This window comes from Schistocerca nitens, chromosome 1 (assembly GCF_023898315.1).
Source record: "Schistocerca nitens isolate TAMUIC-IGC-003100 chromosome 1, iqSchNite1.1, whole genome shotgun sequence".
Classification (NCBI taxonomy): domain Eukaryota; kingdom Metazoa; phylum Arthropoda; class Insecta; order Orthoptera; family Acrididae; genus Schistocerca; species Schistocerca nitens.
In genome coordinates this window covers 269,829,268-270,374,267 of record NC_064614.1, presented here as the reverse complement: position 1 = coordinate 270,374,267, position 545,000 = coordinate 269,829,268, and the positions used below count along the sequence as shown (strand labels likewise).

General features: G+C 43.9%; 1 long non-coding RNA gene and 1 other non-coding gene across 2 annotated transcripts; both read left to right on the top strand.

The window, feature by feature from the left end:
- Positions 1-93,607: 93,607 nt before the first annotated feature.
- Positions 93,608-323,868, top strand: LOC126235461 (uncharacterized). Its single transcript, XR_007544794.1, has 3 exons — positions 93,608-93,687; positions 235,064-235,104; positions 323,824-323,868. It is a non-coding gene; the product is annotated as an uncharacterized LOC126235461 (long non-coding RNA).
- Positions 323,869-442,751: 118,883 nt separating this feature from the next.
- Trnaa-cgc (transfer RNA alanine (anticodon CGC)) lies at positions 442,752-442,824 on the top strand. The gene has a single exon. It is a non-coding gene; the product is annotated as a tRNA-Ala (tRNA).
- Positions 442,825-545,000: the final 102,176 nt, after the last annotated feature.

Sequence of the window (545,000 nt, the reverse complement as noted above, 5' to 3'; positions counted from 1 at the left end):
ATATGTTGTAATTACAAGGAAGAGTCCAAAAATGTACTTCAATAACTCCTAAGTCAGAGGGTCCTACATCATCATCATCATCATCATTATTACTGCCTTTGCAGAGTTTACAATAATAGCAAAAAACTAGCTGTATTTAGGTGAATTTTATTTGGTTTCCTAATAACATAGTGAATTTGTGTAGTTTGTAATCTGTGATGTTCATTTTATTGTACTGCAAATTCCTCAAGAGTAGAATTCGTCATCTGGTTGTTCGTTGGGCAACCATTCTAGGATACCATTTAATTTCCTCCATTATACTTCGATAAATTCATGTGTCAAACTGTGATATAAATCTGAAACTGCTCAAACTGTTGCCTTTCTTGAGCCCTTCATTCTTCTATGGAAGAATACAATGTTTTACTCGTTGCTGTTCGTGCAGTAATGATCAACCTGTGATAAGACATTTGCGTGCAGTATCTTTTGCAGAAGCTTTTCAATGGTTTTCACAGTATTTTCTCGTATACAGTCCTGCTCATATTCCCTTAATTTCACTCACACACACACACACACACACACACACACACACACACACACACTTAAATTGTAACTGAAATTTCTCTGTTATTTTAATCTAATGCCAATTTGAGAAATTGATACCACATGTGAAATTTGGTGCAAATACTATAAAATAGTTCTGTTGCTAACAGAATGCTGGAGGGCTGTGTGGGTTAGCAGTTCCAGAGTAGCAACATTTAATTCCATTTATAAACAGGTTAAGAAATTTTACGTAGAGATGTTCCCGATATGATACAGCATGATGTAATAGGTCTAAATCGTATCTTTGACATTTTGCATCAAGCCTTGAGAGAGAGAGGTGGGGGGGGGGGGGGGCGCCGTTTGTGTTTTAGATACTCCTTTACATCCATGCGAAGGTCACTCACAGTCCACACGGTTCAGTCTCACTTGCTTTCAAGCAGGCAAGTTCTCTGAAATTGCAACCTAAAATGTGGCGCCTTCCAATGCTGCTGAGGAAACTTGGCAATAAGCTACACCACAGTATAGTGTGAGGCCAGTGGAATAGTGCAAACTGAAACTTAGCACCTATGTGCCTTGTGTAAGGATGTGCAAGCTGTGTCATTAGCCGAGGTAGTGTTGATCTAGTGCACACTGAAACGTAGTACCTATGTGCCTTGTGTAAGGATATGCAAGCTGTGTCATTAGGCGAGGTAGTGTTGGTCATTTTCGGCAACTTGCCCACCATAGGTGAGTGAACACAGGGATCGGGCATGTGCTTGCAGTCATCTAGTAACAGATTATTTAAATCAGTAATCTGCAACTGTTACGTAGGACGTAAAATTGTCAACAATTTACAGGTACACCAAAGCTCCGAAAATGTGCCACCACATCTACACGTGTAGCATCTGGGATGAGATGCAGACATTCATCGTTGTTGTTGTCTTCAGGTAGAAACCTGTTTTCATTGAGATATCTGTGTTAGTCTATTTCTGCAAGCCAGCATAACTACTGCAATTGACATTGTTTTAAAATGCTTACTGTATTCAAGCCTTTGTCTCCCTCAACAGTTTTTGTCCCCTCCCACACACCTTCATTGCCAAATTGCCAGTTTTTTCATACCTCACGATATGTCCTATCAACCAGTGCACTTTTTAAGACAAGTTACACCATAAGTTTCATTTTGTCTGATTATATTCAGGATCTCCTGACTAGTTATTCGATGTACCCACCTAATTTTCAACATTCTTATATAGTGCCACATTTCAAAAGTGTCACTTCTTATCTGAACTGCTTATTGTCCACAATTTTCCACGCACTCCATACACATACTCCTACACTCCATACAAATATCTTCAGAATATAATAATAGTTTCGAGTAGCTCAACAGCCTGGTATTTCAATTGGATGCTGCTTTGGTGTCTTGCATGTTCCAAACCTACCAGTTAACCAACTGAGGAAACGGAACATTAAGTTCCATGTGGGATCTAAACCATGTGTTTGCAACTCCTCACATTGTTGGGCTGTGGATGCTAGGTTGAAACACAGACTGAAAAGCCCTGGGTCCAGCTGGGATTCAATCTTGCAGCCTCTGTTTCCAGGTAAGCACTTTACTAGACCACCAGGCTCTACTTACCTTTAGACAAAAAATTCCCTAACATACAAATTTATGACAAACTGCCAATTGGCTTCTGTCTCGGGTTCTTCGGCCGACGTTCATCTAATGATTTTTCTGACGTTTCGCCAGCACGAGTGGCTGGCATTGTCAAAGCTTCACCCTCCATTGCCGGTGGCGAACTGGAGCCGAGCTCGCGGCCGCAGACTATATGTACCTGGCACGCCAATGTCCGAGGGCTTCTCCGCGGTCATTTCCGGTGTGGTTCTCCTCTTGCTACGTGCGGCGGTCATTCGCTGCAGTACAGGAAGCCAGGATCCGTTGACCTTAAGGCGTTCCTCTTTCTTGTTCAAACTGTTCGTGTGTTTTTGTATTTCTACAGCTTCTCTGAACAAGCACGTGTGATAATGCTTCTCTACAGCCAGAACTTCCGTGTCGGCGAATTTTATTACGTGGTCGGTCTCATTCATTGCGTGCTCTGCCACGGCCGATTTCTCCACCTGCCCCAACCTGCAATGTCGCTTATGCTCTTTGATCCTGGTGTTGATGGATCGTCCAGTCATTCAGACATAAACTTACCCGCATGTGCATGGTACACGGTATATTCCCGACATTGCAAGTGGGTCTCTTTTCTCCTTCGCCGATTTAAGACACTCTTTGATCTTCCTTGTCGGTTTGAAAATTGTCTTTACGCCATGTTTGCGCAATATACGGCCGATTCTGTCCGTCACTCTGGGAATGTATGGCAGAAAGGCCGTACCCGACATTTCTTTTTCTGGTTCCTTACTTCGCCGAGTGTTTGGCTCTGTTATACTTCTAATATAATTTGTGGAGTACCCATTGCTCCTCAGGACAGTTTCCAGGTGTTGCATTTCTCGTTTGAAGTGTTGCAGCTCACATATTCGTCCTGCTCTCGTTACGAGCATACTAATCATGCCTCTTTTCTGGCTCGGGTGGTGGTTTGACAGAAGAACCCGAGACAGAAGCCAAGTGGCCACGAAAGCCTTCACAATTTTGTATTACGCCTCTACGGGGAGGAGATTTGCAGATTGTACCGACGCCTTGACCAACGACGGAAGAAGAAAGCGCGACTGATGTCCTCTCTCGCCTTTCTGTCACGGTGCCGAGATGAATGTGCTACACCGAAGTTCTTGAGATGTAAGCGCCTATTCACCACCGCCCAAGCACATCGTATCTACGACAGAATGGAACGAGCTTTTCTTCGTGAGCGAATACATACTACACGGAGAGACTTGGCAAGAACGGATCCGGAGCTTCTGGACATTTTCTATCAACTAAGTAGCAGAATGGATCGAGACGACTGGGACAAGATCGACAGCATCACTCACAGGAGCATGCAGAACGAACTCGAGCGCTGCACCGAGCGACAAAAGAAAAAGTTTGAAAGATGCCGGAAGCAGACCAACAAGGCGATTCCCGACATGTCACACACAGTGGTCAACCTCACTGAACGACAATTGACCGCAGAGGAAGTGTCTGTTCTTCAAAAAGGAGGGAATTTCGCTATCACCCCGAGAACTATACCTATGGAGGATATCATTGCCAACACCGAAGCAGCCATTCGGACCCTTCCTTGTGAAAGGGCAGAGGAAATACGCACGGAAACAGCCAGGATACTGTGCCGAGCAAAACCACCAGCTTGCAACCTAAAGAAAGGAGAGGTACAAGCCATTAAGAATCTCAACGCCGACAAGAGTATATTGGTACTGCCTGCCGATAAGGGGAATGCGACCGTCGTAATGAATACCGGAGAGTATGAGCAAAAGATCAGAGACCTATTAGTTCCGACGACGTACCGAAAACTAAGCGCAGATCCGACGCAGCGTATCACACGGAATACGAATCGATTAATCAAGGCGTCTTCTCTGCCGGCGGACATACAGAGAAACCTGCGCAACACAGAAGCCCTACCATCTCGGCTGTATGGATTACCCAAGATCCATAAGAACAACGTTCCACTGAGACCGATCGTTAGCGCTCCTGGATCACCGACATATAAACTGGCAAAACACTTGGCCTCTCTGCTCCAGCCACACGTGGGGAAGACCGACACATACATTAAGGACTCAGGACATTTCATTGAGAAGCTGAGGAAACTGAAACTTGCCCCAAACGACATCCTGGTCAGTTTTGATGTTATTTCGTTATTTACGAAAGTGCCACTCAGCGACGCTCTGGAGCACATCGGTTCCATTTTCCCACAGGACATCAGAAAGCTCTTCCATGCATGTCTCACCACGAGCTATTTCACGTGGAATGGCGATTTCTACGAACTGCTGGAAGGCGTCGCCATGGGTAGTCCTCTCAGTCCAGTGGTGGCCAACTTCTTCATGGAACAATTCGAAGCACAGGCACTGGACTCGGCGACTTGCAAACCTAAGGTGTGGTACAGGTACGTCGATGATACTTTCGTGGTGTGGAGCCATGGTGAAGAACAGCTCGGTGACTTCCTAAGACACTTGAACAGCCTCCATGCCAACATAACATTTACCATGGAAGTAGAAAAGGACAAGAAACTGCCATTTCTAGATGTGCTGGTCACAAGGGACGGCGAAACCCTGGGACACAGCGTGTATCGAAAACAGACACACACGGACCGATACCTGCACTAATTGTCAAACCACCACCCGAGCCAGAAAAGAGGCATGATTAATACGCTCGTAACGAGAGCAGGACAAATATGTGAGCCGCAACACCTCAAACGAGAAATGCAACACCTGGAAACTGTTCTGAGGAGCAATGGGTACTCCACAAATTATATTAGAAGTGTAACAGAGCCAAACACTCGGCAAAGTAAGGAACCAGAAAAAGACATGTCGGGTACGGCTTTTCTGCCATACAGTCCCAGAGTGACGGACAGAATCAGCCGTATATTGCGCAAACATGGCGTAAAGACGATTTTCAAACCGACGAGGAAGATCAAAGTGTGTCTTAGATCGGCGAAGGAGAAAAGAGACCCACTTGCAATGTCAGGAATATACCGTATACCATGCACATGCGGAAAAGTTTGTCGGAATGACTGGACGATCCATCAACACCAGGATCAAAGAGCATAAGCGACATTGCAGGTTGGGGCAGGTGGAGAAATCGGCCGTGGCAGAGCACGCACTGAATGAGACCGACCACGTAATAAAATTCGCCGACACGGAAGTTCTGGCTGTAGAGAAGCATTATCACACGTGCTTGTTCAGAGAAGCTGTAGAAATACAAAAACACGCGAACAGTTTGAACAAGAAAGAGGAAAGCCTTAAGGTCAACGGATCCTGGCTTCCTGTACTGCAGCGAACGACCGTCGCAGGTAGCAAGAGGAGAACTGCACCGGAAATGATCGCGGAGAAGCCCTCGGACGTTGGCGCGCCAGGTACATATAGTCTGCGCCCGCGAGCTTGGCTCCAGTTCACCACCGGCAGTGGAGGGTGAAGCTTTGACAATGCCAGCCACTCGTGCTGGCGAAACGTCAGAAAAATCATTAGATGAACGTCGGCCGAAGAACCCGAGACAGAAGCCAATTGGCAGTTTGTCAACAAGTGGCCACGAAAGCCTTAACAATTTTGTATACAAATTTATGTTAAATTGTCTCAAATTCCCCCAACCCTCCATCCTGAAACACTTTCCTTGATATTGGCCATCTACAGGTTTTCTACTTCAACAGTTTTTTGCTTAAACTAATTCCCCTTGCATCACTTGATTTAGGCTATCTTCCATTATTGTGGTTTTACTTTCTTTGGTATTAATCTTTTAGTCTCCTTTTCAAGATGCTATCCATTCCATTCAGTGGGTCTTCCAAGTCCTTGGCTGTCTCAAAGGGAATTGAAATGTCATTGGCTAACAGCAAAGTTTCTTTAACTCAGCTTCATAATTTGGTGTGAGGTTCCATCACTGCATGCCCAATGTGTAGATTGAATAGCATTGTGGGTAGGGTACAACATTGTCTAAGTCCCTTCTTGACTACAGCTTCCCTTTCATTACTTTAGACTGCAGTCTGGTTTCTGTACAAGTTGTAAATAACTTGTTGCTCCCTGTATTTTATCCCTGCTACTTTCATAATTCAAAGAGTCTATTCCAGTTGTGTATAAATGCTGTAAATGTAGGGTCAGTATTGCCTGGTAGGATCCTACACTTTTCTGGAATGCAAATTTATACCACACAGTCAGATTTCACCAGGCTTTCCACTTCTCTGTAAGTAATCCTTGTTGTACATTACATCTATGACAAACTGATAGTTTGGTTATATTCATGTCTGTGGGTCCTTTTATGCTTTGGTATTATTATATTCTTTCGAAATCTTGGGTGTGCCTGATCAGTCTCATATTTTGCATACCAGGTGGATCTCAATAATTCAGAGAGTTAATGTTACTTCTCCAGGCACCATGTTGATTTCGGTGAAAATTGCTCTGTAAAATTCTGGACACAGTTTCATACTTCACAACTCATTTTCAGCTACTTTGTCTTCAGTTTTAACAATGTTATCTTAAAGTGTGACACCTTTATTTATAGCTCTTGTATGGACAGTATTCCTTCCATTTCTATGTTCCCTTCTTTTCTTAATAGCGGCTTGCCATCTGAGCTTTTGATATTCATACAGCTGCTTCTCTTTTCTCCAGAAGTGTCAGTTTTCCTACAATTAGCATCTGTCTGTCACATCGTTGTGCAACATACTACACATATGTATTTATCATCTAGCCGTTCTCACTTTGCCATTTTGCATTTCTCGTCACTCATTTTATTAACATTAAACAGTGGAAAATCCAGTATGGAATGTAATAACATTATGAAAGGGATAGCTGCTACTTATCATATACAGGAGATGCTGAGTTGCAGTTAGGCATAAGACAAGACTTTCACAAAATAGGCTTTCGGCCAATAAGGCCTTTGTCAAAAATAGACAACTGATGCGCACGCTCCCTTGCTCGTTCAAAAGCTCAGCTCACACATACATGACTACAGTCTGTGGCAGTAGCCACACTACAAGCAGCAGCAGTGCATGTTAGGAGAGGCAAGTGGGTGGGGGTAAGGAGGAGGCTGGGGCAGGGAGAGGGACGGATAGCAGGATAGGGGTGAGGAATGGTTAAGTGCTACCGGGGAGCATACCGGGACAAGGAGGAGAGAGGGTAGGCCAGCTAGGTGCAGTTGGAAGGTAGACAGAGCAGAGGGAAAAATGGGGGTTAGCAGAAAAAGAGAGAAGTAAAAAGACTGTGTTGGTGGAATAGAGGGCTGTGTAGTGCGGGAATTGGAACAGGGAAGGGGCTAAATCAGTGAGCACGATGACTGACGAAGGTTGAGGCCAGGGAGGTTACAGGAACATAGGATATATTGAAGGGAGAGTTCTGTCCTGCGCAATTCGGAAACACTGGTGTTGATGGGAAGGATCCATATGGTACAGGTTGTGAAGCTGTCTTTGAAATGAAGGATGGCGTGTTGGGCAGCATGCTCGGGAACAGGGTGGTCCACTTGTTTCTTAGCCACAGATGCGGACGGACAGCTTGTTGGTTGTCATACCCACATAAAATGCAGCACCTTGGTTGCAGCTTGGCTTGTAGATCACATGACGGGTCTCGCAGGTAGCCCTGCCTTTGATGGGATAGGTGATGTTTGTGGCTGGACTGCAGTAGGAGGAAGAGGTGGTGGTGGTGGTGGTGGTGGTGGTGGTGGTGGTGGTGGTGGTGGTGGTGGTGGTGGTGGTAGGATGTATAGGACAGGTTTTGCACCTAGGTCTATTACAGGGATATAAGCCCTTGAGGTAAGGGGTTGTGTAGGGATGGATGTATATTGTTTAGCTTTGGTGGATGACGGATTACCACTGTTAGAGGGGTGCAAAGGATAGTGGGCAGGACATTCCTCATCTCACGGGACACAACGAGAGGTAGTCGAAACCCTGTCGGAGAATGTAATTTAGTTGCTCCAGTCCTGGGTACTGAGTTAAGAGGGAATGCGCGCACCTCTGTGGCCATACCATGAGACTCTACGAGAGGGTGTGTGATTGTAAAGATAAGGCATGGGAGATTTGTTTTTGTACAAGGTTGGGAAGATTATTACGGTTTTGGAAGGCTCCAGTGAGACCATCGGTATGTTTCAAGAGGGACCACTCATCACTGCAGATATGACAACCACGGGTGGCTAGGCTGTATGGAAGGGACTTCTTGATTTAGAACTGGTGGCAGCTGTCAAAGTGAAGGTATTGCTGATGGTTAGTAGATGTGATATGGACAGAGGTACTGACGTAACAGTCTTTGAGGTGGTCAACAACAGGAAGGTGGCTTCTTGGGCTGAGTAGGACCAGGTGAATTAGAGATCCTGCTGGATTTCTAGGATGGGGTCCCTGTGGCAAGGTTTGTAGGTAGATGTATCTGACAGCTGGTGGAGTCCAACTGCCAGTAAATCCTTGCCGTTTAAAACAACAGTGGTGGAGCCTTTGTCCGCAGGTAGGATTATTAGGTTGGGATCAGTTTTTAGGTGGTGGACTGCAGTTCTTTCTGCGTATGTAAGATTAGTTTGCATTTTCAGGGATTTGGGGAATGATGGTGAGGCAAGGTTAGAGATTAAGAAGTTCTGGGAAGTTAATGGTGTGATTTGGGGTCAGTGGGGAGTGGATCATGGTTGGGTGGAAGAGTGAACTGAGTCAGACAGGGTTTAACTTTAGTCTTTGAGTCTGATTGGTAGGGTTGGTGGCAAAAAAGTATTTCCACTGTAGGGACCGGGGGGAGGAGAGGAGGTCAAGCATGATTGAATTTGAGAGTGGGCCAAAAGGTGAGGTTTTGGAAAGGACTGATATTTCTGCGGGGATAAGGCTTCTGGAGGAATGATTCTTGATTGTGTTTCGGGTCTCTTTATGTTCTGGATTCTGTGTGGTGGTAGTGATGGGGAGGGGGGTTGGACATTGTTCTAGAGGTGGTGAACGGTGGTACTCCAAAGTGGGAGTGGGAAGTGAGCAGGGTGGAGAGTTGTTGAGGTGGCGTTGTGAACGTTGCTCTAGTTCCTGGCGGGCAGTAGTTTCAATGTGTGTTTTGGGTTCCAGGACGTCGGGATTGTGTAACAGGAGAATTTTACAGATGGAGAGAAGGTATTGCAAGGAGGTTTGAGCTTGGTTGATATGGTTTTGCAGGACTATGTTGGTGAGAGGGCTTAGGATTGGCAGAATGTGAGCAGATGGAGGTCATTGTTGGCAGATGTGTGGCAGCCGGAGATGGGTTATTTCATTGAGAGGCCATTTGGGGGGGGGGGGGGATTCTATGAGCCAAGCAACAACACAGGAACAGTATGTGAAACTGGATTCTCCTTTTAAGGGAAGGTAGACAAACAAATTTGCAGCACAACAGTGGGCACACATGGGGTATCCTCCTATGCCAACCTGTTTGAGCCATCTGGAGGAAATCTTCCTAGCCTCCCAAAACCCCAAACCCTTGATTTGTTTCAGGTTTATTGATGATATCTTCATGACCTGGACTCAGGTCCAGAACACACTATCCTCATTCCTTCACAACCTCAATACCTACTCTCCCATCCATTTCACTGGCACTTCACAATGTAGCATGCAAGTTACGTGGATATTGAGCACCTCCTCTCTGAGGGCTCCATCCACACTTCTGTCCACATTAAACTCACCAACTGCCAACATAGGTGCGTTTCGACAGTTGCCATCTCTTCTACACCAAAAAAATCCCTCCCATACAGCCTAGCCTAACTGGTGTATCTACAATGACAGCGGTGCCATTGCACATTATGTTGAAGATCTCACAAATACCTTCACAGGCAGGCACTACCCCCAGAACTAGTCCACAAAAAATTTACAATGGCCTTAGTCCCACATGCCCCAGATCCTCCCACCACCCACAAAAACTGGCTGCGTAGGAATGCATCCATTTTCACCAAGTACATTACCGCCCCAGACTGGAACAACTGAATCACATGCTTCTTCAGGGCTTTGATTATCTGTAGTCATGCTCTGAGATGAGGGACACCCTACTCAAGATGTTTCCCACCCCTCCTAATGTGATCTTCTGTCACCCAACCAACCTCCACAACATACTAGTTCATCCCTATGTGCCACTACCAATCCCAACCACTTGCCACAGGGATCACATGCTTTTGAAAGATACACAGGTGCAAATCCTGGCCACTCAGCACTTTGTATTCCACTTCTGTCACAGCTTATCCTACCCCAGGCTTATCCTACTACCAGTGAAAGCAGACACATCATGTACCAGGTCCAGTGCAATTATTGCTCAGCTTTTTAAAATGGTAACACTTCCAACCAGCTACCCACCAGGTTGAATGGCCACTGCCAAACTGTGGCCAAGAGCAACCCTGTTGCACAACCTGCACCTGATCATAACACACTTGATTTCAATGGCTGCTTCACAATGCAGGCCATCTGGATACTCCTTTCCATTGCTACACCTGCTGATCTTATGCCCCTCTCCACTCCTCTCCTTTCTGCTCCCCTCTTTTCTTCCTTTCATACCCTTGCCCACAGCCTCCCGATGGTGCACCAGTTAGCCTTGTCTGCCACCTCTAGTCCCTGCATGCTCTGCCAGGCAGCACTGTTTGCTTTCTTCTCACCCGTACTCTGCTATCCCCACCCCTTCCCCACTCCATTAAAAATGGGTGCTCATGTTTCAGTTTCAGTTTGGTCTGAGCAGCTAGAGATAGCAGTCATGTGTGAGGTGTGCTTGCTCATGTGAATGTATTTTACTTTTCTGATGAAAGCTTTGGCCAAAAGCTTAATGTGTAACAGTGTTTTTCATTGTGCCTGTCTGCAACTCAGTGTCATCTGTATGGAGAATATCAGTCTATCTTTTCCATAACAGTTGATATTCCAACCTGGACTTTCCAATTTTTAGATTTGAAAATTTTGTTTCTATGGTCATTAAATGTAGGCATACCATATTTTACACAAGCTGTTTTCACTTTTCTTTCTTTACCTCTAGAAAATGAATAATGACTTCTTGATTGTTACTGTAGCTTTCTGGATCTGCAGTTTTTGTTGGCAAAGTTAGCAGTGTTAGGAGTTTTCAAAATGTTTTGAAATTGGGTTTTACTTTTCATAGGTGCTACTTTTGTGTATAAAAATCCATTTTAATCTTTGATTGTGTTTGTTGATGATTCATCACCATCACCGGCCGAAGTGGCTGTGCGGTTAAAGGCGCTGCAGTCTGGAACCGCAAGACCGCTACGGTCGCAGGTTCGAATCCTGCCTCGGGCATGGATGTTTGTGATATCCTTAGGTTAGTTAGGTTTAACTAGTTCTAAGTTCTAGGGGACTAATGACCTCAGCAGTTGAGTCCCATAGTGCTCAGAGCCATTTGAACCATTTATCACCACCACCAATGTTTCAAGCAAAGTTTCCTGGTAGGAGACTTCCCACGATCAGTACTGTACTTCATGCCAGATGAGGTCTAGTTTTTCAGGTTGCGTGAACTCCCAGGATCCTTTTAGGATGTGCAGAGGAATAGGCAACCAATAGTCAGGACCCCTGAAACTGTAGACATAATTTGGATGGATATTATGGGAAGTCCCCACAAGTTGCAGCAGGTTGATGATATTATACATTGTGTCATTATGTACTAAAAGATACAAAATTAAAAGCTTGCCATGTGAGTGTGGTGCAAGAGTTGAAATTTGAGAATGAGACAAAAATGAGTTCATTATTGTAACTGGCTGTTAACATAAATTGCTAATGGTTATTTGGGCCACTTGCTTTACTTCATGCCAGATGAGGTCTAGTTTTTCAGGTTACGTGAACTCCCAGAGTTGCAGGTACTGGTCACAGGACAAACCACATATTCTGCCTGAAGCAGCTCTCCATTCAGAGAAGATAGGCACTTGGTGTGCAATGTTCTGCTTGCACATCATTAGCCCCATATTTTTAAATTACACTTTAAACAGTGCCACATATCTAGAGACCTTTGATTCTTTCTACGCACAATTAACAGACGCAAAGAAACTGTGTGCAGTATTCCAGCAAGACGGAGCAACTGCTCACACATCCAATCTAAGTATTGCCTGCATCACCAACATGTCTCCTGAAGACAGACCCGACAGTAAAAACCAGACTTAACACTATGTGATATTTATTTATGAGGCATGCTAGAAAGCACAGTGTATGCTGAGAATCCTCACACAATAGGCAACCTTAAATGGAACATTACTTGGGAAGTTAACGTCATCACACCTGCAGAATTACAGCATGTTGCTGGTAACGTCATTGCACGAGGTCAGCAGTACCTGGATGCCCATGGCCACCACTTCCAGCATCTCTCATCAACGGGTAACTGCATGCCTTTTGCTGTTATCTATTTTTTTAGTTAGTTCTTTGTTACTTGAATCTCAGGTGTGAGGTGTACCAGTTTTATGTGGGACACCCTGTATTTCTAAATTATCTTCCTCACTTGAAAATAAGTCATGTTCACTGCTCTTGTCATCATCTTCCTCAAAAACACTTCCCACAAAGTCCTCAAATCTTAGATCATTCACATTTAAATCTCCATACTTGAAAAGCTTATGAAAGTTACCAAGGCAAGCAAAGAAATTTCAGCTTCATAAATGGTAACATTGGAGGGTTGAGGTAATGACAAGTGCTTCAGTCCTTCAGTATCCTATCAGTGCCTTGTATGTATTATTCATGAAAATGTATCTTTTTTTATACATAAAAAAAAGACATCTACCATCAGATATGTCATTCCAGTTATGTTTCTATAGTTAGTGAGGAGCTATGTAAAGGGCACAGCAATGTGAGGCACATGGGAGTTGTTCTTTGCAATAAGCAACTTCAAATCAAACTGAGTAGTCTAAGGGAAAACATAATTTCAGAGGAACTACTTCTGTACAGAAGAATAATTTTTGAATGCTAGTCAGAATTAACTGAGTTAAATATTTTATTATGTTCTATAAGTTAATAGCTGATTTATTTCAGTTTATGGACATAACTGTTATTTTTATTGTTACAAATTAAAGAGTTGGTCCATATTGTGTGTAACAACACAAAGCAGGATTCATGGGGTCAAATAAAATCAAAATCCTAATTTAAATCTCAATGCTGACCTTTCTAAATCATTCCTGTTTTTGGTATTGAATCTCCCTTTATATTAACCTTGTCATTTGTTATTTATATTAACATTTTTTAGAGGCCAGTGGGAAGTATACTTTCCACTGAAGTATTTTTTTGTATGAGATATGGGAAGTATACTTATACAAAATTAATACTGTATATATTTATTTATTTTCGGACTGCAGGAACCAGTTAGCATATTTCCGCCAACTTAATGTTTTACTTTGTTTATGGGAATAAGTCTTGTAACCTCTGTATGTGCCTGATATCTTGTGCTAGTACACAATACCAGGTGTGTGGAAACTGCACGCCTGACATTTTGTGGTGTATAAAAACTGCTACAGCAATCTGTTTGTTGTGCAATCACCACTGTTGTCACTTATGAAGTCAGAGCACATTGCTCCATTTCTACAGCACCAATAAACACCCAGTTCTTTAAAGAATCACACTCCTATGTATAAAAGAGTTTCAAATATCTGATTACTTTACAAATGAGGGACTGTGTTAAAAATTTGTAGTCAAGCATTAAACTTTTAACACAAGATTATACTTCATAATGGGTAAATAATAATAGCATTTTAAGCTCGATCCATCATTATGCGAAACATTGACAATAAAATTTTTTGTTGCCCCCTAGAAGCCTTTAGGTAGGTAACTGCAATGGGTTCCAAAATAGTCATTTAGTAATACAGACTCCAAATTAGTGAGGACAAACAGAAACTGCCAAATTTTCAAATCCGGAGAATAGCAAGTCCACTGTAGATTTTAGTCTTAAACCACAAAAATACAATTATCAAAAATTACCAACAATACACCAAAAAAGTTAATTTCGTTGAGTCTCTACAAAAAAATGCACCCACAAAAGGTTTCTTTATAGAGATTGTTGCAAAAATTTTATTATTTATTCATTCTTCACAATTACAGCCTACGTTACATAACATTACATTAATACATGTTCCATAGATCATGAATACAATATTTCTCAATCTTAAATTACTACTTCATACAGTACAATGAGTTGTCATTCAGAAACTCTTTTAATTTGTTGGCTGGCTATCTGTCAGACTTTAAAAGCTATTTGGTAAATGACCAAAGAATTTTGTGGCAGCATAATGCACACCTTTCTGTGCCAAAGTCAGATTTAACCCAGAATAGTGAAGATCACCCTTTCTTCTAGTGTTGCAGCTATGCACTTTGACATTATTTTTGATTTGGGATTGGTAATTAATAACAAATTTCATAAGTGAATATCCGTCTTTTGAAGGTACTCTGAATATCCCTAGTTCCTTAAATAAATGTCTACAAGGTGATGGTGGGTGGGTGCCAGCTATTACTCTGATTACACACTTCTGTGCAATGAATACTTTTTCTCTGAATGATGAATTACCCCAAAATAGGATGCGATATGAAAGCAGCCATAGTAGGCTAATTTACTGATACTTTAAAGTGAGGTGACTTTCAACGGCGAGGCAACTTTGAACAGCAGTGTAGCGTCTTTTTAAAGTAAATGCTGCACTCCAGTGTGCAAAAATGGAACTGAGGTCAGAGTCGTTAAATATCGCCAGTAATCGATACTTTCAGATGATATGACAGTCGTTATGAAATAACGTATACCAATACTAGAAAATAAAATAATTTTCTGGAAATGTAAGTTCCTTCACAACCGCAAAAACGTTTGCCCTTTATTAGAAACATTTTTTAGTTTAGAATTTAAAACTAGTTTTTTGGGCAAGTTAACACTTGAATGAACATTTATAGAAAGTATAAAATGTTAAATTTACCGTATTTACTCGAATCTAAGCCGCACTTTTTTTCCGGTTTTTGTAATCCAAAAAACCGCCTGCGGCTTAGAATCGAGTGCAAAGCGGAAGTTATGAAAAAAGTTGGTAGGTGCCGCCACAACTAACTTCTGTCGTCGAATATATGTAGCGCTTCGCAGGCACAAAGATAAATACTGGCACCAAAACCTTTGCGTCAGTAAATTTTTTAAAAAAAGGTGGAAGACGAGCTTTTTTCTCCGCCCTGGGTTTCGACCACTGCATTTTCATACATTAACCAACGAAGTAAATACAAATTCCGTATTGTTCATCTTCGAATGTAGCAGCATTTCAATGCACTACGAAAATCCGACTGGCAAGACTGTTTGGGATGTTTGTCAAAATGGCCAACTCTGCGTTCTGAATTTTTTCCTACCTGTGAGAAGAGATGGTTACTAATAGGTACTTTTATAAATTGTGAATCACATGCAATATTCTCTTCAGCATAATAATAATAAAGAATATAAAGATTTTGCCATGTATTCTTTCGTGTTTGCTGCTATCTCATTTAAATCCTATCTGCCTAATAAACTACGACACTACGAGACAACAGCAAACGCGGAAGAATATACATATCATGGCATGTTTATATTCGTATTATTCTTATGCCGAATAGTGATACAGTCAGAAATGAAGCACGGCAATTGATTAGATTTTTAAATCTAAGATGACTCTAATTTCTGTGCAGAATGTAATGAACCAAAAGACGCGTCTGCAAAGATTTTCAAAAGGAGAAAAATTTTCGCTAAACTATCGTTCAGAACATCTTCTATCGTACGCAGTCTATTATTTGGGTCTTGTTGATCATTAGTAAAGAAAGCGGCAGTGTAAGTAACAACAAATAGCAGTCTCTTGCCATTGTTTCGCTAATGAGACGATTCCTCTCTTTTTTTAAAAAAAAAAAAAAAATTGTAAGCAGCGGTAGCGCGCACAAAAGCAAGCCATGCCGCGAGCGGCGACAGGTCGTAAACACTCATTATCGGAATGCGACAAACAATGCATGACAGTACAGTAATGCATTTTCAGCTTTGAGTGATGTAAACACCTATAAAAAAGAGAACGGCACTTATCAGATGAAAGAAAAATAAGCAATCAATTCAAACCAGACGAAGCACGTGAAAAAGGGTACCCGTATAAATACGGACGGAGCGCCTGACGCATAGCAACGGCTACCTGGTAAAGCTTAACTGCTAAGCTTACGACTCGAACCAAACTACGATAGCTGTATCGTCATTCATTTGACCTAAATTGTGTCTCATATTACAATGGACCAACTTTGTTTCGATTTGGAGGTGCGGCCTAAAACTTTTCTCTCCCCTTGAATTTCGAGTCTCAGATTTCTGGTGCGGCTTAGATTCGGGAAAAAATTTTTTCCCTCTATTTCGAATCTCATTTTTCAGGTGCGGCTTAGATTCGAGTGCGGCTTAAATTCGAGTAAATACGGTACTCTTTGGTGACGTAAAAAAATAAAATGTGAAGGCTTGTATTTCAAGGGGCGACTTTGAACAGCATGTTCCCTATTCTTTGACACATCAGCTCCGTGGAAAACATGTTGTTGTGAAGTTTTCTTCAAAGAAAAGTGTAAAATATTGCGTTGGACATGATATCATTGATGATCAAATTACACTTCTGAGGAAATGGCGCCCGCATCTCGTGGTCGTGCGGTAGCGTTCTTGCTTCCCACGCCCGGGTTCCCGGGTTCGATTCCCGGCGGGGTCAGGGATTTTCTCTGCCTCGTGATGGCTGGGTGTTGTGTGCTGTCCTTAGGTTAGTTAGGTTTAAGTAGTTCTAAGTTCTAGGGGACTGATGACCATAGATGTTAAGTCCCATAGTGCTCAGAGCAATTTTGAGGAAATGGCATTCCAAGGTGAAATCAGATGAAGTTTTTTTGTGGCCTAATGTTACCAATATGTCAGGTTTTGAGAAAGATGACATTTCTAGTATTCTACTTGATTCTATGGTAGATAGAAGTGGAAGGCCTCATTTTGAGTTTAAGTTTGATGTCTCTGACATCTGCTAGAGTGGACACACTTCCCTGGCAACTTCCTTTACTGTAGAGTGTTTACAGATTCATTTCTTTAAAATGCGATAACTTTTTTTCACTATTTTTATTATAGTCATACAGACTGTTCTGAAAAGATCCGTTTTAAAATAATTTTCTTATTTCATAACTAGCTCAGCATCCATTTCCATTATTAGCAAAATTAACCCGTAATCATAAGAACAGTTTCAGGTGATTAAATAAAACCCATACAAATACTCAAATTTTTCTAAGTAAGTTAGTTCCAAAACTATATTTATATACAAAATATCATGCTGTTTCATATGATAGGGGTGTCATGACTGCCACAGAATAGGCGAATGTTTCCATGTTCAATGTGACCCCAACCCATGGGGTAAAATTTGAACAGTGAAAATTTTTTTAAAAAATAAACTAAACATGGTGGATATTCAGCAACACCTATTGCAACTTCCCAAAAAGTTTCATATTAATATCTTGAGAAGTTTTTGTTTAATTTACAAAAATGAATTTAAACTGTTCAGAGTCACCCCACTTAATGGTATGTTTATCAGCAAAATTTGCAGTGATCCTAATAGCATAAGTAGCTGAACTCAAATATTTCAACAGATTATCAGTGTGTTTCTTCCAGGTCAATTTCTCATAAATGCATACATCCATAAATTTTGACTATTCTGCATTAGCAACAAACTTCTGTTCAAAGTCCATATTCATCAATGGTGTTACGCCAAATAATGCACAGTACTCTATACAGGGTGAAAAGTATTTAAACCAACAAACTCTGGGAGGTTGTAGGGAACATCAAAACAATATTTTTCCCTAATGTCATTTTTGCCGATGAGGATTATTTAAACCGGTGGAGGCCGTATTACGATCTTCAGTTGTTACAGGGTGTATTACCCTCTTCAGTTGTAGTCAACTGCTGTCCACCAGTGTAGTAGTGCATTGTCTCTGTTTACTAATGGAACAATACACCTGGAGTGAGTACACTGATATGGTTGGTGCGTACTACGTAGCGCACCACATCGGACGAGCAGCACAGCGGGTTTATCAACAACAATATCCTAATCGCCGTATCCCGAATCATATGACCTTTGCTGCTGTGTACCAACGTTTGCATGAGACCGGGTCATTTAGCAGATTACCTGGACAGCGACACCGTCACACGGTAAGAACGCTGCAATTTGAGGAAGCTGTCTTACAGCATGTGGAGTGGGATCCTTCAATCAGCACTCGTGCAATTGCACGTAACATGAGGACGAATCAGACAAATGTAAGAACAGTCCTCCAAGAGCAATTGCTACGTCCATTTCACTTACAGTGTGTCCACAACTTGGAACCAGTTGATTATCCACTCAGAGCAAAGTTTTCGCAGTGGTACCTGGAACAGTGTGAAATGCATCCTACATTTCCATCCTCTGTGTTGTTTACTGATGAAGCAACAACATTCGGGCGTGATGAAGTCTTCAACATGCAGAATACACATGTTTGTAGTGAGGATAACCCACATGCCACAGTTAGTAGCATTCATCAAGTGTGATTCTTCGTTAATGTGTGGGTCGGTGTTGTTGGGGGACTGTTTAATTGGGCCATATCTGTTACCTAGGCCATTAAATGGCAGGCACTATTACAATTTTATTGCCAGAATTGCTGGAAGATGTCCCGCTCCCTACAAGACAACGCATGTGGTTCCAACATGACGGGGCGCCGGCACATTTCAGTCGTCGTGTGCATCGATTCCTCGACCGACGGTTCCCAGAAACGTGGATTGGCAGAGGTGGTCCTGTACCATGGCCTGCTTGATCCCCAGATATGTCCCCTCTGGAATTTTTTGTGTGGGGAGAGATACGCAACCTTGTTTACGCAACCCCTATTGCAGCAGAAGAGGATCTGGTTGCCCAGATAGTAGCAGCAGGAACAATTCAGGATACTCCTGGGGTTTTTGCCTGTGTCAGACAGAACATGATCCGATTGTGTAACCTTTGTTTACATGTCAATGGAGGCATTTTTCAAAATCTACTATAATTTAAATTGGATTGTGTTAATATGTTGTCTCTTTGTCATAAAAAAATGCATAAGTGTTTCTTGGTTTAATTAATTTGCCGCCAAGAAATATTCCTCTACCGGTTTAAATACTCTTCACAGGAAAAAAAATGACATTAGGGAAAAATATTTGTTTTGATGTCCCCTACAACCTCCCAGAGTTTGTCGATTTAAATACTTTCACCCTGTATACTGTGTTTTCTAAAAATGTAGTGAGAGTCCATTTGCAGAGAAGCACTTAATAATTTTCTGAAAGACATTGTTTACAATCTCCCTAGTTAATTTTTGTTTGTTGGATGTGATTACTATACTTGTATTGTCAACAAAAAGAACTAGCTTTGCATCTTCATGAATATAAAGTAGCAAATCATTAATATATATTATGAACAATGTGAGATCAAAGACTGAACCCTGTGGGACACCGTTCTTGATACCTCCCCAGTTAGAGGACTCTGCTGATTTTTGCAGACTATCTCTCCTGTTAATTTCAACCTTTTGCATTCTTCCAGTTAAATATGAAGTAAACCATTTCTGCACTGTCCTACTCACACCACAATATCTAGAAGAATTTCATGATTCACACAGTCAAAAACCTTTGAGAGATCACAGAAAATCCCAATAGGTGATGTTCAATTGTTTGGAGCATTTAGTATTTGATCAGTGAAAGCATGTATAGCAATTTTCTAGTGAAAAGTCATTCTGAAAACCAAACTGACATTTTTACAAATATGTGAAGCCATTCTCGAATACATACTTTTTCACGAATTTTGGAGAAAGATGTCAAAAGTAAGATTGGACAGTAGTTCTAAGCATTAGACCTATTCCCCTTTTTATGCAATGGTTTGTTGTTGTTGTTGTCGTCTTGAGTCCAGAGACTGGTTTGATGCAGCTCTCTATGCTACTCTATCCTGTGCAAGCTTCTTCATCTCCCAGTTCCTACTGCAACCTACATCCTTCCGAATCTGCGTAGTGTATTCATCTCTTGGTCTCCCTCTACAATTTTTAACAATGGCATATTTTAGTCTATCTGGAAAAATGCTCTGTTACAGTGAGCTACATATGGACCTGAGAATCCTAATTACCTGTTGGGAATAAGCTTTTAGTACTCTGTTGGAGATGCCATCAATTCCATGTGAGCTTTTACTTTTAAGTGAATTTATTATTTTCCTAATTTCAACAGGAGAGGTGGGTTGCATTTCAATTTTATCAAATTGCATAGGTACTGTATTTCCATATACAGCCTTGCATTTTCTAACGAAACGCTGGATCCTATTTTCTCTGCAACACTTAATAAGGATTATTAAAAAATATTTTCTACCTCTGTTTTTGTTGACAAACTTTCCATTGAGTTTCATAGAAATACAGTCTTCCTGTGCTCTCTGTTTCCCTTGTGGCAGTATTCCAAATTATTTTAATTTTATTACAAGAGTTGCTAATCGAGACATAATGCATATGCTTCTGGACTTCTTAGTAATTTTTCTTAATACAGTGCAGTAATTTTTATAATGTCTGACTGTATCTGGATCATTATTCAGTCTAGCTGTAAGATACATTTCCCTTTTCTGTTTAGAAGCTTTTTTTATCCCTTTAGTAATCTACAGCTTTGTAGATGGTTTCTTATAATTATGTTTCACTGTTTTCTTAGGAAAACTGTATTCAAATATACTCACACAGGTATTATGCAATAGACTAAATTTTAAATTAGGGTAAGGCTTCCAGTACACTTCATCCCAGTGCAACTGTTGCAAGCTCTCCCTAAAATTTGCAGTTGTTAAATCATTAATTGAGCACACTATTTTGGAGGACTGTTTTGCATTACTGTATGGAGCAATGTCATATACTGTGACTAGCTGTTCATCATAGTCAGAAAGACCATTCTTAACAGAAAAAGTTTTTATTTGATTAAATTTATCTTGTTCTATAAAAACATTATGTATCAGTGCACTGTTTTCCCGTACAAGTAGTAAAATCAAGTAACTGATGACAAACTGAAAGACACAAGTAATACTGTAAGGCATTCTTTCTATCAGTCTCTTTCAGAAAATCTGCTTTGAAATCCCCACGAACAATAATTTGCTTCCCTGTGTCTGACAGATGGCACAACAAAGAATCAAAATTTTTCAGAAACAGCTGAAAATTTCCCAGTGAGGATCTATACACAGCTGCATTTAGTTTAATTTCACTGACATATGCTTCTACATGTTGCTCTACACAAAATTTTTTTAGTTTCTAAATTTTTCACACTACGCTATATTCAACATACAAGTACATGACCACTTCTCCTCTCTTCATAGCATCACTATTTACATATGCTGAAAGTTATATCCATCTACATTTACCTTTCCCATGTCTGTGACTATATGATGTTCAGACAGGCAGAGTACATCTGTTCCACTCTCAGTTTCTAAATCTTCTAAACCAACAAGAAACTCATCTACTTTGTTTTTTAATCCTCTGATATTCTGACACTTATACTAATGTTATTTTTCACTATACTTTTATGAGAATCTTGTGATATTTTCTCATCTCTAGTATCCGCTTGTCTGATCTTCTCATTAAGCTTAATTTCATTCAATGTTGAATCACTGAAGACTGATCTTAGACTAAAAAGAGGTACTTTCATGAGTTTCAGTGCACCCCCTGCCCCCTTAAAGGTTTTGCTAACATCTCAGCCAATTTACCCTTCCCTTTCCTACTGAGATGCAGACTATGCCTCGTGAAGTCCCACCTACCAACAACATCAGCAGGAACCAAACCCATGCCTGACAAAGTAGCTGCCCGAAACAGCTGATCTACACCATATTGACCCTCGTGATAGAGCTATAGAGCTATTCAATTGAGGCTGATCATACCGCATGTAATAAGGAACAAACCCAACATATTTATGGTTCATTGCAGATGCTATTTTTAACAGGTCACATTCAATATTGTAGCCCTGATCCCTGTCAATACTGTTTCCTGCTCCACCCACTATCACAACATGATCCTGCTTTGAAAAACCCTTGCACAATGATCCTACATCCTCTATTCCTTGGCTAAAACATGCACTGGGCTTGTGACCTGGTACCCATCACCTAATTTTTCCAGCAAAATCTGGCCCACACCTGTTCTTTGGCTACTACCTAGCAACAGAACTTTCCTCCTATGTTCTACTTTTTTCAAAAACAGTTGGTTTCCTGGTGAAAGTCTGCTGAGTATTAATTACACTTACGTGTACTTGAGCCTCTTCCTTATTTCACTGAGGTAGCCAGGTAAATCTGTTGTTTGTGCAAATGATGAAACTGTCAGATACTGTATTCTTTCTATGCCCCCTGTTCCTTGCTACCATTTCCCACCTGTCTTCACCCTTCTCCCCCTTTAACCTCATCATTTCCTCCACAGCGCTACCCAGTTCAGCCTTGAGGGCTGTAATCTTCTGTTTCTGTTCAGCTGTTTTCCTATCCCTTGAACATACTACGCAATACCATGGAAGAGACCCATATTTCTCTAATTCCCACACACTACATTCCCTCAACGTAACTGTCACAACAGCTGCAGAGAACCCCAGAACTAACTTACCTACGGCAGCCCAAACACTTCTCGTTCATGGTTGTTTACAAATTTTTTAAAAAATGTGTCTAGACAATAACAGTATTACTTAATTGGATGGATAAAAAACTACTCACCAAGCGAAGCGACGGCAGAACGCACACATAAAAGGCTGTTGTGGTTGGCAAGCTTTTGGAGCCAGTGGTTCCTTCAGGCAGAAGGGTTGAAGGAGAAGGAAAAGACTGGAGAGGCCTAGGAAAAAGGGTAGATTTTGGGAAAGTCACCCAAAACCGCGGGTCAAGGGAGACTTACCGTACAGGACGAGAAGTCGTTTCCCTATTTTATTATCACATTTATGTACTAATAATTAAAAACAATTTAAATTTTAAACTTGAAAAAAATACTGCAAGTAAATTAATTGCATTTCTCGTAAACCAAATGGATAGAACTGTTGAATAATGTGTTGTGAATGTACCTAAAAACTCTATAGCATGAAAATTGGAGTTCTACAACAGAAAGTTGGTTTCCAGAAATACCATTAAAATCATATTAAAAATTCAAAACTAAAAAAAAAAAAAAGCAATGGGTGTCTGCACTTCAAAGCATGAGTATTGCTATGTATTTTTGGAGGCAATCTCCCCTGAAGTCTTCTACTTCTGTTTCTTGAATTTGGATACTACACAGAAAACTAAACATTGCACTAATTTTCGCCAGTGCCTTGAACCTGTCACTCGGCTCCATTATCGCTCTCTCAGCTATTTCTAACAGGGGCATCCTGAACAAATCTTGCTGTGAATGCTTGGAGACTTCATCATCACAGAGCTCATCGGCCTTCTTTTTTTTCCTCTAATCCTTTTTTTCTGAGCATTCCATTGATATGTCATTATTCTGTGCTTATACTTTGGCCTCAGAGATGGCTTCAAAGGTACAAGCAACTCTATGACCTTAAAGAAAACTCAAAAGGTTCAAATGGCTCTGAGCACTATGGGACTTAACATCTATGGTCATCAGTCCCCTAGAACTTAGAACTACTTAAACCTAACTAACCTAAGGACAGCACACAACACCCAGCCATCACGAGGTAGAGAAAATCCCTGACCCCGCCGGGAATCGAACCCGGGCGTGGGACGCTAGAACGCTACCGCACGACCACGAGATGCGGGCAAACTCAAAAGGCCTTGAATATTTCCAGTTATTTTGTCAACCGTAAGGTCTTTTCTCTGAAGAAACTAATTGACATTATTTTTCTAAATATTTCATACCAGAAAGAAAGCAATGTATTTGAGTTTTCTCGTATTCATTAAAATAGCTTTTGCCTCAGTTTTTGTTTCTGGTGTTGACGGTTTCTAAATTTCAGCTTCCTCCGAAGCCTTTTATATCTTTTCAAAATGCTTGTAAATGGCTTTGACTGCCACTGCTTTTGCAGACCACCTACTCATACTCTGGGATTTTATTGTTACGAGTACATGTTTTTGTAAGATTTCCCATTTTGAAGTTGATGCCACAAAGAATAGATATAAACAATGGATAGTTCCAAAAACAGTTTGAGGTTTGGGAGATGTGTCAGCTGCATGTGCTCCTCATAAATTTAATGAGCAACATATGGTACAAAACAAGGCAGATCATTCTTTTGAAGTTTTCTTTACTGGACCACTTAGTACTTCCCAGTCAAGTTTGCCCCACTGTCGAAAGACTGTCCTCTGCAATATTTAATGTACAGTCCATCTTTTTCTGTTTTATGCAGTCTCTCTTAATTAACACCTTCTCCTCTGTTGTCTCTAACTATTAAAAAAGTCAATACAACCTTCCACAACTTCAAAATCATTTAACTTGACGTAGCAAATTACTGGAGTCATCATCTCATTGTGGCTGATATCTGGAGTGCAGTAAAACATCAACGAAAAGTAGTTTGCATCTAAAATATCTTTAATTATTTCTTGTTTTATTTTGTTGCCAATTACGTCAATGTTCTCGCCTTTTATATTTGTGGAAAAATAGCAAATCTGCCCTTTCTTGTGGTGTTTAATATGCTGATGTGAGATCAATTGTATTTAGAAATTTGCCATTCTCTGGATCACAATATTCACCAACTTATATTTCATCTAAACTGACTCCCTTGCTTTGTTATAAAAAGAACAGCATCAACAATATAGTGCCACATTGCTTTCCATTGAGGTTTTTTGTCTGGTCTTGCAGCTCTGTGTCAATGCCCTGTGGTTAATCGCCTTAAAAAATGACGCATAAAAAGATACAAAATAAAGCTATTGTCTCGTGATTTACGGGCTGGGCTTTAAAACTGCAAGGTTAGCCCTGCAGGTCTCGCAATAGTATTTAGTGCCCTGCAAAACAATGCTTTGTACTAAATGAAACACAAATCACAATTACTTTATTCCAAAATATTATTGAAAAAGCAAGTAACAAACAGTGGCAACATTAATATAATAAATCCTTGGCATATGTAACTTATGGGCCAGGAGGAAGATGCAGATAGTGGGTTAAGTGAAATAACTGTAATCGAAAGGTGCCCAGTGATTGCCCTGTAGTTAATTGAAAACGGACAGGACTACAGAAAGGAATACGTCACACCTGTGGTCAGAGGTGAATGCACACTGTCCAGTGACATTAAAATACGATCTTCAGAGTGAAGTTTGATATAGCCAAATTATATGAAATGACTTTAATGTCCCTACGCAGTTGCCGCTCGATCTCATCATAGTATTGTAGGTGGAAGCTGAAGTGGATGCAGAATCAATGACCAGTGGCTAAGTGCGGTGAGCTCGGAATGTTTCTAAGTCCCCGGCACATCAGTTCAGGCGGCGCGACAGGCCGGCGGTGTCGGCTCTGCTCTCAGTGTGGAAGTCTGGCGCTGAAGGTTCTTAAAGTACGAGTGATTTCTGATAGATTGTTAATTAGAAGGAATCATTGCATCTTGCGTCTCTTACTAGACTCAGATTGGCTGGGCTCCAGACCTTCCGAGTGCCTATCGATAAAATGCTCCTTAGAAAGCACTTTTCCCTTTCCTCTAGCTGGTTAATCAGTAACATACGATCTACCATTTTCCACAGAAAAAAGCCACTTCCATCCCTCCCTCCGCCCCGTTCCTACGCTCTCTCTCTCTCTCTCTCTCTCTCTCTCTCTCTCTCTCTCATTTGTGTGTATGTGTGTGTGTCCAATGGGGTTGTCTTCGTCTTTACTGTCCCATTTTAAGGTAGCATTAATCAGTTACCGGCGATCACTAGTACTGCTGGTTATCATATTCCTCAGTATCAATTAAATGTTCTGATCAAATGGATCATTTATTATGAATTTGCATAAGTTGCATGACTGTTTCCGGAAAAAACGGTCAGGTAACAGTTCATCAGTTTCGTAAAATCTACACAGTCGCATGACACAGTGCAACCAAAATCAGTCGCTGTTTCCTTCAAGCTTAAGTACATATTTTCATTCGTAATTTTCTATTTATATTTATACTCTTCATCTTGTATTTCGTATCTATGCATCAAATTTTTAGAACATTCAACAGTCAAGTACGTTGTCATAACTTCTATATTTAGATATGAATAAATACATTTATCTATGTATGTATATCTGAAAACAGAAGCTATTTGCTACTTTGCATCGGTCTAAGGTGCTGCAGTCATGGACTGAGGGGTTGATCCCGGCGGAGGTTCGAGTCCTCCCTCAGGCATCGGTGTGTGTGTTTGTCCTTAGGATAATTTAGGTTAAGTAGTGTGTAAGCTTAGGGACTGATGATCTTAGCAGTCAAGTCCCATAAGATTTCACACACATTTGAACATTTCTCTACTTTGCATCGTTCAGGTCTTTCACATACACAAACATAATGCAGACTCGCGACTTGAACAACCAATAATAGAAAAAAAATAAAAACATGTGGCTTAATGTTTTGTTTACAGTGCGTCTTTCTATTTCCCGCGCGTAGGATCCATTTTGATCACTTGAACTCATGAACTTAATATCAAATGATAAAATCAGAACAGAAACAGTTACAAACATGATTTTTAAACATGTAAAATACAAATGTATTTATATAGTTTCAAGTGTCCATTACTAATTGTATTTATATAATCTTACATGATATTTTGTTTTCATTACTAGCAGCAGGCTTTGTGAAAAACGAATCCAGTATTTGTATTAGGGCAACATCTCACTTAATTTCTTCCTCTTTTCTTACTACACTAAATTGTTTTCGACCATCCATTATTATAAAAGTTATTAAACAGGTTTAAATACGCAAATAGATTACAATGGAATCTCACGTTACGGGAAGGGATAGACTGTTCATGCATCGTGTTTGATACCATTGCCCCGTCAACTTTGAGGGACTTTAGTTTTATTAATTGTACCACTTTTTTATTGCACTTGTTTTACACGTTAGCAGAAATAAGAATATACAAGTTAGCAGAAATAAATATATTTTATAATTAACCTAAAAATACAATTTATATTTAACCTAAAATACAATCTCGCCCAAAATTTGCTACCCACTAAGTTCTGCCACTTAGGACAAGCACCCCCATTGCCCCCCTCCCCCGCCCTCTCATTCTAAATCCGGCCCAGACTCTTGTGTTTCTTAAGACAGGAGTTAATGCCCCTTTTTGTAGTTTCTATGTACATTTGACTGCAAATTCATGGAATTTTACGTACACCTGTTATGGCAAGCAGCTGGCGTAGGTCCTTTGCATTGTTTAAATATTGGCACATCTTTTTTATTTATTTAAACGCTGTATCAATATCATGTTTTTTGAATACTCTGCTGATGAGATCTGTAACAGGTTTTACAAATGGAAGGAAAATTTTCCCTTTAGTTGATGCTTTTTCATTACAGATTTCATTTTAAGATGTAATGTCCTAGTTATCTCTTTGTCGGAGTAGCTTTTTCTTCTAAGCAGAAGTACATGAAGTCCTCTGCACTTATGGCCAAATGTATACAGGAATTACAAAAAGGAGCATTAACACCTGCCTTAAGGAACACCAGCAATTGTCGCCTAGGCAAGATGGATAAATCAGCACCAAATTCGTTTCTCTGACACTGTGGTTGTAGCAAGGTCTAGTAATTACTACGCTAGGATGTAGAGTGTGGCCATCGAAAGTCAAAATCACAAAAACAGTTTCAACAGGAAAAAGGAGGATAACAGGCTTGATGTTGTTAAATCGGTCATATACCGCTTTGATTACTGCAGGGGCGTTTTCCGTACATGGGTTATCGCCTGTATTTGTCACACTTACTGCACGAATGGTTTGAAAATGGGCACAGGTGTCCGGAACTAGTCACCATCAAGAAAAAAATAGATACTTCTCTGTGCAACTTATGTCGAAGCTACACTCATTTATTTCAGTTGTAAGACAAGCTGGGGACCTATTTTTCACCTGCAAATTCGCAAATTATAATAATAATGAATGTTTAGATATTTTAATTAGGTAAGCTGAAAATACTCCGGCAGCACATTTTGCACATCTAATTTTCCAAAAATTGTACTTCAGAAACTAGTTTTATTACATAGGAGTGTACATGGCTTGCAAAATTTCAAATTATTACAAAAGTTGATTATGTAGTTTTCAAGAACATTAATTACATATGAACTTTTATATGAAAAACATTTCTTTTATACATCATCGTTTCGAAGATATTCTCTCTAAACCTAAAATACGAAATTACCTTTTGGAGTGCGTTTTACCCCTTAAAAATGAAATTGGGCACAAACAAAAAAATACGTATTGCACTATTTCGCTCCCTCTACACACTCGCCAAATTTCATCAAGATTGTTTATCGACACTATGTTCCCTTGTGAGAAAGAATTGGCAAGCTGTTGGCTAGTTCATTTGTAGTCTTTTGTCACAGAAATGTATGCATGTTTAAGAGAAAATGTCGCAGTAAAGGTGTAATGGTGTGTTGTATTTACTGAACTTGATAGACTGTACAAAATGCATTACGCCGATTGAAATGGAGACAAAATCGGTAGCTACGTTTACAGCTTTAAGTGAGAGCTTTAAAGACGTAAATAAAAATGAAAAGATAGAACTAAAAGAACTCTGTCACGATTACAGGAAGCGTTGGAGGCTACAAGTAAAAAAACCGTCGGAGGCTTCCAAGAAACGTTTCGAAACAGAACGTCATATCGTTGCACCCACTTTGAGCCGTAAATAAAAGAGGCTGCCACGATTAAGTGAATGTTGTAGGCATACACCAGACAAAATCACGAGTTAAACTAATAAGTGGAAGAAACACTGACTGGAGACATAACGAAATGAGTATCGTAAAACAAATTTTGTCAGATGGAATGGTGATCATAGTATAGATTACAAACCACTTATCTCTTGTACGAACTAAAACAAAAAGCATGTACATCGAAAAATGCACGAAGCTAATTTCGGAAACGAGAGATCTGCAGAGAACCCATGATTATTAGTTTCGCGGTGAACGACGAAACACTTTCGAGATTTCGCGAGAAATACATCTATTTGTACTTGCTGCCAATCAATATCCGTAACAAGTTCTGGCTTCCTTCTGGCGAAGATTTTTCTTCTGTGCGGGGAGGGGGGGGGGGGGGGGAACTCCGGGTGGCGGGGGAGCTGCCTTCCCCTGACCGTTGCTGAATATTCTCTTGGTCCCAAAATAAACTTCAGCTTATTATAGCGCAAATGGATAGTACGATACATAGTTCTGCGTGTACGTATAAATCAAGAGTAAATCGAAATGGTTATGGCAAAATAACTTTAATCATTTACCAGAAAGAAAAGAAATCGATCATCATAAAATAAACTTTGTTGTTAGAATTGACTCAGTGACACATTGCACTAATTAAAAACAAAATGCCGTCGTAAGAGACGGTCGCGAGTTTAGGTCAAATAATAAGAAATTTCTCGGTAGTTATCCGATACGCTGCGCCGATTCCGAGTTAAATATTATTGAAGTTAGCCAATCAGGCCGTAGCTCGCGCAAATTCAAGCGACCCGCCAAAAACGGTGTAGCCAAAAGTGTTCTACGTTTGGTTTCCTAAAACTGAACAAGAGTGATACAAGATTGTACAGGGGCGGTACTGAGGCTCGAACCCGAGCATTCTCGTGAGCTATCATCTACGCTAAGAGAACAATTGACACTAGTTGCCGCGCGGGATTAGCCGAGCGGTTTCAGGCGCGGCAGTCGTGGACTTTGCGGCTGGTCCCGGCGGAGGTTCGAGTCCTCCCTCGGGCGTGGGTGTGTGTGTTTGTCCTTAGGATAGTTTAGGTTAAGTAGTGTGTAAGCTTAGGGCTAACCTTAGCAGTCAAGTCCCATAAGATTTCACACACATTTGAATTTGACACTAATTGTATGTGGCGGTCCGCTTGAATTTGAAAATGCTAATTACCTCGGAAATGGCGCAACGCATCGGATTTTTTCCCTCAACAGTTATTTCTCAGCACAACAGACTCTACAACACCCTCAGAAGCTTTTCACACTGTTTCTGACCACCGTGTGTGAGTACTTACATGAAAAAATGACTGTAAAAATACACAGTAGATACTGTCACTAGCTGATTACCCATAAATGCATGAAAAGTTGGTTGGAAAAAGTTGATTTAGGACTGATAATGCGTTGTAATACTTTGAGCAGCTATATTAGATGTGGAACAGAAAAAGAGTGGTTTACACGAATGTACCAAACTGAAGAGACATCGCGAGTATGGAACACAGGAAAATAGATCTTAACACTGTATCGTAGCAGACTAAATTATGATATAACTAACTTGGTGTAAAGAGCTAATTAGAACTTTGACGTTTGTTAATCTACACTCCTGGAAATTGAAATAAGAACACCGTGAATTCATTGTCCCAGGAAGGGGAAACTTTATTGACACATTCCTGGGGTCAGATACATCACATGATCACACTGACAGAACCACAGGCACATAGACACAGGCAACAGAGCATGCACAATGTCGGCACTAGTACAGTGTATATCCACCTTTCGCAGCAATGCAGGCTGCTATTCTCCCATGGAGACGATCGTAGAGATGCTGGATGTAGTCCTGTGGAACGGCTTGCCATGCCATTTCCACCTGGCGCCTCAGTTGGACCAGCGTTCGTGCTGGACGTGCAGACCGCGTGAGACGACGCTTCATCCAGTCCCAAACATGCTCAATGGGGGACAGATCCGGAGATCTTGCTGGCCAGGGTAGTTGACTTACACCTTCTAGAGCACGTTGGGTGGCACGGGATACATGCGGACGTGCATTGTCCTGTTGGAACAGCAAGTTCCCTTGCCGGTCTAGGAATGGTAGAACGATGGGTTCGATGACGGTTTGGATGTACCGTGCACTATTCAGTGTCCCGTCGACGATCACCAGTGGTGTACGGACAGTGTAGGAGATCGCTCCCCACACCATGATGCCGGGTGTTGGCCGTGTGTGCCTCGGTCGTATGCAGTCCTGATTGTGGCGCTCACCTGCACGGCGCCAAACACGCATACGACCATCATTGGCACCAAGGCAGAAGCGACTCTCATCGCTGAAGACGACACGTCTCCATTCGTCCCTCCATTCACGCCTGTCGCGACACCACTGGAGGCGGGCTGCACGATGTTGGGGCGTGAGCGGAAGACGGCCTAACGGTGTGCGGGACCGTAGCCCAGCTTCATGGAGACGGTTGCGAATGGTCCTCGCCGATACCCCAGGAGCAACAGTGTCCCTCATTTGCTGGGAAGTGGCGGTGCGGTCCCCTACGGCACTGCGTAGGATCCTACGGTCTTGGCGTGCATCCGTGCGTCGCTGCGGTCCGGTCCCAGGTCGACGGGCACGTGCACCTTCCGCCGACCACTGGCGACAACATCGATGTACTGTGGAGACCTCACGCCCCACGTGTTGAGCAATTCGGCGGTACGTCCACCCGGCCTCCCACATGCCCACTATACGCCCTCGCTCAAAGTCCGTCAACTGCACATACGGTTCACGTCCACGCTGTCGCGGCATGCTACCAGTGTTAAAGACTGCGATGGAGCTCCGTATGCCACGGCAAACTGGCTGACACTGACGGCGGCGGTGCACAAATGCTGCGCAGCTAGCGCCATTCGACGGCCAACACCGCGGTTCCTGGTGTGTCCGCTGTGCCGTGCGTGTGATCATTGCTTGTACAGCCCTCTCGCAGTGTCCGGAGCAAGTATGGTGGGTCTGACACACCGGTGTCAATGTGTTCTTTTTTCCATTTCCAGGAGTGTATGTGTAAGAATTTGTGGCAACTTAGTCCGTATCTACATTCATTCCAACATTGCTTTTTTTTTTCAGCAAGTAAAAGCCCAGACTTACTATGATTTCCAACAATCTGCACAGATAATCTTGAAGTTGCAGAAAAACATGTCAGTGTCTCAATGACCTTTACAAACAGTCAAGAGCAATATTTTTGGTAATAAATGAACGTCCTCAAAATACACCGGTGTCCAATATTTAAAATTAACAAACGGAAATTTTGAAAGGTTACCTTTATTTTGCCGCAAAACAGTATAAAGAATACAGTACGTAAACAACTGCAACCTACATAACGGTAGACAAAAATGTTCTTCATTTTTTGCAGCTTTACAGATTTCCACACACATTCTGACAACTGGTTAATGTGCTCAGCAGGGGGTGTGACCACCTCTGGCAGCAATACAGACCTGATAACGACGGGGCACGCTGTGAATTATGTCATCAGTCTCATGTCGAGACAATAACGCCCTTTCTTACTGCAGAGCTGCTTGTAGTCTGGAGAGTTGTTGGCGGATGCTGAAGTGATGTAAGCTGTCTCCAGACATACTCTATGGCAGGGGTTCCCAACAAACTACACTGACAGGGAACAACTTAAATTGGAAGGAACACATAGAAGATGTTGTGGGGAAGGCTAACCAAAGACTGCGTTTTATTGGCAGGACATTTAGGAAATGTAACAGACCTACTAAGGAGACTGCCTACACTACGCTTGTCCGTCCTCTTTTAGAATACTGCTGCGCGGTGTGGGATCCTTACCAGATAGGACTGACGGAGTTCATCGAAAAAGTTCAAAGAAAGGCAGCACGTTTTGTATTATCGCGAAATATGGGAGAGAGTGTTACAGAAATGATACAGGATTTGGGCTGGAAATCATTCAAAGAAAGGCGTTTTTCGTTGCGACGGAATCTTTTCACGAAATTCCAATCACCAACTCTCTCCTCCGAATGCGAAAATATTTTGTTGACACCGACCTACATAGGAAGAAACGACCACCACGATAAAATAAGGGAAATCAGAGCTCGCACGGAAAGATATAGGTGTTCATTCTTTCCACACGCTATACGAGATTGGAATAATAGATAATTGTGAAAGTGGTGCGATGAACCCTCTGCCAGGCACTTAAATGTGATTTGCAGAGTATCCATGTAGATGTAGATGATCACTCTCTCATGTTCCATTTCTTGTACAAAATATTGAGAGGCATCCAACTCCTCATTCTCCTCTAGTGGCTCTATCCTACACACCATGTTAAGATGTAGTTCCATTCCTATATCCTCCGAAAGCAATTTCCCAGTGCCTTCTCACACTACATCATGTGAATAAGTGTTAGTGATTTCACCTGCAGTTTAACTGGTTTATCCTTGATGAGAAATGAATCTTGCGGCTGTTTATCATTGGTGACAGTTTCCCCTAGCTGGAACAATGGTCCCCTAATTCCATCAAATATCGCCAAAGGTCAATTTTAGCCAGATGATTAATCAGAAAATCCAACCCCAGAAGTGCACAGTACCCTTCACCTATGTAAGGCACAACTTCGACACTCACCTGGAAGCATTCTACCCCACCCTGAAAACACAACTATTCTGACCCCAGCGGCTCTACATTACTATTGCCCACCATCATGTAATGGAAGGTTCAACTGCCTCTCACTCAAGAGGTCCAGACTTCCACTGACACATGTGCCTTGCATCCAATAAAAATCTTTTCTTCTTAAGATTCACAACACCCACAGAGCAACACTCCACCTCTGCACACATTTTTGCTGCGCTGAAATTTACTGGGAATGCCATGCAGCAGACTTGGAATTTCCAGTAGTGTTTAACAGTTGATTATCCCATCTCTGCCCTTTCCGCCTGTAACCCCAAAGTGTGATTGGCGGCACTGCCTCTGGGTGAGCCAAATGTTTACATCCATAACTTCTTACATCCATGAGAAGACACTTCCTTTTTCTTATGCTCTTATTGCGATATCTATCTCCTCAAATTTTGCAGCAACCTCAATGGCGGCCTCCCTATCCTCTGAGGTTCCTACCTGTACATAGCTTTACATGTCGGATGGCAGCCTCCTTAGGAAAGTATCCAAATCCCTATGCTCAACTCTTGGAGAATAACTTTGTTCAATTCATCCCTATGCTCACCTCTTGGAGGATAATTTTGTTCAATTCATCGCTTTCCATGAGCCCATATGCATTTGCACTGATTTTCCAGATTCTGCTGACAAAACTTTCCACCATCTCTTTCCGCCTCTGTGACACTCCACTCAACTGCTCCTGAAAGAACTTTGTGGTTCTGTGTCTTACAGCACATGCACAAGACCATCACTTAGCTCCTCGAATTTAAGAGGGTTTCTCAACCCTTCGTGATACCCAACAAATGCGTATGCTTCACCTGTCAAGTTCAACTGATTCGTTCATTATAGCTGTCTGTCTGTCTAGAACCACCCTCTTCCCCCTTCCGTACAACTGCCACTAAGCCATCTATTAATGACAATAGAACCTCCATTTACTTACCTGAAGAGGGGGGTAATCAAACTCGCGGCATCTAAATCTAATTTCGAGTGATCATGCTATGTGAAGCTCTATCATAGCAAATAAGTGCATATGCATTCATGCATTTCCGAGTCATCTGTTTTTAACTGTGGTACTTGGTATATCAAAGATTTAATCGCCTGTCATTCAGAAACATACTGTATCTGACATTGCGAACTCCTATCTGTCATATCACACCAAATAGATGCAAAACATAGTAATACGACACAACCAAAATGGTACAACATACAGAGACAACAATAACAATATAAGCAACTAAAATAGATATTATAAACTCTACTTCAAATCACAAGCCACTTTTTTTCAGTACATTCCTTAACAAAATAACCATAGCGACCACACTTAACCATTGTTGATTTGATACAGTGTGCACTGCTGCCTAACAGGTGCACCTCAGTAGCTGCAAACAGTGTTCTCTAATGTTTCCACAGAACTACGACAAGCCGGGCAGTTCCTCTGGCTTTACAAATTTCTCCTTTAAGATCATATGGCAGTTGCACTTCATATCCATCCCTCGTATACGACACAGGAGAAGAAAACAGTTCATCCACCCCATTGTGCTTCTCACTGTGACTGGAGACAAGGGTGTCGACCCAGCTGTAGACATTCGTATTGGGTTTCGTTGATGCAGTTGTAAGGCGTCAGGCAAATCCAACACCTTCCATGAAAACCCTGACATGATAAGCAAATCCAGTAGTATGTCACATAGCTCCGAATAAATCGTGACATTAAATTAACCAAAGTAATACGAGTAACGAGTGAGCAAATGGAATACCACAGACTAACACAAGAATGCCTAAATGCATGTCATACCTTCCCACCGTGAGACAGATGCAGTTCCGAGGGGAGAAACGAGAACAGAATCCGAGAGCAGAACCGTGTTAAGCTGGAAGGCCCTACGATAAGGGACGGACGGACACCCACGTCGCCAGCTAACCGCTAGGACCACACCACCCGCAACTTTTAGCGTGAGACTTTTTCACGTCTCTGTTACGTCAAGACCACCCCCCAGCCAATGTTAAAAGCTAGAGCCCTCCAGAAGAACAGTATAGATCTTACGATAACACAAAAATGGCTACACCACCCGCTAGTTTTAGCGTGAGTCTTTTTCGCGTCTCTGTTACGTTAGGACCACCCCCCAGCCCATGTTAAAAGATAGAGCCCTCCAGAAGAACAATATAGATCTTACGATAACGCTAAAAGGGCCACACCAGCTGCAAGTTTTAGCGTGAGACTTTTTCGCGTCTCTGTTACGTTGCAAACTTTAAAAACATTGCCCCACCACGAAAAGTATAACGTTTTTCATTGGATGGACAGAATTTTTGTAGGCGGAGCTTAAGGTTAACATTGAGACCCTGATTGGTCAGATGAAAACACAGCCAGATAGTTTTTTTTTAAACCAACTTCGGTAAATTGTAGTAAGGAGGAAGTTAGAGGAGAGTTCCTTCCGAGACGGCGAGGTGAGCGGAGCGGAGCTGTGCTGCCCGCCGCCTCCTGACGAACACCGACAAGGTCATGAACGCACGCGATGCCGCATAACAGCGCATAAAGCTTCACTCAGAACTGCAGAAGTCTCATCTGTTACATCCCTTTTTGCGTAAAACTAGTGTCGATCGTCAATTAAACCTCATGGTATTCACATTTGCCACTTGAAGTAAAACTCTGAAACGCGATGATTTTTCTGTTATATAGTTATTGAGAAGCCACATCAGCCACTGTAATTTACGACAAGTTAGATAAGTAATTAAAGATAATTGAGGGTCACTGTAGACCATTTTGATAGTTTTCTCGTTTGTGAAACTTAATTTAAACCTAGATTATAGATGTGATATGGCATAGGTCATCCTTCGATCCATTGTAGAACTTGGAAACCCACTCAGGGAATATTCGTTCACATTTTTGTTGAACGCAGTTGGTTTTTATCATCCTGTATTAAAATATTTCCTTTTATCAATAGTGCAATTTATAAACGATGTTTTGTGAGTAGAATAAAATTTCCAATGGTAAACTTAACTGCTTTTTCGACGTTATTTTACCAGCTAACTAAAAATAGGAAAGCCTTGAACCCCTTCCACTAAATTTAGTTAGTATTAAGATTCTTTTACAGGGAGTGCAGTGGAGCTGACGCTGAAACCAGTAAGTATTTGGTTATACCATCGCTAGTCTCACTGAACTCTTTTGAATTCTACATGACATGTGTGGTCTGGCGTCTCCTTATCAGCAACAGGTCCCAGGTTCAAACTAGTCAATTCCGTAAAAAACACGCTCAGAGCGTCGTTACGCGAAAGTGGTAGGGAGACACGATATAGAACAAACAGACACCACGCAGAATGTTAGACAGTGTCCATTTCTGTCACCACTTGTAATAGCTGTGGCTTGGTGGCCACTATGATGGCTGGTGGAACTGAATTGATTACGTCAGGAGAAAGTAGTTCATTATCCTGGGCGGCGTAACAATGGGATAGCAAGCCACTGTCTGGTTGCAGGCAGTGTCAAGAAGACATAATTGGTTAAACATACATTTTGTTAGTGATCACATTACAACAATCACAATGATGCTATTTGGTGACAATGCACTCTAGGGCGTTTGATAAAAATGGTAGGTGCAGAGTCGCTGAGGTAAGCAGCAGTCTCCAGCAGCCTGAAGTGATACCTATGAATCGGCAGGAATGCTGATGGCTGTATTTGTGCGACTGGATGCAGCACAGGGCAGGTCTTGCGGAAGACATGGAATCCCGCTGTGGACCACGTAGGGGAAGAAGGCTCTCAGCACTCGTGCCTGCCCTTGCAGACAGACACAGACAGCGACAATATGCCTGTATAGGCAAGCGTGGCTAGGTGGCTTTGGGGTAGATGGCTATCAGCGACTGGAAGTAGGTCCAGAGGTGGCCCACCATCTGGAAGGCATTAAGTTCACAACATCGGACCCCGAGCCAGCAATACATCTGCAGTTAGTGGAGGCCAAGTCTTGTGGTGGCAGACTGTAGAGTTACAGTGACTCATAGACAGGCGTGGACCTCTCCTTGAAGCTACCAAACTGCCTGCATCTATCTAAAAATGAGGGCTATTTGTATGGTCTTGCTTTGCCAAGGCATCAATTCCTACCCTGTAGCCCCAACAGTGCTTCTGTCCCAGGTGTGAATCAATCGGGCCACCATGCCATAGTAACACTGTCCTCTTGCTGTCATTGTTATTATAACGTTGGTCTCTTGTGTCCCCCACCGATGTGGTAATCGCCCAACGTTGTGATGGCAGTTTCTGTAACATCAGTGGGTAGTCCCTGGTGTAACTGAGCTTGGTCGACTCTAGTATGACCTCCTTCTGTGGCCTCTTACATTAGCCTTGGCAGCGTCGTCATTTCACTCAGTTATGCCAAAAAATAGTGGTGCTGAATCCCAGTCAGGCACCAGGATTTATATGTCTGCTTTTACACTAGCCTTCTCCTCTCAATTACGTGAACACAAGCCAAGATCGACACTCAGTTCAAAGTCTGTGTTAATTTGTAGGTCCCCTTTGCCCAGTAGGATTAGTGCGGTAGATTAAGGGCTCTCAAGTCACCAAAGTGGCATACAGTTGAAAGAACTTCATACAGGCGCTAAACATCACTCTTGAGGGACTCGCAGCAAGTCATGCCATATGAATGTACTGTACTAATTTAATATTTAAAATCCTTTGGTTGAATTTTATTAGCTTTATTTACTTCCACTCCTATTACGAACATATGCTTCTGATTATTTTATCAATAATAAATAATATCAGTTTAAAATGCGTATGGTATTATAGCCAGGATTTCTTGAATCAAGAGAGAAATGATCCTGTGCTGTACATTATTTTCACCGAAGACCTGGTTCATTGCTGGGCAGTTGGAGTTATACTGTGGTGTGGGTAGAAGAAAAAATGTACTGTCATATTTCTTTCTTCTAGCTATTATTATCTGTAAGTAACACACTTACCTCAAATAAAACTGCACTGAACACTTTGTTAGTGAACAGTGTGTATCGGCAGAAGTAAGTGAAGCTAACTGTCAAGGTGGAGTAGCTGTAATCTTGTCCACTGGAGATGAATTGTGTGGTGTATCGACAGCAGTATTTGAAGATATTTATGAGGCTGGCATAGCAATTTTCTTGTCAGCTAGTGATAAATTTTGGAACTTATCAGCAGAAGTAGGTGATTTATTGTTAAAGGGAAGTAAAGGTGATGTTTTAAGTGCTAATATTGCAAAGGTTGAAGTTACTGATTTAGATACATCGGAGGAAGAAATTTTGTGCTTTTATTTCTAGTGATGGAGGTGAACTGAAGGCTTTTGATGAAAGCATGGATTGTGAGTGGAGTTGAAAATATTGTATTGGATGGTAGATCAGAATGCAAAGTATTGGAGCAATCTGACAGGGGAGAAAATGTAAAGGAGAAAGTGTTAGATCTGAGTTTGGTGGAGTTCTTGAATACTGTGAATTATAATGTGGAGTGATACTATAACAGCAATTTATACGGTATATTGGCAGAGGTTGATGGAGTTATTGGTGGTGATTCCTATAACGTTTGAACGGTTGTTAAGTATGTTTTAAGTAATAAATCTTATGAATTAACGGCGGATGGTAACTAGTTCCTTGTAATAGAGTTTGTAGTGATTCAGCGGAAATAAGTGAGGTTTTGTTTAAGGGAAATGTAAAAATTAGTTTGATTAATTGTGAGGAGTTGCAGCTACTGACATCGTTACTTCAGAGGAAGGGAACAGAATACTTGGTGCTTACAAGGACGGTGAAATGACAGGTTTTGAGCGAGATTAAAATCCCGGAGATGGTTTAAAGATAGATCTGGAGAACACAGAAGTGAATAATTGGGCAAGTATTTGTTTAGTAGGTGATGTAAGTTTTAGTAGGAGACAAGGGGGAATCAACCCCCTGCCCTTGCTGCCAAAATTTATTCAAGATGATGGATCCAAGATGGCGGCCATAGATGTATCAATGTCGCAGTGACATCATGGCGAGAAGTTCAAATTTTGGCAAGAAAATAGGTCGTTGGGCTATCACCACTAACTTAACCCCACACCACTCCCCTCCCCTCTCCCCTCCCCTTGACCATCTGGAAATTGGTGGGAAAAGGACTGTTCAGGGCTGTTGGATAGGACAGATTTAAGTATTTCGTATGCATTATTAATTTAAAGAGTTTCAGTTGTCATAGGCAGTAGCTCCATTCAATGTTCACCATGAGGTCCGGAGTCCAACTGACCTAGTTCACAACATTGCCACCAGAGGGTACTGTTTGACCCCCCCCCCCCTCCCATGATGTAATGCAACATTTCACTCTGGGGAAAAATGGCAGGTAAAGATTCTGTCTGTAATTGGTTATTGTGTTCAAAGGATGAGATGTCTGTGTTGGAGAAAGAGGAGTTTGACGGGTATATCAGCTGCAATCATGCAGCTAAGGACTGTGTCGATAGCAATGATATTTGGTGAAGACGAATACACTTCATCAAATGATGAAGATGCAGCAGGATGGGGCTAAGTTACACTTCGCAACTCTTGCTGATAAATGCATGTGCTGTAACTGTAGATCATTTGATAAAAGTCCAGTCAGTCTTCCAAAGCACAAGAGGTTAGAGACTCTGCGCCTGCTAGAAGAGGACACACGGTAGCTGCAGTGAAGCCATGTGCAGTGAGCAGGAAATACCCACAGCCTTCCTTCTTCCCACCCGAAGTGCACAGATACCCTTTGTCATTGAACACAAACTGCTTCAGGTGTTAGTACAACTATTTTCACATACATAACTTCAAGATGTTACAGGAACTAAATGTACCACTGCACAAAGGGAGGTAGGGAGGGAGGACGGGAGAGGGAGAGAGAGAGAGAGGGGGGAGGGAGAGGTAGGGTGGAAGATGTTGCTGCAGATCTTTTAATCATTTTTTTCCATTGTTCTGTTGAGGTGCATCAGTTATGTAGCATGACTGGTGCTCGACTCATATACAACTGCATGTTCTGTGTGTCACTTAGAGCACTATCTATTTGTGATCATTAACAGGAAACCTCGTAGCTATCACAGGACTCCCATCTCATGTGTGATGATAATGAAATATGTCCATCCTGTTTCGGCACTTTATTCTAGATGAACGAAGATTTATATGATGTACTCCATTCCCCTGCCACATCTTGGGCATAAAATCGAGTCTTCAGTTTCATAACTAAGGTGTTTTTTGAGTACTGCAATCCCCATGTATACATCTGTTTGACAGATGTATTGGCAGCACGATGTGTAATTTTTCATGTTAAACACCGCTGCTATGCATTTGTCTGTTTCCCTGTAAGAGACATTCTCCATTACTAACGATAATTTTATAGGACTGATGCAAGCATAGCATAATTTCTGAACTGTGATCATGAACAGTGGGCAGTATACACCTCTGGAAAACTATATTGTGCATGTGTCACAAAGAATCGATGTTTTCTTTGTTGTGTAAGGTAGAAGGTTTTTCATTTGACAGTTTGTCACCATAGTTTGTCATAGAGAAACTTGCAGGGTGGATTTATATCAAATGTTGGACATTTATGGCCTACATTAGAGTGTATGTGTTTATGTTCTCTCTTCCCAATACCTTCTTTGTACCGACCCCAGACACTAGAATAATACTTTAGAATTGATAGCGCAATTGATTTATGTGAAATGCTTCAAACTCCATCTGTCTGCAGCTCCATCATGCATAAACACCACACTTTCTTCTTCTTCGTAATTGTCTATTATATCATCAGAACACTTTCATATCTACAATACACTGATACCAGGTCCTAACTGCCTCGACATCCTCGCATATGGAGAGATTTTATGTCCTTGAATAAGTGCTGGGAATAAGATTGGTGTGGAATAGCAGTTATGGACTCAGCCTGCTCTGTTCCTTCGCGAGATGTGGAATATAATGGTCTACTTTGGGTCATATGCAGATTAAATCAGTGGCAGTGTTGCAGATAAGATTTGTCAAAGACAATGCAAGGAGATCTTTCGATGTCTAACTTTATCCTAAGAATGTAAGAACGCTCTGTGACTCCCATCTGGATAGAGAAAGATGGGTAATCATAGCTTAAATTATGCACTATGATCGAAGTGTTAGAAATGTTAGATCCCTGTGTTGTATATTTTGGTGTATATGATTGAGAATGAATAAACAACGGACGTGCTGCACAGTCATCTATCTACATTTGCAATTTAGTATATGGTACACACAAAGTAGAGGAGGGGTAGTTTTAGCGATGATACAGAAATTAGGAAGGATGCTGCCCTGTCATTGGTCAGTGTGGAAATTATGAGGAAAAAAAAAACAGTAAAATAGCTAAAATCGATCGCACTACCAATTTTGATGCTTGTTTAGTACATAGATGGTGTTTTTTCCATCCCGCCTGGCATCACTTGTTTGAGACAAAGAAAGAGTCTTGGTAGATGGGCAGCACCTTCCAGGGATGGCTAACACTGAAACAGTGCGTACATGACTGCAGTGTGAGGAATCAGTCGAAACGGGACACTGAGCCATCTGTTACCCTGTCACTGTGAAAGGTGAGTTTAAATGTAGAGAGCATCAATCGTCTTTGGATATCTGTTTGGAAACGCTGCACAACGCTGTTAAACTCTTCCAATTTGCTTATGTTGTGACTGTGTTTTATTTCAGTTATCCAGTGTGTGTGTTGTGGAAGCAGCAGCAACATGATTTACACCATGTGATGTTCAGTATTCTGTGAGAGCCATGGATCAAAACATGTTTTAATGTCAGTTTAGAACCTGACACAGACCTCAATGTCATTGTGGAAAAAACAAAATGTATGGTGGTGTACAAAGCTGTAGTCATACACTGCTTAGACATGTTACAACAGGAAAAAAACAATGTATCAAACAACAGCACAAGGACCCTCTCTTTTGCTTATAGTTTGTGGGATATGGTCCTCCTACAGTATGGGTGATGGAACTTTACACCAGCCCGTGCAGGCGATTTTGATCACTGAGTGGATTGGTACCTGCATATTTAATAGGATTGCCACATATGTTTGATGCCAGCACATAGGTGGCATTTGTTTTCCACATATATGAGAAGACAAGGATGTGGTAAAATGCTTATCGCGTTCTCTGTCTGATGATGTTAGCGGAGTTTTTATAGTTCGTAGTTTTTTTTCTCTGTTGGCTAGTACAAAATAATGATGACGGAGAGAATTTTTGGGCGACAGACATGAATGCACCCCGATGGATGCAGATGTCCTTCGGACGGCAGTACTTGTATGTAGTTTGGAGGTGTCCCACAATGCAATACCAAAATTCTCATACTTCTTCCAGCTCCTGTAACTGCATGTACTGTCTTTTATACACATTGTACACGGTTGGCAGAGCTATGACAACATGTTCCCATTTTCCACTGAGTAGTCAAAGAAGACGGTCCTGTTGTATTAACTCAGCTCACCCTGTTTCTCCACGGGTTGCAGAAGGTCTTAGATATAGCACTCTCCAACTTCTGCTCATTTCCGACTTAAATTGGAACGGTCACATGCACAAAGCCGCAGGGATGGCGGGGCAGAGAATGAGAGACAGTTACAAGATGCAGAGGGACTGTGTAAAACCATGTTGGAGTATTACTTTAAGAGATAGGTTCGAGATATGAGTGTGCCACGAATATGATTAACCAGTGGCTGTAATCATTAAAAGACATCTCTGTAGGATCCAATGCAGGTATGTGGTTGATGGAAAGACTTGATTCTAAATCCCAGACAGCATTTCTACCGTAAAGCATAACACTATAGATCTGAAAAGCCATCGTATTGGTCATATGATTTTGAACATTTCTTACAACCTCAATCTATCATTGCGTTATTTTTAAAGTCCATCTAGTACACTGACCATTCTCAATCAATCATCATCCTCCCTCTCCTATAACCCAATGGATATATCACATAACCTCTGATATGGCATCGGGATCGAATGTGTTATAGATACTGGAGAAATATCTACTGGCGGCATGAGGGAGTTGCAAATATCGGCTTCATACGATGATCCTTAGCCGAATCTCTTTCTAAATTCGGTGATTTTATTACGAGCTTATACCATCGGCAACTTGTACCTAGCTTTCGGTCTGTTAACACACACTCCGGCGATCACCTGTCTATATTCAATGTCGCAGTATTTTTGTGGAAAACCACTTCATTCGGAAGCAATACCATATCTCAATTACTAAAGCTTGTATACTTTTTAACATGAATATTGCTAGCGATATTTGTGTGCGCCGGTAGAAATAAGACCGCTTTTTATGCAGGGCGATAGTAACATCAGTCATTGCGATCTTTTTTTTTAATAGCTGGTCATTTAATAAACAATTACGTATTTCTTCTTAAGATACACTGTTACGCTCGCAAGAAAAACAAATGAGACATGTCCATCTATCGCAGATTTTCCCTCAGTATTGTTTGGTGTCATCAGCATTCAGTTACTGGCGAAGTATTATACTTGGTAGGGAATGTATGATAGATTCGCCATGATCTGCAGGCTTATAAAGCATGTGTACTGTGGTCAGTGTTCCGACATGTGCAAAGAAAAATGCTTTGTCCTGCCAAAAGGAGGGTATGGACTTGATGTAGAAAATTGCGATAGCCGTAAAGGGAATGAAAGATTCTTAAGTGGAAAATTATGTCCATTCATAAGAATTCTATAGATTTTGATACTTCTAGAGCCACAGTCGTCAGGAGGGGGTGTTTCCGATACTTCGCTCATTGTCAGTTGTCAGATTGAGACTGCAGTCGCAATATTTAACTGTAAGCACACTGATAAAACATACATGGCCGGTTTCCTAGGACGATTCTACCTGGTGTGCCGGCTGTACGTGGCGGTGGTGACCAGTGGCCAGAACCATTGACATTTCGTACTTACGGCGGCAGCTGTCCGAGCTGAACGGGCTGGAGTACAAGAATGCAGCTGACCTAACTGCATCAGCGCACACTCCCGTGCAGAGTGAAAATCTCATTCTGGAAACATCCCCCAGGCGGTGGCTAAGCCATGGCTCCCCATATCCTTTCTTTCAAGAGTGCTAGTTCTGCAAGGTTCGCAGGAGAGCTCCTGTAATGTTTGGAAGGTAGGAGACGAAGTACTGGCAGAAGTAAAGATGTGAGGAAAGGGCGTGAGTCGTTCTTGGGTAGCTCAGATGGTAGAGCACTTGCCCGCGAAAGGCATAGGTCCGGAGTTCGAGTCTCGCTCCAGCACACAGTTTTAATCGGCCAGCAAGTTTCATATCAGCGCACACTCCGCTGCAGAGTGAAAAACTCATTTTGGAAATGTCCCCCAGGCTGTGGCTAAGCCATGTCTCCGCAGTATCCTTTCTTTCAGGATTGCTAGTTCTGCAAGGTTCGCAGGAGAGCTCCTGTAAAGTTTGGAAAGTAGGAGACGAGGTATTGTCAGAAGTAAAGCTGTGAGGACGGGGCGTAAGTCGTCCTTGGGTAGCTCATATGGTAGAGCACTTGCCCACGAAAGTCAAAGGTCCCGAGTTCGAGTCTCGGTCGGGCACACAGTTTTAATCTGCCAGGAAGTTTCTACACATACTATTTCACATGAACTATCTACTTCGTTTTCGCTACAAGGCGAACTACCTCTGACAGCAATAAATACTCCACCACCAACTGTATTTAATCTATCCTTTTGAAACACTGTTAGATCGTTTGAAAAAATTTCGGTTGAACTTATTTCCGGCTTTAGCCAGCGCTCTGTACCTACAACTATTTGAGCTTCTGTGCTTTCTGCTAGGGCTTGGATCTCTGGTTCTTTCCCAACATAGCTATAACAATTTACAACTACAATACCAATCGTTTCTACAACTACCTTAATGTGTTTTACCTGCCCACTTTTAGACGGACGCCCCTTCTGTGGTTCCCTGAGGCCCTCTAACCTAAAAAATCGCCCAGTCCCTTCCACACAGCTCCCGCTACTCGTATAGCCGCCTCCTGTGTGTAGTGGACTCCTGACCTATTAAGCGGAACCCAGAAGCCCACCACCCGATGGCGCAAGTCAAGGAATCTGCAGCCTACACAGTCACAGAACCGCCTGAGCCTCTGATTCAGACCCTCCACTCGGCTCTGCAACAAAGGACCACAGTCAGTTCTTTTGATGATGCTGCAGATGGTGAGCTCCGCCTTAATCTCGGAAGCAAGACTGGCAGTCTTTACCATTTCCGGTAGCCGCCCGAAACCAGACAGAATCTGCTCCGATCCAAAGCGACACACGTCATTGGTACCGACATGAGCCACCACCTACAGTTGGTAGCACCCTGTACTCTATATCGCATGCGGAAACACCCTTTCCACACCCCGAATGACTCCCCCCGGAATGCACGCGGAGTGAACACTGGCTTCCTGCTCCTCCTTGGCAGCCATGTTCCTAAGAGGACCTACGATCGGCCCCTCGGAAAGTTTTTCGCTGCCTGCCAGACTTTGGAATGATCCCCCACTCAACCACGGGCGAGGGGTCATCTTCAGTGCAGGCAGTACCCGGGGCGGTCACAGCAGTGGACCGGTCGGAGGACACGCGGGACGTGCTCGACGTCCCTCGCATCCCCGCGTTCGATTCCCCACAGTGATGCCCCTTGACGGAAGCCAATGCAGCCTGGAGCTGTGAGCGAAGGGTCACCAGCTCAGCTCGCATCTGTACACAACAATCACAGTTTCTATCCATTACTGCAGTCGCTCCTGTTTGAAGCTCGTCAAAATATGCAACAAACGAATGGTGTACTCGCCTTATTAGTAGCAGGAAGTAGCGGTGCTGCTCTCGCTGACAGTCTAACCGACACTGAGCTGTTCTAACCAAACAAACAAAAGCCTGTACGATACGAGGGTCGATAAAAAGATCGATAGCAACGGCGGTACTGTACACTACACTGTTATTGAAATAAAAGGTTGTGCCTAGTAATCACTCGAACACGCAAGAAATTACAAAAATAAGCTAGTATCTACACAGATAACTCAAAATAAGTCGCTCTTGTTTGAAGCTCGTAAAATATGTAACAAGCGAACGGTATACCATCCTTATTAGTAGCAGGAACTAGCAGTGCTGCTCTCGCTGACGGTCTAACCGAGTGCTGCGAGGACTATGTACGGTGCATGTCCTTCTCTTGTTTTTTTTTTTTTGGGGGGGGGGGGGTATCTGTCTGTCTTCGTGGTATATGTACAAGCATCTGGTGACCGATAGCTATATCCAGGATGTAGAAGTGATGATTTTGAATGGTGCAGGATATGATTTGTGTTTGCTAAATCGATATGGTATGTGGTGATATAGCCTGGTTGGAGATCGGTTTCACACTGAAAAATTCAAGCTTTCCTTGGCAGTAGCAGAGCAGTGCAATTGAGGAAGTGTCTTTGGCGATAGTTTTCGTTTTTTATGATCATTAGACCACTTTTTCAGGGTTTAACTGTCAGTGCAATATGACCACTGTATAATTTTTTTTATCTGTACAAAATAGTTTTGCCACTGAAAGTCTCGTAATTTGTCTGATTGCAGAAAATGGTGGACAGTTCTCCCACACCGCCAGCAGAGCACTTTGGCGGGTAAATGCAGTAAAAACCAATCAGAATGCTCCAATCACAAGAAGTTCCATCACGTCAGAGAGTCACAAGACGTCTTTTGTGCGGGACATAGGAGCCTCTACAGACTGATTTGAACAAGACGGGTGTAAGGTATCTATGGAAAGTTCTGTGACGTCTGAGAGTCACATGACGTCCTCTTTGTTCGAATGTTCAGAGACACGTTCAAGCAGACCTCTGGTTCGGTCAGGCGGGATGGTGTCCCTTCCAGTGATTGTGGCTTTAGAGCATCTCCAGACCAGCAGCTGTAGGACATCGAAAAGTCACCGAAAAAATTCCAGCAATTTGTCTCGTCTGTAGGACAGTGCTTCGAATTATGTTAATGTAATTGTTTTGATTTTCCTGTCTGTGCTTAGACACCAGTGCGTGCTTCTAAAAGTGAAGAAAATAATGTCCATGACTCCAACAGAAAATGTGAACTAAGCCCACTCACCAATTCAGAAAAGTGATGAACACCGCAGCAGCTGTAGAACACTGAAAATTTTCTCTCTCTCTCTCTCTCTCTGGCAGTGCCTTCAAACAAACAGCTTAAACTCGGAAAGTGGTGAGCGTCCTGTTTAGCGTGACAGACATATTTGTTTAGACTTCCAGATATCGTCATTTTGTTGTGTAAAATCAGATATTGCAGCTGATACCGGTTTCGGGATCTGTTTCCCACAATCGTGTGAAGTATCACAGGGAGGTTTCACAAGTGTGCACTGATCTTTTTAGAGTCCGTGTTCGAGTGTGGCGGTATACATCGCGAAATTGAAGGAACCTACTTTACAGAGATCTTTTTTGGAAGTGTATTTAGAGACATTTTCCGTTGGATTTAGTAACTACTAAAGCAACTTGTGCTCAAAGACAAGTGTATTTCCCACAAAAACGAGCGAAGTGTCTCTGGGAGATTTCACAAGTGTGCCGCGATCTTTTTAGCCAGTGTTTAAGTGTGGCTTTATACAACGCGAAATTGAAGGAAACTATTGTACAACGATCTTTTTTGAAAGTGCATTTAAAGACATATCAACTATATTTAGTAACTCACGAAGCAGCTCGTCCTCAGAGACAAGGGAAGCATGTGGTATTTCCCACAAAAGCGTGGTAAGTATTTCTGGGAGGTTTCACAAGTGTGCCGCGATCTGTTTAGAGTCAGTGTTCAACAGTGATGGTATACAATGCAAAATTGAGGCAAACTAATGTGCAGCGATCTTTTTGAAAGTGTGTTTAGAGATATAATCACTTGGATTTCATAAGTCCTGAAGCAGCTCGTGCTCAAATACGAGGATATTTCCCACAAAAGTGCGCGAAGTGTCTCAGGGATAGTTTCGCAAGTGTGCCACGATCTTTTTTTTAGGGTCCGTTTTCAGGTGCGGTTGTGGTATTCCTCGCAATAAAATATATAATTACATCGCAAATTGTTTAAATATCCCTGTGTCATCTGTAAAGCTCTCTCTCTCTCTCTCTCTCTCTCTCTCTCTCCCTCTCTCTCTCTCTCTTTGTGCAACGTTTAAACTCAGAAGAGTGTTCCCGGAGCCACTCTGTACCAATTCCGGACGTATGAAGTGTCGCATTGTCCTGCTGGAATGTGCGCCGGAATGCACAATGGACATGAATAGATGCTGGTGATCAGACAGGATGCTTACGTATGTGTCATCTGTCAGAGTTGCATCTAGACGTTTCAAGAGTCCCACATTACCCCAACTGCACATGCCCCACACCATTACAGAGCCTCTACCAGCTTCAACCTTCACCTGCTGACATGCAGGCTCCATGGATTCATGAGGTTGCTTCGATACCGCTACATGTCCATCGGCTCGATACAATTTGAAACGATAATTGACCAGACGACGTGTTTCCAGTCATCAATAATCCATTGTCGGTGTTGACGGTCCCAGGCGAGGCATGAAGCTTTGTGTCATGCAGTCATCAAGGATACACGAGTGGGTTCCTGATATTCACGTAACACTCGTGAAATGGTCGTACGGGAAAATTTCCACTTTATCGCTACGTCGAAGATGCTGTGTCCATCACTCGTGCGCCGACTATAACACCACGTTCAAACTCGCTCTCATCTTGATAACTTGCCGTTGTAGCAGCAATAACTGATCTAACAACTGAACTGCCCCAGACGCTTGCCTTATGTAGGCGTACCGACCGCACCGCCGTATTCTGCCTATTTACGTTTTTCTGTATTTGAATTCGCATGCATATACCAGTGTCTTTGGCGGTTCAGTGTAGTTATGGACATATGTCACTGAGTTGAAGCATTATGTGTTGCTAACCTACCCTATGTTCTAAGATTTAGATTTAGGATATAAATTTGGAGACAATACGGTCACATATTTACTGACATACCTCACCTAAGAGCGTCACGTAAGGCATTGTAATTATACTATTGACTCTTGTTATGCTTAAACATTTAGGTTTAGGATTACTAGATTAGGAAATCATGCGGTTATACATGGTGTTTTACCAGTCCAAGAGGATTTGTCGTATCATGGGATATGACGGGAACGATCATCGGAGCAAAAAAACTTCTTATGAATATGTGTCGTATTCAGAATAGTTTCCGAGATAGAACACAATTAATGTACATTGTTCTTTATTTTCTGTATTATTAAATACACTGTCAGGTTTAAATATGTACATATGTACAAAAGTTGGTAAACATTACAACATCCGTTTTACAAAGTTTTCCACGTGTAATGTTCGCTATACCCGAGTTCGTGGAACATTGATACATGGAGAAAGTCGCCGAGTACAATAACAGCAGTACGACATTTCGACAGTGTGCTGCTGTTTCTGCACAGGATGTTAAACTAAACGTTCGGAAGAAAAATGGGAACCCGAAATAATACCTATTTCACGCAGAGTGCTGAAAACTCGAGTAAACCCCCTACGATCAGGAATTCGATGTGACGGAAAGCGCCGATGGTATTCTTCGACAGTAGCAGGAACACTACCATCACAGAAGTCATAAACATACGCCTCATCTGCACATTCTTCGTTACTGTAGACGTGTAGCATTTTAGCCAGTGAGTGTACAAATACAGTTAACCGATGCTTCTGCCTGATGCACCTTCACTCCCTCGCACTACCTCACTCACGCAACACCATGGGCAACTGCGCTTTCAGCGGGCAAAGAGGCTGAAAGCAAAGAAGTAGGTTGGGCTAGAATAAAACGTCAAAGACGTTGGATGGATAAAATAGATATGTGCGCACCACTAGGCCAAAAACAAATATACAACAAATGTGCTTCTATCTCGGAAACCATTCGGAATAGTATCTGTCCATATGGAGTATTTTACTTCAAATGAGCATTCCTGTCATATCGCTTAGTATGGGCCATTCCTCCTGAGAAGACACCCCGTATATTTGTTCAAATATCTCACCTAATAGCGTCATGTGAGGTTGTTGTCTTAAACTTAAATCTTTATGCTTAGCGTACATCAGTAACATAATAGTCCCTCAACTCAGTGACTTGTGTATTTAAGTCTATACCGTATGTAGGCGAAATTAATGTGTTTGACACCTAATAATCTCTGCTTTGTACATGTAAATACCTCTGAACCAAACCTGTCATCTAATAATAATTCTTCAGAAAGAAGATTAACAAAATATCAGTGAAAAAAGTACATAAAGTGCTAAAACATATTTGGGTAATAACGAAACTGTGTAACGGTATCTTGCATAAGGAGGAAAATAAGAACTACAATATACAAAATATGCTTAAAATGCAGTATGCACACCAGGGAGATTTCGTATAAAACGCGCATGTTCCCTGTTCTAGAATATTGTGTGCGACACATACGAAATAGGACTAATATGGGATATTTACTGTATTGCTAGCGCCACAGAAATGTTGAAAACCTTGCACTGGAAGAGGGTTGAAGGTAGATAGATGCCACTTTCGTCTGTCAAAGTTTCTAGAAGCAATCTTAAGAATCCATGAATGTACTACAGACCCTTAAGAGGCCCCTAGGCGGTCAATAATATGGCACAGTAATATTGTGTAATATTATTGTCATACTCCACAGATTGTTTCAAAATATTATATTATCAATCTTACTGCGCAATATTGCTGCAGTTCGAAATAGCGGACGACAAAGACGCTGTTACTGTGATAACTGTTCTGCTCTGTCGCAAGCAGAAAAAAGAAGATGAATGAAAAATTGGTTTAAGAAGCGGTAAAGATCAGTCACGAAAACCTGTTGAAGGAATTTAGTTCTCCGAATTTTTAGTGTGCCGATAGTTCAAGTTCAAGATCTGATACATTACAAGAAATGGTTCTCCCCATACGTAGGCACTTGAACCCCCATCCCCGCATAAATTTCTGTAGACGCCCATATCGCCGTCATCAAAATACAAAATAATGAGAGACATAGTTCAAGCAAGTAAGCGCTTATTACGCTGCGAAACATTGCTACTGGGTATAGGAAGGCCTACACAGGTTGCATTTTCAACTTTTCGCGGCGTAAGAAGCAATCCATTAAGTTTCGGGCATGCAGCCGCGTATACAAAATTTCTTCTATAGACATTCCTGCCACGCAACATTTAGCCATCATGTGCGAAACTTTGCTACTGGGTATAGGAAGGCCTACACAGGTTGCATTTTCAACTTTTCGCGGCGTAAGAAGCAATCCATTAAGTTTCGGGCATGCAGCCGCGTATACAAAATTTCTTCTATAGACATTCCTGCCACGCAACATTTAGCCATCATGTGAGTGGCTTGCATAACTGATAACACAGTTCCATGTGCGGCTTTATATGCTCCGTGCGACGGTACGTGCCTGCGGGTCACAGACATTGGTCGGCAGCAAAGAGATTGCGCTTACACACGCACCTCCCGTGGCGAAGGCGTACAGACATTGGATTCGCTTATCGATGTGCGAGGGCCGAGGGGTGTTTGAAAAGTCCGTGCAAGTCCGAGAGATGGCACCAGCGACGCGTATCGAGGCCATGTTTAGTTAGTAGCATCTTTGGGAAGAACGCACACCAAGTTGCAGCCATATTGGTCTATCTCTTTGTGTTTGGCGTTCGTGTGAATCACGGAAGTCGAGTGATTGTCAAAAAATGGACGAAAAAGAATTTCGGGTGGTGATTAAACATTACTTTATGAAAGGCAAAACGCCACAGGAGACTAAAGAGAAGCTTGATAAACTTTATGGTGAGTCTGCACTTTCGATTAGAACAGTTTATAAGTGGTTTCAAAATTTTCGAAGTGGCCATATGGGCACCAGTGATGCTGAATGTTCTGGACGCCCTGTGGAGGTTACAACTCCGTAAATGATTAATAAAATCCATGATATGGTGATAGATGACAGAAGAGTTAAGGTGCGTGAGATTACTAGTGCTGTGGGCATCTCGAATAAAAGGGTACATAATATTTTGCATAAACATTTGGACATGAGACAGCTATCCGCAAGATGGGTTCCGCAATTGATCTCGCTTGACCAAAAACGGAATCGTGTGAAGTCTTGTAAGGATGGTTTGCAGCTGTTCATGAAGAATCTGTAGGACTTTAAGCGTCGTTTCGTCACTGTGGATGAAATATGGATACATTACTATACTCCTGAGACCAAACAACAATCTAAACAATGGGTTGCCAAGGGAGAATCTGTACCAAAAAGGGCGAAGACCACTCCTTCGCCCAGAAAGGTTACGGCGACTGTCTTTTGGGATTTGCAAGGGATAATCCTCACCGACTATCTGGAAAAGGGTAAAACTATTACAGGTGAATATTATTCACCGTTATTGGACCGTTTGAAAACCGAGTTGCAAGAAAAACGCCGGCAATTGGACCGCAAAAATGACCTTTTCCATCATGACAATCCACCACCACACACCTCAGTAGTTGTGGTCGCAAAATTAATGGAGATAGGATTCCAACTCGTATCATATCCCCCTGTTCTCCAGACTTGGCTCCCTCGGACTGTTATTTGTTCCGCAATTTGAAGAAATGGCTGGTGGGACGAAAATTTTCTTCAAACAAGGAGGTGATTGCAGCAACTAATAGCTATTTTGCAGACATGGACAATTCCTATTATTCGGAAGGGATCAACAAATTAGAACAGCATTGGACGAAGTGTATAAGTCTAAGAGGTGACTATCTCGAAAAATAAAAAAGGTTTACCCCAAACATGTAAGTAGTTTTTATTTTTGCACGGAATTTTCAAACGCACCTCGTATGTTCGCCGGCGATGACACCATGACGACTTTTATGCTGTTTAATTATCCCAACAGATGGATTCCATGCTTTGTCCAAATTAAAACCATTATCTCTATTTATTAAATTATTAGATAATCTAATCTCTATAGCTTCCTTGAAGACAGAATCCTTAAAGCCAGAGAAATTCCGCCCAGTGGGCATGGCTTTACATTGGTGAATCTCTATATTATGGTCTCGTAATTATTTAACGCTACAGTGCACTTTCTGGATAGGATGGTGGAGCTTTTATTATTTCTCACACTTCGACTGACTATCAGTAATTTACAGAACTCTGACTGTACACTACGCACTGGCAATACCACATTTTCTTTCTTTTTTTATTTAACGGCTTTTGTCAACACGTGGCCACCGCACTGAATATGAATGGCGCACACATTATAAATTCGGGACATTATGACAACATACAATTCAAAGGAAAAGTCCACCAATTTTTTTCTTTTCACTATCTTATTTATTCTGATAAATTCTCTAACCTCAACACACAAATTCTATAACCTACACACTAACACATGAGAAATTCCGCCCAGTGGGCATGGCTTTACATTGGTGAATCTCTATATTATGGTCTCGTAATTATTTAACGCTACAGTGCACTTTCTGGATAGGATAGTGGATCTTTTATTATTTCTCACACTTCGACTCTCACAATCATCATTACGAAACTATCCACCAGACCGAGCAGTAAAGAAGGAACAAGCATAACCCACTAATCTTTTGAAACTACCTTGCTACTCTCCCATGCAAACCACACATACCCACATTACATGACATACACCACACTACGACATGAAATACAGAACACTAAACAGTCACAACATTATCACTTTCAGCTTTCCCACTTCAATTAGTATTTATCCCAGTTTCACACGACACTGCCCCACCTTGTAATTCTACTTTCCTACTATGAACTCTGGAGATATTTGCACGTCTTCCTGTGCAATGCAAGGCAAGTGGCGTTGCTGGATAGACGGCCGACTCACCTTGCTTCTCTCTCAGAGTTTGAATCTAGCGTCACACGGAATCATATCACGCAAAGTAATATTAAGAACGTATTCATCACACACGCGAGTCCTCAACTGATACCATGGACGAGTACTTCTCTTTATCTTTTGTCTCATACACAGTTTGAGACTCACACAGTACTCACGACGTGGAGGTACTCGTCTCTAATTTCAAGTCCTGCACACGCCATTTCTTAAATATTTCAACTTATGGTACACACGCTATTTCTTAAATATTTCAACTTATTGTACACATGCTAGTAATTCAGCTTAACTTAAGCACACGCAAGTATTTCAACTTATTGCTACACGTGGTTTCGTTGTGACCGTTGGTCACTTCCGAAGATTACTACAATCCCATTAATATTACCTGCCTAACATTTAATTCTCCCCACAAAATTCCCTGAAATAGAGAAATTATTATTTCAAACTACTCTTAAATATCCCACATGCATACCATGTCTCCACTCTTTCGTCATTACGGAGCACAACTAAAACAGGTCTTAACAGCACAAGATCCAGCGGCAGAGTGCTGAAACATGACCATTGTTCAGGTCCTCTCACACCTCTGTCGAGGTGGGGGCAGACCATGCTACCGTATTGGTCAGCCACATTTCAGGCGCTCAACGCTCTGGTAAATTTCATCTCTTTGGTCCCACCAAAAGGTGGCCAAAGGATCGTCTCAAAGATGATCATATATTCACATTCATTATCTGCGGTTAGCAGACGATCATACATTCATTCATTTCGCAGATCTCACCAAACTGGATGTAGGGATTTACTTTGTGGGAGTGCACATGTGATCAATTAAATAAATAAATTGTCATTCTTTCCCACACTGGTATCCGGCTTCACTGTATTAATTGAAATTGAGTTATTTTACAAAAAAAATGTGCTTTCTGACAAAAATAGTGAAGTATGTTGTACCTATTTTCAATGTCGGGCGGTACTGTACCCTTTCAATAGAAAACAATAAAACACAAATTATATATGACTTCAGGCAAACGAGGTGTACTCACCACAAGAAAGTTCCTGCATCGATGATAAAAATCCTTGATAAGATGTGGGTGATCCTTTATCTCTGGTGTGCCAACGTTCTTCAGAATTTTCACACCCAAATACAGTTGTGAATCTTCCAGATGATGAGCTACATTTTTTGGGTCAACATCACTGAGATTTTTTCCCATGACATAAGTTCGTTTCATGAAACACAGAAGTATTTCTGTATAGAGAGCTCTAATCTTGTCGTGAAGGTCAACAATTACTACTGCTCTAGACTGGAAATACTCGTTGAAAGTAGTAAATTTTTGTAGAATCCACTCTAAGAACATATAATACATTTTTGCAAAGGAGTCATGTAAACAGTCAAAAAACTTGTTCAGCACTCAGAACTCGCTCAGAAAGCCATTTTTGGTTAAAAAACAGCATTAGAGCATCCCAGTTTTCGAGCACTGTCCTAACAACCACGATCATTGACAGTCAACGTGTCTGTGAAGCATGTAGTAATTTGTGTGGTTCCAAGTTTAAAAATACCTGGAATAAAACATAATGTTTAGCCTGTTTCCACACGATCGGACGTAAAATAAAGTCTATGAGATATAAAATGCTACAATATCTGAAATTCCTTGAACTCTGCCTACCTCTTCGCACTGAGTTTGAAAAAACCATAAATATTCCTCGCGAGGTCCTCACAAGCTCTTGGAAGGTTCTTGCACGCCTCGCTTGCGCATATATGCACCGAATGACAAAGACAAACACACTTCATTACAAAAATTCCCGGGCAGCTATCTCGGAATCTGCTTGCTACAGAATTACGAACTCCCATCATAGTATTGCAACCAGCTGCTCAAAAGACAATAATATTGGCAAATGGAATGTTATGCTGTTGAAACGTTTTTACTACACCATTGTAGAGATTTTCTGCAGTAGAAGCTTTCTCAACATTTAAGTCTCCATCTTCATAAACTTTATATAGCTCCCAAAACTTATTTTCAATACAACCTGTAGAAGGAGAAGTGATACAAAATGGTAACTTAACAGGAAAATTTATTTTAGAATTACTTTGGTTATTATTTCAAAACTAGCTCTTATTATTACTCACCTGAATCTTTGTCATAAAGGCGGATCGCCACGCAGGAATCTTTCATTGTTCCGATATCGGTGGACTCGTCCGTCATTATGCTAAATTTGGCGAGTTGTAGTTTTTTCGCCAACACTTCTTTGTGTGACGTCCCAATAACATTAGAAACAATGGCACGTGTTTTGTGCCGTTTAAGAGTCATTGCCCTTGCAATATCCGAGTCTGGAAAAGTATCTTTTAACAAACCGAATAAATGGTCAGTAGCTAAAAATGCCACATTATGTTCTGCTAAGAATGCCGATAATTTGATTTCAGTTTTACCAACGTTCCTCTTAACTGGTTGCCGGCCGCGGTGGTCTCGCGGTTAAGGCGCTCAGTCCGGAACCGCGAGACCGCTACGGTCGCAGGTTCGAATCCTGCCTCGGGCATGGATGTGTGTGATGTCCTTAGGTTAGGTAGGTTTAATTAGTTCTAAGTTCTAGGCGACTGATGACCTCAGAAGTTAAGTCGCATAGTGCTCAGAGCCATTTGAACCAATCTTAACTGGTTGTGCGTTTGTGACAAATTGAGCAACTGAAGGCTGTCGCACGGTAGCAGAGTGCACCATGTTTAGGTGCTTCTTACTTCTGGAATGGTTTTTAATATTCTGGATTTCGGAAACGATGCTGGTATTGCAATACCGCCGTGAGCGGATCACTATCGCGTACCAGCCAATTACGTAAACCTGGCATATGTAGCCACTCATCACGAAATTTTTGTTGATGGACAGGCCGTTCTGTCTTCGAGATTTCACCCCCTTTTAGACGTTTTTTCTCCGGCGTGCACGAAAGTTTCGCTTGTGTTTTCATATTCACTGTCACTTCCCATTTCTCCACTCACAGTAACACACAGTAACCCGAAACACTTACAAAAAGAAACTTCACAGTAAATGAATTCAGCTAAACGTACTCGTAATGACTATACGCGAAATACGCATTGTTAAGAGTATCGTTTGTTGAAGACGAAACAACACCGTCTGATAAAATGTCTTTTGTTTGCACTTAACAATTCCACAGTATTGTAGGGTAATTAGGTCTACTGTTAATTGCTTTCCAATAATATTCGATTAAAGTTCCATTTAGTGCTTTGAGATTCGTTGGCCGCTCTATTTCTGAAAGTTAACAATTCGAACTGAGTGAAATATGTCATGCAAAGCAAAGTGATTCGTTATTGTTAGCTTATTTAATTTATTTTCCAGGGCCAGGCTTTGAACTAAGCCTCATTCTCGACTTTAATCGTTTTGTCATGTCGGTAGTTTGGCGCTCTCTCTCCTGCCTGAAATTTGTTGATTGACAGAGACTGCATGGATTCGTAACAGTTTCTAATCATTTTTAAAATATAAAAGATGAATTGATTATTTTCCAAACAAAAGTGTATAGCGTATATTTGGTAAAAAATTTGGACCCGCCTCCATAGCCACACGACTTGGTGTGGTGTCACGAGCCACGAGCCCGCAACTACTAAGGTTCGAGTTCCCCTGTGGGCATGTAAGTTTCTGTGATGTCTGTAGACTAAGTTAGGATAGGATAGGGTAGAGTAAGTCGTCTGTAACGACTCCAGTTATCGATCGGATTAAACGCTATAAAAAAAAAAAGTTTTAGGCAAAATTTTCGTATGTTCGTGTACGATATTCACTTACGCCTCGTACATCGTACAAATGGCGAAATTCTCGTATGCGTACGAGAATTCTCGTACATATCACAACCCTGCTTAGAACGGTGCGTGCTGTTTGACCTATGTATGACTTCTCACAATTTCCGCAAGGAATCTGATGCACACACGCCTTATGAAGCAATAAATCGTCCTTTACAGAGTCGAGTAAGGCCGCAATCTTCGTGGAAGGCCGAGAATACGGCCGATCTTAGAGGAAAGAGCACCACTTCGGGACTCTGTCTTCAAGGAAGCTATAGACATTAGATTAGTTAATTATTTAATAAATAGAGATAATGGTTTTAATTTGGACAGAGCATGGAATCTGGCTCTTGGGATAATTAAACTGCAGAGAAGTCGCAGAGCATACATCGGTAAGCGAATCGATTGTCTGTGCGACTTTGCCACAGGCGACGCGTGTGTAAGCGTTCTCTTTGCTGCCGGCCAGCGCCCGTGACTCGCAGTGGAACATAAGGCCGCGCTTGGCTCTTTGTTGTTATTCATGCGACTCACGTGGAGGGTGGCCGGATGATACGTGGTCCAAATATTAGTGCAAGAAATTTTATTTGAGCGGATGCATGCCCGAAATTTGATGGACTAAGCTATGCAGGTATTTTAGTACTAAATAGCCGGTAATGTTCATTAGTTGTTTGATTTCGGTTATGACAGGACGCTTTACGTGGATGCATGCCCGAAATTTGATGGGCTAAGCTACGCAGGTATTTTAGTCCTGAATAACCAGTACTGTTCAGTAGTTGTTTGATTTCGGTGATGAAAGGACTTTTTTTCATTTTTTATTGATAACCAGGTAAAAAACCACGTATCAACTTGCCATGGTAGCAGTGTTAAGCTTTTTTTGTTTTTAAGTAAACTTTAAAAATTGAGTAATCTTTATACGTAAATTACCCATTGCTTTGAAATATTACATTATTATAGAAATGGTGGGAAAAAGCGATCAGCACTATTTTTATAACAACGCCTACAGTTAGAAACTAGCAACAAAAATGTGATGTAAGAATTTATACAGAACTGCAAAGACCGTAACGCACCTATTTCCATGTGGCGTTGAAAGGTCTCTGTTGGATTCCTTTCATGTTAATTTCTCAAATATGTTGTCATTTACGGCATAAATTCCTCTTCTAAATTTACTATGGTGTTTCTGACTATCTGGGAGGAGACTGAGTAGTGGAACTTGTTACTTTTACACATAAACAAGAACGATCTGACACACTACTACACTTTAAAACACAGTTTATATGTAATTCATGTCACACAGTCTATACAGAACCTACATCCGCTTTCTTTTATATACTGTATATGATAAGATACTGTCATCCCCCTTCCCTTCTGTGTGAGAGGATGAATGAGCAAATGTATTTCTAGTTGCATGCTTGAGGGTAGCAGACAAGCCTGTCTGCTAGAGAACAGTAGGACCAACGTCGGAACAGGTAGCTACGCTTCCTAAAAGCAAATAGGTTTCTATCCTTAGTATGGTCCTGTCCGTCCCTTGTCATGTTGGTATAGGAAGCTGCCTCTCTCGTCACTTCCGTTTTGTATACGGAAGCACCCTTGGTAGGAGCCCAGAGCAGTCTGTCCGCGGCGAGCGTCTGAAGTCTAAGCGCGTGTCTGCTAAGTCTGTAGGACAATGGATTTCTTAAGTTCAGCCTAACTAAAAATTTAATCACCTTTATTTCAGGTTTAGCTCTAAAATATCTAATGTTATCTTAAATTGCAACGCAGTGTCATTCGAGTGTGAAGTTCAGAATATATTCCGGTAGTTGCTTTGTCACTACTTTGTGAGTAAAGTGGAACCACGTGTTGATCAGTAACTCTAACTAAGTTCATCAATCTTAAATGCAAATGTGCGTGAGATTATAACGTCTCGTCTTGACAATATTTTTCAATATAGCAACTTTTCTTTATGTTCAACCCAAGTGGGGTGTACTTTGTGAGACCAGTACCACGTGCTTATACAATTGTTTGACCCATCAGGTTAATAGTAAGACGATAGTAACCAGTTCGAGGTTTTTCTTTTGTAAATTGCTTTCCGATCTAATTTATTTTAATTATCAAAATTATGGTGGAGTTACACTCTTTGTGTAAATCAAGTTGACCACGTGAAGCATGTGGTGTAATCATCAAAGTAGCCCTCAGCTATTCTTTTCGGGAAGATTTCACAGAGAGATTGTATGAATTTAGTATACCAGTGTGTGGTAATTACATGACAGACAGGATTGCGCTACGAACGTAACTTCTTTGGGTGAAAATTGAATCAGTTGGTTGTGGTTAATTTCCTCTTGGATATGTTACAACGTTCTTCGTGTGTTATTTTATGAATGCAGTGTTGTATGTAGTCTCCCAATCTTGGATCCCTATTTGATTTGTTCCGTAAGATTACAAACTCACATTTTCACAGTCCTAAATAAGGCACCAGCTTAGTTATGACTCAAGTTTAATATGCTGAAATTTCAATGATCAATGTTAAAATAAATTTCCAAATATAAACTGATTTATGTCTTTTTATTTAAATTCTCTTTTACATATATATATCACCGGTTGTCGTATGACGATTAAAAGATTATAATTAATGTTAGTCTGGTTGGGAATTTGGTAAGCTAGACTGGATACCTGGTGAAACAGTTGCTCAGTAATGCAAGGTTAACTTCCCCAGACAGCTCACAGCTTAAAACCGCTTTTATTGAATATCAGGACCGCTATCAGAACAAATTAAAGCAATAACATTAAACATGGCGACCCTGTTCTGTGATTCCGCTAGACTCTGGAATCTCTGAAACGTTAGATTGCGGGCGTTGTATAATCTTAATTTTTTTCCCTGCAGCGCTCAAACAACTTCTGCGTTGTTTCTGTGCAGACTTTCAAATGATTCACGGCGTTGTTGAGCGGCATTGTGTTGTTTGTCTTGTTCTTTTGTTTTCTATATTTGTGTGTTTTATATGTATGTGTTTTTCTTCTCGCTTGTAAATTGCACTGACTTCAATCAAAGATATAAATTTGTTTTGCGTGTGAAAAGGTGCGTGCTAGGTTGGGTACCTTTCGTGTGACTATCGTAATTTTTGGGGGATACATTTATTCTGATTAGTGTGTTGCGTACTGGGTATAAATTGAACTAATGCAGACACGTAACCAAGCTAAAAGTAGGCGGTCCAACAACATAAGCAACATGGACCAAGGGGATAATTTGATTTCGAATATTAACACGTCGGACGGTTCCGAAAATGCAATGGGGAATACTTCAGAGGAAATGCAAAACCGGACCAACGGGCTCACAGCAGAGCCAGAAATTAATTTCACTCCAACTAACCAAATTGATTTGGCAGAACTCATGAAAGCCTTATTGCAACAAAATAAAGAAAACACGGGGAAATCAGAAAAATCGTTACGAGAACAAAAAGAATCATATGAAAAATCGATTCGAGAGCTAGGTGAACAAATGACGCAGAAATCTGAAAAATCGATCCGAGAGCTAGGTGAACAAATGACAGAGAAATCTGAAAAATCGACCCGTGAGCTAGGCGAACAAATGACACTTCCTGGCAGATTAAAACTGTGTGCCCGACCGAGACTCGAACTCGGGACCTTTGCCTTTCGCGGGCAAGTGCTCTACCAACTGAGCTACCGAAGCACGACTCACGCCCGGTACTCACAGCTTTACTTCTGCCAGTACCTCGTCTCCTACCTTCCAAACTTTACAGAAGCTCTCCTGCAAACCCTGCAGAACTAGCACTCCTGAAAGAAAGGATATTGCGGAGACATGGCTTAGCCACAGCCTGGGGGATGTTTCCAGAATGAGATTTTCACTCTGCAGCGGAGTGTGCGCTGATATGAAACTTCCTGGCAGATTAAAACTGTGTGCCCGACCGAGACTCGAACTCGGGACCTTTGCCTTTCGCGGGCAAGTGCTCTACCAACTGAGCTACCGAAGCACGACTCACGCCCGGTACTCACAGCTTTACTTCTGCCAGTACCTCGTCTCCTACCTTCCAAACTTTACAGAAGCTCTCCTGCGAACCCTGCAGAACTAGCACTCCTGAAAGAAAGGATATTGCGGAGACATGGCTTAGCCACAGCCTGGGGGATGTTTCCAGAATGAGATTTTCACTCTGCAGCGGAGTGTGCGCTGATATGAAACTTCCTGGCAGATTAAAACTGTGTGCCCGACCGAGACTCGAACTCGGGACCTTTGCCTTTCGCGGGCAAGTGCTCTACCAACTGAGCTACCGAAGCACGACTCACGCCCGGTACTCACAGCTTTACTTCTGCCAGTACCTCGTCTCCTACCTTCCAAACTTTACAGAAGCTCTCCTGCAAACCTTGCAGAACTAGCACTCCTGAAAGAAAGGATATTGCGGAGACATGGCTTAGCCACAGCCTGGGGGATGTTTCCAGAATGAGATTTTCACTCTGCAGCGGAGTGTGCGCTGATATGAAACTTCCTGGCAGATTAAAACTGTGTGCCCGACCGAGACTCGAACTCGGGACCTTTGCCTTTCGCGGGCAAGTGCTCTACCAACTGAGCTACCGAAGCACGACTCACGCCCGGTACTCACAGCTTTACTTCTGCCAGTACCTCGTCTCCTACCTTCCAAACTTTACAGAAGCTCTCCTGCAAACCCTGCAGAACTAGCACTCCTGAAAGAAAGGATATTGCGGAGACATGGCTTAGCCACAGCCTGGGGGATGTTTCCAGAATGAGATTTTCACTCTGCAGCGGAGTGTGCGCTGATATGAAACTTCCTGGCAGATTAAAACTGTGTGCCCGACCGAGACTCGAACTCGGGACCTTTGCCTTTCGCGGGCAAGTGCTCTACCAACTGAGCTACCGAAGCACGACTCACGCCCGGTACTCACAGCTTTACTTCTGCCAGTACCTCGTCTCCTACCTTCCAAACTTTACAGAAGCTCTCCTGCGAACCCTGCAGAACTAGCACTCCTGAAAGAAAGGATATTGCGGAGACATGGCTTAGCCACAGCCTGGGGGATGTTTCCAGAATGAGATTTTCACTCTGCAGCGGAGTGTGCGCTGATATGAAACTTCCTGGCAGATTAAAACTGTGTGCCCGACCGAGACTCGAACTCGGGACCTTTGCCTTTCGCGGGCAAGTGCTCTACCAACTGAGCTACCGAAGCACGACTCACGCCCGGTACTCACAGCTTTACTTCTGCCAGTACCTCATCTCCTACCTTCCAAACTTTACAGAAGCTCTCCTGCGAACAAATGACGCAGAAATCTGAAAAATCGATCCGTGAGCAAGGCGAACAAATAGACGAAAAACTAATCCAACAGACAAATAAAGTCGACAAGTCGATGCAGAGAGTGTCCGATGATATCTCACAAAGAATAAACAATGTGGCAAGTGAAATAAAAATTGATATTATGAAAGAATTAGGCCGTACATTTGAACAAATCGATGACCGTCTGCAAGCCTTAGCACAGGGCAAGTGGAGTCACAATGCGGAATCGAAAGAGGGCGAAGAACAGCTACTTAGGAATTTCCAAACGCTGAGAAAAGAATGCCAAAGGGAACGCCGGCAGGTACTGTCGAGGGTCCAGGAGGCGGAAGCGCATTGTCCCGCGTCCGTTAGCAGCACAGTAGCGGACAACAGTCAAGCGATTCACGCACTCGAACAGCAAGTAGAACAATTGAAGCAGAATGGGGCGGAGGACAACAGACAAATACATGATAAGATTGCGGCATTAGCGGACATCGTAGGCACGATGAAGGTGACGGAGAGCAATAACAATACTACACAGGTAGCGGTCGCAGAGACCGAACAAGTGCGTTCGCTTCTTAGATTTCAGAAGGGACAGTTCGAAGTGAACAGGCGGTACAAAGCTTAACCGGCGAATTTCAAGAACGCGTAGCACATCGGGAAAGCCGCATTGGGTGTGATTCTGAACTCGCCAATAGCACTAAAAATAGCTGTACGAACAGTGCAGAGAGGGACTCGGGCCACGAGGGAGATTTTGACGACAGGGAAGAATGTATTTTGAGGGGCGGACATGAGAAAAATAGAAACATTCAAGGGCCTCGCCGGGAGGAAATGCGGGGATTTGATTTAAAACATTTCCTTACGGTGAGAAAGTTTGAGATATTTCGAAATTCGCAAAAAGGAATACATCCACGAGCATGGCTCAAGCAATTTGAGTTCTGTCTTCCCCCCGACTGGGCAAGTTCACATAAGATAGAATATATGTGTGGCTATTTGGAAGGCGAACCGGCGATTCGCATGAGGTCGGCAGCGCGTCACTGCAACTCCACTCGGGAGTTTCGACAAGCCTTTCTGTCCGCCTATTGGTCGGAAGCGGCACAAGAGAGCATAATTATTCCGCCAAATTTGAACCAGTCTGGTTTCGGCAGCCCAGCACGCCTATTCGACCACATGCTGCAGGCGAATCAATTTCTATACGATCCATACGGACCTGCGGAACTAATTAGGATATGCATCACCAAATTTCCGGTGCACTTGCGCCACGTCATTCTTGCGGGACGATGCAAAGAGGATGTGGAAACGTTTAAGACACTTCTCCAAGAGTTGGAATACAATACAGCAGAATGCCCGCCTAATCAGGCACAAAGTTATTACGGGGCACAGCAGTGCGACCGCAGTCGTGGCCGTAGTACTACTCAACGGCGTGACTGGTCGTCGCGACGCGAACGGAACAATAATTGGGACCGGCCGTATAGAAACTGGGGTAACAGTCGCGAACACAGGTGGAACAACAGAAATGATCGAGGACGTGGACAGAATCGTGAACGCTACAGGTAAGACAAACAAAATCGATACTATGATGAACACGGTGGGAATAGGATTGTAGGCGGAGCACCTCATGATGTTGAAATTCGGCCGGTCAACCCTAGACATAATCCAGCAAATGGAAATGCACAAAACCTGCAATGACAAATGATCAGCGCAGAAGGCGCCCAATCGGAACAAATGAGCGACATGGTAAATGAGTACATAGGGTACATAGAGAGGACAGTGAGGAGTAGAGAGGACGGTGAGGAGAAAGAATTGATTAGTTTAAATTTGTGACATATGCATTTTGAATAACATGTTGGTAAAAATAATGATAAAGATGTTTCTATGTGATTGATTGAAGTGATTGCGGTTTTTTTTTCCTTGTGCAATTAGGATTTAGGTTGGTTCAAATGTGAAGATAAAAGGTTTTTTTGTGAACGAGTGAAATGCTGTTTATGGTTTTTTGGTGTAAATTGAAAAGAGTCGCTCCTGAGAGAAGCAAGATCTGTGTTGAATTAATGCAAAACTCAGGGGAATATCCGATCTGTGGGTATTATGGGACTGGCAAACCCAGGTCCCCAGCTGTTAGTAGCCATGTTTCCGATTTTCTGCTTTCAGTGCTACTATCTGTCTATTACTATTCTATATCTGTCAGTATAAATGAGGATCTCTTACTATAGTATGCGTGCTGTATGAATGTTTTAAGATAGGAGAACTCAGAGAAAGGAATGAGTAAGTTTGGAATCTTGGAAACAGGATGCAATAATACGATTGTTTAACCATTGGCTTCCCAATATGCGATGATATGTTAATATTGATGATATATGTCTATTTTGTTCTTTATAGCTGAGTATGTAAAGTGCTGTCTGTGGATTTCGTAAGTAGATTGATTCCCTTCAAGGTGAAAGAAGAGTTGTGGTTTGTGTAACTTACGTGGCCACTGAAATATTATTGTGGTAGTCAAATACGAGCAGTTTTTCAGCAAATGGAGAATGGAACAGAAATATGGATCCTTTCTGTAGTCTTGACTTATGTTGAGCCAGAGCCTGAAAAATTATTCTGCGTTAATACTTGTCCTAGAAAAGTGACGTTTATGTGTTTTGCTGATGCTGTGAGCATTACAGCTTACTGTTTTCGCTGGTGCGGGATGCACTGCAGCCTATATGAGTTGAATTGAAGAAATGTCCCTCTTGAAGGTAGAGGAAGATTAAATAATTTTGATTATGGGACCGAAGGAAAGGTTGGTTTAATGTAATAAGGATGAAGCAAAACATTTGTCATTTAAACTACAGGAGCATTCGGATCTTTTGTGTCAGTTGTAAGTTCAATAGGATGTTAAGATGAAACTGTTTTACAGAATAGAGGAGACCACAACTTTGCCATTCATGAGAAATGAATCCAGAATAACCACCACAGGCGAAATAACTGATTTGGAAGCGAAAGGTAACTTAAAGAAGGAACGAAATTGCAGCAAAATGGGTAATAAAATGTAGTATAACCTGTATGATGAAAATATTTTTACCCTTCCCAGAGTCATCTATGTTATTCATTCTTGTGATAACGTAATTTTAGATGAAATTGTATTACTGTTTTATGCATAAACATATGAGTATGATAAATGTATAATTGCGAGTCTCTTATCAGGTGTGTCAACTGCTATAAATATTTCGGCGTGCAAATAACCATTGTTCTTTTTACTATGTATGTTTAGGGAAAGTTTATCCGTATTTATCACGTGACAAGACATATGCCGCGAGCGTCAAGAAGAGGACGAATTAGAATAATGCTGTAGTGGTATAAACACTGTGTTGAAGTAGCATTGAAGTAGCTTGTTGGATTAACTAGTAGTGGATGTAACGTTGTTGCTTTAATTTGCTATGAAAGCGGTGCTGATGTTCAAGACCATAAAAGTGGGTTAAAAGCTGTGAGCTGTCTGGGGAAGTTAACCTTGCATTACTGAGCAACTGTTTCACCAGGTATCCAGTTTAGCTTACCAAATTCCCAACCAGACTAACATTAATTATATATATATATAATATAACCGGTGACATATATATATATATATATATATATATATATATATATATATATATATATATATATAAAAAGAGAATTTAAATAAAAAGAAATAAATCAGTTTATATTTGGAAATTTATTTTAACATTGATCATTGAAATTTCAGCATATTAAACTTGAGTCATAACTAAGCCGGTGCCTTATTTAGGACTGTGAAAATGTGAGTTTGTAATCTTATGGAACACATCAAATATGGAGCCAAGATTGGGAGACTGCATACAACACTGCATTCATAAAACAACACACGAAGAACGTTGTAACATATCCAAGAGGAAATTAACCACAACCAACCGATTCAATTTTCACCCAAAGAAGTTACGTTCGTAGCGCAATCCTGTCAGTCATGAAATTACCACACACTGGTATACTAAATTCATACAAACTCTCTGTGAAATCTTCCCGAAAAGAATAGCTGAGGGCTACTTTGATGATTACACCACATGCTTCACGTGGTCAACTTGGTTTACACAAAGAGTGTAACTCCACCATAATTTTGATAATTAAAATAAATTACATCGAAACGCAATTTACTAAAGAAAAACCTCGAACTGGTTACTGTCGTCTTATTATTAACCTGATGGGTCAAACAATTGAATAAGCACATGGTACTGGTCTCACAAAGTACACCCCACGTGGGTTGAACATAAAGAAAAGTTGCTATATTGAAAAATATTGTCAAGATGAGACGTTATAATCACACGAGCGTTTGCATTTAAGATTGATGATCTTAGTTAGAGTTACTGATCAACACATGGTTCCACTTTACTCACAAAGAAGTGACAAAGCAACTACCGGAAGATATTCTGAACTTCACACTCGAATGACACTGCGTTGCAATTTAAGATAACATTAGATATTTTAGAGCTAAACCTGAAATAAAGGTGTTTAAATTTTCAATTAGGCTGAACTTAAGAAATCCATTGTCCTACGGACTTAGCTGACACGCGCTTAGCCGGAGATCTTACCACTTCAGACGCTCGCCGCTGACCGACTGCCGTGGTCCCTTCCTAAGGGGTGCCTCACAAATACAAACGGAAGTGGCCAGAGAGGCAGCTTCCTATACCAACATGACAAGGGACAGACAGGACCATACTAAGAATAGAAACCTCTCTGCTTTTAGGAAGCAGAGTGGTTGTTGTCTAGCAGACAGGCTTGTCTGCCACCCTCAAGCATTCACCCTCTCACACAGAAGGGAGGGGGGATGACAGTATCTTATCATATACAGTATATAATAGAAAGCGGATGTAGGTTCCGTATGAGACTGTGTGACATGAATTACATATAAACTGTGTTTTAAAGTGTAGTAGTGTCACAGATCGTTCTTGTTTATGTGTAATAGTAACACGATCCACTACTCATCTCTCCTCCCAGATAGTCAGAAACGCCACAGTAAATTTAGAAGAGGAATTTATGCTGTAAATGACAACAGATTTAAGAAATTAACATGAAAGGAATCCAACAGAGACCTTTCATGGATTGAAGTAAAATTTTGAGTAATGCATGTTTATGGGTAGTTAGTTTGTAGAATAGACAACAGGTGTGCATGTGTGTGTGTAAATAAAATGTGAACCCTATGCTGTCCTGACCTATACTTGCACAAGGCATAATCCTATTCATTTTAGTGAATTAATAAGTAGCATTTGATTTATTAACACGCAATTGAACCACGTTAGTGATTTGGATTTAGATATTATATTGTCAGTTCATTTAATTTTTATTTTTATACTGTCACGTCATTTCACCTTTATTTTTATACTGTCAAGTCATTTCACTTTTATTTTTTATATTGTCAAGTCATTTAACTTTTATTTTTATATTGTCAATTCATCTAACATTTTATTCTAAAAAAATTTAAGTCTCACTTTTGTTCTTAAAAATTGTGAAAGACAATACTAAGTGGTATTATGTATGACATTTTGTAATCACATAACTATGATGAACAATTTCTGTGAATGCAGTTGACAAAGTGAAAACGAACTGGCTAAACTCTTACGAGGTAGCGGGAGCAGCGAGGAGGAGGTGTTTATTAGACTGACTCTTGTATTTTGCAGGTGTTCTATTTATTGTTTTTTTTTTTTTGGACTTTGACTCTTGTATTTTGCAGGTGTTTTATTTATTGGTGTTTTCTTTTAGATGTTGACTATTGTACTTTCAGAGGTGTATTATTGATCAATGTTTGTTGTTGTGTGATGTATTAGATTTGTGATATTTTGTTTTGTAAATTCATTCCTGTGGCATTGCTTCGTTTATCAGTCAGATACCTATTCATTCTCATTGGACTGTGATCGATTAGCCTTTGCATGGGGCATATTTATAGTGAAAACCCCATAAGGGTAAAAATCACATAATTATTGTAGTTTAAGTATAATGACACAGTGGTCATTGTTTGCTAACTAACTGAAATATAGTAGAGTGATTAAATTAGTGCCACATAGTTATTTTAATTCTACAAATTATTAGTTTTATAAGATATAGAATTTATTTTGTGATAACCACTTTGTAAAACATGGTTTTTTTCTCCTATCACTTTTTTTGGTTTTGCGGATTGTGCATTCTAATGTTCTGCTTTATGATACTGATGTTATTTTCATGTTTTTTTTAAATTGCTGCGGCGCCTTTGCTATTTTCATAAATTTTATTGTTAATAAACAGTCATAAATTTTCCTGTGATCAGTTGGCTCTTGCAATGAGCAAATACTGGTGAACTCGATAAGGGTAACAACCAGAAATTGTTTTCATATTAATGACACAGGAACCATTGTTTTTACTTGCTGACCGAATTAGGTCTACACTATCTTGTAAATAGGTGTCACAGATTGTTTTTTTTTTCTCTTTGAAATTGGTAGATTCTAAAGATGTGTTGAAATTATTGTGTTTTAGCAAGTAGCTGGTGACTTTTTGCCTTTTCTTTACATTTTTGGTGTAAGTTGGGTGTAAGAAGCCTGCTTGGGAATGTCCTAGCATGGCCAGAAAATTCCCTGCACAGTCTATTCCCAGAGCGTTGGGGTTATGAAAGGTCGCTGTTGGATTCCTTTATGTTAATTTCTTAAATATGTTGTCATTTACTGTATATATTCCTCTTCTAAATTTACTATGGTGTTTCTGACTATCTGGGAGGAGACTGAGTAGTGGAACGTGTTACTTTTACACATAAACAAGAACGATCTGTCACACTACTACACTTTAAAACACAGTTTATATGTAATTCATGTCACACAGTCTCATACGGAACCTACATCCGCTTTCTTTTATATACTGTATATGATAAGATACTGTCATCCCCCTTCCCTTCTGTGTGAGAGGATGAATGAGCAAATATATTTCTAGTTGCATGCTTGAGGGTAGCAGACAAGCCTGTCTGCTAGAGAACAGTAGGACCAACGTCGGAACAGGTAGCTACGCTTCCTAAAAGCAAATAGGTTTCTATCCTTAGTATGGTCCTGTCCGTCCCTTGTCATGTTGGTATAGGAAGCTGCCTCTCTCGTCACTTCCGTTTTGTATACGGAAGCACCCTTGGTAGGAGCCCAGAGCAGTCTGTCCGCGGCGAGCGTCTGAAGTCTAAGCGCGTGTCTGCTAAGTCTGTAGGACAATGGATTTCTTAAGTTCAGCCTAACTAAAAATTTAATCACCTTTATTTCAGGTTTAGCTCTAAAATATCTAATGTTATCTTAAATTGCAACGCAGTGTAATTCGAGTGTGAAGTTCAGAATATATTCCGGTAGTTGCTTTGTCACTACTTTGTGAGTAAAGTGGAACCACGTGTTGATCAGTAACTCTAACTAAGTTCATCAATCTTAAATGCAAATGTGCGTGAGATTATAACGTCTCGTCTTGACAATATTTTTCAATATAGCAACTTTTCTTTATGTTCAACCCATGTGGGGTGTACTTTGTGAGACCAGTACCACGTGCTTATACAATTGTTTGACCCATCAGGTTAATAGTAAGACGATAGTAACCAGTTCGAGGTTTTTCTTTTGTAAATTGCTTTTCGATCTAATTTATTTTAATTATCAAAATTATGGTGGAGTTACACTCTTTGTGTAAACCAAGTTGACCACGTGAAGCATGTGATGTAATCATCAAAGTAGCCCTCAGCTATTCTTTTCGGGAAGATTTCACAGAGAGTTTGTATGAATTTAGTATACCAGTGTGTGGTAATTACATGACGGACAGGATTGCGCTACGAATGTAACTTCTTTGGGTGAAAATTGAATCGATTGGTTGTGGTTAATTTCCTCTTGGATATGTTACAACGTTCTTCGTGTGTTGCTTTATGAATGCAGTGTTGTATATAGTCTCCCAATCTTGGCTCCCTATTTGATGTGTTCCGTAAGATTACAAACTCACATTTTCACAGTCCTAAATAAGGCACCAGCTTAGTTATGACTCAAGTTTAATATGCTGAAATTTCAATGATCAATGTTAAAATAAATTTCCAAATATAAACTGATTTATTTCTTTTTATTTAAATTCTCTTTTATATATATATATATATATATATATATATATATATATATATATATATATATGTCACCGGTTATATTATATATATATATATATCATTAATGTTAGTCTGGTTGGGAATTTGGTAAGCTAAACTGGATACCTGGTGAAACAGTTGCTCAGTAATGCAAGGTTAACTTCCCCAGACAACTCACAGCTTTAACCCGCTTTTATTGTCTAGCAGCACCGTAATCATAGCAAATTAATGTAACAACGTTACAGCGTGGCCTCTCAGAAGGTACACGTGAACATGAAGTGTGCAACACTTGCCCCACCTGGACTGTACGGTAGTTACTCGCTGTCGTCCTCGGATATCTGTTGTGTTGCAGATAGTTACCATCCCTAGTTTGGAAGTATTTACGAAGTGCGGTAGCAGTGAAGTACAGTGCTCCACTTGCTTGAAAACATTAAAAAAAGGAGGAGGCACAACAAACTTGTGACACCATATAAAAAGAAAACATCCACAATGTTCGTTGGAAGAGAAGGTAAATTTAATTGACATCTATGATTTTATTGACATGTTACAAATTTAGGATAATAACTGAACTCTTAATTTTGTGGTTGCTTGATACCATCCAAAAGTGACAATGCAGGGAAGTCGTGGACATATGTCCTTACAGTCTCGCTGTCACCGCTCCCATCTCCTTCACCTTCGCAGTCTTTGCTGGTGACGATGAGACCAATTTCTGCCGAAGACTCAACCCCATATCTACCGCGATCTCCCGCTCCTTCCCTGTCACTTGAATTTTTAAATAATTGTTCACAGTCTATGTTTATTACTCGAAGTAATTGCAATAAAAAACCGAAAACCAGTTATTTCGGAAACCGGTTAGTTCTGAGCAGTTTTAACTGTCACTTTAAAATGTAGACGAAAAGGACCGTTATAACCGAAAACCGGTTGTCCCAGCGGTAGCCGCCATCCATATTTGCTATTGGCAATTCTTTCGAAGACTTGAAATTTACGAGTGCAGTTACACCTCGCAGTTTTTGAGACATAGTTATGGAAAGGAGTCATGCAACAATACGTCCTCTATAGGATTACGTTCGGGTAAGAAATGTATACACAGAGATAAATATCTGTATATACTTTTATTTATAACTTCGAATTAATTAATCTCCCTTCGTCGCTGTTCCTACACTTTTTGAGCAACAAATTATATGATTCATCATTCTTAACGGTTCTATCTTTGTACACATTTCCCCTATCATCCCACAATGCCGGAAACGACTTATTCATTTCGATGCACTCTAACAGTAATTCTCTTTGTCTTCTTTCGAGCTCCTTTTCCACTCAACAACAAAAAACCTAACCTAATCTAACTTCCTTTTCTGTGCAGCCATGAGATTGTTAAGGAATCTGTCAATAACGCCCGCGCCGGCTGGTGTGGCCGAGCGGTTCTAGGCGCTTCAGTCCGGAACCGCGCGACCGCTACGGTCCCAGGTTCGAATCCTGCCTTGGGAATGGACGTATGTGATGATCTTAGGTTATTTAGGTTTAAGTAGTTCTAAGTCTAGGGGAGTGATGACCTCAGATGTTAAGTCCCATAGTGCTCAGAGCCATTTGAACCATTTCTGAATAAAGCCCGCAGAGGGCACAGTATTTCCAGCCAGAGCAGTACACACTACTCCAAACGAAAAACAAGACGACGACACACCACCAATGAATTATCCGAAACAGACGAAAATCGGTAGATCTGATGTACACGGACAACAGACAAACAAATGACTACAATTTCAAAAAAACTATGCGGGTGAGTCAAATGGAAACCTTAAATTTGTAATAACAATCGAAATTTCGCGCCGTTATCCTGTAAGTTGGCAAGTGTGCTACAAACAGCGTACAGAATGGTCTGTAGGTGGCAGCATAGTGCAGATGAACACATACCGTCGCAGTATCAGTATAAAGATGGCCGCCCCATTTGCAACTTGCACCAGCGAAGAACAGCGTTCTGTTTTTCGGTTTTTGCGTAGTGAAGATGTGAAACCTATTGAAATTCATCGAAGAATGAAGGTTCAGTACGGTGATGCATCTTTGTCACAGCAGCAAGTCTATTAATGGAATAGGAAGTTCGCAAATGGTGTGACTTCAGTGGAAGATGCTCCCCATGCAGGTCAGGCACAACGAGTTGTGACTCCACAGAACATTGCAGCAGTTGAAGCCATAATGAAGGAAAAACGCCGTGTGACACTGAACGTCATTGCAGCATGTTTACAGATTGGTCATGGGTCAGCACACCACATTGTGCATGATGTGCTCCAGTTTCACAAAGTGTCTGCAAGACGGGTGCCACGGCAGCTGACTCCTGAAATGAGAGAACGACATGCTGATGCTTGTGAGGAATTTCTCCGGCGCTTTGAACGAGAAGGTGGTGGCTTCCTTGCAAGAATCGTTACTGGGGACGAAACGTGGGTTCACTTCCACCAACCGGAAACGAAGAGAGCGAGCAAGGAATGGCGCCCTCATCACCAAAACCAAAGAAGTTTCGAACAGAACGATCAGCAGGGAAGGTTGTGCTGACACTCTTTTGGGAAGAAAAAGGCATCATTTTAGAGCATTACACGCCTAGAGCGACCACTGTCACCAGTGCATCATACATAGATCTCCTAAAAACTCATCTGCGGCCCGCAATCAAATCAAAGCGACGTGGATTGCTGTCAGCAGGTGTCCTATTACAACATGACAATGCAAGGCCCCACACTGCCCGTACAACAGTTGCAACAATCACAGACCTGCATTTTGAGTGTCTTCCTCATCCACCATACTCACCAGACCTTGCCCCAAGTGATTTCCTTATGTTTGGACCACTCAAAGACGCAATGGGAGGAAAGAAGTTCCATGCTGATGCAGAGGTACGCCACGCGGTGCATGAGTGGTTGCGTGCACTACCAAAAGAATTTTTTTCTAAAGAAATTTATGCACTTTGTAAGCGCTGGAGGACTTGCACTGAGCGTGGGGGAGATAATGTTGAAAAGTTATACAGCTTTGTACCACTTCTGCACAATAAATAATATTTAAAAAAATATTTAAGGTTTCATTTGACTCACCCTCTTAGACGTTTTATTCTAGAGAAAGGGCTTCACAAATTGAGCAAGTTAGTAACTTGGCCCACCTCTGGCCCTTATAGAAGCAATTATTCGGCTTGGCATTGTTTGATAGAGCTGTTGATGTCTTCTTGGAGGATATCGTGTAAAATTCCGTCCAATTGGCGCGTTAGATCGTCAAAATCCCAAGCTGGTCGGAGGGCCCCGCCCATAATGCTCCAAAAGTTCTCAACTGGGGAGGAATCCGATGGCAATGTGTGCCAAGATGAGGTAGGGTTTGGCAGACACGAAGACAAGCAATAGAAACTCTCGCTGGGTGCAGCATTATCGTGCTGAAATGTAAGCCCAGGATAGCTTGCCATAAAGGGCAACAAAACGGGGCGTAAAATTCGTCGACGTACCGTTGAGCTGTAAGGGTCCCACGAATGACAACTGAAGGCGTCCTGCTATAAAATGAAATGTCACCCCAGACCATCACTTCTGGTTGTCGAGCCGTATGACGAGCGAGAGTCAGGTTAGTATCCCACTGCTGACCTGGGCGTCTCCAGACACATCTCTGCTGGTCATCAGGGCTCAGATCGAATAGGGACTCATCAGTGAAGACAATTCTACTGCAGTCAATGAGATTACAGCCCGAATGTGCCCGACACCATCGCAAACGGTCTTGTTGGTGCTCGGAAGTCAATTGAAGATGGCGCAAGGGGCACTGTGAGCACAGTCCTCTTTCTGTGAGCCGTCTATGAATGGTCCTTTTGGTCACTGAAGCACCAGTTGCGCGTGGTGTCGATGATAATGATGAATCCAGAGCTGTGGGTGCTTCTCTGACTACTTCTCAGTCTTCAGGTTCTGTCGTCTCTCTAGGTCGACGGCTTCCTTCTTGACGCTATGTTCGGCCATGGTTCACCCACTCCTTCCAAAGCAGTCCAATAGTGGCATCGTTCTCGTTCGAATGTCGAGCGATTCGCCGATTACTCCAACCAGCTTCTCTGAGCCTAACTACACGCCTCTCTCACTTCCAACCAGAAACGAAGATAGCGAGCAAGGAATAGTGCCATTCCTCATCACCAAAACCAAAGAAGTTTCGAACAGAACCATCGGCAGGGAAGGTTATGCTAACTCTCTTTTGCGACGAAAAAGGCGTCATTTTGGAGCGTTACATGCCTAGACGGACCACTGTCACCACTGCGCATATTGTTCACGTCCATGTCTGTGACACATAGTTACTGTCCAACTGAATACACGGAATGAAATTCGCAAAGACTTTAAGCCTGGAATCGACATGTCCCCTGTTTGCTATCTTCGTCAGCTGCGAGGTAAAATTGCGCTGCTGCGTCACACGTTCATTCATCGGCCGCCAAAGCTTCCAGTTAAGCATTTTGCATCGATACCTGTATGACTATCAATTTCGGACCAATTCGTATAACTTCTTGGGTGTTTTTTGTGTATTTCCAAAATTACTGCGCAACCTCTCAACCCCTATCTGACTGTCAATATTACTGCACATACGAAAAATATTGTCAATATTATTGACCGTCTAGCCACCGCTTTACGCATCGCTCCCGCAGGGAGCGTGATAGCAATGTTCGACTAATTCAGCGCCCACAATCTTCTAAACAGTCGTTCTTCCTGTGATTCATATGCAGAGGGAAACCCTAATGTGTGTGGGGAGAGCCCTATTAGTCATAATGGGGCTCTGCCCTCTGGACATCAAAATTCGAGAACAGGCTGCGTGGATCTGGGCTAAGAAAGGGAATACCGCGAAGATAGAAGCTATATTAGGCATTGGAGTTGAGGATAAGGGTGAGATAAGGCGAAGGGGCGAGCAGTTATGGCAGGAATTATGGGAGACAGAAGGAACAGGTTGCAGAACATTTGAACTTCTTCCTAACGTCAGGGAACGAGTGGGCATGAAATACTTTCAACCTACCCGAGGACTGCCGGCCGAAGTGGTCGAGGGTTCTAGGCGCTACAGTCTGGAACAGCGCGACCGCTACGGTCGCAGGTTCGAATCCTGCCTCGGGCATGGATGTGCATGATGTCCTTAGGTTAGTTATGTTTAAGTAGTTCTAAGTTCTAGAGGACTGATGACCTCAGAAGTTACGTCCCATAGTGCTCAGAGCCATTTGAACCATTTTTTACCCGAGGATTGATCCATTTTCTCACTGGTCATGGGCCATACCCGACATATTTATGTCTGTTTGGGAAGAGGGCCACACCCGCGTGTGAATGTGGTGTATCAGAGGATACTCCCGATCATGTGGTCTACGAGTGCCCCCTTTTCAATGATGTAGCGTCCACATTACGTGACCAATTACCGCCCATGACACATACCACTTACTCAGACAAGAAGACACTTCTCAAACTCTCAACAAATTGGCTGGTGAGGTATCACGAAAAGTGTTAGAAGAATACCTGAGGGACATAGATTAACAACTTGAGACATACCAAACACTAGCTGAATCTAGCGCGCTGTTCCTATACCACCTGTGCATGGACAGGCCGACTTTCCTCACACTCTGGAATCCGCCGCGTACAGGACTAGGGGAAGTGGGGTACAATACCACCGATGCAGGACAAGCACCAGACTTGACTTAGATTAGAACTAGTAAGTAGGACTTAAATTTAGGAAATTAGTTACTTAGGAAACTGCAGTGAATAACATCCTTGGCCTCCCCAGTGTCAGGGGCACGCACATCGGGATTAGCTCGATGAGCAAGGCTCTAAAAAGTAGGTTTATAAACTACTGACACACCTGTGACGCTGCAGGCAGTAGAGATTAGTTAAGCGTAGGTCTTATAATGTAAACATTAATAATAATAATAAATTAGTTGCCCATTGTTATCCAGTTATTGCTGTAGCTCACTAACTAAATTTGTTTTTAGCTGCAATTAATGTTGGATAAAATTAAGACCCACTTGTCATTTAAGGAAGTGGGTTAAGATTGTACAATTGTTATAAAGATGTAATTATTATAAAGATGTAATTCTCTTCATGGAGAATTTTGAGGATATTGCCATAGATACTGCGCACTGAAGCCGAATTGTGTCTTTCGATACGTTGACGACACGTTCATTTGGCCACACGGACGCGAGAAATTAGACGAGCGCTCCAACAGCCCACTGGCAGTTATAACACTTGACAATGGCCAAGGAGTGCTTGGCCGAAAACTCGTGTAGTTTTAACCAATTGAAGCGGTTGGAAACCCGAGAACATTTTATTCAAAGATTTTAAAAAAAAAAAAAAAGACTAATATGTGGTACAAAGGGAACCACCCTGTTACACGTACTTCGCAATGGTTCGTGGAGTACAGATGTAGGTAAGAGATAAACAATCCACTTACTCGTTGCAAACACTTCTGTGGCAGTTGTGAATAGCAACACGCTGAAAATTGAAAGTACACTGAAGGAAAAAACCAGTATACCCTTTTAGATGTCTCCAATTCACTCGAGGTTTATTGTTGTAAGAGTGCACACTTACAGATCAAGAGCACAAGCGGTTCTGAGGTACCTGGTATCGAGCCATGCTGAAACACCCATGTTAGTACGTGGTGTAGCATACATGGGCGGCAATGCATGCGATGACTCTGGCATCCACTCGATCGTACAAATGGCATATGTTATTCCCCAACTGCTCGGCTTGTTCACGTGTTGTGTAAGAGTTATTGGTTGATGTGTCACATAAGTCAGTTCTCGTCCCATCATATCCCACACGTGCTCCATTGCAGACAAGTCCTGAGACCGTGCTGTTCAGGGGAGTTGCTATATGTCTGCAGAGCACGTTGAGTTTCACAGGCAGTGTGTGGATGAGCACTATCCTGTTGGAATAAGCATCGCCTTCCTGTAGCGAGAATGGCAAAATAACGGGTCTAATACCAGTCTGCACGCACCGTGCGCTGGTTAGCGTCCCCTCCCGAAACACGAAAGGTGAACGAGAGTTGTAGCTTATCGCATCCCAGACCATAAGGCCCGGGTTGGGGCCAGTGTGTTTTACACGAATGCAGTCTACGAGACAGCACTCGCCAGGTGTACGTCGTATGCGCCAATGATCTTCACTTGTATGCAGGCAGAATCCGCTTCCGCCACTGTAAACCACAGCACACCATTCTATCTTCCAGGTGATCCCCTGCCGGCAACAGTCGAGCTGTGCACGTCGATACTGTGGCGTGAGTGGCAGACTGGCTGGAGGTGAGCGTGCCCGTAGTCCCACTGCTAATAACTGGCTCGCAACTGTTCCTGCTCACACTTCTGGCTCACAAGCCCTCTTATCTGTGCTTTGGTAGCTGTGTGATCTACCACTGTTGCCTTTACAGTACAAAGAGACTGGCGGGCGCCTATGCTACATGAAGTCTAAAATCTCGTCTACGGGTGTTCACGTGGCCACCGATACCAGTATCGTTGCGCAGCTGACGCAACACGTCCAACGCGTGTGAAAATTCTCCGAAAGGACAATCAAAATGGTTCAAATGGCTCTGAGCACTATGGGACTCAACTGCTGTGGTCATAAGTCCCCTAGAACTTAGAACTACTTAAACCTAACTAACCTAAGGACAGCACACAACACCCAGCCATCACGAGGCAGAGAAAATCCCTGACCCCGCCGGGAATCGAACCCGGGACCCCGGGCGTGGGAAGCGAGAACGCTACCGCACGACCGAAAGGACAATCCCACCGCTCGGAAGTACACCATTTGACTCATTCTAAATTCGCTCAGTTAGCTGTAGGAATTATCTCGAGCAATTAAACAGAGAACCGACTCGTGGCGATAACATCTTGGACCTACTGATAACAAACAGACCCGAACTTTCCGATTCTGTAAGCGCAGAACAGGGTATCAGTGATCATAAGGCCGTTGCAGCATCCCTGAATATGGAAGTAAATAGGAATATAAAAAAAAGGGAGGAAGGTTTATCTGCTTAGCAAGAGTAATAGAAGGCAGCTTTCAGACAACCTAACAGATCAAAACGAAAATTTCTGTTCCGACACTGACAATGTTGAGTGTTTATGGAAAAAGTTCAAGGCAATCGTAAAATGCGTTTTAGACAGGTACGTGCCGAGTAAAACTGTGAGGGATGGGAAAAACCCACCGTGGTTCAACAACAAAGTTAGGAAACCACTGCGAAAGCAAAGAGAGCTTCCCTGCAAGTTTAAACGCAGCCAAAACCTCTCAGACAAACAGAAGCTAAACGATGTCAAAGTTAGCGTAAGGAGGGCTATGCGTGAAGCGTTCAGTAAATTCGAAAGTAAAATTCTATCTACCGACTTGACAGAAAATCCTAGGAAGTTCTGGTCTTACGTTAAATCAGTAAGTGGCTCGAAACAGCATATCCAGACACTCCGGGATGATGATGGCATTGAAACAGAGGATGACTCGCGTACAGCTGAAATACTAAACACCTTTTTCCAAAGCTGTTTCACAGCGGAAGACCGCAATGCAGTTCCTTCGCTAAATCCTCACACAAACGAGAAAATGGCTGACGTCGAAATAAGTGTCCAAGGAATAGAAAAGCAACTTAAATCACTCAACAGATGAAAGTCCACTGGACCTGACGGGATACCAACTCGATTCTACACAGAGTATGCGAAAGAACTTGCCCCCTTCTAACAGCCGTGTACCGCAAGTCTCTAGAGGAACGGAAGGTTCCAAATGATTGGAAAAGAGCACAGGTAGTCCCAGTCTTCAAGAAGGGTCGTCGAGCAGATGCGCAAAACTATAGACCTATATCTCTTGACGTCGATCTGTTGTAGAATTTTAGAACATGTTTTTTGCTCGAGTATCATGTCGTTTTTGGAAACCCAGAATCTACTCTGTAGGAATCTACATGGATTCCGGAAACAGCGATCGTGTGAGATCCAACTCGCTTTATTTGTTCATGAGACCCAGAAAATATTAGATACAGGCTCCCAGGTAGATGCTATTTTCCTTGACTTCCGGAAGGCGTTCGATACAGTTCCGCACTGTCGCCTGATAAACAAAGTAAGAGCCTACGGAATATCAGACTAGCTGTGTGGCTGGATTGAAGAGTTATTAGCAAACAGAACACAGCATGTTGTTATCAATGGAGAGACGTCTACAGACGTTAAAGTAACCTCTGGCGTGCCACAGGGGAGTGTTATGGGACTATTGCTTTTCACAATATACACTCCTGGAAATGGAAAAAAGAACACATTGACACCGGTGTGTCAGACCCACCATACTTGCTCCGGACACTGCGAGAGGGCTGTACAAGCAATGATCACACGCACGGCACAGCGGACACACCAGGAACCGCGGTGTTGGCCGTCGAATGGCGCTAGCTGCGCAGCATTTGTGCACCGCCGCCGTCAGTGTCAGCCAGTTTGCCGTGGCATACGGAGCTCCATCGCAGTCTTTAACACTGGTAGCATGCCGCGACAGCGTGGACGTGAACCGTATGTGCAGTTGACGGACTTTGAGCGAGGGCGTATAGTGGGCATGCGGGAGGCCGGGTGGACGTACCGCCGAATTGCTCAACACGTGGGGCGTGAGGCCTCCACAGTACATCGATGTTGTCGCCAGTGGTCGGCGGAAGGTGCACGTGCCCGTCGACCTGGGACCGGACTGCAGCGACGCACGGATGCACGCCAAGACCGTAGGATCCTACGCAGTGCCGTAGGGGACCGCACCGCCACTTCCCAGCAAATTAGGGACACTGTTGCTCCTGGGGTATCGGCGAGGACCATTCGCAACCGTCTCCATGAAGCTGGGCTACGGTCCCGCACACCGTTAGGCCGTCTTCCGCTCACGCCCCAACATCGTGCAGCCCGCCTCCAGTGGTGTCGCGACAGGCGTGAATGGAGGGACGAATGGAGACGTGTCGTCTTCAGCGATGAGAGTCGCTTCTGCCTTGGTGCCAATGATGGTCGTATGCGTGTTTGGCGCCGTGCAGGTGAGCGCCACAATCAGGACTGCATACGACCGAGGCACACAGGGCCAACACCCGGCATCATGGTGTGGGGAGCGATCTCCTACACTGGCCGTACACCACTGGTGATCGTCGAGGGGACACTGAATAGTGCACGGTACATCCAAACCGTCATCGAACCCATCGTTCTACCATTCCTAAACCGGCAAGGGAACTTGCTGTTCCAACAGGACAGTGCACGTCCGCATGTATCCCGTGCCACCCAACGTGCTCTAGAAGGTGTAAGTCAACTACCCTGGCCAGCAAGATCTCCGGATCTGTCCCCCATTGAGCATGTTTGGGACTGGATGAAGCGTCGTCTCACGCGGTCTGCACGTCCAGCACGAACGCTGGTCCAACTGAGGCGCCAGGTGGAAATGGCATGGCAAGCCGTTCCACAGGACTACATCCAGCATCTCTACGATCGTCTCCATGGGAGAATAGCAGCCTGCATTGCTGCGAAAGGTGGATATACACTGTACTAGTGCCGACATTGTGCATGCTCTGTTGCCTGTGTCTATGTGCCTGTGGTTCTGTCAGTGTGATCATGTGATGTATCTGACCCCAGGAATGTGTCAATAAAGTTTCCCTTTCCTGGGACAATGAATTCACGGTGTTCTTATTTCAATTTCCACGAGTGTATATAAATGACGTACTAGATGTGTCGGAAGTTCCATGCGGCTTTTCGCGGATGATGCTGTAGTACACAGAGAACTTGCAGCGTTAGAAAATTGTAGCGAAATGCAGGAAGATCTGCAGCGGATAGGCACTTGGTGCAGGGAGTGGCAACTGACCCTTAACATAGACAAATGTAATGTATTGCGAATACATAGAAAGAATGATCCTTTATTGTATGATTATATGATAGCGGAACAATCACTGGTAGCAGTTACTTCTGTAAAATATCTGGGAGTATGCGTGCGGAACGATTTGAACTGGAATGATCATATAAAATTAATTGTTGGTAAGTCGGGTACCAGGTTGAGATTCATTGGGAGAGTGCTTAGAAAATGTAGTCCACCAACAAAGGAGGTGGCTTACAAAACACCCGTTCGACCTATACTTGAGTAATGCTCAATAGTGTGGGATCCATACCAGATCGGGTTGACGGAGGAGGTAGAGAAGATCCAAAGAAGAGCGGCGCGTTTCGTCACAGGGTTATTTGGTAACCGTGATAGCGTTACGGAGATGTTTAGCAAACTCAAGTGGCAGACTCTGCAAGAGAGGCGCTCAGCATCGCGGTGTAGCTTGCTCGCCAGGTTTCGAGAACGTGCGTTTCTGGATGAGGTATCGAATATATTGCTTCCCCCTACTTTTACCTCTCGAGGAGATCACGAATGTAAAATTAGAGAGATTAGAGCGCGCACGGAGGCTTTCAGACAGTCGTTCTTCCCGCGAACCATACGCGACTGGAACAGAAAAGGGAGGTAATGACAGTGGCACATAAAGTGCCATCCGCCACACACCGTTGGGTGGCTTGCGGAGTATAAATGTAGATGTAGATGTAGGTGCTCTGATATCCCCAGATTTAAACACAATCTAGAACTTGTAGGACCATCTCGATCGGGCTGTTCGCGCCATGGGTCCTCAACCGAGAAACCTAGCGGAGCTGGTCACGGCACCGGAGACAGCATGGATCCACATCCCAGTCGGAATCTTCCAGTACCTCACTCACTTTTCCTGCACGTTCGCGTTGCAGAAGATGATTATTCAGGCATTTGAAATATGGTTACATTAATGTGACTGGACAGTGTAAATGAACGTGTAACGAAACGTGCTGCTCTCCTTTGAATCTTCTCTTTTTCCTCTGGCGGTCCTGTCTGATATGGATCCCATACTGACAAGCAGTATTCAAGGATTTGTCAAGCGAGTGCTTCATAAGGTACTTCTTTTGTACCGGGTGATCAAAAAGGCAGTATAAATTTGAAAACTGAATAAATCACGGAATAATGTAGATAGAGAGGTACAAATTGACACAGATATTTGGAATGACATGGGGTTTTATTAGAACCAAAAAAATTGAAAAGTTCAAAAAATGTCCGACAGATGTCGCTTCATCTGATCAGAATAGTAATAATCAGCATAACAAAGTAAGATAAAGCAAAGATGATGTTCTTTACAGGAAATGCTCAATATGTCCACCATCATTCCTCAACAATAGCTGTAGTCGAGGAATAATGTTGTGAACAGCACTGTGAAGCATGTCCGAAGTTATGGTGAGGCATTGGCGTCGGATGTTGTCTTTCAGCATCCCTAGAGATGTCGGTCGATCACGATACACTTGCGACTTCATGTAACCCCAAAGCTAATAATCGCACGGATTGAGGTCTGGGGACCTGTGAGGCGAAAGTGGCGGCTGAGCACACGGTCATCACCAAACGACGCGCGCAATAGATCTTTCATGCGTCTAGCAATATGAGGTGGAGCGCCATCCTGCATAAACATCGTACGTTCCAGCAGGTGTTTATCAGCCAGGCTGGGGATGATGCGATTCTGTAACATATCGGCGTACCTCTCACCCGTCACGGTAGCAGTTACAAAACCAGAATCACGCATTTCCTCAAAGAAAAAAGGCCCGATGCAATGGAGTTTCCACGACAGTTCTAGGATTTTCGGTAGCCCAAATTCTGCAGTTGTGGGCGTTGACAGACCCTCGGAGCGCGAAATGAGCTTCGTCGGTCCACAACACGTTACTCAACCAATCGTCATCTTCCGCCATCTTTTGAAACGCCCACACCTCAAATGCCCTCCGCTTCACTAAATCGCCAGGTAACAGTTCATGATGCCTATGGATTTTATACGGATAGCGTCGGAGGGTACACCTCAGTGGCAACCAAACAGTTGTTTATGGATTGCCGATGCGACGTGCGACTGCGTGAGCCCTGACTTTCCAGTGCATAGACGAACCCGCTACAGTCTCCATTTCTTCCTGAACTGTCTCAGCAGCATTACGCCTCGTGCTCGGTCGGCCACTACGGGGTCTATCGTCTAAACAAACCGTGTCTTCGAACTTCGAAATCATTCTCGCCGCAGCTGCATTTGTCAACGGACCTTTACCCGTTCGAATCCCCTTCCTGTGGCGATAGGATCGTAACGCTGAACTAGCACATTCCCCATTCTGATAATACAGCTTCACTAAAAGCGCCTTTTCAGGTAACGTCAACATGCTGCGACTGCTGGCACATCTGATTCTCTCTCTCATTACAGCTCCTTTTATACACGGTTGTCATGCGCAGTCACTGAAGTTTTGCTGACCAGCGCCATCTGTCGGACATTTTGTGAACTTTGTTTTTTTCGGTTCTAATAAAACCCCATGTCATCCCAAGCATGTGTGTCAATTTTTACCTCTCTATCTATATTATTCCGTTGTTTATTAAGTTTTCAAATTTTGAACACCCGGTAGATGGCTACATTTCCTGAGGACTCTTCCTATGAGTCTCAATCTGGCATCCGCCTTACTCGCAGTTAATTATATGGTCGTTCTATTTCAAACCGCACCTTGGACATACTCCCAGATATTTTATGTAAGTAACTGCTTCTAGAGATTGGTCTGCAATTTTGAACCAAAAAGGAAAGGATGTATGTATTCACATTGCGGTACATTTGTTTATGTTGAGGGTCAGTTGATTCTCCTCCTTATGTTCCTTGGATACTCCTGCACCAAGCGTCGATCCTCTGCAGATCTTCCTGCACTTCTATACGACCTCTCTGTATACAACAGCATCATCCGCGAAAAGTCTCATGTAACTTCCGTTGTTATCTAAGAGGACTTTTATATATACACTCCTGGAAATTGAAATAAGAACACCGTGAATTCATTGTCCCAGGAAGGGGAAACTTTATTGACACATTCCTGCGGTCAGATACATCACATGATCACACTGACAGAACCACAGGCACATAGACACAGGCAACAGAGCATGCACAATGTCGGCACTAGTACAGTGTATATCCACCTTTCGCAGCAATGCAGGCTGCTATTCTCCCATGGAGACGATCGTAGAGATGCTGGATGTAGTCCTGTGGAACGGCTTGCCATGCCATTTCCACCTGGCGCCTCAGTTGGACCAGCGTTCGTGCTGGACGTGCAGACCGCGTGAGACGACGCTTCATCCAGTCCCAAACATGCTCAATGGGGGACAGATCCGGAGATCTTGCTGGCCAGGGTAGTTGACTTACACCTTCTTGAGCACGTTGGGTGGCACGGGATACATGCGGACGTGCATTGTCCTGTTGGAACAGCAAGTTCCCTTGCCGGTCTAGGAATGGTAGAACGATGGGTTCGATGACGGTTTGGATGTACCGTGCACTATTCAGTGTCCCCTCGACGATCACCAGTGGTGTACGGCCAGTGTAGGAGATCGCTGCCCACACCATGATGCCGGGTGTTGGCCCTGTGTGCCTCGGTCGTATGCAGTCCTGATTGTGGCGCTCACCTGCACGGCGCCAAACACGCATACGACCATCATTGGCACCAAGGCAGAAGCGACTCTCATCGCTGAAGACGACACGTCTCCATTCGTCCCTCCATTCACGCCTGTCGCGACACCACTGGAGGCGGGCTGCACGATGTTGGGGCGTGAGCGGAAGACGGCCTAACGGTGTGCGGGACCGTAGCCCAGCTTCATGGAGACGGTTGCGAATGGTCCTCGCCGATACCCCAGGAGCAACAGTGTCCCTAATTTGCTGGGAAGTGGCGGTGCGGTCCCCTACGGCACTGCGTAGGATCCTACGGTCTTGGCGTGCATCCGTGCGTCGCTGCAGTCCGGTCCCAGGTCGACGGGCACGTGCGCCTTCCGCCGACCACTGGTGACAACATCGATGTACTGTGGAGACCTCACGCCCCACGTGTTGAGCAATTCGGCGGTACGTCCACCCGGCCTCCCGCATGCCCACTATACGCCCTCGCTCAAAGTCCGTCAACTGCACATACGGTTCACGTCCACGCTGTCGCGGCATGCTACCAGTGTTAAAGACTGCGATGGAGCTCCGTATGCCACGGCAAACTGGCTGACACTGACGGCGGCGGTGCACAAATGCTGCGCAGCTAGCGCCATTCGACGGCCAACACCGCGGTTCCTGGTGTGTCCGCTGTGCCGTGCGTGTGATCATTGCTTGTACAGCCCTCTCGCAGTGTCCGGAGCAAGTATGGTGGGTCTGACACACCGGTGTCAATGTGTTCTTTTTTCCATTTCCAGGAGTGTATTTCGAAAAGTAATGGTCTTAGGACACTGCCGGCCGGGGTGGCCGAGCGGTTGTAGGCGCTACAGTCTGGAACCGCGCGACCGCTACAGTTGCAGGTTCGAATCCTGCCTCGAGCATGGATGTGTCCTTAGGTTAGTTAGGTTTAAGTAGTTGTAAGTTCTAGGGGCTGATGACCTCAGAAGTTAAGTCCCATAGTGCTCAGAGCCATTTGAACCATTTTTCTTAGGACACTCCTCCAGGGCATGCCCGAAGTTGCTTTTACGTCTGAAAACTTCTCTCTATTCGGAATGACACATTGTGTTCTGCTTGACAGAAACTCTTCAGTTCAATCACACAGTTGGTCTGATATTCCAATACGCTCGTATTTTGTTCATGAGGTTGCAATGCAGAACTGTATCGAATACCTTCCGGAAGTCAAGGAACACGGTATCTACCTGGTCACGTGTATATACTGCTTTCTGTGTCTCAAGTACGAAAAGAGAGAGCTGGAGTTTACACGATCTTTGTTTTCAGAATGCATGTTGGTTCCTACAAAGGAGATTCTCGGTGTCCAGAAATCTCACAATACGCGAGTATGAAACATGTTGCAAAATTCTATAACAGACCGACGTCAGAGACACAGGCCTATAGTTTCGGACGTCTGTCCGAGGATCCCATCCAGAAAATGGGAGTAAACTTTTTTTCCGATCATTAGTAACGCTTCGCTCCTCAAGAGATCTACGGTACACTGCTGTTAGAAATGGACAAATTCTTTCGCGTACTCAGTGTAGAATCGATGTGGCATCCCTTCAAGTCTGGTGGCTAATGTGGTTTGCGTATTTCTTGTCCGCCATAACTAGGCGAAAACTGCGCTTTTATATTCATACCCGCGGAAAAATTCTCCTATCAGAGCACAAAAAGGTGATATGCTCCTCTTTATTAAAAAAATAAACTCTGACTGGAACGTGAGTTATCTCAGTCTATCTTCCTCAGCACCTTTAAAAATTTTCGCTAAAGTATTGGCATGTGAACACATCCGCGCTCTTCTAAACATGCAACTCACTTCTCACTTCCACGAGCTGTCCTGAACTGTCGCTCACACCCACTAGTCCGTCGCTGTAAGTCTCTCTTGCTTATCCGCTCCCAACTGCCCAACTGCAACACTCACTCATTCGGCCCCACTCATTGTCATCATTACCTCTTTGTCGCTCTCCAACTGTCAGTCTCTCACAGCCACAGTCGACTTCTTTCTGTCCTACTAGTACTGTCTCCTCACCTGTTGCTCTCTCCCTCCTGCTCTCTCTTACAGCTAATAGATCATTCCTTCCCACTGTTGCTGTCTCTCCTCACTGTCACTGTTCTTCTCCTCGTTGTCACTGTCTTAGATTCAGTCTCTCTTTATCACTGGCTCTCATGCACTTCCACTTTCTCCTTCTCTTTCTTCCTCTCCCACTGGCACTGCCTTCTTCACTCTTTACCTAGCACGGTTCTCTCACTGTGTAATACAATGAAGAGCCAAAGAAACTGATACACCTGCCTAATATCGTGTAGCGGTCCCGCGGCGCGCAGAAGTGCCGCAACACAATGTGCCGTGGACTCGACTAATGTCTGAAGTAGTGTGCTAGGGGGAACTGACACCATGAATCCTGCAGGACTGTCAATAAATCTGTAAAAGTACGAAGGGGTGGAGATCTCTTCTGAACGGCACATTGCAAGGCATCCCAGATGTGCTCGATAATGTTAATGTCTTGGGAGTTTGGTGGCCAGCAGAAGTGTTTTAACTCAGAAGAGTGTTCCTGGAGCCATTCTGGACGTGTGGAGTGTCGCGTTGTCCTGCTGGAATTGCCCAAATCCGTCGGGATGCACAATGGAATGAACGGATGCAGGTGATCAGACAAAATACTTTTGGTATGTGTCACCTGTCAGACTCGTATCTAGACGTATCAGGGCTCCCATATCACTGCACGTGCCCCATACCATTACAGAGCCTCCACCAGCTTGAAAAGTCCCTTCCTAACATGCAGGGTCCATGGATTCATGAGGTTGTCTTGTACCTGTACACATCCATCCGCTCGATACAATTTGAAACGAAACTCGTTCGACCAGCCAACATGTTTCCAGTCATCAACAGTTTATTGTCGTTGTCGATGCGGCCAGGCGAGGCGTAAAGCTTTGATTCGTGCAGTCACGAAAGCCCATATCGACGATGTTTCGTTGAATGGTTCTCACGCTGACACTTGTTGACGGCCCAGCATTGAAATCTGCAGCAATTTGTGGAAGGGTTGCACTTCTATCACAATGAACGATTCTCTTCCGATGTCGTTGGGCCTGTTCTTGCAGGATCTTTTTCTGGCCGCAGCGATGGCGGAGATTTGATGTTTTCCAGATTCCTCATATTCACGGTACAGTCGTGAAATTGTCATACGGGAAAATCCCCACTTCATCGCCACTTCAGAGATACTGTGTCCCATCGCTCGTGTGCCGACTATGACACCACCTTCAAACTCACTTAAATCTGACATTGTAGCAGCCGTAACCGATCTAACAACTGCGCCAGACACTTGCTGTATTATACAGCGCTGTGTCCTGCCCGTTTACGTATTTCTGTATTTGAATGCCCATGCCTGTAGCAGTTTCTTTGGTCCTGGGGGGAGGGGGGGGGTTATGTTCCAGTGGCATTGTGTCCTTCCTTTTCTCTCAAACTGCCATTATCTCCTTCGCTCTTTGTACACCTCAACCAGTGTCAACCAACTTCCAGTATTTATTATTTTTCCGTCTCTTATATATAAAACATTCTCGGTATTCTTGCCGCGTTAGTTCTGGATAAAATCTCGAGCTTTCGACGATTACCCCATCGTCATCGCCAGGAGCTGACTGTCTTCACTGCTGCTGTGGTAGCCTCTTTATAGCCCGTGGACGGCTTCTGATTGGTCGGCTTATGATTGGTCGGCGATTACGTACTGCTGTCGCAGACGGTGTCACTACGTGCGCCGGTGGCGCCACCGCTTCCGTTGGAACGTAAACCTTGGAAGGAACGTCTCTGCTGCTTCTCTGCATCAAGCCCTCGCTTCCATGCACAGCTCAGATGGTATGCGCTATCGCGGTTAAAGTTCTTTTGGCTCATTCTTATTTCAACAGCCTCCTTAATAACAGAATCCCAGTACGTGGAGGCATGGGACAGAATTTTAATTTCATCGAACAATATTTTATGTTTGTTCGTGAGGCTGTGTTCCGCAATTGCCGATTTCTCCAGTTCTCTATTTTTAATATGGCGTTGGTGTTCTGCACAGCGATCAGTAACGGTACGAATCGTCTGACCTATATAATTGCTTCCACACTCACAGGGTATATTATAAACTCCAGGGATCCGGAGGCCGAGATTGTCCTTAACAGAGCGCATCATCTCCTTAATTTTCTTAGGAGGACGAAAAATCGTTCTTATACCTCGTCTACGCAGGACTCTTCCTATTTTGCTGGAAATCGCGCCACAAAAAGGAAGAACCGCAATCTGTGTTTCATCCTGCGAGTGTGCAGTATTTTCACGTTTCCTTCTTTTGGAGAACGCTACCTGTATATCGCGTGTACCATAGCCATTCTTTCGGAACACGTACTTCAGATGGTTAATCTCGGACCTCAAGTGGTCCTCGTCAGAAACTGTTTTGGCTCTATATACCAACGTGTTCAAAACGGCTCTCTTCTGAGCAGGATGATGGAAACTTTGTGCACTCAGGTATAAATCGGTATGCGTAGGCTTACGGTATACAGAGTGGCCAAGACGCCCGTCCGCCTGTCGTTGTACTAAAACGTCTAAGAAAGGCAGTCTCCCTTCCTTCATCTCGACAGTGAACTGAATGTTCGAATGTATGCTGTTCATGTGTTCCATGAAGTGTTCGAGAGCTTCTGCGCCGTGTGGCCAGATCATAAATGTATCGTCAACGTAACGATAAAATAAGGATGGACGGAGGGGAGCCGAATAAGCACGTTCCTCAAAATTCTCCATAAAAAAGTTAGCCAAGGATGGAGACAATGGAGAGCCCATCGCCATACCATATGCCATTTCGCAAAATTTGTTACCATACAAGAAGTAGGTGGTCGTCATCACGTGCCGGAACAACTTTATAGTTTCAGGAGGAAAAAGACGCCATTTGAACCTTACACATTTCGAATCTCGATATTATTAGGTATCAAACCAAATATTTTAAGTGAAAACGTAAGAAATATATAGGATCTAAACGCGTTTTTCTGAAGGCTTACATAGTGACCAATTTTCCGCACCGAAACGTCTACTGTGCCTAGCCATCACAACAGGATCCCATCTTTGTTTTTCTAACTTCCGGGCACATTTTCTACGCGTCTTGACGCCCTAGTATCTGAAAGAATACTAAGAGGCTGCATCAGACCGTTTACGATCGGACTTTTGTATTAGTCCACTTATAACAGAGCAAAAAAAAAAAAAAAAAAGGTTGAAATGGCTCTGAGCACTATGGGACTTAACTTCTGAGGTCATCAGTCCCCTAGAACTTAGAACTACTTCAACCTAACTAACCTAACGACATCACACACATGCCCGAGGCAGGATTCGAACCTGCGACCGTAGCGGTCGCGCGGTTCCAGACTGTAGCGCCTAGAACCGCTCGGCAACTTGGGCCATCGCCACGACACACGGCAGGACGTTATTGTCTCAACAATGCTGTACCAGTGCCGACGCCATCTATTTACTGCTCTTTCTCGTCGGCATTGTTATTAAAATAGCATTGATAGTGTAGTGGACTGTTAAGGCAGCCAGTCCACAGTGAAGTAGCCAAAAGGGCACGCGTCAACTCACGCCGTCTGGCGTTAAGTCTGGAACAGGATACGTGATGAATGTGATAAAGAAAAGAACGTAGCTACCAAAACACTTAACTTTTATGACATCCTTTGGTATACAGCAATCTTGATGATACAAGTGAGACTCATTAAGATACATGCAATGGTACAAATGGCGCCTTGCTAGGTCGTAGCCATTAACTTAGCTGAAGGCTATTCTAACTGTCTCTCGGCAAATGAGAGAAAAGGCTTCGTCCGTATAGTCGCTAGCAACGTCGTCGTACAACTGGGGCGAGTGCTAGTACGTCTCTCGAGACCTGCCTTGTGGTGGCGCTCGGTCTGCGATCCTGACAGTGGCGACACGCGGGTCCGTCATGTACTAATGGACCGCGGCCGATTTAAGCTACCACCTAGCAAGTGTGGTGTCTGGCGGTGACACCACAGATAGCTTTTCCTATTTTCTATAATAACACAATATTTCAAACCAATGCAAATTTTACGAATAAAAATTACCCTCTTTCTAAAAAAAGTTTATTTAAAAGCGAAAAAAATTAGCACTGCTACAATGGCTAACTGGCATTCCGGTGTTCTCACTCTGTTATTAGCAAAGCCGTTGCTAGGCGTTTTGCCACCCCAGGCGAGAATTGAAAAATGACGCTCCCGCTTTTTCACTGACATCTGTTTCCCCAATATCTGCCCCTCCACCACTACCACCACCAACATCCAATGGCACAAAAATGCAAATCTCCTGTTACACTTTTAATCATTAAACTAAGGTGACCAGACGTCCTCATTTTTTGGATGCTTTGTCCTGAGTTCTTCTAAAACTGATTGAGGACAACAAATATCCTCGGTTGATTATTTTTTGTCCTCAATTTTCGAAATTTCTCAAAATAATTGGAAAAGGAAGAATATGATGAACATTTTAAACTAGAATTCAACTAAATATATCAGTGTAACTAAATTTGGCATCAATTTTTTTACTTTATTTTATTGCAAGAAAATGGACAATTAAACGTGATGTGAATGAATTTTTTCCTTGAACTTAGAAATTGTGCTGTACTGGTGACAGACATACCGAAGCATCAGACTAGATCATCTGGATATCCGTGGTGTTATTCAGTTTCTGTTTTAATTGAAATATTTCTGGACTGAGGATTAAGTCTTATGGTTTTCAGCATCCACACTCTTGCGATTTAATAAATAAAGCACGCCTTGTTTGCATTTACCAATGAGAGGTCTACAACTTTTTTCGTGTACAGGATCACAATGAAATTTCTGTACGAAATCAAAATGTAGCTTTGTTCTTATGTGCTGTCCCCTAGGAGTAACATTTAAAATTTGTCAGAAGCAATACTCTCAATGGTAGAACTTTATTCTTATTTTATACTTAATTCACATCAAGAGTATCACTTAGCTTGATCGTACGTTTACAAAACAATCATGATACAACTCATAAATTCTTTGCTAATCGTCGCCAACCCGGCGCCCGTGCTCCGCCCCAGCGCTTGACAGGGATGAATCGAGGTCATATTTGTTTCCGTTTCGTACTCAGTAGCGGCTGCTTTAGTTCTGAGATGGGTAGATGATGATGATGATGATGACGATGATGATGTTTAAAGGTTTGTGGGACGCTCAACTGCGCGGTTATCAGCCCCCGTACAAATTGCCAACCTTTGCTCACTCCAATCTCACCACTTTCATGAATGATGATGAAATGATGAGGACAACACAAACGCCCAGTCATCTCGAGGCAGGTGAAAATCCCTGACCTCGCCGGGAATCGAACCCAGAGAGATGGTGTTTACTTTTGTCAAAGTAAGTAAGAATTTATTAAGTAACTGTTCCATATGCTTTTGAAAAAAATTCGGTGTTTTGATTTTTCTACCTTTTTCATTTTTTCTCTTGATTTGCTCAATTTTTTCGCTGTTTGATTTGGACTTAATCTTTTTCCGTCCTTTGTAGCCCCTAAAATATTGTCGCCCTTGGCGGCCCCTAGACTTGCATAACGGTAGAAACGGACTTGATTATTAGTGAAAAATAAAAAAAAAACTGCTATAAGCGAGACCAAACGAATACCGAAAAATACCGATTATTCAGAACTAAAATACCGACATCGGTTTTAACCGGTCAGGTTTTCCCACCTCTATTCCCCACACAGCGAGCAACAATGCTAAACGATATGCTTTGCTCATAGCACGAATTGTAGCACTGCATTCGGCGTACAGCGAGCAACAATGTCGGAGGCGCTTCCCGCGGCTATTGGCGCAGATGCCGTTGGCGTGGACAGGCGGCGTCCCTGAGGCGACCAATAGGAGGCGGCGGGCACGGTTGGCAGCTGTGCCCGGTCGCCCACGGCGCAGTCGCAGTTCAGCGTCCGCGGTGGCCGGTCAGCGGGCCGGCGCGGCGCGCCAGTGGCGGCGGCAACAGGCACGGGCGGCCGCACCTGACGCACGTGAGTCGAGTCTAATTGGCTTTATTTGGCAATGACAGCTCGCTCTCCGCTTTGTCGCTTGGCGCCTCGAAACTGCCTGTTACACAGCTGTTAAAGCTCTCTTTTACATAAGGCGGATGTGTCTGTCACTGCTTCTGGACAAAAGGAACGTTACAGTATTTGCAGCATTGAAATAATTCCGCGCAAAGGAAGATAAAGCTGTTATCACCCCCGATATTTGTTTCAACACAATAGTGCCTTCTCAGGTATAGTTGTTTGGGGGAGAAAATGTCTCATATTATGCCACTGTCTTATTCCAACATATGAATGGGCTTACAAATCCAGTGACGAGATGTAAATGTAACCTAGTGTTGAACGTGGAATCAGAAGCAAGCTGCAGCTAGTATTTTCGTGTAACCAAAGCACTGCCAATGGGAAAGCCTTGTCAAGAAGATTAACATGTCACCATAAGGGAAATCCCAAGTTCGACCAGAAGTGCAACACGGTAATTTTAGTTGTTAAGATCAACACGAAGTCACTTATATACACAGCCACACATTTTAATATTAGATCTGTATTCAGCGATGGACTTGTATTTTTCCTAGTCAGTATAATCGAGTACATCGGAGTGTATAAGCTGTAAACTTCAAATGTCGTAGCTTTCAAATGACTGCGCTTACAGCATAACAGTTAGCATTGTTTGCTTTTAATTATATCAGCTCTGGTTTTGCTAGTATTCGTTCAAGAAATACAAATGCAGTGTAACATTATACCGCTAGAAGATACTGTTTACCTTTATATGTATGGGTACATAATTCCATGACGTTATTTAAATATATTTCCTCATCGTTAATCATTCAAAACGCTAGAGCATTGCGACTATTTTTATTAGCAGATAAGACTGCGAAAGGTCCAAAAGATCTTCAGCATTGAGCAGTACAGTTTTTTCCCATGTAAACCAAATATGCAAATGAATATTTTTACACCTATATTCCAGTGCATTTCGCCGTCTATATCGTACAGCAGTTCAAATATTGATTGTTCAGGGGTCACGAATAATGCCGTAAAAAAAAATTAAAAAAGTGATGGTATTATGTAATGGTGCTGCCATATGTCAGAAACCTTTACGAACTATTTCGTAATGTATATACACGTACTTATATTGTAGCTGCGTGATATTCTCTCGTCAGGCTGCCTTGAAGTCAAGAGTTCAATCGTGCTAGTGACGTTATGTTTATAGCAGGGGTGTCAAACCCGCGGGCCGCGCATGGCCCAAAACAAGTTTCAGTGCGGCCCAAGAAGTGAGGATGTATCACATGATCAGTGAAAAACAAATCCATTAAATTCCATTTATGTGAAGTTACGAGAAGTTGAATATTTTCAATTTGAAACTCCCGCCACACGATGCTCTTATCTAATTTTTTTCTCTCATCGGTTATTGTTACTGTTAAGTATATTACGTGCGGCCCAAAACTCTCGTCTTCTTGCAGTGTGGCCCAGGTAAGTTAAAAGGTTGGTCACCCCTAGTTTACAGTCTACGAGTTTTTGTGTTTTGTTTTGCGATGATCGAAATCTGCTCTGAAAAACTATTTGTGTCATAAATGATCTATCCAGTTCCGTTACAACAATGAAATCTGTGGAGCTACTTCAACAACTATGCTGTCCTTTCTCATTTTCTATTTTGAGACAAAAAATTTTGTGATTGCAAACCACTATGTTCAGATAGATCCCAAGCAAGCGTTCTAAGCCAGCTTCACCTATGTGCCTTGACCCCACGAACAAATGTGGCATACCAAGACCAAATACCAGCTGTATCATACGATGTATTGGGTTGGTGCGTTTAAGTTCGTAGCGTTTTTCCATAAGTTTAATAAACACAACAGATACACATAACACAGACTTGAGTCATCAATAATATATCCTCCTTCACTATTTACAACAGTCTGCCAACGCTGGGGTAACTTTCCGATGACTGTAGAAATCACGCGGTTTTGAGGCGAAGAGCTCTTCGGGCAATGTTCGGAACGCGTTTTCATCCGGAAAGGAAGTTCCTTGAAGTTTGTTCGATAGAGAGGTGTAAATCTGACAGTGCACGATTAGGTGAATAAGGTGGGTCCGGAATGACTTACCAACCCAACTTCTGTATATTGGTTTTTGTCAGTTATCAGAATGCGGACGGAGTTATCGTGGAGTAGCAGCACCTCATGCAGTCTTCCTGAACGTTCTTGGACTTGTAACACGCCCTTTTATTTTTCCACTCGTTCGGGATCTGAATAGCAGCCCAAATTTAGATAACTGATTAATGTGACTGTGTACCTAATGGGCTGGCAATCGGATTGGACTGCTCAGGGGATGTTACATTCCTTATTGTCCTTCACAAATACTGTAATACGTACTGTTTGGTGGTAAGAAGGACACAACACAGTTTCACAAACAAGATCTATATTCTTAGCAAAAGCACAAAATAAGGAGACAGCCACTGCCTTCGTCAATACACTGTTAATGATGGCTAATCTCAGCACAGGTTTCTTTAGTTATTCTTAATCGTCACACGCAACATCCAATCACTGTAATCCAAATAATGCCGGCGCGGTAGACGCGGAAGTTCAATAACGGCACTTAATATCACTGAAAACACTCTGTAATAAAACTTTCTCACTTTCCCGTATAATACTAACACAAAGGGTTTAAACCACGGCGCTGGCCACTCCCTTTGCCGGTAATTTGCATTAATTCAACTGCTGGCTTCTGCACAGCTCTGCCCGCCTCGCGGGAACCTACCACACCCTGACTTCAGCACATCTCAACACTAACTGCTCTCCGCCCAGTTCTTCCCGCCTCGCGGGAATCTACCCAAGCAGCACTCGGCACTCCGGTGAATCCCCTCTAGCTCTCGCGCCCTGCACACACTACTCGATAGTTGCCCTGTCGACCTGTGTGAGCGCAAACTTAGCAGTAAGGGCCTGCGGACCCCTTACAGACTGCATCCGCAAGATGTCTCAGTTGTTCACAGTAAAAGTCAGAAGGGATGGTTACATCACGGGGTAACAATTCGTAGTACACCACACTGTCGCCGTTCCATCAGAATGTGTAACATTTATCTGTTGTGGACGCACGCAGGTCCTTTGTTCGGGGAGTTGCTGCTTTGTTTGGGCTCAGCCATTCCCGTCTCTTATTTTAGCATAAATACACCATTTCTCGTCACCAGTACAGGATAGGAGTGGTCGGCGTTGTTCACGAGCCAATTGATGACGAGCAAGAGCAGAGATGCACACATGGCCACCAGCTCATTTTTATAATTTTGGCTTAGAGCATGCAGTACCCACTCACTTTTGATCCAACCCCATTGCATGGAAATGTCACACGGTGTTGGAGTGATGACAGTTCAACCCCATTTGCCAGTTCTCGAGTACACGACGTGGATCATTTTGGATTAAAGCGTTTAAACGATTTTCATCAAACCCTGAAGGTCTTCTGAACGTGGAGAGTCACTAATGTAAAACGATCCTCCCTAAATCAAGAAAAACATTTTCTTGCAATGCTCTGTTCAGTGGCAATATCCCCATACACGGTGCAAATGTTTCTGGCTGCCTCCACAGCTGTCTCTTCTATAGAACTCACACAGAAGAATATGCCGGAAATGTTCCGATTTCTTCACTTGGTACTCTATTTTCTAGCGTCCACAGCTCAACCTACTATCTCCACCTGACAAAATTACAATATGTAAACTCAAATAGCAACAGTGAACTACAAATAAGATATGACAGTCGATAAATAAACCCACAGCAGCGGAGTACTAACATGCAAAACAAAAACGCCACGAACTTATGCACCACCCAATAATATTGCCCATGTATGAAAGCGCAACAAAAACTGAGGTAAGTTGTATCAGTGCCAAAGAAGCCAGCTTTACTTTACTTTAAACGCAAAAGACTATGCGGAAGTGTTTGCCAGCAGACACAAAAATTTAATTTTAAATGGCGTTACCATGTAGCTAAATTAGATGATAACCTACAGGTACCGAAGCGAAACTTAAGCTGTTGTAACAATTTGAAAAGAAGTTCTGTAACTGTGTTACTGCTGCAATTCATACAATACTGCATATCTGTTATGGACTCAAAAAGAGCTTAAAGTAGGGTGAAAATATCAAATATCAAAAATCTGTATAAAGTAAAAATAAATACACTCCTGGAAATTGAAATAAGAACACCGTGAATTCATTGTCCCAGGAAGGGGAAACTTTATTGACACATTCCTGAGGTCAGATACATCACATGGTCACACTGACAGAACCACAGGCACATAGACACAGGCAACAGAGCATGCACAATGTCGGCACTAGTACAGTGTATATCCACCTTTCGCAGCAATGCAGGCTGCTATTCTCCCATGGAGACGATCGTAGAGATGCTGGATGTAGTCCTGTGGAACGGCTTGCCATGCCATTTCCACCTGGCGCCTCAGTTGGACCAGCGTTCGTGCCGGACGTGCAGACCGCGTGAGACGACGCTTCATCCAGTCCCAAACATGCTCAATGGGGGACAGATCCGGAGATCTTGCTGGCCAGGGTAGTTGACTTACACCTTCTAGAGCACGTTGGGTGGCACGGGATACATGCGGACGTGCATTGTCCTGTTGGAACAGCAAGTTCCCTTGCCGGTCTAGGAATGGTAGAACGATGGGTTCGATGACGGTTTGGATGTACCGTGCACTATTCAGTGTCCCCTCGACGATCACCAGTGGTGTACGGCCAGTGTAGGAGATCGCTCCCCACACCATGATGCCGGGTGTTGGCCCTGTGTGCCTCGGTCGTATGCAGTCCTGATTGTGGCGCTCACCTGCACGGCGCCAAACACGCATACGACCATCATTGGCACCAAGGCAGAAGCGACTCTCATCGCTGAAGACGACACGTCTCCATTCGTCCCTCTATTCACGCCTGTGGCGACACCACTGGAGGCGGGCTGCACGATGTTGGGGCGTGAGCGGAAGACGGCCTAACGGTGTGCGGGATCGTAGCCCAGCTTCATGGAGACGGTTGCGAATGGTCCTCGCCGATACGCCAGGAGCAACAGTGTCCCTAATTTGCTGGGAAGTGGCGGTGCGGTCCCCTACGGCACTGCGTAGGATCCTACGGTCTTGGCGTGCATCCGTGCGTCGCTGCGGTCCGGTCCCAGGTCGACGGGCACGTGCACCTTCCGCCGACCACTGGCGACAACATCGATGTACTGTGGAGACCTCACGCCCCACGTGTTGAGCAATTCGGCGGTACGTCCACCCGGCCTCCCGCATGCCCACTATACGCCCTCGCTCAAAGTCCGTCAACTGCACATACGGTTCACGTCCACGCTGTCGCGGCATGCTACCAGTGTTAAAGACTGCGATGGAGCTCCGTATGCCACGGCAAACTGGCTGACACTGACGGCGGCGGTGCACAAATGCTGCGCAGCTAGCGCCATTCGACGGCCAACACCGCGGTTCCTGGTGTGTCCGCTGTGCCGTGCGTGTGATCATTGCTTGTACAGCCCTCTCGCAGTGTCCGGAGCAAGTATGGTGGGTCTGACACACCGGTGTCAATGTGTTCTTTTTTCCATTTCCAGGAGTGTATATGCTGATGAACCGAAATATTATTACTACCTGCTAACATGTTGGCTCGCCTTCGGAACGGCTGCTCGAAACATGCACTGCATAAAGACACAATCCGGTGGGAGCAATATCATGTTTTGGGGAACGTTCACCTGGGCTTCCATGGGGCCAGTAGTGGTAATCGAAAACATCATGGGAGCTGTGGACTACGTGAGCATCACTGCGGACCACTTGCGTCTCTGCGTGCGTGATATCTTGCCCGAAGGCGATGTCTTCTGCCAACAGGAAAAGTGTCAGTAGCCAGAATCGTGCTACAGTGGTTTGAGGAACACGATAGCGAACTCACGTTGGTGTCTCGTCCACAAAATTCATCTGATACTGGATTCTATGGAAGACGTAGGACGCTATGAGCACCAGCTCGGCGCACACAAACCAGTGGCCATAATTTACGGGAAATGCGTGATCTGTGCATAGACTCCTGGTCACACATACCTACCCGAAACTTAGCAAGGACTTGTCGAATCCGTGCAATGCAGAATACCTTCCGTATTACGCTCCAAAGGTGGACCAGCACGCTATTAAGGTACGTGCGATGGAAACGGATTTGTTCCCTTTCGCTCTTGCAGTTACTTTCAGTTACACTTTCTTGGGCCCATGTCCGCGATATAGAATTAACAATTTCCTTTACCGTCAGCTACTCTCAGCCCTGTTATCATTTTTGTCACAGAAAATCCCAGACCCTTGTGCACAACTAGATCTAGACATTTTCTAGCAATAATAGCAAACTCTTCTTTACTCACGATCAAGCTGAACGAATGAATTTGGAATTCAAAAGGCACTTGGATAAGGTTCCAAGGTACAGAATTCATGTAACTGTTTTTGCGTTTCATTCTGCGTTTACCTCACTTCAGTAAGTTTCTGAGGTTGGCTAATCGGCCTGATGTGAAAGTGTGCCATTTGGACCCTTCGCGACATACCTGGGAATCTGTTCTTCAACAATTTGGTCGGGGAAGACAGCAAGCTGACTCTCTGCAATGCCGATAAAAAGAACCCCTCAAGAACTTTGTTAAGTGGCACCGGGATATACGAGGGCGATTTCACAAGTGTGGTAAAAAAGCAAGACAAAAATTAGTTCTGTCAACAACTCACCTTAGTTCTCAACATGTCTCCTTTGAAGGATGTGCACTTGGTCCAGCGATCCTCCAGAGTTTTCATCCAATCGGAAATATAGGTTCTGTCAAGCTCTGCAAAATACTCTTGGACTGCAACTATCACTTCCCCATCTGATGAAAATTTCTTCCCAGTAGGCCAAAGTCTCAAGTTAGGGAACGGGAAGCAGTCACTTGGGGCTAAGTTTGGTGAGTAGGGCGGATCAAAGCCCAATTAATGCACTTTCGTCATTGTTATCGCTAATGTGGGGTATGGTGTATTATTCTGGTGAAAGAGCACTTTTTTGTGTTCCAAGCTTGATTTTTTGTTTCAGGCGACACAGGTTTCCAAAGATTCTACAACGAGGCGTAATAGTGTGCAGTTATGGATCTTCCTTTTCGAAGTAATCTATGAGGATTATGCATTGTGAATCCCAAAAAGACTATGACGATCACCTTACCAGCTGACTAAATAGTGTCGCATTTTGGGTGCACTTTCACCAGCCTTTGTCCATTGTTTTGATTGCCTTTTGACTCGAGTGTGTAATAATGGAGTCAGGTTTCATCAACAGTAACAAATCGGCGCAAAACGTCTTGCGGATTGCGACTGAACATCGCCAGAAATTGCGTTGAAGTGTTGTGCCGAACGCGCTTTTGGTCGACTGTGAGCAATCGCAGACTCACACACAGCCTCTTCATAGCCAGTTCTCCGTGCAGGATATAATGCGCCCGCTCAGTTGAGATGCCTACGGTCTCAGAAATTTTGCGAATTTTTATGCGGTCTCCTTGCAGTACCACATCATGGATTTTTGTCAATGGTTTCCTTTGTGGTGCCCTCAATCGGACGGCTGGAAAGCGCTTCGTCTTCCTGTTTGTTCGACTACGTTTAAATTTATTAATCCAAAAGTAAATCGTCTTCGGCGATGGTGCTGAGTCCCCGTGAACGCCATCCAGCTCTGTTTTGGTTTGTGCAGCAATCCAACCCTTGAAATAAAATGTTTAATAACAGCACGAAATTCAGTTTTCTCCATTTTCAGTTGGACTCGACACACTGACCAAATCAGACGGCCGTCAACAATGAACTATACGTTGTTCGTTATTGAAATTCCTCATACAATCCTTGGAGCAATCAAGCCTACCAACCGTGAAGGCTCGACAAAAATGTTCCATTCTTTCGTGGAAATGTAACAGAATTATCAAACCACCCTCGTTATGTGTGCATCCTGTGAGGTTGTAGTGTAAGTGATTCATTTCCCACTGTCATCGGCGATCAGATGTCACTCAGGAGGCCTGTATGTGCACCCTCTGTTTTGATTCAAAAAAATATTCTAGTATGTGTGAAATCTATGGGACTTAACTGCTAAGGTCATCAGTACCTAAGCTTACACACTACTTAACCTAAATTATCCTAAGGACAAGCACACACACCCATGCCCGATGGAGGACTCGAACCTCCACTGGGACTGTTTTGATTCTGCGGGCAGTAAATGTGTTGAATTTTTGTTTTGTTTTGTTTTCAGTTTTCGTTTTAGGATATAAGCACACGTCCCTCCGACACGTATATGCTCCTGCTGAACAAGTGGTTCAAATGGCTCTGAGCACTATGGGACTTAACTTCTGAGGTCATCAGTCCCCTAGAACTTAGAACTACTTCAACCTAACTAACCTAAGGACATCACACACATGCATGCCCGAGGCAGGATTCGAACCTGCGACCGTAGCGGTCGCACTGTTCCAGACTGTAGCGCCTAGAACCGCTCGGCCACTCCGGCCGGCCCTGCTGAAGAGCTTCAGCCATTTGAAGGGGGTCGCAATGTGGAAAGCTCGATGGATGTATTGCTGCATATGTTAGGCACAGTGTATCGGAGGTGTGCCGATGCTTTCAACAGTGGTCTGTGGAACTCCCACACCTGCATATCAGGTTCTGGATGTCCGCGCAGTACAGACGCACTTCAAGATCGATGCATTGTGTGAGCAGCGGTGGCCGACGAGACATCATGCAGGGGCGAAGTCTGCCCACGTGTTGCAACTACTGTATCATCAGGGACCATTGGGAACCGTCTGCTAGCGGCTAGACTAAGAGCACATGTCGATGAGACTAGACTACTGCTGACACCACGACACTGCCAATCATGGCTGTTTCGGTGTCGACTAGAGTGTGGAATGGCGCTGTGTTGTCTTCAGAGATGAGAGCAGATTCTTTCTATGTGCGATTGATGGACATACACATGTATGGCGTAGAGTTTGTGAGCTGCCTAGTCCAAAGTGCATTCGCAACGACACATAGGTCCCGTCCCAGCCATTATGTTGTGTGTGTGTGTGTGTGTGTGTGTGTGTGTGTGTGTGTGTGTGTGTGTGTGAGGGAGGAGCATCAGTTACAGCTTGCTGTCAGATTTGATGTTTCTGCAGACTAAAGTAACCAGTGCCACTACAATGCACAGGCTGTTATACCCGCGCTACTGCCATTTTTTCGACAGGTAGGTGATGCGCTTGATCAGCAGGCCAGTACACGTCCACGTACGGCTGCTGTTACGCAACGCACTCTCCATAGTGTATAACAACGTTACTGGCCATCAAGATCATCAGACGTATCACCAACTGAACACGTATGGGACAAACTGAGGGTGGACCCTATTCGTTCTCTACATCCTGCAAGAGCGATTGTCGAATTGCAGCAAAAGACGCAAGATGCTTAGGACAGTCTCTCGCATGAGGCCATTCAGCACGTTTATGATCGTTTGCATGCGAGCGTACACGCCTGCGTTGCCGCCAGAGAGGTGGAGTGAGGAGGGAATTGGTATACTGTGTACTGATGCTGCTGTTTGGACACTCTTTACTGTGGCTTGCGTGTTTCATTTGGTCTGAATTTGTTATCATATACTACAGTAAAGACTACCAGTCACCTCACTTTTCAATAAAATGACCTTGTCCTTGCAGGTGTTGAATTTTTTGTTTTCGGCAGTGTATTTTATGTGCTGCCTTCTAGCCTGCACCTTTGGAAGTTTATGAGCCATGTCCTTACTTGTAAAAGCTCCCACTAATTCATGGTAAACCCTAAAGTCTTACCGGGGCGCTCAGTTATAGGATGGAATAAGCTCAGCCGTCTGATAAGAACAGTGGATAAAAATTATTCATCCCCAGAAGACACCAGGCTAATACCGTATAACACCGCGTTTAGCCTTGTTACTGGTCTCAGTTCGGCGAGTGAGATAGGCGATAAGTTTCTTCAGATGTGCCACATCCAGCTGAAGCCGATAATTGATTATTAGATCTCGTAGACCTGGATTCTAACGCACATCTGTGCGGTGGCGCTCGTCCCTGAGATAAGCCAGTTCGAATGCTGGTCGTGGATGAAATTTGTCGCTGCCAAATTTGGTCGGCAAAGTGAGAAGGGCTGTGGCCTAATGTTTATGATCATCCAACTTTGCTGCACCGTCCTGGATTAAATTCCAAACATCTCCACAGTGTCTCATGAACTGACGACATTTGACTCTGTTGATGGTGATGAGTCGGATGGGAAAGTTAAGACCTGCCGGGCCCCCTTGGTGCTAATCGAGAGGAGTAGGTTATGTGCCGGCAACGCGTTTCACTCACTCTCTCTCTCCTTCATCCAGCCCTGTATTGTACAAGCACGCAACACAGTCCACCCCACGACACAGATACACACGTGACACTATGTTACAGGTCGGAGGAAGGCAACAGCAAGCCACCTCCACTACGATATTGTCATGAGCAGCAGTGCAAGATTCCTGCGTCTGCTCCCACAAGAGATCTCGTAGAGGTACCAAATTGCGGGAATGTTGTAATTACGTTTTATCTGCTGTTCCAAATAGTGCCAGACATTTGTTGTAGGACTAAGACAGGGTGACTTACTGGGTCAGTGGAAGTACGATAGGTTGCCTGAATGTTCGTCAAACCCGGAACGTATGCTTTTCGCCCTGCGAACATGGCCATTGTCGTCTTGAAAAACGGAAGTGACCACAGCGTACTTATCACGAAGTTATGGTAGAAAGGCCAACATTTGGTCGTAGGGAATATTGAAATAAACGTCCCGGTTCATTTTAACGGTAACCTGAATGAGTGGACCCAAATAATGGTATGAAAAACACAGAACCACCTCCAGCCTGAAGTACACTTTTCACACATTTCGGGCTAAACGCCTCATTGGGCCACTGATGCATTCAGCGTCTTGCGACATTGGATAGGAGGCAAAACAGCGACTCGTCGGACCACACTATACGCCTCAAGTTATCTACAGTGAAAATTCCATATTGTTTGGCCCTTGAAGACATACTGCTGTGAGCAATGGCCTTTTGCGAGGTACCCGGCCAAAAATGTTCATTTCACTGTTCCTATCGCAGTGTTCGCTCGAAAACTGTCTGAGACAAACCCTGCATTCACTGACAGCAGCTATTCCTGTCGTGGTTGAAGCTCATTCTCACTGACAAGGTGTGATCACTTCTCCGTTCCCTGTGGCTGTGATACGATATTTGCGGCCACAGTTCTTCCAACGCTGCACTTGGCTGTGAGTGGCGCACCATTCCTTGTGCACACCTTGCACAGCCCATGTTGAGATACGAAACAAAAAGGGACAAATTCATTCACGAAGTAGTCATTGATACGTCGAAACATGTTAGCTCCTTTCTGAAACGTCGAGCTGACATACTTTCTGATTCCATACGACTGACTGACAGATAATCTTCACTTCGCTGCCATGGCTTAGGTCATCAGGGGAGAGGTACTTGTCTGCCTCGTATCGTACCGATGGTTGTAATTAAAGTGCAGCTACTCTCAGAGGTCTAGTGCGGGCTGTAACTATCGTATGGATGTGAAACTTGTTAGATATTCTAATGCACTAACGTGTAACCGATTTACGCTGGTAAAAAATTAGTTCCAGTTTTGGCCACCAGGTGCTGTCTGGCACTATCAGTGCAAGAAAGACATACAATAATGTTTCCATATGTAATGGTTTAGAAATAGGACATCAGCAGAAAAGGTGAAACACGTGAGAAGGGCATAATGTTTTTTTTATTATTAAGTGCTGCTTTCACAAGTTGTTCGATATGAGCATTGGAGACGTCTACGAGATGTTTTACAGCGCCATATTTGCACCTGGTGGCCAAAATTGGAACTAATTTTTTTCAATGTAATTCGGTTTCGCATTGACACATTAGCAGTCTACCAATTCATCAAAGGACGCGTGTCCTCCTCGGTGAATTCTACACACTTGGCGCTGCCCTGCTACCCATCAGAGAATTCCATGTCCTCGCAGCTAGAAACTCGAACTGAACCCTCAAAACGTGAAATCAAGTGCTGCTGACAAGAATGCTTTCTCTGGTGGTCATGAGCGAAACCTCTTTAAAGTCATCAGCGTCTCTACAGATTTGTTGCCATTATCTAATCATTTCATCTCTACATATCTCTACTACATTCAACATCCTTGATAATGTGTTTTGGATATTCTACTAGTAATGCATCAGCTGATTTTTCCCTCTACTTCTCAAATGTCCCTTTTTTGCTAATGTATTTCATTTAACTCCCCTTTTCTTTCTGACACTTTCACTGCGCTTGAGTCTTTCCACTTGATTTTTAAATAGCAGCATCATATTGCAAGTTCTTTAAATTTCTTCTTTACTTTTTTTTCTTTACATCTACATTTCACGTTCACAAGATGTGAATACAGATGTTATCGGAACTTCTTAATCCCATGTCTATTTGATTCAAGTAGCACTCTTTTTAAGTATCTTGAGATTTTCTAGTTTGTTTTTAGCCTAGATTTTGTAATATGGAATGTGTCAATTCTGTTTGGCCATACACTGGAGATGAGTTACAACCCAGTCGTACATCCTTCTTAATACAGACTTATAACGAATTAGAAAACAAGAATGCAAATAAGCTATTATAACAGCATAGTGAACCAATTATTGTAAACAAGCTAGACACGAAAACTGCATCCACCACAATAGTACAAGTTTATATGCCTCGTAGTTGATGATGAGTTTACAACAATAAAGATAAAAGGAATTCTTCGGATCGTTAAGAGAAACTAAAATTTATTTGTGATAGGGGACTGAAATTCAATAGTAGGGAGAGGAAGCTAAGAAAAAGTAATAGAAGAAGATGGACTGGGGGAAAGTAATGAAAAGGAAGCTGTCTGGTGGAATGTGACATAGAGCACAATCATTGCTACCACTTAGTTTAACGATGATGAAAGTAGGTTGTATATGGGGAAGACACGTGGAAACACCAGAAACTTTCAGATAGATTACCTAATGGTAACACAAAAGTTTAGAAACCAAATTATAATCTGCAAAACATTTCCAGAGGCAGAAGTGGACTCTGAGAATAATTGATTGGTTGTGAACTACAGATTAAAACTGAAAATTTGATTTGCAGAAATGTAGAAAATCAAGGAAATGGGATCTGGGAATCTGAAAGAACCAGGGGTTGTTGAGAGTTCTGTAGGGATCATTTGGCAACAATTAACTGAAACAAAATAAAGGAATACAATAGAAGATGAATGGGTAGCTTTGAGAGAAGAAATAGTGAGGCAGAAGAGGAGCAAATAGGCAAACAATCCTTGGATAACACAGGAGATACTAAATTTAACAGATAAAGGAGACAATATAAAAATGCAGCAGAAAGACTTTAGAAACCAAAAAAATAATATTGATGAGAAAGTGCAAAATGGCAAAGCAAGAAAGAATCGTATGGCTTGGAGACCCCGAGTGGTAGATTCAGCCGCCCGATCGGAAAGGACTTTCTTCCTCCGCGCTCAAGGGCCGCTTTGCTGGCTTTGCGTCAACACTGTCACATGTCCTCACGACTTGGACGAGGTTTGGAACTTAATCCACGAAATCGGCACAAAGTCTGGTGATCAGGCACGACCTCTCCGCCCCTTGCCGGCTAATTTTTTTGGAAATTTGTGGTAAGTTTCTATGGGACCAAACTGCTGAGATCATCGGTCTCTGGGCCTACACACTACTTAATCTATCTTAAACTAATTTATGCTAAGAACAACACACACAACCAAGCCCGAGGGAGGACTCTAACCTTGACGGGGGGAGGGGGGGAGGTGACGCGCGAACCGTGCAAGGTACCCAAGACCACGCGGGAGCAGCCAAATACTGGCGGAGAAAATTTCTACCGCCGCCAGGATTCTAACCGGCTTCCTCCGAGCTGAGCGCCACTCCGTGGGCTTATGTTAGTGACCTCAGTAAGGTGTCGGAGGAGGACAGTGAAGCGAAAACGGAATTGCTAATTAGCATGGTATTTGAGCGCACTATCTGCGTCTGACAAATACTCGTATCTTTGTCCCATTGGACCTTGGTATTATTTGTGTGAAACAATGGATGGATAATCAATATGAGAAACAGGTGCCTAATAACAGCAAATTAACACTCACAGAGGCGCTGTGATATTTTGACTAGTACAGAAACAAAATATTGCGTTGGCTTGGTTCGCTGGCCAAAGTTCCAGGACCAAATACGTTATATGGACATGAGATCAGAAACGCTTCATGCCCATCTCAGAACTAATTTTCCACAACTTTTCATAGCGCATTAGTTGTGGGAAACACGTAGTAACAGAAGGGGCTAACATAATGTACCACCATCCCTATGTCCATATGTTGTTGTTGTTGTTGTGGTCTTCAGTCCTGAGACTGGTTTGATGCAGCTCTCCATGCTACTCTATCCTGTGCAAGCTTCTTCATCTCCCAGTACCTACTGCAACCTACATCCTTCTGAATCAGCTTAGTGTATTGATCTCTTGGTCTCCCTCTACGATTTTTACCCTCCACGCTGCCCTCCAATGCTAAATTTGTGATCCCTTGATGCCTCAAAACATGTCCTACCAACCGATCCCCTCTTCTAGTCAAGTTGTGCCACAAACTTCTCTTCTCCCCAATCCTATTCAATACCTCCTCATTAGTTACGTGATCTACCCACCTTATCTTCAGCATTCTTCTGTAGCACCACATTTCGAAAGCTTCTATTCTCTTCTTGTCCAAACTGGTTATCGTCCATGTTTCACTTTCATACATGGCTACACTCCATACAAATACTTTCAGAAACGACTTCCTGACACTTAAATCTATACTCGATGTTAACAAATTTCTCTTCTTCAGAAACGATTTCCTTGCCATTGCCAGTCTACATTTTATATCCTCTCTACTTCGACCATCATCAGTTATTTTACTCCCTAAATAGCAAAACTCCTTTACTACTTTAAGTGTCTCATTTCCTAATCTAATCCCCTCAGCATCACCCGATTTAATTTGACTACATTCCATTATCCTCGTTTTGTTTTTGTTGATGTTCATCTTATATCCTCCTTTCAAGACACTGTCCATTCCGTTCAACTGCTCTTCCAAGTCCTTTGCTGTCTCTGACAGAATTACAATGTCATCGGCGAACCTCAAAGTTTTTACTTCTTCTCCATGAATTTTAATACCTACTCCGAATTTTTCTTTTGTTTCCTTTACTGCTTGCTCAATAAACAGACTGAATAACATCGGGGAGAGGCTACAACCCTGTCTCACTCCTTTCCCAACCACTGCTTCCCTTTCATGCCCCTCGACTCTTATAACTGCCATCTGGTTTCTGTACAAATTGTAAATAGCCTTTCGCTCTTTGTATTTTACCCCTGCCACCTTCAGAATTTGAAAGAGAGTACTCCAATTAACGTTGTCAAAAGCTTTCTCTAAGTCTACAAATGCTAGAAACGTAGGTTTGCCTTTCCTTAATCTTTCTTCTAAGATAAGTCGTAAGGTTAGTATTGCCTCACGTGTTCCAACATTTCTACGGAATCCAAACTGATCTTCCCCGACGTCCGCTTCTACCAGTTTTTCCATTCGTCTGTAAAGAATTCGCGTTAGTATTTTGCAGCTGTGACTTATTAAACTGATAGTTCGGTAATTTTCACATCTGTCAACACCTGCTTTCTTTGGGATTGGAATTATTATATTCTTCTTGCGGTCTGTGGGTATTTCGCCTGTCTCATACATCTTGCTCACCAGATGTTAGAGTTTTTTCATGACTGGCTCTCCCAAGGCCATCAGTAGATCTAATGGAATGTTGTCTACTCCCGGGGCCTTGCTTCGACTCAGGTCTTTCAGTGCTCTGTCAAACTCTTCACGCAGTATCTTATCTCCCATTTCATCTTCATCTACATCCTCTTCCATTTCCATAATACTGTCCTCAAGTACATCGCCCTTGTATAAACCCTCTATATACTCCTTCCACCTTTCTGCCTTCCCTTCTTTGCTTAGAACTGGGTTGCCATCTGAGCTCTTGATATTCATACAAGTGGTTCTCTTCTCTCCAAAGGTCTCTTTAATTTTCCTGTAGGCAGTATCTATCTTAGCCCTAGTGAGACAAGCCTCTACATCCTTACATTTGTCCTCTAGCCATCCCTGCTTAGCCATTTTGCACTTTCTGTTGATCTCATTTTTGAGACGTTTGTATTCCCTTTTGCCTGCTTCATTTACTGCATGTTTATATTTTCTCCTTTCATCAATTAAATTCAATATTTCTTCTGTTACCCAAGGATTTCTATTAGCCCTCGTCTTTTTACCTACTTGATCCTCTGCTGCCTTCACTACTTCATCCCTCAGAGCTACCCATTCTTCTTCTACTGTATTTCTTTCCCCCATTCCTGTCAATTGTTCCCTTATGCTCTCCCTGAAACTCTCTACAACCTCTGGTTCTTTCAGTTTATCCAGGTCCCATCTCCTTAAATTCCCACCTTTTTGCAGTTTCTTCAGTTTCAATCTGCAGTTCATAACCAATAGATTGTGGTCAGAATCCACATCTGCCCCTGGAAATGTCTTACAATTTAAAACCTGGTTCCTAAATCTCTGTCTTACCATTATATAATCTATCTGATACCTATTAGTATCTCCAGGATTTTTCCAAGTATACAACCTTCTTTTATGATTCTTGAACCAAGTGTTAGCTATGATTAAGTTATGCTCTGTGCAAAATTCTACAAGGCGGCTTCCTCTTTCATTTCTTCCCCCCAATCCATATTCACCTACTATGTTTCCTTCTCTCCCTTTTCCTACTGACAAATTCCAGTCACCCATGACTATTAAATTTTCGTCTCCCTTCACTACCTGAATAATTTCTTTTATCTCGTCATACATTTAATCAATTTCTTCATCATCTGCAGACCTAGTTGGCATATAAACTTGTACTAATGTAGTAGGCATGGGCTTTGTGTCTATCTTGGCCACAATAATGCGTTCACTATGCTGTTTGTAGTAGCTAACCCGCACTCCTATTTTTTTATTCATTATTAAACCTACTCCTGCATTACCCCTATTTGATTTTGTATTTATAACCCTGTAATCACCTGACCAAAAGTCTTGTTCCTCCTGCCACCGAACTTCACTAATTCCCACTATATCTAACTTTAACCTATCCATTTCCCTTTTTAAATTTTCTAACCTACCTGCCCGATTAAGGGATCTGACATTCCACGCTCCGATCCGTAGAATGCCAGTTTTCTTTCTCTTGATAATGACGTCCTCTTGAGTAGTCCCCGCCCGGAGATCCAAATGGGGGACTATTTTACCTCCGGAATATTTTACCCAAGAGGACGCCATCATCATTTAATCATACAGTAAAGCTGCATGTCCTCGGGAAAAATTACGGCTGTAGTTTCCCCTTGCTTTCAGCCGTTCGCAGTACCAGCACAGCAAGGCCGTTTTGGTTAATGTTACAAGGCCAGATCAGTCAATCATCCAGACTGTTGCCCCTGCAGCTACTGAAAAGGCTGCTGCCCCTCTTCAGGAACCACATGTTTGTCTGGCCTCTCAACAGATAGCCCTCCGTTGTGGTTGCACCTACGGTACGGCCATCTGTATCGCTGAGGCACGCAAGCTTCCCCACCAACGGCAAGGTCCATGGTTCATGGGGGAAGATGTCCATGTCCATATATATAAAAGAAAATGTCTTAACTGACTGACTCTTCATCACCCAGCCCAAAGTGCGAAGGTTAGAAATTTGGAATTTGAATAGATCCTTCATCTTATACTGTAAGAGTTGTTTGACATTACACTTCTAAGGGGTTGAAGTAGAGGATGAAAAGTTTCCCGAAAATATGTCGCTATTAAGGCAGTTGTGAAATGAGAACTACGAAAATTGGTATTTGGTTTCTCGGTCGGAAGTAAAAAAGTACGTTTCATCATTTTTGAAAATTCAACCACTAAGAGGGTAAAATAGTGGGTGAAATTATTTTTGAAAATAAACAATCATTGAAATACTACTGAAGCATTTTTAAAGTACATCTATGAAAATTGGTATTTGACTTTTCGACTAGAAATAAAAAAAATATCATGTTTTTAGAAGTTCAACCCCTAAGATGGCGAAATAGCGGATGAAATGTTTCTTGAAAATATTTCATTATGAAAGCATTTTTAACGCTAAATCTATGAAAATCTGAAATTGGATTCACGGTTAGAAATAAAAATCACGTTTTAGTGAGTTTAGAAATTCAAACCATGATGGGGTGAAATAGGGCCTGTGTGATTCACTGACACATTATCGCTCACCCCAAACCGCTATGGACAGAAATTTAAAATTTGGAGAGAATGTTGATCTTATAATGTAGGCATGGTTTATTAAGGGATTGTTCGAAATTACGCCCCTAAGGGAGGGAAGGCGGGGATTAAAAGTTTTTTCGAAAATATGTAGCTATTAAGGCAATTTTGAAGCTAGAACTAAGAAAAGTGTTATTTGGTTTCTCGTTCATAAATTTTTTAAAAATGCGTGGTTCACCATTTTTTGAAATTCAGCCAGTAAGGGGGTAAAATATTGGGTCAATTTTTTTTAAAAAAATAAATTATATTACAGTACAACTAAAGCATTTTTAAAGCTACATGTATGAAAACTGGTATTTGACTTCTCGGTTGGAAATAAAAACATACATGTTTAAGTGTTTTTGAAAATATTTAGATATATTAAAACATTGTTAAAGCTAAATCAACGAAAACTGGCATTTGCCTACTAAAGAAATATGTGTTCAGGGACGGAGGAAGTTTCTGTGTATATATCGCCACAAGCACTCAAAAGACAGGTTTAATAAAGACCTCCGATTCCAGCTACCCTAATCGCTTTTTATTCTGAATCACATTCAGAAAAGTCCATGCTTTACGACCTTAATTAGCGTGAAAGTATAGATGTTGCATTTGTGAGCAACATAAAAATTCGGTTAAAGAAAAACAAAAACAAACGAAAATCTGTGCAGACGGTACAGTCTACATGAGTGAAGCAGCGGGCGCTAAGGTAGTCTACCTATAATAAACAGTTCGATGTTTAAAACAACCAACCGAAAATTGTACTGCTAGTTGCAGTTTACTCGCTGTGTTTGCAATGTATTTCTTGAACCACATACACATTTCAGTGTTACAATGGCAACCGTTTCCCTATCCATTTGTACAACCCTTTCCTTTAAACATAACAAAATGAAACTGAGCGCTTACACAGCGACTCTCAACAATAGTCCTCGGGTTTGAATTTTAAAGAATCATACACTTTACAGATTATTGACGAAGTGTATTTCACAGGAAATTCATCCAGCATACTCGTAATACAGTCCAACGATTCGCAAAATACAGACAGAACTACAGAAGAAGCCGCCTGCGTTGCGTATCATTCTATCAACTTTTAACAATCAAATTAGTGCATTACTTTATTATGAAATTCATTACAATTAACTCTAACACGTTTTAGTAATTTTACAAAGTTCTTAGCATTAAAAATTGCTCAATATTTTTTGTATATTGATTAATATTGCAACTTTTTTTAAATATCGATTTATTGGTCATAAATCTGATATTCACATTGGTCAAGATGAGGCTTTCTTTCTTACATATTTGCTCTGACAAGAGTCGAGCGGCACGAAAAGGAATCAGTGGTTGAGAAGGGAGTGAGACAGGGTTGTAGTATATTCCCGATGATATTCAATCTGTATATTGAGCAAGCAGTAAAGGAAACAAAAGAAAAATTTGGAGTAGAAATTGAAGTCCAAGGAGAAGAAATATGAACTTTGAGGTTTGTTGATCACATTGTAACTCTGTCAGAGACAGCAAAGGACTTGGAAGAGCAATTGAACGGAATGGACAATGTCTTGAAAAAAGGGTATAAGATGAACATCAACAAAAGCAAAACGAGGATAGTGAAATGTAGTGAAATTAAATCAGGTGATGCTGATGGAGTTATATTAGGAATATATTAGGAAACGAGACACTTGAAGTAGTAGATGAGTTTTGCCATTTGGGAAGTAAAATGACTGATGATAGTCGAAGTATGGAGGATATAAAATGTAGATTGGCAATGCCAAGAAAAGCGTTCTGAAGAAGAGAAATTTGTTGACATCGAGTATAAATTTAAGTGTCAGAAAGTCCTTTCTGAAAGTATTTGTATGGAGTATAGCCATGCATAGAAGTGAAACATGGACAATAAACAGTTTAGACAAGAAGAGAATAGAAGCCTTTAAAACTTAGTGCTACTAAAGAATGTTCAAGAGTTGGTGGGTAGATCACGAAACTAATGAGGATGTATTGAACAGAATTGGGGTGAAGAGAAATTTGTGGCACAACCTGACTAGAAGAAGGGTTCGGTTAGTAGGACACATTATCAGGTGTCATTTAGTACTGGAGGGAAGCATGGGGGATAAAAACCGTAGAAGGAGGCCAAGAGATGAATACAGTAAGCAGATTCGGAAGGGTGTAGGCTGCAGTAGTTACTCGGAGACGAAGAGTCTTGCACAAGATTGAGTAACGTGGAAAGGTGCATGAAACCAGTCTTTGAACTGAAGACGACAACAGCAACATTGGGATTTAATACTTGCCCACATTTACAAAACATTAATTTGGTAGATTTTCTCACGCATAAATTTGTTTTACTAAAGAGTGTGTTCATACATAAAGCATACACAATTTCTCCACTTTAAACCACGGATGGGCGACCTGCGACCCTAATCCGACGGGCCATTGGTTTCAATCCGACTCGCAGAAGAAATTCGTGGGAGGAAGAGAAAGAGAGAGAGAGAGAGAGAGAGAGAGAGGCGCTCGCTTTGTATTCTGTGCGGGAAGCATTTTCGGATATTCACCATTTTGTTGTTCGCATTTTCCCAGTTTGGCTTCCGTATAAAACATCTACATCTACATGGATACTCTAGAAATCACACTTAGTGCCTGGCAGGGGGTTCATCGAACCACCTTTACAATAATTCTCTATTATTCCAGTCTCGAACAGCGTGCGGAAAAAACGAACACCTGTGTCTTTCCGTGCGAGCTCTGATTTCCCTTATCTTATTCTGCTGATTATTCCTCCCTATGTAGGTAGGAGTCAACAAAATATTTTCGCATTCGGAGGAGAAACGGTGATTGAAATTTCGTGAGAAGATTCCGCCGCTACTAAAAACGCCTTTGTTTTAATGATGTCCACCCCAAATCTCGTATCATGTCTGTGACACTCTCTCTCCTATTTCTCGATAATACAAAACGTGCTATTCGTCTTTGAACTCTCTCGATGTATTCCGTTAATTCTCTCTGGTAAGGATCCCAGACCGTGCAGCAATACTCCAAAAGAGGACGAACTAGCATAGTGTAGGCGGTCTCTTTAGTAGATCTGTTACATTTTCTAAGTGTGCTGCCAATAAAACGCAGTCTTCGGGTTGCCTTCAAAAATTTTCAAATGTGTGTGAAATCTTATGGGACTTAACTGCTAAGGTCATAAGTCCCTAAGCTTACACACTACTTAACCTAAATTATCCGAAGGACAAACACCCACGCCCGAGGGAGGACTCGAACCTCCGCCGGGATCAGCCTGAGACCGCTCGGCTAATCCCGCGCGGCTCGTGTTGCCTTCCCCAAAACATTTTCTATGCGTTCCTTCCAATTTAAGTTGTTCGTAAATGTAATTCGTAGATATTTAGTTGAAATTACGGCCTTTAGACGTGACTGATTTATCGTGTAACCAAAATTTAACGGATTCCTTTCAGCATTCATGTGGATGACCTCACACTTTTAGTTATTTACCAATTTTCGTACAATATAGATATCTTTTCTAATTCGTTTTGCAATTTGTTTTGATCTTCTGATGACTTCACTAGTCGATAAACGACAGTGTCATCTGCAAACCCGAGCGAGGTGGCGCAGTGGTTAGACACTGGACTCGCATTCGGGAGGACGACGGTTCAATCCCGCGTCCAGCCATCCTGATTTCGGTTTTCCGTGATTTCCCTAAATCACTCCAGGCAAATGCCGGGATGGTTCCTCTGAAAGGGCACGGCCGACTTCCTTCCGAATCCTTCCCTAATCCGATGAGACCGATGACCACGCTGTCTGGTCTCCTTCCCCAAACCAACCAACCAACCATCTGCAAACAACCTAAGACAGCTACTCTGATTGTCTCCCAAATCATTTATATAGGTAAGGAACAGCAAAGGGCCTGTAACACTACCTTGGGGAACACCATAAATCAGTTCTGTTTTACTCAATGACTTTCCGTCAGTTACTACGAACTATGACCTCTCTGACAGGAAATCACGAATCCAGTCACATAACTGAGACAATATTCCATATCCACGCAATTTCACTACAAAACGCTTGTGTGGTGCAGTGTCAAAGGCCTTCTGGAAATCTAGAAATACGGAATCAGTTTGAAATCCCTCGTCGGTAGCGCTCAACACTTCGTGTGAGTAAATTGTAATAGTGTGATGTTTGAAATTTTCCCGGCGTACTGATTGTTCCACAAAAACACGGGAGAACTGCCGTAAGTCAGTAACATCTTGCCACGATATTTCGGCACAAAGTCTTTTGGCCATCTTCACCTTCGCAGTTCTCGCGTGTTTTTGTGGAACAAATTGTAATAGTGTTTAACAAGAACGATATTTTCTAAATCCGTATTGACAGTATGCCAATATACCGCTCTCTTCGAGGTAATATATAATTTTCGAACACAATATATGTTCCAAAATCCTGATGCATATTGATAATGATACGGGCCTGTAATGTAGCGGATTATTCCTACTTCCCCCATGAACCATGGACCTTGCCGTTGGTGGGGAGGCTTGCGTGCCTCAGCGATACAGATGGCCGTACCGTAGGTGCAACCACAACGGAGGGGTATCTGTTGAGAGGCCAGACAAACATGTGGTTCCTGAAGAGGGGCAGCAGCCTTTTCAGTAGTTGCAGGGGCAACAGTCTGGATGATTGACTGATCTGGCCTTGTAACATTAACCAAAACGGCCTTGCTGTGCTGGTACTGCGAACGGCTGAAAGCAAGGGGAAACTACAGCCGCAATTTTTCCCGAGGACATGCAGCTTTACTGTATGATTAAATGATGATGGCGTCCTCTTGGGTAAAATATTCCGGAGGTAAAATAGTCCCCCATTCGGATCTCCGGGCGGGGACTACTCAGGAGGACGTCGTTATCAGGAGAAAGAAAACTGGCATTCTACGGATCGGAGCGTGGAATGTCAAATCCCTTAATCGGGCAGGTAGGTTAGAAAATTTAAAAAGGGAAATGGATAGGTTAAAGTTAGATATAGTGGGAATTAGTGAAGTTCGGTGGCAGGAGGAACAAGACTTTTGGTCAGGTGATTACAGGGTTATAAATACAAAATCAAATAGGGGTAATGCAGGAGTAGGTTTAATAATGAATAAAAAAATAGGAGTGCGGGTTAGCTACTACAAACAGCATAGTGAACGCATTATTGTGGCCAAGATAGACACAAAGCCCATGCCTACTACAGTAGTACAAGTTTATATGCCAACTAGCTCTGCAGATGATGAAGAAATTGATGAAATGTATGACGACATAAAAGAAATTATTCAGGTAGTGAAGGGAGACGAAAATTTAATAGTCATGGGTGACTGGAATTCGTCAGTAGGAAAAGGGAGAGATGGAAACATAGTAGGTGAATATGGATTGAGGGTAAGAAATGAAAGAGGAAGCCGCCTTGTAGAATTTTGCACAGAGCATAACTTAATCATAGCTAACACTTGGTTCAAGAATCATAAAAGAAGGTTGTATACCTGGAAGAATCCTGGAGATACTAACAGGTATCAGATAGATTATATAATGGTAAGACAGAGATTTAGGAACCAGGTTTTAAATTGTAAGACATTTCCAGGGGCAGATGTGGATTCTGACCACAATCTATTGGTTATGAACTGCAGATTGAAACTGAAGAAACTGCAAAAAGGTGGGAATTTAAGGAGATGGGACCTGGATAAACTGAAAGAACCAGAGGTTGTAGAGAGTTTCAGGGAGAGCATAAGGGCACAATTGACAGGAATGGGGGAAAGAAATACAGTAGAAGAAGAATGGGTAGCTCTGAGGGATGAAGTAGTGAAGGCAGCAAGGGGATCAAATAGGTAATAAGACGAGGGCTAATAGAAATCCTTGGGTAACAGAAGAAATATTGAATTTAATTGATGAAAGGAGAAAATATAAACATGCAGTAAATGAAGCAGGCAAAAGGGAATACAAACGTCTCAAAAATGAGATCGACAGAAAGTGCAAAATGGCTAAGCAGGGATGGCTAGAGGACAAATGTAAGGATGTAGAGGCTTGTCTCACTAGGGCTAAGATAGATACTGCCTACAGGAAAATTAAAGATACCTTTGGAGAGAAGAGAACCACTTGTATGAATATCAAGAGCTCAGATAGCAACCCAGTTCTAAGCAAAGAAGGGAAGGCAGAAAGGTGGAAGGAGTATATAGAGGGTTTATACAAGGGCGATGTACTTGAGGACAATATTATGGAAATGGAAGAGGATGTAGATGAAGATGAAATGGGAGATAAGATACTGCGTGAAGAGTTTGACAGAGCACTGAAAGACCTGAGTCGAAACAAGGCCCCGGGAGTAGACAACATTCCATTAGAACTACTGATGGCCTTGGGAGAGCCAGTCATGACAAAACACTACCATCTGGTGAGCAAGATGTATGAGAAAGGCGAAATACCCACAGACTTCAAGAAGAATATAATAATTCCAATACCAAAGAAAGCAGGTGTTGACAGATGTGAAATTACCGAACTATCAGTTTAATAAGTCACAGCTGCAAAATACTAACGCGAATTCTTTACAGACGAATGGAAAAACTGGTAGAAGCGGACCTCGGGGAAGGTCAGTTTGGATTCCGTAGAAATGTTGGAACACGTGAGGCAATACTAACCTTACGACTTATCTTAGAAGAAAGATTAAGAAAAGGCAAACCTACGTTTCTAGCATTTGTAGACTTAATGAAAGCTTTTGACAACGTTAACTGGAATACTTTCTTTCAAATTCTAAAGGTGGCAGGGGTAAAATACAGGGAGCGAAAGGCTATTTACAATTTGTACAGAAACCAGATGGCAGTTATAAGAGTCGAGGGGCATGAAAGGGAAGCAGTGGTTGGGAAAGGAGTGAGACAGGGTTGTAGCCTCTCCCCGATGTTATTCAATCTGTATATTGAGCAAGCAGTAAAGGAAACAAAAGAAAAATTCGGAGTAGGTATTAAAATTCATGGAGAAGAAGTAAAAACTTTGAGGTTCGCCGATGACATAGTAATTCTGTCAGAGACAGCAAAGGACTTGGAAGAGCAGTTGAACGGAATGGACAGTGTATTGAAAGGAGGATATAAGATGAACATCAACAAAAGCAAAACGAGGATAATGGAATGTAGTCAAATTAAATCGGGTGATGCTGAGGGGATTAGATTAGGAAATGAGACACTTAAAGTAGTAAATAAGTTTTGCTATTTGGGGATCAAAATAATTAATGATGGTCGAAGTAGAGAGGATATAAAATGTAGACTGGCAATGGCAAGGAAATCGTTTCTGAAGAAGAGAAATTTGTTAACATCGAGTATAGATTTAAGTGTCAGGAAGTCGTTTCTGAAAGTATTTGTATGGAGTGTAGCCATGTATGGAAGTGAAACATGGACGATAACCAGTTTGGACAAGAAGAGAATAGAAGCTTTCGAAATGTGGTGCTACAGAAGAATGCTGAAGATAAGGTGGGTAGATCACGTAACTAATGAGGAGGTATTGAATAGGATTGGGGAGAAGAGAAGTTTGTGGCACAACTTGACTAGAAGAAGGGATTGGTTGGTAGGACATGTTTTGAGGCATCAAGGGATCACAAATTTAGCATTGGAAGGCAGCGTGGAGGGTAAAAATCGTAGAGGGAGACCAAGAGATCAATACACTAAGCAGATTCAGAAGGATGTAGGTTGCAGTAGGTACTGGGAGATGAAGAAGCTTGCACAGGATAGAGTAGCATGGAGAGCTGCATCAAACCAGTCTCAGGACTGAAGACCACAACAGCAACAACCGTTCTTGATTAATTGTGTGACCTATGCAACCTTCCAGTCTATGGATACGTATCTTTCGTCTAACGAGCGGTTATATATGATTGTTAAATATGAAGCTATTGTATCAGCATATTCTTAATCGAACCTAATTGGTGTACAGTCTGGACGGGAAGACTTGCATCTATTAAATGATTTAAGTTGTTTCACTACTCTGAGGATATATACTTCTAGGTTACTCATGCTGGCAGCTGTTCTTGATTCGAATTCTGGGATATTTACTTCGTCTTCTTTAGTGAATGAATTTCGGTAGGCTGTGTCTACTAACTCTCCTCTAGCAACAGTGCCGTCGATGTATTTCCATTGCTATCGCGCGGAGAAAACATCGATTGTATCTTGCCAATAGCATACTTTACATACGGCAGTGATATGCTATGTTCGAGCGATTTAGACTTTTAAACTTTTTAATATGTGTGGTGTCACCGCCAGACACCACACTTGCTAGGTGGTAGCCTTTAAATCGGCCGCGGTCCATTAGTATACGTCGGACCCGCGTGTCGCCACTGTCAGTAATTGCAGACCGAGCGCCACCACACGGCAGGTCTAGAGAGACGTCCTGGCACTCGACCCAGTTGTACAGCCGACTTTGCCAGAGATGGATTACTGACAACTACGCTCTCATTTGCCGAGACGATAGTTAGCATAGCCTTCAGCTACGTCATTTGCTACGACCTAGCAAGGCGCCATAGCATTTGATATTGAGATTATAACATACCTCGCGCCAGCCTGCGTGTAATTAAACGCGTGCATTTCGGCCTCCTCTAGCAACACGGTGTTGGCTCTTCTGCCAACACATCAATATGAACACACAAATGATGGCTTAATGTATTTTGTGTTACAGAATCAACCCATTCCTATGCAAACAGTCACCAAAAGTACTTTTGGACTTTATTTTTTTTAAATGCTTGCTAATAGTGTTTGTGGATATTAACACAATAGATTTCAAACACACTACTTCCCTGCCTGAGGCCAAGGGTAGCAGTTATCCTTAACTGTATGTCGACTGGGATTGTCTGTCTCATTTCCGTATTTTATTTTTCTAAATAATTCCTATTGCCAGTAAATAATTCTTGTCCATTGTGGATGCATTAGAACTCTGCAACCGTTGAAACAGGAGACAACTTATCGGCGTTCCTCGCACCCGTCCATCTGACAGTTTGAAAAGCAGCGTCCCGCTGTCCAGCGCTATCTATCGGCGGGTTTTTGAACTCGTTTTCGGTTTCAATAAAACCCCATGTTATATCAGACGTGTGTGTAAAATTTTACCTCTCTACGTACGATATACCGTGAATTAGTGCATCACATATTAACGGACTTGCTGGTCACCCTATACTTCTGCACCTCGTCACGTGCTGCCCTTAAGGCCACCAGGCGGCACTATCTCGCAGTGGGCAGATGTAATATCTCGGTTCGTCAGTGTGTTTTCTACTTCAGTATGTCAAGAGTGTGCCGCGGAAGTCGGGCACTTCGTGTATTTGGTCGCAGTTTGACAGCTAATGCGATGACCAGGAAGTTCCAACAGCCTATGTCTTGACGAATATGTTGGACTTATCCTTCTTGGTATTGAAGTTGTTCTTGGATGATAAAGAGCAGTTTCCGTGATATTTAATGGGAAGAAAATAAGAAACCCGCTGACGAAACTGCGACTTCAGCGAAACGTGTCTGGGTAGAAAATAAGAAAAAATCGTGTTTTCTGAGAGGGGAACCATTCAAAAAAAAAAATTTGTCTGTTGGACTTAATCGACTTTCCGCATTTCCCCCTTGTAATTCATTACGCTAGGTATAAATTCTGACGTCGTTTTGTTCCTCCTCACTCTGACACAGCAATAATACTTCAGATTCGTTCTCATAGAATAAACTGAGAGTATCTGTCGCTCTGACCGATGGCTTATAAATGGGTGTTAAGAATGTGACAGCGTCTATAGCGTTGCGCAGGAGCACACCGTGACGAGATCATTTTTTCTGATGATTACTCGCCATGCAGGCACTGTGTCATCAAGAAGCTTTCCTCCCATTTATAAATGGTGTCCCATGAGGGTAGGTCGGTATTCAGGGATATGACAGGAACGACGATAAAACGCGAAAAAGCATATGGGCTCTAAAATGCGTACCTTAAAAGCTACGAGCACTTGTTCAGTGGAAGAGAAATGTTTCATAGTAGCGAAGAACAAGAAGTGCTCATAGCTCTTGAGGTATGCACGTTGGAGCCTATGTTTACCAGGTATTTTTTCCTTGTTTTAGTCCATACTACCTCCTCACAAAATATGGAAAGCAAAAAGAGCTTGCAATAGAAGAGATCTGTTTCACAGTATCGCAGATGAAGAAGTTGTCATAGCTCTTAAGGTAAGCATTTTAGAGCCCATGTTTACTAGACTTCTTGCTTCGATCATTCCTGTCATATCGTTGAATACTGATCATTCCTCCTGGGACGCCCTGTACAAATATAAACACGAATAAAATGTACAAAGATTCAATAAAACTGCTGCGTTCCACAGTGTTACAGTATATTCGTGAACATGTAAAAACTGGAAACAATTTAGTATGCATGTTAACGGAACATATCTGAACCGCCATCATTTTGCTTATAAACATTGTAATGATTGCCTCCTATGCAGACAAATTTCAACAACGACTGTAACAAGTTTAAAAGTAGATCTCAAAATTAACGGAACATATCTGAACCGCCATCATTTTGCTTATAAACATTGTAATGATTGCCTCCGATGCAGACAAATTTCAACAACGACTGTAACAAGTTTAAAAGTAGATCTCAAAATTAGTTGTGATAAGGCTGAAATTTTCCACTGCAATAAGACGAAAATAAACTACTACAAGTCAACAATGAAGACCCAGTTGATGAGTTTTTCTATTTACGGCAGCTGAAAACGACGTGATGGACGAAAAAAAAACACAAACAGAAGAATAAAAATGTGCTAGAGTGCTTTTGCTAAACTAATTTGGGTTTTCGAAAGTAATTTCAAATTTGTCTGAAAAGAAAAGTTTCCAGGCAGTATGTATTACCAATTTTGACTTACGGCAGTAAAACATAGAATTTAAGTGCGAAAACTAAGAGCTGTGGTCAGCTAACAATTCAAAGATGCAGAAATTACTGGGAAAGGCAGGAAAGCATATAAACGGATCATGGAAGTAATTGGAGTGGAAGACATAATGACTGTAATGAACAGGAAATAGAGGTGGGCAGGACATGTAGCCAGGTGAGAGGATATTGGATGGATCAAGGGAGTTATTTGCTGGATTCCAAGAGACAATGAGAGGTGTAGGCGACGATCTAATGCAAGGTACGAAGATGATAGACAGTGGCAATGTGAATGCGTATGTCTGAAAATCGTAATGTACAGAGGCGTCTGGAGGACACCATTACTCAGCAGTGAATTTCAAGTGGCTGATGATTATGATCGCCTGTAACTCATCCGAGACACGCCACAAACGGTCAATCGCTTAAAAACTAGAAGAAAAAGTGCTATAATGATGTGTCCGGAATACATGTTGAGAAATGGGCGGTTGAAGATCTGCAGTTTGCAGCCAGCATTTTGTTTACAGATGAGGCAGGATTCGCAAGAGGTGGCGTAGTAAATAATCAGAATACCCACATATGGGCAGATGTAAATCCTCGAGCTGCCTTGGAGGGGAGGCATCGGGATGACTTTAGTATCGATGTATGGGCAGGATTTGTCGGCGACGGTCTCTTCACCAAACAAATTAACAGATGCTGTGTATCACCGATTTCTGCGCGTTGATTTACCAGCTCTTTTGAAGAATGTTACTCTTACAGACGCTGCAGTCATGGGCTGTACGACTGGTCCCGGCGGAGGTTCGAGTCCTCCCTCGGGCATGGGTGTGTGTGTTTGTCCTTAGGATAATTTACGCTAAGTAGTGTATAAGCTTAGGGACTGATGACCTTAGCAGTTAAGTCCCATAAGATTTCACACACATTTGAACTCTTACGGAAAGACAACGACTGTGGTTTAAGCACGACCGGGCATCACAACATTTTCAAGAGATTGTGTGGTAGTACCTCACCGCAACATTTCATGCGTGTGGTAGTACCTCACCGCAACATTTCATGGGCGATGGATTGATCGAGGAGCAATGGCCTCCCCGTTTACCGGAGCGGAAGCGGTTGGATTTCTGACTGCGGGGAGATTTAAAGGCATGGGCGTATTGCCAACCCATCGACAATGAGCATACGTTACAGGAGCATGTGACCAATAGATGCGAGGCAGTGTGAATGGAGCCAGTGCTTGATTCACTGCGAAGAAGGGCTGAAGGATGTGGTAGATTGATTGAAATTCACACACGTACTGTTTCTGCTATTTTCTGTCTCTGATACACTGAAAATAGTTTTGGTACCGTGAAACAAGAATTTTTATACCTTCAGCATCCAATTCCATAACCGAGATGCCATACAATCCGCTAAGGAAGTTTACTACACTTCGGTGCATTCAAAACCTTGAGAAAGAAGCCATTTCTTGGAGAGTTGGAGGAAGAGTCGCTATGTGTGAGGCCAGGACGTGAATCGCGATTTTTTAAAAGTTTCCGCACCGTGTTTCGAGTCGTCTGCGTTGTACGAGCGACAGTGTGTGTGAGTGCATTACCGTGAATCAGGACAATTCCACGTCGCAGATTTCCACATTGTAGATTCTGGGTGGCACATCCCTGTCTCAAGAGTGCTTGAATACACATCCTAGGCCAATGGCCTTGCCGCAGTGGTAACACCGGTTCGCGTCAGATAACCGAAGTTAAGCGCTGTCGGTCTGGGCTAGCACTTGGATGGGTGACCATCCACTGTGCCGGCCGTGGTGGCCAAGCGGTTAAAGGCGCTACAGTCTGGAACCGCGCGACCGCTACGGTTCGAATCCTGCCTCGGGCATGGATGTGTGTGATGTCCTTAGGTTAGTTAGGTTCAAAATGGTTCAAATGGCTCTGAGCACTATGGGACTCAACTGCTGAGGTCATTAGTCCCCTAGAACTTAGAACTAGTTAAACCTAACTAACCTAAGGACATCACAAACATCCATGCCCGAGCCAGGATTCGAACCTGCGACCGTAGCGGTCTTGCGGTTCCAGACTGCAGCGCCTTTAACCGCACAGCCACTTCGACCGGCCGGTTAGTTAGGTTTAAGTAGTTCTAAGTTCTAGGGGACTGATGACCTTAGAAGTTAAGTCCCATAGTGCTCAGAGCCATTTGAACCATTTATTTGACCATCCACTGTGCCGAGCGCTGTTGGCATGTGGGGTGCACTCAGCCCGTGTGAGGCAAACTGAGGAGCTACTTGATTGAGAAATAGCGGCTCCGGTCTCGGAAACTGACATACGGCCGGGAGAGCCGTGTGTTGACCACATGCCCCTCCATATCCGCATCCAGTGACGCCTGTGGTCTGAGGATGACACGGCGGCCGGTCGGTGCCGTTGGGCCTTCATGGCCTGTTCGGGAGGAGTTTAGTTTTTAGTTTTGAATACATATCCTAAATTTTATTCCTGTTCTGGCATCATGAAATTCGTCAAGGGTTTTGGTTTGTAATCGGAGTCGACTTGATTGTTGCAATAGGGTTTATTTGAACTTAGCCGAGTACAGTTATTTGGAATGACACCAAACCATGTGTTACTCTTCGTATGCCACGCTGACATAAAGAAACAAGGGTATTTTTGCGGTAGGAGTTTTTGTTTAAGTCGTCACACAAAGAAAAGCAACAACAGTGTGAGGAATCCTGGCTCCTCGCACAAGTAGAGTACGCAATGATCTGTCGATATCAACTCTCCAGAGCCATCTGATTATTACAGTGAGTCATATTGTGTTGATAATTTACCCATAATTTTGACTAGCGTGTCGTATAATCGAGTGATTTTAATGACTCGCTAATTAGCTAGGTGTCAATCCAGAATACGTTAACAACAATTTCGTGCTAGCAGCTTTAATCGCTACTTGCTTGAGACCAGATAATGATGGTCAGCGATGTATTACAGTAATATTTGAGTCAACCAGTCTATCGTAATTATTAATACTGATTTAATCGCGGCGCATTAGGTTCAAGTCTTTGGCTGGCTACAAAGGATACATTGTGTAGTATATGATGAATCGGTCGTATGTTTCTCCACTCCTTTGTCGAGTCTTTCCAATGGTGGTCCGAATCCAGATCGCTGTGTTTCGAGGGCAGTGTCGAATAGAGCAGTGATAGATGACATGTTGATGGAGAGAGAACAAGTTCTCGATGCGTCAGCATAAGCTGTGCAACGTTCGTGATGGACACAGTTTGAATCACGCCCATCTGTCTGACAACGTTTCGGTATATTTCCCTTGTCCAGAAGCGCAGTGAATTGTATGAGTCGTGCGGCCTCGGCAGGCGCGAGGCCATTGATTTTAAAACAGGTGCGATATACCGCACTGTGTCCTTGCCTCACAAAATAACGCCGTGTGTCGCACGTAGTGGAACAGAGGCTGCCTTCAGCCGATTGTCCAAAACGTAAACGGTAAACACTACTGACAGGTACCTAATACCTCTCGCTTCTCTTATACAGTTTCTTATGGCATAGTCAGGCTAGTCAGTGATTTTATCGGAGCAGGGATTCATCCAGATTCGTAAACCAAACGGAAATTGCCGGAGGAAGAGAGCGACGGCACCAAAATGAGCGCGACTAGCCCTCCTAAACAGACTAAAACGTGCGCACATCGGTCTCCGTTTATCGCCATTTTGAAGACTTGTTTACTGCCTCACCTACATGAAGCGCGTCGCATGTAGCGCGAGAATTACTCACCAAGCCTCCTTTAATAAAACAGCTGCCCGCTAAGGAAGTTGTGAGATTGCTGAGCGCAACGACGTCGTAAGACGATTCTGAGAGAATTGCCAGTGGAAAATATTGTGTTTTATGCTTTCCATTCGTTCCTTCAATCTGTCCCACGCAGTTGTTGGGCCTATTTCTCCCACGTTTCTCAGTCACGAACTGTTGTTCTGCAGAGGGTATTTCAGCTAAAACAAAACACAAAGAAAGAAAAGATGTTGCATGCCATAGTCCAAGTCTTAACCAGCTGCAGTTAATATCTTTATTTCGTGCCACGTTAATAATGGTAAGAATGAATGTGGAAAGATGTAGTATACTGAAGAAATGATGTGCGTTTGAAATTATCTAAAGCTCGAGGTACTGTAATAGTCCAGTAGGCGGTTCAGCTGAAGAGGAATGGACATTTCAAAAAAGGACAGTCGCGAAAGTTGGACGCGGAAGTACAATGAAGATAACTACGAAGAAAATCTGCGCAACAGAGGAAAGACTTCAGTTTATCGAAGAATGAAAAAGACAGGCATACAGAAGTATAAATCACTCGGCAATGAAACCAGTAGGAAGTGCAGGGAAGCTAAAGCGAAATGGCTGCAGGAAAAATGTAAAAAAATTAGAAAAGAAATGAAGGTCAGAAAGAAAGATTTGTAATATGGAAAAGTCAAAACAACCTACAGTGCAGCTAAAAGTCAACATAATGGAAGAGGAATTCCACTGTTAAACATAGAGGAGAGGCGGACAGGTGGAAAGAGTAAACTGAAGACCTCTTACGATGTAAGGAGTTGTCTTATAACGTGGCAGAAGAAGAAGAATTCCGAGTCTATATGGAGGAGACAGGGGGTCCAGGTTTAGAGAGCTGTGGAAAAGCTGAGATCAAATAAGGCAGAACGGATAGATAACTTTTCTTCGGAATTTCTAAAGTCATTGGGGGTAGTGGCAGCCAAATGACTATTGAAGTTAGTGTATAGAATCTATAAGATCGGAGACATGCCATTAGGCTTTCAGGCTCATATAATACACACAGTCTCGAAGATAGTGAGTACAGGTAAGTGCGAGAATTATCCCACAGTTGGCTTAACAGCTCATCCATCGTAGTTACTGATTAGAATAGTACACGGAGAATGTAAAGGAAAATTTAGGATATGTTAGATGACGATGTGTGCGACATTCACTTGATAAGGGAGGCCAGACTTAAGAAAAATAAAGACACGTTCAAAGGTTTCATCAACATAGGACAAGTGTTCAACAATGTAAAATGTTGCAAGATACTAGAAATTCTAAGAAAAATTGGATTAAGGTATGGGGAAAGACAGGTAATATAAAATATGGACAAGAAGCAAGGGCGAACTACACTGCTCAAAAGAATTAGGAAAACATGAATTAGCGCGCCTGTCTTACTCCATTGAGCAATAAGGTGAGGACTGGGTATATTACCAAATTATACATTATCTTCCACAAATTAAGTACATCTTCGATAGCTTACATACGTGGAGGAGTTGGAAAATACGTTTGCCCTGTCGACTGTGGTCAGAGTTGTGAGTGAAAGAAAAAAAAAAGAGAATGAGACATTAAAGATGAGACATATCTTTACTTTTCTACATAATTTCCAAGTACAGGGTGTTTCAAAAATGACCGGTATATTTGAAACGGCAATAAAAACTAAACGAGCAGCGATAGAAATACACCGTTTGTTGCAATATGCTTGGGACAACAGTACATTTTCAGGCAGACAAACTTTCGAAATTACAGTAGTTACAATTTTCAACAACAGATGGCGCTGCGGTCTGGGAAACTCTATAGTACGATATTTTCCACATATCCACCATGCGTAGCAATAATATGGCGTAGTCTCTGAATGAAATTACCCGAAACCTTTGACAACGTGTCTGGCGGAATGGCTTCACATGCAGATGAGATGTACTGCTTCAGCTGTTCAATTGTTTCTGGATTCTGGCGGTACACCTGGTCTTTCACGTGTCCCCACAGAAAGAAGTCACAGGGGTTCATGTCTGGCGAATAGGGAGGCCAATCCACGCCGCCTCCTGTATGTTTCGGATAGCCCAAAGCAATCACACGATCATCGAAATATTCATTCAGGAAATTAAAGACGTCGGCCGTGCGATGTGGCCGGGCACCATCTTGCATAAACCACGAGGTGTTCGCAGTGTCGTCTAAGGCAGTTTGTACCGCCACAAATTCACGAAGAATGTCCAGATAGCGTGATGCAGTAATCGTTTCGGATCTGAAAAATGGGCCAATGATTCCTTTGGAAGACATGGCGGCCCAGACCAGTACTTTTTGAGGATGCAGGGACGATGGGACTGCAACATGGGGCTTTTCGGTTCCCCATATGCGCCAGTTCTGTTTATTGACGAAGCCGTCCAGATAAAAATAAGCTTCGTCAGTAAACCAAATGCTGCCCACATGCATATCGCCGTCATCAATCCTGTGCACTATATCGTTAGCGAATGTCTCTCGTGCAGCAATGGTAGCGGCGCTGAGGGGTTGCCGCGTTTGAATTTTGTATGGATAGAGGTGTAAACTCTGGCGCATGAGACGATACGTGGACGTTGGCGTCATTTGGACCGCAGCTGCAACACGGCGAACGGAAACCCGAGGCCGCTGTTGGATCACCTGCTGCACTAGCTGCGCGTTGCCCTCTGTGGTTGCCGAACGCGGTCGCCCTACCTTTCCAGCACGTTCATCCGTCACGTTCCCAGTCCGTTGAAATTTTTCAAACAGATCCTTTATTGTATCGCTTTTCGGTCCTTTGGTTACATTAAACTTCCGTTGAAAACTTCGTCTTGTTGCAACAACACTGTGTTCTAGGCGGTGGAATTCCAACACCAGAAAAATCCTCTGTTCTAAGGAATAAACCATGTTGTCTACAGCACACTTGCACGTTGTGAACAGCACACGCTTACAGAAGAAAGACGACGTACAGAATGGCGCATCCACAGACTGCGTTGTCTTCTATATCTTTCACATCACTTGCAGCGCCATCTGTTGTTGAAAATTGTAACTACTGTAATTTCAAAAGTTTGTCCGCCTGAAAACGTACTGTTGTCCCAAGCATATTGCAACAAACGGTGTATTTTTATCGCTGCTCGTTTAGTTTTTATTGCCGTTTCAAATATACCGGTCATTTTTGAAACACCCTGTACATAGAGACATTTGTCATACCGCTGCATAAACTTCAAAAAGCCTTCCAGCCTCATGTCCGATTCCAAGTTCTGCCGCTACTCCATCGATGGTGATACGCCGGTTCGCTTTAATCATGTCATCTACCTTCCTGGTATTTGCATCTGTAGTGGCCGTGCGCGTCCGTCCAGGTCTCGGTATGTCCTGCACTTGCTGACGTCCATCACTGGACTGCTGGCGCCATCTCCGCACCATTTGCCTCGACATCACACCTGACCCATACACCGGTTATGAATTTCTGTGCCTGATACTGCACGTGCCAATTCATGGTGCATAACAGCTCTCACTTGCGCCTTTGACCACGACTCCAAAACGCACCTTCTCTCCAGAGCTCCGGGAAAAGACTGAACGGCTGGCCTCCGCTCTGCGCAGGCACTGCGACAGCGCCATCTGCTGGATCGCGGTCGACCTCCACCCAATGGTGTATCGGTGTCTTGCACGTGCGTGTTCACCTGCCGTGTCGTCTTTCGCCCATATCACACAACTCTACCCACACTCGACAGAAAAAACTTATTTTCAAACTCCCCCTCGTAAAAGGAAGTGAAAGGTCCGACAAGTGCCGAAAACAGATTAGAAACAATCATTCATCCTGATATTCTGGGTGCTCTTCATTGGACTTCGAGAGATTCGGTTACCTGTATACCCTCCACGAGCATGTATCACTGCCTGACACGTACGTGGCCTGCTCCGTATAAGTCTACAGAGGTCGTCTTGTGGTATCCGTTCCCATTCTTCAGCGAGAGCACATGAGAGTTCTTGGAGAGTCTGTGGTGGAACAGGACGACCACGAACACGTCTATCAAGTATCCATGCACGATGGGGTTTAGGTCGGGACTCACCGCCGGCTGTTCCATTACTTGAATGTCCAGGTTTCGCAAGACATCCCCGCTGACGCCTGCCACATGGGCCCTGGCATTAGAAATAATTCAGCCCTGGCATTAGAAGGAATTCAGGGCCATCACTGTATGCAACAGCTACCACAGTGTCCAAGAGGATCCGTTAGACGTACTGCCTGGAGGTAAGGCGACCGTGGACAACGGCATATAGCTGTCAACACTGAAGCCTCCCCACAACACCATACAACTTCGGAAATTTGTCGATTTCCTGAACTATATTTTGCAGGTGTTGGTCACCACGTGTCTGCGCACACCAACGCAGCCATCACCTTGGGTCAGAGGATATCTGGACTAATCTGTGAATAACATGTTACGCTAGTGACGTAGTTTCCAGTAGACATGGAAACGGTAGAACTGAAGACGAGCTGCAGGATGTTGCCTTCTCAAGCGGGGTACTGGAACAGGACGCTTGGGTCATAAGGTCCTTTCTCGTAACCTGTTTATTACACTCTGATCGGACACAGCGGCTCCAGTGGCCGTACTGACGTCGTCTTGCAGTGCTGTGTTGGCTCCGCATGACACCACATCGGAGGTATGGCCAGATACCGGTCCTCACGTTGGGCTGTACTGCGTCGGCGACCTTGTCCAGCTCGCCTTGTGTACTGATCTGTCTGCCTGTAACGTATCCACAACCTATGAATGACGCAAGGAAAGGGACTGGCATCTGCAGCAACACGCCCGAAAGTCCATCCTTTACGGATCAAACAGATCGCCCTTGCAACTTGCACTACATTAAGATGTCGCATTGTATGTGCTTTGTTGCATGCAACGTCCACAAATGACGCCGGCCGGAGTGCCCGTGCGGTTCTGGGCGCTACAGTCTGGAGCCGAGCGACCGCTGCGGTCGCAGGTTCGGATCCTGCCTCGGGCATGGATGTGTGTGATGTCCTTAGGTTAGTTAGGTTTAATTAGTTCTAAGTTCTAGACGACTGATGACCTCAGAAGTTAAGTCGCATAGTGCTCAGAGCCATTTGAACCATTTGAACCACAAATGACATCTGCCCTAGAAAAGATTGGGACACCGGTACGCACTACCTTCTGAGGGTTCTCCTAACACTGTAATGTATAACGCAGCCAACAGATGGTGATTGAATTTAATTGTTGCCGACATTGAAAGCGAAGATCTCGAGCCATGCAATAATACCACATATACTGCCTGTTTCGAAATAGATTTGACATACCGGACGTTGATACATGTGGTCCAGTAATTTTTTTGAACGGTGTATGAGATTTGAAAAACTAGAATGAAGTGCTCGGATTAAAAAGGGTGTAAGACAATGATGCAGTCTTCCGCCCCTACTGTTCAGTCTATACTTCTAAGAAGAAATGACGGAAATAAAAGAAAGGTTCAAGCGAGGTATTAAAATTTAGAGTGAAAGGATATGAATGATAAGATTCGCTGAGGTCATTGTTATCCTCAGTACATGTAACGAAAAACTGTTGAACCTATTGAATGAAATAAACAGTCTGCTGAGCACAGAATATCGATTGGGGGAAGACCGAAGAATTGCGAAAGTATCTGGAAGCAACAGTAATTAATGAACAACATAACATCAAAATTGGGGACCACGACGTAGACGAACTGAAGAAATTCTTCTAACTAGTAAGCAAAACGTAACACATGACAGACGAAGCAACGAGGACATAACAAGCAGACAGGCAAAGAAGACATTCCTTGCTAAAATAGGTTTGCTAGTACACTACTGGCCATTAAAATTGCTACACCAAGAAGAAATGCAGATGATAAACGGGTATTCATTGGACAAATATATTATGCTAGAACTGACATGTGATTACATTTTCACGCAATTTCGGTGCATAGATCCTGAGAAATCAGTACCTAGAACAACCACCTCTGGCCGTAATAACGTCATTGATACGCATGGGCATTGAGTCAAACAGAGCTTGCATGGCGTGTACAGGTACAGCTCCCCATGCACCTTCAACACGATACCACGGTTCGTCAAGAGTAGTGACTGGTGTATTGTGACGAGCCAGTTGCTCGGTCACCATTGACCAGACGTTTTCAATTGGTGAGAGATCTGGAGAATGCGCTGGCCAGGGCAGCAGTCGAACATTTTCTGTATCCAGAACGGACCGTACAGGACCTGCAACATGCGGTCGTGCATTATCCTGCTGAAATGTATGGTTTCGCACGGATCGAATGAAGGGTAGAGCCACGGGTCGTAACACATCTGAAATGTGCGAAAAAAGAGGTGACCTAGACGTGTAACCAATGGCACCCCATTGCCAGTATGGCGATGACGAATACACGCTTCTAGTGTGCGTTCACCGCGATGTCGCGAAACACCGATGCGACCATCATGATGCTGTAAACAACCTGGATTCATCCGAAAAAATGACGTTTTGCCATTCGTGCACCCAGCTTCGTCTTTGAGTACACCATCGCAGGCGCTCCTGTCTGTGATGCAGCGTCAAGGGTAACCGCAGCCATGGTCTCCGAACTGATAGTCCATGCTGCTGCAAACGTAGTCGAACTGTTCGTGCAGATGGTTGTTGTCTTGCAAACGTCCCCATCTGTTGACTCAGGGATCGAGACGTGGCTGCACGATCCGTTACAGCCATGCGGATAAGATGCCTGTCATCTCGACTGCTAGTGATACGAGGCCGTTGGGATCCAGCACGCGTTCCGCATTACCCTCCTGAACCCACCGACTCCATATTCTGCTAACAGTCATTGGATCTCGACCAACGCGAGCTGGAATGTCGCGATACGATAAACCGCAATCGCGATAGGCTACAATCCGACTTTGATAAAAGTCGGAAACGTGATGGTACGCATTTCTCCTCCTTACACGAGGCGTCACAGCAACGTGTCACCAGGCAACGCCGGTCAACTGCTGTTTGTGTATGAGAAATCGGTTGGAAAAGTTCCTCATGTCAGCACTTTGTAGGTGTCGCCACCGGCGCCAACCTTGTGTGAATGCTCTAAAAAGCTAATCATTTGCATATCACAGCATTTCTTCCTGTCGGTTAAATTTCGCGTCTGTAGCACGTCATCTTCGTGGTGTTGCAATTTTAATGGCCAGTAGTGTATTTAACATTAGCGTTAATTTGAGGAAGAAATTTTTGAGAATTTGCGTTTGGAGCACAGTATTACACGGAAGTGAATCATGCACTGTCGGGGAAGGTAAGAACAAGAGAAAAAGCGCTTGAGGTAAGGTAAGGAATGAGGATGGTCTCCGCAGAATCGGCGCGTAAAGGAACATGTGGAAAACACTTAAAAGAAGAAATGTCAGGGTAACAGGACATGTGTTAAGAGATCAAGGAATAACTCCCATGATACTAGAGGGTGCTGTAGAGAGTAAAAACTGAAGAGTAAGCGAGAGATTGGAATAGATTCAAACAAAGAGATCAAGGAATAACTCCCATGGTACTAGAGGGAGCTGTAGAGGATAAAAACTGAAGAGTAAGCGAGAGATTGGAATAGATCAAACAAATAATCGAGAACGTTACAAGAGCTGTTCTGAGATGAAGACGTTGGTCCACATCAACTGGACGTCCACTGAGTGAGGACTGGTGGCCTTTCCAGACGAATCAAGTTTTACGTTCAAGAAGGAGCGTTATGTGGTCAGGGGAATATTTCGTGACATTCCCTGGGTGATCTCGTTATTGTAGAAGGCACAGTGGATCAACACAAGTATGCATCTATCCTTTGGAACCATGTCACTCCTACATGCAGTTTGCTTTTCCTTGGCACGGTGACATCTACCAGCAGGACAATGCAACGTGTCAGACAGCTCGCAGTATATTTGCGTGGATCAGAGAGCACGAGGATGAGTTTACCATACTCGCCTGGCCATGAAACTCTCCGGATTTAAACCTTATCGAGAATCCGTGGGACCATCTCGATCGGGCTGTTGGCGCCATGGATCCTCAGCCGAGAAACCCAGTGCAGCTGCGCATTTCTCTGGAACCAGTATGACTCCACATCCCTGTCGGTACCTTCCAGAACCTCACTGACTCTCTTCGTACACGTCGTGCAGCGATCCGCGCAGCAAAAGGTGGTTATTCAGGCTTTTGACAGGTAGTCACACTGATGTAACTGGATAATAGTCTCAGCAGCACTTTAAGTGGGTCGCTGGATCAGTTGTTAACTGCCAGACTATACGTATGGGTAAAAGGTCTCTTAGCACTTAGTTCGTCTCCGCTAATGTGAAATTTATCGTGTTGCACCGTGTTTCAGAGTCTTACTTTAAACTTTAGTTGTCTCTGTAACTAGGTGTATCAGTCACTTCAAAATAGAAGGAAGACAAAGGAACATCACCGCCACTAGAACCTTGCCTATGAAAGCACTGTGATGTTCAAACCAAGCTGCAAATTGAGAACAGCTTTACTTTTTAGTTATATCTTCGGGCCGATGTGCTATTACGAAGGTTTGTGCGAATTACTGCCCATACATTGTAAACGTGATGCTTGCGGCCCGTACAAGTTCGTTATCACCGTATACTGGATCTTACAGACATCAATAAGCTGCGCCAGAAGAAGAAGATAATGAAGGGAAAATAATAAGAGGAAATAACTAGCGTAATTCGAATATACACTAAAGCGCCAAAGAAACTGGTATAGGCATGCGTATTCCAATACACAGATAAGTAATCGGGACTGTGGACTGTGCGACTGCTCCCGGCGGAGGTTCGAGTCCTTCCTCGGGCATGGGTGTGTGTGTTTGTCCTTGGGATAATTTAGGTTAAGTACTGTGTAAGCTTACGGTCTGATGACCTTAGCAGTTAAGTCCCATAAGATTTCACACGCATTTGAACATCTGCAGTTGTTAGATCGGTTACTGCTGCTGCAATGACAGGTTATCAAGATTTAAGTGAGTTTCAGCGTGGTGTTATTGTCGGCGCACGAGGAAAGGAACACAGCATGTCCGAGGTAGCGATGAAGTGGGGATTCTCCCGTACGTGTACCGTGTACCGTGTACTGTGAATATGAGGAAACCGGTAAAATACCAAATCTCCGACATCGCCGCGGTCGAAAAAATATCCTGAAAGAACGGGATCAACGACGACTGAAGAGTATCGTTCAGCGTGACAGAAGTGCAATCATTCAGCAAATTGCTGCAGATTTCAATGTTGGGCGATTAAAAAGTGTCAGCGTGAGAACCATTCAACGAAACATCATCGATACGGGCTTTCGGAGCCAAAGGCCCACTCGTGTATCCTCGATGACTGCACGACACAAAGCTTTAGCCTTGCCTGGGCCCGTAAACACCGACATTGGACTGTTGATCACTGGAAATATGTTCCCGGTCGGGTGAAACTCTTTTCATGTTGCATCGGGCTGATGGACGTGTACGGGTATGAAGACAACCTCATGAATCCATGGACTCTGCATGTCAGCACGGCACTGTTCAAGCTAGTGGAGGCTCTGTAACGGTGTGGGACTTGTGCAGTCGGAGTGATATGTAACTTCTGGTACTTTTAGATACGACTCTCACAGGTGACTCGTACGTAAGCATCCTTTCTGATCGCCTGCATCCATTCATGTCGTTTGTGCATTCCGACGGACGTGGACAATTCCAGCAGGACAATGCGACACCCCACACGACCAGAATTGCTATAGTGTGGCTCCAGGAACACTCTTCTTAGTTTAAACACTTCCCTGGCCACCAAACTCCCGAGACATGAACATTATTGAGCATATCTGGGATGCATTGCAACCTGCTGTTCAGAATATATCTGCACCCTCTCATACTCTTACGGATTTATGGACAGCCCTGCAGGATTCGTGGTGTCATTTCCCTCCAGCACTACTTTAAACATTACTCGAGTCCATGCCACGTCATGTTGCGCCACTTCTGCGTGCTCGTGGGGGCCCTACACGATATTAGGCATGTGTATCAGTTTCCTTGGCACTTTAGTGTAGTTCATGGAGGCTCTTGCCATGTGTGAACGGACATTGTACTGTTGAAAAATAACACCAGGATACTGTCACATGAGAGGTAACACGTGAGGACTGGCTCCCTATATCATGACGCCAGAAGCAAAACATTGGAAGAATGGGTCTTTTTCCCAGGTCGCCACCATACTCGCCGATGATGGCCATTCAGGGTAGTACAGTTCCGCCATTCATCGCTGAAAAACAGTGTGAAGCGTATTCATCGACAGTCCATGCTTGCCCATTACGGCAGCCGTTTGTGTAACAGTTTTAACGGCAGCCTACGCCAGGTACGATAATTCCCTAGCCCCGCTGCTGCTAGTCTCCGAGCAATGGTGCGGGATGACGCAGAATGTTGAGGATGTCCATTACTTGTTCCTGGACGACAGGCGCTTCGTGCACAACACGGCGATCCTCCTTTGTCGTGGTTGATAACCCCTTACACAGGATAGGAAGCTAAGGAAGAGTGAGACCGCAACCCAGAGTAGTAATGTCATTCGTCGTGTGTTTACATTTATTCAAGTAACAACAAATAATACACATATCAAAAAAGTTTTGCACTACCTAGGTTCCGAGAGTTCCTTTACAGAAAACTGGAATAGAGATCAACGTAAACATCATTTCCGCCCTTCTTATTGCTCATGAAAACCACACATTGCATGTAGTACCACCATACAGCGAGACCTTCAGAGGTGGTGGCCCAGATTACTGTACACACCGGTACTTATAACACCCAGCAGCGCGTCCTTTTTGGATTGATGCGTGCATGTAGGCGTCGTGGCATACTATCCGCAAGTTCATCAAGGCACTGTTGGTCCAAATTGTCCCACTCCTCAACGGCGATTCGACGTAGATCCCTCAAAGTTGTTGGTGGCTCACATCGTCCATAAACAGCCTTTTTCAATCTATTCGAGGCATGTTCGATGGGGTTCATGTCTGGAGAACATGCTGGCCACTCTAGTCGAGTGATGTCGTTATCCTGAAGGAAGTCATTCACAAGGTGTGCACGATGGGGGCGCGAATTGTCGTCCGTGAAGACGAATGCCTCACCAATATGCTGCCGATATGGTTGCACTATCGGTCGGAGGATGGCATTCACGTATCGTACAGCCGTTACGGCGCCTTCCATGAGCACCAGCGGCGTACGTCGGCCCCTCATAATGCCACCCCAAAACAGCGGGGAACCTCCACCTTGCTACACTTGCTGGACAGTGTGTCTAAGACGTTCAGCCTGATCGGGTTGCCTCCAAACACGTCTCCGACGATTGTCTGGTTGAAGAAATATACGACACTCATCGCTGAAGAGAACGTGATGCCAATCCTGAGCGGTCCATTGGGCATGTTGTTGGACCCATCTGAACCGCGCTGCACGGTGTCGTGGTTGCAAAGATGGACCTCGCCATGGACGTCGGGAGTGAAGTTGCTCATCATGCAGCCTATGCGCACGACGTCCTGTGGCTGCACGAAAAGCATTATTGAACATGGTGGCGTTGCTGTCAGGGTTCCTCCGAACCATAATCAATAGTTAGCGGCCATTCACTGCAGTAGTAGCCCTTTGGCGGCCTGAGCGAGGCATGTGATCGACGGTTCCTGTCTCTCTGTATCTCTTCCGTGTCCAAACAACATCGCTTTGTTTCGTTCCGAGGCGCCTGGACACTTCCCTTGTTGAGAGCCCTTCCTGGCACAACGTAACAATGCTGACGTGATCGAACCGAGGTATTGACCATCTAGGCATGGTTGAACTACAGACAACATGAGCCGTGCATTCCTTCCTGGTGGAATGACTGGAAATGATCGGCTGTCAGACCCCCTCCGTCTAATAGGCGCTGCTCATGCACGGTTGTTTACATCTTTGGGCGGGTTTAGTGACATCTCTGAACAGTCAAAGGGACTGTGTCTGTGATACAATATCCACAGCCAACGTCTATCTTCCCGAGTTCTGGGAACCGGGGTGATGCAAAAAATTTTTTCATGTGTTTATTAAACACAGTAATATCAGTGTCTCTCTTAACAAACAACAACCGAAGGGCAAATATGTCAACAATGTATATCAGAGATATACACACAATAAAAAACAGTAGCTTTTCACATTAAGAAAATGTTAAAAATGAGGCCTCGGGGCCTATTGCCACATTCAGTCTGCATCCGAACAAGCTATGTTGCTAATTGCAGAAACAATCAGTAATTTCATAAAAGGCAACAAGTTATGGTTCAAATGGCTCTGAGCACTATGGGACTCAACATCTTAGGTCATAAGTCCCCTAGAACTTAGAACTACTTAAACCTAACTAACCTAAGGACATCACACACATCCATGCCCGAGGCAGGATTCGAACCTGCGACCGTAGCAGTCCCGCGGTTCCGGACTGCAGCGCCAGAACCGCTAGACCACCGCGGCCGGCGGCAACAAGTTATTTCGTAGTAGCATTAACAGTCCCTTATACCATGAAAAGAAGCGAATGTACTGTTAAAGCAGAATATCCCCCTCCCCTTTTTTATAATTTTTTAAAAATAGATAACACTAAGGTGCCTTCGGAGGATTCAGGGTGAAAGCAGTACATTGGTAGCTTAGGCTACAGCCGGTTGAAAGAAATGCCTTCAAATAAACTATGAATCCTTAATGGTTGAGAGAAAGCTGGTACAGTACAGTTACTTAAATCTAGAACTCCAATAAGATGTTATGAGGGAAAGGGTATAATTTTGATTAAGAATACAGGGCGTAAAATACACAAGATAACTTAAGTTGCTCTTTCCAATAGATTGCTTAAATTACTGTGCTTAAGTCAATCCCCCGCTACGACACAAGTTAACAGACAACAAGGAGGCGCATAACATCAACAGGTCCCCGAGCCCTTGATACGTAGAGAAGTCGGCGGCAAGCTGAGGCAAGTTAGTGCTGTTAACAAAAGACACTAGATAAGTGAGGGCCAAAGAAACGGTTTAACAGTTATAAGTGAAGCCCTTACAAGAACGTACGAAAGAGTAATAACTTATCTTTAACTCTCGCAACAAAGATCTCTGTCCAAGAAAAGAGAACTGAGAATTAAAGGCAGCCGCAAGTTTTAGTCAATTGTCTAGTCACAATTATAATCAAAGGCCCAGCGACAAATGCAGCCACCAAGCCGTTTGTTGACGTATATTACAATAAGGCAAGAAGAAACGAGCTTACCTCTACACAACTGGAATTAAACAGAATCTCACGCCCATTAGCTGCTTACGCAACACTTTAAGCAAGGAAATTTATAACACAATTTGCGTATATATAAGACATATAAGGTTTAAATCCACTCCCCCACAAAAAAATAAATAAAAAGGCAACCGATAAAATAACTGGCAGCAGAAAATACAACTAGTAAATTTCATTGACTGTTGACTCAGGTGTTCATAAGACCGACTAAAAATTTTAGTTCAGTCAGAATTTCACGTAGCTATCCATGAGAAAACTCTGACCCAGTTACATCACCAAACTTTTTAAAGAATACTAAAGGACTAAACTTCAGTTAACAACACTCTTATTAAAAAAAGAGTGGCCACCAACATTTAAATAAAACAGGGCAGCCCTCAAAGTGATTACCAATACAATAGAAAGGTAAATAACACTAGTTCAATAACTGCCTTCTGCCACTGTAACTGAGTTCAATAACTGCCTTCTGCCACTGTAACTGGTCTCACGCTACCAAATCACACATGCAATAAATAATGCAGAAAGTCATCCTTAGAGAGGCACTGAAAGTTACAAAAACACAATTAATAAAAAAAATTCGAATAAATAAAAAATGGAGTTCAGTCAGTAATCAATCACATTACATTCAACCCTGCAGGAATCAACCAAGATTAGGCAAAGTCAGAACTCTCGTAGTACGACCACTGTGCATGAAAGGTAGGAAAGGTGAAGGCAAGTTGAATATTCTCAAGGCAGCATTAAATATCCAGTCGCACATAGCACTGAATCGGAATCACAAACTAACGGACGTCAAGACGAATCGAATTCACACAACAGGATGCCGTCTCTCCAAAAATTGCAGCAGGCGAGAAACACTAAGGCCGTGACCAAAACAACCACCCGAGAAATATGGCGGCGCTGGTAGTCCGGGCAGCTGAGCCTCCTGGTCCCGCGTGCCCAGCTGTTCGGTTGCCCTCGTACCGGCTCCCTCTGCGTTCCGCTGCATCCTCGATGCACCACCAGAGATGTTGCTACACGAGCAGAATCGATACACGGAGGGAAGTGTGGCGCCACAGATGCGTACGACTACGGAAGTTAGGGAAGAATCGATAAGGAGCCCTCGCCACTGCTCAGTGGGCAGACTTGGTCAACCAGAATCTTGACGGTCAATATGCCTGCCTTCACGTTCCCATGCTGTCCAACATTGGACCGCAGTTACAAATCTGGGTACTGAAGGATTCGACCACCCAACCATATGGAGACTCACAATGAGGCCACTTTCAAACTCTCAGGTGGTCACAACGCTATCTCACACAAGTACGTGGCATCTACGTGTCCTTCAGAGTGTGACCCTAGTCATGCCTGGTAAAAACACTAAACACGAACAAAACCAATGCACTGTGGTGGCCGATCCACTCGACCCAGAGAATGGTAAATCTAATGATTTTACATACCCACCGACGGTATATACGTGTAGCAAAATTACAATGAATGACATCCGACCATGTCTTCTGGGCGCCTCACTTTTTTGGCCAGGCAGTGTAATTTATTGGTTTCGATTAAACCTCACCAAGTCCATCTGTTTTATCGAGCTCCACCACCACCAGGTAGCTAATAACTCCATGTTCCGCACCATGAGGTCTGTTACTACCGAATATGACCACACGCTCAAATGGTTCAAATGGCTCTGAGCACTATGCGACGTAACTCCTGGGGTCATCAGTCGCATAGAACTTACAAGGGAACCTCCCCATCGCACCCCCCTCAGATTTAGTTATAAGTTGGCACAGTGGATAGGCCTTGAAAAACTGAACACAGATCAATCGAAAAAACAGGAAGAAGTTTTATCGAACTATGAAAAAAAAAGCAAAATATACAAATTGAGTAGCCGATGTGTAACATAAGCCACATCAAGGACCATATTATCCGACGAGCACCGTGGTCTCGTGGTTAGCGTGAGCAACTGTGGTACGAGAGGACCTCGGTTCAAGTCTTCCCTCGAGTAAATATTTTAACTTTTTTTATTTTCTAGCAATTGACGTGTGTCAGTTATCAAAGTTCAGGCACTCATACAATCAACTTCGCTCTCGAAAATTCCAGGACATGTTCAGATTTGCTTGGACATATGCAGGATTTGACGGTCTACACACGGAAAAAATTGGAAAACGTTAAAAACATATGTTTTGACAAAGAACAGGGAAAACTGTGTGTCTGTGAAACTGTTGCATTCATTTGTTGCAGTTTATGTGACAAACTCTTATGTTTTCATCACTTTTTTGGGAGTTATTATCACATCCACAAGAAAACCTAAATCGGGCAAGGTAGAAGAACCTTTTTACCCATTCGCTAAGTGTACAAGTTAGGTGGGTCGACAACATATTCCTGTCATGTGACGCACATGCCGTCACCAGTGTCGTATAGAATATATGAGACGTGTTTTCCTGTGGAGGAATCGGTTGACCTATGACCTTGCGATCAAATGTTTTCGGTTCCCATTGGAGAGGAACGTACTTTCGTCTACTAATCGCACGGTTTTGCGGTGCGGTCGCAAAACACAGACACTAAACTTATTACAGTGAACAGAGACGTCAATGAACGAACTGACAGATCATAACTTTGCGAAAATAAATAAAGTAAAATTTTCACCCGAGGGAAGACTTGAACTAAGGACCTCTCGATCCGCAGTTGTTCACGCTAACCAAGGGACCACGGAGCTCCTGAACTCTTATTCTCCTTGATGTCGCATATCTTGCGCATGGACTACTCAGTTTGTATATTTTGCTTATTTTTTTCATAGTTCCACACAACTTCTTCCTGTTTTCTCGATTGATCTGTGTTCAGTTTTTCAGGGCCTGTCCACTGTGCCAACTTATAACTAAATCTGAGGGGGGTGCGATGGGGAGGTTCCATTGTTAGAACTAATTAAACCTAAGTAACCTAAGGACATCACACACATCCATGCCCGAGGCAGGATTCGAACCTGCGACCGTAGCGGTCGCTCGGTTCCAGACTGTAGCGCCTAGAACCGCACGGCCACTCCGGCCGGCACCACACGCTCACTAAACTACGACACTCGCTGAGGAAAACTGGGTAATGACTGAACAGAACTCCACGAACGCTCGGGGAACCCGCTTTCAGAATCTCTCTGCTTTCCGTACAAAAATAAAAATTAAAAATAAAAATTTCGGTTAATTACGAAGGATCACTTACTGCTGAATTCAGAAACACACCACTAAAACACCACTCTGCTCCACTCTGTTAAACGAGTTTTATACCTACACGGGATGCCAGCCGACTCATCGATTTTGGTTGCTCTAAACCACTGCAGGAAATTATTCAGCACCACCGAGTTCCCATTGACGCCTGGTATGTAATTTTTCTTGTTTTGTGGTAGTCCATCTCCTCATTTCCCCTCTCTGTCCATCTAATCTTTCATCCCTTCTCTCTCCATCTCCTCCTCCTCTCTGTCTATCGCCTCCTCTTCCCTTTCTCTGTCAATTTCCTCCTCTCCCTCTCTCAGTTCACTCCCTCCTCCCCCCTCTCTCTGCCTATCTCATCCTCACCCTGTCTCTGTCCATTTCTCCCTCTTTCCTTTCTCTGTCTATATCCTCTTTCCTTTCTCTGTCCATTTCCCCTCCCCCCTCTCTATGTCCATCTCCTCCTCCTCCTTATCTGTCCCCTTCTCCTCCTTCCCCCTCATGTCTGTGCACCTTCTCTCTCCACGTTATCACACACACACGCCAATAGGACGCTGGTGGCCTGTCCCCCACAGTATTTCTTTTCAGATCGTAACTAATACGTGTGCCAAATTTGGTTGAAATCTTTCCAGTCTTTTAGGATCAGCTATTTAAGCGTGGCTTCTCCCGCGTATGCACATGTCAAATATGTTTCATACGTTAAAATATTTCACGAGTATTTGTCCATCCATATATTTCACCCAGAGAATTTCGCCCTGCAGTTTCGTTTTCACGCAGCGTAATGTTTATGATATCGCATTTCCTGGACCATGTGCTGAACAATTACATAACTGTGCCGGTACATCCAGTGTTATATGTGGCTCCTGTCTGCGAAATGCTTTGTGAATAGATTAAAACAGAGGCAGTTATAAAGAAGTAACACCTTAAAACTTGATGCATTATGCGGCAGTTTTTCACGCATGTCATTGTTTACGACAGCATGTCTCCTGAACTGTGTGTCGTACAGTGATACATGTTCCTGGTACATTCAGCGGCATGTATGGATACTGTTTGCGAAACGTGTTGCAAATAGAATTACTAGCAACAAATTAATAAATTTAAACGTCTTGGTTGGTGCGGCAGTTTGTCACGCATCTCAGTGTTAATGACGTCACATCTCCCGATCTGCGTGTCGTACAGTGATAAGATTTTTGCCCTACATTCAGAAGTATATGTGAATGCCACATGAAAAAGTGTGTCGCGAATGTAGTTAGTAGTAAAGAAGTAATAAATTAAAACGTCATGCTTCATGCAGCAGTTTTACTACATGGATAACAAAATTGTGGTAAGCGACAAACATCTTTCCTTTCATAATTTTGCTGGGGTTGTCAGCGAGAAAAAGTTTCGTAAAGGTTTGAAATTATTTGTAAGGTTTGTTTCAAGTCACTAAGTGCTCTCGTTCTCAAATACTGGGCGACTAAGGTATGTTTATTCGCCCGTCGGAGGCTACGTGGCTTTTTTACCCCCACGCCCACCCCTTTGGTGTGTAAGTGGTTCTTACCGCCACAGCGATGATTTCCGAACAGTAAGTGATACGTGTACCGAGTTTGGTTGAAATCGGTACAGTGGTTTAGGAGGAGATGTGGAACATACATACATATATACGTACGTCCGTTTTTCTAATTGTACAAGGATTTAGTTAACCCACTTCGCCGGCCGCTGTGACCGAGCGGTTCTAGGCGCTACAGTCTGGAATCGCGTGACCGCTACGGTCGCAGGTTCGAATCCTGCCTCGGGCATGGATGTGTGTGATGTCCTTAGGTTAGTTAGGTTTAAGTAGTTCTAAGTTCTAGGGGACTGGTGACCTCAGAAGTTAAGTCCCCTAGTGCTCAGAGCCATTTGAACCATTTTTTAACCCACCTCTTGCTCCGGCCAGTAGCAGTCCTCAGGAGAATGGTGCTCACTACTGCCAGGCTTGAAGTTTCCAAAGGGCGTTGGAAAAAAAATCTGCCGTAAATGGAAAGTCACAGTCTTCTAACCCATGGTAGTATTTCTTGACCACAATCTATTTAGAAAGAGATTCATGTACTAGTTCACACAACTAAAGAAGTCTGAAATTTTGACGAGAAGAAACATTCTTGGCACTGAGTTCTTAGAGGACTAAACGTTACCCACGTAACGCAGCAGGTTCTGCCCCTTCTCTCGCCTTACCTAACACCAGACATGTTGATCACCGAACCGGTATGGGCTGAGGTCTGCCGGGAACTAGTTCATCGTGGCTGTGTTCAGTCTATGCTAACGGCCTGTGGAAGCTCCCAACGAAATCCAATACGTCTCTGGTTATAAGTGCCTTAATGCTTTTGAGTGTAGGTTTTGATGAATCTGTAAAAAGCATCACATAGACTCCTAACAGGGTCCATCCCGAAAAATGATAAAGTACCTGGGAGGCTGGAAGTTCTGTTTTTCATACCATGACAATAGTAGGAAGCGGCGTAATGATTTGGTAATAGTGCATGGCGTGTGATACGTCATGTACAAAATTATGATGAAGTTTGTTAAAGCTTGTCAGAGAGAACGGTTTTTGAAATGTTCGTTGTTTTGTTGAAGCAGTTGCGTAATCCCTCACACTTTGTACCCTGCAACGGGGAAGTTCTTTCATCAGATCTCGAAACCGAAAGGTCGGATTTAACATTTCCGTGAGAAACTGTTTTATAGATGTTAGTCGTATCACTCACGTTGTGCCACGCAACAGTGAAGACAATTGTGTGTTACTGTAGCTCTTGAAACGGAAGATTGTATGGCGGAGAAGGTACTTTGTGTCCTCTGTCACTTCCACATTGTCCTGTTCCAGTCGCGAGTGATTCGCGGGAAGTTTCCATCTGAGTTCGAATCTCTCTAATTTTATCTTCTTGGTCTTTTAATGCTTCGTGGACGTTTGTAATATTACAAGCACATTGCTAAGTTAGTTGATCGAAATTGGGTAAGATCGGAGATGGTTATGTCAAGGAAATCATTGGATGGCAGAGTGGAGGTCTGTTGTGTTTTCTGATGAAAGTTGGTTCTGCCTCGGTGGCAGTTATAACCGTGTGTTAAAAGGAGGCCAGTTGAGGGCCTGCGACCAACCTATCTTCGTGCCAGACACGCTGGACCTACACCTAGAGCTATGGTCTGGGGTACGATTTCGTATGAGCACTCTCGTGGTTATCCCACGCATCCTGACTTCAAAACTGTTCGGCCTTGCAAATCACTAGGTCTGTCTTCAGTAGAACATATGGAACATCATCGGACCCCCCCCCCCCTCCCCCTGCGGGTCCGCGGGTAAGAATAGGCCCGCGGTATTCCTGCCTGTCCTAAGAGGCGACTAAAAGGAGTCTCAAAAGTTTCGACCTTATGTGATGGTCCCCTCTCGGGTTTGACCTCCATCTTTCTAAATTCTTCCGAAGAGCGAGCCTATTGGGGAAGGGCGCCTTACATGGTGCACTGTATCCGTCGTGCGTTGAGACCTTTAGCCGGCTTTCTCGTCGTTGCAATGCTGTCCCGCTCGTTTTCCATCTCTTGGGCGAGGATACGTCCCTGGGTGCTATTACCACGCTGCACCGTGCAGTGTTGCTTTTTGCTGCGACGACGACCTTGGACATTTTTGCATATAAGATCCAGCACGGTAGCCATTCCGTTGTGGTGGGGCCGCCGTGTACCCTGTGGGTTGTAGCCCCCTGACAACACAGGGATCACTTTACTGATGCCTGCGCCGTTAACTCCCCATGTATGCCAAGGAGTAGATGCCCATCTCCCTGGGGCATCAGGACTCCTGGCAATGGCCATCCTGCCAGGTGGCATTTGCTGTAGCTGGGTGGCGCCCATGGGGAGGGCCCTTGGTCGGAGTAGATGGCATCAGGGTGGATGACACGCAATGAAGCGTGGCACATCTTCTCTTGCTGGTAGCCAGACACCAGCAGTCTCTAAGTATTCGAAAGTTCACTTCAAGGCTAACGTGTATGACCCCAAATCGTTCCCCTCCCTGGCCACACCATGGTATTCGCCCCAGTATCTCGTCTGTACCAGAGCTGACGGGGAATCGTTTGTGTCCGTGAAGCCTCAGTTCTTTTTAGAACATTTAGAGGACAAGTTCGGGGAGGTGGAGGGCTTGTCCAAAATGCAGTCAGGGTCAGTCTTAATAAAAACGGCATCCTCTGCCCAGTCACGAGCCTTGCTCGCTTGTACGAAGCTGGGGGATGTTTCTGTTACTATCACCACCCATAAAAGCTTAAATATGGTCCACGGCATTATTTTCCACAGAAATCTACTTTGGGTGATGGTCTACCATTGTGATGTCAAGCCATATATCCCTCCCCCGATGCGGTGCTTCAAGTGTTGGAAGTTCGGCCATATGTCTTCTCGCTGTGCTTCCAGCCTCAGTCGCGATTGTGGTCGACCATCCCATCCTGATACTCCATGTGCCCCGCCTCCCATCTGTGTCAACTGCGGAGAGCACCATCTCCCTTGCTTGCCGGACTGACTCAAAAAAGCCCTCCAAGCAAGGGCAACCAAAGGAACAGCGAGAGAAAGACTAAGGCATCTGCTGTGGCACCTACTCCACCGCTACCTACAAGCTCTGCGTCTGATGATGAGGTGGAGATTCTTGCGTCCGCTGAGGACCTCGATCTCGCTGGTCCCTCGGACACGATGGATGTCGCTCCTGTCGGTCCTCGATCGGTGGCGGCAGGTGACTCAGCGACGTAATTTGCCTCCTCAGTCCCTTCACGCCTGTCTCAGCCATGGACAATACCATCCTCCAGTGGAACTGCAGCGGTTTCTTCCACCATCTAGCTGAGCTCCGACAACTTCTCAGCCTTCACCCTTTCTTCTGCATCGCTCTTCAAGAAACTTGGTTTCCAGCGATGCGAAACCCCGCTCTTCGTGGCTATCGGGGTTATTATAAGAACCGGGCAACTTATGAAAGGGTATCTGGTGGCGTCTGTCCCTCTACAAACACCTTTAGAGGCTGTCGCTGTTCGGGTGTGGACGCCACAGGCTGTTACTGTCTGCATTCTGTATCTTCCACCAGATGGTGCTGTCCTGCAGCATGTCCTCGCTGCGCTGATAGCCCAATTGCCGCCACCTTTCTTGTTACTGGGCGACTTCAACGCCCATAACCCTCTGTGGGGTGGGTCAGTGGCAACAGGTCGAGGCGCCAACGTTGAGCATGTATTGGCACAGCTCGACCTTTCCATTTTAAATGATGGTGCCTTCACACATTTCAGTGTGGCGCATGGCACTTACTCAGCCATCGACCTTTCAATCTGCAGCCCTAACCTCTTACCGTCCGTCCAGTGGAATGTACATGACGACCTGTGCGGTAGTGACCACTTTCCGATCATTTTGTCACTGCCACAGCGTCACTCTTCTGGGCGCCCTTGCAGATGGACTATGAATAAGGCTGACTAGGACTTGTTCTCCTCCATGGCCGCTATTGCGCCACTTTGTAATGAAGTCATTGATGCGGTGGTTCACTCGGTCACCACCGGCATCGTTACTGCCGCAGAATCTGCCATTCCCCGTTCTTCTGGGTCCCCTCGGCGGAGCACTGTGCCTTGGTGGTCGCCTGAGATCGCTGAGGCGATTAAAGATCGGCAGCGGACGCTCCAGCGTCACAAGCGGCATCCATCTTTAGAAAACCTCGTCGCCTTTAAACGGCTCTCTGCGCGGGCCCGCCGCATCATTTGCCAGCACAAGCAGTAGTGCTGGGAACGGTATGTCTCCACCATTGGCATCCATGTCTCTCCATCGCAGGTCTGGGCCAAGATTCGACGCCTCTATGGCTATCGGACCCCTGTCAGCGTCCCTGCGCTGTCACTGAATGGAGCAGTTTGCACCGACTCCGACGTAATTGCAAACCGCTTCGCAGAGCATTTTGCTCTGAGTTCCGCTTCTGCGACTTATCCACTGGCCTTCCGCTCCATTAAAGAGCGGGTGGAACGTCGGAGCCTTTCATTTCGCACCCGCCATCCTGAATCCTATAATGTTCCATTCAGTGAGTGGGAATTTCACAGTGCCTTAGCCACTTGCCCTGATACAGCTCCTGGGCCAGATCGCATCCACTGGCAGGTGCTCAAACACCTTTCAGTGGACTGCCAGCGACGCCTCCTCGACCTTTACAACCGTATCTGGGTTGAGGGTGAGTTTCCGTCGCAATGGCGGGAAAGCCCCGTTTTGAAACCTGGCAAGAACCCTTTGGAGGTGGACAGATGCCGCCCCATCAGCCTCACCAACGTTCTTTGCAAGTTGCTCGGACGCATGGTGAGCCGGCGATTGAGTTGGGTACTCGAGTCTCGGGGCCTCCTGACTCCGTCTCAGGGTGGGTTCCGTAAAGGCCGCTCTGCCGCCGACTCTGCGTACGATACGACATGGCGCCATAACATCGTCTCTACATTTCATGGTTGGGGTCTTCGGGGTCCGCTGCCGATTTTCATACGAAATTTTCTGTCGCATCGTACCTTCCGCGTGCAAGTCGCGGCCTCCCATAGTTCCTCCCGAGTTCAGGAGAACGGGGTACCACAGGGGTCTGTTTTAAGTGTCTGCCTGTTTTTAATTGCAATTAACGGGCTCGCTGCGGCGGTGGGAATGTCTGTCGCAGCTTCCTTATATGCTGACGACTTCTGCCTTTACTATAGCTCCATTGGCATTGCAGCTGCTGAACGTCAGCTGCAGGGCGCTATACGCAAGGCGCAGTCTTGGGCTGTAGCGCATGGCTTCCAGTTTTCGGCTGCCAAGACCTGCGTTATGCATTTCTGCCGGCGACGAACAGTGCACCCTGAGCTGCAGCTTTATCTTGCCGGCGAACTTCTTGCTGTGGTGGAGACACATCGGTTTTTGGGTGTGGTTTTTGATGCCCAGTTGACTTGGCTCCCACATATTCGGCAGCTTAAACAGATGTGTTGGTGGCATCTTAATGCTCTGCGATGCTTGAGCCACACCAGCTGGGGCGCCGACCGCTCTACCCTCTTATGGCTCTACCAGGCTTTAATCCAGTCCCGTCTGGATTATGGGAGCCTGGCTTATGGTTCAACATCCCCATCTGCGTTGCGAGTGCTGGACCCAATCCTACACAGCGGGATCCGACTTGCCACTGGTGCTGTCCGGACCAGCCCTGTGGCCAGCATACTTGTGGAGACAGGTGTCCCTCCACTGCGGTTACGGCGCCAATGTTTACTGGCTGCTTATGCTACACATGTTTGTAGCTTGCCCGGCCATCCTAATTATCGTCTCCTGTTTCCGCAGTCGGTCGTCCGTCTCCCAGAACGTCGGCCCCGGTCGGGTTCTACGATCGCTGTCCGCGTCAGCGAGCTTCTCTCCGGGTTTGGGGTTTTCCCTCTTCCACCTCCTTTCCGGACCCCTCTGCGTACACCCCCGTGGTGTGTGCCCCGCCGTTGCCTTCAGCTCGAATTGGCACTGGGCCCGAAGGACTCAATCCCTCCGGAGGCTTTCCGCCGCCGCTTTCTTTCCATCCTCGCCACGTATCAAGGCTCTGGCATCGTTTACACTGACGGTTCGATGGTTGCTGGTCGTGGTGCTTATGCTCTGATTCTAGGGGACCAATACGAACAATATTCATTGCCAGCTGGCTTAGCGTTTTCACTGCTGTGTTGGTCGCCATCTTTCGTGCCCTAAAGTACATCCGCTCCTGCTCAGGTGAGTCCTTCGTTATCTATAGCGACTCCCTGAGCAGTTTACGAGCTATCGACCAGTGCTTCCGTCGCTCTCGTCTGGTGATGGCTGTCCAGGAGTCCCTCCATACTCTTGCCCGTTGCGGCCGCTCTGTGGTCTTTGTGTGGACCCCGGGCCATGTTGGGATAGCTGGCAATGAATATGTTGACAGCCTGGCCAAACAGGCCACCAGTAAACCATCTCTGGACATGGGCCTCCCGGAGACTGATTTGCGAGCGATCTTACGCCGAAAAGTTTTTGAACTTTGGGACGCTGAATGGCGCGATCTGCCCACACCCAATAAACTCCGTGCTATCAAGGAGACGACGATTGTGTGGCGGTCATCCATGCGAGCCACTCGCAGAGACTCAGTTGTCGTTTGTCGGCTCCGCATTGGCCACACCCGGCTGACGCATAGTTATTTACTGCGTCGTGAGGACCCGCCTCTTTGTCGCTGTGGGCGGCCTTGACAGTGGTCCACATTTTGTTGACCTGTCCACTTTTAGCTGTAGTCAGGCAGACATTTGCGCTGCCTGATACGATCCCTGCCCTTTTGACAGATGACACTGCCATGACAGGCGTAGTTTTGCGTTTTATTCAGGCAGGGGGCTTTTATCACTTAATCGTGTTTGTCCTTTTTTGTGTTGAGTCTGGCCTTTCGCCTACGTTTTAGATTGAGTTTTTAATGTGTCTCTCGGTGGTTGGCCTTTCCATTTTTGTCTCTATGGTCGGCCAACCACTGTCACACTCTGTGTGATTTTAATTTCTTTTGTCTGGTCTATGTCTAAGTCTTCCTTGTCCTGTGTCGTCTGTCGTCTTTTCCATTGTTCGTTTTTTTTTTTATTCTGTGTGTGTGTTTGAAAGTTTGGAACAAGGGACCGATGACCGTAGCAGTCTGTTCCCTTTAATCCCCCCAAACCAACAAACCAACCATCATCGGACAACAACTCCAGTGTCATCCACAAACAGCGTTAACCGTCCGTATACTGACTGACAGAGTGCAATGGGCCTGGGACTCCATCCCACAAACTGACATCCGGCACCTGTACAACACAATGAATGCACGTTTGCATGCTTGCATGTAACAGTCTGGCGGTTACACCGGTTATTAATGTACCAGCATTTCACACTTGCGATGGCTTATCTTGCGCTACCATTAACCTGAAAACGTGCTGTGTTAATCACTTAGTCATGTTACCTAGACAAATGTATTCTCAAAGTTTCATTACTCTACATTAATTATATTTTGGTGTTGCGATTTTTCCCGTCATTTTGTGAATGTGCTGTAACAGCGTATACAGGGTGGTCTATTGATCGTGACCGGGCCAAATATCTCACGAAATAAGCATCAAACAAAAACACGACAAAGAACGAAACTTGTGTAGCTTGAAGGGGGAAACCAGATGGCGCTATGGTTGGACCGCTAGATGGCGCTGCCATAGGTCAAACGGATATCAACTGCGTTTTTTTTTTTTAAATAGGAACCCCCATTTTTGTTACAAATTTGTGTAGTACGTAAAGAAATATGAATGTTTTAATTGGACCACTTTTTTCGTTTTGTGATATTTAGCGACTAAGCATCATTCACCAACAGCGGTAACGTAAACCGGCATAATATGCACTTTTGGGCAACAGAAAATCCACGATGGCTCCGACAAGTGGAACATCAGCGGGTTAATGTATGGTGCGAAATTATGGGAGGAAGGATAATTGGCCCCCATTTTATCGATGGCAATCTCAATGGTGCAATGGTTGCTGATTTCCTACGTAATGTTCTACCGATGTTACTACAAGATGTTTCAGTGCATGACAGAAGGCGATGTACTTCCAACATGATGGATGTCCGACACATAGCTCGCGGGCGGTTGAAGCGGTATTGAATAGCATATTTCATGACAGAGGGATGGTCGTTGAAGCACAATACCCTGGCCAGCACGTTCACCGGATCTGACGTCCCCGGATTTGTTTCTGTGGGAAAGTTGAAGGATATTTGCTATTGTGATCCACCGACAACGCCTGACAACATGCTTCAGCGCATTGTCAATGCATGTGCGAACATTACGGAAGGCGAACTACTCGCTAAATAGGCGGCAAATAATTGATTTTTATGGACACAGTTTTAATATGAATGTATGTACACGAAGATAACGATACGCGCTGGTAAGTTACACTGTTCAAGTCTTACTTCCTCCAAGCTTATCGACGACTCTCTCTCGCACTCCTCAGAGTTTACCTGTGCGCCAGAAAACAATCGTAGACGATGTCATATTGGCAGTGTATCAAAAGGAGACCATGCACTGTAAGTAAAAGGTAAACGTAGAAAAATTTCGTGGCAAAGTTCCGGAATTTTTTGAACAGACCTCGTATATACCAGGAATAAAGTCAGTCTCGGAACTTCTTCAAACGTACAGTTTATATTACAGGCTTCTCAGGATAAAATGATCGCGGTTGTGTCTCTTGTGAATATGATCGTTGACTGATCGGTGTGGGGAGTTTCATCATACGTTAAGATTTTAACATTTCAATGGCGCGCTGCTTGAGGTACAAAGAATTCGTCCCTGTATGGCCAAAGTCAAATCGGAGCGCGCAGCAAAGATGTTGGCAGTGTTGATGGAGGAGTACGTGGCTGTAAGGTGACACTGCATCTCAAACATGATAATCCGTGTGGTAAGTGATGCACTGCATGACAATCACACGAGTTTCCGCCTGGAGGCATGTTGTTTAAGCAGCAAGGCAACGTTCATCAAAGCTATTTGCAGATAACGTATTACTCCGACTCTGAAGGCAATGTTTCTTGTTTCGCTTCCTGGTTGGTCTCCAGTGATCAGTCTTTGTCTCGAGTCTCCGAAGAAGAACGATGTTCTGAGTTCCATTACATACTCCCTAGTGACAGCCCTCATTTTCTCATCGCTGCCACATATTAGCAGGGGTTTTCATTTAAATTTGATTAGAAATGGAAGTTTCGGCCATCAATACGTATTGATCTTACTGGACTTCAGTGAGCCACTGCAACCCGTCTAATATAGGCTACTCTTCTCATTACCCACAACATACGAGGGAGGGGCTGAGGTTATGTAATGTACGAGACACTATGTAAATTTTGAACAACGAATTGGTGATTGCAGCAGTCAAGGTGTCTTACGCTTTGAAACAGATTGTCGACCTTCTGCATGCTTTGATCTCACTGTTGCGGCAGTGGGCCTTGCGTCGTGGGACGGGAGCTGAAAGTGAGGGGCAAGTCATACTGGGTGAAACCATACACTAAGCCGTGACGTCACCCCTTCCAGTCACTGGCGTAGGACTAAGTGCTCTTAACATCTTTCACGGCATAATACTGCCCACTGACAGTTTCCTTTTCTGGCGAGCCAGCCAGAGTTGCCGAGCGGTTCTAGGCGCTACAGTCTGGAACCGCGCGACCGCTACGGTCGCAGGTTCGAATCCTGCCTCGGTCATGGATGTGTGTGATGTCCTTAGGTTAGTTAGGTTTACGTAGTTCTAAGTTCTAGGGGACTGATGACCTCAGAAGTTGTCCCATAGTGCTCAGAGCCATTTTTTTTCTGGCGAGGTGATCCACCATTATGCAGTGCTAGGGATGTACGACCGTCGCGTCACATGTTTTGAAGGGGATATCCAGTTTGCCAACGAGAGGGCAGTCCATAACTTGACTGCGGATTTGTTATAACAATCAAATATCAGACACCTAGGAAACCATTATTCGTCGTCCCAGTGTTTGTAAGGACTTACCTTTGTTATTGAACTGATTTGACAAACCAGTCCTCTCCATTTCGGATTTTTGTCTCTTCTACAATTTTTGTCCGCTTCCGTGTTGGTACTTACCTAAATTTATTTTTATTTTTTAATGAAATTTCATTAACTATGTCTGTGTTAGTTTAGCTTAGGCCCTAACGACCACCGTATTGCGCGCCTGTTTCGTAACAAAAATAACAAGGGTTTTTTCACTGCCTGACAGCTTGCGTTCACTGTACTGATAATCCTCATACGGCAGTTTGTACGCTGAATTTTCTCTCTCGAAACCGAAGACAAGTAATATCGAGATGAATGAAGGGAACAGTTTGACGATATATTCCCGAAGTATCACGGAACAGTATGAAGATATATTCTGCAAGTATCACAGTGACATCTGGAAAGACACATTGTATTAGAAAGAACGCAGAGGTAGGCGTTATAATTTTCATTGTTACTTCTGCTTTGTAGAAATGGAAGAAACATTACGAGGAATGTTGACGTTGCCTCAGTTCTAGGGCTTCAACAATGTTAAAATGACATACTTCAGCTAGATTCTAATTCGAAGAAAATATTGTATGCGTTCTGTTACATTTTCCTGTTGTCTAACACATTTTGATGGCATCGAAACTCAGTCTCACGGGGCATTCCGAAGAAGTCTTACTGTCTGTGCTATTGGAAAAATACTTTGTCTTTTTGTCGCAACAACCACAGCCGGCTAGAGAATATTTTTCCACACAAACGACTTGTCATTTGCGCCTCCTCCTTCCCCTCCTCCCCCTCCTCCCTCCCCACGCCAACCGTTCCCCTCGTACAGTTTCACGCGTGACGGTTGTCGCTGCTAATTTCGATAAGCACTGTATAGAAATCTTGCAGTTGGCCTTCCCACGCCCCTCTGTACTTAGCTCCCCAAGCGGCTGCTACTAATAATTTATTGTGACCCGTGATGTACAGAAACCATAACAGCTATCTCCACATTGCGGCGGCTTGCGTCGCTTGGTTATTAAAGCGGCCTTGCTAACAACTTTTTTAAACTGAGCATCGCGGCGATCTTTCAGTTGACTATAAGAGCTTCGTAGATCTTAGTGACACGATCTTAGCCCCTATAATCAGATTGCACAAAAACGTTGGCTTCAAGACTGTTATGGTATGAAATGCCTTGGGAGAGACATACAGAATCTGTGTCCTCGTCAGACAGGTTGTCGGCGGCGGGTCTTTCTAGTGTCTATGACCTTGTTGTTGACATATTTAATTGCATAACGCTGCTCGACGTCCTTTTCCAACTACATTCCTACTGAGAGTAAGAAACGAGTGCATGCTCCTGTAAAGTACTGGAGGATAGAAATATATGAATTAAAGAGGAGGTTTTGACACGTTTGTGAATTACAGGCAAGTAATCTTTTCCTATAAAGAATTTTCACCCTGTACCGGGGTGTGCTCTGATTTGACTCTTCCAGGCAGATTAAAATTTTGTGGCGGATGGGGACTCGAGCCCGGAACCTATATCTTTCAGGGGCAAGTGCTCTGTCGATCTAGCTCCACTTTCTCTAGTAACTCTCTCCTGCTTTGCAAATTTCGCAGAAACTCTCCAGCACACCTTGCGGGAAAGGAAGTTTCAATTAATCTGTTCTTGTTCTTCAAGTAGTACGTGCACAATCTCTTTAGAGAAAGGATATTAAAATATTTTCGTTACCTCACCAATACACCTTGTATGAAATTACGGGAAAACAGGTACAACATTAGAGTTTCGTCTGGCAGCCATTTATAAGATTACTCGGCGTTGCGCAGGTATCTATTTATTTCAGTCTCCTCTCTGTCCATCTCCTTCTCTCCCTCCACCTCTTCCATCCCTCATTCTCTGTCCATTTGCTACTCCCATTTCTGTCCATCTCCTCCTCCACGTCTCTCTCTCCACCTCCTCCTCTTTCCTTTTTATGTCTATGTCCTCTTACCCCCTCTCCCTGACCATCTCCTCTTCCCTTTCTCTGTCCATCTCGTCCTTCCCCTCTGCCTGTGCCGTGCAAAGATATAATTTGATAGGTATATTCACGGTATACGTGTATACTGCATTGTAAATATGTTTGGAATAGAGTTAGTATGAAGGAAGTAATAAATTCAAACTGCATGCACGATGCGGCAGTTTTTCAAGCTTCTCAGAGTTTATGACATCATATCTCCTGAAGTATGTGTCGAACAATTACATAATTTTACAGGTACAGTCAGTGGTATATATGAACACTGACTGCAAAATGCGTTGCGAATATAGGTAGTGGTAAATAAGTAATAAATTAAATCGTCACGACTGATGCGAAAATGAACAGCTAAAATGTAGTAAGCGGTAAACTTTTTTCCTTTCATCATTATAGGGGGAGGGGGCGGGTGTCATCGAGAAAAAGTTTCGTAAAGGTTTGAAAGTGTATGTAGAGTTGGTTGCAAGTTACCAAGAGCTCTCGTTCTCAAATACTGGACGAATAAAAATCCTAACGCCTTACGCCTTTGATAGGTAGGTAGTTCTTACCCGCGCAGCGGTTCTTTCCAGGCAGTAAGTGATATGTTTACCAAGTTTGGTTGAAATCGGTCCAGTGGTTTCAGAAGATGTGGACATACATACATATATTTTCACAATATGTATTATTATCTTTTTTATCGTGATCCGATTTTAATTAACTAAAGCGTATACGATGCTCCAAGCTACGCTCAAGTTACCTGCGAAAACTCCATGAAAATCCGTGTGGAAGTTTTGGAGATTATCGTGTTCAAAGACAGACAAGACAGACACAACGGCTTTACAGATCTATTATTTGTGAAATAATTATATCTCGAAATCGATTTTTTCTCTGCTGTAGAATAATGCGAGAGCAGCTAAACAAATCTCTTAAAAGAATAAACTACTGAACTTGACGACTGTGTAAGATTTGTTGTTGATATTTTGTGTTTCTCTTTACGCGGCAAGGAGATAGAGAACAACCAGTAACGATCTCAGAGAACTGCTACGGCGAGAATCCCAAAGCCGTCGATTTTAACCCCACTAATAAGAAACGTGTAGTATGCATTTAACATCACAAAATATTCAAACATTCTGGATGTGCATTTCACCTTTGAGGTAAGGGATATCATTACACCACAAATATAAATGCGTTTCACGCATAGGGTGCACAGCGATGAAGGTAAAATAAAATTACAGGTGTAGGTGGAAACGGCTGCTCCCGTCGGAGTTTCGAGTCCTCCCTCGGGCATGGATGTGTGTGTTGTCCATAGCGTAAGTTACCTTACGTTAGATTAAGTATTGTGGAGGCTTAGGGACCGATGACCTCAGCAGTTTGATCCCATAAGACCGTACCACAAATTTCCAAAATAAATAAATAAATAAATAAATAATGGTAGCTGGAAAGACTCTGAATGTGAGTGAGCGAGATCTTCTGTGAACAAGGATAGCTAAATGCAAAGGCGTTGGCAGAGAGAGGTACCAGTAACCACACCATGGAGAAGTTGCATAATGCGTTTTAAAAATTTTGTTACGTCACAAACACAGATGAAATATACGACATTCAGTTGTCACCTGAAATGCCCTAAGAAAACGTAAGCCGGTTCGTGACCAAATAAATATAATCTGCAATACATTAGGGAGTGTTTCCTATTTGATTTCATCACATTAATCCAAGAGCCGGCAAAAAGTTCAGTTAATCGTCTGTTATAATTTAGAGAAACCTACGAGTAACTGAATCAGGTAAGGGGATCAGCATTGGAACGACAGTTTCTCTGAATATTTCTTTTGTATTTTGTTGCTGAAAAGGAAAAGTGAAAATAATGTTATAGATAACTGTCGGTAGTATATTCATCTCCTGCTTCATCCTGGAGTGACTGTGCGAAGATAAACTATTTGTGGCGATATTGTTGTAGGCGACGTTCTTCCAATTCGGAAGGTACACAGCTATTTTCATTAAAATTCTTCTGCGTACAAGGTGATCTGAAAGTTCGTTAACATTTGAAAATGCACTGAATAATGTAAGTAGGGAGGTAATAGTTGACACACGTGTCTGAAATGTCGTGGAGCTTTATTGAAACCTAAAACGAGTGCAAAAATCGACCAACACATGGCACTGTACAGCAACACGTCAGTGGACACGGTTAGTATATCGTGTTAAAATGAGCTGTAGTGAGAGACGGAATCAGATGCGCCAGCAATTTCATGTCGAGAAAGTCAGGGTGTGACTTGGATTTCCCACATAAATCGTTAGTGGACCTTTTTTTCCGAGGAAATAGGGAATGTTGCTTTTAAAAGTCAGCATGACGGGTGCGAGTTACGCCGATATGTCACGGAATCGCATCATCCCTAGCCTGGCTGATAAATACCTGTTTTATCTCCAGCTGAGAGCTGAATTTAGATACCTAGCTCCGGGTGTATCACTCCGTTGTACTATCCTCACAAACATATGGTCCTCTAAGTACCGGATGCTGGCGCTCCAGCGCCTACAGAAAAAGTTCTCAGGTGGAGTCTTCACGCCCCTCCGCTCACCAGGATTGTCACTCTCCATGAGGAGACAAATACGGCCCTGCAGGATTTAGAATGTCTGTGATGTGTTTGGTATCCCCTTTCACTAACAGTAGTGTGTCATCTACATATCTCCTGTAAAATTCAATTTTCTTTAGGCAAGGTTCTTGGCTGTTAAATAATTTTTGTTCTAAGTGATTTATGTATATGTCAGCTATGGTACCAGATATACATGATCCCATTGCCATGTGGTTGTTTATATATGTTGCCATTAAAAGTAAAGTAGTTGTACCTTAGGATTAGCCGTAGGAGTTCAATAAATTCAACAGTTTCTTTGTATGAAAGCTTCTTGTGTTTCATCAGGCTCTTTTGTATTACTGTTACAGCTTCTTGTATGGGTATCTTTGAGTAAAGGTTGGTGATGTCAAGTGATATAAACTGAGCATCTTGGGGGAGCTTTCTGGTTTTTAGTTCCTTAGCTAGTATCATGCTGTTTTTTATGGAATATGTTGCTTCATATGTATAATTTTTCATCAGTATGTTATTCAGTTTTTGTGATAGTTTGTATGCTGGACTATTTATAGAGTTGACTACAGTGTCAAGGCAGGCAATGAAAGCTATATATAATTGTAATTGACCCATGTTTCATCAAGGTAATACACTGTTGATCTACCTCCTCCTCTTGTATCGTGAATCTTTACATGGGATATAGTTCGTGCTGCACTTATGTCACTTTTTTTAACTAAAAACTCTCGTCTTAATATGTCTGGAACCAACGTCTTTAAAATTCTTTACATTGACGAAGCGCTTAACATCGAAGCCACTTTTCTCCTGTGTAACTGTAAGACGTTTTTGTTATGTTGTGCATTCATCATTCACATGGAGCACTTTAAAACATCGTTGTTAAAACAATCCATTTGTGTTACAGGTTCCTGGCGATTTCTATGCTTTCCAGACGACACGAAACCAACTTTTTCTACGGTTCCTACTGTTCTGACACTTTCGTTTACAATTGTCTTTACGGTTCTCTTGCCGACACCTGATGGTTCTCGAGTCCGCTGTTGTGTCTTCAAATGTCAACAGTTTGAGACCTGCTTTCAAATTCACGTTTGAAAAAGTTATAAATGCGGTAAATAATCCCTCTCGCCTGCTTATGAAGCACTTCACATTTATTGCCGTTACCTGACACTGACTAAACCAGAGGTTGTACAGAGTTTCAGGGAGACCGTAAGGGAACAAATGGCAGGAATGGGGGAAAGAAATACAGTAGAAGAAGAATGGGTAGGTTTGAGGGATGAAGTAGTGAAGGCAGCAGAGGATCAAGTAGGTAAAAAGACGAGGGCTAGTAGAAATCCCTGGGTAACAGAAGAAATATTGAATTTAATTGATGAAAGGAGAAAATATAAAAATGCAGTAAATGAAGCAGTCAAAAAGGAATACCAACGTTTCAAAAATAAGATCGACAGGAAGTGCAAAATGGCTAAGCAGGGATGGCTAGAGGATAAATGTAAGGATGTAGAGGCTTATCTCACTAGGGGTAAGATAGATACTGCCTACAGGAAAATTAAAGAGACCTTTGGAGAAAGGAGAACCAGTTGTATGAATATCAAGAGCTCAGATGGAAACCCAGTTCTAAGCAAAGAAGGGAAAGCAGAAAGATGGAAGGAGTATATAGAGGGTCTATACAAGGGCGGTGTAATTGAGGACAATATTATGGAAATGGAACAGGATGTAGATGAAGATGAAATGGGAGATATGATACTGCGTGAAGAGTTTGACAGAGCACTGAAAGACCTGAGTCGAAACAAGGCCCCGGGAGGAGGCAACATTCCATTAGAACTACTGACGGCCTTGGGAGAGCCAGTCCTGACAAAACTCTACCATCTGGTGAGCAAGATGTATGAGACAGGCGAATACACTCAGACTTCAAGAAAAATATAATAATTCCAATCCCAAAGAAAGCGGGTGTTGACAGATGTGAAAATTACCGAACTATCAGTTTAATAAGTCACGGCTGCAAAATACTAACGCGAATTCTTTACAGACGAATGGAAAAGCTAGTAGAATACGACCTTGGGGAAGATCAGTTTGGATTCCGTAGAAATATTGGAACACGTGAGGCAATACTGACCCTACGACATATCTTTGAAGCTAGAGTAAGGAAAGGCAAACCTACGTTTCTAGCATTTGTAGACTTAGAGAAAGTTTTGACAATGTTGACTGGAATACTCTATTTCAAATTCTGAAGGTGGCAGGGGTAAAATATAGGGAGCGAAAGGCTATTTACAATTTGTATAGAAACCAAATGGCAGTTATAAGAGTGTAAAGGAGTTTTGCTATTTGGGGAACAAAATAACTGATGATGGTCGAAGTAGAGAGGGTATAAAATGTAGACTGGCAACGGGAAGGAAAGCGTTTCTGAAGAAGAGAAATTTGTTAACATCGAGTGTAGATTTAAGTCTCAGGAAGTCGTTTCTGAAAGTATTTGTATGGAGTGTAGCCATGTATGGAAGTGAAAGATGGGCAATAAATAGTTTAGACAAGAAGAGAATAGAAGCTTTCGAAATGTGGTGCTACAGAAGAATGCTGAAGATTAGATGGGTAGATCACATAACTAATGAGGAGGTATTGAATAGAATTGGAGAGAAGAGAAGTTTGTGGCACAACTTGTCTAGAAGAATGGATCGGTTGGTAGGACATGTTCTGAGGCATCAAAGGATCACCAATTTAGTATTGGAGGGCAGCGTGGATGGTAAAAATCGTAGATGGAGACCAAGAGATGAATACACCAAGCAGATTCAGAAGGATGTAGGTTGCAGTAGGTACTGGGAGATGAAGAAGCTTGCACAGGGTAGAGTAACATGGAGAGCTGCATCAAACCAGTCTCAGGACTGAAGACCACAACAACAACCTGACACTGTTTAATCGCACTTTAACATTTACTGACACACATTCACAGCTATTGCTACAAGAAAAAAATTGACAGATGTATGAATAATTCGGTTGTCGCGAAATACGGCAACGGTGCAGTACGTAGGAGCGATGTTTTCGCTGTCTAGCTGTAAACCGCTGCTAGCCGCTCCGAAAAGAATGAATATTGGCTGCCAATGGCTAGTGGAGAGGGATGCACAGAACGGCTGAAAATTGGGCCCCATAGCTACATGACGTGGACTTTAGCCAGGAAATACGATCCCCGCGAGCTTGTCCACAGTTGGGGGTGGACTGCCAATTACCAGTGACCGTTGTAATATACGAGTAATCTCCCATGTATGCAGTCCTCCCTCTGTTCTACGACCAACCAGTTGAGATACAAGGCCAACAAAAACGCAAGCACGCAGAAAAACTCAAAAAGCTTTATTTGATGTATTACAAGTGCTCCATAAGTGCCTGTCTACTGATTCTGCAGGTATCGAGTCGATAATCAAGTTCTTCGCACATTCAGTGCAGCATTTACAATCAATCTGTTCAAAAGCACTGTTGATGTCACTGGCGGATACATTGCTACCTGCGCCGACCCTGCCAGTGAGCGCGGACGCTATTCGTTCGTTTCTTTCTTTCGACTGAATCGAGTTAAAGAGTAGTTGTATTTCCTGTGTAGCACGCGCGTCCGCGTCATAGTAATCTATACGTTTCTGTCTGGCACATACATAGCTAACGCATACCTACGAGAAAAGTCGCGGCCATTCTAGTGATCTCGCTACGTTGTTCTGTCTGGCATTTGTTCGAGAAAAGTCGCTAGTATTCTAATGTTTTCTTGTACAGAGAATCTTCGATACGTATACGTAGCGTTATAAATACGGACTATTCGCCGAATAGGAATCAAGTTTACGTTCAGAAGCAGAAATGTTAAGTGTTACGATTTTCGACGTCCGTTGTTATGATGACAGGTGGCCAATGCTAAATAGAAACATATATTACAGGTTTGGCAGTGAAGTCAGTAAGGAGCTGGGTGCATAGTCTGTATCTGCAACGACTGAAATAATTAGTTGCCGCTGGTAAAAAATAATATATATTGTACTTAACTTGTGTTACAGGCTTCTTCATATGCTGCATACATATTATTACAAACATATATCTAGAGAGGCATTACTTATGCCATACTTGAATAAGCGCCTTGTTAGAGGTTGCTTCCTATCAGCTGAAGGCTATGCTACATTCCTCGTTGACGTCCCGAGCAAGAGTGGAGCTCGCTAGATACTTGTCACAAGCCGCGGGTCCAGCGATATCTATTACGGACCGCGGTCGATATATACAACCCCTAAACAAGTGTGGTATCGAACGTTGATACCACATTAAGACTCAAGAATGAATAAGTAAAAGGTCGTAGTTGTAGCAAGTGCAGGTGTGAAGATTAGTCAAAAGTGAGAGTGATCAGTTGATTGTGAAGTATTAATAATAATTTATCAGTTTAAATAAAACTTTCTTAAACTTTGCAAGTGACTTGATTATTTTTTATTACGGTAAAAGTAAAGGTAGCTCAATATATCTTTAGTGCCCCCTCCCTGAGGTTTTTCTGTATCTGCTACCGGTTGATGCGAGTTCTCATAGTTCTAAGTTCTAGGGGACTGATGACCATAGATGTTGAGCCCATAGTGCTCAGAGCCATTTTTGCGAGTTCTCAGTTCTGACAGGTTTGTTGGTGAGGAGGCGTAAGCAATAAATCTTTCGCGTAACCCCACACAAAAAATCTGGACATAAATTGCTGATCATCAACAGCTCCAAGACCGTTCCACGGTTTATCAGTATCCTGTTTAAGAACTCACGAACATGATGATAGAAACGGCGTGGAGCACCAACCTGTTGGTAGATGACGTCCACACTGTCGGTCTCCAGTTATGGCATGAGCCAATTTTCCAGCATGTCCAGATATACGTGTCCTGCAACGGTCTTTTTGCAGAAGAAAAAGAAGCCGTAAACTTTAAATCACGAGACTGCATAGAACACATTAATGTTTAGTGAATCTCGAATATGCTGCACGATAGCATGGGCATTCCCTGTCCCCCACATTCGCACATTGTGCCCCTTCACTGAAGCACGTCATACGCTTTATCGGCGCCTGTCGCCATCTAGCCTAACTGCTCACTGATATAAAATGTAGACTGGCAATGGCAAGTAAAGCATTTCTGAAGAAGAGAAATTTGTTAACATCGAGTATTGATGTAAGTGTCAGGAAGTCGTTTCTGAAAGTATTTGTATGGAGTGTAGCCATGTATGGAAGTGAAACATGGACGATAAATAGTTTGGACAAGAAGAGAATAGAAGCGTTCGAAATGTGGTGCTACAGAAGAATGCTAAAGATTAGATGGGTAGATCACATAACTAATGAGGAGGTATTGAATAGGATTGGGGAGAAGTTTGTGGCACTACTTGACAAGAAGAAGGGACCGGTTGGTAGGCATATTCTGAGGCATCAGCGGATCACAAATTTAGCATTGGATAGCAGCGTGGAGGATAAAAATGGTAGAGGGAGATCAAAAGATGAATACACTAAGCAGATTCAGAAGGATGTAGGTTGCAGTAAGTACTGGGAGATGAAGAAGCTTGCACAGGGTAGAGTAGCATGGAGAGCTGCATCAAACCAGTCTCAGGACTGAAGATCACAACAACAACAACAGCGGCGATTCTGCTTGGCACGGATTCTACGAGTCCTTGATATGTTTCCAGAACTATTTGTCACCAGGTGCCTACTCACAAGCCACTAAATCCCCCAAATTACGGGAAGGTGGTTTGTGGGCACACAGCTGGCGCCCGATATGTGTCCCAGAAGGAACACATCAGGAGCATTTACTGGCTAAGACATCAGTGTTAATTCACTATAGTGCCCCTCAAACCACTGCAGCATGATTCTGGTCTTGTGTCGCAGAGAGTTATCCTGCTGGAAGATGTCACCGCCATGAGAGAAAACTTCAACCAAGAAGAAATATACGTGCTCCGCAATAATGTTCACGTAGTTCGCTGCCATCATGGTTTCTTCAAGTAGTACCATAGATCTGATAGAAGCCCAAATCAGTGTACCCCATAGCATAATTCTGCTCTCACCGACCTGCATCTGAGGCGCAGTGCACGTTTCAGGCAGCCTTTCGCCTCGATGATGTCGTGTAAGGACACAACCATTAACCTGGTGTAACAAGAAATGCGATTCTTTCGAGAGGCGACACGGTTCTGTAGACCCGCGGTGAGAGCTCAGTGATGAGCCCACTGGAGTCGTAGCTGAAACGATGTCGTTGGGTCAACATAGGAACACATAGGGGGCGTGTGATGCGGAGCCCCACGTTCAACAACGACCTTTGCACGGTGTGCTCCGAAACACTTGTGTCTCCACTAGCATTGTACTCCGTCGTCAGGTCTGCCACAGATTGCTGCCTCTTGGTTTACACAGTGGGGGATTAGGGGATCCTCCGACCTCTGCGTTTTGTGATGAGACGCGGACGTCCAGTACCATACGGCCTATCCGTTATTCCAGCATTCTTCAACCAGTTTCCATGCGTGCTCACGACAGTAGTACGCAAACAGCCGATCAGCTTCGCCATTTCAGAAATTCTCGCTTTCAGCCGCAGCGCCACAACACTATACAGGGTGGTCCATTGATCGTGACCGGGCCAAATATCTCACGAAATAAGCGTCAAACGAAAAAACTACAAAGAACGAAACTCGTCTAGCTTCGAGGGGGAAACCAGATGGCGCTATGGTTGGCCCGCTAGATGGCGCTGCTATAGGTCAAACGGATATCAACTGCGTTTTTTTAAATAGGAACCCCCATTTTTTATTACATATTCGTATAGTACGTAATGAAATATGAATGTTTTAGTTGGACTACTTTTTTCGCGTTGTGATAGATGGCGCTGTAATAGTCAAAACGTGCAAGTACGTGGTACCACGTAACATTCCGCCAGTCGGACGGTATTTGCTTCGTGATACATTACCCGTGTTAAAATGGACCGTTTACCAATTGCGAAGAAGGTCGATTTGATGTATGGCTATTGGCGGGTTAATGTATGGTGCGGCATTATGGGAGGAAGGATAATTGGCCCCAATTTTATCGATGGCACTCTAAATGGGCAATGTATGCTGATTTCCTACGTAATGTTATACCGATGTTACTACAAGATGTTTCACTGCATGACAGAATGGCGATGTACTTCCAACATGATGGATGTCCGGCACGTAGCTCGCGTGCGGTTGAAGCGGTATTGAATAGCATATTTCATGACAGGTGGGTTGGTCGTCGAAGCACCTTGCCATGGCCCGCACGTTCACCGAATATGACTTCCCAGGATTTCTTTCTGTGGTGAAAGTTGAAGGAGATTTTCTATCGTGATCCACCAACAACGCCTGACAACATGCGCCAGCGCATTGTCAATGCATGTGCGAACATTACGAAAGGCGAACTACTCGCTGTTAAGAGGAATGTCGTTGCACGTATTGCCAAATGCATTGAGGTCTGCGGACATCAATTTGAGCATTTATTGCATTAATGTGCTATTTACATGTAATCACGCTGTAACAGCATGCGTTCTTAGAAATGATGAGTTCACAAAGGTACATGTATCACATTGGAACAACCGAAATAAAGTGTTCAAATGTACCTAGGTTCTGTATTTTAATTTTAAAAACCTACCTGTTACCAACTGTTCGTCTAAAATTGTGAGCCGTATGTTTGTGACTATTACAGCGCCGTCTATCACAAAGCGAAAAAAGTGGTCCAACTAAAACATTCATATTTCTTTACGTACTACACGAATATGTAATAAAAATGGGGGTTCCTATTAAAAAAAAAAACGCAGTTGATATCCGTCTGACCTATGGCAGCGCCATGTAGCGGGCCAACCATAGCGCCATCTGGTTTCCCCTTTCAAGCTTGACAAATTTCGTTCTTTGTAGTTTTTTCGTTTGACGCTTATTTCGTGAGATATTTGGCCCGGTCACGATCAATGGACCACCCTATATAAGTGGATTTCCGCATTTGCGGCTCGTATCTTAGCTATAATTACTACCGATACGTCTCTGTTCCGCTTACATTCTTTCCTCACTGCATGACGTGCCCGTAACACCATCAGGAGGGATTCAGCCCCGCGGTGGACGGTGGCCGTAATGTTTTGGCTCATCAGTATTTGTTTTGTTTTGTTATTATTATTACTCGCGTAATAACTTATATACGAAAAGAGCCGCGAAATACCTTTTAGTAATGCTGTGCCAAGAATTTCTTTATAATCATTAATTTTCAACAAAACAGAATATATTGTGTTCTTATTGTTCTGTCTCTGGCTTTCTATTCAAGGAACATTTTTCGTTACTGTAACTCACTATAAAATTCAACACATCTTCCCTACTTTATAGTTATTGAAAATGTTAATGAAAATTACTTTGTTATGAATACTGATGTTACAGTTCGCAATGATTGTTCAACGTCAAAATTTTGCAGTGGATTTTTTGTTAACAGTAAAACACCAATAATTACCACGACTAGCACAAGAACATGAGACTATCATAGGAGAGAAATACGCTTTTACTATAAGGTTTGCCAGACCAGAACTAAGCACAGCAAGGTTCCTATTATATTACGAAGGTAAATTATCTTTTTTGTTCTGTTAGTAATATATTATCAGCAGCCCGCGTCAACCTGCAAAACACATCATAAAATCTGCTGCTCTGCTCTGCAAGTCCGGAAGCTGAAAGAAATAATTTTATTTCACTATTACCTTCCCGCTTCTATGCGGTATGATAGATTTCATTTAATGCAGTTTGAATACGCCGCGGCAGCGGCTCGTTCGTTCGTTCGTAGCGCAGCTCTGCACCACGGATAATATTTAAATAACTGAAAATGTCTTAAAGGGATGGGATAATATGCCAAGCAAGCTACTACAAATAATAATGCAAGGTTTCATTAAATAACTCTATTCAAAACATTTAAATATGTTAACTATTACACACCTTTAAAATGAGTACGTAATGGCGTACATCTCTCAGTCTTGACAAAAGAAGGCTACGCTAGCGTACAACACAACGTCACAGGCTATCCTACTTGCTTAACTCCAAGAAGAAGACAGAGAAATTAATGTTCGTTCTGTATTATTTATACTAGTCACATATTCTCATCTTTGTTTGATATTTATCGTCTGTGGCGGTTTCAGTACTCGCCGACACAGATATTATCTCAAATAAATAATAAAAAAATACATAATTTTATACAATAACAAAATGTGATACACAATGTTTTTCTCTTTATCACATAATATGTCTTTTGCTAAGAGACGTTACAATGACGTGCCCGTAACACCATCAGGAGGGATTCAGCCCCGCGGTGGACGGTGGCCGTAATGTTTTGGCTCATCAGTGTATCTTTTTTTCTGAAAGCAGAATGGTTTTATTGAGAACTTCAATACACCATATTATTCCCCAGTCTTTTGGCTACAAAACCCTATTTTTCAACCTAATCCCCGTCCATTGCGACGGCCTTACGCCATATTACAGGGACGGCCTGTAAATCTGCATGGTATCACTGTGCTCTGCTGGTCGACGTCGCAGCCACCGTCTTGCTGCAACAGTAACCTTCCCATCATCCGCATATTGCTTCTCGCAAAGTGCATTCTTCGTTGGGCCAAACGGATGTAAGAGGGAAGGTGCCTGATGAGGAAGAACAGTCCAATGAAGTTTTGTGAGCTCCTCTCGAGTGCAAAGACTTGTGTGAGGCCTTGAGTTGTCATTGAAAAGAAGTAGTTGTCTGCATTTTTTTTTTACCGATGAACACGCTGAAATCGTTTCTTCAATTCCAACACCGCAGGAGTCACTGCTGTGTGCGGGCGGCAGGCACGCGAGGGATCGTTCAGATTTGCGCGACTTTATTACAATGATGACAGACTCCTTGCCTAACGACTCACCGTGATTTTGTTCACTGCTACGTCTCATTAGACATTCTGCAAGCGCCAGTGAATGTCCACGATGCTCTGTTTCTCCATCAAAAGAAACTCAATTACAGCGCTCTGTTCAGAACGCACCTCTGTTGTAGACGTCATTTTGAACTTCGTGAAACTGTAGGGCGTGTAGCGGGAACATTCCACCATATTCTACAACGGATTCCGCATTTTTTCAACAAAAACTGGACGAGAAGAAAAGTGTGGTGCATTACCTACTGAACATCCCTCGTATATGACCACGCGACAGTACACCCAGAACGATTTTAATGAAATTGACAGCGGTCGGGGTAGCTCATATTTGTATCAAACAACGATGAGGAAACAATGTCCTCCATTATCCTATTTCACAGCAGCACACTCAATGAAGACGATACACATGGGGAAATCGCTTATTTACAGAAAACATACTTGTGTAATAGTATATACTGTGAAATTAGCTGCGCTGATCGCCGTAAAGTGGAGGATACATCGTAGGAAATATATTCGGGATCAAAAGAAAACCCGAACGATGAGCAGGGGTCCGTGGGTGGGTCCCGAGCGGCTGTGATGGACGGCCCCTTTGTTCTCGGGCACGCGTCATACTTCCGACCCTGATTGTGGCCATGCATCAGCGCAACCGCGCGCGCTATCGCGCCAGCCGGCTTCGGAGCGAACCGAACAGGGGGCTTGCCGTACCCGTGCACTTGGGAATCCAATCTTCAAAGACGGTGCTATTTATTTTTAGAATTGAGTTGTACTACATTAGGAAACTCGTTTGCACAGTGATCTAGAAATCCTATAAGTATAAAGAAAATCGTAAAGGCCAATCCGTAATGTCCTCTTTTGAGACTTGCCGCGGTACCCAGCGAGAATACGTCTTCCTATAGTCTAATGTTGTGTGCACGCTACCTATGACAGTGCCATTGGAGATGGTGAACCAGTGGGCTTTCTGCGTTAATGAATGTGACGATTACTTTGAACCTAACCTTCGGCGTGGCACACGATGTCACCTGATCCTAGATGTGCTTGGACGCCCTGACCTTCGCTCATCATAGACATCTGTTCGCCTTTATCAAATTCCTGGCACTAAAAAGACACTTTTCATAACTTTACATTCTCCTCGTAAACATCGACTGTTGGCGATGAATTGCAGATGGAGAAGTTTTCTTTAAACGCAAAATCCGTATCACACTTCGCACTACTATTGCCGATTTGTCAACGACTCAGTCTTGAGACAGTATTTCGAAGCACGACACAGCTACTTTCATCTTCCGGCGGCGCTTGAAAGCTTCTATTGTCTCTTCTGTCTAGACATGGAATTTGATTCGCATGGAGCATTTACAGACCTGCGAGGGCTCCTTTTTCCTTACTTACTCAACCGCACCCGTTATTACAGGGTGACGATTATTGAACTACACTCCTGGAAATGGAAAAAAGAACACATTGACACCGGTGTGTCAGACCCACCATACTTGCTCGGGACACTGCGAGAGGGCTGTACAAGCAATGATCACACGCACGGCACAGCGGACACACCAGGAACCGCGGTGTTGGCCGTCGAATGGCGCTAGCTGCGCAGCATTTGTGCACCGCCGCCGTCAGTGTCAGCCAGTTTGCCGTGGCATACGGAGCTCCATCGCAGTCTTTAACACTGGTAGCATGCCGCGACAGCGTGGACGTGAACCGTATGTGCAGTTGACGGACTTTGAGCGAGGGCGTATAGTGGGCATGCAGGAGGCCGGGTGGACGTACCGCCGAATTGCTCAACACGTGGGGCGTGAGGTCTCCACAGTACATCGATGTTGTCGCCAGTGGTCGGCGGAAGGTGCACGTGCCCGTCGACCTGGGACCGGACCGCAGCGACGCACGGATGCACGCCAAGACCGTAGGATCCTACGCAGTGCCGTAGGGGACCGCACCGCCACTTCCCAGCAAATTAGGGACACTGTTGCTCCTGGGGTATCGGCGAGGACCATTCGCAACCGTCTCCATGAAGCTGGGCTACGGTCCCGCACACCGTTAGGCCGTCTTTCGCTCACGCCCCAACATCGTGCAGCCCGCCTCCAGTGGTGTCGCGACAGGCGTGAATGGAGGGACGAATGGAGACGTGTCGTCTTCAGCGATGAGAGTCGCTTCTGCCTTGGTGCCAATGATGGTCGTATGCGTGTTTGGCGCCGTGCAGGTGAGCGCCACAATCAGGACTGCATACGACCGAGGCACACAGGGCCAACACCCGGCATCATGGTGTGGGGAGCGATCTCCTACACAGGCCGTACACCACTGGTGATCGTCGAGGGGACACTGAATAGTGCACGGTACATCCAAACCGTCATCGAACCCATCGTTCTACCATTCCTAGACCGGCAAGGGAACTTGCTGTTCCAACAGGACAATGCACGTCCGCATGTATCCCGTGCCACCCAACGTGCTCTAGAAGGTGTAAGTCAACTACCCTGGCCAGCAAGATCTCCGGATCTGTCCCCCATTGAGCATGTTTGGGACTGGATGAAGCGTCGTCTCACGCGGTCTGCACGTCCAGCACGAACGCTGGTCCAACTGAGGCGCCAGGTGGAAATGGCATGGCAAGCCGTTCCACAGGACTACATCCAGCATCTCTACGATCGTCTCCATGGGAGAATAGCAGCCTGCATTGCTGCGAAAGGTGGATATACACTGTACTAGTGCCGACATTGTGCATGCTCTGTTGCCTGTGTCTATGTGCCTGTGGTTCTGTCAGTGTGATCATGTGATGTATCTGACCCCAGGAATGTGTCAATAAAGTTTCCCCTTCCTGGGACAATGAATTCACGGTGTTCTCATTTCAATTTCCAGGAGTGTATATGAAATAAAATCTTCATAACCTCTGAACGGTTTGCGCTAGGACGTTCAAACTGCACAGTTGGCCGCGCGGCGTGATGGGAATTACTATGCACATGCATTTGCATATGAAAATGTCGCGATAGAGCGTGCCCGACTGTATAGCGTTTGGGAAGACCTATTATGCGAGAGATAACAGCCCAACTGCGGCTCAGAGGAAGTTTGCGGCCGAGTTCAAGCTGAACAGAACTGGTCCAAATGTGCTAACAATCAAGAATTGGATTCGCAAGTTTGAGAGAACGGTTAGTGTTCGTGATGACAGTGTTGGCAATGTCGGTCGTTCAAAAAGGGTTAAAACTGTGCAGTTTGAACGTCCTAGCGCAAACCGTTCAGAGGTTATGAAGATTTTATTTCATATACACTCCTGGAAATTGAAACAAGAACACCGTGAATTCATTGTCCCAGGAAGGGGAAACTTTATTGACACATTCCTGGGGTCAGATACATCACATGATCACACTGACAGAACCACAGGCACATAGACACAGGCAACATCGAGAAGACACGCGCTGTGTTTCAAACCAGCTCGAGGAAATCGATCAGACGAACTGCACAATAGGTGGGAATCAACTGGGAGACTCTGTGACAAATTGTTGTTAAGGCCCTTAATGTCTTCCCATACAAAATTCAAACCCATCAGCTATTAAGCCCCAGGACCATGGAACAGCTGTTGTGTTTGGTCAACAGAATTTACGAACAGGGCTTTGATGCGAATATGGTTGGTTTAGCAACGAAGCCCACTTTCATTTCGGTAGGTTCGTCAATAAGCAAAATTGGGACATTTGGGGACTGAGAATCCGCATTTCGCCATCGAGAAGTCTCTTCACTCTCAACGGGTAACTGTGTGGTGTGCAACGTCCAGTCACGAAATAATCGGTGCGATATTCCTCGATGGCACGGTGTCTACCAAATAGTACGTGAATGTATTGGAAGATGATTTCATCCCCGTTATCCAAAGTGACCCTGATTTTGACAAGATGTGTTTCATGCAAGACGGAGTTCGACCCCGTCGAAGCAGGAGAGTGTTTGGTATCCTGGAGGAGCAATTTGGAGACGCCATTCTGTCTCTGGGGTACCCAGAGGCCACTGACATCGACCTCGATTGGCCGCCATATTCTCCGAATCTGAATACATGCGACTCCTTTTTGTGGGGCTATATTAAAGAGAAGGTGTACAGCAATAACGCAGAAATAACCCCAAAACCATTTCTGGGTTGAAAACAGCCATTCAGGAGGTCATCGACAGCATCAATTTCGCTATTCGTCTGCGCCACATCATCGTCAATGATGGCAGGCATGTCGAACTTGTCATAACCTAAATCCAAATATCTGCAGTGACGTTTACATGTTGAATAAAGTGTGTGCACGCCGTAGTTTGTATCGAATTTACGTTTTTTTGCATATAGTTCAATAGTTGTTACCCTGTAGAAACATATAACGTGTGGGTACAAACGTAAGAAGCTGCGAAGTTCCGTTGCCAGCTACTGCTCGCCGGCTCATAACAAATTCAGTCCCTGATACGTTATCGCACAATCCGCCAGCAGCTGCCGAATTGTTATCTTCCCGCTGCCACCGCATTCGTCAATAATTTCTCTTTCAGCTTTCCCTGAATTTTATTTCCGTTAGTGCGGTCGTAACCCCGTTACAAAAATGAATTAACGTACTTTGTGTAAAAAGGTAGAAACAGTTCGCTTGTACAATAATCAAGGATCATCAGGGTCTAACATATTCTTTTCTCGAAGAGGAAACAAATTAGGTATTCCATCTTCGGCTTAGTATTGATCATTATGTTTATGAAGTTCAGATGATTCGATTAGTCATGCACTTACATCATTCCTATGTCCCCTCGCTTGTTGTTGAGCAATAATCCCACATTGTTAATACTGATATTCCTTACTTGTGCCGGCCGGTGTGGCCGAGCGGTTCTACGCGCTTCAGTCTGGAACCGCGCGACCGCTACGGTCGCAGGTTCGAATCCTGTCTAGGGCATGGATGTGTGTGATGTCCTTCGGTTAGTTAGGTTTAAGTAGTGCTAAGTTCTAGAGGACTGATGACCTCAGATGTTGAGTCCCATAGAGCTCAGAGCCATTTGAACGATTTTGAACCTTACTTGTCTCCTAAAATTCAGCATTTAACAACTTCTGCAAAATCCTTCCCTGAACGATGAAGATCGACGTTTATTTCTGTTACACTAGAAAGATTTCTCAAATTATATCATTTTATTTGGTTTGTATTGTACCACCTAGACATTTCTCACAGCATGCAAGGCATAAATTTACATCAGCGTTGAGGGGGAAAAATCACTTAAAAGTGCAGATATTCCATCAAGATTCTATACAGGGTGAGCATTAATAAAACGGGCAAACTGCAGGGATGGATTCCTGACTGGAAATGAAGGAAGAAAGGTCCTACGAACGTATGTCCGGAAACGGACGGTGTGCGTGCAACGACAACAAATGGACCCGGAGCACAGTACAGAGCTGCATGGCATCCACGTCACAACACATGTTCAAAGTGGCCTCGCGTCGCATCATGGACTGCCGCACCCTTTCGAACGTTCCAGTGCAGAAACCATCGACAATCCTTCCAGTAGAGGGGAATTCGCTACTGATAATCCTTGCTCCCTTTGCAGGTGATAGGGATAGCAGCGGTTGTCACGTGGGATACACATAGTCGTACATTGGCTTACACCATGTTGGAGGGCCACTTGCCTGGAGCTTGTACTAGGGTTCGTCCCAGTTTTCTGTAGAACGTGGTCCTCCAAGCCTGGTGGACGCACAACCCGCCGCCTCTCTGCACAGCCATCTGTCTGAAAGGATCCATGCTCACACAAACGCCCACGCCCAAAAAGGGGTTGAAATATTGTGTGATGTCGTAGTGTCTGTGAGTCTACTTGTTTTGGTGTAGCCGTGCTGCCTCTCGACTGTTTCCATCTGCTTGGCCGTACACAAATAACATCTCTTGTTCCCGACATGAATACTGGACCATTCTGCTGATTACAGTCCACTGAGTCAATCACACAGTCTGCAAAGGAACTTTCATTCGTCAGCGTTATCTACCGTGGCAACGATGCATTTCCAGACTCATGTTCATAGGACCATTTTTCCTCCATTTCTAGTCAGGAATCTGTTCCTGAAGTTTGTCTGTTATATTAATGGTTCAAATGGCTCTGAGCACTATGGGACTCAACTGCTGAGGTCATTAGTCCCCTAGAACTTAGAACTAGTTAAACCTAACTAACCTAAGGACATCACAAACATCCATGCCCGAGGCAGGATTCGAACCTGCGACCGTAGCGGTCTTGCGGTTCCAGACTGCAGCGCCTTTAACCGCACGGCCACTTCGGCCGGCTGTTATATTAATGTTCGCCCTGTATCGCACTTCCGCCTGATCTGATTATTCGCATTGCTCTTCTGCTGACCGAGCGGATTTCAATTATTGTCTTCCTTATCCACAGTTTCGTGCCTTGCTTTGGAGGTATTAGGCAGCAGGCCCTGTTTCTTTGTGTGCCAACGAGACCTCTGTCGTCTTTCACTTCTCTCCTATGCTACCATTTTGGTTTACATTAATTAATTAAACCTTGAAACTGGGGCCCCACTTCCTGTGTACGTTCCTTACTTGAACGAAATAATTCTAGACAGAGGACACGAGAAGCTCCTCTTACATTTAAACATCCATTTAAACTTTCCTACTTGATATTTTTTTAATTCCTTGTAACTTCGTGTTTGTTATTACTAAAGCGTAAATTTCGCATTTCATTGTTGTGTGGGATCTCCCTAAGGGCTTCATCCGCCTTAATCGGAAAGGGTTTATACATTCGCACCTCTCATTTGAGAGTCATGACAGTGTGACGGTTATGAATGTGTGGAGGTGTGTATCGCGTTTATAAAAATGAGAAAGAGGAGAGAGGGTGATACCAGCTACCAGCACATAGTTTACTGGAAGAGCACCAAGGGCAGCGCCGAGCTTAATTTCTGAACCGACGGACAGGGCACCATCAAAAGTGTCATTCACTGATGAGCCAAAATACACTGAAGCGCCAAAGAAACTGGTACAGGCATGCGTATTCAAATACAGAGACATGTAAACAGGCAGAACATGGCGCTGCGGTCGGCAACGCCTATGCAATGCAAGTGTCTGGTGCAGTTTTTAGACCGGTTACTATTGCTACAATGACAGGTTATCAAGATTTAAGTGAGTGTGAACGTGATGTTATAGTAGGCGCATGAACGATGGGACACAGCATCTCCAAGGCAGCGATGAAGTGGGGAATTACCCGTGCGACCATTTCATGAGTGTACAGTGAATATCAGGAAACCGGTAAAACATCAAATCTCCGACATCGCTGCGGCTGGAAAAACATCCTGCAAGAACGGGATCAACGACAACTGAAGAGAATCGTTCAGAGTGACAGGAGTGCAGCCCTTCCGCAAATTGCTGCAGATTTCAATGCGTGGCAATCAACAAGTGTCAGCGTGCGAATCATTCAACGAAACGTCATCGATTGGGCTTTCGGAGCCGAAGGCCACTCGTGTACCCTTGATGACTGCACGACACAAAACTTTTCGCCTCGCCTGGGCCCGTCAGCACCGAAATTGGACTGTTGAGGATTGGAAACATGTTGCCTGATCGGACGATTCAAGTTGTATCGAGTGGATGGACGTTTACGGGTACGGAGGCAACCTCATGATTCCATGGACCTTGCATTCAGCAGGGGCTGTTCAGGTTGTTGGAGGCTCTGTAATGGTGTGGGGCGTGTGCAGCTGGAGTGAAATGGGACCCCTAATACGCCTAGATACGTCTGAGACAGGTGGTACGTACATAAGCATCCAGTCTGATCACCTGCATCCGTTCATGTCCATTGTGCATTCCGACAGACTTGTGCAATTCCAGTAGGAAAATGCGACACTCCACACGTCAAGAATTGCTTCAAAGTGGCTCCAGGAGGACTCTTCTGAGTATAAACACTTCCGCTGGCCACCAAACTCCCCAGACATCAACACGATTGAGGACATTTGGGATGCCTTGCCACGTGCTGTTCAGAAGAGATCTCCACCCCCTCGTACTCTTACGGATTTATGGACAGCCCTACAAGATTCGTGCTGTCATTTCCCTCCAGCACTATTTCATACATTAGTCTGTCCCTGCCACGTCGTGTTCCGCACTCCTGCGTGTTCGCGGGGGTCCTACTCGATATCAGATAGGTGTATCAGTTTTTTTGGCTCTTCAGTGTAATATGAGTGTATTGGTCCACATATGGAACGCAATATAGCAGAGATCCTGCGAGGCACGTGTTCCATAGCTGCTTGTTAGGTCCCCAGCGGTACGTGGCAACAGATGTCTACGCGCAGGTCACGCAAATCCCGCAAATAACATGTCGGTCCTCTGTGGGGTCGGAGCTCGCGCCTCATAGCGTCCCAGATGTGGTCCGCTGGGTGGAGATCAGGTGAATTTGGTGGTCCAGACATCAACGTGAGTTCACGACAATGCTCCTTAAGCAATTGTAGCATGATTCTGGCCTTGTGACACCGATAGGTATCCTGCTGGGCGATGCATTCGCCGTCAGGGACGACATCAAGCAGGAAAGGATGCAGGTCGTCCGCAAAATTGTGCACGTAGTCCACACCTGTCATGTGCCTGCGCTTGCCACCACAATCTGTAAAGATGTATGTGATGGGAGGCGTTCCCGGCGTATGTGTTGTTTCCAGGGCTCTCGGGTGTCCAGCCGGATGCGTTCGTTGAAGTCCCACGATATTTCGGCGAATAACCTTTCCGCCATCATCAGGTGGTTCTGATGGAATGGTCTGGCTGCTCATTATGAGTGTTATTTATGCCCGTGAGATGTAGCCTTAGGGAGCATATTTAAATAACATTTTCCTTTCATTTTTATTATTATTTCGATTGCGGATATCTATGGACCACGTGAAACAACTTCCTCACTATTTTTTCTTCTTTCCGATTTTCGTTCTTTCCACTATTTCTTCATTCTTTCGTTGTGTTCTTTTCTTTCATTTCTACATAGCATGATGCGATTTCTGCCCTTTTCCCGGAAACCCCCGAAATTCGTAATCATGTTTCGAAAAGCTGACCTGTCTAGAATTTCTGCATTTGTAACTTTAATTTCTCCTAGGTCTCCCTTAACTTCCCTGAACCAGCTGATTTGGGTACTGGGATTTTTGTATAAATGGCCAGATATTATTTTAGGCAGCCATTCCGGATTCATTCGAAACAAATGACCATAAAACGAAATTCCCCTTTTGCTGAAAGCATCAGATGCTTTTTCAGTTTGGCTGCAAATTTCTTCATTTTTTCTTCTCATCCACATATTCCCAGGTTTTCTCATTCACATATTCCCAGGTTTTCTTGAATCGAGTATTTTTCTAGTGCCTGCTTCAGTTTCTTTCTTTTTGTTGAGGCCTAAACATTCCGCTGCATAAATGCACTCCAGTTTAATGACAGTGTCGTAGTGTTGCATTTTTGTCTTTACAGAGAGTGATTTTGTATTGTAAATGTGTTTCGTGGGTTGTTAAACCATTTATATTTTCGGGGTACCATTTTTATTTGCTTCTTTATCTAGACCATTTGGCTGTATTATTTCCCCTAAAGACTTAAAATTTGTTCACTCTATTTATTTTAGCATACCGCATGCTTAGGAAATTTAGAGCATTTTTTATGTTCGTTATGAATTGTGTCTTCTCAAAAGAAATTTGTAATCCAGACTTTTCCGCCATCTCTTTCAAATGGCTCTAAGCACTATGGGGTCATCAGTCCCCTAGACTTAGAACTACTTAAACCGAACTAACCTAAGAAAATCACACACGTCCATCCCCGAGGCAGGATTCGAACCTGCGACCGTAGCAGCAGCGCGGTTCCGGACTGAAGCGCCTATAACCGCTTGGCCACAGCGTCCGGTCATCTCTTTCAACAGGTTGATTTGCTCAGTTGCTGTATCGATGTTTTCGGAAAATATTGCTAAATCATCTGCAGAGGCTAGACTGTTGAGTTTGACATTCGACTTTTTATATCCCAGTCTGATTTCTTGGATTCCTTTTTGTTGAAATGTAACATTTCATTTCGTTATTAACTTTTCCGAAACGCAAAGGGCTATGGCGAGAGGCCACCACCTTGCCTTACACTAGTTTTTATTTCAGATGGTTCTGAAATTTCTTCACGAAATTTTATTTTGGGCTTTGTTTCTACCAATGTTGCTCTAAGTATTGTGAAAGCTTTTTTCCCCTCTGTAACGAATTCTTCTAGTATATTGATCGAATTCTTCTAGTATATTGATTGAGTAGATTAAGGAAAGGCAAACCTACGTTTCTAGCATTTGTAAACTTAGAGAAAGCTTTTGTCAATGTTGACTGGAATACTCTCTTTCAAATTCTGAAGGTGGCGGGAGTAAAATACAGGGAGAGAAAGGCTATTTACAATTTGTACAGAAACCAGATGGCAGATATAAGAGTCGAGGGACATGAAAGGGAAGCAGTGGTTGAGAAGGGAGTGAGACAGGGCTGTAGCCTATCCCCAATGTTATTCAATCTGTATATTGAGCAAGCAGTGTAGGAAACAAAAGAAAAATTCGGAGTAGGTATTAAAATCCATGGAGAAGAAATAAAAACTTTGAGGTTCGCCGAGGACATTGTAATTGTATCAGAGACAGCAAAGGACTTGGAAGAGCAGTTGAACGGAATGGATAGTGTCTTGAAAGGAGGATATAAGATGAACATCAACAAAAGCAAAACTAGGATAATGGAATGTAGTCGAATTAAGTCGGGTGATGCTGAGGGAATTAGATTAGGAAATGAGACACTTAAAGTAGTAAAGGAGTTTTGCTATTATGGGAGCAAAATAACTGATGATCGTCGAAGTAGAGAGGATATAAAATGTAGACTTGCAATGGCAAGGAAATCGTTTCTGAAGAAGAGAAATTTGTTAACATCGAGTGTAGATTTAAGTGTGAGGAAGTCATTTCTGAAAGTATTTGTAGGGAGTGTAGCTATGTATGGAAGTGAAACATGGACGATAAATAGTTTGGACAAGAAGAGAATAGAAGCTTTTGAAATGTGGTGCTACAGAAGAATGCTGAAGATTAGATGGGTAGATCACATAACTAATGAGGAAGTATTGAATAGGATTGGGGAGAAGAGAAGTTTGTGGTACAACTTGACTAGAAGAAGGGATCGTTTGGTAGGACATGTTCTGAGGCATCAAGGGATCACCAATTTAGTAATGGTGGGCAGCGTGGAGGGTAAAAATCGTAGAGGGAGACCAAGAGATGAACACACTAAGCAGATTCAGAAGGATGTAGGTTGCGGTAGGTACTGGGAGATGAAGAGGCTTGTACAGGATAGAGTAGCATGGAGAGCTGCTTCAAACCAGTCTCAGGACCCCAACAACAACAACAACAACTGGGGTCCACCGGGGGCCGAACCGCGCAATAACCCTGAAAGAGTGGTTCGGTGTGGGGCGGCGGAGGGGTGAAGTGGACTGCGGTAGTCGTCGTGGGGTTGTGGACCACTGCGGCTGCGGCGGGGACGGAGCCTCTTCGTCGTTTCTAGGCCCCCGTTTAACATACAATACAATGGTCTGTTTCAACTTTTCCTCCTTTCTTCACTTTGACGTTCATTATTTCTTTAATATTTCTACTTGATATCGCAACTTGATCAAGCTGGAAGTCTCCTAAATTTGAATTTGGTGATCTCCAACGTTTTTGTTCTCTGGGAAGCTTTTTGAAATATGTGTGCATCAGTTTGAAAATTGAAAAGTTTGCACAGACTGATCAATCTTTCACCACTTCTGTAGATTCCTTATGTGTGCTTGGTAGTCTCTGAAGATTTCTCAAAACCCTCTCTTTTTTTCTATTTGAGCGTTGAAATCTACGAACAATAATTTTACATTTTCCTTTAGGATCTTGGATACTCGATTTTAACGTTTCCCAGAAATATATGACCTTAACTGCGTTCTTATATTTGTCTTTAGTTATAGGAGCAAGGCAGTTAATCAGCATGTAATTTTTGTTTCCACTCGGCAATGTTAGAAGTGGGTTCAGGGTATTGTTATTATTATTATTATTATTATTTATGAATATTTAGGACTACCCAAACCACTTAGAGGTGGCATTTGCCTTCCTTTGTATCCATATTCCTTTCATTCTCTTTCTGTGGTCTTCTTTTCTCTCTCCAGAACATGTTCCAGTTTTTCTTCTTTGATTTTTCCCGTTGGTCAACATGCCATTTGTGAATTTTGGGGCATAAGATTTCACGGTTTTAGTTATCTTCTGGAGAAATTCTTGCCAGTTTCAGATCAGTTTCGATCTCGTCAGTCTATTTCACGTTCTTGTTTTGTCTTTACTCCCGCTGTCAAATAAAAAAATCGCCTGTTTTATTTTTATAAGTCTGTCTGGGTTCGTTTTTTTAATGCCTCCATAGAATCTTAACGTGCGTGTCCTAATGTCACTGTGGATATTTGTGAATTGTTTGATTTCCTGATTGCTTCTGAGTCATCGTTATTCTTCTACAAGTTTTATGCCTAGAATTTGTCTTACGATCTTGCGTTCCTTTTCCTCATTGTTATAAGTCTTTCTGGCCCATAGATGCATTCTGGTTTAATTACTGTATTGTAATATCTCGGTTTTGTGTAATTGGAGGTCCATTTCTTGTTGTAGATTAATTGGAGGTCCAAATCTTGTTGTAGATATTTTGTGTAATTCAGTACGCAGTTATCGTCTTTTGGCATCTAATTTCTTTTATTTTTGTTTCGATTCCATTCTCGTGAATGGTTTCACCGAGATATTTAAACTGTGGAACTCATTTTGCGGTTTCTTTCAAAACTTCAGACTGATTTTGGCCCGATGAAATATAGAGTTAATACTGATAAATCTAGGCATTGAAGTGATAATTTGTCTCTAACTAAAGTGATTGGTTGGTACGTTTTGCGGATGATTTCTGTTTGCGCCGATCTTGTCCCACTTTCTCAAGGACAGAGCTGAAAAATAATGGAGACAGCCCACATCCTTGTTCTTCTTCTGTTTTGATTTCGAAAGGATCAAAGAGTTCCCACACTAATTTAACCTTGTACTTTGTATCTTTCAATGTCTGTCTAATGATTGCAAGTCTTTTCAGATCTTAACCTCGTTCTTTTAATATTTGGAAGAGTGATTCGCAATCAACTGAATCATAGGTAGGCTTTTTTGAAATTAACAAATATGGAGTCTAAATTTTTGTTGCAAATTCTCGGATGTCTAAGGATTAGCTTCAAGATTTGCTCTGGTCTGAATCCTGCCTAATATTTCCCAATTTTTGGTTCAAGTTGTTTCTGTGCTCTAGCAAGGAAACACACAGGGAGAATTTTGCACACAACTGATATTAGTGAGATTCCCCTGTAGTTATTTACATTTGTTCTGTCTCCAGTCTTGTGTAATGAGTAATTTAATGCATTTTGCCAGTCCTCTAGAATTTTTTCTGTTTGCCAAATCTGTTACATGATTTTGGTGACTTCTTGTACGGGGTAAGAACTTACTCATTTGAGGACTTCTGCTATGATTCCATCTTCCCCCGATGCTTTATTGTTTTTGAGTCTTTTGACCTGTCAGGCTGTTTCTTCTTCATCCGGCGATAATGGATTAGGATTGGTGTCTTCAGGCTCTTGTCATAGGAATCTTTGTGTTGGTTCTGGGCATTTAAATAGTACTTTGAAATATCTGGAAAGTCCCTTTCTTGATTGTTTAGAACCAAATGTCCATTTTCTTTTTTGAAGCAGAGACTTTGTAGATGATATCCTACGTGCTTGGTTTTGAAGTTATTATAGAAATTTCATTGTTGTTTCTTTCGAAGTCTTTTTTGATTTTAAGTAGTTGATTCTTCTCGAATTGCTTTTTAGTCTTTCTAATTAGTTTGGTTCCCTCTTTCCTCATTGTTTTAACGTTTTGGCACTAGCCTTATCTTTTATTGCAATTCCAGTTGTTATATGCAAAATGTTGAGACTGGAGTACATACATTCGTCATTCCACTAAGGGTGCTTCTTTCCCTTTTCTGCAGAGGAATTAGTGCTTGCGCTGTTCCGATCAATTTGCTTTTGAGTTGCTGCCCATTGTTTGGTTGTTTTTCCTCTAGTTCTTACGTAAGAGATGGTTGGATACTGCTAGTGTCAAATTTGAGGATTTGTGTCTTCCATTAATTATTTTGTTTATTCTTTTTGTCTAGTAATACAAGTAAACACATTTAGATATCATAAGAACATAAATGTTTCACTGTATTGTATGTAACTTTGCTGTGAAGGGTAGTGTTGCCAGCCATCTCATTTTCGACCCTGTCTATACGACATGTGAAAAGCCCCCACGTCCAACTTGAAGGCCCCTAAAAAAATAAAAAATAAAAAAACGGAGCTTATGATCACGTATTGGATAGCAGCATTTACCTTTCATTAATAGTTTTGTATTTACCTTTCATTAATGGTTTTGTACATTGAACGGTCACTGTTTTGAAATGAATTCACAGAATTATTTGGGGAGATTGCTGCTGTTAATGTTTTGGGCAATTTTAGAATCGACGGAAATGTCTTATGAGCTCACCTATGTGATCTGTTGTTGACGAGGACAGTGCGTTCTCGGAAAGTGTTGTCGCCAATCTCACTTCCGTAGCTTTTTTCTCCTCTCCGAGCTTAAGACTTGTAGTGCTTTTTGTAGCAGTTTGATGCACCCGGGATTAAAGCACTAACTGTTTTTTAAATTGTGACACTAGACTTCTATGCGAATCGCGATTTGCGCGTTTCAAAAGTTCGCTTCTCCAGCACACAAACTAATATCACACGCCATGCAACGAGCACGATAACTGTCCTTGCGATCTGCAATTAACCACCCTGAACTGTTTTTCCTTTTGCCACACATCCATGGATTTCTGTTTTCGCCTTTGACTGTCGCTGTTTTGTAAGTCTCTTTCGCGTTTCGGTGCCGAAGCCATAGTAAAAAATACTACTAGAGTTACACACGCAAAAAAAGGAACTTTAGAAGCTTATGTTAAGGGAAAAGAGAAAGAAGATACCGCCGCGCGGGATTAGCCGAGTGGTTTAAGGCGCTGCAGTCATGGACTGTGCGGCTGGTCCCGGCGGAGGTTCGAGTCCTTCCTCGGGCATGGGTGTGTGTGTTTGTCCTTAGGATAATTTAGGTTAAGTAGTGTGTAAGCTTAGGGACTGATGACTTTAGCAGTTAAGTCCCATAAAAAAAAAGGAAAAAAAAAAGATACAGGTTAACGCCCCGTCGACGTCGAGGTCATTAGAGACGTAGTACAAGCTCGGATTGTGTCAAAGATGGGGATGAAAATGGGCCTTGCCCTTTCAAAGGAACCATCCAGGCATTTGCCTGGAGGAGATTTAAGGAAATCACGGAAAACGTAAATCTGGATGACCGGGCGCGGATTTCAACCGTCGTCCTCCCGCATGTGAGTCTACTGTGCTAACCATTGCGCCACTTCGCTCAATCTTATGCTACGGCTAAAGGAGCTGACCTTGTCTGTACGAGCAGTTACTCCTTTATTTTCAATATGTGCACACCTAACAAAGACAAAATGGCTCTGAGCACTATGGGACTTAACACCTATGCTCATCAGTCCCCTAGAACGTAGAACTACTTAAACCTAACTAACCTAAGGACATCACACAACACCCAGTCACCACGAGGCAGAGAAAATCCCTGACCCCGCCGGGAATCGAACCCGGGATAACAAAGACAGAAACTGCGGAAGTTAAGAATGTAATTGTCTAAGTAACAATGATGCAGAGATTACAGCAGACGCGCTTAAAGTTGCCTGATGAGCCCCTGACTTCGCTCGTCGCATGTCGGCCCCATTTGGATCACTTCCCGTTGATTGTCTTCTGTTCTCAATTGTTGCTGACCATTTTTCTTCTAATCGGCACGAGGTGCGCTAAGCAGCAATCATGTCATTATTTTCCCAGTCACGTGCCCTATCCAGACTCTCCTTCTACACCTCATTCCACCCCTAAGGCAGGCCTTTATAGGCCAACTTTCTGTACGCGATGATGACAAACACATATATTGTCTGAAATTTGTAGAATTCGGCAAGCTTTTTTTTTTTAATTTTTCATTTTGTAATTTTTTTCTCGGACAAAAAGTCGCTACGTTTTACAGTGGCATCGGTTATCCATCCCTGTATTTTGGAAACAAGAGCCAAAAGTCCCAACGAGTAGGGACATGTCCCTAAGATTGGCAACTATGGTATAGGTCCCCACACTGATCGACGGATCGCAGAGATCCATCGCATGCGATATCGCTGCAATAGGTCGCTCGCCTCGACGCCGCCACACACGAGCGATTTGCCAAGCAACTTCAACCAGTATTACTAACGCTGCTGTTTCGAGAAGTTCTGCTAAGGAAAAAAAAAATGGTTCAAATGGCTCTGAGCACTATGGGACTCAACTGCTGTGGTCATCAGTCCCCTAGAACTTAGAACTACTTAAACCTAACTAACCTAAGGACATCACACACAGCCATGCCCGAGGCAGGATTCGAACCTGCGACCGTAGCAGTCGCACGGTTCCGGACTGCGCGCCTAGAACCGCGAGACCACCGCGGCCGGCGCTAAGGAAAAAACTCGTATGTTCAGCAGCAGCTGCAGTTGACTTCCATATCCCCACTAATACTCGCAAAACATGAATCGTAATTTATTAGACTTGTTTTGAAAGATTTTTATGGGGGAACTTTAAGGACTAATTTAAATTTTTCATTAAAGCCAAGTGGGCTGTGTAAGTCTTTGCAATGTGCTAATACATTTCGTTCTACATTTATTAGTCTTCAGTTCCTTCTTCATTCATTGGTCTTATAGTTTCATTTCAAGTATTGATACAATTTGTTTTGCAATCTCGATGTGTCTGTAGAAATGTTAGTAGCAGCAGTGCCCTACACCATAGCCCTTGTAAATGGTAGTAGAGTGATTTAGATTATATGAAATGACAAAGCACTTGAGTATAGCTGTATAATACGAGGCCTGTTCAGAAAGTAAGCTCCGATTGATTGCCAAATTGAAACCACAGTGAACATCAGAAATGTTTTACTTGTAACAATTAGCTACACCTTTCAGCTACTTCTCTACATAGTCGCCGTTCTGACTTAGACTTTTGTCATAGCGTTGTACCAACTTTTCAATAGCATCATAGAAGGCAGCCGCCAGCGCTTTCCGCCAATTCTCCACGCTGGCCTACACCTCGTTGTCTGTGTCAAAATGTTGTCTTCAAAGACAGCGGTTCATGTGACCAGAGCTGAAACTCAGGGGGAGACAATTGCGGACTGTATTGTGGGTAATCTCACATTTCCATTTGAAAACGATGCAGGAGCATCTTCATTGCCCCTGCAGAGTGCGGCTGAGAATTGTCTTGAAGAAGAAACAGCACGACAGTTATGTAATGTTAGCTGCATAGCTTCAGGCGAAATTTCTCACCAGGCCCTCGTACTTGGCGGCAGACACTATTTTCTAGACATCTTTACGCACTCACTGCGAGCTCAGAAATGAGAAGAGCGACGTGATGCTAACTGGGGTTATACTAGAGACACTACCCAACACATCTGTGCAAAGCTTTATCGGATTTTCATAGTCGTTTCCATTTCGCGACCGATCGGAGCTTACTTTCTGAACGCCCCTCGTAGATTCTCCGTAAGCATTTAATACATCCACGTAATATTACGGTACCTACGTCATTCTGTTTGGAAGTTAAAAACTTTAATAACGCGGTAATTGTTTCATAAACAATTTAAAGTCATCAGATGAAGCTCAGTATATCGTGACTATTACTATGAATTGCCCATCAATCCTACTTCTACAGCACAAGCTTCAAAATGCTAATCACTGCAAAATCAGAGGATATACTTCTAAATACAAATGGCAACTCCAGCTTCGCTGCGATTCGTCTCTCGTGTGGGGACCGTTGAGAAAGTCTCTTTTCGACTATCGAAAATGAAAAACAGTGTTGCCAAATCAGCTTATTTGGAGCTAACTGGCCTCTTTTTAATAGCTGGCAAATGAGTGATTTAGCTGGTCTCCGGAAGTTTTTTGCACAGTCATTTGTCTTTCTTTCTAGTTTTTTTCTTGAGTATAGGAAAGTATTACAATCCACGTTGATTAAAGGAAAATTATTTGCTTTGAACTAAAATTTCAAAACAATTTTCAGTGCCTGAAAGAACTGTCAAAATGATATTCACTAAAGATTACTTCATTTTGTGTGATTCAAGATCATTAACATCAGCATCGCTTTAGGGCATTGTATTAATGATAACTTCATCGATTGCTATTTCCAATATTCCATCTCGTGTCCAATACTCTTGAGCCAGCTGCTGCACATTCCTGCAGTAATCTTGCGAGTCCTATGCAGTAACTGAAAGGAGAACAGCATTAACGGTATTTTGAAATAATTTCCTCCCACATGTCGCCAGGGACATTGTTCTCCCTTAAACCGTGTTTTATTTTGGCGTATGCCAATTCTATCGGATTTAGATTGCTTAGAAGGGAGGTAAACGCACTACTTTGTGGCTCTTGCTGAGGTACCACGCCGCATTTTTGTTTCCTATTATCGAATACTAGATTATACAATAGACAGGAGGTGTTCGAAATTTGTATACGACACCTCAAAGTTTTGAATCTGAGTGAAGTCCTCTGATTTTACTTAATTGAATATTATTTCTTGGTAACATCGACATGTACTCCTCTAATACTTTTTTTCAATTTTTATTTATTTTTGTGTTTCGTCACGACTTTTATTCATTAATAATAATGCAACAACAGTGGCGACTGCTTCAGTTTTTAAGAGTAACTGCACTTCTGTAACAAGTGCTTACGGCGAGTTTCTGAAATAAACTTGCCCCAGTGACTTGAATAAGTAAAATGGTTCAAATGGCTCTGAGCACTATGGGACTTAACATCTGTGGTCATCAGTCCCCTAGAACTTAGAACTACTTAAACCCAACTAACCTAAGGACATCACACAACACCCAGTCATCACGAGGCAGAGAAAATCCCTGACCCCGCCGGGAATCGAACCCGGGAACCCGGGCGCGGGAAGCGAGAACGCTACCGCACGACCACGAGCTGCGGACGAATAAGTAAACTTGAGTAAGTTTTTCTCATGTAAAAACCTAAGCAAGTGCTTACGGAAGTTACTAGCTAGTGGACGCAAGCCTTTTCTAATACTTCGCAGCCGGCCGGAGTGGCCGTGCGGTTCTAGGCGCTACAGTCTGGAACCGAGCGACCGCTGCGGTCGCAGGTTCTAATCCTGCCTCGGGTATGGATGTGTGTGATGTCCTTAGGTTAGTTGGTTTAATTAGTTCTAAGTTCTAGGCGACTGATGACCTGAGAAGTTAAGTCGCATAGTGCTCAGAGCCATTTGAACCATTAATACTTCGCACCTAGGGACAGTTTGACATTGGCAGTGCTTGGAGACAAATGAATATTTTACAGGTACAGTAGAGCGTCGATTATCCGAACGTCGGTCAACCGAACGACCGCTTAATCGAATTGTGTACTCGCACCTGTTACTTTCCGTCCATCATCCCCCTCACTCCCAAACCAAGTTTCCCACAGTAGTCGCCGCACTGGGCCACCGCTGGCGGAACATTGGTCCTAATGGGGCCTTCACAAGGCGCTGCTGACCTGCCAAGCCGCCAGTCGCTGTGTTTCAACAATCAGCACACTTCTGTCGGCTTGGCACTGGCAGTAGAAGTAGCGGCAGTATCAAAGCTGTTCACAGCAACAGCTGCGCCAGCTTTAGAGTTGAGGCGTGCCCCTCCGCGCAGTTTGAAGGATTGCGCGCCCCCAAGAAGAGCTTGTCACGGTGCAAACAGTCACCTTCTGTTCTCTGTAACGACCACGTGTGTACTGCCGCGTGAAGAAGTAGGTAATACGTATATATTTTTGTTTAATAAACTGTGCCACATACTATATATTCCTACTGAAGATGCCTTTGTATGTTCCTTTGTAATACTAAAAGAGATGCCTGTAAATTTACTGTACAGTAGCTCTTTTTGACAAATAAACATGTACAGTTCGATTATCCGAACAAACCAGTTTTCCGAACACCCATGTCCCCTAATTACTTCGGATAATCGACGCTCTACTGTAGTACCAATTTTCTCCGTTTCTGACAGCACTAGTGAAATCGTGGCCATCTTCATTCGAAGTACAAGTGCATCCAGAAGTAATTTCTGTAATCAGGTGCGTAAGGCACACCTCTACATTTTTATTCTTTCGTGCTTTCCAGAAGCTTTACGTTTTTCAATATCTATACAAGTTCCCTCCGACTGTTGAAGCCCTTAAAATGAAACATCGTACACAAATTTAACATACGATGCAAAATCCTGGAACAGTTTTAACCTGAAGTTGTTTTAAACTGAATTAAAACCTGATATAAGTAAATTGTTCTTCAAGAATTTGATTCCAAAGTAAAAAAAAGGTCAAAATAATACCAGTGTTGATTATTTTTTGGCTTGTATATAAAATTTGATCAGATAACAGTTGGAGTTATCTAACAATATCTACCTTAACTGCATTTTCGTGTAGCTAACCTCGCCCCCCTTAAATACCTTACACAGTATAATTATTGCAAAATAAAACTGTACAATAATACATCTTGTTTTATTCCATCTTTTTTTCTGTCTTTTTGTTAGATACATTTAGCTTATTTCGTTTCGGAGAGTTGGCAACACTGCTGAACAATCGTGTGTTGGTGAAGGGAATGCTGATTGTTGCCGGGTGCCGTGGCTGATGTATTGTTTTTCGTGCGCGTATATGTATAAAACGTTTAAATGAATATGTGCAACGTATCGTATGAGTTGTAAAAAGACAGTGATTAATATTGGGTACTCTGCGAGCTGTGCAGTCTGCTTTATGCTTAGATGAATGATTGTTATCGTCTGTGCAACGGACGCAAATCGATGAGTCATTGGTGAAACATGCTTATGCACGATATCAGATTTACTCATTTCGAGGACCGTGCATTGATATGGAAAAGCCTTTAACTGTGTTGTATTAGTTATTAAAATGAAAATGATTCACGGGTGCCACCGAGTAGAACAGCGTATAGACGAATATTCTCCATAAATATGTCAGTGTCGCGTCTTGGAAGTACAGTTCCACATCAGGTTCAATACGACAGCTGTGACAATACTAGAGTCCTGTCATTACCTGCAACAGATGCATAATGGATCTGGAAATATCATTTTCGGCGCACAGTACCAACATCGCGCCTCATCGTCACCACACACTCTCGTGCAACGAGGTGAGACGCAACCACCGTGGAAACTTTCAGTAAAAACTGCGAAGTCACTTCAGATTCTCAAAAGTAATGCAGTACCTGTTTTCTCTTTACTGTATGTTGTTGTTCCAGTCATAATAAGTACGTAATTTGTGGACCTGTGACTTTATTGTCATGGTAACAGCACTAACGTATAAATGTATTGTTTGCTCCACAACCCTCGCTACAGTTTTTCTTTTATTCAGTAGAATAATAGTCACATCTGTTTCCGTTCATTCAGTGTATCTAGCAGTATTTACAAATTATTGTTCCTCGTGTAGTAAATAACTGCGTCCTGTGAAAAGATTTGCAACCCGATAGTATGCAGCTTGCACGCGAACGTATCGTAAACGTGCTTTGTTCTGATTGGCCGCAAAGCGCAGCCCACGCGGTACTCGAATCTGACAGCTAGTGAACTGGGCGCGTCGGTGTGCTTCAAGTAGCTGAGTGCATTTCTGGGTGCCAGTGCACTTTTTATTCAACAGCATTGGTGCTATGTATTTGCGGCAACTATATATTGAATGCCAGAGAGTGATTATTATTGTAGCGTTCTTGATCCCGTTTTTTGCATGTTTGAGTAATGGTACAGGGCGAGCATATGAGTACAGTTTTATTGCTTTGAAAGTGCACTGTAAATTAATTTCGTTCTGGTGGTACATATTGCCACACGGGGAAGTAATCGCCGTTCATTCAGTGTAAAATGAGATTAGGCACGACTTTAAAACATATTAAAATTTAGGTTGACCATTCCGGTTGTATTAGACGATCCCATGGAGACATAAATGTCGACCGTAATAGAGTACTGCTCCCAACGGCCAGCGTCCTGGGCGCGGTGCATGTTTGCAGCGGCCATTCGCCTTGATGACGGTTTATTCAGATACGTATGTGACCTGGAGTAACAAGAAACGTGACTCTCTAACCAGACCTAACGTTTCCGTTGATCCACGGTCCAGTCTCTATGATCCCGTGCCCGATGGAATTGTAACTGACAATCTCGTTGGGTCAGAATGAGAACACATGTAGAGGTCGTCTGTTGCAAAACCTCAGATTCAACAGCGTGTGGAGAACGATGCTCCGAAAGACACCAGCGTTACACTCCGTCGTCAGATCTGCCGCAGATACCCTCCTACCATGGTGTATAGCGTGGGCAAGTCTGCGATCTGCACCCTCTGTGATGAATCGTGGACGTCCAATATCTTTTGCGTACTCGCGGTGTCACCGTCCTTCAGCCACTTGCCAGTACCACGTGAACAGCTGATCAGCTTCGCCATATCCGAGATGCTCATTCCCAGGTGCCGGGCAATAACAATCTCTTTGTCAAAGTCACTAATGTCAGTGGACTGCTGCATTTGCGGCCCGTACCGTCGCGTGAGTGATTCCCCATTAGTCTTTGCTCCGCTTATTTACACAGTGTCGAGTGCCCGGGCCGCCACAAGGCGGCATGAGTCACTTTTGGGAGATTTGGAATTTAATACAGGTCATTGCCTGTCAAATACTGGTATAGAAAACTTCACCCAGCAGCAGTATTAGAACTCGCTTCGTCGAAGTCGACAGCCACCGCTTTAGCCGCCTCGGCTATGGAAGTGGTTTGTAGGGTCTCCATAAATGACTCTCTACGGGGAGTGGTAAGATCATTTTTGTCTATAACAGTTATATTTCCATCATTCATGGGTTTCCACCTATCCGTACTTCGTAGCTTCGCCATAAAGCTTTCATAGGATGTTGATTCTTTTGGAATACCTGGAATTCTCAGGATATTACAATATGCTTGCAAAAATCAGGAATATCACGGGGAATTTCATAAAACCTCGGGAAATTCTATGTTTTTAACCTAGCACAGGAATTTAATTGCGTTGAGTTTTACAAATCACAAATTTAAAATACTTAATATTTCACAGTGTGTTAATTATATGAATATTATTCAATATAAGTTTCAAAACTGCGGTCGAACTACTGCATATGGCCGGATATCTCAGCCGAGAGGAAACAGAAGTCGTTATTGTGAGATGATCCCGTTCCGCTCAGCGTTAATGTGTCCGTGACTTCTTATGATGTCATCTTGGTCTCAATATGTGGAATTCAAAGGGAATTTTTTAAAATGTTTGAACAGTTATCTTGTTTTAGAATTGCTTCGCAGGAAATATGTCGCGTTATAACGAAACAGTGTTCTTACTGTCTCATCTTCATAGTTTCTTTCCCAGGCTCCGATCCATGGTTCAGGTTTGGAGGAGGAGGTTACTGTTTTTCACTGCTGCCTCTCCCGCGCCACAAAATTAACTTGCCGTCATCACCATATTTGACGTACCACAGATGTCTAGTTTTTTAATAATAACAATTTACATCCGTGGATGGTGTAGTGGTTTTACTTTTTAGGCGGTATTACGACCCCCTCCCACTGGATCCGGGCATGTTCTTTCCCCCATTGACTTCCCGTGCTTGTTATCTTTTCTTTCCTTTTTTGCATCTCTCACAACGAGGACATTCAGTGGTTAAGATACTGAACTCTCATGCGGGAGAACGACAGTTCATATCCCCATTCGACCACCTCCTTTATTTTTCCCGTAGTTTCTATTAATCGCTTAAGAGAATGTCGGCTACATTCGTTTGGAAAGAACACGGTTGGATTCTTTTCCAAGTCATTGCTTGTGCGCCGTCACTCACGGTCATCTCATCGGTGAGACATTTAATTCTAACCTTCCTTCTTTGTCTACATTCTTTTCTATCTCAATACCTCCTTATACGTATCCACTTCTGCTGACTTTCTTTCGATCAATTTCTTCGACCAGATTATCAATTAATTCTTGTTCAAAAAATGGTTCAAATGGCTCTGAGCACTATGCGATTTAACTTCTGAGGTCATCAGTCGCCTAGAACTTAGAAGTAATTAAACCTAACTAACCTAAGTACATCACATAAATCCATACCCGAGGCAGGATTCGAACCTGCGACCGTAGCGGTCGCTCGGTTCCAGACTGTAGCGCCTAGAATCGAACGGCCACTCCGGCCGGCCAATTAATTCTTGTACTAGTGTTAATTCTTGGTGCCATGACTACTGTCAACGTAATTTTTATTAGTTGTTGCTGTGGTACGAGATACTTATCTTTGTATTTATTAACGGGACAATCAAAATTAAGATTGTTATAATTTTTTATATTATTGCTTTTATTACTACTTTAACCCAAAGCAATACCAACGCATTTTCCAAAATGCGCATGTCAAGGGGAGGGTGTGCTTTATGTCCAGCCTAAAAAAGCAAAATTCTTTTTAAAGAGGTACTGATGTGTTCGTAGGGTCAAGAACCTGAAAATAACTTCAGCACTCTCTTAGCAACGTCTGCGCACTTTCAATAACGTGTACTATCAAGGGAGGAGGGGTTATGACCACAGCAAACAAAATTTTTAAAAATGCGAATCATGTTAATTCTTGATGACTTTTACTCTAAACATATTTGTTAAAGATATGCTGGTATTTAAGTGACGTCCTCAACCCGAAAATACTGAATATGGCATGGCTTTGGGAAAATGATTCCTAGTTCTAAGAGTTAAATCTTTGGGTTAAATTCAACAGAAAATTTAAGACAATTATTGAATCTGGTGGAAGAATTCGTTACAAACAAAAAATATTTTTTCAGAATTTTAAAATATAAAGTAACTGACTAGATCACAATATTTTCAAAAGTTGGACATGAAGTACCACCAATTTCTCCCCCCCCCCCTTCAACACCGCGTTATTGCGAGGGTTAATGTTGTTGCAGTAGCACTTAAACACTTATGTTCAGAGTAGCGTTATTTATAATGAAGGATGCTTAGTTCGGCGTAAGAGAGGCCTTAGGGCAATAATATTACCAGTTAAAATAAATGCGTTGATAAGTAAATTAAGCGTTTCGGCTATCCATCATCGACGACAGTTTCATAAACAGTTGGAATCGTGTAACATCTTCTGATTAAACTAAAACAATGAAAATAGAGTATATGGATTCGAAGGCTATTAATGATGTGACTCAATTTTAGCATTAGATTGCATTGTGTTTAAAAGATGCAGATGTGGGGGACCAGTGAAACGATGTGTTAGTAGAAATCGTTCTTTAATAAACACCTGTCCTTTGTTACTACTTGTGCTCGATGGAGAAGCTAGTAGCTCCTCTGTGTATAAAGGACACTGACGGTTCGAATGCCAGGCTCAGCACGTCGATCGCGCTACGGGCCTTAGCTCGGCAGTTCGACGTGGGAAAACACTCTCACCCGATGCTCGTTTTTCGCTGATGATCACGAGATTGATGTGCATGCTCAACGGAAGAACGAGGTTCCTGGCATTCTAGGTATTCTTGGAATTATCGCAACCCGTCAATTGTTTTATCGTTTTTTGTTTACAGTGCGTGACTAGTGTCCAGTAGGATAGATTCTAATCTTTAGGTGCGTTGAACATGAGTTTATACACTTCTGCTCGTTTTTCGCTGATGATCACGAGATTGATGTGCATGAACAACGGAAGAACGAGGTTCCTGGCATTCTAGGTATTCTTGGAATTATCGCAACCCGTCAATTGTTTTATCATTTTTTGTTTACACTGCGTGACTAGTGTCCAGTAGGATAGATTCTAATCTTTAGGTGCGTTGAACATGAGTTTATACACTTCTGCTCGTTTTTCGCTGATGATCACGAGATTGATGTGCATGCTCAACGGAAGAACGAGGTTCCTGGCATTCTAGGTATTCTTGGAATTATCGCAACCCGTCAATTGTTTTATCGTTTTTTGTTTACAGTGCGTGACTAGTGTCCAGTAGGATAGATTCTAATCTTTAGGTGCGTTGAACATGAATTTATACACTTCTGCTCGTTTTTCGCTGATGATCACGAGATTGATGTGCATGCTCAACGGAAGAACGAGGTTCCTGGCATTCTAGGTATTCTTGGAATTATCGCAACCCGTCAATTGTTTTATCATTTTTTGTTTACAGTGCGTGACTAGTGTCCAGTAGGATAGATTCTAATCTTTAGGTGCGTTGAACATGAGTTTATACACTTCTGCTCGTTTTTCGCTGATGATCACGAGATTGATGTGCATGCTCAACGGAAGAACGAGGTTCCTGGCATTCTAGGTATTCTTGGAATTATCGCAACCCGTCAATTGTTTTATCATTTTTTGTTTACAGTGCATGACTAGTGTCCAGTAGAATAGATTCTAATCTTTAGGTGCGTTGAACATGAGTTTATACACTTCTGCCCAAAAAGCTTGTGCTAATATCCATCCTGTGAAAATAGGAAGTTGACAAAAGTCTTCATGAGTCTTATCGAAAAAGCTATGAAAGACGAATGTGTCTAGGAAAACCTGCTTATCGTTGCTTGGTGCACTTGTGCAGTAGAGGACGGAAATGCAATACTTAGAGAATTGAATCTTCACGAAACAGTTCACAGATAAATAATGATGCACATTTATCACTCTATAAATGTACTTTTCAAATTTTTTTTTTTCTGTAACTTCTACCGAAGATGAACAAAAATACGGAATCACCGAAAACACCACACATTACCATGCCGAATACGGTGCAAGAACGCTTTGGCATTCAAAATAGCTTCCAGTCATCTCGGAATGCATAATTACAGCTAATTACAGTTTTCAAGGGATTGTACGATACTTCCTGCAAAATAGAGATGGATAGCGATCACGCACCGTTCTCTCATGTGTCGGTTATAAAGCTCAATTCTCCACATCATGCTGTGATGTTGTGATGCATACGTAACTATAACTAGTATTATCCACAAATAACGTTGTAAAACACTTTATAGCTACGTATGCATCACAACATCACAGCATGATGTGGAGAATGGAAGCGCGTGCCACACGAAAACGTAAGTAAATACGAAAATAGGCGCGAAAACATCGCGAAAAAGTAAATTATATTCTAGAAGATAGGTTAACTCCCAGCAAAAGACTTTCTCATCAACATCGTTTTGTTGCAAATGACAAGCTACCTGTAGTAATTAACACAAAAGTGATCCAGAAAGTTAATGCACACCAAATGTAAAGGTATTTACAAAAAGAAATGATCTGTTGTTTGAAGTAAAAATGCACATAATTTTATAATCATTAGCAAAAATGTTCACATTGCAGAATAAATAAAAACGAAAACCCACTGATGATGGCACAGTGGTGCCGAAACATGTTTGGGTACTGAGACAAACGGTGTTTTGCATAACTGGCGGACCTCACATAAAAAAATAAATAAATAAAAAATAAAAAAAAAACAGAAGGTCGATTAGCTGAAAGTAGCTGGATCACTAAATGGTCGTTGTGACACTAGCGAGAAGCCGTGCAAGCTCGCCTACATGTTTTGTTCACATCTGTACCTGAGATTTTCTGTAAGTCCTGTGTCAGTAGTTAAAATCCGAGAACGCCGTGAGACCGAGAGCCGCTAAGACAGCTGCGGCAGGCGGGCACGTCCAGCTGGAATCCGCTCGTCAGGTTAATGACCCGCGGCCGGCGTCAGCATTGTCTCCCTAACCAGTTTCCAGCACATGTGCAGCTGTGTGTGATGCTCGTTCGTCATTTCTTCTTTAAATACACGCTACATTAACAAGTGAAACACGAAAGACAAGAAACCTCACACGCGAGGAAGGCCACACGATACACAGGCACCTGGCACGCAAGCTTCTTCCCATCTTTGCATCTGACGAGGGCGCTCTGTGCAGGGTAGTTGCAGATCGGCAGAGATATTATCAGCTCCAGCAGAATGTTATACACTGAAGTAATCTCAGTAGCCTTGTAATACAATAGACCAATACGGAAGCCACGGAAGGCCAAAGTACTGAATTCGTTCTCCGAAATAGGTCCACTGAAGAGTATCGTAACACAGTTCCTTGTTTCAATCGCCGCACTAACCCCAAAATGCTAGATACTGAGGTAATTGATTCCGAAATAGACGAAAATCGTTCAACAGCGGAAGGTTCTACCTGTACGATTCTGTATAGATTATGCGAAAAACCTAGCTTCCTTTACCAGCAGTTTATCATAATTCTCTGAAGCCACGAAGGGTCCGAAGCGACTGGAAAGAGGCACACAGATCATTCCTGTTTCCAGTAAGGATCTTCGTGTAAATGCAAATAACCGACACAACTTATGAAAAACAGCTCCTCTACTCGTAAAAAACATCAGGAAGCCATACATACCTGATGCCATGTTCGTTTATTATCGCACTGTAACCTAATGGACAAAATACGATCATGCAGAATATGAGATCAGTTTTGTAATTGGAATTAGGACTTTCTAACAGACAGGACGCAACACGCCGTTCTTAACAGGGTGAAATGGAAAGATAATAAAGTAATTTAAGCCGTATCCCAAGTGAGACTTACAGAGTGCGGAAAAAAGTTTGACCAAGAGTGCAGGACAGAAAGCGTCAAACAACGAAGAACTTCGAGTATAGCAGCTAGGGGTCGTAGTTAGATATTTTCGGCGCTACATGAACTTAATTGAAATATAACTATTCGAAATCTTTACTCAAAATGAAAAATAATTCATAGAAATGCATACATAAACATATTTTTGTAATAACTAATCATCACGATGAGAACAAGAAAAAGTTAACGCAGCATATGCACGAGTATCGCACTTAGCAGACGTAACATACAGCTCTTCTTTAGAAGTGAAACTATCACATGCTCGTGTTTCATGTTACAACATGCTCTCAACCGATCAATGTCAACGTGAATGAGTATGCTCTGGTACACAGACTTGCCAGCACGTAATTAACATGAGTACATCGTAAATATCCCATCAGTCACACAGGTGTAGTTGACGAGCGCCGTAAATATGCAGGTGCGACGCCTAGTTCCGACACTCAAGTTCCTTCGTTTGATGCTGCCGTTCTGCCCTACATTTTTGGTCATATTCTTTTTCCACGCTAATTTGTGTGTGTGTGTGTGTGTAAAAGAAACACCGAGAAACTTTAGGGACACAAAAAACAAAACAAAAAACGATCCACAAGGGCTCTAAAGCACATACCTTAAGAGATATGGGCACTTGTTTATATTCGATACTATGAGACATGTCTCTTCTACTGCAAGCTCTTTGCATTTCATATTTCTTGAGGAGGTAGTATGGACCAAAACACGAAAAAAAAAGTAGTAAACGTGGGCTATGAGCATTTGTTTCTCACTAACGAAGATGAACAAGTGTTCATAGCTCTAAAAGAATGCTTTTTAGACCCCACATTTACTGGACTTTTTTTCTTGTTTTGGTCAATACTTCCTTCTCCCAAGATATGAAAAGCAAAGATCTTACAGTAGAAGAGATCTGTTTCATAGTATCGAAGATGAGCAAGATGCATTTTTGCATTTTAGAACATATGTTTACGACATTTTTATTTGTTTTTGTATAAGGAACCTGTTCCTAAATTTGTCGGTGTTTTTTGGGGACACCTGCATATATACAGGGTGGACAATTTTAATCCATAATCAAGAATAACTTGGGATAGAATGAGATACAGCAAAATGTTTTAGATAAAAGTTGTGGGTGACACAGAGGGTCATGCATTGATATTATGGCCATGATCTTGAACGTGATTTTCAAGGTGATTTGGAGGTGTGGCTAAATAAATGTAAATGTGTGACTAGGGTCTCCCGTCGGGTAGACCGTTCGCCGGGTGCACGTCTTTGGATTTGACGCCACTTCGGCGACTTGCGCGTCGATGGGGATGAAATGATGATGATTAGGACAACACAACATCCAGTCCCTGAGCGGAGAATTCTCCGACCCAGCCGGGAATCGAACCCGGGCCCTTAGGATTGACATTCTGTCGCGCTGACCACTCAGTTACTTGGACATTGGAGGTTAAAGTGATTTATTTAAATGAGAACTCTAGTATTTGAGATTTGAAAAGAGCTGCAAATTTTATGCATAAAATGATACATTATTCAAAGTCATGGCATGGTTCAATGAAGGTCAAACAAGCAAATATGTTTTTAGTTCTAGTAGGGATTAACTAGGAATAGAGGATGGATAGAGCAAAATACAATATTACGTACAAATTTGAAAGGGCATCCCTAGGAATAAGTGGCTGGGGGACTCAACCGACGACTTGTAAATCAATAAACTACGTTTTATTTGAGTTTGTTACCCTTGAAAATGTCAAAATAACATTTATACTTCGTGATGTGTTTATTTGTGACAATAAACGCTTTAATTAAAAATTAAAGTTAAAATCTCTCTACACTCTTCCAAATCCGATGTCATAAATAGGGATTTCCATGAAACAAAATCCAATCTTCAAGTAAGCTCCACCTTTAAGATCTTGGTTATATGTAATGACAAGTTCAAATGGCTCTAAGCACGCCGGCCGCGGTGGTCTAGCGGTTCTGGCGCTGCAGTCCGGAACCGCGGGACTGCTACGGTCGCAGGTTCGAATCCTGCCTCGGGCATGGGTGTGTGTGATGTCCTTAGGTTAGTTAGGTTTAAGTAGTTCTAAGTTCTAGGGGACTTATGACCTAAGATGTTGAGTCCCATAGTGCTCAGAGCCATTTGAACCATTTTGGCTCTAAGCACTATGGGACTTAACATCAGTCCCCTAGACTCAGAACTACTTAAACCTAACTAACCTAAGGACATAACACACATCCACGCCCAAGGCAAGATTCGAACCTGAGACCGTAGCAGCAGCGCAGTTCCGGACGGAAGCGCCTAGAACCGCTCGGTCTCAACGGTCGGCTAATGATAAGTGACCCCTTATTCTCCTTCCAGTTTATAGGCAATCTACCATTGTATTTTGCAGTATCCCTCCTGTATTCCGAGTTAGTCCCTACTAGAACTAGAAACATACTTGCTTATTTGACCTTCATTGAACTTGCCATGACCTAGAACAGTGTATCAGTTTATACGTAAAATTTGCCGCACTTTTCAAATCGTATATCGGATATTATGTCTCTATTTTTAAAAAAAATCACCTTGAAAATCATGTTCATGACCACGGCCATTAGTAGCTATGCCTGACCTCCTTTGGCACATACAACTTTTATCTATAACATTTTGCTGTCCTTTATCTCGAGCTATTCGACAATATGTTCGACTATATGGATTGCCTCTGTTTCCTCGAGAAAACAGATGAGATGTCTGATATGATACCTACTCTTCCAGGATATTTGTGACCATATCCCTAAAAGCTAGTCGGATCACCTAGATAAGCAAACCCCTAGATTTTATCCTACTTTGTTTCCACAAATGATTTTTATTTACTCAGAATTAAATAGTGTACTTCTAGATTATCGCCCGAGGCGTTGTTTCCTTTTTATGCACAAGAAATGGTTCAAATGGCTCTGAGCACTATGGGACTTAACATCTGAGGTCATCAGTCCCCTAGAACTTAGAACTACTTAAACCTAACTAACCTAAGGACATCACACACATCCGTGTCCGAGGCAGGATTCGAGCCTGCGACCGTAGAGGTCGCACGGTTCCAGACTGAAGCGCCTAGAACCGCTCGGCCACACCGAGCGGCTTTTATGCACAATATTTCTGGACCGACCCAGTCGTCTTCTTCAGGTGCAGCGAGTTCTGTGATTACATGAACTCGTTGTCTGGATTCCTACCACGCTGTCAACTATTATTGGTATCGCACCGCTTTTATATCTGATTGTGAGTTCGACTCCCACTACCCATCACGCCCCTTGATACTCTTACTTTTCACAGAATCCGTTCTAATGTTCCGTGAAACGCACATTCTCGTACCGTTCCCCAGCTCTGGCGGATCTGATCACTGGCTATATCGTAGTAAGTTGAGTACCGGCTCCCAAGCTTTGTTTAAATTGAAACCCGTGCCTCTGTTTATTTAGTTTTCAGACATGTTTATTTCTATAGACTCCTTTTTTTACTGTCCCAGAAACTTGGTACCGAGCGAGGTGGCGCAGTGGTTAGCACACTGGACTCGCATTCGGGAGGACGACGGTTCAATCCCGTCTCCGGCCATCCTGATTTAGGTTTTCCGTGATTTCCCTAAATCGCTTCAGGCAAATGCCGGGATGGTTCCTTTGAAAGGGCACGGCCGATTTCCTTCCCCATCCTTCCCTCACCCGAGCTTGCGCTCCGTCTCTAATGACCTCGTTGTCGACGGGACGTTAAACACTAACCACCACCACCACCAGAAACTTGGTATCTGCACCACGATACTGGTCTCTGGTATTTAATTTCGTGATTATATTGTAGGCTGTGGTTGTCGGAAGCTGACTTGCTTGGTCGTGTTAGTCGGATGTATCGCTGTTGTTTCATGAATCGCTCCTCGACTGTTCTAATAGTCTACCTCACGTAGTGCATGCCACATTCCAAGCAAATGTGCGTGGAATGCGGTACACACACGGCTTTCTGTTCAAATGGTTCTAAGCACTATGGGACTTAAGGGGCTCCGGAAGGGCTCAAAATCATGAAAAGTTCAATTTTTACTTTTTTGCGTTTTCTGAATCTGCAGACTATTACCTTTTAATAGATGTATAATTTATTCAATTCCGAAGGCTACAACTATTTTTAAATTTTTTTTGAAATGTGTTCTACATGGGCGTGACCCACTGTGGCGCTGTTAAACTGCTGTCAAATGGTGTTATTATTAACGTCCGTGTTCATCAGGTACATTTTAGTGATGTGAGATAAAGTATGTGTTGTGGCTAACCTGTGACGGTTCAATATATATCGCTGGTGTGATTGTCGATTGTTTCATGTTTATTTACTCTGTCGTTATCTCGAAAATATTCGTAATTAATTCTGTTTCTTGAGTCTCTGTTTTGTTGAAGTATAATAATGAGTAAAAGTAAAGTTATTAGAAATCCTCTGAGCCCGCATCTCGTGGTCGTGCGGTAGCGTTCTCGCTTCCCACGCCCGGGTTCCCGGGTTCGATTCCCGGCGGGGTCAGGGATTTTCTCTGCCTCATGATGGCTGGGTGTTGTGTGCTGTCCTTAGGTTAGTTAGGTTTAAGTAGTTCTAAGTTCTAGGGGACTTATGACCACAGCCGTTGAGTCCCATAGTGCTCAGAGCCATTTGAACCATTTTGAAGAAATCCTCTGAAGGCTTTTAAGAAAAGGAGAAATGTTGGAAAGCCAAAGGTATGTGTTATTACTGTAAACAATAAAGACGATGAAAATCCCCAACATAGCTTGTGTCCCAAAGAAGAAGACAGTTGGTGTAAATATAACAAAGGATTGCTAACTGGTGAAGTGTACACTCATAAGCATAGTCTGCCTCATGCAATAATGGAGGTGATAAAACCTATTTTCAGAGACTTAGCAGCACCTGAACTGTTGAAAAAGTGTATTCACGGAAAAACTCAAAACCCCAATGAAAGTGTAAATAGTGTTATATGGTCGAGAATCCCCAAGACTGTATTTGTTGGAATAGAAACACTTCACTTTGGTGTGTATGATGCTGTTGCGACTTTCAATGATGGCAACATTGTAAGGTGCAAGGTATTTAGAAATATGGGAATGAAGATAGGTTCTAACATGGTACGAGCGATGCTTGCTTTAGACAAGGAACGCCTTCGGGCTGCAGACAGGGCTGTAAAGAGTCTAGAGATACAAGCAAGAGTAAACAGGAGGAGGAACAAGAGGAAGCTGGAGGAGGAGTTTGCAGAGGATGAAGATAATCCATCCTATGGACCTGGAATGCACTAAAAAGTTAATCCAATCTTTGTCGCTCGATTCCCAAAACTTTTATTTTCTCATACTAATTACATGTTTTCTAAGGATCTTCCAAACATATTTTTTTCAAACTTTCAGTAAATGTTACACAGTACCTTCTGCATAATTTAACACAGCCTTTTTCCAAAAAACTGTATATTTTTGAATATATAAATAAAAAATTGCATAAAATGTTGTGAATTTTCATTACAATTGAAAAAAAATCATCTTTAATAACTGAACTAAAATTTTGTAAAATCCCTGTGTTAAGTTGTAGCCCATATTCCAATAAATAATCTGTAAAAAGTTCAACTTCCTACCTCAAATACTTTGTGAGGAAAGATGTAGTTTATAAGCGTTATTTTAACATTGCAAGTATAGGGCGTTCCGGAGCCCCTTAACATCTGAGGTCATCAGTCCCCTAGACTTAGAACTACTTAAACCTAATTAACCTAAGGACATCACACATCCATGGCCGAAGCAGGATTCGAACCTGCTACCTTAGCAGCAGCACGGTTCCGGACTGAAGCGCCTAGAACCGCTCGGCCAAAAAGGCCGGCCGGTTTTCTGTGACCTAGATCGTCTTTGACATTAGAAAGGTTTCTTATCTTTGTTGACCGGAGCAAAATACACTGGATGCCAAGTTTCCGAAGGAATCTACCGAACCTCCCGGACATTGAGCCATTATAAGGTAGATAAGCGATTCTTGGCTTATATTTCTCTGTCTCGATCTCAGACATCCTTGATTTTGACCGCAACACCGGCTCAATTTGACGTTCTGAGTAGCCATTCCTTCGGAACGCTATCCGTAGTGGCAGCCACGGATCAACGAGAAAAGTCATCATCTTCCTCTGGATTTTATTTGTGGAAGCAACATGTCTGTATACAGTGCCATTCAAAACATGGAAAATCTTATTGTAGTCCATACATGACATTAGAACCACAGCTTTGCTCTTGTTGGCATCTACAGTGCTACTCGGTCTCTGCTGGAAACGTTGGCGCGTGATTAGCTGCTCTACAGGTTTCGCAGCAAACCTCTTCTGCCGCCTCCGGTGGCTGCGAAGTTGCAACTTGCTCCACGGAAATGATATAATCTGTTACTGGTAGCACATTTGGAGTAGACGTGAAATGCAAACCTTTAACAAGGATCTTCACTCTACCCACGTCTAGATGTGTGTCAGTCAGATTAATTGGCACTCGGCTTCGTGTATCTTATCTTGAATTTATGTGCAAGCATTTTGCTTTCTAATGTGCAGATATTTTCAACTGCATTGCAACTACAGAAATAAATAGCTTCAGATATCCTCCACATATCTCACAGTTCCTATACTGTGAGACATTGGTTCACAACGAGAGGTCCGCAAACCACCAGTGGTTCACAAGAGCTTCAATATGGTCCGCGAAACATTTTGAAATTTCAGGATCGTATTCGTTTAAAATTACATTGACGGAATACAATCGCAACACCAAGAAGGAGTTGTACGACATAAAGGAAAGTTGGTAGGCTTGTTTCTACATCTGAAAGACTGTGTTTATTCAAATTTCGCGCCAGTCACATAACAGTGGCGCAAGTAACGTCACTACGTGTTAGCAAATCAGGTTTGCCTCGCGCTGTAACGGTCGTGAACGTTGAGATTGGACGTGGTGAGCTGATGTTATTCAGGAATGCCTTTAAGGTAGTCAGGAATGCCTTTAAGGTGACAAAGTCGCCATTGGCAACACCACTGAATTTGAACGAGGTCGTGTAAGGTCTACGAGGAGTTCGATGTTCGTTCTGCGAAGCTGCAGAAAGACTTGGTTGGAATGTAATCGCTGTACATGATTGCTGGCTGCAGTGGTCGCAAGAAGACCGGGCTCTGAACGGCCACGTGGCACTGCCGAGAGGGAAGACCGTCGTGTCCGGCGTATGGGTATGGCACATCGTTCTGCATCTGCTACAGCAATCTGAGCAGCCGTTGGCACCACAGTGACTCAACGAAATGTTGTACACCGGTTACTTCAAGGACAGCTCCGAGCCAGACACCCTGCAGCATACATTGCACTTACCACAAACCATCGCCATTTGCGACTTCATTGCTATCAAATGAGAGCGCATTGGATGGCACGGTGGAGGTCTGTTGAGTTTTCTGATGAAAGCTGGTTCTGCCTCGGTGGCAGTCATGACCGTGTATTTGGACACCAACCTCTCTGCCTGCTATACACACTGGATATACACATGGAGTTATGGTCTGCGGAGCGGTTTCGAATGTCAGGGGGAGCATTGTAGTGGTTATCCCACGTACCCTGAATACAAAACTGTACGGTAATCTGATGATTCAACCTGTTGCGCTGCCATTCGTGAACACCATTCCAGGGGGTAATTTCCAGCAGGACAACGCTCGCCCACGTATTGCTGTTGTAAGCCAGCATGCTCTACAGAGTGCCTGCTCAGTCACCAGATCTGTCTCGAAGCGAGCACGTATGGGACACCATCGGACAACAACCCCAGTGACATCCATAACTAGCGTTAACCCGTCCCTGTGTAGATGGAGCAAGTGCAACAGATATGGAACTCCATCCCACAAACTGACATCCGACACCTGTACGACATAATGCGTGCACGTTTGAATGTTTGCATTCAACATTCTGGCTGTTACACCGGTTATTAATGTACCAGCATTTCACATTTGCAATGGCGTATCTCGTGCTTACATTAACATGTGATCTTGCAATGTTCATCACTTAAATATGTTACCTAGACAAATGTATTCCAGAAGTTTCATTACTCTACATTAATTAATTTTTGGTGTTGCGCTTTGTTTCGTCAGTGTATTAATCGCTTGTTACGCGGGAGGTGCAGCACCGCGCAACCTGTGGTTAGAAGTAAGCGCGGATGGCCATGAGGATGGCAAGTGTTAGACGTCAGAGCGTGATATGACCCGCTCAGTCAGTCGTGCTCTGTGCCCACGATAACTTGACGAATTGACTGGTGCTTTCAGAAGCGGAGAAAATCGCCAGTAGTTGGAAGATATTCGTTTGTCTCCGATGGTTGCCAAAGTAAGGCTGCCGCTAGACGGGAAGTATTACTGTACACTTAAGGATGCTACTGACGCTGTCTTTCCGTCACCGTTCTTCTCCCTTGGGAGTCCTTCTCTTTCACACAGGTTCAAAAATGGTTCAAATGGCTCTGAGCACTATGGGACTTAACTTCTGAGGTCATCATAATGTAGCGACTAGAACCGCTCGGCCACCTCGGCCGGCTAGAAAGACTTAGTCGAGCAGTTTCCTGATTTGATCTCAAATCTGTTGGACTTTTCTTGTGGTTGTTTTCACACACTTCAATAAGTTGAACTTGCAACTGCAGGGTTCCGGAAACAACCGTGTAAAAGGCGTTGCGAATATAGTATCATTGGAGATAAACGTCGTGTCTTTATCTGTAAACTTTAATCGCGGATAAGTAAATTTGGCGAAAACAATCATTTCACATTCGCGTCGTTGAAAGCGTTGATGATAAAAAGTATTACACAATTAGGGCAAACATATAAGAAAACGCCAAGAGTTATCTGCAGATGTTTGCTGTTGAATCAATCATTGCTTTCCAGAATATAACAAAAACAGAACCTAAAGTTGACCAAAAACTGATTCGTGATCCTTTTAGCACTAATGCCGGAGAAGTTGCAGAAGAAATCCAGGCAGATCTCATTAAACTTCAAAATGATTGAAACTGTAAGGATGCATTTCAGTCTGATTTTCTTGAGCAGGTTTGTTTTAAAAAAGCAACTTGATATACTAAAATTTGAGAAATCACCTTGCGCTGTCTTTTTCATTTCTCCACGACTTAATTATTTATGCGAACAAGGGTTTTATGCTTAGCTGGTAATTAACAACAAGTCCTGGAGTCGATTTTAAGTAAATAAATGATGATATGCATGTAGCTTTGAGCAGTAATATTAGCCCCACGATTACCGAACTTATACAGAAGGAGCAAGTGATGCAAACCGAATTTAATTTTCTCCAAAAAATGTTGTGTTTTGTATTATATCAGTACTGTTATACGTTACTTTTGTGTTTAACGAATATGTTAATTTTGCTGAAGTTTATTTTTAGATTCACTCAGTTTATTTTTGTTGAACCTTGTGGTCCCAGCTAGCAAGAAAGATACGAAAGTGGTCCTTCGTAAAAAAATTAAAACAAAAATAGAAGTTCAGTGGTGGCCCTCGATAAGACGCCGGATGCGTTCGTTACTGTCAATTCCTGACGAATTCGTGGGTCATTGTGGCACTCCATGCTTCTCAGACCACTGTAGCAGGACTCGGACGTGAAATGTGGAATGTTGCTTTCGTCCGAGCGTCAGAGTTTCCGTGGTGCCGTGCGACGTCACACTCGCAGCCGCGGCTTGGCGATGAGCGACGCACGAGATGAATTACACGTCATTCTGAGAACACGGATTGTATGTGAACGTTTATTGGCAGATCCGAAATAATGCTCTACTGTGCTACACTATCAAATCAGTCTAGTAGAGGTGACAAAAGTCATGGGATAGCGATACCCATATATACAGATGGCGGTAGTGTCGCGTTACACAAGCTATAAAAGGGCAGTGCCGTGGCGGAGCTATCGTTTGTACTCACAAGGACACTGTGAACTATGAAGTGCCGTGGTCACGAGTTCAGCGTGAGCAGCTGCGAAGCGAAAGGTCATAGGTTCAAGCCTCCATCGGGTGAAAAACTTTTTAGTTTTAGACAATTATCAAAGTTTAGGCACTCACACATAATCAACTTCGCTCTCCAAAATTCCAGGACATGTTCAGATTTGCTTGGACACATGCAGGATTTGACGGTCTACACACGGTAAAATTTGAAAACGTTAAAAACATGTTTTGACAGAGCACAGGGAAAACTGTGCTACTGTGAAACTGTTGCATTCATTTGTTGCAGTTCATGTGACAAACTCTTATGTTTTCATCACTTTTTTGGGAGTGATTATCACATCCACAAGAAAACCTAAATCGGGCAAGGTAGAAGAATCTTTTTACCCATTCGCCAAGTGTACAAGTTAGATGGGTCGACAACATATTCCTGTCAGGTGACGCATATGCCGTCACCAGTGTCGTATAGAATATATCAGACGTGTTGTCCTGTGGAAGAATCGGTTGACCTATGACCTTGCGAGCAAATGTTTTCGGTGCCCATTGGAGAGGCACGTCCTTTCGTCTACTTATCGCACGGTTTTGCGGCGCGGTGGGAAAACACAGGCACTAAACTTATTACAGTGAACAGAGACGTCAATGAACGAACGGACGGATCATAACTTTGCGAGAATAAAGAAAGTAAAATTTTCACTCGATGGAAGACTTGAACCAAGGACCTCTCATTCCGGAGCTGCTCACGCTAACCACGGGACCATGGCGCTCGTGAGCTCACAATATCCTTAATGTTTCTTATGTTGCGCATGGACTACTCAGTTCGTATATTTTGCTATTTTTTTCATAGTTTCACACAACTTCTTCCTGTTTTCTCGATTGATCTGTGTCCAGTTTCTCAAGGCCTATCCACTGTGCCAACTTATAACAAAATCTGAGGTGGGTGCGATGGGGAGGTTCCCTTGTCAGGTGATTCACGTGAAAAGGTTTCCGACATGATTCGGACCTCTCGACTTTGAATGCGGAAGGGTAGTTGGAGCTAGCAGCATGGAACATTCCATTCCGGAAATAGTTAGGGAATTCAGTATTTCGACATTACTTCTCAGACAAATTTCAGACATTACTTCTCACCACGGATAAGGCAGTGGCCGACGGCCTTCACTTACCGACTGTGAGCAGTGGCGTTTGGGTAGAGTTGTCTGTGCTAACAGACAAACAACAATGCGTGAAATAACTGCAGAAATCAACGAGGGACGTTCAACAAACATATCCCTTAGGACAGTGCAGCGAAATTTGGCGTTAATTCGTCATGGCAGCAGACGACCGACGCGGGTACCTTTGTTAACAGCACCACATCGCCTGCAGCGCCTCTCCTGGGCTCCTGACCTTACCTGTTTGACCCTAGACTGCTGGAAAACCGTGGACTGGTCAGATGCGTCTCGATTTCAGTCGGTAAGAGCTGATGGTAGGGTTCGCGTATGGCGTAGGCCACACAAAGCCATGGCCCCAAGTTGTCAAAAAGGCACTCTACAAGCTGGCGTGGGTTGTGTTTACATGGAATAGACTGTATCCTCTCGTCCAATTGAACCTATCATTGACTGGAAATGGTTATGTTTGGCTACTTGGAGACCACTTGCAGCCATTAATGGACTTCATAATCCAAAAAAAAAAAAAAAAAAAACGATGCAATTGTCTTGGATGACAATGCGTCATGTCACCAGGCCACAAATTGGTTTGAAGAACATTCTGAAAGCTCGCGCGAATGATTTGGCCGCCCAAATTGCCCAGCATGAATCCCATCGAACATACATGGGACATGATCGAGAGTACAGTTCGTGCACAAAATCCTGCACCGGCAACACTATCGCATTTATGGACGGCTATAGAGGTAGCATGGTTCAATATTTCTGCAATGGACGTGCAACGACTTGTTGAACCTATGCCACGTCGAGTTGCTGCCTACCTTCTTCATCCCTCAGAACGTGTCCTATCAACCGATCCCTTCTTCTAGTCAAGTTGTACCACAAATTCCTCTCCTCCCGAATTCTATTCAGTACCTCCCCATTAGTTACGTGATCTACCCATCTAATCTTCAATGGTCTTTTGTAGCATCACATTCCGAAAGATTCTGTTCACTTCTTGTCTAAACTATTTATCGTTCATGTTTCACTTCCATACATAGCTACACTCTATGTAAATACTTTCAGAAAAGACTTCATTCCTGACTCGTAAACCTATACCCATTGTTGCCAAATTTCTCTTCTTCAGAAACGCTTTCCTTGCCACAGCCAGTCTACATTTTATATCGTTTCTACTTTGACCATCGTCATTTATTTTGCTGCCCATATAGCAAAATTAATCTACTACTTTAAGTGTCTCAGTTCCTAATCGAATTCCCTCAGCATCACCTGATTTAATTCGACTACGTTCCGTTATCCTCGTTTTACTTTTGTTGGTTTTCATCTTATATCGTCCTTTCAAGACACTGTCCATTGCGTTCAACTGTTCTTCCAAGTCCCCTGCTGTGTTTAATAGAATTACAATGTCATCAGCAAACCTCAAAGTTTTTATTTCTTCTCCATGGATTTTATTTCCTATTCCACATTTTTCTTTTGATTCCTTTACTTCTTGCTCAATGTACAGATTGAATAACATCGGGGATAGGCTACAACCCTGTCTCACTACCTTCTCAACCACCGCTTCATGCCCCTCGGCTCTGAAAACTGCCATCTGGTTTCTGTACAAATTGTAAATAGCCTTTCGTTCCCTGTATTTTACCCCTGCCACCTTCATAATTTGAAAGAGAGTAATCCAGTCAACGTTGTCAAAAACTTTCTCCATGTCTACAAATGCTCGAAACGTAAATTTGCCTTTCCATTATCTGTCTTCTAAGATAAGTCGTAGGGTCAGTATTGCCTCGTGTATTCCAACACCAGTTTTTCCATTCGTTTGTAAAGTATTGGTTTTAGTATTTTGCAGCCGCGACTTATTATACTTAAAGTTCGATAATTTTGACACTTGTCAACACCTCCTTTCTTTGGGATTGGAATTATTATATTTTTCTTGAAGTCTGGGGGTATTTCACCTGTCGCATACATCTTGCTCACCATATAGAAGAGTTTAGTCATGGCTGGCTCTCCCAAGGCTATCAATAGTTCTAACGGAATGTACTCCATAAATATAAAAATATAATTTATGGAAAGCACCAGTAATTACTCTTCCATATAGCAACAATAGCCAACCTCAATAACAGTGGTCAACATGCAGCTGTGAAAATCAAATACAATTCAAACAATGATACTGCAACAGATTAAACCTAAATTCAGTTAGTGCTGGCTTGAATTTAAGGGTGGCTATCTATCGATTGTTCACTGCCTTGTTGCCACAAGGTATTTTTCAGAACAAAGTCACGCCGAAGGTTAAGAAAGAGAAATTGTGTGCAGTTTCTGAGGAATTCAAGACTTAGTTCATCGAAACTGATGGCATCATTGTGCGATGTGCTGTCTGCGAAGTAAATACTGAAATCGATGACAAGCATCTAAGAAACAGAACAAACCAGTACATCCAGAACAGCAAACTTGTAAAGAACATTGAGCTCCGCAAGACAAACCTAAGAAACTACTCTGTTACACGCCTAGGCCCCAGGATTTGAAAAGCAGCCGTCATTGAATGAGTTGAGCGCGGATCTTGCCATGGAATTAATCCATTCAGGAATTGCGATCCACAGGGTACACAATCCAGCATTCAAATAATTTCTTGAGAAGTATGTAGAGAAGTTAATATCGGATGAGAGCGTTCTGAGAAACAATTACATACGGCCTGTTTATGAGAACGTTTTAGAGAAAATAAGAGGCAGTTGGCAAACATGAGATTTTAAATGACACTACTCATGAGCTGCAAGGATATATTTTGAATGTTTTTTTTTTTTAAATGTACCAGCTCGAGAAACAAATGCCTGACGATAATGCAATCATTTAACGACTCATCTATGAGCCTGTGATCAGGGGCATACAACACGAAAAAGTCAGGCTTATGATGACTCATGAAGCACGCTATATGCTTTTGACTTTCCAACAATTCGAGGGCATGTATCCAAACATATCGAGCGGAGCTCAAATGGCTCTGAGCACTATGGGACTCAACTGCTGAGGTCATTAGTCCCCTAGAACTTAGAACTAGTTAAACCTAACTAACCTAAGGACATCACAAACATCCATGCCCGAGGCAGGATTCGAACCTGCGACCGTAGCGGTCTTGCGGTTCCAGACTGCAGCGCCTTTAACCGAGCGGAGCTATTGAGCTCAAAGCGCCAGCGAGTTGGTATGTAGTCACGTATAACAAAACCTTGTAAATGGGACAAAGAAACTTACGTAGCTTGTAAACTTAAATAAAGTAATTTCATCAGTACCTTTTTTGCACCTTTTGTATGTATTTTCAGACCATAATTCGCACCTTAAAATCCCTTCACTATTGATTACGAAGTTACATGTCCTTCTTGAGAGTTGCGCTTGCTCGTCACACAGGACTGGGGTGATTCTAATGTTGTTGCTGAAAGAGCGCATGTCTTTTTTGGGCAGCACTTTGTTACCGAGTCAGATGTGTACTACTGTTTGTGAAACTGTGAATCTTTCTCACTGACAAGCTCAGTCGCCTTTAGTTTGTTAGAGGAGAGAGAGAGAGAGAGAGAGAGAGAGAGAGAGTCGACGGAGTTAAAGCGGCAGACAGGAAGTCGTGTATTAACGGTGCAGCTGCCCCCAGGTGGCCAGTGGCCGCGACGGTTGACTGCGCGTGTTTTCACCTCCACCCCGCCACACGCAGGCACCCCTCCCCTTCCCCACCCTCGGCGATCACAATTCGCGAGGCCGGCTGTCCCCCGCTGCGGCAAATTGATGGCTGCATTCAGCGCGTTACCCTAGCCGCCGGCCCCGGAAGTGCCCTCGACGAGCCACGCCCACCCTCCTAGCGAGCCGCTGCGTTGCCCCGTGCTGTACTGCAGTTCGTTCCGCAGCAGAACATCAAAGTAATGCAAGGCCCCTGTTACGATACGGAAACGAAGACCAGCTGTAGCGCTCCGACCGGCTTGGCCGTGAATTGCGAATTCGGGAAAATCTGGTGCTTTAATCGCTATTCTTGCTTTGCGAAATACGTGTACTATACTCCGTCCATCATAAGAATAAATTTGATGTAAACAAGCCCAAACACGATGATGGTCAGAAGCCGTAGCACACGTACATTGGTGTTGTTACGCTCTTGGAATTAGGTCCTAATTATGTATTAGATATCTTATTACGCAGTTACGTTAAGGGGCTCCGGAAAGGCTCAAAATCATGAAAAGTTCAATTTTTACTTTTTTGCGTTTTCTGAATCTGCAGACTATTACCTTTTAATAGATATATAATTTATTCAATTCCGAAGACTACAACTATTTTTAAATTTTTTTTGAAATGTGTTCTACATGGGCGTGACCCACTGTGGCGCTGTTAAGCTGCTGTCAAATGGTGTTATTATTAACGTCCGTGTTCATCAGGTACATTTTAGTGATGTGAGATAAAGTATGTGTTGTGGCTAACCTGTGATGGTTCAATATATATCGCTGGTGTGATTGTCGATTGTTTCATGTTTATTTACTCTGTCGTTATCTCGAAAATATTCGTAATTAATTCTGTTTCTTGAGTCTCTGTTTTGTTGAAGTATAATAATGAGTAAAAGTAAAGTTATTAGAAATCCTTTGAAGGCTTTTAAGATAAGGAGAAATGTTGGAAAGCCAAAGGTATGTGTTATTACTGTAAACAATAAAGACGATGAAAATCCCCAACATAGCTTGTGTCGCAAAGAAGAAGACAGTTGGTGTAAATATAACAAAGGATTGCTAACTGGTGAAGTGTACACTCATAAGCATAGTCTGCCTCATGCAATAATGGAGGTGATAAAACCTATTTTCAGAGACTTAGCAGCACCTGAACTGTTGAAAAAGTGTATTCACGGAAAAACTCAAAACCCCAGTGAAAGTGTAAATAGTGTTATATGGTCGAGAATCCCCAAGACTGTATTTGTTGGAATAGAAACACTTCACTTTGGTGTGTATGATGCTGTTGCGACTTTCAATGATGGCAACATTGTAAGGTGCAAGGTATTTAGAAATATGGGAATGAAGATAGGTTCTAACATGGTACGAACGATGCTTGCTTTAGACAAGGAACGCCTTCGGGCTGCAGACAGGGCTGTAAAGAGTCTAGAAATACAAGCAAGAGTAAACAGGAGGAGGAACAAGAGGAAGCTGGAGGAGGAGTTTGCAGAGGATGAAGATAATCCATCCTATGGACCTGGAATGCACTAAAAAGTTAATCCAATCTTTGTCGTTCGATTCCCAAAACTTTTATTTTCTCATACTAATTACATGTTTTCTAAGGATCTTCTAAACATATTTGTTTCAAACTTTCAGTAAATGTTACACAGTACCTTCTGCATAATTTAACATAACCTTTTTCCAAAAAACTGTATATTTTTGAATATATAAATAAAAAATTGCAAAAAAATGTTGTGAATTTTCATTACAATTGAAAAAAATCATCTTTAATAACTGAACTAAAATGTTGTAAAATCCCTGTGTTAAGTTGTAGCCCATATTCCAATAAATAATCTGTAAAAAGTTCAACTTCCTACCTCAAATACTTTGTGAGGAAAGATGTAATTTATAAGCGTTATTTTAACATTGCAAGTATAGGGCGTTCCGGAGCCCCTTAAATGAAAATTGAAGAATGTGTTAACACTTTGCCGTCCGGCGACACCACAGTGGTGTCGTGGGCTTAGTATCGCGCAGTGGCCGGTGACAGCACTTCAGTGTCTTTTTCATTCTGTTTGTGTTTTGTTTATGTAACAATAAGTTACACACGTCAAGAAGTTTTTTGTTTTTATAAGTACTTGTGCACTTTCATCTTGGCAGACGAAAGAGACGATACGGCTATTTACGGTGGATGCGCGGACGCCTTGTCTGATGTTCCGGACGACTTGGCCGATTGGGAAGAAGACATTGAGTATAAAAAACGTTTGAAAGTGAAGCAGAACCGGAAGATAGTGAAATACGTCAAAGAAGAATTCGGCGAACGCTACGGTTGCCAACTGATTCGGATGAATCAGACGAAAGATAGACTATGATTAACTGAGGACCAATAATAAATTTGAAGGCTCTCCGGATCCACATATATTTCCCAAAGATACACAGAGCGCCGTGGATATCGTAGAATTATGTATTGGGAACGATCTATTTGAATATATTAGCATCGAAACCAACAAGTATTACAGTCAAGATTGCAATAGAAGGAAACTGGATTTAAAAAATGCCAAATTTGTCGACGTTATTGGATCCGAACTTAGAAAATGGTTTGGGCTTGTTATCCTTATGGGAATTGTAAAAATAGACTCGCCGATATTTCGCTAAACGATGTCCCGCAACCGATTCAAACAAATATTGTCATTTTTACATTTTTCCGACAAAAACAATAAACCGGATAATGTCGTCGACCTGCCTTTCAAAGTGCAATTCGTAACTGATTATTTTTCCAAAAAGTTTATAGAAACGTTTAATCTAATTCAGTACATCTCAAATGATGAAGGAATGATACCGTGGCGTGGACAGTTAAATTTTAAAGTTTACAATCCGTCGAAAATTACGAAATACGGCATACTCATTCGGATGCTGTGTGATTTGAGTATGGGATACATTTCTTCATTCGAGATATATTCCGGCGCTGGACAACCTTTAGAAAAAAACAGTGATGGAACTATTGACACCTTCTTATGGAAAGTGGCATCATCTCTACATGGATAATTATTATAACAGTGCCGAACTTGCAGATAAGTTACTTGAAAAGAAAATTCGAGTTTGTGGAACGATACGGCAAAATAGAGGATTTCCGGAAAAATTAAAGCGCGCAAAAGCCAATGTGTTTGAAGCTTGTCATCAACGGAAAGTTTACAAGCGGTCGGCGACAAGCCAAGTAATCCGAATTAGCGCTGCCGGCGCCAAGCCAATAAATTTATACGAGACGTGTGGACGGCAAAGTGTTAACAGCCATCAACGTTTTTCTTAATCACACTTCAGCTATGTAGTTTTTATTTCAGCATCGTGTACGGTCACAGTCATTCTACTGTTGAGCTCCAATTGTTAATAAGCAGTTTACGAAAACGGCAGAGGCTGCTTCCTGCTCCGTAGTGAAACACGTGTGTGGAACACTGTTAAAAAGTACCGAGAAATAGATTGTTCTTAATGTTTTTCATAAATTTACAGAAAAAAATCGGCTGTGAAGTTTTCCAAGTGACTGTATTTGATGGACTTGAGATACGGATTCACTTGCAGATACACTTGGGACATATAACAGATTCGGTAGCGTAATAAACATAATACGGTGCAGTTTATGGAATCGCTGGTTCAAGTCTCGCTTGGTTCATCCTTTTATTTCGTCCAATTTGAAACACCTACATCTCGTAATTGTAAAATTCATCATCATTTTTTGTGAATAATGCACGCCTTCTTTATTATAGTTGCAATTGCACGCGAAATTCCTGTTTTCTTTTCAAATTAAATAATTAATTATAAAAATTTTACGAAAGATTGTTAATAAAGGTTGCTTAAATTAAGAAACCGTAACAACTTAATTTTTAGAACAAAAATGAAAAATTAAATACTCTTTATTTGGATTATGTGCATTGTTTTATACCACAGATGTAGTCTCACACGAACCAGAGTTGGCCGAGCGGCTCTAGGTGCTTCAATCCGCAACCGCTAGCCTGCTACGGTCGCAGGCTTAGAACTTAGAACTACTTAAACCTAACTAACCTAAGGACAACACACACACCCATGCCCGAGGCAGGATTCGAAACGGTGACCGTAGCGGTCTCGCGGTTCCAGACTGTAGCGCCTAGAACCGCACGGCCACTCCGGCCGGCCGCTGCGCATGTATCAAGATGATTTATCCCAACTGGCAGGCAGTAGGAAACAGTTGTGGATATTTAGGGGGAAATCTGAAAGCTTTGCAGGGAAACGGGGTCCTAGAGTACTTAAATTTATGTCTGGGGTAATGTCCATTGTCCCAGAAAAGAATAAAATACTTGTGCGCGCACGCAACATTGGTATTTACGTTCAGCCGATAATTACTATAAATGGTAAACATACGCAGCCGAGAGAGACTGTTAAGTTGGCTGTTCAGTGTTCTACTATTTTGAACAGTCACATTCGTTTTTAAACCTGTTATTATCCAGCGCTTCCAGCATGACTAATTAGAAAAGTACTTGTTTTAAAATTTTCCACAACTAAAAGGTGTACTTGTTGATCAGTTCGAGAAATACTCACCGTCGCTGCTTACAAGGGAACTGTACGAACTTCCCCTCACCAGATTGATTTCTACTGACAGAGTGTGTTAGGCACGAATAGGACATCAACGTCGGTAAACAGGAAGACGTAACTTTCAACCGTTGTCTAGAAAATCGAGTGTGAAAATTATAGGCGGTTCTTATATACTTTGCGTGGTCGCCGTATTTAAAGAGTCCGCGAGTAAGCGCTTAATTTCGTAAGTGCGAGGTTTCTGGATCGAATCTAGCTGTTAGTAATTTTTTCATTCCCAATTAATTGTAAAATAAATGTATTGCGACTGTCCAAGTTATCAGTATTTAATGATTCGTTCATTATTTTCGTAATATTTGTCCTGAAAGAGAAGAGATTTTTTTTTTCGTAACGAGAATGCAAATAAAGAAAAGGGTACCCAAGAACTTTCAATCAAATCAGTGTAGCCATTTTATTTGTATTATTTTATATACATTTGTGATCAGTATAATACGTAATCTATGGAGCAATGCACGAATCAGGATGATACTCGTTGTAGAAACATGGAAAACAATTTTCGCGAAATACAGTACATGTAAAGAACGTGAATTTTTGCACGTGGACGGTTTTTTCAATCAGCCCTTTGTAAAACATTCTTGTTTTGCATCACTAAAAGGTTCTTGGTCATCACACAGTTGGGTTGGGTGGCTGATTTGGAGGAGGGGATCAAACAGCAAGGTCATCAGTCGCATAGGATCAGGGAAGGATGGGGAAAGAAATCGGCCGTGCCCTTTCAAAGGGATCACACAGATTCGTGACACGCCACGCATATCGAAGCATATCACCGAATAATGGTGCAAATAACTGATAGTGCCCCCCCCCCCCCCCCCCATGAACCATGGATCTTGCCGTTGTTGGGGAGGCTTGCGTGCCTCAGCGATACAGATGGCCGTACCGTAGGTGCAACCACAACGGAGGGGTATCTGTTGAGAGGCCAGACAAACGTGTGGTTCCTGAAGAGGGGCAGCAGCCTTTTCAGTAGTTGTAGGGGCAACAGTCTGGATGATTGACTGATCTGGCCTTGTAACAATAACCAAAACGGCCTTGCTGTGCTGGTACTGCGAACGGCTGAAAGCAAGGGGAAACTACGGGCGTAATTTTTCCTGAGGACATGCAGCTTTACTGTATGGTTAAATGATGATGGCGTCCTCTTGGGTAAAATATTCCGGAGGTAAAATAGTCCCCCATTCAGATCTCCGGGCGGGGACTACTCAAGAGGATGTCGTTATCAGGACAAAGAAAACTGGCGTTCTACGAATCGGAGCGTGGAATGTCAGATCCCTTAATCGGGCAGGTAGGTTAGAAAATTTAAAAAGGGAAATGGATAGGTTAAAGTTAGATACAGTGGGAATTAGTGAAGTTCGGTGGCAGGAGGAACAAGATTTCTGGTCAGGTGATTACAGAGTTATAAACACAAAATCAAATAGTGGTAATGCAGGAGTAGGTTTAATAATGAATAGGAAAATAGGAATGTGGGTAAGCTACTACAAACAGCATAGTGAACGCATTATTGTGGCCAAGATAGACACGAAGCCCACGCCTCCTACAGTAGTACAAGTTTATATGCCAACTAGCTCTGCAAATGACGAAGAAATTGAAGAAATGTATGATGAAATAAGAGCAATTATTCAGATAGTGAAGGGTGACGAAAATATAATAGTCATGGGTGACTGGAATTCGGTAGTAGGAAAAGGGAGAAAAGGAAACGTAGTAGGTGAATATGGATTGGGGCTAAGAAATGAAAGAGGAAGCCGCCTGGTAGAATTTTGCACAGAGCACAACTTAATCATAGCTAACACTTGATTCAAGAATCATAGAAGAAGGCTGTATACATGGAAGAAGCCTGGAGATACTGACAGGTTTCAGATAGATTATTTAATGGTAAGACAGAGATTTAGGAACCAGGTTTTAAAAATTAAGACACTTCCAGGGGCAGATGTGGACTCTGACCACAATCTATTGGTTATGACCTGTAGATTAAAACTGAAGAAACTGCAAAAAGGTGGGAATTTAAGGAGATGGGACCTGGATAAACTGAAAGAACCAGAGGTTGTACAGAGTTTCAGGGAGAGCATAAGGGAACAATTGACAGGAATGGGGGAAAGAAATACAGTAGAAGAAGAATGGGTAGCTTTGAAGGATGAAGTAGTGAAGGCAGCAGAGGATCAAGTAGGTAAAAAGACGAGGGCTAGTAGAAATTCTTGGGTAACAGAAGAAATATTGAATTTAATTGATGAAAGGAGAAAATATAAAAATGCAGTAAATGAAGCAGGCAAAAAGGAATAGAAACGTCTCAAAAATGAGATCGACAGGAAGTGCAAAATGGCTAAGCAGGGATGGCTAGAGGACAAATGTAAGGATGTAGAGGCTTATCTCACTAGGGGTAAGATAGATACTGCCTACAGGAAAATTAAAGAGACCTTTGGAGATAAGAGAACCACTTGCATGAACATCAAGAGCTCAGATGGAAACCCAGTTCTAAGCAAAGAAGGGAAGGCAGAAAGGTGGAAGGAGTATATAGAAGGTCTATACAAGGGCGATGAACTTGAGGACAATATTATGGAAATGGAACAGGATGTAGATGAAGATGAAATGGGAGATACGATACTGCGTGAAGAGTTTGACAGAGCACTGAAAGACCTGAGTCGAAACAAGGCCCCCGGAGTAGACAACATTCCAATGGAACTACTGACGGCCTTGGGAGAGCCAGTCCTGACAAAAGTCTACCATCTGGTGAGCAAGATGTATGAAACAGGCGAAATGCCCTCAGACTTCAAGAAGAATATAATAATTCCAATCCCAAAGAAATCAGGTGTTGACAGATGTGAAAATTACCGAACTATCAGTTTATTAAGTCACAGCTGCAAAATACTAACGCGAATCCGTTACAGAAGAATGGAAAAACTAGTAGAAGCCGACCTCGGGGAAGATCAGTTTGGATTCTGTAGAAATGTTGGAACACGTGAGGCAATACTGACCCTACAACTCATCTTAGAAGCTAGATTAAGGAAGGGCAAACCTACGTTTCTAGCATTTTTAGCCTTAGAGAAAGCTTTTGACAATGTTGACTGGAATACTCTATTTCAAATTCTGAAGGTGGCAGGGGTAAAATACAGGCAGTTATAAGAGCCGAGGGGCATGAAAGCGAAGCGGTGGTTGGGAAGGGAGTGAGACTGGGCTGTATAGCCTATCCCCGATGTTATTCAATCTGTATATTGAGCAAGTAGTGAAGGAAACAAAAGAAAAATATGGAGTAGGTATTAAAATCCATGGAGAAGAAATAAAAACTTTGAGGTTTGCCGATGACATTGTAATTGTATCAGAGACAGCAAAGGACTTGGAAGAGCAGTTGAACGGAATGGATAGTGTCTTGAAAGGAGGATATAAGATGAACATCAACAAAAGCAAAACTAGGATAATGGAATGTAGTCGAATTAAGTCGGGTGATGCTGAGGGAATTAGATTAGGAAATGAGACACTTAAAGTAGTAAAGGAGTTTTGCTATTTTGGGAGCAAAATAACTGATGATCGTCGAAGTAGAGAGGATATAAAATGTAGACTTGCAATGGCAAGGAAAGCGTTTCTGAAGAAGAGAAATTTGTTAACATCGAGTGTAGATTTAAGTGTGAGGAAGTCATTTCTGAAAGTATTTGTATGGAGTGTAGCTATGTATGGAAGTGAAACATGGACTATAAATAGTTTGGACAAGAAGAGAATAGAAGCTTTTGAAATGTGGTGCTACAGAAGAATGCTGAAGATTAGATGGGTAGATCACATAACTAATGAGGAAGTATTGAATAGGATTGGGGAGAAGAGAAGTTTGTGGCACAAGTTGACTAGAAGAAGGGATCGGTTGGTAGGACATGTTCTGAGGCATCAAGGGATCACCAATTTAGTATTGGAGGGCAGCGTGGAGGGTAAAAATCGTAGAGGGAGACCAAGAGATGAATACACTAAGCAGATTCAGAAGGATGTAGGTTGCGGTAGGTACTGGGAGATGAAGAGGCTTGTACAGGATAGAGTAGCATGGAGAACTGCTTCAAACCAGTCTCAGGACCACAACAACAATAACTGATAGTGTACGACTGATTGAATTTTTCTGCAGTGTTCTCTAGAATTTATGAGTCTATTCTGTTTCATGATGTAGGCCCATGTTGTAGTCGTTTTATGGGGTTCTTCATCTGGCTATAAATAGAAAAGTTGCAACGGTGCATCAGCGGGGTATACAGGGTGTCCACAAGGAGACTCCAATATTTGAACTCATAAAATCTTAGAGGAAACACAATTTATTGACGAACAAATACAGGGAAATCATACAGCAGCTCATCAAGGTTTCATACACAAGTGGACGGTTCAGTACACTTGAACATGGGCGCCACGGTTAGCGCGAAGAATATCAAGTCTATAATCGATTTCGTGCCATGTGTTGCGGAGCATCTGTTCTGTGACAGAGTTGATGACAATTCTTAGCGCTGTTTCAAGTCTTGCAGGTCCTTTACTGGTGTAGCGTATACCCGGTCTTTCACATAACTTCACAAGAAAAAATCGAGGGGGGTTATGTCGGGCGAACGTGGCGGCCAAGGAATTGGACCTCCACGGACAATCCATCGTTGCGGGAATGTGTCATTTAAAAATTTTCGGACATCAAGGCTCCAGTGGGGTCGTGCACCATCCAGTTGAAACATCACATTTGGCTGCAGGTCTGTTATCTGTGGCACGGCAAATTGTTCCAACATGTCCAGGTAGATGGCTCCATCCACAGTCGCCTCCTGAAAGAAATCGGCCCAACAATGCGATTTATCATCAAACCACACCATACATTAACTTTCGGACGTCGCGCATGTGTTCCCTAGGTGCATGTGGATTTTCGGACCCTCAGATACGCACATTGTGACGATTGACAGCCCCTGACACGTGAAAGGTTGCTCGTCAGTAAACATCACGCGTGATAAAAATGTCTCGTGCGCGGCAATGCGATCTAACATGACAGATGCAAATTCTTCTCGCTTTGGTCGATCGTCAGGCTTGATTTCTTGCACAGCCTGCACTTTATATGCGTACAAACGTAATCGCTGATGAAGGACTTTGTGCACTGTTGAACGTTTCATACGAAGTTCTCGTGCTGCATGTCGCGCTGACTTCTGTGGACCTTGTTCGAATGACCGCCGCACTTGTTCCACATGATGTTCGCTGATCCCAGGCTCACCACCACAATGCCCTTTCGCAACACTCCCAGTAGCCAAAAACTGCGGGGACGCTTTGTTGTAAACTCGAGGAAAGTTTCTTTGCACTTGAGTCGCCGATTTTGTCTCTGCATGCCACCAGACCACTTGTGCACGCTCCTGCATATCCTCCATTTTGCTAAAACAATTGATTGCAGCTGCACTACGGCCTCTTTGCGTATCAAATTTGCACATCAAAAACTTGTTGAGTTGCTCTGTCTGCCCCTTCAGGATTCACAAGTCCACCATCTGAAATGAGAAGGATATAGGATATTAAAATGTTGGAGTCTCATTGTGGACACCCTGTATTTTGGATGAATTACTCAGATACTGCTCGTTGGCATAATAATATTGTAATGAAAGAAAAAGGATTGACAGCAAAATTCGATCCAGAGAACTCGCACTTTCGAAACTAGGCGCTTCCCGCCTGTACATCCTGTATAAAATTGAGTTAAATTGGGGAAAGATGTCTTACGGATATAAGATGCCATGCAAATATGGGTTGCATTATGAAATGAAAACGAGTGATCATTTAACAGTGATTTATTCATGCAAAAACTGTGCTAATGTCAAAACAGAAATCTAATATACGTTAATTTGTTTCCTCGGATCGTAATTTCGAACTGTAGTTCTCTCGAGAGTGCTTCATTTGAATGTGTGTGAATCCAAAGAAACCTGCAGAGCTCATCATTCATATTGTTCAGCATGTTGAATGATAAATTATACAGTCCGAAGGCTCAGATATGTCCATTATTTAGTATTTACATGTAAATAATAAAGCAAATGTAATTGAATTGTTACAGTTATTGAATAATTGCAACTTTAATCGTCAGGGATGTGTTGTAATTCACAATAGTACACCGCTAAAATTCTCCTGATTTTTCACTTTTGAAAGATGGCATGTCTGGACATCTGGCGACCTTGCTGGCCAAGGTACGGTTTGACAAGCGTGACGACCAGCAGTAGAAACGCTTACTTTCTGCGGGCGGGCATTGTCTTGCTGAAATGTAAGCACAGGGTGGCTTGTAATGTAGGGGTACAAAACGGAGCGTAGAATATCGTCGACGAACCGCTGTGTTGTAAGGTGCGCGCGGATGACAACTGAATGGGTCCTGCTATAAAATGAATGGCACCTCAGACCAGCACTCATGGTTGTTTGGCCGTATAGCGAGCGACAGTCGGGTTGGTACCCTATCGCTGTCTGGGGCGTCTCCAGATACATCTTTGCTGGGTTTTCGAGGCTCAGTTCGAAGCGAGACTCATCACTGAAGACAATTCCACTCCAGTCAATGGATTCCAGGCTGCAGACACGTCCGGAGACGCCTTGGACACTGGTGGGATAACGAGCTGTCGCCCGCCGTGCGGCCAGACAACCAGAAGTGATGGTCTTGGGTGCCATTTCTTTTAATAGCAGGATCTATTTGGTTGTTATCTGCGGTACCCTTACAGCATAGCGGTACGTCGACGATATTCTAGGCCCCATTCTGTTGTCCTTTATGGCCATCCATCCTGGGCTTACACTTCAGCAACGTAATGCCTGTCTGAACCCTGCGTGCTTCTCCTCGTGCTTGCCAAGCTGTACTTTGGCCAGCAAGGTCGCTGGATCTCTCCCCATTTGAGAACGTGTAGAGCATTATGGCCCTCCAACCAGCTCGGGATATTAACGATATATCGCCCAAGCGGACAGAATTTGACAAGGAATCTCTCAGGAAGACATCCATTAACTGTGTCACTCAATGCCGAGACGAATAACTGCTTGCATAAGGACCAGAGATGGACCAATGCTTTACTGTAGTTCCCATTTGTGAAGCTCTTTCTCTTGAATACATCATCCAGTTTTTATGAAATTATAATAATTTGTTTGCTTATACATACATATCACATCTATCAATTTTCGTCTCATTCGGATAATTCCTTCGTGGTGCGTCTCTCTCTCTCTCTCTCTCTCTTTTATGTATACAGTGTATATAAGCACGCCTAAAATTTTCGAACTCGAGTTTCTCGAAAACGGTTGAGAGTTGTGCCTTATTGTTGCGTATGTTGAGGACGTAGCCGTGCCCCACACTCACTGCCAATATAAATCATATCGTTGAGAGGAAGTTCATACGGTTCCCTTGTTAGCAGAGCAGAAGACTGAAGTCCGTAGCAATTATGAGTATGTCTCCCCGGTGATCTCAGGGGATGCCAGTCAATTGCAGCGTATTTGCCGGGAGTGGCCTACGTGTTAATTTCTGCCCACTTTGAGGCAAAACGGTTTGCGCAGAGGAATCAGTCGACAGTGCCGGACTCCCATTTGTTTTAGGTGTCGGAAAAAGTCCACCGTGGCAGCTGTATAGTGCCAACTATACATGCGAACGTAAGGACAACGCAACATTTAGTTTACGAGCAGAGAAAATCTCTTACCCAGGCCGGGAATCGAACCAGATTCCTTTCGCGTGGCAATCGATCGTGCTGACCGCGCATCTACCGAGATGGACTTTACTCGTACTTTAAATCACGCTGTGGTTGTCACTCTGGATACTTGAAAGTGTCGATAATAGTGCGATTTCCATAAGCCCACACTGCTCGTTGTTTATAAGAGTCGGCTGATCGACATGGGCGGCGGAGCGTGGCGTGACGGCTGACTTCCGCGTGTGGCGTCCGCCCCCCTATTGTGGCGCTCATCTGCATAGCGCGCGTCGCCCGCCGCGGGGAAGCAGGTAGCATCTGAGAACAGCTCGCTGCCTGCGCTTGCGTGCATGCTGATCGCGTCGCCGGCGATCTGCGCCGCTCCGCTTAGGCAACCCGCGCAGCGCCCCTAATGGCCGCCCGACATGCGTATCCCGCCGGAAATGGAAGCTAGCTTTCTTGCGTCACCAGCTGCGCTTCCTGCGTTTGTAATCTCTTGCGCTACTCTGCTCCTCCAGCATATGTCGCCCACCGCTCCACGTGCGATGAGTCGGAGTGAGCTGCCTCTAGACCCACATTTAGGAGGCGTGGGGTTCAAATCCCTGTGCGCACATCTTCTTTTCCGCAGTCGTCGTACATCACTTGTATGCTGGGATTGTTCCTTTGACACGCCCACGTCCAACTCATTAGTTGCTGCTTCAGCTCTAATTACCTCTTTATGACGAGAAGTCAAATCAGACCTTTCTTACGTTCAACTACCACGCGACTTCGTGATGCTTGGCTTTATATATTAACATGCATTAACACGCATATGTGCGTTCTTATATTGTTAAGGCAGCACACAAGTCACGCTGTATTCTAAGGAAATGTAATTCTACATCTCTATCTACATCTACATTGATCAGCCAGAGCATTATGGCCATCTACCTCACAGCTGATTTGTCCATCTTTGGCACGGATACCAGCGGCGACGCGTCATGGCATGGAAGCAGTGAGGCCTTGGTAAGACGCTGGAGAGAGTTGGCACTACGTCTGCACGCACAGGTCACCTAATTCCCGTAAAAGGGGGGCGATGAACTCTCGCGCCACGTTAAATCACATCCCAGATATGTTCTATCGGGTTCAGATCTGGCGAATTGGGAGGCCAGCACATCAATTGGAACTCGCCACTCTCTTCTTCGAATCACTCCATCACACGCCTGAACTTGTGACTTTGGGCATTATCTTGTTGAAAAATGCCACTGTGGTCGGGAAACGTGATCATCATAAATGAGTGTACCTGGTATGCAGCCAGTGTACGATACTCCTTTGCCGTCGTGGTGCCTTGCACGAGCTCCACTGATCCATGAATGCCCACGTGAATGTTCTCCAGAGCATAATCGAGCCGCCGCCAGCTTGTCGCCGTCGCGCAGTACAGGTATCAAGGAGCTGTTCCTTGGAAGACAACCGGTTTGCGCCCGCCCATTGGCACGATGAAGAAGATATCGGAATTCATCAGACCTTGCAACGCTCTGCCACTGCAACTACGTCCAGTGCCGATGGTCACCTGCCCATTTCAGTTGTAACTGCCCATGTCATGGTGACATTGGAACATGCATGGGTCGTCGCCTGCGGAGACCCATCGTTAGGAGTGTTCGGTGCTATGTGTGTTCAGAGAAACGAGTACTGTGCCCAGAACTAAAGACTGATGTTAGTTCCGTCACAGTTCACCGCGTGATTCGTTTTACCAGTGTGTCCAGGCTACGACATCCGACATCTATAATGAGGTGGGGGGGGGGCACCAACCCCACGACATCTGGACGAGGTTTTGGTATTGTTTCGCCACGTGTTGAAGACACTCAACACAGCACTCCTCGAACACCCGACTAGCCGTGCAGTTTTCGAAATGCTCGTGCGGACGTGCGAGCCATCACAATCTGCCCTCGGTCAAATTCAGATTGCGCGCCTTCCCCATTCTACGCACGGACAGCACGCTCACTACGTGCGCTGTGCGTGTGTTTGACTAGAGTGTATACCCTGCGAATCACTGTGAAGTGCATGGTAAAGAGTACGTCCCATTGTACCACTTAACAGGGCTATTTACCTTTCCATTCTGATATGGAATGCAGGTTGAATGATTGTTTAAGTGCCTCTGTGAATGCTGTACTTAATTTGCTCTTGCCCTGCGATTCATATGGGTTGCAAAATATTCCTTGACTCATCATTTAAGCCCGTTCGTGAAACTTTGTTAGTAGACTTTCTCGAGGTAGTCTCCTTCTATCTTGAAGAGTCTACCGGTCAGTTCTTTCAGTGCAATTTGGTACGGGTCACACACAATTGAGCATTATTCTAGGACGTGTCTCACGAGTGATTTGTAAGCAATCTCCTTTGTAGACATTGCGTTTCCCAGGTATTGTATCAACAAAACAGAAGTCCGCTACCTGCATTACCCTCTACCAAGCCCATGTGATCGTTCCACTACATGCCCCTACTATGTGTTGCAAATATTTGTTTGATTTCACAGAATCCAGCTGCGACTCACTAATATTAGCTACATAAGATACTGTTTTTTTTCGTTTTGTGAAATGCACAGCTTTATATTTTTGAACTTTTAAAACAAGCCGACGATAGTCGCACCACTTCATTAATGTTATGAAGGTCTGACTGAATATTTGTGCAGTTTCGTTCAGACTGTATTTCATTGTAGATAACTTCATCATCTGCTAAAAGTCTGAGGTTACATCTGCAGGGTCATTGATATACTACAGGAACAGCAAGGGACCCAATACATAGGTTTGGTACTGAGTCAAAGCTTTTCGGAAATCAAGAAATACTCAATCTGCCTGATTATCTTGATCCATGGCTTTTAGGATGTCATGTGAGAAGTGCGAGTGGGGTTTCACGTGTTCTATGGTTTCGAAATCCGTGCTGGTTGGCATGGAGGAGGTCGTTCTACTCGAGGTACCTCATTATGTTTGTGCTCAGAACATGTTGCAAGATTCTACGACAAGTCGATGTCAAGGATATTGGACGGTAGTTTTGTCGATCACTCCTGCTACCCGTCTTTTAGACAGATGTGACCTGTGCTCTCTTCCAGCTACTGGGCACGGTTGTTTGTTCGAGGGAAATTATTGTTAAAGAGGGGCTACCTCAAACCGTAAATTGGGTACAGGATGTGATAGGAATTCCAGCGGACCCTGTGGCTTCGTTCAGTTAGAACGATTTCAGTTGTTTCTCTGTTTTACTCATTTTTACAGTGGTACAAGCACTAATACCTGTTTTACTCATCTCTACAGTGGTACAAGGATTGAAATGGGGCAAATTCTCCTGGAAGGAACAATGAATTCACCCACGAGAGGAAACTTACTCTTGACTATTGCTCACCGTTGTGGAATCACTTACCAGGTACAATTAACAGAGGGAATAGTGCATATGGCAAGAAGAGCGGCGCATATCAAACTCTAGTGACAGATGCTACGAGAGAATACGGTGATCCATCTGCTTAAACATATTATCCGAAAGTGAATATGATGTCAGTCCGTCTTCAGTGCAAATGCGCTTCGCGGATCCCTTTTCTGTGTCACCACTGATCGCTTGTAACAGTCTCCATATGTACTGGACTAGTAGTAGAATGTGTTTTTCTGCCGCCATCAGAGCTCAACTGTGAAATTCTGAATATGTCCTCCATCTTGGCGTCTTCAAATGATGTTCTACTCCCTGCACAGAAGTAGCAATTAAGACACGTATCAGGTTTTCTTGGTATGAGGCTGTAAGAGAGTCACTAACGACTTGGGTAAGGCTCGCTATGATTACCAAATGAAAATCCAAATTTTACGCGTTGCCAGTGGCTCTTTAACGGGACTTGTGTCAGAGAAATCCATCAGCTAATCACAAAAGTTGCAATGAACCCACACATACAAAGCCACGCGTGAAGTAAATGAAATATGTTACACTGACAATCCTGGAACATTGTAGCGTTGCAGAAATAGTGGTCACAAATCGAATTATAAATCCTAGTCTCTGCTCCTCTCATCATTGCTTGTGGAATCCCTATTTCTTAAGAATAACATGTACGGCGCGCATCTTGACTGTACTGTGCGGTCCCTCGCTTAGAATTCACCGTGCGGTATGGCCCCTCGTCTAAGGCTGCGTTCATAGTAGCACCGACAACGGTCGTCAGATGCCGTTGCCAGACGTCGCCCGGTAACATCTGCCGACAGGTTGGTCACAGTACGTCCAGTGTCCTTCACCAATTGTTGACGGGGCCGAGGAGGTAAGCTTACGTTAGAATCTACACTACTGGCCATTAAAATTGCTACACGAAGAAGAAATGCAGATGATAAACGGATATTCATTGGACAAATATATTATACTAGAACTCACATGTGATTACATTTTCACGCAATTTGGGTGCATAGATCCTGAGAAATCAGTACCCACAACAACCACCTCTGGCCGTAATAACGGCCTTGATACGGCTGGGCATTGAGTCAAACAGAGCTTGGATGGCGTGTACAGGTACAGCTGCCCATGCAGCTTCAACACGATACCAGTACTGGCGTATTGTGACGAGCCAGTTGCTCGGTCACCATTGACCAGACGTTTTCAATTGGTGAGAGATCTGGAGAATATGCTGGCCAGGGCATTAGTCGAACATTTTCTGTACCCAGAAAAGCCCGTACAGGACCAGCAACATGCGGTCGTGCATTATCCTTCTGAAATGTGGGGTTTCGCAGGGATCGAATGAAGGGTAGAGCCACAGGTCGTAACACATCTGAAATGTAACGTCCACTGTTCAAAGTGCTGTCAGTGCGAAACAAGAGGTTACCGAGACGTGTAACCAATGGCACCCCATACCATCACGCCGGGTGATACGCCAGTATGGCGATGACGAATACACGCTTCCAATGTGCGTTCACCGCGATGTCGCCAAACACGGATGCGACCATCATGATGCTGTAAACAGAACATGGATTTATCCGAGAAAATGACGTTTTGCCATTCGTGCACCCAGGTTCGTCGTTGAGTACACCATCGCAGGTGATCCTGTCTGTGATGCAACATCAAGGGTAACCGCAGCCATGGTCTCCGAGCTGATAGTCCATGCTGCTCCAAACGTCGTCGAACTGTTCGTGCAGATGGTTGTTGTCTTGCAAACGTCCCCATCTGTTGACTCAGGGATCGAGACGTGGCTGCACGTTCCGTTACAGCCATGCGGATAAGATGCCTGTCATTTCGACTGCTAGTGATACGAGGCCGTTGGGATCCAGCACGGCGTTCCGTATTACCCTCCTGAACCCACCGATTCCATATTCTGCTAACAGTCATAGAATCTCAACCAACGCGAGCAGTAGTGTCGCGATACGATAAACGCAATCACGATTGGCTACAATCCGACCTTTATCAAAGTTGGAAACGTGATGGTACGCATTTCTCCACCTTACACGAAGCATCACAACAACGTTTCACCAGGCAACGCCGGTCAACTGCTGTTTGTGTATGAGAAATCGGTTGGAAACATTCCGGATGTGAGCACGTTGTAGGTGTCGCCACCAGCGCCAAACTTGTGTGAATGTTCTGAAAAACTAATCATTTTCATATCACAGTATCTTCTTCCTGTCGGTTAAATTTCGCGTCTGTAGCACATCTTCGTGGTGTAGCAGTTTTAGTGGCCAGTAGTGTATTTTATGTATGATATTTGTTAGGTTTTAATCTCCGTGCGTGGGATGTATGCCTGGGATGGATACCACAACGCCTCTTTGCTTGGAGACGAGTGCTGCAATGCGGCGTTTGCTGTTGAAATAATGCAGAATGCATAAAAATGAGCTACATCTGTCTGGAAGAGAACGTGGCTAGTACTGTACTCTCTGTCTCTTTAGTTACTGGAATTGCTATACAGGTTTTTCGAATATATGAGATGATAGGAGAAACGTTCTGTTTCCTGAAAAGCGAAATAACAAATACTCCCTTCGCTGAATTTATTTGAAGCTGTGCAGACATACGTCAATTAACCTTCTGAATATATGAGACGAAAGGAGAAACGTTCTGTTTCATGAAAAGCAAGATAACAAACACTTCCTTCACTGGATTTATTTGGAGCTGTGCAGACATACGTCAAGTAACTTCCTGTGAATGTCATTCAGCATACTTACGAAAGACGAACGTAAAGAACAGGATACTCTGAACACCTAAAGCACTGAAAAGTCAAAACACATGGACCATATTTGCAAACCACTCCATGTAACCGAATCACCACTCCCTGTTGGCATAAAAACGACAGTAAGCAGTAATAGTAATAATAATTCTTATAATTATTATTTCGTGTGGCTCAGTGGCCTGGTACAAGTCTTTCTTGTGGACGTCGCTTTGCGTGTCCCAATCCTACACTAGTAATCCAATAGAGGAAAGGGGGCCTACAATTTAATGTGGAATCCGAACCACGTGTCGTTTCTGGCGACTCCTCACATCGATGAGAGATAAAGGCTGGGCTGAAGTGCAGAGTGAAAACTCTGTGATCCGACCGGGACTCGATCCCGCGACTTCGCGGTTTCCAGGCAAGCACGACCAAGCCCGACGTAAGCAGCAATGATAAACAGTAAAGAGCTAATGCCCACCTACCACAACCCCTCTCCTCCCCCCCCCCCCAAAAAAAAAAGAAAAAAAGTAATCCACTGCAGTAACTTTATACATAAGACACGCCACCCTTCTCACTTGAACGAAGTTTTTTTGAGATTGTAATTTATGCCTAAAATTTCCGGTAAAGATTTCGCCTGATTGTAGTTTCCAATAAACCTGCAGTTTCAGCTCGTAGAGTCCGAACTGTATTCCGACTATGAGATTTTTCATCCTCTGAATGCCATAACCTCCTTCTTTGACTAAACTAACCTGTTTCTCACAGTCAGTATTTCGTCTCGTGTCGGTCGATGTGACCGAAGAAAATAAACTGATACGAATTTTGCCGATTGCCATCTGAAGTGTGCGCATCGCCCAATTAGATCGGCTACTTTGTCACGGCGCACGTAGTGGAGTACTGACTTGAAAACCTCGGCCGATGTCGGTTGGCGGCGGAATCTACGGATATCAGTGCCAATATGACCACAGCCTAACACTGAAATGGGCACCTCATATCTCTTCGCTGGGTGTGCTTTTGACGGGAAGCCGAAGGCACACTAACTGAGTCGTCTGCATGTCGTTATTGACATGTCATCATCATCATCATCATCATTTAAGACTGATCCCGCATCTCGTGGTCGTGCGGTAGCGTTCTCGCTTCCCACGCCCGGGTTCCCGGGTTCGATTCCCGGCGGGGTCAGGGATTTTCTCTGCCTCGTGATGGCTGGGTGTTGTGTGCTGTCCTTAGGTTAGTTAGGTTTAAGTAGTTGTAAGTTCTAGGGGACTTATGACCACAGCAGTTGAGTCCCATAGTGTTCAGAGCCATTTGAACCATTTAAGACTGATTATGCCTTTCAGCGTTCAGTCTGGAGCATAGCCCACTTATAAAATTCCTCCATGATCCCCTATTCAGTGCTAACATTGGTGCCTCTTCTGATGTTAAACCTGTTACTTCAAAATCATTCTTAACCGAATCCAGGTACCTTCTCCTTGGTCTGCCCCGACTCATCCTACCCTCTACTGCTGAACCGAGCGAGGTGGCGCAGTGGTTAGCACACTGGACCCGCATTCGGGAGGACGACGGTTCAATCCCGTCTCCAGCCATCCCGATTTAGGTTTTCCGTAATTTCCCTAAATCGTTTCAGGTAAATGCCGGGATGGTTCCTTTGAAAGGGCACGGCCGATTTACTTCCCCATCCTTCCCTAACCCGAGCTTGCGCTCCGTCTCTAATGACCTCGTTGTCGACGGGACGTTCAAACAACACTAACCTAACTCTACTGCTGAACCCATGAGTCTCTTGGGTAACCTTGCTTCTCCCATGCGTGCAACATGACCCCACCATCTAAGCCTGTTAGCCCTGACTGCTACATCTATAGAGTTCATTCCCAGTTTTTCTTTGATTTCCTCATTGTGGACACCCTCCTGCCATTGTTCCCATCTACTAGTACCTGCAATCATCCTAGCTACTTTCATATCCGTAACCTCAACCTTGTTGATAAGGTAACCTGAATCCACCCAGCTTTTGCTCCCATACAACAAAGTTGGTCGAAAGATTGAACAGTGCACAGATAGCTTAGTCTTGGTACTGACTTCCTTCTTGCAGAAGAGAGTAGATCGTAGCTGAGCGCTCACTGCATTAGCTTTGCTACACCTCGCTTCCAGTTCTTTCACTATGTTGCCATCCTGTGAGAATATGCATCCTAAGTACTTGAAACCGTCCAAATGTTCTTTGTTCCTCCTATTTGGCACTCAAGCCGTTTATATTTCTTTCCCACTGACATTACTTTCGTTTTGGAGATGCTAATCTTCATACCACAGTCCTTACATTTCTGATCTAGCTCTGAAGTATTACTTTGCAAACTTTCAATCGAATCTGCCATCACAACTAAGTCATCCGCATATGCAAGACTGCTTCTTTTGTGTTCACATATCTCACCCAGCCAGTCTTATTTTTTTCAACACATGATCCATAAATAATATGAACAACAGTGGAGACAGGTTGCAGCCTTGTCTTACTCCTGAAACTACTCTGAACCATGAACTCAATTTACCGTCAACTCTAACTGCTGCCTGACTATCCATGTAAAGACCTTTAATTGCTTGCAAAAGTTTGCCTCCTGTTCCATAATCTCGTAGAACAGACAATAACTTCCTCCTAGGAACCCGGTCATATGCCTTTTCTAGATCTATAAAGCATAGATACAGTTCCCTGTTCCACTCATAACACTTCTCCATTATTTGCCGCAAGCTAAAGATCTGGTCCTGGCAACCTCTAAGAGGTCTAAACCTACACTGATTTTCATCCAATTGGTCCTCAACTAATAGTCGCACTTTCCTTTCAACAATACCTGAGAAGATTTTACCCACAACGCTGATTAAAGAGATACCTCTGTAGTTGTTAAAATCTTTTCTGTTTCCATGTTTAAAGATTGGTGTGATTACTGCTTTTGTCCAGTCTAATGGAATCTGTCCCGACTCCCAGGCCATTTCAATTATCCTGTGTAGCCATTTAAGACCTGACATTCCACTGTATTTGATGAGTTCCGACTTCATTTCATCCACCCTAGCTGCTTTATTGCACTGCAATCTATTGACCATTTTCTCCACTTCCTCAAATGTGATCCTATTTCCATCATCATTCCTATCCCATTCTACCTTGAAATCTGAAACATTACTGATCGTATTTTCACCTCCATTGAGCAACTCTTCAAAATATTCCCTCCATCTGCCCAAGGCATCCACAGGAATCACCAGCAGTTTTCCTGACCTGTCCAAAATACTTGTCACTTCCTTCTTACCTCCCTTTCGAAGACTGCTAATTACACTCCAGAATGGTGTTCCAGCAGCTTGACCCATAGTCTCCAACCTGTTTCCAAAGTCTTCCCAAGATTTCTTCTTGGATGCTGCAATTACCTGTTTGGCTTTGTTTCTTTCTTCAACATAACTTTCTCTGTCTACCTGAGTTCTAGTATGTAGCCATTTTTGATACGCCTTCTTTTTCCTTTTACAGGCTGCCTTGACTGTGTCATTCCACCAAGCTGTTTGCTTCATCCTACTTTTACACACTACTGTTCCAAGACATTCTTTAGCCACTTCTAGTACTGTGTCCCTGTACCTTGTCCATTCCTTTTCCAATGACTGTAATTGACTACATTCAACTAATTGGTACCTTTCTGAGATCGCTGCTATGTACTTGTGCCTGATTTCCTTATCCTGAAGTTTCTCCACTCTTATCCTCCTACATATGGACCTGACCTCCAGCACTTTCGGCCTCACAATCCCAATTTCACTGCAGATTAAATAATGATCAGTGTCATCAAAGAATCCCCTGAATACACGTGTGTCCCTCACAGCCTTCCTGAATTCCTGATCTGTTATTATATAGTCAATGACAGATCTGGTTCCCCTGTCTTCCCAAGTATACCGGTGAATGTTCTTATGTTTAAAAAAGGAGTTTGTGATTACTAAGCCCATACTGGCACAGAAATGAAAGAGTTGTTTCCCGTTCCTGTTGGCCTCCATATCCTCTCCAAATTTTCCTATAACCTTTTCATACCCTTCTGTTCGATTTCCAATCCTGGCGTTAAAATCACCTATGAGCAGAACAATGTCCTTGTCCTTTACTCTAACAACTACATCATTGAGTGCCTCATAAAAACTATCCATCTTATCTTGATCTGCCCCTTCACAATGCGAATATGCTGACACAATCCTAATTTTCTTGCTAGACACTGTCAAATCTATCCACATCAGTCGTTCGTTTACATACCTTATTGACATGTCATTACAATTAATAACAAGAACGAAATCTGAACTGATTAGAGGATAACCTTTTATTGAAAGGTTTTGTTGTGTGATTATCAACGATATTTGAACTATACTTTAGCAAAGACTAAGAAACGAAAATGTGAGATTTGACGCGCTGTCTCGAGGGTAATCGCTCCATCTTCTGTCACGACAGCCAGTCAGGTTATACAGATACGAAGTTGGCGCAAATTCTCGTATCATTGGTGCTACTTGTACCATCTGTTGCTGCATCGCACTCCACTTTCTTACGTCATTGCATCTCTCGTAACAAAGAAGCGAGTGCCACTCTGAACTGCGTACATACATTTGCAACCCCACTCATCAATAACGTAATTTTAATAGAAATAGTTGAAGACGTACAGTGAAATAACATCCCCGTATTTGATGAATATTGTAAATTTTGATACCAAATGAACCTACTTTTCTTCCTTGTTCTCTTACAGAAGTATATAGGTGTTGTTTAGGCAGTGTTAACAAGTGCTCATTGCTTGTGTTTCAGGGTGTGGAGTACTGTACCGATGGCTGTGAACATCGCTTCTGGTGAGTACAGTGCGTCACTAAAAGCCATTTTCCGAATTTATAGTTACTCTTGGCCATGTGGGATAAGTTCCTTTCGTAGGCACTATTTTCTCTGCTTACCAATCCCGGTACGCCTTAAAGTCCGCTTTAAAACTTGATTCTACCAGCAGAAGAAGCTGAAGCTTTAAGTACGTCGGCGATTCAGTTGGGCAACACTTTCGCAATTATGGACAGCTATAGAGGCAGCATGGCTCAGTATTTCTGCAGGGGACTTCCAACGACTTGTTGAGTCGATACCTGCACTATTTGGGCAAAAGGAGTCCCGACACGATATTAGAAGGTATCCCATGACTTTGGCCACCAGGCTTAGAAGTATCTGGAAGCCTATTGGTCGGTTTAAGAGCCAAGTGTACTTCCCAGCTGCGGTCTTAACCCTGCGGTTGAAGTGTACGCTGCAGTTAATATCGCGTCTTTGGTGTTTTCAATCAGTTATGAGACCGCAAATGCATACAATCCTACGGGTACTGCGCCCTGCGCGCATTTGCAGCCTCAGGACTGATTGAAAACGCCAAAGTAGCGCCTATTAACAGCTGTGCCCTGGAGTGGATATGTGCGCCACAGGCTTAACGATAGCTCACTTTCTTGTGTAACTTCGACTTAATGTAACGTTACTGCGTTAAGAGCACCTAAACATTCTCCTTTTACTCTTTAAGTGATCTACTTTAAAGAGGCTAGTCTCGATCATTTTTGAATCACCTCCATTTAAAATATATGATGTAATCTTAGAGGCAGCAGTTTGCGGCAGTCGTTGTGGCGTGTATATTTAACGTGACTTCGCATTTAGTACTGCGTTGGAGTGATATGTCACCCATATGATTTCGAGCTACCGAACAAGGTGTCTCATTGATTTACACTGGATACACATTCGGAAGGAGCGACAACCAAACCCTGTCCGACGATTGAGACTTACATGGTTGTTCAGCTACAACTCCTGCAGCGCTGAAGCGGTCGTGCGCGTCCATTGTAGGTCTGGAGAAGCATTTTATCTTGTGCTGCGTGAAAAACGTAGTCCTTGAACCATTCTTCCGTAGGACTGTGCCTATGCGATCGGTTGCGATAGACTTACACGATACACTTACAGAATGTGCAAGAGATTCGTCGTTCTTCTTGTTTGCATTGTTATTATTATTATTATCATCATTTCAATTCACGGCCCTATTTAGGGAAAGGTCTGCATAAACGTTGGTCATCAGTGTTTCCCTAAGTAAACCTAGCTGTGATCGCAAGCTCTTACTGTGCCACTAACTCCACATCTCCGAAGAAGCGCGAGAAAATAGCCTTTTAGTAAGTAAACACAACGCAGCGTTTCGACAGTGTTCAGCCATCCAGGGACATCATTGGAAGCCTAAAGAAGAGCCCGTCGTGGGGGTCGAAACGTCGAGCAGTAAAGAAGTTTGAAGGGGAGTATGTCGCGGCCTAACGACACGAAAGCCTGCGGACATACATAATTATTTTTTGCCCTTCGGTTTGTGATTTCTGCCTGGGACATGGATTTCGTTAGACTCTACTCAACAGATTTGCACTTAAGTACACTTTACGACCGACTCTAACCTTCAAAATAGCACTGAGTGAAGTGACACAGCGGTTAAAGACAATGGACCCGGATTCGGAAGGAGCAGGGATGACATCACCGGACTATTACCCAAATTTTTGTTTCCGTGATTCACGTAAAGGAGAATATCGGGATTGTCCCCTAGAATAAGTCACACGTGGTTTTATGATCCATCCGCACCCAAAACGAGCGTGTGCTTCGTCTCTGTCAACCTCGTCCTCCATTGGAAGTTACATCCTGATAAGTATCACCTTCGAGCGTCAGTCTATTTGCAACTGAACTAAACGAATTTTCATGTCGCCCGCGTTTCGTCTTTACTATTTGAAAGGCATCTTCAGTGGAAAATTTGGCGGCTTTGCTCTAAATCTGTTCTTGTTCCGGTTTTACAGCTGTTCTGCCTATTGCCTTACAAAATTTCAGTTGCACAGCACTAGGAAATGAACACTCCTTTTCTTCCTGTCATGTTTTGGATGTTGACAAATAGGAGGAAGGCAACTGCTTATCATATATAATAGGACCTTGCTAAGTAAAGCACTGTGGTGTTCAAATTAACCCCGGTGTTGGTGACAGCTGTACCCTTTTCTCTCGTAAAAGGCCACCGCTACACTGAAGAGCCACAGAAGCTGGTACACCCGCCTAATATCGTGTAGGGCCGCGCGATCACGCAGAAGTGCCGCAGCGCGACGTGGCATGGACTTGAGTAATGTCTGAAGTAGTTCAAATGTTTCAAATGCCTCTGAGCACTATAGGACTTAACATCTGAGGTCATCAGTCCCATAGAACTTAAAAATACTTAAACCTAACTAACCTAAGGACATCACACACATCCATGCCCGAGGCAGGATTCGAACCTGCGACCGTAGCGGTCGCGCGCTTCCAGACTAAAGCGCCCAGAACCGCTCGGTCATGTCTGAAGTAGCGCTGGATGGAATTACACCATGAATCCTGAAGAGTACGAGGGGGTGGAGTACGAGGGGGTGGAAATCTCTTCTGAACAGCACGTTGCAAGGCATCCCAGATATGCTCAATAATGTTCATGTCTGGGGAGTTTGGTGGCCAGCGGAAGTGTTTAAACTTAGAAGAGCGTTCCTGGAGCCACTCTGTAGCAATTCTTGACTTGTGGGGTGTTGCATTGTCCTGCTGGAATTGCCCGAGCCCGTCGGAATGCATATGAATGAATGCAGGCGATGCGTACGTACGTGTAACCTGTCAGAGTCGTATCTAGACGTATCAGGTGTCTCATATCACTCCAACTGCACACGCCCCACACCATTACAGAGCCTTCACCAGCTTGAACAGTTCCCTGCTGACATGTAGGGTCCATGGATTCATGAGGTTGTCTCCATACCCGTACACGTCCATCCGCTCGATACAATTTGAAACGAGACTCGTCCTACCAGGCAGCATGTTTCCAGTCATCAACTGTCCAAACTCTGTGTTGGCGGGCCCAGGCGAGGCGTAAAACTTTGTCGTGCGGTCATCAAGGGTGTACACGAGTGGGCCTTCGGCTCCTAAAGCCCATATCGGTGATATTTCGTTGAACGGTTCGCACGTTGACACATGTTGATGGCCTAGGATTGAAATCAGCAGCAATTTACGGAAGGGTTGCACTTCTGCCACGTTGAACGATTCTCTTCAGTCGTCGATAGCCCCGTTCTTGCAAGATCTTTTTCCGGCCGCAGCGATTTCGGGGATTTGATGTTTTACCGGATTACTAATATTCACGGTACACTCGCGAAATGGTCGTACGGGAAAATCACAAATCCATCGCCACCTCGGAGACACAGTGTCCCATCGCTCGTGCGCCGACTATAAGACCACGTTCAGACTGACTTAAATCTTGATAACCTGTCATTGTAGCAGCAGTAGCCGATGTACTTATTGTCTTGTATAGGTGTTGCCGATCACAGCGCCGTATTCTGCTTGTTTACATATCTCTGTATTTGAATACGCATGCCTATACCAGTATCTTCGGCGCTTGAGTGTAATAGCTGCATATAAAGCTGCACGTCTTCAGTAGCCGAAACCACACAGAAATTGTGTAGTAAATGATTGTATGCATGCATGCAGTGTCGTGTGCCGAGTTGCTGTTTCGCCTCATTTCAAATTGTGCCGGGAGTCGAGTGTACCGACAGTGCAATGATGTTTAACGAGAAGTGTGTAGAAAGTGAAGTTCAGATCAGAGATGGTTCTGTGATATTTTAGGGGTACTTTCCATACCATGACTTGGGACCACTCATTCAGATTCCCGTGAACGTAATCCAAAATGTTTATTTAACGGGAGATTCTGAGACCCATGAAAAAAATGGATGTTTAAGATAATTTGCATCCTTGTAGTGTATAGATTATGACTGCAATTGGATTTTTTGATTGCGAAAGTATTTTCGAAGCTACAGCATGTTGAAAGGAACCGTGCGCCAATCAAACATAGCCAGTTGTAGGCCGAATGTAGGCAGTTGTCGGCGCTCGACGAATTAGTTCAAGGAAAGATTCGACCAGTATTTTATAATAATATGCTTGTAGCAGCTAACAGCAGAATGCAAAAATTCAACTAACGTTAATAATTTCTTAAGAGTGCATTTTTTTTGCTCCGTAACAAATAAAAATACAGGGTTATTAAAAATGATTGAAGCGATTTCACAGCTCTACAATAACTTTATTGAGATATTTTCATAATGCTTTGCACACACATACAAAAACTCAAAAAGTTTTTTTAGGCATTCACAAATGTTCGATATGTGCCCCTTTAGTGATTCGGCAGACATCAAGCCGATAATCAAGTTCCTCCCACACTCGGCGCAGCATGTCCCCATCAATGAGTTCGAAAGCATTGTTGATGCGAGCTCGCAGTTCTGGCACGTTTCTTGTTAGAGGAGGTTTAAACACTGAATCTTTCACATCACTATGCGTGAAACTTGCCCACACGCGTTCAACCGTTTCTTCGCTCACTGCAGGCCGACCCGTTGATTTCCCCTTACAGAGGCATCCAGATGCTTTAAACTGCGCATACCATCGCCGAATGGAGTTAGCAGTTGGTGGATCTTTGTTGAACCTCGTCCTGAAGTGTTGTTGCACTGTTATGACTGACTGATGTGAGTGCATTTCAAGCACGACATACGCTTTCTCGGCTCCTGTCGCCATTTTGTCTCACTGCGCTCTCGAGCGCTCTGGCGGCAGAAACCTGAAGTGCGGCTTCAGCCGAACAAAACTTTTGAGTTTTTCTACGTATCTGTAGTGTGTCGTGACCATATGTCAATGAATGGAGCTACAGTGAATTTATGAAATCGCGTCAATCATTTGTAATAGCCCTGTACTTACAGAGACAGTAATATTTTAAGATGTGCTTAACTTTAATTGACGTTGGTGAATTCGACGGTGAGCTAAGTAAACATGGATTCGTGAATGCACATTACAGAGACGGTCATCTTCAAATGTGGTGCATGTTTGTAGCAAGTAAAATGAAATCAAATTAAGGTGGTTGTAGTGCAATGCAGTGGGTAAAAGAAAAAATTATATTCAAAACATTTAGTAAACATTCGTGATCGTGCCTCATACTGCAGTTACTGTTATGAATTAATATAAAATACTAATTTATGTAGGTTACCAGTTAATAATAAGATCGGTAGAGGAAGGTATGGTAAAGAGGCCAGGACGAAGAAAATTGGCCACTGCATATTTTTTTGCCCTGAACAGCCTTGCTACCTGCCAAGAAGTTGTCACACTGGTTCTAATATGCATCGGCATTGTAGTCAGTGAGATTGGCAATGGTAGCTTGTTCTGTTATTTTTTGGAGAAAACTTTTGTTTTTTGGTCATCTGATGTGAGATAAGTCAATTGTATAATTCTTGTTATCTAAGTTGTGTTAAGTCCCATAGTGCTCAGAGCCATTTTGTTATCTAAGTTGTGTGGACAGTGATAATTGTTTTACAATATTAGTGTTTAAATAATGTCTTTTGGGCTGCAAGTGTATTTCCTTGTTGTTTATTTCAGCTAGATAGTTTCTTCTGTGGGTCACTAATGCTGACATTGCGTCCGATCGGGAAAAGTGGCCACACTAATCGTTGGGAAAAGTGTTCACCGCTATAGTAGCTAGTTACATCCAAAAAACACGAGTAATACAACAGGTAAAACTGATTTCTAAATTCTTTTGCATACAAAGCTGTCATCCGCCCTTCCAACCCTTTTTGACAGTTTTGAATTAATTAATTTATATTATTTGAAACCCTCTCTGCTCTGTGATAGCCGGCCGAGGTGGCCGAGCGGTTGTAGGCGCTACAGTCTGGAACCGCGCGACCGCTACGTCGCAGGTTCGAATCCTGCCTCGGGCATGGATGTGTGTGATGTCCTTAGGTTAGTTAGGTTTAAGTAGTTCTAAGTTCTAGGGGACTGATGACCTCAGAAGTTAAGTCCCATAGTGCTCAGAGCCATTTCAACCATTTTTTTTTTATTTGCTCTGTTATAAGTGGACTAATACAAAAGTCCGATCGTAAACGGTCTGGTGCAGCCTCGTAGTATTCTTTCAGATACTAGGGCGTCAAGACGCGTAGAAAATGTGCCCGAAGTTAGAAAAACAAAGATGGGATTCTGTTGTGATGGCTAGGCACAGTAGACGTTTCGGTGCGGAAAATTGGTCACTATGTAAGCCTTCAGAAAAACGCGTTTAGATCCTATATATTTCTTACGTTTTCACTTAAAATATTTGGTTTGATACCTAATAGTATCGAGATTCGAAATGTGTAAGGTTCAAATGGCTCTGAGCACTATAGGACTCAACATCTGAGGTCATCAGTCCCCTAGAACTTAGAACTACTTAAACCTAACTAACCTAAGGACATCACACACATCCATGCCCGGGGCAGGATTCGAACCTGCGACCGTAGCGGTCACGCGGTTCCAGATTGAAGCGCCTAGAACCGCACGGCCACTCCGGCTGGCGAAATGTGTAAGTGGTAAGCTGTATGAATAACGATGGTTTGGTGAAAATTTAATATCTGTTTGAGTGGCCACTTTATCCGCTCTCTTTCCTATGCAGCCCATGATGTGGCCGTAAAATGGCAGTATTGGCTCTTGCGCAAGAAACTTTGACAACCATTGGCTTAAACATTCTAAATGACCAAGACCGTTCCTTCTACGACATGATAAATATGCTGTGGAAGCAAGATTTTAAAAGCCGTGTTCACAGGGCTGCACACGTATCTTTCTGGTTTGACGAACACTCAGACGGCCTGTAACACCTCGACTGCTTACTATATCACCCAGTTTTCGTCCTACTGAAAATGTCTGACACTATTTGACAGCGGGTGAAACTTACAGTCATCATCCCCTCAATTTCTTAGCTCTTCGAGATCTGATTATGAACGCGTGGCTTCGGCTTAATATAGCATAACTGAAGCAACTAGTGGACTCTTCCTCGCCGAGTTGAGGCAATTGTCAACACTAGAACCATTGATACACAGTACTAGATTGATGTCCCCTGGGGTGAGGAATTGTTTGTTCTGTCCACTGTACGTCGGACCAAGTCTCCTATGAGTAAAACTTTTCTACTGAGTGTGCTCTCTTCCGCGATCATAATTTACAGCAGCCTCTTCCAATGATTAGCGGAGAGATAAAAACTGCTCCCCCGCGTGCAGTCTGTAGTGGGCCAATAAGCGTGAGCGGAACTGCGGTAGCGACCGGTTCCTCTCGAGCAGAAGGCCCAATTTATGTGTGTGGCGGGCGGTGGTGGGGAGAGGCGGTCGCTGCCCCCGGCAGATGTGCCGGTGCACGTGTGCACGTGTGCTGGCCACTCGGCCGCCATCTGTGCGCCTGGGCTCACCCACACCCACCGCCGGGGCCCGCACAATGCTGCGTGCGAGGAGGACCGGCCCAGCTGGAGCCGAGGAAGTCTGCTGACGTCACGCGCCTCTCCTCACTCGCAGTTCCTAGGGGTTCGGTGCAGTCTCGGTGATATCGTGGTGCATGAGCACAAATGTACCGTCGGAGTGCGCGCAATTCTACTGAAGCTATATATATACACTACTGGCCATTAAAATTGCTACACCACGAAGATGGCGTGCTACAGACGCGAAATTTAACCGACAGGAAGAAGATTCTGTGATATGCAAATGATTAGCTTTTCAGAGCATTCACACAAGGCTGGCGCCGGTGGCGACACCTACAACGTGCTGATATAAGGAACGTTTCCAACCAATTTTCATACACAAACAACAGTTGACCGGCGTTGCCTGGTGAAACGTTGCTACCATCACGATTCCGACTTTGATAAAGGTCGGATTGTAGCCTATCGCGATTGCGGTTTATAGTATCGCGACATTGCTGCTCGCGTAGCAGAAAATGGAATCGGTGGGTTCAGGAGGGTAATACGGAACGCCGTGCTGGATCCCAACGGCCTCGTATCGCTAGCAGTCGAGATGACAGGCATCTTATCCGCAAGGCTGTGACGGATCGTACAGCCACGTCTCGATCCCTGAGTCAACAGATGGGGACGTTTTCAAGACAACAACCATCTGCACGAACAGTTCGACGACGTTTGCAGCAGCATGGACTATCAGCTTGGAGACCATGGCTGCCGTTACCCTTGACGCTGCATCACAGACAGGAGCGCTTGCGATGGTGTACTCAACGACGGACCCGGGTGCACGAATGGCAAAACGTCATTTTTTCGGATGAATCCAGGTTCTGTTTACAGCATCATGATGGTCGCATCCGTGTTTGGCGACATCGCGGTGAACGCACATTGGAAGCATGTATTCGTCATCGCCATACTGGCATATCATCCGGCGTGATGGTATGGGGTGCCATTGGTTACACGTCTCGGTAACCTCTTCTTCGCATCGACGGCACTTTGAACAGTGGACGTTACATTTCAGATGTGTTACGACCCGTGGCTCTACCGTTCATTCGATCAATGCGAAACCCTACATTTCAGCAGGGTAATGCACGATCGCATGTTGCAGGTCCTGTAAGGGTCTTTCTGGACACACAAAATGTTCGACTGCTGCAGTGGCCAGCACATTCTCCAGATCTCTCACCAATTGAAAACGTCTGGTCAATGGAGGCCGAGCAACTGGCTCGTCACAATACGCCATTCACTACTCTTGATGAACTGTGGTATCGTGTTGAAGCTGCATGGGCAGGTGTACCTGTACACGCCATCCAAGCTCTGTTTGACACAATGCCCAGGCGTATCAAGGCCGTTATTACGGCCAGAGGTGGTTGTTTTGGGTACTGATTTCTCATGATCTATGCACTCAAATTGCGTGAAGATGTAATGACATGTCTGTTCTAGTATAATATATTTGTCCAATGAATACCCGTTTATCATCTGCATTTCTTCTTGGTGTAGCAATTTTAATGGCCAGTAGTGTATAAACGAAAAAACGGCGCAAGTCGAAGGAATTATCGAAAGGGTCGGAAATCGTTTAATGTGAGATTCAGGTACAGATAATCAAACGTTTACAATTTCAGAAAAATTGCGTGATTTATTCAAGAGAAAGAGTTTCACAAACCGAGTATGTCAGTAACAAATTGGTCCATTTCTGACCCATATGCAAGCGGTTATTCAGCTTGGCACTGATTGACAGTTATTATATTTTCTCGTGAGGAATGTCGTGCCAAACTCTGTCCAATTGGCGCGTTAGATCTTCAAAATCCCGAGCTGGTTCGAGGGCCCTGCCCATAATGCTCCAAACATTCTGAACTGGGGAGAGATCTTGCGACCTCGCTGGCCAAGGTACGGTTTGGCAAGCACGAAGTCAAGGAGTAGAATCTCTATCTATGAGCAGCGGGCATTATCTCGCTGAAATGTAAGCTCAGGATGGCTTTCCATGAAGGGCTACAGAACGGAGTGTAGAATATCGTCGACGTGTCACTGTGCAGTAAGGGAGCCGCGGATGACAACCGAAGGGGTTCCTGCTGTGAAAAGAAAAGGGACCCCAGACCATCGATGCCGGTTTTTGGGCCGTATGGCGGGCGACAGTCGTGTTGTTATCCCATCACTGCCCGGGGCGTTTCCAGACAAGTCTTTGGCCAGGAATCTCATTAGAATTATATTAGTACCTTCAGCTGCTGAGGGGCGTTGATATATATCAACGGGGACAGGTGAAAATGTGTGCCCGACCGGGACTCCAACCCGGGATCTCCTGCTTCCATGGCAGACGCTCTATCCATCTGAGCCACCGAGGGCACAGAGGATAGTGCGACTGCAGGGACTATCTGTCGCACGCCTCCCGCGAGACTCACATTCTCACCTTGCATGTCCATACACTACATTCGTAGCGTCCCACGCCAACACACTCATTACTCGTGGAAGACACTCTTACCAAGTCCCGTAAGAGTTCGGGTAATATGTGTGCATTCGCACAGAAGAAAACGTTCACGGCCGGTATTGCCAGAACTATATACTTATATTGATATGGTGTCTGTTCTTTCGGACATGACCGAAAGAACAGACACTATATTCATGTAAGTATATAGGAATCTCATTGTTTGAAGTAGGAGTGGAGTTGTCTTAAGTGATGAGTCCTGATTCGAATTGAGTCCTGATGACCAGCGACATGACGAGAGTGTCTACTGCTTGTCTTCGTGCTTGACAAACACTATCTCGGCCAACAATGTCGCCGGATCTCTCCCCAATTGAGAACTTTTGGAGCATTGTGGCAAGGCCCTTTAACCAGCTCGGGATTTTAACAATCTAACTAGCCAGTTGTACAGAATTTGGCTTTATCCGTCAGGAGAACATCCAACAACTCGTATCATTCAATGACACGCCGAATAACTGCTCGCATAGGGGCCAGAGATGGACCAACGCGTTTACTGACTTGCTCTATTTGTGAAGCTCTTTCTATTGACTAAATCAGCCTATTTCTCTGAAATTGTATTCATTTGTTTGCCTGTACATGTACATCACATCAACCAATTTCCTTGTTTTCCCCTTATATTCTATATTTTTGATGTTACAACTGTAGTGGTCACAACTGCAGTGATATATGTGATACATCAACAGTGTTAGGCATTTTAGCTTGAAACATTTCTCACACATGTTGTTGTCGTTGTTCATCCAATTTTCTGCGTTTTGCTATACTGCAGAAGCCTCTTGATTTCTGTATATCTAGTGCAACCTATTATAGATGCATTTGAAGCCACTTACTGTAGTTAAGCCATGGTATTCCTCTGCAACTTTTACCCGCTCCCCTGACACGCAAACCCCTCCGTTAACCAAATTGAATATTCTTTGATGCCACAGCACGTGTCTTGCCAACTTGTAGTCTAGTTGCGTCACGAATTTTTTTCTCGTGAGTTCGATCCAGCACCTATTGACCAGCAATGCGATCCAACCCCCTAATCTTCAGCATTCTTCTGTAGCAACAAATTTCTAAAACTTCTGTTCTCTTTTTGTCTGAACTGTTAATCGTCCATGTTTCACTTCTGCACAAGGATATACTCCATACAAATACCCCAAGAAAAGACTTTGCTACACTTAAATTTATATTCCATGTTGACAAATACATCTTTTTCAGAAAAGCTTTAATGCTATTGCCAGTCTGCATATTAAATCGTCTCTAGTTCGGTTATCGCCAGTTATTTTCATTTGCAAATAACGAAACTCATTTGCTACTTTTGGGTTCCTCCTCCCCTAATCTGAAGCCTTCAGCATAACTACATTTAATTCGACTACGTTCCATTGGCTTAGTTTTACTTTTGTTGATATGTATCTTATGATGTCTTCCCTAAACAGTGTTCATTTCATCCAGCTGATCTTGCTGTCTCTTATGGAATGTCAGTGTTATCGGCAAATCTCAAAGTTTGTTTTTAGACGAAAAAATTTTTGCGTATGCACATGGGTCTGCAAATGCTTTCTTTCGATGTTAAAACTCGTGGATTTTTTTTCTCCGTCATGTGCATTTCCATTGTATCTGCTCAATCTTTCATAACAGCAGTCTACTTTAGAATGCTGCTCCGTAGCAATATAACTGGTACCGCTATTAATCGTTCCATGTTCCACTGACCACATAGCTCATCGCGGGAATCGATAAAGGGAGCACCCCATTTAGACGTTATGCGGCTACGTATCACGGAAATCTTGTAGATGCTCACTACTCTACAGAATAACTTTGCCAGATCTTTTATAAAACACGTTTGTAAAATTTGCTGTCTTTTGTCCCACCCTTATTATGCCCCCTCCTCCTCCCTCCACCCCCCACCCCCCGCCCACTAGGCTCACAAACGGTAGATTATATGCGAAATGTAAGCTTTTCACAGTGTCTTGACTGAAAAACTGACGAACACTCAGTCGGCTATAATCTGAGGATAAACGCACGAGAAGGAATCCCATTGTAGTCGCTTATTAGGTATTACGCTTCGCTTCACTCCTGTGAGTTTTATGTACAACGTTCAAATTATAAAAAAGCATTTTATACCTGTATGTTCATGTCAGAATTATACAGTGCGTCCCAAATGTTCACTCTCAAAATTATAAAGATGGTTTGGTACATTAACGTATGTAACTAATGGATGGGAATGAATATTTAGTTTCTTACTGTCATAAACGGCTAAGGCATTAAGCAGTAACTGTTCACATGACGACCATCGGTTTCTATGTAGGCGTTACACAGTGGACAGCAACGAGTATGTGACAGTGAAACTACATGAAAAGTAATGTTTTGTGATTCGGGTGGTGTTGTCTGTGGATGTCGTCCTTGGTAAATTTCTGCGGCCTGCCGATCTCGGCTGACCGTATTTCCGCAATCCACGAGGCTCTGTAGTTTCATTACTTACTTTAAACTAAGTCACTAAACTCAGCGCTCGTTGGCAGACAGTTTATGAAAAGTTTGCCATTTAGAGTGTAATGCTAAATACAGTGTTACTGCACATCTGTTATTGACTTTTTTGACTCGTCCATCACGGTTTCCTTTTGTGTTCGATTTATCAGGCGCTAGTGTAAGCCTGCTGTGGGGGAAAGTGGTGTCATGAGGCTATCATGATATACCGCCCCCTCCGAACATCGTTTTACTAAACATTTATATTTTTGTGTATGAAAATAAGAGAGTGGAAAAATCGATTCACGAAAATCCAATAAATTACAAGCTACGTTTAAGAAAGGAAGGTGTGGGGGTGTTTTTTGTGGTTAGGATGTGGTGTCTTCCTACGCCTAACGCGGCAGGACACTCTTAAGTTACTTACATGAGTGCTTGCCCACGTGGGTGCGCTCGTGGCCTAACCGCCTGCAGACAACACTGCAGAAAGGAAAGCCATACTGTCACAAGCTGTTCGTAGCTGCTGTCAACAAGTCCGACACGGTTCCCGAGACCACAGATAGAATGTGCAAATGACAGGGTATTGACTAAGGAAAGACAGGAAGAAAAGACCCTCCCTTTTAACAGAGTGGCTTAGCCATATGCTGCAGACCTGTTTTCGTAGTAGTAGTGACAAGTGAAATACTGAGTATGATCACTCCGCAGTAGGATTTTATATTGTGTACATTTTTACGTAGTCAAAGTTTTGAGACAGTTGCTGTCATAGTTCTTAAATCAACTGCATCGTACTTGTACTTCTAAAATTTTCGAGAAACTTTTCAAATTATGTATTTCTCTGGATTTCAGTTTGTTGGATGTTGTATTAAATCAGTATGTTAAGCACTGATATAAACATATTGTTATTAAAATCATACGTACGATAAAAGTGGGAGTGACAGCAAGTCTTATGTGGGGAAGGGGAGAGACAATGGCAGATCAACACCCACACCACTTGTAACGCCGGAAATGCATATCCTCCTATTTCCATCTATTGTACTATAGATTTTTCCTTATTTTGTTACCCGAAGATATGACATTTCTGTGTCTTTATATATTGTAATTGTTTTAGTATTTGTATATATTTATTTATGCATTTATGTCGATGTATAATTGGTTTGTTTTGTAAATATTATTTATATTTTTACGCTGGGTCTGGCCTAGGGAAAACTATGCTATCGAACGAATACATCGATAGGTCGTGTGGAAAACGAAAGTGTTTATGATCTTTGGTAGTGTTAACTCTGCCGCGTGGAGCGCGGGCTGAGCGGAGATTCTGGCTGGAGTGGTGCAGTGGAGCAGGTGTGTTGTGTGACGCTCCCGCGAGTTGCCGCGCGTTCAGGGTTTGGCAGCATGTAATTGCGCTCGACTTGCTATGTTAGTTTCTGACACGGTGTCGCGGACGGGAAGCATTAGCTGGCGCACATCAAGAGCCCGTTTCGCCTGGTGACCGTGTCGAGAAGAAGGCGCGCCAACATCCAGCTTCTGCAACAGCGACGGCCGACAATGAGTGACTGTCGCCACCTCCTCGATCGACGGCTTCAAACCTTCAATCAACCAACAAGGAAGACTGGAAGCACGTAATGTTTTAGAACTGTATGGCAGTTCAAATATCTAATTACCGCTAGTTAATTGTTGACGTAACGGCCGCACATTTACTTTCTTTCTAACTTTACCCCTTTTCAAAATTAATTTCCACCAGTTTCATTTGCATTTTTCCTTTCATTTAGATGTAACCCTTTCCTCCCTCTTTACCGACAGATTAACTTCGGTGACGATTGCTTTTCCCAAATTTCCATTAGGTACATGCGGTTTAATTTTTCACTGTCATTAAGGTCGATAAGTGAGGGGGAGGTTACATACTATGAGAACCCTACATCCACGCCTGTCGAATGTATAGCTAGTCATGTTTGCCTCTTTCTTCTTCTTCGCAGCTGACGTACTGCTCTCGATCAGGTGCGGTGCCCTCGAGGTGGTCCTGCTGGCCGCCGGTGGGGTGAATCACGGTGAAGTGGTATCGTCTGCCGGCCTCTGCTCATCGATTGGTGCGCTCCGCTCAAACAGGGCGCGTTTGTTTGACGGTTACTCTGGTTACACCAGTATGGCAACGCGTCGTTTCCAGCGTTGTTTGGCTCTGCAGCTGTCAAGACTCTCGCTGTCGGCCCCCAGTGTGATCAATTCCTCCGGCGTGTTACCTCAGCTGGCGACGACACACTCGCGGTCGAACTTGACACTCCTCTCTCGTACTTCAGTAGTTGGAAAGTAAAGGCTTTCTGTGATTTTACTGTTACCATCATACTGCTCCCCGCCTTACACTAAACACTATACGAAAGACGACGTCAAGCCTACTGTGGCAGAAGGAGACCGGACAACATCCACCCGAACGTCCAGCTTACAAGTAACTGGGTATGACAGCCTTTTCATCTTACTTTGTTTCTTTAATGTTGTATTGTGTTTTCTTCTGAACTGAAATTATAGAAATTTTTAAGTAATCTAACTTTGCAGCAGAAATACGAAGATAAATGTCACCGAACGTGTATACGCGCACCCGTAATATTTTGTATACTTTCCAGTGGGCATGGCGTCCATGCGTATCGCTGTAAACTGCTTCGCACTGTAATTCTTATTGTTAGTCTAATCAGTGATGCCACTCATTCGAAAAAAATTAGTATCATTGGAATAAACTAGTGAATACCGCTACTCAAATACGTAGAAACTGATACGTGGCGTGATTTCCACAAATCGTATCATATATAAGAATTTTAGATACTAATACCATTTTCATGCTTTAAATAACGTAGAAAAAAGTATGTCTCAGAAATTTCTGTTGTAAACGCTAATGCTAGCTCCATCGGATACTTACAAATGCATTTCTTACGCTTCCTGTTTACAGGAAAGAATAGTTTAAACTCATAACAACACCATTATTTCTGGAAATTGTGGTAGATTCTTATGTTCGAATGGTACTGTGCATCGGTCTGCTGTGATGAATAATGGGCTATTCCAGAAAGATAGTGAAGCATACTGTCCAAAATACTCTTCACAAAGCCATGATGGAGGGTCCGGTTTAAATGTGTGAACCGTTTAGTTCTGAAATGCGTATAGTTTGACGAACAAACCTAAATACAGATTTTTGTCCAACATGTTTCTTGAGAATTTCAAAGTCTGATACGATCTTTAATTCGCCTTGTTAACAAGTGCTGTTCTGCCCGTGTGAACACCGGAATTCTGTAAGTACTGCTGCTATGGCAGTTACTGCTACATCAGTGAGTGAGGATATGTTACACTCATCTGGGAAAAGTGGAAGAACATATCTTTAATGGACGGTATGATTTTGTAAAAAGGTGTTCTGTTTAGACGAGCCACCGTGTAAAGTGCAGTAGTGCACTAACACCAAGTCTAGCCCCATACTCAGCCTCCTGAGTGTTGGTTACAATGAGGGAAAACCAGATTAATGTCCTGGGTAAGATTATATTGTAGGTAGTGATCGGTTACGAAATATGAAGTAAGTATATGTTCATGTGGATCTTTATGATGAGTGCAAGTGTTTAATGCGAGTATCCGGAAGATACCTTTGAAGGAAGACGCTGTCGATTTCCATTCCCACCCTAGTCCCATCCCAGATAGAGATTATTTTCCAGTGATGGCCTTAGCGACGGGAAGATAAACAGTAAAGACTTTCTTTGCATTCTGAATTGCGTTTTTAGCAGGGTAATATTGTGCTTCGTGTAGATACCTGCGAAATCAAACGAAGAGAACGTGAAAACACGGGTTTCTGAGGATGCTTTCACTGAGAGATTTATCAGTGCGTTTCCAACACCTGCGCCTACTGTGGAAAATGATATGGACTCAGATCCCGTAACCATGTGGGCTGTATTGCAGTGTGAGTTTAACCTACGTGTGTAGCAGCTTCAGCAGATCCAGACACAAGGAACAGCCGATTATTTATTTCGTGTGGGCTATGTGGAGTCGTTATTTATTTATTTACTCGGGTCGGGAGCACACCCACGGGATTCTATAAATTTGCAAGTTCAGGTACGCACAACAAAATTAAAGGATCACTTTTTCGAAACCCTGTAATTTTCTCCTGAAATTTGGCCCAAAGGTGTCTACAATCTCCCTCTGTAATGGTGCAGAAGCATGGCGTCACCGCCGGCCGCTGTGGCCGAGCGGCTCTAGGCGCTTCAGTCCGGAACCGCGCGGCTGCTATGGTCGCAGGTTCGAATCCTGCCTCGGGCATGGATGTGTGTGATGTCCTTAGGTTAGTTAGGTTTAAGTAGTTCTAAGTCTAGGGGACTGATGACCTCAGATAGTGCACAGAGCCATTTGAACCATGGCGTCACCTCGGGCTCGGCAACCCCTCAACCAGCAAGGTGTGGACACATGCGAAAAGACGGCCACAGCTCAGAAATTCATGTGAGCTGTAATGGGAGTTAACGATGTGACATTGGCACCAAGTTTCACCACAGTTCTGCCCAACGCCACCGTGGACGTGTCACTCGATGAGAAGGTCGTCGTCACAGCCCCTCTTACCCACATTTCGCCAATTCTTTTGACGTCTCCACGATGGAGGTCAGAACCGCGGCACCCAGCGTTGAAATCACGCGGTTTTCTTATGGGTGGCCGACGGAAACATTTCGTATTCTCCGCCACTCAGAATCGACACGAAAAGGCTTCAGGGAGTGGCACTGGCTAAGGACATATCGAAACCATTCAAGGAAATTTGAACGTGGTCCGAAGCAGCGAAGGATACTTACGCTTCTTCAGCCCTCCTGTTTTCCGCCCTGCTTTGAAGTGATCATGCGGGAATGGAAGATTAGCATCAGCGTGAATAAAAAAGATCCCCTAGTTCGGCGACACCCTGGGTGCCACCCACGCAACTTTGTAGCGCAAGTTAAAAATGTAACTGTCAGTAAAAACTTTGATTGTGTTTGTGGGGATCTACCGGGTGATCAAAAAGTCAGTATAGATTTGAAAACTTAATAAACCACGGAATAATGTAGATAGAGAGGTAAAAATTGACACATATGCTTGGAATGACATGGGATTTTATTAAAACCTCCCCATATTGCTAGACGCGTGAAAGATCTCTTGCGCGCGTCGTTTGGTGATGATCGTGTGCTCAGCCGCCACTTTCGTCATGCTTGGCCTCCCAGGTCCCCAGACCTCAGTCTGTGCGATTATTGGCTTTGGGCTTACCTGAAGTCGCAAGTGTATCGTGATCGACCGACATCTGAAAGACAACAACCGACGCCAATGCCTCACCATAACTCCGGACATGCTTTACAGTGCTGTTCACAACATTATTCCTCGACTACAGCTATTGTTGAGGAATGATGATGGACATAATGAGCATTTCCTGTAAAGAATATCATCTTTGCTTTGTTTTACTTTGTTGTGCTAATTATTGCTATTCTGATCAGATGAAGCGCCATCTGTCGGACATTTTTTGAACGTTTGTATTTTTTTGGTTCTAATAAAACCCCATGTCATTCCAAGCATGTGTGTCAATTTGTACCTCTGTATTTACATTATTTCGTGATTTATTCAGTTTTCAAATTTATACTGACTTTTTGATCACCCTGTACAGCCTCCAGATTCTTCAAAAATGGTTCAACTGGCTCTGAGCACTATGGGACTCAACTTCTAAGGTCATCAGTCCCCTAGAACTTAGAATTACTTAAACCTAACTAACCTAAGGACATCACACACATCCATGCCCGAGGCAGGATTCGAACCTGCGACCGTGGCGGTCTCGTGGCTCCAGACTGTAGCGCCTAGAACCGCTCGGCCACCCCGGCCGGCTCCAGATTCTTAATAAACGTAAACGTGGTCCGTAGTAAGCTGTAATGCGACGTTTATTTAATCGTGCGATTAGCTGATTTCGACTAAGCGTCAATGTCAATCACATTTGTAATTTTACAAGCACGAAGACCAGCACTGGAAACTCTCGCCGTGTACGGTCGGGCATTACTTTGTTGAAGTGTAAGCCCAGGGTGGCTTGTCATGAAGGGAACAAAACGAGACGTAGAATATCGTTGAGGTCTCGCTGTGCTGTAAGGGTGCCGCAGAGGGGTCCTACTATCAAATGGAAAGGCACCGCAGGCTGTCACTCCCGGTTGTCGGGCCGTATGGCTGGCGGCTGTCAGGTAGGCATCCCTCCATAGCGTCTTCAGACGGCTCTTCACTGGACAACAGGACTCAATTCGAGCGGAATTCATCACCGAAGATGATTCTACTCCAGTCAGTGAGATCCCAGGCCGACTGTGCCCAACACCACTACAAACAGGCTTGTTGGTCTACAGATGTAGTGGTAGCCAGCGCAAAGGGCGCCGTAAGCTCACCCCCTTCCTATGAGCCGCCTATTAATGGTCCCTGTGGTCACTGAAGCACCAGTTACACGTCTGATAGATGATAATGATGATACCTGTGCCGTGACTTCCTCTCTGACGACTGCTCGGTCCGCACGTTCTGTCGTCTCTCTAGGTCGACCGCTTCTTTCTTGACGCTGCTTTCAGCCATGTTACACTTCTTATCTCAGTTGCTGACGTTTGCGTGTATTGTTCAAGTACCTGTTTGCGAGATATCGTTACTGCCTGACTGAGTACACGGAATGAAATTCGTCGAAGTCTTTATGCCCTTGTGTCGACATGTCACTGTTTATTGTCCTTGTCAGTTGTGCGGCGAAATAGCGCTACTGTGTCACACGTTCATCTGTGGGCCACCAAAGTTTACGATTTTGCATTTTCCGTCGATACCTGTATGAATATCAGTTTATGTCCGATTTGCATAACTACTCTTGGTGTCTCGTTTTTTTGTGTTAGAGGGTGCGTAAATAGAAGACACTGCGTATGGCACACTGACGAGCGACACCAGTCGTGGTGGTTCGTCTGTTCTTTAATAATCAAAAATGCTTGTAAAAATAGAAAATTTTTATGTTTGTTGCTTTTTTTCGTACATAACTACGTGGATAGGAAATTGCAAATGAAAGGGACAACAGGTGCTGAAAAAACTTCAATTATTCTACAGGTATACAGTTTCTAAAATCAAAAGCAGAAGCTTTGATGGAGGAGGGGGGGGGGAGGTTCAGGGAAGTATTGGAACAATATACTAGACTGTAGACAACCTACGCTAACGTGCCTCAACGTAATCAAATTTCGCGCATTTGGGGAGAAAACGTTTATTTTAAGATTAATAGAGTCAAACTCTGACTGATCTGAGAAACAATTGGGGAAAAACACGCGTTATCTAAGGAGTACAAAGACCACGTGGGTTGCAAATTTACTCCACAAAAGACAAGAATCGAAAATTTAATAATCGAAAGAAAAGCGTAAAACAGGTACATTACAAACAATCGAGGGGCAGCCTTTGTTAATTAGATAAACCAGTATATCTCATTCCACAGTCGGGGCTCTTCTAAGACATCTGGTCGGATCGGAAAACAGCGGCAGAGTGTTTCGGTATCCATGCTAGCGCCAGCCCTTGATAGTTAATGCAACATTTGGGGCGCAAGTAATTTGTTCGGACCACCGATCGCTAAATTGCAGTTCCGTTGCTTCTTAGCAAAAATATAGGCTGTCTCAAACCTTTTGGGTCAAATTGAAGCAGGTGATAAAGGGTCCATAACCTATTACACTGAGATAGTGGACCACTGGTTGGAAATGTATATTTATTGTGTAATGGACATACACGGCGAACAACATAGCTCATAGCAGTTGTTCAAAGCGACGGCCACCAGTCTCATAGTGTGTATTGCAACGACATACCTAGTTCTGCTGACTCTCGCAAAGAGCCCAGGTGTCTGTTGTACACCGGAACAGGCAGCTGGTGATGAACAGCGTACTACACCCCTGGCGACCAAACAGACATACTGCACACAACTTATCTTAATAGCACGTGTATCATGTGACGACCTCATACATCTCAATGGTGCATTAACCTGTGCCGCACGCATACCACTATCCCTGGTGTCAGTTGTCCATTGCATCAGACAGTTCGTAATGTGTCCATGGTGAGGTGTATTACTGTGTCCAGTGAACGACGCGTAGTCAAAAATGGAACGTTACTCCTCCCGAGAGTTCCAGACATGCACTTAATGTACGGTGCGGCAGGACCTAGTGCCCGTAAAGCAGCATGACTGTACAGAGAACGCTTTCCTCACAGGAGTCATCCTAATTGGAAGAAGTCTATCTTCGTGAATACCAACTTATGAGAGACGGGGTCATTCACGCCACAGAGAGCCGCCCAAGGTTTCCGCCAAAGACGTGCCCGAACACCAAACTTTGAGGTGGTGGTGTTAGATCGTGTGGCCGACCGCAGAGAAATAAGCACCCGTCAACTTGCCCTTTAAACGCACACTTCGAAGGATGCAGTGTGGAGAGTACTTCTGTAATAATAATTACATCCCTGTCATAAAGAAAGTGTGCAAGCACTGGAAGCGGATTTTGAACCCAGTTCACTTCTTTCGACGAACTATCGACTGGAGTGCTGCAGTGACGAACTCCATACAGTTTGTATTGTTCACTGATGAGGTCGCATTCACTCGTGATGGTGTTTTCCAACAGCCGGTACAGCCAAATCGGGAGTGAAGAAAATTCCACCGCCACACACATTAGTGGTCACTAGCAACGAGTCTCTCTCAACGTATGGGTTGGCACTGTCCGAGATCGTCTAACAGCGGCTTATTTGATGCCTCGACGTTTGACTGGCCCACGTTACCTGGTCTTCGTGCGAGATGTGCTGCCTCAGTTCTTGAAGACTGTACTCCTTTTCCGCGGCTTCAGCGTGACCGTTCATCAGCCCGCTTCGATGTTAATGTCCGCGATCATCTGAACAACACGGACCCTCATCGCTGGATTACAACAGGAGGTCCTGTCCCATGTCCAGCGCGAGCGCCGGATCTCATACCTGTGGACTTCATCCTCTGGGGCTATGCCAAGACGTTGGTCTATGAAACCCCCGTAGAAACGCATGAAAACCTGCTTGCTAGGATCTAAGGTACCTGTCTCCTGGTACACCAGACAGCAGGGATGTTTGGGAGTGTGCGGCAGAACTCCATGCGCCGTTGCCATGTATGCATTGAGACTGATGATAGACACTTTGAACAATTATTACGGCCTGCGTCGTTGCCGGCCGGAGTGGCCGAGCGGTTCTAGGCGCTACAGTCTGGAACCGCGCGAGCGCTACGGTCGCAGGTTCGAATCCTGCCTCGGGCATGGATGTATGTGACGTTCTTAGGTTAGTTAGGTTTAAGTAGTTCTAAGTTCTAGGGGACTGATAACCTCAGAAGTTAAGTCCCATAGTGCTGAGAGCCATTTGAACCTGCGTCGTTGTTATGCGGTGTACACTGTGTATATTCGTAACACAGTAAATATGCATTTCCGACCACTGCTTCCATATCTCAATATAATCTGTTGTGGACGCACTGTCACCTGTTTCCGATTGACGCAAAGGTTTGAAACACGCTGTGTATCGCAGGCTGGGTGTACCAGGTTATGAAATACTCTGCCTAGCATCCTGCACATGAGCAAATTCCGTGAATTGAACACTTCTGGGGTCCTAAATTAATTTAATTTAGTGGGTATTCCATGGCAAATTCCTAATGGACAAGTTTCAAGGCACGTGGAACTCGCAACTTCCTTAGTCCTTCCTTCATGTTGTGCGTCAGCTGCCGTGATGTTGTTGTGCTGTAAAGTCGTGTTTTTTACTGCAGTACATGTGGCGAGTCGTTCCCCTTTTGCCACAGTTAATCCGGCGGTAAGCTTTTTCCCAGTTGGAGTGACGCACAGAAACGGTACGGGTGCCGACTGTCAGGGAGGTAACGCTGGCGACTTCCCGCACCGTGGCCCTTCTGCCGCCAGCTGCGAGCGAATCCGCGCTGCGGCCACAGCTGCAGCCAACCTCTGGATTAGCGCTGGCCGTGATTGACAGATCGATTGTGTCGGCGTGACCGCCCTTTGTGCCGCCCAGGCCCAAGTGGCAATCACTGGACGTTTCCCTCAGCCCTTCCCCCAGCGGAAATGGATTGATTATTGCTTCTATCGGGCCAAGTGCGTACCCCTTTCTGACAGGCAAATCTGCCTCGTCTCTGGTTCACCGTAAACGCATCCTGCAGAATTCGCGAAATTTGTAATTATTGTAGAAAAGCAGCTTCAAGTGCACAAAGGGTTATCCCGGAGGGTGCCATTCGTAACAATAGAGGTTGTTAGTCCCACAGCAGAGCAGACCACCTGTAATCTGGAAGCAGAACTACAGGCTAAATCCGAATTTCCAACGTTATCCTTCCTACGATATTGCAGTACCTACGTTGTAAAGAAGAACGATGCATTGTTCCCTCGGACCTGACATGCACTGCGGCGACTACAGCCGTTATGAAATAAATGAAATGTATTCGCAGTTTGCCCGCATCTCGTGGTCGTGCGGTAGCGTTCTCGCTTCCCACGCCCGGGTTCCCGGGTTCGATTCCCGGCGGGGTCAGGGATTTTCTCTGCCTCGTGATGGCTGGGTGTTGTGTGATGTCCTTAGGTTAGTTAGGTTTAAGTAGTTCTAAGTTCTAGGGGACTGATGACCATAGATGTTAAGTCCCATAGTGCTCAGAGCCATTTGAACCATTTATTCGCAGTTGCGAATACGAACAACCATCCGCTGTGTAAGGGAATGACGACAATGAGACTCGAATCCGGATTTTTCCGCTTTACGCGAGTGATACCGCTCTGGGTATCCACGCACATGCGATATTTGTACCCAAACTTCCATATGCCGTCTGTCCTGCGTCACAACCTGCACTTGTACACATGTTGTAATTCCCGTACAGGGGGGAACATGTGTAATTGAAACTCACCGCCTGGTATCGAAGGATTAGTACAATATTGCAGTGCCTATGTTGATAAACTTCCCCCATGAACCATGGACCTTGCCGTTGGTGGGGAGGCTTGCGTGCCTCAGCGATACAGATGGCCGTACCGTAGGTGCAACCACAACGGAGGGGTATCTGTTGAGAGGCCAGACAAACATGTGGTTCCTGAAGAGGGGCAGCAGCCTTTTCAGTAGTTGCAGGGGCAACAGTCTGGATGATTGACTGATCTGGCCTTGTAACATTAACCAAAACGGCCTTGCTGTGCTGGTACTGCGAACGGCTGAAAGCAAGGGGAAACTACAGCCGTGATTTTTCCCGAGGACATGCAGCTTTACTGTATGATTAAATGATGATGGCGTCCTCTTGGGTAAAATATTCCGGAGGTAAAATAGTCCCCCATTCGGATCTCCGGGCGGGGACTACTCAAGAGGACGTCGTTCTCAGGAGAAAGAAAACTGGCATTCTATGGATCGGAGCGTGGAATGTCAGATCCCTTAATCGGGCAGGTAGGTTAGAAAATTTAAAAAGGGAAATGGATAGGTTAAAGTTAGATATAGTGGGAATTAGTGAAGTTCGGTGGCAGGAGGAACAAGGTTATAAATACAAAATCAAATAGGGGTAATGCAGGAGTAGGTTTAATAATGAATAAAAAAATGGGAGTGCGGGTTAGCTACTACAAACAGCATAGTGAACGCATTATTGTGGCCAAGATAGACACAAAGCCCATGCCTACTACAGTAGTACAGGTTTATATGCCAACTAGCTCTGCAGATGATGAAGAAATTGATGAAATGTATGACGAGATAAAAGAAATTATTCAGGTAGTGAAGGGAGACGAAAATTTAATAGTCATGGGTGACTGGAATTCGTCAGTAGGAAAAGGGAGAGAAGGAAACATAGTAGGTGAATATGGATTGGGGGGAAGAAATGAAAGAGGAAGCCGCCTTGTAGAATTTTGCACAGAGCATAACTTAATCATAGCTAACACTTGGTTCAAGAATCATAAAAGAAGGTTGTATACCTGTAAGAATCCTGGAGATACTAATAGGTATCAGATAGATTATATAATGGTAAGACAGAGATTTAGGAACCAGGTTTTAAATTGTAAGACATTTCCAGGGGCAGATGTGGATTCTGACCACAATGTATTGGTTACGAACTGCAGATTGAAACTGAAGAAACTGCAAAAAGGTGGGAATTTAAGGAGATGGGACCTTGATAAACTGAAAGAACCAGAGGTTGTAGAGAGTTTCAGGGAGAGCATAAGGGAACAATTGACAGGAATGGGAGAAAGAAATACGGTAGAAGAAGAATGGGTAGCTCTGAGGGATGAAGTAGTGAAGGCAGCAGAGGATCAAGTAGGTAAAAAGACGAGGGCTAATAGAAATCCTTGGGTAACAGAAGAAATATTGAATTTAATTGATGAAAGGAGAAAATATAAAAATGCAGTAAATGAAGCAGGCACAAGGGAATACAAACGTCTCAAAAATGAGATCGACAGAAAGTGCAAAATGGCTAAGCAGGGATGGCTAGAGGACAAATGTAAGGATGTAGAGGCTTGTCTCACTAGGGGTAAGATAGATACTGCCTACAGGAAAATTAAAGAGACCTTTGGAGAGAAGAGAACCAGTTGTTTGGATATCAATAGCTCAGATGGCAACCCAGTTCTAAGCAAAGAAGGGAAGGCAGAAAGGTGGAAGGAGTATATAGAGGGTTTATACAAGGGCGATGTACTTGAGGACAGTATTATGGAAATGGAAGAGGATGTAGATGAAGATGAAATGGGAGATAAGATACTGCGTGAAGAGTTTGACAGAGCACTGAAAGACCTGAGTCGAAACAAGGCCCCGGGAGTAGACAACATTCCATTAAAACTACTGATGGCCTTGGGAGAGCCAGTCATGACAAAACTCTACCATCTGGTGAGCAAGATATATGAGACAGGCGAAATACCCACAGACTTCAAGAAGAATATAATAATTCCAATATCAAAGAAATCAGGTGTTGACAGATGTGAAAATTACCGAACTATCAGTTTAATAAGTCACAGCTGCAAAATACTAACGCGAATTCTTTACAGACGAATGGAAAAACTGGTAGAAGCGGACCTCGGGGAAGATCAGTTTGGATTCCGTAGAAATGTTGGAACACGTGAGGCAATACTAACCTTACGACTTATCTTAGAAGAAAGATTAAGAAAAGGCAAACCTACGTTTCTAGCATTTGTAGACTTAGAGAAAGCTTTTGACAACGTTAACTGGAATACTCTCTTTCAAATTCTGAAGGTGGCAGGGGTAAAATACAGGGAGCGAAAGGCTATTTACAATTTGTACAGAAACCAGATGGCAATTATAAGAGTCGAGGGGCATGAAAGGGAAGCAGTGGTTGGGAAAGGAGTGAGACAGGGTTGTAGCCTCTCCCCGATGTTATTCAATCTGTATATTGAGCAAGCAGTAAAGGAAACAAAAGAAAAATTCGGAGTAGGTATTAAAATTCATGGAGAAGAAGTAAAAACTTTGAGGTTCGCCGATGACATTGTAATTCTGTCAGAGACAGCAAAGGACTTGGAAGAGCAGTTGAACGGAATGGACAGTGTCTTGAAAGGAGGATATAAGATGAACATCAACAAAAGCAAAACGAGGATAATGGAATTTAGTCAAATTAAATCGGGTGATGCTGAGGGGATTAGATTAGGAAATGAGACACTTAAAGTAGTAAAGCAGTTTTGCTATTTAGGGAGTAAAATAACTGATGATGGTCGAAGTAGAGAGGATATAAAATGTAGACTGGCAATGGCAAGGAAATCGTTTCTGAAGAAGAGAAATTTGTTAACATCGAGTATAGATTTAAGTGTAAGGAAGTCGTTTCTGAAAGTATTTGTATGGAGTGTAGGCATGTATGGAAGTGAAACATGGACGATAAACGGTTTGGACAAGAAGAGAATAGAAGCTTTCGAAATGTGGTGCTACAGAAGAATGCTGAAGATAAGGTGGGTAGATCACGTAACTAATGAGGAGGTATTGAATAGGATTGGGGAGAAGAGAAGTTTGTGGCACAACTTGACTAGAAGAAGGGATCGGTTGGTAGGACATGTTTTGAGGCATCAAGGGATCACAAATTTAGCATTGGAGGGCAGCGTGGAGGGTAAAAATCGTAGAGGGAGACCAAGAGATGAATACACTAAGCAGATTCAGAAGTATGTAGGTTGCAGTAGGTACTGGGAGATGAAGAGGCTTGCACAGGATAGAGTGGCATGGAGAGCTGCATCAAACCAGTCTCAGGACTGAAGACCACAGCATGTTGTTAAAAAGAACGATCCAATGCTGCTTCGAATATGTATGCATGCATTTCATTGTCGTCATTCCATTCGAAGATGTATGCATGTGTTTCATTGTTGTGAAGTCCGCGGCTCGTGGTCTTGCGGTAGCGTTCTCGCTTCCCGTGCACGGGGTCCCGGGTCCGATTCCCGGCGAGGTCGGGGATTTTCTTTGCCTCGAGATGACTGTGTGTTGTGTGTCTTTCATCATCATTTCATCCTCATTCACTCGCAAGCCGCCGTAGTGGCGTTAAAGAACTTGTGGAGCGGCGGCCGAACCGCCCCGCGAGGGGTCTCCCGGCCACCAATGCCATACGCTCATTATTATTGTGATTCCCTTCTACAGGTGATGGCTGTCCTTATTCGCAACTGGGAATACGTTTCATGTATTTCACAACGGATTTAGCCGGCGCAAGCGACTCTGAATCGTTCTTCTTAGCAACAAAGTCGCTGCAATATCGTATTTATCCGCCGATACCAGGAAGCTACTTTCAGTTAAAATGTCCTTCCCTGTACTACGGGAATCAGGCAATGTGCGTGTGAGTACAGGATGTGGCGCAGGAACGACGACATACGGAAGTTTGGGTCGGGCCATGGGATGTCCCTGGATAGCCAAAGCGCGTAAAGCGAAAAATCCTGGTTCGAGTACCGGTCTGGCACAAATTTTCGTTGTCTTCATTCCCTTGTACAACTGATGGTTACTCTTATTCGCAACTGGGAATAGATTTCATGTTATCCTTTCTGCTGACCGAGTCCGACCATGCAGCCCCTGCATGTCTTGCAGTGTACATCCAAAATTACTCAACATGTTACGTTGAAAATTTTCATCCGTTGCAATGTTTTCAGTATGCATAAACAAGTTTCTCAACAGAAATAAACGATTTATCAAATAGGATGAGTGCCACTACAGGATTTTTCAGTGATGATGCTGTTGTGTACAGGAAAGTACAGTGACTGTTGTTCGGTCGTCAGGAACTGCTGAAGAACTTGGACAAAATTTCGCTTGGCGTAATGAATGGCAGCTCTTTTTTACTGTGGATAAATGTAAGATAATAAACCGATAGTATCTTCTTACAAGCAAATTGTGATCACGTTACTTCGTATATAAATATTTAGGGGAAACGCTACCGAGAAATGAGACGATTACGTAAAGCACAGTACTAGTGAAGACGAGTAGAAGACTTAGATAGTGGCAACTGCAACGCTTCTGTAACGAAAATCGCACACTGTTGGTAGGATCGAAACTGCACCCCCATACGAAAGTGCTGTAGTAATGCTCGAGGAAATTAAACGAGAAGCCTTCCGAAAAAGACGACGCAGTTCTCGTGGAACTCTGTTGCATAAATTTAAAGAACGTGTATTCGAAGAAGGCCGAGCCACCATTATGCTACCACAATCCTAATACGTTGTGCTTTAATTTCGCAGCGTTTTTGTTTTGCATGTTGCTACTCCGTTTGCTATGGGTTTGTGTATCGATTGTCGTCTTTTATTTGTAGTTCACCGTTGCTATTTGAGTTCACATATTGTCATTTTGTCATTGGGAGATAGTGAGTGGAGCTGTGGACGCTAGTCAATAGCGTGCCAAGTGTAGGAATCGAACATTTCCGACACATTCTTGTGTTTGAGTTTAGTAGAGGGACGACAGCAGCGGAGACGGCCAGAAATATTTGTTCCGGGTATAGGGATAACGCCATTCCACAGTTCACAATAAAAAATGGGTTTCTCGTTTTAAGAAAGATCGTTTTGTGCTCAGCGACTCTCCACGTTCAGGAAGATCTTCAGGGTTTTATGAGGATCGTTTGAACACATTAATCCGCAATGATCCTCTTCATTGTACTCGAGAACTGGCAATTGTGATGAACTGTGTTGATTCCACTATCGTGCAACATTTGCCTGCAGTGGGGAATGTTCAAAAATCGGGTATATGGGTACCGCATGCTCTAACACTAAATCACAAAAATCTGCGGATGGGCATAAGTGCATCCCTGCGTGCTCGTCATCAATTGGCTCGCGAATAACGCCGACCATTCTTATCCTGTATCGTTACTTACGACGAGAAATCGCGACTTTATGCTATGGTAGGAAAAAACGAGTGCTTGAGTCGAAATAAAGCTGCAGCTCCCCGTAAAAAGACATGCGCGCATTCACAATAGGTAACGCTGCGCATCTGCTGGAACGGGGACAGTGAAGTTTACTACAGATTGCTTCACAGAGGTGTAACCATCACTGCCGAAATTTATTGTGCACAACTGAAACGTCTTGCAGGCGCAACCCAAGAGTAACGACCAGGTAGTCTACGTGAAATGGTGCTTCTCCATTCGCTCGCTCTCATTCTGATAGACTGACAGAAAACATTTAAGCAGGAGTTGGGTTAGGAAGTCATTAGGCACCCACCTTTTTCAACTGATATTTCACTCTCAGATTTTCACCTTTTCCGCTCTCTATCGAACATACTTCAAGGAACTTTCTGTCCGGATGAAAGTGCTCTCCAAACATGGCTCGACAAGTTCTTCGCCTCAAAACCACGCGATTTCTAGAGTCACGAAATCGAAAAGTTACCTCGGCGTCGGCAGGCAATTAATATCGGAAAGTTACCTCGGCGTCGGCAGGCAATTGTAAATTTTGAAGGAAAATTTATTACAGATAACTAAAGTCTCTGTCATGCGTATCTGTTGTGTTTATTACAGTTATGGAAAACAGTTACGAACTTAAGCAGCAACACGATATATCCAAAATTGCTATGTGATATGTTGAAAATTCTTATCCCTTACAATGCTTCCAGTATGCATAAACAATATAAATAAACGATTTATCAGATATCGTCAGCATCACTATGATGCTGTTGTGTGCAGGGAACTCTGCTGGCCGGCCGGAGTGACCGAGCGGTTCTAGGCGGTAAATCTGGAACCGCGCGACCGCTACGGTCGCAGGTTCGAATCCTGCCTCGGGCATGGGTATGTGATGTCCTTAGGTTAGTTAAGTTTAAGTAGTTCTAAGTTCTAGGGGACTGATGACCTCAGAAGTTAAGTCCCATAGTGCTCAGAGCCATTTGAACTGTGCTGGTTGTTGGCTGGTCGCCAGGAACTGCAGAAAGTCTTGGACAAAGCTTCATCTTCGCGTAATGATTGATAGCTCTCTTCAAATGTGGATAAATGTAAGATAACGGATATAAAAAAGAAAAATACCTGATAGTATCTGATTACAAGCAAATCTTGAGCACGTTACTTCGTGTAAGTATTTAGGGAAAACATTTCGAAGCAGAATGAAATGAGACGATTGCGTAGGACCAGTATTAGGGAAGGCGAATGGAAGACTTGCATTGGTTGGAAGGATTCTGGAAAATGCCTTGCATCTGCAAAGTAAAGCTCACACAAGACGCTAATGCGACCGATTCTAAGTATCGTCCCAGTGTTTGCGGGTCTTTATCAAGTAAACATGACATCAGACACTGAACGAATTCAGAGACGCGTTGCTATAGTTGAGTCGGCTGTTGTTGATTCGTGATACTTGCAGTTAGCTGGGCGGGGCAGCTTCGCGGGCCTCCCTCAACCAATAACGTAAAACGATGTTGTAAACGTCTCTATGGCAACGCCACAGTGTTGTCACAACTGTGAAGACGGCTTCTGTTTCCACCTGCAGCCATTAGCGCATCACAATGAGAGTTGGCAACGGTGCTGTAAGCTGTCGAGTACCTTCTTGCGCCGTCTGGACTGTAGGATTGTAGCTGTAGCCCATACGAAAGTGCAATAGTAATAATGGTCGAGAAACTAAAATGGGTATTCTTGCGAAAAATACGATGCAGTTCTCGCAGAACTCTTATAAATTTAGAGAACGTGTCTTCGAAGAAGACTAAGCCGCCATTATGCTGCCACAATCCTATATCTCGCGAAGAGATCACGGGAATAAGGTAAGGGAGATTAGGGAATATACAGTGGCATATATAGACAGTCAGTTTTTTCCTTGCCCATTACGCGAGTGGAATAGGAAATAAAAGCCATTATGTTGCTACTGTGTACCCGGTGGTGGGCAGTGACTTGTGAAATATACACTATATGATGAAAAGTATTTGGCTACCCTTGTGTAATGCTGAATTGTTCCGTAATGCTGAATTGTTCACTAGATGTCACGAGAAGCAGAACCGCCAGTATCAAAGGGGTGGGGAGTATTGTGTTGTTGGTTGTAAAACCCCATGGTATTTGTGACATATAGTGTGTGTGTGTGTGTCATTGCCTAATGTTGTCTCCGAAGTGGAATTCTCTAGGTGTAAGTTGTCAGTGGCAGGGTCGTTTTAATCATTTGTAGATGTGAGAATTGGTGCCGAATGGTCATTTGCGCGTACGACGTAGACCTGGTGAGCAGTGTCTCGAAGAGAGCATTCGTCCAAGACACACTGCCCCACCCAGGCCTTATGGTCTGGGATACGATAAGCTACAACTCTCGTTCACCTTTGCTGTTTTTGGAGCGAATGCTAATCAGCGCTCGGTACGTGCATAATGTTGTCAAACCCGTTCTTCTGCCGTTCCTGCATCAGGAAGGTGGCGTGTCGTTCCAGTAGGATAATGCTCGCCCACACACTGCACGTGGATAGCAACGTACTCTGCAAGGTGGGCAGCAACTTCCCTGACTAGCACGATCTCTGGATTTGTCTCCAATCGAGCGGACGAGGGGTGTAATGCGATGAACAGTGACTAGCACAACTCCTCAACGATCAGCTCGTACATAATTACGGAAACAGGTCAAGCAAGCATGGAATAACATATCCCAGGACAGTATTCGCCATCAGTACGATCGACGAGATGCCAGATTCAGTGCCTGCATTGTCGCCTGTGGAGGCTATACCATGTACTTATATGGGTATTTCAGCCTGAGACGGCCGGCCGGTGTGGCCGAGCGGTTCCAGGCGCTTCAGTCCGGAACCGCGCGACCGCTACGGTCGCAGGTTCGAATCCTCCCTCGGGCATGGATGTGTGTGATGTCCTTAGGTTAGTTGGTTTAATTAGTTCTAAGTTATAGGGGACTGATGACCTCAGATGTTAAGTTCCATAGTGCTCAGAGCCATTTGAACCAGCCTGAGTCGATATGTGGTAATGCAGAAGCGTGTGTGCGATTGATCTGTAAATGTGACCATTTCATGTACTCCATATGCGCTGCCAACCTTGAGTGAATTGGGACCTCTAAAAGCGTGTGCTAATTTCTTTCCGGCATTGTATGTATGGTACCATGATAAAATTTTTCAGGTGCCTTTAGCGGCATATGTCGATACTGTCTGCGAAATTTATTGCGAATATAGTTGGTAGCACAGAAGTAAACAATTAAAACGCCATGTATGATGCTGCAGTTTTTTTACGCATCTCATTGTTTATGACGTCATATCTCCCGAACTATGATAAGTAGGTGGTTCTTACCTCAAACAGCGATTGTTGCCTGACAGTAAGGGTTTGGTTGAAATCACTTCAGTGGTTTAGGAGGAGATGTGGAACACACACACACACACACACACACACACACACACACACACACACACACATTTTTATAATATTTGTGGATTTACATAAGAACGAATGACCTAGACTGGAAAGATGTGTAAATAATATCTCAAAAGTCCATCTTTCTTTCCAGACCAAGAGCCGGGTTCGAGCGAACAAATCCTAGCAGATCGTCGCGTTCCATTAGCATTTGGAAAATGCCCACGAATGAAAATGTGGCGGCGACTAGCTGTGTTGGCGTCATACCTTCACGAGGTTGCAGATTGGCAAGCTTTATTTGTTCATTTTCGTTCCTAGATAGAGTAGCATGGAGAGCTGCATCAAACCAGTCTCAGGACTGAAGACCACAACAACAACAACTTGTTCCTTTCTTGAAAGCTCCTTATTTATCAGTTGTTGTTTTGCTATCGCAACTTCATTCACCAAGCCCCTCATTACCGCCACTTGTCATGGTTCTTGTAGGGCCCTGAACAGCTACTGTAGCGATCATGATAAACAGGTCCCTACTGTACTTTGCCACTTGACCAGGAAAAAAGAATAGATTTGTAGTAAGCATGGCAGTAAGTGAGGAGCACCTGAAAATATGAGAAGTTTCATGTACATGGGGTGTATAATACAGCAAAATGGAGGAAATGGCAAGGAGATTAGTGAAAATACAAGGCAAGCTATGAGAAGTGTCAACAGTAATATGGAACGAAGAAGACACCCGAGGAAACTGAAAAATTGGAAAACGCAAGATGTTACATACCATTTCCGTAGCCCGCTGCAGAAAAATGGGTCATGAAAGCAAGGGGAAAACAGTAAGGCACGAGTAAGTGAAATAAAGTTTTTGAGAAATTGAGTAGGTGCAACAAAAACTGAGAAGACGGGAAATGAAAGTATTAGGTTGCAAATGCATGAGAAGCCCCTATACGATGATATTGAGGAAAAAAATATTGTAATGGTACGGCCTCGTGAAGAGATTGGATGAGATGAGGGTGCCTAGGAAGATACATGAGATAAAAATGGAGAGCAAGAGACCAAGGTGAAGACCACGGGATAGGTGGCTAAAGGAAGTAGAGAAGGCTGGGCGAGAATAGCGACAGAGAAGTGCTGTGGTAGCAAAGAAGATTGAGAGGTTTGAATGGCGGGAAACTGTACAAGATAATGATGATGATTTGTTCTTTTATAACCATAGGTGTTTAGACCCTTCATATGGTATTACAAAATGGATCAATTTTGTAAGGCGATTAACACTCATTATAAACGGTTAATTTCTTTCAGAACTACAAAAATTTACATAGCTAATGTACGCACAAGTTAGAGGTGCGCTGGATAGTTGTTAGCTGTGGCGCTGATGAGACTTGCACCTTTGGGGGTGACATGTCTCCTACAACATTGTGCATAAACTTGCTACATAAATTATGTGCAATTAATCAAAATTCTTTCAAAATATTGGAGTCACTTTATCATACACAACGTATCTGGTAACCTAAATTAGTCTGCATTTTTCGTAAGGAGAGCATTGTATATTGGCAGGTAACTCAGACTTCTCTCAATTTTGCATAACTGTCTGAGATGAGGAACGATCACGTTTAGAAAATGAACCAGCTGTTAACAGTTTCTTTAGCCAAACAGCCATTTCTTGGGGAAAATTTTCTGTCCCATTCCCATGCCAGATGTGCATCCTCTAATTGTATTATCCTTGGAAGCTTTTTTAAGTAGTCGACTTTTGGCTAGTACATTGCAGGATTATACTGAACCGAGATTTCCCTAAAGCCATCCTCACTCGGAACGTATTTATAATCGTGAAGCACGCCAAACGTGATTTCCGTCGTGATTCGTCCACGCTCATAAACGAGATGGTATATCACACGGGAGCCGGCCGAAGTGGCCGTGCGGTTAAAGGCGCTGCAGTCTGGAACCGCAAGACCGCTACGGTCGCAGGTTCGAATCCTGCCTCGGGCATGGATGTTTGTGATGTCCTTTGGTTAGTTAGTTTTAACTAGTTCTAAGTTCTAGGGGACTAATGACCTCAGCAGTTGAGTCCCATAGTGCTCAGAGCCATTTGAACCATTTGAACCATATCACACGGGACATGCTCTTCATCGTGTTTTGTGACCTTAGCGATCCTCAGCATTATCGACTATATGTGGCGCGCAAGTTTGTTTACGGAAATGGACGACCATAAGTTGTTACGTTAGCTCCATTCAAACGCACGTCTGCTACGAGGGCGGTTCAGAAAGTAACCTCCGATTGGTCACAGTGCGGGTTGTGGGGGGAGTAGCGACGCCATCTGTGCGTTCACGCACTCAACAGGTCAGTCGGCATCAAGCCGTGGTCGAGTGAACGTCGTACCTGCGCTAGTTTAGTTTTTGTGGCAGTTTGAAATGTGTGCTGCAATAGAAAACCCCGCCAAATGTGAAGTGCGTGCTGTCATAAGGTTTTTTACAGCCAAAGGATATTCTGCAGCAGCTATTCATCGTGAGCTTTGTGCCGTGTACGGACCAAGAGTTATGAGTGAAGGAGTTGTCCGTGAATGGGTACGTTTATTTAAAAGTGGACGAGAAAACGTTCATGATGAAGAGAGGAGTGGTAGACCATCATTGGTGACTGACGAACTCGTTCAGACAGTTGATGCAAAAGTTCGTGAAAATCGACGTTTCTCAATGTCGGAGTTGTCTACTGGTTTTCCACAGATTTCTAAGACTCTCTTGTACGAGATAGTGACAGCAAGATTGGGTTACCGTAAGTTCTGTGCACGATGGGTGCCCAAAATTCTTACCGACCACCACAAAACTCAAAGAATGGCCTCTGCATTAGACTTTCTGTCACGTTATGAGGACGAAGGAGAACCATTGTTAAACAGAATCGTGACCAGTGACGAAACCTGGATTAAGTACGTGAACCCTGAGACAAAAGAACAATCAAAGATGTGGGCACATTCAAATTCGCCTACCAAACCAAGAAAAGCCTCGCAAGATTTTTCTGCCAGAAAACTGATGGCAACGGTGTTTTGGGATGCCAAAGGGGTGTTGTTGGTTGAATTCATGGAACGTGGTACGACCATTAATCAAGACGTGTACTGTGAAACAATAAAAAAGTTACGACGGGCTATACAGAACAAACGCCGTGGTATGCTGACTTCCGGTATCGTTTTTTTGCACGATAACGCCCGTCCTCACTCTGCTCGCAGAACAACGGCCCTTCTTGAGTCCTTCAAGTGGGACGTTATCAACCATCCACCTTACAGCCCAGACCTGGCGCCAAGTGATTATCACCTCTTCATGCATTTGAAGAAATGGCTCGGGTCACAGCGGTTTGATGACGACGAAGAGCTCAAAGATGCGGTCACAGGCTGGCTCCAGGCACAAGCGGGTGATTTTTATGCAGAAGGAATTTCAAAGCTTGTGAAGAGATACGATAAGTGCCTCAATCGCTATGGAGACTATGTAGAAAAATAGTGCAAAGATGTAGTTGTAAGATGTATATATTAAAATATTTTTATTTAACTTGGTGTATTTTTTTAAATCAACCGGAGGTTACTTTCTGAACGGCCCTCGTATCTTGGCTATGTTGTTTGAGAAGATTTCGTATCCAGTCAGTAGAGACATAAACTTTTAGAACTTCCATTACATATAGTACAATAAATATTACTGTAGTCTTCCACTTAAGATATAACTTGTTTCATCATTATCGTTTCTTAAGGAAACCGTAAAGAGTATTCTTATTATATCACTGCTTCCATTCAGTAGCAAATTTTGTTAATGCATACATAAATGAACAATTTATATAAAGCAATGCTGTATGACAGATTCTGGAAATACTGTTGGGTGAATTGCGCAATAATCACTCAGTGACGTAGATAGCAATCGCGCTATTCATTTTCCATGTTACTTGGCACATTCACAAAATCGAGTATACTCAGTCTTGAGCAGACATCGGTCTTATACATAGAAAACATAAAGTTGAATAAAAATGTATAAGCAAAATGGGAACGAGAACCTTTCAGATCGTGATCCACTCCTCTATTCGCAACAAAAATAGCACTCGTATCGGGTCTTGACGCCGACCTGATGGTAGTAACCGCTGATGTTTAATTATAAGAAATCGTACTAAAAACGGTGCGTTTTTGATAAATCATCAATGAATTGGTGCCTTGGAACGGCATACTTTCATAGGACGGAAAATAGTACAGGAAGGGCACCATATACGGAAGCCTTTAACCATCAAATGTCATTTCCCGTCTATTTATGGTAACAAATAGTACGAAAAATGACGCATTTTCGAGGGATCTTCAATTTGTCGGTGATTTGAAACAGAAAACCTTCTTAGAACTTAATTTATAAAAACCCCTAAATGTTGCCTTCAGCTGCAAACGAAGTTATCTCATAGGCGTCTCCGAAGTTCCTTTTGTAACAGAGAAAGCAAACTTGCGTCTCATTGGCCACGTTTCTCTCCAAGAAGTTAAAACCTGAGCTCCATGTCCACGTTCGGCTTCACGGCCTGTGTGAGGACGGAGTACGCTATACGTCTTGTACAACCAGCAGTAACCATCGTATGGTTCCAAACTCTCATCTTCCAGGAATGGTATCGCAAAAAACTTAACAAGGCGAGATCCTAAAAAAGCATTTTATTGAATGACCGGTTCCAGCAGAGCTATGCTGTGCTATTGCTGTCATCATAGGTTCTTTATTCTTTTGAATTTTTGCAACGTATTATCCATCAGTGTTACACGTCGCTTCACGCTGCATGTGCACTTCCCACTACCATGATGTCACTGCACATCTTCATGTCAAATGTAAATGCGTTATGTACAAACATAAACAAAATTACTCGTATACTGCGCAGATTGCAAGTGTTACCAGGTGGTAGTGAATGTGGACATTTGCAAGTGGCGCAATATTGTGGGTGTAGTTACGTACAGAATTTGTTTGGATTGTAATCCAGTTTCCTATTATTTTGCTATCTCTCTTGTCTTTTTTTTAAAATAGGTTATGTAATGACGACTTGCCATGAAGTCGAAACCCTTAATGATTCTATTTGTGTGACTTGAGGTTGTAAAATACAGTAAAATAATGATTTTAAATATCTGGTCTATGCACTACATTTAACACTACATTGTCTTTAAAAAAAGGTCATCGAACTGTATCAAAATCATTTAAGACGTAGATACAGCCCTCGCAGATGTAAGCCATGGAAGCTACGCCTCTACTGTCGAGTGGAGAAGGGAACGTTTTAATTGCGAAAAAAAAGGACAGGGGAACAAATTAACAAACGGAGCGTATAGCATTCCTCCGGGAAGAAGCCGTTTTTCTGGCTTGCGCAGTCTGAAGTAATAAAAGCGGCGTGCCTTTGGGAGCCCTCGACACTGGAGCGTGAAGAAAGCGCGCCCGGGCCCTTCGGTTTGAGGTCGAGTGCCTATTGCGCGCAAGGCTGTGGCTCTTATCACTCGGCCGTGCAACTTCCACTCTTGCACGATACGACAGTGCGGCCCCTGTGCGTAACGCAGATTTGGCCGCTCTTCCTGTCCAATTACAAGTATGGTCGACTTTCCTTTTTCAACTGAAATCTGCGAGGCAATGATTGTTCTCACGTCCGCTGCTGCGCGACGTTGACCATCGCAAACGAGATGTTGTCGACTGCAGACTTTCAGAGATGAGCATGCCATCATTTAGACATACCCCTGACAAAGATATAGCACCAATACGGATATCGCATGCGTTCGGATTTGCCTGAAATTTCGCACAGTTCTTCGCCGTTTGAAAATAAATCGACACGTATTTTGGATCTTGGATCAATACTCCGTAGTGTTTTGTGCAAATCGACGCATAAATTTTCCTTGTTGATGAGAGTGACTGTAAGAAACTGGCGAGATGGTTGCAGGAGAGCAACGGTTTGCCGAGCGATGTGTGGGCGAGCGTTGTCGTGGAGAATGTGTACGCCCTTGCTCAACATTCCTCTTCTCCGGTTCTAAATTGCCCGTTTGAGTTTTTTCAGAGTCTCACACTACCTGTCAGCGTTAATTGTGGTCCCAGCGATTCAGCTCCGACGACGAAGTGAAAGAAGAGGTTCATAACTTTCTGAACAGAATGGCGGCGAGCTGGTATGACATGGGCATACAAAAACTGCCACAGCGTCTACAAAAATGCATCGACAGAAATGGTAATTATGTCGAAAAATAGCTAAATGTTCAAGCTGTAAACTTATGTAAACCATTGTAAAAATAAACAGGTCTATGTGCTTATAAAAAAATAGGAGACCTTACTTTTGGGATTACCCTCGTACGTAAAAAGGACCAAGACTATGTGATTTCTGAGCGCTAACCTAATGTTGAGTTATATGTTCTACGCTTGACAAGCTTCCGGATACAGCGGAAATTCATACCTTTGCTATACTACGTACTGCAAATGAAATACTTGCATTGGTAGCTCTTCCACATTAAATGAGGAGAAATATTTCTAATACAGAAACTCCGAAGTTTTGTCGAATTCGCTAACCACAAATTTATGCAGAACTAATAAATACATCGAGACGCTGTTCTCGTTAATTTTATGACGTAAGTAATTTTTAGCGTTAACAGCTGTCCCATTATGATACCGACCCTGGCTTTTTAAATGGAACTGTGTACTTTTCTTCTGTAGCATTCGAAAATGCCTTCAAAGGGGATTTCAAATGGTCAGATAGTAACAAGATAAATGACCGCGAACCATTTTCCTCCCACCCATAAAAGAAGAGGTCGTATAAGCCAGAGCTCTACTACACTAACGATGAAGTGTTTGCGAAACTCAGTGGTACAGTAAACCTTCACAGTTGCGTTTCGAGGGCCACCGCAAATCCGCAAGTTAATGCGGACAAAGGCGTGAATGTACCGGGAGTGAATGAGTTGTGTTATGTTATCGGAGTCTGATTGGGCCGCTCTTGTTTAACGGCTCAGTTACCGGTGAGGTGTACATCCATTTTACCGTCCATCTGCAAGTTTATGGGAACTTTCAACAGGATGGTGCCCCCCCCCCTTCCAAATAATCATGTCAGTGAGAAACTCAAAGAAAATTTTGCCACACCGTGGATAGTCCGAGGGGTGCTGTCGAGTAGCCACCACATTCTCCAGACGTAATGCTTCATGACTTTTACCTGTGGGGAACACTGAAGGGCGTCGTTTATCGACAAAAATCACGCACATGGAATGAACTTCGAGAATGCATCGAACGTTCATATGCAGATATCCAACTGGACATGTTATAATCGATAGCTCGTGCAGCAGTTCAGCGACATCGTCTGTGTAAGGATTTTAATGATGACGACTTCGAACATCTACACTGATTATCATAACTTGCACTTTAAGCTACACTTTCACCGAAAATGTGACGTTTCCTTCAGTTAATTTCGAAGTCATGGACAATTACACAGCGTATACATTTTTAGGGCCATTCCGTATTTACTTGTTCAGGATATATTTTGGGTGGCCTGTCTTACCCAGTATTCTAAATAACACAAAACGATTCCTCACTACCGAGAGGCGCTCTTCAACCCGAGTCTACCCATATGGAGCGTTGCTTGTTAACTAGTGGCCCATTGGCCAAGTGAGTAGTCATTAGGGCTTAGTAGCACAGAAAATTTATACAATTAGATTTTCTCAAAAACTGTGTGAGCAAACAGCTGAAACAGGCTTTTTTCCCAATGAACATCTGTGCGAAGTTTCATCAAAACTGGAGACTCACAAATGGCGGCCTCTACTTATTAAACGAGACGTCATCTTAACTTTCAGCTCTTCGTACTACAGTAATTCTCTCTCAGAGATTTTGTTGTGTATGAATGAAAACACACAAGGCACTAGTGTAATATTCTACTACATTTATTATTTATTTCACGAACCAGATTTCGCTGTTAAGTCATCATCAGGTAAAAAAAAAAAAAAAAAAAAAAAAAGTTTTTCCGTGAAATTTTGTAGGGTCAAAGATTTTAAACTATAGTTAATACTATATGTAGAGGCTTGGGCGGGAACTGTATCGTTGGCGATTCCAAGCGACAGTTTTGGTACGCGCATGCGTGTGCTTTCCGCTTGAAGAAAGAGTATATCCTACAATTTATGTCTCTCGTTGTTTATGCAGAATTTATCACTTACCACCACCAACAGCGATGACAACTTGCAATAAATGGAATGGAAATTCACCAAACATCTCGCTACGGTCATGTTAAATGCACGCATTAGCTACGGCAGTCACAGCAGGGTGCTCGGAACACTTCCGAACGCACGTTGGCTGTCGGAGAATACGTGACATACAGTAGATGCGCAGAACGAGCCTAAACTCGACCACCATCGTTCGTGGCTCCAACTATAGTGCATCTACGGAGTATCTCCATTTCCAGAGATGAAAAACATTAACGTAAGATTTACGAATAAAACGAGAGGAATTATTCAAGTGAAAATGTGATGTAAGTTATTTAACTAAGGTAAAGTATAAATTGAACTATATTCTTTGGTGACATGTTCCAAGGATGTGGTTGAACGAAATAATCTTGTATTTAATAGGTCCTAAATTACAAACATGACACCAAAGTTTATTGTTCAATTTGATATCTTTTATGAAAAAATGTTAGAATTGGTGTATAGTTCCTTAGTTGATGTGTCACATATTTTCTTAATTAAATAATCTTACAACGCATTTTCACTAAAAATAATTCCTCTCGTTTTATTCCTAAATCTAACATTAATATTTTTCGTCTCTGGACGTGGAGATACTCTGTAGATGCATTAGTTTAAAACTTTGTTTCTACATAATTTCACTGTAGCACATAATTATCTTAGTACCTGATGATGGCGTAAAAGCCGAAAACCTGTTTGAGAAATAAATAATAGATATTGTAGAATATTACACCAGTGTCGTGTGTGTTTTTATTCATAATGTATAAAATATTCTATCAAGAACCTACGGAACAGTCAATCAGTGCAAGTTTTTTATTTCATCATGCAACAGTGTTCTCATGCTCAGACATCTGCTCAGCATCAGTACCCACATGGTGAACAGCATTTGTATTCCCACACTATTGTGCCGGTTTAGCTATTTTTGTATTTCTGGAGATATGAAGGATTCGTAATGGTTACAAATGAGCGACTGCGTCTAGTCACGTTATAACAATTCGTCTGTGTGGCGATTTGGTAGCTTCAGACTACAGTTCGAAGGCTTTGTCGTCCCTTCACTGGTCATAACTAGGGTATTTCTTTAGCGTTTCAGTTTCACTTTTTTATATTCTTTATTTATATAAAAACGTCAAATTGTGACCGTGGTTCACATTTCATGTTATAGAAATGGTTCAAATGGCTCTGAGCACTATGGGTCTTAACATCTGTGGTCATCAGTCCCCTGTAACTTAGAACTACTTAAACCTAACTAACCTAAGGACATCACACACATCCATGCCCGAGGCAGGATTCGAACCTGCGACCGTAGCAGTCGCGCGGTTCCGGATTGAGCGCCTAGAACCGCGAGACCACTGCGGCCGGCTTTCATGTTATAGCAAGTGCCCCATTGTCGGTGGGTAAGTTAGTTCACAGGCTGGAGGAAGGGAAATGCATAAAATATTTAATAAGACCATGTCAGATAAGAGCAATGTCTTATTCGAAAGAGTCTTCACGTTGATGACTGCTGTGCTATTTGTTATAGTATGTAATTTTGAACTGATCTCCAATCAGATTCATTCTCACAGTTTCTCCTGAAATAGCATTTGTGATTTCCGTACACATCTGTAAAGTGCCCTCCGCCACACAGCGTTGGGTGGCTTGCGGAGTATAAATGTAGATGTAGATGTTTTATGTGGTGAAACCAACAGGCCCCTGAGGGGGCTATTTAAGTCAGCGACAGCTGTGTTGGTAACAGTCCTCACATGGAGCTTCTAAGCTTGCGGTTTTCGTGGTAACTGCCATGTCAGTTGCCACACGACCCTAAGAGTATATGGTAGAGTATTCAGTTACTAGGATTGATAGATAAAGGCGTATGGCATCTACTTCTTCATAAAGTATATAGTGCGCAAGCTATTGTGCAGTGCATGATGGAGGGCGTTTCGAACCAGTGCTAAGAGACTTCCTGGCCTATCCCATTCAGGTTTGGAGCAAGAAAAAATGATCGACTCTAAAACTCGATGCGCATCCTAATCTTGTATTATGTATTGAACCAGAGACCTAGAAACGACGGAGAGGCTTCGTCCCCACTGTAGCCCTCAATGGTTCACAACTCCACAACAGGCTACAGCAGTCCACTCACCCCACCGCCGCCCTACACCGAACCCAGGGTTATTGTGCGGTTGGGCCCCCAGTGGACTCCCCCCCCCCCCCCCCCTCCGGGAACGTCTCATACCAGACGATAGTAACCCTCAAATGTTGGCGTGGTAATTATGGTGTACGCGTGTGTGGAGACAGTGTTTGCGCAGCACTCGCCGACATAGTGTAACTGAGGCGGAATAAGGGGAGCCAGCCCGCATTCGCCGAGGCAGATGGAAAACCACAGTAAAAACCATCTACAGGCTGGCCGGCACACCGGACCTGGACACTAATCCGCCGGGCGGATTCGTGGCGGGGGACCGGCACGCCTTCCCGCTCGGGAAGCAGCGCGTTAAACCGCGCGGCTAGCCGGACGGACTTATCCTAATCTTACTTACTTTATTCTCATGATCCTCACGGTGGGGGAAGATTTGTTACACGGCCTGCCTCGAATATGAGTCTCGAACTTTATCCGACAGGATTTTGTAAGAACAAATCGTCTCTCTTCCCAAGACGCCCATTTAGATCCCTTAAACATTTCGCTTAGCCTTCCATGTGAGTTACATGGCTTATTACGGTCCTATAGCTGCGCGAGTCTGCTGCCATATGAACTTAAATTTTCTTCGAAAGAGGGAGGACGGAGGAATCACGGTTACGACGGGAGCCAATAAAGCTAGAAATTTCTAGCGAGCCCTCTGTCACTGAGGAATCCTTTACAACGCAGCACTTCCGTACATAGTCTTCACCAACAGTTGGCAAACGTACACTAAGAATAATGATACATTTGCTTTAAGCGAAGAATACGTTATAGGAAAACTATGAGATCAACACGGAGTGTCACGAACTTGGACACCCTAACAGCTCCTAACTAGTTCAGGGAGCAGAACACGACATAAATAAAGGGGAAATATTTTGTTCTATGATTAATTCCCTTTTACTCTTTTTATTTACTAATATATTGAAGCAACAGTTGTTAATAACTGAAAATGTATATTATTTTTAATGACATTCGAAAGCGCTTTAAAAAAGTGCAGTGCGACGTGGTGCGTCGTTAATTTCGGCTCTGTCCTTATGTAAAAGCCGTAACAGGGATCCAATTGATGCGTTGACACTCACTCACACAATTTATCGAATACTTTAACAGGAGTTAAACTGTAAAAATTAGCCAGCTTTGTATCCTTGGACACATAATATGTCAGGCCCGTCGAGTGCTGGTAAAGTACGCTGTCCTATGAAAAAAATAGTTGACTCATTGTCTCGGTTCTCATTATCACTAAACGGACATATGCAATAGTACAGATGGTTATCAGGTTTTATTTGATGACCGTCCACAGTTCAGATGACACTGCAACTCTACCGATGGGGTCAGTTTGTTGTAATACTAGTATACAGAAGTCGTAGTTTAGCCATGTCACTGGCAGATCAAACGCGAGTACATTCCGAGGCTTTCAAGAACGTGGACGTGCGTCTAATTAAATCTGTCCTCAACGCGAAGGTTGGTTTCAAGACCGCAGTGCTCTCCTAGTCAAGATACTGCAGCAGCTGGCATGCCGTTGCCTTTCTCCGACCTAGCAACTGACTTCCACAGCTAGTTATAGAAGTATCTACAGTTTGTCCAAGACACCGCCCTGCGGAACAACTTGGCATTTTACTCATATGCAGATCAATACTAGAGATCAGATAAACTTTAAAAGACAGTAAAATTCGGGGAACGACTGAGTATTGAAGCCCTGCGGAACAACTTGGCATTTTACTCATATGCAGATCAATACTAGAGATCAGAGAAACTTTAAAAGACAGTAAAATTCGGGGAACGACTGAGTATTGAAGCCAAATCATTTGCTAATATAATTGCCGAGCCGCTCTGTTTTAGACCAGGGCTCCCAAACTTTTTCGCCGGCCAGGGTGGTCTCGCGGTTCTAGGCGCGCAGTCCGGAACCGTGCGACTGCTGCGGTCGCAGGTTCCAATCCTGCCTCGGGCATGGATGTGTGTGATGTCCTGAGGTTAGTTAGGTTTAAGTAGTTCTAAGTTATAGGGGACTTATGACCACAGCAGTTGAGTCCCATAGTGCTCAGAGCCATTTGAACCAAACTTTTTCGACTCGCAAACCCCTTCTACAGCGTTCTGAGCTGGGTGAGCCACTGACTTTAAATATACATACAGTAGACATACATAAAATTAGTACCAAGCAAAATGTTTAATAACCTTAAATTAACTTAATCCTTTATAGTTAAAACCTAAAGTTGTTCTAGTTACGGCTTAAAAGTTACACAGCGTTTAGGCCTAGCTGTAATAATAAATAAAAGTTTTCATTGTAAGTACCTCTTCCTTGGAATTCGGTGAAAAGATTGCATCTGCTTTCCATGGGACAGATCTTTGAAGTCTGGAACCACAGAAGTGAAAATAAAGTCTCAAATCACTTTCAGCACAAAGTCTGTTTCTGTATCTCGTTTTTAAGTAGGCATATGAATAAAACTACTTTTCGCAGAAATATGGGGATGAAAAGGGCAACAAAGCCATTATGGGTTTATTCGCTAACACTGGAAACTCCTCTAAACTTAACAAAAAACCAATTAATGACGAACATTTACAATTTTTCTGTAACTGAAAATCGCTAATCACTGGAAATTCCAAGAAGCTGCCTTTTTTCATTTAGTTTGGTGTGGACTCTAAAATTATTCACTTTTCGAGGGGACTGCAAATTCAATTGCTATTATTGGACATAGCAGGTAAATATTCTCTGAAGATTTTTCCAAGTCCCTCCAAATGTTCTTTTACAGTGATCTTGATGTCTTCGTTCAAAGAAACGATTTTCTACCCGGAAGTCGTGAAGAGTATCGAGGCACTCGGTTTTGATTCCTGTTGAAACACGTTTTCCAAAAATTGAGTTTTAATGAAGAATTCGATACGGCCCTGCCCAATATAAGCATTTATATTTGACTCTGGGTGAGATAAATCGAAACTGTTAATTTTTTGAGAAAATCTCTGCCAAATAAGCTAAATCTGAAGCCACATTTCATCTTCCCTGCATTTTGCTTTGTGAAAGGCAGGTGTAGTGAGGAAAACGTGAACTTCATCTTCAAGCTCATTCAGTCTGGAAATAGGTCTACCTTGAGATAGCCACCTAACGTTAGTGTGGGAATATAAATACTTACAAACGCTTCCCATTTCCCCACAAAGCACTGCAAACATGCGGGAATTTGTAGGGCGAGCCTTAATTATATTAGTTATTTTCAGTGAATCATCCAGCACAGATTTCCATCCATCGTGCATGCGTTGGGAAACAAGAGCCTGTTTACGAATGCAACAATGTGTCCAAGAAGCTTTCGGCGCTACCGATTTCACTTTGGCAACAAATCCAGCATAAAACATTGTCACAGATTTCGCATCATCTGAAGAAATTCTACACAATGAGTCGACTCTCTATTGAAATTTCGCGAAAGTATTCGTCGGTTAACTTAAATATGGCTCCTCCCGTAGTTTGTCTTTTAACGGTCTGCAGTAGTTCCTCTTCTACAGACTCCCTATTAACATAACGGACGAAGAGTAGCAAAATGGCTAAATTGGCAATGTCTGTGTTTTTCGTGAACTAAATAAAGGTTTCAAAACTAAGTGTACGCTGTGTCTGAAAACAAAAGTTTGCGATTGGCATGTATCGACAGTTTTGTCTTATGGCAATGAGTCATAACTTCTACAGTGAAGGCCATTCAGAAATTGAACATTTTTTTAGCAAGAAATGCAGAAATACACATTAAGAATTATCAGGAGAGACAGAAAATACACTCATGGGTCAAGCAACATACTGGAGTGGAAGTTGTTATTATGACTTTAATGTAAATGGAGTAGAAATGGTGAGTTCATGGGTCCACACGAATAGATGGCAGATGGGTCAAATAAGTCCCTTGAAGGATTCCAAGAGGCAAGAAAATACGAAGACGACGACCAGTGGAATGTTTATTGTGTACTATGTATTTTAGTACATTGAATGCTGCAAAAACATATCTTGTGCTGTAGTATCAGTTGTAATCAGAATTTGTGCTTTACACAATTTTAGCAGTAGTAGTGAAGCAAAAACTGTGCAAAGAATTCAGAACATAAACAACTGCAACATGCATAACGGTACACAAAAATGTTCTTCGTTTTTTCCAACTTAACGGATTTACACACACATTCCGACACCGTGGTAAACATAATCCCTGCCCACATCATTAGGGATCTTCCTCGATATCGGTCTCTTTCCACATTCTTTGTGTCCCGAAATCGTGTTGTTTGTGTCCCGAAATCGTGCTCCACATTCCCTCCAGATAAGAATCCGTCGAGAATCACTCTCGAGACTAAATCGGGACTCACTTGTGAAAACAGCATTGGCCCACTGTTCGACCGCCCAGGTGGTATGTTGATGACTCCACTGTAGACGTTCCGTTCTGTAAAGACGCATCAGAGTTAGACATACAGCAAGTCTTCGACAATAAAGGCCAATCTGCCTAAGCCTTCTGCACACCGTTTGCCTCGATACATAAAGGCCAGTGGATGCTGCGAGGTCAGATACCAGTTGCCATGCACAAAAGCGGTGCTGTCCTGCCCTTACAGCCTCTTTCTGGTCTCTGGAATATAATTTCGGTCTCTATTAACTGTCGCCACATTCGAGAAACAACAGAACGATTCATACTAAGCCATCGGCCACTTAAGTTTGTGACAGTTCTGCTTCCGTTCTTTCTCTGGCCCTCCACCGCAGAGAGTCTGGTAGGCATCTTCTCTGTGCCACACTGCACCGTCTGTGAGTGTATACACAGCGATTGTGGATGCGGGACTACCCGGCAGACACTACCTCGTTTCATACGTACCCTGATGTCATCGTTGACAGGTTTGTCCGTTGACCAAACTGCCATCTTCCGTGCAGAACAAGATCGTACTGACGTCTGGTTGACAGTTTCTATGATTATATCGTGAATTAGACACAGGACGGGGTAATAACAGTTTGTTACTCTGATTTTGGACACCAGTGTAGCTGGTTCCCATGTAACGAGCAACGTCTTGTGAGAGTTTGCGACTATACACAGAGTTAATTGGAACCAATGTACACTTGGTTTAAGTAGAGAAGCAGTGTTTCACGTATAGAAATCTGCACGGGAGAAAGAAGTTCGATGCCGAGGAAGAACATGGCCCAGCATAACTGGACCCTGAGATAAATCACAAGAGTTGCAAGGCTGAATACCTACACCAATCTAGTAAGCGAATGCTAAGGCGGCGGTGTTAGGTGTAACTGCATGAAGTAATAGTCTAGAACAAACGTTGCTCAAGCAGTCAAAACATCGCCACACTATCTAATTACAGCAGTCGTCAGCTATTAAGAAACACTCCGCAGTCAATGTCAAGTGGCTAAATTTCTAGTTGGTGTGATGAACAGCGGCTTGTTCTAAATGTATATTCACTACTGGCCGTTAAAATTGCTACAGCACGAAGATGACGTGCTACAGAAGCGAAATTCAACCGACAGGAAGTAGATGCTGTAATATGCAAATGATTAGCTTTTCAGAGCATTCACACAAGGTTGGCGCCGGTGGTGACACCTACAACGTGCTGACATGAGGAAAGTTTCCAACCGATTTCTCATACACAAACAGCAGTTGACCGGCTTTGCTTGGTGAAACGTTGTGATGCCTCGTGTAAGGAGGGGAAATGCGTACCATCACGTTTCCGACTTTGATAAATGTCGGATTGTAGCCATCGCGATTGCGGTTTATCGTATCGCGACATTGCTGCTCGCGCTGGTCGAGATCCAATGACTGTTAGCAGTATAAGGAATCGGTGGGTTCAGGGGGGTAATACGGAACGCCGTGCTGGATCCCAACGGCCTCGTATCACTAGCAGTCGAGATGACAGGTATCTTATCCGCATGGCTGTAACGGATCGTGCAGCCACGTCTCGATTCCTGAGTCAGCAGATGGGGACGTTTGCAAGACAACAACCATCTGGACGAACAGTTCGACGACGTTTGCAGCAGCATGGACTATCAGCTCGGAGACCATGGCTGCGGTTACCCTTGATGTTGCATCACAGACAGGAGCGCCAGCGGTGGTGTAGTCAACGACGAACCTGGGTGCACGAGTGGCAAAACGTCATTTTTTCTGATGAATCCAGGTTCTGTTTGCAGCATCATGATGGTCGCATCCGTGTTTGGCGACATGGCGGTGAACGCACATTGGGAGCGTGTATTCCTCATCGCCATACTGGCGTACCACCCGCCGTGCTGGTATGGGGTGCCATTGGTTACACGTCTCGGTCACCTCTTGTTCGCACTGACGGCACTTTGAACAGTGGACGTTACATTTCAGATGTGTTACGACCCGTGGCTCTACTCTTCATTAGATCCCTGCGAAACTCTACATTTCAGCAGGATAATGCACGACCGCATGTTGCAGGTCCTGCACGGGCCTTTTTGGATACAGAAAATGTTCGACTGCTGCCCTGGCCAGCAGATTCTCCAGCTTTCTCACCAATTGAAAACGTCTGGTCAATGGTGGCCGAGCAACTGGCCTGTCACAATACGCCAGTCACTACTCTTGATGAACTGTGGTATCGTGTTGAAGCTGCATGGGCAGCTGTACCTGTACACGCCATCCAAGCTGTGTTTGACTCAATGCCCAGGCGTATGTAGGCCGTTATTACGGCCAGAGGTGGTTGTTCTGGGTACTGATTTCTCAGGATCTGTGCACCCAAATTGCGTGAAAATGTAATCACATGTCAGTTCTAGTATAATATATTTTTCCAATGAATACCCGTTTATCATCTGAATTTCTTCTTGGTGCAGCAAATTTAATGGCCAGTAACGTACAATGTAAGTTATTGACATGAATAGGAAATACAATCCCGTAATGTTCAAATACAGCATTAATATTGTGGTGCTTGACACAGTCACATCAATTCAATATCTAGCTCTAACGTTGCAAAGCGATATGAAATGGAACTTGCACGTAAGGATGGTCGACTTCGGTTTATTGGGTGAATTTTAGGAAAGTGTGGTTCGATTGTTTGGAAGCCCTATCTGGTTGGTTTACAGAAAGACATTGAAGCATTTGAGAAGCGTACTGCTAGATTTGTGACCGGTAGGTTAGATCATCATACGAGTGTTACAGAGATGCTTCGTGAACTCATATGGGAACCCCTGGAGGGAAGACGACGTACTTTTCGCGGAACGCTATTGAGAAAATTTGGAAAACCGCCATTTAAAGCTGACTGTAGGACGATTCTGCTACCGACAACGTCAATTTCGCTTAAGGACCACGTAGATAAGATACGAAAAATTAGGGCTCGTATGAAGGCATATAAATAGTAGTTTTATTCTCGCTGTGTTGCGAGTGGAACAGGAAAGTGGAGTCGTAAAAGGTATCATTCGCGAGGCACCGTATGGTGGTTTGCGGAGTATGTATGTAAGTATAGATAATGATGATGGTATTAAATAGAGTGTACTTGCTAATAATAAATAAGAGTGTATGAAGTTTTTCAACCCACTCTACGAGTAAAAGATATTTACAAAGCGAAAAAAAAAGGATAGGCAGAACTATTGAGAGTATTAACCGCAGAGTAAAATGCTGTCCTCTTTCGCGTGTTGTCAGTTGTCGAAGACCTTTTTACGGTATGTGAAACACTTTACTTAAAAATTTCGGTTTTACACGTAACGTAAGACATCCCGTAGAAATGTAGGAACAAGAAGATAGCCTAATTAATTTCTGTTATCAGAACACAGGAGAGGACTGCTCCGCACGTTAGAAGAGCGACTGTAATTAATGAAGCCTTGCTTGTTCACGAGAGCGTCGCGTGCGGAGCAGCAGTGATAACCGGCTCCCAGAGTTAGCCGCATTCCAGCGTTTGTTGGTCTGCGGCGCGTCCCGGCTATCTGCGGACGTAGATCTCCGTCAGGTAGCCCCAGAACACAGTCCGCAGTTCCCGGAACTCGGACGGCCCCCCACGTAACCAAGTTTCCCGACCAGACAATCCACCCGGGGACCAGAGGCTGCGAGGCAATTTCGTACTGTTCCGACATCACAGGCGCGGTTCCAAGGGGTACGTCAGAGGACATTTTACTAAAAGCGTTTCACCGAGCTAGAAGGCGCAGTCGTTAGCACACTGGACTCCCATTCAGATGAACGACTGTTCAAACCCGCGTTCGGCCATCCGGATTTAGGCTTTCCGTGATTTCCCTAAATCACTCTAGACAAATGCGAGCATTGTCCCAAAAAGGCACGGTCGATTTCCTTCTCACTCCTTCCCTAATCCGAGCTTGTGCTCCATCACTAATGACCTTAATGTCGACGGGACGTTAACCCAGTCGTACTTCCTGCCTTACTAAAGACGTTTCTGTTACTGCGTAATCAGTTTCCAAATTTCTCAGATAATTTTCGAAAAATCATGCACAATAGTGGAAATCGGTATAAAGGCAAGAATCCTACAACAACAATATACGATTTCTGAAGCATGCATGTTTCAAATTTATTATGAAAATGGTAGATAAGTAGATTCATGTAAGGACACAAACAGCCGGCCGGAGTGCCCGAGCGGTTGTAGGCGCTACGGTCTGGAACCGCGCGACCTCTACGGTCGCAGGTTCGAATCCTGCCTCGGGCATGGATGTGTGTGATGTCCTTAGGTTAGTTAGGTTGAAGTAGTTCTACGTTCGAGGGGACTGACGACCCCAGATGTGTTAAGTGCCGTAGTGCTCAGAGTCATTTGAACCATTTAAGGACACAAACAATCATGTCAGCCGGTCGTTGTGTCCGAGCGGTTCTAGGCGCTTCAGTCCGTAACGGCGATGCTGCTACGGTCGCGGGTTCGAATCCCGCCTCGGGCATGGATGTGTGTGATGTCCTTAGGTTAGTCAGGTTTAAGTAGTTCTGAGTCTAGGGGACTGATGACCTCAGATGTTAAGTCCCATAGTGCTCAGAGCGATTGAACCATTTTGTCAACAATCATGGCGGAATTAAATAGTGTCCTTCATTACACGAGTAACAAAATAAGAAGCATGCATTTCTGATGGAAATTGGTATAAAGACACTCACTGTCCTGTTAGTTGTTGCAGTGTTAGTACTTTGTCCAACCTCCATTCTTCCTAATTACTTCAAAAATTCACTTCGACATATATTTTGTTAGGGTTTGCAGTTCTTGCAGTGATTTGTCGGCCACTCTTCTTGTATCAACGAGCTAGGTGGCGCAGTGGTTAGCACACTGGATTCGCATTCGGGAGGACGACGGTTCAAACCCGCGTCCGGCCATCCTGATTTAGATTTTTCGTAATTTCCCTAAATCGCTTCAGGCAAATACCGCGATAGTTCCATTGAATGGGCACGGTAGACTTCCTTCCCTACTCCGATGGGACCGATGGCCTCGCTCTTTGGTTCCCTCCTCCCAAATCTAAGAACCAACTTTCTTGTATCGATCTTTTCAGCTCACATACGGCCTTAAATTGCCTTCCATTGCGATAAACACGCCTTGCAAGTATTCCCTAAAAGTTTTTCAGGCCTTTAAATCGAGATAACGTGCAGGCCAAGGCACGTCATCGGTATCTTTATCTTCAAACCATTTTTTATTGTGCAGATATATGCACATATGCATTTTCTTGCTGCAACATTAGACTTTCGTCCCCTAGGTCCTCATACATTCTAATCCATTCTGTCTCTAGCAACTCAGTGTACATATTAGTGTTCATTCTAGTATTCAGCCAAGCAATGCGCCATTTACCTTTAGCGTAGAAGGCTGCTCAAAGGTAACACTTTCATCACCAAAATTTTTGCTCATTCTTATATGCTGCTCTGTTCTCAAGTCCATGACGTATGTTTTTCAGCAGACTCCAATCTAGCCTGTTTATGTTTGGATGTTATAGCAGGCTTCTGCAGTCGTTTCTTGAACGCAATATGTTTGTCATTTGACAGAATTTGTTGAACACGTCTGGCAGTTAATGACAACTGTAAATTAGCAACAAGATGAAAAGAATAACGGTTTGTGGTCTTTGCTTTGCACAGAAGGAACTGTTTCGATGTATCATACAATTTTCTGTTGAGCCCATATTTTACGTTTTGTCCATATCGTGCGCCCAGGGTGTGTCTCAGTCGTAGTTTATGTACACAGTATGCACTATCACTAATGGTGAATCGTTGGCGTCTTGCTGTATGCTGTACTACTGACATCTAATGCGACACCACTGTACTGTATTTGTCAGTATACTGGATCTCATAGTTGGTATATATACAGTGCACAACTATTCCAAACGACAATATTAATTTTCCCAAAAAACACCCATGCTTTCATACTGATGTCCACTACTCTTGCAGCCGGCCGCTGGTGGCCGAGCGGTTCTGGCGCTACAGTCTGGCACCGCGCGACCGCTACGGTCGCAGGTTCGAATCCTGCCTCGGGCATGGATGTGTGTGTTGTCCTTAGGTTAGTTAGGTTTAAGTAGTTCTAAGTTCTATGGGACTTATGACCTCAGCAGTTGAGTCCCATAGTGCTCAGAGCCATTTGAACCATTTGCACTACTCTTGCAAGAAAACAGTCTAAAAATGGCAAGGAATTCTAGAAAATTACAAAGAATGCTTAAGACAGGACACTTTACAGTTTCTCGCTTGAAGATTAGCCCACACGGATGCGCTCTCAGACCGATCGGCTGCTGAGAGCATTCGACCAGATAAAGACGTCCATTCACAGACTGGGCTGGGCATACATTCTGCCAACAACAAAAAATCTGTTATGGTTCTTCAGTCCACAAGTACAGCCAGCGAGCACAGGAAGTTGACTAAGGCGCAACAGAGATGGAAGATCCTTCGCTAAGGAAAAAAAGATAACAGAAACTCTGCGCATTGGCGGGAATGATTGAAAGAAAACAGCCTCATTTCATTTGCATTCTCGCTTGGCTGTAGTCTACAAGCCTGTGTTTACAATCGTAGTGCTAACAAGGAGGAGCCCCAATGGTTGGATCGATTTTTTGAGACCATATATACGGTGGTGCAGGTTAAGCTCCCAGGTACTATACCCTGCAATCTTTCACCCTGGTTGGTCCTCGTTTACAAGAAATTTACGAAATTAATGTTTGGAATTTTGCGTGAAGCTTTAAAGCCTCAAATAAGTTTTATTTGACGAAATGCTTGGGTGGCGTATTGTTAGAGTACCAGTCTCTTATGTAAAAGGTTATTGTTTGGAATGTCATTAGGTGCTTTGAAACTTTTATTTTTAAGCTTTATCGAAATGACTTTGATCATTATTTTTATTCAGTTGGTTTAAATGTAACTTTTTAATTTATATACGTTTGTCATATTATTTTAATCACTATACTAAGTTTTTCAGTTGCTGTCGTTTTTAATAACTATCATTCTTTTTCCGCTTGCAATCTTTGTGCATGTGATTTTAATGATTCCCATGTATTAATATTGATTTAATTTCTTCCGTTTCATCATCCTGTTTTTTCATCCATTTTATTGCAGTCATTATTTCTATTCCTCATTTTGCTTGAATTTCGCTTTACTTATAATCCTTATTTGTTTTAAATCTTCATCTGCACTGTATTGCCCATTATGCAATAAGAATTTCTGTTTTAAATGTTTGTATGATGCTTACCATCCAAAGCTATATACACCTTGTTACGAAACTACATTTATGACACCACTACACATGTAAATTGAATATTTCGTCTTTAGTTTTTTAACTGATAGATCGGCATTTTGAAATGTTTAAATATTGTGATAGGTGAATAAAAATAATTAAATAATTAATTTCACATGTCCAAAGACTACTACTGGAAAACCAATGATGGGGATTTAAAATGAGAGCAGTTTAGAAAGATAATTCGATGATTAAAATGATGTGACGTGGGAATAGAAATAAAAAAAAATTAGATGTAAATCAGTTAATTGAATAAAAATAATGATCAAAGTAATTTCGACAAGGATTTAAAAATAAAAAAACTTCAAAAGCACCCAGAAGATCTGAACTCACACCTTCTTGCATATGAGGGTAGTACTACACCAGTACGCTACGCAAGTTCTTCGTTTGATGTAACTTATTTAAACTGTAGGGCATCGCGCAAAATTCTAAAATTTTTCTTTCATCAATTACCCGCAAACGAGGAACAACCAGGGTGAATGGCTGCTTGGGTCTTATACTGCATGACCGTGTATATAGTTTCAAAAAGTAGATCCCACCGCTGAGGACCACTCCTTGAAGTCAAGTAGTGGTAATGGGTGAGTGCATATTTCGATTTTATGACATGTGAATGATTCTGCTTCTAAATTATACCAAAGCGATGTACTAAGTGTTAATATAAATAAATTCTTCTTCTGTACGGGGTGATTGCAAAATAATGTTCCATAGGACAAAGAGGATGAATCAGAATAATGTTCCATAGGACAAACAGGATGAATCAGAACTCCACCGACAAAAAAATGTCAGAGGACCAAAAGAAGAATACTAGACTAGACATGGACTCTGAAATGCATACCTATGAGTGCTTCTGAATCTTCGATGCTGTGGAACAAATCTCTTCTTCTGCAAGCTATTTGATTTCTATATTTTGAGACCTGGTAGTATGGATCACAACAAGAAAAAAATCTCCAGTAAAAAACGTGAAGATGAAGAATTGCTCATAGCTTTTAAGGTACGCGTTGTAAAGCCCATGTTTACTATACACGTTTTTCTTATTTCGGTCCGTACTACCTCTTCTGAAAGTTTGCTGGTGGAGTTCTGCTTTTGTTTGTCCTATGGGACATGACTTTTGAATCACCTTGTGTAATAGTCTTTTGGATGTTCTAGCTGTTATTACTTTCCACGCTTGCTAAGGCAAATTAAGAGGCATTGCACCTTACGTAGTTACGTTGTCACCCAAACATGTTTCAGCACCTTATATCTTTCCTCGTCATGCCCACTTAAAGAGCGCGTTTGAGCTTGTTAAACTCGTCTGACAGCTTCCTTTCTTCTTCTCTTTCCGACCTTTCTTCATGACTTTTCTCTGTTGTTTCTTGCGTTCCTCTGTTCACCGTTTCTCCAGTCATCTTTTTAGCTTCCTGTGCGAATGAGTGATTTGCAACAAAGATTCCAAAGACTTTTGGTTCTCTGATGGTATCTCCTGTTGCTTTCATTTCTCAAAAGTCCCTCTTATTTTCTTCTAACCAAGTGATTTCTTCTTTTTTTAAATTTATTACATTAAGGAATTTTTGTACCCTAGTGTTGTCCATTCTGCAGATGTAACCACAGAACGTCAACAGTCTTGGTTCAAATGGCTCTGAGCACTATAGGACTTAACTGCCGAGGTCATCAGCCCCCTAGAACTTAGAACTACTTAAACCTAACTAACCTAAGAACGTCACACACAGCCATGCCCGAGGCTGGATTCGAACGTGCGACCGTAGCGGTCGCGCGGTTCCAGACTGTAGCGCCTAGAACCGCTCGGCCACACCGGCCGGTGTCAACCGTCTTCTGCGTAATGCATCAGTGAACTCCTGTACGCTTTCTAGAGTTTGGTAGCTCCTTCTAAATTGGCTTTACTATCTAGTCCAGATGGTACAATGATTTCACCGAGAAATTTAAAAGAAAACACATATGAAAGTGTCACAGATTTCGTTTGTGGCGAGCTTCTTCTGGGATTTTGATGTATATTTTGCATCAGATGAGTCCTCTCGTATGATATTTGGGGCCCTTTCTTTGGCGTTATCTCGTGTAACGTACTTAATTTCTTCACTTGTCTTAATGAAGATAGCTGGATCGTCAGCTAGCGCTAGGCCCTTCAGTTTGATTCTCTGTACGGAGATTCCGATCTTTATGCCCTTTAGTTCTTTCCCCCATTCTCTGATAACTAAATTTAACACTATGTTATGTACTTGAAAAGGTTCGGATGTTAGACTAGGGCCGCGCGGAGTGGCCGCACGATTAGAGACCCCATGTCACTGATCGTGCGGCCCCTCCCGCCGGAGGTTGGAGTCCTCCCTCGGGCATGGGTGCGAGTGTTGTCCTTAGTGTTAAGTTAGTTTAAGTAGTGTGTAAGTCTAGAGACTGATGACCTCAACAGTTTGGTCACACACATTTGAACATTTTTTGTTTGACTAGGAAACTTTACTTGGGATGTGTTTGTGAGAGTCCGGGAGTCTGGCAGATTAGTTCTCTAGCCTTTCTGCGTACTCTGAGATCTTTTAAAATGTCCAAATCGAATATGTTTGTACCTTGAGTATGGCTTGGTTCTAATGGCTCTGAGCACTATGCGATTTAACTTCTGAGGTCATCTGTCGCCTAGAACTTAGAACTAATTAAACCTAACTAACCTAAGGACATCACACACATCCATGCCCGAGGCAGGATTCGAACCTGCGAGCGTAGCGGTCGCTCGGCTCCAGACTGTAGCGCCTAGAACCGCACGGCCACTCCGGCCGGCACCTTGAGTATCCTTACTACTGTCTTCAGACACCAAAGCTGCTCAGCACCTGATATAACTTAGCCGTACCTGCTGCTCATTGCTCTTCCTCCCCCCTCCCCCCCCTGCCCGCCTACTTCTTCGTCCCTAGTCCATTCGCGGATAATGTATGGGAAGAACATCTGTCTGCGCACCAAACCCCCAGATCTGTAATTTTACCTTCATGGTCTTGAGGCGACTTGCATCTGGGAGGAATATGTTTGTGTACTCATCCTAGAATATGTTTATAAGCATATTAAGAATAAAGGTCTATTCATACTGGTCGTCAACGGAATGAAAACCAATTTCCCCGTCAAATGAAGGTGTGTTTGCACTACACGGAACGTAAACACAATGTCGTTTCGCTTAGCCCAGTACCATACAGTGAAAGTGAGGTTATGAGGTACCAGCGTTGATACAAAAAGCCGAAATATAATATCATAATTAAGGAACTAGCAGTGATAGGAGAGTTCATTATTGGTGAGAGCAGAACACATAAAGAACGTGCTTGAGAAAGGTTTGAAATGTACAGTTCTTAGGATCTTTGCTATGAGCGTGATGTGCAGGGGCTCAGCAGTGGAGAGTATTATCTGCCTGACACACTTACAACACACAAACGATATGCAAACTAGTATAAGCATTATATTACCTTAACCCAGCAGATTACTAATCACAGTAATTGAAAATTCTCTGTGATTCCAAAACTATTAAATTTAAATGAGAGCAGTTGTCATCAGTCGTTTGTCTTGTAAGTTAATTAAATTTCCTACCACATATATATTATTCCGTGTGGGGGCGCCTGCTTTACAACGGAATGCTGCCTCAGTGAGTTCACACTTTAGTCATGTACCGGGTGATCAAAAAGTCAGTATACATTTGAAAACTGAATAAATCACGGAATAATGTAGATAGAGAGGTACGAATTGACACACATGCTTGGAATGACATGGGGTTTTATTAGAACCAAAAAAATACGAAAGTTCAAAAAATGTCCGACAGATGGCGCTGCATCTGATCAGAATAGCAATAATTAGCATAACAAAGTAAGACAAAGCAAAGATGATGTTATTTACAAGAAATGCTCAATATGTTCACCATCATTCCTCAACAATAGCTATAGTCGAGGAATAACGTTGTGAGCAGCACTGTAAAGCATGTCCGGAGTTATGGTGAGGCATTGGCGTCGGATGTTGTCTTTCGGCATCCCTAGAGATGTCGGTCGATCACGATACACTTGTGACTTCAGGTAACCCCAAAGCCAATAATCGCACGGACTGAGGTCTGGGGACCTGGGAGGCCAAGCATGACGAAAGTGGCGGCTGAGCACACGATCATCACCAAACGGCGCGCGCAAGAGATCTTTCACGCGTCACTTTTTTTTGTTCCAATAAAACCCCATGTCATTCCAAGCATGTGTGTCAATTTTTACCCCTGTATCTACATTATTCCGTGGTTTATTAAGTTCTCAAATTTATACTGAATTTTGATCACCCGGTAGAAGAAATAGGTCGTAGTTATATTTATGGTTCGCCTGATCTAATTTATTGTAAGATTAAAGAAAAGGGAAAAGCAAATCAGTTCTTTTAAACACTCGATTTATTTTTTATAAATTGCTTCGCAAGTAAAATGGACATTTTCTTGAAATGAATCTATAAGCAATTATTCAGTCCATGTTCAAATGAAAGACAAATTGACTCTGCAAAAATCTAACAAATCAATTTCTATAATGGAATGCACCTTCGTGTGCCCAAAAGTTCAGTAAATGATTGTTTGAGCGAAGCTGAGTTGGCTACAGGTCATTCTGCTAATAAGTGGTAGGTACCTCTAATTGAACAGAAGGTTACTATGGAACCGCGATTGGCTTTCCAAAAATCTGTGCAGCTCTCAAACTCAAGTTAAAAACCGGGTCCAAGATTCAGATAAATAACGACACTGAAAAGCAGCACAAGTTGGGGAATCGGCTTCACAAACTGTGAGCTGCTTCGAGCGAAAGCAGCGCTTGCGCCATAAAAAACGACACTTACTCGATCAATTCGGCGAAAACTGCGCTAGGCTCTGACCAGGCGCCCCCTCCCCCCCTCTATCTCTCTCTCACTCTCTCTCTCTCTTCTCTCTCTCTCTCTCTCTCTCTCTCTCTTTGTGATCTCTCGGCCACTCATCACCACACCGACTCCCTGAATGATCGATCTTCCGCCCTGCTCGTAGGAAACCATGGCTTGGAGGGAAGGTTTTACAACTTTCGCCACAGTGACGACCAAGAATTCCTTTTAACACGCTGAAACGCAGGAGAAACCTGCCAAGACTTCTCCACTATCGCTTGCAGTATGCCCATGAACTCTCCAGAGGTTGGTACAGTGCATATGCTGTGTCCCGACTCACTGGTTCAGATAGGTATTTACGCTACAGTGCCTGTGCCGATGACTCCTCTTTTGCTGACGTCATCTGGCCAGTGAGATTGTAGAATTTTCCCATTATAAACACCGCACAATGTCGGTGTTGCTCATTTGAACGGACAGGAAATGCACCAGAAACGCTCAGGGGACTTACGGTCGCTCTGCTGTCTTCCAAGACAACCTTCGCGGACAATGGAAACCGGCGACAGCATTTCAGTGAACTAGCATCCCAGCAGGGGAGAGCTGCGACTACTTACGTCCGTTACTGTACCCTCACAGGCCTGCCTCAGCGAAGGAAAATTCCGAATCTTGCACCACAAACCACTGTCGATGTATTTGCCTTCAGCAAAGCTAAGAACATGAGCTGCCAGTTTTACTTAGTATCTAGCCGGCCGCGGTGGTCTAGCGGTTCTAGGCGCTCAGTCCGGAACCGCGCGACTGCTACGGTCGCAGGTTCGAATCCTGCCTCGGGCATGGATGTGTGTGATGTCCTTAGGTTAGTTAGGTTTAAGTAGTTCTAAGTTCTAGGGGACTGATGACCACAGATGTTAAGTCCCATAGTGCTCAGAGCCATTTGATTTTTACTTAGTATCGCAAAGCGATATATGTGATAGTACTCTCACAGATTATATCATAAGAACATTCTCACAAACATTTGTAGACTTATTGTAGGAAACTGACAACAACTGATCATTTACATTGTCACAGTCAGTAATTTTGCAGTCATCACTCACTTGATAGTCTGTCTGCGTAGCAACATATTCAGAAGCCTTCATGAATATATTCTTTGAAAATTTCATGGAACCTGATATATTTTTCAAGCACAAGCACATCGTTCACGGTTCTGTGAAAAACTTACCTTTTGCAACAACACATAATTAAGGTGTGAAAAAATCTTCGTCTCCTATCAAATCACACTAAGCAGCACCCAAATAAGAATTTATGTTACTTTTGCATATTTCTTTTGATATTTTCCTAACACATTTTGCGTCACTATTAACTAGGTATTTTAATTGCTGTGGATGAACACATGACCCACTACCTATGCTTACCAGATTCAGAGACACTTCAAAACAGATGGTGTACCTGAAAGAAAATCTGAAACATTGTTCCAAATCAGCTTAGTTCGTTCACCATACATGCACTGACTGTTACTTGTTGCCGGCCGGAGTACCCGAGCGGTTCTAGGCGCTACAGTCAGGAACCGCGCGACCGCTACGGTCGCAGGCTCGAATCCTGCCTCGGGCATGGATGTGTGTGATGTCCTTAGGTTAGTTAGGTTTAAGTAGTTCTAAGTTCTAGGGGACTGATGACCTTAAGTGAATCATAATCTGATTGCAGTTCATCATTTCGTACGCAAATGAATCATTCTCCGGCTTACTGACTACAGTCCGGATAACTACAAGAAATATCACAATCTTCTGTTGAATCTACATAACGCGAAGGTAACTTCATTGTAAGCTGGATGATAATGCAATCGTTCTTTATCAGAAATACTCTTAATCGTCGCTTTGCTCGAACTAATTGAGTGATTTGAAAACGCCGTTACTTTCTCAATGCAGAAATAGTAAGTTTTAAATGTATACGAGAACAATCTCGAAATACTGAAAAGCATTTTCTTACCGCAAAGAAAAGCATTTTCTTGCCGCAAACGTTTTCTTCCCTAATCAGCTCTCTATAAAACCGTACTCATCGCTGAGCCACTGACCCACTTATAAATATTATTAAATAACGGTATGACCAACACAGTGCATCCAGTATTAATAGATACACGTAGAAGTCTATGCTAACTTTTTCTTCCGGGAAAGGTCACAGAGGAAGAAAATTAGGGCTGTTAATAGACATTCTTCAGTGAGCCTAAATATACTGTTCTGCATCAATAATGTAATTCGTTTGACTTTATCTAGTGGACTGCTTATGTTATTTGGTAGTATTTTCACACACGTGACGTACTAGATTAGACGAGATCCGTAACTATAAGTATTTGTACCAGTATAAATGAAACAGTGGTGGGGTTACATCGGGTTAATCTACTACAAGTAAGTGATCAAAGTTGCGAAGGCACCTGCGGGCTAGCGTAGCGTTTGGCCTCTGGTCGATACCTGGGTGACATTCGATATTTTGGTGCCGTAAACTGCGCAAACAACCTTGAGGTTATTTTAGACTGACCAACGTCTCTCGTCCGGAGCAGCGAGCGCACTCTCTCTTATATTTCTGTTTCCGTTCTTGTAATCCAGTCGACTGAACAAGCGAATACGCTTGCGAGGCAAGGCCTTACCCTGGGGACCTTGGGAGTGAGCGAGGGAGGGAACTCGTATTTGTTTGTCCAAGGCGGAGGAAACAGAGCACGATTTCTTACAAAATAAATCTCAGAACTCCGTATATTTACCATGAAACATACTTACGCTATCACTTAGTAGTACGTAACTTCAATCTACAACGTACTTAACCGAGAGAGTATAGTTTGTTTGAGAGCTGAACATATTATTTTCTTGCCATGCAGAGAATGTTGATATAGACAAGGTGGAAATTATTCAAACCAACAAGCTCTGGGAGGTTGCGCGGGAGGCCAAAACAAATATTTTTTTCTAATATCCCTATTTTCCTGTGAAGATTTTTTAAACCGGTAGGGAGAATATTCTCTGGATGAAAATTAATTAAGCTAACAAACTCTGGGAGGTTGCGTGGGATATTGAAAACACTTTTTATAGTGTGTTTTCTGACGATGTCAGAAAGTAACACAGACTGGTTTTAATTCTTTAATTAATATAATTAACACAACACAGTTACTTCAGTTACAGTAAAGGTTCAAAAATGCCCCTATTGACTTGTAAACAGAGGAAACACCGGTGGATCATGTTCTGTCTAACACGGTCAAAGGCTGCAGGAATGTTCTTAATTGCCGGCCGTTGTGGCCGAGCGGTTCTAGGCGCTTCAGTCTGGAACCGCGCGACCGCTACGGTCGCAGGTTCGAATCCTGTTTCGGGCATGGATGTATGTGATGTCCTTAGGTTAGTTAGGTTTAAGTAGTTCTAAGTTCTCAGAAGTTAAGTCCCATAGTGCTCAGAGCCATTTGAACCATTTTTTTTTTCTTAATTTCTACTGTTACTTCTACTATCCGGACAACCAGATCCTCTTATGATTCAACAGGGATTTTGTAAACAAGGTTGCACATCACACCTCAGACAAAAAAGTGCAGAGGGGTCATATCAGGTGATCGACTAGACCGTGGTACAGAACCACCACTCCCAATTCACTTTTCCGCAAACTGTCGATTCGAGAACCGACGAATAGGACGACTGAAACGTGCCGGCGCCCCGTCATGCTGGAACAGCATGCGGTGTGTTTAACGAGTGGCTCGTCATCCAGGAACTCTGGCAACGCTCTGACGAGAAGATTGTAAAAATGCTGTCACTTAATGGGCTAGGTAGGAGATGAGGCCCAGTTGAACGGTCTCCAACAACAAGTGCCCACACAATCAAGTAGAGCCGCACTTGAAGAGCGCGAGTGAATCCGACAAGTGGTGCAACCTCACTCAAAACATGCGAATTGTGGATGTTGAAGACCCCGTCACTCTCGCTGTTGGGTTGAAGGGACCAGACTACAAAGAATCTGTGCTCTCTGATTGGATAACTATCCCGTTCTAGGTTGTGCACACGCAGTAAGTCATATCGATTAATAATTGCTCATGAAGAACGTTTCTTACATTCGTCTGATTCGTCCGTAATTGCCCTCAACCGGATTAAAAAGTGCTCACAGGTAATTAGCAGTTTGAAGAAACATCTAACCGTCTGGCATTTTCTATTGCAAGGAGAATAGCGCCTAATGGTCAGATAATTTTAAGATTTCACGACAAGCAGAATTGCAGCTAGCTGGTGTACATTGCCTGTTCTGGCTTTCTTCAGTATATATCAGATTTAATTGGTGACCCATGGTCCATGGAAGCAATCAGAAGGAAGCCGTTTCTGTCCAAAAACCGGTAACCATGATTTTTCAGTTCGAGAACGGAGATTGCTTAAACTTTTTTGGTTTGGGTGAACTTCAGTGGTGCCACTGCATTAACTGTTGTTTCGATTCCAAGTTGGTGTACGATATCCACATCTCGCCACCCGTAACAATGTGAGAAAATAAATCATCTCCATCTTGTCTCTAACTCTCCAAAATCTGTCGTGCACTACGTATTCTTTGCTCTTTGTACTGACCAGTGAGTATTTCTGGAACACACCTCGCACACAGTTTGTGCTATCCAATCTTTTCTGTGACAGTCACGTAAATTTAGGTTCGAGCGACATTTTGGAATTCATTTACCAGGCCGCTAATCGTCAGTCTCCGATCACTTCGACGTTTTTGGTTCACTTGATCAATGATGTCGTCGGTCCGAATACTGGGCCTGCCACTATCATTCGCGCTGCCATTGTGAAATACTCGACACCATTTACGAATTTTTTTGCCACTTCTCATTTCAAATTCATGCACTAGGCGTAACTCACGATGGATTTCAGCAGCTGAAGATCCTTTAGCCAGCAAAAATCTTATCACTGAGCGCACTTCACAACTTGCGGGATCTACAATTAGTCTCAGCCACTGTGATCTGTTGTGACCGACAGGAAAACGACTACTGAGTCAAACCAACACTGCAGTAATTTCGAATGGTTCAAATGGCTCTAAGCACTATGGGACTTAACATCTGAAGTCATCAGTCCCCTAGACTTAGAACTACTTTAACCTAACTAACCTAAGGACATTACACACATCCATGTCCGAGGTAGGATTCGAACCTGCGACCGTAGCAGCAGCGCGGTTCCGAACTGAAGCGCCTAGAACCGCTCGGCCACATCGGCCGGCATTGCAGTAATTTCCTGAAGTGTCGGTAGACTGCACTACATGCGGGAAACTTCATTCTGGTCTACCATCAGTTAAATATTGGTCACCAGACCTTAGTTTTGGAATACGTCTCGCATATTATTCCGGACCACATAGATCCCTTCATGTTGACGTCTTCTCTGACGGTGATGGTATCGCCCAGTAGCATAAATGTCCGTGTGACAAGGCCAGAAACGTGTTACACTGGTCTAAGCAACATGACAGTAAGCTCACGTTGATATCTTGGCCACCAAATTCGCCCGAGTGAATCCAGTGGAACACATCAGGGTTGGTATCAGGCCGCAGCTCCACACCCACAAACCACCTGTTCCTAATTTAGGGGAATTGCGTTACCTGTGCGTAGAAACCTGGTGCCACATACTTCGAGAATCCAATCAAGGACCTATCGAAAGCTCGCCACGCACAACAGGTGCTGTTTTGCGCTGCAGAGGTTGATCAACACGCTATTACGGAGGCGGTCATAATCTTCTGGTACACCAGTGTGGACTGCATTGCGGTCTTTGAAAGTCATAGCGCGTCCGTATTCACAAGGAAAGCACGAGGGGCACTGAGTAAGTAATGCAAAACATTTTCTCGACGAATTTTGGTTGAAAAACTACTGAGTTTGTTGTGGAACATCGTAGAATAATCCTGCTTCAGCCCTTATAGTTTCCTGAAGTTTCGATTGGTGGAGGCGTCATACGTAGCCTCCAAAATGCCGGAGGTGCGTTCCAAGCGGAGAGCTGCCTTTTGAGTTTCTTCTGGCGGAGAATCATAGCATCACAGATATTCATAGGCTCCTGCAGAATGTGTACAGACTTGGCAGTGAACGAAAGCACGGTGAGTCGTCGTGCGAAACGTCGTCATCGCAAGAAGATCGGGCAAACCTGTCCCACGTGCCGGCCGGCCGCACACAACTGTGTCTGTAGCAGTATTGGAACGTGCGGACACACTCATTCGAGGTTATAGACAGATCACGGTCAAACACCTCGCTGCACAATTGGACGTCGGTGTTGGTAGCGCTGACACAATCGTCGACCAGTTAGGGTACTCAAAGGTGAGTGCCAGCTGGTTTCCTCGCCGCCTAACCGAAGACCATAAAGAGCAACGAGTTTGGCCCATTTGGCTCCGATGTCGACCAGTAGAATGGTACCATGCGGGCATACAGGCCCTCCCAGTAAGGTGACAAAAGACCATCGCATTGAACGGAGATAATGTTGAAAAATAGGGTTTTGTAGCCAAAAAACTTGGGAATAATATAGTGTAATGGAATCATGAATAAAACCAACCCGCTTTCCGAAAAAATTGCGTTGCATTACGTATTGAACACCCCTCGTGTGTACAATGCATTTGAAGGAAGTGTGTCCCATAATGACATCGCTGACGCACTGTAATCTAGCTACCTTCCTTGACAATCTTGCATCGCTTTCGCTGCGCGCCAGGCAGCCGCGCGTTGGCGGCAGCGCCACGAGGTCCGGCCGCGGGCGTCGGCCGCGCCGCTAACGACGTGTTGACGTCACAGGGACGCCGCTCTCCGCCGCTAATTAAGGTGTCTCCGCCTGGCCGGGGGGCACGGCCCGTGGCCACACAGCACCACTCCTTCCTTCTGGACCGCTCCCTCGTGACTGCCACACCCTGGCTTGGACGAACAGCATGATGGCACCGTGACAATACACTGCAGTCGGTATTGCGCCACTTCAGCCAATTCTAATTCTAATTTGTCGTAAGGTCTTATGGGACCAAACTGATGAGGTCATCGGTCCCTAAGTCTACTCACTACTTAAACTAACTTACGCTAAGGACAACACACACACCCATGCCCGAGGGAGGACTCGAACCTCCGACGGGGGAGCCGCGCGGACCGTGACAAGACGCCCTAGATCGCCCATTTAAGCTCCGTCCAGCGAGCCAGCGGGGCAGAGCGTGAGATACTAGACTCGTATAAGGTATGAGGGTCGTGTGGTGTCACCGCCAGACACCACACTTGCTAGGTGGTAGCCTTTAAATCGGCGGCGGTCCGTTAGTATACGTCGGACCCGCGTGTCGCCACTATCAGTGATTGCAGACCGAGCGCCGCCACACGGCAGGTCTAGTCTAGAGAGACTCCCTAGCACTCGCCCCAGTTGTACAGCCGACTTTGCTGGCGATGGTTCACTGTCTACATACGCTCTCATTTGCAGAGATGACAGTTTAGCATAGCCTTCAGCTACGTCAATTTGCTACGACATGGCAAAGCGCCATATTCTTCAAGTTGTATTCTGAACAGATAATATTGTGAATCATGTACCGTCAAGGGCGACGTTCATCATTAATGGATTAAAGTTAAGTATCAAACTAATTACGTCCGCTTTCTGAATTCTAATTCCTTGCCATGTTCCAGACCTCACGTCAGTATAGTCCTTCCCTCCTCACGCCAGCCTGCGTGAGCTAAACGCGTGCATTTCGGCCTCCTCTCGTAACACGCTGTTGGCTCTTCTGCCAACCCAACAGTTCGAATCCGCGTAGAGCTATCCAGATTTAGGTAGTGTCTTGTAAACTGTCCCCAGAAAAGACTGTGGAAAGGTACAGTAATACACCTGTGCGAACCGCACAATGTGCGTGGCATGTAGACGAGCTGAGGGCCCTTACGTGATGTAGTGATGAAGAGGACGGGAAATACTCGAACAAGGACTGTAATGGCAAATATTTTACACTCGGATACGATCGTAATTTAAGACATAAAAACCAAATTACAATTTAAAATTAGCTTCCCTTCTACATGACAAAACATACTTTAAAATAAGTGTGAAGTAAAATATGCTCCATACTCCTGGATCGTGGAGTACATGTAATACTCATAAGATGCATTGCCAGGAATGGTCAATATTCAGGGATATGATAGGGACGATCATTGGAAGCGAAAAAGTCCGGTATATATTGGCACTAAAATGCATATCTTAAATGCTATGAGCTTTTGTTAGTTTCGCTGCTGTCAGATACAACTCTATTACTGAACAAGTGCTCATAGCTCTTAAAGGTATGCATTTTAGAGCCCACGTTTACTTGACTTTTTGCTTCGAGTAATCGTTCATGTCACATTCCTGACGTTCCTGTTGTGTTCCAGAATATTGACCTTTCCACAGCATCTCCTCCCACTCCTAAGACTACATAACTCTCGTCCTCTGTATTACTTCAAAACATGAAAACCGTTTTCTTTGTAATTATAATTCTTCGTATAATATTTATTATAGCCGAGTGAAAGATACATGAGCATTAGAAAAATGTGTATTAAGTAAGGTATTCTTTTTAAATGACAGAATATGCATCATAAAAAATTACTTTTTAGGAAAGATAATTCATTGATAGAAGAAAAAGCAGGTTATAAAGTTTCTATTAAAATACAGAGAGCGAAAGGCTATTTACAATTTGTACAGAAACCAGATGGCAGTTATAAGAGTCGAGGGGTATGAAAGGGAAGCAGTGGTTGGGAAGGGAGTGAGACAGGGTTGTAGCCTCTTCACGATGTTATTCAATCTGCATATTGAGCAAGCAGTAAAGGAAACAAAAGAAAATTTCGGAGTAGGTATTAAAATCCATGGAGAAGAAATAAAAACTTTGAAGTTCGCCGATGACATTGTAATTCTATCAGAGACAGCAAAGGACTTGGAAGAGCAGTTGAACAGAATGGACAGTGTCTTGAAAGGAGGATATAAGATGAACATCAACAAAAGCAAAACGAGGATAATGGAATTTAGTCGAATTAAGTCAGGTGATGCTGAGGGAATTAGATTAGGAAATGAGACACTTAAAGTAGTAAAGGAGTTTTGCTATTTGGGGAGCAAAATAACTGATGATGGTCGAAGTAAAGAGGATATAAAATGTAGACTGGCAATGGCGAGGAAAGCGTTTCTGAAGAAGAGAAACTTGTTAACATCGAGTATAGATTTAAGTGTCAGGAAGTCGTTTCTGAAAGTATTTGTATGGAGTGTAGCCATGTATGGAAGTCAAACATGGACGATAAATATTTTGGACGAGAAGAGAATAGAAGCTTTCGTAATGTGGTGCTACAGGAGAATGCTGAAGATTAGATGGGTAAATCACATAACTAATTATGAAGTATTGAATAGAATTGGGGAGGAGTATGTGGCACAACTTGACAAAAAGAAGGGACCGGTTAGTAGGACATGTTCTGAGGCATCAAGTGATCACAAATTTAGCATTGGAGGGCAGTGTGGAGGGTAAAAATCATAGAGGGAGACCAAGAGATGAATACACTAAGCAGATTCAGAAGGATGTGGGTTGCAGTAAGTACTGAGAGATGAAGAAGCTTGCACAGGATAGGGTAGCATGGAGAGCTTCATCAAACCAGTCTCAGGACTGAAGACCACAACAACAACAACAACAACATTTCAATTTATTATTTTGCGCGTTATGTCCTAGCAGCCACGTCAGTAATAGAAAGACGATACAAACAAAAGGGCAGAACAATTATCATTCCCTGAGCGGAGAAAACCTACCCGGTTGGGAACCTAACGGATTTAACGTTAACTAGAACAAGTATAATAAGAATATGCAGGAGGGTATATCGTACAACTTCATTTCGGTCGTTGGGGGCGCTTTTCTTCCCGCGGCAGGATGTTTCCGTTGCTGACGATCTGCATGGCGGTATCGACGCGTCTCGGACTTGGTCGGACAGCACTACATCGAGGGCACAGGGAGCGTTTCTGGTGGACGAGGACTCTCGGTGTGCAGGTAGGTCGTGAGTTAATGACAGGTAGTTTTCCAGGAATACTGGGCGCAAATTTCATAGATTTTTCTTTTGGCGCAAATTGCACTAGGGCCAGTTTTCGTGTATTCGATTTAGGGTAACATAATACCTTAAAATTGTTGACAGTGGGAAAACCGAAATAGCAGAGAATGTAAGCGTATGAGATGTGATGCTACAGAAGAATGTTGAAACTAGGGTGGACGATAAGGAATGAGGAGGTTCTCCGCAGAAGCGGCGAGGAAAGGCCAGTGTATGAGTGGACATGGTGTTACGGCATCAGAGATTAAGCTCCATAGCATAGACAGAATTGTAGAGAGTAAAAACTGTATGGGAAGACAGAGATTAGAATACATCCAACAAATAATTGAGGTCGTAGGCTGCAAGTGCTACTCTGTGATAAAGAGGTTAGCGCAGGAGAGGAATTCGCGGCTGTCCGTATCGAACCATTGAGGACACTAATAACTCAAAAAAATGTTGCCTTGGGTCGCTTTAGATGAATCCTAGATTGATCCCGTCATGCTTGCGGAGTATGGGACCAGATTTGCGGTTGGGTTCTAAATTTCGTAGCAGGTAGAACTTAGCAAGTATCCTAGTTCTTAACGAGACGAAATGTGAAGGTAATTTCGGGAGTACCCCAAGCTAGTTTTATGGGGTTATTACTGTTTACAATATAGGCAGGTTGTTTCGTGATTTCTATTATAGGCTACTAGAGGCTATTGAGGGGATTAAGTAGGGTAATTTGCCCAAATAAGGTGGAAAACGCTGTTGATCAGCCACTTGGCGCTTCTAGAGTCTTCTCTTGTAGTTGGATGTCCTCTTCTAGCTTCAAGAACATTTTTGGCTTCCAAAATTCGGCACTCTACCTACTGTCACTTCTCATGAACGTTCTGTCACACTCTCGATAGGAAGAGGAAGCCTCCGATTTCAGGCTTTCTCACCTTATCTGTCCGATTTTGTGCCGTGGGTCCGCGAATCTACCATCCGATTGCTCGCTGAAACTTATAGCCTTCGTCTGCGTGTTCCTCGGTCACTGGAGACCAGTGGAAAATCTGAAGTTCCAATCAGTGAGGCTTGAATGGAATTGTGTACCTGACGAATTCCTGTGACATCAGGGGTTCCATTTCGCACCTGTGAATATGAAGATTCGTCAACGATGTATCGTATATTTCCACATCGTAACCATAATCAAGTCCATATCCGAAAGCAGGGTATTCAGTGAAGTACAGCACCTAGCACTGAAAGGACGCTTATTACTGATAACAACTTACACACAGAAGAGAACTACTGGACGAAGAGTGCTGCTATTTATAGCACGTATCGAATTTTGCAGAACATGCAAACGCTACAAACATGACATTTCGAGAACTTTCCAGAAATGATAAATACATACACTACTGGCCATTAAAATAGCTAAACCAAGAAGAAATGCAGATGATAAACGGGAATTCCTTGGACAAATATATTATACTACATCTGACATGTGATCACATCTTCACGCAATTTGGGTGCATAGATCCTGAGAAATCAGTACCCAGAACAACAACCGCTGGCTGTAATAACGGCCTAGATACGCCTGGGCATTGAGTCAAACAGAGCTTGGATGGCGTGTACAGGTACAGCTGCCCATGCAGCTTCGACACGATACCACAGTTCATCAAGAGTGGTGGCTGGCAAATTGTGACGAGCCAGTTGCTCGGCCACCATTGACCAGACGTTTTCAATTGGTGAGAGATCTGGAGAATGTGCTCGCCAGGGCAGCAGTCGAACAATTTCTGTATCCAGAAAGGCCCACAAAGGACCCACAACATGCGGTCGTGCTTTATCCTGCCGAAATGTAGGGTTTTGCAGGGATCGAATGAAGGGTAGAGCCACGGGTCATAACACATCTGAAATGTAACATCCACTGTTCAAAGTGCCGTCAATCCGAACAAGAGGTGACCGAGACGTGTAACCAATGGCGCCCCATACCATCACGCCCGGTGGTACGCCAGTATCGCGATGGCGAATACACGCTTCCAATGTGCGTTCACCACGATGTCGCCAAACACGGATGCGACCATCATGATGCTGTAAACAGAACCTGGATTCATCCGAAGAAATGACGTTTTGCCATTCGTGCACCCAGGTTCGTCGTTGAGTACACCATCGCAGGCGCTCCTGTCTGTGATGCAGCCTCAAGGGTAACCGCAGCCATGGGCTCCGAGCTGGTAGTCCATGCTGCTACAAACGTCGTCGAACTGTTCGTGCAGATGGTTGTTGTCTTGCAAACGTCCCCTTCTGTTGACTCAGGGATCGAGACGCGGCTGCCCGATCCGTTACAGCAATGCGGATAAGATGCTTGTCATCTCGACTGCTAGCGATACGAGGCCGTTGGGATCCAGCACGGCGTTCCGTATTACCCTCCTGAACCCACCGATTCCTTATTCTGCTAACAGTCATTGGATCTCGACCAACGCGAGCAGCAACGATAAACCGCAATCGCGATAGGCTCCATCCGACCTTTATCAAAGTCGGAAACGTGATGGTACGCATTTCTCCTCCGTACACGAGGCATCACAACAACGTTTCACCAGGCAACGCCGGTCAACTGCTGTTTGTGTATGAGAAATCGGTTGGAAACTTTCCTCATGTCAGCACGTTGCATGTGTCTCCATCCTTGTGTGAATGCTCTGAAAAGCTAATCATTTGCATATCACAGTATTTTCTTCGTGTTGGTTAAATTTCGCGTCTGTTGCACGTCATCTTCGTGGTGTAGCAATTTTAATGGCCAGTAGTGTATATTTGCTGGTAGACGGGTATGAACTGGCGAACCGCAGCACGTCGGCCAGCAACACTAACCTCTACGCCACAGGGCATGCAGCACATTGATCCCTCTCATGGAGAAACAGCGATCCGCTGTGACAGAGGTTCTCATTGGAGCCGATTATAGCACGCAGGATCTACATCTTATCAGTGTTCCTCTGTATGGCACCGATGGAAGATCCTCTCGTTCTGGTCGCGTTGTCACATCCTCGTGACTGTGGTGAGCATCGAAGGTAGCCCCTCCCCTCGAAGCTTCGCGATCGACGAGCGTGTCTTCAGTTTCACTCAACGGGAAGCTCGCATCGTCAATTTGCGCCTTAAGACCGTATGTAGTAGGGCTTCGTACGGAGAACATGGACGATATCTCTGCGCTTTTGTCTTCTTAATGAGGGGCCATAATCCTCGACTTCGTATGTGACGAAGGATGCGATACGGCTCAAGGTAACGCTTTAGTAACTTATCCGATAGTCCCACTTTTTGCATAGGCGAAACACAACAGAATAATTATCGCACACAAAGAGTGTTGGACAATGCCAAAGAGGTCTATTTTACACAGTGCACTTTGCGCCGACACACACGAAATATATTGTTCACACAATTCCAACACCCCTCCTTGAACTTATATTTTGTGTGTTGCTTCCACAAGATAAACCAAATAGTCCCACAATCTTCTCAAACTTCTCCCTTTCCAAGGGTTTGGTCAGAAGGTCAGCTAACATGTCTTCTGTGCGCAGATAGTCCACGGCAATGTTCTGTCGCTCTATGTGGTCCCGAATGAAATGGTGCCGTATATCAATATGCTTTGTCCTAGCACTAGTAACATCATTTTCAGCTAGGTTTATGGCTCCCTTATTGTCACAGAAGATGGCTGTAGGTTCCTCAATTAAATTGGGTTCTATTTCACTTATTAATGTTCGTAGCCATAATGCTTCCTGTGTGGTGTAAGATAGTGCCATATACTCGGCCTCTACGGTGCTCAATGCAACAGTTACCATCTCTATGGTATTTTAACTCATAGTTTGAGGTTCCTCTTAGGTATCGGAATATCCTCTTTACAGCTTTCCAGTGCTTTTCCTTTGGGTCTCTGCAATATCTGCTCACTGCATTGGTGGCAAAAGCAATGTCGGGTCGTGACGTTTGAGACAAATATAACAAACTCCCTACTGCTTCTAAATAAGGAACATTCTTGTCACATTCCACATCAGTCTCATTGACACTTAACTTCACTCCTACTTCCATTGGAGTACTTACGGGTTTGCAATCACTCATGCCAAATTTCTTTAATATTTTTTCCGTGTATGATGATTGACTTATGCTCAATTCTTGTCTGTCTTCATCCTTAGTAATCTGCATACTTAAATAACGTTTGACTTCTCCCAAATCAAGCACCTTAAACTTGGTTTGCAGCTGTTTCTTGAAAATTCTCATTTGGCCTTCACTTTCAGTCAGGATAAAGAAATCGTCCACCCATATCGCCATTATTATTATTTCTTCTTTTCTCCCTTTATAGTAAATGCTGGGATCTGCCTTGGATTGCTTCGTATTCATATTTATTAAAGTTTCATGTAGACATCGATTCCAGCAACGTCCCTTTTGTTTAAGTCCATAAATACTTTTTCTCAAACGCCAAATCTTTTTACTTTCTGATCTGATTTTTATGGCTTCCCTTGGTGGAATGACATATATCTCCTCCTCCAATTTCCCATTTAAATATGCCGTTTTAACATCCATATGATGAATTATTAAATTTCGTTTTACTGCCAAGGCTAAAAGATATCTCAATTATGCATACTTGACTACAGGTGAAAAAGTTTCTTCGTAATCTATCCCTTGTTTTTGTGAATATCCTTTTACCACAAGTCTTGCTTTGTATTTTGGTGATGAGCTTTCAGGGTTCTTCAAATTGAATACCCATCTTGCCTGCAGTGGTTTTTTATCTCCTGGCATATCTACCCATTCAAAGGTTTCGTTCTGATATAAAGATTCTAATTCTCTCTTCATCGCTTCTTTCCATTCTTGAGAGTTTGGGCCACTCATTGCTTCTTCTGCTGTTCTTGGCTCATCATTAAAAGACTGTGCTGTATACATCTCAAAATCCGGATATTCCTTCGGTTTTGGTACATGAGAAGAACGCCTTACATTGTTTTCTTCATTTTTTCATCCTCTAACTCATTGTCATCATAAATTGTATCCATCTGTCCTTGGCTGTCGTCTTCCTCTTCTTCACTTTCTATTTCCTCACACAAGGTTTCACCTTCTGAACTAGGTGCTGTTGACATAGTGGTTTTGCTCTCTTTTGAGTCCTTTCTATTTTCAAAGAATATTACATCTCTGCTTATGACAATCTTTTTAGTCAATGGATCCATTAATCGGTAGCCCTTTGAATTTTCACAATAGCCTACAAAAATATACTTTTTAGCTCTCGGATCCCATTTTCCTCTTAGCTGTTTTGGAATATGTGCCATTGCATCACACCAAAAAACCCTTATATTGCTTAGATCAGGTTTCTTTCCTATCCATATCTCATAAGGGGTTCTATTCTTTAATGCTTTTGTAGGTGATCTATTGTTCAAATATGCAGCTGTTGACACTGCCTCTGGCCAAAAATCTTTGGATAATTCAGCGTCAGTCATCATGCTCCTTGCTCTCTCAACAATGGTCCTATTAGCCCTCTCAGCATCCCCATTTTGAGATAGGCTGTACCTTATGGTAGTTTGATGCCTGATTCCCTTTTCTGCCAGAAGTTTCTTCAATTTCTGGTTAATATATTCTCTCCCATTATCATACCTGATGATCTTGATCTTCTTTCCCGTCCACCTTTCAACCATATTGCAATATTCCTCAAAGATATCTCTCAGTTGGTCTTTAGAACTAAGAAAATAAACATGAGTATATCGTGAGTAATCATCAATAAACGTAAGAAAATAATTACTCCCACCTATGGATTCACACTCCATCGGGCCACATACATCTGTGTGGATTAACTGTAAGACTTCTGTGGATTTACTCTTACTAGTCTTGAAGGGTAACCTTGCTTGTTTTCCCTTTATACATGTCTCACAAGGATCCTTGGACACACTAAAATTCTGTATTCCCTTTACCATATCCTTTATTATAGACATACTCTTTCTATTTAGATGTCCAAGCCTCCAGTGCCATAAAAAACCTTCTGCTGAATATACTGAATCACTAACATTTTTATGTTTACTGTCAATGGTATCCAACTTAAAAATACCCCTTTCGTTACTTGCTGTAGCTATAACTTCACCACTTTCACTGATTACTCTTGCACCCTGCATGTCAAAAGTGACTGTATTTCCTTTCTTGACAATGTCCCCTACAGACAGCAGGTTAGTTGCCACATTTTTCACATAGTGAACATTGTGTGCTGTAACCATATCTGATTCACCATTTACACTTACATGTACATCTAGGTGACACTGGAGCTTGTTGCCATCAACAGTAGATATTCCCATATGAGTCTTATCTTTGATGTCATAAAGAAGTGATTTATCTTTAACAATATGCACAGATGCACCTGAGTCTAAAATCCATTCCATATCACGATTACTCATCCCACCAAAAGAATAAAAACATGAGAGTGCCTTACCTTTGTTATTGGTCCTTCTCTCTGGGCTATCAGTAACATACCTCTTTTGCTGAGTGTCTGATCTTGGGCTTACTTTTTCTTTGCACTGAGACGCAATATGTCCCATCTTCTGACATTTATAGCACTTCACCGGTTTCTGCTTTTTGTTTTTTTGAGTAGAGAGCAGACGCACCTTCCTTCTCCAATGTACAACAGCTTGGAGCACTCTTTACGTCCTGCAGGATTTTCACCTTAACACTGTCGCCTGTGATTGGTATACCCGAGCTTTCAAGTCCCATAATCATAGGTGCATACCTTTCAGGCAGTCCTGCCAACAGCAATGTTCCTATCCATTCGTCAGCGATCTCGAATCTGTTGTTTCTCAGTCGGTTCGACGTGGTTATTATTTTGTTAACGTATTCGTCTACACTCTTACATTTGTCCAGACGAGTGGTAATTAACTCGCGTAATAATCCTACTTTTCTCGTAAGACCACCATCCTCGAATGCACTTCGTAAATTGTCCCAGACTTCTTTCGCTGTAGCAGCTTTTTCAACGTGAACATAATTCACCGAATCAATCAGTAATATCAATTTTGATTTTGCTTTCCTATCTTTATTTGAATAATTCCGATCTGTGGATTTCATTGTCCCATCTACCACGTCCCATAGGTCGTCTAAACGTAAATACGCTTCTACTGCGAACTTCCAGGTTGCATAGTTTTCGCGACCTATAAGTCTTTCAATCTGTGGAATTTACGCAGCTGAATAAGTATTAAGGAGAAAAAAAGGACATTTTACTAATAACTATATTTGCACATTCAAGAACAAAAAAATTTACAGCGAACACAACAGAATAATTAGCGCACACAAAGAGTGTTAGACAATGCCAAAGAGGTCTATTTTACACAGTGCATTTTGCGCCGACACACGCGAAATATATTGTTCACACAATTCCAACATATCCGATAGTCCCACTTTTTGCATAGGCGTAAAAATCTGTACCATTTCACGCAGCCTGTATGTAACTGTCCGATAGCTGGCGCTATAGCAAGAGGCTCCTGGATCGTTACTCGGCGTCAGCACCAAACAATGTCAAGACGCAACCGCTGTCAAGTCGAAACCCGAAAGCAGGTTAAGACGCGGCAGTGAGATACCGAATAGGTTACAAGGTTCGTCAGTGAGGTACAACTCTTGGTACTAAAAGCACGTTTCTTAAGAAGTTTCTGACGGGGATTGCTGCATATTCCAGAATATGCAAACATTACATACATAAGAAATTACGAGAACCGTCAAGAAATGGTAAATGCTAAGAAATATTTCCTGATGACCGGGTTCTCTGTCTGTCTGTCTCTCTCTCTCTCTAGCAGTATATCAACAACATACTAATAAAATACTTACATCGTTCACGTGAGTCCTATTACAGTCAAATTAGCTGAAACATAATCTACCTATGTACGACTAGGGATGGTTGTGTTTATGTCTAACACGTTAAAAACTGGCCGAGCGAGATGGCACAATGAAAAGCACATAGGACTACCTTTCGGGAGGACGGTTGTTCAGATCTCTATCACGCCATTCCGATTACGGTTTTCGTAGATCGCTTAAGAAGAATGGTGGGATGGTTCCTGTGAAAACTACATGGTCGACTTCCTTCTTCATCTTTGCCCCAGTCCGCGCATGTTCTCCTCTAAATACCAGGATGTGGACGGGGCGTTAAACCATAGCCCTCTGACCTTAAGTTTTATGTAGAAGAACCTAGAGAGATATTGGAGTGGTTAAAGCGTCGGACTGGTATTCCGAGTGGGGGGACGCCGTTATCGTGATTTAGATGTTACGTGGGTGGCTCCTGATTATTAGGTAAGAAGTGTATACGGGCGGCTCTCCAACCAGTTACCGTCCAATTTGCTTCCGCCAACCATCTCCAGCCGCGTTAGTGCTCCGTCTCTAATACCATCGATGTTGATACAGGGTGTTTCAGGTGAGGTGTTTCTCTCTGTAACTTACAAAGCTTGATTTAGACAGGTAAACGTAAGAAACATTACTCCTTGTGCAGAGTTATGAACATGTTTTGTTATTTCCAAGAGAGCTACAGCAACGACTAATATGTGTCTGATGTATTTAAACAAACTGTTTACAAGACAGTTTAAATCAAATTTCTATCAATTTCAGTCATAGAGCTGGAAACGATCAGAGTTGTACGGATGAGTGCAACATATTGTACACAACTGGCTGTCTTCAGTTAGCTGTTTTGCCGGTGTTCAAACGACTGCCCATTCCTTTAATACACAACTCAATGCACCTCTTAAACTACCTGCAGAGGAGAGGCAAAGTTGCTGGTTTCACGGAGCTTCAAGCTTTCTGAACGCGCTGTGTGAAGTCATTTTCGCTTAGATCGTAGAATTATGCCTACACTGGCGTATACAAAACAGGTGGGAATGCGCACAGAAGCGCGGTTCGATGTGCCTAGAATTTTGACGTGGATTAACATGGCATACAGATCCAGTTGGTGTGGTGACACGTAGCTGATGTTGGGCGAATGGTCAGTTTGACACGCCCAATCTAACAACAGTTGATTTCTTTTTGTAAGGGTACCTAAAGGGTCGTGCTTATCCCCGAAGTCAGAACTCCAGATGACTTCAAACAGCGCATCGGGGAAGTTTGTCGCTCGATGACACCATCGACATCTCGCCCGCGGGTCATTTTAGAAGGTGCATGAAGTTGTGCATTAGGGAAATAGGCATTCTTCTGAATACCTGACGTTTCTGACGTTATTTTGTAAGAGAAAAAGATACTTTACCAGCAACTCCCCGTATGTCGCTGTGCGCTTTCTTTCGTATATTCTACGGATGGATGACTTGTCTCCCAGTGGATTAGCCCAGCGATATGGCGCCGTGGATGAGACATGGCATTCGTATTCGAGTGGACGACGGTTCAAACGCCGTCCGGCCATCCAAGTTTAGATTTTACGTGATTTCCCTAATTCGCTTAAGGAGGGACGTATGAGAAAATACACGATTACATATAAGCTAGTGTAAGTTTTACTGTTTGAGAGATAATTGAACCAAATTTTGCACGTGTTATCCAGATGTTACTGGCCGTAATCTGGTTTTCTTTTTCAATTTGCTTGTCAAAAAATTTGATCTGGACGTTGCTGTATACTTTTGGAAAGCATACTATCACATGAGGAACATTTTTCTAAATGTTACTTTATTTAATCACTTTCAAAATGTGGTAGATCATTCTTACTAATTAATTAAACAAATCTGCGTACAAGTTTTTTAATATCAATTGTAGAACTCTCGCAACAATTTTTTATATTTATGTGTTTGATACATAGTAATCTATATTTCACAATAATTTAAATAACCTTGACTGTGATGTACTTTGGAAAAACTGTGCCGCAAGAAGACGTGTTATAGTATGCACAATGTCTGTAGCAAATTTCTCCTTTTTATCTGCAATGGTTCAGCATAAATGTTCCTTATATACTGAAAAACTAAAGTTGCAGGAAGTGCAGAAAAAAGATTTTATTAATATTTATGCCAGAAACAGATAGGTACCCTAATGCTGCATAACAATACATTGGTCATTTTGGTCTTCGTGTAACTGTTTTCTTCTAGTCTGACCCTACTAGCTGTCCTTTTTGACAATATCCTTCACTGACGTTCCAGATACAGTAGTACGCACACGATCAGTCTTCTTCAGTAGGTTCTCCGTGTATCAACCTGCATAAAATCCTAGTCCCATAAGGGTCCAGACTTCCAGTGTTGTAATCGTTGAACACTAGACAAGCATCAAATGATAAAAGTTTGACAGTTGTAGATGAGCAAAACGATGTCTTTCGGCGTCTCTTCTAAATAAGGTTGTTACAGCTTTTGTTCGGGTTTTGTGTTCCAACGTGTGTCATTTCCTTAATAAATCGTAATCAATCGTATCGAAAATGGGCTCACTGCCTTCTGTACTCTACAGATATCTTCTCCGATGGTAAGAAATGACCAAATACAGCAAACAAGCACAGAGTCGTGTAGAAAAGGGGGCGTGGCACTGCGCACTGATTGAAACAAGACGGGTTTTACATTATTTGAAGCACGAATTAAACTCTGAAAATTGCAGTCAATATTTCTGACATGCTACAGAACAATCTGGTGACTAAATATTTAACAAAGTTGACCAATTTTACATACACCACCCATTTAGACGTATGCCGGCATGCGGTATAGTTTCTTTGAAAGGGCGCGGCCAGTACAGGGTGGATCAGGGGGAAAAGTGGTGATAGCATTGGTGATTCTGAACAAAGAACTTCAAACGAACGTATGGCCTTTTCTTAAGCCTTTCCGCCGTACAGCTAAAATCACGGGCGTCTGTCGCATGTCCCTCTTCGTCAGTACATGCGAATACATGGAGGATGTACTTTCAGTACGATGGAACTCCTGCACATTCCGTACGGCCAGTGATACAGCACCACACTCAAACATATCTTGGGCGTCGGAACTGTCGCCGTGTAGTCGCTTCGTGGCTGCCGACTTCACCCGATCTCACTCCATTCTCGCTCGTGTTTTAAAGGCGTGTGCTCAAGTAAAGGACCGTACGAATGAGCTCGGATCAGCAACACAGCAGCTGTCTAGAAGAGCAGCAAAATCCATAGCAGTGTAGTTGACGGTGGACTTTGTGAACATGTTTTGTCAGAAAATGTGTACAATTAAACGAAACATTAGATCACAATGTTTCATTTACTATCACCTACATTTGTCCTGTTCTCCTGTTTTCATTAGTTTCCTCGGAAACTTTTGAGAACGGGACATACGTTCATATGACGTTTTTTGTTCAGAATCAGTAATAACATCACCTCTGAAAGCGTATACTCCTGTTCGTGACTCACTCCGTATACTTACCCGTGCTTTCCTAATCCAAGTTTGCGTTTCGTCTCTAATGACCTCGGCGTCGACAGGACGTTAACCCCTATTCTTCCTTCCTTTTTTCCCCTGCTGATTATTTAGCGTAATAGATGTGTAGCTTAATGTTGATGTAATAAATATGAAAGAACACACTTTCGTCGCTGACTGGCTTTTAGTTTGTACGAGCGTCGCTAAGGTGTGGGTGGTGCAAGTAAACGCCCGCAGCGGCGACGCGGTCCACGGGCAGAGAGCAGACTACTTGGAGCAGATCGGGAGCCCACTCCAGGAAGCCGGTGGCGGCGGCGGTTTAAATAAACCTCCAAGGCCGATACAATTGGGCCAGCGCTGCCGCCCATTAAATCTCAGTTGTGAGCTCGCAAAGGAAGGCGGCGCGCCGCGTGTCGCAACCTCTGCCCCGAGCTCTGTTTACGTTCCGCCCAACACCCCTAGCGCTGCACTGCTGTGTCCGTCTCATCAATTTCTCATATGGTCTGTGACCTTTGTTATTATGCACTTGTATGCTGCATTTCTGATGCGATTGTCACTTACTTCTGCAACTACACTGTACTCTGCAAGCCACTACGCACTGCACGGCGATGAGCACGAGGTACCACTATTAGCGATTTTTTGTCCCATTCCATTCGCGTATTAAAATACTGTGTACTACCAATATTTTATCCTCCTTTCTACATATACCAGACTGCTCTGCAATTCACACTTTGCAGAGGCATCTTCGAATCCCATCAGACTATTTCTCTACCATTCCGTCTCTGACAGTACATGGAAAGCCGGCCGAAGTGGCCGAGCGGTTCTGGGCGCTGCAGTCTGGAGCCGCGCGACCGCTGCGGTCACAGGTTCGAGTCCTGCCTCGGGCATGGATGTGTGTGATGTCCTTAGGTTAGTTAGGAGTGAGTGGTTCTAAGTTCTAGGGGACTGATGACCTCGGCAGTTGAGTCCCATAGTGCTCAGAACCATTTGAACCATTTTTGAGTACATGTAAAAAATGTGCACTTAAATCCTTGCGCACGAGCTCTCATTTCTCTTATTTTTTTGTGATGATAATTTTCCCTATGTAGGTGGGCGACAATAGAATATTTTCGTATTCAGACGAGAGATTTGGTGATTGACATTCCGTGAGAGGATCTCGCCGCAACGAAAAACGCTACTTTTAACTCGCTTATCGTATCGACGACACTTTCTCTGCACTTTTTCGATGTCCTCCGTCAGTCTTATCTCGTAAGGATCCCATATCTCGCTACAGTACTTAAGAACGCACAGGCGTAGTGCAGGCACACAGATATCACTAGAGATCAACACAGATGGAAAAAAAGGAAAATATTGTAGAAAGAGTGGACGGTCCAAAACAAAAGTACAATGAAGAGCAGCGCGTGATAGCAAAGGCGTCGTAAGTTGTCGTGGTGTTGCACTGCCGAGCGGGCGAGCTGAGTTCGAAACTGCGTCGTGCCCTCTTTTTCCACAACATTATGAATTGTCCGTCCGATCATTGAAATGTTTGTTCTCTTTCTGTAGTCCTTGCAGTTGTCATACTATAAATTGGTTATACAGTACGAGTCATGTGTAAGAATATATTACAGTCGCATGTGAATGTGATGAATAGTGACAGCAGACGAGACGTCTCACAGAAATGAAAACAACAAATAAACGGGAGTGAACTATGTTACAACAAAGGAATTCAAGAGTCAAGACTTCCAAAACGGAACACAACTTCAAAAACGTTAAAAGATATATTTTGACAGAGCAAAGATAAACTGTGTGGTTGTGGAACTGTTAAATTCATTTGTTATAGCTTACATTAACGTTAATACGAACACCTGTATCGGGAAAGGAGGCATGTCTCACTCACTTACCAGTTGTCGAAATTAGGCGCGTCGATAAGAGGTTCCTATCATATGATGCACGTACTGTCACTAGTGGCGTATATGACACACCAGACGTGTTTTCTGGTGGAGGATTCGGTTGACTTGTCGTCTTGTCATCAAACGTTTGCGGTTCCCATTCGAAAGCTACTCCTTTCGGCTGCTAATAGAGTAGTTGTGCAAAATGGCTCTGAGCACTATGGGACTCAACTGCTGAGGTCATTAGTCCCCTAGAACTTAGAACTAGTTAAACCTAACTAACCTAAGTACATCACAAACATCCATGCCCGAGGCAGGATTCGAACCTGCGACCGTAGCGGTCTTGCGGTTCCAGACTGCAGCGCCTTTAACCGCACGGCCACTTCGGCCGGCAGTAGTTGTGCAGAATCAACTGTCATTATAGGCCCCAACCTTACTCCTCGCTGTTGCAAATGGACGTTACATCACGACACAGACCCAAAATTGAATAAAGCGAACAGCGGGAAAAAAAGAAAAAAAATGGCACCCTGGAGATTTTAACCCGCCTAGCCCGCGTGTAGTCCAACACCGTAACCACTTAACAATGACGCCATGTGTATTCCCGCCTGCTAAAAAAATTGCACTTCTTGTTCTTGGACCGTTCACTGTTCCTATTTTGCTTCATTTTTTTCACAGTCCAGTACATGTTCTTCTTGTTGTCCTGCTTGATCTTTGTTCAAGTTTTGACGGGCTGTCCACAGTGCCCTCTTACCGCTAAATCTGAGCGGAGTGCAATGGTGAGTGTTCTGCCAGTAAACGCAGTCTTTGATTCGTAATTTCCCGCAACATTATCTGTTTGGAGTTTCCAATTTAACTTGTTTGTAATTGTAACCCCTAGGTACTCGTATTTCGTTGAACTGACTGACAGCCTTTAGATTTCTGTGGGTTATCGAGTAACCGAAATTTAACGGATTCCTTTAAGCCTTCATGTGGATTAGCTCACACTTTGCATTATTTATAGTCAGTTACCGCTTTTCACACCATATGGGTATATTGTCTAAATCATTTTGCAATTGGTTTTGATCTTCTCATGACTTAACTATACGGTTAATGACAGCAACATCTGCCAACAATTTAAGATGGATGCCCAGATTATCTCCTAAACTATTTTTATGCAAGATGATTCAGCTGCTCTTACCCATAGGTTTTATGCTACACACAGTGCCTTCAAATACTATGTGTGAGATTTTCGTGTTCTCTTGCTCGCTAAGTGCAAACTGTTAATCTACAGAAAAAATGGACAGGAACATTTAGTAGGACATTTAATGGAGTTAAATTGAGCACTGGGATTCATTTTCGCTACAGCCCGTAGTTTTCCAGTTATTCAAGAAATAGCTACAAAAGTAACTGTGAAACTTTTTTCTTGAGTATCTCGAAAACCGTGGCGTCCAGCGAAACTGTATCACAGAACAAAATTTAACCACAGTATTTAAATTTCCTCCAACTGTAGGACTAACAGTTTGTGTGTAGCACACGAGAGAGTACAAAAATATCACGCGTGGTTTTTGAAGGTGTTGCAGGTTGTATAAAACCTATCGGTAGGGGCAGCTGACTCACGCTGTAGATTAGAAACAGCGGAAGGCCTGCAACACCTCCTTGGGGAACGCCATATACCGTTTCTGTTGTACTCGATGACTTTCGCTCAGTTTCTACATACTGTGGCCTTTCTCACAGGAAATCATGATTTCAGTCCCGCACAACTGATACAATTCTCCATAGGCACGCAATTTGATTAGAAGTCTCTTCTGAGGAACGGTGTCAGAAGGCTTCTAGAAATGAAGAGATGTGGAATCTGTTTAAAAAAGTGAATACGATACAGTTTTTTGTTGAAAAAATCAGCAACCAGTTGCACAAACGAAATTTTAAGAGTATTTCGTTCCTCTGTCTGATTCGTTGCGGTTAATTGAGGCCAGGTTTGGTGCTGAATTAACTAATTTTTTTGCATTTGTTGACATCCACTTACTTTTTATTTAATGACCAGTATTACGAGCAGACAGATGGAGTTGCGATGGGTAGTCCGTTGTCTCCTGTGATCGCAAATTTGTTTATGGAAGACTTCGAGGAACGTGCATTGGAGTCGGCGCCTTTGAAACCCGCCTGTTTCTTTAGATACGTTGACGATACCTTTCTTGTTTGGCCTCATGGTAGGGAGAATTTGAATGTCTTTCTAGTACATCTGAACTCGATCCACGCGAACATTCGTTTTACGATGGAGGTGGAGGAGGATGGTTGCCTTCCCTTTCTTGACGTGTTGGTTAGGAAGAAGGATGATGGATCATTGGGACATACAGTCTACAGGAAACGTACTCACACCGGCTTGTACTTACAGGCTCAGCGTGAAAGGGTACTTCGTACCTTGGTACACAGGGCACATGTCGTTTCTGACGCTGAGACTTTGGCAGCTGAGCTGTCCCATCTTGAAGTTACATTTCGTCAATATGGTTATAGTGATAGACAGATTGAACGACCGTTGCGCTATCGACAAACTTTACATCGGGTGATTGATGATAATTCTGAGTTAACACCTAAGTCTACTTCCTTTTGCCTTATGTAGGAAACGCTTCCAACAAGATCGGTCATATTTTATGAAAATACGATGTGAAATGTGTTTTCCGACCTCCATCTAAAATTAGAGCGCTTTTGAGTTCTGTTAAGGATGATCTTGGTCTGCGTAAGACGAGTGTATATCGCGTTCTTTGTAGTTGCGGCATGGCATATACTGGTCAAATTATCAGGACCAAGGAGGACCGATGTACTGAGCATAAACGGCACACACGATTACAGCAGCCAAGTAGATCTGCTATTTCCGAACATTGCTTGGATACTGGTCACCCCATGTTATATAATAACACCTAGATATTGGCATGCACGTCCAGCTATTGGGGCAGTCTTATTAAGGAGGCAGTTGAGATCAAGTTAGCGAGCAATCTCGTTAACAGGGATGGAGGTTTCTGTTTAAACTCAGTTTGGAATCCGGCTCTCTCCCTTGTCAAAAATCAGAGGGACAGACTCAATGCCACCTCACCTGCGAATTCGTAGTGTCACTATCGATAGCTCTGACTTTGGTCATCTTTGGTGGCACTAGTGTTCAGTGTGTGTCTTATCTATCCTGCTTCAGTCCGAGAACCGAGGTTTTAAATTTGCATGTACGTCGCCTGTCCGTTGCAGTTTGCCTTGAAAATGACGGGGTGTTCTCCCGCCGAAATATCGGCGGTCGCTGAAAGTGTTACCTGGCTGAATTCCCGGAAGTTATTTGAAAGTTGTATACGCCAGGAGAAACTCAGGTCTCACATTTAGTTAACAGTTTCAGGCACGTAGTGCCTGTCTTCAGAAGATTAGAATTATCGCATTATTAGCCAGCGTCAAAAATAAGCAGTCGTTTGCAGCATAGTACCGGTGCTGTACTAATGTGGATAGTAGTATATGTACAAATGCGGTATAAGGACATCGAACAAGTACAGACATCATGCAGGCTTGCATGAGTGCTTATTTTTTCAAGAAATTACGTACGGTAGCTGAATTTGGATAATGTACTAAATGATACAGAGTGTTTGTAAACTGTACGTTGGCCGATTGACAGAGGGGATTGCTGCTGAGGACGGATGGAGCTAGCCCGGTCCCACAGAACGCCACAGGGCGAGGATCCGTGGAGCAATGAAGTCACGCCTGCCTCCCACAGTGAGGGACCTTAAAAGGCTCACTTCGCACTTGTCCGGCAGCCGTCTAAACACCGCGGCGGTTTCACATTTATCCGGCTGCTGTTGTGCATGGCACGGGAGCTCCATTTTATTCCTTCCTAGTCTGTCAGAACAGTAACAGCCAAATGGAACGCGAACAAATGCTAGCATAGGTTTCAGTTTATCGTCCTTTAAAAAGAAGGGGAAAGAAAATTTTCTGGGTTCATCGAATTAATTTAGAAGAGCGAATGCGGGGCGTTTCGCGCCATAGGTCAAGCAGCGAGCCTGAGAAATCCTTCCAGCACTTTGGAATGAGTATATCAACATTCGATGAACTACCTGCGTGGTTTACAGATGGTTCAAATGGCTCTGAGCACTATGGGACTTAACTGCTGAGGTCATCAGTCCCATAGAACTTAGAACTACTTAAACCTAACTAACCTAAGGACATCACACACATCCATGCCCGAGGCAGGATTCGAACCTGCGACCGTAGCGGTCGCGCTGTTCCAGACTGAAGCGCCTAGAACCGCTCGGCCACCTCGGCCGGCTGCGTGGTTTATTTTGCCTTCTTTTTACGTAGTGTATGGTATGGGGCTTTGGACTGCAGAGGCATCTTCTTCGGTCATCCGTCGGGAAATGTTGATACTTGCAAAGAAAATCTTCAATTGTCGTCCTTCAAGGGCTTGAATGTATATAGACTGTGCGTTTGGAATATTGACCAAGAATTTTTCAAAGACTGTGCTTTCAGTTGTTTGTTTTCTCTTGTTGGAGAAAAACAAAGGAAAAATATAAAGCTCCGACGCTGTGTTCGTATTGTGTCACGAAAACAAATCAAACAATAAAATAAAGATTATTAACAGTGCGCAATGAAATGTACAAGTATTCCTAAAGTGGTTGCAGAATTCTGACTACATTAATTTTTCTTTGGTAAATATCTCCGAAGAGGAAGGCGGGTCACTGGGAAGCAATCCAATTTTTATTTATCATTGTACAGTGTGTAGATGCCAGACCTGGACTCAAGGCTGTGTCTGTGTCTTTCGTGGGGATTGCTCTATCAACCAAAAGATCCTAGCAGGCGTCTAAGGTGGTCTCAGAGCTTCGATATCTCTTCCTGATGCCTTCATCACACGATTTATCTCAAATTTGTTAGCCTAAAGACGCATGTAGTATACGATATTGCAGTGCGCGTGTTTGTAAGAAGTGCTTGTCCGAAGGAACATTTCATCGTGCTTCTTACAAACACAGGCACTGCAATATCGTATTTATCTGCCGATACCGGACTAGTGACTTTCGGTTAAATATCCTCCCTGTACGGGAATCACAGTAAGTGATCGATAGCATGTTAATGACACACGAATGACGACATATGGGAGTTTGGGTCTGGTCGTGAAGCGTGTATGGATAGCCGAATGGTAAAGGTGACAGCTCACGACAAGCAGAAAATCCGGTTTCGAGTTCCGGTCCGGCAAAAATTTTCGATGTCATCATTCCATTCTGGATTTGCATGTTGCGCGTATTCGCAACTTCGAATACATTTTCTGCATATACTATAGGCTTGTGCTATTTGAGAATATGGTAGGTAGACAATGAAACTGAAGCTTTGAAATGGTCCATCGTAAGACGCGCATTATTATAGGGTGCTAACCGTTGCAAGTGTAAGACAGTGGTTTGAGTCTCAGCTCTTATCTATGATGTCAATTCGTTTCACCGCACTCTCCAGTACAAAGTGAAAGTTCTGTTCTACGTGTGTAGTGTTGACTGCTGCACTTAACATACCGACGTACGTACAGACCACACCGTCTTACGTCCTAATTCTTGCAACTAAGGAATACAAATCCTGTTTTCCTTGCCCCTTATTTACTATTTATTTATTTATTTATTGCCAAATTATAGACCTGTTACCTGATGTTTAAAACAGGTCGTACATCTTACAATTTTCGTTTTTCATCTCTTTACAGTTTTCTTTCCTTTTGTTTTATCTACAACATTTACAAAGAATGACACTTTTCAAAATAACAATAATTTAAGGTTGAAATATAAATAAAATTTTTTTGTTTTTTAAGAAGAATATAGAAAGAAGATATCTATCTATCCTAGCCCCTTATGCTCTGCCTGCCTGAGCAACGAATTTTGTATTGCCACTCTGACTGAAAATGGACGTAGGTACCGATGCGCTGAGTGACTCAGCCCGCGGGCGAGGGCGGGGGAGAGGGGGGGGGGGGTGAGAATTATAAATAATTATCACACGGAAAATGCTCGCCAGCATGGCTAAAAGTTCACATATTGACCAGATTGAAGCGTGTCTCAACATGATTGTTACGCAATTGGACTATCCGCTCAGCTCTCATCAGTTGGCTTCCGATGCTTTCAAATATTTTCCCACCATATCTCTTCGTGAATTTGTGAAAGGAAGAAGGTATCTCCACTTGCGTAACTTTTAATCTATTACGATCGAAGCGACTGAAGTCATGCAAATCAACATTTAAGTAAGCCATGTACTTGTTTCACGACGGGTTGAAGCAGAAGAAATCGTAAAGATAATACAAAAGGAGAGCCCATCATTATCAACTTGTACGCAGTAAATAGTGTGTTCGGTGCGTACCTCCCAAAGGCGATATGGATCCACTAGCTCGAGTACTGCCCTCCACACAGGATGTGCAACGGTCACAGGCATAAATGTTTGACGCGCTGTGTAGGCTGTCAACCACAGATGGTTCAGACGGCTCTAAGCACTATGGGACTTAACATCTGAGGCCATCAGTCCCCTAGACTTAGAACTACTTAAACCTAACTAACCTAAGGACATCACACACATCCATGCCTGAGGCAGGATTCGAACCTGCGACCGTAGCAGCCTCTTGGTGGCGGACTGAAGAGCCTAGAACCGCTCGGCCACCGCGGCCGGCTGTCAACCACATTGTGGAGGACTGCTTCGAAAGGGGCCACTTGGATGCTTTTTAGATCTCAGTGCGGGCGATTATCAAGCACTTCGCCAGAGAGCATCCTTCAGCATCACCATCTGGCAACGAAGACTTCCGTAGTTATTTATTGCCTGTGTGTGTGCGTGATACATACAATAGCAAATTCGGGGGAAAGTATCAACTGTGAAACCTAGAAAGTATGATAATAATGGCAAGTACTCTCATTTACAGTGTGAAGGCCATGACTGCAAGGCACTGTTGGCTGGTGTGCGGCTTGATGGTTCAGTGGGTAAGTACCAAACTAGATATCCGAACTACAGTATTCGATACTCTTGACAGTCATATTATTTTTGTGTCACGTTCCTCTTCTCCCATCTTTGGCAATAATTTGTCACTGTCAAAACTACCAAGTTACATCGCGGTTTGGAGTTTACATTTACTTGATGGTCTCCGTGTAACTCGCTGGGTACGTCAGTGCAAAGAGGGAAGGAAGACAGAGACATACCAATGCCGTAGTACAATGAAAATGCGACAGTGTTCAAATCAAGCTTCTGGTGGTTGGCAGCTTTTTTTTATACAGATCTGTGGAAAATGTATCTGAAACGGAACCATGGACAGCCCATTGAGAGACCCTGTGGCAAAGGCTCTATATTAAGGCGACTGAGAGGTGCTTCCCGGAAGGCCGAGTTCTGAGAACGGAGAAAGCGGCACCCTTGTTTTCTAAATGAAGTGTTGAGGAATTTGGAGCTGTATGCTGTTTCCATGGGCTGCCCGGGGACTAGAGAACAAAGTAAGTCCAAGAACTAGTTTGGTCGATGTCTTAGGCTGTTCCCGCATCAACAGTCCATAGCATAATGCTACAAGTACGTGATGATCTGGTTTTTCTTTTGTGCGTACTCGTTAACTTTAACTAGTCTCAGAATAGAAAGTAAAATAGACATCGATGCAAACTTCGGGAAGGTGTGTTCACAACCAGGAGGAGATGGAAGTGTATTTGAATACAAAAGCATCTATTATAGTTACCCTATAAACTACATATTTATTACTTTTATTTTAGAGGAAAACTTTAGGATAGTGATTGCTTAAATACATTGCTGGACAAAAAAGGGGGCGAGTAAACGAAATTAAACAATTTAGGAGTGTATGTGATGTATTGGAGTGATTACAAAGCCGAATCAAATTTACAAAGAACGTGACAGTATTGAATCCAGTTATCAGTATGAAATTGCACCCTCTTTGCTTGGATGCGTGCACTGATTCGGTTATACCCTCACCTGAGGCAAGCTGTTTCACAACTGTAGTAACTGATTCTTGATATCCTGGATACTAGCACCGTGATAGAGCTGACGTGGCACTGGGACAGAGCTGACGTCACAGCTGCTCCCATACATATTCTATCGGGGCAGATCGGGGAATCTTGCTGATCATGGGAGTACCTCAACATCAGGCAGACACTCCATAGAGACACGTGCCATCTGTGGACGACCATTGTACTGTCGCATGAGAGGTAACACATGAGGATGTAAGCTGTCCATGACGAGCCGTGGTGCCGTCAGAATTCTCCCAGTCACTGCCTGCCGTGACCTGAAGCCATACTCACTGGCTCAACACACGGTCACATAAAGAGTAATATTGCTGTGCCTCTCTAAAACATTGGAAGAATGGGACTTCCTCCCATGTGCCACCATACTGCCAGCGATGGTCAGTCTGGTTAGTGCAGAACCACGATTCATCGCTGAACACAGCGCGACGGCATTCATCAGCAGTCCGTGGTTTCTGATCACAGCAACATTCCAAACGTAACCTTTGTGGTGTGGTGTTAATGGCATAGGACTGTAATTTCCTAGTCTGACTTCTGCCAATCTCCGAGCAATGATGGAGGATGGCAGAGAATATTGTAGGGAGTCCATTACTTGTTTTCGGATGGCAGACACAGATATGAAGGGGTTACCGTGTGCTGGGCGTGCAGTACGGCGACCTCCCTCGTGGTGGTCAGAAGTGGTCGAATGGAACCGTGGGGGCGAGTATGCTTGGCCACTCGTTCCCAAGTAGTACATCATCGGGTCGCTGCCATATCTGAATGCTCCACAAATCTGGATAATGCACGATTCGACCAACCGCCGAAATGGAGACCCACACGGAGAGTCTTTTAAAACAATTTCAGATTCTGATAACACTGTCTCAGATGAATAACGCGGGATCTCCATGTCCTTTACAGTGGTCGTTCAACATCTGGCGCTGTTGAAGCTCCTTATATACGCCACCAGACCTCGTAACAACACTAAACACGATCGGTAATAACGCACTCCGATGGCAGTTCTGCGTGTCACAGAGAGCTGTTAATTGTGACCGCTCAATGTCATTGAATACGATCACGACGACACCCCTCGATCGACGTTAGCACTCGTGGTGTCAATCGCCTTCATACATGGCAGTGGACGTTTGAAAATTGGTGACGCTAGCTGAGTGGTCGTCAATTGATGTAAATGTTATTTCTGGCTGACTCTTAATTCAATTACTGCCACGGGGGTGAGGAGAAAGAACACATCCTGGTGATACCAGCATTATGCGTATTTAGATGTTCGATTAATCTGAATGGTTTGCAATGTTCCAGCGATTCTGTTCGAACTCTATGCTGATGTACCGACAAGGACCATATTCGCAGATAAACATGCAACTACGTAATGGATGTTCAGTTTCTCAATATAGTTCGTCACACTCACACATTATACATCCGCTGTAAGAATAATTTCATGCATTTACATTTTTGGTGTCCCACAATATTGGAAATATTATGACGATACGTTGTCTACAACTTCCACAGATATTGTTTATCATGTAGTCAAGACTACGTAATGAAGCCAAAATCGTGGATAAAATTGAAATGTAGTTTGTTTATTAACACTTTTCTTTTGACTAACTAAATATGAAATATGAATCGGGATTGGAGGTGATGATCCTATCCTTCTTTTCAGTATTAGAATGGTCGATATCGTGTTCTGAATAACGCGTGTCATATAATGTCCAAATATAGACACGACCCAGGCTTTCAATTCGGCACTTAAATGTCTGTTCTTCGCTCTCGAAATGTTGGATGTGATTGTCTTTCACACGCAGGGTTCAATTTAACGGTGTATGCACTGTTTTTAGTATTTTAGGTCCCCGTTGGTTAATATTTGGTAGTTAACAAGCGAACTATTTTTATGCTGGCGCGTTGTTTGTATCAGTTAGCCCCGCAACCGTCCAAGGATAAGATTCTCTTAATGTTCCGCGCAAACGCGTTTCACAATTTTGTAAAATGCAGAATTACGTAAACCATAGCTTTCCGTTGCGTACGACTTTCGTGGGTTCCACAACCATAACAGTTTCCCAAGAGTATTTTTCCCAGCTAACACAAAGTTCGAATTAAGTTGTCGGAATCATTTTCACTTCACCCGACAATAAACGTCTCTGATCACTTCGTCACACGTAATGTATTTTAAACGTGCTTGAAGAGTCTTTAAATAATCTCCTTAACGAATTTCGCAGTCGCGTACCACTTTTTCATCGACTAGCCCGTTTGCGATAACTGAAGGTAGAGAGCTCAATAATGTGTTACATGAAACTTCCTGGCAGATTAAAACTGTGTGCCCGACCGAGACTCGAACTCGGGACCTTTGCCTTTCGCGGGCAAGTGCTCTACCACTGAGCTACCGAAGCACGACTCATGCCCGGTACTCACAGCTTTACTTCTGCCAGTACCTCTTCTCCTACCTTCCAAACCCCGCTGCAGAGTGAAAATCTCATTCTGGAATGTGTTACATGTTCTTTTATATGTACTAAAAAACAAACGCTCCCCTATATCTTTCTGTTCCGCTTGGTCTTTGCTACTTTGCTTTTTATTACTTTTCTTTATATTGCTTCTTAGTAATACTGTGCAGTTATTAAAGTTTCGTATTACTTTCCCCTTTTTAATTCTTCCAAAATGAAGTCTATTTATCCCCGATTTTAATTAATATGATGCTAATTGACACGCCTGCCCGCAAAGTACCGTTATATAATCTAACCATTTACATACTCGCCGAGGTGTGTGCTTGTACGAAGTTACGTTGACTTGCTACTATGTCTTCTGGGAGCTTCAAATTTTTCGTCACACAGTGTGCACTCTGCTGTAATTGGGTTGGGTATCACAACAATTTATTGTTACAAATCGTGTAACGAGGAAATCTTGAGACACAAGAAGCTCGTTTAGTTCTTCTATTCCCTCTCGCATCTCAGTCGGTAGCTGGGGGCCACAATGTGATCAGTTCGGAGTGGGAGAGACGCGCTGGGTTTGGTGGCTCCGGGACACAGAAGCAGCTTCCAGCGAGACGAACGACTTGGCCAGATGTGGCGCCTAGCACGTGGCAAGCGGGTGAGCACGTTGTTTTTATCGGGGGCCCCAGAACGAACTGAGAAAGAAGAAACGGACCGGGGCACCCACCAGAAAAGAAACATTTAGGCGGAGCAACAACTCATGAAGAAGTGGCTTCAGCCGACAGCCAGAATAAACTTGCCTGTAGCACTAATCACAGGAGAAAAATACAGGCGTAGTGCATACAGCGCTTTGCTGTGACATCAGTGACAAGAATGCCTCGCCGTGATGTTGTACAAGGAATAAACGGACGCTCTCAGAATACTGTAATGAGAGCACCCAGTCTGCCAGAATTATAACTTAAAGCTGTCTGTTGTGCCCCGCGATAGGCCCTACTCATATGTGCTTAATATGAATGGATCAATAAGCTTATATGCACGATTCCGAGCTGACTAAGCTGTGGACATCAAATGGTTCAAATGGCTCTGAGCACTATGGGACTTAACATCTATGGTCATCAGTCCCCTAGAACTTAGAACTACTTAAACCTAACTAACCTAAGGACAGCACACAACACCCAGTCATCACGAGGCAGAGAAAATCCCTGACCCGGCCGGGAATCGAACCCGGGAACCCGGGCGCAGGAAGCGAGAACGCTACCGCACGACCACGAGCTGCGGACTGTGGACATCACTAAGCTGATTCTTCCCTGAAACGAAAATAATGCATTCAAACGATGGTCAAACATATATTGTGGTGGGGCTGACGACATGCATGTTCTGAAAGAAAGAAAATGGTTGGGTTCGGTTTCTGAGTTTTCCCTAAAGGAAGAACCATTTGAAGGAGTTCATTCACAAATCGTAATGTCACATTAATTACGAGAGCAATTGCTGGGCATTAGATGTCTTGGAATGGCATCAATAAGCTGATGCTTCCCTGAAAGGAACATAACGCATTTATAGCCCATTCTTCTCGCCTGCCGTCGTGTTTGCGTCTCACTCAGCGCTCCAGATGTACTCCGTTCCGTTGTTCCGCGCTTGTCGCTAATAATGACGTGGGAAGTCCCACGTCTCACGATAGAATCTAAAGCTTTTACTTCCACATCGCGTAATATACTGAAGCTCCAAAGAAACTGGTATACGCATGTGTATTCAAATACAGAGTTATGTAAACAGGCAGGAAACGGCGCTGCAGTCGGCAGTACCTATGTAAGACAACAAGTGTCTGGCGCAGTTGTTAGCTCGGTTACTTCTGCTACAGTGGCAGTTTACCAGGATTTAAGTGAGTTTGAACGTTGTGTTACAGTCGGCGCACGAGCGATGGGACACAGCATCTCGGAGGTAGCGATGAATTGGCGATTTTCCCGTACGACAATTTCACGAGCGCACCGTGAATATCAGAAATCCAGTAAAACATCAAATCTCCGACATCGCTGCGGCCGGAAAAAGATCCTGCAAGAACAGGACCAATGACGACTGAAGAGAATCGTTCAACATGACATAAGTGCAGCCCTTCCGCAAATTGCTGCAGACTTCAGTGGTGGCCATCAACAAGTGTCAGCGTGCGAACCGTTCAACGATAGAGCATCGATTTGGGGTTTGGGAGCCGAAGGTCCGCTCGTGTACCCTTGGCGACTACACGGCACAAAGCTTTACGCCTCGCCTGGGCCCATCAACACCGACACTGGACTGCTGATGACTGGAAACATGTTGCCTGGTCGGTTTAGTCTCGTTTCAAACTGTATCGAGCGGATGGACGTGCACGTGTACGAAGACAACCTCATGGATCCACGCACCCTGCATATCAGCAGTGGACTGTTCAAGCTGATGAAGGCTCTGTAATGGTGTTGGGCGTGTGCAGTTGGTGTGATATGGGACCACTGATACGTCTAGATACGACTCTGACAGGTGACACATACGTAACCATCCTGCCTGATCACCTGCAACCATTCATGCCCATTGTGCATTCCGACGGTCTTGGGCAATTCCAGCGCGACAGTGCGACACCCCAAACGTCCAGAATAGATACATAGTGGCTTTAGGAACGCTCTTCCGAGTTTAAACACTTCCGACGGCCACCAAACTCCCCAGACATGAACATTTGCGAGCGTGTCCGGGATGCCTTGCAACGTGCTCCTCAGAAGAGATATCCACGCCCTCATACTCTTACGGATTTATGGACAGCCCTGTAGGATTCATGGCATCAGTTCCCTCCAGCGCCACTTCAGACATTAGTCGGGTCCATGCGCAGTCGTGTTGTGGCGCTTCTGCGTGCTCGCGGGGCCCTACACGATATTAGACAGGTGTACCAGTTTCTCTGACTGTTCAGTGTGGAATTTGGAAATCGCTCTCACCAAAACACAGGCTCGCCACGTCCTCCTCCCTCTTTATTTGGCCTCCAAATAACGCGAACTCTTTACTTTTTTTTCAAATGTGTGTGAAATCTTATGGGACTTAACTGTTAAGGTCATCAGTTCCTAAGCTTACACACTACTTAACCTAAATTATCCTAAGGACAAACACACACACCCATGCCCGAGGGAGGACTCGAACCTCCGCCGGGATCAGCCGTACAGGCCATGACTGCAGAGCCCTAGACCGCTCGGCTAATCCCGCGCGGCTCTCGGATTTCCTCTTCTGATTGGTGAAGAAGACGCTTCTTTCGCCATCCATGACATTGCTAGCAGTTGATCGTTGCTTACTTCCTGAAGCTGTGAGTGGAACTCGGTGGTGCTGCCCATTATTTTCATGTCATAGGGAACGCCTCTGCAAACAGCGAAATCAGCTGCTGTGACGAATCTGCCGCTTGTGATGCGAAAAGTATGGGCTCTTCGGCGAACACTTTCATGGTGGTCCTGCCGCCCCCAATCGAAACATAACAGGACACGTGCTGGCGGGTGCGTGTTCTTGTCATAACTCGAGTCGAAAACTTACGGCTGTCCCCAACCATGCAGACAGTCTGTAGTTAATGCTGACCGTTGTAGGCTTCCCAGTCGCTTCCTTCCTTGCTGTCACTGCGTCACATCAGTAATCACAGAAGAATTACGGCATGCAGTTGTTGTACGAGAGAAACTCCGTGCTATGAAGAAATGTTGCTTCAGAAGAACGTCGACGTGATAGACCTTTGTATCCACATTATTATTGATAGTCTGCAAATAACTGTACTGCGGGTAGCATAGAATATTTTTAATCATATATTAGAGTATGATGCTGTTCCATTTATAGATGGAACAAGATAGATGCTCATAGTCTTATGCTCTCGTCAGAATCGCTACGATAGATGTACAGGGCGTCCGGAGAGGAATGGTTAGTATTCAGGAGTATGACAGGAACCATCATTGGAAGCTAAAGACTAGTAAACATGGGCTCGTAAATGAATACCTTAAGGGTTGTGAACGCGTCTTCGTTTTCGATACTGTGAAACAAATCTCGTCTACTGTAAGCTTTTTGTTTTCATATTTTTGCAGGAGGCTCTATGAACAAAAAAAAATGTTTAGTAAACATGGACTCCAAAATGCATACATCGAGAGCTATGAGCACTTGTTCAGTAGAAGAGATGTGTTTCACAGTAGCGAAGATAAACAAGTGCTCGTAGCTCTTGAAGAATACATCTTAGACCCCTTTATTTTTATTTTACAGCCTCTTCTCAAAATATGGAAAGCAAAGAGCTTGCGGTAGAAGAGACTTTGTTCACAGTATTGAAGATGAAGAAATGTCTCTAACTCTTGAAATATGCATTTTAGAGTCCATGCTTCAAATGATTGCTCCTGTCATGTCCCAAAATAATGGCCACTCTGCCTAGGACACCCCGTGTGTAGGGCGTCCGGGAGCTTTTATTTATTTATATTTTCGTTCAAATGATTATAAATGTCTTTCTTGGTTACTGTGCAACTGCCTCATAGGAATGCGATGTATTCTATGTAACTTACGATAAGTCCATAGGAAGAAATAGCAAAACGTAATGCCTAGCGAGAACATCCACGCTTGCACTAAAATATGTTGGTCGGGATGCAGATAGTGAAGTAGGTTTGTAATTAGTAACACAGCTCAAATATTCTAGTAGTAAAACACCAGCTCTTACTCGGAACAACACAATACAAAGCTACCCGGTCTGCTTACTGATTTCTACACTACTGGCCATTAAAATTGCTACACCACGAAGATGTGCTACAGACGCGAAATTTAACCGACAAGAAGAAGATGCTGTGATATGCAAATGATTAGCTTTTCAGAGCATTCACACAAGGTTGGCGGCGTTGGCGACAGCTACAACGTGCTGACATGAGAAAAGTTTCGAACCGATTTCTCATACACAAACAGCTGTTGACCGGTGTTGCCTGGTGAAACGTTGTTGTGATGCCTCGTGTAAGGGGGAGAAAAGCGTACCATTACGTTTCCGACTTTAATAAAGGTCGGATTGTAGCCTATCGCGATTGCGGTTTATCGTATCGCGACATTGCTGCTCGCGTTGGTCGAGATCCAATGACTGTTAGCAGAGTATGGAATCGGTGGGTTCAGGAGGGTAATACGGAACGCCGTGCTGGATTCCAACGGCCTCGTATCACTAGCAGTCGAGATGACAGGCATCTTATCCGCTTGGCTGTAACGCAGGGGCGGGCAGGAATTCTGCACGTGTGCGGTGCACATGCACGTGTGCAGTTAAAGAGCTGTTCTGCGTGCACACAGGGGCAAGCTGGCCACCCGCTTCTCACCCCTCCCCACCATACCGTCTCTCCGCTTCTTCCTCTGTAATGCGTTTTGTTTCCTGGCCTGTTTTATTAAATGAAGGAATAAGGTTAGTAGGACTGCTTGAAAGTAATCATGGTTTGAAAGAGTACCTATTACCTACGATACGTTTTATTTAATTATCACAGGTGGAGTTTACAATACGTTTAATGTCTGGAACAAAATTTCTACATACAGACAAACGCAAACAGTTATGTAAATTTTCTTTACTGATGTTTGCTCTTAATCGAGACTTATTAATTTTCATAACAGAACAAAATCTCTCACAAAAGTATGTCGAGCATAACATTGACTATCTTCATGGCTTCACGATGGAGACGAGGAAACTCTTGCTGTGGAAAGTCGTGATAAAAATCTATTACACGTCTTGCCAAAAGGAACTTGTCTCTCAGACGAGAATTACACTGTAGATCTATTAATTCCATTTGCAAACTGAGATTAATATCATATACAGAAACTAGATTCTCTCGAGAACTATTCAAAACCTTGGGATAAGTAAGATATATCCCCAAATCGCTTGAGAAATTCCTCTTTTATTGCACTAAGAACGGCAACATACTGAAATTTATTATAATGGCGTTCAATATTAAACTTCCGCTCACCAGCGAAAATACTGTCGCATATTATACATTTCCAATTTTCACGTTTTTCCAGAGAAAAAATGATTCTCCCATTCCTTTTTAAAAGATAGCAAATCTCCAATTCTCCGTTTCCTCGATTCACTCTGCATTTTCCGGTTATTGAAATACAACGTTCACTACGTAGTGGTCGCTTCGCTTCAACGTCCGCAGCTTAGCCTGGTACTACAGTGCCGCAACCCGCAGGCTGTCTGCACTGTCCCGGTCGACGATTGCACGCGAGCAGCACACGTGCACCGCTGTGTGCTCATGAGCCGCGTGCAACGTTTGCCCGCACCTGCTGTAACGGATCGTGCAGCCACGTCTCGATCCCTGAATCAACAGATGGGGACGTTTGCAAGACAACCAGCATCTGCACGAACAGTTCGACGACGTTTGCAGTAGCATGGACTATCAGCTCGGAGACCATGGCTGCGGTTACCCTTGACGCTGCATCACAGACAGGAGCGCCTGCGATGGTGTACTCAACGACGAACCTGGGTGCACGAATGGCAAAACGTCATTTTTTCGGATGAATCCAGGTTCTGTTTATAGCATCATGATGGTCGCATCGGTGTTTGCTGACATCGCGGTGAACGCACATTGGAAGCGTGTATTCGTCATCGCCATACAGGCGTATCGCCCAGCGTGATGGTCTGGGGTGCCATTGGTTGCACGTCTCGGTCACCTCTTGTTCGCATTGACGGCACTTTAAACAGTGGACGTTACAATTCAGATGTGTTACGACCCGTGGCTCTACCCTTCATTCGATCCCTGCGAAACCCCACATTTCACCAGGATAATGCACGGCCGCATGTTGCAGGTCCTGTTCGGGCCTTTCTGGATACAGAAAATGTTCGACTGCTGCCCTAGCCAGCAGATTCTTCAGATCTCTCACCAATTGAAAACGTCTGGTGAATGGTGGCCGTGCAACTGGCTCGTCACAATACGCCAGTCACTACTCTTGATGAACTGTGGTATCGCGTCGAAACTGCATGGGCAGCTGTACCTGTACACGCCATGCAAGCTCTGTTTGACTCAATGCCCAGGCGTATCAAGGCCGTTATTACGGCCAGAGGTGGTTGTTCTGGGTACTGAATTCTCAGGATCTGTGCACCAAAATTGCGTGAAAATCTAATTACATGTCAGTTCTAGTGTAATATATTTGTCCAATGAATACCCGTTTATCTTCTGCATTTCTTCTTGGTGTAGCAATTTTAATGGCCAGTAGTGTATTAGAAATATGCCCGACAAGTCGAGTGCTGTCACTTGTTGGCGATGTTGTTTCGATATTTTAAAAGAAGTGTGAGGGGTGTGCTTGTTTGTATGAAACACCTTTTAAACGGGCGTAACACGTACTGTTGAACACGCCGCGCGGTGCGCTGTGAGAACGCGGCAGTGGCCCAGCGGCGCCGCCGCCCGGAAGGCAGCAGGACCCGCCCACAGCGATTGCGGGAGGAAGCGACACGGCGCCGCTTTGTCACGTTTCCTCTCTTTTCGCGAGCCTGCGTAAAGCCGGCATCGCACGGGACGCGTGACGTTGTGGCGCGGTCTCCACCGTGCTTGCTGGACGCTAACAAACGATCCCGCGTGTTCGTACGGTGCGCACTGCGCTTCAGCTGCTCCTGGCGACTACACACGCGTTCTCGAAACGCACAAACGTAAACTCGGTTTTTAATTTTTCAAAGACACGGCATGCAGACTCCGCGCTACAAATTATGTGATTTCTACGCTCTAAACGACGCACCTCGATGGAATTATCCGAATAGGACGGAAATCGAAAGATTACAGTTTCAGAAAAATTAGATGATTTGTTCAAGATAAAGAGCTTCAGAAATCGAGCAAGTTAATAAAGCTTTGGTCTACCGCTGGTCTTTGTGCAAGCAGTTACTCGCCTTGGCATTCTCCCGACGGGTATCGTGCCACATTGTGTGTAATTGGATCATCAAAATCCACAGCTGGTTGAAGGACCCTGCTCATAATGCTCCAAAGGTTCTCAGTTGGGAGAGATCGGGCGACCTTACTGGCCAAGGTAGGGTTTGAAAAGTACGAAGATAAGCACTAGACACTCTCGCCGCGTGCTGCGACCCGCCAGGATAGCCGAGAGCGCTAACGCGCTGCTTCCTGGACTCGGGTAGGCGCCCTGTCCCCGGATCGAATCCGCCCGGTGGATTAACGACGAAGGCCGATGGGCCAGCCAGCCTGGATGTGGTTTTTAGGCGGTTTTCCACATCCCACTAGGTGAATACCGGGCTGGTCCCCATGTTCCGCCACAGTTACACGGCTCGCAGATATCTGAACACATTCGCACTGTTCCATGGATTACACTCGACGCAGACAGTTGGGGTACACTCATTCCGTCCCAGTGGGTACGGGGTGGCGGCAGGCAGGGCATCTGGCCACCCCTTAACCATTAACATGCCAAATCCGATTAACGATGGCTCACCCTGCGTAACTGCGGGACAAGGCTCAAGCGATAGAAAACTCGCGCAGTGTGCTGAAATGTAAGCTCAGGATGGGCAGCAAAATGGAGGTTAGAAACCGTCGACGTAGCGCTGTGCTGTAAGGGTGCTGCGGATTACAACCAAAGGGGTCCTGCTGTGAAATGAAATGACACCCCGGACTATCATTCCTGGGTCTCGGGCCGTATGGCGGACGACAGTCAGGTTGGTATCCCACCGCTGTCCAGGGCGCCTCCGGAAACGTCTTCGGCCTGGAATCTCATTGACTGGTGTAGAATTGTCTTCAGTGATGGTCACACTTCGAATTGAGCCCCGATGTCCAGTAAAGACGTGTTTGGAGACGCTCCAGGCAGCCGCAGTATACCAACCTGACTGTCGCCCGCCATACTGCCCGACAACCAGGATTGACGGTCCGCTATGCCATTTCATTTCATAGAAGGCCCCGATTGGTTGTCATCCACGGCACCCTTACTGCACAACGGAACGGCGACGATATTCTACGCCCCATTTTGTTGTTCTTCATGGAAAGCCACCCGAGCATACATTTCAGCGAGGTAATGCCCCCGCACAGGGCGAGACTTCCTGCTGCTTGTCGTCGTGCTTGCAAAGCCCTACCTTGGTCAGCAAGGTCGCCGGATCTCTCACCAGTTGAGAACGTGTGGAGCACTATGGGCAGGGGTTCTAACCAGCTCCGGAGTTTGAGGATCTAATGCGCCAATTGGACAGAATGTGGTACTATATCCCTCAGGAGGACATCGAACAAATGTATCAATAAGTGCCAAACCGAATAACTGCTTGTATAAGGGCCAGAGGTGGACCAACGCGTTATTGACTTGCTCAATTTGTGAAGCTCTTTCTCTTGAGTGAATTATCCACTTTTCTGAAATTACACTCCTGGAAATTGAAATAAGAACACCGTGAATTCATTGTCCCAGGAAGGGGAAACTTTATTGACACATTCCTGGGGTCAGATACATCACATGATCACACTGACAGAACCACAGGCACATAGACACAGGCAACAGAGCATGCACAATGTCGGCACTAGTACAGTGTATATCCACCTTTCGCAGCAATGCAGGCTGCTATTCTCCCATGGAGACGATCGTAGAGATGCTGGATGTAGTCCTGAGGAACGGCTTGCCATGCCATTTCCACCTGGCGCCTCAGTTGGACCAGCGTTCGTGCTGGACGTGCAGACCGCGTGAGACGACGCTTCATCCAGTCCCAAACATGCTCAATGGGGGACAGATCCGGAGATCTTGCTGGCCAGGGTAGTTGACTTACACCTTCTAGAGCACGTTGGGTGGCACGGGATACATGCGGACGTGCATTGTCCTGTTGGAACAGCAAGTTCCCTTGCCGGTCTAGGAATGGTAGAACGATGGGTTCGATGACGGTTTGGATGTACCGTGCACTATTCAGTGTCCCCTCGACGATCACCAGTGGTGTACGGCCAGTGTAGGAGGTCGCTCCCCACACCATGATGCCGGGTGTTGGCCCTGTGTGCCTCGGTCGTATGCAGTCCTGATTGTGGCGCTCACCTGCACGGCGCCAAACACGCATACGACCATCATTGGCACCAAGGCAGAAGCGACTCTCATCGCTGAAGACGACACGTCTCCATTCGTCCCTCCATTCACGCCTGTCGCGACACCACTGGAGGCGGGCTGCACGATGTTGGGGCGTGAGCGGAAGACGGCCTAACGGTGTGCGGGACCGTAGCCCAGCTTCATGGAGACGGTTGCGAATGGTCCTCGCCGATACCCCAGGAGCAACAGTGTCCCTAATTTGCTGGGAAGTGGCGGTGCGGTCCCCTACGGCACTGCGTAGGATCCTACGGTCTTGGCGTGCATCCGTGCGTCGCTGCGGTCCGGTCCCAGGTCGACGGGCACGTGCACCTTCCGCCGACCACTGGCGACAACATCGATGTACTGTGGATACCTCACGCCCCACGTGTTGAGCAATTCGGCGGTACGTCCACCCGGCCTCCCGCATGCCCACTATACGCCCTCGCTCAAAGTCCGTCAACTGCACATACGGTTCACGTCCACGCTGTCGCGGCATGCTACCAGTGTTAAAGACTGCGATGGAGCTCCGTATGCCACGGCAAACTGGCTGACACTGACGGCGGCGGTGCACAAATGCTGCGCAGCTAGCGCCATTCGACGGCCAACACCGCGGTTCCTGGTGTGTCCGCTGTGCCGTGCGTGTGATCATTGCTTATACAGCCCTCTCGCAGTGTCCGGAGCAAGTATGGTGGGTCTGACACACCGGTGTCAATGTGTTCTTTTTTCCATTTCCAGGAGTGTATAATGATTTGTTGGTCTGGACATGTACATCACATGTACGATTTCCGACCCATTCGGATAACCTCTTCAAGGTGCGTCGCTTTTTTTGTCTTAGAGTATATTTTCCACTTTGTACAGACAATGTGGTTCTTTGGCTGCATCGATCAGCACACGTAATTAATCCCGCACCAGTCCGCCACCGTATCTGAGTGGACAGCACGCCGGCTTGTCATGCCGGGGGGGGGGGGGGGGTTCGATTCCTTTTGAAAGACTTGCACCAGGCGACCGCCGGCCCGTGTGGCCGAGCGGTTCTAGGCCCGGACTGCTCGTTCCTCCGATTTTAATTCTCGTAACATTCCCAAATACGCAGCCTAATGCAGCGCTGAGCCGGTCGCAGTAGTACAGACCTGGAAGAATTTCAACCTAATTTTTAATTAAATTTCATGGTTTGTCGGGTATGTGTATGTACTGCTAACTAACAAAAGCCGGCCGCGGTGGTCTAGCGGTTCTACGCGCTCAGTCAGGAACCGCGCGACTGCTACGGTCGCAGGTTCGAATCCTGCCTTGGGCATGGATGTGTGTGATGTCCTTAGGTTAGTTAGGTCTAAGTAGTTCTAAGTTCTAGGGGACTTATGACCACAGATGTTGAGTCCCATAGTGCTCAGAGCCATTTGAACCATTTTTTGAACTAACAAAACTGTGAATGATGGACATGGGGGGTGGGGAGATTAAGCGATTTCTCCAGTCGTGACTACAACTGTGGAACTTCAGGCGTAACAGATATGTTGGGCATTAATTGTTGGACGTTGTCATCGTCATTATGCGCAATGTAGCCGTCTCGAGCAGATGGAGCTTGCGTTCAGAGCGCGATTTTTTGCGTTGCTGGCGTCGGCTGTTTGTTCGTAGAACTGTCGGGCTGAGCTCTTGAAGCGCATACCATCCATTTCGTTAATCGTTTTAGTGGGTAACCGGGGAGGTACTTTCAGTGCACGTTTTAAGGCGCAATTTTGTACTGCTTGCGGCGTTCGTAGGGTTCTGCTGTTTTGCCCCATGCAATAGCGGCATATTCCATTACTGGCAGACTGAGGTGGGAGGGGGGGGGGGCGGTGAATTTCCGTCAGTCTTCTGAGCTGATGAACGTGTCGGCACCACGTCAGTCTGCTGTAGAGAACCATTCGGCGGGACCGCCACACTCCATCGCTTTCTGTAACTCTGTGGGCTTCCCCTTCTGAGTGACTGTGATATTCTGGGGTTTCGAGGCGTTATGTGAGAGTCGCCATTCCCTTCCCCATCCGGTAATTTACGAGGGGCGTTCAGTAAGTAATACAACACATTTTTTTTCTGAAGGCAGATTGGTTTTACTCTGAATTCTAGTAGACCATATTATTCCCCACGCTACTTTTCAATGTAATCTCCGTTGAATGCGACGGCCTAACACCACCTGGCTGCGAGGGCCTGTACGCCCGCATGGTACCACTCTAATGGTCGATGTCGCAGCCGACATCGTGGCGCATCAGTAGCCTCCCCATCGTCCACGTACTGCTTCTCGCAGGTCAGAAGGTGCGTAGTCACAGCTGAGAGCCGCCGGCCGACACGCGGGAGATCGGACAGGTTTGCGTGACCTTGTGATGATGACAGGCGCCTCGGCCAACGACACTGTGCTTTTGTTTACTGCCAGGTCTCCATAGGCAGTCTGCAAGCGCTTATGAATAGCTGCGATGCTCTGGTTTTCCACCAAAAGAAACTCAGTGGAACGCACCTCCGTTACAGTCGCAATTTTGAAAGATCCGTATAGTACCGCCACCTATAGGAACTTCATGGAATTATAGGGGCTGAACCGGAAATATTCCACGATGTCTCAAAAGAAATGCCGCATTTTTTGAACGGAAATTGGCCGACAAAAAGAAGTGTTGCAATACTTACCGAAGGACTCTCGTATACAGGGTGGTCCATTGATAGTGACCGGGTCAAATATCTCACGAAATAAGCATCTAACGTAAAAACTACAGAGAACGAAACTCGTCTAGCTTGAAGGGGGAAACCGGATGGCGCTGTGGTTGGCCCGCTAAATGGCGTTGCCATAGGTCAAACGGATCTCAACTGCATTTTTTAAATAAGAACCCCCATTTTTTATTACATATTCGTGTAGTACGTAGAGAAATATGAATGTTTCAGTTGGACCACTTTTTTGACTTTGTGATAGATGGCACTGTAATAGTCACAAACGTATAACTACGTGGTATCACGTAATATTCCGCAAGTGCGGACGGTATTTGCTTCGTGATACATTACCCGTGTTAAAATGGACCGTTTACCAATTGCGAAAAAGGTCGATATCGTGTTGATGTATGGCTGTTGTGATCAAAATGCCCAACGGGTGTATCTATGTATGCTGCTCGGTATCCTGGACGACATCATCTAAGTGTCCGGACCGTTCGCCGGATAGTTACGTTATTTAAGGAAACAGGAAGTGTTCAGCCACGTGTGAAACGTCAACCACGACCTGCAATAAATGACGATGCCCAAGTAGGTGTTTTAGCTGCTGTCGCGGCTAATCCGCACATCAGTAGCAGACAAATTGCGCGATAATCGGGAATGTCAAAAATGTCGGTGTTGAGAATGCTATATCAACATCGATTGCACCCGTACCATATTTCTATGCACCAGGAATTGCATGGTGACGAATTTGAACGTCGTGTACATTTCTGCCACTGGGCACAAGAGAAATTACGGGACGATGACAGATTTCTTGCACGCGTTCTATTTGGCGACGAAGCGTCATTCACCAACAGCGGTAACGTAAACCGGCATAATATGCACTATTGGGCAACGGAAAATCCACGATGGCTGCGACAAGTGGAACATCAGCGACCTCGGCGGGTTAATGTATGGTGCGGCATTATGGGAGGAAGGATAATTGGCCCCCATTTTATCGATGGCTATCTAAATGGTGCAATGTATGCTGATTTCCTAAGTAATGTTCTACCTATATTACAACAAGATGTTTCACTGCATCACAGAATGGCGATGTACTTCCAACATGATGGGTGGTTCAAATGGTTCAAATGGCTCTGAGCACTATGGGACTTAACTACTGAGGTCATCAGTCCCCTAGAACTTAGAACTACTTAAACCTAACTAACCTAAGGACATCACACACATCCATGCCCGAGGCAGGATTCGAACGTGCGACCGTAGCGGGCACGCGGTTCCAAACTGACGCGCTTAGAACCGCACGGCTACACCGGCCGGCCATGATGGATGTCCGGCACATGGCTCGCGTGCGGTTGAAGCGGTATTGAAGAGCATATTTCATGGCATGTGGATTGGTCGTCGAAGCAGTATACCATGGCCTACACATTCACCGGATCTGAGGTCCCCGGACTTCTTTCTGTGGGGAAAGTTGAAGGATATTTACTATCGTGATCCACCGAGAACGCCTGACAACATGCGACAGCGCATTGTCAATGCATGTGCGGACAATACGTTACACGTATTGGCAAATGCATTGAGGTTGACGGACGTCATTTTGAACATTTATTGCATTAATGTGATATTCACAGGTATTCACTCTGTAACAGCATGCGTTCTCAGAAATGATAAGTTCACAAAGGTATCACATTGGAACAACCGAAATAAAATGTTCAAACGTACCTACGTTCTGTATTTTAATTTAAAAAACCTACCTGTTACCAACTGTTCTTCTAAAATTGTGAGCCATATATTTGTGACTGTTACAGTTGCATCTACCACAAAGAGAAAAAAGTGGTCCAACTAAAACATTCATATTTCTTTACGTACTACGCGAATATGTAATAAAAATGGGGGTTCGTATTTAAAGAAACGCAGTTGATATCCGTTTGACCTATGGCAGCGCCATCTAGCGGGCCAACCATAGCGCCATCTGGTTTCCCCCTTCAAGCTAGACAAGTTTGGTTCGTGGTAGTTTTTTCGTTTGACGCTAATTTCAATGGACCACCCTGTATATGCAATTCTGATGCCGAACGAGTAAACAAATAAAGAGCCGTTAGTTTTGAGGGTCTGTCAGCGGACACCATATGGGCTGGAAGCCGGGCGCCCTCATGCGACCCAGCGAAGCGTTTTGTGCGGAAGGGCGTTGTTTGCCGGTCGCGTCGTTACTGTCGTCGCGTCGCGTCGCGTCGGCAGGCACGTGGCGGGCCACGCCCCAGCCTCAAGACGGCGGCCGGAACGTCGCGGGTACACCCTCCGCGTAATGGCTTGTGTCGCGGTCCGCTGCGCCCGCACTGGGGTCCTGCTGCTCGGAAGTGAATATTGCCAGTCACAGTTCTCGTTCAGTGGCCGGTAAGCGTCAGCCGAGACACCGAAGTCTTTCTCCGCACACAACGCGAGTGGTTCGCTTGATTGTTGTCGAAGCTGGTTAAAAGACGTGGTTTTTATAGAGACTGATTTTATTTCTAGTTCGAGGAAAAGAACGGCGTCGGAAATGTTGTACGCTCAGGCTCAAAAGGAAAGAACGAACTTTAGACGATAACTGCTAGTCAATACAGAAGTCATAAGAGACGGCGAATGAAGGCAGTGTTGAAGACTACACAGCACGAGTGACTGTGTGGAATAGCAGGAAGTTAATTTATTGTCTTGATGCTCGTGGTGAACGCCTCGATCTTGCATGGTAATGGAACAAGAGGCATAAGAACGCACTGAAGCCTTTACCTGCTTTTGCAGTCACCGCCGCGAGCGTGACCTGAGGTTTTTGGTACGTTCGTTGCGTAAGTATTCACAAGTTTCGTTTTTGGCAGCTAGGAAACTAGTGACGTATGTTTAGATATCTCAGCAACGTAAGGTACACATTGTACACCATTCTGAAAGTTGTGGTGTCTCTGTGACCGCTTAGCTTACAATTTTAGTGCTGATTGTTCCCACTGTTTCATAAATTCTCTGCTTCATAAAAAAATAAAAAAAATAAAAACTGCAAGCATCGGGAAATCTGTTTTTGTAAGTTCCCAGACAAACCACAAGATACTTGTTTGATACTTGTGGGTCATAAGGCTGACATTGTTTGCATTTAAGAAATGTTGAACCGTTCCTTCTGTCTTATCCTAAGAGTTCCCCTGGCATTGCGCGAGGGTGCACGTGCGGCGTTCAAGACAAAATTTCCTCAACCTACTGCACTGCAGGTTTATTCAGAGACGCGTATTGGCGAACCGAGAGTAATCCTCACCACTGCTACATTATTAAATCATTCTAAATAATCGTCATCAGCCAAGTTTTGATACGCCCTGCAGAAATATAAACTCTTGTAGGATTCTAAGATCTAACCATTGAACAACCTCCAGCTGGCTCCTAGAAAATTCCACCGATAATGTCCACCAAAAAACAGGATAGCAGCCTAAATTCAGTAGGTCAGAAGTCAGATAAAAACATCAACACTTCAAATTTCCTGTAAAACAGATGTAATTTATTCCCCTCAATAACTCTCCGCCGACACTGTAAAAACACCACTCATTAATTTGCCCTTACGTCTGTTCCCATTGGCCGACTGCTGCCTACAAGGCAGTACGAGAAGTGATCTGTCATCGTGGGACGTGTGATCAGCAAGTCCCAATCTCTCCACCCGTTCACCCGTTGTCGGCAGTAGATGAATCCTAATGATGTAGCTGCCTGTTTGTCAAGCAGCTCCTCATTTGGCCTCATAAGGGGTGAACGGACCCCATACCTCACCTCCCTACCTTAGGAAAATCAGAGGACTGACGGGGATCCAACTCGGGTTGACTTAACTATTCGGCTACGGAGGCTGTCGCCAAAACGGCCTCTGCTTAAAATCTGAGCTGCAGCTAGTCAGTAACCCCATGCTGATTTTTTTTTTTTTGAGTCATTAGTATTCTCAGTGGCTTGACGCTGTCCGCCACGAATTCCTCTCCTGTGCCAACCTCTTCATTCCAGAGTAGCACTTCTAACCTACGTTCTCAGTTATGTGCTGGATGTATTCCAACGTCTTACTTCCTCTCTACAATAAACTCTGACAAGAAGAAGGGAGAGGATGATAGGGTATCTGGTAAGACGTCGGGGATTTACCTTCTTCGTACTAGGGGACCCTGTAAATGGTAAAAACCATCTACAGTTCTCTCTACTACCATGGAGGTTATTCCCTGGCGTCTTAACAGACATCATCCTGTCCCTTCTCCTTTTCAGTGTTTTCCATATATTCCTTTCCCCGCCGATTCTACGGAGAACCTCCTTATCCCTTACTTATCAATCCACCTAATTTTCAGCGTTCTTCTGTAGCACCACATCTCAAAATCTTCTATTCTCTTCTGTTCCGTTTTTTCCACAGTCCATATTTCACTACCGTACAGTGCTGTGCTCCAAACGTATATTCTCAGAAATTTCTTCTTCAAATTAAAGCTTATGTTTGATACTAGTAGACTTCTGTTAGCCAGGACTTCCCTCTTTGCCATTGCCAGTCTGCTTTTATGTCCTCTTGCTCCCACCGTTGCGAGTTATTTGGCTGCCTGGGTGGCTGAATTCCGTAACTTCGTCTACTTCGTGATCACCAATCCTTACGTTAAGTTTCTCGCTGTTCTCATTTCTGCCACTTCTCATTACTTTTGTCTATTTTCGATTTATTCTCAATCCACATTCTGCACTCAGTAGACTGTCCATTCCATTCAACACGTCCTGAAATTCTTTTTCACATTCAATGAGCAATGTCATCAGCGAATCTTATCATTGATATCCTTTCACCTTGAATTTTAATCCCTCTCTTGAACCTTGCTTTTATTTCCATCACTGCTTTTCCGATGTATAGGTAGAATAGTAGGGGTGGAAGGCTGTATCACTATCATACCTCCTTTTTAATTCGAGCATCTCATTCTTGATCTTCCAGACTTATTGTTCCCTCATGGTTCTTGTACATACACTATGTGATGAAAAGTATTAGGACACCCCCAAAAACATACGTTTTTCGTATTAGATGCATTGTGCTGTCACCTAGTACCAGGTACTCCATATCAGCGACATCAGTAATCATTAGACATCGCGAGAGAGCAGAATGGGGCGCTCCACGGAACTCACGGACTTCGAACGTGGTCAGGTGATTTGATGTCTGTTGTGTCATATGACTGTTCGCAAGATTTCCGTACTTTTAAACATCCCTAGGTCCACCGTTTCCGATGTGACAGTGAAGTGCAAACGTGAAGGGACACGTATGACACAGAAGGGTACAGGCCGACCTCGTCTGTTGACTGACAGAGACCGCCGACAGTTGAAGAGGGTCGCAATGTATGACAGACAGACATCTATCCCGACCGTCGCACAGGAATTCCAAACTGCATCAGGATCCACCTCATGTACTATGACAGTTAGGCGGGAGGTGAAAAAACTTGTATTTCATGGTCGTGCTGCTGCTCATAAGCCACAGATCACGCAGGTAAATGCCAAACGACGCCTCTCTTGGTGTAAGGAGCGTAAACATTGGACGATTGAACAGTGGAACAGCGTTGTGTGGAGTGACGAATCACGGTACACAATGTGGCGATCCGATGACAAGGGTGATTGCCCGGTGAACGTCATCTGTCAGCGTGTGTAGTGCCAACAGTAAAATTCGGAGGCTGTGGTGTTATGGTGTGGTCGTGTTTTTCATGGAGGGAGCTTGCACCCCATGTTGTTTTGCGTGGCACTATGACACAAAAGGCCTACATTGATGTTTTAAGCACTTTCTTGCTTCTCATTGTTGAAGAGCAATTCACGGATGGTGATTGCATCTTTCAACACGATTGAGCACCTATTCATAATGCACGGCCTGTGGCGGAGTGGTTACACGACAATAACATCCCTGCAATGGACTGGCCTGCGCGGAGTCCTGACCTGAATCCAATAGAACACCTTTGGGATGTTTTGGAACTCCGACTTCGTGACAGGCCTCACCGACCGACATCGATACCTCTCCTCAGTGCAGCACTCCGTGAAGAATGGGCTGCCATTCCCCAAGAAACCTTCCAACACCTGATTGAACGCGTGATTGCGAGAGTGGAAGCTGCCATCAAGGCTAAGGATGGGCCAACGCCAAACTGAATTCCAGCATTACCGATAGAGGGCACCACTAACTTGTAAGTCATTTTCAGCCAGGTGTCCGGATACTTTTGATCACATAGTGTATCATTTGAAATTGACTTGTGTTCAATATTCCTGAGTTTCCCTGAACATATTTGTACTTGCGTGTTTCGCCGATCAACTGTAATATTTCTTCTGTTCGCCAAGTGTTCTTCACAGGTACCTTCCTCGTACCTATTTTTTTCCAACTTCTCTGATTGCCCCCTTTAGAGGTGACCCTTCCGCTTCAGTTGAACTGCCTATTGAAGTATTCACTGTCGCAGTGTCTTTAACCTCAGAGAATTTCAAGCGCCTCTCTTCATTCCTTAGTATTTTCGTGTCCCACTTCTTTGCGCATTGATTATTCCTGACCAGTCTCTAGAACTTCATCCTGCCCTTCATCATTACTAAATTTTGATCTGAGTCTATATCTGGTCCTTGGTACGCCCTACAGTCCAGTATCTGATTGTGGTATCTCTGCCTCACCATGATGTGATCTAACTGAAATCTTCCCGTATCTCCCGGCCTTTTCCAAACATACGTCCTGTTCTTGTGATTCTTGAACAGAGTAACCACTATTACTATTGCAGAACATAATTAGCGTTTCTTCTCAGGCATTCCTCCTATCAGGCCCATGTTTTCCAGTAACCATTTCGTCTACTCGTTTTACTACAACCCCGTTCCAAGTCCCCCATGACTATTGGATTTTCGTCTCCCTTTACGTGCTGAATTATCCGTACCATATTCTCATATACTTTCTCTAGCCCTTCAGGTTGTGCTCGCGACATCGGCAAACATATCTGAACTACTGTTGCGGTCTTTGTAGGTGTTGGTTTGCTGTCGATTCTGGTGAGAATAACCATATCACTGAAGTGTTAACAGTAACTCGTTCTCTGACCTACCTTCCTATACATAACAAAGTCCCGATATACCATTTTCTGCTGTTGTTGATATTACCGTACATTCGTCTGACCAGAAATCCATGTCTTCTGTGGATTTCACTTCATTGACCCCTACTGCGTCTAGAATGAGCCTTTGCATTTCCCGTTTCAGATTTTATAGCTTCCGTACTACGTTCGAACTTCTGACATTCCACGATCTGACTCGTAGAACGTTACCTATTCGTCGGTTATTCAATCTTTTTCTAATGGTCACCTCCCACATGGCAGTCCCTTCACGAGGTGCGAGTGGGAGACTAATCTGGAATCTCCTGCCAGTGGAGAGGTCATCCTGACACCTTTTCGCTTATGTGTTACGTGTCTTGTGGTTACAGATTACGTATCTTTAATGCAGTGGTTTCCATTGCCTTTTACATCCTGATACCGTTGATCATTGCTGATTCTTCCGCCTTTTAGTGGCAGTTTCCCATCCCCTAGGGCAAGATAGTGCCATATATTTTTTTCCGCCCCTCGACCCTCTTTGACAAGGCCGTTGGCAAAATAACGGTGACTTCTTATGTAGGAAGTCTTCGACCGCCATTGATGATGACTTTTATTCAGAGTTTAGGCAGTGACGGGGTTCGAACCAGGGACCGAGTACTAGTCAAAGATGGTACTCCTAGAACGCGGATAATCTCACGAGCGTGTGTATCTCGATATGTATTTGAGGGCTTTAGTTCTGAATAGCTGTACTAAGACGTTAACATAGGCACCCACGGGGACGGGTGAGATGGGCAAAAGGTTGAAGAGCGTGCAGGTCAGGTAGTCGGACTGGAGCCTGTGCGACACTTCTGTACTGGACAAGCGTACACGGGCAGGGTTAAATATGTTGTTAGCATGTGTGCAGAATGCGCGTAATAGGGTCGTTTAGCAGTTAGTGGTGTGCACATAAGAAGGCAGCTGCATGATTAGTTCTGCGTGGACAGAGGTACAGAACACTTAGACGGAGTCTCCAATGTACTTCACGCTCCAAACGTAGCCTATCCTGGTAACTGGCATCACTGAGGTAAGCGTTACTCTAGACCACTGTTTGTGCTTCGGATTCTCCATAGTGGAGTTTATATGCACGGAAAACTATTGTCTATCACTTCTTAACGTAGTACTTATCGTGTTCGCTTTATACCACCCGTAATGAGCACTGTAGTGGGTAAGTATTCTCACCATACCTAAACTGACCATTTGCCAAGCGACGTTGAAAAATCAGTATGTCGCCCGTCACATTATACATGCCGACAAGTGCTTGCTTCCCCACAAGTTGAGGGCGGGGGCGAGTTTGGAACACTTGCGCAGAGGCTGAGGCCCTTGCCAGGCTGACCGGCTTTTCACAAAGTCTAGCAGTTCAGCAAAGCTGTTCGTGCGAGCTGGCTCGCGCTCACACCTCAGCAGTGAGCAAGCATCTTTCGCTTCAGGGTGGCTCATTAACGCTTTTCGTGGCAAATTTATTTTTAAGACTGTTGTATTACTGAGAACTGACAATGAAATTCAACATAATGAGAACTGACAATGAAATTCAACATCTGTTTTCATATTTTGATGATGCAAAGAACGGGGGCAGCTAAGGAAGAAACATGGTTCAAATGGCTCTGAGCACTATGGGACTTAACATCTATGGTCATCAGTCCCCTTGAACTTAGAACTACTTAAACCTAACTAACCTAAGTACAGCACACAACACCCAGTCATCACGAGGCAGAGAAAATCCCTGACCCCGCCGGGAATCGAACCCTGGAATCCGGGCGCGGGGAGCGAGAACGCTACCGCACGACCACGAGCTGCGGACAGAAGAAACATGGTATTTCTTACAACTATTGCAGCGTTATGATGACTGCCGTTTTAGAAAATAATTTGAATTGTCAAATTTATATTTCGTTACCACTTTATTCAAACGTTAAACATAAAAACACAGTGTGTCAATGAATATTACTTATTTTGCTTTCCACTAAAACATCAATGTCTGATACCACATTTCGAGTAATGCTGATTCGAAGACAAGCTCTTAAGTTGAAGACTGCCTGTGAGCTTATTTGGAAGCAAAGCGTAAACAACTGGAATTGCGTTCGTTTCCTCCCTAGAACCATTAAGGTTAGCGTGGAGTATAAACAATTGTCCAAACTGCTTGCTCGAACTCTTGAACATTCCATCTACAAAGAATGATTCGCAGCTTGATAAATACGCTTTTCCTTTTTCGCTGGCAGACACCAGTATTCTGTTAGTCGGTCCCCTGTTATCATCTGCAAGTAAAAAGTTGCTGCCACCTTCACCAGTAAATTATTTTCTTGGAAGAATACTCCTTCAAAATCGGTGGGATCTGTGTAGTTCCCTTGTATTTTCGGCTAAGGCAGTGTAACGAAGTGATGATAACGATGTTACTAAGTAGTAGCCTCGATTGAAGAGCTGCTGCCAGCCGCAGTGGCCGAGCGGTTCTAGGCGCTTCAGTCCGGATTCACGCGGCTGCTACGGTCGCAGGTTCGAATCCTGCCTCGGGCATGGATGTGTGTGATGTCCTTAGGTTAGTTAGGTTTAAGTAGTTCTAAGTCCTCGGGGACTGATGACCTCAGATTTTAAGTTCCATAGTATTTAGAGCCATTTGAACCATTATTTGGAAGAGCTGCCGTACTTCTTCAGCGTAAACTGATGGAACTGTAGCGTCTGTTTCTTTTTCCCGCTTCTTTGCGCTGATAAATGTTTTTGCACTTCATTTGCTGCTTCGTCTGTAATAAACAGATGGCTAACTTCCGCTGAAACAGTGTTATTTTTTGTGGATAGTCTTCCATTGCATTTATTATTTTTAAAGTTTACGCAGCGCCAGTAAGTCACTTCTTGTTTGAAACTTCCTGGCAGATTAAAACTGTGTGCCCGACCGAGACTCGAACTCGGGACCTTTGCCTTTCGCGGGCAAATGCTCTACCATCTGAGCTACCGAAGCACGACTCACGCCCGGTACTCACAGCTTTACTTCTGCCAGTATCTCGTCTCCTACCTTCCGAGTTCGAATCTCGGTCGGGCACACAGTTTTAATCTGCCAGGAAGTTTCATATTAGCGCACACTCCGCTGCAGAGTGAAAATCTCATTCTGGACACTTCTTGTTTGTTTGTATAGGCGACTGTATCCCGATACCAGCTGGAAATGAGTAAAGGCTTCCCTTAGGTGGTCTACTCCATTATTTCAGCACTAAAACACGGAAAACTGTTAGCCAGTCTAAGGTCAGCTGCAGTACTGAGCTTTGGGAGAAAGCAACACACACTACAAACAAGTGCGGGGACAGGAAACTTCGTATGCAGGTAATGGGCTTTTGGCATTTCCCGGAATACGTCGCAGATAGTGGCGGACAGATCGGTATCTCCTACTTCTGGAACACTGTTCATAGCGTACAGTGTCGTGGGCTCCGTACAAAGGTCAATACTTCCCCTCTCCGTACTAGTAGACTGCGTAAAGGTGTCACAAATTCGTTGAGGGGCGCCCGACAATTCCGCCCCCTAGGGGATAGCGTTGGGACAGCCTACTCTAACATAATCTCTGCAGTTGCACTTGTTTTAAAATGGTGTAGCTGGCCGCTGTGGCCGAGCGGTTCTACGCGCTTTAGTCCGCAACTGCCGTGCTGCTATGGTCGCAGGTTCGAATCTTGCTTCGGGCATGGATGTGTGTGATGTCCTTAGGTTGGTTAGGTTTAAGTAGTTCTAAGTCTAGTGGTCTGATGACCTCAGATGTTAAGTCCCTTAGTGCTTAGAGCCAAAATTGTGTAGATGTTAAATCCCATTTGGTGGAGGCAATGCTCTATGGCGTAAGCGACGTGCTCCACATCTATACACAGGTGCAGTTTGATGACAAATTTTGGCATTTGGGAGGATTAAGAAACTTACAAAACGCTCAGCCCACAAAGTACTGTATACGGTTCAGTCACATTGTGACCACCGTCTATGTTGGACGTCAAAGTGCAATAACCATTCATAGACGGCAGGTGGCAGCACGTGCACTGGAGGTTACATAAAGCTTACCGGCGGGATGCGGAAAACAGTGCAGTCGTTGTCGTAATGCGGAAACGAAGCGATTTGTCTAACGTCAAAAAAGGGCACTGTCATTGGCTTTCGGGCCAAAGGAGGAAAATTTCCGAAACGCCTAAGTTTGTAAGTAAATTGTTCACGTGCTGCCTTGGTTTAAGTATGGTGCGCATGGCAAAATGGCACTATTCAAAACAGTCGCCGAGGCAACTGTGGAGCATCGCGGACCATAGATGCCAGGATCGAACGACGGCTGCGGAGATGTGTAAGGGAGAATAAACGTGCGGGGCTACCAACAGTCTCTCCTTAACACCTCCGTTCAGCGAACGGTTTTGAGTGTGGGCCTCCGCAGTAGGCGCCTGGTTTATGTACCCATGCTGCCTGCTGTTCATAGGCGACGAAGGCTGTAATTTGTGCCTTAGTATCTCACCTGGACGTCCACTGATTGGCTACATGTGATCTTTTCAGATGAGTCGCGTTTTATTCTTCATCGGACAGATGGCCGTTAGCGAGTACGTCTGAAACTGAATACATTGCAACAATCGTCGCAAGGGTCCAGGCTGGAGCGGGGAGCGTTCTGCTCTGGGGAACGTTTTCGCGGCATTACCTGGATGATTTCGTCATTGTGGAAGGCACAGTGGATCAACGCAAGTATCCATCTATCGTACTTGTAATCTGTTTTTCCTCGGCACGATATCTACATCTACATACATACTCCGCGATCCACCATACGGTGCGTGGCAGAGGGCACCTCGTACCACAACTAGCATCTTCTCTCCCTGTTCCACTCCCAAACAGAACGAGGGAAAAATGACTGCCTATACGCCTCTGTACGATCCCTAATCTCTCTTATCTTATCTTTGTGGTCTATCCACGAAGTATAAGTTGACGGTAGTAAAATTGTACTGCAGTCAGCCTCAAATGCTGGTTCTCTAAATTTCCTCAGTAGCGATTCACGAAAAGAACACCCCCTTTCCTCTAGACACTCCCACCCGAGTTCCTGAAGCATTTCCGTAACACTCGCGTGATGATCAAACCTACCAGTAACAAATCTAGCAGCCCGCCTCTGAATTGCTTCTATGTCCTCCCTCAATCCGATCTGACAGGGATCCCAAACGCTCGAGCAGTACTCAAGAATAGGTCGTATTAGTATTTTATAATCGGTCTCCTTTACGGATGAACCACATCTTCCCAAAATTCTACCAATGAACCGAAGACGACTATCCGCCTTCCCCACAACTGCCATTACATGCTTGTCCCACTTCAAATCGCTCTGCAATGTTACGCCCCAATATTTAATCGACGTGACTGTGTCAAGCGCTACACTACTAATGAAGTATTCAAAGATTACGGGATTCTTTTTCCTATTCATCTGCATTTATTTACATTTATCTATATTTAGAGTTAGCTGCCATTCTTTACACCAATCACAAATCCTGTCCAAGTCATCTTGTATCCTCCTACAGTCACTTACAGTCTCTCAACGACGACACCTTCCCGTACACCACAGCATCATCAGCAAACAGCTGCACATCGCTATCCACCCTGTCCAAAAGATCATTTATGTAGATAGAAAACAACAGCGGACCTACCACACTTCCCTGGGAGTAGCATCTAACAGCAGGGCAATGCAACGTGTCACACAGGTCGCAGTGTTCGTGTGGTTCGAACACCGCTATGAGTTTACCGTACTTCCCTGGCCACGAAACACCCGAATTTAAATCCAGTGGAGAATCTGTGGGAGCATCTCGATCGATGTGTTCAACCGAGAAACATAATGCCGCTGGCCACGGCACTGAAGTCTGCATGGCCGGTCGGGGTGACCGAGCTGTTCTAGGCGCTACAGTCTGGAACTACCCGACCGCTACGGTCGCAGGTTAGAATCCTGCCTCGGGCATGGATGTGTGTGATGTCCTTAGGTTAGTTAGGTTTAAGTAGTTCTAAGTTCTAGGGGACTGATGACCTCAGAAGTTAAGTCCCATAGTGCTCAGAGCCATTTGAACCATTTGAAGTCGGCATGGCTTCGCATACCTGTCGGTACCTGCCAGATCATTGACTCTGTTCGTGCACGTCTCGCAGCGGTCCGCACTGCAAAATGTGGTTATTCAGGCTTATGAGAGATGGTCACATTAATGTGACTGGGCAGTGTGTTATATAGCTTTTTATGTCCTTATAGTTAGCAGAGGCAGAATTCATAAAATTGGTATGACTTTCAAAACTCATTTTTTGAAAATTGTATTTTCTGGGACTGCATTTGGCTTGTGTAAGCTTTTGAATTAAAACTCAGAAAATATTGAGCTATAGGTGGCAGTGCAGAAATTGTGCTGTGTTTTCATGTAAACATACAACCACATTAAAATTTGTATGTTTTCTACGCTCAAATATTTTTGGCTGCCAGAGAAAGATGTTGGACAGGAGGAACTGAGACCTTACTGATAGGGAAGCTGCGCCACTATTAACAGTGAAAGATTTAGTCTCCGTTTGACTATTGTTGTGTGGTTTTGAATCAGGCCCAGGTTATTGTCTAGTTTGTTCCACAGACTATGGTCGGCCGCTGTGGCCGAGCGGACCTAGGCGCTTCAGTCCGGAACCGCGCTGCTGCTACGGTTGCAGGTTCGTATCCTGCCTCGGGCATGGTTGTGTGTGATGTCCTTAGGTTAGTTAGGTTTAAGTAGTTCTAAGTTCTAGGGGACTGATGGCCTCAGATGTTAAGTCACATAGTGCTTAGAGCCATTTGAACCACTGACTGTGACTGGAACTGAGATGGTGGTGAATATGGCGATACAGACGATGAAGGTTTCATAACTGCGATTAATAGTCATGAATCAATATTTTTCACCTTAGAAATACTTTATGACAATGCGCTATCCACCTCTACAAATATCTCCCGAAAAAATATTATTTCGCCATTTATGGTATTTTATTTTACAGGTATATGAAGCGTCCGTACCCGACACTATTAACCCACACTAGAACAGTGGCCAAAGGTTGCAGTTTCGAATCGTGAGAACATAAGGAATTTGCATCACAAATATTAGGCTTGCGAGGGGAGCAGAAACGGACTCATGGAAATTCTGGTTACCAGACTACGGACTATATGAACTAGTGTCGTGCACTAAATACGAAATCCCTCATTCGCATTGTCTCAGGAAGGGCACGATGAGTAGGTCGACTGAGAACGTCAAACACAGCGGCATCCGTAGTATTGTTGTAGAGGAATAAGCTGTATGCCGACTCTAGGTTTCATCCTCACTTTTCTCTTTATTCCCTTAATAATTCATCAGCACACAACCTGCCCGCGACTACCTACTGCATCATTATTTTGAGTTGAATACAGGTATCTGCTGGGCAGTACTTTGAGTGGATTTTAATACACTGTTTTAGTGAAACTGATCGACTGCAAACTATCTTGGTAAACCTGGAACCACATTATGTTTAACAAAATATTGGAACGTTACTTATAGTTTGTACTGTTAATATGATCACTGGTTTCATTAGTTTATGAAATATGTTTCCTTTTAATGAACTACAGAAGACAATGTACTTTAGAAGACTAACATTAAGACATTATAGTAATATTTCGCCGGAGTGGTCGTCAAATCCCCTTCTGGTCATCCTAATTTATGTTTCCATTTGAACTCGACATTGTTAGAAGCGAATGCTAGTATTGTCCTAAAAAAAGATATTGAAGAGAGCATTGGACTTTGATAGTGAATAGGGCCCCTTCGGGGCGGTTTCACACAGAGTGACGGTCAAGGTGTGACAGCTAACATCACTCGATAAGGTCCCGAGCTCGAGTCTCAGTCCGGCACACAGTTTTAGCCTGCCAGGAAGTTTCATATCAGCGCACACTCTGCTGCAGAGTGAAAATCTCATTCTGAAAACACAGTATTGCTTCGTCAGTCAGCACCAAGCAGTGCTTTCGCAGGCAACGTACTAGTTGTCCGGGTTGCTAGGCGCCCAGGCGCGTTGACCCCTGTAGTTCAGTTTAGTTTTTTGCGCGTTTTGTGATCGTATTTCTCACAGCTCGATATGATGTGAAATGTGTCGGTAGGTGTACTAATAAGATTCTTGTTATTTACGTAACTGAGTTTTACTTTGATCTTCAACCAAAATAAAATTTTATAAATGTATGCCGACCACGTATAGAAATAATCAAAAATTCATTCATGCACTAGGAGTTGTCAAGCAGAAATAATTTCAATTTGTTTTTAAAATTTTCATTAAAAGCCGGGACATTCTAATCACAAGATAGATAGTCAAATATTTCTGTGTCTGCATATTTTGGTCTTTCCTATGGAAGAGTGGGGTTAAGTCGTGTGTAATGGAGGTCACTTTTGTTGCTAATGGAATGTTTCTATTGTTATTTTCAAGTTTTTCACAACTATCCTCATAAGAAGGCAAGTGCACTGTGAGGTTGTTGCTACCCTCTTTAACTGTACGATGTTTATTTATTTATTTTAAATTTTTTTAGTTACCTCCATGAGATTCAAGGATGGACACCAGATGTTATCCTTACAATGAATATTTTGTATTGGTCTGTAGAACAGCCCCAAAAATTACTCCATATGAAATTAATGAATGAATCGAAATACGAATAAAATCTTCTCCGTCTTCAAGCTGCGTCAGTTCGAGTAAAATTCTCCAGGAGTAAAACCACTGACCGCCGTGGCTGGCACGGTTTTTCGGATATACGGCCACGATTGCAGCCTCTGGCACCAGTAAGAGGGGGCGAAACGACGCGTGCGCGGGAGGTGGTTTGGGCAGCTCGTAGCAGCTCCGGCCGGCACCGGGACGAGTGACGTCAGGGGACGGCGCCATACTTTTAACTGCCGCTCCCGTCTCCCTACAAGAGTTAAGCATCCGTCGTTGCTTCCTTTCCACATCCAAAGTCTGCTCCCAAGCCTTAATAAGTCTGTACGCTGGTCTCTGTTAAAAATTTTGCTGTTCATTCTATTTTCAGTTTCCTCTTTTATAACGAAATCCCAGTAAGTTGACGCATGAGCCAAAACTCTCATCTTTTCAAACTGTATTTTCTGTCCGTTTTCTAGGCAGTGCTCAGCTATGGTCGACTCTTCAAGCTCTCTTCGTTTAGTATGTCTCCCGTGCTCGGTACAACGCTCTGCATCTGTGCGAATCGTCTGATCTGTATTGTCTACCGCATTCACAAGGAACACCTTAGGTGCTGGGAATACGAAAAGCTATGTTCTTTTTAACAGGCAGGGCGCAGCATATCTCGTGTCTTGTAGGTGAGCCGGAACACTGGTCTCATTCCATGTCTCTGCAGCACATGTCCTAACTTGTTGCTCGTTGTCCCACCGGTAGGTCGGCTTTGCCCTGGTTCAAATGGCTCTGAGCTCTAAGCACCATGGGACTTAACATCTGAGGTCATCAGTGCCCTAGAACTTAGAACTACTTAAACCTAAGTAACCTAAGGACATCACACAATCCATGCCAAGGCAGAATTCGAACCTGCGATCTTAGCTGTCGCGCGGTTCCAGACTGAAGCGCCTAGAACCGCTCGGCCACTACGGCCGGCCAGCTTTGCCTCTTCTGCCGATTATTCACAAGGCGTTCTTCGTCGGTGACACCTGAAAGCGTTCGGAATGTCTCTCTTGCTGTAACATTCTTTCTGTTCACGTGCCTCAAGTGCTGCAATTCGGATTGTGGGTTGTCGTCGTCAGAAATAACTTTTGCTCTTGTGGAAATATGCAAACGTAAATGAACTTTCTGATGCATTCGTCAGCATTGTCAGCAATGTCACGTAGAACAAATATTGCTGAATTAAAGCATTTAAGAGTATCTGTACTGTGTGAATTCAAATTCATATCAGTACACACACCCAGGAATTTTGAACATAAGCAGCTCGTGGTCATGTCCGCAGCTCGTGGTCTCGCGGTAGCGTTCTCGCTTCCCGAGCACGGGGTCCCGGGTTCGATTCCTGGCAGGGTCAGGGATTTTTCCTGCCTCGAGATGACTGGGTGTTGTGTCATATTCATCATCATCATTCATCCCCACTACGGTCGGAGGAAGGCAATGGCAAACCACCTCCACTAGGACCTTGCCTAGTAAGGCGCCGCGGGTCTCCCGCGTCGCTCCCCTACGCTCTGTAAAGGAGTATGGAACTCACCATCGTCACCAAGTGTTACATAACTCTTTCCACTGTGGTGTAATGTTATTAATAGTGAAATATTCTGCGAAATATGGAACTGGATAAACAGCGTTTTTGTAAGTTAAGCATTTGCTAGGAACCAATCAGTAAATTTTCTAAATAGTTGTTTTATTGTCCCTCCTGTTGTCTTCCTCTGTCAGGCTGGATTACGGTGATTTCAGCGTCAAGAAAGAGCACTATTTCTGCTTTGTCGTTTTCTGATGGGAAGCAAGAATAAAGGTGGTCACAGTATGGTCCTAGCGTTGGACGACGCCATCTCTAAACCTGTTATTAGCTATAACGGCTTCTCAAAATCGAGATTGTAGAAATTGCTGTCGGCAGATTGCGTCCCAGTGTCCCACGTTAAATACAGAGTATATAATCCCTTAGACGGCACAGCAGGACAATGACGATTTGTTTGTAACGACTAACAATAAGAGCGAAAAGTTCTTCTACAGAAACCAATATGGATTTCGCATAGTCAGCTTTGCTGCATCCTTGAGATCCAGAACGTAATAGACAGCTGCCCCCGGTTAAAGCGGGGCTCATTGACTTCCGGCAGGCATTTGATACAATTCCGAACTGTCGCCGAATGAACAATATACGACTATTCGACCATCTGTGTACATGGTTTGATGATTTCCTACTAGATGTAGCTCAACAAGCCGTTTTTTAATAGGGAGAAATCGTCAGATGTCAAAGTATATTCTCTAGTTGCAGTTCTGAGTTTGGTCATCAGCTGTTAGACTCATTAATAAATTTCAGTACTTGTTACCTCTGTTAAAAGCATTGCAGTGTTCTGTGTTCAGCCGTTTAGTCGTTACGACAGACTGATAATTTTCCCTCATAAAGGGTTTTGCAGGTTTTGTGTTAGCGTGTAATAAGAGTAATCTCTTAGCTGGACACCGGAAAGAAAAACCTATGGATACCAGAAAGAAAATCCATAGCCGTATGACAGGGAAAGAACAACACAGAAATGTCGAAATGGGGGATTTAGAAGTCAGACGCATGCGTGAAAATTACTTAGTGTCTTTAGTATCGCAAAGTTATCCGCCCGCTTAGCCGTGCAGTCTAACGCACTGCTTTCCGGGCGGGAAAGCGTGCCGGTCCCCGGCACGAATCCGCCCGGTGGATCAGTATCGAGGTCCGGTGTGCCGGCCAGTCTGTGGATGGTTTTCAAGGCGGTTTTCCATATGCCTCGGCGAATGCGTGCTGGTTCCCCTTATTCCGCCTCACTTACACTATGTCGGCGATTGCTGCGCAAACATTGTCTCCACACGCGTACTCCATAATTACTCTACCACGCAAACATTTGGGATTACACTGTCGTCTGTTGTGAGGGTCCATTGGGGACAGAACCGCACAGTAACCCTGGGTTCGGTGTGGGGCGGCGGCGGGGTGAGTGGACTGCTGTAGCCTGTTGTGGGATTGTGAACGACTGAGGGCTACGGCGGGAACGAAGCCCCTCCGTCGGTCCCCAGTACAATACAATACAGTCGCAATGTTTCCACACATGTAAACCGCTGCACAAGATGGCCATAAGCGTTTGACGTCACATCTCGAACGCCATACGGTGCGATAGATGGCCTACTGTGAGATAGGTTGCCGCCGACTTGAATGTAGGACATCAGAAACCCATTTCTACCAAGTGAGTACGGAGACAAAGCCACAGCATGGATTTCAGCAACTGGAGAGCGATTCGGTATTAACATCACATCTGGTGCCCTCTATCAGTTGCGGTCACTCAGTATGTATCATATTATGGATTGAATTTGCCTACGACTACTGGAACTAGCTCTCGATGGCTTAGATATTGGCACTGATATGTAGTTGCTTGGTCTTCCACAAATACTATTCGAGACAGTTCCGGGTATTTTGCACACAGTTATTACGGAAACTGTAGCATGAGGATGGTCGTTCTTCTTTTGGAACATGATACCAGGACACCACTGTCTGATGAGAAAAAAATTTGGAAATTTGTCGTAAGGTCTTATGAGACCAAACTGGTAAGGCCATCGGTCCCTAGGCTTACGCACTACTTAGTGTATCTTAAACTAACTTACGCTAAGGACAACACACTCACTCATGCCCGAGGGATGACTCGAATCTCCGACGGGGGGGGGGGGGGGGGGGGCGGATCGTAAGAAGACGCCCTAGACCGCACGGCTACCCCGCGCAGCTGTCTGATGAGAGCTTACACACGAAGCCAAAGGGCTTTTCTGACGTGCTGCTATGTCGTCAGAGCACTCTGAACCACTACCGGAGGTAACTTCATCAAGTCACAGTCAATGAACTCCCACACCGTGATGCTACAAATAACACTAATGTCTATCTCTAAAACATTGGCAGCAAGTGTTCTCTCCCTTCGGCGCCGACAATAGTCATCCGAGCTAGTGCAAAACAGAGATTCATCGCGACAGTCTATGGTTCCTAAGTATAGCTCCTCTCCAAACACATCTGTCTGTATCAGGTGAAAGTGTATGGTGGCAGAGACTTTTCAAGTCGCAAACATATGTGATACAGATATGCAGACTGTAGCGAGGATTTAAAATTTATAGCAAGGCCCGGATTCGATACCACGTCTCTTGCTTACTCGGCAGATGCGTTAACCACTACGCCACCCTGATACAGTGGCTTTGCACAAGTGCACGGACCACCCTGGCACGCCCCTCTCCTCAGTCCAAATTCCCAATCACATATCAGAGTGCTTGGCATTCCGCCTAAACTCGAACATCTTTGCACAGGCTCTTCAATCAAATGAAACTATACGGTTCCAGAGACCTTTCCAAGTCTTAAACGTCTATGATGTGTACATGCAGACTGTAAAGTACACTGACTGTTTAATGCTTCGTATTAAAATTAACCGCTGCATCAAGATATTTTTCCCCACACAAGGGATGCCAAGTGTAAAGTAATCATGAGGATATGTCAAGCATAATTCCTAGAAGATGCAAATTGTTACCTTTAAATACTACACACTGTGTTCCTGAATATAACACACCCCACGAAAAAGATTTGCCAGGATTTACGAACACGGTGGATTTCAGTTAATAATGTCTGCCCTAACTATCCCTAGCACAACTGTAGGCAACTTGCTTACCTTTGCCGGCCGGTGTGGCCGTGCAGTTCTAGGCGCTTTAGTCTGGAACCGCGTGACCGCTACGGTCGCAGGTTCGAATCCTGCCTCGGGCATGGGTGTGTGTGGTGTTCTTAGGTTAGTTAGGTTTAAGTAGTTCTAAGTTCTAGGTGACTGATGACCACAGATGTTAAGTCCCATAGTGCTCAGAGCCATTTGAACCATTTTTTTGCTTACCTTTCATCTTGTAAACATGTAGCTTTCATCCCAATTGGTTTCTTCTTCGATGGACGCAGGCTCTGACATGCATGCAGTAAAGAGTGCATAACGAGGTGGCAAATGGGAAAGAATTCAGCGCTATTTAAACTGAAATTACGGAGTATTGGAATGCTACTGCATTTAATTTCTATTTCTAGAAGCCAAAAAGTCAAGGAAAAAATTCTGAGAGCCAGTCTATCGTTAATATTTGTAACAAGTTTCCGTATCATTAATCATTAGTTCCCGAGCATCGCAGAACTCACAACAATACTTCACGCGATCCTAGAATCAACATGAGATCGCACAAATATGTTTTCCAAGGCAAATTTAACAAATAATATCGTCTTTATGCAGAGTTGCACTTCACACACTGGTTCGCGTGTTGCCAGCTCGAAAACTAATCGTAGACTGGATTAAAACAACATCGCACAAGTATGTCATCCGAGGCAGTTTTTCAACAAACTGTTCTGCCTTTACCTGATATCAGATTTTATACATGGGTTCCTGTATCACATCCGTGGAAACAGATCGTAGACTAGTAGTGAGCCATCATAGCAGTTTGAAGCCTGCCCCTTAAGACGCGTTTATGATTGGTCCATTAATAACCACTAACAGTAACTAAAATTTGTAATTATCATTTCCTGATGAACTGTGTGATACCGAAATTATTACTAGCAACTTCTCAGTGCAGGTAACGTCGTCAGCATGATTGGAGTTGTATACTAATAAGTGAAGAGTAAATATAAATAATAAAAGATTCTCTTCTTGGCACCCAGCGTAATAGGGCAGCCCCCACTGTCTGTCTGCTCCAGGACGATAAAGCTCTTGTTCGCCCACCTAAGATGGTTCAAATGGCTCTGAGCACTATGGGACTTAACTTCTGAGGCCCACCTAAGAGCCCGGCCGTTCTTGGGAATTTGGACTGAGGATGGCGTCGTGATGGAGTAGTCCGTGGAGTTGGGTAAAGCCACTTTGTCAGGGTGGCGTAGTGATTAGCGCATCTGCATAGTGAGCAGGAGACCCCCGTTCGAATCCCTTCCTTGGTACAAATTTTCATTCGTCGTTTTTGTCTGCATATTTATAGCTTATGTCTGTGCTGTGGTGTGAATGGCAGCCTATTCACAGGACAGCGTTTCAGTAGCCAAGCTTCTGCTAGTCTTCAAATGGCAGGTGCTGATGTGAAAGGCTTAAAGTATGATTGGTCCACAATTGGGTTATTCTCCCGTAGTATGGTTGACCAGAATATTGATGCTGTGCGTGATATCATCACGTTTCATTTCAGTGTAACACTGGTATTCCCTGTTAGACGTAACAATATGCTCATATTATAACAAAGCTGTTGCATTCTGGTGGCTGCTGTATCCGTCACAGATGATTGTAAATACAATCATGTACACTCCCACTGACAGTATGCAAACACGATGAACAAAAATTAGTCCCCCAAAAAGAGATAAGACGCCAGACTTGTGTGTAACATAAGTTCACAAGTTTTCAGGTTGCCATATCCAGCTGAACGCACTAATTGATGATAAGATTCCATAGAACTAACAGGTTGCAGAGAAGTTAATTGCAGTGTTTCTCCTCTATTCCAGAGAATATTGTCACCTTTCAAGATGACAGTGTTAACTGCTTGCTCATCATGAAGATGTAGAAGAAAGGGCAAATCTTGGTCACCGAGAATGTAGAAATAAACATCTCGGTATTTGCTGACGATAACTTGACTTGTATTACCTACGCCATGGTACGAGAAGTGGCGTTCAACATGTAATTAATGCAACACTTTTTTGTCACTTTCGGTTTAAAAAATGGGGAATTTGTTGTGGGACATCGTGCAATATTTCGCTTTCAGCCCCTATAATTTCATGAAGTTCCGACAGGTGGCGACGCTATACGTAGCCTTCAAAATGGCGTCTGTAATAGAGGTGCGGCTTAAGCAGAGACCTGTCATTGAGATTATTTTGGCTGAAAACTGGAGCATCGCAGCTATTCAGAGGCGCTTTCATAATATCTACGGACATCTGGCAGTGAACAAGAGCACGGCGAGTCGCAGGGCAGGACATCTGTCGTCAATGCAACAAGGTCACGCAAACTGTCCAGTCTCCCGCCTGCCGGCTGGCCACACACAGCTGCGACTCCTGCAGTGTTGGGACCTGCAGACACTCTCATTCGAGGTGATTGACACATCACAAAGACCTCGCTGCTCTGGACGTCTCTGGTAAAATCTTGGCGATGGTCTTCGGGGACTCTGGAATATTACTGTTTGATATCCTCCCTCATGGTGCAGCGATCAACTCGGGATTGTATTGTGCTACCTTCAGGAAATTAAAGAAACGACTTCAGCGTGTTCGTCGCCACAAAAATCCAAAAGAATTTCTCCTTTTCCATGAGAACGCGCACCCGAGAAGACCTTCCAAAAATTCATTGGACTGTTCTTCCTCAAATGTTTGTGAAATCTTATGGGACTTAACTGCTACGGTCATCAGTCCCTAAGCTTATACACTACTTAACCTAAATTATCCTAAGGACAAACACACACACCCACGCCCGAGGGAGGACTCGAACCTGCGCCGGGACCAGCCACACAGTCCATGACTGCAGCGCCCTAGACCGCTCGGCTAATCCCGCGCTTGTTCTTCCTCATCCACCCTACAGCCCAAATCTCGCATCTTCAGACTGCCATCTGTTTGGGCCGATGAAGGATGCAATCGGCGGGAAGTAGTACGTGAATGATGGGGAGGTTATTGATGCAGCAAGGCGTTTACTCCAGCGTCGGCCAGTAGAATGGTCCATGCAGGCATACAGGCACTCCCAGTAAGGTGGCGTAAATCCGTGGCATTGAACGAAGATTATGTTGAAAAACAGAGTTTTTTAGTCAGAAGAGTGAGGAGTAATATGCTATATTGGAATCCTGACTAAAACCAACCTGCGTTGCGTGAACACCCGTCCTACATGGTGCACATACTGGAGATTAAACGCCACATTAGGCTGCCCGTGCAATCTTTGCCTCGCAGAATTTAAAACGAGGCAAATCGCGACTCGTGAGGTTACACTACACACTTCCATTCAGCTAACCTAGAGTTTGTGTTGTGTGGTCTTTCGCCAGTTTCTCGACGCCGTATATCCATTTAACGCTGTTCTCTAGACGAGGATCGCATTCAGTCATAGCCCCAGTTTCTGTCGGGTTTCAAACCGATGGTCCTTGTCAAGGCTTGACAAACCTGTGTGGTACTTTCGGTTAGGACCTTTTTACAGCCCCTGACCTTACTTCGTGTTACATGGCTCCGAGTGGTGCACCGTACCTTGCAGACACATTCGACAGTCCACGTTGATACATCAGCAAATCTGCTATCTGGGTTCACGGTGTGGTTTCAGTCACGTCCAAACAGTATAGCCCCCTTCTGTCACGTCCCCATGTCGATCCATTTCACTGCGCATTTTTCATGCAGACAACCCCCACGTCTTACGTCAGCGGTGGAGGGTCGCATAGGCTCTTGGCACCGGTACTCTGATGTCTACAGCGTTGCAAGGCTGACCGCAGTGGAACACCTTTGAGACGAGTTAGAACATCGTTTCGTTCAAGACCCGAGCTTCCAACATCACTTTAATGGGGTACCAATATTTTGTCCGGTGCTCTTGTGTGTGTGGAATTGTGTATGCACTGGACCATTCCTCCCTGGCGCATATCTGTTTATGCCCACGACAGTGTAGAAGACGCGAGGAACTGCGCTCTCTAGAGTATGGTGGTTGGACAGTAGACGTGGCGCTCGCCAGGCGGCGGTGGCCGGAGCTGGGTGCCGCGGTGGGACGCTGGAGGCGGCGTATTGTCTGCGGGCACACAGCGTGGCGCGGCGCGGCGCGGCGCGGGCGGCCGGCCCAGCCCTCGCCAATGGTAATTGCCTCCGATGTCGTCACTTCCGCCCTTGATGCAGCGCCCTGCCTGCTCCAATTTCGCGATGCCGGCGATCGGCTGTTGCAAGTGTAACGACCGTGACGTCTCGCAGTGTCAAACTGTAGACGTGTACAATCGGTCCGCGCTCTACACTGGGCGGAACCAATATGTTCCAAAAAACCGCACGTGCGAGAATGCGATTTTTCAGGGGGCCGTATCTCGGGTTCTACTGAGAGGTAAGGGTTCAAGCGTTTTGGACAGATCTTGGCCTACAGACGGCGGTTATCGTTCGAACAGCCTATTTTCGATTATATAACTTTTTCCCACTGTATTTTAACCTAGGTGTTACAACCGCTCAAAATAAACGATTTCTGAAGTAACTCATTTCTGGTTTTTATTCCCATTATTTCCTGGAATAAACTAGAAGTCAAATAAAGATCGAACACTTTTGACTCTTTCAGTTTCAAGATATATACACTGAAGAGCCAAAGAAAGTGGCAGACCTGCCTAATATCGAGCACGCGGAAGTGCTGCAACATGACGTGGCATAGACTCGACTAATGTCTGAAGTAGTGCTGGAGGGAACTGACGCAATGAATCCTGCAGGGCTCTCCATAAATCCGTAAGATTACGAGGCGGTGGAGATCTCTCCCGAACAGCACGTTGCAAGCCATCCCAGATATGCTCAATAATGTTCATGCCCTAGAAGTTTGGAGGCTAGCGTAAGTGTTTAAACTCAAAAGAGTGTTCCTGGAGCCACTCTGTAGCAATTCTGGACGTGTGGGGTGTCGCATTGTCCCGCTGGAATTGTCCAAGTCCGTGGGAATGCAGAATGGACGTGAATGGATGCGTTGATCAGACAGGATTGTTACGTACGAGTCACCTGCCAAAGTCGTATCAGGGGTCTCATATCACTCCAACTGCAAACGCACCATACCATTATAGAGTCTCCACCAGCTTGCACTGTCCACTGCTGACATGCAGGATCCATGGATTCATGAGGTTGTCTCCACACCCGTACACGCCCTGCTCTATACAATTTGAAACGAGACTCGTCCGACCAGGCAACAGTCCATTGTGGGTGTCGCGGGCCCAGCCGAGGCGTAAAGCCTTTTGTCGTGCGGTCATAAAGGGTACACGAGCGGGACTTTTGACTCTGAAGGCCCATTTCGATGATGTTTCGTTGAATGGTTCGCACGCTGATAACTTGTTGATGGCCCCGCATTGAAATCTGCAGTAATTTTCGGAAGGATTGCACTTTTCTCACGTTGAGCGATTCTCTTCAGTCGTCATTGGGCCTGTTATAGCAGGATCTCTTTCCAGCCGCAGCGATATAGGAGATTAGATGTTTTACCGGTTTCTTGATATTGACGGTGCACTCGTGAAATGGTCGTACGGGAAAATCGCCCTTTAATCGCTACCTCGGAGTGCTGTGTCCCATCGCTCGTGCGCCACTATAATACCACGTTCAAACTGACTTAAATCTTGATAATCTGCCATTGTAGCAATAGTAACCGATCTAACAGCTGCGCCAGACACTTGCTGTCTTATATAGGCGTTGCCGACCGCTGCGCCATGTTCTGCCTGTTTACATAACTCTGTGTTTGAATACGCATGCCTATACCAGTTTCTTTGGCGGTTCAGTGTAGAATGGAAGTGTTAAACCAAATAGGCAAAGAAAAGAAAACTATTCCGTCCACCGTTCGTTGCTTTGCTTAAATAGTATTGACTGAAAAGTGGTTGGCTACTACAGTATTCTACCGTTGACACTACTTTTTTGAAACTCTGCTCAAATGTCATATTGTAATTGGAGATGATAGCACTGTTTATGCATTGCGAATAAATTGTGCTAAAGGGTGAAAACTGAGGTTGAAGAACTCTGTTTCTCGCGTTAATTTGCCCATTTTGAAGGGCTACCAGCAGATAAATGCATATTATATAGACACAGGCAGCAGAACAGCTACTTCCTGTTTTATTGTATACAGTGAATGAATTGTTAAGATTTTAATTTATTACCATTATCATAATTTCTTTCCTCTTTTATTACTTGCTTAACGTTTAAAACAAACGAAGCATTGCACTTAACTGCTACGTCACTTCATAAAAATATTTCCGCACTAGGATTGGAGCCATTCTGCAACACCACGGGTACCCGGCAACGACAGCGAGAAACTACCGTATAGACCAGGTGGGGGCAAGTCCTGCACACTGTACGTACATGCATACATTAAACCACGACACAGGGCGACAGGGACACTGCTGTCTCAGTAATGCTGTACCATTTCTTATACCATGTGTTTGTTGCTCGTTTCTGTCGGCATTGTTATTAAAATAGCACTGACCACTTTTCTTATTTTCTCCAATAAAACAATATTTACAACCGACAGACATTTTGCGAACAAAAATTACTCCTTAAAGAACGACGAATTTTAACACTGCTGCTATGGCTAATTGATATTTCGGTTTTTTACTTTATTGTTAGTAGACAATAAAACACCTGTTATAATCGAGATGTAACAAATACTGAAAAATATCGATTATGCAGAACTAAAATAATGGTTTTAAGCGATCGGTTTTCCATCCCTACCTTGGCCTAGCGACCATTTGTATACTTACGGGAAGTATGGGCGTACTGTAACTGTTCTACAGTACATAGTAAAATTTTAAACATTACGCACTTCCGCCAGCACAGGCAACCTGTGCATATCTGTGGTTCTTTTGCGTTAGGTGTGGACTAGGGTGGACTTTAGATAAATTATAAGAGCACCATATGTTCACGGGCGGTTCGTGAGAGAACTTCGGAAAACCAAGATTTTTGGGTAGAAAAATACCAGTTGTGGTGATGACCACTTCTGTAATATTTCCATTCATTGCAGAGTGTCGAAATTTTTACCATATGTTCTTAGGATGACATTCTCGGAAAACTTGGAAACTTTTTTCGATGTCATTACCCGTTACCGAGATCTAGAATTTCAAAATTACCATACGTATGCAGGAACCCGAAAAAATCGGTTTCAGCCGTTCTGCACCATGGGCCGCAACGGTCTAAATAACTAACCGTAGAAAGTGGCTCGTAATTTCCTATACATTCTTGTGACATTCATCTAGAAATACGCTTTTCCAGTTATGAAATCTTCACGGGTTATCAGCCGAGTGGTGTCGTCTTCTAGTCGCAACTAGAAGACGACGCCTCTCGGCTGATAACCCGTGAAGATTTCATAGCTGAAATACGCCGAGAAAGCTTGCAATCGCGTTTCCCAGTTTTCGAAAATCCGATACGAAGGAACACCCAAAAACCATGGTTTTTTGATACCAAAAATACCAACTATGGGGATGGGCATTTTACAATTTCTAATGGGCACTTCACGCAATTACAGATATGCGAAAAGTGTTACTGCAGTATGAAAGTGGGTAAAAAGGGACTTAACATACCTGAAAAGATCATAAAATTACTCCCAAAATTAAATACTCTTTTAAGATACAAATCAAAAGAAAGGCGTTTTCGATTAATTGCAGAATTACTTTTGTATCAGCAGCACGCCCTGTTGTAGAATGGAAAAGAAGGGAAACAGCGGGGAAATGCTCCTGTCAGAGCACAAAATAAGTCGAATATGTTGCTCTTTAAAAGGCTGACAGAAAATTGGGGAACCTACTGCCTCAATCCTGATTCTGGCTTCCTCACCAAAACTTTGGCATGCGAACATATTGGCGCTTTTTTGTTGCTGAAGGAGAGTAGCAGAGAGTTAGTGCCGGAGAAGAGAGAGAAAATAGTGACAGTGGGAGACAATGATGGTGGGAGAGAGAAAGTAGTAGTGAAAGAGAATGAGAGATGGATGAAGACAATGCAATAGGAGTCAAAGAGAGGGCAGACGTTGATAGTGAGATAGAGGGGAGTAGAAGAGAAATTGATATGAAAGCCGTGAGAGTCAGAGAGAAGAACAGGGGAAACGAAAATTACCGATAAGACTGTATATAGGCTTGGAGGCCTGGACACTCCCAGGCAGGTGCACTCATAGGTATAGGGAGCATTTTGGACCCAAATTTTTAAAGACGCCGATTTAGGGGAAAAATAAGTTGGACCAATCCCAGAATTTTTGAAGTGCCCAGACCGGATGAAGAGACAGAAGACAGGAGGAGACAATGCCAGTGAGATGGGAGACACGGACAGTGAGATATATTGTAAATCAGTGGAAAAAAAAAGAAGACAGTGGGAGAGACAAATATTTAGACAGTGGCAGTGAGAGGGAGATGCTGAGTATGTAGGCTTGCCTACGAAGAGTGGCTGGCTAAAATGATTTACAATATTCTGTTCTAAAAGAGCGTGAATGTATTCACATGCCAAAATTTTAGCTGGTTCCCATTTTCTGTCAGAGTCTTTTAAAGAGGAGGTGCATTTCTCCGTTGGTATTTCATTTAACGGTCGTATATGGGAGCTATTAACCACTAGAGGTTTTGCGCACAGTTTTCAGGTAACATATTAACATTATTTCTTACTTAATTTATTTCACTGCGAAATTTACGATGTAACCGTGGTAGGCGTATCGCAGCATCCGTACGTAGTGTGCGACTGATCATTGGGTGTCTCGAGAGTCGGGCTCGCCACAAGAAAAGGATGCGAGGAGTATTGTGTTGTCAGTAGAGAAGCAGGAACAGGAGACTAGGTCGGTGGGGAGAACTTGTGTCTTCTTTCGTGGACTAGTCATTGGATGTCATCTCAGTAAGAAATCCATCACAAATATTTCAACCCTTCTAAAGATACCAAAGTCAACTACTGGTATTGTGATTCTGAAGGGGAAACATGAAGGAACAACCATAGTTGAAGCTAGATCAGGCAGACCTCATGCCGCGCGGGGTAGCCGCGTGGTCTGGGGCGCCTTGTCACGGTCCCACGGTCCGTGCGGCTCCCCCCGTCGGAGGTTCGAGTCCTCCCTCGGGCATGGGTGTGTGTGTCGTCCATAGCGTAAGTTAGTTTAAGTTAGATTAAGTAGTGTGTAGGCTTAGGGATCGATGACCGCAGCAGCTTGGTCTCGTAAGACCTTAGCACAAATTTCCAGTTTGCAGACCTCATATAATGAGGGACAGGAACCGCGGAGGATTGTCGTAAAGATTGCATGAAATCAGAGGAAGAAATCGTTTGTGTCTTCCAAAGAGCTTCCAGCAATCCAGCCAGTGCAATTATTGTGCGTAGCGAGTTAAAAAAAGTTTGGTTGCAGTGGTGGAGCTGCTCCTCGTAAACAACACACTTTTTAGGCAATGCTAAGCGACGCTTGAGGTGGTGTAAAGGGCGACGCTACGGGACAGTTGGCGACTGGAAACGGGTGATTTGCAGTGATGAGTCATGCTGCCCGCTGTGGCAATCCGATGGGAGCATTTGGGTTTGGCATATGCCTGGAGAACGTTACCTCCAGGGCCATATGTGAAGTATAGAAGAAGTGCATGTCTTTCGTGGTTAGAGTTTGGAGACCATATTGCGCTCAAGAAAACACTAAATGCGGAAGGATATGAACACATTTTAAAGCACTGTGTACTCCATGCAGTAGAGAAACAATTGAGAGACGAAGATTAATTGTATCAGCATGAGAATCCAACGTGTCATAAAGCAGCGTCTGTGAGTCAGTGGTTTGAGGACAGTAGCGCTCCTGAAACAGACTTACCTGCCGGAGCACCAGCGTGAACCCAGTGGAGCACATTTTGGGATGAGTTAGAACGTCGTTTCGCTCCAGGCGCCAACGTCCAAAATGACTGTCGTCTCTCGTTTCGGCTCTTGAGGCAGAATGCCTGCCAGTCCTCCACAGACATTCAGACACCTCACTGTAAGTGTCCCCAGCACAGTTTAAGATGTCTTAAAGACGATGGGTGGACATAACCCGTATTTCATGTCCATCGGTAGGTGTCTGGACAAAAAAAAATGGATCAAATGGCTCTGAGCAATATGCGACTTAACTTCTGAGGTCATCAGTCCCCGAGAACTTCGAACTAATTAAACCTAACTAACCTAAGAACATCACACACATCCATGCCCGAGGCAGGATTCGAACCTGCGACCGTAGCGGTCGCTCGGTTACAGACTGTAGCGCCTAGAACCGCACGGCCACTCCGGCCGGCCGTGTCTGGACACTTTTGATCAGATTGTGTGTAACACGAGTATCGCTGCAGTCTGTCCTTACGTGTACCTTGAGGCGTATGGAGATGATGGCCAAATAAGTACTTACCTATTTTCTTCTCCCTAGCTATATGTAGCAGCACTTACTTCAGTACTGTATAATCTGTATCTTGGCTTCAGTAAGAGTTAGTTGTATGTAGCGCAAGAATTGTCCATAGTACTAGATACTATGCACTATTCACCTATTATGATATTTATCGGAGAAAGTAGATCAGAACAGTAAAACAATTGCTAATCCTACAATAAAGCCCCTACCATAGTGAGGGAGAAATGATGTGTTCGTAGGTACAGGGCCTACATATTTTGCGGTATGGGTGACGGGGACGTGAATTTTAGGCCTTATTGTTGAAGATAGTTCGTTTTCATTAGCCGCAGATGCTTTTGTTTTCTTTTCTTCGATTTTTGTTGCTGCGTTGTTGTGGTCCTCAGTCCTGAGACTGGTTTGATGCAGCTCTCCATGCTACTCTATCATGTGCAAGCTTCTTCATCTCCCAGTACCTACTTCAACCTACATCCTTCTGAATCTGCTTGGTGTATTCATCTCTTGGTCTCCCTCTACGATTTTTACCCTCCACGCTGCCCTCCAATACTAAATTGGTGATCCCTTGATGCCTCAGAACGTGTCCTACCAACCGATCCCTTCTTCTAGTCAAGTTGTGCCACAAACTTCTCTACTCCCCAATCCTATTCAACACCTCATTTGTTACGTATTCTACCCATCTAATCTTCAGCATCCTTCTGTGGCACCACATTTCGAAAGTTTCTATTCTCTTCTTGTCTAAACTATTTATCGTCCATGTTTCACTTCCATACATGGCTACACTCCATACAAATACTTTCAGAAACGACATCCTGACACTTAATCTATACTCGATGTTAACAAATTTCTCTTCTTCAGAAACGCTTTCCTTGCCATTACTAGTCTACATTTTATATCCTTTCTACTTCGACCATCATCAGTTATTTTGCTCCCTAAATAGCAAAACTCTTTTACTACTTTAAGTGTCTCATTTCCTAATCTAATACCCTCAGCATCACCTGATTTAATTTGACTACATTCCACTATCCTGGTTTTGCTTTTGTCGATGTTCATCGTATATCCTCCTTTCAAGACACTATCCATCCGTTCAACTGCTCTTTCCAAGTCCTTTGCTGTCTCTGACAGAATTACAATGTCATCGGCGAACCTCAAAGTTTTTATTTCTTCTCCATGGGTTTTAATACCTACCCCGAATTTTACTTTTGTTTGCTTCACTGCTTGCGCAATATACAGATTGAATAACATCGGGGAGAGGCTACAACCCTCTCTCACTCCCTTCCCAATCACTGCTTCCCTTTCATGCCCCTCAACTCTTATAACTGCCATTTGGTTTCTACACAAATTGTAAATAGCCTTTCGCTCCCCATATTTTACCCCTGCCACCTTCAGAATTTGAAAGAGAGTATTCCAGTCAACATTGTCAAAAGCTTTCTCTAAGTCTACAAATGCTAGAAACGTAGATTTGCCTTTCCTTAATCTAGCTTCTAAGATAAGTCGTAGGGTCAGTATTGCCTCACTTGTTCCAATATTTCTACGGAATCCAAACTGATCTTCCCCTAGGTCGGCTTCTACTAGTTTTTCCATTCGTCTATAAAGAATTCGCGTTAGTATTTTGCAGCCGTGACTTATTAAACTGATAGTTCGGTAATTTTCACATCTGTCAACACCTGCTTTCTTTGGGATTGGAATTATTATATTCTTCTTGAAGTCTGAGGGTATTTCGCCTGTCTCGTATATCTTGCTCACCAGATGGTAGAGTTTTGTCAGGACTGGCTCTCCCAAGGTCGTCAGTAGTTCTAATGGAATGTTGTCTACTCCCGGGGCCTTGTTTCGACTCAGGTCTTTCAGTGCTCTGTCAAACTCTTCATACAGTATCATATCTCCCATTTCATCTTCATCTACATCCTCTTCCATTTCCAGAATATTGTCATCAAGTACATCGCCCTTGTATAGACCCTCTATATACTCCTTCCACCTTTCTGCTTTCCCTTCTTTGCTTAGAACTGGGTTTCTATCTGAGCTCTTGATATTCATACAAGTGGTTCTCTTTTCTCCAAAGGTCCCTTTAATTTTCCTGTAGGCAGTATCTATCTCAAGCCTCTACATCCTTACATTTGTCATCTAGCCATCCCTGCTTAGCCATTTTGCACTTCCTGTCGATCTCATTTTTGAGACGTTTGTATTCTTTTACCGACTTAATCCTCTGCTGCCTTCACTACTTCATCCCTCAAAGCTACCCATTCTTCTTCTACTGTATTTCTTTCCCCCATTCCTGCCATTTGTTCCCTTACGCTCTCCCTGAAACTCAGTACAACCTCTGGTTTAGTCAGTTTATCCAAGTCCCATCTCCTTAAATGCCCACCTTTTTGCAGTTCCTTCAGTTTTAATCTACAGTTCATAACCAATAGATTGTGGTCAGGGTCCACATCTGCCCCTGGAAATGTCTTACAATTTAAAACCTGGTTCCTAAATCTCTGTCTTACCATTATATAATCTATCTGAAATCTGTCAATATCTCCAGGCTTCTTCCATGTATACAACTTTCTTTTATGATTCTTGAACCAAGTGTTAGCTATGATTAAGTTGTGCTCTGTGCTAAATTCTACCAGGCGGCTTCCTCTTTCATTTCTTAGCCCCAATCCATATTCACCTACTACGTTTCCTTCTCTCCCTTTTCCTGCTACCGAATTCCAGTCACCCATGACTATTAAATTTTCGTCACCCTTCACTATCTGAATAATTGCTCTTATTTCATCATACATTTCTTCAATTTCTTCGTCATTTGCAGAGCTAGTTGGCATATAAACTTGTACTACTGTAGTAGGCGTGGGCTTCGTGTCTATCTTGGCCACAATAATGCGTTCACTATGCTGTTTGTAGTAGCTTACCCGCATTCCTATATTTTATTCATTATTAAACCTACTCCTGCATTACCCCTATTTGACTTTGTATTTATAACCCTGTATTCGCCTGATCAAAAGTCTTGTTCCTCCTGCCACCGAACTTCACTATATCTAACTTTAACCTATCCATTTCCCTTTTTAAATTTTCGAACCTACCTGCCCGATTAAGGGATCTGGCATCCCACGCTCCGATCCGTAGAACGCCAGTTTTCATTCTCCTGATAACGACGTCCTCTTGAGTAGTCCCCACCCGGAGATCCGAATGGGGGACTATTTTACCTCCGGAATATTTTACCCAAGAGGACGCCATCATCATTAACCATTCAGTAAAGCTGCATGCCCTCGGGAAAAATTACGGCTGTAGTTTCCCCTTGCTTTCAACCGTTCGCAGTACCAGCACAGCAAAGCTGTTTTGGTTAGTGTCATCATCCAGACTGTTGCCCCTGCGACTACTGAAAAGGATGCTGCCCCTCTTCAGGAATCACGTGGTTGTATGACCTCTCAACAGATACACCTCCGTTGTGGTTGCAGCTACGGTACGGCTATCTGTATCGCTGAGGCACAAAAGCCTCCCCACCAACGGCAAGGTCCATGGTTCATGGGGGGGGGGGGGGGGGACGTTTTTTGTTATAACTGTTAATTACGTTAACTGTTAAGATTTGCTTCTTTATAGATATGAAGAAATTGTGTAACAGTCCGAAAACATCATGACAATCGGCTCTGCAACGTAATATTGCTAGGTAAACATCCTAAACTTATGACACCTTACTAGTTATTTATCGATATGATTTCATCAGATCTGCACCTTGAGAATATTGTATATCATGTAAATTGAAGTGGGAGGGGGAGAGAGAGAGAGAGAGAGAGAGAGAGAGAGAGAGAGAGAGAGAGAGAAAGGAAAGGAATTGTTGGTTTCAGTTGACCTGGGACAATAGCGGAATCAGCAGCTACCAGCTACGAGTGAAAATGTGTACTGGGCTGGGATTCGAACCTGGCATCTGTTGATTACTAGGCAGGCGCGTTAACCGCTGCGCCATCCGGGACACGGTGTTATCACCACTGAGCGGACTATCCTGGCACGCCTCAAGGCCGACCCACATTCCTACCGACCGCCACCTATCCGCAGTCCGTGCCCATCTAGGCGAATCAGTTATATGAATGCATGGTGCCTGACATGTCCGAAAGAACAGACACCACGCATTCATGTAACACTTTATTAGTCTATGTGCTGAAAATTCACACTACTTGACCCTCCCAGATCACCCTTCCCTTCTTTAGTGCAATGAAGATGTTTTATTGATTGTACAACTCGTGCAGTACTTTACTTTTTCAAATCCTCCATTCTGAGCTATCATAATCGATAATATGTCCAAACATTTTTCTTAATAATTATCTCACAAATCCTCTCGATACACTTGAGCTTACAAAACCATGAGCAATAACATGTCACCTACCACACTAGTATATTCAGCGCTGTGCCCAACACCTGTAATTTGCACAGAACCTGCATTAAAAAAGTGACCAAGTACAGGGATCTTCTATGTGAAGCAAAAGCCATTGGGGGAAAGGAATCTGGACACATCCTCCCATTCGAAATACCGATCACTGTCGTTATTCCATAGCGAACTGTGAAGAGACAACAGCACCTAACTGCATCCCTCAATCTGTCGGCAACTAGAGATTAATGCTGAACTTTTTACTTAAAGCGTCATTATTGTATCAATAGCATGTAAATATTACTAGACGATGTATAATAATAAAATAAATGAGGCTATGAAGAAAATGATTCGTAAGTAATATGACGATCTTACTGTGCAGCAGTTTTCGTTATCTTTTAATAGTAAGATAAGTCGAAGCAGTCTAACCTCGATACTTCCAACTGTCATTGATGTATACCGCTTATAGTTTCAGTCGTTGGTATATTTGTTTTCTTTCTTTGCTTAGCTCAACAACTAAACAACGAGACTGTGTACGTAATGGAAGATTAGTGTTACTGCAGTGCGTAGGCGGTATGCTTCCCAACTAATCTTCGAAAGCAGAAGAAAAATTTTATAAGAAAACGTTGCCCTCTAAGACAGGCAACGTTCTAAGTAATATTCACAAAATAATCAGCTTCATAAAACAGCAGGAAGTCTGATAGGCAAAAAATGAAGCTCGCCCTGGATTTTAATTTCTAATTTCTATAATTAGTGGAGATTATTCCAAACTCTCGTTCTTCGTCTTTCGCTACGAAACTACACTTCTTCTCTTTTTTCTGTATGCAAAGTATTTTAGTTAAATTTTATATGTTATTCATATTCACAAATAATATATGGGTTATATTGTATAAATGTAAATGGTATCCCAGTCTTCTCTAACATGTAAATAGAGTGTCTGGACCAGAGTGTTTCGTGGTATGACATAAACACCCAGTTTTCCACGCGGTAAGGTTTCATGCAATTTCCGCTGTATGCTTGTTCGGCGACTAAGCAGTGAATGTACCGTATGTGTTTGAACAAGCTTGTTAGCATAAATATCTCATTCGCCGTCACACATGGAACGCAGTCGATATGTTAAAGTTTGTCATACTGGTTAGAGTTTTGTGCCCCACAGAACACGTGTCTGAAGCACTGGACTCGTGTTGGAGAGAAGTGATGTTTTAGTTCCCGTCTGATTATCGTTACGTAGGTTTCTAAATCGATTTTCGGAATGCTTCCTTTAAGGTCATAAACGATTCTTCTCCCCCCCCCCCCCCTCTCCCCATCCGAGATAGTACCACGTCTGTCAATGACCTCAGTATCAGCAGCATGTAAACGTCCAGCCTTCTTTAATCGTTTTTTCTTGCTTCCATGTCTGCTCCGCTGCGTATTTTTATTGTTTCAAAATTTAAAGCACTGTCGACAACAGAGTCATTAGGGATGGGTTACAGTTTTCATAAGAATGGGGAAAAGAGTTTAGAATCGTGTACCGTAGGAGATATAAATATGGAAGCTGTGATAGATCTTCGACCACTGCTTTAGAAGTACGGTACAGTGCTTTAAATCTGCGCCACTTCCCTCAACATATGCAGGGTGATTATAAATTAAGTTCCACTTTCAAAACACTGCAAAAACGAACCACTGCTCAGAATGTCGTCAAAATTTGAACGAAATCTTATCGAAGAAGTGGGAAATGTCATGAAAACAAAACGATTAATGAAAATTTTACTACTAGATTGCGCTGTAGGCAACAGAAAATGCAAAATAAAAGACGCACGATACGCGGTTGTTCGTCAGTTTGCGTTGGAGACGCTTTTCATGACTGTCTCACTGGAAGATCGCGCGCTGTTGGTAAAACTCTTTTGCAAGAACGATGAATGTGCGCCAGCAACTCTGCGGAAGTTTCGGACACTCAAGGGTTTGAAGAAAGGCGTCGTTCCGACGTCTGTCCAAGGTCTGGAGATAACGATTACGAAATTCGAAAATACAGTTTCTTTTGAAGTGCAGTGTGACAGAGGGAAGAAAATAATAATTGATCCGACGTCAGGGGGAGATGTGGCCAGAGCATTGTAGGAGGGGGTCGAGTGGTGGTTTGCAAACATGCATTGGACGGGTAATTGTCTGGACTGTGGACATACCTGTGAGCACGGTACATAAAATTCTGCGAAACAACCTGTATTAACGTCCATATAAAATTATTCGTTTTCAGGAGTTGCATCATACTGACCTGCCAGTAAGACAAAAGGTTGCCCTAGAATTTTTTGCCCCCCTTTGAAGTGGACAGTGAATGGCCATGGAACAGTCTGCGGTCAGAAGATTCCCATTTCCATCTACAAGACATATCAGTACACATATTTGCAGAATGCGGGCAACAGAAAATCCGCTCGCACATGAACCAGTACCGTTTCGTTCTGCAAAGGTAACTGAGTGGTGCAGAGTCGTTTTTGTGTTGTGCAGGTTGACGGCATGGTTTATCGTAGGGCCATATTTCTTCGAGGAGATGGGTTCTGCAGGTCCTGCTAGCTGTACTGTCTCTAGTAAACACTATGAGAGTCATTTGCGCATCAACGTCATTCCAACCCTTCAACAGTGTGAACGTGTCGATAGGATAATTTTTATGCAAGATGCACCTCCGCACATTGGGTAGCTGCTGCTGAGGCATTTTGAATATGCTGGTATTACCAGCCGTCATTTCCCTAAAGCCTGGCCATCGACGTCACCTTTTCTGAATCCGTGTGACGGCTGGTTGTGGGGTTATCTGAAAGATGCTGTGTTCAGTGTTCCGATTACAAACGTAGCTGAACTGAAGGCACTTATTGCGCCACGCATTATGAACGTGCCCCCGAGACGCTCCGATCTGTTGTGGAACATGGCTGTGTCTCGATTTCAACTAGCGTCAGAAAACGGCGGACAGCATATTGAAGTTGGCTTGCGCCACTCACGCGACTTTGAAAGTCGATTACATTGTTGCTTTTATGCGGTCTTCGGCCTCAGGACGATTAAAAACCTATGTCAAAAATTGTTGCTTTTTATGCGGTTTTTGGTTTCAGGACAATTAAAAACTGATTTTTCCAATCCGATGTGGTACTACCTAAGCGCGGTGGGTTTAATCCGCTGTCCACACCATAGTTGTATTGCAATTCAACTGCCCTTTAGTGTTTGTTTGTTTATTTCCATAACGTTTCCCCCTTCTTCGATAATATTCGTTTCAAGTTTGACATCATTCTGAGCAGCGGTTTTTTGTACATCGTTCTGAATCTTGTACTTTAATTATAATCGCTCTGTATTTAACGCAGTTGTAAGCAAGGACTAAAGCATTTCCTCGTCTGAATTTAGGAAAGAAGAAAATGTTCGGTCGTGTGAGACGTGGAAGACAAACCTCGTAGGCACAACGACCTCCTTGTGCTTAGATGGGCGGCGGATGCGACCGCTCCCGTCCCTTGTTAGCCATCAACAATAGTGGCCATTACCGGCGCATTGGTTCGTTCGCTTCTGCATGTGCGCAACTCTACAATGACGAGCCAATGCCGCCTGCAGGCGTTTGACTCAGCTGTAATTTTGTTCCAATAATCGTGCCTCATCTCGGTAACCCATTATACCTGCAGTAATGGGCATCGCTGCTTCCTAGCCGAGTACCAGATCGAATAGTTTAAGGGCACACTAGTTGGCATTGGCGGGAGAGCGCTGCTGAAATAGGCCTCGACTGCGGAAGTGTCTGCAATGGCAGTCTGTGACTCATCTGATTGTGATGGGCGTGCAGCCCGGTAGGCGAGCATTGCTAAACGTGTTATGCAGCACGTGGACTGCTCGTGTGCGCTGGACGGCATACGTAGACACGGCTGTTAGACGATAACTTCGCTTTATCTGCGTCGAAAGTCTACCATTGTGTCACTAATAGATTCGAATGAAATCGCTAATCGCTGCTCGCAATTTCTTAGTTTCCATGTGATGCGCGAAGCGTTGCAGGTGTCTATTTTCTAGGACTTTAATTGCGTTGATCTTTCAATATTTACGTTTCATTGTACTAAAAACGTACGCGTTGTAAAAAAAAAATTGAGTTACATTATGCCAGCGGTTGACGGCCATTGCCGTTTGCGTGCAAGTAACTATGGTCTTTTGCCCTGCAGCGTCTAAGGTGCATGCTCTGAACGGCAGCAATCGTGGGCTATCAGAAGAATGCTTTTTACGGGGTGTCACACATAAAACCGGTACGCCCCATGTATACCGGTTAATCATCTTTAGTCCAATTGCTTGTGAAGTGGCAACACCCTCTCGAAAGTTGGCTACCTGCAGTTTATCGGGACGTTGAGTGCAGCTGTGTGTTTGTGCGTCAGTAGTGAGAAGCTCGTGTTGTTGAATTGTTACAAAAATGGGGCAGTTTGCGTTGTAGCAGCGAACTGATATTGTGGATTGCTTAAGACAGGCTCCATCGAGGAGTGTAAAGAAATGTTTCGAGCGAAGTATCCTGATAGGAAATTCCACTCGACCAGCACTATTCAGGATCTGCACAAGAAATTGAGCACTGTAGGATCCGTTCAAATAGTGCAGAGGAATAGGCGACCGACAGTGACGACCCCTGAAACTGCAGACAGAATTCGCATCGACATAACGAGAAGTCCCCGCAAGTCGGTGAGGAGGTTATTACATCTCGTTGGTATATCTCGTACGTCGTGTCATCGTGTACTAAAAGATATGAAATTGAAAGCCTATCGCGTGAGTGTGATGCAAGAGTTGAAATTTGAGGATCAGGGAAAAAAGATTTCATTATTGTAGCTGTCTGTCAACATCAATTGCTAACGGGTACTTGGACCCCTTGCTTTACCTCTTGTCAAATGAGGCCTGGTTTCATTTATCAGGTTATGTAAACTCCCAGAATTTCACATACTGGTCGCAGGACAACCTGCAAATTCTGCATGAAGAACATCTCCATTCAGAGAAGATAGGTGTTTGGTGTGTGTTGTCCGGCATGCGCATTATTGACCCCATATTTTTCAGTTACACCTTAAACAGTGCCAGATACCTAGAGAGTTTGACTCCTAGGCACAACTAACAGATGCAGAGAAGCTTTATGGAGTATTCCAACAAGAATGTGCAACGAACCACACATCCAACCGATGTGTGGCCCACATCACGAACGTGTTCCCTGAAGACTTGTCAGTAGAGGTCTTTGGCCCCCAAGATTCTCGGACTTAACATTATGTGATATTTATTACGGGCCAGACTGAAAATCAAAACGTATGCTGACAATCCTCGCACAAGAGACGATCTTAAACGGAACATTACTAGAGCAATTAACAACATTACGCCTGCAAAATTACAGCTTATTGCTGGTAACGTCATACGAAGTCAGCGATGCCCAGCTTCTCAAGGCCACCACTTCCAGCATGTCTTATAAACAGGTAATTACACGTTTCTTAATGCTACTAGTATCTGTTCTTTTGTAATTACTTCATTGTTACTTGAATGTAGGGCGTGAGGCGCACCGGTTTAGTGTGAGACACTCTATATAGTCCGACTAAAATGAGCAAATGATTTGACATCCACAAAAAGCTTACCATCGTGCCTGTACAGGTAGGCATATCGTTATACACCATGTTCGCACATTTGTCGAAGCTAGTTCCGCTCGTTCCCCAACCGCGGATGTGGATGAACTAATAAGAGGCAACAGGAAACGCGGAAATTTCAGTTTAAGCTGATTACAAAATCACGAATAGACACATGATACCGCTAAATTTGTATACATCGAGTTCTGCGACAAACCTCGCTAGAAAATTGTCGGACGAGAATGGAGAGCAGCTTGTGATTCAGTGCGTATGAGGGAAATAACTTCGTCAAGCCGTTGTGTCACTGGCTGACAGCAAATTCACCGCTTCACTACAAAATTCAAAAATTGGAGCAGTGTCACCAAAGATGCTTGTGTCATCTCTTAGGACCCAAGGGGTATTAGTTACATCAAACCTTGTCAGGCAGACGGTGCGGGAGGGAGGGGGGGAGGGAGGGGCTGAAACCAGTAATTCGACAGTTCGGCGCATTCAGCTTTCAACCAAGCTGTTTTAATCCCAGCAAAGAAGTTTCTATTTTTGATATTTCCGGTACGGAATTTTTGGAAAGGATTTCACTGGATTGACACTACCTAGTTACATTGGAATTTGTTGAAAAGTAGTGCAGGACAACGTAGAGTTCACGTTGTCTGTGGCCAAGTGACGACGTTACAACACGCGAACAGATCTATTGATCAATCCTCGTGCTATAAGCTAGGTGTTACTTCTGTTCTATGGAGGCTGAGCCCTATGGGGTATTCCATCATACGTATTAGACGGTTGCTTCCATCTCTTCATTGTCATCACTGTAAAACAATATTATAATTTTAGAAAGAACAAACTTCGCTAGCTAGCAGGTGGTGCTGCCAAGACACGTTACGGTACTGCGCCGTGGTGCACAAGTTGCAGATGTCTTTTTCTGTGACACGCTGAACGTACTGACGTCCCAGTCACCTACGTTCTTCTCGAACATTCGGGATTTCGGCTGATGAAGTTCCACCATCGGCAAATGCCGTGAAGAATGTAAAGTAACGCGACTTTACACTCACTGTGGGCCTCGCCTCTATATATAGTTTATATAGACAGAGAGGGGCCAATAATGATATCGTACCTGATTGGCGGGGAGCTAAGGAGACCATGTCTGCTGTGGTTGTTTTAACGCTCTGGTTACAAATTACGTAGCATATTATTTATATATGAGATATGGTACGTCTTCGCGCACTGCATGTATTTTGTCGTTTCATTTACGTAATTTAATTTCGACAAACAGTTTAATTCCGCTTTGTGGCGAGAGGATGCGAATCAGATTTTTACTGCTGTTTTTGTAGGCTAAATTTTGACACAGTGATTTACTGGTAGTAACTGACATGCTTTTGATATATATTAACGATAAGAGTCGAATTATATCAACCTACTCTGAGCGAATTTGATTAGGAAAACGCGAAATAAATGGAGAAATTTCTTAATATCTATATAAATTTAATTGTACGCACGTAACGACAGAGTCGCGGGACAAGATTTATAGCTGTTCCGCGATGTTCTTCTCGAGCTCCACGACGGTGACCATGCAAAACTCGCGAGTCTCGTGCTTGTCCTCACACAGTGTGGCGTAAACTTTCAGATTTGAAAGTGTACAGTTGGTAGACGAGCCTACACTGAGCACCTAGAAATAAGGAAATAAAAGTCGATAATAAACATTTTGTTTTTTATTGACAAACAATTTACGGCTTAAGGGCAGTCAAATGAAAACCGAACACCCACCATATCGGTGCCATGGAATGGTTCCATTCAAAAGTGATCATCACACGTGTTAAGACATTTATCCCATTGGGAGGCGGTTTTTCGTTGAACGCGGTCAACTGTTAGCGGATGCACAACCGCATCCACTCTTGCACATCCTTATCCGACTAAAACTTACGTCCACGCATGTCTTTCTTCAGGTCGCCAAAGATGTGAAAATCACGCGGTGAAATATCGGTATGCACAGAGGATGTTTCAATGTTTCCCAAGCAAATCGCTGAAGCATAACCTTCGTCCGATTAGGAGTGTGGGTGGCAGGCGTTATCCTGCAGCAGGATGCTTCTGTCCGACAGCGCGGGGGCAAAACTAACAACGGAAACATTCCACAACCCCCCCTCCCTCCCCCCGGCAGCCAAATATTCCAAAGCTGTTCACACAGGTTCCGGTAAAGTCATGCCAACCCCTTCGTCGACTGCAGGGATCTTCTGCTCGTCGAGTTCCTCGAGTTCAGGACCGTAGTCAGTGCGCAGCGCTGTGAAGGCACTATGCAGAAACTGAGACTCGTCATAAAGTCAGAACGCCAAGGATTGCTGTCGGATGGAATCGTCGTGTTACACGGTAATGCCCGCTCCCACCACACTGCCGATTTCGAAGGCTACGCTTCAGCGACTTGGTTGGGAAACACTGCACTCCGCACAACCCGCATCTTTCACTGTGATTTTCACATCTCTGGCGTCCTGAAGAAAGACATGCGTGGACGTCGGTTTCAGTCGGACGAGGAAGCAAGAGCGGGTGCGGTTGTGGACCCGTCAGTAGCCGACCGCATTCTACGAAACAGGAACTGATCGTCTCGTCTTTCAGTGAGGTAATGTATTAACGCGAGTGCTGATTGCTTTTGAATGGAACGTTCTATGGTCCCATTGTGGTGGGTATTCGGTTTTCATTTTACTGTCCCATAGTAAGCACGTGGATAGTAGCCCTTAAAAGCGACGCCCGCTGGTGGGTAATCCAATGACAGAATTGAGAGTCAAAATCATTCAGCCCCATTGCCTGCACACGTTGTCTATGAGGGAAATGCAGCTGCTGCTCCGCCGGTATTCTCCACATTGCGTGCATTCAAGTCTCCTCAAATTAGTAATTCTTTCTCGAGCACCATGGACAAATGGAACACTTGTACAAAGAGACACTTCTGCGGAGAGATATTTCTACGGAGTCTGGGGCTCTTACTAGGATACCCGGCTTTTCGCAGATAGCATGTAGCCACACTAAGAATTTGTTTGGTGTCTAGCAGTTCGCGTCACTTATTACTTGAAATAAGTCTCAATACATGTTGAAAGGTTGAAGAAACTACAACCAGTCACTCTGCCGTAATTACTTTGTGTGCCTTTACCAGTTTCATACTGGTTTGCCCATCTGAAAACGAGTTCTGGATTTGGTTGGAATGTGACAGTGTGCTCGTAAGTTGGTGAACTCAACGAATGTGAGGGGGGGGGGGGGGGGGGGAGACTGATTGTGGTGACAGACTGATCTGTAGGTTAGTCCGAAGTCGAGTTATAATGTGACAGTTTGGTTGTGAGTAGGCGAAGCCAACGAATGTGAAAGTAAAAAACGACCCGCAGCGTGTTGGTCTCCGCAGAAATGTCAGCACATGTCGTCTCCACTAGTGCCACTCAGTACAACTGTCACATATTCCTGGCCAATCTCCGTGACTCGAACGAACGAATTTCTTGTGTGACTCACAGAATATGCGCCATTATACATCAGAAAATTCCCATCTGTATAATATCAAGACTGGTGTTTGGTGCGCAGTACCTCGTGTCCGCATCTTAACACGGTTCTTTCACCAAACTGCTAAAATGCTTAATTCATATGTGGATCAACTTTCAGGAGATAAACTAATGCTCAAAAATGCTTCAAATGGCTCTAAGCACTATGGGAATTAACATCTGAGATCATCAGTCCCCTAGAACTTAGAACTACTTAAACCTAACAAATCTAAGGACACCACACACATCCATGTCCGAGGCAGGATTCGAACCTGCGATCGTAGCAGTCGCGTGGTTCCGGACTGAAGCGCCTAGAACCGCTCGGCCACAGCGGTCGGCTAAACGACTGCATTGATATTGTCACAACAGCACACACCGCCATGACAGCCTTTTCACGAGCACATCAGGTGTTTGAGGAGAGGACAGTCAGCAGAGGCAGTGCAATCTCTGGGCCACCTGATCTCCCCACCTCTCCCCTTGTGATTTTTACCTGTGGGACGAATTGAAGAGGCACGTGTATTCAGATAATCCTCGCTACACTGGAAGTGTTTTAGTAGAACACTGAAAACGCTATTCCTGCTATTGCTCCGGCAGGGCGGTTACACCTGTCTCGCATGGTTATAAATCGAGCACACCACTGCAACGACATCAGCGGTGGCCGTTTCCGGCATCTGCTGTGATCTAAATTAACAGGGGTCAAATACTTTAGATAATATTTGGCGGGCCAGTTCCGTATTGCCCATCTTGCGTAAATTTAAATGTAAGGAAGTCTTTTCTGAAGTTATTTTCCTGGATTTTAGCTTTGTATGGAAGTGACATGACGACGATAACCAGTAAAGAGAATGGAAGCTTTGAAATGTGGTGCTGCAGAAGAGTGGTGAAGATTAGATGGGTAGATCTAGTAACGAGTGAGGAAGTATTGAACTGAGTTCGAGGACAAGAAAATCTGCGGCGCAACTAAGTAAAAGGAGGGAACGACTAATACGACACTTTCTGAGATATCAAGAGATCGTCTGATTGGAAATGGAGGGAGGAAGCACGGGGGGAAAAACTGTAGAGGGACCAAAACTCATACAGGATGTTCCAGAAGGAAATTCCACACACAATAGTGGAAACCAATTTCCATGCTCGTCTTTCGATCAATGTTTGGTGCGGCGTGTTCGATAAGTCAATTTATAGGAGCAGCTCCTCCGGTTTTTAATCTTTTAAAGGAAATGAAGCATTGTACTTCATTGATACCTCACTTCGTAAAATATTGATACTATTCTGTAATATAATGGTTCAAATGGCTCTGAGCACTATGGGACTTAACTGCTAAGGTCATCAGTCCACTAGAACTTAGAACTACTTAAACCTAACTAACCTAAGGACATCACACACATCCATGCCCGAGGCAGGATTCGAACCTGTGACCGTAGCGGTCGCGCGGTTCCAGACTGTAGCGCCTAGAACCGCACGGCCACTCCGGCCGGCTGTAATACAATGGATGTCCGACGACGATAGCGAGAAACTACTATGTAGACCACATCGGGCAGTTCTTGCACATTTCGTGTACATGATTACCATATAATAGACCACACGACATGTTAACAGGTAAATATTGTTTCAGCAACGCTGTGCCAATTCTTATTCCATGTGCTTTTTGCTCGTTCCTGTCGGCTTTGTTATTAAAACATCACTGATGGCTCTTTTCGTTTTCTTTTGTAACGTAGTATGTCAAAGCACTGGAAATTTTACGAATAAAAATATTTATTTTAAAACCATAAATTTTAGCCTGCTCCTATTACTAATTGATTTTAGTTTTTTACCCGGTTACCAATAAAAAATAAAAGCACGTGTTTTGCCTGAGGCCAAACAAATACCAAAAAATAGTGGTTATTCAGAAGTATATTATCTCTATCGGTTTTAACTGGTCGGTTCTTTGCATCCCTAATTCGGAATAGGACATATATCCGTATGAAGTGTTTTGCTTCAAATGATCGTTCCTTTCATTTCCTTGAATACTGACCATTTCTCCCGGAATACCCTAAATAAGTAAGGAGATTCAAGCGGATGTAGGTAGCAGAAATCGTGCAGAGACTTTGAGGTGAACATATTACAGATTAGCGTGGAGACCTGAAACCCACGCAACAGCACAGTTTCTTGTTGTCTCTCGCAGCCGGGGCGTAGTGGTAGGGAATTAGGGCAGAGACGTCAGTAGGTGGCGCCGTGGTGGGAGCGACGACCCGTCGGCTGCGCCAGCTCCACCACCTGCCAGGCGTGGGCGCCTGGCCTGACGTGGGTGGCCGCGATGCAGATAATGCGGCCCTTATCTCACACCACGCATCCCGCGGCCACACAGCCGCTTCATTCTTCCTCCCCAATAGCCCCAGGCCTCATATCCACCGCGTTGAAGTGTTCTGCTCCACTGCACTTTGTACTGTTACTAGCGAACCCTGCAATATTTCACAGTTGCTACATATGTATAGGAGTTGGGTATAAGTCCTAACCTGCATCTCCTCCCTCTCTCTATCACTTCCCCCTTTACTATCTGTCCATCTCCTCCTCCTCGTATCCATCCACCTCTTCTTCCTCCTTATGTATCCGAGCTTGTACTACATCTCTGATAACCTCGATATCGACGGGACGTTAAACCCTGCTTTTGCTTGCCATCTTAAGCTGATAAGCCATAAATACTGCTTTCCTGTTTTCTCTTAATATCGGCTGCAAGGAAGGAAACGAGACTGCACATTTTCACAGCACAGGACTCTCTCTCTCTCTCTCTCTCTCTCTCTCTCTCTCAATCCATCTTGGTAGAACCAAAGACAACGTGGAGATATCTTGTTTAGCATTCGCGGACGACTTGGCCATACTTGCAGATGATGAAGAAATCGCCACCAAACAAATAGAGATCCTTAAGGAATGCGCGGATAAAGTAGGTTTACAAATTTCGTTTCAAAAGACAGAATTTTTCTGTACGAAATTCCATATACACAGTTTGAAAACAAAATATGGAAAAATAAATAGAGTAAAACATTTTAAATACCTAGGTGAAATTTTGGAGCCAACCGGAGGAGAGAAAGTTGCACAGAAGATCAGACAACAGAAAATGAAGAGAGCATATGGTATGACACATGAAATATACAATAAAAAATGCATCTCCTCGAACACAAAAATCAGACACTACTGCGCAGTAATTAAGCCAGCAGCACTATATGCTAGTGAAACGCTCACACTCCACACAAAATGTGATTTAGAAAAAATACTAAAAGAAGAACGAAAAATTATGAGAAAGATTTTAGGTCCAAAATTAACAGAAGAAGGATACCGGATACAATCAAGAAGAACCACAGAAACTATATCAAACCTGGCAGCAGACATAAGAAGGCGAAGATTAAAATTTTATGAACATGTCACTAGACTTCCCCCCACACGACTCACCAACAGAATTCTCACCTACATAGAAAAAGTCAAATCAACAACACCATGGATTAGCCAAGTAAAATTAGATTTACAAAAAGCAAATATTGAACTTAAAGATGTCAAAGATAGAAAAACTTTTAGAAATAAGGTGGAAAAGTGGAATGTATTGTCGGAGAAGGAAGCACTAAAGAGACCAGGAACAAAATGGACAGAAGAAAGAAAAAGAAAACATGGAGAACGAATGAAAGAAGTATGGAAGAAACGACGTCAGAAAGCTTTGCGTGATCCTTCTGGGTCCATTCGCGATAAGTAAGTAAGTAAGTATATATAGGGAGAGACAGATTCCATTCTCTCCTGGCTACACCAAGTGAAGAAGATATAATGGCGGTGTGGTCTGAAAATTCACGTTAAAGATGATATTCCTTCTCTACCAAGTAGACGGTAGGTTGAACCACAATAAAGTCTGGAGTGGCGACATGTAGAAACTCTATCACCAGTAACCTTTCTTATACTAGTTATTTATTTCAAGTGACGAAACAAACGCTATGTATGGTCACAGGACACTTATTCCATCTTTTATCTGAGCTTCTGTATGTCGATAAAATTGGTTCTGAACTGGGAATGCAACTCAGACCGCCCTTAACGCGGAATTTGATCCCTTCGTGACAATACAGCTCGGCTACAATTTGTTGTTTGTTCAAAACTGCAGATTCCTCAACATCTCCCCAACGAGATCGAATCCTGGCCCGGCACTAAAGATTTAATTATGTATTATCAAGCTCTAGCATGAGAACACCTATCTGCTGGTGGATAATAATTTTGATTTTTAATGTATTTTCATTCGTTGTCAACACTAACGATATCTGACGTTTTTAACTCCCAGTGAGACACAGAACTATTTGCGAGATGACTGTAAGTTCAAGATGTTATTCTGAGCAGCTGGTGGAGAAAAATTCGGTAGCTGACGTCTCTTTGTGTGTAGTCAACAACGATATGTGTGGGGCTCTATTCCCAGTGAGCGCTGAACTCTTCGTCATATTATTTCTAGTTCAAACATGCTCACATGTCACTGCTGGTGCAACAAACCCATATTTAACGTTCGTTTTCTCTAGAATATAACAGCGATAGGTGCCGGGTTGGTGCCTGGGAAGGAAAAAATTAATGTTTCGTCTCGTCATTTTAGTTAAAACATCTAGCTACTGCCGCGAAAATCCGATATGTCACATTTGACTGAGCTTCGATAGCAATCCGATTAGGTTCTGGGTTCGAATCCGTGTCCAACACAAAGCTTTACCTCACGGCATTTCAAGTAAGTTACTTGTGAAGAAGCAATATTTAACATCTCTCGTAGTTCGTTAACAGGGACAATAGATGCTGGGTAGGAATTCGCGTCTGTTAAAGATGTTTGCGTTATGCAATTTAAAGTTGATATTTGCTAACTGATACTATCTAAAATCGAGGTATATCACTCTCTGTATGCCTAATCAGGAATGACTGTTAGTTTCCGTCAGTCACGAAATCTTTGCTTAGTCTGCATGAGCTGGGTTTGAATTCATATGCGGAACAAGACGGTTCGTCGTGTCATTTGAAGTTCATACATATTCTCAACTAGCTGCTCGTGAATAACTTAAATTTTTAATGCCTTTTTGTGTTAAATAATATGTACGGTATGTTACTTTGAAGAGGAAATCATGAATACGACGAACTTACTACGTGCATCACCAATCTGACGTAATAGTGGGAGTGGTAACATTTCAGGTATGTCATTTATTGTAATAAATGTGAGCTTACAAGCCTTAAGGACAGTCTTATCTGTGATAAGGTGTTCCCTGATATTTGTAGTATCGTGGTATTACTTTACATCTTGAGTTACTGCGATACAGAGCACTGTTTTCTAGTGGTGACTTGTTGGAACCATTTCCAATAGTCAAACGACTGTACCAAGGAGCGATTAGAGGACCTGCTAGACAGCTGAGTTATGCCGGTTGCATGCGAATCAGGCGAAATGCAATTTAGGTCGTTCGGATACTTTTGAGCACGACTGTACATGTCGAGGTGAAAACGTACGAAAATGCACAACTGCACTTTTGCGAACTTCTGTTTTATTTTCGCATCAATACTGTTGTGAACCCACCATCTGGTATCAATGCATTACATTATCATCCATTATATATAATCATTTTGTTAGTACACTTGATATTATAGATCAGTAGGACACAAGACAGAACACAGATAATGTCCGTTTGACGTCAACAGCGTGTAACATTTTACTTTTTTTGAATAGGACAATGTTCCTCTCCAATAATTTTTAGATTAGTTACAATAAGCTTACGCTGCAAGAGAATTCGCTTGTATTTTTCAATATGTGGTCTGTTGTCGGTTTGAAGGCCTTCCATTACATCGGCAAAGTAGTGCAACTCCACCGAGGGTTGTATGGAGTAGGGTGGAGATAGCAATGTGAAAGTTGCGAGCTGTCGAAGACGATCTTAATATTCCTAATGCGATTAGGACATCGTATACTCTTGACGACGTTTAGCACCTGTGCGGCACAGTCACCCAATTTCAGAATTCATGTTGAGTAATCCTGCTAAATTCCCATAATATTGTCTTTTTATATTGATGAGTAATATGGATAGTCGTCACGTTCATGTGCCGTCTACAACGCAAATTTAATGTTACTATCCTAGGAACTAACCTGCAATACGTTTTGTATTTCATAATCGAAACTATCTGCATCGGAGCAATGTCGGGGAACAGAATGCAGCAGTGCCTCGGTAGCTACTTGGGGACCTGCTTGAGTCGTGTTCTAAGGAAAGGGTAGCTGTTGGTTCACATTATATTACACTAGCAAGAAGTACCGACTTTTCCTTTTCTCTGCAAACATCCAGAACTAAATTCAGTAACTAAATGCTAAGAATATATTTGCATTGTGCCAACTCAAAGATCAATAGATATGGATATAGATATAGATTTTTATATTTAAAGCCATTCTCGTTCTGCGTTGGAATAGACATCATTCATTATTTGCTTGTTCTTGTTACGATTATTATTGTCATTCTCTCACTCGCAAGAGTTTTCACGTTCCTATTTGGTATCGATGCACATGAAGAGTGGCTATGAAAGAAGGGAATACTGAATGTTACGTCATGCAGAATACACTCATTTACTTCGGCTCCTCGTGATCAACGCAACAGGAGAAGTGAGATACATAAAGTTGACAGTGTGAGGACAGACATGCTGGCACAACTCTGTAACTACACAGTGTTACCAGATAAAATGGTGCTGCGGAATCGAAAGTGTAGTACGGACTTTGCCACAGTAGCAGACAGCTGCTAATTTCGGACCATGACCGTGGACTACACTTCGGTCAGTGCTGGTTAGAGTGTTGCAACTGTAAATGGAAGGCTTTGTTTGATAGTCTTGTGCTGATGCTGTCTAAATAAATTATGCCATTGGATGAAAAGCGGTTTAGTTTTGAGACCTAACCCACGAGGGGGGAAGGCACAGTGGTCTGCTTCAGGAATTCCAAGCAATAAAACACAAAAAACAACCCAGGAAGGGTTCGAACAGCTACTTTCATGTAGAGACATGCATTTGGAATCTGTTCATCGTTACGGGGTCAAACAAGAGGGTAACATTACTGAAACAATGATCAGGCTACTTAGTATATAATAGAGCATACATATTTCAAGGAGGAAACTATGAAGACGTAGACTTCCTCGTTATCAATATGTGCGGCATATCTTTAATGTTAACGAAAGTACTATCCCACTTTACCTCTTCTTACGTCTCAAATGAAATGAATGCCATGAGGAATCGAATAGTTGTTGACTGCGTCTCTTCTTGCTTCCATCCAGCCGGCCTGTGTGGCCGTGCGGTTCTAGGCGCTTCAGTCTGGAACCGCGTGACCGCTACGGTCGCAGGTTCGAATCCTGCCTCGGACATGGATGTGTGTCATGTCCTTAGGTTAGTTTGTTAAGTCCCATAGTGCTCAGAGCCATTTGAACCATTTTTGCTTCCATCCTTACCAACATATTTCTTCATTCTCGTGGTAATCATGACATTCTATGTGTATGCTGCAAAAGATTGCACGTGGACAAATTCGACATCGAGGTGCAAAGCGTTTGGTATCTTACATTATATTCAATTCGAATAAGCTTCCGATGTATTTTTACTTCGTTTGTATTTTTAGATGATTATGAACGTTACGGAAAATTATCTCATATGCTTTATGTTGAATGAGAAACATTGAATGACCCGTTTTGCTTTCCCTACGTTGAAATGATATAATGTCAGCGTCAACAGCCTTCTTCCACGCCGGAAGCTGAAACTTGTATCATTCTGGATTAATGATAATTGAATGTCTCAAATGTATACATAGCCCACAAGGCGACGTCAGAAACCATCAGGGGAGAACGCCGCATAAAAACCAAACGTGCGCGCGCGTCTCCACTATGAAGAACCGTATCGGAGAATCACGGCAAGCATTTCGCTGAAGAGCTACCTCTTAAGTGAGCCGAGAAATGGCAGCGTCGTAGCAAGTATTTGTCAACACTCTGATAGTGCATTTACTTCCGGGTGTAGGCCGGCATTACCTCGCTAAATTCACTTGACATTCGTTTTCCACATCGAAGACTCGTACGATATAATCCACTGCAAGATGACACAATTAGAAAGTGTATTTAATTTCTGGACTCCAAGAACGGCGTTCTTCACATAAGTAACACCTGTTTGTGTGTGCATTCGGGAGGACGACGGTGCAATCCCGCGCCCGGCCATCCTGATTTAGGTTTTCAGTGATTTCCCTAAATCGCTTCAGGCAAATGCCGGGATGGTTCCTTAGAAAGGGCACGGCCGATTTCCTTCTCCATCCTTCCCTAATCCGAGCTTGTGCTCCGTCTCTAATGACATCGTTGTCGACGGCACGTTAAAACAGTAATCTCCTCCTCCTCTGTTTGTGTGTTTAAAGGTTGCGTTTTGAGGCTCAGCCAACATCGCAGTGACTATAGTCCGTCTTTTGCCGCCAGTGTGTCGTTAGCTCAGAGGTTCCCTTGTGCGTTGCAGTGGTCGTACTATATGACATAGCAGTTCCAATCACGGTAGAAGCCGCTGACTACAAACTTTTATTTTCCATTTTAATTCAAAATGGTTCAAATGGCTCTGAGCACTATGGGGCTCAACTGCTGTGGTCATAAGTCCCCTAGAACTTAGAACTACTTAAACCTAACTAACCTAAGGACAGCACACAACACCCAGCCATCACGAGGCAGAGAAAATCCCTGACCCCGCCGGGAATCGAACCCGGGAACCCGGGCGTGGGAAGCGAGAACGCTACCGCACGACCACGAGATGCGGGCTTTTCCATTTTAATTAATGGAGTTGCAACTTGCTAGTAAAAATTCCTAATACGAAATCTGAACAATGCCTTTAAACATCAATCTTCATCCGATTTCGACTTAGTAAATTAAGTTAATATGATGGATGTCTGCTTTGCAAATGCCAAGGTGCTTCACTGTAAAATAGATCCTGAAAAGATTCAAACCGACTGTCAACGATATAAATTTGAGCTTTGTTCGTCAGAAGGTTGTTTATGAAATGCACATGTTGATTAATATAGTTCCCCGCTTCTAAATTTTTCCAATAGCATTTAACTGTAGACGTTTTCTAACACCGGCGTTGGCAATTCCTTTCCGTTCTCTGAAACCTTCAAAACGACAAATTTTTCTGGTTTAAATCTGATGACCTTAACTATCACTTCCGATCAACATTAAATACTTCATGAACCCCTACATGGAACTCCAAATGTGCAGTGTTCCTGCACTGCTACAGAGCATGCATTGCAAGGTATTCACACAGTTTATCGCATAGACTTACCATAAGAAATGAAACAAGAACTGTAATACACTTTACACCACAGACGCTCACTCTGGCTTGACGAAAACATCCGAACATTGACCAAAAGTTGTACAAATAATTGAGTTTGAAAGAAAAAGAAACGTGGTATGAAGCATTTATAAATTCATCGAATGTAGCGAGGCGGTTTAATTTCGTCCCAGTCAATAAAATTAATTTCGGGCCATACTCAGCTCTTGCCGATTAATGTAATATAATACCCGCCTACTAATCAGGGCGTCTGTCTCCGTTGCTTTTGAGCGTGAATGGAAATTGTAGAAATTTTCTGTGGAGCAACATTTAATAATAAAGCGTTTTAAATCATCAACAGCGATGAGCGGGAGTAGGCGCTTTCGATAAAGAACGGGGGAGTGCAGCGCCGCTGCTGTCGCCACGGCCGCTGCCGGTAGCCAGCAAATGGATCCCGGAGCTTTGCCGCATACGGCGTCCAGAGGAGGACAGTCTGCAGGAAATCTGCCGCAAAATCGTTACTGGATAAAATTTTGATATCGGTGTGTCAGAAAGCGAAATAGATTGAATCTGCGCTACCATTACATTCACGCAGCATTCAGACAGAAGAGGCTATAAAAATATTTTATGCCAGCTGCTCTCGACCCACTGACATTATGAGCAGAAACAACGCACGCTACCGCTAGACCACAGGCGTAATCAGCCTAGGATTTCTCTATCGTGGGACAAGTTTTCCTCCAGGAAGTGCCGCAGTCTACAGTGTTGCCAGATTGTGCAGATAACCGGACTTAGAGAATTAGCGAGCTGGCCAGTTTTTTTGTCCCATGTCGCGATCGGCGCGGCCTTATCCTCTGAAGCGGCCGGCCGCCGGTCGAGTTTTATGTCAAAGAGTGTACATTCTGCGGCATTGACAGATACTGTATGTGAAATATGTTGCGAATAGAGTTAGTAGCAAAGAAGTAATAAATTTAAACGTCGTACATCGTGAGGCAGTTTTTCACGCATCTCAGTGTTCATGACGTCATATTTCCTATCTAGTACCATGATATAGGTTTTTAGGTGCGTTTAACGGCTTATGTGGATACTGTCGAGGATGTTTATTTTGAATATAGTTTGTAACTCAGAAGTAATAAATATAAACGACGTGCATGATATGGCAGTTTTTCACGCATCTCATTGTTTATCAAATCATATTTCCAAAAATTATGATGGTAGTTGATTCTTATCCACACGGCAATTGTTGCCTACGGTATGGGTTATATGTACCAAGTTTGGTTGAAATAGGTCCACTGATTTAGGAGGAGATGTGGAACATACATACATACATGCATTTCTATAATATGTACGGATTTTATGCAGTTATCGAATTAAAATCGTGGAGAGATACTTGACACAGCATTGGATTGCTTTAGCTCGGTGATGGATCGACAAACAGAGCTGTAGAATTTTTTAACATATTGTGAGTTCGAAAACAATTTCATTGAGACAGAAAAGCTTTTGTCCACAAATCAGCACATATGTACAAGGAATCACTCGTGCGAAAGTCAGCTTGCTGTGTTCTCGCACGATATTCTGCGAAACATGGACGAAGGGCAACAGGCACATTCCATATTGCTAGATTTCCAAATAGCGTGTGACACAGTGTCCCATTGCAGACTGCTAACGAAGGTATGAATATATTGAATATGTTCTCAAGTACGAGGATGGTTTGAAAAGTTCTAGGAATCACCACGAGAGGTCAGCGCTAGCGCAACTAGTTGTGCACGTGATATTCATTGGACTGTTGCCTGTAGACACGTGCCACGTCACTGGTCTTGAAGGAGAGCTGTGGCGGTAACGTGGCTCTGTTGTTACCGCGTAGTGGTTTGCGAAGATGGAAAAAAAAAATCAAGATTCGAGCACTGATTAAGTATTTCGTAAAGAAAGGTATGAAAGCAAAGGACATTCATGCCGATCTCCAGAATACACTGGGGGACTCAGCTCCTTCATATTCAACTGTTGCCAAGTGGACAAATGAATATAAATTTGGTCGGGAGCGCTTAGATGATGATTCGCGCAGTGGTCGGCCAAGATGTGTCACTACTCCAGAAATCATTGCAAAAGTGCATAAAATGGTCATGGAGGATCGCCGATTGAAAGTGCGTGAAATTGCTCACGCTTGCCAGATGTCATCTGAAAGTGTATGATGTGTACATAGTTACGGTAGTCAGCGCTTACACAACTTCCCCACTAGAGCGCGCCCCGCTAAGCACAACAGCGCAGGCGCAGCGCTCGTCCGTCTCCGCACTACGAGATGGCGCTGCCATAAAGACGGACCAAATTCTGCTTCCGACGATCCGCGTATTAATATGTAATGCAGCCAATGAGATTGCTGCTAACGTAGAACCTTTTCTCCTCGCGGATCACACTCGCGCAGTGATACCTGAACGCGCGAGGTATTATAACGAGTGTACAGACCTCCGATTAACCAGTCAGCACCAGTCTTTACTTGTCAGCATTAGTTTGTACCAGTCTATAGTCAAGTTTCAGTCCGCGCCTAATAAGATTATCATATTCCTGTACATAGCCATGAAGATAAATGTATAGACACTTTGTCAAGTATCAGAGATATGTGAGAATAAGATTAACGTACCAAGACCAAAGGACTTCAGATTGTCAATTGTAAATACCATCCAGAATCAAGTTAAGTAAGGTTTATGCTTTTCATTATTTTAATAAATGTGTGTGAAAATTAATCAAGTTCTGTTTAAAGTTGGTCACCGTCAATCTGCTACTATAAGCGTGCAAGTAGCATTTCTATCGTCTGACCTAACGGCAGAAGATAAACACGCCACGATAAGACCACGAGACATATTGCTGACACTCGCCTACTTCGCTAGAGCGACAAGTCAAATAATCTGATGGTGTGTGTACCGAAGGTCTTACAGTACCCACACCACAGTGTATATCACATTTTAACTGAAGAATTAGAAATGAAAAAATTATCTGCAAGATGGGTGCCACGATCTTGGTGCTGGATCAAAAACGCATGTGAATGGACACATCAGAACAATGTTTGGCCCGTTTTAGGAGAAACGAACAAGATTTCTTTCGCCAGTTTGTGACACAGATGAAACTTGGTGCACTACTATACCCCAGAGACAAAACGAGTGTCAAATCAATGGAAATATGCTGACTCTCCGCCACCAGAGAAAGCAAAGACAATTCCTTCGACGGGAAAGGTCATGGAATCAGTGTTCTGGGATATGGAGGGGATTCTGTTTGTAGATTATCTCCCCACTGGGCAAACAATTACTGGAGAATACTGTGCTAACCTCATGAATAAATTGCAACAAAAGATCTGCGAAAAACGGCCAGGTTTAGCAAGGAAGAAAGTCTTCTTCCACATGTGCCGTCGACATGGCAAAATTACACGAACTAAGATCTGGCTCCGTCAGACTTCCATCTCTTCCCAAAACTGAAAATTTTTCTTGGTGGACGAAGATTCACTTCAAACGAAGAATTGATAGCGGGAGTTGAAAACTATTTTGGGGGCCTGGAGGGAACTCATTTTCGACATGGGATCAAGGCACTGGGACATCGGCGGACCAAGTGCATTAATCTACAAGGAGACTACATTGAAAAATAAAAAAGTTTCAGTGATGTAAGTGCTTTTTTTCTATTCCGTTTCGACAACTTTTCAAACCGCTCTCTTAATAGAACCCATTCGACAGCAAGGTTCATCAGAGACAATGGTATCGTCAGGAGAGCCCCAGCGAAGTGAGATAAGGACCGTTCTTGTTCTCTATATAAACGAGCTGACGAACATGTGCGCTTCAGTCTGTGGTTGTTTGCTTTTGACGCTGTAGTATACACGAGGGTGTCGATGTTGAGTGACTGGAAGGGCACGTGATGACAGAGGCAGAATTTCTACGAGGGCATGCTAAAAAGGAATGCCTCAGAATTTTTTATGCGTTAAGTCTTAAAGTTTTTTAAACAAACTTTATTAACATTTTGCAGCTTTATTCTCCAGGTCTGCATATTTATTCCTTAACATTGTCATTCTGACTACGAACAGATTTTTCTGAACGAGGGACCAGTTTATTGATACCGTCACTGTAGAATGTTTGACTTTGTTGGTGGAGCCACAACCTCAATACTGCTTGTGAGACGCTATCACTATCAAAGTGAAGTCCTTGAAGGTGTTCTGTAATTTTAGGAAACAAATAACAATCGAATGGGGCCACTTCAGGACTGTACGGAGGATGATCGATGACCGTGAGCCCAAGGCGTTGTTGCTGATGTCGCAGCCCTCGCGCCTGGTCTGGCGTTGTCATTCTAACGGAGAGGGTGTTAAATGTGTGGACGAATTCTTGAATTCGAAACTCTGTTCCAACTCGCTGATTCTCAGCCACCGACATAGTCATGTTACACACAGCCTGTTACACGCTGCATTTCTGATCCCTCTAGCGGGCTGAGGGTTGCAGCTTTCGTCAACGAAGTGGAAAAGTCGACCGAGTAATTTGCGTGACGTGTAACACCTCAACCGATATTGACAACAGAATAAGAAATTCACAGGTATTATTTTTCAGCACGGCCTAGTATCTGGTGTGATGAATGGAAACTTGCTCTAAATGTAGATAAATGTACGTTAATGCACATGAGTAGGAAAATCAATCCTGAAATGTTCGAATATAGCGTTAGTGTTGTGCTTCTTGACAAAATCACATCGATTAAAAATCTAGGCGCTACGTTGCAAAGTGATGAGAAACGGAACGAGCACGTCAGGACGGCAGTAGGGAAGGAAAATGGTCCTCTTCGGTTTATTGGGAGAGTTGTACGAAAGTGTATTCCATCTACAAAGAATTCCACTTATAGAACACTTGTGCGACCCGATTTTGAATATTGCTCGAGTGTTACGGATCCCCACCAGGTCTGCTTACAAGACGACATTGAAGCAATTCAGAAGCGAACTGCTAAATAGCGGTAGATTCGATCAACGCGCAAGATGCTTCGTGAACTCGAATGGGAATCCCTGGAGGGAAGACGACATTGATTTTGCGGAACACCAGTGAGAAAATTTAAAGAACAGACATTCTTCTGCCACTAACTTTCATTTCTGGTAATGACGGCAAAGACAACATAAGCAATTAGGGTTCGTACGAAGGCTTATAGATAGTCGTTTTTCCTTCGCTCCATTTGGGAATGGAATAGAAAAGTAAGTGACTAGTAGTGCTACCCTCCGCCATACACAATACAGTGGCTTGCGGAATATGTATGTGGATTGGAACGGGATGGATAGTGCCTCATGGGGCCAATTTAACAGCTGCTTGAATGAGAAGTAGCGGTTCCAGTGTCCTGGAGCGGACTACGGCCGGCTGAGCTGTGTGCTGACCCCACGCCTCTCCTTACGGCAACTAAATGACGTCACGTGACAGAAGAAAACACGGCAGCCGGTGGCATCATATGGACTTCAAACACGGAATTAGTTCGTATGCAAGCTACTGGCCAATGAATCATTTAGTCTATAAAAGAAAATAACAATAATTCAGTTGAGTGTACATCTGTATGATGGCGGATGTTGGACAATGTCGAAAGCAGATGGAAGGTGCTTAGAAGCTATGGAAATGTGCCCGTGGAGGAAGCTAACGTGTTCCGGATGGACAGAAGGAAAAGCAAATTATGATGTTTCGAAAGAGATAAATGAGCACAGAACCTCGTAACTACGATCTAAAACTGGAAGATAATACTTTTTAGGCATTTATTGGTACACAGTACCTTTTTAACAGACACACTGGAAAGAAAACTTTTGCAAATGAAAACTAAGGGGAGACCAAGCAAGATATTTGTCGAATGTCAGTTGAAAGCAGCAGAGTGCCAAAACTACCTGGAAATGAAGAGGATACCACAGTAAAATGGTTCCAGCGACAGTGCATGGCCTTCAGAAGATGATGATGCAGTTCTATTCAGCATACACAATCCTCATACAGGCCAATAATCGAACTCGCTCTTATAAGCCATTCGGGCTTGGGGACTGGACTGCCCCTGTACTAGAGAATTCGATTACATATTACACTGAAATTCAGCATTTTCCTAACCAACTTCTCTTTTATCTTTTTATCTCACTTAAATTTCACTCACTCTATCCGCGTCAACCCAGTTCATTACATGTTAGTAAAATTAATTCAGTTGTTACTCTCTTAATTACTTCGTCACAATAAGACTGGTGACTGAGTGTTTCTACACTATCGTTGTATCGTATGAAGCCATTATTAACGGCCCATCCGCGTATGATTAAGGCGCTGCTTCCTGTGTTTGTACATTCATTGTTACAGCTATCACACTGTGAGAGAATATCGTAGGAAGTGTTAGGTTTGGCGATTTGATAGTAATTGTTTCGCAAGCTATGTGGCATTTTCGCTTGCTCACGGCAGCCTTGCACAAACTAAACTCGACATTGATTGCCGATTAGCTTCATCAGCGATCCGGTGCTTAGCAACTGTTACTTGAATGATTAGTAACTGGGCCCTGACACGCTGTAGATCTCGACATATTTCATAGGAGTGCTCGGAGGAGTTTGGGAGTTATCCGAGGATCTTAAGGTCATCAAATGAATGTCACCATTACTCATCGCCCTAATACCAAATACCAATGATATTATGCATTTACTACAACGTCGAAGGCTCCGTGGTAAAGTGCCAGACTACGAACCCGAAGGTCTCGAATTCGATTCCCGGTCCGTCCTGGAATTTCCATATGTCACTTATTACTTCATTCACCTCTCGCAATGTTTATTAATGTGAAAAATATCGAGCTGCACCGCGGTTCGGAATCAGCGACCACACCTCGGTTCAGGTGAAGATTGCCGGAATGTAAGGGTTTCAAATTGGTGCCGTGCACGAAATGCAGAAGGTAGGGTGTAAGGGTTGTAAGTGATGTACACACATCAGTGTGTTGGTTGTCTTTTCTCTGTGTCGGGCAGGCTTCCTACAAACACGTCACAAGCTTTATGCCCTGATGTTTTCTGCGTGGCCATACAGTGGGCAGCAAAGTGAACTGCAGCTATCAGTATAGACTATCCATTCAGCATCCACATTTTAAGTATTTGACCTGCTGCTTAGGGGAAAATAGGCATTAATAGTTTGCTTTTGGCATATGTATTATGGCATAAATAAGTACTGGGAGATGAAGAAGCTTGCGCAGGATAGAGTAGCATGGAGAGCTGCATCAAACCAGTCTCAGGACTGAAGACCACAACAACAACAACATTTTGGCACACTACCGAACCTAAAAGCATAATGATGTAAATACTAGTGTAATGTTTTTCAGTACACCGTCCTCAGCCATCAAAAGAAATAACTGCACTTATACCTGTTACACCCTATATACACTACTGGCCATTAAAATTGCTACACCAAGAGGAAGATAAACGGGTATTCATCGGACGAATACATTATACTAGAACTGACATGTGATTACATTTTCACGCAATTTGGGTGCATAGATCCTGAGAAATCAGTACCCAGAACAACCACCTCTGGCCATAATAACGGCCTTGATACGCCTGGGCATTGTGTCAAACAGAGCTTGGATGTCGTGTACAGGTACAGCTGCCCATGCAGCTTCAACACGATAGTTCATCAAGAGGTGTGACTGGCGTATTGTGACGAATCAGTTGCTCGGCCACCATTGCCCAGACGTTTTCAATTAGTGAGAGATCTGGAGAATGTGCTGGCCAGGGCAGCAGTCGAACATTTTCTGTATCCAGAAAAGCCCGTACAGTACCTGCAACATGTGGTCGTGCATTATCCTGCTGAAATGTAGGGTTTCGCAGGGATCGAATGAAGGGTAGAACCACGGGTCGTAACACATCTGAAATGTAACGTCCACTGTTCAATGTGCCGTCAACGCGAACAAGAGGTGACCGAGACGTGTAACCGATGGCACCACATACCATCACGCCGGGTGATACGCCAGTATGGTGATGACGAATACACGCTTCCAATGTGCGTTCACCGCGATGTCGCCAAACACGGATGCGACCATCATGATGCTGTAAACAGAACCTGGATTCATCCGAAAAAATGACGTTTTGCCATTCTTGCACCCAGGTTCGTCGTTGAGTACATCATCGCAGGCGGTCCTGTCTGTGATGCAGTGTCAAGGGTAACCGCAGCCATTGTCTCCGAGCTGATAGTCCATGCTGCTGCGAACGTCGTCGAGCTGTTCGTGTAGATGGTTGTTATCTTGCAAACGTCCCCATCTGTTGGGTCAGGGATCGAGACGTGGCTGCTCGATCCGTTACAGCCATGCGGATAAGATGCCCATCATCTCAACTGCTAGTGATACGAGGCCATTGGGATCCATCACGGCGTTCCGTATTTTCCTCCTGAACCCACCGATTCCATATTCTGCTAAGAGTCACTGGATCTCGACCAACGCGAGCAGCAATGTCGCGATACGATAAACAGCAATCGCGGAAACGTGATGTTACGCATTTCTCCTCCTTACACGAGGCATCACAACAACATTTAACGCTGCCAACTGCTGTTTGTGTATGAGAAATCGGTTGGAAACTTTCCTCATGTCGGCACGTTGTAGGTGTCGCCACCGGCGCCAACCTTGTGTGAATGCTTTGAAAAGCTGATCATTTGCATATCACAGCATCTTCTTCCTGTCGGTTAAATTTCGCGTCTGTAGCACGTTATCTTCGTGGTGTAGTAATTTTAATGACGAGTAGTGTATCTCTCATTCACATTAAAAAGGAAACGTTTTTACAATCCCATAAACAATGCAGAGTCATAATTTTTTTATATTGTTTTGTCACGTATAATAATGAAATAATATTTTGTGGCAATATTATAAAAACATTAGTGAATTTCATTTGTCAATTTAAAATACGAGTATTTATGGAACATCTTCAGTGTCCTATAATATATATATATATATATATATATATATATATATATATATATATATATATTATCGTAACACCAAACGATAATTTCCCCTCACGAAACTTGTGCAACCGAAGTAGGGGAAAACTTAACATATTTGTACCCACTACATAATGCATATATATATATATATATATATATATATATATATATATATATATATATATATATATATATTAAGTTTTCCCCTACTTCGGATGCACAAATTTCGTGAGGGGAAATTATCGTTTGGTGTTAGGATTTCCAATGTTGCTAATCCATTTGTGTGGTGCTGGAGATGTGTTCGTTTGGTCCCCATATTCCAGCCGGCCGATTTCCGGCGCTTTTCCAGCAGCATTTGTTGTAGCACATCACTTGCACTTTTCGTTGTGTGATCAACGTGTGTGTGTGTGTGTGTGTGTGTGTGTGTGTGGCCGGCCGAAGTGGCCGTACGGTTAAAGGCTCTGCAGTCTGGAACCGCAAGACCGCTACGGTCGCAGGTTCGAATCCTGCCTCGGGCATGGATGTTTGTGATGTCCTTAGGTTAGTTAGGTTTAACTAGTTCTGAGTTCTAGGGGACTGATGACCTCGGCAGTTGAGTCCCATAGTGCTCAGAGCCATTTTTGTGTGTGTGTGTGTGTGTGTGTTAATGTTCCCAACTGTCGCTATGTATTTATCTTTCGTTCTTTGTTTGTGTAGTTTGATATTTTTAATTTCTTGTGTGTGCGTATGTTTTGGTATGTGTGAACTGGCATCCGTTTTGACAGGGCTTTCTTTATTATTATTTTTTGTTGTGATACTTCTTTATCTGAGTGGATGTTAGAGGGGTGGGACGGAGGAAGATCCATTAATTAAGGTTGTCTTTCACATTTCTGTGTGTTATTGTTTTAGTGGCTAACATGATCAGTGAGTTACTGCTTATAATGATTTGGCCATTAATTAATTTCTTTTTCATTGCAAGGTAGGGCTGTTGCTAAAATATCGATCTATCGTTATAGTTTATAAAAAATATCGATATATATATCGGCGTCATCTTTCCCCCGTTTCCCCTGATCATCGTTATCAAAACGGCAATATCGAGTGCCGATATTTTATTTTATATTATTTTTTTCACAGTTTTCTGAAAATATTTGAAGTTGTTTGTTTGAAATTGTAGTAGGACATAATTTTACTTTCACTGTATGAAGAAGTCTAACTACTTTTTGAGGTTTCATCTCGTCCAATCTTTTTCTTAGACTATGTGAAGCAACTATATGTGGCACAAAAGAACAACTCCGATTGCACTGGGAGGGTGGGGGTGTGAGTGGAATAACAAGATTTCCGATGTGAGCAAACAGCTCACGACTACGTTGAAAAACAATTTTTAACGCAAACATCCTTCAAAAACAGTTGCTAAAAATGATGAACAAAAATGTAAATGACGAGATTGGCTGTTGAGGTGGGCGGAGACGTGTGAAGGGAAATGCTGACGTAATCGGCGCTCGGTGCTACCAATAGAAACTGCAACGTTTAGCTTCTTCACATAATTCTGACACAACTCCTAGGTCGCTCCCGTTTGCAGAAATGAAAAACCAGGGAAGTCGACATGAAACATTCCTGACAAATCCGATATGCGACGAAACCAAACGATGTACCCTTCAGATACTTTTTATTGTGCCACGTACAGGCAGATACCATTGTTAGCAAAGTGGTTATCGCAAAGCATGAATGTGCATCGTTTTCCTTTCAGTTCTTGCTCTAAGGAGGATAAAGGAGGATAGGCAGGATGCTAGCTTATTGACTTAAAGAATATATAATAATAAATCAGTGCATAAATATACAGCTCTGAAACCGGAAGTATATTTACAGTGTCCAGCAGGTATAGGTAGGTACGTCGACATTTTTTCCGACAATGTATCGATACCTTTTTTCGACGTGTTGAGAGCCGATAGTGACATTCTTTTAAATATCGGATTCCCATATTTCTAAAAATATCAACAGACCTATTGCAAGGGCTCTTTATTTATGAAAGTTTTCCTGAAACATCATGAGTTTTTTTTGTTTTAATTTTTCACTCTAATAATTTTCATTTCTTCTTCCATGTTGGATGGTTCGTGTCCATGTTTTATCAGGTGTTGACCCAAGGTACAATGACTTCCATGTTTGTCAGGATTTGACGCAAGGTGTTTTCACTTTCCAGCTTCTTATATGTTGTTTATACCTAGTGTTGAAATTCGTGGCTGTCATTCCCAGGTATACTGATTCACATTCTTGGCATTCTAACTTGTATGTACCTGCTCTTTCGTATGTATGTGGTTTGTCTATGGGTGTGTGTAAATGTGACTGGAGTGTTTCTCTTGTTCTGTAAGCAATGTGTAATCCCTGTTTCTGTAATATGTTTGCTATCCTGTTTGTTGATTTATGTTTGTATGTCAAACTCTACAATTTTTTTCTGTTAGTCATGGACTAGCAAATTGTAGGTAACATCAAACGATAATTTAACGTCACGAAACTTTTGCTACAAAAGTTGCTCCTAATCTGAAAAACATAATAAAACGTAACAAACGCTTCAAATGGCTCTGAGCACTATGGGACTTAACGTCTGAGGTCATCAGTCGCCTAGACTTAGAATTACTTAAACCAAACAACCATGCCCGAGGCAGGATTCGAATCTGCGACCGCAGTAGCAGCGTGGTTCCGGACTGACGCGCCTAGAACCGCTCAGCCACCGCGGACGGCGAAACGTAACATAATAACATGTTAGTAAGCCCTATATATGTGAACAAACGTGTATTACAGGCCACATAAGATGCTTCATAAGTAAAAGAAACGATAGGCATATGGCGAAAAACAAACTGCTTTTCATTTCCGTGAATGAACTTTTCATTCATGAAATCTAAGGTCGTTACTGAGGAGGCTATTGTGGTGTAACACGGTCCATAATTTGTCTCTCCTGGATCGCGAGTACCCTGGCAGCGTATACACGGTAGAAATCGCGCATTGTCACGCTACAAAGTAACGAAAGTAACGTTGCAGTCAGAGTAACGGATCGCGGCGCCACGGAAGGGATGATTAATCCTAGCTCCCGAGTTTGCAAAATGTATGGCAGCACACCCAGAGCCGAATGCTTCGGCGGGCCAGCACGCGACAGGCAGGGGACAGGGTGCTGTTACTCTGCTTAGCAAGGCAGGCGCGACCGGGCGGTTGTACGTGATGGTCCTTGTCCGGCACTGCGAACAGCCCATCGTGGCCTACGTGATGTGCTTTCGGCGTTTCAGCCAGACGGCTACTGTCCGCCGGGCCATGTTTAATGTAGTCTAGCGCTTCGCCTGCCACTGGCTATCGTATAGATCTCTGTGACTGCATACATTTCGCACATCGCACTATCGAAAATATTAATGTATTTTGTACCGGGTCAGCAGTCAACCTCTCGTGTACTATTGATCTTGGGCTGTGGAGTTGAATACATTTCCATTCCCTAAGTGACGCATGCAGCCGGGAATTTCCGCGGCACTTGAATGGTAAGTGTTATTACTAGCAGATTGTCATACCTGTAAGGATGAATGTGTTAAATATTTGATTTATTGCTCTCTGAAATTAAATCTGTATTGCGCTATCGTTCTCTTGCTATGATCTCCAAGTTTTCGAAGATGAACGTTGTTTTGTTTACGTTTTGCTAAATTCATGAATATACGAGTGCCTATGCCTCCCACCTCCACGCAGCAAAATCTATTGTGACACTTTCGGTCGCATACATCTTTCACGCTATTAAAAAAACTAATTCAGTAAACCACGGACTCATACTCAGGAAGCGTGGATTCATGTTCTCGTCTTTCATCGTAATTTTCGGACCTGGGCCGCTAGGCCGAGAGGTGTGCGGAATCAAATCCCGGCCGGACCACGGAAATTTTCAATCTGCCTTTAGTTTAACGTCCGCCTCTCACCGATGAGCAGACTAGCCAGAGACGATACGTAGTTCAGACTCCACGTGAAACTGCAGTCCTCTTTCGCAGTATGAATACTGGGGCTGCGCGGGATTAGCCGAGCGGTCTAGGGTGCTGCAGTCATGGACTGTGCGGCTGGTCCCGGCGGAGGTTCGAGTCCTCCATCGGGCATGGGTGTGTGTATTTGTCCTTAGGATAATTTAGGTTAATTAGTGTGTAAGGTTAGGGACTGATGACCTTAGCAGTTAAGTCCCATAAGATTTCACACACACTTGAACATTTTTTTGATGACCTTAGCAGTTAAGTCCCATAAGATTTCACACACATTTGAACCTTTTCTGTTTTATACTGGGGTAAATAGTAACAAGCAACTCACCGAAGTGGCGTCACGAAATTATTGTTATTATCATCATAGTTTTGGTTTTCCGAAGTTTTAGTGATAACGACGGCGAATGCCAGAACTATATCTCAGCTGTCCACTTCTTCTCCCATCAGTACTCCTGTACTCTCTCTAATGACGTCGCCATTGCCAAGATAGTTAACTAATAGCTTTAGCTTTTAAAAGAAAATCAAACAAGTCTTCCAAATTTGATTCATTTTATTTTATTTATCTCGTAACAGCGGAAGCTGCGAATCTAGCGTAATTGTTTTCAGTTAATACCAGAAAACCTTCCTATAAAATTGTCGTATGAGGGTCCATGGCTGAAAAATATGTGAAAGAAGCCCTTTTTTTGGCGGGGGGGGGGGGGGCAATAGACTGCGCACACCGAAAAATCTCCCTAATCAGTGTAAGGTGTAGAACATTGTTTGTTGTTCCTGAAATTACATTACAGGACGAAGAGCCCGCAACTGGTGGAGCAATGATTTAAGCAGTGGACGACAAGCCTAGTGTCAGCGCAAGATGAGTAGCGCAAGTAACTTTGACCATATGACTGTCTAATGAACGCTACATGATAAGCTGCCATACCTGTACCGTTTACCATGTCTCTGGTATGGTTCATTCAAGGTTTGTTCAATCACGTGTCAACCGTTATTTTAATGCAATTGTGCTGTTGATGGATGAGGCGTACGTTCAACGTGGTCATATCGTTAATTTTCACAGTTAGCACAAAAAAAATGGTTCAAATGGCTCTGAGCACTATGGGACTCAACATCTTAGGTCATAAGTCCCCTAGAACTTAGAACTACTTAAACCTAACTAACCTAAGGACATCACGCACACCCATGCCCGAGGCAGGATTCGAACCTGCGACCGTAGCAGTCCCGCGGTTCCGGACTGCAGCGCCAGAACCGCTAGACCACCGCGGCCGGCACAGTTAGCACATATGGGCTGACTTGAATCGTCGTGCAACTGTTGAAACACGTCATCAACAAAGGCTTTCATATTCTTCCACCCAGATTCAGTGGACGAACTTAGAATGCTTCCTCGACAACATTTTACCTCATCAGCTGGAAGATAGTGCCTTTGCAGTACAGCGAGCCTTGCACTTTATACACGATGGAGCACGTCCTCGTTTCAGTTTTACCAGATCCCGTGACAGTTGCTTTGGATGAAGTAGACAAATTTCCTGGCCTCCACGTCGTTCAGACCTAAACCCATTAGACCTTTATTTGTGGGGAAATTTGAAAGCCCTTGATTGCTGGAGCTCAGTACTACGTGCGGAGGGTTTTGTGTCCATATGGTGGAAAGTAGTAGCGAAACTATGAAATAATCGAGGAATACATCAGTATTCGCAATTCTGGATTTGAAACATATATCGATGCTAACGGAGGAAATGCAGAACATTATTTCTAAGAAATAATTTCATGTGGTATGCTGATTAGTTCTGATCGTGTGTGTTTCCCGTGTTTAATGTTCTGTGAATAATTGTAGGAGATGAGTTCTAAGATGAAAATGTTGTAGAGGGGTCTTGATAAATTTGTTTAGATAAGGTACCCATGTTCAGAAATGTTCCATTTGGATGCAAAATAAGTCTGAATACCGGAGCACTTCCAAATCCCCCACTTCACGGTACGCACACAGCGGAGATAATGAGCAATGACCTCCTAATGGCAAAGATACCAGTTTCTTTCAGCTCTTATTGTAGTCGGACGAAGATGGTGTGTAATGTAATACAGTGATTACAACAGGGACTGACGACGGCGCCCTCTTTTCAGGTTGTGTGAGTGCTCTGAAGCGGGAGATTTGAACGCCATCCAATCTTCAAACTTATATGCAAGCGATGCATTCCTGGACATGGGTTCCTTATCAAAACTTTACCTAACAAGTCCCCTCTACAACACCTACAAGCCTGTAACAGGAATTATGAAACAACCACTGCTCTATCTGGCTCGGTTCATGATAATGACGGTTGACGTCAGTTGGTGAGGGACTTATTGCAATGTATGAATGTAGATGGAAGCCTAGTGCAATTCCTTCGATATGACGCGGCTTGCGCGTCAATTTCACTGCTTTTTAATCAAATAGTTGCTCATTTGGCCTCGCAAGGCTTAGTCGACGTCTTATTAGGCTTTCCACCATAGAAAAACTTGAGGTGATTACTGGGAATCAAATCGGGATCCTCTGCGTCACTATCCAATAACGCTAACTACTGCGTAACGGAGGCGGCCAATGAAATACTCGTAGATCAACATTAACGTCTGAAGGGCATGTTGTAGGCAAACACGGGAAAGTGTTACCCAGGCGTGTTCCAGCACTTCAAGTGCTATCTTAAGTGCGATTTTTTTGTTTACCATCTGGAAAATTCTTGTTACATATTAACCAATAATGTAGTTTATGTGAATTTTTGGCTTACGAGTATATACATTTGGAAAGGAGCGGTGTTTGGGTTTCAAATATTTTAATATGGTAATTATTTTATCCATTGGCGCCAATATTATTCAATTTGGCCCTGGAAAAAGTAAGCCGTGACACTTGTCGAACCAGAGAGATGGAGATGGTGGGAGCAGACACAATCTTGGCATTTGCTGATGATGTTGTGATCCTTGGTGACACTCTAGAGCAAGTACGCAGTGATACCTCCCGATTCCTCCACAATGCAGAGAAAATTGGGCTGGTGGTGAACGATGAAAAAACTAAATATCTTGTTGTATCACGCCGCCGAGATCTCCCTCCTTCCATTGATGTCGACAGGCATACCTTCGAACGAGTTGAAGAGTTCAAGTACCTGGGCTCCATACTAACAAATAAAAGTGAAGTAACGAAAGAAGTACAGCAACGTATAACAAATGCTAATCGCATGTTCTTTAGCCTGAACAATCTTTTCAGATCTCGGCTGATATCGCAGAAAAACAAGATCCACCTATACACGACACTGGTGAGACCAGTACTTTTATACGGCTGTGAAACTTGGGCAACATCAGCAACAACAGAAGAAGCAATATGTGCATTTGAAAGGAAGGTACTTCGGAAGATATATGGACCCATCTACAATGCCATGGAAGGTAAATGGGAACGAAGAAAAAAAGAAGATTTATACCAGCGGTATGGAAAGCCACACATTGGACGAATATTGGCGCAGAAGAGACTCCAATGGTTTGGCCACATCCTACGGGCAGACGGATCCCTTCCAAACAGAGTCCTCCACTCTCAACCCACAGGAAAACGCCCTAGAGGACGCCCAAGAACTCGATGGAAGGATAGGATAACAACGATCCTGAAAGAAGTGGAACCAGCAGCCGTGGAGGAGGACGCCAACGACCGGATGAGATGGACTGCCATCTGCAACAGCTCCCTCCTCTCGTGTAATTGACAGACACTGCGTGTGTGTTTTTTTTGTTTCTGTAATGTATCCCTCTTGCCTTTTAAACCTTTAAGCTGTAATGTATATATGTAACCTTTTACTACTGTATAGTGTACTTTTGTAAGTCTTTTTTTCTTTAATTTTTCCGTTTGTTCTTCTTGCTGTAGGCCTTAAAGGCCCGATAAGGCAATAAATGATGATGATGATGAATTATTTAAGACACTGCATTGAAGCATTGTATTTTATTCACTTGTTCTGTTCTTAAAGATTTACGTGTAGGATTCTAAATTTGGAAATCATACAGACATGTTCGAGAGGGTACTGGAAGGTAACGCCTCCTATTTATTTATTTATTTATTTATTTATTTATTTTTTTGTGTGAGAAGTCTTAAAGCTTCTTAACCCATTGGCTTATGCAGCCGGCCCACAGCTGGTCGCAGATTTCAAGTCCGTTATTAGATTGCCGGCTGTGAGACGGGCCGAGCAGCTATAGCTGCTTCATATTGTTTCTTCTCTGTTAACAGATGGCTGGCATGTTACATACCATTGGAAAGCTGAGAAGTCGGTCTACTTAGTGGTGTACAGCACATTTGATTCCGTGAGATATTTTGCGCTCATAAACAATTGTTTTTTGGTTTTATTAGGTTTATCCCCCATATCCCATCAAGAAAACACCTTCAGAAATTGTGTGGTGTACAAAGCAAGGAAGAAAAAAAGTAATACACAATATGAATGTGAGAAAGGTCTAGTGCCGCTGCACATACCTTAGTAATTTTTAGGGTATACCACACCAAAAAAACCTTTTAAAACAGTATTATCTTCACTCCTCATCACTTCAATAAAGAGTAAGCATAGATTTATAAAGAATTCCTATTAAAAATTACATAATTTGAGAAAAGAGTGTAAGACAAAATAAGCTGATTTTCATAAATTAATATAGTAAACATAGGACCGACTACGGAGAAAGGTATTACTAAGTGAATAGGTTAAATAAAACGAACCTTATTAACACTATACATCTTGAAACTTCCTGGCAGATTAAAACTGTGTGCCCGACCGAGACTCGAACTCGGGACCTTTGCCTTTCGCGGGCAAGTGCTCTACCAACTGAGCTACCGAAGCACGACTCACGCTGCAGAGTGAAAATCTCATTCTGGAAACATCCCCCAGGCTGTGGCTAAGCCATGTCTCCGCAATATCCTTTCTTTCAGGAGTGCTAGTTCTGCAAGGTTCGCAGGAGAGCTTCTGTAAAGTTTGGAAGGTAGGAGACGAGGTACTGGCAGAAGTGAAGCTGTGAGTACCGGGCGTGAGTCGTGCTTCGGTAGCTCAGTTGGTAGAGCACTTGCCCGCGAAAGGCAAAGGTCCCGAGTTCGAGTCTCGGTCGGGCACACAGTTTTAATCTGCCAGGAAGTTTCATATCAGCGCACACTCCGCTGCAGAGTGAAAATCTCATTCTGCATTATACATCTTTATTCTCCATGTCTACGTACTTTAGTCCTCTGCGAATTGTGGCGTATGAGATTGCGATGTGTAACGTTAACTATGCTGGTGCGTGAGAAACAGCGTGCTGTAATCGAGTTTCGACTTCGAAGAGTTCGTCCACACTCTCTACTTCAGCATGACATGCCTGACCACACACACCAGCGCTGCGACATCTTCAAGAATCCGATGTCTTGGGTTCACTGTAAGCGATCATCCTCCACTCAGTCCCGACTTGGCCCCATCGTGTTTTCGTCTCTTCCCAGATCTTAAAGAACGCCTTCCAGGACTTCACTTTGACAGTGATATTGCAAGCAGAGGTGAGGTTGTGGGTCCGTGAACAAAGTCGAACATTATTCAGCGATGGCATCAACAAACTGGAGAAATGTGTTCGGCGCCTGGATACTATGTTCAGAAATAAATTTGTAGACGTGAAGAATAAAGATGTAGAATTTTAATACATTTTGTTTAAAAAACTTCGAGTTTTCACATATTCAGCACGCCCTCGTTTTTGTTCACACACCTCACACGACGCTATTACACCGAGGCGACAAAGTCGCGGGACTGTGATCTGCACACACACAGATGGCTATATTACCGCTTACACAAGGTATAAAAGGACAGCGCATTAACGGAGCTGTCATTTATACTCCGTGATTCACGTGAAAAAATTTTCGAAATGATTATGGTCCCACGACTGGAATTAACAAACTTTGAATGCAGGAAGGTAGTTGGACCTAGACATATGAGCCATTCCATTTCGGAAGTAGTTTTCGGATTCAATACTCCGAGATACACAGTGTCAAGAGTGTGCCGAGAATACAAAATTTCAGGCATTATCTCTCACCAAGGACAACGCAGTGGCCGATGACCTTACTTAACGCCGAGAGCAGAGTTGTCATGCTACCCGACAAGCAACACCGCGTGAAATAACTGCAGAAATCAATGTGGGATGTAGAACAGAGCAGCGAAATTTGGCGTTAATGGGTTATGGCAGCAGACCACCGACGCGAGTGTCTTTTCTAGCAGCACAACTTGCCTGCAGCGCCTTTCCTGGGCTCGTGACCACATCGGTTGACCCTAGATGACTGGAAGACCGTGGTCTGGTCAGATGAGTCGCAATTTCAGTTGGTAAGAGCTGATGGTAGGACTCGAGTGTGGTGCAGACACCACGAATCCCTCGACCCAAGTTGTCAACAAGGCACTGTGTAAGCTGGTGATGGCTCCATAATGGTGTGGACTATGTTTAGATGAAATAGACTGGGTCCTCTTGGCTGTGTGCCGGACCGAGACTCGAACTCGGGACCTTTGCCCTTTCGCGGGCAAGTCCTCTACCAACTGAGCTACCCAAGCACGACTCACGCCCCATCCTCACAGCTTTACTTCTGCCAGTACCTCGCCTCCTACCTTCCAAACTTGGTAGAGCACTTGCCAGCGAAGGCGAAGGTCCCGAGTTCGAGTCTCGGTCCGGCACACAGTTTTAATCTGCCAGGAAGTTTCATATCAGCGCACGCTTCGCTGCAGAGTTAAAATCTCATTCTGGGTCCTCTTATCCAACTGAACTGATCATTGACTGGAAATGGTTATGTTCGGCTACTTGGAGAGGATTCTCAGCCTTTCATGGACGTCATGTTCCCAAGCAAGGAAGCAATTCTATGGATGACAATGCGCCATGTCAACTGGCTACAATTGGTCACGATTTGTTTGAAAAACATTGAGGACAATTCTGGCCATTGATTTGGCCACCCAGATCACCCGACATGTATCCCATCGAACGTCTTTGGGACGTAATCGAGAGTTCGCTTCGTGCACAACATCCTGCACCAGCAACACTTTCACAATTATAGACGGCTGTAGAGGCAGCGTGACTCAGTATTTCTGCAGGGAACTTCGAATGACTTGTTGAGTCCGTGCCACGTCGAGTTGCAGCAATATGCCGAGCAAACGGAGGTGCGACATAATATTAAGAGGTATCCCCTGACTTTTGATAGCTCAGTGTAGTTGTGCGTGCTGGTAGTTTTATGACTACCATACATTCTACAGCAACATTCTTCTCCAAACAACGAAACGTCAGACTGAGGGTCGCTATATATCGCTTTATTTAGTGTGTATACTATATCGCTTTATCTAGTGTGTAAACATCACAAAGAAGGGAAGCACGATCACAATATAAAATACGTAAGAAAGACGCTAAATAACAGAATATATCTAGCGATCCTCTGTCTGAAATGTACGGGAAACAGAAAAATAGAAAAGTTTCGATTTTTGAGTATGAATAGCTGTAGAACTTATGGTAGATAGAAAGGTAGCAGCATGCACAACTAATGGAGTCATGTGAGGTACGTGAACAAATATATATCTATAAATTTCCGAATTTAGTATCCTGTACCTAAATCTTGAAGCATAGCGCAAGTGAGTGTCATATAATGCATCAAGTCAGTGTCGTAACTGTATAACGCGTGTAAAGTAATACAAAATATACTGAAGCGCCAAAGAAAGTGATACAGGCATGCGTATTCAGATACAGTGATATGTCAAAAGACAAAATACGGCTGTCGGCAACGCCTGTATAAGACAAGTGTCTGGCGCAGTTGCTAGACCGGTTACTGCTGCTTTGAAGTTTTATGTGAGTTTGAACGTGGTGTTATAGTCGACGCACGAGCGATGGGACACAGCATATCCGAGGTAGCGATGAAGTGGGGATTTCCCCGCACGACCATCTCACGAGTGTACCGTGAATATTACGAATCCGATAAAACATCAAATCTCCGACATCACCGCAACCGGAAAAAGAGCAAGCAAGAACTGGAGCAACAACGACTGAAGAGAATCTTTCAACGCAGCCCTTCCGCAATTTGTTTCAGTTTCCAGTGCTGGGCCATCAACAAGTGTCAGTGTGCGAAACATCATAGATATGGGTTTTCGGAGCCGTAGGCCCACTCGTGTATCCTTGATGGCTGCACGACAAAGTTTTACGCCTCGCTTGGGCCTGTCAATACCGACATTGGACTGTTGGTGACTGGAAACACGTTGCCTGGTCGGATGAGTCTCATTTCAAATTGTATCGATCGGATGGACGTGTACGGGTATGGAGACAACCTCATGAATCCATGGCCCATGCATATCAGCAGAGGACTGCTCAAGCTGGTGGATGCTCTGTAATGGTGTGGGGCGTGTGCGGTTGGAGTGATAAGGGACCCCTGATACGTCTAGATACGACTCTTCTGGTGACACGTACGTAATCATCTTGTCTGATCACCTGCAGCCATTCATGTCCATTGTGCATTCTGACGGACTTGGAAAATTCCAGCATGACAATGCGACACCCCATACGTCCAGGATTGGTACAGAGTGGCTCCACGAACATCTTCTCAGCTTAAACACTTCCACTGGCCATCAAACTCACCAGACATGAACATTATTGAACATATATGGGATGCCTTTCAACGGGCTGTTCAGAAGAGATCTCCACACCCTCGTACTTTTACGGATTTATGGACAGCCCTACAGGATCCATGGGGTCAGTTCCCTCCAGCACTACTTCAGATGTTAGTCGAGTCCATGCCAAGTCGTGTTGCGGCACTTCTGCGTGCTCGCGGGGGCCCTACACGATATTCTTTGACTCTTCAGTGTATTTGGCACCTAATAGTCGCTGAGTTAGAAATTTAAATTCTCTGGAGCCAAGAATTCATATAACGTACACTACAGGTTAACATGTAACAATTAAGTTTTGGGAAGGAAAATAAATATAGACCTGCTGAAGGTAGGAAGGAAAATGAAAGATCTTAGAGTACTAACAAGACTATAAAATGTTGTCTTGCATAAGGCAGAATTCCTGTCCTGTTTTTGCAAGCACTTAATATAAGAAGAGCTACATCCGAAAGATGATTATTGTAGGTAAACAGTCCACGATGGCCGACGCCGCACTCTGTGGAGAGGCGTTGCGCGAGCGGGGCGGGCGGTGCCAAGTGCGGGCGGAGAAAGTTGTGAGAGGGCAGGGAGCCGAGGCAACAGCCCCGCTGGCTGGGCTGGCACACGCGCCGGGCACGCACAATCTCGCACGCACGCGGGCGCCGCCGGCGGACCGTTAAGCGTGGGCCGCGCGTTCCGGCACGGGAGGCAGACGCGGCCGCCGCTGCGGCTGCGGCTTTAGTATGGCGCGGACGGCGCCGGGGGCGCTACGGGACCGGCGTACGGACCCTACCACGGCCGGCGGCCGCAGAACGGCGTCCCTATCGTCTCACATAGTAGCTGTAGACGTAAATATTACCAACAGCTCCATCGTTCTGGAATGTTACTAAGCCAACCTGACAAAGTGTTAGTTACGCTGTTAAAAGAGCGCTCTGACCCCTATGGCGCTAGGAAAGGGAAAAACCGACTGGTTAAAACGGATACCAGTATATTACACTACTGGCCATTAAAATTGCTACACCAAGGACAAATGCATATGATAAACGGGCATTCGACAAATATATTATACTAGAACTGACATGTGATTACATTTTCACGCAAGTTGGGTGCATAGATCCTGAGAAATCAATACCCAGATCAACCACCTCTGGCCGTAATGACGTCCTTGATACGCTTGGGCATTGAGTCAAACAGATCTTGGGTGGCGTGTACAGGTACAGCTGCCCGTGCAGCTTCAACACGATACCACAGTTCATCAAGAGTAGTGACTGGTGTATTGTGACGAGCCAGTTGCTCGGTCACCGTTGTTTCAATTGGTGAGAGATCTAGAGAGTGTGCTGGCCAGGGCAGCAGTCGAACATTTTCTGTACCCAGAAAGGCCCGTACAAACCTGCAACATGCGGTCGTGCATTATCCTGCTGAAATGTAGGGTTTCGCAGGGATCGAATGAAGGGTAGAGCCACGGGTCGTAACACGTCTGAAATGTAACGTCCACTGTTCAAAGTGCCGTCAACGCGAATAAGAGGTGACCGAGACGTGTAACCAATGGTACCCCATACCATCACGCCGTGTGATACGCCAGTATGGCGATGACGAATACACGCTTCCAATGTGCGTTCACCGCGATGTCGCCAAACACGGATGCGACCATCATGATGCTGTAAACAGAACCTGGATTCATCCGAAAATATGACGTTTTGCCATTCGTGCACCCAGGTTCGTCGTTGAGTACTGTATCGCAGGCGCTCCTGTCTGTGATGCAGCGTCAAGGGTAACCGCAGCCATGGCGTCCGAGGTGATAGTCCGTGGTGCTGCAAACGTCGTCGAGCCGTTCGTGCCGATGGTTGTTGCCTTGCGAATGTCCCCATCTGTTGACTCAGGGATCGAGACCTGGCTGCACGATCCGTTACAGCCATGCGGATAAGATGCCTGTAATCTCGACTGCTAGTGATACGAGGCCGTTGGGATCCAGCACGTCGTTCCGTATTACCCTCCTGAACCCACCGATTCCATATTCTGCTAAGAGTCATTGGATCTCGACCAACGTGAGCAGCAATGTCGCGATACGATAAACCGCAATAGCGATAGGCTACAATCCGACCTTTATCAAAGTCGGAAACGTGATGGTACGCATTTTTCCTCCTTGCACGAGGCATCACAACGACATTTCACTAGGCAACGCCGGTCAACTGCTGTTTGTGTATGAGAAACGGGTTGGAAACTTTCCTCATGTCAGCAGGTTGTAGGTGTCGCCACGGGCGCCAACCTTGTGTGAATGCTCTGAAAAGCTTATTATTTGCATATCACAGCATATTCTTCCTGTCGGTTAAATTTCGCGTCTGTAGCACGTCATCTTCGTGGTGTAGCAATGGCCAGTAGTGTAGTTCTGAATAACCGGTATTTCTCGGTATTTGTTTGCTTCCGGTTATAACACGTAGTTTTTTTTATTTTTTACTAATAACTGGATGAAAGCTCCAAAACATTGGTTAAGCATTGCAACAGTGGTAATTTTTTTGTTATTAAATGTACCTTTCTTTTAAAAAAACATTTATTTTTATTTGTAATTTTTTTCCTCTCAAATATTACGTTGTTATAAAAGCCGGGAAAAGCGATAAGTACTATTTTAACAACAATGCCAACAGAAACGAAAATCAAACACATGCCATAAGAATTGGTACAGCATTACTGAGGCAGTAATGGACGTACTATACAAAGGAATTACAGACGTCGGCTGCGAGCGAGCATTGATTGTAACCAATGCGGGAAGTAGAAAATTTATGCCGGCCAGGATTCTAACCCGGGTTAGTAGGAAGATGCTCAGACCACCGGTCATAGTTGTCATTTACCCTAGCGCGTCTCGCGTTAGACCGAAATTCTCAACTTATCCACACACTGCTAATGTGGTGCCCGTTGCATATCATAACAATGAGCCTGTTACCATGTGGTATGGCTTATTGGATGGTACGCGTGTATATGCAATGTTCGTGACTTGCTCCGTCTGGTCTATATCGCAGTTTCACGCTGTCGTTGTCGGAGATCTGTTAAATTACAGAATGGCACCACCGCTAATCTGAAAGCATTTTATGAAATGCGGTACCAGTGAAGCATATGGTCCATTTCCTTTAAAAGATTGAAACTGGTTTAGCCACAACAAACTTGCAAAGTAATATAAGGTGAAACTTATAACTTATCAATTCATTCACAGTTTACAATAGACTTCAACCTCGGTTTTCACCCTTTACCACTGAATATTCCTAATGCCCAAATAATGGTTGACCCTCTGTTAAATATTATTTTTGAGCAGAGTTTCAAAAAATTAGATTCATTCGGGGAATACTGGTGATTGTTTTTGTAGTATTGCACCACTTATTACTTTCCTTTATTTGCCTATTTAATTTAGTCTAATATTTTGATTTTATGCATCTTGAAACAGAGCGAGTCAAAGTTTTCCAGTCTTTACTAGATTTCTACATTTACTACAGAGAATGATAGGAATAAAAAAACCGAAAATCGGTTATTTTAGAAACCGGTTACTTTGAGCGATTTTAAACTGGCGTGGCAAAAAAGATTTAACCGATGACCGGTTGTTTTAGCGATTACCGCCATTCCTATTTGGAGTCAGCGCTGTGGTAAATCATGGTATTGAAGTGTTGTGTATGTGCCAGTCATTTGTGTGGATAAACGCTGTGGAGGTGAACGGCATGAAAATGTGACAATATAGCAGAAATTTGCTGTCACGTGTAGACCACACACAACATTCTCCGCTACTTTCTCTCGTATTTTACGTTAATTTGACTTTTACTTCTTGGTGTCCAACGAAATAAAACACATCGATTGAAACGAGAAGAAAATAATTGATGTCCAAACCCTAACCAACAACTTAACATACGGAAACTCTCTTTACCAGGAAGCGGAAGTACAACAGGAGTGCGTGGCTCTAGTGAACAGGAGACCCATCTGTTTGTTCTGCAGCTTCGAAATCCAACAGCGCGTCCTCGAGCTGTTAAATTCACCTGATCTTACCTGCAGTGCTGCTGCCAGCACGTTGACCTCTGATAACAAATTGCGGTACTATATCGCTCTTGGGGGAGGGGGGGGAGTTGTTACATCCATAATTTAATAACAGACAAATCTGAAAAAAGCTTAATGCCCAGTGTCCACCCATTTCGTAGGTGAATATTCCTTACATCAATTCCACAAGTTTGCAAACTCTCTGATCAGAATTCAGAGAGTTCACGTGACCGTAACTTCTTACTCTCGACCCTTCGAACCAACCAAATCGATACCCAAGAAAAAGTTACTCGCATACAAATTTACACTGCTAACCTGCCACAGTTGTACTATGCTTTGCGGCATATGCTTTACTTGCCATTCGGGACGCCTGACAAGTGAATAATTCACGGACTACTGGCACTAAAGAATGTTATATTCTACCAGGCACAAAATTATAAAATAATGTAAACGGTTTTAGATGTTTCTGACATACACTCAGTCACTTGAAAACGCCATAAAAGGCTGAAGCGTGGGTCGTAATTAAATAAACAACAATACACTTCCTCGGACTCTTTCCAGCGGGTCTACCGAAGGTGTGTTCAAATGGTTCAAATGGCTCTGAGCACTATGCGACTTAACTTCTGAGGTCATCAGTCGCCTAGAACTTAGAACTAATTAAACCTAACTAACCTAAGGACATCACACACATCCATACCCGAGGCAGGATTCGAACCTGCGACCGTAGCGGTCGCTCGGCTTCAGACTGTAGCGCCTAGAACCGCACGGCCACTCTAACCGGCGAAGGTGTGTCCACTTCAGCCAACTACGCAGTCTTTTTTCTTAGGGCACAGTGTGTGTAACTCCGCCAGCTTATGAACGTTCCCAATGGCATGGGTTGAGTCCACAACATTGATGGCTGAACGTTTTTATGGCCAACACTGCCCTGCTACGTGACCATTGCTCTCGTGAAGTCAGGTCAATAAACGGAATAAAAATACAAACGTCTCGTGATTCTGCACTCTAATTACGATGCTGTCTTCACTAGTTTATTCTAATAAAATTTTTTATACATCTTGATATGATCACGCCTGATTATTTATCTCCTTTATTATTTTTGTAACACCTCACCCGTCACTTATCTGGTTTTGGTGTGTGTTCACCCCAGGTAATTGACTAACAGATCAACAGAGAGTGCAAAACTGCCGCAATGTCGGATAACGCAAAGAAAGTAATAAGGCCCTGTGACTCCTGATTGAACTGCTGTGGCAGTGTTGACATTAATTGATTCAGAATTGCTCCCTTTTAATTAAAAGGGGTGCACATAGATGTTATATTCAGCTATTGAACACCAGATGCAAATGTTGAACATAAAATTAATTAAGAAAGTGACTTGGGATTTCAACTACTTGATTGAAAACAGATGCAGACGATTAGCACAGATTTATTTTTAACTCACGACCTTCAATCATCACATTACATGACTCTCCTAACAGGCAGTGGTAATAAATTGCATTTGCGTGGAGTAAAGCGCGATAACTCAAAAGTAATTCCTATCGACTGACCCAGGCGTAATGCGAAGTGCGAGAAGAATTCTACACTACACGGCCCGTGAAACCCTCGTGGGAACTTTGCCGACGTGATCCAACAAATTAATCAGTGGCCGGAGAGGGCGCAATATCACCGAATACAGCGTGGCGGAGCGGCGTCGTTGTGTAGACGTCGGCCGACCTCGTGGTGCTGCAAGGCTGCGCTCGTCTATTCATTCCTAGCTATCTTGCTCAGTACATAGCTGAACCAAAACTTTCTATCTCCAACGTCAATCGTTCCATTTGCTAAGTCCTAAACTGCAGAGATGCTCACTCTTTCTCAGGCAAGCTGAGTAAAGAACGCCACGTCCGCACTCTAGGCAAGCTGGGAACGGAAGACCACTATGGGGACTTCTCCCAGTCCACTCTTCGCCTCGGTTTCCCCTCCAGCAAAATCACTTACACCAATTGCAGCGCAAGTCACATTAATTATGCGTCGCTTCCCAGCGCCGACCAATGTCTGCTCTGGGAAGTGAACAAAGTCCCACAAAATTTCCCTTCCTCTCAACTTCTATTTTGTTCCTGCCAGGCCACCTATCAAGGTTAGCATCTGCGCAAACACCAAGTTTTCCGGAATTCTGACTCCCAGGAGAGTACTTCAAATTCCTTGGTCCTAAGTTCCCATCGGAGTCCGGCGTATTTCATTCTGTCGCTCTTCACCTGATTTGCTTCAGACTCTGCGGACCATGAATTCAGCGTGAAGTTGCTATAGTCACGAACACGCATATTTTGACCTCTGTTGACCCATCCACCGTAGCTTTGCGCGGCTTTCTCGCATGTTTCACAGAAAACGGGACGACGGACATTCATCAACAGGCGTACAAGTTCTCCGTCTGTTTCCCGGTACACCAGCATGGAGTCGGGGTCAACCACCCACTCACTGTCACTCATCTTAAGGCGGCAGGAGGCCGCACACCGTTACCACTTTCTCAGAGCTTGAGCCGCCCTAAGCTGCCTATTGTCGCTTCCCTTAGCCGCTCCCCCGGCGGCCACGCCCAATTCTGAGTACTTCCCTGGGGTAAACTAGCCTCCAGTAAATCGACGCGTTTCCACAAAGTTTTCATGTCGTGTGAATTACTTTAAAACCATCACCTGACATTAATTATTCCAATACGTCCATACTATACCCTCTACGAGGTGCATTGTGCCTTGTCAGTCATTTTTGTTCAGCCCTACTGTTCGCTCAACGTGAGTTAGGTGATCTTTAATGACTTCATGTAAGGGGCATAGTTCTTGCCATCTTACATTTTGACCTATTAATTTATTGACGAGGAATGTGATGAGCGCGCGCAGTGAACAGAAATACCACTGTCATGTCTTGCACACATTAAATGAAGTTGCCCTATTTGCTGGTGCATCAGCACGGCCTCTCCAATGTATTTTCAAGGAATGGTGAACCACTCGCAGCCATGTAACATGGCGTAAGAACAGGGATCAAGATCCTAACCAACAGTCACCAAAGACAACTGTTACAGCTTGTCAGCGACACTCGATTGAAAACCATACAGGTATTGCTGCTGTTAATGAATGCAGATCTATCGATTGAAAATCGTACAGGTATTGCTGCTGTGAGTGAATGCAGTTCTATCTCAATATGTATCTTAGTGAACACTGGGAAGGGAACTGAACGTAAAGAACATTTGAAGTCTGGTACCTTACAAAAGACCTTTTCTCACTGTGATACAAAAATCTGTACCTTTGAATGTGCCAGACAATAAAAACTGGATGTTTGGTGACTGGAGGCATATAACGAGGTTCGACAAGTCACGATTTTACCTGTTGCAAAATGATGCAAAGTACCGAGTCCACCATTGACCCAGTTAGTTCTAACCCACATTTGTAGAGGGTGTAGTCAAGGCTGGAGGTGGTTCCGTGATGTTTTAGGGGCGTTTTTCGTACCTTGGCTTACGCCGACTTTTTCAGTTTAGCCTGAACGTGAACCAAGATAAGGAATGAATTATCACTTTTGTCATATCGCAGTGGCGTCATGTTTGTAGTCACTTGAATACGCAGAAGATTTCATCTACCTTGGTCCTCCATCTAGTGGCCGAACATTGCTACGCCTGACTGTTAACATCATGGACTTGAAGGCAAGGGTTTCTTGCCTCTCTGTTGGATATCAGACGAAGGTGATAATGATTCCTTTTATTTTTTCTCTTTATTACTACATCACACTCGTCGACCCATATGGGCATGGGATGGGGTGTCAGCGGTGCAGTATTCCACACTTCAGCCAAGAGGTTTTTTAAAAAAATATAACAAAGATGAGGAGAAAATCCATTTCGACAATTTTTTCTTTATGAAGTAAAACTCCAAGACAGGCACCTATAATCCGTTCGGCATTAGAATAAACCTGATGTAAACATTGCACTATGTATTCTTCCGCGTTTGCTGGAACCTCATTGGATTTCCGTTTCACGTGGGATTGCAGCCAAGCTGTCTCGAGTACTGGCAAGTACGATAATAAGGGTGCGTTTTGTGCTGTGCGTTACGCGCACATCGACTTACCGATAGTACGGGGCAATATCTTTACCTGCGCATTTTAACTTGGACAGCACTGGCCGTTAAGCTGTTACAGCTAGCCTGCAGTGACGTGGCCAGCTGCTGTTCACACGTAAAAAGAGACGAGCAGAGGAGCAATACGGCTTCGAATGTCATTTAATTTGTAAACAGAATGAAGTAATACACTACAAATCTCCCACAATCACTTCTTAGATGACTGGACGAAAACGGCAAACGTTATCGTTTTTTTGCTAACGTACTATTGTAATTAAAAACAGAAATGATGAAAATTCCTGACATGACCGTAGGGTAATTTTTCTGCATTAGCTGTGTGTACCTAAGAGATTATTGAAGGATTTCACCATATAGTTAAATATTGAAGCCACTGACGGTATTAATTACAGTCAGTCGCCTGGTAATCTCTTACCTCCTTCCTTATCCGACTCCGAGAAATACATTTCAGTTCTGGAAGTGTCACCTGCAACGTTGATAACGAGCCTATCAACAACAGAATCCACGAAGTCAACCAGGCGCCGCATTGTCGCTTCTTTTATGACGAGCCGTTCGGCAGTGACGGGTGAAACAGCTGTATGCGTTAGTTCCAGTACGTCTGACAGCTTAACAGTCTTGTTATTTCTCGGGTCAAATCCGGCAGCTTGGCTCCAGATCAGTTTTTTTTGTGTTGATATTGTAATGGTACAGTGGCAAATGTAAAAATGCAGCATTTGTATCATGTGCTCGATGCTGTGAAAATGATTGTTTTTCATGTTTCTACGATACATATGTACTTCTGTCGTGTAAAACGATGGACATAGTCCAAATAAAGAGGATTCGGTTTTTCATTTTTGCCTTAAAAATTGAATTATGTTCTCTTAATTTTAAACAACTTTTATGAACACTCTTTCATAAAACATCGATAATTATTATAAATTTACATTTGAAATGGAAACAGGAATTTCACGTCTAATATGTAATTAGAAACAAGAAGACGTGCATTATTCATAAAAAAAATGTTTGCGAGTTTTACAATTACGAGATGTATGTATTTCAAATTGAACGAGGAAACAAAAAGACACTACAGACATCTGAACCAACGCACAAATAATCGTGGGTGGGCACCTCGTGGTCGTGCGGTAGCGTTCTCGCTTCCCACGCCCGGGTTCCCGGGTTCGATTCCCGGCGGGGTCAGGGATTTTCTCTGCCTCGTGATGACTGGGTGTTGTGTGATGTCCTTAGGTTAGTTAGGTTTAAGTAGTTCTAACTTCTAGGGGACTGATGACCATAGATGTTAAGTCCCATAGTGCTCAGAACCATTTTTTTTTTAATTGTGAGTGGTTGACATTCTATTACGCTACGACTGCGCTACATGTTTCATGAGTTTGTATATTAACTGCTGTATATAAACGCTGGGAAAACTTCAAAGCCAATTATCTCCGTAAATTTATGGTTCAAAAATGGTTCAAATGGCTCTGAGCACTATGGGACTCAACTGCTGTGGTCATCAGTCCCCTAGAACTTAGAGCTACTTAAACCTAACTAACCTAAGGACATCACACACATCCATGCCCGAGGCAGGATTCGAACCTGCGACCGTAGCAGTCGCACGGTTCCGGACTGCGCGCCTAGAACCGCGAGACCACCGCGGCCGGCCGTAAATTTATGAAAAACATTGAGAACAGCCTATTTCTCGGCACTTTTTGACAGTGTTCCAAGCGCGTGCTTCACTACGGAACAGAAAGCAGCCTCAGCCACTTTCATACTGCGCATTAACAGCAAGACAATCGGAGCACAACGCTGCGGAGGCTGTGACTGTACACGATTTTTGAAATAAAAACTACGTAGCTAAAGAGTGATTAAGAAAAACGTCAATGGCTGTTAATACATTTGAATATCTTAAAGTTTCATTAAACGTAACTTAGTAATAAGATATCTAACACATAAGTAGGGCCTACTTTCAATAGCGTAACAACACCAGTGTACGTGTGCTACGGCTTCTGACCAATCATAGCGTTTGTGTTTGTTTACATCAGGTTTATTGGCTCTGACCACTATGGGACTTAACTTCCGAGGTCATCAGTCCCCTAGAACTTAGAGCTACTTAAACCTAACTAACCTAAGGACATCACACACATCCGTGCCCGAGGCAGGCTTCGAACCTGCGACCGTAGCGGTCGCGCGGTTCCAGACTGTAGCGCCTAGAACTACTCGGCCACACCGGCCTCGGTTTGTTCTTATGATGAACCGATTATAGACAATGAAACGAGGGCTATCCAGAAAGTAAAGAACGTTTGCGCGTACTGTTCATGTATCTGCCTTGTGGCAGCCGCTCGTTCGTTTCTGGTGATAAGCGTCATGCGGACAGTTGCCGCGTGCGGTTGTAAGTCACACCTTGTAACGAAGTATGTGCAGAGGTAGTTGCGACCATGGCTGCGCCGATTTCGAATCCCGCTGACTGCGGGATGTTATTCGTTTTCTGCAGATGGAAAATGTTAGACCCTGTGATTTCACCGTGGACCTTGTTAACATTTTTGACGAAACTGTGATGAATGCAACCAGCGTCTAAAAACGCAATGTACGCAGTTATTGCCTGAAAGTGGTGTATAGCGTTTAACCGTTTCACTGCTGTGGGAATGTGTACACGTTCAACTATGCCGTTCTCCAGGTGTTGTGGACATGTATACGCGCCACTTGAGTTTTTCCTAGAGTGCTATGGACGGTCTGTATGTGTTCTGAGCCGCCAACCTCTCACTGCTACGGACGGCTTACTTCCATTACTCAGTGAATAATAAAGCTACGAGCATCGATGATACAACATATGTGCTTCAATGCATTGTATAGTTTGCGAAAAAAATTCGTTTTGATATCTGGAATCGTTTGTGAGATATGATGATTCTTATGACCACATTATTCGCGTTGCGCATATCCTTCGGATATAAAACCCAGTAACTGAAGAACGAAGTGAGATATCGTTGCCGGCCGTTGTGGCCGAGCGGTTCTAGGCACTTCAGTCTGGAACCGTGCGACCGCTACGGTCGCAGGTTCGAATCCTGCCTCGGGCATGGATGTGTTTGATGTCCTTAGGTTAGTTAGGTGTAAGTAGTTCTAAGTTCTATGGGACTGATGACCTCCGATGTTAAGTCCCATAGTGCTCAGAGCAATTTGAACCATTTTGAGATGCATAATCTACACTTAATTCGCTATAGTGTATGAACAGAATCAACCATACGGCAAGTTTACGCAATGTATTTTTACCTTTGCAAAATCTTTAATATCTTGCACAATGTGTTGCTTAGTTTGATGCAGTGCCTTAGCTACGGCATAGAACAAAAAGAAAGTCAGTGCTTTATCGAGCGAAGATATCAGCCTGTAAGATGTGCAAAAAATCAAATTTTTTCGCCTAATAGTTTTCTTAGAATCGAATGATGAGTATTTCATAGCACCCGGCAAGTCCGCTGGTGAGAACTCGGGGCGTTACACGCGACCGTCCTTCGGATGTAAAACCCAATAACTCGCCAACGAAATGAGATATCATTCTGCTGTCAGTTTTAAATGAAATCTCAAAGTCTTATCTATATTTAAACCACTGCAATGTATCAGCTAAATCAACCATACGCGAAGTTTACGCAATGCGTTTTTTACCTCTGCAGAATCCTTTAAGTTTCGTGCAATGTTTTACCAATTTGACGCAGTGCATTAAGTATGACGGATAACGAAAATAAATTCAGTTCTTTATTGAGTGAAGATGTCAGACTCTAAGACGTGTAAGAATCAAATTTTTCTCGTAATAGTTATTGAAAAATCAGATAATACAGCAGTTATTTCATATCGACCGGGACGCCGTCTCTCAGCACAAGCAGGAGCATTTGCCGAGCAGTGCAGCCGTAATGAAATCCACCTCGGCGCGGAATGCAGAGAGCACGTCTGCAGCACGAAAGGTTTACGAATTAGAGAACAGATATTCATGGCGAAATGACGCCAGGGCGACCCTCCGCCATTACACATGCGCTGAAACAAAAGGCGGATCCGACCATTCGAGAGAATCGACGATTCATTATTTGCGACGTGCGTAAACAATGTCAGGAAGTCTTGTTGAGGAGCACTGCACGAAATTATCACTCCGCGCATAGGGCACGGTGGGCGCCACGCACGCTCCGGATTACGGAAAGATCCGACAATGCGTGCTGCATTTGCGTTCTTGGAGTGGTACGCAAATGCAGCAAGGTTCAAATGGCTCTAAGCACTATGGGACCTAACATCTGAGGTCATCAGTCCCATAGACTTAGAACTACTTTAAACCTAACCAACCTAAGGACATCACACACATCCATGCCCGAGGGAGGCTCCGACCGTAGCAGCAGCGCGGTTCCGGACTGAAGCGCCTAGAACCGCTCGGCCACAGTGGCCGGCAAATGCAGCAAGGGATGGCAACATGTCTATTGACCAGAAAGTTACAGGAGATGAAACATGGGTTTCTCGTAACACGTAACAGCACCACAATGAAGCGACAGTCTATGGAGTGGCGTCATCCTCACTCGCCAAGGAGCCATGCAAGTTCGAGCAAAATGCATCAAGTTAAAAACTGATGGCTTTTGTTTCTTGGGGGACTGAAGTGGTCCTACTCGTCGATTTCATGCCCCGCAGCACAACAGTCTACAGTGATGCATTCTGTGGTGCTACCCTTGAATGTCTTCGTCAGGCTATCCAGAACCGCAGAAGAGGCAACCTCTCTCGTGGAATTGTTCTGTTGCAGGACAATGCACTCCCGCAGAGGGGAAAGTGACCTGTTATCGGGTACCGTTTTTAAAGTTAAGATTGCCCCTGAATTAGCAGTCTTTTAATAATGGAAAATGTGCTGTACTATTACAAGGGAATATTTAAATACTACCGTTACAGAAAATCTTCGAATATTTTCTCAATCTGTAGTAGCAGGACAAAGAATTACAACGTGTAATTTTTACCTCTAGGAAATATGGATCCTAATATAGGGTTTTCAGTTTTCCTGATCACGGGTCGCAGATAAATACTAAAATTTAATGAATTAGCAACACAGTCTTTGTGACTTTATGCCTTACCGACGGATCTGTTGCATTTACGCTTCTCTGGTTTGCAGCCGGATCGCATTGTGTAACTCGCACAATAATTCATCAATGTAGCTGCCCCACATCATTAGCTGGTTGTAGCTGCTGCTGTCACTCACTGGTGCAAGGAGCGTGTTGTAAGAGTTACACAATACGACCCGGCGGCAAACCCAAGAAACATATTTGCAACATAGTCTGTATTCACACCATGAGTTTGTTTCAGAACTAAAGAGTGCTGCATTATTGTCGGTTACTCTTCAGACGATTCAGCCATTACAACGAAAAAGTTGTCTTTGTGCATTTTGATACAGAAGTCACGTTTAAAATTTTTCCAAACGCATAATACTAGCGAAAGCAACAGATGCACTCAATCCAGGTGTCTTTAGGAGTAACGGTTGACCACAGATGATCGCAGTAAATACACTCCTCGTCCTCTACATATTCTTCTTTACGAGCCGGCCGCGGTGGTCTAGCGGTTCTAGGCGCTCAGTCCGGAACCGCGCGACTGCTACGGTCGCAGGTTCGAATCCTGCCTCGGGCATGGATGTATGTGATGTCCTTAGGTTAGTTAGGTTTAAGTAGTTCTAAGTTCTAGGGGACTGATGACCACAGATGTTAAGTCCCATAGTGCTCAGAGCCATTTTTTTCTTCTTTACAGCCCGCATCTCGTGGTCGTGCGGTAGCGTTCTCGCTTCCCACGCCCGGGTTCCCGGGTTCGATTCCCGGCGGGGTCAGGGATTTTCTCTGCCTCGTGATGGCTGGGTGTTGTGTGCTGTCCTTAGGTTAGTTGGGTTTAAGTAGTTCTAAGTTCTAGGGGACTGATGACCATAGATGTTAAGTCCCATAGTGCTCAGAGCCATTTGAACCGTTTTTCTTCTTTACGAACAGCTTCCTTTTGGCAGCCCCAGGTGTTGAAGGTCTATCAGATGCATCAAACGGAGCTCCTGGTGTAGGTTGTGTTGAAGGTGGCGTCTTTCCTGTAGTCTTGGTACACGTCTTCCTTTTCCCTTTAGCTAGAGGCTGCTCCGGAGAGTTTTATTAAGGAATATGACGTCAACACTACTGCTTTACCTGCTCGTGGTGCTGGGTATGATAGTGGAAGCAGAGGAGGCGAGCTGATTTCAAAAATAGAAACTGCTGCAGAGTACTCAGAAGGAAAATCCATAGATGATTAAACCAGGGGATCACAGGGATAGATTCCAAATCATTTAAACCATTTGCAGCCATTTCCATTGTTGCGGCTCTGGAATATGTCCTACCCACGAGCGTACCAACGTTTTTGTCTCTCGAATAAAATTCAGAAAATCTAGTTGTATATATTGCCGCTAAATTTCAGGTGCAACCTATTTCTGCTCGTTATTAGGGACCATCCCTTACTTCTGTTTACGCACAACCTAATTGTTACGTGAACGGTGGACGACAGTTTTATCCATTAGGTAAGGAAGAGCATGCTTCAGACTAATATCTCATATGAAATACTTTGAAAGTGCCCCTTACCTGGCTTGAGGAAAGACTTCCAACAGAACTCTGAAGAAAATATTTATCTTGACCACACTGCAAAAATAGATGTGGAGAGCAAAACGTTAACAGCTTCGGCACCAAACTCACGCTAGCGTATCCGAATGAACCTAGCTACTGATTGTTGGAACGAGCTACACAGTGCAGCGTGAAGGAAGGGAGATATTCAGCTGCCTAGCATTAGGCAACAACCCGAAATAGGATATTTTGCCCTACTGCCCGGCAGTCGCAAGCTCTGCCGCGTGAGAAATTCGCTTGGGACGTTTTCGGTCATCCGCCCTGCAATCCGAACCTGGCACCGCCGACGTTTTCCTGTTTCGAGGACTGAAGGATCACCTTGCTGGTAAACCCTTCTCTTCGTGCTTGATGTCTTCCTCCGTGACGATGGTTTCTTCTAACAGGATAACAGTGCTTGTCACGGGCAGAATCGTGCTTACATCGTTTTGAGGGCCGGCAACTGTGGCCGAGCGGTTCTAGGCGCTTCAGTCGGGAACCGCGCTGCTGCTACGGTCGCAGGTTCGAATCCTGTCTCGGGCATGGATGTGTGTGATGTCCTTTGGTTCGTTAGGTTTAAGTAGCTCTAAGTCTAGGGGACTGATGACCTCAGATATTAAGTCCCATAATGCTTAGAGCCTTTTGAACCATTTTGAACCGGTTTGAGGAGCACGATAGTGAACTTACTTTGATGTGTTGGCCATCAAAAGTTTTATGAAATGAACCCGATGGAACACGAGTCGTACGCTATCTGGTGCCCGCTCAGCGCCCACAAACCATCGGTCTATACTGACGGGAATTGATTGACCTTATAGACATGAAGTACCACACGCATCTGACACCCACCAGTATGTCGAATCCATGCCGTAGTGATCACTACTGTACTGGTGGACCAACACGTTGTTAAGCAGCTGATGTTAATGTTTTGGCCCATAAGTGTATAGGCTTATAGCAGACGTTCTCAGTATCCTAAAGGCATCCGGTACAACAGAGCAATCACCTGGTGTATAGATTGTATTATACTGACGACTAGCTCGCTTTGTACTGTATTTGTGACTACGCTATACCAAATTGTCTTCAATGTTTTTCAAAACATCTGCTTGGTGTTAGATGACACATCAGCCGCAGGCTGATGAATTATAGCTTTTGTACACAGCTACTATTGGGCACGTTTGCAACTCGTTTTCGTCGGTACTTACTGCACCTCAGCTGTGAATAGAGATCTGAATTTCAGCCATTACCTAACAGTGCCTGTGCTGTAATAAAGTTCATTTAAATTACAGATATAGAACGCGCCGATACTACCATTCTCTAGATGCATTAATGTCTGATGATAATAGTAATACAAACAATAGAATGCGTGAAGACTTTCAGTTACTGTAAAGTGGAGATATTGAGCGGCTGATTGGAAGAAATAAAAGAAGTTGAGTATTATAGCTCAGCTTCCGAAAAATGCGCTCTCTCTCTCTCTCTCTCTCTCTCTCTCTCTCTCACACACACACACACACACACACACACACACACACACACACGGGCGCGCGCGCGCACTGCTCTGACCCAACTAGGCAGGAACATGTAAAGGTGTTGCGCGCGCGCGCGCGCTCTGTGTGTGTGTGTGTGTGTTATAAAAGATTGTGATGTGGAAAGCTGACTTAGAATATTAATTATTTTTTAATGTGTCAGTCATCCGCTCAGTGTGGAGGCAGTTATTTCATACTCAGTCCGTATTGAGAAAGTCTGATCTCAGTGACGTGACTGTAGGTGTCTCGGCAAAACGGTTTCCCATATTGTGTCAATGTTGTATTCTGAAAGGAGTGATTCATCAGTTTATCCCAAGATGCTCCTTTGTTGCTGCCATCCGCGGTCGTGAAATTTTAACTTGGCTGTATCGCTCTTGTAAGCAATAGCTCACTGTAACTGTGTTTTCCATGTCCTCCTTGCTTTACTATTAATAAATCAATTATTTTTGGCCTGCCTACTGCACCAACTTTGCCTGTAACTTACTCATAATTTTTTAGTCTTTCGACTGCGTTAATGCGATTCTCCACATAGTTCCGCCATATACAGGGTGTATCGGGGTGGATATAGGGTGTAAAGGGTGTAAAAATTTGGAGACTGTTTCCTGACACCAAAACAAGAAAAAAATGTCTCGTAAACATGAGTTTTAAAGTGCACACGTTAAGAGCTATGAGAACTTGTTCAGTAGAAGAGCTGTCTTTCACAGTAGCGAAGATGAGCAAGTGTTCATAGCTCTTAATGTAAGCATTTTAGGGCCCATGTTTACTAGACATTTTTTTTTTTTGGTGTGAGAAACCAGTCCCCAAATTTTTAAAAAGTCGTGCTGAAACGCTCTGTATGAACGTTCTTGCCTCGTCATACAACACCATTTTTAATTAAGAAATCAAAGAGATCGAGCACATTTCCCACTAACTTGTCTGCCTGTCAGGTCAAAGAAAGACTTCCTTCTTCACCGATTGTTCGTTCATCGTAATGTACATTATCCTCCCAATTAATTTTTAGCGTTCCTCAGTTGCTTTAAGTTATAAATGCTTGCACAAGTTGCCAATGTAATATAATAGATTTTGTAAAGTATAATTGTTGTACTCCAGAGTTTCATTAATCGATGTTTGATTTCTTGCAGGAACCACGTCGGATCTTTTGTCGGTGAGTGTTCCTAAGTAATACTTAATGCAACTGCTACCGATTAGTCAACCATTGTCATCCGTAGTACTTTGCCGGTAACTGCAAGGTTCAAATACTAATATAAACTGTTACGTGATATGTATAGCGCCTTTATAAGAAAAGAAGGATACTTTAATTTTAGGAACTCACCACTTTGCTGTTGAGTATCCTGTAAACTACGAGAACATTCCACTTTGATGTTATAATAATTTAGAATTTTCAGCTTATATAATAACTACAAATGTTGTTGAAAACTTCCAGTAAATCTATACATTTATCATTTGTGTAACCATGGTGTTTGTAGTCGCTGTTCAGTTACTTAAGGTATTTGAAAGTTCTCTTCCCAGCTGCTAAATAATCGCAGCTATTCAGCGATAAGCCCTTCGTTTTAATCATTTAAAGCGAGGCAGTGCTCTGGAATGAAACATACACTACTGGCCATTAAAATTGCTACACCACGAAAATGACGTGCTACAGACGCGAAATTTAACCAACAGGAAGAAGATGCTGTGATATGCAAATGATTACCTTTTCAGAGCATTGACACAAGGTTGGCGCCGGTGGCGACACCTACAACGTGCTGACATGAGGAACGTTTCCAACCGATTTCTCATTCACAAACAGCAGTTGACCGGCGTTGCCTGGTGAAACGTTGTTGTGATGCCTCTTGTAAGGAGGAGAAATGCGAACCATCAGGTTTCCGACTTTGATAAAGGTCGGATTGCAGCCTATCGCGATTGCGGTTTACTGTGTCGCGACATTGCTGCTCGCGTTGGTCGAGATCCAATGACTGTTAGCAGAATATGGAATCTGTGGGTTTAGGTGGGGAATACGGAACGCCGAGCTGGATCGTGCAGCCACGTCTCGATCCCTGAGTCAACAGATGGGGACGTTTGCAAGACAACAACCATCTGCACGAACAGTTCGACGACGTTTGCAGCAGCATGGACTATCAGCTCGGAGACCATGGCTGCGGTTACCCTTGACGCTGCATCACAGACAGGAATGCCTGCGATGATGTAGTCAACGACGAACCTGGGTGCACGAATGGCAAAACGTCATTTTTTCGGATGAATCCAGGTTCTGTTAACAGCATCACGATGGTCGCATCCGTGTTTGGCGACATCGCGGTGAACGCACATTGGAAGCGTGTATTAGTCATCGCCATACTGGCGCATCACCCGGCGTGATGGTATGGGGTGCCATTGGTTACACGTCTCGGTCACCTCCTGTTCACATTGACGGCACTTTGAACAGAGGCCGTTAAATTTCAGATGTGTTACGGCCTGTGGCTCTACCCTTCATTCGATCCTTGCGAAACACTACATTTCAGCAGGATAATGCACGACCGCATGTTGCTGGTTCTAACGGGCCTTTCTGGATACAGCAAATGTTCGACTGCTGCCCTGGCCAGCACGTTCTCCAGATCTCTCACCAATTGAAAACGTCTGGTCAATGGTGGCCGAGCAACTGGCTCGTCACAATACGGCAGTCACTACTCTTGATGAACTGTGGTATCGTGTTGAAGCTGTATGGGCAGCTGTACCTGTACACGCCGTCCAAGCTCTGTTTGACTCAATGCCCAGGCATATCAAGGCCGTTATTACGGACAGACGTGGTTGTTCCGGGTACTGATTTCTCAGGATCTATGCACCCAAATTGCGTGAAAATGTAATCATATGTCAGTTCTAGTATAATATATTTGTCCAATGAATACCCGTTTATCATCTGCATTTCTTCTTGGTGTAGCAATTTTAATGGCCAGTAGTGTATTTACAAATCTGATTCTGGTGCTAGATCTAAAAACATTTCGTTTACAAGCTATTGTAAATATTCTTGGAAATGTGATTCGTCTAAGGCAACTAGATGAAAAGTTGTATGTATTGTGCCATAAGCGTTTCACTACTTTATAAATGTGAAGCATTTGCACAGGTGATTTGTGATCTCATTGCTGCATATGTGCCGTCTTGGATCTGTACTTAGCTGGTCTCCGTACCCAGGACGTCCAATTTTTGTCATTTTACGAACTCATTCCAACTTAACACTCCACTTCCATTGTTCACTGTGTTGTGATTTTAAAATGTGTTTGATTGTAGACCACACTGATCTTTTAAAGACGTGAAACGAAACTCGTGTGAAGGAATACTTACGCATTTTCAGTGATGGCAAAGAAGGGTTTCAGATACCGTAAGTAATAGTTGACTGTTTTGCCTATATTAAGTACTTATTATTTTAAAATAAAACTAACACTAAATTAAAAAATGTGAACTTAGTCACCAGCAAAATTCTTCTTCCGAGACAATTCGGGGAAGTTTGGTCATATCGGGATTGTGATCTATTAAATTTTGTTGTATTCCCTATCTGATCAAAATATACTGACACCTATTAGTGAATATTAACATCGGGTGAGTGCGTCCTTCGCCTTTATGCCTGCATGAACGCTGCTGGGGACACTTTCAGTGAGGTTCCTGGATGTCTGTTGAGGAATAGCAACTCATTCTTCCAGAAGAGCTGAAACCGGAGAAGGCAGTGACGTTGGAAGGGAGCGATGTCGACGTTCTTACTCGGCCCAAAAGTGTTGCACTGGGTTTAGGCCGAGACACTGGGCTCTCCAGCTCATTGCAACATTGTTATCGTCCACAAACCATTGCCTCGCCTCGCACATGCTGCTGTATGACAGGGTGCGTCATGCTCATGCAATAAATCAGTGTCTCCGAATTGTTCCTGTAGCATACGCAATACATAACGCTGTGAAATATGTTCACATCGTTCCCCATTTACCGTTTTCTTAAGTGCGAAAGCGGAACCATACACTAACCACAAACAAACCACCATACCGCAACACCACCTCATCGGTTCTTCACTCTTGGCACAGCATAAGTTGGCAGGTAATTTTCTCAAGGCGTTCGCCAAACCCAAACACTTACATCCGATTGCCACATGGTATACCGTAATTCATGATGCCAAATCACTCGTTTACAGTCATCCATTCTCCAGTGAAGTCGCTCTTTACACCCCCTCAAGCGCCAGTTAGCACGGACTACATAAATGTATGGCTTATGAAGAGCTGTTCGGCCATTGTGCCCCGGCCTTTTTAACTTCCTGGTACATTCACTTTGCTGGCTGGACGGCTGGTAGCACTTTGGAACTCGCAAGTGATTCCTTCCGTGATTCCAAGCGTTTTATTTACAGCTACACTCCGCAATGTTTCACGGTAACTTATCCGTCACTACATTATGCCTATCTGGGCTTAGTCTAGATGCAGTTGCTTCCTGGCGTTTCCGCTTCACAGTCACATCACCAACAGGCTTGCCAGCTTTAGAAGGGTTAAAATATCCCGGATGGATTTGTCACTCAGATGACATTTAATGACTTTCGAAGTGGCGTCCTGAGCGACCCAACCTACTGTTACTGATTGTCTACTGACAACACAATGCTCGCCGCCCCCTTTTGCCCATGACATGTAGTGACCAGTTCCGCATTACACAGGGGTACCCGGATAAGTTTGATCAGATAAGCTGCTGTGCAGTGCACACCAGAGGGTACATTGCAGCAACACAATGGATTTTATTTCCTGCCACTGGCGTATTGGGCAAGGGAAAAAATGACTGCCTATATGCCTCTCTATGTGCCATAGTCGGTCTAGGATGATATCAACATTATGGTCTACTTCTGATTAACTCGAATTAGTGGTTTGTATGATGATGATGGTGATTAAAGATGTCGTTAGATTTAGTGCACATTACAAGATCACAATGCGCCAAAATGTTATATTTTTTCTCTTTTTTTCTCTTTGGGATTATGTTCCTGTAGAAACCATGCTATATAGCAGTTTGGGAACAAAACTTTGCCGACAATGTTGTTATAATTTTGTATACTGTCTATGACAGGAAAACGAGAAGAAAACGAAGAGAAGCAAAATCTGTGACTGGTTTGTTAATAAGTTCCCCTTCTCCCACAGCAGATGGCGTCAAATTGTTGAAAGTTAAACAAAATCAATAAACGTGTGCAGTTCATGTTCCAGCTCAGGTGACATTAAAACGTCTAATAAGGAATAAGAAAACTCTTTAAGTTATTTGTAAAAATACGTCATTCTGCAGTAAAACTATTGTAAAATCTTACACACTGAGGTGATAAAAGACATGGGATGTCTCTAAATATCGTGGCGGACTTCGTTTGCCAGGATAGTGCAGCTTCTCGACGTCCCCTGCAGAAATATTGAGCCCTGTTTCCTCTATAGCCGTCCGTAATTGCGACAGTGTTGCCGGTGCAGAATTTTGTGTACGCGCTGACTTCTAGATTATGTCCCATAAATGTTTGATCGGTGGCGAGATCATAAGCTCGAACTGTGCAGAATGTTCTACGTACCAGTCGCGAACAACTGTGGCTCAGTGACACGGCACATTGTCATCCATAAAAATTCCATTGTTGTTTGGGAACATGACGTCCATGAATGGCTGCAAGTGGTCTCCAATTAGCCGAACGTAACCATTTACAGTGAAAGATAGGTTCACTTGGACCAGAGGTCCTGGTCCATTCTATGTAAACAGTCCATTCCGTTGTGGAGCCACCACCAGCTTCCACAGTGCCCCTTTGACAACTTAGGTCCATGTCTTTGTTAGGACTGGAATCCAACCATCGGCTCCAGTCGTCGGGGGTCCGACCGATATGATCACGAGCCCAGTACAGGCACCGCAGGCGATTCGTTCAAAGGCACTAGAGTTAGTCGTCTGCACAAGTGTCCCATTAACGCCAAATTTCGGCTCATTGTCCTAACGGATACGTTTGTCGCAAGTCCTAAATTGGTTTATGCGTTAATGTCACGCAGTGTTTCTTGTCTATCACCAGTGACAACTCTAGGCAGAAGCCGCTGCTCTCGGTCGTTAAGTGAACGCCATCGGCCACTGCGTTGTCCGTGCTGAGAGGTAATGACAAGCTTGGCATTCTCGGCACACTGTTGACACTGTGGTTCTCGAAATGTTGAATTCCCGTATGATTTCCAAAATGGAATGTCCCATGCGTCTAGCTCCAACTACCAATACACGATCAAAGTCCGTTAATTGCCGTCGTGCAGTTATACGAGGGTAACCCCAAAAGTAAGGTCTCCTATTTTTTTTTTTTTTCATAAGTAGAGAACTCTGTTTTTGTTGCAGTTGGTCGCACTGTTATGAGGAGTGCTTCACGCGCTGTGTGTAAACATGCGCACGCCGCGCTGAGGCGCCGTTGAGAATGGAGCTCCCGTTGGCTATTACCGTCGAGTGCGAATTGCGAGCAGTTATTCGGTTTTTGAACGCAAAGGGCACTGCGCCGATTAAAATCCATCGCCAATTGACGAAAGCGCATGGTGGGTCGTGCATGGATGTCAAAAATGTTCGTAAGTGGTGTAGAGTGTTTGCAGCTGGTCGGACCGAAATTCACGACGAACAAAGGAGCGAGAGACCGTCAATTTCTGAGGAGACAGTCTTGAAGGTTTAGCAAAGCGTGCGTAAAGATCGGCGGATCACCCTGGATGATCTCTGCACGTTGGTTTCCCGAAGCACCGCTCACAGAATGTTAACGGAAACATTGAACTACGGGAAGGTGTGCGCAAGATGGATGCCACACATGCTGACTGAGGACCACATTCGGCAACGAGTTGAAGCTTCCCGCGCATTTCTTCACCGCCTTACAGCCGAACAGGACTAGTTTCTGGGCTCAATTGTAACGGGTGACGAAACCTGGGCAATACCACTTTACACCTGAGACCAAGCAACAATCACGCCAGTGGCGGCATCCTTCTTCACCAAAGCCGCGGAAATTCAAACAAACACAGAATGTAATTTTCACTCTACAGCGGAGTGTGCGCTGATATGAAACTTCCTGGCAGATTAAAACTGTGTCCCGGACCGAGACTCGAACTCGGGACCTTTGCCATTCGCGGGCAATCGCTCTACCGACTGAGCTACCCATGCACGACTCACGCCCCGTCCTCACAGCTTTAATTCCACCAGTACCTCGTCTCCTACCTTGCCCGCGAAAGGTAAAGGTCCCGAGTTCGAGTCTCGGTCCGGCACACAGTTTTAATCTGCCAGGAAGTTTCATATCAGCGCACACTCCGCTGAAGAGTGAAAATTTCATCCTAGAAACATCCCCCAGGCTGTGGCTAAGCCATGTCTCCGCAATATCCTTTCTTCCAGGAGTGCTAGTTCTGCAAGGTTCGCAGGAGAGCTTCTGTGAAGCTTGGAAGGTAGGAGACGAGGTACTGGTGGAATAGAAGCTGTGAGGACGGGGCGTGAGTCGTGCTTGGGTAGAGCGCGTGCCCGCGGAAGGCAAAGGTCCCGAGTTCGAGTCTCGGTCCGACGCACAGTTTTAATCTGCCAAGAAGTTTCAAACAAACACAGTTTGTCGGTAAAGTCAGGACAACCGTTTTTTGGGATCGGAAATTGGTATTTTGGTCGACTTTATGCCAACTGGTACCACAATTAACGCTGACAGGTACTGTGAGATTGTGATAAAACTCAAACAGACAATTCAGAACCGGAGAAGAGGAATTTGAGCAAGGGCGTACACATTCTCTATGACAACGCTCGCCAACACATAGCTCGGCAATCCGTTGCTCTCCTGCAACAGTTTCATTGGAACATAATCACTCACCCACCCTATAGTTCTGACTTGGCGCCCAGTGACTATCTTTTCCATAGGTTAAAAGAACATTTGGCCGGCGAGCGATTCAGCTCTGACGACGAGCTGGAAGATGAGGCTCATAACTTTGTGAACAGCATGGCGGCGAGCTGGTATGACATGGACATACAAAAACTGCCATAGCGCCTACAAAAATGCATGGACAGAAATGGTGATTTTGTCGAGAAATAGCTAAATGTTCAAGCTGTAAACTGATGTAAACCATTGTAGAAGTAAACAGGTCTATGTACTTATAAAAAAAAATAGGAAACCTTACTTTTGGGATTACCCTCGTAATCATGTTGGAAATCTTTTAACGTGAATCACCTGAGTGCGTATGAGAGCCCCTCCAGTGCACTGTCTTTTTATAGGTTGTGTACGCGATACCACCGCCAACTGTGGTAGTGCATGTCGCTATCCCATTGACAGTCTGTCAATGAAAACGAAACGCTTCTAGTGAGACATGTTTTCAATTTGCAGTAGGCCAGTGGCAAGAATAGAAATTGTAAAAAATGCTGGGGACGACCACTCAGAGAGGAATATTGAGGAATGAGAGCTGCACGAAGTTCCCAGCACTGGTGAAAGCCGCAGTAGGTGGTGTGCTGTGCTATTGTAGCAGCACACGCAGGGCGGCGCCGGTGCGTGGTTTTTGTGGCATGGGATGGGAAGGGAAGGGCCGTGCCCTACCGCGTCCGGCCAGGCCTGCAAACAGCGCCGCGCCGTTCTATACCTGCGACCAACAGCTCCGCTAATGGCCGGGGCGTCCCGTCAGCCTGCAGCCTGCACACCATTCTGCCGACATCGATCGCCGGCCAGATAACTAAGCTATGTCTGTTCCATTACCACACTACTGGCCATTAAAATTGCTACACCACGAAGTTGACGTGCCACAGACGCGAAAATTTAACCGACACGAACAAGATGCTGTGATATGCAAATAATTAGCTCTTCAGAGCATTCAAACAAGGTTGGCGCCGGTGGTGACACGTACAACGTGCTGACATGAGGAAAGTTTCCAACCGATTTCTCATACACAAACAGCAGTTGACCGGCGTTTCCTGGTGAAACGTTGTTGTGATGCTTCGTGTAAGGAAGAGAAATGCGTACCATCACGTTTCCGAATTTCATAAAGGTCGCATTGTAGCCTATCGCGATTGCAGTTTATCGTATTGTGACATTGCTGCTCGCGTTGGTCGAGATCCAATGACTGTTAGCAGGATATGGAATCGGTGGGTTCTGGAGGGTAATACGGAAGCCGTGCTGGATCCCAACGTCCTCGTATCACTAGCAGTCGAGATGACAGGCATCTTATCCGCATGGCTGTAACGGATCGTACAGTCACTTCTCGATCCCTGAGTCAACAGATGGGGACTTTTGCAAGACAACAACCTCCTGCACGAACAGTTCGACGACGTTTGCAGCAGCATGGACTATCAGCTCGGAGACCATGGCTGCGGTTACCCTTGACGCTGCATCACTGACAGGAGCGCCTGCGATGGTGTACTCAAAGACGAACCTGGATGCACGAATGGCAAAACGTCATTTTTTCGGATGAATCCAGGTTCTGTTTACAGCATCACGATGGTCGCATCCGTGTTTGGCGACATCGCGGAGAACGCACATTGGAAGCGTGTATTCGTCATCTCCACACAGGCGTATCACCCGGCGTGATAGTATGAGGTGCCATTGGTTACACGTCTGGGTCACCTCTTGTTCGCATTGACGGCACTTTGAACAGTGGACGTTACATTTCAGATGTGTTACGACCTGTGGCTCTACCCTTTATTCGATCCCTGCGAAACCCTACATTTCAGCAGGATAATGCACGACCGCATACTGCACGTCCTGTACGGGCCTTTCTGGATACAGAAAATGTTCGACTGCTGCCCTGGCCAGCACATTCTCCAGATCTCTCACCAATTGAAAACGTCTGGTCAATGGTGGCCGAGCAACTGGCTCGTTGCAATACGCCAGTCACAACTCTTGATGAACAGTGGTATCGCGTCGAAACTGCAGGGGCAGTTGTTACCTGTACACGCCATGCAAGCTCTGTTTGACTCAATGTCCAGGCATATCAAGGCCGTTATTACGGCCAGAGGTGGTTGTTCCGGGTACTGAATTCTCAGGATCTGTGCACCCAAATTGCGTGAAAATCTAATTACATGTCAGTTCTAGTATAATATATTTGTCCAATGAATACCCATTTATCATTTGCTTTTCTCTTGGTGTAGCAATTTTAATGGCCAGTAGTGTACCTCCTGACTACTGCTACGGCTCACATTTTACTCCGTATTTTCCTCTGTCAGGACTCATGTAGTGATTAAACCCGGTCTTGCAATGTACGGCGGCTTGCGGAGTATGTATGTTGATTGCGAAGAACATGAACAACGTGATTCGAGTGGAAGTAACTGATGTGAAATAGGCCACTTTGGCTTGGGTGTCAGTGTGTATCATTCACAAAACGCCAATAGTTGTAACTAATCTGTGCTGAATATATACTGCCAGACAAAAGACGTGAAGCACCAATTTGAGGGGAGGAGGGAACGAAACGAAACTAAACGGGTATGCGGTGTTATTTCAGTGATTACAAAATCGAGTCAAATTTATAAACAACTTGGCAAAATGAGCCCATTTATCAGCAGGCGTTGTGTATCCTATGGCTCGGATGAACGCAATAATTCGTTTGAAAGTCGTTATAAAGCCTTTGTGTCCTCTCCTAAGGCAAGGCGCCCCACAACTATTGTAAGTGGTTCTTGCTATCCTGGGTTGACGTCCGAGCTGGTCCGACACTTTCCTGTTGTGGTTGGAACTGGGGATCTTCCTGGCCATGGGAGTACTCCAGCATCGCGAAGACAGATCAGCGATACATGCTATGTGTGAACGAGCACTGTCCTGTTGAAAAATGGCACCACAATATTGTCAAATGACAGGTAACACATGAGTAAGCAAGATGTCCACGAGATACTGTTGTTCCATCAGAGTTCCCCCAGTCACTACCAGCTGTGGCCTGAAGACATACCCAATGGCTCCTCATGCCAGAAGTGATATTGCTATACCTCTCCAAAACTCTGGAAGAAGGGACCTCTGCCCAAGTTGCCCCATGCTGGTCGACGTTGGCCATCCAGCAAACTGGAGAACTGAGATTCATCGCTGAACGTGATGTGACGTCAGTCATCAGCAGTCGATGCTTGCCAGTCCAGTCACCCGAAATGCAGTCGTCTGTGTTGTTGCGTTATTGGCAGCTTATGCAGGGTATGGTAAGTCACTATCCAAACTCTGTTAGTTGTTCATAACGCTGTCTCACACGAGTATGTGGCATCTCCTTCACAGTGATCACTCAACGTTTGTCGCTGTTCGTGCCCCTTCTATACCCTACCACGCCTGGTAACAACTAATTCTCTCATTTGGCCACTCTCTCTGTCACAGAGAATTGCAATAATAAGTACTTACACTACCACCGACGGTGTGTACGTGTCTGAAGTTAAATTCTCCAACCATGTCTTCTAGGTGAGTCAATTTTTTTTTCAGGCGGTGCATGTTCATTATTGCGGCTTCTGCATTCTGATTTACACTATCCAAACCTCTGTGAAGTGCGGGTAGGGGGTACTTCGTATGTACTACATCCTAGTTTTTCTTCCTATTCCATTCTGCTATGGAAGATGGGAAGAATGCAGCTTAAAAGCCACTGTGGGTGCTTTAATTAGTCAGTCCTGTTTTGCGTACCCTGCAGGAACGATATGTAGGTTGAGGCGGTATCAGTATCCCCTGACAGTCATAATTGGCCCTATTTCCTGTGAGTCCAGACGCTTGAGATATATTCTAGTATGGATCGCACAAATGATTTGTTTAAATATTCAAATGTGTGTGAAATCTTATGGGACTTAACTGCTAAGGTCATCAGTCCCTAAGCTTACGCACTACTTAACCTAAGTTATCCTAAGGACAAACACACACATCCATGCCCGAGAGACCGGGCGAGGTGGCGCAGTGGTTAGCACACTGGACTCGCATTCGGGAGGACGACGGTTCAATCCCGTCTCCGGCCATCCTGATTTAGGTTTTCCGTGATTTCCCTAAATCGTTTCAGGCAAATGCCGGGATGGTTCCTTTGAAAGGGCACGGCCGATTTCCTTCCCAATCCTTCCCTAACCCGAGCCTGCGCTCCGTCTCTAATGACCTCGTTGTCGACGGGACGTTAAACACTAACCACCACCACCATGCCCGAGGGAGGACACGAACCTCCGCCGGGACCAGCTACACAGTCCATGAGTGCAGCGCGGGCTAATCCCGCGCGGCAAATGATTTGTAAGCTATCTCTTCTGTAAGCAGATTGCACTTTCCTAGTATCTCTTCAGTTAACCAAAGTCTGCCACTTGCTTTACCTACAGCCTACACTGATCAGCCAGAACATTATGACCATCTACCTACTATCTGTATAAACCTATCCGAGCGATAGTAGTGTCACCTGGCGAGGAATGACTGCTAGTCAGAAACGCGTACGGTGCACGTAGTATCAGTGGGCGTGCTGTCTGTGTGTAGAATGCGGAAGGGGTTGGAACACTTCCACGGAGTGACATTTGCACGAACTTGCACGTACGGAGTCTGGGACTCACGCCGGCTTAACCTGCTTTTCACAGGTTCAGGCGCACTAAGTATTCTAGCATTTCAGCACAGCTGCTAGTGCGACGTGACTAGCCCTCAAATCAACCGTTAGCAACCATGTATCGCTTCAGTGTCGCTCATTAACGCAGGTCGTGGCAAATTTATTTTTAAGACTGTTGTATTAATGAGAACTGACAATGAAATTCAACATAATGAGAATTGAGTATGAAATTCAACATCTCGTTTAATATTTTGACGATGCAAAGAACGGGGGCCAGCTAAGTGAGAAACAAGGTACTTCTTACGACTCTTGCAGCCGTATGATGACTGCCGTTTTAGGACGAAATTTAAATTGACAAATTTACATTTCGTTACTATTTTATTTAAATGTTAAACATAAAAACACATAATGTCAGTGAACAGTACTTATTTTGCTTTTCACTAAACAATCAATGTCGCTAGTACGCTACTGGACACAGTCGTATTGAAAGTGGTATGCACTTGCTTTGGAAAATTTGGAAATTTGTGGTAAGTTCCTATGGGACGAAACTGCTGAGGTCATCGGTTCCTAGGCTTACACACTACTTAATCTAACTTAAACTAACGACAACACACGCACTCATGTCCGATGTCCGAGAGAGGACTCGAACCTCAGACGGGGGGAGCATAGCGAACCGTGGCAAGACGCCCAGACCAAGCGGCTACCCCGCGCAGCCATTTGCCTATCTTTGATGTTGAACTGGCTTAATCTAGCCAGCTGCAAGAGAACATACAATTCAAGATACACTTGGAACTTAGTTTTTCACATGAACATATCATTACTAGTGATGTAAGAATAGATAAGAGAGAGAAATTAATCGCATGAACGAGCCTTGATAGAGATCCGGAGCTTAGTACTGGCACTCTGACTCTTGCCCGCATATAAAACGTAGTTTTTATGTACATACTGAGGATGTGTACTGGTGCTTTAATGTGTAAGGTAGTCTATAATTATTTTAACATTTATTTTGTTACAGCAGTACATCACATTGCCTAGCAGGGAGATCTGTGTCAAAGATGGGGAAATAACGAATAACGCATCTCTGACCGAAGTGATCATTGTTCACGGCAAAGCTATAATGTGACTAAATGACGTGCTGTCTAGACACGTTCCATCCACTCTGATGTATAAGAGATGTTTTCATAGCGCCTTTTCATCGAAATCGGTACGCAGTTTCATACTTCCTCGTTCATTTATGACACTTGAGTAATACAGTGTCCATTCCATTTAATGTGGCCACCGTTCAAAAGCCTGAATAACGCTCCAGTGCGGGTCGTTGCGAAACTTGCAGGAAATGAGTCTGGAAGTTACCGACAGCGATAGCGGTCCATGCCGACTCCAGCCATCATAATAAATAAGATAAATCAGATAAATAAGAGAAATCAGAGCTCGAACAAAAAGATTTAGGTGTTCTTTTTCCCCACGCGCCATTCGAAAGTGGAATGGTAGAGAAGTAGTATGAAAATGGTTCGATGAATCCTCTGCCAGGCTCTTAAGTGTGAATTGCAGAGTAACCATGTAGATGTAGATATAGTGGCATGGACAGTCGCCCTCGGTTCCTCGGGTGAGGATCGATGGCGCGAATAGGCCGATCGAGCTTGTTAGCCAGGGGAGCACGGTAAACTGAACCAGGTGCTCTTCGAACCACGCATGCACACTACAAGCTGTATGAAACGTTACATTGTTTACAATCTCAGCCATATCGGAAATGCTTCCACCCTTGGCCCGAAAGCCAATGAACATGCCCTTCTGGACGTCAGCTAAATCGCTCCTTTTCCGCATTACGACAATGACTGCACTGTTTTCCGCGTCCCAACCGATATGCTTGATATGGCTTCCACTGCTAATGCTCCCACCTGCCGTCTGTCAGTGGTTATTGCACGTTGACGTCGATCATGGGCGATGGCCAGATTAATCTGACTCGACCGTGTAGTAACGCCCCTGAGAAAAATAGTTTGCGCGTGACGCGTGCCTTAGTTATATCTGAGTGAACCTATCCTTATCAGTGCTAAGTGTGTGTGTGTGTGTGTGTGTGTGAGAGAGAGAGAGAGAGAGAGAGAGAGAGAGAGAGAGAGAGAGTGAGTGAATTCCAAAGGGACCAAACTGCTGAGGTCATTGGTCCCTAGACTTAAACTCTACTTAAACTTACTCTAAGAACAACACACACACCCACGCCCGAGGGAGGACTCGAACCTCCGCCGCGAGGGGCCACATAGTCCGTGACATGGGAACTCTAACCGCGCGGCCCAATGCTAAGGCTCTAGTAATAATCTGCACAGGGCTTGCGATTTAATATGCTGTGCTCAGGGCTTGCACTTTAATATGCTGCAAATGCAACGATCCGAAGATGCTTGCAGGTATTGGAAAACTAACCAGTGGAAAACCAATATTTCAAGCGAATAAATCGCAGTTGCTTTATACACTAGATTCCCTGTGAGTAACAAAGCCCATAACAGACAAGGCAAACGTCTACCTCACCATCCACACTCTGCAAACAACTGTGAAGTGCATGGCAGAGGACACGTCCAATTGTACCAATCATTAGGGCTTTCTCCCGTTTCATCCACGTATAGATTGCAGGAAGAATATGTAAAAACCTCTGTACGAATTGTAATACAGCTAATTGTCTTCGCGAACCCTGTGGGAGTGATGCATAGCAAATTGTAATATAGTCCAAGATTCATCACTTAAAAGTTGACTCTAGAAACCTTCTAAGCTGGTTTCCACCTCTTTTCCGGCATTTGTGCTGATCACATACAGTGAAAATATTCGCGGCTTTTGTGGGGATAGAAAGCTGACATCTTCCCGTGTTGCGATGCGGACAGCGCCCATAGTGCCATTATTAATATGGGACAGTGTATGGAACTTAAAACAGGAAGTTCTCGTCGGAGCATGATAGAATGTACTTTGTTTTCGATTTAATTTTTTAAATTTTTTTTGACTGAAGTTCACAGTCATTTATATTTCTAGCTTGCAAGTTCAATGTTGATGTTTTTCTGATTGCAGTTATCGATTCATATATGCGCCTTGGAATTATTCGGCCTAAAGTTGACTATTTTAGTAACAGTATATGTCGATTTTCATTTAATAGATATGAAGAGAAATGTAAAAGCTTTAACCGCACCACAATTGTGCGATGACTATAGTAACTTTGGTAGCAATGGGATTAACAAAGTCGCGATTAATGTAACTACAATAGGTCGCCCAAGTCGACGCGATAATGCTGAAGATATCTAAAAAAAATTAGCAGCTGTATTAATTTAGACAGTTACAATCCGTACTACATCGGGTCTGGTGATTTAGCGGTGAAGTTGATGCCTGGGGAACGAGAGGTCGCTGCAGCGGATTGCAGTCGGACCATGGATATTTTCAACCTGTCTTTTATCTAGCCCTCACCTCTCAGTGAAGTGAACGACACATGATCCAGATTCCTAGTGAAACTGTACGTCCCTTTCCCACAATTGGGTATGTATGTCGGCACCTACATTCAACAGACTTACTCAAGCACATGATATACTGTAACGGCATCAAGCTCAACTGTACACATTACACATTTGACTAAACAGTGCGATGTGGTCAAATTATACAGTTTAAAAACACAACAAAATCCCCTCTAGCAAAATTCGTCGGGCCGGGCCGGGGTGGCCGAGTGGTTCTAGGCGCTTCAGTCCTAAACCACGCGGCTGCTACGGTCGCAAGTTCGAATGCTGCCTCGGGCGTGGATGTGTGTGATGTCCTTAGGTTTAAGTAGTTCTAAGTATAGGGGACTGACGACCTCAGCTGTCTTAAGTCCCATAGTGCTCAGAGTCATTTGAACCATTTGATTTGAACAAATTCGTCGGGCAGTAGGCCGCGCCGCTCGAACTGTGAACACAACTGGTAATGCTAAGAGTATCCTACGACTTCGACATCGCTGTCAACATGTTATACACGATGCTGGTGACTACTTTGAAGGTCAGAAAAATTTGAAACATGTATCTATTTAGTAGGAGCTGTAAATAGATAGCTGCCACTATTAAAGTTCCAACCCTCGTACATAGACTTGCCGGTAGCATCAAAGCACCAGCCACACGATCGCCATCTGTGTGTGTTACGATATTATCAGAATAATCATTTATTGTATTTTACCTGTGCTATTTTATTCGTTTTGAATTTAAAAAATACGTTTTATTTTGTAATATCAGTTGGCTGAACAGCCTTAGCAGCCAGCTGCTCGAGTACAGAAAAAAATCAGTTTCGTAGTTTACTAACAAATGCAGAGTGTGTAAGCCTCGTGACAAGCGGGAAAATCATGGGCAGTGCGGCTGGTCCCGGCGGAGGTTCGAGTCCTCCCTCTGGCATGAGTGTGTGTGTTTGTGCTTAGGATAATTTAGGTTAAGTAGTGTGTAAGCTTAGGGACTGATGACCTTAGCAGTTAAGTCCCATAAGATTTCACACACATTTGAACATTTTTGAATCGGGAAAAACCCTGGAATTTTTTCATCCGGGAGAAATCCCGGAAAAACGCGGAAATTTTTTAGAATTCCGGGAATTTTTTGTTGTTTTAGTTTTCAGTTAAATTTCTGTAATTTTGACTGGTAAGGACTGGTACTCCACCAAAGAATTTTACTTAAGCCCGCTACTGCAGAATAATCCTGCAGCAATAAAACATAAACTAGAGAATAACATCGAAATAAAACTTAAGCTGCAAAGAAAATGCGCAATTTCCAACAACAAAACAAAGTGCACATACAAGCGGCTGCCTTAGCAAAGTGTATCACAGACTATGCAATACTTCGTAAGAACTAGTTGCTTTCGATGTGTCTTTCTCGTGGGTTCATTGCAATGAGCGTGACGTCACAGCTGTTTACATTTCTAACAGGTCGCGGGACGATATTGCGAATGGTGGTTTGAGAAGCGCTACTTTCAAAGAAAATTTCCATTTACGCAGTGTTAATTATGTTATGTGTGAGAATGTGTGATGAATTTCTTAAACCATGGAGCGTAAACTCTGCAGTCGAGGATCAGCCACTTAGAAGAGTTCCGGGTCCAAAGGACCGGCCGTTGACGCCATTACTTAAAATTTTACAGGCACAGATGTGTTTCATATATCTCAAAGAGTAACAAACGCAAAAAGAAGACCAAGTTTGAAGACTAGTTTTTCGTATTAATTTTAATTCTTTCGTAGATTGCAAATTATGCAATAATAATGGGAAAAAGTATAATTATCTTTAAAAAAAAGTGCTATGTGAGTTCATGAGCAGTTTCACATGTAAATGGCTTTTCTTTGGAAAAGTAAGTGCTTAACGGAACATACATTCAGCCAGGTAATCCACGTACAGTTCGGTGCACAGCAGTTGGTTGGTTGGTTGGTTGGTTTGCGGAAGGAGACCAGACAGCGAGGTCATCGGTCTCATCGGATTAGGGAAGGACGGGGAAGAAAGTCGGCCGTGCCCTTTGAAAGGAACCATCCCGGCATTTGCCTGGAGCGATTTAGGGAAATCACGGAAAACCTAAATCAGGATGGCCGGACGCGGGATTGAACCGTCGTCCTCCCGAATTCGAGTCCAGTGTCTAACCACTGCGCCACCTCGCTCGGTGGTGCACAGCAGTGAAATTTATATCGTGCTCGTCAGAAAAATTCAGCTGCTGCTCTTCATATCCTGCCTAACCACATCCTTGGAAATGTTTTGGTAGCTATATTGTATGTATATTCATTTAAACCACTAACTTCTCTTATTTGTGTGTTGACGCCTCGTAACAGCGATGTTGCTAGTGGCTGACCACATCACAAATCCTGTGCTCCGAATATCTGTTGTCACTGGCTGGTGAGAAGACGTGATATGAGTTACAATTGGCGGACAAAAGAGCGTCACAATGTAAATTTCAGTGCTTCGGCAACCACTATGCTGTAATTGTTGGAATTTGTGTTAACACTTTCGTAATACCGAAATACGCTATGTAAATGTTGCTGCACATCAAAGATCTTTACAGAAGTTTTTTTCTCTCTCTCTCTAGGTTTCGTTTACTAAAGTGCTGAAAAGTTCCATGACGGTGTATGAACGATTCACAGGATAGATACGTTTTACAGCCCCGAGTCAAAGTAAATTGTCACTTAACACGGAAAAAATGTACTTTCATCCGGGAAAAAGTGTATTTTCACAAGAGAAAAAGTACATTTTTAACCGGGATATCCAGGAACTTTTTTTTTCTTGTCCACGAATACATCCTGAAATGATATGATTCACGTTCTACACTACGCAGTGGCAAAACACGTAATTGAAGTTGAGAATTATTTGTTATCAAAAACTTACTGCAGTGCCTCAATATTGTGTTACGGTATTACAATGTCATGAATCTTCAGTATGGTGAGTTACTTGTCCGCCAGTTAAATAAGTCGTTATCGGAAGTTAGTAAATCGTTATCGGAAGTTTCATTCAACCTAAACTGACATATGTCATCTGTTTCCGATATTGTAGCGAACTGAAAACTGGAGATAACTTTCAAAGCTGACCGTATATTGTACACTCGCCGGAGACCGCGGAGCTCGGGAATGAATATTTCCCAAATCGATATTGCTCAGCCGGTGCGTTCGTGTAAGCTGTCGGCGTTGTGTCAGCAACTATCACGTCGCACGGGGCGTCCGGTTTCAATGGCCGAACAGCTGGCCATAACCCATACATCATACTAGCAGGCGCTAAGCGCTGCATCGCGTGATGTGTGGAGACGCGTCGACTGTGGAATATTAGGAAGCTGTCTCGTCTCGTGATTGATCACGCTTATGTGTAAATTTGCTGTCGAAAAGTCCAGACTGGCAGAATGTTAAGTGGGCGCCGCGTAGAAGATGGTATTACAGTGGGGCCCTCCTCGTTAGAGGACGGAGGGGCTGTTGTTTACATCTGTATCCTGCTAGCCAGTGTGCGTTAGAGTGGAAGCACTCTCATGTACCCTCTTTTGTTCTGTTCGCCTATGGTGCCCGGGAAGAACTACGGTCTCTAAGCATCCATTTAAGCTCTAATTTCTCCCATAGTCGTCATTTCACGAGATGTAATTATATGGGAGGAAGGAAGGAGTGCCGGCCGGAGTGGCCGTGCGGTTCTAGGCGCTACAGTCTGGAGCCGAGTGACCGCTACGGTTGCAGGTTCGAATCCTGCCTCGGGTATGGATGTGTGTGATGTCCTTAGGTTATTTAGGTTTAATTAGTTCTAAGTTCTAGGCGACTGATGACCTCAGATGTTAAGTCGCATAGTGCTCAGAGCCATTTGAACCAACCAAGGAAGGAGTTGCTACACTGTTCACGATATGTATGCTCTCGAGGTTTTACAGTAATACCGTTCATGATCCTGAAAGCCTCCCTTGTAACGTCTGCCACTGGAGTTTTAACACAACATCCAGTCCCCGAACGGAGAAAATCTCCCACACGGCCGGGAATCGAAACCGCGCCTCTCACATGGCATTCTGCCACGTTGGCCGTTCAGCTATGGAGACAGAAGTCAGCATTGCTGGGAAAGTGGTTTGATGCGGTCCGCCACGAATGACTCTCCTTTGCCAAACTTTTCATCTCAGAGTAGTACTTGCAATCTACGTCTTCAGTTATTTGCTGGCTGCATTCCAATCTCTGCCTTTCGCTAGTTTTTACCCTCTATAGCTCCCTGTAGAACAATAGAGGTTACTCCCTGATGTCGTAACTGATGTCCTACAATCCTCTCCCTTCTTCTTGTCGGTGTTTGCCATATATACCTTTCCTCGATGATTAGTCCACTTAATTGTCTTGTGTAGCACCACATCTTAAATGCTTCGATTTTCTAATTCGCCTGTTTTCCCGCAGTCCCATGTTTCACTACACTAGAATGCTGTGCTCCAAACGTACATTCTCAGAAATTTCTTCCTCAAATTAAGGCCTATGTTCGATACTAGTAGCCTTTTCTAGGGTGGAAATGCCCTTTTTGCCAATGCCAGTTGATTTTTTTGCTGTCTAGGTAGCAGAACTCCTTCACTGCGTCTACTTCGTGATACCCAATTCTGATCTTAAGTTTCTCCCTATGCTCGTTTCTTCGATTTACTCTCATACAATATTCTATACTCATTAAACTGTTCATACCATTCAACACACGTTAGAGATTTCTCTTCACTTTCACTGAGGATAGCAATGTCATCAGTGAATCTTATCTTTGTCCGCGGCTCGTGGTCTTGCGGTAGCATTCTTGCTTCTCGCGCACAGGGTCCCGGGTTCGATTCCCGGTGGGGTCAGGGATTATCTGCCTCGAGATGACTGGGTGTTGTGTGTCTTTCATCATTATTTCATCCTCATTCACCCACAAGTCGCCGTAGTGGCGTTAAAGAACTTGTGGAGCGGTGGCTGAACCGCCCCGCGAGTGGTCTCCCGGCCACTAATGCCATACGCTCATTCATTCATTCATCTTATCCTTGATATTCTTTCACCTTGAACTCTATAATCGCACTCTTGAACCTTTTTTTCGTTTCCGTAATTGGTTCTTAGATATAGAGACTGAACAGTTGGAGGTGGAATACTACATTCCTGCTTCCACCCTTTTTAATCCGAACGCTTCGTTCTTGGTCTAACACTCGTATTGTTCCCTCTTGGGCCATTTACATATTGTATCTCACCCTTCTTTCCCTATAGTTTACCCTTATGTTTCTCGGAATTTCGAATATCTTGCATCAATTGACATTGTCGAATGCCTTTTTCAGGTCGACAAATCCGATGAACGTGTCGATTTTCTTTTAGTTTTGCTTCCATTATCAACTGCAACGTCAGAATTGCCTCTCTCGTCCCTTTACCTTTCCCGAAACCAGACTAATCGATATCATACTGACCAACAATTTTCTTTTTAATTGTTCTGCATATTACTCTTGTCAGCAATTTGGGTGCATGAGCTGTTAAGCTGAGTGTGCAATAATTCTCATTTTTGTCGGCTGTAGACATTTTCAGAAGTGTGTCGATGATGCTCTTCCGAAAGTCTGATAGTATATCGCCAAGAATTCATTCTACACACCAACGTGGATAGTCGTTTTGTTGCCACTTCCTAGCATTTACTTTAGAAATTCTGACGGAATGTAATGTATTCCTTCTGCCTTATCTGGTCTTAAGTCGTCCAAAGCTCTTTTAAGTTCTGTCTCTAATACTGGATCCACTACCTCTTCGCACCGTGCGAGGTGGCACTGTGGTTAGCACACTGGACTTGCGCGTAAGGGAGGACGACGGTTCAAACCCATGTCAGGCCATCCTGATTTACGTTTTCCGTGATTTCCCTAAATCGCTTCAGGCAAATGCCGGGATGGTTCCTTTGAAAGGGCACGGCTGATTTACTTCCCCATTCTTCCCTACTCTGATGGGACCGATGACCTCGCTATTTGGTTCCCTCCCCCGAATCAACCAACCAAATCTCTTCCCTGTCACCTCCTGTTTCTTCTTGTATCACATCGTCAGGCAAGTCCGCCCCCTCAAATATGCCTTCACTGTACTCATTTCACCTGTCTGGTTTCTCCTCTGCATTTAACGGAGACGTTCTCCTCATGTAGCACTCAGTTTGTTTCTCTGACCCGTGAACGAAACATATCTTTAAGAAATTAAATGGGCTCTATTGTCTACCTGAAATATTATTAAAACAAATTCGTATGCAACCCTGCTAGCTCTTACGGTTCATCCGTAAAGTGTACGAAAATTGCAGCATTTTACGGTCTTACGGATGGACGGTGTCATTTTACAACTTCACAGACAAAAATTTGAAACGTTGACATTCGATAATCACCCCACTTCCGTACAGTCTATTGTCGAAGGCAAGTCTACGATAGTCGATAACTCATTCTTTGATATGATTGGTGCTTTTAACCGTGTGATGTTTGTGCCGTCACTGGAATTGAATTTAAAGCCGGGATAACAGTTTTTCCATGTAAATCTTACGTGTCGACAGGCGGTGCTCCGCATAGTCTTTGTTCCGCTTCGTTCGCTTGTTGTGCTTTAACCTCTATTCTTTGACCACGTGTGGACTAATCACATTTGTTCCACGTGTGTGTATGTTTGTGTGTGTGTGTGTGTGTGTGTGTGTGTGTGTGTGTGTGTGTGTTTGTGTGTGTATGTTGCCATCCTAGGTTGCATTTGCCACTTGATTAATCTAGCAGCTGAAAAAGGTGCTGGAAGATTACCACGTGAGTGGATGAGCTCCTTGGTGGTATATTTTATTTCTTAGAGAAGAGTGTCAAAAGAAAAGAACGCCTTCAGAAATTGCAGAACTTGCAGAATGAAAAGACAAAGAAAATACTGAAGCATGTATGTACTAGGTGCTTACCTTGAAAGGGTACAGTACCGCCCGACATTGAAAATAGGTACAACATACTTCATTATTTTTGTCAGAACAACACATTTTTTTTTTGTAAAATAACTCAATTTCAATTAATACAGCGAAGCCGGATACCAGTGTGGGAAAGAATGACAATTTATTTATTTAATTGATCACATGTGCACTCCCACAAAGTAAATCCCTACATCCAGTTTGGTGAGATCTGTGAAATGAATGAATGTATGGTCGTCTGCTAACCGCAGATAGTGAATGTGAATATATGATCATCTTTGAGACGATCCTTTGGCCACCTTTGGTGGGACCAAAGAGATGAAATTTACCTGAGCTTTGAGCGCCATAATGTGGCTGACCAATACGGTAGCAAGGTGCTCCCCCACTTCAGCAGAGGTGCGAGAGGACCTGAAGAACGGTCATGTTTCAGCACTCTGCCGCTGGATCTTGTGCTGTTAAGACCTGTCTTAGTTGTGCTCCGTAAAGACAAAAGAGTGGAGAAATGGTATGCATGTGGAATATTTAAGAGTAGTTTGAAATAATAATTTCTCTATTTCAGGAACTTTTGTGGGGAGAATTAAATGTCAGGCAGGTAATATTAATGGGATCGTAGTAATCTTCGGAAGTGACCAACGGTCACAATGAAACCACGTGTAGCAATAAGTTGAAATACTTCCGTGTGCTTAAGTTAAGCTGAATTACTAGCGTGTGTACAATAAGTTGAAATATTTAAGAAATAGCGTGTGTACCATAAGTTGAAATATTTAAGAAATGGCGTGTGCAGGACTTGAAATTAGAGACGAGTACTTCAACGTGGTGAGTACTGTGCGAGTCTCAATCTGTGTATGAGACATAGGATAAAGAGAAGTACTCGTCCATGGTATCAGTTGAGGACTCGCGTGTGTGATGAATATGTTCTTAATATTACTTTGCGTGATATGATTCCGTGTGACGCTAGATTCAAACTCTGAGAGAGAAGCAAGGTGAGTCGGCCGTCTATCCAGCAACGCCACTTGGCTTGCATTGCACAGGAAGACGTGCATATATCTCCAGAGTTCATAGTAGGAAAGTAGAATTACAAAGTGGGGCAGTGTCGTGTGAAACTGGGATAAATACTAATTGAAGTGGGAAAGCTGAAAGTGATAGTGTTGTGACTATTTATTGTATTGTATTCCATGTTGTAGTGTGGTGTATGTCATGTAATTTGGGTATGTGTGGTATGCATGGGAGAGTAGCAAGGTAGTTTCAAAAGATTAGTGGGTTATGCTTGTTCCTTCTGTACCGCTCGATCTGGAGGAAAGTTTCGTGATGATGATTGTGAGAGTCGAAGTGTGAGAAATAATAAAAGATCCACCATCCTATCCAGAAAGTGCACTGTAGCGTTAAATAATTACGAGACCATAAGATAGAGATTCACCAATGTAAAGCCATGCCCACTGGGCGGAATTTCTCATGTGTTTTTGTTGCAGGTTATAGAATTTGTGTGTTTAGGTTATAGAATTTATCGGAATAAATAAGATAGTGAAAAGAAAAAGATTGGTGGCCTTTTCCTTCGAATTGTATGTTGTCATGATATCCAGAATTTATAATGTGTGCGCCACTCATATTCAGTGCGATGGCCACGTGTTGATAAAAGCCGGTAAATAAAAAAGAAAGAAAATGTGGTATTGCCAGTGCGTAGTGAACAGTCAGAGTTCTGTAAATTACTGATAGTCAGATGTGCGTTTCCGTTGCGTATTATTCATACAGGAGGATAATTTGTAACTTAATTGTGAGTACGAGAGTTCATGTTACTCGATAAATAAGAATGAATCCACTCGCTTGGCAGACCACTCATCCTGTAGGCCTGACTGCTTGATGCCACAGTATGAGCAAGGCATGTGGGTGCCTCTCAACCTTTTGGCAGATGTTTGTATAGGCTGCTGGACCAGCGGGATCCGCTTCTTTCTTTCTTCAAGGGGGAAGTAATATTATGTACCTCCAACATTTCCACAAGCTTGATATCTTTCAGAAAACCTAGAGCTGAACACAGTGGATCCAAAGAGTATCAGAAGAAGAGAATTCTTGATTGCTATTGCACATGCCCCTAAAAAAATAGAATATTCTTCCAAATGCGACGTACCCATCCTAAAAAGTACGACTTTTGCAACAACATGTGAGGAAAAATTGTTTATGTTCCTGTCCTCAATCATGCACTTTCCTTCTTGTAACTATTCCGGTATTTGACAAATTGAATGTTTCCCTTCAGATTTCTTCCCCACAAGTTCACTTTTTATTAGAACGTCTAATGGATTTGCTAAAGCAGTTGTTCACCAATGTGTTAAACGCAAAATTATCAAAAGCTCCTCATTGCTTGAAGTTAAATGCAACTTGATTCAAAATCAAATAAGTGATGATGAATTAGTTATAGGCATTCAGATTTCGAACATAGTGAGTTGTCTCCAGGACACAGAGAAATCCCTTTTCTTTTCATCAGTGAGAAACTACTTTTGTGCTCCTGCGACTACATCAAGTGATGTGTTAAAGCATGCTCAAGCTTCTAGGTTAGACAAAATTGAAGATGCACAGTTTTCTTCAGTTCGTTTTTTCTTGGAAAGTTTCCCATCATGTTATGCAAGGAAGAGAATGAAACTACAGATGACGTGTTGAATGAGCTTAAGAGGCAGTTCACAGCTCTTCAGGTAGATGACACTCTGGTTGCAAATCAAGATGCTGCAAGTGGTTCCAGCTGGGCACAAATATCAAGAATTCGTGGAACCAATGCACTCCTTAAGCATAACCGAATTTCTAGAGTGATGCTCGTTTCTCGCTATACCCCATAGCAATGCAGAACGTAAACGTGTTTTCAGTCTTGTAAAGAAAAGTAGAATTGAGTTCAGATCATCCATGTCCAATGAATCTCTGGTGTATGTTTCTGTTTTGAAGACCAGGAGTCCCTGTTATGACAAAACATTTTCTCAAGACTTTTTGCAGAAAGGTCAGAACTATGGTTCAAATGGCTCTGTGGTCATCAGTCCCCTAGAACTTAGAACTACTTAAACCTAACTAACCTAAGGACATCACACACATCCATGCCCGAGGCAGGATTCGAACCTGCGACCGTAGCGGTCACGTGGTTCCAGACTGAAGCGCCTAGAACCGCACGGTCACACCGGCCGGCCTCAGAACTATGACTAGCATGTGATTTGCAATATGTATTACGTTATTTATTGTCTGTGTAGCATTAAACAAGTTATATTCCGTAAAGCATAGTTATCGCACATCTGCTTAATTCATCAAGGAAGCCCTATTATCCATGCTCCAAACCAATATTCACATAGCCTGCTGCTGTTTAACATGCGTTTCTTCTTGATTGTTATGTTCATCTACACATCATTGGCCTATGATGTAAGTAGATGTGATTTCATTGAAGTATATTTTTTAAAGCATGAATTCTTGTATTTCGTAGCACAGAAGCAGTATTATTTTCGTTAAGCCGGGGTACGTCGAAAATCATTAAATTTTTGTCGCGCTTGAGTTTTACCAATAGCTCATTTCAAAAGTTGGCAGGTATGCATATGGCATGATTGGCTGGCAGTCCGTCAAGAAAAGGATGATCGTCCGCCTGTTTTGCAAGTTCTTTCAGTCGCACCCAACTGTGACGACTTGTGAGGCGTTAACCTACCCCACTAATCCTACCAGGAAAAGAGGAGCAACAGTTGGTCGTGGAATCCAAACCACCTGTCGTTTCCGACTTATGTTCAAATCTTTGAAAGGTGAAAGGTGCTGTAAAGGCAGCCGGAAAAATTCCTGTCTCTGACTGGGCTTCGACCCCGCGACGTCCCTGTCTCCAGGCTCGCACTGCACCACTAGACCACCAAGCCCAACTGAAATATTACTAGTTCGACTCAAAGGGATGCAGACTGGTAACTATATTAAGAAACTACTGTCGTGGTTTACAAGTCAGCGACAATTTTACTATCTGTGACAAACGTCTTCAGTATCGATCTAATCCAAGTCTCTAGACGAGTAAGCTGTCACATGGGTCTTCTTGCTCACTGTTGGAAGGCAAAAGCAGCAGAGCCTCAGGTAAACAACAATCGGAAATGGAACTTACTGACAGATTAAAACTATGTACCGGAGGCAGCTTTAAACTATGTGCCGGAGACGGAGGTGAACCCGGACCTTTGCCGATCGCGGGAAATGCTCTTATCTACTGAGCTATCCGGTCACGGCTCACGTTCCACGCTCACACCTTATTTTTCACCGATACCTTTCTTCTACCTCCCTAAACGTCCGAGTTAGGGTCACGGTCCAGCAAGCACCTTTAATCAGCCAGGGAGCTCGGGTACAGCGCAAACTACGCGGCCAATCAAACATTCGTTCTCGAAAAGCAGAAATATTCTGAGGAGTGGAGGGGACGAATGCAGATGTGTGTGGACTGAAATGGATCTTACTTCTAACTGAAATTTTTTCCTAAGTACACAAATTTGCAATATTATTATCAGGCGGACCTCAAGAACGCAGACGTGTGTGGACTGAAGTGGATCTTACCTGTAACAGAACGTAGTCCGTAAGTACACTAATTTGCAGTATTACTTTCCGGCGGACCTCAAGAATACATCTACAGTTAATTTATTTTGAAGAACTTTAATATACCACAGCCAACTGTTCATTTTGAGTCAGGGTGGTAGTATTTACAACCGAGCGTGGTTGCGTAGTGACAGCCACCAATGCTTGACCAACAGAAGGAAGCCTGCCGAGGTATGTTAAAGACACTGGGTAGCCCACCAAATTCCAAAGCTCCCATCGCTGTCTCTGTAATGTTGCTAGATCTCTTCCCACGGTCCGTCTGTGCGGTTTCTTTTCAACTCTCTACCGAGCAGGACCGCACATTGATCAATACATTGTTAGCAGTGCATTAAGACGGACGGCGGCAGAAATCCTCGCATGGCCATCCAGATTAAGGTTTTCCGCTTGAGGGAACAGCGAGAATGGCTCCTTTGAAAAGGACACTACTGATTTCCTGCCCCATTCAGCCCTAATGCGAGTCTGAGCCCATCTCTAATGCCTTGTCGTCCAAGGAATGTGAAGCTCTAATCTTCCTTCCAGAGTAGCCAGCTCCCAAATGTTCTCGTAATGACTGTAGCAGAGGTAACCACCTCAAACATCCGACCAGTACTCGTGCGTAGACCACTTGAGGTATGCACCATCGACATTGCTACTAAACTTTCACGGAATTGTCCATTAAATGGGAACCTTCGACTCCCCCTTCTCCAACCCATTTCAACTGATAGTAGCATATTCGTTCCACTTTTTACCGCTTTGTCGCGCTACAAATACTGTACGGAAGACTGGAAAAGAAAACTAAAGATCAGTTGATCAGTTTGGCTTTCGGAATGGTAAAGACAATGGAAACAAGATTGAAGACACATCCATAGGATTTACCTGGAAAAAGCGTTCGACGTAAGATGGTGCAAGACGGTAGAAACTGAGAAAAATGGGGGAAAACTATCTGTGGTGTGCGTACTGTAAGACCTTCGGTACACACACCATCAGATTATTTGACTTGTCGCTCTAGCGAAGTAGGCGAGTGTCAGCAATATGTCTCGTGGCCTTATCGTGGCGTGTTTATCTTCTGCCGTTAGGTCAGACGATAGAAATGCCACTTGCACGCTTAGAGTAGCATATTGACGGCGACCAACTTTAAACAGAACTTGATTAATTTTCACACACATTTATTAAAATAATAAAAATCATAGACCTTACTTAACTTGATTCTGGATGCTATTTACGATTGACAATCTGAAGTTGCTTTGGTCTTGGTACGTTAATCTTATTCTCACATATCTCTGATACTTGACAAAGTGTCTATACATTTATCTTCATGGCTATGTACAGAAATATGATAATCTTATTAGGCGCAGACTGAAACTTGACTACAGGCTAATGCAGACTAATGCAGACTGATGCAGACAAATGCTGACTGACTAATCTGAGGTCTGTACACTCGTTATAATACCTCGCGCGTTCAGGTATCACTGCGCGAGTGTGATCCGCGAGGAGAAAAGGTTCTACGTTAGCAGCAATCTCATTGGCTGCATTACATATTAATACGCGGATCGGCGGAAGCAGAATTTGGTCCGTCTTTATGGCAGCGCCATCTCGTAGTGCGGAGACGGACGAGCGCTGCGCCTGCGCTGTTGTGCTTAGCGGGGCGCGCTCTAGTGGGAAAGTTGTGTACGCGCTGACTACGCGGAACTACGTACACAACACTATCGTTAAATACGCCTTATGTACAATAACCAAGAAGGAACAGTAAGAATGGAAGACCAAGAACGAAGTGCTCGAATTAAAAGGTCGTAAGACAGAGATGTAGTCTTTAGAGCCTAGCTGTACAACGACGGAGCAATGACGGAAATAAAAGAAAGGTTCAAAAGTGCGATTAAAATTCAGGAAGAAATGATATCAATGATAAGATTCGATGACTACATTGTTGTTGTTGTTGTTGTTGTGGTGGTCTTCTGCCCCAAGATTGGTTTGATGCAGCTCTCCAGGCTACTCTATCCTGTGCAAACCTCTCCACCTCCGAGTAACTACGGCAATCTACATCCTTCTGAATCTGCTTAATGTATCGATCTCTTTGTTCCCTCTACGCTTCCCTACAGTACTAAAATGATGATCCCTTGATGCCTCAGAATGTGTCCTACCAACCGATCCCTTCTTCTAGTCACGTTGTGCTACAGATTTCTCTTCGCCGCAGTTCTGTTCAGTACCTCCTCATTAGTTACGTGATCTACGCATCTAATCTTTAGCATTCTTCTGTTGCACGACATTCCAGAGGCTTCTATTCTCCTCTTGTCTACACTGTTTACCGTCCATGTTATACTTCCCTCCATGGCTACACTCCATACAAATATTTTCAGAAAGGACATCGTGACATTTAAATCTATACTCGATGTTAACAAATTTCTCTTCTTCAGAAACGCTTTTCTAGATCCTTGCTAGTGTACATTTCATATCCTCCCTATATCGACCATCATCAGTTATTTTTCTTCGCAAATAGCAAAACTCATCTACTACTTTAAGTGTCTCATTTCCTAATTCCCTCAGCATCACCTGATTTAATTGAACTACATTCCATTATCCTCATTTTGCTTTTGTTGATGTTCATCTTATATCCTCCCTTCAAGACACTATTCATTCCGTTCAACTGCTCTTCCAAGTCCTTTGCTGTCTCTGACAGAATTACAATGTCATCGGCGAACCTCATAGTTTTTATTTCTTCTCCCTGGATTTTAATACCTACTCCGAATTTTTCTTTTGTTTCATTTACTGCTTGCTCAGTATACAGATTGAATAACATCGGGGGAGAGGCTACAACCCTGTCTCACTCCCTTCCAAACCACTGCTTCCCTTTCGTGCCCCTCGACTCTTAAAACTGCCATTTGGTTTCAGTATAAATCGTAAATAGCCTTTCGCTCCCTGTATTTTACCCTGTCATCTTTAGAGTTTGAAAGAGAGTATTCCAGTAAACATTGTCAAAAGCTTTCTCTAAGTCTGCAAATGCTATAAACACAGGTTTTCCTTTCCTAGGCCTTGCTGTCCTCACTGAAAGTGAAGAAAAATGTCAGGATGTGGTTGAATGGAATGAACAGTCAATAAGAACAGAATGTGGATTGAAAGTAAACCGAAGAAAGACCAAAGTAATGAGGAGTAGCAGAAATGACATTAGCGGTGCACTCGAAATCAAAACTGGGGATCACAGGGTTGACGAAATTACGGAATTCTGCTACATCGGAAGCAAAATAAACCATGACGGGCAAAGCGAGGAGGAGGAAAAAGCAGGCTAGCCCAGGCAAAGGAGGGATTTCTGGCCAAGCGAAATCTACTACTATCATATATCGGCCTTAATTTGAGGAATAAATTTATGGGAATGTTTTGGGAGCTCAGTATTGTATGGTAATGAAACAGGTGGTGCTGATTGTAAGGTCCTATGGCACCAAACTGCTGGGGTCTGAGGTCATCGGTTCTTAGACTTAAACTTTACTTAATTTAACTTAAACTAACTTACACTACCTCGGGGGGGGGGGGGGGCGGCAAGACGCTCTAGACCGCGCGGCTAGTGAGATAGGGCCAGCGGGGTGGCCTAGCGGTTCTAGGCGCTACAGTCTAGAACCGCGCTACCGCTACGGTCGCAGGTTCGAATCCTGCCTCGGGCATGGATGTGTGTGATGTCCTTAGGTTAGTTAGTTTTAAGTAGTTCTAAGTTCTAGCGGATTGATGACCTGAGAAGTAAAGTCCCATAGTACTCAGAGCCATTTGATTTGAGACAGGGGCTGTAGAAAAACCTGGAACAGAAGAGAATCGAAGCGTTTGAATAATGGACTGTACAGTGTGGTCGGAAACAGTCGCAAAAGCTTGTAAGGGTGATGCAGAGGAGGCTGTACTGAGAGATAATTGTTAAAAAGAAAATTCCGCATGTTGCGGTTTTTGCGAGTTATTTAGCATTTAAGTTAGCCAATAAAGTTAATGCGCACAAATTTAAGCACTTGCACGCGCTGAAATGCGGTAATGCACCGCCAGTGAAGGTCCGTGAGTTATTCAAACGTTGATTGTGAATGAAATTGTGCCTTTTTCGGAAATGAAAAATTTAATCTAGGTGAGCAAAAACTACGTTTTTTGCTTTCTCAAACCAAACGAGGGGCAAATTGGCGGCACTGTCTCTAGTTGGCTGCGTGAATTTGCCCGCGCAGCAACCTCATTGCTAACTTCAGTTCCAAATAACTCGGAAACGATGCAACTATCGATTTTTTTCTTAACAGCTCTGTCACAGCACAATCTCCCATGCAAAAGCCCTTACAACTTTGCAGACTGTTTCTGACCACCCTGCATATAGATGTTGAAAGTAAGATGGAGTTATAAAATACGGAATGAGGAGATTCTCCGCAAAATATACGATGAAGGGAACATCTGGAAAACACTGTCAAGAAGTAGGAACGGATGATAGGACATGAGTTAAGACATAAGGGAATAACTTCCGCGATACTAGAGGGAGCTGTGAAGGGTAAAAATTGTTAGAAGAAGACAGAGGTTGAAATAAATACAAGAAATAATTGAGGACGCAGGGTAAAAGTAATGAAAAGTTTGGCACAGGAGAGGAATTCGCGGCGGCCCGAATGAAACCAGTCAGAAAATTGATGACTTAAAACGTTTTACGCCCATATACGTTCATGTCTAGAGGCAAGACAGTACCGAAGTTATATTTTTGCGCATGATCTCTTATTACAACACATTGTAACAAAGCTACTATTCGCTACGTCAAGTGGGAATTTGCTCTTAAGTCTTTATGCATTCCCCCACGAAACTTAATGATAACCTGTGCGGAAATTTATCGCCAGCAACGAATAAGACAAAGGAAGTTTGCTGACATACAGTATGACTGACGCGCACTATTAACATGAAATATGTGTTTGGAATTGTTAAACATACTTGTATCTGTGTAGGGTCTTTGGGAAATACGTCTTACCAGGAGGGCGACTGTATGGCCAATGCTCTTTATTTCATCTGCCGATATATTAGATAGATATGGATTTTTAAAATGGAATTATGTAATTTCTTTACCAGTGTTTAGAATCCTATCGAAAGAATAGTAATGTCGCTCTTCTAATGGCACGCATAAAATTTCGATAGAAAGATGAGCAAGGAACGTAAGACAGTGAATCCCAGGACTGCCTCCACAGCACGTGTTGCTCCCTATTAGGCGATGTTTACATGATAAAGCAGGCACTGTCTGCGGCCAATTGTTCAGCAATCTATCGACTTGGCAGCTGTCGGTTTAGGTACAGCTGGATGTTCGTTTGTCAGTATTGTCAGGCTTCCGTCCTGTTGGAAACTGCACGCTTGTCTCTCCTTTTTCGCCATGATTTGTCACGCTAACAATGTTTCAACATGTCTGAGCACACGTGTACTGTAGCAGTTATCTCGGCAAGCAAAACTGGGGCAAACCCTTGGCCTGGTTGGCGTAGCTTTAGCAATTACAACTTGATGGGGATTTACAGCAGTCGTTTACGTGGAATCTTGGTAACTGTTGATTTTGGTTACTGCTTCTACGGCTGGCTGTAGCACGTTGAATATTTCACCTCTGCGAAAAGGGTTAGTACGTAAATCGAGGAGTCACAGGACGCGGGTCTGTTTTAATGTTGTTCGGTGCGATCACCCACTAATTCGGAGTCCCATCGAGGACTTTAGTAGACAGAAAGCGATTGAATGGTATCAGTTTTAATGGTAGGGAGAAAAAAGTGCCATGGCAAGCGTCGTGAGAAAAACGTTTGCGACAGTCTGGGAGAGTAGACCTCTGATGACATACGCAGCTCTAGTCTGCGGTTACACAGCTGTTACACGACTGTGCAGCTCGCAAGACATATAGAACAAGGTATTACGGATCATACCCCACGCTCCAATATACACAAGCACCGCGGACTTACATAATGAATTTCGCCTCGATACTCTGAAGGAGCTATTCAAAAAACTTGCCACGCTACTGTTCAAGAACTTGAGACATTCGAACATTACCTTCAAGTTAAATTTGGGGAACTGCCGTCAGAACCACAGATGAAACCTTAACCGCTCAAAAAAGCTGTTCCTTACGGGAAATTATCTCTGGCAGTCTTAAAGTAAGCACACAAACATTGCAATATCGGCGAACCCCCGTATTATAGCAAACAGACTGGCACCGCCAGATGCGCTGTTACAGCCAACTAGTCGGCACTAAAGGGAAACCAAATACACGAAACACAAACGACTCTACAGCACGGGCGGCCGATTTTATAATCAAACTGACCTCTCTGGTAAAGGCTATGGTTTGCTACAGACACGCTCACGCAGCTGGCATAGGAGATATCGTCGGTCGCCGTCTACAACGGTTAATACTTCGTCACTAACATTTGCTAACACCCACGCATGAACTGTCGCTACTGAAACAAATTTGCCAGTAGCTCTGCTTTCAGTGTGCTTCGCCTGTTAAGCGTCAGGGACATTGAGGCTCGCCTGTGTTCTGTAGGCCGTCCGGGGAGGCCGAGCGGTTCTAGGCGCTACAGTCTGGAACCGCACGACCGCTACGGTCGCAGGTTCGAATCCTATCTCGGGCATGGATGTGTGTGATGTCCTCGGGTTGGTTAGGTTTAAGTAGTTCTAAGTTCTAGGGGACTGATGACCTCAGAAATTAAGTCCCATAGTGCTCAGAGCCATTTTTGCTCTGTAGGCGATGTGATGTGTGGGGTTCCGATCCAGTTAGACACCGAGGTAAGTGACTTTTTCACAGAAACGTATTTGGCATGTGTGTAGAGTATTTTGCCTGCAGTGTTGGTGTTTATGCAATTGTAAAACCGCCTTACAATTGTCGAGGTTTACCTCGATACACCATTTATGCAACCAAGGCTCGACAGCTGTGAGCGCTGTCTGTAAGTCGCAAATTAATGTTTGATAGTTTGCCATTTGTGAGTATGTGGGGGCAGCCAGCGTCGCTGAATTTGCGGATGAGGCCGTTATGCCAAAGACGATCGAAGGCTTTTACGATGTCCAGGAACATAGGCCCCGTTTCTTGATAATGTTGTAGCTACCTATTATGTGTTCCACTATGTGGAGGAATTGTTGCGTTCTAGAGTGGTGATTCCTGAGTCGAATTTCTCCGATATAAGGGTGTCAATGCATTGCCCAGCGAGTCGTTTTAGAATCAACTTCTTAACAATCTTACCGAACGAGCTCATCAGCCTGATGGGTCGGTAATTACGTGACAGAGAGTGGTCTTTGCTGGCTTGCTTAATATCAGGATCTTGTCCGCCATCCAAAAGACGGGGAAGTGTTGGTGTCGTAAGATGAATTTCGTGATTTTTTTGCAAACAAAACAAAATAGATCGCTTATTTATTTTTTATTTATTACTAAGTTTCGGCTGCTGCCATCATCAGATACCAAAAGCCATAGAACTTATCCCATTAAGCCATGTTTGTTAGTACTCTTTTTGTGAGGGATGTAGACGGTTTTTCACAAAATATTCACAGTGTTCCCGTACTCACAGAGTAAATTCATTTCCTGTATTAATAAATTGGTGATATGTGTTAAATTTTCAGTGACTTTATCCATGACGGTTTTGAATGCCATCGGGACCAGGTGATTTCTTAGCTGAAGTGTGCTAGCCCATGTGACTTCGTGTGTGCTTCTCGCATTGGGCTGGGTTACAAGTCGTGTAACTTCGTGGTTCGTTTCAAGTTTGAATACTGTGTCCGAGGTAACCATATTTGGTGTGAAAGAGGATGCTACTATTCTGATCATTAGGGCTGCCTTCTTTTCCGCGAAGCAGGCAAAACCTTCAGGTCGTTGTACAGTTCGCGTACAGCGTCGCTCCCTGGTGAAGTGTCAAGCTAGATTCCACATACCTGGTCGCGTGGTATCGCAGCTCAGCGTGTTTTTGAGCCCACTGTGTGTTTCTGAATGTTGGTACCTTCTCCCGTATAATTCCCCGGTGCCCGCCGACATGCAGTTTACACAGGGGCGCCGGGTGCCCTGCTATTATCTGCTGAGACGATTTTTTTTTTTTTTTTTTTTTTTTTTTTTTTTTTTTTTTTTTTTTTTTTTGATAAGGTCCAGGACTTACTGGGGCAAGGCCGTCGGGTGTTGTAATGGTGTGAATATTGGAATTGCATCGGTCCATTGCGTCCTAGACCTGGGAGGTTCTTGCTTCGACAGCTTCATTAATTTGTTCTGCGTAAGTAATTTCGTGTGTTTTTGGGGTACGATTGTCAAGCGATTTTTTGAACAATACCCAATTCGCGCGCTTACAGTTTACTATCTGGCATGGTTCTGTGCCCTGCCGCGTTCTTCCATGTACAGTATTCCTGACATGTGGTCGGAGGCCAGATCTTTTCAAACCGCAACGTATTCTTGTGATGCCTTTGGCGAGGCTATGTCCATCACGTGTGACCTCTGTTGCCTGTGGCTGCGCACGGGTGTGGGTAAGTCCGGCCTTTGTGTGTGTTGTAACCTGGCTACCCAACGCAACCTTTTACTTTCATGCTAGGTGTATTCTCTTTCACGAAGTTGAGGAACTTTAAAGCCACACCGAAGTTCCTAGAAGCGCAATGATACTTATCTCTGCCCGCACTTTCAGATATACACCAGTCGCTAACACTTCCAGATATACACCAGCCACTAACGGTCAATAGCAGCAGAATGGCATATGCTAGATAAGCATATGTTATTAAACGTCGACGTGAAACAGCAAACTCCTCTGTGTGTAGACCTTCATACTCGCTGATAAGAACTCTCTGACTGTAAGCGGATGGCAACGTTAAAATTTTATGCCAGTAGCACATCAGTTTCCCACTCGTCTAAACTCGTCAAATTTCTACAATAGCACCCACCTGGAAACCCGAAAGCTTCTCTTCAAACCTCTCTATTCGAGATGACCAGAAAATAAATTTTTTATATTTAATGTTTATGAAATCGTCAAATAGTTCTTAACCACCCTGTAGTTATAAATTATGAATATCGCGATTGGGTAGCGTTCTTTGGCGTTTACGTTCATTGTCAGGGTGGATGCACGAGAGCTATACACTGAGATACAGAAGTCAGTGGATACCTCCTAATATGGTGTCGGTCCTCCTTTTGCACGGCATAGTGAGGCAACACGACGCTGCATGGACGCATAAGTCGTTGGAAGTCCACTGCAGAAATATTGAGTCATGCTGCCTCTATAGCCGGACGTAATTGCGGAAGTGTTGCATGTGCAGGATTTTGTACAAGTGACCTCTCGATTACATCCCATAAATAAGGGTGGTCAGATCATTTCCTAAAATTGTCCAGAATGTTCTTCAAACCAGTCGCAAACAAGTGTGATCTGGTGACACGGCGCTTTGCAATCCTTAAAAATATCATCGTTGTTTGGGAACATGAAGTCCACGAATGGGTGCAGACGGTCTCCAATTAACTGAACATAACCATTTCCAGTCAATGATCGATTCAGTTGGACCAGAGGACCCAGTCCACTCCGTGTAAGCACTGCCGACATTATGGATCCTCCACCAGCTTGCACAGTGAGTTGTTGACAACTTCGGTCCATGGCTCTTTGGGGTCAGTGCCACACACGAACTCTACCATCAGCTCCTACCAGCTGAAATCGGGACTCATCTGACCACGCCACGGTTTTCCAGTAGTCTAAGGTCCAGCTGGTACGGTCACGAGCCCAGGACACGCGCTGCAGGCGATGTCGTGCTGTTGGCAAAGGCACTAGTGCACGTCGTCTGTATTGTGTCTCACTCTTTAGAGGCACAAAACGCGTGCGTGTTTTCAGCTCGTTACTAAATGCAAATAAATAGGAGGCCGAGTTGATAGGAGCTGAAGGAGTCAAGGTTGCAATAATATGCGGTACGGCACACTGTTAGAGAGAAGGATAATTATTCAAGAAACACATAGTACAGTGAAATTACTTATCTTCAGTAGTTTGTAGGACTGCAGCTGCGGCTATGAACTGACAATCTCGTAACATGGAATACCACGAACTACGAGGTGCATTCAAGTTCTAAGGCCTCCGATTTTTTTTCTCCGGACTGGAAAGAGATAGAAACATGCGCATTGTTTTAAAATGAGGCCGCGTTCATTGTCAGTGCGTCCCAGAGATGGCAGCACCGTACGGCAGATGGAATTTTACCGCCAGCGGAGAGAATGAGAACTGTTTTAAATACTTACAATGGCGACGTTTTCCTTACTTGAACAGCGTGCAATCATTCTCCATTCCGAATTTGCATGGTGTGAAACCAATTGAAAGTCATCAGCAGTTGAAGGAGACATGTGGTGATGGAGTTATGGATGTGTCGAAAGTGCGTTCGTGGGTGCGACAGTTTAATGAAGGCAGAACATCGTGTGACAACAAACCGAAACAACCTCAGGCTCGCACAAGCCGGTCTGACGACATGATCGAGAAAGTGGAGAGAATTGTTTTGGGGGATCGCCGAATGACTGTTGAACAGATCACCTCCAGAGTTGGCATTTCTGTGGGTTCTGTGCACACAATCCTGCATGACGACCTGAAAATGCGAAAAGTGTCATCCAGGTGGGTGCCACGAATGCTGACGGACGACACACGGCTGCCCGTGTGGCATGTTACCAAGCAATGTTGACGCGCAACGACAGCACGAATGGGACTTTCTTTTCGTCAGTTGTGACAATGGATGAGACGTGGATGCCATTTTTCAATCCAGAAACAAAGCGCCAGTCAGCTCAATGGAAGCACACAGATACACCGCCACCAAAATAATTTCGGGTAACCGCCAGTGCTGAAAAAATGATGGTGTCCATGTTCTGGGACAGCGAGGGCGTAAACCAACAATGAAAGACACTCTCCGCGGCCGCACATTCACCAGCCGTGCTGCTATTGCCTCAGCGATTTTCCAGTGGTCAAAACAGACTCCTAAAGAAGCCTTCGCCGCTGCCATGGAATCATGGCGTCAGCGTTGTGAAAAATGTGTACGTCTGCAGGGCGATTACGTCGAGAAGTAATGCCAGTTTCATCGATTTCGGGTGAGTAGTTAATTAGAAAAAAAATCGGAGGCCTTAGAACTTGAATGCACCTCGTAATACAACATATTCTCAGGGACTAAGCCTGATGGGCCCTCCTCAGAGAATCAATGCAAACATTACAGAACAGGCTGAGGGCCGGTTATGAAAGTGCGTCTGCCTAGGTTGAAATGTAGCTAAGAAGTGAACGAGGCACACTCCGGTTCCGTCGAGCTGCACAGCCCGCTAGAGTGCGCTGTGCCCGGCAGACGACGGGCTGCCAACCTTGTGTTGGCGCGGCGTTGTAGTAGTATCTGTGGCAATGATACTACAGTCTGCTGCCATATAACCCATTAAAGGCAAATTTCAACGCACTGTCATAACGGATACGTTCGTCGTACACTCCACATTGATTTCTGCTGTTATTTCACGCAGTGTTGCTTGTCTGTTAGCACTGACAACTCAAAGCAGACGACGCTGGTCTCTGTACTTAAGTGAAGGCCATCGGCCACTGTCTTGTCTGTGGTGATAGGTGATGCCTGAAAATTTGTATTCTCGGCACCCTCACACTGTGGTTCATGGGGGTATTGACTAACGATTTCCGAAATGGAGTGTCCAATACGTCTAGCTCCAACTATCATTCCACGTTCAAAGGCTGTTAATTCCTGTCGTACGACCATAATCACTTCGGATAGCTTTTCACAAGAAATACCTTCGTACAAATGATTCTCCCCCAGTGCACTGCACTTTCACACTTTGTGCATGCGACACTACCGCCATCTGGGTAATTGTGCGTATCACCATCTTATGACGTAGTGTAATACTGCTGTGGCTATACTAGTGATGATTTTGACTCTTTATATTTTCTCTGTGTTTATTCAACTGTAATACGTAGAATACAGTATTCTCTGTGTTTATTCAACTGTAATACGTAGAATACAGTATCACTTACATGTTACGTGACAAAGCATCCTCTATCAAGTTTCAAATTGTGATAAAGCTCCACTATTTGAAACTTGATATTCCGTGCCTTGCAATTCAGAGCCGATCATCAGTAAAATGTAACGCACATTCTGACCACTTCTCGTGGCGCCGTGCCACTATGCAAATATTTCCGTTATTGAATTGTATTAGGAACACTGCAGCAGATTTATGACTGAGGCCAGGCTACGAAAGCGCCTTACGCGTTGCGCTGAGAGTATATACTCGTATAAGGAGGAAAATCGAACGTTGGAAGAAACTACGCTGCTTGAGAAACGCAGGGAGAAAGAAGCGGGGAGGGAAGTATTTTTTGGGAGTAAAAATAAGAGTTTGAAGCCCTAGTATGTATATCGCTGAGAAAGTTGAAATTCACACTCTGAGATTCAGATCGTAAGTCCTCAGTGCGGTTCTGGGGCCTCATCTTTCATCAGATGTAAAAGCTAGATGTTTGGAGGCACTAAACATTTTAGGTTGTTTAGTGGTGACAGTTGGGGGCAGATCGGACCAGTCTGCTCACGTTCTATAGAATCTTCGTTCGCACACCGCTCGACTATGGCACTGTAGTGTACGCCTCGGCTCGGCCTTCCTCTTTCAAAGATATTGGATGCAGTTCACCATGCCGGGATTAGACTGGCCACCGGAGCCTACCAAACCAATCGCATTCATAGCCTGTGTGCAGAGGATAGTGGGGCGCTTCTTATCGTCCAGTGAGAACTCGTCATGATGTGGCACGTATACAAATATGAGGCCCATCTACGACCATACATTAGTCGTTGCGGCGGCTGAACAGTCCATACGACCAAGGTTTACCGGTCGCCAGGATACTAAACCTTTCTCTGTCGCCGCGCAGTTAGAGGCGCCCTGTCACTGATTGCGCGGCCCTCCCGCCGGAGGTTCGAGTCATGCCTCGAGCATGGGTGTGTGTGTTGTTCTTAGCATACGTTAGTTTAAGTAGTGTGTAAGTCTAGGGATCAATGACCTCAGCAGTTTGGTCCCTTAGGAATTCACACACATTTGAACATTTCTTTTTCTGTTCGTGCACAGGACTATCTCGAGCAACTTGATTTGGTTGACTTACCAGTTCTCTAACAGGGATGGAGCAAATAACCTCCCTGGATGATTAACAGGCGCACTCTCATTGAGGACATGACGAAGAACAGCAGGGCTCACCGCTCCGCCTATAGTTTCAAAAGCGGTTTTTGACAGCATTGTATCACAGTATCGCGAGCTCCTGGTGGTTTCTACCTATGTGTCAAAACAAAGTGACAGTCTCGGGTATTCGGTTTTCTTCCCAAATATTTTCATTAAAATCCACCTACCAACCCACTTCTCGGTGTACAATGCAGAGCTCTTGACGTCAGAAGGCACTGCAAGAGCCTTGAGCGGGATGAAGTAGGATGGAGAGCTGCATGAAACCAGTCTTCGGACTGAAGACCATAACAGCAACATGCTGTCGATTCGAGCAGATCTGCGTGTTACTTGTCATGGTTAAGGATCTGACCTACTTGTCCAGTATTCCGCCGTTAGTCTGATCTTGTTTGCTATGTATCTCGTTCTGTTTCTGTCTAGCCCTACCACAATTTCCCCCCCCCCCCACTCCACCCCACCCCCCGCCACTGCCCCTCTTTCTTTCTCTCGATGCCTCCTCCACTCCCCACACATACACAGCAAAAGTAAATAAAGTCTTAACTAAATAATGGAAAGTAATAGAAGCGTCGGTTCGTGTAGTCCGTGTGGTGTTTGCCGTCACGACTGCACTCGCGTCGGCGTTGTGCACCTCGGAAGGCGGCAGTGTTGCAGCTTGTAGAAGGCAGCTGCTCCTGCTGGGCGGGCCACCGGTCGTCTTATCTCCACAGCTGTCGCCTTGCACACCTGCCGGCCACTTCACGCAGCCACCTCGCAGCCCGCTGCAAGGACAAGCACTCCCGTATATAGCAGGATGTGACCTCCACTTTCTTACTCGGAGAGTCTTCATTAGCTCATAACTGCCGGTACTAGGTCGGCGGTAACTGGCGTCAAGTGGTACCTAGGACAGCGCTAAACAAACATACTCATCTGCCACTTACAGGAAAAGACGCAAACAATCTAAGAAAACGCAAAAAAGGCCCCACCCCGGAGGTATTATCCACATGGGATGGAAATCGGTAGATGTGACGTACGTGTACAGACAAACAAATTACTACAATTTCAGAAAAATGGAATGGTTTATTCAAGACAAATAGCTTCACAAATTGTGCAAGTCAATAATGTGTTGGTCCACCTCTGGCCTTTATGCAAGCAGTTCAAAAAATCAGATCTGTGTGAAATCTTATGGGACTTAACTGCTGAGGTCATCAGTCCCTAAGCTTACACACTACTTAACCTAAATTATCCTAATGACAAACACACACACCCATGCCCGAGGGAGGACTCGAACCTCCGCCGGGACCAGCCACACAGCCCATGGCTGCAGCGCCTCAGACCGCTCGGCTAATCCCGCGCGGCTATGCAAGCAGTTGGCATTGATTGATAGAGTTGTTGGATGTCCTCCTGAGGGGTATAGTGCCAAATTCTGTAAAATTGGACCTTCCTAGCCAAGTTAGGGTTTGGCAAGCACGAAGACAAGCAGTAGAAACACTTGCTGTGCCAGCGGGCATTATCTTGCTGAAATGTGCCCCCGGAATGGCGTGCCATTAAGGCCAACAAAACTGGGTGTAGAATATTGTTGACGTACCGTTGAGCTTAAGGGTGCCGCAGATGACAACCAAAGGGATCCTGCTATGAAATAAAATCGCACATCAGACTGCCACTTCTGGCTGTCGGGCTGTATGGCAGGCGAATGAGGCTGGTATCTTGCTGCTGTTCGGGGTGTCTCCAGACCAGGTCTCCATTGGTCATCGGGGAGCAGTTTGAAGCAGGACTCATCAGTGAACACAATTCTACTCCAGTCAATGAGATTCCATACTCAGATGACCAGCGAAGACGCGTTGGGAGACGCCCTGGACAGCGGTTGGGTACCAACCTGATTGTCACTCGCATACGGCTCGACATTCAGGAATTATGGTCTGGGATGTCATTTCATGTCATTCCAAAGCGAGACACATTAGGCTGTCATCCGAGACACACATACAGCACAGCTGTACGTCAACGATATTCTACGCTCCCTTTTCTTTCCCTTCATGGCAAGCCATCCTTGTATTACATTTCAGCAAGATAATGGCCGCCGCCAGGGCGAGAGTTTCTATTGTTTGTCTTCATACTTGCGAAACCTTACCTCGGCCAGCTTTTTCCCAGTTGAGAACGAACGTTAATCATTAAGAGCGGGTCCTCCAACCAGCTCGCGATTTTGATGTTCTAACGCGCCAATTGGACATAATTTGGCACGCTATTCCTCAGGGGGACATCCAACAACTCTAAGAATCAGCGCCAAGCCGAATAACTGCTTGCAAAAGGGCCAGAGATGGACTAACGCGTTATTGACTTGCTCGATTTGTAAAGCTCTTTCTCTTAAATAAATCACCAATTTTTCCGAAACTGTAATTATTGTATCATTTGTCTGTACATGATGTACGTCACAGCTACCGATTCCTGTCCCATTCACGTAATTCCTTTTGGTGCAAGTTTTTTCCGTGCACTCATAAAAATAACGCTCATAAACCTTTCTGTTGAGTATTCTGTAATGGATTTGCAAGGTGGGAGAGAAAATGTGTGTGTATTGTGAAGATATTCTTATGAAGTAGAATTGTACGTGCTAACTGTGTTGTGCACATGGCTTAGTGTGGAGTTGAACACTTGATGTTACTGGATGGAAATTAGTTTTTTGTCATTTATTTGCCATCAATGCGAAGTTTGTCCTCTAGTGGGTGTAGTGAACTGTGTGAACTACTACAGAAGAGGAAAAGTACATTAATATTTTAATTATAGTCCCTCTGTTGCATTCTAGCATAATGTGAAGCTGATCTTCATAAAGATGTAAATCTTTTTCTTGTTTAGTTGAAGCTGCATTAGGACTGCATATAATTTCTAACTAATAAAAACTAAAAATTATCTTTCCTACCACCAAGGCGTCTTTGTACCAATGAACTTCAGATACCTACTTGCAGAGCAACTACAACTGAATTGCTTCTGTTAACTGCATCGTCTGATTGAATGGCTGATTAGCTCCAGTTCTGGCATGATGCCTTCACTTGTAAGCTTCTGAAGCAGGGAATTAGATATCTGAACTGATAAAGGAATTTTTTTTTGTGTTACTGGTTGCTGATTATTTCAACAAATCTGCTAATATTTACGATAGTAAATTTCGTAACATTTTTCGTCTCTAATTTTTAATACATTAGTAACAGTACATCAGAGCATTAATCATATGTCCTGATCATTACCAATTTGGTAATGAAATATTACAACCTGAGCTCAACGACGCAAGGGACATTTAAACGTGGAGCAAAGCGCTGCTACTTGGTGGACCTACTAGATCTCTCTATATAAAGTTCCCTTGCAGCAAGTAAAGATTATTACATCAGTTAGTTTCTTCAGGTGCGCGAGGAACAGACAATCACTCCGTGTTTATCCACTTACCTGACGTCCCTCGACAGATCCCTGTAGAATAAGAAAATGGCTAAATAAATAGATGTTTTCTTCTCAGTGTTCAGTTTACGTCAGTAACTACACATAGAGAAAGTAGCTATAGTGTTTTATTACCTGTTGCGTTCTTGTGACTTATACTTTAATGCCTCAGTCTGCATAGTTCTTCCAATATCACCTACCCAGGATTTCCAGTGATAAGATGAAGGAATTTAACATCCCATCTGCGATGAAGAAAATAGAAACGGTATACAGTGCAGGATTAGAGAGCGATATGCAAAGAAATCGGGCGTGTGCTTTTCAGAGGCACCATTCTGACGTTTGGAACAAGTGTTAGATCTGGACAGCTGGAGAGAAATTTGAGCTGTAGCACTCCCGAAGGCGAATGACCCACCAGGTTAGCCGAAAGCGCTAATGCGCTGCTTCCTGGACTCAGGTAGGCGCGCTGACCCTGGATCGAATACGCCCGGCCGATTAACGACGAGGGCCGGTGTTCCGACCAGCCTGGATGTGGTTTTTAGGCGGTTTTCCACATCCCACTAGGTGAATACCGGGCTGGTCGCCACGTACGACTTCAGTTGCACGACTCGAAGACATCTGAAGCACGTTTGCACTATTTCGTGATCGCCTAACTGTAGAGGATGCAACAGCTTTGTGACACCCTTTCCGTCCGAATCAATGACTGCGTCCAGACCAGAAGGGTTGTAACGTCATACTGATAAATGGACTCAACTGTCACGTTCTTCATAATTTTGACTCGATTTTGATTGAAGTAACATCACGTATCATGTGAACCCATGATGCTTCATCTCATTTCCTTCTTCCCTCTGGGTTCTTCTTTTTTGTCATGAAGCGTATTATTGTCATTATTATTATTATCATTATTATTATTTTAACAGCGGCTGTATTATAGAGCCCATGACATGACCTCGAAAATATATGTATGTGGACATCCTTTTGTAACTGCTTTCAGCATACCATTGCAAGTGAAATAAAGGTAGCCTGCCAGTCGCTTAAACCCCATTTCCAACCGATAATGACTTTCACCATGTTATCAAATTTCTTTTTGTTAATCGTGTGGCTCAGAGACTCAGTGGTAAAGTGCTAGACCTATGAGCCAAATGTCTAGGCTTCGATCGCAGGCCAGTCTTCGGACTTTCACGTGCCACTTATAAAGTCTTTCACTTCCAGCAACGTTTGATGCCATCTTGGAACATGGGAGTGTCTACAGAACACTAATCATCAAGGTGTGGACTACAGGGAAACATTTGGTTACGAGAATGCTGAAATGAACATCCTGATTCGTGTACAGGATGACTCGAAAAAGTGGGCCCAAGTCGTGGTTCAAAAATTATCCCCAGAACATCATAGAATCACCTCTGTCGTGAACTCAATGTCTTCCATTATTTGAAAATAGGCTAAATCGCGATTCACCGGATCACACCTCTCGCTACTTTCCTATTTCTGTATTGTCTGGCCATTGGAGCTGCACGTGCTATGAGCAGTGGCCGTTTGCGAGGTATACAAACATCGTCCATTGCATGTTTTTCACTTCCCCAAGCTCGCTCTAAAACTGGTTGAGATGTAGCTGCAATCCTGCGTTCACTGACCGCAACACTTTCTCTAGAGTTTGCAAGAGACTTTCACTGACTGTGATACTCTTTCCGTTGTCTGCCGCTTAGGATCTTCTGACGAGTACTGTTTCTTTGCAGTGTTACATGGCTGCAAGTGGTACACCATTCCTTGCAGACAGTCTTGTTGATACACCAACAAATCGGACAACTTCATTCACAGAGTGATCGTGGGAATGTCCGAACACGATAGCTCCTATACCGTTCTGCCACTTCTCCACATCGACTTACTTTGTTGCGCTCACCAAAATGGCTCTGAGCTCTATGGGACTTAACTTCTAAGGTCATCAGTCCCCTCGAACGTAGAACTACTTAAACCTAACTAACCTAAGGACATCACACACAGCCATGCCCGAGGCAGGGTTCGAACCTGCGACAGTAGCGGTCGCGTGGTTCCAGACTTTTGCGCCTAGAACCGCTCGGCCACCCCGGCCGGCTGCGCTCACTAAAGCGAACGACTAGTACCTGTACACCACTTCGCTTCCATGATTTAGGACAGTGGAGGAGGGTTGAATGAACACCTGCTTCCAGTTTCACAAGATCTACGGCGCTTGAAAGCGAGCAGCGGCTCTTTTAAGGGGGTGACAAATATTTTGTTGGATGAAGTCCTTGTATGCTGTAATTAGCTATCGAAGCCACTTTTATACTATTATTTCCAAATTGGTTTTTCACATTTTTCACATATCGGAACGAGTCTTTTGTTTATGCTGATATTGCTATGAGCGCGTCATTGAATGTTGAATTGATAAAAAGAAACGGGGTATGGTTTTTAGTAAATCGCCAACGTTTTAAACCTTTTACAAAAATCATATGAACAAATAATTCCGGTGGCCGAGCGATTCTAGGCGCTACAGTCTGGAACCGCGCGACCACTACGGTCGAAAGGGCATACTTTCTGAGATTCGAGCACTTGTTCAATGTCTTCCCGTACAACAGGACTTAAAAATGGAAGAAAGGCTAGGGTGTAATATACAGTCGACATCGAGATCATCGGAGACGGCACACCACTCTACTACATACACTTCATCTGGAGAATTAGGTACTCTGCATGCTTAATTTTGTGATGTAAAAAGTTATGTTTTCGAAACTCTCGCCCCCTTATGATTTCTCCACAAATCAACGTCCAGTGCAGCTCATCATTTGCGAATAAAATAATTTCTCTTAGTATGTTTCTTCGAAAGCGTAACTCGAGAGGTAATAGTAGTAGAGTCGTGGTGGTGTTCTACATTAGATACTTCCTTTTTTTTTAAAAAAAAAAAAAGAAGAACGCTTATTTCTTTGAAACAGTTGAGTGCAAGCCACGTAACTCTGATTTTTAGGGCTCTGTACCTCAATCGGTAAAAATGGAACCCTCTCAGGATTGCTTCGTTGTCCATCTGTCTGTCTCTCTCTCTCTCTCTCTCTCTCTGTATGCCTAACTGTTAAAAACCCATTTTCGCAGGAACGGGCAGAGAACGGCTTGGGGCCAACAGTAATTCCAGTTGTAGATGTCACTGATCTATGGCCACGTAATTTAGGGTTAGATATAATAATGCCTGTCTAAGAAAAATTTTACCTGACTTTGTTACACTATTTCAGATGGGATGGGTTTGACAGAAATAGTACACTAATTTCGCACTCCACGACCACGAACTCTTTCACGTCCGTGTGAGGACGGCTTAGCTACATCGGAATTTCCAAACAAACAAAAAATTATTGTTTCGAGCATTATTTTCCCCTGCGCTCTATCCAAGTACCATTTACAGCATTGGCTCTGACTAACCTACAAAAATCTGTGCTCAGCAAACCTCAACAATTTTCTTGACCTACAGAAGGTGTTTTCGTTTCATTCAGACCAGAATTAAAAGAAAAATGCGAAAACGTACATTTACGACCTTTCTACATTACCACAGCGTAAACGTCTGCTTCAAATCAGCTCTAAAAGGAAACTGGGAGAGTCTAATAACGCTTTCGAACTTCTCGCACATTAACGATAAGAAGTCACAAATATTACCAAATTCTCTCCAGCCCCAGCGTGATTATTTGTAGAAGTTTTGCTAGCCGTTTGCAATAGGCGTAAATTTCCTGTGTATTTGCTGGTCTAGCGGTCAGCCTGTGCTGGTGCTGTGCTATCTACGAATGCCCGGTTTATACATCCAGAATCTTTGTAAACATTAAAGGAAACTTGTAAAAAAATACAAAAATGATTGTTTGTATTGACCTGTAGGTGCTCCACAAACAGTTGCGCCACCTCACGACATTTCATCCACAGCTCTTGCGATCCCTAACGAGGACGAGTTACTTTGTCAACTTACAGGGTGGTCAGAAACAGTCTGAAAAGCTGGTAAGGGTGTTGCAGGGTAGGTTACTAATTAGCATTAAAGTTAGCAAATCAGACCGTTGCACGCTCAAATTCAAGCAGCACGCCAGAAACGATGTCGGCAAACATGTTCTTCGTTCGCTTTCCTAAAACCGAACGAAAGAGCGATACAAAACTTGGACCTAGGACGGTGATAAGGATGGAACCCGAACCAAAGGCTGAGCAGTCTTCTGCGCTTTCATCTACGCTATGACAAAAACTGACGCTAATTGTATCCGGGGGGCCGTTTGAATTTCGCGCGCATTGGCCTTATTGGCTAACCTCTATGCTAATTAACTCGGAAACGGCGCATCGAACTTTTGTGTAACAATTATTTATCAGCACAAGCTACCCTGCAACATTCTTACAAGCTTTTCACACTGATTCTGACTACCCTGCATGTTACCAAGAAGACACGAAATACGCCGGCGTACCCAAGAAGCCATCATGTGGTAAGTCTTCTGGCCACCTCTTAAAAACATGATGCCATGGGGCCGAAATGTTTCTTATCATGCAGTGTTTCGTAGCCAACTATGTGCTACAGTGACGTATTTCCTATGTTTATTCCTGAGGATGTGGTCCGGCGTACTCGCTATTCCGGAGTCGGTGCAAGGTCGCTCGCTGTACTTGATCCCGCATACGTATTACGTCAGATGGTGGGCAAAATTTACGGTAGCTTCTAAGTGAACGTTGTACGTGTTCGCTGTAAAGCCGTCGGCACACGGACCGTGCTGTCAAACGTTACCGTTGAGCGTACCACGTTCAACGTGCTGCTGAACGCATAGGAACGATGTGACTTGTGCATACGGTACGTGGGCCCCAACGTGGTATACGCTATCGCAACGCACTCCAGTGGCAGTTGAGGGATGTTTCTAGTCGTAAATCACAGCATTTACTCAAAGGGTGCGCGTAAAATTCCCACGTTACCTCTATTAAAACGCACATTTCCTGCATCGTCCACGAAAAGGAATGTACCATGTCCGATCAATAAGGACACAGACTTACAAAAAGTTCCATTACAAACAGTGCGGTACAAATTTGGAATACTTCTCCGCAAGAGATAAACATTATGTCATCATTCCACATTTTAGTAAAACCCCAAGGTCAGTCTTACTTGATCACTGTTCGCACCCAGTAGCAGAATCTTTGCAGCATGTGAATTCCGAAGCGTAAAAGAAAAAGGAGCAAAATATCTTTATACAAATAGCGCAAGCTGTCCTGTAGATTAAGCCAATCGAACAAAGTCATCCCTCAAAAAAAGGTAAACTTATATTTACATAACACCAAGTATTATAGTATATACTTAAATTAAACTAATAAAAAAGTATCAGAACCTAATAAAAACGTGAGTGTTAGGAAAAAAAATTTGAACTGTTAAAACGCGAACCACCGCCCAACAAACATCCTCATAGAGGTCAGTGACGCTACTCATTACGCTAGACCAACACCACGTCATTTGTACGAATGATATTGTATTAGAGCTTTCTGAAAACCTAAATCGTAGATATGTTACCAATTGAAATTTAATTACAACAAATTGTACCAAGAACAATGCGTTTTGGGTGATCTTCAGTGTGTTGTTGACTTCAAATAGCCTACTCTCATAATACGCAAGTTACAATAATTCTTTTGCCACGAATATGATGTTTCTTATTATTTTATTGGAACGAACCACACAGTTAACAACGAGTTTTCCAGTGATTCTCAATTTGCTGGTGCTCAGAAACGGCATATATACATACGAGGTGTGGCTAGAAAAAAACCGGACTAGTACTGGTGAAACAATAAAACGAATGCAATAAGGCTGAAAGTCGCGTGGCCTGTCACGTGACTCTCGCTCCGCCTACTGCTCGAGTTTCATCTGCCTCCTGCACTCAGTCTGCCCGTGGCGTCTGTTTTAAGTAGTTGACGTTTTGTCTGTGCGTCGGAAAATGTTGAATGTACAGAAAGAACAGCGTGTTAACATCAAATTTTGTTTCAAACTAGGAAAATCTGCAAGTGAAACGTTTGTAATGTTACAACAAGTGTACGGCGATGATTGTTTATCGCGAACACAAGTGTTTGAGTGGTTTAAACGATTTAAAGATGGCCAGTGATGACACTCGCACTGGCAGACCATTGTCAGCAAAAACTGATGCAAACATTGAAAAAATCGGTAAACTTGTTCGACGAGATCGCCGTTTAACAATCAGAGCAGTGTCTGAGTTAACAGGAGTTGACAAGGAAAGTGTCGAACAAGTTTACCGATTTTTTCAATGTTTGCATCAGTTTTTGCTGATAATGGTCTGCCAGTGCGAGTGTCATCACTGGTGTCTTCGCGGCCATCTTTAAATCGTTTAAACCACTCAAACACTTGTGTTCGCGATAAACAATCATCGCCGTACACTTGTTGTAACATTAAAAACGTTTCACTTGCAGATTTTCCTAGTTTGAAACAAAATTTGATGTTAACACGCTGTTCTTTCTGTACACTCAACATTTTCCGACGCACAGACAAAACGTCAACTACTTAAAACAGACGCCACGGGCAGACTGAGTGCAGGAGGCAGATGAAACTCGAGCAGTAGGCGGAGCGAGAGTCACGTGACAGGCCACGCGACTTTCAGCCTTATTGCATTCGTTTTATTGTTTCACCAGTACTAGTCCGGTTTTTTTCTAGCCACACCTCGTATAGGCTTGAAATGAAGGCCAATATGGCGCCTCACAACTCTGTACTGAAGGGTGACGGCGTGCGTGTGACGTAGGTGGCGTTGTGCCATCTCATTGGTCAACGCTCAGACGCACGCTCAGAATATCTGACATGCCAGATATTGTTCTGCATGTTAGGAAAGACTCGCGAACGTGCTGTTCCACGCTATGACGTCAGAAACCCGGCACGCTCAACGCTCAACGTTCGGGTGCACGGTCCATGTGCCGACGGCTTAACATTAGGTAGGAATCAATATGGCCGCTTTCCAGTGAGAAGCGGAACTCGCACCTTGCCACGAGTTCATGACACTGTGGTGCGGTAAATATCGACAGACCGACGGTAGTTTAAATTGTTTCCTATCCAGTATCAGGCCGTGTAAGGCGTCGGCAGCGTTCCTACTTGCAGGAGGTCCCTTAGTTGCTTGCGGGAAATGTTGGTTCAAATGGCTCTGAGCACTATGGGACTTAACATCTATGGTCATCAGTCCCCTAGAACTTAGAACTACTTAAATCTAACTAACCTAAGGACAGCACACAACACCCAGTCATCACGAGGCAAAGAAAATCCGTGACCCCGCCGGGAATCGAACCCGGGAACCCGGGCGTGGGAAGCGAGAACGCTACCGCACGACCACGAGCTGCGGACGGAAATATTGGAGCATACACACAGTAATAAGAGAGAAATTAAAAATTACATAAGATGTTTTCGCGGTTGCGAATATGAACCAGCTGTATAAGGGAAAGACGATAGTGAAAATTTGTGCCGGAGAGGGATTCGAACCCGGATTTCACGCTTTACGCGAGCGTTCGCCCTAACCACGTTGGCTATTCTACTCGCAGCCAGACCCAAACACCCGTAGGTCGTCGTGCCTGCATTGCATGTCCGAAGGAACATTGCATCGTTCTTCTTGAGAACAAAGGCACTTAATATCGTATTTATCCTCGGATATCAGGCAGAGACTTTCAATTAAAATGTACTCTCCTGTAAGGAAATTGATAATGTGTGTACGGGTACAGGCTGTGACGCAGGAACGACGACGTGTGGAAGTTTGGGTCTGGCCGTGAGTTTTTCACGGATATCCAAACCGGTTAAGGCGACAGTTCTCGTAAAGCGGGAAATCCGGGTTCGAGTTCCGGTCCGGCACAAATTTTCACTGTCGTCTTACCCTTATACAGCTCATGGTGGTTCGTGTTCGAAACATTTCACGTATTTCATAATAGCTGTAGCTATCGCAGTGCCTCTTCCTTCGGATATGCATGCACGTCCAAAGGAAAATTGCAACGATCTCCTTAACAACACATGCACTGAAATATCGCATCGAAACTAAAGAGTGATAGAAACAGTGATAAATTGTAAAATCAGAATTGAATAAACACCATTTTTAAACTGTGGGCGGACTTCACTGAGCCGGCCGGTGTGGCAGAGCGGTTCTAGGCGCTACTGTCTGGAACCACGCGACCGCTACGGTCGCAGATTCGACTCCTGCCTCGGGCATGGCTGTGTGTGATGTCCTTAGATTAGTTAGGTTTAAGTAGTTCTAAGTTCTAGGGGACTGATGACCTCAGAAGTTAAGTCCCATAGTGCTCAGAGCCATTTGAAACATTTTTGGACTTCACTGACGTTACACAATGACAGACGACACGGACAACATGTATTGAATCATAGTTAGATAAACAGAACAACGATCAAATCGGAGAGAAATGCAGAAACAAGAGAAGCAGATGATTGTGATAGGTGAGCGGGGGGAGGGGGGGGGGATTTTGTTGAATCTTACTCCAAGACAGGCGCTGTCAAAAAAATGTTAAAATGTGTGTGAAATCTTATGGGACATAGCTTCTAAGGTCATCAGACCCTAAGCTTACACACTACTTAACCTAAAATATCCTAAGGGCAAACACAGACACCCATGTCCGAGGGAGGACTCGAACCTCCGCCGGGATCAGCGCACAGTCCATGACTGCAGCGCCTTAAGACCGGTTGGCAGGCGCTGTCGAGCTGCAGTCGTAGCACGAGGTACTCGTGCTCATCAAGCGAACGAAACGCCTAGCGAAATCAGACTGCGGCACTGTGTTCCATTCTAAGTAATGAACAGTTGAATTGCTATAAATGCGTGACCGTAAATGCCTGTAGCAATGCGCTTTCGCGAACGGTGATGAGGCTGCAGCTTGAAGCTCAAACAGATTAGGTCGGGCGTGGCGACGGCCACACCGTTTGTGGACTAACAGGCGCCACACTCCGGTAAACTTCTGACTTAAAAATGAGACCTTTACCACTTGTCAAAAAATTCCCCCAATACTAATACAATTTATATCTGATGCAACTAAGTCATTGTCTTGTCGTTTGAGTTACTTTCCCACAAATTCTTTGACCTTCTCGATGTTGCTGAATCCACGTAATGGCGCCATGAGTGGATTAAAAAAATGAAAATACGGGGAGCTAAATTTGGACTGAAGGGAGGGTGCGGTGTTATCACCCAACCCATTTTTCAATTGTTTCTTCGGCCAGGTTGGCAGTGTGCGGGCGGGGATTGTCGTGTAGCAAAATCACGTCTTTTCTCTGAGTTCCGCGACGTTTACCTCTCAAAAACATGGTTCAAATGGCTCTGAGCACTATGGGGCTCAACTTCTCAGGTCATCAGTCCCCTAGAACTTAGAACTAGTTAAACCTAAGTAACCTAAGGACATCACACACATCCATGCCCGAGGCAGGATTCGAACTTGCGACCGTAGCGGTCGCGCGGTTGCAGACTGCAGCGCCTAGAACCGCACGGCCACTTCGGCCGGCGTTTACCTCTCAGTGATGTCTGACTAGTAGGCATTGTTTATTGTACGCTGATCCTCCAAATAATCACAAAAGACGACATCTTGGGTATCCCAAAAGACGATCAACATGACTTTTGCCGCAGATGCTTGCGTTCTGCATTTATTTCGGAGAGGTGAGCTAGCGTGCTTTGTCTTTTGCACTCTGGTTGAAAATGGTGAACCTAGGTTTAATTACACCTTAAACTCTTTTTTAGCAGTGGCTCACCTTCACTTTTATAGCGTTCTTTCAAATCTGTGCACACATTATTACGATAACTCTTTCGGCACCCATCTTTAACTTGTTTTGCTGCACGTGAAGTATTAACGTTATGAAATGTGCCCACACTGTTCTTGCTGTATGTTCAACTGTAAAATGTCGTTCTTCGCGAATAATATCGTCCGTGCGGGTTTCAAGTCAAGGCGTTGACACTTCAACTAACAGGCCAAGACGTTGCTCGTCAGTCAGTGAGGTTCGACCGTTTTCGAACCATACTGTATAACCATTCGAGATAAGATTTTAGCTGGGTTTTCAGCTTCAGAAAGCAAAAAACCGATCACTGAACGTTGCTGAAGTAATATGGAAACTTCAATACTTCAACACTGAGGCCATAAACAAAACAATTTTTATCCGTCAACGGTTGTCAGCTCATCTCATTTGAGGCTACCTGAAGTCATTAATTTGCGAAACTCCTTCTAGAATGTATTTTATTTCTACATCAACTTCTCTCTTTATTATTGTACGTCTCTCCTACGTGGGAGGTTGGGCGGCTGGAGCCTGCGTACGGAGAGATAGTAACTAACCACTTCCGTTTTCCATTGGTACAGTAGCGCAGTCCCAACCATCTAGACTCCTATTTTCACTATATTATTATGCCTCCCACGGTCATGAAGAGGAACGTCGTAAAATTTCAAAAAAATGGTTCAAATGGCTCTGAGCACTATGGGACTTAACTTCTGAGGTCATCAGTCCCGTAGAACTTAGAACTACTTAAACCTAACTAACCTAAGGACATCACACACATCCATGCCCGAGGCAGGATTTGAATCTGCGACCGTAGCGGTCGCGCGGTTCCAGACTGTAACGCCTAGAACCGCTCGGTCACACCGGCTGACCGTAAAATTTCAGCAGTTTATAACAGTTGCCCCCATTTTGAGTGAATTATTAACTGCTCTTAAAATGACGGCAACCGAATTCTGTTTCCAGATTTCGATTCATCAGCATGTTAGGAATCATTATGATGGAGTGTCTTCTTGCCTGGAAATTTTGTTAATGGTTTAAATCGCGATTGAATTCTCAAGTAACTGGAAATAAAATTGATACGGAATTTGTGGATGCGCTGGTGGGTTGTTTGCAACAAAAGAGTCCTGAATCGGTCACGTGAGTGGTTGGTTGTTAATTCATGCTCAACTGTCTTCTTCATTTCGGCCTTGTGCGGTTGCCCACGCCTACGCCTGAACACGTGGTGGTGTCACGAAGGTTCGGTGCACTCTGGCTGAAACACCTGCTCGAAAGGAACATGTATACTGTACCCAGGCAATGTTGTTTTGTGATATAGTTTCAGTCGTGTCATGTTACTCGTCCCGCAGAGCTCTATCAGTGAGACGTGAAGAAACTGAACGATGCCGCTCCAGTCAGGCGCTACACGTGCAGCTACAACCAAGTGAGCTTCAAACTGTGAGCGGTTTCTTAAAAGCCGTCGCCACACGGTCCGTGCATTTGAACGTCAACAACGTTGAGCGTGCCGAGTTTTTGACGTCATAGCGTTGAAAAAGCACGTTGGGAACTCTTTCCGAACGTTTAGAGCAGTATCAAGTATGACAGATATTCTGAACGTGCATTTGAACGAAGACCAATGAGATGGAAGAACGCCACTTATGTCACATGCACGCCACCTCATTGAAGTGCAGAGTCGGTTTACGCCATACTGGCTTTCAGTTGGAGCTCATGTTTGATGGATTTTGTACTATAACTTACGATCTGTGGATATATGCAGTTTCAGACACCAGCAAACAACCAATTGTTTACTGCTGCGATTTGTTGTAATAAAATGACGGGAAACGTCATATCCGCGGGTAAAAGAATTTTCGAATTATAAGTTGTTATGAAAGTATGCCGTTACAGGGCATCGGCACGTTGAAGACCCAACAAACCGCGCTGTTCTTGGTACGGTTTGTTACAGTTAAATGTCAATTATCAACAAATCGGCGGTTGAAGCCTTCAGGCGACGATAACATATAAAATTCCGTCGCATGTTACAGAAGTTCAGCGTACTGTAATGACTAGAGACGCGAAATTGCGAAGTGTTGTGTGGGGTGTGTAAATGGTTCGCTTCTCGTTAAATCCAGAAATTTTTTTATTCACTTTTGCGTTCTCTAAAAAGCTCTGGGAGTTTCATTTCTATTTAACCGAAGTATGTTCTGTAATAGTCGATGTACGTAAATATAAGTTTAACACCTCCTCAAGATTCTGCTACTGAATAGAAACAGTGATCAAGTAAGAAAAGCCTCAGGGCTCTATTAAAAAGTGAGAATGATGAAATAATTTTAATCTTACGTGGAACGCTATTAATAGACTTGAGTCTCACTATTTGTGATGGAACGTTTAAAGGCTGTGTCCTTATTGACTGGACATGGAACTTTCTTTTATGCCTTATAACATGTTCATGTCCGCCCCTGGTAGCTGAGTGGTCAGCGCGACATCCTAAGGGCCCGGGTTCGTTTCCCGGCTGGGCCGGAGATTTTCTCCACTCAGGGACTGGGTGTTGTGTTGTCCTAATCATCATTTCATCCTCATCGATGCGCAAGTCGCCGAAGTGGCGTCAAATCGAAAGACTTGCACCAGGCGAACGGTCTACCCGACGGGAGGCTCTAGTCACACGACATTCATTCACGTGTTCATGAAAAATGAAATTTTTATTTACGTGCACAACGGAGAGAACAAATTGACTAGGCTATAGACAGGGGAGGAAATTTGCGTTTTAATACAGCTAGGATAGGAATTCAACGCTCTTCAATTTTGGTAAACATACTGTGGGATTTGCAGCTAGATGCAGCCGGCAACTGGCCAACTGCCGCTGGAGCGCGCAGCTAGTGTGTACAACATTGAGGCAGTTGTTCCGTATGCACCACCCGCGTCGTTTCAGGAGCTTTCAGCTGAACGGTGGAGACCACGTCAGCGCGTGTGACGACGGCTGTAAGGCTGACGCTGAACGGCTAAAAGGTGCATTGCCGTGGATGGACGTCACGTCGAACACCTCCTACGAACGAGTTTTCATATCTCAGAAAATATAGGTTTCTAGACTTTTTTTTCTCGTTTCCACCTCTCAGAACATTCGAAGAATATTTGAAGACCTTATACAGAAGATATGGATTGCAGTAGAAAGCAGCGTAACGTCCAAAAGAATTCTGGGCCGGTGTCGCAGAAGGTGTGCGGGGCGCGCGCCGACGCTCCCATCGTCGGTGGTGCGCGGTGTGGTCCTTGGGCGCGGCTGGGCCGCGTTTTACTGCCTCTCCGCTGCGCCGGCCGCTTTTGGTCTTATTGTGCGCCGCCGTTTGCCCATCTGCCCTTGAACGCGCGTGCGTCCCTCTGTTAGCGCGGACGCTCTGCCCAACTGCGTGCCACTCTTCTCTTCCGCTCGATAGCTCTTTGTTTCACCGGCGTGCTCTCTGTGGCGCCAAAGGACTCGGTCTTATCTGCGACTTCACTGTACCTGTCATGTCGCACGAATCAATATCTACATCTACATCCATACTCCGCATGCCACCTGACGTTGTGTGGCGGAGGGTACCTTGAGTACCTCTATCGGTTCTCCCTTCTATTCCAGTCTCGTATGCTTCGTGGAAAAAAGGATTGTCGGTATGCCTCTGTGTGGGCTCTAATCTCTCTGATTTTATCCTCATGGTCTCTTCGCGAGATATACGTAGGAGGGAGCAATATACTGCTTGACTCCTTGGTGAAGGTATGTTCTCGAAATTTCAACAAAAGCCCGTACCGAGGTACTGAGCGTCTCTCCTGCAGAGTCTTCCACTGGAGTTTATCTACCATCTCCGTAACGCTTTCGCGATTACTAAATGATCCTGTAACGAAGCGCGCTGCTCTCCGTTGGATCTTCTCTATCAACCCTATCTGGTACGAATCCCACACTGCTGAGCAGTATTCAAGCAGTGGGCGAACAAGCGTACTGTAACCTACTTCCTTTGTTTTCGGATTGCATTTCCTTGGGATTCTTCCAATGAATCTGTCTGGCATCTACTTTACCGACGATCAACTTTATATGGTCATTCCATTTTAAATCACTCCTAATGCGTACTCCCAGATAATTTATGGAATTAACTGCTTCCAGTTGCTGATATGCTATTTTGTAGCTAAATGATAAGGGATCTATCTTTCTATGTATTCGCAGCACATTACACTTGTCTTCATTGAGATTCTATTGCCACTCCCTGCAGCATGTGTCAATTCGTTTCAGATCCTCCTGCATTTCAGTACAATTTTCCATTGTTACAACCTCTCGATATACTACAGCATCATCTGCGAAAAGCCTCAATGAACTTCCGATGTTATCCACAAGGTCATTTATATACAGGGTGTCCCAGCTATCTTGTCCACCCAAAATATCTCTGGAACAATAACAGCTATTGGAAAACGACTTTCACCGGTATCAATGTAGGGCTGGGGCCCATGAATGTACATATTTGGAAACATTCTAAAACGAAAGCATATGTGTTTTTTAACACAAACTTATGTTTTTTTAAATGGACCTCCTATATTTTTTCTTCAGCAATCCATAGCATGACAAAGCACATACACAATGGCGTTGATTGCGTCGCAATATTCCCATTACATCCCGAGATATTGAGACGCGAAGTTGACGCTTGAAACACCCGACATGTGCTGCTAGCGCACGTTCTGAGGCTCAGGCGTGAACCCCATGCTGCCCGTAATCGCGATGTGATTGACAAGTAAGTGTCCCTCTTGATAAGTATGGAGGTGTGATTACACATGTTTTAGAATGTTTCCAAATATGTACATTCATGGGCCCCAGCCCTACATTGATACCGATGAAAGTCGTTTTCCAATAGCTGTTATTGTTCCAGAGATATTTTGGGTGGACAAGATAGCTGGGACACCCTGTATATTGTGAATAGCAACGGTCCTACGACACTCCCCTGCGCCACTCCTGAAATCATTCTTACTTCGGAAGACTTCTCTCCATTGAGAATGACATGCTGCGTTCTTTTATCTAGGAACTCTTCAATCCAATCACACAATTGGTCTGATAGTCCATATGCTCTTACTTTGTTCATTAAACGACTGTGGGGAACTGTATCGAACGCCTTGCGGAAGTCAAGAAACACGGCATATACGTGGGAACCCGTGTCTATGGCCCTCTTGAGTCTCGTGGACGAATAGCGCGAGCTGGGATTCCTGCACAGTATTCGAGCCGGGCGTCGCGTGAGCATCCATTCACCCGTGTGAAACTACCAGTATGGTTTCGTTAACCACCAGCCCTATAAAAGTATTTATGTGCACGTAAATTAGGCATATGGGCAGATCACAAAAAAAAGCAGTAGCTCGGGAAACCGTACAAGAGATGGCGCGAAAGATGTGCATGTTGTTACCGTTGACGTCGTTGGCTGTAACTCTATTCCGAATATGTATAACTACTTCCTGCGAATGACTATGAACTCAAGCTTGTGGGTGAGTTTCCGACGACTGAACAGACTGAAACAAAACTACTCCCGCATAAATCGCACTGATTACTCGGAGGAGGGCTATGTAATTGACTGAGCTTTCTTGCTTGCCGCTTGGCCTTTTCAGGTCAGCGGCGTTCTCCCTCAAACAAGTTGACAGCGGTGGACATGGTGCTCCACCACAGTGGATGGTCCACAGCGCGTTCTTCCCAAGTTTGTATGTAGCAGTCATGGTGTATTTCAACTGGTCCTCACTGCTCTTACGAGGTGCTCCATGATGCCTGCTGTCAAAGAAGAGTGCGCGCCATAAAGGATAAGGCGGGGACTCCTGGTATCACTCATGCAGTCAACGTGGCCTAACCACCTTAGTCGACGAGCGATGATGGTTGCCTCACTGCTGCTTACAAGCGCTTTCTCGAAAACCACAGTGTTGGTCACACCGTCGCCCTCCCACTTATCAAGACGTATCTCATTTCTGTCGGTGGAAGCGCTCATGTTCTTTACTATCACGTCGTAAGTGTGTCCAAGTTTCACAGCCATAGAGGAGCGTGGATGTGACAACTCTGTACATCATGAGTTTGGTATGCGGATTTAGGTATTTATTCGTGAAGACTTTGTGCGTTAACCGTCTGAATGCTGCATGGGCAGCCCCAATTTTTTTTTATCAACATCGTGTTGGCAAGTACAGGGTGTTTCAAAGTGAACATATCGGTTTTAAGGCGTTGTAGCATTTATTACGGGCCGGCCGCGGTGGTCTCGCGGTTCTAGGCGCGCAGTCCGGAGCCGTGCGACTGCTACGGTCGCAGGTTCGAATCCTGCCTCGGGCATGGATGTGTGTGATGTCCTTAGGTTAGTTAGGTTTAAGTAGTTCTAAGTTCTAGGGGACTGATAACCACAGCAGTTGAGTCCCATAGTGCTCAGAGCCATTTGAACCATTTGAACCATTTATTACGTTCAAATTACAATTGTAAGTAATACACCAAATGAAAGAGCAACTCAAACAGTTTTGTTTGTATACCTGTGCGCAATGGGAAGCGTATGGAATGACAAAGAGTAACTAAAAATCGCTTTGAACGAGTGGGAGTCTTTCACGCTTAGCCCCAAGAAATGTCCCCGCGGGAAGTTTATGGACCTTTAATTTTCGGTGAATCAACTTTAACTGATGTTTCTTATCTGGATATGCTACAGTTATGGCCCGTACCTCAATGGGAAGAAGCTGGACGACACATCTTCATTTCGGACCGGGATTGTGCGCCGCCTCACTGGCGTAACTCAGTACGCGACTGGTTAAACGATGTTGTATCCGACCGGTGAATTAGGCGCAAAGGGCCGCTTGACACATCATTTTATGCATGACCTCCAAGTTCACACACGATCTGACGCGATCATGTGTATGTGCCTCCGATACCAGCTGATCTATCCGACTTTAGAAACAGTGCTGTTGTTGCAACAGTTACTCCTGAGACATTGATCAAAGTTTCGGAACAACTCGCCTATCTACTCGATGTGTCATCGGCGTTCACGCTGAATAATTACAAGAAGAACTACTTGTGTTTCTCTTTAATTTGGTGTATTATTTATAATTGTAAGGTGAATTTAACATTTGCTAGAAAGCCTTGAAACATGTATATTCATTTTTGAAACACCCTGTACACGGTTTAGACAAGATGCTTCCAAGATATGAAAAGTGACCAACCTGCTCCAGTGTTGTTTCTAAAATGGAGACATTGAACTCACGAAGAGATAAGCCTGGGGCGGAATTTGCGAGTGCCTTCGGGTTTATTTACTGCACTGATGAGGTAAGATGAAAGGGATCGCGTGCAGTTTTTAAGCAGTTGACTGGCTGTTGTAATTCTGCAGGTGTTAGAACAGGAGATGCGTTGTCATCGGAAAACTGTTGTTCTGCCACCCGGGTAACCTGGGAACGTCTTTGTGAACGAACGATGTGTGGTGAAGGGTACTTCTGGTATCTCTGCTGTTTCACGTCTTTTCCATTCTGTTTGCGAATGGTGTGACGGAAGGAGGACTTTTGGTGGTTGTGGTCGTTTCGCGAGGTATATATAGGAGACGTAAGTTGTTTACCTGAGTCGTTTCAGACTATCAGCAAATCTCTCCGTGGTGGAAACTGCTTTTCTTGTACTACCGTCCCCTGAAGTTTGGCAAGGACTTCCGTGACACTATTCCGCTTACTAAACGATCTTGCGACGAAAGGTGCATTTCTTCTGTGGAGTTTCTCTGTCTTCTGTGTTATCCTGCCTGTTGAAGGTCACAGACTGACGAGAATACTCAAAACAACTGGACGACTACGAGTAGGATTCGTACCCTGACGGTTCCGTACAAACGTGATTATGTACATAGATAGCTGCTCATCTATAGGTTTGGTTAGTTAAGTATACGAATATCAAAATATGTGACATAATTGGCCGTATCTTTTGAATACATTGACTCAGAAGAACAAATTTTTTGCACCGCGAAGGGACCGTATACCTTACTATTTGACATAAAAACTTGATACCTCTATCCGTTCCTTAGAAAAAGGGTTATTAACAACGAACTGACAGACAGAGGGACAACCAAGTGATTCTAAAAGGGTTCACTTTTTCCCGACTGAGATACGGAACCACAAAGAGAAAGTTTGTAAGCCACTCCTTCCGTGGATGAACACATATTCTTAGGATACTTCCACTGAATTTCAACTTGGTATTTTATGTTCCTGCTACTATTTTTCTAAGACTGGATCACCTCACGCTGACTGGCAGGTGCCCAATTTAAATATTTTGGTGATGTATCAAATGGCGACCGGCTGCAAGCTCGAAATGTGTTTCAAGAATCAGTTCGCCGAAGAAATTTTAAAATTTTTCAATTGCGGTCCACCTATTTATTCACAGTAGGCGCCACTTCCAGACCCTGTACCAAGCGTTGCAACAGGGAGCTAAATATTATGTGCACCTCGTTCAGAAACGCGACTGCAGATAATAAAATTGAACGACAATAAAGGGAGGCAGTAGTCGAGAAGGAAGTGAGATAGTGTTGTAGCCTATCTCTTATATTATTTAATATGTACATCGAGTAAGCAGTAAAAGAGCCCAAACAAGAGTTTGGAAAGAAAACTAGAGTTCTGGAAGAAGGAATAAAAGCTTTAAAGTTGGTCCATGAGACTGTAATTCTGACAGAGACGGCAAAGGAGTTAGATGGTTTGAAGGGAATGGATAATTTCGTAAAAGAGGTTAAAAGATGAATATTGACCAAAGTAGAACAAAGGTAGAGGCATGGAATCTGTTTAAGCAGACGATGTCGAGAAAATTAGATTTGGAAACGAATCACGGAAGTAGTAGCCTAAGATTTGCTTTTTGGGCAGAAAAATAACTGACAATGTGTGAAGCACAGAGGATGTAAATTGCAGGCTGGCAATACTAAGAAAAGCGTTTGTGAAAGAGAGAAATAGAGGGTGTATCAGAAAGAATAATCCGATATGGCACTCTGTATTTCTGAAACTAATAAACATATATAATGAACTTTGCTTTTTGATGAACGGGAAACTCAGAACTTTTTTCATACCTTTTTTATAGGTGTTCAACCGTTGAGGTGCACGGCATATGTCAATGCGGTATTCAGAATGTTCCTTCACTGCAGTGAGCAGGTACTGAGTTACAGCTGCCACAGCTGCTTTTATGCGATGTCTCAGTTGTTGGTAACGGAGGCACATAAACAGAGCCTTTCATAGCCCCCCCCCCCCCCCTCCCCAAAGAAATAATCACATACAGTCAGGTCCGGTGACCTTGGAGGCCAGTAATGTAAGGTTGAACTATTTGGTCCAGTGCCACCAATCCGTCGTTCGTTCAATAACCCTCCGATGTAAAAATTCCCGCACTTCCCAGATGCCAGTGTGGCGGTGCCACATGTAAAATTTGAGAGTACTTTGTTCACGCACATATCTCAAATAACAGAATAGTTATGAATTTTTTTAAATCGGATAATTCTTTTGATACACCCTGTATTTTAACATTTGATGTTGTTGTTGTCGTCTTCAGTCCTGAGACTGGTTTGATGCAGCTCTCCATGCTACTCTATCCTGTGCAAGCTTCTTCATCTCCCAGTACCTACTGCAACCTACATCCTTCTGAATCTGCTTAGTGTATTGATCTCTTGGTCTCCCTCTACGATTTTTACCCTCCAATGCTAAATTTGTGATCCCTTGATGCCTCAGAACATGTCCTATCAACCGATCCCTTCTTCTAGTCAAGTTGTGCCACAAACTTCTCTTCTCCCCAATCCTATTCAATACCTCCTCATTAGTTACGTGATCTACCCACCTTATCTTCAGCATTCTTCTGTAGCACCACATTTCGAAAGCTTCTATTCTCTTCTTGTCCAAACTAGTTATCGTCCATGTTTCACTTCCATACATGGCTACACTCCATACAAATACTTTCAGAAACGACTTCCTGACACTTAAATCTATACTCGATGTTAACAAATTTCTCTTCTTCAGAAACGATTTCCTTGCCATTGCCAGTCTACATTTTATATCCTCTCTACTTCGACCATCATCAGTTATTTTACTCCCTAAATAGCAGAACTCCTTTACTACTTTAAGTGTCTCACTTCCTAATCTAATCCCCTCAGCGTCACCCGATTTAATTAGACTACATTCCATTATCCTCGTTTTGCTTTTGTTGATGTTCATCTTATATCCTCCTTTCAAGACACTGTCCATTCCGTTCAACTGCTCTTCCAAGTCCTTTGCTGTCTCTGACAGAATTACAATGTCATCGGCGAACCTCAAAGTTTTTACTTCTTCTCCATGAATTTTAATACCTACTCCGAATTTTTCTTTTGTTTCCTTTACTGCTTGCTCAATATACAGATTGAATAACATCGGGGAGAGGCTACAACCCTGTCTCACTCCTTTCCCAACCACTGCTTCCCTTTCATGTCCCTCGACTCTTATAACTGCCATCTGGTTTCTGTACAAATTGTAAATAGCCTTTCGCTCCCTGTATTTTACCCCTGCCACCTTCAGAATTTGAAAGAGAGTATTCCAGTTAACGTTGTCAAAAGCTTTCTCTAAGTCTACAAATGCTAGATACGTAGGTTTGCCTTTTCTTAATCTTTCTTCTAAGATAAGTCTTAAGGTTAGTATTGCCTCACGTGTTCCAACATTTCTACGGAATCCAAACTGATCTTCCCCGAGGTCCGCTTCTACCAGTTTTTCCATTCGTCTGTAAACAATTCGCGTTAGTATTTTGCAGCTGTGACTTATTAAACTGATAGTTCGGTAATTTTCACATCTGTCAACACCTGCTTTCTTTGGGATTGGAATTATTATATTCTTCCTGAAGTCTGTGGGTATTTCGCCTGTCTCATACATCTTGCTCACCAGATGATAGAGTTTTGTCATGACTGGCTCTCCCAAGGCCATCAGTAGTTCTAATGGAATGTTGTCTACTCCCGGGGCCTTGTTTCGACTCAGGTCTTTCAGTGCTCTGTCAAACTCTTCCCGCAGTATCGTATCTCCCATTTCATCTTCATCTACATCCTCTTCCATTTCCATAATATTGTCCTCAAGTATATCGCCCTTGTATAAACCCTCTATATACTCCTTCCACCTTTCTGCCTTCCCTTCTTTGCTTAGAACTGGGTTGCCATCTGAGCTCTTAATATTCATACAAGTGGTTCTCTTCTCTCCAAAGGTCTCTTTAATTTTCCTGTAGGCAGTATCTATCTTACCCCTAGTGAGACAAGCCTCTACATCCTTACATTTGTCCTCTAGCCATCCCTGCTTAGCCATTTTGCACTTTCTGTCGATCTCATTTTTGAGACGTTTGTATTCCCTTTTGCCTGCTTCATTTACTGCATTTTTATATTTTCTCCTTTCATCAATTAAATTCAATATTTCTTCTGTTACCCAAGGATTTCTATTAGCCCTCGTCTTTTTACCTACTTGATCATCTGCTGCCTTCACTACTTCATCCCTCAGAGCTACCCATTCTTCTTCTACTGTATTTCTTTCCCCCATTCCTGTCAATTGTTCCCTTATGCTCTCCCTGAAACTCTCTACAACCTCTGGTTCTTTCAGTTTATCCAGGTCCCATCTCCTTAAATTCCCACCTTTTTGCAGTTTCTTCAGTTTCAATCTGCAGTTCATAACCAATAGATTGTGGTCAGAATCCACATCTGCCCCTGGAAATGTCTTACAGTTTAAAACCTGGTTCCTAAATCTCTGTCTTACCATTATATAATCTATCTGATACCTATTAGTATCTCCAGGATTCTTCCAGGTATACAACCTTCTTTTATGATTCTTGAACCAAGTGTTAGCTATGATTAAGTTATGCTCTGTGCAAAATTCTACAAGGCGGCTTCCTCTTTCATTTCTTCCCCCCAAACCATATTCACCTACTATGTTTCCTTCTCTCCCTTTTCCTACTGACGAATTCCAGTCACCCATGACTATTAAATTTTCGTCTCCCTTCACTACCTGAATAATTTCTTTTATCTCGTCATACATTTCATCTATTTCTTCATCATCTGCAGAGCTAGTTGGCATATAAACTTGTACTACTGTAGTAGGCATGGGCTTTGTGTCTATCTTGGCCACAATAATGCGTTCACTATGCTGTTTGTAGTAGCTAACCCGCACTCCTATTTTTTTATTCATTATTAAACCTACTCCTGCATTACCCCTATTTGATTTTGTATTTATAACCCTGTAATCACCTGACCAAAAGTCTTGTTCCTCCTGCCACCGAACTTCACTAATTCCCACTATATCTAACTTTAACCTATCCATTTCCCTTTTTAAATTTTCTAACCTACCTGCCCGATTAAGGGATCTGACATTCCACGCTCCGATCCGTACAACGCCAGTTTTCTTTCTCCTGATAACGACGTCCTCTTGAGTAGTCCCCGCCCGGAGATCCGAATGGGGGACTATTTTACCTCCGGAATATTTTACCCAAGAGGACGCCATCATCATTTAATCATACAGTAAAGCTGCATGTCCTCGGGAAAAATTACGGCTGTAGTTTCCCCTTGCTTTCAGCCGTTCGCAGTACCAGCACAGCAAGGCCGTTTTGGTTAATGTTACAAGGCCAGATCAGTCAATCATCCAGACTGTTGCCCCTGCAACTACTGAAAAGGCTGCTGCCCCTCTTCAGGAACCACATGTTTGTCTGGCCTCTCAACAGATACCCCTCCGTTGTGGTAGCACCTACGGTACGGCCATCTGTATCGCTGAGGCACGCAAGCCTCCCCACCAACGGCAAGGTCCATGGTTCATGGGGGAAGAACATTTGATATAAATTTAAATTTATGGAGTTTTTTAAATGAAAGTATCTGGCTAGAATGTGTTGTTACAGTACGATGGTGAAGGTTAGAGGTAGATTTGGTAACTAATGAGGAGGTACTGAACCGAAATGGGTAGAAAAAAAATTATGGCCCTACTCGGCTAAAAAGAGGCTCGGGTGAGAGTACACATCCTCAAACAAATGACACGCGGGAGTAACAAGGTTTCGTACAAGATTGTTAAGGATATCCTCATGTTCAAATGCGGTAGTAACGAATATGATACTATTTTATCTTGTTGTGAAACAGTTAGATCACTAAGGTAGGCAGTGTACGGCTACAGCACGAAGATTACCGATATGTAACGATCGTAACAGTGTAGGCAGGGGGACATAACGTTGTGTGCAGACTGTAACAGTCGCTTATTGCATCATTCAGTTTTGCCAACTTCAGACCCTTAGATGAAAATATGTCGCATAATTTATCTATGAACTAACTAGGAGCCGGCCGGTGTGGCTGTGCGGTTCTAGGCACTTCAGTCTGGAACCGCGTGATCGCTACGGTCGCAGGTTCGAATCCTACCTCGGGCATGGATGTGTGTGATGTCCTTAGGTTAGTTAGGTTTAATTAGTTCTAAGTTCTAGGCGACTGATGACCTCAGAAGTTAAGTCACATAGTGCTCAGAGCCATTTGAACTAACTAGGGGAGGCCACGACGTTCGCATTGCGGATTTACAACAAACTTTGCAGAGTTTTAGAAGTCCACTGTGACAATAGGATGTGCAAGTAGTAGGGGATACTACTTAGTCAATTCGAGAAAATCGCAGGAGATGTTAGACACGTCGCCTGTGTACCGGTGTGTTGCAACTCTTGAGTATGAGGTGGCGGCGATCTAGTGGCTAGCGTTCAAGTTCCGTAATTTGTGGATCGCTGGATCGAGTCCCGCTGAACTTTTTTTAACGCTATTCTTTTAACCTCTGTTCATATTATTTCGCATATGATGCTTGAAAGGTGAAAGAAAGAAAAGAACACGTGTATTTGCATTAACTTTGAAGAGTTTATGGATACCATGTGACATATTCTTTTACAAGTCTCACTATTTTTATTTTTGTCTCCATCGGAATATATCCGGCTTTTGCCTCTTTTTAGGCTGGCACATTATCCTCATCATCGGACAAAACCTCACGGAATAGATCTTCTTCAACTAAATCATCGGAATGAATGAGGTCCTTGTCAGTAATATGTATCATTTGTCCGAACATTTCAACGAAAGGCCAATAAAAATATTCTCCAGTCACCAGTGCATCCTGATGATTCAGTACCAGTAACGTCCGCTTCTTAAAGAGGGCTATTACATTACACGAACGCAACTTATAACTGGCTTTTGCAACGGCATTATGCCTTGAACTTCATGACATTCATCGAAGATTCGGGAGCCATCCGGATTTTTTCAGTAAAAACGTAAATTTTGTGATTTTTATAAAATACGGACGTAATCTATTCATTCTTCCTATATTAGCAAGGTCTTACTATTATACACTCCTGGAAATGGAAAAAAGAACACATTGACACCGGTGTGTCAGATCCACCATACTTGCTCCGGACACTGCGAGAGGGCTGTACAAGCAATGATCACACGCACGGCACAGCGGACACACCAGGAACCGCGGTGTTGGCCGTCGAATGGCGCTAGCTGCGCAGCATTTGTGCACCGCCGCCGTCAGTGTCAGCCAGTTTGCCGTGGCATACGGATCTCCATCGCAGTCTTTAACACTGGTAGCATGCCGCGACAGCGTGGACGTGAACCGTATGTGCAGTTGACGGACTTTGAGCGAGGGCGTATAGTGGGCATGCGGGAGGCCGGTGGACGTACCGCCGAATTGCTCAACACGTGGGGCGTGAGGTCTCCACAGTACATCGATGTTGTCGCCAGTGGTCGGCGGAAGGTGCACGTGCCCGTCGACCTGGGACCGGACCGCAGCGACGCACGGATGCACTCCAAGACCGTAGGATCCTACGCAGTGCCGTAGGGGACCGCACCGCCACTTCCCAGCAAATTAGGGACACTGTTGCTCCTGGGGTATCGGCGAGGACCATTCGCAACCGTCTCCATGAAGCTGGGCTACGGTCCCGCACACCGTTAGGCCGTCTTCCGCTCACGCCCCAACATCGTGCAGCCCACCTCCAGTGGTGTCGCGACAGGCGTGAATGGAGGGACGAATGGAGACGTGTCGTCTTGAGCGATGAGAGTCGCTTCTGCCTTGGTGCCAATGATGGTCGTATGCGTGTTTGGCGCCGTGCAGGTGAGCGCCACAATCAGGACTGCATACGACCGAGGCACACAGGGCCAACACCCGGCATCATGGTGTGGGGAGCGATCTCCTACACTGGCCGTACACCACTGGTGATCGTCGAGGGGACACTGAATAGTGCACGGTACATTCAAACCGTCATCGAACCCATCGTTCTACCATTCCTTGACCGGCAAGGGAACTTGCTGTTCCAACAGGACAATGCACGTCCGCATGTATCCCGTGCCACCCAACGTGCTCTAGATGGTGTAAGTCAACTACCCTGGCCAGCAAGATCTCCGGATCTGTCCCCCATTGAGCATGTTTGGGATTGGATGAAGCGTCGTCTCACGCGGTCTGCACGTCCAGCACGAACGCTGGTCCAACTGAGGCGCCAGGTGGAAATGGCATGGCAAGCCGTTCCACAGGACTACATCCAGCATCTCTACGATCGTCTCCATGGGAGAATAGCAGCCTGCATTGCTGCGAAAGGTGGATATACACTGTACTAGTGCCGACATTGTGCATGCTCTGTTGCCTGTGTCTATGTGCCTGTGGTTCTGTCAGTGTGATCATGTGATGTATCTGACCCCAGGAATGTGTCAATAAAGTTTCCCCTTCCTGGGACAATGAATTCACGGTGTTCTTATTTCAATTTCCAGGAGTGTACAAGTAAACTGCCGACTGAGGTCGTCTCTGTGTTAGCAGATCGAAGCGGCCAGGTGCAAAGCAATTGTGGGTACCTTCCGCTACGGCAAGTATAAAGGATTTTAATGATAAATATAATATTTGTTGTAATAATCAAAATAAGTAAACAGCTAATACCATAGGAAATTTCAATAAAAGGTCATGCAAATACTGAAGTCGTTTTACGCTAATACCTTTTAAATATCATATATGAAATTATATGACAAATGTTGAAAAAATTTACATTAAAAAAAAAAAAGGTAAGTGGGACTCGATCTAGTGATTCAGCGGTTACGGAACTCGAACGCCAACCATTTGCCCGCCGCCAGCTAGGACTCAAAAGAGTCGCTACGAACCGGTACGTATTCGAGGCGGTTTCTCTTGCGATTTTCTCTAATGTGCCTAAGTAATGCGCCTTACTACTCGCACTTTCTGTTGTCCTAATGAACTACTACAAGCGAACAAAGGCTGAAGTAAATCTTTGATGCAGACGTCGTGGCCTCCGTTTGTCAGACGAATCAAAATTCCGGACATTTTAACAAATTTTAAAATTCCTTCCGGAAGCAAATTTCAGGGCCCAAAATGAGTACATATCCGAAAAAATCTGGACGTATAGTAGCCCTGCAATAGTTGTACAGAGATGAATAGGCTCACACGTGATAGAAGAACGTGGCTAGCTGATTAAAACCAAACTGGGACTGAAGACAACAATAGTATAAAGTTAAAACGTATTATTACGTGAGCCAGGATGGTTCAAAATGGCTCTGAGCACTAGCGGCCGTAACATCTGAGGTCATCAGTCCCCTAGAATTTAGAACTACTTAAATCTAACTAACCTAAGGACATCACACACATCCATGCCCGAGGCAGGATTCGAAGCTGCGATCGTAGCGGTCGCGCGGTTCCAGTGAAGCGCCTAGAACCGCTCGGGCACACCGGGCGGCAGTGAAGTAGGAGGAAGATAGTAGAGTTACTATAAAACCGAGTGCAGTATTATGTGGTTTCGGGGCACAGTGGTGTCCGCAGCTCGTGGTCGTGCGGTAGCGTTCTCGCTTCCCGCGCCCGGGTTCCCGGGTTCAATTCCTGGCGGAGCCAGGGATTTTCTCTGCCTCGTGATGACTGGGTGTTGTGTGATGTCCTTAGGTTAGTTAGGTTTAAGTAGTTCTAAGTTCTAGGCGACTGATGACCATAGATGCTAAGTCCCGTAGTGCTCAGAGCCATTTGAACCATTTTTGCCACAGTGGTCTGGGATACGGCAGTGGGACATTTGGCAGTAGATTGCAGGGCGGCTGCAGAGTGGTGCCCTTATGGTGAGGCGAGAGGGCCCCCTCTCCGCGCCTCGCCCGCGCCTCGTACATTATTGCGGGCAGTGCGTGCGTGTGGCTGCGCGGTCCGACAGTTCGCGCCGGCGAAATTAGTCTGGGAGCCGGCAGCGCCACAGCGGACCAGGCACGCGAGGAATGTGCCGCTACCAGCAGCAGCAGCAAAGCGGCGGGTCGTCGGCCCATCCGGCGGCCAGCGACTGCGTGTGTGCTGTGCCCGCCGGGAACGCGCGGCCGCCGCCTCTGCGAGGCAACACCACCTAGACTACAGGCCTGCGCGCACACTTGTGACGTCACATACTGATGGCCGGGTCTGTATCGGAACGCTCCTGTTAAGCACTCTGCAGCTATACGAACTTTACAAGTTTTAGAGATGAGACCGCATAGGGATTTCTCGTGCTTTCCTCTTCTACATGGCGTTGTAATGAAAGTATGGAAATTTATATCATTGCGTAAAGTAACTGAACAAAACTGCCCTATGTTATTTCAAGATGTAAAATTATTTTGACGATTTGCCTTAAATACGCGTTTCTAGGCTTGAATACAAACTGCAATTTTAAATTCTGTCTTTTACCTCAGGATCTACGTTTTCTTGCAGTAAAAAATCGGCAATGTGCAACAACAAGCAGCCGTTTTCGGTTTTAAATAAAGCAGCTGGAGCTCCTACAGAATTTAAGAATTTGTTTCCCCGGTTGATTTCGTAAATTTTCTTTCCATTTCAAAATTTGCTGACCTCACACGAAACTCAGATCATTCGACGAAATGGAGCACCTCCTGACATAATGTTTAATAAATCAAAAAACCCGAAAAAATATTTTATTTCCCTGTTCCTCCAGAACTTTAGAACCTTAACCATGAAAAGATTGTTTCTCCTATATCCTTGACTGAAAGTCGTGTCACAGAGTGCTGTTAATTTAATCACAATGCACTTACCTCGAAATTCTGATTTATATACTGCTTAATCTGTCGAACACTGAATTCACTAAAACAATTTTCTAAGTTGGTTTACTCAAATTGAAATTATTTCCGAATATCTGTATATGTAAAACTGAACAAAATCATTCTGTAGCTCTTCCAAATAAAAGTACTGGAAACTCAATAATCTGGTAGGAATGATAAGGAATACTATACATTTTCGAGCCACACTAATTAATATAACTATGCTGTGTGACAATATTCGCAAATATGAGAGACATTTCACAACTAGCTTCATATTAATCTCGCAGCAATGGTCCAGAATTAAGAAACAAATTATACTGGTACATGATACGTAACTGCCTTTAAAAACAATTGGCAAATGTGGTGCAATGGAAACAAATAATACGCTACAAATTTTTTGTCATTTACTTACCCTTGAATGATGCATCTGTCTTGGAATAGCTGCAATCTAGCGATTTCTCAACTTCACACATTTGGGAAATCGAAATATGTGCACTTTCATGCCATTTTGGGATTTATAATTTCCCTGGCAAAAGGGTACGCAACACTTGTATGCCATATTTCGAAGAACTGTAGGAGAATACTGTATGATCTGTATCAGTTTCACGTGGCACACACTTTCAACACAACATACACGTCAACAGGACTGCCGACTAAAGATAAGATGGGCAACAGTTTGTGACGTCACGTGCCAATATGGTGGTTGTGCATAGGCCTTGCATCTAGAAGGCTTTGCTTCAGTCCGCTGCAGAGCACTGCCGTGCTGTGCTAAACCGCGCCGAGAACTGGGGATACATAGGCTCGAGTACAGAAATGTGTTTCCTTCAGAGAGCGTGTCATGAAATCGTGGCGAGTTAGGCGGGACTGTTATCACCCTAGAAGCAACCACGTTGCTTTGTTGTACATGATACGAGCGAAGCCCCTGTATCACTCATTCGGAACCAGCCGATAGTTTCGTCCACTAGCTGATAGAACTCGTATGTGTCATCAAGTACAGGAAGCAGCCTAGCACCGACTCTGGGATAGCAAGTACATCAGTTCCGTCGGCCGGAATGTCTAATATCTAGAAGGAGAAAAAGTAAGGAAGAATAACAGGAGCAGTTAGTTGCCTACAGCCCATTGCATGAGTAGAAAAATTTCAGCATCGTTGACTTTCTTCTTCTTTCGTTTCACCCTCTTTGAGGTACGCTGGATCAATCATTTCTTTGTGCGTTCTTCTTTTCTTAGGGGCCAGTATTTCTTCATTCTTTCTGATCTTCTTTTCCTCTCTTCTTCCGAGATGAAGGGTTTGGACTTTTGTGTAGATATGCCTTGGAACCTTATGTTTTCATCTTTAGTAATTAATTTAGCTGTTCGATCAATAAGTGAATTTTCTGAAATCTTTAATTCTACTAGGTCTTTCTCAGTTTCTTTAAACCAGTTGGGTTTCGTTTTGCGGTTACGGAAAAAGTCAAAGATTTGTTTAGTTAATCTGTTGGAATTCATTCTGAGAAGATGACCATAAAAATTTATTCTCCTCTTTCGCATAGTATCTGAAAGTTTCTCATTTTGCTTGTAGAGAGTTTCATTTTTGATATATATAATCTTATTGTCTTCAAATTTTGGCCCTATGATTTTTCTTAAAATTTTTCTTTCCTTTAGCTCAAATATCTCCATTTGGCCTTTGAAATTCATGTTTAGTGTTTCTGCTGCATACAGTGCTTTTGCCTTAATCACTGTCTTGTGATGTGTAATTTTGAACCCCCATGAAAGGGATTTTTTGTTGTACGTAATTTTTGTTAGCTAGAAGGCCAATTCAAGTTTATTTTTTCTGGATTCCATTGCTTTGCTTTTCCCAGCATTCCAACTAATCCATTCTCCGAGATATTTGAATTCTTTTACTATTTCAATCTTCTGTTCTTGAACTTTGAGGTATTTACATGAGTGTTTGATGTTTGTCAATATCTTAGTTTTTTCAAAGGAGATGTGAAGACCTATTGTAGCTGCTTGTTTCTTTGGTTCAAGGATTTGCTCCCGTGCTTCTTCCATTGTTTCAGCAAACAGGGCCATATCATCTGCAAAAGCAATGCAATTTACTTTAAGGTTCTTCTTTTTGCAACCCAGTCTTATACAACTCTTGATATTTATGTTCCATTCTCTGACTACTTTCTCAAGCGCACAATTGAACAGCAACGGTGAGAGCCCATCCCCCTGTCGCACTCCCGTTTTTATTTCAAAAGGTTCCGATAATTCGCCCATCAATTGAACTTTCGAAAATGTATTTGTAAGGATGGCTTTTATGATATTAGTTGTTTTCTTATCCAAACCCATTTCGTCCAGGCCTGATAATAGAGATTCTCTATCAATCGAATCATATGCTTTTTTGAAATCGGTGAAGGAGATTACGTATGTCTTTGCTCTTGATTTTTGGTATGCCATAATGTTTTTGAGGTTTAGTATTTGTTCCGAACATGATCTACCCTTTCTAAAACCTCCCTGGTATTCCCCGATTTGCGGGTCCAATTGCGGCTCTGTCCTGTTCAAAAGGACTTTAGAAAGAATCGTGTATGTTATATCCAGCAGTGATATTCCTCTGTAATTGTTGGGGTCTGTCTTCAAACCTTTCTTGTGGATAGGGTGCATGAGAGCTGTTCTCCATTCTTTGGGGATCTCTTCGTCTTTCCAGATTTTATCGATAACGCACTTGTATTGGATTTTTGTCAGCCTTTTTCCATAGTTCGGCCACTATTTGGTTTTCTCCGAACACCTTGTTGTTTTTAAGTTCTGAAATGACCTGTAGTTCTTCAGTCGTCGGTGGTTCTGAATCCGGCTTCTCACGGTTATTTGGGATGGATTCAAATTTTTCAGGGATGGGTTCACAATTCAAGAGTTTCTCAAAGTAGCCTAGACTTTATATGGCACTTTTTTTTCCAGATGTGGCTACCAGACTTACTACGTGGTGGTTATATGGTGGCGTCTGGAGTATGCCGCCTTTTCTTCGTGCTGTTTGGTTAAATGTTTTTACAGCGTAGCTCCGATTCCCCTTAGATCACCGAAGTTAAGCACCGTCGGGCGTGGTCAGTGGTTTGATGGGTGACCGTCCAGGTACGGCGCGTGCTGTTGACAATTTTCCCTTTGCCTTTACGACAGAGGAGACAGGAAGGGTGATATCATAAGCCCCATGATAGGCAGTCTTTGGGCAAATACCCTGGATTCTCTTCCAAACTTTACCATAGTGTCTCATGAAGTGAAGACATGTAACCCTGTTGATGGCAATCCCGGATAGGGACGTTAAGCTCGGTATGCCTCTTGCTGCTGTTCGAAAGAAGTAGGCAATGTACCGTCGCCGGGTTCTACCGTCTCCTTTCTCTCGTCGTCTCCAGCATCGCACACACAGCATTACAATGACCTACGTTTACCAGATACGCTTCCACTCTCTTCCAACTCTCTTCACGAAGGGACGGTACCTGTAGGCGCAAAGGATACGAAAAACCTTTCTAATGAAACAGCTGAACCTGCCTTTCAAGTCTCCAAGCCATTCATGCCATACGACTTTACTCATTCTGAGAACCAGATACTCTCAGACATACTGAATATCCCAGGGTTCCGATTCAAATTTTACATTGTTGGTATGTGTCATGTGGTGAATGGTTCTGGTGTGCAGAATATATAAACGGAGGACGATTTAGTTTCTCAAGGAGTACCTACTGGTGATGATGACGAATTTTTAGGTTAGTGCAGAACATTGGTACAGAGCGAGGTGGCGCAATGGTTAGCACACTGGAACTCGCATTCGGGAGGACGACGGTTCGAACCCGCATCCAGCCATCCGGATTTAAGTTTTCCCTGATTTCCCTAAATCGATTCAAGCAAATTCCGGGATGGTTCCTTTGAAAGGGCACTGCCGACTTCTTTCCCCATCCTTCTCTAATCCGATGGGACCGATGACCTCGCTGTTTGGTCCTCTCCCCCAAATCAACCATCCAACCAGAACATTGATAACCAGTCTGATAATCTGTAAGTGTGTATCGTGAGATCATCACCAGCAGGGAGCTACATCGATTATTTTTCATCTAAAGTGACAGGAAATAGACTGCCTTATTGTGTCTCACTTTTTAGAGGCACAAAAAGCGTGGGTGTTTCCAGCTCGATACTGAATGCAAATAAGTATGAGGCCGAGTTGATAGGAGCTGAAGGAGTCCAGGTTGCAATAATATGCGATACGGCACACTATTAAAGAGAAGGATTATTATTCAAGAAACATATAGTACAATGAAAATTACTTATCTTCAATAGTTTGTAGGACTGCAGCTACGGCTAACAATTACAACATATTCTCAGAGACTGAACCTGATGGGCCCTCCTCAGAGAATCACTGCAATCAAAAACTGGCTGAGGGCCGATTATGAAAGTGCGCCTGCCTAGGTTGAAATCTACCTAAAAAGTGAACGAGGCACACTCCAGTTCCGTCGAGCTGCACAGCCCGCTAGATTGCGCTGTGCTCGGCAGACGACGGGCTGCCAACCTTGTGTTGGCGCGGCGTTGCAGTAATATCTGTGGCAATGATACTACATGCCTGACCAAAGAAGTGAAGCTTCCAAATGGGGAGGGCGAAAGGAAATGAAACTTCGTGGGTTTATAGGGTATGTGATGTGATTACAAAATCGATTCAAATTTACAAAGAACTTGGCAGTATGAGACTACTTATCAGAATGACGTTGCATCCCCTCTGCCCTGGATGCGTTGCACTGTTCCAGTTGTGAAGAGTGCTCTAAGGACATTGTATCCTCTCCTGAGGCAACGCGGCCCAGAGCTGTCGTAAATGGATCTCGAGACACTGGGACTGGGGCGAAGCTGCCGTCCGATCTGTTCGCAAACATGATGTATTGAAGACATATCTGAGTATCTTGTTGGCCACGGGAGTATCTCAACATAGCACACACAGTTCTTGGAAACAAATGGCATGTGTGCAGTAACATTGTTAAAAAGTACCTCCACGATACTGTCGCGTGAGAGGTAAGACAGAAGTAGTGGGATGGCCGTGACGTACCGTTGTGTCGTGAAAGTTCCCTCAATCACTACGAGCCGGGACTTACCGTCATACCCGATGGTTACCTATTGAAGGAGTAAAATCGCTCTGCGTGAACGAAACGTTGTCCGCCGCTGGTAGATGAGTGGTCATTGCGCCGGAATGTCATATCTAACGGCCCCGGTTCGATTCCCGGCTGGGTCAGAGATTTTCTCCGGTCAGGGACTGGGTGTTGTGTTGTCCTTAGCATCATCATTTCATTCCCATCGACACGCAAGTCGCCGAAGTGGCGTCAACTCGAAAGACGTGCACCAGGCGAGCGGTCTACCCGACGGGAGGCCCTAGCCACACGGCATTTCCATTTCCAACGAAACGTTGGAAGAACTTGACCTCCCGCAGGTCCACACCATACTCGCCGACCATGGTCTACAGCGTACGTGCAGAACCGCGACTCATAGCTAAACACAATGCGATGCCATTTCACTAGCAGTCCAGCCGTTTGTGATGTGGTGTTGAAGCCTACGCTTGAGACGTCAATTTCCCAGTCCGGCAGCTGCTAGTTTCCAACCAATTGGATGAGGCGACACAGATTGTCGCAGGGAGTCCTTTTCGAGAGGCAGGGGAAGATATGAAGCAGATGCCACGTGCTTGGCGCACAATACGGCGATTCTCGCTTTTGGTTGTCAGACGTGGTCGGCCGGAAACTTGACGACGAGTGTGCCTGCCCTCTCGATCCCATGCAGTCCGGCATCGGGCCACTGTCACATCCAAGTGACCCACAAATCGGGATACTGCACGATTCGACCAGCCGGCCAAATAGAGACCCACACTGAGGCTACTTTCAGATTCTGTCAAATGCAGATATTGCTGTCTCACAAGTGCGGTATCTCCGTGACATTCACAGTAAACACACAATTCTGAGGCTCTTCGCACCTCTTACATGCAGTACCAGGCTTTGTAACAACGCTGAACATGAACATCAGTAACACATTCTGGTGGCCATTCCATCTGGCACAGAGAATTGCAACCCTAATTATGTACATACCCGCCGATGGTGTGTGCGTGTACTTAGGTACAGTGTCATCTGACCATGTCTTCTGGGTGCTTCACTTTTTTTTTGGTCAGGCAGATTGTATTAGCGCGTGTTCACTCGTTTTATAATGTAACAACTTCATTACACGAGGGTCACTCCGAAAGAAATGCACACTATTTTTGTAAAAATACGGTTTTCATTCTGAATGTGTGAAAGTTTTACAGTGTGTAGATACATCCTTCCCGCTTGTTTTCAAACTTAGTTCAACCTGAAACTTCCTGGCAGATTAAAACTGTGTGCCGGACCGAGACTCGAACTCGGGACTTTTGCCTTTCGCGGGCAAGTGCTCTACCATCTGAGCTACCCAAGCGCGACTCACGCCCCGTCCTCACAGCTTTACTTCTGCCAGTACCTCGTCTCTCTCATTCTTAGTTCAACCTGTTCCCGTGAGTGGCGCCGTCACAGCATGTTTTCAAGATAGCTGCTACACTTGACGTTCGTCAGAAGCAACGTGCTGTCATAGAATTCCTGTGCTGTGAAAACGAGACAGTGGGAAACATCCACAAGAGGGTGAAAAAGGTGTATGGAGATGCTGCTGTCGATCGCAGTACAGTTAGTCGGTGGGCAAGCAGGTTACGTGATGAAAGCGGGCACGGCAATATTGAGGATTGTCCTCGCAGCGGCAGGCCCCGCACTGCACACACTCCAGACAATGTGCAGAGAGTTAACGACTTGGTGACTGCTGACAGACGCATCACAGTGAACGAATTGTCACGATACGTTGGGATAGGGGAAGGAAGTGTTTGCAGAATACTGAAAGTGTCGGCGTTAAAAAAGGTTTGTGCCAGATGGGTTCCCAGCATGTTGACAGTGGCTCACAAAGAAACAAGAAAAACGGTATGCAGCGAGCTTTTGAAACAGTACGAGAATGATGGAGATGAATTTCTTGGAAGAATTGTGACAGGTGGTGAAACATGGCTCCATCATTTTTCACCAGGGACGAAGAGGCAATCAGTGGAGTGGCATCATGCAAATTCACCCAAGAAAAAATTTCAAAACCACACCTTCTGCTGGAAAAGTTATGGCTACGGTGTTTTTCGATTCCGAAGGACTCTTGCTTGTGGACATCATGCCAAGTGGAACCACCATAGATTCTGATGCATATGTGACGACACTGAAGAAACTTCAAGTTCGACTCAGTCGTGTTCGACCACATCGGCAAAAGCAGGATGTTTTGCTGTTGCAAAGATAATGCACGCTCACATGTCAATCAAAAAACCATGGAAGCGATCACAAAACTCGGATGGACAACACTGAAACACCCGCCTTACAGTCCTGACCTGGCTCCACGTGACTATATCTCTTTGGGAAACTGAAAGACTCTCTTCGTGGAACAAGGTTTGAAGATGGCGACTCCCTTGTGCACGCTGCCAAACAGTGGCTCCAACAGGTTGGTCTAGAATTTTACCGTGAGGGTATACAGGCGCTGGTTCCAAGATGGCGTAAGGCAGTTGAGAGGGATGGAAATTACGCGGAGAAATGAAAATATTGTTCCTAAAGGATGTATCTACACACTGTACAACTTTCAAACATGTAGAAAAGATGGATTTAAAAAAATAGTGTGCATTTCTTTTGGAGTGATCATATATATATATATATATATATATGTGTGTGTGTGTGTGTGTGTGGATGGAGTGCAATGTGTTTTCAGACACGTCACGTCTCCCACAGACATCAGTCTTAAGTGTTTCATATAATAACAAATAAATACGCCTTAAAGGATACTTTGACTGTAATTATGCAGATGTTCCTAACAGCAAGAGACTAAAATCAACATTCTATCAATAAGAATAAACTTCATGTAGGAAAACAGTAAAATTTTATGATGTTATTTTAGTGTGCGACTATAATGGTTGCAAATTCATCGACCTCCGTTATTGGGTGGAGAACTGTAGGGCCCCCCTAGACAGGTCAGGCGTGCACTACACACCGGAAGCAGCTACTAGGGTAGCAGAGTACGTGTGGCGTGCACACGGGGGTTTTTTAGGTTAGAGGGACCCCCCCATGGGCGAAACGATAAAATACCTGACGGCTTACCAGAGAGGACATCATCATCGTTGATAAAGAACGTCCGTCCTCAGAGACCAAAAACAGGAAAAGTCAACGTAATATTGGTAAACTGCAGGAGTATCCAGGGCAAGGTTCCTGAATTAGTATCTCTTATTGAAGGAAATAGTGCGCATATAGTATTAGGAACGGAAAGTTGGTTAAAACCGGAAGTGAACAGTAACGAAATCCTAGACACAGAATGGAATATATACCGCAAGGATAGGATAAACGCCAATGGTGGAGGAGTATTTATAGCAGTAAAGAATTCAATAATATCCAGTGAAGTTATTAGCGAATGCGAATGTGAAATAATCTGGGTTAAGTTAAGTATCAAAGGTGGGTCAGATATGATAGTCGGATGCTTCTATAGACCACCTGCATCAGCAACCGTAGTAGTTGAGCGCCTCAGAGAGAACCTGCAGAACGTCGTGAAGAAGTTTCGTGATCATACTATTGTAATAGGGGGAGACTTCAATCTACCAGGTATAGAATGGGATAGTCACACAATCAGAACTGGAGCCAGGGACAGAGACTCTTGTGACATTATCCTGACTGCCTTGTCCGAGAATTACTTCGAGCAGATAGTTAGAGAACCAACTCGTGAAGCTAACGTTTTAGACCTCATAGCAACAAATAGACCGGAACTTTTCGACTCCGTGAATGTAGAAGAGGGTATCAGTGATCATAAGTCAGTGGTTGCATCAATGACTACAAGTGTAATAAGAAATGCCAAGAAAGGAAGGAAAATATATTTGCTTAACAAGAGTGATAGGGCACAAATCGCAGAATATCTGAGTGACCACCATCAAACGTTCATTTCTGAGGAAGAGGATGTGGAACAAAAATGGAAAAAATTCAGAAACATCGTCCAGTACGCCTTAGATAAGTTCGTACCGACTAAGGTCCAAAGCGAGGGGAAAGATCCACCGTGGTATAACAATCATGTACGAAAGGTACTACGGAAACAAAGAAAGCTTCATCATAGGTTTAAGAGTAGTCGAATCATAGCCGATAAGGAAAAGCTGAACGAAGCGAAAAAGAGCGTAAAGAGAGCAATGAGAGAAGCATTCAACGAATTCGAACATAAAACATTGGCAAACAATCTAAACAAGAACCCTAAAAAGTTTTGGTCATATGTAAAATCGGTAAGCGGATCTAAATCCCCTATTCAGTCACTCGTTGACCACGATGGCACCGAAACAGAGGACGACCGAAGAAAGGCAGAAATACTGAATTCAGTGTTCCGAAACTGTTTCACTGCGGAAAATCGTAACACGGTCCCTGACTTCAGCCGTCGCACGGACGCCAAAATGGAAAATATTGAAATAAACGATATCGGAATTGAAAAACAACTGCTATCACTTAGTAGCGGAAAAGCATCCGGACCAGACGAGATACCCGTAAGATTCTACAGTGATTATGCTAAAGAACTTGCCCCCTTTCTATCAGCAATTTATCGTAGATCTCTGAAAGAACGTAAAGTACCTAGCGACTGGAAGAAAGCGCAGGTCGTTCCCATTTTCAAGAAGGGGCATAAATCAGATGCGAATAATTATAGGCCTATTTCGCTTACGTCAATGTGTTGTAGAATAATGGAACATGTTTTATGTTCTCGTATTATGACGTTCTTAGATAATACAAATCTCCTTCATCATAACCAACATGGATTCCGCAAACAGAGATCATGTGAAACTCAGCTCGCCCTATTTGTCCAAGAAATTCACAGTGCCGTAGACACTGGCGAGCAGATTGATGCCGTATTCCTGGACTTCAGGAAGGCATTTGATACGGTTCCGCACTTACGTTTAGTGAAAAAAATACGAGCTTACGGAATATCGGACCAGGTTTGTGATTGGATTCAGGATTTCCTAGAAGAAAGAACACAACATGTCATTCTTAACGGTTCAAAATCTGCAGATGTAGAGGTAATTTCGGGAGTACCGCAAGGAAGCGTGATAGGACCTTTATTGTTTACAATATACATAAATGACTTAGTTGACAACATCGGTAGCTCCGTGAGGCTATTTGCAGATGACACGGTTGTCTACAAGAAAGTAGCAACATCAGAAGACTCGTACGTACTCCAGGAAGATCTGCAGAGGATTAATGAATGGTGCGACAGCTGGCAGCTTTCCCTAAACGTAGATAAATGTAATATAATGCGCATACATAGGGGCAGAAATCCATTCCAGTACGATTATGCCATAGGTGGTAAATCATTGGAAGCGGTAACGACCGTAAAATACTTAGGAGTTACTATCCGGAGCGATCTGAAGTGGAATGATCACATAAAACAAATAGTGGGAAAAGCAGGCGCCAGGTTGAGATTCATAGGAAGAATTCTAAGAAAATGTGACTCATCGACGAAAGAAGTAGCTTACAAAACGCTTGTTCGTCCGATTCTTGAGTATTGCTCATCAGTATGGGACCCTTACCAGGTTGGATTAATAGAAGAGATAGACATGATCCAGCGAAAAGCAGCGCGATTCGTCATGGGGACATTTAGTCAGCGCGAGAGCGTTACGGAGATGCTGAACAAGCTCCAATGGCGGACACTTCAAGAAAGGCGTTACGCAATACGGAGAGGTCTATTATCGAAATTACGAGAGAGCACATTCCGGGAAGAGATGGGCAACATATTACTACCGCCCACATATATCTCGCGTAATGATCACAACGAAAAGATCCGAGAAATTAGAGCAAATACGGAGACTTACAAGCAGTCGTTCTTCCCACGCACAATTCGTGAATGGAACAGGGAAGGGGGGATCAGATAGTGGTACAATAAGTACCCTCCGCCACACACCGTAAGGTGGCTCGCGGAGTATAGATGTAGATGTAGATGTAGATTAATTAACAAATCTACGGATTTGATTTTAGTACTGGATGCACAGTAATATTATTTTCAATATGTTCGAAATTGTTAATATCTATTGCTGATACACACCAACTCTACATATAACCAATGATTAATTACAATTTAATTTTCAGGTGTTGGTTTAAAACGCAAGATGCAGCTACAGCTGTGGTAAGTACAGAAATATGAGATACTGTTTCTGTGTGTAATGCTTATGATTTATGTAGTGTTTGCCTTTTGTGCCAGTTTTGAGATGAGTGTCGAAGTACTTAGGATATGTATACTGTAAATTTACGTGCAGGTAGTACTGCAACAGCCACAACGTGCAATTTTACCAAACTATTAGGACAGATGCCTTTGACAGGTTAATGCTGTTAAGTGGAAGAGATGCGTTTTGCTTCTGTAATTAATAATGATCTCGTGTTCTACAGTGTGACCCACGGCAAATAGTACATTTTCGATTGGGCACACTGCTACGAGTAGATGTGTTGGGTTCATCTACCGCATCTAATTAACCGATGTAGTGTACTATTCAGTTCAGTTTGAAATGTTGGCCACTGCAGGTGCGTACTGAGACAGTGGAGGTGGTCTGCCGTGAGTAGAGCGTTGCGGCTGCCCAATACGCAATGCAAGAAATCGCCATTTCCATGTTTCAGACAAGAGGACAGTATCCATGTGGCTAATGATCTGAGTGTTTTCAGCAAGATTAGACCAAAACCCATACGGCCCGTAATTCAATGACTACACGTAGGCTCCAATTTCCAAATAGATTACCGTCACGATACGGTGATATCCCATGATCAGCCTTTAGTTTTTTTTTTCTGGGGAGTCATCTCGAGAAGTTTTATTTATTTATTTTTTTATTTTTTTAAATTTTTATTTTATTTTTTTTCCACTGCAAGCCCACTATTCTGATGAGCTGACAGCCGCAATCCGGAAAGAGATAGAGGCCGTTCTTCAACAAATGATTGAGAACACAATGAAGAGGTTCCGCGAACGTTTCACCAATGCGTCGCCAATGATGGAGACCATTTGTGTAATGTACTTTTTAAGAAGTAAATTTGTGTTTGGCTTTACAGTAATGGCGGTGTGTGCAGAATAGTTACCTATAAGTTATATTTGTGTAAATATACGCCAAGTCTCGTAGTAACCAAAAGAAAATGTATTACTTCACGTGGGTCATCCTGTACTATGCGCGCACTGCCGAAATAAACTTCGCCCGGAAGATATTGTACAAGAAGACTGATGGGGGGCTGGCCCTTGTTATGAACATGACAAAAGATGCTGGAAGTGAGCACCGTTGACGTCGATACAGTGCTGTGCTCGATTTATCATACTGTCTCTGCCTGAGAGATAGCAGCAATAGAGTTTTCATTGGTCTGCCGTAGCTCTTCCGGAGTGTATGGATTATTTGATTACTCCTGGCCATTGGTTAGCCCTACGAGTAAAAATCACAGCTGGAGAGATCAGGCGAGCGAGGTGGCTAGGAGACTGCACTGCTTGTGTTGATTGTCCCCTCCTCACACAGCACCTGGTGCACTCGTGACAAGGACCTTGTCAAGGCGATGTGTGCTGCTGCCTCAGTCTTGCTGAAATATTCGTACAGTCGTTCATCTTCAGTGAGTTGATCCGCAAACGGATTGAACAGTTTTCGGTCATACGGTCAGCATTAAATGTTTCGTGAAAGAATCGTGCTACGGAATAATTGCGCAATAAATAGCAGTTTTGAGATTATGCAACGGCTCTTCAAAGAACTGATACGAATCTTCTGATGCATCATGGCGCATGTTCTGTGAGTTCACTTTCCCTGACAGGCTGAATCGGGCCTTATCTGAAGAAACAAAAAAAGTAGGATCCAAAAGTCCTGATTCCACTTCACTGAGAAATCGCTGGCAGAATTCAACAAACGAAAGTTCGTCTGTACGCGTTAACTCATGCTCAAAACTATTTTCTTCTGTTCATTAACAAGGGTCAATTCCGCATCAACCATATAAAAATTGCCCAAGTCAGGTTTATTTTGCCTAGCCTGTATATCTGTATTACCACTTCACCAGTGATAGCTGTTGTTAGAAGGAACTGTATAATTTGTACTGCAGTGCTACTTCGTGCAGTGTCGTTTTCCCGCCAAGGCTGGGAGCGATCGAATGACAAAACTACCCGGCCCGAAATCTTCACTATGTACCTGTTCAGGACTAAAGGGTTCGTACGCACATAGTACTAAGTTAGTTACTAAGTAACATGCGATTTCTAAGTTTACTGACTCTGTCAGTCTTACGGCAGCACATTTAGGAAGAGGGACAAGTTACTGAATATAAATTAGGGGCTCTGTGGCTGTTTGCATCTTTTGCTTTTTGATCTTATTGGGAAGAATGTTTTGCTTGAAGTTTGCTGCGAACTGAAGCATTTACTTTTACGTTAATACTGCAAAGGATAACAACATTTTTACGGAAGTTCCCTAAAAACTGCGAGTGACGTAACCGGTTGATTATTTCTGATGAGCATCTACTATAACGTAAATGCTGTTAACAGAATCATCTCTACATTACGACGACAGACATATGACACTGTCGTGAAATCTCACTTCGGGATAATCCAGTGCGGCTGCTACTTCATACTGCAACTCAGTAGTTGCTGTTCTACCTGTGGCTCGTCATGTCACATACAGTGGTAAATCATTTTACACTCTTTGGTACTGACGAAGTGAGAAGTAGCGTCGAAAACGGGGGACATCCTCTATTAATACTCAAGTTGATTTTACAAGTACATTACTTGAACTCTTATAAGGTTGTAATTATCAATTGGAACAGCAAGGCTTTGTCAGCCCCAGTAACGCCTATTTACCGGCATCTACACTCCTGGAAATTGAAATAAGAACACCGTGAATTCATTGTCCCAGGAAGGGGAAACTTTATTGACACATTCCTGGGGTCAGATACATCACATGATCACACTGACAGAACCACAGGCACATAGACACAGGCAACAGAGCATGCACAATGTCGGCACTAGTACAGTGTATATCCACCTTTCGCAGCAATGCAGGCTGCTATTCTCCCATGGAGACGATCGTAGAGATGCTGGATGTAGTCCTGTGGAACGGCTTGCCATACCATTTCCACCTGGCGCCTCAGTTGGACCAGCGTTCGTGCTGGACGTGCAGACCGCGTGAGACGACGCTTCATCCAGTCCCAAACATGCTCAATGGGGGACAGATCCGGAGATCTTGCTGGCCAGGGTAGTTGACTTACACCTTCTAGAGCACGTTGGGTGGCACGGGATACATGCGAACGTGCATTGTCCTGTTGGAACAGCAAGTTCCCTTGCCGGTCTACGAATGGTAGAACGATGGGTTCGATGACGGTTTGGATGTACCGTGCACTATTCAGTGTCCCCTCGACGATCACCAGTGGTGTACGGCCAGTGTAGGAGATCGCTCCCCATACCATGATGCCGGGTGTTGGCCCTGTGTGCCTCGGTCGTATGAAGTCCTGATTGTGGCGCTCACCTGCACGGCGCCAAACACGCATACGACCATCATTGGCACCAAGGCAGAAGCGACTCTCATCGCTGAAGACGACACGTCTCCATTCGTCCCTCCATTCACGCCTGTCGCGACACCACTGGAGGCGGGCTGCACGATGTTGGGGCGTGAGCGGAAGACGGCCTAACGGTGTGCGGGACCGTAGCCCAGCTTCATGGAGACGGTTGCGAATGGTCGTCGCCGATACCCCAGGAGCAACAGTGTCCCTAATTTGCTGGGAAGTGGCGGTGCGGTCCCCTACGGCACTGCGTAGGATCCTACGGTCTTGGCGTGCATCCGTGCGTCGCTGCGGTCCGGTCCCAGGTCGACGGGCACGTGCACCTTCCGCCGACCACTGGCGACAACATCGATGTACTGTGGAGACCTCACGCCCCACGTGTTGAGCAATTCGGCGGTACGTCCACCCGGCCTCCCGCATGCCCACTATACGCCCTCGCTCAAAGTCCGTCAACTGCACATACGGTTCACGTCCACGCTGTCGCGGCATGCTACCAGTGTTAAAGACTGCGATGGAGCTCCGTATGCCATGGCAAACTGGCTGATACTGACGGCGGCGGTGCACAAATGCTTCGCAGCTAGCGCCATTCGACGGCCAACACCGCGGTTCTTGGTGTGTCCGCTGTGCCGTGCGTGTGATCATTGCTTGTACAGCCCTCTCGCAGTGTCCGGAGCAAGTATGGTGGGTCTGACACAACGGTGTCAATGTGTTCTTTTTTCCATTTCCAGGAGTGTATATTAGTAAACAGCTATCCCAGGAGGAGGTACAAGTTTCAGGTCGCCTATGTTAACGACTTACACGGGTAACAAAAATTTGATTTTCAATATTCCGCATTGTTAAAAAATTTAAAACGTTGCCATAATCCACTCATTATGAGCTATAATCTTATGTTAAAAGTTTGACACAATCAGACAACTGTCATAGAAAGAAACGGAGCTTTACTGGTTAAATTTGTTTTACAATACGAGACGTGTTCGTACTTCCTTATACTACACATACTGATATTCGTTATTGTCGCTTGGCAACCTTAAGAACGCCAAATTTGGCATGAATGACTAATCGTTTGGAATCTTGGAGTTCTCTGTAGTTATCCTCAGTATTTCATGAGAGGGAACGTCGACTGGAAAACTAGTGATACTTAATTGCGACTGTCTAAACTACGTGTAAGGCATAAATTAAATTTGAAGTACAAAAGTGTTATTAATTTATTGCGATGAGAACTGTTATTTTTTCACAAATACAAACTGCGGAAGATGGCTTCCTAGGAATTTAAAGTCGACAACATTAAATGTATCCGTATGATCTTAATGTTTTAAGCAACGGGAAAGCCTGAGAAATGGCCATTGACCTCTGTAGGGAAAGTGCAATAAACGTGTTTTTATGTGCGTGGAACGTCCAATTACCTTGGCAGCGCAGTGATTGAGAAACATTCAGCACTGGCAGACGCATCGATGTCTACATCGCTGTAAATGCTTTTTTTTCTCGGCTTGGAGTGTTAGAAGGGGGGGGGGGGGGGGACGATATGTAGGCCTGCATTTCCCACGGCTATCGGCTATTTCAAGGTTGAAGACAGATAAAATACTAAGAAGTAGCCCTTGGACACATAGGTTAGGCCTCAAAAATGCGTAGTGCAGTTTCTTTAGCCCTAGAGCTGCACTGTCGGCCACCGATAAGAAGGCACGCTATAACTCCCGCGTACAGAAGGGACTCGTGTATTCTTCAGTATTCTGTTGCTGAAATCCGACAGTGCTTTCCTTGCTAATTACCGCCGGCCGCGGTGGTCTCGTGGTTCTAGGCGCGCAGTCCGGAACCGTGCGACTGCTACGGTCGCAGGTTCGAATCCTGCCTCGGGCATGGATGTGTGTGATGTCCTTAGGTTAGTTAGGTTTAAGTAGTTCTAAGTTCTAGGGGACTGATAACCACAGCAGTTGAGTCCCATAGTGCTCAGAGCCATTTTTTTGCTAATTACCGCCATGGTCCGGATGGAGAATATACATTTCCAAAGTATGTTCTTTAGGTAAAATTTTGGACATTATTTGGACTACAGATTGGAGTGTATTTCTGCAACTGTTTTCTTGTATGACAGTTACGGAGCTTGAATTACCTTCCTCATTAGTCCAGTTTGACTCTAATAGAGGTGTAGTGTGATACGTTTGGTAGTTGGTAAAAATTCCTACCATGTTGATATTTTGTTCTCTCCACAAATGTACCTAGGATTTTCTCGAGTTCTTCGAAAAACTCCATCGTTGGCGGCACATCAATTTCAGTGTAATTTGGTCCGCGTATTCTGGATAATTGAATCGTTCTCATTACTCCACTATGTGACCGGCTTTCAGCCAGCCTTAAGAAGCGACGCCGGAATGGCCAGTTCAGCAATGCAACGGATGATGGTAATAATGTATTCTTGATGCTGGCTGCTGATTTGGAATTTGCATAAAGCACGTTAGTGGGCAATGCTAATTTGTCTGTAGATGGATCTGAATCGGAAAATGGTAGCTAGACCGCAAATTCTACGCCTCTAGCCAAAAGAGAGTAACATCTAATAAAAAAGAGCGAAGTCATACGCCAGTGACCGAGGACGGCCCAGTTGTAGTGCTGACTTATGTTGGTTTCACCCTGTGTTGAGGTAACAGCATTTGGCATGAGCAACCTCTTCACTACTCGACCCCTGGCACATGTGTTTGCGGAACCATGTTGTAAGTGATACTATCGAAATTTCCAACCCCTGGGACAGGTGATTGCAGAACACTATTGCAAGTGACAACGTAGTAAAATTTCCAAGTAGGGGGAAGATGTGGTAGTGTTCATGGATATGGTCCTTGAGAGCCTCACTCTCAGTAGGCTCATACTAGCAGTAGTTTCTAATGGCTGTTTATACCTGAACGGCTACTGCTTGAAGCTGAGTAGTTCGGTTAACAGACATGGAGTGATACGTACTGTGAACTGTTACACCCGTAGCAGTCTCACTTTGGACAATACCTTTCGTTTCGAGGTGTAGTCTATAAAATATTTCGCTATCAAAGGTTTTAAATATGCCTGTTTCGTCAAAAGCTTGAATTCCTTCCCATGTATCCGTAACCATATGTGTTTGCACTTTGGACGGAGAGTGAGGTCATAGGATGATGTCATAGGGCGATGGTCATTTTGCCAATATATCTTTCCAGCTCATCAAATGGTTTCATGCCATCTTATCGTGGAAGAATTCTCGTCGCGGAGTAAGAACGATCAGCTGTAATGATCCAGTCAACGAATGCCCCATCGACAAAAACATAGCCTTCGCAAGAGATTGCTGTTCTCAGAGAGTGACAATATTTTCTTTAGGATGTAAGCGATGGTGACCACACATTGTACACTATGTGATCCAAAGTATCCAGACACCGGGCTGAAAATGACTTAAAAGTTCGTGGCGCCCTCCATCAGTAATGCTGGAATTCAATATGGTGTTGGCCCACCCTTAGCCTTGATGACAACTTCCACTCTCGCAGGCATACGTTCAATCAGGTGCTGGAAGGTTTCTTGGGGAATGGCAGCCCATTTTTCACGCAGTGCTGCACTGAGGAGAGGTATCGATGTCGGTCGGTGAGACCTGGCACGAAGTCGGCGTTCCAAAACATCCCAACGGTGTTCTTATAGGATTCAGGTCAGAACTCTGTGCAGGCCAGTCCGTTGAGGGATGAATTGTCGTGTAACCACTCCGCCACAGGCCGTGCATTATGAATAGGTGCTCGATCGTGATGAAAAATGCAGTCGCCATCCCTCAATTGCTCTTCAACAGTGGCAAGCAAGAAGGTACTTAAAACATCAACGTAGGCCTGTGCTGTAATAGTGCCACGCAAAACAACAAGGTGTGCAAGCCCTCTCCATGAAAAACACGACCACACCATAACACTATCGCTTCCGAATTTTACTTTCGGCACTACACACGCTGGCAGACGACGTTCACCGGGCGCATTCGCCTTAGCCACACCCTGCCATCGGATCGCCACATTGATTACCGTGATTCGTCACTCCACACAACGTTTTTCCACTGTTCAATCGTCCAATGTTTACGCTCCTTACACCAAACGAGGCGTCGTTTGGCATTTACCGGCGTGGTGTGTGGCTCATGAGCAGCCGCTCGACCATGAAATCCAAGTTTTCTCACCTTTCTGCTAATTGTCATAGTACTTGCCGTGGATCCTGATGCAGTTTGGAATTCCTGTATGATGGTCTGGATAGATGTCTACCTATTACACATTACGACCCTCTTCAACTGTCGGCTGTCTCTGTCAGTCAAGAGACGAAGTCGGCCTGTGCGCTTTTATGCTGCACGTGTCTCTTCACGTTTCCACTTCACTATCACATCGGAAATAGCGGACCTAGGGATGTGTAGGAGTGTGGAAATCTCGCTTACAAACGTATGACACAAGTGACACCCAATCACCTGACCACGTTCGAAGTCCCTGAGTTCCCCAGAGCGTCTTTTCCGCTTTCTCACGATGTCTGATGACTACTCAGGTCGCTGATATGGAGTACCTGGCAGTAGGTGGCAGCACAATGCACCTAGTATGAAAATCGTATGTTTTTGGGAGTGTCCGGATACTTGTGATCACATAGTGTATAAAGAGATGCCACTTTTAATTGTTGCTCTGTTTGTGAGTTATTCCACTAATGCCAAAAGTGTCGTACAATGTAGTGAACTGCAAAGGTAAGAATAACAGAGCCTATCTATCATTATATTCCAGTATTCTATTGTCTTGACACTGAACATCGACACTGATCACATTTGTAAGGAAGTATCTGCCATGACTTGTTAGTACGTATTTGTTTGCGACCTTGAAGTATCCCCTTGCGCAGTAATAAGTAGCTTCAGAATCGATCCACTCAGCGTTAATGCACTACAGACTAATATGCCATGATAGAGTGTTCCCCAGCAACTTCAGCACTCTTATATGTTAAAAAATGACGAAATACCTCCATTTGTATTAAGGTGTTGGTTTTATTGACGACTAGTTTCGATGTTGTTACATCATCTTCAGGCCATGAATACAACATACCATACACAAACAACTAATGCAACAACAGAAATTTATAAGTTGTTATGCAAAAGAATTCTATTATAGCCATATTACATAATGGGTAATTTTAATGAATTAATTATGTTTTTGGTCCTCTGGACATTAACCATTTACGTGGTATCACGAAAATACAAATGAAGCTGTATATGCACAGTCCTTTTACGATAGTTTAATATCAGGTATTAAAAAATGCGAGTATATAAAAGCTTAAGTGACAAGCCGTTATTCTAATGGATAATAATATAGGCGTGGAACATTGTAATTTTTTTAAATATTTAACTATAAAAAGGAGAACATACGCATTGCCAATCAGACATATGTTAGGTAAACTTCATTGTTTTCTAGTAGTGAACGATGGGCAAGCCGGCCGCGGTGGTCTAGCGGTTCTGGCGCTGCAGTCCGGAACCGCGGGACTGCTACGGTCGCAGGTTCGAATCCTGCCTCGGGCATGGGTGTGTGTGATGTCCTTAGGTTAGTTAGGTTTAAGTAGTTCTAAGTTCTAGGGGACTTATGACCTAAGATGTTGAGTCCCATAGTGCTCAGAGCCATTTGAACCATTTTTTTTGAACGATGGGCAAGGTGTACTAGAGTTACGTTTGCAAAATTCTGTACTGTCATCATATTAAAGTAACAGTGGCGTAATTTACTTCGACAACTTCGTTCCTAACGCTACGAAAGAAATGGTAAGATTCATGATAAGGTACCTTTTGAGGAAGGATTGAAGGGGACAGGAAGTCAAGAATGCCTCAGGCTAGCACACTTTATTAATTAATCATTTACAGTTGTCAGTTGCCAAGTATCAAGTGTTATCTTCCATTCGTGAATTAAGGTGAAACGATCTCGTATTTTGGTTACGGGAAATGCAAATGCCCTACTTAGATTCTGTAGAGGAACTCTAAGATAAAATTATTCATTTACAAAGAACGCCAGTTTGCAACTGATTTGCGAATGTGGTTTGGGGCACTTACCAAGATAGATTAACTATGTATATAAACTGAAGTGTGGAGTGAAAACTTGTACCAAGGCCGGGTATCAAACCTGTGTCTCCTGCTTATTAGGCAGGTGCGTTAGCCACTGTGCTAGCTTGTCATAGCGGTTCACGCAGCAGCACGGATTACTCTGGCACTCCTGTCTCCTCGATCCAATTTCTCACTGCCGCCCCAGTCTACTTTAAATTACGGTTACACATGATCAGAATTTCCGTGGCTCTCCATGTTCTGGAGAACACCTCAGCATCAAACGCAAATGGGTTATCCAGCCTGAAATACAGGTGCAGGTATTTATGTCCCAAATGAAACGATACAATTTCAGAGACTTTAATAGCCTCATACAGATATGATTTCCTTTATGTAGACAGAAGCGGCGAGTGAAAATTTGTACGAAGGTGGGGAATGGAGCCAAGGTCTCCTGCTTTCTAGGTAGGTGCGTTAGGCGCTGAGGCACCTAGGCACAGCGGTTCACACAACTGCACGGATTAACGCGACACGCTTCCCTCCTCGATACATATTCTCCCTATCGCCTCAGTCTACTTTAAATTCCTCCTACACACGAACTGAATTGTCGAGGCTCTCCGTGTTCCGGAATAGCAACTGAGCTTCGAACGTAAATGGATGATCCAGCCTGAAGCCCAGGTACAGGTACTTAACTATGTAAATTAAATGACACACTTTCAGAAACTTTACTGCTCTCACACAGATATGATTTTATGTTTACAGGTCCAAATTTTCACTCACATCACCAGTCTATATACAGAATAGAACACTGTACGAAGATGGTTCATTAATCAGAACATTTTTAGAAACTACAGGTTCGTTATTTTATAGTTTCAAAAATAAAACTGAGATAATGTTTGCCATTAAACCAGTACAGTTTTCTCCAAATTCAGTAATGAGGAGGGCTGAGGTGACGTTGCTTCGCAACTTAAAACTGACTTTGATCGCTCCAACTACTTTTTCCCTCCAGGTCTAGACTTTTCTCTGCATTACGGGCCACGAACAAACCGTCGGCCTCACACGACATGCGGCTGTGCCGGGTCGTCCCGCAGCGCCGGCCGTGCACAACCGCGGCGCCGCCTTTGTCCGCGCTGGCTTCGCCGCTGTTTCGCGGCCCGGAGCGCGGCCACCGTCCCCTGTCCACTAAACCCGTGCGCTCTGGCTTGGGTTTCAGAAACCCGACACTCGCACCGCTGTCTTGGGTTGCAACGCGTCCATATTTTCGGGAATTATAGCAGCGCGCGCCACGTTGGCGCAAACAGTGATAAACGCTGTTCCTGGGCCGAGCTTTTACAACCAGTTTGTGCTGCTTCTCTGCTGTCACAGATCGGCATTCTTGTGCTGTGTTGTCGAGTTGTTCGAGTTCAGAGCTGCCATTCTATTGTAAGTTATTCGCATTGCTACATCACAAACGCAAAATTCGGTCTCATAACGCGAAATTTAATGAGAGAGCTTGAAAGGAAAAGAACTATCGGCCAACTTCCAGACTTCGGGGCTTATGCATTATATGAAAATGTATACAGGGCAGAAGATTAATAAATAATCAAAAGAGGGCATGTACGTTATCTTATGCTTTTTATAGCGCAATTTTATTGGATTTCAGAAAAAAAATTTGCAAACAGTGAAGCAACCATTGTCTCCGCACGAGATTGGACGCAATTTCACGGTAAACGGCATTTAAGACCAATTCCTGTAGCAATTTATAATGTATTGATGGACTAAGTACAATTATATGCCGCATACAGCATATTGACATCAATGGCGCATCTGAACCAGTTGCCATAGAAAAAGGCAACTCTATATGAAACGGCTCCTACTCAATTGACGCCATAATGACGGGAGAGTGGGAACAGGCAAACTACGAACTCTGATATGAAAAAATACGATACGCAACACATGGTTTCAAAAATGGTTCAAATGGCTCTGAGCACTATGGGACTTAACTTCTGAGGTCATTAGTCCCCTAGAACTTAGAACTAGTTAAACCTAACTAACCTAAGGACATCACAAATATCCATGCCCGAGGCAGGATTCGAACCTGCGACCGTAGCGGTCTTGCGGTTCCAGACACATGGTTTCCGCTACAACTTCTGCCAAAACAAGAGATTCCACAAACCGAATGTCGACCGTGTAATGAACACTGTGAAAGAAGGACTAGCGTAATGTAATTCACTTTTGTGTTTGCACATTATGCTCTTTTTCACCAATAAAAAAAATAGGTTCTAAATTAGACAATGTTCCAAATTGTCTTTCCATTTATTGTTAGTAATAGTAGTAACTTATTCATCCGCAGGTCCCTTTCACAAGGATGTTGGAAATGTCACGCCATTACAATTCAAGAATAACAAAAATTACGTATTTCATATTTACAGGTCTAGTTTCACAACGACGGGACAGGCAGTCGTCCTTGGACTTACAGCAGGAACCATACGGCCACTTGCGGTAATTTAGGGAAATCACGGAAAACCTAAATCAGAATGGTCGGATGGAGACTGGAGCATCCATCCTCCCGAATACAAGGCCAGCCTGTTTAAAACACTGGTACCTTATTCGATTCATCCCTAGTGAACAATACTGTTTTATTATAAGAAACTCTTTTAATTCGGTAAAGGGCTGCTGTTATCCTATCCATTTCTCACTCCCAGTCACTGCACAAGTTACACACGCTATAGACACATTGTTTCATAATGTTAAGAATACGCGCACTATCAGCTGACGTCCGGACCATAGCGACGATGGTTTGTTTCCCTTTTGTGTGCCACAACTTCCCATTTCCTGTCCTGAAACACTGAGTTAAAATAACTGTACAATGTGTGAGCTGTTGAGCTCAGAATGAGCTCCATGGGATACTAACGTAGTCTGTCTCAGGCAAGGTCTGAATCCCTTGTGAACATTTCTAAGTACCATTCTACGGGCGTCCATGTCGTGCTCTTTCAACAGAACGACAACGATCTCGCCGCTTCTCCGATGTAAATAAGAGACCAATCTGAACGATTTCGATTGCTACATCACTTTCCACAGTCTAGCTGTGCAGTCTCTTTAGAGCTCTTTTTTTTTATCTAGTGAGCTGGCACATTTATTAATACCCTGTACTCACATTCGCCAGATCGTAGTACAATTCTCGTTTCCACGATGTAGGTGAAGATTTTCCGTGGCTTGCTTTAATAGCTTGAGGCTATAGCATTACAGTAGAGTCCTTAACAACTAGCAGAAGGTACACCAAAAGTCTTTCAAGAATCTAGAAATATTATTTGCGCATGTCAGTTGCTCCACCAGCAGTTTTCAGCTTTTGGGCTTTTTGATTGGACTGTATCCATGCGCTACAGATTACGGAGAATTTTTCCTGTGATATTCCAGAGTGGTACGTAACATCACACTAATTTACTTCTGTAGCCGCGCGGAGTGGCCGCACGGTTAGGGGCGCCATGTCACTGACTGCGCCGCCCTTCCCGTCGGAGGTTCGAGTCCTCCCTCGGGCATCGCTGTGCGTGTTGTTCTTAGCGTAAGCTAGTTTAAGTAGTGTATAAGTCTAGGGACCGATGACCTAAGCAGTTTGGTCCCTCAGAAATTCACACACATTTGAACACTTAATTTACTTCTGGGATATTTTATCAGCCGTTCGCAGTATCAACACAACAAAGCCATGTAGTCTAAGTTTGCAAGGCCAGATCAGTCAGTTGTACACACTGTTCCTTGTATACTTACTACGTTGTTGCCCCTGCCCACACCACAGATACCCTTCATTTGTGGCTGTACCCACGCTATTATTATCTGTGTCGATGAGACATGCGAGCCGACCCACCGCCATGGTTATGGGATAGACTTTTGGAATACTGGGAGTTTTGTCGTGGACACGTCAACCTTCAGCAAGTCCTCTAGATCACAAGCAGTCTGAACAAATAGCGACGTAACAGCTTTTTCACATAGTTATTCAAAAGTTTGTAATCCACTGCGGTGATGGTGGACACGACGCTCCTGCTAGCAAAGTCGGGCGCCGAATCGGTCTCGTCGGGATTACTCCTTACGCGCGTCTGACGTCCAACTCTTTGTGGTGTTGATTCATCGAGGGCGGTACCGTGCGCTCACAATGCATTTCATATGACGGTCTATGCCATGCATTCATAAACGTAGTTCCTGATCTCACCTCACGCGTGGTAAGGTTGTCAACTGAATCGTTCACCTTCATCACACGTGCCTTAGTCACTCGCCAGAAGCACAAACAATAAACGACGACAAATGACTACATGTGTTGTTATTTCTGGGAGGATCTTGCCACTTTCATTTAGGTATGCTAGCGAATAATAACGAGATTAAGTATGTAACTTCAATGTACCCTACGGTACTCCGTTCATTAGCGCAGTGCTGTTTGGAAAACCATTAAGTCTTACTTAAAGATATGACATATAAGAGATAACGCTGTCCTTACGTTTCGTTACTTGTAAGCAGTCTGTGGTCCTATTGCGACGACTATGAGAAAGTAAAAGCGATACGTGTAGTTTCCATGTAAAGTACAAGCGTGCAGTAGGCAGAGTCTTAGCAAATAAATTTTGAAATGGCGTCAGATAGCCAATAGTTAAAATATGTGTGTTGCTTTGTATCAGGTTCTAATGGGATTTGAGTAGCGGAATGCAGAACAAAATCTTTATACTAAGAAAATCAAAATCGTCGTTTGTAAACGTTGTAGCAGTGGTTAGTGCTGTTGGAACATGAGCTCACGGGCTATCTGGGTCAGGTGAATAGATGTTTCTTTATGTCAAACGTTAGAGTGACATCTTCATTATCACTGCTGAAAGAGTCATTGTAATTGAATATATGTCTGTCGCGATGGTATTTGAGAAAACTGTTTGCTTTCAAATATTACAACATACGAGTAAGTTAACCAATGCATCTTCTAGTGTGTGTATGTGTGTGTCTTCATATTTTATTGTTTGTGTCTGCTGTTTTCTCATAGTACGTCCTAAGACATCGCGAACGCAAAATGACGGCAGATTGTTGCTACTCATAAACTGCGACTCACACCTGTTTTCGGCCGGCCGCGGTGGCCGAGCGGTTCTAGGCGCTTCAGTCCGGAGCGCTGCTGCTACGGTCGCAGGTTCGAATCCTGCCTCGGGCACGGATGTGTGTGATGTCCTTAGATTAGTTAGGTTTAAGTAGTTCTAAGTCTAGGGGACTGATGACCTCAGATGTTAAGTCCCATAGTGCTTAGAGCCATTTGCCAACACCTGTTTACATATCCAGGATCGCTAACCGGTGCTAGGAAGTTAGTGCACGACGTGGAGGTACGTAGTTCAAAACATGTTGACGAAATTATTTGACCGACTTCGGCAGGAGAAGTGGTGGCATACAGTTACAGATTAATGCCAGTTTTGCCAATTTCCTTGTTTCAATACCTAAGCTCTCGGCAGTGCTTGATGGAGAGAGGTCCTGTGACAATGCGCATGATGATGCATCTGTCGTATGTAGACGTAGCTCGGCAGTCCATGTTTTTCGATGGGGTTTGACTGTCTGCTGGAACTGGTTTTCACCGTCTCTCCTCTCGCTCTCATAACCAACAACACAAACACGAACTGTACTACGCTCACGGAGTTATCTACACGAAACTAGTACGTGTAAGTCTCAAAAGTACCGCTTCACTGCGCAGTGCTGCCCAGTACGTCTTACTATAAAATCGTTTCCAATTTAGCAGGCTGAACGTCAACAGACATCTCAGATAACAATGCCCTATGGTAGTTACCGTTAATCCTCCATTCCTCTAGGCCTGAAAGCTACTTGTATTCTCCTTTTGAGACCTATCAGACGTTGGTATCTAATGTGTCCCATCAGTTGTTATAACCTCAGATGATCTCCGTAAGTTGCATTGTAGGCATGATGATCATTAACTGAAACGTGCTGCGTACTGAAAGTTAAGGCACAAGGTGCATAAGTGAAACACTTCCCGACCGATCATAGCTGTGAGCGGACTGCGATTCGAAACACGTCTATGCTTGTGGCGCGTTGGATTTTATTTCTTCTTAACTACACTAAACGACGAGAACAGCGGGGCAGTGGAGTTGCCAAGTTGTGCTACAAATTTCTTGCCTCCCCAATTCTATTTTGTGGTGTCACAGCCAGACACCACACGTCCTTGGTGGTAGCTTAAATCGGCCGCGGTCCTGTAGTACATGTCGGACCCGCGTGTCGCCACTGTGTGATTGCAAACCTAGCGCCACCACAAGGCAGGTCTCGAGAGACTGACTTGAACTCACCCCAGTTGTACGGACGACATAGCTAGCGACTAGACGTACGAAGCCTTTCTCTCTCATTAGCCGAGAGACAGAATAGCCTTCAGCTAAGTTAATGGCTACGGACTAGCAAGGCGCCATTAGCCTTACAGTGATTGTAATTTGAGTCTCACTTGTGTTCACCATAGAGATGTACAAGAAGACATTAAAGATAAGTATATGAGAATCTCCGTTCTTTTCTTCATAGCATTAATTACGTATCCTGTTCCAGTACTTCACGCCCGTCTGCGTTAGTCTCGTGTGCTTTTAAGCCACCTCTATTTACAAGGTGTTGGCCCAGCTGCCGACACATCATATTTAATGCCTCCTCATTAGTTACGCGATATACCCATCTAATCTTCAACATTCTTATGCATTAAACACGCCTCTGTTCTAGTCTTGTCTAAACTATTTATCATACTTATTCCACCTCCATACACAACTAGACTTCATACAAATTCCTTCAGAAAATACTTCCTAACACTTAAATCTACATTCAAAATTAGCAACTTTCTCTTCTAAAGAAAAGCCTTTCTTTCCATTGGCGGTATTCATTTTATATCCTCTCTACCTACCTTGGCGTATCTGATACTTTTAGTGTCTCGTTTCCTAATCTAAATCCCTCAGCACCACCTGATTCAATTCGACTACATGCCATTATGTTCTGCTTTTCTTGGTGTTCATCTTATAACCTCCTTTCAAGACGCGATCCATTCCTTCAACTGCTCTTCCAAGTCATTTCTATATTGACATCTACACTCTGCAAACCACTGTGAGGTGCATGGCAGAGGGTACGTTCCGTTGTACCCGTTATTAGGATTTCTTCCTGTTCCATTCATGTATTAAGCGCGCGAAGAGAGATTGTTTGAATGCCTCAGTGCGTACAGATATTATTCTAATCTTATCCTCACGTTCCCTATGTGAGCGATTCGTAGGGGGTTGTAGTATATCCCTAGAGTAACATTTAAAGCCAGTTCTTGAAACTTTGTTAATAGACTTTCTCGGGATAGTTTACGTCTGTCCTCAGGAGTCTGCCAGTTCAGTTCCTTCAGAATATCTGTACTCTCTAACACGTATTAAACAATCCTGTGACCATTCGTACTGCCCTTCTCTGTTTACGTTCAAAATCCCCTGTTAGTCCTACCTGGTAAGGGTTCCACTCACATGAGCAATATTCTACAACCGGTTGCACGAGTGATTTGTAAGCAATCTCTTTTGTAGACTGATTGCACTCGTATTCTACCAGTAAATCGAAGTCTGCCACCTGCTTTACCCACGACTGAACCTATGTGATCATTCATTTCATATCCCTACAAAGTGTCACACCCAGGTATTTGTCTGAGTTGGCCGATTCCAACAGTGAGTCGTTGATATTATAGTTATAGGACACTACGTTTTTTTCGTTTTGCGAAGTGCAAAATTTTACGTTTGTGAACATTTACAGCAAGTTGACAATCTCTGCTCTACGTTGAAGTCTTATCCAGGCCTCACTATTTATGCAGCTTCTCTCAGACAGTACTTCATTGTAGATAACTGCGTCACCGGCAAAAGGCCTGATTTCACTATTAATATTGTCTGCAAGGTCATTAATATACAAGATGAACAGCAAGGGTTCCAACGCACTTCCATGATGGGGCACAACCGAAGTTACTTCTACATCTGACGATGACTGGCCATCCAAGATAACATGCTGTGTCCTCCCTACCAAAAAGTCCTCAGTCCAGTCACATCATACCACATATGATGGTACTTTTGAAAATCACCATGGGAGCGGTACTGAGTCAAATGCTTCACGGAAATCGAGAAACATTGCATGTTCCTGGTTGCCTTGATTCAAAGCTTTCAGTATGTCATATGAGAAAAGTTCGAGTTGGGTTTCATTTGATCGATGTTTTTGAAACCCATGCTGGTTGGCATGGACGAGGTCATTCTTTTCAACGTACCTCATTACGTTTGAGCATTTCTTTGGGGCCTGCGAAAGACAGTATTCCGCGAAGGTAGTCATGGAAGACATCATGTATTGGTCTCTTGACAGCCAAAATCGTTTCATTCAGTGTCTCTACATTGACTGTATACCATGGAGGCTCCCTCCCATTATTAACTGTTCTACACTGTACATATCTATCGAGTGCGTGGTCAACAGTATTCTTTTTACCTTGAGCCATAATTCCTCTATATGCTCCTGACGTGTGCGGAAAGCTTCAAGTTCCTCATTCAGATACGACACTACTGATCTTTTATCTAGTTTACTGAACATATATTTCTTTCTGCTTGTTTTAGTTGTCCTTTGGACTTTGGTAATCAGTGTTGCCACAACCGCGTCATGGTCACTGATGCCAGTTTCGATGTGGACTGGACATCCTCAAAGACGTCAGGTCTGTTTGTTGTCATTGGACCCAATATATTTACATCATGAGTGGGTTTCCTGACTGTCTGTTCTAAGTAGTTTTCAGAGAAGGCCTTTAGTAAAGTTTCACAGGATGTCTTATCACACCCACCACGGACAAAACTATAATTTTCCGAACTAATTGTTGAATGACTGAAGTCTCCATCGATGATTGCAGTATAATTGGGGAACTACGTACCAGTGAACTAAGGTTTTCACTAATGATTTGGGTTGCATCAGGAGATGACTCTGGTGGGCGATAGCTATGTCTGACAGATTTACAATGTCAGTGACAAACCTCAGAAGTTTTTATTTCTTCCCCCTTAACTTTAATTCCTACTCCAAATTTTTCTTTTGTTTCCTTTACTGCTTGTTCAGTGTGCAGACTGAATGACATCGGGGATGCGCTACAACCCTGTCTCACTCCCTTCTCAACCACTGCCTCCCTTTCATGCCCCTCGACTATCATAACTCCAGTCTGGTTTCTGTACAAGTTGTAAATAGCCTTTTTCTCCCCGTATTTTACCCATGTATCTTGAGAATTTCGCCGGCCGGAGTGGCCGAGGGGTTCTAGGCACTACAGTCTGGAACCGCGCGACCGCTACGGTCGCAGGTTCGAATCCTGCCTTGGGCATGGATGTGTGTGATGTCCTTAGGTTAGTTAGGTTTAAGTAGTTCTAAGTTCTAGGGGACTGATGACCACAGATGTTAAGCCCCATAGTGCTCAGAGCCATTTGAACCATTTTTTTTCTTGAGAATTTCAAAGAGAGTATTCGAGTCAACGCAGTCGAAAAGCTTTCTCTAAGTGAACGAATGCTATAAAAGTAGGTCTGCCTTTCCTTAACCTATTTTCAAAGATAACTCATAGGTGCCTTGCGTGTTCCTACATTTCTCTGGAATCCAAACTGATATTCCCCAAAGTCGGCTTCTACCAGTTTTTCCATTCTTCTGTAAAGAATTCGTGTTAGTATTTTGTAACCGTGACATTAAACTGTTTGTTCCGTAATATTCACACCTGGCTGAACCTACTTTTTTGGAATTGGAATTATTATTCTCTTCTTGAAGTTTGAGGGTATTTCGCCTGTATCGTATATTTTGCAGTCCAAATGGAAGAGTTTTGTCATGGCTGGTTCTCCCAAGGCTATCAGCAGATCCGACGGAATGTCGTCTACTCTCGGGGCCTTATTTCGATGTATGTCTTTCAGTACTGTGTCACATTTTTCTCGCAGTAGCATATCTCTTATCTCATGTTCGTCTATGGCCTATAATATTGCCTTCAAGTTCGTCTCCCTTGTGTAGGCCGTCTATGTACTCCTTCCACCTTTCAACTTCTTTGCTTAGTACTGGTTTTCCTTCTGAGATCTTTCGTTCAGCTGCTTCTGTTTTCTCCAAAGATCTCTTTAATTTTCCTAAACGCAGTATCTATCTTTCTCCTAGCGAAATGTGCTTCTAAATCCTTACATATGTCCACTAGCCATTCTTGCTTAACCACTGTTTACTTCGTTGTTACTTTCATTTTTTAAATGTTTGTGTTTCCTTTTCGCCTGCTTCATTTGCTACATTTTTGTATCTTCACCTTTCTTCACTTAAATTCACTATTTCCTGTGATATCAAGGATTTCTGCAAAGTCTTGTCTTTTTACCTATTTGAGTCTCTGCTGTTGTTTCTTCTCTCAAAGGGACCCGTTCGTCTTCTACTGTGTTCATTTCCCGTGTTGTAGTCAACAGTTGCCTAATGCTGCTTCTAAACTTCTCAACAACCCCTCGTTCTTTCAACTTATCTCCGTAATTTCCTAGCTTTTTGCAATTTCTCCACGTTTAATCTACCGTTCATAACCAGTAAACTGTTTTCAGAGCCTACATCTACTTCTGGAAATAAGATTAGGTTACCAGGCGCAAAAATGCACCGAAGCACTCATTCTTCCCGCTCTCTATATAAGAATGTTATTGCAACAAACTCTAATACGCGGTACACTGGGAAATATGTCCTGCCACGCGCTTCTCACTGGTTTTCCACAGTATGGATGTAGAAGGAGATTACAATTTCTGTCGCTCACTTGCTTCATCGCATTTATACCCAGCAAGTAACCTTACAGCTTGTAGCGGAGGGTTGTTCAGGTCCAACTATCATCTGCCCCTTGCCTGAGCCATTGATGAATGGTGCGTGGGACGAACGACGTTGGGTAAGCCACCGGACGAGCTCCAGTTTATGTGATTTACCGGTCGTGTTGTCCGCCCGCGGTAGCTGGTCGTTTGCCTTCGGTAGTGACACAGTGCGGACCGTGTTGCCATCCGGCAGCGCTGCGGTGCGCGCGCTTGTTTGTTTACGCCGGAGCAGCTTGCGGTTGCGGTGTTTTGCGTCCAGAACGAGATGGCACACTCATACAGAAAAACGACTTTGAAGCTCAGTTGTGTGAAAGACTATACACGACCAAAGGCACACAAGATTGAACGTTTTTGAAGACAAGAGGTTAAAATCGATCCATGGGAAATGGGAATCCATTTAACGAGCGCTTCAAGCGTCGTCTGTGTCAAGCTTATCGACGAGGCAGCTTGTGAAAAACTTCACCAACGATCCCCGAACGGATATCGTTTCTGCCACGCCGACAGGAATGTTTGTGCAGTTACAGTCGACCACGCGGGAATGGGGATACGCACCATACAGGTGTTCGAGCTTCCGTTTGAGGTCCCGTCCGAACTTATGATCGACTCCTTTCGACCATACGGTACAGTTCTATCCCATGTGGCCGAAAAATGGGCGAGTTTTACCATATACCCCGTCCTAAATGGTGTGAGACAAATACGGGTAGAACTGAGAAATCACATTCCCTCTTATTTGTATATAGGTGGTTGTCGAGTGATTGTAATATATGATGGACAACCTCGCACTTGCTTAGGGTGCGGAAAAGAAGGCCACGTCCTCTCGGAAAGCCTCCAGTGTCGTTTAGTGCAAACCCCGCGGGATGACGTTCAGGCTCCACAAAAGATGACTGTATTACCGATAACCTTTGTGGACGCCCTGAGAGAAGAAGTGAGGGAGATTCCCGATGGGCGCCATTAGCTGCACACTATAGAGAACATGGACACCAACGGACTGGAACTCCGACCACCGGTTCAACCGCAGCAGACACCGGACCCCATGCAAGAGATGCAGCTGAAGGTCGCTCCAGGCTCAACCGTGGTGGCTGCCAGTGCTTCCACCGAAAGCGTGATAGGCCAGGCCCAAGACGGAGGATACGCAGTCCAAACAGCTGACGCGGAAGCAAGACAACGGAAACAGCGTTCGCCGAAGAGAAGAAAGAAGCGACAACTGACTTCTGCTGACGATAGCCATAGTCCCGAAGGGACAGCGGACGACAACGACAGTATCGACCTGCGACCAGTGAAATCAACAGATACCGATATGGCGGTGCAGGAGTTGCAGAGCGACGATAACTTGACTTCTCCTTGTGGACACCAGAAGGCAGAAGTGGCGATGACGATTGTCCAACATCAGATCGGCGACACCGCTGTCTGCCATCCTTCGGCCGGCTCTGGAAATATACTGGGGGTTGGGCGCAGGAAATGGACCAACAGGAGCAGGATGAAGACACGGACGCGACGATCGAGGATAGTCCTGGCCATGCGTCGGGAGGGGACGAGGAATATTGAACAACTTAGTGTGGTGAGGAGCGACGGGGGCGACGACGACCGACAGCAGTTCGGTTTTCAACACCATCGCTTGATGACACCTCCCTCCAACTGATGAACACATGCCAGGCGTACCGCATTGCGACGAACAATATTAATGGCATTCGATCACCACTTAAAATTGAAATGCTGAAAGATACGTTACACGCCGCAGACGTGGATATTGTACTCCTACAAGAAGTACGTTTCACATCGCCGCTGGAATTTTAAGGCTACGACGCACATTATTCATTGCACGATTAGAATGGATACGGTGTTGCGATCCTCACTAGGGAAGGATTAGGAGTGGAGGAAGTCATGTCTCTTCCTTCGGCACGTGAAATAGCTATCACTGTCGCCGGCGTTCTTTTCATCAATGTATACGCGCCGTCTGGCTCCACAAAAAGAAGGGAAAGGGAGACCTTTTACACCGAAGAGATAGCACCGTTGTTCGGCGGCCGATATGACATTTACGTAGTGGGCGGCGACTTTAATTGTGTCGTCTCACAAAAGAACCAAGTATTCATTATGTGCCATGCATGGAATTGCGCGCTTTGATTACCGAAATGACGATTATAGTTGCCTGGGAACTGCAGCATGGCGATAGAACGGGTTACACATATGTTACGGGACACTCAGCGAGTAGATTTGATAGAATGTATGTGACGCGCGCTCTACGGATGGCGATACTGGATGCTGAAATCTGGCCAGCGGCTTTTACGGATCATATGGCGCACGTCCGTACGATTTCACTAACGCGGCAGAAGACAGGGCGGAGTGAGGGTCACTGGAAAATGGATAGAGCACTTTTATGTGACGCTTCATGTCGCTGGTCGATAGAGGTCTGGGAGACCTGCGTTCGATGCCAAGGGGCATACACCTCGATTCTCCAGTGGTGGATCAAATGCGCAAAAGCAACGTTACGGATAACGTTGACACGATACGGGCAGTGGAACCGCGCGACGGCGGGTTTTTATCTTACAGCTTTGAGGGTGCTGATGACCCAACAACCATCACCGGAACCGGGCGAGATTGACGGACACAGTTTCTGCCGAAGCCCCCTCAATGTGCCACGTAGTACGTGAACGCCAACGACGACGAAGGACATTGTTCAGGGTAATAATCTCTGAAACTGGCGAGCAAGTTGTGATCCAACGTGACATTGCGCAGGTGTTTACCGACTACTTCCGCCAGGTATATGGACCTGTACAAGTGAACCACGAGACATTAAATGATGTCATCTCCGAAATGCCACATACAGGACCACCACTGGATGCAGCAACTTTCATCACAGCAATAACGGAGGACGAGCTGACAGACGCAATTGCCAGGGGAGCTCCGAACAAGTACCTAGGACAGGACGGCTTCCCAATTGAATTTTACCGCGCCTTTGCATACATCATGGGACAGACGTGGATTCAGATGCATAACGAACTCCTGTTACCGCAGACTGAGATACCTGTCGAATTCACGGAGGGTGTCATCGTCCCAAGACCCAAACCACGCGGTGGTAGAAGGCCAGGAGATTAGAGACCACTAACTCTCCTGAACTGCGACTACAAGATTTTCGCGCGCACCCTTGCGGCTCGCCTGAAGTCTTCAATTTCTGATGGGCTCGGCGGTAAGAGTAATGTCCATACGGCCCTTGGTGATTTCCGAAGTATCGTCACACTAGCAGCGGTGTGCCGACTGCGCGGGGCACTAGTCTCTATTGACTTCGATCTTGCGTTCGACAGGGTGGATCATGTCTTTTTGCACGCAGTGATGGGCAGTTTGGAAATCTCACAGGCCTTCATTCTAGTGATCATGCGACTGTTACACGGCGTGCGATCCAAGGTCTCAGTGAATGGGCGGGGCACTGACTACATTGTCATTTCACGGTCAGTTCGTCAAGGTTGCCTCTTTTCGATATTTTTGTATGCGATGGCTTTGGAACCCTGCCTATATGGTCTCCGAAGACGGCTGGAGGGAGTGCAGTTGCCACAGCTGACCTTGCAATGCCGCGCTTATGCTGACGATGTGGTGTTGCTGGCACGGACAGGCGACGAAGTTCGTACGGCTTTGGCATGAATACAGCGATACGGGGTGGCGGCGGGGAGCGTGCTTGATCTACAGAAGTCACGCTGCATGAATGTCGGTCGAGGATTACGACCGGGGGAGGAAGGCCCGCTCATGTTAGTTAACACCATAAAATGTTTAGGTGTCACGTTCCACTCAGTTGTGCAGCGGACAGCAGCGAATAACTACCGACGCATATGGAAGCTGATGCGGACAATAGTGCTGTTACAGATATTAAGAGCGTTGGATATGATGCAGAGGGTGGCCTATGTTAACGTGTACTTAGCACCGAGACTCACTCACGTTGCGGATGTCCTGCCTTTAACGCGCACAGTGGCAACGCGGATACAAGCAACTTCCGGAACTTAAGTGAGTGTGGGACACTGTTTAAGATCCAATGCACAACGCTTACGCTGCCACCTGGAGAGGGTGGACTTGGTCTGGTGAACGTATACGAAAAGGCAGGGGCGCTATTCGTCAATACGGTTTTTCGACAGTGGCGCGGTTAATTTCGCAGTATCTCGAGTGCGTTGGCCGATGCACTGGCGCCCACTTCAATGGTGCCTCCAGTCAACGTGGGCCATATTTCACCGAAGATGTCACATTTCAAGTCTTTCTTTTTGGAGCTTAGCTGTGTCAGAGAAGCCTTCCCAACAACACGACTACCGCCGACGCGAGATGTATACCAGCTCTTACTGCGCCGGTGTCCCAGGAATATCCTGGAAAAGAAGTACCCAGACAAGAACAGGCGACAGATATGGCGCGTTATACAGAACGTTTACCTCCCAACGTCGGTACGCTCAACATGGTATGTGGTGGTAAAACGGCGGCAAGCGATTCATTTGGCAGATACTCCTTTATGTTTAAGCTGTGCAACAGTGGACTGATGAACATCGTTTAGCATGTAGTGGGGCGGCTCCGGTGTGGCACTTGGCACGACAGATATTGGCGTTCCTGTTACACACCGCCCCTCACACAATTTCATCGGACACACTCCTTTTCTCCCAAGAATCTTATTTTCCGGTCCATAAAACAAATGCAGTGACGTGGGTACGGAGAATGGTTGTGGGCTACGTCTACAACGAATCGGTAAAGGACAAAATGGATTTTTGGCATTTTCTCCTGGATGGACACTCGAAGCTGCAACTCCTGGATGGACACTCGAAGCTGCAACAGCATAAGAAACATAGGCAAGACTTCGCTAATTATCTGCGGCGGACATTTACCGACCCGCCGGCCAGATTGGGTGTGACGGGTGAGAGATGAGATAGACGAAGTAAGCCGAGACAGACGTCGATCGCACTTAACGGAAGCTTAGTTAATTTCGAGAAGACGACCCAGTAATACGCCAACGTCTGGAGAACGGGTCAAAGGATGGCTCTATTGCTCTATCGAACGTCGGGTGGTGATCAGGTGGCGCCCTCCGACTTGAATTTCATTTCATTGATAGAGGAGCATGTTCCTTTTGTATTTGTACTATCAGCGATGACGTCATGTCCTTTTCATTTGGAAATTTTCAATTTTATTCATTTCCTTACTTAATCAAGTTCTAATTAGCCACTATTTGTCAAAATTTGGACACAAAAAAAAAGTGGTCATCGCGACAGAATGTCAGTCCTAAGGGCCCAGGTTCGATTCCCGGCTGGGTCGGAGATTTTCTCCGCTCAGGGACTGGGTGTTGTGTTGTCGTAATCATCATCATTTTCATCCCCACCGACGCACAAGTCGCCGACGTGGAGTCAAATCGAAAGACTTGCACCCGGCGAACGGTCTACCCGACGGGAGGCCCCAGTCACACGACCGATCGTCTTGTTGAGAGATAGGAAGTATGAGTTTTCTTGGAATGTGCGTCATCGAAATATCAACTGTAAACTTCTCCGTGATACACGCTGCTCTATTTTAGCGTCCGCCACCGGACTTAAACGAGCGTCTCCGTAAAACTTTCGCGCTTACTAAAGGAACCCCTGATGAAATGCGCTGCTCTGGTTGTTTCTTCTGTCTGTCTCCTCAATTGTTCCTACATGGTAAGGATTCCATACTGACGAGGAGTACTAAAGAACAGGGTCTTCTGTAAGCAACTTGTTTTGTGGATGAATTAAACTTTCATAAGAGTCTTCCAATGAATCTGCCTCTTGCTCTGCTTTTTCTATAATTATTTTTATGAGATCATTCGACTTAAGGTCGCTCCAGGTGGTTACTTTTAGATATTTTACGTTCGTTACTGCTTCCAGTACTTAAAAGACCCATGGCGTTGACGTCAGCAGAAAACCTCCACTGTCATGATTTGTATCTTGTTGTAATGTTCCTCTCTTCCTTTGCTGGTGCAGTCTTTCTTGCTTCTGGTGACGTGTGGCGTGCGCGAGATTGTTAACCACCAACTACGTCACTGCCCGCCGAGGAAAAAGTTAATCAGCGTATCGGGATCCTCTTCCTGCACTGGTGTGTTTCCTAAATACTTTTTATTATCGTTGATGTTGTACAGCAGTAACCAGCCATAACTTGCTTTTCAAATGAAGACTTGATTGGAGACTGCGGCTTTTGTGGGATACAAAATGTTGATGGTGCACACCAGCACCTAACCACAAACTGGTTTTCATTTAAAGACGTGATCGGTGAGTGCGACTGTTATGCGATACTAACTGTTGACAGTGTACAACAACCAGCCACAAATTGGCTTACAAATAAAGACTTCATATTCTCGTAATTAACTGCTTGATTGTGAACGAGCTGATATTTTTTGTCCGTCCCATCTGGTGGCACACAGCTAATTAGGAATTTAATCCTGTTTAATATTATCACAATAAAAATTAATCGTTGAAGAAAATGGATAACGTGGCAGGTTCTTCGTTCACCGCAGTTACCACGAGCTTTAGATTCTTGTCTCATCTAATTGGCGTTCCAGAAAAGGTATAAAACGGTTATATAGTATAATTTCTGAATTCACACTTACTCTCTCATGAAGGACAGTGATTCCAAGTAATTATTTACATTATTTGAACTGTAAGGAATACAATAAGAACGGAGTACACGATTCTTATTAGAACACTAATTCACTTTTATTATTTTGAAGAATACAGATATCTTTTTAAGTCGACTGTACCCTTCCAAAAGCTACGAATGCGTGGGACTTTACAGTGGACGTAATTAATTTTATAATATTATTTAGTGACCAACTAGTCATGTCAATATTGTTAAGGATTCATATTCCACGCGTAAGATTTGTCTTTATTGTTTCATAATACGTGGCCAACACTAGAGGTAAAGCGAATTTAATGCTATTTTGTAAGACACATGTTACGTTGCTCTAATGGCAGAGGACTTCATTTATGCAAAAACGAGGTTGACGCCATTGTGACATAACTCTTTGGTTCTTTTGAAGGAAATTGTCGATAGCGTACTGCAGTAACCAGCCTCAAGACGTGACCGGAGTCTGTGACTATTACGTGATACAATATGTTGATGGTGCACAGTAGCAACTGACCACAAACTGGTTTTCGAATGAAGACGTGATTGTGAGACATTGGCTGTTGTGTGACACAAATTGCTGTTGTGTACAGCAGGAAACAACCACAATTTGCTTTTCTAATGGAGATATGACAGGAGGCTGTGGCTGTTTTGTGATACAGAAGTTTGATGGTGCACACCAACAACTAGCCACAAATTGGCCTTTAAGTAAATATATGAGTGGAGACTGTGAGTGTTAAGTGAGACAGATTATCACGGAACACAATTACTTTAGATTCAACAACAAGCTCTACCCACAAAACAGAGGCTTGGCACTGGGAAGTAGCTTGGGTCGGATATTAGCTAACGTTTACATCAACCATATAGAACAAAAATACTTCTCAACTAATCATCATATCACGAACAATATGATCTACTACAGGAGATATGTTGATGATAGAATCATGCTTTTTGGCGGTACAAACATCGAAATTGAAGTATTGGCTACAGACTTCACTAAAACACATAAGCTGTTGAGGTTGAAACAGATAAGAGCATAAATTTTCTTGATCTTAAAATTTGTAATAGTAACCGTCTAATAAGCGTTAATTGAAAACCCTACCACCACAGATGTCACCACTGACAGCTGCTCATGTCACCTCGGCCAGCACGAAGTTACCATGATACAACTTGTACAAGAAGCACCTATGAGTCCCACAGGTCAACAAAATGAAATCAGTGTAATTAAAACTGTTGCTTATAATAATGACTATTGTCCTACAATAATAATAGACAAACTCCACAACAAAATAAAAACAAAAACCGCAACAGCAGGTCATACGACGTTCGCTCCAAAAGGAGTCAATCTCCCACGCCTAAATATACTGTTATCCCAAACATAGGTCCACTATCATACAAAATAGCAAACTTACTTCAAAAAGAAGGATACTAAAATAAGCTTCGCTATTAACAGTAAATTACAACAAAAAGTAATCCATGATGTAAATCCTTCCAAGGCCCTTCTCGATAAATCAAGAATATGAGTTAAGATGTGAGTCATGCACAAAATTCTATATTGCTCAGACACGCAGAACTTTTGTGATTATAAACAAAGAAAACCTTAATGCTTTAAGAATTGACAACGTAAACAAATCTGTATTTCCAACAGTCAATGCTGAAGAAAATCATTCATTGAGAAACTTTGAGAACAACATGAAAATATTACACTTAACAGAAAAAGGAGTCAGTACTAATGTGGTAGAAAAGGAGTCAGTACGAATGTGCTAGAAGGAATAGAAGTGCATGCACATATACGTACCCACACATGTACACCTCCCCTAACTGTATCCTTAATTAACTGTTTGAATTGGCATATGATTCTTCCTTGATAAACTTCCAGAAAATACTTTCCACACTGCAGTGTTAAGAAAAAGAAAAGTTTCTCTAACTACCTGAAGATCAAGTAACAAATTTTGTAATATTGTATGTCTACTGTAGTCGGTAATTTTCACGTCACTACATGTTAATAAACTTTAATTAACGTCGTCAGCACTGTTCAAATAGTGCGCAAGGCCCTCACATATCTTCGAATCCACATTTATTTCTATACCATTTTGCAAAAATGTTTTTAGTGCTATGCTTCTCAAAATCCCATTTATTTGTCGGTACTTAACGTCCTATATTTAATATAAAATAAAGTTTTCAATTTAATATAATAGTAATATACGTTTCCCTTTCGAGAAATGCAATATCTTTCGAATGTAACTTTCTAAGTGAGTCAACATTTGTGATGCACATCGATAATTTGTATTGTGTCTCAACGATAGTTTATAATAATGAAAAATAACTTGTGTATGTGTGTGTGAAAATACGAACAACGACAAGAATTTTCGACGAACGCATGAAAGTTGTATGATGATGAACGGTATGAGTTCGAAACCGATAACGGTACTTCTTCAGTAAAGTAACCCAAAACCGATTTGCGGCACGTTGCTGCTGTATACCATCAACAACTTTATTCACCTTAATTGTGCTTCACCAACTCCATTCCCTTGGCCAACAGCTCCTCCAGTTAACCATTATTACATCAAGGCTGCCTACAACCACCGCGAGCATCTACCCTAAATCACATTACGCGTCACGAAGTTGTCGATAAACGGGAAGTAACTGCCACACAATCAAACAGCAACGTCGCGTGGTTCTGATGGTGCAGTTTGTGCGCAGCATGGTGCTGTTAAGCTCGGAGGACGCTGGTGGAGGTAGTCGAGACAGGGCATCGGAGTACTCCCTCTCTCTCTTCCTTACATTACCATAATTATCAATAACAGTACAAGCAGGACTCAACCACAGCACACACAGTCGTTCAGACTCATTGCGGTATTCCAATATATCCCATAACCATCTCTGGAAAAGATTCTGGGTAACTCTTCACTTAGGTACAAAATATTCATTGGGAAAAAAAAGAATGATGTATGGGTTCACATGCTTGTATGTTACAGGCATCTCTTTAAGCATCTGGGAATATTAGCCACAGCCTCAGTGTACATTTATTCTCTTACGAGATTTGTTTCCAGCAATCGATTTCAGTTTGAGGGTGACAGATATTCATATACACAGCGCTAGAAGAGAAAAAAATTATCTGTCGTATCTTTTAATGAATGTAACTTTGGCAGAGAAAGTTCTGAAATATACAGCTTTAAAACTGTTTAACAGGTTACCCTTGGAAATAAAATGTTGTTGTTGTTGTTGTTGTGGTCTTCAGTCCTGAGACTGGTTTGATGCAGCTCTCCATGCTACTCTATCCTGTGCAAGCCTCTTCATCTCCCAGTACCTACTGCAACCTACATCCTTCTGAATCTGCTTAGTGTATTCGTCTCTTGGTCTCCCTCTACGATTTTTACCCTCCACGCTGCCCTCCAATGCTAAATTTGTGATCCCTTGATGCCTCAAAACATGTCCTACCAACCGATCCCTTCTTCTAGTCAAGTTGTGCCACAAACTTCTCTTCTCCCCAATCCTATTCAATACCTCCTCATTAGTTACGTGATCTACCCACCTTATCGTCAGCATTCTTCTGTAGCACTACATTTCGAAAGCTTCTATTCTCTTCTTGTCCAAACTGGTTATCGTCCATGTTTCACTTCCATACATGGCTACACTCCATACAAATACTTTCAGAAACGCCTTCCTGACACTTAAATCTATACTCGATGTTAACAAATTTCTCTTCTTCAGAACCGATTTCCTTGCCATTGCCAGTCTACATTTTATATCCTCTCTACTTCGACCATCGTCAGTTATTTTACTCCCTAAATAGCAAAACTCCTTTACTACTTTAAGTGTCTCATTTCCTAATCTAATCCCCTCAGCATCACCCGATTTAATTTGACTACATTCCATTATCCTCGTTTTGCTTTTGTTGATGTTCATCTTATATCCTCCTTTCAAGACACTGTCCATTCCGTTCAACTGCTCTTCCAAGTCCTTTGCTGTCTCTGACAGAATTACAATGTCATCGGCGAACCTCAAAGTTTTTACTTCTTCTCCATGAATTTTAATACCTACTCCGAATTTTTCTTTTGTTTCCTTTACTGCTTGCTCAATATACAGATTGAATAACATCGGGGAGAGACTACAACCCTGTCTCACTCCTTTCCCAACCACTGCTTCCCTTTCATGCCCCTCGACTCTTATAACTGCCATCTGGTTTCTGTACAAATTGTAAATAGCCTTTCGCTCCCTGTATTTTACCCCTGTCAACTTCAGTCGTAAGGTTATTATTGCCTCACGTGTTCCAACATTTCTACGGAATCCAAACTGATCTTCCCCGAGGTCCGCTTCTACCAGTTTTTCCATTCGTCTGTAAAGAATTCGCGTTAGTATTTTGCAGCTGTGACTTATTAAACTGATAGTTCGGTAATTTTCACATCTATCAACACCTGCTTTCTTTGAGATTGGAATTATTATATTCTTCTTGAAGTCTGTGGGTATTTCGCCTGTCTCATACATCTTGCTCACCAGATGGTAGAGTTTTGTCATGACTGGTTCTCCCAAGGCCATCAGTAGTTCTAATGGAATGTTGTCTACTCCCGGGGCCTTGTTTCGACTCAGGTCTTTCAGTGCTCTGTCA